The sequence below is a fragment of the Bos grunniens genome, chromosome 7 (genome assembly GCF_055505025.1).
Source record: "Bos grunniens cultivar Pamir isolate PY7600 chromosome 7, Bosgru_T2T1.0, whole genome shotgun sequence".
Taxonomy (NCBI): domain Eukaryota; kingdom Metazoa; phylum Chordata; class Mammalia; order Artiodactyla; family Bovidae; genus Bos; species Bos grunniens.
The window spans coordinates 23,983,594-24,411,599 of record NC_141171.1 but is presented as its reverse complement, the minus strand read 5'-3'; the positions used below and the strand labels follow the sequence as shown (position 1 = coordinate 24,411,599).

The window sequence follows — 428,006 nt, the reverse complement described above, 5'->3', positions numbered from 1 at the left end:
CTCACAACAGGAGATGGCAAGAGATAACCTAGGGGAAGAGGTAGAAATGAGCATGAATATTTGATTCTTCCTTCCCACTTCATCTTGCCACATATGCTTGTGCCCACAGAGGGTGAATCATCAGATTAAGTTCCTTTATTTCAACACAGTTCCTCTCAGGACCTGTCCACAAGGAAGTGGTTAATATTACCACCTTCACCCAGACAGTAAGTAAGAGGGTTCTGGAATTCCCCTGGAGTGCTCGAAACCTCGTGGGAAACACTGAGTAAAATGTATTTGAAGAAAGGCAAAAGCATAGCCATGGAGCAAAGATCAGCTGTAGCCAAGAGTTGGGGTGGTTTGAATGCATGACTAACAAGGGGCAGCCTGAAGGTGCTTTTCAAGTGCAATAGTAATTCTGGTAACAGACACACAGCTCTATAAATGTGTTAAAACTTAGCAAACCATGCACCCGAAATTTACCTCCTATAAACCCTGACCGCTCTCTTTCTTGCCCTGGCAAAGCCTCTCTTTCTACTAGATGATTCCTCCCAACAGATAAAAATGTTAAAATATCCCACATCTTTTAAAACCAGTTAAAAACAACAGCAGCAAAAAGTAACATCATCACCCTATATTCCTCTCCAGCTATTGCCTCAGTTTTCTCTACAATAAATTTGAAAATAATTTCAAATGAATTACAATACATTTGAAAGAATTCTCAGTCATGTTTTCAGCTTTCTCTCCTGTTATTCTCTCTTGAACCCATTCTATTCATACTTTTATTTCCATGAATCTACTAAAATTGTCTTGCCAAGACGTTGCCAAGCCCAAACGTCAGTTGCAATCCTCAACTACTCAGTTTGTTGAGAGCATTTGCCTGGCGGATCCTCCTAAAAACATTTCCAAAATTTGGTGTCCAGTTTATTTACTATCTCATGATGCTTGAATGACTCCTTTTTATTTGCCTTTGCTGGATTGTCTTCAATTTCTCATCCTCTACATGTAGAGAGAGCATCCCAGTGCTCTGTCCTCACATCTTCTCATCGACCCTCATTTCTGTGGTGACCTCACTCAACACCATGATTTAGATCCCATCACTGGTAATTCCAGATACTCCATTGCCCGAGCTAGTCTCACAAGTCCAAATTTATATGTACAAGTAACTACTCAGTCTCACTGGTCAGAGGTCTAATTGCCGATTCGGTTTTGCCATAAGCTCTTTTGGATTATTACAATAACCTCTTAACTGCTCTCTCTGCATTCCTGCCTCACACAGTCTCATCTTAACATAACAGCTAGTTTTGTTGTTGATATTTAGTGAGACCAACTCATGTCTCACTCTTTTTGCAACCCCATAGACTGTAGCTCCTCTATCCATGGGATTTCCCAGGCAAGAATACTGGAGTGGGTTGCCATTTCCTTCTCCAGGGGGTCTTCCTGACCCAGGGATCAAACGTGTATCTCCTGCATTGGCAGGAGGTATTTTTTTTTTTTTTTTGAATTGAGCCACCAGAGAAGCTCAATGTAACAGTTAGAGAGGCCTTTGAAAAATATAACTTAATCGTGTCACTCTTCTGATTAAAATCTTTCAGTGTTTTTTGTTGTTGTTGTAAACTGAAAGTCTGTATCCCCTCAAAACCCGTATGTTGAATCCTAACCCCCAAAGGAATGATTAGGAGATGAGACCTCCAGAATGTGATTAGGTCCTGAGGGTGGAGCCCTCGTGAATGAGATTGTTGATCTTAAAAAAGAGATCCCAGAAATCTCTCTTACACTCTTTGTCATGTGAGGATAATGGCCTTCTGCCACCTTACAGAGAGCTGTCAGCAGAACTCAACAATGCTGGCACCCTGATCTCAAAGCTGCAGCCTCCAGAACTCTAAAAACTAAATCTTTGTTGTTTGTAAGCCATACAGTCTATGATATTCTGTTATAGCAGCTTAAGCCACCTGTCTTATTCAGAATAAAAGCTGAAGTCCATGCTGTGACCTAAAAGTTTAACGTGCTTTGGCTCCCACACTCTCTCTGACCTCGTCTCCGTTTTTCTCATTAGGCTCTGGTCACACTGTACTCTTAGGTACTCCTCGAAAACACCAACTGTTTTCCCAGCGCAGGGCTGCTGCATTTGCTCTCTTTCACTGGAAGAGCTCTTAGATGACCTCGTGGCTCGTCCACTCATTTATTTCACTTCTCTGCTCCAGTTCCTTGCTTTTTCAGAGTCATCCTCTAACCATTTACCTAAGATAATCTACTTTTCCCCATCCTACTCCAGGTAACCCTCTCCCTTTCCCAAATGAATTTTCTCCATAGAACTTATCACTCCCGAACATATTTTGTTTTTGTTTATTGACTGTCATTCTACCTGTTTCTCCCTCACTCCTGCATGCCACCACCGCCACCAGAATAAATGAGCCACAGGAGCAAAGAATTTAATTCACTGCAGAAGCCCCAGTACTTAATTAACTGATTGAATAATTATGTAACATTGACACTAAAATAGAAGTCTCACAAAGATTGAAAACTTGTGGCCCTGTCTGTTTTTAATATTTTTAAAATGCACAGCTATAGTTAGAATTTTGATGAAGTTATCAGTTATGAACATTAGGATTTCACATCAGTATGTGGTTTTATAACTTCTATTGAAAAATTAGAAATTGCCAATTTCAGTTGACACTTGGTACATTCTGGGCTTCCCTGATAGCTCAGTTGGTAAAGAATCCACCTGCAGTGCAGGAGACCCTGGTTCAATTCCTGGGTCGAGAAGATCTGCTGGAGAAGGGATAGGCTACCCACTCCAGTATTCATGGACTTTCCTTGTGGCTCAGCTGGTAAAGAATCTGCCTGCAGTGTGGGAGACCTGGGTTCAATCCCTGGGTTGGAAAGATACCCTGGAGAAGGGAAAGGCTACCCACTCCAGTATTCTGGCCTACAGAATTCCATGGACTGTACAGTCCATGGGGTCGCAAAAAGTTGGACACGACTGGGAGACTTACACTGGTACATTCTAGGCATTGTTATTGCATTACAGCTGTTCCAAAAAATGATGGCACTTAATCATGAAACTTCTCAGTGATGAATTACTGTAGCTGAAACACAGAAAGGTAGGACCTTTTCTAGAGTCTTCTATCTAGTTATCTGGGAGCTGGAATGCAAAGCATTACAATTCAGATAAGTGCACCTTCACAGATCCTGCCTTTACCCTCTCTGAAGGCAGCATTCCTAAAAGGCTACAAACATTTGGAGCTCAGTGCCAGCCTCCCTGTTGAGCTGAAACAAGCCTTTTATAACTTTGCCGCCTCCAGCCAGTTCTCTCCTTTACATCACCTGCTTTAGCCCTGTATCCATTCACCACAGTTTACAGTCCTTATCAGATTGAGATAGTCAGATTTGAATCAACAGTCATTTGAATGTCCATTTATATGGACACTTAAATCAGGACACTTAAATCAGTCACTTAAATCAGGTTCTAAATGTGATAAAAGGTAAGTAAAATACAATTCTTGTTTTTACAGGGCTTAATTTTTTTTTTTTTTAGTGAGCACACATACATGTTATGTAACTTATCAACGGTAAAAGGCACTCATGAAAGAGCAATACCAATGATAAACCAGTAAAGTTCAGAGTTCAATGCAATGAATATTTTATTAACCCCAGCCTTGTCATGGGGCAGGAATTTCATTTTTACTGATATATTCAAAGAATCTATAATACCTTGTACATTATAAGTGCTCGATACACACTTCTGAAATATGTGACTCATTCAAGAAATTTTATCTTCTTCTTGATTTCGCTTAACTTCAGATTTCTCTTTTCCCCTTTTCATATGTTTAATGAGAAAACACTTTTAAAAGATAAACGGAGGAAATTTTTAAATTTAAGAGTACATTTGAGCAAAAATCTTTTATTAATTTAATTTTTGTAGTATAGTTGATTTACAATGTTGTGTTAATTTTTGCTATACTGCAAAGTGATCCAGTTATATGTATATATGTATTATTTTTCATTATAGTATACTATACAGTATAGTATATAGTATAGTATAGGGAACTTATTGTTTATCCATTGTATTTATAATACTATATATGCAAAAGTGTATTTGAATCAGATAGCACCCAACAAGAAATGATTAGCAGCTCTCTACCACTGGGAGCCACAGGAAGGACTTTCAGAAAAAGTGCAGAAGCAAAGAAAGGAAATGATTACATTAATTATAGTTTAAAGCCTAGCTGGCTATCTGTGATTGGTTGTCCTTAGCATTTTGATTTCATAACCTTGAGGCATTTCCAGGCTGCCATGACACAGAGATCCCTCCATCTAATGGCCTCCTTGTTTAATTAATTGAGCAGCTCAGAGAAAGTAAGTTTGAGAAATAATACATCCCAGGTGGCTCAAGCTAAAGAATCCACCTGCCAAGCAGGAGACATGAGTCCCATCCCTGGGTTGGGAAGATTCCCCGGGGAAGGAAATGGCAACCCACTCCAGTATTCTTGTCTGGGAAATCCCACGGACAGAGGAGCCTGGTGTGCTACAGTCCATGGAGTCACAAAAAAGTCAGACCTGACATGACTTAGCGACTAAACAACAACATGAGCGCAAGTACAGTACAGTGGCAGTTCAAAGAAAAAGTTCACATCTGTTTGCAGAAGATCTGAGGTTTCATGGAAGAAATGCCCTTGGAAATAGGTCTGAAAGAACTGGTAAAATGTGAGTGAGCAGAGATAAATACAAGGCTCTTCCAGGCCCATAAAAGTGAGTCAGACCAAATTGTTTGTATTATATGCCATGGAGTTTGGCAGCAGCTCAGGGAGTTGAGCGGGTGAATGTTGATTATCTTTTGACATTTACTTGGCTTAAGAAAACAACTGAAAATGGATCTATGCTATAAAAAATTAGTAACTAAAGCAAAAGTAAAATTCTGGCTTTGATTTATTTACACGGTGATCTTTGGCAGTTTTCCAAGCTCTTAGTCTCATGTGAGCAGATAGTTCTGTCAGCTTTGTCTTTTTCCACCCAAAATCAAGCCACAAAGATACTAGTTAAGGAGCAAGAGCCTGGTATTTGGCCTCGGTTGCCACTGGTGTGACCCTGGGCAAGTCACTCACTCAGCGTGACCTTCACCCGCTAAAAACTCAGTACTCATTCCTTGCCTTCCTCACAACAGTGGCATGATCAAATGAGTGAACACACAGCAAGAATTCCTTGTAATTGGTGAGGTGCTCCGCCAAAGAAAGACGGCCTTATTGTCGTTCTCTGCTGTCCCCAGCAGCCTCAGCAGTATAATGCTGGCATATGTGAAAGCATGTAAAGACCCCATGGTGTAAAATGCATCTTCCCTTATTAACATAGTCGATGATTCCCCTCAGGGCATATGTTTCTAGTCTATCTGGAATCTAAGTGACATCGTGCCTCTGTATTGCTTTGCTGTTATATGCAGGTATTATTTTCTATTTGCTGAGAAAGCCTTTAATTAGGGTAAAACCATTCAAAGTCAAATAGGATTTTGACATTTATGGAGTCACTCTGTGCCCAAGAGTAAATGTAGCTTAATTGTTATGACATGGAAACTGGAAAATTCTTAAAGAGATGGGAATAACAGACCACCTTACCTGCCTCCTAAGAAACCAGTATACTGGTCAAGAAGCAACAGTTTAGAACCAGACATGGGACAATGGACTGATTCCAAATTGGGAAAGGAGTACATCAAGGCTGTATACTGTCATCCTATTTATTTAACTTATATACAGAGTACATCACGCAAAATGCCAGGTTGGATGAAGCACAAGCTAGAATCAAGATTGCCGGGAGAAATATCCATAACCTTATATATGCAGATGACACCACCCTTATGGCAGAAAGCAAAGAGGAACTGAAGAACCTCTTGATGAAAGTGAGAGAAGGAGAGTGAAAAAGCTGTCTTAAAACTCAGCATTTAAAATACTAAGATCATGGCACCTAGCCCCATCACTTCATGGCAAATAGATGGGGAAACAATGGAAACAGTGACAGACTTTATTTTCATGGGCTCCAAAATCACTGCAGATGGTGACTGCAGCCATGAAATTAAAAGACTCTTGCTCCTGGAAGGAAAAGCTATGACCAACCGAGACAGCATATTAAAAAGCAGAGACATTACTTTGCTAACAAAAGTCCATCTGGTCAAAGCTATGTTTCTTCCAGTGGTCGTGTAGGGATGTGAGAGTTGGACCATGAAGAAAACTGAGTGCCAAAGAGTTGATGCTTTTGAACTGTGGTGTTGGAGAAGACTCTTGAGAGTCCCCTGGACTGCAAGGAGATCAAACTAGTCCTAAAGGAAATCAGTCCTGAATATTCATTGGAAGAACTGATGCTGAAGTTGAAGCTCCAATACTTTGGCCACCTGATGCAAAGAACTGACTCATTGGAAAAGACTCCAATGCTGGAAAAGATTGGAGGCAGGAAGAAAAGGGGATGACAGAGGATGAGATGGTTGGATGGCATCACCAACTCAATGGATGTGAGTTTAGTAAATTCCAGGAGTTGTTGATGCACAGGGAAGCCTGGCGTGCTGCAGTCCATGGGGTCACAAAGAGTCAGGCATGACTGAGTGACTGAACTGAACTGAACTGTTGTGACATAAGCAAGGCTTTGATTAGTGAACTATGATGGAAAAAGACATTATGTGCCCCCAGGCAAAAAAGAATGATTGTGAAAGGAATATGACAACAACAACAAAAACAGAGCAGGTTCCATGCACAGGACTACAAATACAGTGTAACCCCATAGTGGGGCTATACAGTGAGGTAACACTCTTGATAGAAATCTGAAGATGATCTGCAAATGTAACAGGTTGAAATTCCACGTTACAAAACTGTCTGGGCACTGAGTTAACTCATGGCCTCATCAACCTCGGTTCTCTTTCTGACAACCTCTGTGAGTTTCCACACCCTAATTAGACCAGATGAAATGGGATTAACTGAGGGTACTGTCTAGTCCTGGCACTTAGAAAAACCCATAAGTAAGATAAAGGGTTTTCTTTTTTGATAATTAGTTCTTTCGCTCTAAACCTACCTTGAAGTTGGTTTTGCTTTCATTGCTCTTGCTGCTTTTTATACAGTTACTTCTTTCTCTTTTCTTCTCCCTCTCTCCACTTCTCTATCCATCTTGTATCATGTGTGGTCACTTACACAAAGGGTAACCCTTCTACCATACCACGTATCCCACTGCTGTCTCAAATCCACTCTAGGTGTCAAAGTTTATCTACCATGGACTCTGATTTCTGTGGATTCTTCCTTCTACTCATGAGATAAGTGGTCATAAATTTATTGATGTGCCTTTCATCCCAGGAAATATATTTAAATTTTAGTTGGGACTTCTGAAAACATAAATTTAATACAGTGGCACTCCGTATAGTGAGAATTTAATTATAGAAGACAAACAAAAAGCAAATTTTTGTAATAAGTCTTGCAAAAATATTCTTTATAGACACAGCTACATAAGACTAAACTGGGTATTTGATGAAACCCACTTTAAGTATAGCGATATGGATAGCTTAAAAGTAAAAGAATTAAAAAAACTATACCATGCAAACAGTTACCACAAAATAGCTGGACTAGGCATATAATACCAAGCAAAATAGACTTCAGAAAAGGAACAGGGCTATAAAGAGGGACATTATGTAATGATAATGGGGTCAATTAAAAAAAGATCTAAAATTGTATGCACATAATAACAAGTCTTCAAAGTACGTGAACCAAAAATAATAAAGGAGAAACCAACTTGTCCACATTGTAGTGAGGATTTCCACACTCCTCTCTCATGAACATGTGGTAGTGCTTTGAAGTATGTCAGTTCAGCTAGACTGAAATACATTTCCCACAATTTACTTTTCTCTGTATTTTCTACAGGGTGACTCAAACCTTGTTGTGCAGAATTAGAAGGGCAGAAGTAAAAAACCATCCATTTTGCAACTCACACATGCTGGCTTCTCTGCTGGCTCATCTTATTGGAAAAGACAGCAGCCACCTTCTCCTGATTCCCCTTCAGGCTCTCCAGTTCCTGAGCCAGGTGCATGGCACGTTCCATGATGAAGGCAAATAGCAATAGCTTCTCTTGTGAGACATCTATAGCATCTTGGTCAGAGATGGCAAGAACTGATAGGTGTTCAGTTCATCCTCTTATGTCCTGATCTTGTCTGTGGGTCATAGCTTGTCTGTGCTTTTCCCTCTGTTACATCCATCTTTCCTTCCTGGCTGTCTGGCCTTCGGACTTCAGCTCCAGTATCAGAGGCAAAGACTTACAGACACTAGTGAAAGTCACTCAGTTGTGTCTGATTTTTTGCGACACCATGGACTATATAGTCCGTGGAATTCTCCAGGCCAGAATACTGGAGTGGGTAGCCTATCCTTTCTCCAGGAGATCTCCCCAACCCAGGAATTGAACTGGGGTCTCCTGCACTGCAGGTGGATTCTCTACGAGCTGAGCTACCAGGGAAGCCCTGATACTAACAAACTCCCGTACAGACACTAACAAACTCCCACAGTTGTGTAAGGTCAAATCTTTGTGGAATATCCTTTAATCTGTCTATTGGCTGACTAGTATAAGTTGGTATCAAGAATGGTTTCAGAGGAACAGAATCTTTCACATTAGCTTTCTAAAATGATTTTGACTTTCCTGGACTGGATCCTCTGATCTGATTAGACTTTTGGCATTAACGACCTCATTCTAGGGATAAAAAGGATATGTCATCCATGAAATGCAGTTGTGCAAGTGCTGTTCAAATTATCACCTATAGATAACTGTAATCAAGTGCCTATAGAAGCTGAGTCTTCTCTTTGGGTGGCCTAGTAATTGCTTCTATAGAACATTTTAGTAAAAACAGAGTATAATGAAGTTGTTTGGCCATTGTGCTGCAGGAATGGGGGAAGAAAATAGTGAGCTCAGGGCTATAAATTCCAAGCTTAAAGTCTTTATAAAGGAAATAAAAGCTTGAATAACAGTTCTGGAGGAAATTTTTATCTCTTATAGCCACAGGGAAGATATTTCTAAAAATCAAACCCAATTTCTGATTTGTGGGTAGTGGAATTACACATGCAAATTAAATTCCCAGTTCTATAGAATCTCTGTTTTTTTGTTGTTGTTGTTTTGTCTCTGCTGGGTCTTTGTTGCTGGCTGTAGGCTTTCTCTAGTTGCAGTGAGCAGGGGCTACTGTCTAGTATGGTGTGTGGAATTCTCTTCAAACCCATATTCCCCACATTGACAGGTGGGTTCTTAACCACTGAACCATTAGGGAAGTCCTAGAATCTCGTTAAAGTTAGAGCATTGAATAGAATAGAGCTAGAACAGAACCTGAAAAATTGGAAAGGGATCATATGGGCAAAAGGAGAAGAGGATAGCAGAGGGTGAGGTGGTTGGATGGCATCACTGACTCAATGGACATGAACCTGAGAAAACTGGGAGATAGTGAAGGATAGGGGAGCCTGGTCTTCTGCAGTCTATGGGATCACAAAGAGGTGGATACAACTTAGCAACTGAACAACAACTTAGGCAGATTCTAATCAAGCTCAAGACTTCAAATCGCCACCACCACCCCATTCTGCCAAGCCTCCTTTGCTTGTAGAAGCAGCCTTTTAACCTCTGTCTAAGTGGGTTAGACTTCCCTTGTCTGAAGAACCTGCATGGACTTCCCCCTGAGGTGGCTATCTTGCAAAGTACTGCTGAAGCTGCCCAGAGCATGTGCCCACCACTGCTTTTTCTTCTAAAACTGTTACAAAACTCATGATCCAGCAGAGCCCAGAGGGTAATATACCAGCTATGACCTGTGAGAACATCTGATAAACACAAATACAATAATTTTCCAGAAAGCTGGGAAATATGTACAGGAATAGATTTTATGAGTGGAGCGTCAAAGTGGAAGCAATATAAATTGGATCAGGATGATCTGTTGAAAAGGGTCACTAATCAGATTTTATACTGTCAAAATTGAAGGACTAAAGATGGCCTTAACAGTTTTCTTGGTTAGTTGTCCAAAATGTGAACCTACAATGGCCTACACTAAATTCAGTTAAAGTACCAGATTTTTGTAACACTATAGGATAAGTTGGAGAAAGCAATGGCACCCCACTCCAGTACTCTTGCCTGGAAAATCCAATGGATGGAGGAGCCTGGAAGGCTGCAGTCCATGGGGTCACTGAGTGTCTTCACTTTCACTTTTCACTTGCATGCATTGGAGAAGGAAATGGCAACCTACTCCAGTGTTCTTGCCTGGAGAATCCCAGGGATGGGGGAGACTGGTCGGCTGCTGTCTGTGGGGTCACACAGAGTCGGACACGACTGAAGTGACTTAGCAGCAGTAGCAGCAGGATAAGTTGCTTGTTATATGCCAAGTTTTATTTGTAGCTATTAGTTTGGTCTTATTAAATGTATCACTCAACTTTGATACTGGGGATAATGATATGTTTCATTCACTTGTTTCAGAGAAGCATTTGCTAGAATTCTCTGACCACAATGGTTAGTCTTTTTCCTGATACTGTCAGTTTGCTTTTTTATGAAAGTAGTTCTCTAATGATAAAAACTTATACACTTATTTAAGTTTGTAACTCATCATTCTCCTTTAAGCTCTCCCCAAATAAAACTTGGGCTTCCCTCATAGCTCGGTCAGTAAAGAATCCCCCTGTGGTGCAGGAGCCTGCCTGCAATGCAGGAGACCCAGGTTCAATTCCTGGGTCCAGAAGATTCCCTGAAGAAGGAAATGACAACCAACTCCAGTATTCTTGCCTGGAAAATCCCATGGACAGAGGCCTGGTGGGCTACATACAGTCCACGGGGTCGCAAGACTCGGACACGACTTAGCGACTAAACCACCAAATAAAATTCTCTTCACAAAGGGGCATTAATAAGTAATGGTGAGTTTATTAAAGTTAACACAGGTCACATGGAAAGGGATTCTATTTCACAGTGTACAGCGTTCATTTAGAAAGTTTCCATGATATTTGCACCGTTCCAAGTTTCCCTTCTTGGCCTCCCATCCATCAGGTGTTTTCCTTCCCCTTTCCTCCCTCTGGCTCTATAATTCTTGTCTCAGTCCTGTGGTACCCCAGCCAGCTCCACTCACCACCACTAAAACCACCACCAATCTCTCTCTTGGTTTACTATGAACGGCAATTTAACCTTATCCCATATTCCTGCTGCAGACCATATAATTTAACCCACTACTTCATATAAATCCTGTATATCCAAGGTCATTTTGATCAGGAGAGACATGTTGATTATATTAAGAAAATGAAAGGTTTTCCAGCACCCATCTTCCTTACGAGGCAATTGAGCTTACACATTAAATGGTATAATATAGTTCAATTCAAAGTAGAGAAAGAGGAAAGAAACCAAACTGAATGTTTTTCTGGTTATCCAAAGAGTCATGAATAACAACCTGAATTAATAGACTTGACCTATGCTTTTATTCCAAGTTTTAATCAGTTTCAGTGATGTTTGAGCATCTCTTTTAGGTAGCCACTCTGACAGCTACCAGACTGATCCATCATTTAGCCCAATTCTGTTCCAAAATCATGATAAGAGAAAATGCCAAACTTTCTTGGAAAATCAGTGATTTTTAACGTTTCTTTTCTCACATTGAATGACTTGTCTGTTGACAATGCTTTGTGTCCACACATATCTACACACAGGAAACTATCCCATTTTAAGGCAAATTACATAATTTTTTAGATGATAAAACATTTGTCTGAGATCAGGATTAGTGGTTACAATTGTTTAAGGCCATAAAGTAAAGTAATGCTCAAAATTCTCCAAGCAAGGCTTCAACAGTATATGAACTGAGAACTTCTAGTTGTTCAAGCTGAATTTAGAAAAGGCAGAGAAACCAGAGATCAAATTGCCAACATCTGTTGGATCATAGAAAAAGCAAGAGAATGCCAAAAAACATCTGCTTTATCGACTACACCAAAGCCTTTGACTGTGTGGATCACAACAAACTGTGAAAATTCTTAAAGAGATGGGAATGCCAGACCACCTTACCCGCCTTCTGAGAGACCAGTATGCAGGTCAAAAAACAACAGTTAGAACCAGACATGGAACAATGGACGGACTGGCTCCAAATTGGAAAAGGAATACGTCAAGGCTGTATATTGTCACCCTGCTTATTTAACTTATATGCAAAGTACATCCTGCAAAATGCTGGGCTGGATAAAGCACATGCTGGAATCAAGATTGCTGGGAAAAATATCAATAACCTCAGATATGCAGATAACACTACTCTTATGGCGGAAAGTGAAGAGGAACTAAAGAGCCTCTTGATGAAGGTGAAAGAGGAGAGTGGAAAAGCTGGCTTAATACTCAACATTCAAAAAAATAAGATCATGGCATTCAGTCCCATCACTTCATGGCAAATAGATGGGGAAACAATGGAAACAGTGACAGACTTTATTTTCTTGGGCTCCAAAATCACTGCAGATGGTGACTGCAGCCATGAAATTAAAAGATTCTTGCTCCTGGAAGGAAAAGCTATGACCAACCTAGACAGCATATTAAAAAGCAGAGACATTACTTTGCCGACAAAGGTCCATCTAGTCAATGCTATGGTTTTTCCAGTAGTCATGTATGGATGAGAGAGTTGGACCGTAAAGAAAGCTGAGTGCCAAAGAATTGATGCTTTTGAACTGTGGTGTTGGAGAAGACTCTTGGGAATCCCTTGGACTGTAAGGAGATCAAATCAGTCCATCTTAAAGGAAATCAGTCCTGAGTATTCATTGGAAGAACTGATGCTAAAACTCCAATACTTTGGCCACCTGATGCGAAGAACTGACTCTTCAGAAAAGACCCTGATGCCAGGAAAGATTGAGGGTAGGAGGAGAAGGGGACAACAGAGGATGAGATGGTTGGACGGCATCACCAACTCAATGGACATGAGTTTAAGGAAGCTCCAGGAGTTGGTGATGGACAGGGAAGCCTGCGTGCTGCAGTCCATGGGGTCACAAAGAGTCAGACATGTCTGAACAACTGAACTGAATTGAACTAAAGGCCATAAAACTCATGAGGGCACAAATATGTAACTTTAATATATCATTCATCTTTACTTATATTTCAAGTTTATATATCTCTTCTGATATCAGAAAGGATAAACTTAGTTGATCATAAGTCATTTTAGACATAAAGTCAGTTCTGGAATTTCCTCTGATCATTTTTCTGCCTCTGGCAATCATCTAATTTCTGAAGAGCTCACAGGGGTTGAATTACCTTGTCTGTGATCAGTGCCTCTGTTCACTGCGCTATCTGTTGGGATACTCTCACCAAGGCTTGTCTTCATGCCGGGTATCTTCTTTCTGTTGATTTCCTTACATAAGACACCAGTCCAGTCATTGGCACTTTTACCTCCATCCTCCACATCACAGCTGAGGGATGTATTCAGGTCTGCCATCTCTCTCTCGCATAAGCCTGTACCTTATTATGACAAAACAAAGTTTGAATTATTCCAAGCCATTCTAGATCTTGAAAAGCTTCTGTGTAGCCATCTGAGGCCTATTCTGACTCTAAAAATTCAGGCAGCCAATTCCATTCTCTTCCTCCTGTATCTGGGAGGCAAGGGAACTACCCCATGGATGCCATTGTTTTTCAAGTATGAAGCAGACCACTGTGCCCACTACCCTTGAATCTGTAAACTTAGCTGTTTACATAAGCACACACAGCCCTACCCCTTGAAGAATGAGTCCTGAGCAAGTCAGGTGCAAGCCCATGACAGCATCTAAATCTCTAGAAAGCCCTTTCTCTTATCATTTATTAGAGTACTTTAAAAGCCAAGTAGGTAGCAATTATTGATCATAGTCTCTTGTTCTGTTGTGCTTCTCACCACAACACCCCCCACAGCTTAGCTCCTATCTAAAATTAAAAGACAGGGACCAAAAATGTATGTTCAAAACAAACAAACAAACAAAAAAACACATCAATTTATATCACTGCAAATAAAAACTGGGTTTGTAGTCATAGCTGTTCTACTAATCCATCATATTGTACTGTGTGAATTATTTAACCTGAGTATTAGTTTCTTCCTCTGTAGATTAAAAAAAAAATTTATTTATTGCTGCCTGGGTCTTCATTGCTTCATGTGGGTGTTCTCTGGCTGCAGCGAGTGGAGGCTATTCTCTAGGTGCAGGCTTCTATCATGGAGGTTTCTCTTGTTGCGGAGCATAAGCCCTAGCACGCCTGGGCTTCAGTAGATGTGGCACTTGCGCCTGGTTGTCCCATGGCATATGGGATCTTCCTGGACCAGGGATTGAACACACATCCCCTGCATTGGTAGGCAGATTCTTAACCACTTGCCCACCAGGGAAGTCGTCCTCCTTTGTAGATTAAATGGGTTAAACTGGGTGATTTTTTAGAGACCTTGCCAGCACTAACATTGAATAAGCACAGGTTAGCAGACTACGAACACATTCAAAGTCCAGAGCTGACAAGTTGCATCTGCAGTCAGTCCCCTACAACTTGAAAAGGATGACATGATATAATTCATATAAAAGTGCTTTGAAAAGTTCAATGTACCATATAAGTAGACCTTGGTGTATAACAATTTAATGTCCAGCAATTTTCTTAGCCTTCAGTCAGTTAAATCTTTGTAATCAATTTACTAGATTCATTGCCAGCAGAGAGCACAAAATAAATATTAATCTGCCATTCTCCTTCTTAATGAACTCCAGATACTAGACCCAGCACCATCCAACCTCTCACTGCCCTATATCCCTCCACCATGCCTTGATACTTCAGGTAATAGCATCAGTGCCTCCCAAACATCTGCTTTGAAGACTTCACAACTAAGAGACAGTTTGGGTTTTGGAGCTGAACACACGAGAACTAAATCCATCCTTGAATCATTGCTTTTGTAGCCTTGGACATATTGCTTAGTGTCTTTGAGCTGAAATTGTTTCTTCTTTTAAAATGTTAATAATTTATTAAAATTACTCAATAGAGAGGTTGTGAAGATTAGTGTTAACAAATGTACCAAGAGTAGTGAGCTTGGCACATTTCTATCCTTGGTGCTTGGTCAGCAAAACCTTGTTGCTGGGGCTCCGTCTGACTATATAAACAATTTGATTTAAAACAGTTATTACATAATGTATTAAAATGTATAGACATCTATGTATATATGTCTATTGTCCAGTCAGTGTCCATGAAGATTCTTCATGGTGCCCAAAGACCAGAGCTTCCTGTTCAGGTCTAAGCACCACTTCTTGTTATCTTCGTAGGTACGTGCAGCATCCTGTCTAATTTCATATCTCTCGCTGAGAGAAGAGAGGTAGCAACATTAATGAGAAACTAGCAATCTGAAAATTTCTAGCTTCTCATTAGCTCTCTGAAATCATCTTTTCATCAATTGTTCCTGAGTGCTTTTAAATGATCTTACTACACTATTTCTTCTCTCTCTCTCTCTCCCTCTCTCTCTCTCTCTCTCTCTTTTGCTTATTATGTATTGGTAGACATTGTTGGTTTTTCAAAACAATTGTCTAAGCATTTCCAAAATACGTAGTGTCTAAAAAGGGTGTTTTAAAAAAAACACAATGTTTCCTAATGAAAACGTTTGAAATAATTTAACATTGAGCTCTGTGATCCTTCAGTGTGGTTTCAGAAATATCTTAAGAGGTCAGTCTCCCGAAATGGAAAATTAACACTGTTGATGATAAACCATTGACCATTTTTATTCCCAGCCTCCAGAGTCAGTCATCTCCTAGGATAAAGATAAGAATATGAGGAAAATCTGCTAGGAATAGAAAAAAGAAACTTCTTTATAAGATTAAATTGACTAAATTAAAATGTAGAATCTATTTTGAAATGCTGTATATTCTTCATACACACTCAGGTGTTTGAAACAGAATTAATATATCAGTTTACCTGGTTGAAATTTCTATCATCAATACCCTGTTAACAATAAGAAAGCAGCCCATGTTAAGGAAAAAAAGAAATGTATTAAGCATTTTATCTTAAGTCTTTGGCATGGACTTACTGCCTGGCTGACACCATCTCTGTGTTTGGCTGAATAGGAAATTACCTTCCAGTAACCGCCTGTCCTCATGTTACCATTGAAAAGCCAGGCACAGTGTCAAGTCTCTCACTGCTTGCAACTTTAGCACTGAATATAATTGGCCCAGAATTTACCTTATGTGGAATTTCATAGAGGGTTTTACTTTCTTAATTAAAGAATACAGGATGAACATGACAGGGTAGATAACTAAAAGATTTTTTTTTTTTTCCATTAGGCTCAAGTCTGCCTGGAAGTTTTCTTGGTGCTCTGGTGAGCCCAGAATAGAATACTAACCTTAAAGTAAAAAATGAGAGGAAAACACACACACACACACACACACACACACACACAATAACAAATCATGACTCCTGTAGTGTGCTAAGTTATGATGGGAGTTCAGAGAGATGAAGGCAAGACAGAACTAGCTCATTTTATATTCAGAAAAAGACAACAGCAAAAGAAGACTAATCAGTTTTCTTTTTCATTTTTTAGAGTATTAGCTGAAGAGTAAACATACTGCTTTTTTCATCACTTCAGTAAATTTCATGCAATTTCCCACTCTTTTCTGAAAAATGAAGATTCACAGAATATCCAGAAATCTGCACTTTCAGTATGTTTAATAAATTAAATATTCTGATGAGGATAGAATATAAAACAGTGAAATATATTTTCCGTTAATCTTCTTTTGTCATTGATAAGTAAAACTTTTGAATTATTGAGATAAATACTCCTTTTAGGCAGAAACACATTCATTTCTGATGTATTCCTTTTTATTAGTTAATATATCTTATGTAAAGGTTTCATGAACCAAATAATGCTTTATTAGCACAATACACAAGACTGTAATAAAGAAAACATTTTGCTCTAATTGTGTTTATCAACTCTGCCAGGAGGACAATATTTTTGAGCTCTTCATATTGCCAAATTTTCTTTTTAATGTGATACTATTGGTACTTAGAAAAAGATAGAACTTAAAGAAAAAAAAATCCCACATAGGTGACAGAAATTAATGAATTAGAGAATAGAAATGTCAGAATGCCTGATTAATAAATCAAAAGATTTTGTTTATGAAAATATTAACAAAATAGACAATCAAAATAACAAACTATGTAATTTGATCAAGGAAAAGCATAAATACACAAAATAAAAAGTGACAGAGGAAATAACCTTTGAAATAATATTTTTTTAAGTCTTAAGGTGCTGTTTTGCACATGTTTAGGCAAATATATATGAAAATTTAGACCAAATGGATAATTTCCCAAAGACATACAGATTGTAAAAGTTAATCTTATTAGAGTTAGAAAAGCTTATTGAGACCATTTTCCATAGAAAATTTGAGAAAGTTATTAAGGAACTACCCATATAAAGCCCTAGGCCCAGATGGTTTCACAGGTGAATTCTGCCAAATCTTCACCATCACATACAGGAAGGCTCATTGTGCAGGTCCCTCTGTCCTTTGTTACTGCTATTAATGTAAACTGGCATGTGTTTGGGACATGTGTGTCTTAGAGGAACTCAGGAAATATCACACATTCCATTTGCTACAACATGGGAAATTAATTTTTCTGAAATACTACATTTTACTTTTTAAAATTACTATTTGCTAATGTTATTCTTTCTTTTTCCTAAAAGAAAGACAGAAAAGTTATCAGTTTTATAAGTGTGAAGTGATTTGGGATCTATATAGGAGAATTTCACCCTCAGAAATAACACTGAAATATTCAGGGCATGATGTTATCAATGTGTAAGCGTCACACTGTGAAGGACTGTGATATACTGTCATGATGAATTTCAGTCCAAACCAGATTGCAATATTTGTCAGAAGAGGAAATGAATCAGTGTCTAGATGGTGAGGGTATACTGCAATACTGTTGGTTAAAGCAAAATACTTGTGCTATTTGTAAGTATTAAATAAATATTCATTTGACATTCAGTTCAGTTCAGTCACTCAGTCTTGTCTGACTCTTTGCGGACCCTATGAACCACAGCACACCAGGCCTCCCTGTCTATTACCAACTCCCGGAGTTTACCCAAACCCATGTCCATTGAATCGGTGATGCCATCCAACCATCTCATCCTCTGTCATCCCCTTCTCCTCCTGCCTTCAATCTTTCCCAGCATCAGGTTCTTTTCTAATGAGTCAGCTCTTCATATCAGGTGGCCTAAGTACTGGAGCTTCAGCTTTAGCATCAGTCCTTCCAATGAACACGCAGGACTGATCTCCCTTAGGATGGACTGGTTGGATCTCCTTGCAGTCCGAGGGACTCTTCAAGAGTCTTCTCCAACACCACAGTTCAAGAGCATCAATTCTTCAGTGCTCAGCTTTCATTATGGTCCAACTCTCACATCCATACATGACTACTGGAAAAACCATAGCCTTGACTAGACGGACCTTTGTTGACAAAGTAATGTCTCTGCTTTTTAATATGCTCTCTAGATTGGTCATAACTTTCCTTCCAAGGAGTAAGCGTCTTTTAATTTCATGGCTACAGTCACCATCTGCAGTGATTTTGGAGCCCAAAAACTAAAGTCAGCCACTGTTTCCACTGTTTCCCCATCTATTTGCCATGAAGTGATGGGACCAGATGCCATGATCTTAGTTTTCTGAATGTTGAGCTTTAAGCCAACTTTTTCACTCTCCTCTTTCACTTTCATCAAGTGGCTCTTTAGTTCTTCTTCACCTTATGCCATAAGGGTGGTATCATCTGCATATCTGAGGTTATTGATATTTCTCCCTTCCTTACCATTTACCTGGAGTTGCATTAATCTGCCTCAGAAGAAAACCATATCTGAAACATAAACATCAAGTCATCACCTGATTTGGTTGATAATAATCCTTTGTCATTCTCCAAAATTTTTCAGTGCTTTTAACTCCCCAAATATGGAATTTAATGAGATTGTGATCATCATGTATATACTACTCTTGCAGTTCCTACAGTGAAATGACTTTACTTTGAATTGGCTAGTTTGGAAGGAAAGAAGAGACTGCAGGACTTATTTCCTGGGTAAGGGATCCTTTGAAGATCACTTTGAGTCCCCAGGAAACAAACCTAGCACTGACATTACTTTTACACCAGTTAGTGCCCACTATGGGCTTCCCTTGTGGCTCAGCCGGTAAAGAATCTGCCTGCAATGCGGGAGACTTAGGTTCGATCCCTGGGTTGGAAAGATACCCTGGAGAAGGGAAAAGCTACCTCTCCAGTAATTTGGCACAGAGTCAGACATGACTGAGTGACTTTGACTTTCACTTTCAGTGCCCATTATAATTATTGGGCTGAACTAGAATCCTGGACTTCCAGAAATTAATGTCAGTTCTCAGCCAATATCTTATAGCCCTTCCTTACTCAAGGGTTTCTTTAGGGAAAAAGTTAAATGAAGGTAGACATATGTGTATCATCACAATGTCTCTCTGTCAAGAGTTTAGCTGATTCTCCATGGTATTGCTGTTTCAGCATCCATTTTGTTTAGCCAAATGGCCTGCAGTGACCTTACACTGGTACTAATCCCTTCAAGCCAGCACAAGCCCTAGATAGCAGCCCACAGAGTCATAAACCAGTGTAAGTTCTTGGCATGATTTATTCAACAGCCCTCATGATCAATAGTCTCCCTTGCCTCACAGTGCCTTCCTCTTGAGTGCGCCTTAGGTAAGACCCCACAGTGGAGCTTACCAAAAGCCTCGTCTCACAGGTTGAGTTGACTGAGCCAGAGAAACCAGAGCCAAACCACTTCACACAGAGACCCTAGTAAAGGCGTGTGTCCCAGGTCCCACCTCTCTCTCTGGCCTCTGCCTTGACCTCCCCATTTGGCCCCTCAGGTCCTTCAAGACCTGGGCTATAAACTTCTCTACTTCAGTGTCTCTTGTGGTCCATTGTTGAAGTGCAGCAGGGCACCATTTGTCACTCTGTATAAACCCGACAAATTCATTACACTCTCCCTAATGGCACCTGACCTCTCCTTTATCCAAAGTGCTCTGAGTCTTGATAGGACTCAGGCATGAGTTGGGACTTTCTACTGTTGTCAGTCCTCTGTTGATCAGATTTGAAATTTAGAGTTTCTACAATTTAAGTAGACCTAGTTGACTTTCTAACTATTTGATTTTGGTAGACCTCTGTGATTAACCATCCTAGAGAATTCTGAGTGAACAATCACTCCCTGAGGTGTTGACTCTTCTGCTCCATTTGCCACTATGCAGGCTCTGCCCATGAGGGTCCTCCCATTTTTACTAAAGTTGTAGAATCCAGTTTTGTCCCATTCATTTGCCATTTCAACTAGAATTCCTTGCCTAGAATGAACAGCCAATAAAGTTGTTTTTTAAAGATTCTAATGCTCTCCCTTCAATCTATTCTTTATCACAAGCATGAAGGAAAACTTTGGGAACCCTAGAATGAGACAGGGGTTTTTGAAAGCATAGGATATATAATCGAGCATTTTTGTCTCCCAAACTCTTCCAAGTCTGTCTTCAAATTATGCCAGGATTTTTCTGGTCTTTTTATGCCATTCAAGCTCTCTGTGCAGTCTAAGTTGTGCTAAAGAACCTAGAAAGTTTTTATATCTAAATTGTTCAGTTGCTAAGTCGCGTCTGACTTTGTGACCCCATGGACTGCAGCACACTAGGCTCCCCTGGCCTCCAGTGTCTCCCAGAGTTTGCCCAAATTCATGTCCATTGTGTCAGTGATGCTATCTAACCTTCTCATCCTCTTTAGATCCTCCTACATCTAAATAGCTACCACATTAAGTACAGAAACTCTAGTAAGTTCATCCTTGAAAAAATTTAGCCCAATCCAAAGTTGTGTCTAACCATCCATGGTTAAGCACTCAAAATATCCATTTCCCCAGAGACTTTAAATTCATTAATTCCTGCAATCATTTTTACTCTGATTTTTTTCACTGTATCACCTAACCGATGTTGATATTTTTAAAATCCTACTTACTTAGAGGCAGTAAGGCACTAGTGGATGTTTCGACTTTCTTTTACAAAAGACGCCTATACTCAGCCAAGAAAGGAACAGTGAAAATTACTGCAGATGGATTCATTAGTTCAGAGTTCTCAGACCTTTCAAAATCCTCTTGGATTTTATTGTTTCAGTTATAAAAATCTCACTCTTAATTGATCAAGGCTCTAACTTTCACTTAAAAGACTTGGCAAGGTTATTAATCCAAAGGCTGCTATAACTCAGCAACTCAAAAAAAAAAAAAAAAAAAAACAATCTCCCAGTTTGATTTTCAGTGATCTCCGAGCAACTGCTACAATCAATAAGGTATTTTTTTAGCACTATCACAGGAAGGCTAATAGTTTCATTTTATATCTTGAGAGAGCATTTCACAACATGAGCTTGTTTTTCTAGCTTTAACTTAGCCAATACCATCAGGATCAAATATTCCACCCCACTGTCTGGCACCCCTTATCTCCTTTAAATTAGCCTTTTGGATTCACTTCCAGTGCCAGAGAGTTTCATCCTCAGTGGGTGCATGACTCCTGGTGAGTAGACTTGATTAGTCCTCTTGCTGTGATAGAACATGAGCAGTTATGTTCTTATCCAGGAATCTTACTATATTACTCTATCTCAAAAAATCAAATCAAGGTAACTCACATTTTCTTGAGGTCTATTGCCTAGAATCCAATTTTTGTATCTAATTTTGTCATATTTCTTTGGTTGCCATCAACAGAAACCAATTATGCTTAAGGAGGGGGAGAATACATTTTTTAAAAATGTGTAGTTCACAAAATCAAAAACTAAAAACTAAATCTTAGGCCAGATCAAAATCAGAATAGTTTCAAGTATTTTAATGGCACTATCTTCAAATTTATTATAGAGCATTATAATCAGACAACCCTCTTCCAATTTCCTTCCACATCTGAGTGTTTCTATGTAGTAAGTGATTTCCAAGGATAGAGTCTGGTAGCTAGCATGGAATGGACCCACCTCTGTATTGGTGGGGAATGGACTGGGTCCCATAATTTCTTCAAAATTAAACAGATGAGGAAAAGAATGATCTCCAGTCCACTTTCCAAAAAAGGGTTGGACTATAAACAAATACATATATAAAGACATAAAAGACTGTACTACACGTGAAAAAGATCAAGAATTCTTACTGATTTCCATGAGAATCCTGGGAAAGAAATTAGAATACTCAAATGATAGTAAACAGTCCTTGTTCAACTTCTTACCTCAGCTGCTACAGTCACAGCTTTGTTTAAATTATTTTCAGTGCATGTACTGAAAATGCATACATGGTGCACACACTCTTCTTTCTGAAACTGGGGCCCTCACTTGTCCTAACTGAGCTCAGGGGATTTGCAAATAGAGACATTAGGCACATGGTGGAGGACGGTGGTCATCAAGATTTCCTAGATGTCTTACCACTTAACACGTCACTTTAGAATCCATCAAAGTTTCCAGTCCTGCTGAATTTCTAATTAGATGATCTCTAAACTTTGTGTATCAGATGTAAATGACAGATTATGAGACAACAGTTATAGATTCTGGCTCATACTTTGCTTCTACCACTAACTCCTCATGCTTGTTTTTTTAACACAAGAATTATATTTTTCTGCCATGGTAACTTTGGGGGCTTTTTTCCTGCAGGTTAAAATGCAGATGGCATAGGCTACTGGAACTCCATCGTGATGCTCAATTTTACAAACATTACTCTTCTGCAGAAACACATAGCTGTCCATGTGATGGATGGTTGCAAATTAGAGAAACGCCCCCCTTTGGGGATGGAATTGGAAAAGCCACTCTCTGAGCAAAAACAAGCACTCAGGAATACAAGTTGGCAAGCAAAGCAAGAACAGACCTTCAGTTGCTCCTCCCTCATGGCCCGGATCTTTGTACAGTGCATAATTCGACTTGCCATTTGTGATGGCTCTGCTCTCGAGGTAATTTAGACAAACTGGAACAAATGGAAACCTTTCTGTTGGAGTCATCTGTTTGAAAGTGTTGAGAAAAATGACTACAGAAAATCGTGCATTGGAGTTATTGAGTATTTCCACATTCATGAGATGACTGAAGAAAACGGTACCATCTTACTGGTTGAACTTTGGAGATGCTTCTATTTCCTTAGTATTTAACGTGATACATCATATTTAAGATGCTGAGTCCTTGTTGAATGCAGTCGAAATTGAGTATTGGAATGCTTATCCCTTTTTCAGAAAGGTGGCTCCCTGGACTGCCTCCGCCTTCCTGTACTTTCCCTCATTCCTTGCTCTTGACTCCTTCCTACTGTCCACAGTGTGTTTTGACCTCTTACCTCAAATTGGTGCAGGCTCTTGTGTCTTGATAGCTACCCTGGCTGGGGCATTGGTCCTCTATCTCAGCAATGCCTTCGTGGACATTGTAATGATCCTTCCATCTCAGCTTGGTCATTAAGACCCCCTCATATGTACATGTTACCCCCAGTCTGACTTGGCCAAACTGACAGTTTTCCCTTTGGCTTATTTTCCTTCTTACCCAGTTTGGGTCCATGCTCACTCATCTCAACCACACTTTTATCAGTGATAGGTATTCATTTTGACCCTCTGTCACAGCTACCTAACTGAAATCCTTAACGTGGGTCAACCCAGCCATTTAGATCTTTTTACCAGTGGTTCTGAAATGTGATCTGAAGACCATTGGAGGTCTCCCTGAAACCATTTCAGCAGTTCAACAGGGTAAAAGACAAATTTATAGTAACATTATAGTTTATTTGCCTTTTTAATTCTCATTTATTCTTAGTAGTACAAAGCAGTTTCCAGGTCAAACACAGAAGCAGATGTGAAAATCCATATGTTTATTGATTGGTCGTACATTAAAGAGAGTTGCAAAAACTCTAAGACAATTCTACTCTTCTAAGTCTTTTTGCTTTCCAGATACGGCTATTTTTCATAAAAATGTTATATAGATTAATGGCTAATGAGTTTATTAAGTGTTGATAAGTGAATAATTTTTAAAGTTCTCAAAGGCTATGTGACAAAAATTTATAGCGATAAGGCACAATAATAAAATCTCTGTGGGGGCTTAATTGTTGTTAATATTGTTAATGTTCCAAACCAAAAAAGTTTGGAAACCACTGTTCTAAAACATGAGATCACTTATAAACGCTGCAGGAGGTTGATGTGCCAGGGTGTTCATAAGCCCAAGTATCATGCTCCACAGAAGGTGGATGCTGAGTATGGTGCTCAGGACATAGGTATGAAGTTATATTGGAACTTGGAGAAAAAACTGCATTCCAGCTTAGCTATTTAAAATACTAAAACATGATGCTGTTAAAGTGCTGCACTCAATATGCCAGCAAATTTAGAAAACTCAACAGTGGTCACAGGACTGGAAAAGGTCAGTTTTCATTCCAATCCCAAAGAAGGGAACTGCCAAAGAATGTTCAAACTACTGTACATTGTGTTCATTTCACATGGTAGTAAAGTTCATGTTAAGAAAAAAAAAAAAAGAATCTCTGATGTATAAGTGATCATTTAAACAGTAGGTTTGGTTGAAATGTCCCAGGGAATATACACAGTGAGAGCAGAATGAGGATAAACTCCCAAGAAATGGCAACCGGGAAAGACAGACATAATGAGTTTGCAAGGAGCATGAAATGAAATGTCTAAAGACAGAGAAAGGAAGTGAGGAGAGTGAAGTGTCACAGAAATCAAGCAGTCAGCCTTTCAGTAAGAGCAAGGTGGTCAGTGATGTTAAATTCTGCTCAGGGATTGAGTAAGAAAAGGCTCTGGTGACCCTGCTGAGAGATGGTTCAGTGACCTTGAGGGTAAGAGGTGGTCAGAATTCACATATAAACAGTTTTGGATAAAGCAGAAGGTGAAAAATTAGAGACAGCAGATCTCAGAGAATTCCATTAAAAGGGAAAAAGGTGATGTAACTGGAATTGGGCAGGGAGGGACAAAGGATGGTTGAGGATTCTGTAACAGGGAATATTAATAACTAGCTCACAAAGTGACTTTGTAATCGGGGCAGGGCAGGTACACTGTTAACACAAGATCCTTAACACAGTGGTTGGAGGTTCCCCTCTGCCAACAGTCAGCAGGGCATGGTCCTTGGGGCGGAGAGTGTGGTGAGAGGCAGATAGAGCCTTCTCCCAGGGACTCCCCTATCTCCGCCAGTGGGTGAACTAGGGGGCTGAGGGCAGACTGATGGCTGTGTCCTGCAGGGCTCCAAAACCCTCACCACGACGGCCCACTGGCCAGGCTTAGGCCTTGTAGGGTCAACAAACGTCTCCGCCATCCCCACCTCCACCACCTAATGGTGCAGTCTCCATGGGTCGCAGCCCTTGGGACCCAACAACGGTCTCCATGAGGAGCCTGAGCACCAGGTCCTGGGCACCTGGCTGGCTCGGTGATGTGGGCTGGGCAGATCTCTGGGAACTTGGCCCTAAGAGTGCCCCAGGCCCGGGCACTGGCAGGAGGAACCAGACTGGAACTGAACGAAAGCTCCCAGGCAGGGTAAGTGGACTGCACAGGGACCCACTTCTCCTAGCCAGGGCCTGACCTCTGAGGGGGGAAGTTGAGCCTTGGAATCTCACTGTTTCTTGTCAGAACAGAAAATAACATTTGTTTAGTGGAGGTTTACAGGGAGATCATTACCTGTAGACCCCAAGAACAAACGATGTGACACCAAGAAGTTTGCAACAACTAACCACACCCTGCCTCGCCTTTCCTAGAAAAGGGCTTCTCCGAAAGCTTTGAGGGATCTCAGGTTTTTAAGGCAAGAGCCAGCTTACATGGTCCTGTAATAAACCTTTGTCAACACGTCAGAAACCTCTCTCTACTCCAGACTCTGCAATTTCGGTATTGTTTGGCCTCGCTGCCTCAGGCACACAGAGTTACTGTAGGTAGCAGCTTCATAGTCTATTCACTAATTATCTTCATAATCTTTGTCTAATTAAAAGTATCTCCAGTTAACACCCCTCTCTGTATTCTCAGCATCCACTAATTACCTGACAAAGATCTTCACAGGAAGATCTGTATGTATTTGTTTAAATTACCCATCTTTCTTATTCTTAACATAAAGCAGGCTTTCCTAATAAACAACAGAAATAAAGAACTAATGGTCATCCCATCTGAAGGAAGTCTTAAAGTGCTTACTGCATAGCTAATTGATATCATCTAGGCAAGAGAATAACATATGAAAATTCTAAAAAGGACAAGTCATTTTAAACCTCATTCCTTGTTCCTCCCTGAAGAGAGGATGTGCATGAACAGTATCTATTTCAAGGCAGTGGCAGCAGGAAAAGCAGAAGAGAGTCACCACCTGTGGAAGCGCTGAGAAAGGAATTGAGGTTTGACTGATGGAAAGAGAAACTCAATTCATCCATGTACATCAAGTAAGTGGAGCTTTGAAATCCTAAATATACACTGAGGTTATTAACAATGATCTTTTAAAGGTCTATGAAGTACTAGGGAAGTGAAATCATTACAGAAAATCGCATGTTCAGAAGAAAAAGAAAATGAGGCTAATTAAAAGGGATGGTGATTAAAATTATGGTCCAATTCATAATTCTTCAATTATTTTTGTGAGATTAACATCTGTATATTAAAAATTGTGTTACAAACACAAAACATACGAGCACCTCTAAGCTCAAAAATAAAAATTATGCACAGTGGAGAAATCAACAGCATGCTAATGACCATTTGTTTTGCTCATTAGTGAGATGGATAACTGGTGAAGTGAATATTCTCTACCATAATTTTTCATTAAAGAAACATTTTTCTTCTGAACTAGCAGCTTGTTTTAAACAGAGCAGAGCCAATAACAGGCTCTCAAAATGTGTTAGGAGATGATTGTTCTTCAGTCGCTCAGTCATGTCCAACTCTGTGACCCCATGGACTGCAGCATACCAGGCTTCCCTGTGCTTCACCATCTCCCAGAGTTTGCTCAAATTCATGTCCATTGAGTCAGTAATGCCATCCAACCATCTCATCCTCTGTCATCCCCTTCCCCTCCTGCCTTCTATCTTTCCCAGCATCAGGGTCTTTTCCAGTGAATCAGTTCTTTGCATCAGGTGGCCAAAGTATTGGAGCTTCAGCTTCAGCATCAGTCTTTCCAACGAATATTCAGGATTAATTTCCTTCTGTATTGGTTAATTATGCACAACACTCAGGACTAGTAAATCCTTGCCTCTTTCAAGATGTTGGTAGAAAAGAGAGTAGGGGCTAAAGGTCAACCCTCTTTGTAATGGACATCTATTACATCCCAAAGCATGCCCTTTGTATGCCCTTCCTTCTGTTCACAGTATGATTATCACCTCTCCAGTGTGGAAATCAGAAGTAAATTCTCAGCCCCTGTAGCGCGTAGGAGGAAGGCACATGACCAGAGCGCGGCAGGCAGACACCCCTGCTGGGCCTTACACTCAGACAGGAGGGCCAGGAGCAGCTACATGCAGGAGGCGGGAGCAGGGACAGCATCACGTTCCCAGCCATTGCAAGGCTGGTTTCCTGGCACAGAAGTGCAGTCAGCACCAGGCACAGTGCCCCTCACATTGAACTTCCGGTGCTTGGCATCCAACGGAGGCAGTGAGTAGTTTCCTCCATAGTCTTGTTCTGTTTCATGATTCGGAGAATTATTGCTAGAAGCTTAATTCTGAGTCCATTCTTTTTTCTCTCCCAAAGTATCCCAATGAATCTGTTAACCACCTGATATCTTTAAATATATCACTTTTCTGATTAAACTAATCAGAACGGATTCTATTGTATACAGCTAAGTATCCTGACTGATACACCATTTGTAGCTCATACATCAGAGAGGTGGGAGCAAATCAAGCTCTACGTGTTTCTTTGAGCTCTTTGAATCTTTACTGGAAGAATTTATGTGCAGCCAGTGTATCAGATGTTTCTACTCAAAGATAATGAAGCTGAACAACCAAGTGCAAGGAGGAGCATACAGCTGTCAGGGCTTTGGGTTCTCATCTTGGTGCCACCAGTACCAGCTTAAGCTTAAGCTAATCACATTGATTCTCAATTGTATCACTTACGATAAATGACAGTCATACCTAACGATTGTTAGGATTAAATGGGATAATATTTACAAAGTCTTAGGGTAGTGCTTCATACTGACTGACAAAGCGCTTTTATTTAGCTCTTGCTAATGCCTTACAATATTGGTGAATTTTCAGTTACAGAGAATCTAATCCACTCCAGCTCCTTTAAGCAGAAAGGGATTTATTTTAGAGGATTAAATCACTTCCGGAATGTTTGGTAGGGCTGAAGAAATGGAGACTAGGGTAAGCTTCTAGAAAAGCCCCCCAAAACTGGCTGCAGAATAGGCTAACAGGGAGCTGCTGTCCTTGTCCTAAGCTGTCAAGTGTCGGAGCAGGAAGCCTTTGAATCACTAGGAAGCTTTTACTAACTCTGCAGGCTCTACTACCTGAGCTCTGCTTGAGACGCTACCTGGTGATCACACCAGGAAATCACGGTTCAATTCCCATCAAACTAAAAATAGGATTAGTTTGGTCTATTATACCAACCTTACATAAACAAAACCAGAAATTATATACTCTGGTGTCTGCTCTTGACTATCAGTATGTGAGACCCTGGAATGCTGTTCTGTGGAGCAGCAGTGCAGACTTCCATTGCCAGGTAGCAGGACAAGGTGGGCAGAATAATTCCCCCCCCCAACCCCCCCGCCACGAACTGTTAACATCCTAACACCTAGAACCTGTGAAGGCTACACTGCTTGGCAAAGCAGAATTGATTAGCATGTGGAATTGTGGCTGCTAGGCAGCTGATCTTAATCTAGGAAGAGGATTCTAGATCATCCAGGTGAACTCAATGTTGTCATGAGAAGAATCTGTGAGAAGGACCCAGTTGAGGCTGGCTTTTCTCCGTTTAAGATGAAGGAAGTGGTCCAGGAGCCAAGAGATAAAGTATGAAATATGGATATCCTCAAGAGACGAGTAAAGAGATTCTTAGAGCTTCCTGCAAGGAATCCAGCCCTTCCAACACCTGGTTTCAGCTCGTTCATCTTGTGTCAGACTTCTGCAAAACTGTAAGAGAATAACCCTGTGGTGGTTTGTAACAGTTCATAGTAATTTATGGTTTTATGGAAAACTACTAGGTAGGGTTCCTCAGCCTCAGCACTACTGACATTTTGGACCAGACAGTTCTTTGTGGCGGGGGCTATCCTGTGTGAAGTCAGAGGTTTAGCAGCGGTCTGGATTCTACCCACTAAATGCCATTAGCACTCCTATCAGATGTGACAATTAAAAGTCTTTCTGATATTGCCAACTGTTCCTGGGGACCAAAATCACTGCCAGTTGAGAAGTAATACTGTGTAGTACTTTATTTTATAAATATGCTACAGTTTATTTAGACCTCTATTATTTGAAGATATTTAGATTGTTTCCAAAATTATTATTACTGTTATGCTTCCATGACTATCTGTGTATGTGCTTTGGTTAATATATGTGCAGCTGTTAGATATGTACTAAAAAATAGAATCTCTTGGTCACAGAGTATGCCTTTTGTAACCAATTTACAATTCTATAGGCAAAGGAAAACTTGGATGAAAGTTTTTGTAGCATCCTTTTCTTGCTAATATTTCGTATGGTCTGTCCTTTTCATTTTCGCCCTTCTAGTGAGTTTGTACAGCATCTTCTTGTGATTTAAATTTGCATTTCTGTAATATCTAATAAATGACACATTTTTATAATGTGTATTCCCACTATGTTTGTCTTGTATGTGAAGTATCTGATCAAGTCTCCAACCCATTTGTTGTTGCATTCTCTTTTTTTTTTTTTTTTAACTCTGCAGGAGTTATTTTTATATTCAGATACATCTTCCCTTTTGGTTATGTATGTATGTTGACTGGGTGATGATCCTAATTATCTCAATGCAGTACAGCTCTTATTTCGTGGCATTGAGATTAAGCCTGGAATCCAGGTGAAACTGACATGCCTCTTAAGTGGGCACTTACCCTAACTTTGGTAAGACTCCTTAGAAGTCTGTTCTCCTTTGCAGTGACTTCCAATGTGTTTTCTTAGTCTCCATCTCTGTGCAAATGCTTTGAGGAGAAACCCTTTCAAGGCCAGGGCTCTCATCTCCCTGCCTCTCTTTTCTTCAGGATCTTCACTGTTCCACATCCAGTTTTTGCCTTGCTGAACTATGCAGTTGCTGAAAGCTCTGCTGGTGTCTCTGCTTCTTATCTGTAGGTCTTCATCTAGTTTCCCTGTCAATACTCCACAGAAAAGAATTGTCAGATACCTTGAGGGAAAAGCAGAGTTCAGCCCACCCATCCACGGTCCCTTCACTTTATGATCTTATTTCCCATGGTCTGGTTGCCTAGGAACATTCTCATACCTTTATATGATTTTGTATTTTAGAGCAATCTAGTAATTGGCTTTCTGAGTATTCTCCACAGGATAAACGGTCTGCTAAATTCCATCATAGCTGGAAACAGAAGTGCTCCAGTGGAGTTGTAAGGCTTGAGAGCTCACAGTCATTCCTATCCATCCAAAATTCCTTCCCTCTCATTCAGTATCATTGTTCTACACTGTAATTTAACATCCCACAATATTAAACTCTGTTGCTGATTTTCAGCTACACTAGCCTTTGTAGCAAACAATAAGAGATCCTTTCAGGCTTCCCTGGTGGCTCAGGTGGTAAAGAATCGACCTGCAACACAGGAGACCCAAGTTCAATCCTCTGGAGGAGGAAATGGCAACCCACTCCAGTATCCTTGCCTGGAAAATTTCATGAGAGGAACCTGGCAGGCTACAGTCCATGGGGTCACAAAGAGTTGGATACCACTGAGCGACTTTCACTTCTCTCCCTGTGCTGTGTACTGAGAACTTTGAACTATGAGGATGTTATTTTCATTCTTCTCTAGTACAGTTAGAAGCAGAGAGCCTCGCCCTACATCCAGTGTCTGTATTCTTCCCTCTCACTCAAACGGTTCATTGCAATAGCTACTAGGTCTAACAAAGATTCAGCTTTGTTTCTCATCAGGTAACCACAGATGAAAATGGTTTTGCCATGGTCAACCCTGGGCCACTGTCTTCTCATTTTATGTTCATACAAATTCTTTCCAGGTAAGGTAACCCAAATTTCCATTTCCTGTAGAATTCTGTGACCTAGAGACATCCCTATTACTGAGAAGTGCATTGTTTCTGAAACACATTATCTGACTTAATCTAAAAGGGAAACTTTTACCACTCTTCTAAAATGGTTAGACAAACTGAAGAAATAGACTGTAAGCTAAACTTCTAGGGAAAAGATAGCAAAACAGTCTATGGTCATTAAAATCCTGCCACAACAGTTATAATCCACAAGCTGTAGAATCAAGAGTTGCTTCCGGTCTCCAGAACCATGGCGCGTCTGCCAGGTCCTGGATCATCAAAACCAGATCAAGCCTGGGCTTTCCCTCCTGGTTTTGAATCTGACTTTCATATGAGTTTACCTGAGCAGCAAAATCAAGTTCATTTCTGATACCCTCTGATTTCCTGCAAGAGGTGAGGAAAATGCAGAATGGGTTTCCAGCCTTTGCAGTGCAAGAGAGCATTTCAGAAGGAAGCTGGAACTCATGACGAGCCGGTCTACGGTGCCCACCATTCACCTTGTGACCTGCTTCCCAATATATTCGTATTTTTAATGTTATCTGACAAGAATGTCTTGCTTGTAGTCTCCTTATACTATGTGATCAAAACTGAAGTATTTTATCCTGCAAACCTGCTTCTCTCCTTGTTCTCCCTCTCAGTGCAGAACAACAGAGGTCCACACCAGAGGCCAGTGACGTGCCCGAGAAGCGTTCCATTTTCTTTCCGTAACGTCATTCAGTCCTAGCTACACAAGCACCCAGCACTGGGGATTGTGTCCCTTTTGGACTGTGACTTTATCTTCTCCGTCCTCTCCGTACTTAGTTCTTGCATTACTGTAATAGCCTTTCAATTGTTCTTCCATGCGCTCTTTCTTTCCAGGTACTGATCTCCAAACAGGTTATCTCCTTCCTACTTCTGAGGAAGGTCTTTCTCCCTTTGCCCTGTCCATCCTGCATGTGTATTCTTACCTGAGCTATATCCAACTACCAGCAGTTAACCAAGCTCACTTTGTATTTTTACTTTATTTCACACCCATTTATATACTTCATTCACTCTCATTTATGCGCTTCATTCACTCTCATTTACTTTACCGGAAAGTTCCTTTGCCTCTCTGAATACCTTTCTTAAGTGTGGGTCCCTTGGACTGCAAGGAGATCCAACCAGTCCATTCTGAAGGAGATCAGCCCTGGGATTTCTTTGGAAGGAATGATGCTAAAGCTGAAACTCCAGTACTTTGGCCACCTCATGTGAAGAGTTGACTTATTGGAAAAGACTCTGATGCTGGGGGGGATTGGGGGCAGGAGGAGAAGGGGACGACAGAGGATGAGATGGTTGGATGGCATCACTGACTCGATGGACGTGAGTCTCAGTGAACTCCGGGAGTTGGTGATGGACAGGGAGGCCTGGCGTGCTGCGATTCATGGGGTCGCAAAGAGTCGGACACGACTGAGCGACTGAACTGAACTGAACTGACCCATCCTTTAAAACTCTTGTTCAAGTGTCACTTATTCCAGGAAGTTTCCCAAACTTCCTCCTGCTTTAGATGAACATAACGCTAGTATAGCATCAGACATATTCTTCCATCATCAAGGCTTCACCTGTCTGGTTTTCCCCTAGGCTATCAGATCCTGAGGGCAGGTGTCACATGTTATTAAACTTGGACTGCCTAAAGTATAAAGTTAGAGCTGAAGTTGAATAGTCAGGCATATTTGTGGGGGAAAAAAAATAGTAATTAGAGTAAAAATATTAACAGTATTTTGCACAGCTTATAAATTATAATTTTTAAGTCATTGCAAGCTGGAGCTTGATAATTTATTTTCCACACTTGCTGTGTTTTCAATAAATGATGACAGTGACAAACAAACTTTACTAACTTTGGCCAGAAAGATTTGTCCGAAAAAATTCTCTGTTCAAGTTAGGGTCCCTGAATGTAGCAAGCTATACAGGCATCTCATTTTATTGTGCTTAGATTTTTTGAGCTCTGCAGATGTTGTGGGTTTTACTAAGTGAAGGTTTGTGACAACCATGGGTCACACAAGGCTATTGGCATCATTTTTCCAATATTTACTCACTTTGGGTGTCTGTGTCACATTTTGTTAATTTCTGTGATATTTCAAGCTTTTTCATTATTACTATGTTTGTTATGGTGATCTGTGATCAGAGATCTTTGTTAGGACTTGCTGAAGTTTCAGATGATGCTTAGCATTTTTTAGCAATAAAGTTTTTTTAAGTAAGGTATTTACATAACCTTTAAGATATAATTCTATTTTATACTTAATAGATTATAATATAGTAAAAAAACATAGCTCTTATATGTATCGGGGAAGCAAAAAATTTATATCACTTGCTTAATTGTGATGCTTACTTTACTGCAGTGGTCTGAAACCTCACCTGAAATATCTCTGATATTTAATACCTGTATTAAAGTCTCACATAGTTTTTTTAATGATAACTATTATGACCAGTGTGAAGTGATACCTCATGATGGTTTTGTTTTGCGTTTCTTTAATAATTAGTGATTTTGAGCATATTTTCATGTACCTCTTCAGTATCTGTATGTCTTCCTTGGATAAATGTATGTTTAAGTCTTCTGCCCATTTTTTGATTGGGTTTTTTTTTTTTTAATATTGAGCTGCATGAGATATTTGTATATTTTGGAGGTTAATCTCTTGTCAGTTGCTTCATTTGCAAATACTTTCTCCCATTCTCAGTGTTGTCTTTTCATTTTGTTTATGGTCTCTTGTGCTGTGCAAAACTTTTAAGTTCAATTAGGTCCTTTTTTTTTTTTTAACTATTTTTCATTTACTCTAGGAGGTGGGTCAAAAAAGATCTTGCTGTGATTTATGTCAAAGAGTGTTCTGCCTATGTTCCCCTCTAAGAGTTTTATAGTGTTCAGTCTTACATCTAGGTATTTAATCCATTTGAATTTATTTTTGTATATGGTGTTAGAGAGTGTTCTAATTGCATTCTTTTACATGTAGCTCTTCAGTTTTCCTAGCACCACTTATAGATGGGTGGGATGAGGGAAGTGGGAGGGAGGGCCAAAGGGAGGGGATATATGTGTACATATAGCTGTACATATGGCTTCCCTGGTAGCTTGGACAGTAAAGTGTCTGCCTACAATGCGGGAGACCCGGGTTCGACCCCTGGGTCGGGAAGATCCCCTGGAGAAGGAAATGGCACCCCACTCCAGTATTCAAGCCTGGAAAATCCCATGGACCGAGGAGCCTGGTGGGCTACAGTCCATGGGGTCACAAAGAGTCGGACACGACTGAGTGACTTTTCTTCTTTTCTTCATAGCTGATTCACCTCACTGTACAGTAGAAACTAATGCAGCATTGTAAAGCAACTATATCCCAATTTTTTAAAAGTCTCATGTACACCACTTTTTCTAAAGTAAGAGTTTTTTGAATAGTTCTTTTTTTATTGACGTATAATTGATTTACAATATTAGTTTCAGATGTACAACAAAATGATTCCATATTTGTATAGATTATACTTCACTCAAAGTTATTCTAAAATATTGGCTATATTCCCTGTGCTGTACAATATATCCTTGCCTATTCTTTATCTTATACATAGTGGTTTGTGCCTCTTAACCCTCTACCCCTATCTGGCCCCCTCTCCCATTCCTCTTCCCACTGGTAACCACTACTTTGTTCTCTGTATCTGTGAGTCTATTTCTGTTTATTTATAGTTTTATATTTTATTCTTTAGATTTTACATATAAGTAATAACATATACCATTTGTCTTTCTCTGACTTATTCCACTTAGCATCGTATTCTCCAGGTCCATCCATATTTTTGCAAATGATAAAATTCCATTCTTTTTTGTGACTGAGTAGTATTCCATTGTGTAAATATACCACATCTTTATCCATTCGTCTGTTGATGGACATGTAGTTTGCTTTCATAACTTGAGTATCATAAATAATGCTTCTATGAACATTGGGTATACATATCTTTTTAATTTCGTGTTTTCATTTTCTTCAGACATATACTCAGAAGTGGCATTGGTGGATCATATGGTAGTTCTACTTTTAGTTTTTTGAAAAAAATTCCATACCGTTTTCCATAATGGCATTGCCAGTGTATGTTCTCCACATCCTGCCAGCATTTATTTTTTGTGGTCTTTTTGAGAATAGCCATTCCGACAGATTTGAGATGATATCTCATTGTGGTTTTGATTTCCATTTCCCTGGTTATTAGTGATTTTGAGCATTTTTCCTATGCATGTGAGGTATTAAGGTTTTTTTTGTAATCAATTCTAACATTGTAGGGTGAATTCTAAAAGTTGACTTTGACTGAATGTATTCTTAAATGCAGCCACATTCCTTTAAAATGTTTCCAGAAATAACACACCTCTCTGATATGGTACACATGCTTTGAAAGTAATACTGTCCTTTGTATATAAAGACCACACTATTGATAAGGGGTCAGAGACCATGTGTTTGAACTAATAAATACCAATTGTGAACCCAAGTTGCACCAAACGTAGTCCTAAAGTTTGAAAAACAGCAGGATACATTTTGTTTGTCCAAAATGTCTCACCAAAACTAGAGGTTTATCTCTGAGTTAGAAGCAGAGCAAAGCGAGGCTCTAACCAATTTCTTCATCAAACTATATTCGAAGAACAGCAATAAGATTTTAATCAAATTCCTTGAAAACTGGTGAGTTAAATCTGAAGAGGTTTGTTTTCATCTTGTGTTATGTTTAATTCTTACATGACTTTCTGGAGTCTTAATATGATAAGTTTGTTGATTCTCTAAGAAAATGTTAGACTAGGCAATGTCTCCTAATTTACTTGACCACAGAATTGCCCCCAATTCAACAGAGGCATACTTTTTTGCTTCTTTTCACGTTACTTGTTTACATTTTCAGAGAAAACAATTCAGAGAGCTTGATTTCAAAATGCTATCCTAATGAAAGAACTGAGTTGCTAGGAAATCATGACAACAGATTTATTAAAAATATTCAAAACACTAAATTAAATCTTGTAAATCCGAAAAAAGTTTACATACAGAACTTTACATATTATTTGAAAATCAAAATAAGAATGATCTCCTATTGATTCTCTACTTTGCCAACAAAGGTCCATCTAGTCAAGGCTATGGTTTTTCCAGTGGTCATATATGGATGTGAGAGTTGGACTATAAGGGAAGCTGAGCACCGAAGAATTGATGCTTTTGAACAGTGGTGTTGGAGAAGACTCTTGAGAGTCCCTTGGACTGCAAGGAGATACAACCAGTCCATTCTGAAGGAGATCAGCCCTGAATATTCATTGGAAGGACTGATGCTGAAGCTGAAACTCCAATACTTTGGCTACCTGATGCAAAGAGTTGACTCATTGGAAAAGACTCTGATGCTAAGAGGGATTGGGGGCAGGAGGAGAAGGGGACGACAGAGGATGAGATGGCTGGAGGGCATCACTGACTTGATGGACATGAGTTTGGGTAAACTCCAGGAGTTGGTGATGGACAGGAAGGCCTGGCGTGCTGCAATTCATGGGGTTGCAAAGAGTCGGACACAACTGAGCGACTGAACTGAACTGAACTGATTCTCTTCTCAGCAAGTGAAACAGTGGCTGCTTTGCAGGAGTGTTTTTTAAATTTTTTTTCTTTTCCTTTGGCAGTATTATACCTGAATTCCTGATTAGTATTGTCAGCAATGAAGTCCTTTCCTTAGAACTCATGTCTACATTCAGTAACTGGCTATAACAGGAATATCTCTGCAGAATCTAAACTAGTTAGGAGCTGTGCTTCTGGTGTTTCAGTCTCTCAGAGATGTGCTAAGTTTACTTTCAAGTCTCAAATTGTATTGTTAAATCTGTAAATGGATCAATTAGAGGCCAGTTATGCTTTTATGACTGTAGTTCATTTCTTATTGAAATATAATTCATGGAACATAAAAGACACTATTTTAAAATGTATAATTCAGTGGGTTTGATATAACATTGTACAATCATTACTGCCAGCTAATTTCTGAACATTTTCATCACCACCCCCCAAAATATCTTGTACCTGTTAGCAGTCACTCCTAATTTCCTCCATTTTCTCACCACCAATAATCTACTTTCTTTGTGTATTTGGCTATTCTGGCTATTTCATATGAATGAAGTGAATTGAAAGTCATTCAGTCATGTCCAACTCTTTGCAACCTCATGGACTACATAGTCCATGGATTTCTCCAGGCCCGAATACTGGGAGTAGGTAGCTGTTCTTTCTCCAGGGGACCTTCGCAACCCAGGGATCAAACCCAAGTCTGCATTGAAGGCAGATTCTTTACCAGCTGAGCCACCGGGGAAGTTCAACAGGCAAATACACAGTCTACTTTCTTCGTGTATTTGCCTATTCTGGTATTTCATATGAATGGAAGTATATAATACGTGACCTGTTTTGTCTGGCTTCTTTCACTTAGCATAATGCTTTCAAAGTTCATACATTTTGTAACATGAATCAGTACTTTATTCTTTTTATTGCTGAATAATATTCCATTGAATGAACATAACAATTACTTTATCCATTAATCCACTATGCGGCATTGAGTGAGTTATTGTGAATAACGCTGCTATGAATGTTCGTTTTCTGTGTTAATTTGTTTTTGATCCTCTTGGATATGTAGCTAAGAGTAGAATTGCTAGTTTATATAACCTTATGCTTAACTTTTTTGAGAAACTGTTAAAATATTTTCCACAGAGGCAGCACCATTTTTCATTCCCAACACAATGTATGAAGATGCCAACTTCTCCACATCCTCCTGCACATCTGTTTTTCCCCCAAAATATGAAGAAATATTTAACTCAACCAAAAAAAAGCAACCCAATGAAAATGGACGAATGATTCAAATAAACAGTAAAATGTGCAAATAGCTAATGGGCACATGAAAAGATGCTCAGTATCATTAGTCATTCAGTTCAGTTCAGTTCAGTTGCTCACTCCTGTCCAACTCTTTGCGACCCCACGGACTGCAGCACGCCAGGCCTCCCTGGCCATCACCAACTCCTGGAGTTCATTCAAACTCATGTCCATCGAGTTGGTAACGCCCTCCAGCCATCTCATCCTCTGTCGTCCCCTTCTCCTCCTGCCCCCAATCCCTCCCAGCATCAGAGTCTTTTCCAATGAGTCAGCTCTTTGCATCAGGTGGCCAAAGTATTGGAGTTTCAGCTTTAGCATCATTCCTTCCAAAGAACGCCCAGGACTGATCTCCTTCAGAATGGACTGGTTGGATCTCCTTGCAGTCCAAGGGACTCTCAAGAGTCTTCTCCAACACCACAGTTCAAAAGCATCAATTCTTCAGCACTCAGCCTTCTTCACAGTCCAACTCTCACATCCATACATGACCACTGGGAAAATCTATAGCCTTGACTAGACGGACCTTTGTTGGCAAAGTAATGTCTCTGCTTTTCAATATGCTATCTAGGTTGGTCATAACTTCCCTTCCAAGGAGTAAGCATCTTTTAATTTCATGGCTGCAATCACCATCTGCAGTGATTTTGGAACCCAAGAAAATAAATTCTGACACTGTTTCCCCATCTATTTGCCATGAAGTGATGGGACCAGATGCCATGATCTTAGTTTTCTGAATGTTGACCTTTAAGCCAACTTTTTCACTCTCCTCTTTCACTTTCATCAAGAGGCTCTTTAGTTCATCATTTCTGCCATAAGGGTGGTGTCATCTGCATATCTGAGGTTATTGATATTTCTCCCGGCAATCTTGATTCCAGCTTGTGCTTCATCCAGCCCAGCGTTTCTCATGATGTACTCTGCATAGAAGTTAAATAAGCAGGGTGACAATATACAGCCTTGACGTACTCCTTTTCCTATTTGGAACCAGTCTGTTGTTCCATGTCCAGTTCTAACTGTTGCTTCCTGACCTGCATACAGGTTTCTCAAGAGGCAGGTCAGGTAGTCTGGCATTCCCATCTCTTGCAGAATTTTCCAGTTTATTCTGATCCAGACAGTCAAAGGCTTTGGCATAGTCAGTAAGCAGAAATAGATGTTTTTATGGAACTCTCTTCCTCTGTTTTCGATGATCCAGTGGATGTTGGCAATTTGATCTCTGGTTTCTCTGCCTTTTCTAAAACCAGCTTGAACATCTGGAAGTTCATGGTTCACATATTGCTGAAGCCTGGCTTGGAGAATTTTGAGCATTACTTTACTAGCATGTGAGATGCGTGCAATTGTGTAGTAGTTTGGGCATTCTTTGGCATTGCCTTTCTTTGGGATTAGAATGAAAACTGACCTTTTCCAGTCCTGTGGCCACTGCTGAGTTTTCCAAATCTGTTGGCATATTGAGTGCAGCACTTTCACAGCATCATCTTTCAGGATTTGAAATAGCTCAACTGGAATTCCATCACCTTCACTAGCTTTGTTCATAGTGATGCTTTCTAAGGCCCACTTGACTTCACATTCCAGGATGTCTGGCTCTAGGTGAGTGATCACACCATCGTGATTATCTTGGTCATGAAGATCTTTTTTGTAGAGTTCTCTTGTGTATTCTTGCCATGACTTCTTAGTCATTAGTGAAATGCAAGTCAAAACAAGATACCACATCTAGTTCTTTTTAAATTGAGTAGGACAACACTTGTCATTTCTTCTTCATTTTTCTTGAGGACATCCATAGTTAGCTCCAGAGCAGGGCAACTGAATTCATCAGTATTAAAACCCTGGTGGTCTTTGTCCTTCTGTAAGCCTTTGACAAAGGGTTATTTTTAATCATAGGCATTGAAACTTAGCTTGCCCATTTCACTATTAACCCTGCTCCTTTCTCTCTTTAAGTTTCTGCTTCATGCACATTATCAGAGATAGACTCTATATTTTTCCCTATGTGTTCCCTAAATCTCTGATAACCTTTGGCCATCCAGAAGGGATTAATTTCCAATTTTCAAGAGAAAACATTACCTCTCAAACAATATTTGAAGATGTGATCTTTGTGGATTATTGACAGCACCTCCTTACTATTATTTTGTAGTCTTCTATCTTTGTATAGTTTAATCTTTGATCCAAAAAGCCTTCATTCGTAAATGGATTAGACTTCTTTTTAAAGACTATTCAAGAACCTCAATTTTAAAACATAGTTAATATAACTTAATACAGCATTGAATAGAAGTATCAAGGTGAAATTTCAGAGTGTATCAGATATTACCATTTTACAGCTAAAATTTATGAAAATACAAGATCATCGTCTCTGCAATTATGTATGTTTTTGAGAAATGCTTCTAATATATGTACCACACTCAGACATCCATGTGTTTCTAATAAAATGCTGGAAGAAAAACCTTTAGAATAACAGGTAGTGACCTACTTAGATTTTATGTATGTTCTCTCTTGGAGACTACAAAGTTTCACAGGTAAGCTTTTAGTTTAAAGATAATGGGAGGTACTTATAAGAATCATTCCATGTGCATATTAAACCCTTTTCTTCATGACAAGACATAATAAGATCATTTTTAAATATAAACCTTGCTCACTTTGCATGCCAGTAAGAAAAATACGGTATCATGTAATTGCTTTAAAAGAGGTCATTAAAAGTGAAAAATATACCTTGGCATGACATTTTCAGTTTTATAAAACTGCTTCATTTGCCAGTTTAAAAGAATATGCCAAAGCATACACACTGATGCTTGAGAGTAAATTACGAGAGACCATATTGGCAATACTTATTTTAGAAGCACTTGTGTCTCAGTGGAATTTTGATGACTGTTTTCAATGTATATTTATGCATATTAACAACATTTGAATTCCTACTTGATGATAATGCCGCCTTTCAAATACTGAGCTTTAACGCAGGCTTAAAACGTTTCATTAAAGCACTATTTTTCATTTTATCTCCCAGCATACACTTGCTTATTCCTCGTCCAAGATGCAGTCATCTGCATTACAAAACCTGTTTCAGAATCAGGAACCTTTTCATTTTTCCCAGAGAACCATTGCAAGTTCTAACCAAAGGAACAGTTAAGTGCAAACCAAAGTATCCCATGTGCCTGTGTGTAACCCATTCTCACCCGACCAAACAGATGGTCAATACTAGTGAGAAACAGTCAAAAGCAAGTTCTATGACTTGAACATTCAAAGGGCTTTTAAAGCAAAATTGACCTAGTAAGAGGCTACAGTTTCCTTTTAAATATTCTCTTTCCACGTGTGGTCCTGTTAGGTATGCTGCCTTTTGATAATTTACATTTAAAAGGGCATGGTAAGTAGTTTTATGGATATTTTTCATCTCCCATCACTGCTAACAGATTTGAAAAATGGAATGTGTTTCCTCTGTTACTGATTTTTATCACTTTCCCTGTGGCCAATATGGGTTCTTATTTCTTGACTCTTAAAGAAACAGGAACATGCTCTGCCTTTCAGCTGAGAGCTGATGGTATAAAATGTGCAGCAGGATCTCAGGACTGTTCATAAAGCACCAATTCCTTCTGAAGATGATCCACAAATACTACATCACTTCTCCTTGTTAACGTCAAGCCTGACCGTTTCCTGAATCTCTAGGGCTACAGCATAACTCCCATTCTTTGATCTTTCTGAAGGGCCTCTGCAATTCAGCAAAAGAAAATACTCATAGAATAGCTATGGGCCATTATGGGGGCTGTGTTAAAAACTCTTTTCCAGTCTCCTCCACCATTTTATTCAGTCCTTTTAGTTGGATTCTCCCAACTTTCTAAAGTAGGAGCTGCATCACGGACTCTATAACACTCTGTCAATTGACACATCTGCTGGATCCATATATGTGACTTCTTGGGGCTAGTGCTTTTTCCATACGTTTTCAACTCAGATTTTAAAAGCAGGCATTTTTCAAGGGAATTTTAAAGCAATTTAGGTTAAACTTTTTTTTTGAAAACAGCATCAGAAGAAGTCAAAAGCAACAAAGTGAATAGGTAAGAAAACAGAGGTTTTATGTCCTGAGTCAAATATAATTGACATTCACTGAACTTTTATGTGTAAAGCAGTGTCTTAAGGACTCAACCTGGATAACCTCATTTAGTTTTTATAACAAGCAGATGAAGTGAATAGTATTATCATCCCTATTTCAAATGATCAGAAAAAAGCTATTAATGAGCAACATGTCCAGAATCATACTAAAAAAGTGATTAAGATGAAAACCTCTCTAAACTGGCACAGCTTTAAGACAGAAGAAACTGTCCTCCTTAGCTTAGCCCTAGGAAACTAGACTCTGGGCCACTATTTGCATTTGTTGAATTACTCGTCTCTGGAGACAATAAAATATGAACTTTAGATGGTACATCATTACTCAATTTTTGGATAATACTATCTACCCGCTTTAACACAAAACTTTTGCCATAACCACTGAAGAAAATTATGTAAAAGTACATAAAATTGTAAGTATTCTTAAACTGGTATCAGTTCAGTTCAGTTCAGTCTCTCAGTCATGTCTGACACTTTGCAACCCCATGAATCGCAGCACGCCAGGCCTCCCTGTACATCACCAACTCCCGGAGCTTACCTAAACTCATGTCCATTGAGTCAGTGATGCCATCCAACCATCTCATCCTCTGTCGTCCCCTTCTCCTCCTGCCCTCAATGTTTCCCAGCATCAGGGTCTTTTCAAATGAGTTCAGATCTTCACATCAGGTGGCCAAAGTATTGGAGTTTCAGCTTCACCATCAGTCCTTCCAATAAACACCCAGGACTGATCTTTAGAATAGACTGGTTGGATCTCCTTGCAGTCCAAGGGACCACAATTCAACACCACAATTCAACACCACAATTCAAAAGCATCAATTCTTTGGCACTCAGCTTTCTTCACAGTCCAACTCGCATATCCATACATGACTACTGGTAAAACCATAGCCTTGACTAGACGGACCTTTGTTGACAAAGTAATGTCTCTGCTTTTTAATATGCTCTCTAGGTTGGTCATAACTTTCCTTCCAAGGAGTAAGCGTCTTTTAATTTCATGGCTGCAATCACCATCTGCAGTCACTTTGGAGCCTAAGAAAATAAAGTCAGCCATTTTTTCTACTGTTTCCCCATCTAGTTGCCATGAAGTGATGGGACCAGATGCCATGATCTTAGCTTTCTGAATGTTGACCTTTAAGCCAACTTTTTCACTCTCCTCTTTCACTTTCATCAAGAGGCTTTTGAGTTCATCATTTCTGCCATAAGGGTGGTGTCATCTGCATATCTGAGGTTATTAATATTTCTCCCGGCAATCTAGATTCCAGCTTGTGCTTCATCCAGCCCAGCATTTCTCATGATGTTCTCTGCATATAAATTAAATAAGCAGGGTGACAATATACAGCCTTGACGTACTCCTTTTCCTATTTGGAACCAGTCTGTTGTTCCATGTCCAGTTCTAACTGTTGCTTCCTGACCTGCATACAGGTTTCTCAAGAGCCAGGTCAGGTGGTCTGGCATTCCCAATTCTTTCAGAATTTTCCACAGTTTATTCTGATCCACACAAAGGCTTTGGCATAGTCAATAAAGCAGAAATAGATGTTTTTCTGGAACTCCCTTGCTTTTTCGATGATCCAGCGGATGTTGGCAATTTGATCTCTGGTTCCTCTGCCTTTTCTAAAACCAGCTTGAACATCTGGAAGTTCATGGTTCATTTTTGCTGAAGCCTGGCTTGGAGAATTTTGAGCATTACTTTACTAGCATGTGAGATGAGTGCAATTGTGCAGTAGTCTGAGCATTCTTTGGGATTGGAATGAAAACTGCCCTTTTCCAGTCCTGTGGCCACTGCTGAGTTTTCCAAATTTGCTGGCATATTGAGTACAGCACTTTCACAGCATCATCTTTCAGGATTTGAAATAGCTCAACTGGGATCCCATCACCTCCACTAGCTTTGTTCGTAATGATGCTTCCTAAGGCCCACTTGACTTCACATTCCAGGATGTCTGGCTCTAGGTGAGTGATGACACCATCGGATTAACTGGGTCGTGAAAATCTTTTTTGTACAGTTCTCCTGTGTAGTCTTGCCACCTCTTCTTAATATCTTCTGCTTCTGTCAGTTCCATACCATTTCTGTTCTTTACTGAGCCCATCTTTGCATGAAGTGTTCCCTTGGTATTTCTAATTTCCTTGAAGAGATCTCTAGTCTTTCCTGTTCTATTGTCTTCCTCTATTTTTTTGCATTGATCGCTGAGGGAGGCTTCCTTATCTCTCCTTGCTATTCTTTGGAACTCTGCATTCAATTGGGTACATCTTTCCTTTTCTCCTTTGCTTTTCACTTCCCTTCTTTTCACAGCTATTTGTAAGGCCTCCTCAGACAGCCATTTTGCTTTTTTGCATTTCTTTTCCATGGGGATGGTCTTGATCCCTCTCTCCTGTACAATATCACGAACCTCCGCCCATAGTTCATCAGGCACTCTGTCTATCAGATCTGGTCCCTTAAATCTATTTCTCACTTCCACTGTATAGTCATAAGGGATTTGATTTAGGTCATACCTGAATGGTTTAGTGCTTTTCCCCACTTTCTTCAACTTAAGTCTGAATTTGGCAATAAGGAGTTCACGATCTGAGCTAAGACAGTCTGCTCCTGGTCTTGCTTTTGCTGACTGTACAGAGCTTCTCCATTTTTGGCTGCAAAGAATATAGTCAATCTGGTTTCAGTCTTGCCATCTGGTGATGTCCTTGTGTAGAGTCTTCTCTTTTGTTGTTCGAAGAGGGTGTTTGCTATGACCAGTGCGTTCTCTTGGCAAAACTCTATTGGCCTTTGCCCTGCTTCATTCTGTACTCCAAGGCCAAATTTGCCTGTTACTCCAGGTGTTTCTTGACTTCCTACTTTTGCATTCCAGTCCCTTATAATGAAAAGGACATCTTTTTTGGGTGTTAGTTCTAAAAGGTCTTGTAGGTCTTCACAGAACTGTTCAACTTCAGCTTCTTCAGTGTTACTGGTTGGGGCATAGACATGGATTACCATGATATTGAATGGTTTGCCTTGGAAACGAACAGAGATCATTCTGTCATTTTCGAGATTGCATCCAAGTACTGCATTTCAGACTCTTTTGTTGACCATGATGGCTACTCCATTTCTTCTAAGGAATTTCTGCCCACAGTAGTAGATATAATGATCATCTGAGTTAAATTCACCCATTCCAGTCCATTTTGGTTTGCTGATTCCTAGAATATCAATGTTCACTCTTGCCATCTCCTGTTTGACCACTTCCAATTTGCCTTGATTCAAGGACCTAACATCCAGGTTCCTATGCAATATTGCTCTTTACAGCATCAGACCTTGCTTCTATCACCAGTCACATGCACATCTGGATGTTGTTTTTGCTTTGGCTGCATCCCTTCATTCTTTCTAAAGTTATTTCTCCACTGATCTTCAGCAGCATATTGGGCACCTACCGACCTGGGGAGTTCATCTCTCAGTATCCTATCTTTTTGCCTTTTCATACTGTTCGTGGGGTTCTCAAAGCAGGAATACTGAAGTGGTTTGCCATTCCCTTCTCCAGTGAACCACATTCTTTCAGACCTTTCCACCATGACGCATCTGTCTTGGGTGGCCCCAATGGCATGGCCTAATTTCATTGAGAGAGACAAGGCTGCTGTCCATGTGATCAGATTGGCTAGTTTTCTGTGATTGTAGTTTCAGTCTATCTGCCCTCTGATGCCGTCTTTCAGCGCCTACTGTCTTACTTGGGTTTCTCTTAGCTTGGATGTGGGGTATCTCTTCACGGCTGCTCTGGCAAAGCATAGCCACTGTTCCTTACCATGTATATATATACATATATATATGAAGATGGTATATATATGTATGAGGATGAAATATATATGTATATGTATTTTTTATTTCATCTTACTGAGAACCCTTTTCAGTAGATAAAAATTTTGGTGGATATAAAATCTAAGCACTTTGGATTGGCAAAAGCATAGCCTTGTGGATGGTTAGTAAATAAAGGAGAAAAACATTTCTTCCCACTAGAAGTGGTAAATATTTGTGGAGAAAATCAATCTCTATAAAAACACAAGCAATAAAAATCTTGTATATATAATCCTGGATAAATTTCAGCTGTAGAAGTTGAGGATTATCTGAAACCATATCCCAAGCCATAGCCATGCTTGAATAGAACATCATGAGACAGTGACAGGTGGTAGAAACTTGAGGCTCAGGCCAAGCAGAATGATTAAAGAGGAACCCCTCCCAGAAGTGAACAAAGAGCATTCTTGAGACACTAGCTAAGTGTTTTGACTAAATTCTGAGAAGAAAAATAAAAAGTTTATACTCAGACTCTGGTGTATAGTATTAGTATGATTTTTGCTTTTGTTCCAAGCAAACTGTATTAAAAAATGTGTAGTTATCCTCCATAAAGTCATCAGTGTAAGGAACAATCCAGGTATTCTGTACTAGATAATATTTGAATTTTAACCCAATGACAATGAAAATAAGTGGGATAAAGTCCCTCAGGATTAGTTCTAGACTTTCTGAGGCTGTATTGCTTGAAAATGGCACACCGAGGTGGTTTGTGCCAAGAATATTCTCTTTGTGATGGTTAGAAATGGGCAGGGAAGACTGTTTCTGCAGGAGGCATTTCTGTGTCCAGCAGGAGGGTGCCTTCATGATTCTAGGGCTTGAAATGGGCTGGAGAGAGCTTTCCCCCCTACCCAACCCACAGTAGCTACTGCTGAACTGGAACATTCCATTTTTTTTTTTAGCAGAAATCACTCTGAGAGCAGCTTGTTCTGAAATCTGTCCTTTGTGTCAGGTTAGCACAGAAGAAACAGGCAAACAGGTTGGGTTTGATGTCATTTGTGACACAGAAGACAAAATAATTAGAGGAGGACAAAGACAATATGGTTTGCTGGATGGAAGTGAGGATCAGGAAGTCTGAGTCCCAGTGACAGATGGATCACTAATTATATAACCTTGTCACCACACTGCTTTGAGGCCCTTCCAATTATGGATGCACTTATGTGCCAGGCCTGTCACCCCAAGGAGAAACTTCATCTGCACTACTGCCATCACCAGGGGGAAGAATTGCAATGGATTATTCAAAATCAAGGATGCTGGCAGAAAGTTTGATAGGAAAAGAGAATGAGAAAGCCATCTATGGCTCCTAATCATGTTTACCCAAGGAAGACAAAAAAATATCAAGACATTTCAGGTTTGGTAAAAATCACAGAGCAATTGAAAGATACTGAACATGCCAAAATTTCCCAAAATCTCTGTGCCAGATCAAATTGGAAGTGACAAATACCAGAACCCATAGATGAAATCTAGCAATTGACAGTGACTGATGGACAAAAATCCATCAGCTCCCTTTCTAATGCTTTCCTCCAAGATGGAGGACTAGTCCCCAAAATACCCTATAGGTTCAGTGTTGCCTTGAGTCCAAGGAGCAAGAAATTATCTGCAACGTTAAAATGTTAAGAGAAAATAAATGTAAAGAGGGTGTAATAGAGATTGATAGACTGATTGCTTTCTTCCATTTTTATAGTTTTTAACACAATATCAGAAGCTTTTTATTTTTGAATGATGAATGTGTGCAACCAAAAGCAAACACTGATATTAAAAATACGAAATAACTGAATCAAGTCAACTGTCTCTTATACAATACTGCCATAAGATTTATTCTTATCTGGTTGTGCTAAACCAGGGAATGGTGCAAAATTCTTTCTTGGCTAAATAAGTAAAGCAGACTATAGTCAGGGCCACTGCTAGCCCATAAGCATCTTTTGCTCTGACAAGAAAAAAATGCCCCCTCTGGGCAGATACAGCCTTGTGAATACTTGGCTTGGAGAGCAGACGATGTCTTTGAGCAAAGTGGAAAACTATAGTCCTTCCTCCTGTGGCTGCAGTCCCATGATGGGCCCTAAATGACTGGGGGCTGTACACCAGATTTTAGCCCCAATTTACCTGCTTGGCAAGGAACAACTGTGCCTTACACTTTCTGCACAACTGTATGTGATCAGTGCCTAAAGCTTAATCTCATTTTTATAAACAAAAAGTCAATGTATGGAGTTTAGAAAGATATACTAACCTGTCAACAGCATATTGGTATTGATGAATTATAAAACTGTAGTATTTTTATGTCTTATGATCTGTAATTTACATATAAAATTATCCTCAAATCAGTATCATTACTGAATTAAAAAGAATAAATAGTAAAAACTATTAATTTTTAAATCCCTTTTCATGGAGATTTTCTCTCATACCATCATTTTTTTGCCACTTATTTTCACTTTGCATTACTATCTATTGTTTTGGTTATATATTAAATGAATTATAATTATTAGCATTTTCTAGCATTGTCTGATCATTGATATTAGATATGCCTTCTAAATTGGAGTGTGGAAGAAAGCTAACTTTGAATCTTGCCTCTAACCCTTTCTATTTTGGAAATCTTGGTCATTTTTTCCAAAAGTGTTTCCTCATCTGTAAAATGTAATATTTAGATTGTAAGATAGCTAAAAAGCATAAAATTATTGTATCAATTTTGGCTATGCCTCAGAGGTTTTAGTTAATGATAATTACTATTTTATTTTTTCTAATTTCCTTAAAACTTATTTTATTATACACCACACAAAAATAGTCTCCTATGACTCCCTGTGACATTAACTGGTTACTCATTTCAGCAAAACTGCACTTCAGTAACTCCAAAAATACATGTGCTCGAAGAAATTTGTTTCATGTCTCCTGAGTTTATAATACATCTGAATTTGTTAAGGATTGGAATGAGAATTAGTTGAACTATTCAGAGCAGGAAAGTGTTTACCTAAAATGTTCATAGGCACAAATTGATGTTAAGAGTAGGAGTCATTTTCTTTATGGGTCATGTTACATAGAGGTGGCAGAGGCAAGAAGTAGGGAAAAGGGACAGATGGGAGGTAGAGGCCACCTGCGCTGCGAGTCCAAAGTGTCCCTGAGAATAAGGAGTCAACCTGAAAATAGCTTGGAAATAATCCTGTAGGAAAAGTCAAAGGTTTGATTTCTAGGACCAATTCCACAATTTCTGACTTTGCAATCTTTAGCAAACTCAGACTTTCAGATTGCTAGTGTTGTGTTGTCTCTAAAATTTGAAAAGAATGACTCTAATTTTCTGAGAATCAAAAGGGATAAGTATAGAAAATTATTTTTTATTGAGTTATATTCTCTTACAATGTTGTGTTAATGTGTGTGCGTGCTAAATCACTTCACTCATGTCCAACTCTGTGTGACCCTATGGACTGCAGCCTGCCAGGCTCCTCTGTCAGGCAAGAATACTGGAGTGGATTGCCATCTCCTTCTCCAAGGGATTTCCCGACCCAGCGACCAAACCCGGGTCCCTTACATCTACCTGCACTGACGGTCAGGTTCTCTACCACTAGCACCATCTGGGAAGCCGTAGATCAGGTGTACGGCAAAGCAATTCTGTTATATGTACATCTGTATTTGTCTTTTTTCAGATTCATTTCCCTTACAGCTTATTACAAAATATTGAATATAGTTTCCTGTGCTATAGAGTAGGCCTTGTTGGTTATCTATTTTATATATCGTAGTGGGTATATGTGCATCTCAAACTCCGAATTTACCCCTCCCCCACTTTTCCCCTTTGGTAACCATGCGTTCCCCACTGCCCCCCGCAGCCCGCCATGGCTCTGGTTCTACTTCTGTTTTGTATGTAAGTTCATTGGTACCTCTTTCTTGAGATCTTACAAATAAGCAGTAACAGATATCTCCCTTTCTCTTTCTGGCTTACGTCACTTAGTATGCTAATCTCTGGATCCATCCATGTTGCTACAGATGGCGTTATTTCATTCTTTTTTATGGCCAAGTAATATCCTGTTATATATGTGTGTACCCCATCTTCTTTACCCATTCATCTATCAGTGGGCGTTTAGGTTGCTTCTATGTCTTAGCTATTGCACATAGTGTTGCTATGAATACTGGAGTGCATGTATCTTTTCAAACTAGAGTTTTCTCCAGATGTCTGTCCAGGAGTGGGAGTGCTGGATCATTGGGTAGCTCTGGTTTTAGTTTTTTAAGGACGTTTAATACTGTTCTCCATAGCAGCTGCATCAATTTACATTCCATCCTATAGTGTAGATTTCCTTTACTCCACACCCTTTCCAGCATTTGTCGTTTGTAGACTTTTGTTAGTTATTATCGCATAGGCTAGTTTGACAGTCTTCTTCTCCTCTTGACTGAGGCTTCCCAGGTGCTGAAATAGAAGAGCTTCAAGAAGAGTACAACCAAGACCAACATTGCAGTGAAGTTGCCAGTGATGTTTACATATTTATTTGTTTAACAAATACTTATCCAGTACCTTTTGTATGCCAGAAATTATCCTAAGCACCTGAGATTCAGTGGTGAATAAAGCAAAGATAATACTGCACTCATGGATCCAAACTATACTATGGTAAGCTCTGAAAAGGAAATCATAGGCTGCAAGATAGGACTCAAGATCTGGTTAGGTAATTCTTAAGGAAGGCACATTTAACAGGAGAGCTAAATAGCAAAGAGGGGCTAACCAGGCAGAGACAGAGACAGAGAGAATGTGCAAAAGCCCCTAAAATCAAAGAGAACTTTTATATTGGAGGAAGTTAAAGAAATTCAGTGAGTCTAAAACAAGGAAATGAACAGAATGAGCCAAAACTGAGATGCAGTCAAGGTCCCATCCACGCGGCCACTGCAGCCCCACTAAGGATTTTGTTCTTGTGGCAGAAAACAATAACCGTATATACAGTTTGACAAGAGTGGTAGATGTGAGTACGAGAGAAGCAAACATACAGAAATGATATTCACGAGGTCAAGTCAATAGGATTTACTAAGCGTTAGGTGTAGACGGGTGACAGCAGGGATATAATAGATGCTTTCTAAGTTCCGGGCTTGTGAATTTTCATGAGTAGTGGTCCCTTTCGCCGGGTGCCAGATTTAGGGGAATGATCATGAGTTCATAAAGAGTTCAAAAGGACTTGAGATATCTAAGGGGATGTGCCGAAGAAGCTAATGAAAATTTAGTTCTGGCATTCAGAAGTAGTCTGAGCTGAAATATAATGTTGTCCTCATCAATTTGAAGCCAAGGGTGTGTAGATGGTATTATATTGGATAAAGCATACAATTAGAATGGAATAGCGTTTCACAAAACTTAAGACAAACCTGACTGCTATGGTGAGATATATGAACCTTCCTTATACATCATTAAAATTATCTCTAAAGAATAAAAGTCCATAGATAGCGTAGTTGCATGCCCAACCAGTCCCCAACTCAATTTTTCAGAAGCAAACAGTGTCAATTATACTTCTTTTATATCTTGGAGAGTCTCATGCTATAATCATGGCAAAGTTTTTGTTCCTTCAATTTTGTTGTTATTTGCTACCACTTTAGATTATAAAAAGAAATACAGCCTATTTTAGAGAGCAAACCACTTACAAAAGTCATTCCTTAGTGCCAAAAATGTCATTTAAAAAAATAAATGAGAAAGAATGCAAGATTCTTTTACATAAAAAGTTATAAAATAGTATACCAATTAGGAAACCCTCTAAAATGCTTTTCCAAGATTAAAAATGGAATCTCAGAACAAATGACAAACTTTCTAATCATTTAACATTGGAAACCGTTCCAATAAGTTGGTTCTAAAGATGAATAACTAAATAAAACTATTCAAGTTTTTCCTCTATTTATCTCACTGCTGTCCTTTCAACTGCTGTAAAACAAAAATCATTAATGGAGTGACCATGAAGCCTGATAGAGAAATGATCATCTCTACCTGTTTTGATCCATGAACACCCTTCATTGGCCCAGCCAGGGCTGATAAGGTGGCAAGTAAATGTCTATTTAATGGATTCATTTTGAGTTTGGACTAACTTGTTACTGAAACCTAACTGTACTTTAATTAATCTTCAATGAACATTCATTTGCTTCCTTTTTAGTGTAAATTATATAATCATGATGAGCCATCAAGAGAGTGATCTGTCAAGACTAATTCAGCTTTGTTCCAAAGGAAAGATTATTAAACCAAAGAGCTGAGCAGGCATTTACATCAACCAGTGAGAGTTGCAGTGAATTAGTAGGCTAGAGAAAGGTGTATTTGTTTTGAATTGAATATGTAGCTTGGGAACATTTTGCCAAGAAGGATTTTGTGGAGATTCTATTAACACAAATTGTAGTTGTTGTTCAGTTGCTAAGTGGTGTCTAGTTTTTTGTGACCCCATGGACTGCAGCATGCCAGGCTTCCCTGTCCTTTCACCATCTCCTGAAGTTTGCTCAGACTCATGGGCATTGAGTTGATGTCATAAAACCATCTCATCCTCTGTCACCCCCTGCTCCTCCTGCCCTCAGTCTTTCCCGGCATCAGGGTCTTTTCCAGTGAGTCAGCTCTTCCCATCAGGTGGTCAAAGTATTGGAGCTTCAGCTTCAGCGTCAGTCCTTCCAATGAATATTCAGGGTTGATTTATTTTAGGATTGACTGGTTGGATCTCCTTGCTGTCCGAGGGACTCTCAAGAGTCTTCTCTAGCACCACAGTTCAAAATCATCAGTTCTTTAGCACTCAGCTTTCTTTATGGTCCAATTCTCACAGCTATACTTGAGTACTGGAAAAACCATGGCTTTGACTATATTAAATTTTGTTGGCAAAGTAATGTCTTTGCTTTTTAATATGCTGTCTAGGTTTGTTATAGCTTTCCTTCCAAAGACCAACTGTCTTTTAATTTCATGGCTGCAGCCACTGTCCACAGTGATTTTGGAGCCCAAGGAAATTAACTCAAATAATAGAACATTATTCATGATACAGTCATCTATCTGTTTATCTGTCTATATCTGTCTCCATATCTACCTACCTTTCCGCTTCCGTATTGATTTGTCCATTGATGATACACGCAAAAAATTAGGCTCTTTTCCTCCAGCTTCAGTTGGGTAGGGCTTTTGTAAGATCCTAATGACAAAAGCACAAATATCAAGTGATCAAGTAAAACCAATCTCTTAATCTATAAATCCTAACACTGATAGGTAATAAGTAGTAGATATTTATCAGAAAATGTATTTGCAAGTTTTATCAATATTAAAATTTGAAAAAAATTAAGTGCCAAAAATGCAAAAATATGCATAGGAACTGAAATCAGCCAGAGGAAAAACTTTATATGAACTGAAAATACAGCCATCATAAAAGAGAATATTAAAGAGAGATAACAGTGGAAGTATAAAGAGTAAAACAGTATCAGATGTGAGTAACTAACAAGCATTAATTAAGTTGAAGGAGCAGAACATGGTAAAGTTTAAACAATATAAAGTTTAAAATAAACCTAGACATTTCAATGCAAAAATAGAAAAGAGTTAAATCTATTTAAAAATGAAATTTTATTGAGTAACTATTTATAAGTAAATATATGTTTGTATATATGTGTGTGTATATATATATATAAACACAAAGTATGTTTGTATATATATAGCAAAAAAAGTGTGGAAGTGTTAGTTGCCCAGTTGTGTCTGACTCCTTGCCCTGTGTTCCTTGTGGGACTGTAGCCCACCAGGGCTCTTCTGTCCATGGAATTCTCCAGGCAAAAATACTGGAGTGGGTTGCCGTTCCCTTCTCCAGGGGGTATTCCCAATGCAGGGATCAAACCCAGGTCTCCTGCATTGCAGGCAGACTCTTTACTATCTGAGCCACAAATATAGGTCTTCCTAGGTGGTGCTAGTGGTAAAGAATCCACCTGCCAATGCAGGAGGTATAAGAGACCAGGGGTTAGATCCCTGGGTCAGGAAGATCATCCCCTGGAGAAGGGAATGGCAACCCACTCCAGTATTCTTGCCTGGAGAATCCCATGGACAGAGGAGCCTGGTGGGCTACAGTCCATAGTGTCACAAAGAGTCAGACGTGACTGAAGCGACTTAGCACACATGCTCGTATAACGATTTGGTAGGCAGATTATGAACCACGTTACTTGGAGACAATCATTAAAAGATTAAGAGAATACTTTAGCAGTGGAGCAATAGCTATTTGTGAATGGTACCAGTCTAAAAGGAAAAAGAAGGGCAATCAGATTTATTAAAACATTTCCTTTAGACAACAATATAGTAAGTAATTTTAAAACTAAATTAATAGTGAAAACGGGGAAACGTATGATACTAGACATTTAGAATCACAGTTGTGGGAAAAAGAGAAAAAAGAAACTCATTTATTTAGATTAGCCAATAAAATTTTCTAACATTCATCGTTTAAAATTCCACTTTTAGGAAAGGATGACTTTAAATGGATATTGATTTTCTATTTTATAAACAAGCCAGATAAGCAAACATAGAATCAAAAAAAATCTTTAGTCATCAATATATATTCTTTCATTAGATATTTGTTTAAAAGTATCTTTGGATTTTGAAAAGTAGATATAGTTTACAAAATTAATTTAGACTTTGCCTTCATGGGAAATACAAAATTGAATGTTCCAAAATTAGGAATTATTATATCTTTAATAGTAGCTACCATTTATTAAAGATTTGTTTCAGGTACTGTGCTAAGGAATTCACTACATGCTTTAGCAGATGTTGCAATTAACCCAGTTTTTACAGGTGAAAAATCTGAACTTGGACATTGAAACCCAGTAACCCAAATTTGCTCAGAAATGGGGACTGCTTTCAAACCGAGCAGTGCACTGCCGGAGGCACATGCTTCCCCTCTGGCTAAATTTTGTGATCCTGAGAAGAAAGACCAAAGACAGACTAGGGCCCTCAGGTTACAGCGCTGAAGCGCTCAGACCAGAAAGGTGTGGTTCCCGTTTTATTATATTTTATTTTCTGAGTATGACATTCTTACAGTAAGAAATTATAATGCTAATACAGCAGTGTTCATGTACTGGACAGATAGTTTTTACCAAATACGTATGTTAGCTGCAGTTTGCCTCCAAAAAAATAGGGAACTGCCATAAAAATAAGGGAGAAAGGCTCATACCTGAGCCTCTCTTGGACAGGCCTGCTTCACCTGGCACCCAGCTGGAATCCAGTCACACATATCATTATATCTCATGTTAATAAAAATCATAGCAACAGGGCAAAAATAGCAAACCTGAGATAGAATTTTATTGAAATGTGTCTAGGGAGACAGAGGAGGGAGCTAGCATCTCATCTCAGAGTTAAGTTCCTGAAAACCACTTAACAATCTTTACTATTTCTCTTTCTCTCTAAGCCCACTGCCAGTGTTTTTACCGGCTTTCAATGTCTCTTCTTTGTTTTCTCTTCAGGCTCCGCCACCTCTATTTCCTCTTCTCTGAACTCTGGATTATCTGCTCAGTTTCTCTTTCCCCTTCTTATCTGGTTTCTGTGATTTTGCATGTTCCTCTATCTTGCTCAACAAAAGGTATCTCAGGAGTTACTCATTTAAGAAGGAAGGTTCAGAGTGGTGGGGAGAAAATGTCACTACTAAGGATTAAGCAAGTTTTCCCTAGTCATCCTTGTAATGGCATTAAGATAAGCAGAGAAGAAACTGAAGCCCAGAGCCTCAATCTCTAATCTGCCCCGGAGTCTTTACTAATCAGTTCAGCATGGAGGACCTCCACTTTTCCCCACATATTTGGAAGTATTGCAATACAAAGGCACCACCTTTTATACCTGGAGAAACAGAATGCTTTCAGGTTTGGATGTGAACATTCTCTCCCCTTGTGGAGAATACACTTCTTATCAATCCAGGCTGAGAAGGAGCAGGAGTCCTTATAAACAGAGAATGGAAAGTAAAGAGTATGTTGGCCATGTTCATCTGGGTTTCTGGGGCAGATTTCCATCCTTATTTTCTGTGTCCTGGGAGAGGCACCAAAATTGAGGATTATGCCCCAAGAGGGTAGAGGATACCGTCACTTTTAATGTTGTAGTTTAATTTTTTGAAATACCTCCAAAGAAGTCTACTGTTCTATCACACAAACTCACACATGGCCTTTGTGAGGGCATTTGTATCAATAAATGAGTCCCATCAACAGGAAGTAAGGGGAGCCTTGAGTGTCGGTTACTATCACCCCTCAAAGAGGTCAGAAGAAGACTATGCCTCTGTGGGACTTTACATCTCCAACATGCAGAGTCTACTGAGGTCTCTAAACCCGCATGTGTCTACCGAGAACCACGAACCTCGCTCCCACACTGACGGTCCCTTTCTGTATTCTGCCTGAAGACCGTTGGGCCTTATCTCACCACGTTCTCATTTTTGTGGACATAAACCCCCACATTCTAAGTCCTCCTCCATCTCACACACTCTAATCTCTCTCTGGATGGCTCTGATTTTACCTTTTCTAACTCCATGTTTTATGCCCCCACAATTTGGGGAAGCCCTTTCGTATGCTTTCTGTGACTCAAAAATCTCATGTATCCTCATCCATTTCTCTGAAAATTTCCTTCGTTTTTTGCTCCAAAAACATCTAGACGTGGGTTGAAGACACCACTGCGCTCTGTGTAATGGCTGTTTGCCTTCCCACTCCTCGTCCACTGGCCTGTGGGAGGGAACGCATGTCCTTCTTAGTCCCCACTGCTGGTTCAGATCTCTCTTCCTCTATCCTTTAAAACGTCCAGTTCCGTATCTTCTATTACAGGGATATGGCATTCCCTGACCCTTTTTATTGCCATCATCTATCACTGCTAGGATACTGCCCCTTATTCACAAATGATTTTATTTCCTTGCCAGTATAAATCTCTTCTATTTCTTGGTAATGTCCAAATCCATGTAAATGATCCAGTTCTCTGGCCTCTTAATCCTTGATAAATTCCTCAGTATCTTATCTCAACAACTTATACCCTGAATCATATCATTGACTTTGTCACTGCAAATAACTGCAATCCCTCAATAATTTCGGTTTCAAAGATGCTACTTTCTGACCTCATATCTCTCCTGCTCACTCCTAGTAACCCCACTTCATCAACCCGCAGTATCACCAGGACTTTCAGATAATTGATCCCATCACCAACTCATTTTCTCTCTTCTTAGCTTAAATTCCATGGTCAGTCATACCCTCTTCGCAGCAAATATCCTCGACTTCCTCCTCTGTCTTCCTTCAACTCTCTCATTTGGTTTTATCACTAGTCAGAGTAATTTCAACTCTCTACAACCAAAAGTGGCTAAAGAAAAAATACACAGCTGTGCTCACTTGCATCACGTTTAAAAATATGATCACTAACTTCAAATGGGTTCTTGTATTTACCTTGCAATCATGCTATATTTCTTATCTTCATTTTGTAACATCTCTAACAAATGATTAATTCATACTCTCTCCTCAACCAGAAGAAAACTTCAACAAGTTCCCACTGTCTCTGCCTACTAACCTGCAACTTTACCCAAATACTCCACTTATTCTTTAACTACTATAAATGGAAAATCCTTTTTTTGTTTCTTCTCTTTGGCATCATTCACAACTGTTCTGCCAGCTCAATAACAAAGTGTTTCTTTTTGTTATTATATCATCTGGCTTAATAACAAAATCAATTAGTATTACCCTTTTCTTTTTCTTTACAGAAAAACTTCTTTGAAGCGCTGTTTTACATACTGTTTCCGATTTTATCCCTCTTATTCAAACCTATTTTAAACAGACTTTGACTTGCACCGTTCCATTAGAAATATTCCTAGAAAAGTCATTTAAAAACTTCACATTGCTAAATTCAGTCTGTCATCTTATTTGATCTGTCCATAAGTGTTGATTAGAGTTACAAGTATTTGTATGAATTTATAGTTTTTCAACTATATACAGAGATGGATTCATGAATAGCTATCTGTGTGCATATGTGCACGCATTTGTGTGTGTGTGTGTGTGTGTGCATATATATATCCTAGCTCTGTCTGCTGAAAGGTCCCAGAAGCTATAACACTTGGAGTAATTAGTATACTAAGAATCCAGATTTTGGTTTCTAAATACCATCCATCATTGAAAGAAACTAAGACTCCTTAGAGAAATGGCCGAGTCCAGGGCTAGGACAGAGAAACAGTAAGATGAGACCGGAACATCTTTTTGTGCCAGAAAGAAAACAAAAACTTAAAGTATGGTGACATATCAAAAGGCAGAAGAGCCAACTTGAAGAGGCTTTCCATGGCCAAATTAGTGACAATCAAAGCACTGAAATAAATAAAAATTCCAGTTTACAAAATATTGAATAAAATAACTCATTTTGCAGAGAAACATGTAAATATACCTATGGTGTATATGTGATAATTTTACTGGTATAAATAAATGAATAAGTAAATGAAGGTGATAGCAAACCTTTATCTTACTATAAAATATCAGTTTATAGACATAGAATTATTGGCGATGAAAACAGCCAGTTTTTGGCAACCAACTATCATGCTGCTGCTGCTGCTAAGTCACTTCAGTCATGCCTGACTCTGGGTGACCCCAGAGACGGCAGCCCCCCAGACTCCCCCGTCCCTGGGATTCTCCAGGCAAGAACACTGGAGTGGGTTGCCATTTCCTCCTTCAATGCATGAAAGTGAAAAGTGAAAGTGAAGTCGCTCAGTCATGTCCGACTCTTAGCGACCCCATGGACTGCAGCCTACCAGGCTCCTCGGTCCATGGGATTTTCCAGGCAAGAGTACTGGAGTGGGGTGCCATTGCCTTCTCCGACCAACTATCATAAATGGCTGTTAATTTCAGAAGGAATCGACCATGGATACTAAGGCTAATAGGCAGAGGTTCAATGAAGAATAGAATGCTTGCAAAAAAAAAAAGAATAGGATGCTTACATAATATGTGAAAATCTCCCAGTGAATTTAAATAAAAAGAGAATAAGAAGTACAAGCTATTAGGTAAAGTAAGCTACAAGGGTATATCAATACAACATAGGGAATATAGCCAGTATATTGTAATAACTATAATTGGAGTATAACCTTTAAAAATTGTGAATCACTGTATTGTACACCTGTAGATTATATACTATTGTGCAGCAACTAGATGTCAATTAAAAATTTAAATACTAATAACCAAATAAAAATGGGAAAATGTTGACTCTGTTTTGGGTGAAGATGGTAAGGAAATCTGACAAAAACCGACTTGACAAGTGAGGAAGTTTAACATCCCCAGTAGAAGGAACAGGGTGTCCTGTGGGTCTCCTGAGATGAGGTTCTGCGGAGCGCCCAGCATTACTGCCAGAAATGCACGGCTTGAGATGCATATAAGGAAACATCCAGGTTGAGGGTACCCTACAAAAGAAAAGATCTGTGCTCTTTTAAATTGTCAAGGAATGAAAGGCAAGGAAATGCGAAAGAACTGTTGCAGGTGTAAGGAGACTGATGGGACGTGGCAGCTCTGGGTTCCTGGCTGGGATCCTTATTGGTGTCGTTGGCAAAACTCGAATAGGGTCTGGGAATTAGACAGTAACGCTTTATCACTATTCACTTCTAAATTAAAGGGGATCTGTGCCAGTTCTTTGGGACAGCATTCTTGCTTTTGAGACATATAGGCTGGATTACTGGATTATCTGGCAGTGATAGGACTGCCAGTCAAGAGATGTTTGTATATTTATATTTATCATTGTGTGTGTGTGTGTATGTATATATATATAGAGAGAGAGAGAGGGAGGGAGGGAGAGAGAGAAAAGGTGATGGAACAAATGTGGAAAATGTTCAGATGGAAGGAATTGTTCTTGCAACTTTTCCATAGGACATAGCCCACCAGGCTCTTCTGTCCATGGAATTCTCCAGGCAAGAACACTGGAGTGGGTTGCCATTCCCTTCTCTAGGGGATCTTCCCAACCCACAGATCAAACCCAGGCCTCCTGCATTGTAGGCAGATTCTTTACCATCTGAGCCACTAGGAAAGCCCTGTGCATAAGATGGACATCATTAAAAAACAGTCCTTGCTTCCTTACTTTGCTTTAGAGGCTCTTATGATCTAGTTCCTCAGCACCTCTCTGACTTCATGTGCTATATACTCTCTACTCTTTTAAATCACTCTTGTCCCCTGATCTGGGCCCTTGGATGCTGACCTTGACCACATCAACAGGTCCCCTTCCTTGGCTTCTAGTTTGCTTTAGAGGATGGGGACCACTGTCAAAGCAGAAGAGTAAGATAAAAGAGGTGGGTGTCTATTCTGCTAGCTCTCTCTCTGCCAGGCCCCACACTGGCAGGAGCTGTATTTCTGTGCCCAGGTCCTCAACCCCCACTGGTGACCGTCTCCACTATCCTCTCCTCCATCTCCAGTGATAACTCCCTCTGTGTTTAGTGATCCCTCCTTCCCGTCCCATTTTAAGTCTAGACTGTCCTGGGGTTTTCATCAGCTCTTGTTTGCCAGTCTTAACACAGCTCAGCTTTATAAATACTGCCTCATCAAATTCTCAGTTATCTTGTGGAAGTGTCCACATGTCCTTCCAGGATCATAATGATACACCTCACCTCTTGTTACTCTGTCCCCAGGCATCCACACCCGCCTCTCTGCTGGTACTTGGATCTTCCAGGCTCAGCTTCTGTTTCTTCTCCTTGAAGCATTCTTTCCTCTGATATACATGTGTTTTGCTTCCTGTCTTTGATCAACAGCGATCTTCCCACTGAGACTTAAGTTTCAACTCCTGACATTTCCTCCTGGCTTTCTTCACAGCTCTTATTACTCTCAAACATACTGCGTGTTTACTTACTTGCCAATTTTATGTCCATTTCCTCTGTAGAATATAAAACTAAAAAAGGTCTTTTTTCATACTAATATTTCCTCATAGCTCAAAACAGGGCCTGGCACACAGTTGCTGCTGCTGCTAAGTCGCTTCAGTCGTGTCCGACTCTTTGTGACCCCATAGACGGCAGCCCACCAGGCTCCCCTGTCCCTGGAGACAAGAACACTGGAGTGGGTTGCCATTTCCTTCTCCAATGCATGAAAGTGAAAAGTGAAAGTGAAGTCACTCAGTCGTGTCCAACTCTTAGCGACCCCATGGACTGCAGCCTACCAGGCTCCTCCGTCCATGGGATTTTCCAGGCAAAAGTACTGGAGTGGGGTGCCATTGCCTTCTTCGGCACACAGTTAGAGCTCATTAAATATTCTTGCTGAATACATTGTATCTATGCAGCCAACACATTGGTAATGAATTATTTTTTTCCACTAACAACTGATTGACTTACTGACTGAACATATGAATAAACTTTAACAGGTAGAATCAGAGAATTCAGCAGCTGAGTGGGACTTGAGAGTGATTGGCTTCAACCTTCTAATTTTGCTGAGAACCAGAGTGAGGCTTTCTGACTCATGTGTGATTAGTCACTCAGTCGTGTGTGACTCTTTGTGACCCCATGGAGTGCAGCCTGCCAGGCTCCTCTGTCCATGTGGATTCTCCAAGCCAGAATACTGGAGTGGGTAGCATTTACCTCCTCCAGGGGAATCTTCCAACCCTGGGATAGAACCCAGGTCTCCCGAATTGCAGGCAGATTCTTTACCAGCTGAGCCACCAGGGAAGCTCATGAATACTGGAGTGGGTAGCCTGTTCCTTCTCGAGGGGATCTTCCTGACCCAAGAACTGAACTGGAGTCTCCTGCATTGCAGGTGGATTCTTTACAAGCTGAGCTACCAGGGAAACCATAGTGAAACCCAGAAACTGTCACACCACAAGTAAGAAGCAAGGACAAGATGATTATTCAGCTTTCTGACCTCTGAGTCCAGTGCCTTGCCACACTTAGATTCATTTTAGAAAAAGACATAATGAGATGTATTTCATATCATTCTAATTTTTATTTTATATAGGGATGTTGATTGTAATATTCAAATAAACCACCCTGAATCTTAGAGTAGTGTCACAGTCATTTTCAGAGCTTAAGCTTAGGTAACTTCTGACTTTAGGCTGCTTTATTGTCAAAGCCCCTGTAACTTGTTTCTTGGCTGCTTTATATTACTTCTCGACATACAAGCCATGGGTTATTGTTTTAATTCCACTAAGCTGCTGAAGTTAATAAAAGTAAAGCTCTTTTTGCCTCTCCAGCATTCCTGTTGCTGCAGAAAGGTTTTCCTATGTTCTCTTACACTAGATCTTCTTGTTTCCTAATTATCCAGAGGATGGAAAACCAAAAGAAAAAGAACATTTGTGCCCAGCCCCTACTGGAAGAGGGGAAAATAGTTTCCAAGCTATTTCTATTTTAAAAATAGGTTTAGTAAGTAGAAAATCTCCCTAACGTCAATCTTCCAACATTATTTGCCATTTAAAAATGACTCAGAAACAATCTTTGCTTTTGGAATAGGCAAAAGAGGAATTTGGGGCTTTTGTTGTTGAGACTGGTGGTGGCGGTAGACCATGTGTTGGTTTAAAATCATTGTATACCTTACAGAAGAAAGAACTATCTTCTTTTTGGGGAGAGTATCTTTTTAAAACCAAACATTACTGGTGGTTTTGGCCTAAGAGAAGCATAAGGATAATTCAGTAATTTGGTCTTATTATCCACTTAGAAATAAACTTTAAAAAAAATCTCATTTAGGATCACATAGCTAGAAAGTGGCAGAATTTGGGTTTTAATTCAAGTCAGCCTGATTCTAATATTTAAGCACTTTTGACCATATTATGCCCATAAAGAAGAATTCTCATTCCTCTGAAGAGTAATGCCAATTGTTTCTTAACTGGTATTCTTAAAGAACTTTTATATTTTTTAAACGTTTAAATTGGATTCCAGAAGCACAGATTCTCAAGACTGAAAGTCTCTGAGGTCATCTAATTGAAACTTTTTCTGGACACTTCAATCTCTTACACAGTATCAGGGCAACTGAGCATCTGGTCTCTTATTGAGCAACTCAAGTGATGGGGAACTTAATCATTACATCTAAAGTAGATTTCAGTGTAATTCTAATATTAAAACAGTTGATTATTTTGCTATGAATTCTGTATCTTTAAGACTTTTGAGTCATGGTCTTTAGACCCAAGACAAGCTCATAAAATATATGTTCTAATTCTCTGATTATCAACCTTGTAGACAGTAGAATCAGAACAGAACACAATTCCATAAAAGCTTACTCTCATATATTTGGGGAGTGGGGTGGTCTAAAAATTCAAATGCAGGTTGATGCTATTACCAGTTAAATGAAATAACTGTGTTGAGCCAGGTATCCCTCTTGTGATCCATATCCACCTGGGTCCCCACTGTGCTTTGGTGCCACCTAGTGGTGGATGCTGGAGAAGGCTATGGCAACCCACTCCAGTGTTCTTGCCTGGAGAATCCCAGGGACAGGGGAGGCTGGTGGACTGTCGTCTCTGGGGTCGCAGAGTTGGACTGAAGCGACTTAGCAGCAGCAGCAGTGGTGGTCGGTGCTATGTGACAGCTATTGTGACGTGTGCCCTGAGTGCGAATTCAGTTGGATAGTCTAGTAAAAAGATAAACAATGACACAAATAAGTATGTTTTACCAAGCTTGTTAAAATTTCAAAGAAAAATAGTAACAGTGATAAAGAGCATAGAACAAAAACATTTAATTGGGAATAGAAGTTAGGGAAAGCCTCTGAGGAAGTAACATATAAAACACAATTATAGGAGTCAGTCTTGGATGTTGTTAAAGGAAAGGGAAATAACAGGTGCAAAGGTTTTCAGGAATATAGAAACAGGATATTTTTTAAAACTGCAAGAAGTTCAGTGAGGCAAACAACTTGTTAATAGGAGGAAAACTGAGACTGAAGAGACAGCCTGGATGGAAAGGATTTTGAAGAGATTTGGGGTTCTCACACTGCAGTGGGAAGCTGCTGCTGCTGCTGCTGCTGCTAAGTCACTTCAGTCGTGTCCAACTCTGTGCGACCCCATAGATGGCAGCCCACCAGGCTCCCCTGACCCTGGGATTCTCCAGGCAAGAACACTGGAGTGGGTTGCCATTTCCTTCTCCAGTGCATGAAAGTGAAAGGTGAAAGTGAAGTTGCTCAGTCATGTCCGACCCTCAGCGACCCCATGGACTGCAGCCTTCCAGGCTCCTCCGTCCATGGGGTTTTCCAGGCAAGAGTACTGGAGCGGGGTGCCGTTGCCTTCTCCGAGTGGGAAGCTAGGAGAGTTGAAACTGATATTGGATGGAGAACAGGGATAAAAAGCAAGAGTGCCAGTTAGGAGATTGGGACCATGGTTAGTGGTGCTCATGACTTGAACTACAGTTGGAGAGAAATAGACATGATGACTGATTCAGGGAGAATTTGCTTTATCTTGATTTATTCAAAAATTTTCCCTTTCTACACTTATGTGGTTTACGAACATGCCCGACATCTTTTAATGAATAAAATGGGGCATCTAGAGGTATTATGGATTGAATGAAACCAAAGCTTTTTGTTGTTATGTTTTGTTGGTTCCATGCCTTAGTTTGTCAGAGACAGCTCTCTTAAGTTGCAGTAATCGCCATTAAAATTCTAGCATTATTTGCGTCACTTTAAAAAATAAAAGGAAGCAGTGCAAGGCTTCTGAGATCAAACTTGTTACCATCAGACTGTCAAGCAGATGCTATAGAACTGAATGGAAACCGAGGTGAGAAAAGACAGGCTTCTTCCTTTGCTATTTTGTGGCAGTTTATCTAGCTTTCTCTCGGATGTGGATAATAAAAGCACACACAGAAGCAGTATAAATTAATGAGTGAGAACACAGACTCTGATGCAAGACTGCCTGATCTCCATCCCAGCTCCACGCCTCACTTGGGCAAGTTACGTAACCTCTTTGTGCCCGAGTCCTACATCTGTAAAATAAAGGTAAAACGGAACTTGCTGCATAGAGGTGTTTGAGAATGAGTAATATAAGGAAGGTGTTTAGAAGAGCCACATATAGTTAGGACTAAAAATACTGTTTTTAAGTTTGTGAAAGATCAATGTGTAGTTTTTTAAACACTTTGAAAATAAAATTGCCATCAATAAGAGGGATATATATTTGGAGCGAGAATAAAAGTATAGTGTTTCAACTTTTTCTCCCTTCTACCTGGAGTTGAATCACAGACTGGAAATACTTTCTTGCCAACTTGAACATCCAGAAAATTCAAGATCAGCAAAAGGATAAAATGAAGAAGAGGGAAAATGAAAGAAACATCCAGGGTTTCCACATACATCCTTTTTCCTATTAAGAATTTAAAGGAAGAGGCTCTTGGTGGGTGTTTTCTGTTTCTCCAATGATGAAAAACTGTCAGAAAAACCTCTACATTTAAGAGTATTTTGATACCCCGTGTAAATAAGAAAGTAAATAAGACAACACTCTCAATAAGTCATGGACTTGCAGTGACTCAACTTAAAGAGAAACAAAGACATAAATTCTTCACTGCATTTTCTCTTAAAGACTTTTAAGAGATGCTGAAAAAATAGTTTTTGCCTTCTTAACTGAGTTGGATTGTAAACAAGAGTCTGCAAGAATAATTTTTCCCAAGATGGCACTCTGATTTTTTTTAAACCAGCAGACCGCTTTGGCAATAGCCAAAACATTCAGGAATAACTGTTAACGACATAGCCAGATGTGTCTTAGAGAATCAACTGTCTGGCCAAACCACCAAACCCTACAGAAAGGGAGAATGAGCTCAGCAGGTAGAAAAAATTCCATCATGCATGATGTATGCTAGGAATATTATTGTGACTCAATAGTGTAGTCTTTATTTCCTATTGGGTTTAAAACTGTTTCTGAAAGGAGCCTGTTTTTCCCAGTACTTCTACAAGATAACAAATGTACCTTCCTAGGTTCCATCCTCATATCCTGAAAGTATTCAAGTGTGTTCATAGGGTTTGAGTCATTCCCATGGTACATGGTATTCATTGGGTGATTCTAGCTTATTATTATAGAAAAGCAACCTAAATTCGTCATCCAAATGTATTGTTATCAGTGAGCCATTCTACAACAGGTTGCTTATTAATAATTGATTTTTAAAACAAATTGGTCTTTGAAGATATTTCTTAAGAGAAAAAACTAGTCTATCCTTATATACTTCTCCCCACCTCCTCATGTTTATATTTGGGGTTCTGAACCAGAGGAGTCTTCTTTCTGCCCCCTCTCACTCCTCAGAGCAGGAAGATTTATCTGACTGGAAAGTTTGGAAACTCACTCAGGTCAGTTTCTCTGTTTCTTTCCCTCTCATCCCACCACCTCCCTTTTCCTCTCTGTCAGCTAGATGCTGGCAGAACAATTCATTCTAAGTCATACCTTGTTCTGCAAGAGCTTTTCTCGCCTGCAGGTATTTTGCAATCTCATCAGAAAATTTCTGCCATGCAGTAACATTATCATATTAGGTTCTCTCAGGGGGTTTGAGAAAAGGAATGAGAGGGATCTGGCAGTTTATTTTGAAGAAGAGAGTAATTTCAGTTCAGAAGCACAGGAGAGCCTACTTGAGCTGTTAACTCTGATAAGTACCTAATTACTAGTGGGGGCAATGCACTAGCTTAGAAATGCTTATCTATCTCAAGCTTTTGGGCAAGATGGGGCAATGGTAATGATAAGGGCTGTGAAGCCAATCGGTGGCTGCTCCACGCCATACATGTACCAAGGGGAGAAAATGATGGTGTCAGATGAGTTAACTCTCAACTCAGGTTCACATATGAAAGCCTAAAGGCCTCCACAGGAGTATCTAAAGACCTCTTTATCTCCTTAAGTCAGAGGGAAAGTGAAGTCGCTCAGTCATGTCCGACTTTTTGCTACTCCGTGGACTGTAACCCACCAGGCTCCTCTGTCCATGGGATTCTCCAGGCAAGAATACTGGAGTGATTTGCCATTTCCTTCTCCAGGGGATCTTCCCAACCCAGGGATTGAACCCAGGTCTCCCGCATTGCAGGCAGATGCTTTAACCTCTGAGCCACCAGGGAAGACTATCTCAAAGTCAGAGGGAGACTATTTCAAAGCTCAGTGCTGGGACCCGGTTTTCAGACTAGCAGATTTACAAAGATCATTGACTCAACAGCCCTCAAAAATCTCCTATGTTAATGTCAGAATCCTGATAAACAAGGAGTAAGATCTTGATATATTGGATGACAGTATGTAGAGTATGAGATCAAGCCAATCAATCCTAAAGGAAATGAATTGTGAATATTTATCAGAAGCTGAAGCTCCAATACTTTGACCACCTGATGCGAAGAGCCAATTCATTGAAAAAGACCCTGATGCTGGGAAAAATTGAAAGCAGGAGGAGAAGGGGACGGCAGAGGATGAGATGGTTGGATGACATCACCAACTCAATGGACATGAGTTTAAGCAAGCTCCAGGAGATAGGAAAGACAGGGAAACCTGGTGTGCTGCAGTTCATGCGGTTGCAGAGTCGGATGCTACTGAGTGAACAATAACAATAATGTAGGTGGCTGTCCTAGGGACCTACACTCCTAGCTTTACCCTGCACCATCTAAGCCCTCAGGAGTGTTTTCCTCCTATCACTGTAGTACCCTCTTCTTGCTTGGAGACCATTTAAAGGGCTCCTGTGAGGTATATGCCTTGCAAGATGATTCTGGCCTCCGCAAAATCTGCCCTGACTTCCTTCAGTGACTTCCTTCCTTCTACTAACTAGATTCAGTCTTACCATGGCATGACCAGGACCTATTAGCCCTACTTGGGGAGAAAATGGATTATTCATCAAAGACACTTCCAAATCTAGCTAACATATATTAGCAGGACCCCAAAGAGCATGCTGGATACTAAATGAGGATATCCTGTGGTTTAGAGTTTAATGTCCTAGCAGTTACATCTACAGTTATTGCTGCTGCTAAGTCACTTCAGTTGTGTCCGACTCTGTACGACCCCATAGATAGCAGGCCACCAGGCTCCCCTGTCCCTGGGATTCTCCAGGCAAGAACACTGGAGTGGGTTGCCATTTCCTTCTCCAATGCATGAAAGTGAAAAGTGAAAGTGAAGTCACTCAGTCGTGTCCAACTCTCAGCGACCCCATGGACTGCAGCCCACCAGACTCCTCCATCCATGGGATTTTCCAGGCAAGAGTACTGGAGTGGGGTGCCATTGCCTTCTCTGACAGTTATTGCTAAGAGGCTGCTAATATAGCTCCTTGAAGTTGGAAAAATGATAGCTAGAAAAGCTAGAACTGCATGGATGAATACTGAGGAAAGGCTCAAAAAATTAGTCATGTCCAAATGGATTTATTTTGTATAGTGCCAGAGGATCTCTATGTTCCTCTGAAGGTCCCAGAGGAAACTTCCATTCACTCTACTCATAGGCATCGGCTAGTAATACAGAGCCAGCATTGCAGAGAAGCTCAGTGGGGTCTGTCCTCTCTGAGCTGGGCCAAGAGTATGGATGCCAACAGTATGCTATACTCTTATGGATCTGGGTTCCCTGGAAACGATGTGGGTCTAGACTAGCAAAGTCCAGATGGCAGCACTTAATTATCAGAGTCAAGACTGATGTAATTACTATTATGGGCAGCAATGTCAGAGGCAACCAGAGAGCCCTGACCCTTAGGGCTGAATCAATGATAATGGTTCATAGAACATGGTGACCCTCTCTTTCTCTAGTTGTTCAGTCGTGTCCGACTCTCTGTGACCCCATGGACTGTAGTAGCCCAACATCCTAGGATCAAGATAGTTGACGAATCAATAAGAGTATTGCTTAATATCTATAATAAAAAAATGGTCACAGGTACAGAGACAGAAGGCTTTATCGGCCCCCATAAAGTCGTGATCTTTTGCCAGTTTCCAGACCTGAGCCTATTCTCAGACCTGGAATCCATAGATTTAAGAAAAGACTGGGTCCCCTTGAGCAACGATTCTGAAATGCCTGTGCAGCGTTTACAGGGCGATTCTTCCAGTCCTCCTCCTTAGGGATATAATCATTTCCCTGGGAAATATGCATCCACTAGGGGAAGGATAATATTCAAAACTTTCAGGGATAGTTTGACACTGTGTCTAATGACTCTAACACAGGAAACAAAAACACCATCATGGCTTCTCTGTGAAAGTGCAGATGCTGGTGATAATTAGTATCTTGGCTCAAAGTTTGTCTCTCAGTGGGACGAATACGTCATTTTTCCTGGTCTCTGAGTGGATAATTGGTATGGATATACTTGGTAGCTGGCAGTACACCCAAGTTGGTTCCCTGGCCTATGGAGTAGGAGCCAGAAGGAGAGAAAAAGCCAAGTGGCAGTGCTTGAACTTGCTGACTCTGGCCAAAATAATAAATCAGAAGCAATATATTATCCTATGTGGAGTTGCAGGGATTAGTGCTGCCCTCAAAAACATAAAAGAATACTGCAAGTCCTCATTATATCCCCATTTAACCTACCAACAAAAGGGAGATAAATTATGGCCAGTGATGTGAACCCATTTATTGGGTAATGTGGGAATCTGTCGATTTTGAATGGGGCTCTTCTGTAGGATCAGGCTGCATTATAAACACTGCTGCTTCTTGGGCCATATATCACAGTGACTCCTGTGGTATCAGAGATTTCTAGATAAGGGTACCATGTACATTTTCCATGAGCCCCAAGAGAAGAGTCACAGTAAAGACCCTTCACTTATGCAGCAAGATGATGCCATCTACAACAGAGAACTATGCATCACTTGAAAGGTGGCTCCTAGCATGTTACTGGACTCGAATAGAAGCTTGGCATCTGACTTTGCAGCATCAAGTGATGATATGATAGCGATGCCTGTCTATATCTGGATTTTATCAGAGCCTCTCAGTAATAAGATTGAAGGGTAAAGCAGAGGATGGAAGTAATACATTCCAAGTTTGTGCCAAAGGGGGCCTGGGGAATATAAGAAAGCTACTGATGATCCAAAATTTCCCTTCAAGACACCTTTCTCTATTGCATTAATGCCAATCCCACACTTACTTACAGCTTTGTGGGGGATTCCCTGTGACAGCGTATAGAATATGATGGGTTCAGGTTGTCATGTTGGTACAATTAAGTATATTGGTGCTATACTACAATTCCACTCAAGACAGCAGTGAGATGAAACACTCCTGTGGGCAGAGCTTTGAAGAGTATGTGATGTGAAAGTTGCTCAGTTGTTTCTGACTCTTTGCAACCCCATAGACTATACGGTCCCTGGAATTCTCCAGCCCAGAATACTGAAATGGGTAGCCTCTCTCTTTTCCAGGGGATCTTCCCAACCCAGGGATCAAACCCAGGTCTTCCTCTTTGCAAGTGGATTCTTTACCAGCTGAGCAATATCTTCTGCTCTTGAACAGTATACCTGGTCATCAAGTAGCCATAGAATGGAGGCAGTCTAAGGACATGCATATAGTCTGTATTCCTGACATGGCTACATCCACAGATATATCAATGGCAACACAGTACTTAAAAATTCAGCCTCTAAATGGAGTAATCGCAATGTCAGGGGAAAAGGTTTGCACATAAATGCTTGTGCTGCCAAGACAGTACATGGTTACTACTAGTGCTGAATTTCAACCAATCAAAAAAAGAATTGACTTATTAAACTCTCCATATGGCACCATTCCCCAAGAAACAATACAGCCACTCGGTGGCAAGTTGAGTAAATCTCTCAGCTTGGAGGGGTCAACAATTTGATTTATAGGGACTGATGTATGATTATGTTTCTTCCCATCCATTCCCACAGTACCTTGACCACTACCACTATTTGATGACTTAGAGTGACTTACAATCATAGAATCTCACAGGACATCACCTCATTGGAAGAGACCCATTTTGTGCAAAGCAGGTGTGATACTGGGCATATCCCCATGGATCCGATATATATGTCATTAGTCATAAGCTGCCAACCCAATAGGACATCACAATGGCTTCTTCAATGCATAACTAAAGTTTCAGCTTAAGAACGACACTATCATTCTGACTTACTTCATTCTGGATGATGGGCTCTAGGTTCATTCACATCACTTCATCTGACTCAGTTTCATTCCTTTTAATGGCTGAGTAATATCCCATTCTATATACACATCATATCTTTATTCATTCATCTGTTGATGGACATAAATATTATATATTAACACATATAAATGGAATCTAGAAAAATGGTGCTGATGAACTTATTTTCAAGGCAGGAATAGAAGCACAGATGTGAAGAACAGACTTGTTGATACAGAGGGGGAAGGAGAGGGGGGGATGAATCGAGAGTGGCTTTGACATATATATACTATGATGCATAAAATCGATAGCTAGTGGGAAGCTGCTGAATAGCACAGGGAGCTCAGCTCATTGCTCTATGATGACCTAGATGGGTGGAATGAGAGAGTGTGGGGGGGAGGCTCAAAAGGGAGGGAATATATGTATACATACGGCTGATTCACGATGTTGTATGGCAGAAACTAACACAAAATTGGAAAGTAATTATATTCCAATTTAAAAAATAGTGAAAAAAAAAAGGAAAAGAAAAAAAAAAAAGAAGGAAAGAAAGATACCATCAAGGGCATTGTTTTTCAAGATGCAGCATATGTTTTGAACCAATAGCCTTTCTATGGTTCAACATTCCCAGGACATAAGATGCATGCATCCAGAAATCAAGGTGAGGAAGCAAGAGTAGCCCTCCTCACCATCAGTCCAAACAGCCCACTGGGGAGTGTTGTGATTCCTGTTCCTGAAACTTTAAGGTTTTCTGGACTAGAGGCCCTGGTTCCAGGGATAAATGGGATTGCTTCCATCATATGACAGAACTATGAGCTCCATTAAAGATAAAACTTCAGCTCCGTTTTATCCAGTCCTTTGGACTGAAAGGAGATCAATCCTAAATATTCATTAGAAGGACTGATCCTGAAGCTGAAGCTCTAATACTTTGGCCACCTGATGCAAAGAGCTGATTCATTGGAAAAGACGCTGATGCTGGGAAGGATTGAAGGCAGGAGGAGAAGGGGACGACAGAGGACGAGATGGTTGGATGGCATCACCGACTCAATGGACTTGAGTTTGAGCAAGCTCCGGCAGATGGTGAAGGACAGGAAAGCCTGGTGTACTGCAGGCCATGGGGTGTCAAAGAGTTGGACACAACTGAGCGACTGAACAACCATACCAATAGATGAGCAGGCAGAAGCTAGCGTGTTACACTAGCAAAGATAATTGATGATGCTTATCATGAAGAGATAAGAGTTCCTGATATATTATTGGGATAAGGCAGAATATTTTTAGAATTCAAGGGTTCGCTGGGGAATCACTTCTTCCATGTCTGGTGATGATCATGTGGAACAGTGAGAGTAACCTGACAAATGTGTACAAAGCCAGTTGAGACTCCTTAAAGATGAAGGTACAGGTTACCCAAGAAACATGCAGCCTGGACTCGCAGAATGTTAGCTTGGGTGATAGGCATGAACAATGGGTAGTCAAAGAAGGAAGTGGTTTTATTTGTGACCTCTTAACTAACTGCTACAGGAAAATAGCATGGCTGGCCTTTCTAATCCACATCTTGTAAATATTTTCTTTAAATCTGAAGACTGGCTAGCCCCTTGGAGAATGAAATTCAGAATGGAATGTACTTAATGAGAATCATGAGTAGGTCTAAGTGATGCATGAGGTGAACTGTAGCAGATGATGTCTAAGATTTGCATTAATATCTTCCTTCTGTTCATGGGGAAACTGAGACAAGATGGCAGAAACTCATCTAAGATAACCTACTTTGTGATTTCCAAAAACAAGGTTTTATCCTAGATCTTCCCCATATTGATAATGAATTGAACAAATAATAATATAAAGATAGTACATAATAATCTGTGTGTGTGTGTATATATATAAAATCTGTATATATAACAGTCTCTGAGTAGGCTGAGAGGACTTTTTCCATAGCATTTCGAAAGTTAAGCATACTTTTATAGTTCTCTGATGATTTCATATTTTTGAGACTTTTTAATAAATGTCATTGGTAATTAATATATCCTGTCTATGGAGAAGACTTAAAGCATTTCACCAGATGTATCTCTACTACTCTCTCATGTTTTCTTCTAATAGCTCAAATTTCATCTGTGTATAGTTATTAATATTTTTCTGCCTTCTAAATTTTTTTAATATTTGTGTTCAATGATAGTGGACCTGCTTCACACATATTTAATGCAAATTTCACTTCATATGTATATCATATATAAATGTATGTGTATCATTTATATACTTTTTTTATACTTCATGAATGTAATTAGAGATAATTATATATTTACAGAAAATAATAAATACTTTGCTTCTTGAGCAATTGAAGAGTAAATAGATAATACACAGTGTTTCCTTTATGGGTTGACCAAAGACTTTATAAAGCCTATATGTTCTAGTTCCACTGTATACATCTAATTAATTTTTCTGCTCAACCTGGTTAATTATGTTCTACCTCTTTCTAGGATTCCATTTAATGTACAGCTTGAGTATATCTCTAAAACACCTTTCAGGAATACATTTTGAATAATATATTTTCTGACTTATTTGATATAAAAATGTAAATTACTTTGATATTAAACAGTAGTTTGTTAAACATTGAGAGGGAAAAGTGAAACAAGAGGAAAGAGTTAAAAATTATTTACATCCTCGTAATAATCTGGACTGTGAAGAAAGCTGAGAGCCGAAGAATTGATGCTTTTGAACTGTGGTATTGGAGAAGACTCTTGAGAGTCCCTTGGACTGCAAGGAGATCCAACCAGTCCATCCTAAAGGAGATCAGTCTTGGGTGTTCTTTGGAAGGAATGATGCTAAAGCTTAAACTCCAGTACTTTGGCCACCTCACGCGAAGAGTTGACTCATTGGAAAAGACTCTGATGCTGGGAGGGATTGGGGGCAGGAGGAGAAGGGGACGACAGAGGATGAGATGGCTGGATGGCATCACTGACTCGATGGACGTGAGTCTCAGTGAACTCCAGGAGTTGGTGATGGACAGGGAGGCCTGGCATGCTGAGATTCATGGGGTGGCAAAGAGTCGGACACGACTGAGCGACTGAACTGATCTGGATAATCTGATAGGAGTGTCAATGATACCACAGAGAGCTAATAATTAGAGCTAAAATATTTGGCTAAAAATTTTGACCATATATAAAATCAGTTGATTTTTGACAGTTCAGTGGAAAAAGGAGAGGAGGAGAGAGAGGGTGGGACAAACTGAGACGGGAGCGCTGACACTACCATGTGTGAAACAGATCGCTAGTGAGAAACTGCAATATAACACAGGGAGCTCAGCTGGGTCCTCTGTGATTACCTAGAGGAATGGAGTGAGAGGGAAGGAAGGAGGCTCAACAACGAGGAGATATATGTATACTTACAGCTGATACATGTTATACAGCAGAAACCAAGACTTCATTGTAAAGCAATCATCTTCCAACGAAAATTTTCAGAAAGAAAAAGACAACAAACAGGGCAAAAACAATTGTATAACCGTATGCAAAAAATAAAGAGAAAAACAGGAAAATGAAAAACAAAAATGATAAAAAAAAGAATCTACCCTTACCTTATGCCATATACAAAAATTAACACGGACCCAAGACCTAAATGTAAATTAAAACCATAAACCTTTCTGGGAGAAAACATAGGAGAAAAATCTTAAAAACCTTGGACTTGGCAAATATGTCTAAACTAGGATAAAAAATATGAATTATAAAAGAAATCAATAATTGGGCTTCATCAATCCAAATTATGTTCTTCAAAAGGCATGGCTCACTGGAAAAGACCCTGATGCTGGGAAAGATTGAAGGCAGGAGGAGAAGAGGGTGAGAGAGGATAAGATGGTTGGATGGCATCACCAACTCAATGGACATGAGTTTGAGTGAACTCCGGGAGTTGGTGATGGACAGGGAGGCCTGGCGTGCTGCAGTCCATGGGGTTGCAAAGAGTCGGACACGACTGAGCGACTGAACTGAACTGAAAAGGTGTGGCATAAAAATAATAAGCCAAAAATGGGAAGAAAATTGCATATCTAAATATGTACATATATATATATATATATATTAGATTATACAAAGACTCTTACCACTCTGTAACAAGAAAACAACTGGTAGAATATGGACAAAAGATCTGAATGTACACCTCACTAAAAAAGATACATAAAATGGTAAAGATGCACACAAAAAGATGCTGTATGTCATTAGTGACTTGAGAAATGCTATTAAAATTACATTTGTACACCATTTCATAGCAAAAATTTAAAAGAATATCTACTTTAAACAGGATATAACAAAAGAGAAACTGTCATATGCTACTGTTAGGATTGTAAAATGGCACATTTTTGGGAAACAGGTTGATAACTTCTTGAAAGTTAAATACATACCTACAATATGACCCAGCCATTCCATTCCCAAACACTTACTCAAGAGAAATGAAAGTATGCTCCCATACAAAGACTTGTACACAAATGTTCAGTTTTACTTATAATAGCCAATACCAAATGACATAAATGTCTATCCACAGATGAATGAAAAAAAAGGAAATAGTGGTAAATTGATACAACAGAATACTACTCAGCAATCAAAGGAATAAACTGTTGGTACATGCGACAATATAGCTGAGTCTCAAAATATTAATAATTATGGTGAGTGTAAGAAACCAGACAAAAAAGAATATATACTAAATGATTATGTTTATAGGAAATAATAGAAAGATGCACACAATCTAGTGTAACAGAAAGTAGATCAGTGATCGATTGAGAATGAGATATGGGAAGAAAGGATATATTACAACAGAGCACAAGAAAACTATTGGGGCTGATGGGCATGTTCATTATCATGATTGAGATGATGGTTTCATGAGTACATATTTATGCCAAAAGTGCATCGGATTTTCTATTAGTATATGCAATTTATTTTATGATAGTTGTACTTCATTAATCCTTTAAAATAAAAAAAAATCAAATTATACCTCAATAAAGCTGTTCACAATGTCCTAAATGACAGGAACTCCACCTTATATTAAGGCTATTATAACAAGAAAACAAACATATGCAAGTCAAGTACTTAGTAACTTGAAGTTGGATCAAGAGGTTGTTTACCTACCTGTCCATCTATTTTGCATTTGTAGATTCTAGGAAGGAATTTGGATTTATGATACTGACTATGAATCAGGACAGAGGAAAAGAATGTAAAGAAAGCATTCTTCACATTTTTTGGTAAAGAAAACCTGTCACTTGGTCAACTAAACCTGTATGTCTGCACATCTAGAAAGCTAATCACTCCTACTCATTTTGACCTATTGCTTCCCCCACTGATTCTAGTCAAATTGGAGTAATTAGAAATTTCATGGTTAATGTATCCATTTTGTTTTCCTGTCCTGCTCAATGATAAAAGAGTGAGAAAGAAACTATGGCACATCAGAAGAGAACCTTCTTGCTCCCCTATGCCCTGTGTCAATTAGCTAAGGTTTGAAGACCAAAGGCCATCTAGAGTATTCATGTAGATTCACAGGTTTGGATCCACCATGAGTGCGGAGCAAAGCCCTGGTCACTTCTGTTCAGTGCTCATCTCTGTAGAACTTTTCTACTCCTTCTCTAGTAAGATGCACACATAAGAAAGATCTAATGTGAGACTTACCATGCCTTTACAGATTCATAATGTCCAAGATTGACTTCAACTCAACTGCCCTTTCCTGCTAGAGTTCTTGTTGTTCAGTCACTAAGTCGTGTCCAAATCTTTGCAACCCTATGGACTGCAGCACACCAGGCTTCCCTGTCCTTCACTGTCTCCCAGAATTTGCTCACAATTATGTCCACTGAGTCAGTGATACCATCCAACCATCTCATCCTCTCTCACCCTCTTCTCCTCCTGCCCTGAATCTTTCCCAGCATCAGGGTCTTTTCCAATGAACCAGCTCTTCACATCAGGTGGCCAAAGTTTTGGTGTTTCAGCTTCAGCATCAATGAATATTGATGAATATTCAGGGTTGATTTCCTTTACAACCCATTGGTTTGATCTCCTTGCTCACCAAGGGATTCTCAAGAGTCTTCTCCAGCACCACAATTCAAAAGCATGAATTCTTCAGCACTCAGCCTTCCTTATGGTCAAACTCTCAGATCTGCACATGACATCTGGAAAAACCATAGCTATGACTATACAGAACTTTGTCGGCAAAGTGATGTCTCTGCTTTTTCATATGCTAGGTTAAAAAAAAAAACAAAAAACTAGATTTGGCATAGCTTTTCTTCCAAGGAGCAAGCGTCTTTTAATTTTGTGGCTGCAGTCACTGTCTGCAGTGATTTTGAAGTACAAGAAAACTTAACCTGCCACTGTTCCCACTTTTTCCCCATCTGTTTGCCATGAAGTAATGGGACTGGATGCCATGATCTTAGTTTTCTAAATGTTGAGTTTTAAGTCAGCTTTGTCACTCTCCTCTTTCACTTTCCTCTTTGTCACAGCCTCCTTATCAAGAGGCTCTTTAGTTCCTCTTCACTTTCTGCCATTAGTGTGGTATCATTTGCATGTCTGAGGTTGTTGATATTTCTCCTGGCAATCTTGATTCCAGTTTGTGATTCATTCAGCCTGGCCTGACTATGCCAAAGCCTGTGACTGTGTGGATCACAATAAACTGTGGAAAATTCTGAAAGAGATGGAAATACCAGACCACCTGATCTGCCTCTTGAGAAATTTGTATGCAGGTCAGGAAGGAACAGTTAGAACTGGACATGGAACAACAGACTGGTTCCAAATAGGAAAAGGAGTTCGTCAAGGCTGTATATTGTCACCCTGTTTATTTAAATTATAAGCAGAGTACATCATGAGAAATGCTGGACTGGAAGAGACACAAGCTGGAATCAAGATTCCTGGGAGAAATATCAATAACCTCAGATATGCAGATGACACCACCCTTATGGCAGAAAGTGAACAGGAACTCAAAAGCCTCTTGATGAAAGTGAAAGTGGAGAGTGAAAAAGTTGGCTTAAAGCTCAACATTCAGAAAATGAAGATCATGGCATCCTGTCCCACCACTTCATGGGAAATAGATGGGGAAACAGTGTCAGACTTTATTTTTCTGGGCTCCAAAATCACTGCAGATGGTGACTGCAGCCATGAAATTAAAAAACGCTTACTCCTTGGAAGGAAGGTTATGACCAACCTAGATAGCATATTCAAAAGCAGAGACATTACTTTGCCAACTAAGGTCCATCTAGTCAAGGCTATGGTTTTTCCTGTGGTCATGTATGGATGTGAGAGTTGGACTGTGAAGAAGGCTGAGCGCCGAAGAATTAATGCTTTTGAACTGTGGTGTTGTAGAAGACTCTTGAGAGTCCCTTGGACTGCAAGGAGATCCAACCAGTCCATTCTAAAGAAGATCAGCCATGGGATTTCTTTGGAAGGAATGATGCTGAAGCTGAAACTCCAGTACTTTGGCCACTGCATGCGAAGAGTTGACTCGTTGGAAAAGATTCTGATGCTGGGAGGGATTGGGGGCAGGAGGAGAAGGGGATGACAGAGGATGAGATGGCTGGATGGCATCACTGACTGGATGAACGTGAGTCTCAGTGAACTCTGGGAGTTGGTGATGGACAGGGAGGCCTGGCGTGCTGCGATTCATGGGGTCGCAAAAAGTCGGACACGACTGAGCGACTGATCTGATCTGATCTGACTGCATAAAAGTTAAATAAGCAGGGTGACAATATATAGCTCTGATGTACTCCTTTCCCAATTTGGAACTAGTCTGCTGTTCCATGTCCAGTTCTAACTATTGCTTCTTGACCTGCATACGGGTTTCTCAGGAGGCAGGTAAGGTGGTAGGATATTTCTATCTCTTAAGAATTTTTCACAGGTTTTTGTGATCCACACAGTCCAAAGCTTTAGGGTAGTCCATGAAGCAAAAGTAGATATTTTTCTGGAATTTCCCTGCTTTTTCTGTGATCCACCTGCTAGGGTAAATAAGGTAAAACTTAATGATGATGATAACTTGGTGAAATTTTGCTCCAGCATCCCCAAACTTGAGAGAGGAGACAGTTTTGAAGTCTGTAATAAGTCTGATAATAAGCACAGCAGAATATGAAAGTGAAGCCAGTCAGCCTGAGGATTTCTGTAATAAAAAGTAAGGGCACAAAAGAGGAGATAAATCACCCTTGGGTGCCATAGGGAAGAAATAAGGCAAGTTAGACTTGGGAGTTTGTGTCTGATGATCTTCTAATTATAACTGCCCACTTTGGTGCACAGCAGATATAATTTTTATTACCAAATTCGGCTTTCTTTTCTTGCTGTGATACACACTACCCTAAGAACTAGCTTGTGGGAGTTGAGTGGATTGAGTTTGGGACTTGGTGTCCTGAGACATCTTAAGAACTTCATCCCTACATATTGGGAATACGTGGATGGATAAAGTGCAGATAGCAGTGTAGTGGCAGATTTGGGAGGAATCACACTTTGCTTGGGCTTCCCTGGTGGCTCAGATGGTAAAGAATCCGCCTGCAATGCTGGACACCTGTGTTCAATCTCTGGGTTAGAAAGATCCCTCGGAGGAGGGCATGGCTACCCACTTCAATATTCTTGCCTGGGGAATCCCCATGGACAGAGGAACCTGGCAGGCTACAGTCCATGGGTCACAAAGAGTCAGACCTGACTGAGCAACTAAGCACAGCACACTTGATTAATTCTATTTGTGACAAAAATCATGTTTATCGTGTTTCCTTTTTTCTTTTCTTCACTTTGGCTGGATCAATACATTATTTGTTTCTTTTCATTGTCTTCTCCTGGTAACTTGAAAGTTCTATTAAACAGTTCCAATTTTCTGGTGATTAGCTTCCTATATTTAAACACTAATATTTCATTCTATATTTCTCAATTAATGTAATAAATAATATCACCCCCCCAAAACTTAGTTCACCAAGCATCAAAGAAAGTTCTGATTTTGAACTCAACCTCCATTGATGATCCCAGGTAGGAAAGTAGGCAATGTAGACAGGAGGTAGGTGACTGCGTCTGAGTGAAAAACATCCATTCACAGGTGGCTGTGGTGGGAGTTAGAGAAAGGCCCAAGGGTAAGACCGGGACTCAGTGTCTCAGGCTGCCTTCTTTATTCTGCTCCCTTTGTGTTTTCATTCCAACCCTGCTATGCTCTAATCTTGTGAAGATATTTAGGTCCTGCTTTAAAAAAAAGAAAAATTGATCTTTTGAATTTGGGGGATTTTTTTGTTGTTTGGTTTTGAGGTCATCATTATCACTATTTTTGAATTTCAGGGTTTTCAGATATTTTGGATTTTGAGATCAATCTGTTCCTGTCTACTTTACATTTTTTCAGGGATTCTCCATTTTCCTGATCTTACTGTGTCAACCCTTCCTGTTTTCTCCAAGTCACCTATGAATTAGACTTGATATTTAATCAGTCATTTCAACTAAATTTTATGAGGAAGGCAGGGTCATCACACATGACTATTGGGATCTCTACAATAAAATCCAGAGGAAATAACTGATTAAAGAAGAAAGAAATAGATAATTGGGGTTTATTTCTCTTTTCTTTGAGAAGTGCAATAGGTACATGCTGCTGCTAAGTCACTTCAGTCGTGTCCGACTCTGTGCGATCCCATAGACAGCAGCCCGCCAGGCTCCCCTGTCCCTGGGATTCTCCAGGCAAGAACATTGGAGTGGGCTGCCATTTCCTTCTCCAATGCATGAAAGTGAAAAGTGAAAGTGAAGTCGCTTAGCCGTGCCTGACTCTTAGCAACCCCATAGACTGCAGCCTCCCAGGCTCCTCCATCCATGGGATTTTCCAGGCAAGGGTACTGGAGTGGGTTGCCATTGCCTACTCCTCAAATAGGTACATCAGTTCAGTTCAGTTGCTCAGTCGTGTCCGATTCTGCAACCCCGTGAATCGCAGCACGCCAGGCCTCCCTGTCCATCAGCAATTCCCAGAGTTCACTCAAACTTACATCCATCAAGTCGATGATGCCATCCACCTATCTCATCCTCTGTCGCCCCCTTTTCCTCCTGCCCCCAATCCCTCCCAGCATCAGAGTCTTTTCCAATAAGTCAACTCTTCTCATGAGGTGGCCAAAGTACTGGAGTTTCAGCTTTAGCATCATTCCTTCCAAAGAAATCCCAGGGCTGATCTTCTTTAGAATGGACTGGTTGGATCCCCTTGCAGTCCAAGGGACTCTCAAGAGTCTTCTCCAACACCACAGTTCAAAAGCATCAATTCTTCGGTGCTCAGCTTTCTTCACAGTCCAACTCTCACATCCATACATGACTACTGGATAAACCATAGCCTTGACTTACTCAAAATTTCTGGAGGTAGTGTCATATATCAAATGTGAAAATCATACAACTTATAGTCACGACTCTTTAATGCAAATACAACACAGACATTTAGGAGATATTTTAAAAATAACTGTTGCTGTAAGAGCCATTTAAGGAAGAGATGTTAGTCCTTCTAACTTCTTCCACTTATTATTTTTAGTCTCTCAGGCACTTGCTCCTCTACTTTAGTGCACAAACCCATACCTTCTGTCACCCATGAATCTGCTTTCATTCAGTACCTGTTTTATTTTCTACTTTGACCTAACTCACTTAGTTCTCAGTTTCCACTTTGCACTGCTGTGTTAGAGCAGTGTGATGCATACCCCATGAGTGTTTTCCCAGCATTTCACCACCCACTGCTCCCTGTCATTAATTGAAAGAAAGAAAAAAAAAAAAAAGCTAACAGGAGTCAGAGTTGAAGTGGTATACCAAGTTAATGAAGTGGAGGAAATATGAAGATTCAGGAGATGCAGGAAGATGCACCCCATGGATTACAAAAATAACTACCCTGAATTGGATAATTTCCCAATACTCTTTTGATGCAAATTCTTAAAACATCTAGGGTTGCATTTAAAACCACAAAGTAATTAGAAATCCAGAGAAATTAATGGAAATAGATTCATTTTACTACAGAAGGAAGAGAATCAGAGGTTTGGAAAGGCAGGGAGAGATTGTTATAAATATTAAGGAGAATTAAGAAACAACAAAGGTAGAGAAATATTAATATCTCAAAAGGCAATTATAGTGTGATGTGGAAGGTGAATATTTCAGTGCTGTAAAGTTTTATAACCAGGAGACATCAACTAGTATATAGCTGTAACCACCTATGCATATAAACCTAGACAAAGCCACCTCTGCTGATGTAATAGTTTTAACGGATTTTTTTCCTGGTAACTGAGGAAGCCATCCAAATGTAGGGAAAACAGCTTCACTGCATAAGATATTTTGATATGCTTTTTAAGGGGAACAGTAGCATCTCAGGTTAGTTTCCAGGTTCGAAGGTAAAAGAGGAAGCAACTCTTCAAAGTAAAATGCGGTGGGAGGCAGCAAGGGTCATGAAAATGGTTAGTGTGGCTAAAGAAAGACTCTCCCAAGACCAGACAGATCTAATAAGAATTTACCATATTATTCGTTAGTGATCTTGATTTAAATCCTTTCCTGTATATACAACTGTCAGCAAATTCTCAATTGCTCACTATTGCTTTTTCAAATGGGTTTTTTTTTCTGTTTTTAAACTTATTTTTAAAAATATTTAAAGCTTCATGTAAAACAATGTAATCTATAAAGAAAACCAAAATGCCATGTGAAGTTAAAAAAAAAAACAAACAAACACTTGCGTGTGAGTGCTAACTCGCTTTAGTCATGTCCAACTCTACGACCCTATGGACTGTAGCCTACCAGACTCCTCTATCCATGGGATTCTCCAAGCAAGAAAATTGGGGTGGGTTGCCACGCCCTCCTCTAGGGGATCTTCCCGACCCAGGGATCAAACCCTGGTCTCTTACACATCCTGCATTGCTAGGTGGGTTCTTTACCACTAATGCCACCCGGGAAACCCTAAAAGCTTATGACTTCAGTCACTCTGACTTCTGAAATTTAGAAAAACCCTAAAAACATTTCCTTCTTTAGGAAATAACAGAAACTACTTACCTCTCTTTATTATGCTACATTATTCATTCAACCATGAGTTATTGACTTCCTAACCTTCATGAAGCATTGGTAGGCACAATTGGATAATTAAGTCCACTTAAAATGGGATAGGCTTCCCTGGTGGTTCAGACAGTAAAGTGTCTGTCTGCAATGCGGGAGACCTGGGTTCGATCCCTGGGTTGGGAAGATCCCCTGGAGAAGGAAATGGCAACACACTCCAGTACTCTTGCCTGGAAAATTCCATGGATGGAGGAGCCTGGTAGGCTACAGTCCATGGGGTCGCAAAGAGTTGGACATGACTAAGACCTTCAATTCAAAATGGGATAATGAGTAGCAATAAGTTCTTATGTGATAAAATACTACAGTAATTTAATGGACATTTAGCATAATGTGTACTCAGAAGTACAGATTGCTCTAAAGAGAAAAATGAAGAAAATTCAAAAAGCAAAAACCTTGGATCTGAAAAGATGAGTGAAATTTTGTTAAGCTGAGAAGTGTGGGGGTTGATTGAGAAGCAGTGACCCCCTGAGAATTGGAATATTGGCGTGAGGCTGGAGTGGAATGAACTGGTAAACTCTGAACCCACAAATATTACAGAGCTCCTTTTGCTGGTGGAGGCTGCCTCTCCTCCCCCTTCTGATGAGCTGGCTCTGCCTTGCTTAAAGACCTAGTACTGCCCTCTCCAAAGCCAGTGTGTGGGGATGGATTTTAAGATGCTAGATCAGAGAAGAAGGAATGTGGCATTAGTTTGTCCATTCCACTCACATTCCCTAGATGTTGCTATGTAAGTTAGCAGAATCTTGCAGCTCCTTTAGAGTAGATGCTGTCTCCTCTTGGGTCAGATTTTGAGTTTGTTCCCCAGTGTAGTAGTTTTCTAGGGCTCTTGTTAAAAAAATGACCACAGATTTAATGATTTAAATCACAGAGATTTATTCTATTATACTACTGGTATTAGAAGTCCTAAAATGGTCAGTCAACAAGGCTGAGTTCCTTGGAGAGGGCCTAGGGGAGAACTTGTTCCCTTGGCTTTTCTCATTTTTAGAGACCTCCTGCATTCCTTGGCTCATAGCCTCATCTTCCACCTTGAAAGCCAGCGGTATAGTATTTTTCAGTCTTTCTGAATCTGACCTTCCTGCTGCCCTCTTTTGAGGCTCTGTGAGCTTGCAAAGCTAACCCAGGATAATTTCTCCGACTGTAAATAGATCCTTAGTTTATATCACATCAGAAAGTATGTTTGCTATGTAAGGCAACATATTCACACATTCCAGGGATAGAATTATTACAATAATTCAACAGGGAGGCTGTAGGGAAGGAAGAATAACTTTCCTTCTATCTTTCTAGATTCTTGGCTAAGACCCCCCTGTATAGAAGGTAGATTAATAGGAGAAAAACAAACAGAAGTTCAATAACATGTATAGTTCCCATATGCACTGGAGAGACCCAGGAAAACTAAGTGACACCCCAAAATGTCTCAAGCCAGCACCTGAAACACCATCTCCATTTAAAGACTAAAGATGCTGTGTAGCAGACGCCAGTGAAGGGAGATTAGCAGGTGGTGCTAGCGGTAAAAAACCTACTGCCTATGCGAGAGACAGGAGACGCCGGTTTGATCCCTGGGATGGGAAGATGCCCTGGAGAAGAGCATGGCAACCCACTCCACTATTCTTGCCTGAAGAATCCCATGGACAGGGGAACCTGGAGGGCCTACAGCCCATAGGGTCACAAAGAATCAGACACGACTGAAGCACCTTAACACACACACACCAGGAAAAGCACAGTGAACAATGGTAAAGTTACGCAGATGCAGATTCATGAGTTATCCTGTGCTGTGCTGTGCTGAGTCACTCAGTTCTGTCCAACTCTTTGTGACTCCATGGACTGTAGCCCGCCAGGCTCCTCCGTCCACAGGGATTCTCCAGGCAAGAATACTGGAGTGGGTTGCCATGTCCTCCTCAAGGGGATCTTCCCAACCCAAGGATCAAACCCAGGTCTCCAGCATTGCAGGCAGAGTCTTTACCCTCTGAGCCACCAGGGAAGCCCAGTGTTAAGTTATCCTAGCCTTTTTCATTAATAAGAGTTTCTAGAGATTCTCTTTTCCTGGAGAGGGAGACACCTTACAAATGGAGATTTCCCTTATAAATGTAATTGTCTCTTACAAAAGGGTAAGTTCTACTCAGTTTTCAGAACTTTTTCTATGTCTATTATTTCTTAAAAATAATCAACCTAAAACAATGCTAGAGACACTTATTTTGGGGTGGCAAATTCTGCTTGCCTTTAAGGCCATTAGACTGAGGTGCCTCTATCGTCTTGGTAGCCTAAATAAACATATGAAAACCTAACCCAGAGTCAGTTCCTAGAAACGTCTCATATTCCAGAAAACAAAAGAATGTCCAATCACAAACGGCCAACTATGCTTTCCCAAAGAAAGCCACCACTTAAAATGTAGCCCCATCAAGTAATTTCTTTCTTTGCCTCTGAGGCCGCTCTATAAAACCCTTCTCCAGCTCGTCTTCAGAGCTTTTCTGACCACATTCAGTTCAGCACTGAAGAATTCAAACTGATGCTCAAATAAACTCTTGAAATTTTAATGTGCTTCAGTTTATCTATGGATAGGATGGTGGGCATCTTTGGGGCCATTATTAAGACTACTATACTTGGAGCAGGTGGGAATTTGATGTTCGTGGTGACTCTAAAAGCAGTACAGATTGCAAAGGGTAGGGCATGGAAAGAATCGGTGTCTCACTGTAAAGTGCCTGTTTCAGAGCAGCTGTGTCAATAACAGTGACAGCGCTATATAAAATAGATAACTGATAAGGACCTACTGTGTACACAGGGAATTCTGCTTAATACTCTGTAATGACCCACATGGGAAAAGAGTCTAAGAAAGAGTGGATATATGTATATGTGGGCTTCCCTGGAAACTCAGTTGGTAAAGAAACCACCTGCAGTGTAGGAGACCAGGTTCGATCCCTAGGTCAAGAAGATCCCCTGGAAGAGGAAATGGCAACCCACTCCAGTATTCTTGCCCAGAAAATCCCACGGTCAGAGGAGCCTGGAGGGTTACAGTCCACAGAGTCACAAGAATCGGACGTGGCTTAATGACCAAACCACCGCCATGTAAATATGTCTCACTGATTTACTTTGCTTTATACCTGACACTAACAGAACATTGTTAATCAACTATACTCCAATAAAATTTTTTTAAAAATAATGGAATGAAAGCAGCCATCTCCAGAATTATGAATGGCAGCAATAAGTGTCCTGGGATCTGGATTTATTGTATGAGAGCACGACTTTCAATTAAAAAGACCAGAAACAGCCTCTGACCTCCTGGTTCATCCAGTGGGTTTGCAAAAACCTAATCCCCCATAGTAAAGCCTTTGCTGCTTCAAATATCTAGACAGCTTTCTATTTCCTGCATTCAATTCTAATTGATACAACCTGAGATATAACACCTGTGATAGCTAAGAGCAATATTCTGATACATCTCAAGTTTGAAATCGCAGCTCCAGCATTTGATGGCTACGTGATCTTGAGTGAGTCAATTTTTTTTTTTATTATCTCAGTTTTCTGACTTGGGAATTATATCACTACCTCCTACCTACCCAGGGTTTTCTTTCTTACTTTTTTTTTTCCTTTTGGTGAAATGAATTAACATATATCATGTTTTTAGGAAATAACTGGAATATATTATTATACAGAACAATCACACCCTAAAAATAGAGCAAATATTTTTTAATACACATAGAACAGTCACAAAAATTTATCCCTGTATCAGTCTGGCATTTTAAAAGAGAGGACATAAGGCTTCCCAGGCGGTGCTGTTGGTAAAGATCCCGTCAATGCAGGAGACATGGGTTCAATCCCTGGGTCAGGAGATCCCCTGGAATAGGAAATGGCACCCTACTCCAGTATTCTTGCTTGGGAAATTCCACAGGCAAAGGAGCCTGGTGGGTTACAGTCCATGGGGCCACAAAGAGTTGGACATAACAAGGTGACTGAGCACATACAGATTTTAAAAGGACAGTTTATTTTTTATCTAGTTAATTTAAAAGGAAAAAATAACCCACTATATTAACAAGATTAGAAACTGCAGGAGACAGTTATCACCTCCCAAAAGCAAAGTGAAGAGATGGAAATTAAAAAATAAGAATTGCTTAAAAGAGTGGCCCCATGGAGCTGAAACCCAGATCTCAGGGGGGTTGGGGAAGAACTGTTTGTTTGTTTGTTTTATTTAATTTTTTTATCATTTGGCAAGTCTAAGGGTCTCTGAAGGCAATATAATGAGGCTGATTCTGAAAGTGTTAGAAATAAATACATAAAATGGATTAATCTGCTGCAGAAGGTAGCACAGCTTCCTTTATTGGAAATATTTTTTAAAACTGTTGATATGAAGGTACACAGAGAGGAAGGAAGCAATCAGGAAGTAAACATGAAGCAAATAGAATGGAATGAGTTTCTTTTCTTTCTTATAGCCTCGAGTCTCTCTCTAGTGCCAGATATTAGCTGTGAAAACAGGGAGCCAGCCCAAAGCAGCAGTATGATTAGTAGAATTTCAGTCCTAACATCTCAAAATGAACATGGAAGGGTATGTTTGGAGCTGAGACAGAATAGCTTGTGGTTGGTGTTCAGTCATTAAGTCAAGTCCAGCTGTTTGCCACCTTATGGACTGCAGCACAGCAGGCTTCTCTGTCCTTCACTATCTCCTGGAGTTTGCTCAAATTCATGTCCTTTATCAGTGATGCTATCCAAGGATCTCATCCTCTGTTGACCCCTTCTCTTCCTGCCTTCTATCTCTCCCAGCATCAGGGTCTTTTCCAGTGAATCAGTTCTTCGCATCAGGTAGCCAAAGTATTGGAGCTTCAGCTTCAGCATCAGTCCTTCCAATGAATATTCAGGGTTGATTTCCTTTAGTTGACTGGTTTGATCTTGCAGTCCAAGGGATTCTCGAGTCTTCTTCAGTACCACAATGTGAAAGCATCAATTCTTTGGGGCTCAGCCTTCTTTATGGGCCAACTTTCACAATACTACATGGCCACTGGAATAACCATAGCTTTGACTAGATGGACCTTTGTTGGCAAAGGGATGTCTCTGCTTTTTAATATGCTGTCTAAGTTTGTTATAGCTTTTCTTCCAAGGAGCAAGTGTCTTTTAATTTCACAGGTGCAGTCCCCATCCACAGTGATTTTAGAGCCCCCCAAAATAAAATCTGTCACTGCTTTTACTTTTTCCCCTTCTATTTGCCATGAAGTGATAGGACCAGATACCATGATCTTAGTTTTTTAATGTTGAGTTTTAAGCCAGTTTTGTCACTCTAATCTTTCCCCCTCATCAAGAGGCTCTTTGGTTCCTCTTCACTTTCTGCTATTAGAGTGGTATCATCTGCATATCTGAGATTGTCGATTTCACATGCTAGCTAGGTTATGCTCAAAATCCTTTGAGCTAGGCTCCAATAGTACGTGAACTGAGAACTTCCAGATGTACAAGCTGGGTTTCAAGGAGGCAGAGGAATCAGAGATCAAATTGCCAACATTTATTGGATCATAGAGAAAGCAAGGGAGTGCCAGAAAATCATCTACTTCTGCTTCATAGACAATGCTAAAGTCATTGACTGTGTGGATCACAACAAACTGTGGAAAATTCTTAAAGAGATGGGAACACCAGACCACCTTACCTGTCTTCTGAGAAACCTGTATATGGTCAAGAACGCCCAACTGACTGGTTCAAAACTGGGAATGGAATACAACAAGGCTGCATATTGTCACCCTGCTTGCTTAACTTACATGCAGAGTACATCAGGTGAAACTGTCCAGCTGGGCTGGACAGAATAGCTTAATAATTAGCAAATCTACCTTTGGCTACCCAACATTCATATAAAGTAGATGCAAACTGAAATTCCATGTTTCCACCCAATACAATGCAACCACTCTTCATACAAATGGAGGTGTTCTTTTTCTCCCCAAAAAGAAGTGCCGATAGCCATTGTTTCCAACTCCAGAAAACAGTCAGGCTCTGTTTCTCAGTTCAGTCATGGTTCCCATCGCTTATTGTATTACTTAAAATAAAAACAACTCTGACACAAAATTTTATAAAATGCTAAAGAGAAGGAGGAGCTAGTACATGGGGAGACTACCCTCAAAGGGAAAAGCAAGTTGCTCCATCTTATACCACTTATTTCAAAAGAGTCATAATGTTTGGTATACTTTTTCAATTTTGCCAGTGACATATACCACATTTGAGTGTCTTCCTTGGATTTGCTTACCAAGCAAAATACCATTTTTGGATCTTTTAGTATGTCTCCTTTAATGTTTTTAAGTGTCCAGTATATTTTGTCTATTACTTTCTATGGTATAAAGAGATAGGTACACTTCTGAGATCTTCAGATTGTTACGGTATCTCTCAAACATTCTCCAAATTTATTTGCTCTCCTACCTTTCTGTTTTCACACAGTTAAATCTGTATCACAATCGACATTATCTTCTATACCCTTCTGTGAACTTTTCCTATATCTAAACATACTCAGCTTGCTGTTGCCACTGATCATTACAATGCAGGTAGGACATTTTACTTCTGAGTAAAGCAAGTTTTGGCTTGTTCTCATTGAAATGGAAAGAATAGATTCTGAAATACATTAGTGTATTCTTTATCTTTTTAAAAATTTCCTTTTATGTGACTCCTTCCTGACAATCCTCCACAGGCATTATTTTTCTTTAGGACAGATTTTGGTTATTACAGGAAGGATGCCACAAGGAAGATGGAGTCAACATTTAGCACTTGAAGTCCAGAATTGAATTTTCACGTCAAGAAAAATATGCTTGAAAGCAGGTTGTTGAGAAGAGGATTTCGATAACATATCTGGGGCTAAGCTTTGTTGATCGTATCATAGAGTTTTATCATAAGCCAAGAACAGAACAGAATCAGAATAAGATAAGGGTTATCCTTGCCACAGAGAGAGAGGGAGAGAGCCTGCCCTGAGTGACCTTGGCTCGGGGGAAGAAAAACCACAGGCCTCAGGGAATAAGAGATCAATGTCCTGGGTCCAAGCTTCCCCTTTTCTAGTCTTGTTCCCCAGTAATTATTGGGGGGGGGGCGGTGGTGGAATGAACATTAAACAAGTTCTGAAGAAAGTAGAAACCATAATAGCTTTCACCTTGTACTCTCTCTGGAGCCCTGGTAGACCACACACAGGCTGACCCCTCTCCACCAAGAAAGGAATGAGCAAGATTGGTGGAGAGTTGAGGAAAAAGATCTAAGGCACCTTTAGGCTCCCTATGGCAAAGGTTGATACAAGGACCACACAAGATTTGGAAACCCTTCGCCCCATGCCTTAAGGACTGCAAAGTATTCTCTATACTCTAATTTCAGTGTTATGAGGAAAATGAAATGGAGAAAATTCCTATAGGAAGTTTAACTTTGGATTAAGAGAATAATAATGCAGCAGACTTTTTTTAAGTTGAGACACTGCTTTAAACAAAAGATACCCATTCATCTGTCAATGGTCATTTAAGTTGCTTCCATGTCTTGGCTATTATAAATAGTGCTGATATAAACATGGGGGTGCATGTACCTTTTTGAATTACAGGTTTGTTTTTTTCTCCCCAAATATATACCCAGGGATGGGATTGTAGGATCATAAGGTAACTCTATTTTTACTTTTTCAAGGTAACTCCATACTGTTCTCCATAGTGGCTTTACCAATTTACATTCCCAGTGTAAGAAGATTCCTTTTCCTCTGCACCCTCTCCAGCATTTGTTATTTGTAGACTTTTTAACAATGGTCATTCTGATTGGTATGATATGGTACCTCATTGTAGCTTTGGTTTGCATTCCTCTAATAATTGGAGATGTTGAGCATCTTTTCATGTGTCTCTTGGACATCTGCCTGTCTTCTTTAGAGAAATGCCTGTTTAGGTCTTCTGCTCATTTTTGGATTGGGTTCATTTTTTGGATTCTTTGTTGAGTTGTATGAGCTTTTTGTATATTTTGCAAACTGTCCTTTTTAGTTGCATAATTTGCAAATATTTTCTCTCATTCTGTAGGTCATCTTTTTGTTTATTGTTTGTAGGTTGTCATTGTTTATAGTTTCCTTTGCTGTGCAAAAGCTTGTATGTTTGATTAGGTCCCATTTATTTACTTTTGCTTTTATTTCTATTGCCTTGGGAGACTGATCTAAGAAAACATTGATACAATTTATGTCAGAGAATGTTTTGCCTATATTCTCTTCTACGAAATTGGCAGTCTTTTATAATGCTTTGCTATCCTTCCATTATAGAGCATTTTTACTGGATTCATTTTAAAGAAAAATAATAAAAATTATCTTAAGATTTATAAAAGTTCAATATTTATGGACTAGATGGACACATTTATAAGTTAGCAATTAAAAACATCTGTGTTATAGTCAGAAATTTAAATGATTTGCTCTATGTTTTATGCCATATTATTTTAAATACAGTTTGCATTCTTAAATTTTGATTTAGGCCTAGGAATTGATTGCTGCTAAGTCGCTTCAGTCGTGTCCGACTCTGTGCAACCCCATAGACGGCAGCCCACCAGGCTCCCCCGTCCCTGGGATTCTCCAGGCAAGAACACTGGAGTGGGTTGCCATTTCCTTTTCTGATGCGTGAAAGTGAAAAGTGAAAGTGAAGTCGCTCAGTCATGTCCGACTCTTAGCGACCCCATGGACTGCAGCCTACCAGGCTCCTCCGTCCATGGGATTTTCTAGGCAAGAGTACTGGAGTGGGGTGCCATTGCCTTCTCCAACCCTATACAATAGTGACATTTAAAAATATTAAAAGGTTAGTTTCTTTCCCCAGTGACATTTCTGTTTCACAAAGAATGTTAGTGAAGTGCTAGTTGTTGCTTCATTTTCTTATAACTTCTGAACTTTGTTAAAACGTGGTTCTTAGTGATCACGCTTATTCAACTAAAGAATGTGAATAAGACTGACAGAAATACAGTCTCAATTAATACTCTCATTTAAGGAGGCTGGTGGTGTTACTATTACGCTTAGCCACAGAGGAGGAAGCTGAGGCACGAAGGATTAAAGGCACTCGTCCAAGGTCACAAAGCTCACAAGCGAAAGAGCTGGAGTTTGATAACAAATGCTCTGACCTCAAAGCATACTTAACAATATTTTAGTGAAAATTCTGTCAGTCACAAGTGACAGAAACTTATCATCAACTCTCTTGTGAATCATGGTATAAAGTGCCTCACAGAACTGCAAAGTCTGGGAGTGGGTTTCCAAACATTGCTCAGATACTTCAGTAAGAGCAAGGTCCATCTCTTGCCCTCTTTGTGGCTCTCCTCTCAGACTTGCCTCCACCTGACTAGAAGACAGCCACCAGCCGCTGTAGGCTCACAAGCCCCTTGAAGCCGGAAATCATGGAGAGTGAGGCATTTGTCCTGCCATCTCTGGCAGGACTCCCAGGGACGCTTATGATTAGCCTTGCTTGCGTCACATGCCTAAAGACAGATTATGGTCAGGGTTTTAAGGCAGCTACAGACAATAGTCAGCCCTGTCCAAACCTTAAAGACTGAACAAGGTTACTGCAGGAGAGGTTAGATGATCCCTCAAAAGAAGGATATTAAACAGGCAAAAAGAATAAAAGTCCATTAATGCACACTGACATTAGATCTTGTGAAATACTAAACTTACTCAAAAACCCCACATAAAACTTTACAAAAATACTGTGAGTTAGATTTTATCTTTATTTTTTTCAGGTAACAAAGACCAATACAACTTGCCCAAGTTCATACAATGTCATCAGATCTTTTAAAGATAAATTATGTACCCAACTGCACTGCTACTAGAGGAATAATGTTCAGAATTCAACATACCTAGACCTAAATGGGATGGCATCAAACCTAAGTATCAATTTTTAAAAGATTAAATGTACATAAGTAGATTAAATTAGACACTAGTCTGATTTAGCCCTTCAGGATTTTAAAAATATTCTAATGTTCTAGGCATCCTAACTTTTACTTGCAGTTCCCTGAGGATATAAAATCAAAGACTGGAAAATTTCTATTGGATGAATGTCACCTTTATTCACATTCTTTAGCTGAATAAATGTGATTGCTAAGAACCATGTTTAATAAAGTAAGTTCTGAAGTTACAAGACCTTGAAGCAACAGCAAATACTACATTAACATTCTTTGTAGAAGAGAAGTATCATTGGAGAAAGAAATTTATTTTTTTTAATATTTTAATGGTCATTATTGCCTAGGGAAGGATGGACTATGTACAGCATGATTATTAATCTTTATTTTCGATAAACATACCATGTCATATTATTTTTCTAAGTCATCTTAAGTCCATATCCAGGCCTCCAAATGGAGATTTGGAGTGAAAAATAAGAAATAAATCTAAGACATTGTCTTAGACAACTCACAGTTGTCTAAAATCCTAGGGTTGTGTGCAGCATCGAGTATGTGGGATGCCCCTGAAATTATGGATCTGCAGTGGTTCCTGGTGATGTATCCATAACTCCTGGAAGGATGGTTCCTTCCAGTCTAGTGCTCTCTGCTTCTCCTCCACTGGGTGCCCTTGGTCCTTGTAGAGTCTGAAACCACTGTGTCTAGGGTCCAGGCTCCCTGGAGGCCACCCGTAGGAACCCATAAATTTTGGTCTATTTCACAGTTTCTCGAAATGTGTCTCTCACTATCTGGCTTCAAAGTCCTTACTCTTTTCTCCTTTCTCTCCTCATCTGCTAGGACAGCCAAAATGAGCTCATACTTTTAGAAAAGATAGGAATGACTGTCGTGCTCAAGATGATTTTCCTTCCAGCTCTGCAAGAAGTCCAGGAGCAAGAAAATACAAATGACCAGGCTACCAGCTTGTGAAATAGAATGAAGAGGGAGAGACACGGATGATAAACAGCAGCTATTATCTTAAACATGTGGTTCTGCAGATGACTATATAAGAATAAATATCATTTGAGAGATTATCCATTTTCCAAATACCTGAAGGTCCACAATATTTTGCAACTTTACTCAGCACAAATTCAAATTCTATTAGTCCTTCATTGCTTATATAAGGGAGTAAGTCACTTAGCTAGCGAGTGGTCTCAGTTATACATACACACAGATATTGGAATGACACACTATTTTCATCTTGCTCCTTGCTCTTCATAAATCATCTTGTCATGGTGTTCTTGAATTTTAACATTGTCAAGCATGTCAATAATAGTAATGAGTGGTCATGTATGGATGTGAGAGTTGGACTGTGAAGAAAGCTGAGTGCCGAAGAATTGATGCTTTTGAACTGTGGTGTTGGAGAAGACTCTTGAGAGTCCCTTGGACTGCAAGGAGATCCAACCAGTCCATCCTAAAGGAGATCAGCCCTGGGATTTCTTTGGAAGGAATGATGCTAAAGCTGAAACTCCAGTACTTTGGCCACCTCATGTGAAGAGTTGACTCATTGGAAAAGACTCTGATGCTGGGAGGGATTGGGGGCAGGAGGAGAAGGGGACGACAGAGGATGAGATGGCTGGATGGCATCACTGACTCGATGGACGTGAGTCTGAGTGAACTCCGGGAGTTGGTGATGGACAGGGAGGCCTGGCGTGCTGCGATTCATGGGGTCGCAAAGAGTCGGACACGACTGAGCGACTGAACTGAACTGAACTGAAACGTAGCACATGCATAAGAAAGTGTAAGTGAGGGAGACTCTATTAAGGACTTATTAAACTTTTCAGCAAATCCATGCAATTTCCCAGAGAAAACCAAAACAGGATCAGAATCATTTCCACCTAAGTCACTTGGCTTACATCTAAGATCCAAGTCACTTGGCTTACATCTTACATCTAAGATGCCTGGTTAGTTTTCACAGATTTTTTCACCATCTTACATATTATACAATTGAATGTTGTGTTTCATTTTATTGTCTCTCATCCCTAACTAGACTTCCCTAGTGACTCAGCTGGTAAAGAATCTGCCTGCAGTGCAGGAGACCCGGGTTGGATGCTTGGGTTGGGAAGATCCCCTGAAGAAGGAAATGGCAACCCACTACAATATTCTTACCTGGAAAATTCCATGGACAGAAGAGCCTGGGGGGCTACAATCCAAGGGGTCACATACAGTCAGACACAACTGAGCGACTAACACACACACCCACTAACTAGTGTGTAAGCTCCCTATGACAAGGGCAAGGAAACTTGATCTGCTGTATTTAATGATGAAACCTTAGCACTTAGAACTGGTGTACTTAATGATGAAAAATAGAAGTTACTTAGTAAATTATTGTTGAATAAATGAATCAGTTCAATTCAGTTCAGCCACTCAGTCGTGTCCAACTGTTTGCAACCCCATGAATCACAGGACGCTAGGCCTCCCTGTCCATCACCAACTCCCGGAGTTCACTCAGACTCACTTCCATCAAGTCAGTGATGCCATCCAGCCATCTCATATTCTGTCATCCCCTTCTCCTCCTGCCCTCAATCCCTCCCTGCATCAGAGTCTTTTCCAATGAGTCAACTCTTCGCATGAGGTGGCCAAAGTACTGGAGTTTCAGCTTTAGCATCATTCCTTCCAAAGAAATCCCAGGGTTGATCTCCTTCAGAATGGACTGGTTGGATCTCCTTGCAGTCCAAGGGACTCTCAAGAGTCTTCTCCAACACCACAGTTCAAAAGCATCAATTCTTCGGCGCTCAGCTTTCTTCACAGTCCAACTCTCACATCCATACATGGCCAGTGGAAAAACCATAGCCTTGACTAGATGGACATTTGTTGGCAAAGTAATGTCTCTGCTTTTTAATATCCTGTCTAGGTTGGTCATAACTTTTCTTCCAAGGAGTAAGCGTCTTTTAATTTCATGGTCGCAGTCACCATCTTTAATGAATAAGGGCTGGATAATCAGTGGAAAAAAGATTTGTGTGTGTTTGTGTATGTTTTAACCCCAGAAGTATTATAGACAGCTTTATTTATTATTCCAAATTGTTATTGTACACACACATATATACACACACAGATCTATGAAGAAATATTTTATCATTTGCTTAAAATATGTATTTAAAGAATATATGCTGCTGTTTCTAAGTCACTTCAGTCGTGTCCGACTCTGTGTGACCCCAATAGACGGCAGCCCACCAGGCTCCCCCGTCCCTGGGATTCTCCAGGCAAGAACACTGGAGTGGGTTGCCATTTCCTTCTCCAGTGCATGAAAGTGAAAAGTGAAAGTGAAGTCGCTCAGTCGTGTCAGACTCTTAGCGACCCCATGAACTGCAGCCTTCCAGGCTCCTCCATCCATGGGGTTTTCCAGGCAAGAGTACTGGAGTGGGGTGCCATTGCCTTCTCCATAAAGAATATATAAAGAATAATAAAATAAAATCTTTTTTTTAAGTTTATTTTTTATTGAAGGATAATTGCTTTACAGATTTTTGCTGATTTCTGTCAAACCTCAACATGAATCAGCCATAGGTATACATATATCCCCTCCTTTTTGAACCTCCCACTCATCTCCCTTCCCACCCCACCCCTCTAGGTTGATACAGAGCCCTTGTTTGAGTTTCCTGAGCCATACAGAAAATTTCCATTGGATATCTATTTTACATATGGTAATATGAGTTTCCATATGACTCTTTCCATACATCTCACCCTCTCCTCCCCTCTCCCCATGTCCATAAGTAAATTCTCTATGTCTGTTTCTCCATTGTTGCCCTGTAAATAAATTCTTCAGTACCATTTTTCTAGATTCTGTATATATGTGTTAGAATACGGTATTTATCTTTCTCTTTCTGATTCACTTTACTCTGTATAATAGGTTCTAGGTTCATCTACCTCATTAGAACTGACTCAAACACGTTCCTTTCATGGCTGAGTAATATTCTATTGTGTATATATACCACAACTTCCTTATCCATTCATCTGTCAATGGACATCTAGGTTACTTCCATTTTCTAGCTGTTGTAAATAGTGCTGCAATGAACAATAGGATACATGTGTCTTTTTCAATTTTGGTTTCCTCAGGGTATATGCCTAGGAGTGGGATTACTGGGTCATATGGTGGTTTTATTCCTAGTTTTTTAAGGAATCTCCATTCCATCTTCCGTAGTGGCTATATCAATTTACTTTCCCACCAACAGTACAAGAGTGTTCCCTTTTCTCCACACCCTGTCCAGCATTTATTGTTTGTAGACTTTTTTTTAAATAACATTTTTTTAAAATTTATTTTTAATTGTTTGTAGACTTTTTGATGAGGGCCATTCTGACTGGTGTGAAGTAATATCTTATTGTGGTTTTGATTTGCATTTCTCTAATCATGAGCTATTTCGAACATCTTTTCATATGTTTGTTTGCCATCTGTATGTCTTTGGAGAAATGTCTGTTTAGGTCTTTTCCCCACTTTTTGATTGGGTTTCTTTTTCTGCTATTGAATTGTATGAGCTGCTTGTATATTTTGGAAATTAATCCTTTGTTGTTTCACTTGCTATTACTTCCTCCCATTCTGAGGGTTGTCTTTTCACCTTGCTTATAGTTGCCTTTGCTTTGCTAATGCTTTTAAGTTTAATCAGGTCCCACTTGTTTACTTTTGTTTTTATTTCCATTACTCTAGGACGTGGGTCATAGAGGATCTTGCTTTGATTTATGTCATTGAGTGTTCTGCCTATGTTTTCCTCTAAGAGTTTTATAGTTTCTGGCCTTACATTTAGGTCTTTAATCCATTTTGAGTTTATCTTTGTGTATGGTGTTAGGCAGTGTTCTAATTTCATTCTTTAACATGTAGATGTCCAGTTTTCCCAGCACCATTTATTGAAGAGGCTTTCTTTGCCCCATTGTATATTCTTGCCTCCTTTGTCAAAAATAAGGTACCCATAGGTGCATGGGTTTATTTCCGGGCTCATAATAAAATAAAATCTTTATTAAGCACTTCCTATGTTCCAGACCATATTCTTGGAGTGTTCATCTTGTTTAACTCACTTGGTCCACACAACAACCTGCCGTGCTCTTAAGGTACATCAATAGCAGTTAAACCCTGAAGGCAAGGGGCATCATAGCATTCTCCACCCACCTTTTAATAACTGCAAATGTTTGATCATTTTCCTTAAAGGCAGAATACCCACACGTTTAAAAGTATTCTTTTTCCTAGTCTAGTTCAGCAGTGCTCAAACTTGAGTGGTGAAAAATATACCACATGGGGCTCTATATGCAAGACAGGGTATAATCTACTTTATGGGCAAATAACAGATTTTTGAAAGTAATTTCTTCTCAACCCAATTTTCAGCTTAGTTCCTAATCTCATCTCTTGAAATGTAGCTTCTATTTAAATTCAGTTTAACTTCCTTGAGATTTCAAGTCACCTTGTTTCTGCTTGAGCTTTTGAATGTAACTTCAACTGTCATATTTGTGCACATGTTTGACCACTGTGTTGAGGAACACTGGAACAAGAAGCCTGCAGTCTTCACCACATTCTTTAAAATCCCAGCTTGCTTCTGTCCATTTACATCAGACTATAGAATACACTCTGCTCTGTGCCTGCTCCTCAGCACAGCTGTCAGTGGTGCAATGACACAAAAACACTGAAAAGAGTTAAAATATACAGACAATTTTATATCTTTTTCCAAATTGTTGGTGCTTCATGTCTGATTGCTATATTTTGATTATGAGGGTTTTTATTTTTTATGTCATAGGTAAAATCAAAATTTTCTACTTCTCTTTTAAAATGTGGATTAATTTCAGAGTGCCCTTAGATTGCCAAGGTGAGCTGTTTAAAAAATTGCTACTATTTATAACCACTTATCTTCTTGAAACAGGATTTTATTTTTGAAATCATCCAACAAAAAATATGCAGGAATAAATTGTAGGTTGAATCTGCACTGACTGTAATTGTCATCTGTAGTCCTCAATGTCAAAATTGTTGTTCCTTCTTTAGTCTAACATCTTCATCAAAGCAACCTCATTGTTCCTGTTTGAATTTTTTAGTAAGCATTTAAAATTTTTATGCAATTTAAATACATGTTTATTTATTTTAATCAAAGGAGTTAGAATTAGATTTTTTCCCCCTTTTTAAAAATTTCTGCTGCTGAAAATGGTTTGAAAATCATTGCTATAGCCCAGGAGTTAAACTTGTAAACCAAAAGGCAGAATTCAGGATACTATATAGATACTTGCATAATGTTTAAAAATAACAATTTTTAAGTGAAAACCATTTTAATACATAAAAAATTCTCAGATACTACCAAAAAAAAAGTAGTGGATTGGATTTGGCACGTAGGCCACAGTTTACCAACTTGTGCTCTAGCCCAATACCCCTCATTTTGTTTAATTTACTTTTTTAGTTTTCTTCCCCCCAGTTTTGGATATAATGCAGCAGTGACTATGTTTAGGGTGTATAGTGTAATGATTAAGTTACATATTGTGAAATAATTATTACAATAAGTTTAGTAAACCTTTATCATCTTATATAGATACTTTTTTTTTCTTGTGATAAGAACTCTTAGGATCTACTCTTAATTTTCACACAGATCATACAGCAGGGTTACTGTATAGTCATCATATTGTACTCTATATCCTTAGTACTTATTTGTCTTACAATTGGAAATCTGTATCTTTTGACCACTTTCATCCAATTCCCCCTCCCCTCACCGTCTTCAATGTTTAATTTCTGTCACTTATGGATAAATATTAGGTCATTGTAAATTCATGACATTTTTCATAGGACAATATCAAAAGCCTCCAAGGGGTAGCTCACTTCACTGGTAAAGACAGGCTTTCTGAAATAAATTGGCAACACGTACTTTGCATGAATATACCTTCATTTTATAGGAGAAGAAATGCTTAGCAGAATTGGACTTCCTTTGGAAGGTTCAGTCATGTCGTGGTAGCACTGAGAGAGGAGCATGAATTTAAATCTCTTGATATCTAACATTGCTTGGTTGTTAATGAAAATGTAAGAATAAAAGAAACTGAAATACAAATAGTAAAAGACCCTGAGCTACATATGAAGCCAAAACCACATAGAAAATAACTGCATAAACACTTACTGTATAAAAGAACCATGTTTAGAAGATTTTTGTATTTATGATATTCACCCCCAACTAAACTGTTTTTATTTATTTTTTTAATATTGGAGTATAGTTGATTGACAATGTTGTGTTAGTTTCAGGTGTACAGCAAAGTGATTCAGTTATATATTTATTCTCTTTCAAATTCCTTTCCCATTTAGTTATTACAGAATATTGAGCAGAGTTCCCTGTGCTATACAGTAGGTTCTTGTTGGTTATATATTTTAAATATAGCAATGTGTACATATCAATCCCAAACTCTCAATCTATCCCTCTCCACTCTTCTGTCCAAGTAACTATTAAGTTCCTTCTCTAAGTTTGTGATTCTGTTTATGTTTTGTAAATAAGTTCATTTGTATCATTTCTTAAAGCTTCTGCATATAAGTGCATATATGCATATGCATATAATTTGATATTTGTCTTTGTCTGTCTGACTTCACTTAGTGTAATAATATCTAGATCCATCCACATTGCTAAATGGCATTATTTCTTGCTAATGGCTGAGTAGTAGTCCACTGTATATATGTGCCACATTTTCTTTATCCATTCATCTGTTGATGGACAGTTAGGTTGCTTCCATGTCTTGGCTATTGTAAATAGTACTACAATGAACACTGGGGTGCATATATCCTTTTGAGTCATGTTTTCTTCTGGATATAAGCCCAGGAGCGGGATTGCTGAATCATATAATAGTTCTGTTTTCAGTCTTAGGGAACCTCCATGCTTTTCTCCATAGTGTCTGTACCAATTAACATTCCCACCAACAGTGCAAGAGGGTTCCCTTTTTTCCACACCTTCTCCAGCATTTATTACTCGTAGACTTCTTGATGATACCCACTCTGATTGGTGTGAGGTGACACCTCATTGTAGTTTTTATTTGCATTTTTCTACTAATTAGCTATGTTGAACATCTTTTCATGTGCTTCTTAGCCATCTGCATGTCTCCTTTGGTTAAATGTCTATTTAGATCTTCTGCCCATTTTATGCTTTTTTTTTTTTTTTTTAATACTGAGACACATGAGTTGTTTGTAAATTTTGGAGATTAATCCCTTGTCAGTTGCATCATTTGCAAATATTTTATCATGCTCTTGGGGTTGTCTTATAGTTTTGTTTATGGTTTTCTTTGCTGTGCCAAAGCTTTTAAGTTGAATTAATTCTCATTTATTGATTTTTGTTTTATTTACATTGCTCTAGGAGATGGATTGCAAAAGATATTGCTGCAATTTAAGGCAAAAAGTGTTTTGCCTATGTTTTCTTCTAAGAGTTTTATAGTATCTGGTGTAAAATTTAGGTCTTTAACCCATTTTGAGGTAATTTTTGTGTATAGTATTAAAGAATGTTCTAATTTAATTTTTTTACATGTAGCTGTCAAGTTTTCCCAGCACCATTTGTTATAGAGGCTATCTTTCCAATATTGTGTAGTCTTGCCTCGTTTGTCATAAATTATATGATTATAGTTGGGTGAGTTTATTTCTGGGCTCTCTATCTTGTTCCATTAATCTATATTTCTGCTTGGTGCCAGTACCATACTGTTTTGATGACTGTAGCTTTGTATTAGTCTGAAGTCAGGGGTGCTGATTCTCCCAGCTCCATCTTTCTTTTCCAAGATTGCTTTGTTTATGTGGGGTCTTTTTTGTCTCCATACATATTTTAAGATTTGTTTCTTCTAGTTCTGTGAAAAATGCCATTGTTAATTTGACAGGGATAACATTTAATCTGTAGATTGTCTTGGGTAATATAGTCATTTTGACAATATTGATTCTTCCAATCCAAGAAAGAACATGGTAAATCTTGCCATCTATTTGTGTCATCTTTGATTACTTTCATCAGCATCTTATAGTTTTCAGAATACAGGTCACCTTCCTTCTTTAGGGAGGTTTATTCCTAGATATTTTATTATTTTATTATTTTTGATGCAATGGTAAATGGGATTCTTTCCTTAATTTCTCTTTCTGACCTTTCATTGTTTGCCCATAAAATGAACTTTACTGAACTCATTGATGAGCTCTAGTAGTTTTCTGGTGATATCTTTCAGATTTTCTATGTATAATATTATATCATCTGCAAACAGGGACAGCTTTACGTCTTCTTTTCCAATATGGATTTCTTTTGTTTCATATTCTTTTCTGATTACCACTGCTAGAACTTCTAAAACTATGTTTAAAAATAAAAGTGGCAAGAGTGAACATGCTTGTCTTGTTCTTGATCTCATAGGATATGCTTTCAGCTTTTCACTGGTATGTATGTTCTTTCTGTGCCTACATTCTGGAGAGTTTTGATCATAAATGGGTGTTGAACTTTGTCCAAATCTTTTTCTGTATCTATTGAGATGGTCATACAGTTTTTACTCTTCAATTTGTTGATGTGGTGTATCACACAGATTGATTTGAGGATGTTGAAAAATCCTTGCATCCATGGATAAATCCCACCTGTTTATGGTGTATGGTTCTTTAAAGTATTGCTGGATTTAGTTTGCTAGTATTTTGTTAAGTATTTTTGCATCTATGTTCATTATGGATATTGGCCTGTAATTTTCTTTTTTTGTGGTGTCATTATCTGGTTTTGATATCAGGGTGATGGTGCCCTCATAGAATCAGTTTGGGGGTATTCCTTCCTCTGCAATTTTTTGGAATAGTTTCAGGAGAATAGGTATTAACTCTTCTCTAAATGTTTGATAGAATTCACTTGTGAAGCCATGAAAAGAAAAATTTCCTATAATTCATATATAATTTTATAAACAATAAACCAGAAATTCCAGATGGCTAGGAAATAAATAAACAAATACTTCCCACCTTACATTCACAGCCAGCTTCCAAATTTTAGAAGCTCTATAAATGCAACTTGATGCATAAAAAAGTAAAAATAGGAAAATATAGCATTTTATTCTTCTCACAGTCACAGCTTTAAGTCTTGATTTGTAGATTAGAATATTAGTGATAATGATTGGGGATTAAATAGCAGAAAATGAGATTACTTCTGATAGCAACAAAACTTCTGATTTTGGATTAATTAATTTCACCTAGCCAGGTCTTCTGAGGAATTGAATATAAACATCTTTACTGAAAAAAAAAATCTCTGGATCATCAAAATGAAAAGATAAAAGAAGCATTGATGCTGACTTTACCCATGCAGATTTTAAGTTTTCATAAGGATATTCCAGTTAATAAAGAGTTAGGCAATGGTAGGATTAGAACTATTACCCATTGCAACTTCTAATGAATTAATGAACCTAGGAATTTATTAGTTTCCTGGTGGCTTAGAGGGTAAAGCCTCCATCTGTAATCGGGACACCTGGGTTCAATCCCTGAGTTGGGAAGATCCCCTGGAGAAGGAAACGGCACCCCACTCCAGTACTCTTGCCTGGAAAATCCCATGGATGGAGGAGCCTGGGAGGCTACAGTCCACGGGGTTGCAAAGAGTCAGACACGATGGAGCAACTTCATTATCCCAGTGAATTCATTATCAATGGCATATCAGAAACAGAGACAGATATTGTGTGCTTCCTACTGAAAGAACACAGTGTGGTGTTGTTGATTAGTTTTGTTTGAGCTTCCCTGATGGCTCCGTGGTGAAGAATCCACCTGCCAATGGGAGATGTAGATTCGATCTCTGGGTTGGGAGGATTCCCTGGAGAAGGGAATGGCAACCCATTCCAGCATTCTTGCCCGGGAAATCCCAAGGATAGAGGAGCCTGGTGGGCTACAGTCCACGGGGTCACAAAAGAATCGGATACAACGTAGTGACCGAAACAACTACTGAAAGTTCTTTACAACTGAACGAACACAGTATCATCTATTAAGGACTTTTCTCAAAAAGAAAAATTGAACTTGCACCTGGCAGTTCTCTAGATCCTAATACCAATTTACCAATTCACAGAAGATACAGAAGACAGAGAGACGTATAAAATGAACTAGTGTCACCCAGGTACCGCCCATAATCAATGACTGGCGGAAGTGAAAGTGTGCATGCAGTCAGCTACTTCATTATTCTGAGGGATAAGCCTGATGCCATGGTCTGTATTGACTATAAGTTTCCCAAGGGGGATTAAACACCAGCTAGCTTCAATAGTAACGGACCTCAGAATTCACCCTTTACTGGATTCCTTCCCTTACTATTTTTTTTTTAAATCCACGTCTCCACTCTCCTTCCATTATTCCCTGGAATCACTTTCAAATAAACTACATGCTCCCAAATTCTTCTGAATCTTCTTCTGGAGGAACCCAAACCAAGGCAGAGACAAATGTTTATAGACACAATTTGCAAACAGCAGGTGAATGAGGGTTCTTCTATTAATATCATTTGAGCTTGGGGAACATAAAATTTTAGCTATCTGTCCACTCTTTTTTGAAGCTGGTAAATGTCAGTAGAAGTATATAGCGGTTTTGTTTTTTATGTTAATTTATTTAATGGGTGTTCTTAGGACTTTGAATTATCCCAATTATCAAGGAAGAGTAGAACAGTAGATAACAAATTTCAGCATGTTTAAGAATTGCTCTGATGTCTTTTTATAAATGTGGATTCTTCCACGCTCAGTGATTCCAAATCAGAAGAAATCCAGACTTACTAGTTATGCACAATAAAATATTAGAAATACAGGAGTTCTGAGTGTCTCACTTTAAGAAACAGCAACCTAAGTGCCAAGGTTTTCATTACTCATAGTGTCAGGCCAGTTGGGTTCTAACCATCTATAAGAAGTTTTGATCTGATGGCTCTGTCACATCCTGGAGTTTCAATTCTGTGCTAATACTAAAACCTAAATTTAATTTTAATCTAGTTCAGATGAATCTGTTGCTATTTCTGTTCTGCTTTCTGTAAAGGTAGACATGGGAAGTGCAGTCTGGAAAAAAAAAATGTGTGGTGTGGTATGGAGGGTGTGGTGAGCATAACTCTACCAAAGGTCTTAAAAATGTACTGCTCCACCCCTCACTCATTTCTTGGGTGTGCCTCAGCCATGTCTCCTTTTGAATCTTTTTGTGCCCAGTTGGGAGATGAAAGCAGAAAGCACTGCTGAGAAATCACTTAGCTATGAGGCTAGTATTTGCTCTTATTCCTCTCTTACTAAGGCTTTTCTTCTAGTCCTCTTTCTGCCCAATAAGATTCAGAACTAAGGTCGCAGGGGCCCAGGGAATGAAATTATCATCATCCACTCCCCGCCCCCAACACACACACACTCATATTTTGCATCTTGAACAATAGTCGTATAGCAGTCTCCAAATTGTGATCACTTATTTTATTTATGAGAGCCAGTTTACCTTTTTCAATTAGTTCACACAATTTTATTTAGATTTTACATTCCGTCTATTCCTAGAGCTCCAAGTGGCTTCAAAAGACAAATAGTTGCCCCTTCAGTTTTATTGGTATGGCAATGCTATCCTCTCCCTTCTTCACTAAATATTATGATTCTTCAGCTCTAGAATTAATTTCCTGAGACATTCTTCTTTTGGCCCAGTATTACAAAATGGCTGGAGCCTTAGAATAATGTATTTCCCTGTGGTTTGTTTTTATAGAGAGGAAGACTATACTCCTAAATTTCTTGAAGATACTAATTTGTTACTAGATACAAACCAACATCAAAAATGTCTGAATGATTTAAACTGTGTCTCAGAAGATTCATTCCTGCTATTCCCTTCTAATAGCAGCAAAGCACACGCGCGCGCGCACACACACACACACACACACGCGCGTTAAACTCACGTTAAACTACCGGATTCCTAGAATGCAGTAGGTGTGACTTGAAAACCACGGAAACAGTAACATACTTGTAAACATGTCTAAGTTTCAGAATTGCAGAATCCTAGTCACTCTCATGTCACTGCAAACTATTAAAGTCAATGTCCCATCAGGACAGGAACAAGACATTCTAACTCAATTATTCCTCTCTCAAAAAAATTGTGCTATTTTCAGGAGAAAAAGATAAATGAAGGAATTTCCTTAGACCAAACCCAATGTTCTCAAGTATTTTGTTCTTGGGATCCCTTTACCATCTTAAAATTTAATCAGGATCCCAAATATTTGTCATATGATAAGCTAAAAATTAGAAATTATTACAATTTTAACTGGTATATAAATAACAAACCTATTATATGTTAAGATGAATAAATATTTTATGAACATAAATATATTTTCCAAACCAAGTAAAAGTCACAGAGAGTGCCAGAAAATAAAAGCTCTGCCCTCCCCATGCTGATACTTTATTGAAATCTATCAAACCAGACTTTCAAGACTATTGAAAGATTTGTGTCATTTATTTACTCACTATGGACTTCTAAAATCCACTACTGGATACAATAGCCTTAAATTAAATTATAAACTGTTTATAAACTCACTCATTCAAGATGCTATACAATGGGTTGGAAAAGGTGATATCTAACTTTTCTTGTTTCTTATAAAATATCCTGAAATGTAATAAAAATATTAATGAGAAAAAAGACAAGATCCCCTAATCTCTCCTCTTACATTTATTCCATAATGATAGTGTGGCTATAAAGAAAAATATTATATATATATTCACTGTATATACCTGTATTTACATACATACATATGTATCATATTTGTATTGATCAGTATGAATATTTATATGTCAATACTTAAGAAAGTAGCACAATAAATCCTGTAAATGTTTTGAAATCCATTTGTCTTTTTACTATTCAAAAAATGAGCTTTAAAACTTAATAGAACTGGATATAGTGGGTAAAATAAAGTGCATTCTTTAGATTAACTTCACCTGTTTTTACTCTTTAAAATGTGGGTTCTAGAGAAGTTTTAATTGTATATGTGGATCATATTATATTTCTTTTCAACAGCAGTGATCTGTAGGACAGGAAAAGAAACCAAGTAATTAACTGAGTTTGAAAATTAAACCAGAGGAAAGATGGCATGTACATTTTAACTTTTTAAGACAGTAAATTTTAAGTTGAAGTTTATTAGTATTTTAGGAGAGTAGCTAAAAGAGAAAATTAAAATAAAAAATCTTTTTAGAATAAATTCAGATTGGTGATTAGAAGCTCTCTGAAGATCTTGAAGCTCACTGCCTAATCATAGACAACTACAGGAAAAAAAAAAAACAAATCCTCACATCACAAACAGTGCTTCCTAATTTGTAAAAGCTTGATTGGATGTTTTGCTTATGTCTAAGAGACTGTCATTCGGGCCCAGGAGGGATTGAAGATAGGCAAGTGTTAATTCGGAAATGGTCACCTCTTAACCCTTTCATAAGTGACAGCCATAGTTTCATTGCCTTCTTCTCAGAGTATACTGATAATTCGAACAGGTGCATCATGTCTTAGATAAAACTTTAGGAAATAAAAACTGAATGTATGCTGATCTTAAAATGTTTTCTTTAAACTTTTTATTATGGAGAATATTAAATCTCCCCAGAGATAATCACCCAGTCCCAGTAATCATCAATACTTGGTCATTCAGTCGCTTCTTGCCCCATCACCCTCCACACGGCCATCCGCTTAGGACCACCCTCAATCTGATATTATTTGAATTCCAGACATCATACTAGTACATCTATAAATACCTCAGTATATATTTCTGAAAACTAAGAACTTCTCTTAAAAAACATAGTCACAATACCATTTATCATACACAAAAAAGAAATTAATAATTCCTTAGTAGCATTAAGTATTGTCAGTATAAAAAAATTAACTATAATATTTTCATGTTGGTTAGCTAAATGCACATCAATAGTAGCTTTAAAACTTACAGTTTTATAATGTTCTCTAAAAAATTACCTTTTCATGTTTCAGTATATGAGCTTCTATCATCCCCTTACGTGCTGATTTCTGAGGAAATAAAAATATAAATGGTTATCTTACGGCTCTATGTTTATAATCTTCATTGGTGATGTTAATACTATTTTACAACACAATCTGTCCCTTAGAAATAAACTGAATTACATTATGATTATTAACCACTAGATGCCAGAATTGCTTCATGCAAATGAAATCAGCTTAGTCTTGATCTGTCAGGAAAAAAAATGATAACATTCTAAATATCACAGTAAAGTACTAAATCAAAGTGTCTTTGCTTGCACCTTGTAACAGAAGCGTGTATTGAACCATATATTTAAATATTTAACTTTCGTAACTGATCAGACTATGTTGCTGATCAGTTGCTCAGTTGTGTCCAACTCTTTGTGACCCCATAGACTGTCCCTCACCATCTCTGGAAGTTTGCCCAAGTTCATGTCGATTGCCTCAGTGATGCCATCCAGCCATCTCAGCCTCTGAAAGTGAAAGTTGCTGGTCGTGTCCAACTCTTTGCGACACCATGGACTATACTGTCCATGGTCTGACGCCTACTTCAAAAAGATTGAGACAGAAGGAGAAGAGGGTGTCAGAGGATGAGATGGCTGGATGGCATCCTCCTTTTAATTCACTTGGACCTTTGTCTGTGATTTTAAAGTTCTCACTAATTCTTTCCAATCAACTAAAACCTTCAGAACAGTCTGCTGAAGGGCTCTAAGTGTACCAGACTTGGTTTCAGGGTGGTTGACATAGTGTCATTCCAAAGCCAGGGACACACTCCTGTGAGAATTCTGCTTCAGTGTGAATCCAGATGGTCCCTTAGGTCCTAACAGCTTCAGCTTGGAGAAGGAGGCAAATAATTCATGTGTTACAATAGGCAAATATGGACATGCTTGAAACTGTTAAAGGATCTGGAGAAGACAGAGAATCTGTTTTGTACCTTTCGCCTGTAAACTATTATAATTTATGAAATTTCTGTTATTATTTTTTCAAAATCTACTATTGGGGTGCTTCATAGGGATTTCTAATCAGGTGATTCACAGGTGTATATATTGAAACATTATTCTTTAAATCAGAATAGTAATCCTATCAGACATTTTTAGCCAGAAATATTGTACATTGACCTACATTTCTGTATTCTTTCTTCTGATCTGGCTATATTTTAATATGCATTTATTATGTTTATCTTCAGTGATAAGTTTCTATACAAAGCTGTCACTTTTCACCCTGCTTATCCAAATAAATTTTTTCCTTATATTATTCCTAGAACATATTACTTTATTTTTTAATAAAAAACTTAGTCCTTGGTAGATATTTCCCAGAAAATTATCTACCCTAAAAATCATGTATCTTCAAAATTAAAGTGAGTATGAGAAAATTACTTCACTGACTTTGGGAAATAACAAATAAATAGCTAGAGGAATCTCAATAAATATGAAATTAAACTCATATAACAAACTTACCCAGTCCTTTTATTTATTACAAGTGAGGAAGAGGTGCAGACACGATGGAAAGAAGGAAAGAACACTCTTTTTCTTCTGTTTCAAAGTCATGGAGTGATTTCAACAATGTTTTAAATGCTTTCCCTGAGTCTACTTTTGTTTCCCCTCTGTTTTTTTCCCCATGAGAGCTACAGTGGTCTTGAAAGACATAAATAAAAACCACTTAACATCTTCACTGTCACTCAGAATAAAAGAAATTCTTTTCAAATGTCTTCCAGGCTCAGAATATACACTGTCCAATATAGTAGAACTAGTTACCTGTATCTACTGAACATTGGAAATGTAGTTAGCTTGAACTGATATGTGCTCTAAGTGTAAGAAATACAATAGATTTGGAAAACAGAACTGGTTAAAAAATAATGTAAATTTTCACAGTAAAAATTTAATACTGATTACTTGTTGCCATGACAATATATTGTATATATTAAGTTGAATGAAATGTGTTATTAGAATTTCACTTTTAAAAATTGTAGCTACACGAAAAATTTAATTGTGTTTATAGCTCACATTATAATTCTACTGAACCACACTAGCTTAAATAATTAGCAAGTCACCAACTCCCTTCCATTTTCAACTTATATTGATCTCTTTGCTGTTCTAAAATTTACCATGTCTATCTCAGGCCTTTGTGTTGACTATTCTGTCTTCCTGGACAGTCTTCTCTGGGATATACTTATAGTTGGTTTCCTCACTTTCTTTTGTTCTCTGCTAAACTTATCAGAAAGAACTTCTCTGATCAATATATTTTAAAAGGCCTCATCTGACACAAGTGCACATCCACTATATTTTTTCAAAATAATCATCACCTGGCATATTATATGTACAAGGGTGTGTGTGTGTGCAATCTCTCCTTCAGTTCAGTTTAGTTCAGCTGCTCAGTCGTGTCCAACTCTTTGTGACCCCATGATTCGCAGCTCGCCAGGCCTCCCTGTCCATCACCATCTCCCGAAGCTCACTCACACTCACGTCCATCGAGTCGGTGATGCCATCCAGCCATCTCATCCTCTGTCATCCCCTTCTCCTCCTGCCCCCAATCCCTCCCAGCATCAGAGTCTTTTCCAATGAGTCAACTCTTCACATGAGGTGGCCAAGTAGAATATAATCTCCATGAATTCAAGGGCTTTGACTGTTTTGTTTGCTGTTTCTTTAGAATAGTGTCTAGCTTATTATAGACACTAAATAAATATTTGTTAAATAAAAGTGGAATATCATTAAAAATAAGCAAGGTGATATCAAAGAGATTTTATTATGAAGGGTTAGAAAATGAGAACAAACATTTCCTGAGCGCCTAAATGAACTAGACACTGTGCTAAGTATTTACATATAATATCTTAATAAATCCCCACAGAAATGTACTTACATTCAGATGAGAAATCTGAAGCTCAGATAATTTAAATAATTTTCCCAAGGTCACTTAGCCAGTATGGAACATCATTTCCATTTTTTTCATTTTATTTCAGTATCTAAAAATGAATTTTCTGGCTCCCAGACTGAATTAGATGATCTTGTCAATACCCTTTGAGTACTCTACACTTTCCCTTCATATCAATTGTCATCGCGGGAATTCATTTTGTATTGTGGTATTTAATGTCTGTCTTCTTCATGGTACTATAAATTTCAGATAGGTGGCAGTGAGTACCTTGTGAAATTTCCATATCTAGAGCCTCCCACCTTGTCTAATGTTTAGTTTTGTACACATAGATATTGAATAAATGAAGTTCACTTTATCCCAAAATAGTGTAAAAGTTGAGTAATTTATCTGTGCCTGATGAGAATTAATGATTTTTTAGATCAACTACATGAACCGCATCCTGTGGAAGGATGACCAGTTGGATATCCTGGTGTGTTGGTGGACTCTTTGTTCTTCACAATGGACCACAGGTAGGGGGACACTAAATATTATGAATTTCCTCTTGAAATGTGCTGTCCAACATGGCAACCCCCTAGTCACATGGAGCTACTTAAATCAATATTATTAGTAAATAAAATTGAAAATTCCTTTGCCCAACCATTTTAGCCAACTGCTCATTGGCATTTGGCTGCCTTATTGGACAGCACAGATAAAGAAAATTCCATTGTAGGAGAGGTCTATTGAACAGCACTGCTTTAGAAAGCTTAAAATGTCCTTGGGAAGATGTAGTTTTAAATCAGAAGGGGCCTGTTTGTTTGATTAGTTTCGTATTCTAACATTAAACTTCTTGAAAGAGTTCGGTAATCTGTATTCCCAAGTGTTTCTGGGCAAGACCTAGACATGGAAAAGGAGCTTCATTGTCCAGCAGATGAAACATTTAGTCAGACGTGCTCCTGCACAGCCAGTGACTGGTGTGGAAAGAACCACCCCTCAAAGGGCTCCAGGCAGGCCTACTGTTCCAAGGACGCTGCCAGCACCTTGCTGGATCCAGCCCTATGTCTAATGCCATTCAATACCATCCCTTTGCATTTGATGTACTAAACAGAAGACTGAAATTTGGAGAAGAGGAAAGGGCTTGGGATGCCAAATATACCTCAGGCTGTAGTTAGATTCACAATTTCTAGAGAGAAAGCTTTTAAATGTTCCCTTCTTCCAAATGTCAGTTATCTTCAGGTGATTTCTTCATAATATAACTTTTAAGCCATTTTGGCCAATACAAGTAAACCTTTTCTGAGATTCTGTTGCTGGAGATTTAACCTCCCTAATTGGAGAGGTAAAACATTTTCTGTCATTGTCTTAGTAAAGAAAATGCTTTATAGACACGAATAAACATTCTATTTTCTGTGGCTCAGAGGGTAAAGCGTCTGACTATAATGCGGGAGACCTGGGTTCAGTCCCTAGGTCGGGAAGATCTCCTGAAGAAGGAAATGGCAACCCACTCCAGTATTCTTGCCTAGAGAATCCCAAGGAGGAAGGGACCTGGTAGGCTACAGTCCATGGGGTCGCAAAGAGTCGGACACGACTGAGCGATTTCACTTTCACTTTAAGTTCTGGGGTGGGGGGATAAGAATTTTCTTAGTTTCAATCTTCTGGGTGATGGCTCTGTTATTTGTTCACATTTCTCCATCATTTACCAGTCCCTCTCAGCTAGTCTCTACCAAGACTGCAAATAAGTTCTAGCCATGACACCAAAGCAGAGCTGAGGAGTGGACCACTAGGCAGCCTCACATGCCCCAACTACACAGGTGGGGAAGATGGAATGTTTATCGTCTTTGGGGATTAAGCTCCCACTCACTGTGACCTCCCCTAGCCTTTCAGGATAGGTATTTCTAGTCCCTCCAAGATGGCAACCCACTCCAGTGTTCTTGCCTGGAGAATCCCAGGGACTGGGGAGCCTGGTGGGCTGCCGTCTATGGGGTCGCACAGAGTCGGACACGACTGAAGTGACTTAGCAGCCAAGATTTTCTTAGGAGTGACAATGGTGCTTCTGTGCATGGCTGGGGAGTAGCTTTGAAAGTGGTGAAGGATGCAGGTAGGGAATGGCGAGTTGGTAAGGCTGGGTGGAAAGGTGCTAGGGTGGGACAGATGGTTTCCTGAGCAGTGAGCGGGATAAGGAGAGAGTAGACACGAAGTGGCAGCCGCGAGACTAAAGCGAAAAGGACCGAAAAATGCGAAGACAGGAGCCTGGGCGGACCTGGGCGGGGCAGAATGGGGAAGGGTCACGCCGGGACTTACCCGGCTGCGGGCCGGGGGAGACGAGTGGGGAGGGAGATGCGGGCGCTCGCCCGGGGATCTGGGACCCGAGCTCAGCCGATGAGGTCAGTGGAGCCGACGCGCTGGGAGGGGGGCGACGGAGCCCCCGGACGCGGGTGTGTTGCGAGGCCGGCGGAGGGGCGGGACGGGACGGGAAATGGGACGGCGAACTAGGACCCGGGGAGGAGGCACGAGGGGGCGTTGGCGCTGAAAGCTGGAGGCGGCCCGACCGAGATCTTTTCCTTCCGGAGAGGAGGCCGGCTCTGGACCGAGGCGCGAGCGGGGGGCGTCCACGGGCGGGTAAAGGGAAAATACCGCGGCCCGCGCTTCCCCACGGCTGGCAGTGGTGGTGCTCGTGGCTCCTCCTCCGGGCCAGTCCGGAGCTTGGCGGCGGGCGGGTGGGGAGCGAGGGCGGGGGTTCGGGAAGGAGAGAGGAGGGAGGGACCAGGCGCGCCAGTGACAGGGTGGCAGCCTAGGAGCGGACGCGTTGCCGCCGCCGCCGCCGCCGCTCCACCTCCTCGTCCTCCTGCAGCTCCTCTCGCTGCCGCTGCCGCCGCCGCCGCCTCCGCCGGGAGAAGTTTCACTCCCGACCCTCGCTCGGAACCCGGACCCAGAGCAGAGCGGGGAGCTCAGCGGGCAGCTGCAACGCGCCGCCGGCTAGGCGCCGGGAGCGCTCCGACCTCGATCAGGAGTCGGAGCCTGGGCAGCCGGCAGCGGCCGGGGCTGGGGGCGTGGAGGCGGAGGAGGGGTGGGTGTGAACCGAGACCCGCGCGCAGCGCCGCGGCCAGTCAGCCAGCGTCCGCGCCCCGGGCAGCCGCGATGGCCGTGCGCTCCCGTCGCCCGTGGATGAGCGTGGCACTGGGGCTGGTGCTGGGCTTCACCGCTGCGTCCTGGCTCATCGCCCCCAGAGTGGCCGAGCTGAGCGAGAGGAAGAGACGCGGTTCCAGCCTTTGCTCCTACTACGGCCGCTCGGCCGCTGGCCCCGGCGCACAGCAGCCGCTCCCCGAGCCTCATGCTCGGCAGTGGCCAGGGCAGTCGCCGCCCCCAGCGCGCCAGGAGCTCCGGGGGCCGCAGCTGCCTGAAGCAGCGCCCGGGGTAACCAGTTTTCGGAGCAGCCCTTGGCAGCAGCCACCTCCGCTGCAGCAGCGGCGGCGAGGACGCGAGCCCGAAGGCGCGACGGGGCTCCCCGGAGCCCCGGTGGCTGAAGGGGAACCAGAGGAAGAGGATGGGGGCGCGGCTGGGCACCGGAGAAGCGGCCAGCCGGGGAGTAGCCACAACGGCAGCGGGGACGGGGGCGCCGCTGCCTCTAGTTCGCGACCCCGCGATTTCCTGTACGTGGGGGTGATGACCGCGCAGAAGTACCTGGGCAGCCGCGCGCTGGCAGCGCAGCGGACTTGGGCGCGCTTCATTCCCGGCCGCGTGGAGTTCTTTTCCAGCCAGCAGCCCCCCAACGCTGGAGTTGGCCAGCCCCCGCCACCCCTGCCTGTCATCGCGCTGCCTGGGGTGGACGACTCCTACCCTCCCCAGAAAAAGTCCTTCATGATGATCAAGTACATGCACGACCACTACCTGGACAAGTATGAGTGGTTCATGCGCGCCGACGACGATGTCTACATTAAAGGTGACCTCCCAGCGCCGGCTGTCCCGCCTCCCCGCCTCCTTTCTCTGCAGCCAGCCCCAATCCCTGCCCAGCCCAGATCCCTGCCCAGCCCCTGTCTTGCTTCTCTGCCTGCACGTGCTCCGGCTCCCGCAGCCCCCAGCCGGTCGCCCCCACCTCTCGCCTCCGCCCACCATTCCAACTCCGCTCCTCCTCCTCTGCTGCGGGTCTGGACCCTCCTCAGACCTGCCTGGCTTTTTTTTTTTTCCGCCTTCCTCACTCTTGCTGCTCTGGTTTCCGCCCATCGCTTGCTGCTACTCCTTACCGCGTAGGAAGGTGAGGAAAGGGACCTCAGGGTTAAACCTGAGGCTATTCCCATTCTACCTGCCAGGTGGTGGTAGTTTCCCACGTTGGCCCAGAGGGGCGTGTCCTCCGTGGAGAAAAGGAGGATGGAGGATTCCGCGAGAACCAGACGTGCGATCGGTGATCTTCGCTATTCCCCTGCCCTTTTGTTTTAACTAAATCTAGCTTAGTTTCGGGACTGGTGAGAACGAGGAACCATCCTTGTTGTCCCAAACCCTTTCCTGTGCGTTTCCTTCCCTTTAGCACCACCCGCCGCGCAGTGGGAGTCCTTGGGCACCCCAACCACTCCAGCGGGCAGCTCCTTCAGCCACCACAGTGGAGCAGCAAGCCTTTCCCTACCCCTTGGCAACAGCTCAGTAAACCCCAGAGGGGATGACTGTATTGACAGGAATTAGTGGTGGGGGGAAAGGGACGCTGCATGAGAATTATCCAGACCCTAGGAGCTCCAGCCCGTACCAGCACTCACTAGTGTGGATCCCTTCCAGTCTGTCTGGGTGGTTGCGGTGTTAAACAGAGGCTGGATGTCCTTCCCCAAACCACGCGCAGCCCCGGCACGAAAAAACTTTGTCAGTTTTAAAAGAGGCGCCGTCCTTCACCCTGAGTGTGAGTGGCTCTGGCCAGAGATTGCTAAACTCAGCGAAAGGATGTTCCTTAGAGCAAGAGGAAAGCTTTCCAGCCCTGTTCTTCGCAGAGAGGTACACAAGGGAAGTAGCAGGCTTGTATTGAAGGAGGTGTTTAAAGAGGGGCAGCCCTTATACTCAGTTTACCCGCCTCTACTTGCAGCCTCATTGCTTTCTCCTGATTCAGGTAGCACCATTTACATAACTCTTTTAGCAAACAAATAACAAACAGACACATTTTGGCACAAGGACTGAATGTAGAGTTAATATCTAGAGATTTTCTGGGTTTCGGTTGAGAGGAATGAAATCTTTAGGGCTGGTTGGCAGATAAAATATTGATAATTAGATATGAAAATAAAGAACTGAAAATTTTGATACAAAAATTTAAAAGAAATTGCATTCCTGGTGAACCTACTGTCTCATATATCTACGATGTATGTAGATATCTTTATCTATAATTGATAGATCCACTATCTTACAGTCCCCATGTCTTTTGTGCCTCATTAAAATCACAAAGGTTTCCTGGCAGAAGTTTGCCACACTCTGCAATTTCCAAAATGCATTAACACCATCCATATCGTATCTTTTAATGAAAGACTGTCCTTCAGAACACTGAAGTGCCATATTCTTTCCATTTCTATTAAGAATGAAATGCATTTTGTATCAAGAACCCAATAATAGCTAAAACTCATTGAGCTCCAAGGGGACATGGCATAGGATCAAGATAATGACTGCAGATTCTGTGCTCATCAAAAATCATAGTAGAAATGCTGATTGGGAAAATAAAGATGGCAACTACTTATTCCAGTGTATCACTTTGTAGAGTTCCTAATGCTTTGGAACTGTTTTTGCTACAGAACCTTATTTTAAGATTGTTTTTCTTGATGAGCTTATAAACTTATAAACCAATTGTATATATAAATTTTAACAAATGTTAATTTTTTTCCAAAAGAGTGCTTTCCAAAGTTCCAAAGTGTTATATTTCAAGACAAGTTTGATATTCTCAGTCTCCCCCAGACTCCCTTTCTCTCTCTCTCTCTATATATATATATGTATGTATGTACATACGTACACACAAACATCTACATCTTTTGGGTTGTTTATGGCTTGAGTTTAATTAAGGATGAAGCAGTAAACTAAATCAATTATCAGGAAAAAATAATTACTGGGTGTCAATGATCTTCCTATCAGTGCTAAATATTGATATTTAATATTATGTTTCTGGGAATTTTATCATTACTTCATACATGTTAAAAAGCCTGTCTTTATTCTCAGCATTATTTAAGCTTTAAAAAAATCCAATGACTGTTACACTTACTAAGGTTTTTCATTGACTAGAAGGTTGATAAAATCTAATTTTAATTTAATACTTATGAATTAGTATTTTTTAAATAATGAAATATTCAAAGAGGTTTTTCTTCTTTTCAATTGTATGAGACTTGTCAAGAGTTTATGCACAATATTGGGAGCTCTTTCCCTTACTTGGTGTGTTATAAATGATTATGAAATTAGGAAAAGGAGTGATTGTTGTTTTTTTTTTTTCTTTGTAGGTGATAAGTTGGAAGAGTTTCTTAGATCACTGAATAGCAGCAAGCCCCTCTACCTGGGCCAGACTGGTCTGGGGAATATTGAAGAACTCGGAAAGCTGGGGCTGGAGCCTGGGGAGAACTTCTGCATGGGAGGACCTGGCATGATCTTCAGCCGCGAGGTTCTCAGGAGGATGGTGCCACATATCGGTGAATGCCTCAGAGAAATGTACACGACTCATGAGGACGTGGAAGTAGGCAGATGTGTTCGACGTTTCGGCGGGACTCAGTGTGTCTGGTCTTATGAGGTAAGACTTGAGCTGTGATGAAAATGTTCCCGTTTTACAGGTAGGTGACAGTTTACAGTCTGGGTCAGTGATTCTATTTATTTATTTTCTCCATGTCTTTGTGTCTGCTTGAAATTGATAGCAACAGTCAGTGATGGACACAAGGGCTATTGTGGGAGAGGCTGTCTTAGAGCTAAAGTGTGTCTGAGGTTTTCTTATTTGTGTGACCCATAACTTTAAGCAGCATCTTACATGTATAGTCATATCTCTTGAAGAGGCTATTTCCTGTTTATTTGGTTTATTGGTGTTTAAATACATTTCCTGTCTCTAACAAGAGGACTGATTTTATGCTCTTGGGCCATAGCTTTAGCATTTTGTCCTTTGTTGTCATTTTGGTTAGGTATGTGATTGCATCTCTTTGCAAATAATTTAACTCTGAAGTTTCTTGGAAGATGCTTACATGGAAATTTAACATGCAGTGTTTTTAAAGCATAGAAAAAGTTAACTTATAATGTTATATCACTTATAATAGATTTACTCACAGCATTTTAAAAGGCATGACTATCTGGTAAAACCGTTCTGAAGGTGATAACTGCTTAATATTATGCCTGGTTCTTTAAAATTTTTTGTCTTCCTTTATTGCATTTTTCTCAGTAGCAGCCATTATTTAAATGATCTGAGTTTATGAACTGTTGTTTCATTGTAGTAATTAGTTTTACAAAATAATCTGAGTTTTTTTTTTGCCCCTTCAGAAATTGGTTTTGACATGAAAAGCAGTTGTATTTAAAACAGTTTTCCTGAAAGTTAATCTGAGTAAAAATTACTTAACACTTAAATAACATATTGCAATTTTCAGTGTACTTTGGTTTTCAAGTGGTTGGAGTTAAATATGTTTTAGCTACCCAGTGCACACATCTGTGAATTATAACTTAATTCATGTAGGTATCTTTTCAAAATTTTCACGCTTTCTTAGTATAGAAGAAACATTTTATGAAAACATGTTCCCTGTGAAGTCATTATACCTCAAGATTACACAGTTCCATTCTTCTTTTAGAAGTGTAATCCTACTTTCCTTAATTTAGCTTTTTTTTTTTTTTAATGATTCAGGATATCTACACTATAGAAAGTATTTCTTATATTTATTACAGAGAGTAAATATTAGTAACAACTAGTTACTTGGAATATGCACTATGCAAATTGAAAATTAGTATATACCTCATTACTTTTATTGATAGAAATAGGAATTTTCTTTTATAAAACTGACTAATAACTACTTTTATAATAAAGATATAAGTAAGTACATTATAGTTGAAAAATAGGTAATTTGGAATAAATTTAATGAAAAAGATTTGTCTCCGTTTAATATAAAACTAGCTGGAAGGTAAGAATGAATATTTAACATGAAAATCTCAGGTGATTTTTGTTTACATAAAAATATCATTTTGTAGATGTTGGCTCTGTATGGATGAGTAAAAAATCATCCATATTTTAAATAAAAGATGGAAAATTATTGTGTTTTATCTGATACTGTATTGCCTTAATATCACTTAGACAGTTTTAAAAAACCTTTCGTTTCATGTCCTTCCATTTAAGTTTTCATTGATTCTGCTATGAAGGTGCAGTCCTCATAAAGCAGTCTACTCATTCATGATACAAGACAGTAAAATATGCTCAGGTGACATACATGCTTAAGAATTGACTTAGTATTTTATTTATAATATAGGTATTTGTTCGCTTAAAAGGGAATTATCATAGATCTGTAACTTCTCTATTGGAATAAGTGGGATCTTAGGTATTTTCATTAAATAAGAGAAGAGACAGAGGGGATGCCAAGCCTTGTAGGGTGTAACTTCATGACCACCATATTTACATTAACATTTGGTAATACATTTGGATTGTAGACTGACAATTGTCCATCACTAAGTTCAGAATCTATTAAAAAAAAATAATTTCTACATTTTTTCCTAGCTTTACAAAGCATTATTTTCTAAAGAAATACTGTTTCAGAATGTTGACTTGATGTTTTGCTAAGCAATTGTATAGAATTTACTTTATTTTCGGATTTCAGTCTTTAAAGGAGCAGTTTAGACAACATATATTTTACAGCTGGCATTGATTTAATCCTAACTCTGATCCTAACCCAAACCACAACTCTGTCTTATTTAAAGGAATGATGGAAACTTTCATTACCAAGGAATATATTAAACAGTATCTGTTAATAAATTTAATAATGATAAGTATACAATTAAGTTATGTAAGTGTTTTAACATTAGGGTGTATTCTACATTTCATAGATACCTGAGTAGGTGGACTGGGACACAGCCAAATTAGGGCTTTCCAGTTTGGATTTTAGATTACTTGAAATGTCCAACTATGCTACTGTTCACATTATACTAAAAAAATTAATTTGTTTCATTCTGGGTTGGCACTCACATAAAGGTGAGATTTCACATCCAGTCACAGAATAAACTATGACGTTGCTCTGTAATTTTGTTTCCATATTTATTTTAAAAGAACCATCTGCAAAAAAAATTTTCTTAAAATTTTGAATTTTCTTTGCTGAACTTTTGATGGATTTCAGAATTTTGTTTGACCTTTCCTCCTCATGAAAGTCCTTGTGAAGTTTAGAGGACTGTTACAGAAACATGCTCACACTTTCTGAGTCTGAATAAATTAAACATGATGGAATGTTATCTTTTTTATGATGTTTATTTATTTTTGGCTATGCTGGGCCTTTTTGCTGTGTGGGCTTTTCTCTAGTTTTGGGGAGTGGGGGCTACTCTCCAGTTGCAGTGCACAGGCTTCTCGTTGTGGTAGCTTTTATCGTTGCGAAGCACGGGCTGTTGGGTGCTTAGACTTCAGTAGTTGAGGATCTTGGGCCCCAGAGCACAGGTTCAGTAGTTGTGATGCTCAGGCTTAGTTGCTCTGTGGCTTGTGGGATCATCCCTGATCAGGGATCACACCTGTGTCTCCTGCATTGGCAGGTGGACTCCTCACCACTGAGCCACTAGGGAAGCCTGAATATTTTAAAAATGATAAATAGGCTTGCAGATCTTGTAGGAAGAGAATTGAAACAAAATATTAAAATTATAGATTGTATAGCATGTGGAGAAGGCAATGGCACCCCACTCCAGTACTCTTGCCTGGAAAACCCATGGACGGAGGAGCCTGGTGGGCTGCAGTCCATGGGGTCGTGAAGAGTTGGACACGACTGAGTGACTTCACTTTCCATTCTCACTTTCATGCATTGGAGAAGGAAATAGCAACCCACTCCAGTGTTCTTGCCTGGAGAATCCCAGTGATGGGGGAGCCTGGTGGGCTGCCGTCTATGGGGTCGCGCAGAGTCGGACACGACTGAAGTGACTTAGCAGCAGCAGCAGCAGTATAGCATGTAGCTATTCTTGACTATAAATTACATTTTTTGAAACTCTAGGAATCTTCTAGTATTCTTTATTGCTAGATTGAAGTCTACTTTCTCTGTATTATATATACAATTAAGCATGATATTGGCAAGGGAGAGGAGAGAAAAGAAGTCGGGGTGGGGGTGGGGAGAGACGGAGGTATAAACTTGAATTTGGATTTGAGTCACTAGTGTACTACTCCTTAGTTTCATTGTCTTTTTAAATTACTTCTCTTGAGTCTTGTTTAATTCAGTTGAAAGTAGATATTGTAATGGTGTCTGCCTCATAGATTTTCTAGAAGATTAAGTGAATTGATGACATGATCCATGTATAGTTCTATATAGTTTTGACAGTATATATCTGGCACATAGTAAATTGTCAATAGATGTTATTATTGTCATGCTGAATAGATCATATAGTATATTACATATAACACAATTCATCAATTTTATTCATTTAATAATTATTAGTCATAAGTGATTCAATTATATCAGAAAAGTCAGACTGGAAATAAATTTTTTTCATTGAAGAATTCAAGTTTGAGGTTTCTTTTTGTCAAAGAACAAGAATTCAGTATGTTTCTATAGTATTTTAGAATTATAAACAATCCAATATTAGTAAAACATAAAACATGGAAGACTTTAAGACACACACTACAAATATTTGCTTCAGTCTTTGAACGTCATATTAAATAATCTTAAGGAGATGGTGGAAAATATTATTTAACAAGTGATATTTAATATATGTATTTAAGGAATCCCATACAGACTGGACTGTATCTACATTATAAAAAAATGACTGTGTGGCTTTATAGGTTAACCTCCTTTTCTGAGTTTCATTGGAATTTTCAACAGGAAAGGAAGTCAGTATCTCATCCTACAGTCAGTTCACAGGACCCACCCAGGAACTATGTCTCAAGGCAACTAGAATCCCATCCTGGGGTTTCCCAGGCATTTCAGGAACTGATATATAGCTTCAGTTCTTCCTTACCATCTGGTCCTGGTGGTCTGGGAAAATGTCTTATTTTTTGGTCCTTTGATCTGTTTCTTCCTCTGTCATCTCTACCTACTTTTTCTTTCTTCTGTCATTAATGATAAATAAATTACAATTGCATTTTGATATGCACTGCTCCTCATCAGGTTTTCAGTAAATTAAAGTGTTCATGACAGGCCAACCCTGATATTCCAAGACATCACTCGTAGGGCCCAGGAACGGCTACCCTTCTGAATAGAGAGGCCTTTGGTTGCTGACGGATCTTAGACTGGTTCTCCCTATACTTGAGATCATTGGAGAGTCAGAATTGAGATTCTTACTTTCCCACCAGGAGTTAGAAACATCTAGTTTTCAAGAACATGTGGCAGATGTTCATAATCAACAGATTTCATGAGTTGCTGTTATACTTATTTATACCTCAAATTGTGTAAGTATAGATGACTAACTGAAGCGTGATCGTGAAAAATTATTCTATGCTTTACACTCTGTGAGTGTTAGAATTTATTGGCATCTACTCTTGGCTAAGTTCACGTTTTTGGTTGAGCTCTATCTTGGCTACTGTTTTTCTAGTTATCTGGGCTGCAATCTGGCAGTTTAGGAGGCTGCATATGGCTCTTGAAAGTTGTTTGGCATGTAAGTTGTTTTAAGGTTTTTTTAAATTTTGTTTTTTGATGCCATTAGCAGAGGCAGGCAGTCTTGTGTCCCTTCAGGTCTTGTTGTGCACCAACCTCCCCTTGCACGTTTATTTAACTGCCTGGCCAGATAGGTATAAGAGTGTTATACTTTGAATCAATAATCCACATGTTGAAAATTTCATTAAAGCATTCTCCAGGATATGAATAAATTTTCTAGTGAAAATGAGATGTTTATTTTAAATAGTGTACATTATTTTTTTTAATTAATTATTTTTGAATTAATTTTTTCAAGCTTGGCCATTTAGAGTTGTACAACATATAATATAGTTATACTTTCTTTGTTATAGGAATTTTTTGGTAAATAACTAGAAAGTTCTCACTGTTGAAAATTTCTTTATACAATTCATATTCATTCTGTGTCTTATTAGAATTGAAAGTTCCTTTCCTTTGGTTCTGGTTTTAGTAAGATCACTTATATTCAAGCATTAAAACAACTTAATTTCCATAATTCTTTTCCCTGTGAGGGAGTTCTGCATTTTATCTATCTAAGAGTCATTTTCAGAATAGTGTGTATTTATCTTTTTAGTGTTTGCAGTTAAATGGAGCCAAAGAATATATATCTTTATTGTCTAATTAAATGTTGTTTCAAACAAGGCAGAGCTCAATGTTGATAGCAATATTTCTCTGTGGTTTAAAAAACCATTTCTTATGACTAAACAGATCTTTATTAGATTTCTTAAAGAGTTAATTTCATACCAAAGTGTCTTATGTCTTAGCTTGGCCCCCTAAAGGCCATAAACACCCTAGAAAATTCCATTATTTCACAAAAGAATATATTTTGGCAGAGTTTCCCTGGGCTTCTAATACCAGAGAGCTAAACTATAAAAAATTTAAGTATATATAAGTTCTTTGTAACATAACCATTAAGGTTAAAATATGTGCCCCATTCTTATGGGGCTGTTACATATCCTGCTTAGCTTCTTTCTCTAACTTATGAGCTTCCTTTTTCTATAATGCTAATTTTACTGCATCATGAACACAGTTTATGCCCCCAAAGTATATTAATATCTATGGAAAAGTATAAGTCTGGGATTTTTATCTTAAATTCAGTCTTTCAGAAATCATTTCTTGGTTCTGATTCAGCCATATTTAGTTTTTAACTTCACTAAAAGCAGTAAGCTTCTCACACCTACTCTTCCCACCCCCATTCCACTTGTCAGATGAAATCATCACACACTGATTTTATGAAATCTCTTTCTACCCCACTGTTTTCTTCATTGTACAAAATAAAATTACATTCTGAGTTGAAGGAGAAACTTGGTACAGATTTTCCATGTTTTGTAGCCTTAGGTAGTTCGTTTTCATTGTTAACTGGTGGTAACCTGAATTATGAAAAATGTGTGCTTTTTAACAGTTATGGAAAATGCTAAGCTGGGAAGATGCTTCCATGCAATTTGAAATTAGCTCCATGATAACATAAATTCTCATATTAGTTTAAAACCTTTGAATACTCTTCCTTCTTAATAAATCAAAAGTATTCTAATTTCCTGAAAAAAAATCCAAGTCAGTTTTCTACTTGCACTTCCTTTGTGTTGGCTTCCAAAAAGCTATATAAGAAACATTTATTTCAATCTCTTTTCTATCTAGTTAATTGATGAATTAGGCTTCAACATACAAAGAAATGTAATTTGTCATATAACCGTACTGCACTTTACTTTGATGATAGCATGTGACTTCTTTTGCTCCAAATATTTTCAGATTAACTTTTAATAAGGTGTTTAAGCTAAACATAAACGTTATTAAAATTTTAAAACTCAGTGTCTTGAATCATAAAGCCATTGTTTAATATTATTTAACAATAGGAAAACATGTAAATTGAAAAGTTGAAGGGTTGCAGTTTCTCAGAATTCTAATGAGTTCTTCATTTACTGTCCTAATAAACAGTACTCTAGTTTAGGCTTAACCACAAATAAATCAGTTTGAATCATGACAGACATTTAATGTTACCCTGTCTTTGAAAGGTGTTAGACAATTTATAGTACAGTACTGAATCAAAGAAATATGTTTATTTTTAAAATTCAGCAGGCATAGTTTTAGAACTTATGAATGAAATAGATATCTTAATTTTTTGAGATTTTAAAATCTTCACTCACCATTTATTATTTTGAAAGCCATTAACTTTTAATAAGGTGTTTAAGCTAAATATAACTGTATTAAAATTTAAAAAATCAGTGTCTTGAATCATAAAGTCATTATTTAATATTATTGAACAATAGGAAAACGTGTAAACTGAAAAGTTGAAGGGTTGCGGTTTGTCAGAATTCTAATTCTTAAGTCCTTCATTCTTCACAGTCGGTTTCTTTTCATATTCTTTTCATTTTTATTGTTCAGTTCAGTTCAGTTCAGTCACACAGTCACGTCCGACTCTTTGCAACCCCATGAATCGCAGCACGCCAGGCCTCCCTGTCCATCACCAACTCCCGGAGTTCACTCAGACTCACGTCCATCGAGTCAGTGATACCACCCAGCCATCTCATCCTCTGTCGTCCCCTTCTCCTCCTGCCCCCAATCCCACACAGTATCAGAGTCTTTTCCAATGAGTCAACTCTTCCCATGAGGTGGCCAAAATATTGGAGTTGTAGACCTATTTATTTATAGAGTACCAGTGCCTTCAAAAATTGATGGTTTAAAGAAATATACAGATTAATAAACATAACATATAATAAAATCAGGGGGAAAAGGAAGATGTACAGAAAATTTTTTTTTTCAAAAAGGAAAAATGTATGTTGAACTCCTTTTTTTGTGGCATTAAAGAGAACACTAGCTTAACACTATATTGATACTTAAGAGAAGTCTTCTTCGTGGAGCAGACAGGGGCTATGAAGGATCATATACTTAGCGCCACTTCTTTGATAAGTAGAATAGTATGATTGGCTTGGATGTTTCTTAGAAATTCCCTCAATATAAACCTGGACGGTAGCACAGAAGGGCAATTCTTCAGGAGGAATTCTACTTGGAGACAATGCAAGTACACCATTCTTTGATAATTTGCTTAATGGAGGGAGGTGAGAGGGGGTTCAGGATGGGGAACACATGTACACCTGTGGCGGATGCATGTTGATGTATGGCAAAACCAATACAATATTGTAAAGTAAAAAAAAATAATAATAAAGAAAGAAAATAGCCTTCAGAGAGCCCTCCATGGGTATTTCTTCTTAGTTGAATGGTCTATATTAGGCTGACCAGCAGCAAGTTTGATTTATGCACTTTGTTCAGTGGGAACCCAGAGTACAGCCACTGTGTCCTTGATTAAGGGAAGGTCCATGTTTGTGCTTTGCTCATTAAGAGGAAGGTAGAGATACCAGCTGCAAATGGAGGAATAAAACCAAATCATGGACAGATAGTGGACCTCACCTGAGGAGCCCAGGCTCAGGCCCAAGAGAATTCCTAACGGCTCAGCCTAGAGTTACCCAGCTTTTGAGCTGATTATTAGAAATGTATTTTTTTTCATGAATTTAATAAGTATTATATAAGTTATATAATTATATGTATTTAAAATTGATTATATAAATTTTAATTTTAACATAAATTTTACATGCATCGATTAAGATTTAAAGATCCACATTTTAATGATGAAATGGTATATTATAATGTCTAATACTCTATTATACAAGAATGAATCTTTAATGAAATAATGATATTTAATATTCATGATGAGTATCTTAAAATGTGAAAAATATATAAGGTTATAATAAATTGAAGTGTTCTGCCTTAGAATTCAGTTATCTTACATCTTAAAAGCTAGCTCATTTATTTCATTTGCTCAAATAGATCTATTGAGCACATTTTATCAGCAGTGGGCACACACACCTTCCTTGTCTTTACGGAGCTCCCAGGGAGGGAGAGTCAGTCCTCAAACCAGTCTCTGCTTTCGTATCTGATATCAAATTGGGTTTCCATCTCTGTCATCCTTCTCAGTCTTTTTCCTTCTAAATCATGAGTGCTCAGTTGTGTCTAACAGTGGTACTTGTCTTGGAACTAGAATCAAATGATTCTTATTTTAATTTTCTTAGGTGAGCATCATCCTCTCTTGTTTGTATTACAGTCTCCTGAAGAGGAGAAAGCTAAAGACATATTTAGCAATTTTATTGCATATTAATATATCTTAGGTCTGTTATATGGGTTTCCCTCATAGCTCAGTTGGTAAAGAATCTGCCTGCAATGCAGGAGACCCCAGTTCCATTCTTGGGTTGGGAAGATCCCCTGGAGAAGGGATAGGCTACCAACTCCAGTATTCTTGGGCTTCCCTTGTGGCTCAGCTGGTAAAGAATCCAACTGCAATGTGGGAGATCTGGGTTGGGAAGATCCCCTGGAGAAGGGAAAGGCTATCCTCTCATATTCTGGCCTGGAGAATTCCATCAACTGCATAAACCATGGGGTTGAAAAGAGTTGGACACGACTGAGTGAAGCACAGATCACTAGAAAATTGTTTTTTAATTAAGTCTGGAGCTTAAGTACCTGGCTTCACACCCCAGCTCTGCCATTCACTAGCTGTGTGACCTTAGTCAGGTTATTTCACTTCTCAGTGCCTTAGTTTCCTCATCTGTCAAGTCAATATAACAGTACTTACCTCACGACACTGAGGTGAAGATTAAATGAGTTAATGTATATGACAGCACTCAGAATGATACCTGACAGTGGTAAGCATTCTGTAACTATTAGCTATTTTTGCAGAAATAGATCAGCATGCAATAGTGCCAGCTTTACAGAGCCATTGCAAAGAATGCAAAGATCAATGTATTGGAAGCTATTAGAATAATGCTTGACATATACTAATTCCTGCATAACAACTGTCATTAATATTTTCCAATTTACAATGTTAATATGCCTTTTTCCCCTCATGGGAAGGGAATCATATTGATTGGAAAGTTTTATTGCAATTGCCTTTTGAAAGATGGACCTTGCTGTAGTAGGGAGGGTGCTGGTTCGGTGGTTCTTTAACCTGACTGCATGATGGGAGCTCTGTGGGGTCTTTGAAAAAATTCTGATGCTGGAACACATCCCTGACTCATTACATCAGAATCTTTGACAAGTGAGTCCAATAGCATGGATAGTGTTAAAAACTTGTGATTCTCGTGTGGCTTATTAATTTTCTGTTTTCAAATATACAGTCCATCTTTATTCCTTGAAAGTTATATTTTTTTTCTTTTGTTATATTTCCCTTTTGGGAAAAATCACAGGAGAATAATCGGCACTTCTGCACTTATTTCTATGTCTGTTTCTTGTCTGTTCCAAGTGAATATATTAATATATAAAATGAAAACAATTGTATGTTTTCTCATGGTCTGATTTTTATGGTTCATATATTATTTTTTTTTGTTTTAGAAAAACACAAGATTTAAAACATTTAAAAAAACACATTGTTTATCCATGCAAGGCTTAAGGTTTTTCTGTTTTTATTTATTGCATTTGAATACTATATAGTAATAGAGTTCTTAAAATATAGGTGAAAGGTTTCCATTGAATTATTTGCTTTAACAGTGACTTTTTGAATTAGAGCTTGGCAGGGAAAAAGCTATTAGTGATCTATTTCAATGAGTACAGAAACCATAACTTAAAGGGATGACTTTAATTTCAGCCTGTCATTCTCATATATTTCCTGTCCACTGCTATAGCTGACTGCTATCATGGAGGAAAGTATAGAGTACACAGGGGGCTTCTCAGGGGTGCAGTGGTAAAGAATCCGCCTGCCAATGTAAGAGACACTTGCATTGGAGACTCCAGTTTGATTCCTGGGTCGGGATGATCCCCTGGAGTAGAAAATGGCAACATGCTCCACTGTTCTTGCTTGGAAAATTCCGTGGACAGAGGAGCCTGGTAGGCTAGAGCCCATGCGGTCACAAAGAGTCAGACTCGACTGAGCATAGCCCAATAGCAGCAGCCTAGGGAACACAGGAATGTAAGGGAAGACCCCAAAGAGAATAGAAAGATGCAGTGCTTCCTCCAAATGAGGTCATGTACAGGGACATTGCCAAGTAAGTGTGGATATACGAGAAGTCAAGGGCAAAAGAATAGCATGGTAGTGAATAGTGTGTTTGATTCAATCGTATCTAGTGGCAGGAGACATGAGGCTCCAAAGCTGTTGGTAGAACTTGATTGTGAAAGGCCCTGTATGGCATCCTCAAAAGTTTAGAGTATACCTTGTAGATGAGTGTTTCTTAGAGTTAGTGGGGTTGATATAATTGATTTAGACTCAGTTGGTGGGGAGACCATGAATAGTATGTTAAAAATCTTTCTGGGTGATTCTGATGACAGAGTGAAAAATCGGTTCCATAATGGAGAGCTTTGAAGAATTCCTCATATGCAGCCATGATCAGTGTATCCCTTAGTGGCCGGAGCACAGAAGGATGGATTGGAGGCTCTTGTATCGAAGGACAATGAAACAATGAAACAGTTAGGAGGCTATTGCCCCATACCCAAGTTAGAGATGAGTCTTAAAGAGTCAAAGTGGAAGTGAAGGTGAAGAGATGGAACTGAGAGGTAGTGAGGGCAGAGAATTGACAGAGTAGGTGAGTGGTTAGATGTAGGGGGGAATGGGGTTTAAGGTGGCTCCTAGGTTTTTGTCTGAGCTGCAAGTAGTATCTCTAGAGGGAGGAAGTAATGGAAGAAAGTAGTTTTCCGTGATTGCTTTCTCTGAGGCACGGGCAAAGGAGAAATGAGTTCTATTTGGGTATATTGAGTCTCATCATTCATTTATTTAGCAAATACTTAAAAAGTAAGGCCCACATAACTTGAACAACTTTCCCAGATTATACAGACAGGAGTATTGCTCTGCTGTATTATCAGACTACATAAATGCCTTTTTTTAAAGCAAGCTTCACTCATAGATTAAGCAGTTATTGTTTAAAAATAAAAAAAGAAGAATCAAATCATAGTCATAGGATGAAATAATTTAGTTTGTTTAAAATTTGATTTGTTAAAGTTAGTGACTTATCTTAAAATTCTTTACAATGTAAATTGTAGTTAGTGCTCTGAACAAATAATATTATAAAATGGCTCAAAAAAAAAACCCTAAAAGCATAAAAATACATACAGTGAAAAATCTTTCAAATTCTGTCTTCTATCTGCCTGGAGAAACCCTCCACCTATTAAGTATCCACTCTTTTCTTCCAGGGTTTGTCTTGGGTGTCAGACAACTGTTTATATACTGTATTCCCCTCAGTCACTAATTTTTGTGTGTCACAAGAGGTAGCCTATAGAAATATTGTTCTGAATGCTGCTTTTACAATAAAGAATATTTTTTAGAGTTATTCTTATAAAGTCATTTTATAAGGTTTCTGTTTGAAATGGCTTTAGTTCAATGTTCCATATCTCTTAGATACATGTCTTCCTTTGTCAAACTGGAGTTTCAGATTTATGAACAGATAATTCTGTTTGTGTCTTAATTAATTGCACTGTAGGTGCTTCTGTTATGGGTAGATTTAGAGCAGGATAATTTTAGATTATTACATAGCATATAAATCCATCATACCCATATAATTGCTTACATTAAGATTCATGTCTTTACCCCAAGGCTTTTTAAAATTCTGCACTTCTCCTATTTAATGTATAGCTTTCTTGCTTTCCTTGTTTTCCATTAAATATTTTTAAAGATTTACAAAGTTGTAGTCAATCACCTTATAGAAAGAATATCTCCTAACTTTGGGAAGTCTGTAGAGAGACCCACCACAGTCAAATAACCTTTGTTAATCAATAATTGTTCTTCTGACAATATATTCTATAATAGTGTTTGTGAATATTTATTTTCATTGGTTATAAGTGTGTAACTAATGATTACTTTTGCTAGTGTATACATTTGTTACACATACATTACTGTAATATATATTCAATTGAGTAAATTCTGCATATGGACTGTTTTACACTCAGTCAATTGTAAAAATAATTTCAAGTCCATTTTAACTGATGTTTTTTCATTTAAAGAACATTTAACACTATACCATAAATTAGTGTTTTGCACCTAAGCAATATAATAAATGGCATTGTATTAATTGAAATATATATTTATTATAATTATGAGTTATGCAATTAAAAAAAGTCATGAAGCAAACTCTATAAATGTAGACATTTATCATGAGGTCCTATAAGTCCCCTATTTAAATAAAGTTTACTTTTCTATCCTTTTTCTTACCTAACTTCTAATTTTCTTAATCTTAACTAAAATGTAACTTTCTGTCCTTTATTTACCTAATATTTCTGTTTTCTAGAGTTCATAGTGTTCAGAGTGTGTTATCAGATTTTATTTTCCCTCAGCTCATTTTTAGAATGATTTCTGAGCTTACAAAGTAAGCTTGACCTAATAATCTGGACACATTATGAAATTTGATTATAGTTTTCTTGTAAAACTTAATTGCCAGATTCAGAGAGAAAATATGACATTTCTGTTTGACATTTTTAATAAAGGGTCACATGGAGTGGGTTTTGTGTTCATAGATGCGAATAGAATCCTAACAGGCACTTTCAAAATACTCAAAGCTCTTAAAACTTAAATCTCAGTTGAATTAGACCAAAGTTCCATTTTGTCAAATACATCATTTTGAAGAATCACTTGAAACAATTGATAATAGGTGTAGTTGATTTTTACCAAATTTGACAGACAGTTGTAAAATGTGTATGAAAATAGCAGAAGATAGGTTCCACTGCTTTCCAGGTGTTACTGTTTAGCAATTATCAGTTTTATGTAAAGTATGTAAGTAGTAATCCTGACAGTTCCTGCTTATGTAAAACATTTGTGCTTTTATTTTTTTAAAGAGCTCCCACTTGCATCTTATTCTTTGTCCAAAGGTAAATTTGTGATTGAGAACTCTATGTGAAAAAACATTTGGGAGGATTTGACTGATGAATTTCTTTTTCGGTTTTTTGTTTCACTATCCTAGTTGTAAATTTCAGTTTAAGTGTATGTATTGATGTGATATAAACACAGACAGCCTCCGCAATTCCTGTGTAAGCTGAATCAAGAATGATGGTCATGGCATATTATTCTTATTGCCATTTTATATACATTTGTTAGTCACAGATTTTGGAATATTAGAAAATTGTGAAAACTTTTTTGGGTTGGTATATTTGCCATATTTTTTTTCTGTAGAATAGAACCAATGTGGCTTGGCCAAATTAATCTCGATCTGGGTAAAATAGATTTTCTTTTATTTAAAAAATTGATTAGTAGTGCTGGCGTCATGTTATAGTGCTGTTTGATCAGATTTTTTTTTATGCTATCCTTACTCTTGAAGTAAATTTGGATGCATCTCTGGATCTTTTAATAGTTAAGCTTTATTGCTTGTAGAGAAAATGGAAGTCAAAACAAGGACTTATTGTAGTGTAAAAAGCCGTGTAGACAGTGTGATCAAATGCTGGCCTGAAGCTTGGTGTGGTTTTATTAATTTCTACTCCATCTCATGAATATATGCTAGGAAATGTCTGAAATGTTTAGTATTTTATGATTATGATAAGTAATAATCTGAGCTTTTTAACTTTTCTAGGTCTATAATGTAATCAAATTAACCACCAAATTGATTTATAGTTATATGAGCCATGAAAATAAATTATTGATCACTAGTTATGTAGCAAGTGGCACCCCACTCCAGTACTCTTGCCTGGAAAATCCCATGGACGGAGGGCCTGGTGGGCTGCAGTCCATGGGGTCGCACAGAGTCAGACATGACTGAGCGACTTCACTTTCACTTTTCACTTTCATGCATTGGAGAAGGAAATGGCAACCCACTCCAGTGTTCTTGCCTGGAGAATCCCAGGGACGGGGGAGCCTGGTGGGCTGCCGTCTATGGGGTCACACAGAGTCAGACGTGACTGAAGCGACTTAACAGCAGCAGCAGCAGCAGCAGCAGCAAGGGGGATTAAGTGAGGTGAAGTGTACCTTGTCTTATGCTAGAAGTGGACAATAGGCTCAGAGCAATTCAGTAACTTGCCCAAGGTCACACAACTAGAGAGCTGTCAGAGTTTAGCTTCAAACTCTGTTTTATTTGATTCCCAAGACCATATTTTTCTTGAAATGTTATGTTCACCTTCTGCCTAAGGATTCAAAGAATGGCATTTCATTTTTATTTTGAATCTCTGATGTCAGATAGGAATTGACAAGTTCAAGTATATTCAGTATGAGGAAATTGGAAAGAAAAGAGATACGCTACAAAGGTCAGACAGTAAAGACCCTGAATGGAGAGGTACTGCCCTCTCCACTAGACATGCTTACCTGTTAGAGATAAAGACTCTCTTAATCTTTCTGGAAGAGGTCTGTGAAGAATGAATGAAAGGGACCAAAATTGTTCGAGTTCTTCCAGTCCTTAGCATTTATGTTTACAAGAAAAATATCTAACAGTAAAGTTTTCATTCTCAATGGAAACAGAAAATTGTATATTTCACTCTACCTCAGGGCAAGAGTAAAAATGTAGGCTGTCAGTTTTATCTAAATTGTTTTCCCAGCTGTACTGTTTATAAATGAAGTGCACATGGGCATATATATCACACTAGAATTTCAATTATTGGGATGTATTCCGAGAGCTCATTTTATCTTAAGAATATTTCTTGTTCTGATAATTAGTTTATATTAGAATGAATATTTCTCCTTTACTTCTCAAAAAAGCACACACATAGAGGTAGTATCTCAGAAATGGTGAAATATGTTTTTTTCAAAAAGAGTGAAGACTTTGTAAAAGCCCTTATTGTTTCTGAGATTTTTAATATGAATGTTTCATAATTATTAGTTTCTAAGAGTGACTTTTACATGAACTTACATTGAATAAATTCTCATGAAAAACCCTATGTGTAAATGGAGTTATTAACATACTTATTAGAATTATCAGAGTGAGCTGATTTGTGCTGAGTGCCAGTCGTACACTTAGCTGTAGACATAATATGAAAATAAAGATGGTTCTTCAGATAATGGTTTTAGAAAGATACAGCTACTTCTTGAGTTTAAACAAAATGAATAGTTATACAGTAGAAATATCATGATGTTAGACTGTATCCTAGACAGCATATTAAAAAGCAAAGACATTACTTTGCCAACAAAGGTCCATCTAGTCAAGGCTATGGTTTTCCCAGTGGTCATGTGTGGATGTGAGAGTTGGACTGTGAAGAAGGCTGAGTGCTGAAGAATTGATGTTTTTGAACTTTGGTGTTGGAGAAGACTCTTGAGAGTCCCTTGGACTGCAAGGAGATCCAACCAGTTCATCCTAAAGGAGATCAGTCCTGAATATTCATTGGAAGGACTGATGCTGAAGCTGAAACTCCAACACTTTGGCCACCTGATGCAAAGAGCTGACTCATTGGAAAAGACCCTCATGCTGGGAAAGATTGAATGCAGGAGGAGAAGGGGATGACAGAGAATGAGATGGTTGGATGGCATCACCGACTCAATGGACATGAGTTTGAGTAAACTTTGGGGGTTGGTGATGGACAGGGAGGCCTGGCGTGCTGCAGTCCGTGGGATCACAAAGAATCTGATATGACTGAGCAACTGAACTGAACTGAGACCATATCTGAATAAGTGCGTTTAAAGCACTTAACCGTATATAAGAGTCCATGAATTGTTCTTCCCTTGAAGAATTTAGAGTGTAGCTGGGAAAAAGGATAGTGAAATTGAGAATATTAATAGTGTGGAAATGAGCATGGATCGATGAGTTGTATATAGATGAGCACTGTAAATGTTTAAAAGGCACATCAATGGGGGCTATGCCATTTTGGCAGGAAGGCTTCATGGAAAAGTTTATCTTAACTTTAAAGAGTAGGTAGGTCAATTTTCCTCAGCATAGGTGAGCTAAGGTGGACTGTGCCTGATGCTCTCTGGGTACTGTGTGGGCAGTCTGGACCCCCTGAGGTCAAAGCTGTAGAAGAGGAGGTCACAGCATGAAAGAAGAAAATAGAGATATCTACCCACATAAGGCTGATTGTGTCAGTGTGTAACTAAGAGCTGAACTGTTGCCAAAAAGGAGTACATAAGACTCCAGACAAGAGCTGACAGATGGACCCTGAAAAGTATGAATGACAATCCTCTTTTCCCACTGGGAATTGAGGATCTCTTCTGGTTTCTCAGTTAGTCTTAGAATTCTGGGAAACCTTAAGCCACTAGGTTAATTTAATGTACTCTGAAAACTGCTTTATTCAAATTCCTGTACAATGTGTCTCAGTCTTTCCAATCCAGTTCATTTTGAAATGCCTTTATTTCAGCCTCCATAATCATATTAAAACCTGCCTATAACCCTATTTTTTAGGGTCATGCTGCTGCTGCTAAGTCACTTCAGTCGTGTCCGACTCTGTGAGACCCCATAGACGGCAGCCCACTAGGCTCCCCCGTCCCTGGAATTCTCCAGGCAAGAACACTGGAGTGGGTTGCCATTTAGGGTCATATATCATGCTAAATAATTTTTTTTTTCATTTTTATTATTTCACTGAAAACAGCTTCTGATTTGTGCAGCTTTGTGAATAAAATGTATTATTTGTGAAAAGTATATCTAGCCTAAAAATGTGGCTACATTCTTATTTCTTAATGCTGTTCTAGAGCTATTTGTACCTATGGGTGAACTGAATTCTTAGTCTTGCTTTGTGGGTATCAACTGATTAGCATGGCTGATTTCTTCCAGCGTAGCTGTAAATGAGGTCTTTTAAAAAAGATACTCATTAATTGTTATCTCAGATTTTCATTAAGGAAATCATACGTGCTTAATTATACTTGGGCTTCTAATTTTTTACTTTTTAAAATTATTTTTTTTACTAACCTGTTCATAAGGAAACAAATACTTACCAGTTTAATGCTGTAAATATTGGGGTAGATCTGCAAAAGCCATTTTACAAGTTATTGTATCAGATAAGAATATGTTTAACTAAAAAAAAAAAAACTTGGCCACAGTGGCTTTTGTTTGTCAGTTTTCCAGATATGTAGGTGGGTAGGCCGTGACTAAGTAGATACTAAATGATCCATCATGGTCCCATGCTTTTACTGTCTTTCTGGTCTGCTTTTGCTAAGAGTGTTGACTCTGTTCCCATGCGTATGGATTTCATGCATCTAAAAGAAACTAACCCTAGTACCAGGTAGGAAGGGGGAATACTTTCTACTGGCTTGAGCTTAGTCCTTTTTCTCAGGCATTGAAGTCTCCATAGACCTCTGCCTCCATATATCTGGTTAGAATTATTTGTGACTGCAGGAGAGGTGAGTAAATTGAGTACTTCTAGCTTCCATAGCCCAGAGAATAAAAAGCAGAAGGAGCTTAGGAATAGGCATTAATAAATCTAACATAGTGCATTAGGGTTCTCCAGGGAAACAGAACCAATAGTATGTATATCTGTCTAACTACCTATCTATCCATCTCTCTGTAGAGAGACAGAGAGATTTTAGGAATTGGTTCACACGATGTGGGAGCTGGTAAGTCCAAAATCTATAGGAAAGTCTGATAGGCTGGAAATTCTGGCAGGGGTTGATGTTGCAGCTCATATCTGAAAACAGTCTGGAGGCAGGATGCTTTGCTCTTTGGGGGACTCTCATTCTTGTCTCTGAAACCTTCAACTGATTGGATGAGGCCCACCCACTCTGTGAAGGGTATTTGCTTTACTCAGAGTTCTGATTTAAATGTTAATCACATCTAAAAATACCTTCATAACAATATCATAGACTGTTGTTTGACCAAACAGCTGGGCATCATAGCCTTGCCAAGCTGACGTGTAAAATTAGCCATCATACCTACATTACTTACTAAGGTTTGATAATATCCAGTGGTTTAGAACTTTTGCATCCTCAAATCTTGCCTTACCCTCAGTGGATTGACATTTTTCATGTTGTCGTTCATATATATCAAATACAATAATTTTTTATGTATTGTAGAAAATTGTCTATGCTAATCCTGAAATGGATTTCAAAGACTACTATTTATTTAAATAAGAGAAATCGTAATAAAAAAAGATCTGCTGAGATTTCTTAGACTTTTGTGTATTTTAAGGTGGTAAATGACAGATCATTTTAAGCAATAAGATTATTTTTGCCTAAATGACCAGAGAATGTTAGAAGAGATAGTGGAATGTTGACTGTCTTGGACATGAAGAGACCTAGGTATTTATAATATCTCTAACATCGGTTACTTTATCACCTTGTCTTCCTGAATCACCTATAAAAGAGGACTAATAATAGATTTCATACCTTTTCTATTGGATTGTGACAGTTACACGAGATAATGGATCTAAAAATGCTTTATGAACCACAGAGTGATAAAAATATATTGAGACACTAAAATATAAAGATAAATGTCTCATAACAACCTCCTCTGTGATTGGAGGGTGGCATGGCTGATGAGCTGTCAAATGAAGGTTAGAGCTGAATGCAGACTCAGAAATGGTCTGGTTCAAACTGATGAGATAAACTTTAGCCTAGAGGGCCTCAAAGGAAGGTTCATTCCATAAGATTATGATTCTTCGGAAAGCAATAGGAGGCCTTCCCTGGCAGAATGAGGAATGTTTCAAAATTAACATCAGGCTGTTAGATTTGGTAGCATGACAGCTGTTTCAACCCATGCTTCTCCTGCTCTCTCCTTTGGAAATACACAATTATTCAACTAATGCTGGATAAATATAATTTAAGAAATATTTCATTTTAAGAACAAAATTCTTAGCTAAATATTAATTTAAAAAACTAGAGGAGGGAATAACAGAAGAGTTTATCTAATGTTGTATTAATAAAGAGAAGCCTTTAAATAGTCTTTAATGTTGTTACTTAATTTTTCTTACATGTAGAATAGTTCAGTTCAGTTCAGTTGCTCAGTTATGTCCTACTCTTTGCAACTTGACTTGGAGTAGAATAGTTAGGCACAAGTAAAAGTCATTGACAATTTCTTAATTCAGTGGGCCATCACTTCAAGCATATCAAAATCAAGTAAACTTCAAAAATAGGTGATAATAAATCTATCTATGGAGTGGGATTTATGTGACCCTAACTAAATTTGTCATTAATCTCTGACTTCTGTCATATAATTTTAAATGTCTTTGGGAAAATGATTTTTGAATGTGTTTTATATGTGATATGAACTTATTTATAAGATTTTTAAGGTGCACCTAACAAATTGATTCCTTTAAAAGTATTGATTTTGAACTTCTTAAACACTAGCTTTTAACACTTTTTCTTGAGGTTCATCTGAAATGAACACTTAAAGTATCAAAGTTGATTTCAAGTTTTCAATGTTGGTTATTTTTAATGTAGCCTTTGTCCTGGTGATTTCACTTTCATCCTTTTATTCCTAAAGAAAGCAGAGATGACTTTACATTTGTGAGTGATACTTAATAAGTGAGAAAACATATAGATGTAATGATGAAACTACTGTGCACCCTATGACAGAATTACAGTCATTAAAAATGATTTCCTACATTCACTATATGAAACTGAAAAATACTTAGGACATGATGTGAAAAAATATGTGAAAAAATAGGCTAACAATGGAGTATAAGTCATTACCTCAGTTCAACATATAAATTATATGTTGCAGTATAATTAGGACTTCAGGGACAGTACATTGCATGCTTTTATTCTTCACAAGAATATATTAATATGTAAAATACTGTGAGTGATCTGCTTAATGAAATGTAGAGTGATTTTTCATGTGGGGAAATGAATAAACCAATGTGATACATTTATTGCTAGGTAATGGGCATATAGTCAATATAGAAGAATTCAATGCAATATACACTATCATATATTCTTCAGTGATTAAGTTCTGTGATTACAATAGTCTTTGAGGAAGATAGCCAAAGCACAGTATGTGGAAAATTCTAGAGGAGTAACTGGATTTGAAAAGGTAGATAGGAAGCTTTTGTTATTCATCTAGAATGGGTTGTTCATTGGTACTTGACTGTGAAAAAAGGCTCAGTTTTAGTTCTTGGAAAACATAAAATTAGACTTAGGTATATTACTTTGTTTTCGAAAAGTAATACATCTTTTTATTTCCAATAAAGGTCTGATCTAAATGAGAAGAGACGTGATGGGAAAACAGGTTGCTTTAAGAGGTTTAGCTTTGACAACTGGAAAGAGTGTCACTGTTAACAACCTACTTGGGAACATCATGGTACAAATTTGGGAGCACATAGTTTAAAGGTGGTGCTTAGAAATACAGAAAGAAATTCTTACTCATAATAAGAATTAGACCCTCACATTACATGAATCATACTGGGTTGGGCTATAAAAAGAAGACAAACTCCTAAAAAGAGCTATTTTAATTACTGTGCCAAGAGGTACATTTCTAGTAAAGATAGAATTTTCCTTGGTTGCAATATGTTTTTTTCTTGTGCAGTTCCCTCTTTTTGTATTGTAAGAAAATTTTAATATGAATATTCAAATTCCTTTTTCTGTAGTAGACTTTCTAAAATACTTTTAACAGTCCCTTTAGTGTTTAAATAATCTCTTTCTGATCATAGCCATGAAAGAGGTTGTCTTATTATGTATCACTTTTCCTCCTAGGAGTCACATATAGTCCTGTGAGATATGTGAAATAAGAATATATCCATTCTCTGTCCCTAAATTAGATTCACTGCACAGCCTTACCTCAGCACACTCATATTGTATGCCGAATAAATAAGGACAGACATTACTCTTGAGGCCACTTTGTCGTTCATCCAATTAAAAGGTGGGTCTTAACAATCTATCACTTGGACAAATATTAATTTGGCAGAGTGTGCATTTTCATAGTTCATTCATGCACAACAAGGATAACAAAGGGAAATTCTCTATAAGCAGAATTGCCTGAATGAAAAGGTAGAAGGCATGAAAAAGAAAACCTAAAGTTGTTGGGCTTAGAAATGAGATGGGAATGTTCTTTTGATTGATTGATTGATTTTTTACTGAATTCTGAGTTGATCACATGGAAATACTGCATTTTTAAAGTGTAAAAACACAGCATTTTCAGTTCTCAAATTCTAATCTGGTGTGGCCACATTCAGGTGCTAACTTATATAGCTTATACATTACTGACCACTGTTTAGACAGTATTCATCTGCAAAGTTGGTACAGAAAAATATCCTCTTGAATGCTTTTTAAAAGCAGATTGCTACAGAGAAGTTTCTGACTGCACAGATCTGGGAGTAGGAAACAACTTCTTATTTGTTGATTCCAAGGACAATTTTGGAAAAAAAGATAAAGGTTAAAAAAAATCAAGATTTCAAAGCTTCAGTAAAATACTAACAATTAAAAGAGAATCTGTAATTTAAAAAGATGATATATATCCATATTCTTTTTAACTATCAATTGAATAATACATATGTTCTTATGTAAAATTTTGAGAAAATTTGATCAACTTTATAAAATTCTTTAAAGCGTAAGAGATAGAACACTTCTAAATTAAATCCACATTTGGAGAAAATTAACTTGCCTCTGATAGACTTTTGGTTGTATGAAAAAAAATGAAAATGTTAGTCGCTTAGTTGTGTCCAACTGTTTGTGACCCCATGGAGTATAGCCTGTCAGGCTCTTCTGTCCAGGCAAGAATACTGGGGTGGGTAACCATTTCCTTCTCCAGGGGATCTTCCCAACCCAGAGATCAAACCCTGGTGTCCTCCATTGCAGGTAGCTTCTTTACCACTGAGCCACCAGGGAAGCCCCTTTTGGTTCTATACTCTCCACAAAAAGGTCAAGAATGCTTGGGGCTGGTGCACTGGGATGACCCAGAGGGATGTACGGAGAGGGAGGTGGGAGGGGGGTTTAGAATGGGGAACACGTGTACACCCGTGGTGGATTCATGTTGATGTATGGCAAAACCAATACAATATTGTAAAGTAATTAGCCTCCAATTAAAATAAATAAATTTATATTAAAAAAAAGAAATGACAAAAAAAGAAATAGAAATAGAGGACACCAGTTATATTAGAATTTCAGATAAACAATAAAGTCATCTTAAGTGCGAAAAAAAAAAAAAAAAAAGAACTTCTGAATGGCGTATCAGTCAGGATTCTTCATTGAAAGAGGAAGTACCTCCTCTGAATAGACAGAAGGGGCCTTATTAAAGTATCTTGGGCATTTTACAAAATTCTGGCAGACTCTGAGAAGCAGGTTGAGGCTAGGGTGCCAGGGACAGGCCCAGAGTCATGCTCCAGTCGCTGTCTGGTGTGATGTTGTTCGCTTCTGTGGCTAAGCACACACCAGACCTCACTTACCAGACCCTGCCCTTGGATCCACAACAGTCTTTCCCTGCAGGGAAATGGCCTGCACCGCTTATGCCTCTTCATGTCACTAGCTTACTGAATCATGTAGGGCGATGGGAAAATCCCTGGCAGATTTCTGGACCCTAGGTCTAAGGAAGGTTGTGAATGTGGCTATGTTTCATTCCTTGCTTCTTGGATAGGCTAAGATGGAGGATTCCTCAAACACAAGAAAGGAATATAGGTGATCAGAGTCCATATATAAAATATATATGGCCTGCAAGGTCTTCAACTTTCAGCTCCATAGCTTACTCTCTTCTACCCTTACAGTGACCCATACATTGTGCATTCTGGCCATCAACTCTTCAGCACCCCCTTAGAATTTTCTGACACTGTGGTTTTGCTACACTGTTCCCTGAGCCTGAAATTTTCCTTTTTATGTAGATTGTCCTTCAAGGGCTGCCTCAGTAACCACGTCATACCCAAAATCTTCCTTTTTTCCCTAGAAAGAAATACTATCAGTCACTTTGAGTTCCCTCTCTTGCTTTCACTTTTATAAGAGAATATGCTTTTTTCTCTTTTTGGTTTCTGTCTTATTCCCTTGAGTGGAAGCTCCTCCAGATGGTGGAGCTTCAAGTCATACTGATCAATAGGCGGTATTCACTGCTACATTCTTTTGACTCTAGTCAAAAGAGTTTTTAACGGGACTTTTTAAGACTCTAATTTTGTAATAGTTGAATAAGAATTTACAATTTTACTTATTTCCTTCAAGCACTGTTTTGCATACAGCTTCAGGTATTTTCTCTACATGTAATTTGAAAAATAAAAACACACCTAGAAATTAACATGTTTTGGATTTTTCCCCCCAAATACTAGTGTGTAATGTTATAAATTGCTTTGGATTAAAACCAAGTCTACCTGCCTGCTTGTTTAAATGTAGGTTCAGTGATATTGGTAGGCTATCATGTAAGGAACTTTTCAGATTAAAAATAAAAGACAAACACAAACTGGGAATATTGCTAGATGAAGGCTTGCAATATGAATAGTCTTAATTTATCAAATGATGCTTTGAATTTATGCCAGGTAGTGGACTTTGTTACAATGATTGTGGATTTCCATTTGAGACATGAATAATCTTCAGCGGTATTGAAAATGATACACTGAAAACAAGGTGCTCATACTGTTTTAATGCTGAGCCCATAATATCAATTAACATGGGAAATCTTTTTATAAGTACTGCCTCACAGTGAGAAGATAAAGCCTGAGGATACAAAGATGTAAAGATCAAGCATATCTGAAGTTCTGATTATTCTGTTTCCTATCATAGTGGCTGATATTATTTCCATTCACTGGGGACCTTTTTCTGTTATCTGATTTATAGAAGTATTAAAGAAAGATCTTGCTACATTATCTTAGATTCTAAGTAGTTTATGCTAATCAAATTATGATACCATTGAAAGGATTCTTTAAAGGCTCAACATCAAATAGAAGTGTTCTAAATTCCTTTTGCCAGTTTGGGTTACTTTCGTCTTTGGGGACATAGAGAATATATTCTCACTGCCTGCAGCATCACACATAGTCTCTGGACAAGGTATGTGTTAGTTGCTCAGTTGTGTCTGACTCTTTGTGACCCCATGGACTGTAGCCCACCAGGCTCTTCTGTCTTCAGGCAAGAATACTGGAGTAGGTTGCCATTTCCTTCTCCAGGGGATCTTCCCAACCCAGGGATTGAACCTGGGTCTCCTTCATTGCAGGCAGATTCTTCATTTTCTAGATCTAAAAGAATGTGGGAGTGGCATGTTGCTTGCTTTTTAAAAAAGAAAATGATATCTTTATTTACTGCCAGTATAAGATGAGCTTCTGATCATTGAATTATTTAAGATGTGAGGGATCTTTTGATTCTTCTCACTCATTCTTTTCACTTTTGGTGATAACTTACATGTGAATCAGAATGTAAAATTTTTCAGAGAAAGTAGTTGTCAAAAATACATCATTAGACTTTTGCAAAAAAATTTTTATGCATATATTCTTTAGCCATTATGTTAACTTTTATCAAAATACATTGAGAACAAATCTACACATAAGTAATTCCATGTAGATGCTTAAAAATGGAAAAATATGCTTGGGAGACTGGAATTATCTGAAGCTGACCTTGTTCATCATTTTATAAATTATGCTTAAAAAATTTCACTTTTATAGATTTAATAATATGAAATATCTATCAATCATTAAGTATTCATTAAACCCTGCATTAGGTGTTTTAACAAAAAGAATGAAGTAAGAGACATAGCTTCGTGTCTTTTTATTCTCTACCAAAACAGACTGTGGATAGTAATTGTGTTAAAAATTTTCTTCCAATTTATAATTACCAGAAAGGATTATATTAAATCATAATGCAAAACTATAAAAAATTTTTCACTTTTATTTTAAAAAAAATGAGGTAGGATATATCTGTACATGTATACTATATATGTATTTATTATACACATTATACAGATTAATGTGAAAGTATATGTGTATGGATGAATATGTATATATATTATATGTTATGTATATTGCATATACATTTATTTACCTAAATAGTAATTACAGATAAATATGTCTATATACAGCTTTCCCTGATGGCTCAGCGGTGAAGAATCTGCCTGCATTGCAGGAGATGCGGATTTGATCCCTGGGAAGATGTGGGAAGATCCCCTGGAGGAGGGCATGGCAACCCACTCCAGTATTCTTGCATGGAAAATCCCATGGACAGAGGAACCTGGCAGGCTACGGTCCATGGGATCACAAAGAGTCGGACACAACTGAAGTGACAGAGCACAAACATATCCATCTATCTATCTATATACATATATTTATGTCTGTAATTGTATATATGTTCACAGACACATACACACACACACACAGAGCTTTAGTAGTAGACTGATTTATACCAGTGTCTTGATTGTGATTTTTATATCATGTTTCTTAGTGAAACTTTACTATACACTTTTGAAAACATCACTTTTGATGTTTTCATCAAAGCAACCAAGGCCCACTTAAATTCTAATAAGGTGAATTCTAGCTCATATAACCCATCTAATATGTGAATATTACCAGAGATTAACACTTATTGAAACCATAAGAGCAGTTAGTTTATTTAAATAAGTATATTATTCTCTTTAAAATGTCAAAATTTCTATTGTTATTTGTAAATTACATTTGTAGTTTTCTATCACTTTTCTAAAATAAGTTTACTCCATATTCTTGAGTACAAATTTTATTCTGGTACAAAAATAAAATCAAATAATAATTACTTAAAATTTTCCCCAACAGAGATTATCTTAATTCACTAGAATAATGGAAAAACTTCACATTTATTTAGCTAGGCACAGTGCCTAGCATGTTCCCTATTATTTTGTTTGGTTTCTTTGTAACCCTTAGTGTATGTGTTTTTATCTCCATTTTACAAATAATTAAAATTGATACTTAGGTTGGTTAAATAATCTTACTAAAATTTGACTTCAAGACCTGTACTCTTAGCATTCCACCTTCCCAGATTGGGGCCAAAATACACATTTTGTTTTGAATTTTTAAAAGTATCTTTTATGTAATGATGGATTTAGGAGGAAGAAATTATGTGTAAGACTTCCTTCACTTATGGCATGTTGAAAATAGTGTTGATAACAGTTTATGAGATTAGCTTCCTTTATCTTTATCTTGCTTCCAATGGAAAGGTTCCATAAGAGGATTTTTTTTTTTTTTTGACCTTATGGAATTAAGAGTTGCTTTTTTTTTGAGTCTGAAAGTTCTTCATGGAAGTTATTCTGTATTTTTATTTTGATTAAAATTATATAGTAGAACATGAACGGATTCTGGAAGGTTTGGATGATGTGTTATAATAGAATCTTGGTGCTGGTTGTTTACTCTCTAGTCATGTCCGACTCTTGCAACCGCGTGGACTGGAGCCCACCAGGCTCCTCTGTCCATGAGATTTTCCAGGCAAGAATACTGGAGTGGGTTGCCATTTCCTTCTCCAAATAGAATCTTAAAGGATGTTATTATGCAGGATGAGTCTGTGGATTTTATACATAGTGATATGTTTGTACATATTTAGGTACAATAGAAATAAACAGTTCAAGTCAACAATCATGATCCTTAAGAACTTTTTTCCTTTCACAGTGTTTTATACATAAACTTTGATGAAGAGTTGATTTGGTACTCCAAATGGCTTGAAGACAGGGACCAGGTCTTATTCAGACCTCTAGAGAATAGATGCTTTCAATAAATTTGTGAAGAACTGTGAGGAGAAAGGAGCAGTGACCCTGCAAGAGACTGACCCAGACTTGCCCATGACTGTCCAGGAGTCTCCGGCAGAGGCGTGGGTCATCCACCATGACCTGTTGACTGTCCACCAGGTGTGGCCTGGTGTAGGGTTGGGCCACTGACTGTGGCAGTGCATGCAAGGGACCTTTTGAAGGAGGTCACCATTTTCTTCATTACCTCCACCTTAGTTTGGCCTCAGGTCAAACAACAGGGAGGGAACACAGCCCTGCCTATCAACAGAAAATTGGATTAAAGATTTACTGAGCATGAGACCCAGTTTCCCCTTCAGTCAGTGTCTCCCATCAGGAAGCTTCCATAAGCCTCTTATCCTTATCCATCAGAGGGCAGACAGAATGAAAACCACAATCACAGAAAACTAATCAAACTGATCACCTGCACCACAGCCTTGTCTAATTCAATGAAACCATGAGCCATGCCATGTAGGGCCACCCAAGATGGACAGGTAGTGATGGAGAGTTCTGACAAAACATTGTCCACTGGACAAGGGAATGTCAAACTACTTCAGTATTCTTGCCTTGAGAACCCCATGAAAGTATGAACAGGCAAAAATATAGGACACTGAAAGATGACCTCCCCAAGTCGGTAGGTGCCCAATACATTACTGGAGATCAGTGGAGAAATAACTCCAGAAAGAATGAAGAGATGGAGCCAAAGCAAAACAATACCCTGTTGTAGATGTGACGGGTGATGGAAGTAAAGTCCGATGCTGTAAAGAACAATATTGCAAAGGAACCTGGAATGTTAGGTCAATGAATCAAGGTAAATTGGAAGTGAACAAACAGGATATGGCGAGAGTGAACATCGACATTTAAGGAATCAGTGAATTAAAATGGACTGGAATGGGTGAATTTAACTTAGATAACTATTATATCTACTACTGTGGGCAAGAATCCCTTAGAAGAAATGGAGTAGCCCTCACAGTCAACAGAAGAGTCTGAAATGCAGTACTTGGGTGCAGTCTCAACAATGACAGAATGATCTCTGCTCGTTTCCAAGGGAAACCATTCAATATCATGGTAATCCAAGTCTGTGCCCCAATCAGTAATGCTGAGAAGCTGAAGTTGAATGGTTCTATGAAGACCTACAAGACATTCTAGAATTAACACCCCAGAAAGATGTCCTTTTCTTTATGGGGGACTGGAATGCAAAGGTAGGAAGTCAAGAGCTACCTGGAGTAACAGGCAAGTTTGGCCTTGGAGTACAGAATGAAGCAGGGCAAAGGCTAACAGAGTTTTGTCAAGAGAATGCACTGGTCATAGCAAACACCCTCTTCCAACAACACAAGAGAAGACTCTACACATGGACATCACCAGATGGTCAATACCGAAATGAGATTGATTATATTCTTTGCAGCCAAAGATGGAGAAGCTCTATACAGTCAGCAAAAACAAGACCAGGACCTGACTGTGGCTCAGATCATGAACTCCTTATTGCCAAATTCAGACTTAAATTGAAGAAAGTGGGGAAAACCACTAGACCATTCAGGTACAACCTAAATCAAATCCCTAATGATTATACAGTGGAAGTGACAAATAGATTCAAGGGATTAGATCTGTTAGAGTGCCTGAAGAACTATAGATGGAGGTTCGTGACATTGTACAGGAGACAGTGATCAAGACCATCCCCAAGAGAAAGAAATGCAAAAAGCAAAATGGTTGTCTGAGGAGGCCTTACAAATAGCTAAGAAAAGAAGAGAAGCTAAAGGCAAAGGAGAAAAGGAAGAATATACCTATTTGAATGCAGATTTCCAAAGTATAGTAAGGAGAAATAAGAAAGCCTTCCTCAGTGGTCAGTGCAGAAAAATAGAGGAAAACAATAGAATGGGAAAGACTAGAGATCTCTTCAAGAAAATTAGAGATACCAAAGGAACATTTAATGCAAAGATGGGCTTGATAAAGGTCAGAAGTGGTATGGACCTAACAGAAGCAGAAGATATTAAGAAGAGGTGGCAAAATATACAGAAGAACTATACAAAAAAGATCTTCATCACCCAGATAATCACGATGGTGTGATCACTCACCTAGAGCCAGACATCCTGAAAGGTGAAGTCAAGTGGGCCTTAGGAAGCTTCAATATGAATGAAGCTAGTGGAGGTGATGGTATTCCAGTTAAGCCATTTCAAATCCAAAAGATGATGCTGTGAAAGTGCTCCACTGAATATGCCAGCAAATTTGGAAAACTCAGCAGGGGCCGCAGGACAGGAAAAGTTCAGTTTTCATTCTAATCCCAAAGAAAGGCGATGCCAAAAAATGTTCAAACTACTGCACAATTGCACTCTTCTCACACGCTAGCAAAGTACTGCTCAAAATCCTTCAAGCCAGTCTTCAATAGTACGTGAACCGTGAACCTCCAGATGTTCAAACTGGATTTAGAAAAGGCAGAGGACCCAGAGATCAAATTGCCAACTTCCGTTGGATCATAGACAAAGCAAGAGAGTTCCAGTAAAACATGTACTTCTGCTTTATTGACTATGCCAAGGCCTTTGACTGTGTGGATCACAGCAAACTGTGGAAAATTCTTCAAGAGATGGGAAATACCAGACTCCCTGACCTGCCTTCTGAGAAATCTGTATTCAGGTCAAGAAGCAACAGTTATAACTGTACATGGAATAACTGGTTCCAAATCGGGAAAGGAGTACATCAAGGCTGTATATTGTTACCCTGCTTACTTAACTTATATATCAGAGTATATCATGCGAAATGCTGGGCTGGATGAAGCACAAGCTGGAATCAAGATTGCCAGGAGAAATATCAATAACTTCAGGTATGCAGATGACTGGAGAAGGCAATGGCACCCCACTCCAGTACTCTTGCCTGGAAAATCCAATGGATGGAGGAGCCTGGTAGGCTGCAGTCCATGGGGTCGCTAGGAGTCGGACACGACTGAGCGACTCCACTTTCGCTTTTCACTTTCATGCATTGGAGAAGGAAATGGCAACCCACTCCAGTGTTCTTGCCTAGAGAATCCAGGGATGGGGGAACCTGGTGGGCTGCCATCTCTGGGGTCGCACAGAGTCGGACATGACTGAAGCGACTTAGCAGCAGCAGCATGCAGATGACACCACCATTATGGCAGAAAGCGAAGAAGAACTAAAGAGCCTCTTGATGAAAGTGAAAGAAGAGAGTGAAAAAGTTGGCTTAAAACTCAACATTTACAAAACTAAGATCATGGCATCTGGTCCCATCACTTCATGGCAAATAGATGGGGAAAAAAATGAAAAAGTGATACAGTTTATTTTTTTGGACTCCAAATTTACTGCAGATGGTGACTTCAGCCTCCTTTGAAGAAAAGCTGCGACCAACCTAAACAGCTTATTAAAAAGTAGAGACATTACTTTGCCAACAAAGATCTGTCTAGTCAAAGCTATGATTTTTCCCATAGTCATGTATGGATGTGAGGGTTGGACTGTGAAGAAAGCTGAGCGCTGAAGAATTGATGCTTATTCTGTGGTGTTGGAGAAGACTCTTGAGAGTCCCTTGGAGTACAAGGAGATCCAACCAGTCTATCTTAAAGGAAATCAGTCCTGAATATGCTGAAGCTGAAGCTCCAATATTTTGGCCACCAGATGGGAAGAACTGATTCATTGGAGAAGACCCTGATGCTGGGAAAGATTGAATGCAGGAGGAGAAGGGGACAACGGAGGATGAGATGGTTGGATGGCATCACCAACTCAATGGACATGAGTTTGAGTAAGCTCCAGGAGTTCGTGATGGACAGAGAAGCTTGGTGTGCTGCAGTCCATAGGGTCACAAAGAGTTGGATAAGACTGAGTGACTGAACTGATATATAGTATAAATACAAATAGTATGAAATGTACTATTAAAGAGACACTGGTCATCATACACATAGAACATAGAACTCTATGATAATGACATCAACTAGAAATCTCATGAATTAGATGAATGCTAACATGAATTGCACAGAGCTGGGAAGCACACAAGTATGAGTTATATTAAAGTTGCTTTCTATGAATATCTTTCTTCTATTTAATGCTACCTCTCTTTTATAGTGATAGCTCTTCAGGAACTCTTATTAAATTTACAATTTCCAGTTAGAAAGCAATAGTCAGGAAATTACCCCTTTTACCCTGTGCTTCAACACTAAGTCTACAGCGTCTCTTCCTATGATGCTTGGAAAGGTGTTAGTTGAAATTAATCTGAGGAAGAGTCAGCATCTTTAACCTAGAAGTCTCCTTTCTTGGACTATGTAGCCCAACTAGATACCCATGGTGTTATAATTAGCTGGTGGTGGTGAGGAGGAGAGAGAAGACTAATTGTTCTAGGCTGGTGATGTAAGATAACAAGGAAGAGATCCATTTTAATTTCCTTAAATAGAGTTATAGACTGTGTGCAGGTGGCCTAATAAATCACCTGTGTTAGAGGGTCTTCAGGTCACTCATTTGGGACAATGAAATTGGTTTAGTATTTTGAATTATTGACCAGAACATGTATTTGTAACTGTGATCTAATTTTAAAGATCAATACACTTGCAAAAGTGTTACATTAAAAAAAAAAATTATCCTGCTTGTAGATGAAAATTCCAAGTTCTATAGTTTTTCTCCTTTTTTACATTACAAAAGTAATGCATGCTTCTTATTAAGTAAAATTACTAACAGGTAAGTGGAACAAAATCAGTCCTCTTTCTCTGTATCTTTCATAATATGTGTTCATATTTTAAACAATGGATTTTTAATTGAAAAATGAATGGCACAGCAAGGATGATTTTGTCATTTTTATAAAATGATAATGCCAAATGATAATTTTTGTACACTAATATTTCCTGGTAAGATGTCTATTAGATTTTTAAAATTTCTTTAAATTTGTCTTCCCAAATTAACTGGATTGGAAACTACCATGAAAGGAGCCCACAGGTTGGACCCGCTGTGCTTCAGTAAGAACAGATGCCTGTTTAATACCTCATTACTCTACTTTTCAAAGTCCCTGAATCTTTCTGAAGCCTTCTTTGAGCTACTGCCTTGGGTTTAGTAGGTAAAGATGGGCATTCAGACACTGTGGGGCAGGAGGAATGTGGAACATGGTGCATTCACCTACTGGGAGAAAACAAAACCAAAATCACTGGCCTGTTCTTTTCAGATGGGCTTGAGCACCCTAAGAAAAGCCACAGGGAAAATACGGCACAGTTTCCTGAAGTATCAACTCTGCTTCAAGTTTTGAGGGTAGAAAGTTATAATAAAATAAATGAGGTGTGAAGGAATAAAATTAAATGCCTAATTTGTAGGAATTTAAAAATTTTAGCAATAAGACAGGAGAAATTCTTTTTAAGCATTGAGCTTACATCTCTCTGAGGTTACGTGTCCTGTCTGGGAAAATTTGAATAACTCTGCTATATGATGAGCATGTAGAGAAAGAGAGGAGATTCATGGATTTTTCATTTCGGGTAATATGGGAGAAGAGATGGGTAGATAAAAATTGAGGATTTCTCACAGTATGTAAAAAAGTACCTTGCACATGGTAGGGCATATAAAAATACTTGTGGGTTTTTAAATTTAGTTTCTCTTCTTATTAAGGAGCAACGATGCTGGTATTGAGCACTAGCTCCCAAACTTTGCCAGTTATTTTTTGTTTAAAACTCTTCAACTGGCTGGTACTTTTTCTTCTTCTTTTTTTTAATCCTGTGGATTTGAGAGGCTCTGACTTTCTCTGAGAAAAAAAGAACAAGACTTTGAGAGAAGTGAAACTATAAAAATATTATTGGAGCCACAAAACTTATTTTTAACAGTCTTCCCACACTTAGCAGTGACTTGAATAGCAACAGAGAAGCCCAACTTGACTTGGTGAGGTATAACACAATGAGAGTGCTTCACCTTGATGAATATTCCTACATTATTCACCAGCTATTTCTTTTGCTTTTAACCATGTCTGTGTTATGTTGGCTGATTTTAAGTAAAATGATTGAAAGAAATACTTTCTTTGAGAAAAAACAATCAATGTTTCTAGACATTTTTATTTCTCATTTCATATCTGCATCCTAGAGAATGGTTTTGGGGACAGGTTAGGGGATTTTGGTAAGCATATTTCTAGAAGAGATTTCTCTAGATTGAGGCAATTATTATCCAAGATTAGGTCAAGATAAAATATTAGGTTATAGGGTTAAAACTGAAATTTCTAACCTAATAATCTAAACACAATTATAAATTTATGTGAACTTTTTGTTTATGTTAGAATCTGCATTAATGTGTACCTTCTCCACTTTTAATTTAAAAAGATGTGTTTAAGTTAAATACATGCAGTTTTTGATTTGATAAAATTGTGAGTTACATTAAATATACTGTCTTGGTTTAAGTTGCTTTTTATTATTTAATCATGGTATTAATATGAGTATATTTAAGTGATACATGTCTATATAAATGAATGTGATTGGGTAGAAAAGTTATTATGATAATTAATATAATATTTTTTTGTAATTTCATTTCAGCACTTTGAGAGTTAATATTATTTCAGGTTTTTTTCTAATCTGTAAATTCAAATGTGTTATGTTAGTGCAAAAACTGACATATAAGGTTTTCAATGTGACTAGCATTTTTGAAAACAATTGGAAAGGAATAAATGAAAGTGAAATCTATATTGCTTTAATTAATAGATATTTTAGAATAACATGGATACTTTGAGAATAATGTTTAGAACATGGCTTCATTCAAGAATAGTTAAATTAATAAACATACACAGGTGTTCTGAATGAAGATATTTTTAATCCTATCAATTTTCTTTTACCAAATCTAGTAATTTTGTGTAATCTTCGGCAGCTAATAGTTCAAGAGTGTCATTCTTCTTTCTGAACTGCTACAAAACTTTCTCCTAGTGTTCATTGATGCTGTTTTAATCTTCATCTTGGTGCTATTGTATTATGTCCCTATTGAATCTGACTCTTTTCTGCTATCTTTAGCTCATGATAATCAGGAGAACCTTATTTGGCTCCAGTGAAGGAGTAAGTTCAGTTCAGTCGCTCAGTCATGTCCGACTCTTTGCGACCCCATGAATTGCAGCATGCCAGGCCTCCCTGTCCACCACCAACTCCCGGAGTTCACCCAAACTCATGTCCATTGAGTCAGTGATGCCATCCAGCCCTCTCATCCTCTGTCGTCCCCTTCTCCTGCCCCCAATCCCTCCCAGCATCAGGGTCTTTTCCAATGAGTCAACTCTTCACATGAGGTGGCCAAAGTACTGGAGTTTCAGCTTTAGCATCAGTCCTTCCAAAGAAATCCCAGGGCTGATCTCCTTCAGAATAGACTGGTCGGGTCTTCTTGCAGTCCAAGGGACTCTCAAGAGTCTTCTCCAACACCACAGTTCAAAAGCATCAATTCTTCGGCGCTCAGCTTTCTTCACAGTCCAACTCTCACATCCATACATGGCCACTGGAAAAACCATAGCCTTGACTAGATGGACCTTTGTTGGCAAAGTGATGTCTCTACTTTTGAATATGCTGTCTAGGTTAACATGGTTGTAAATAGGCTCATATTGCCTGGTAGGACACAGTTATAATATGCCGAGGTGTCTAGGTTCCTATTCATCTTAACATAGATACTTGTGCCCTTTCAATTTGGGATGTTTTTCCACTATTGTGTCTGATGCATTTCTCCACTACATTTTTTCCCATTTTCCCCTGAAATTAATGCTCGTTATTCAGATCTTTTACCTGCTGAATCGATTCTCTGTTTTATCTTTCTTTCATATTTTCCTCTTTCTTAGGTTTACATCTTGGGCAATATATTCGAATTTATCTTCCAGACCTACTATTGATCTTAAATTGGCAGTCATGTAACTTTCTGAGTTTTTAATGTTCTCAAGTGGTTTCTTTGCAGAGCATCCAGTTATTTTTATGGGTATCATGTCCTTCTTGAGCATTTGGGTGTTATTAGTTTATGAGTTTTTCTTTTATAGCTAGAAATAGCCCTTTTATTCCTATTCTTTCTTGCTCATGTTGTTGATTTTCCTTGGAAATCAGGCGAATTTTTTGGTTGTCTGCCATATTTGAGTGAAAACTTTGGTTGATTATTCTAATTAGGCTGTGTGGATTTCTTTCTAATGTCTCTCTGGCCTCTCTCCTACTGGACCTTTCTCTGGAGTAGACCACCTCCCTGGGACCCACATGTGTGTATGAGAGAGATGAGCTGACTGATGAGTCTTACTCAGAGTGAGTGGGCAGGCAAGTGGATGACCTCCAAGCCTACAGGAGAAAGCTGTCCTCTGGATTACTTGATTTTTGGAACTTAAATGCTTTTGTTGAATCATTTTTGTTATCTATTAAGTTTCACTTTATTGCAGGTTCTACATTCATGGACATCCTACTTATTAACAAGTTCAGTCAATTATTTTTAACCTGCAAAGCAGGGTTGAAAATAAACCAAGAAAGGTACTGTGGTTTCAAAATTTCTGTCACAGAAACCTTAGAGAAAAATCAAGAACTTTATTTCTTATCCTTCATAAAGGACTTCATTGATTTATGTGTTTCCGTATTTTTCTAACCAGATTGCTTTCTTGTTTCTTTACGCATAGATTTAAAAAAAGGATAAAATAATGAAAGGAGGTATGGTTAGAAGTAGGTGCTCTCCTGGAGACTGGAAGTAAATAGAGGCTGAAACTATAGAATTTGAATAAGTTATATAATCTCCAAGTTAAACTGTTTTCAATGCCTTCTTTCTAAAGAAAATAGAAAAGTAATTTCTTCTAGAGAGAGATTATTTTTGAATGGACAAAGAAACATACAAAGATTAATCCCTGAAAGAATGAAGGACAGAATTTGATATTTCCCTACTAGCCTAAACAAGTGAATTGTTATCCTAGTTTGTTAGCCAAACATAGCAAAGTCCAGTTTATCATTCAGAGATCAGCTCGAATCTTGCCCCTTTTAATGAAGTCTTCCTGGACAAACCCCAGCTAAATATGTTCTTTAATCAGTTTATATAATCACATCTTTGTTTCCCTCTCTCATGAGACTTAACAATATTTTCCTTCATATGCAGATTTGTGTGCTAATATTATAGTTAGTGTTAGCTATCAATCTTGCCTGTGAAAAATATTTTATTTTTTATTGTCTTTGTATATTTCCAAGATATTTTTGCCTCATAGACATGTAAATAATATTAAGTGATTGGAACTATTCCAATCTTACCATTTTCCAATAATAATTTCTTACTTTTTCTAAGCAAAAGCATTGTTCATATATGCAGAATATTTCTGCCTTTTGATGTGCTCTCTTCATATTTCCTAAGTTTATCTATGGAGTTATAATTTGTATTTTGATTATGATTTACATTTTAAAATATGGATGTTACGAATAAAGATTTGAACAAAATTACTCTTTTCTCTATGTGTTCACATTCATATTTATTATAACTCTGTAAAGCAAAGAAACTACTAGTTTGTATGTAAAAGGATGTGAGCTGTGTCATTTTCAATATGGATAAATAGAGAAAAATAACAATAAACATATATTTATGATCTGTAATAGTTGAGCTCATTGTTATTCAGCTTGAATGTACAGCTTAAAGAGGCAAGAGTTTAAACATAAGTGGTTTCCATAGATAGCATTTTTAGGTTTATTTGCATTAAGATTTCCATGTCACCAGCATGGGAGAGATGCTGAGAGCTATACTAAATTTGAAAACTGTCTTCAGTCACGGTTGTACTTTCATGTACTTTTTGTTACAATTTAAGGTATTGTTTTTCCTTTGATTATACTTGATGTAAAACTTTCTTTTTTTAACTTCTTGACAGCATCTTAAAATTTCTGTGTGTGTGTGTTTTTTTTTTTTTTAACATTGCTACAGAATTGAGTCTTGTTGAATATTTAAGCATTTCTTGTGCTGGTAATATTGTTTAAACAAACCTTAGAAAATTCCTAATCCTGAGAACTCTGAATAGAATTGGTTTTATGACAGTAGGCCACCAACTGATGAAATTAAAATGGCTTTTCTGGGACCCCATTAATGCCTAACTTTTTTCTGTTCCCAAAGCTCTGAGCACATCTTTCCAACAAGGTCATTCATTATACAGCCTTGGTTGGTTTTATAGGCCTCTTTATCTACTTGGCTTTGTCCACAGGAGGATAGTTAGGGCTTGGCATATAGCAGAGAGATAGTGAATAAATGAATGAAACTTGATTTCGTGAACACTGGAGGACCTTTGAAGGTTATTAACCAAAAGTAACATGGTAAAAATGTGTCTCCAAAATATTTATTTTCAAAAATTTATTTGCCTTTTAAAATGCCATTGATCTTGTTATTTTATTACTGAATACATTTTTTAATAAATAAAAATTCAAAGGTTTATTTTTTCATGGAGTGGCTCAAGTAAATTTATTTTTAATTTTAAAAGATGGCTGTAGTGAGACGAGCAAGAATTTGGACACTTTACTTGAATACATGAGAAAATGGAAATTATAAAAAGGGTAATTTTAACTCCAGCTCTGGTTTTAGATTTATTTGCTTTAATGTTTTAAAACTCTTGATGTAAAATCTGTGATAATTTAGATAAATGTGTAATTGCATCAGCGTTGTTTTAGTAATTCCATTGTTTTATATAGTCATTTTTTTAAACAACAAGCTTGTTTCATTGTTTAAAAAATAAACTAATTTTTACTTTTCCTGAAATCTATTTGGTAGATTTTATGGAACATTTTATATGTACTCTACTTCCAATGTTAGCATGATTAAGGAAGAGTGTAAGAAAGGACTGCCCTTCTGGTAATTTTACTTTGGGTCTAGTGTTCTGAGTTATCAATTTGTAGTTTATCTTCTAAGATATTCTAAATATTGTGTCTACCAATGGATATGCTCAAACCAGTAGAAAATTTCTGCAGCATGTTGTGAGTTGAAATTCTTCCCAGAGTGACTTGAATTGGAATGTTGGTTGATTGCGGCAAGTCTGACTGGCTTTTCACCATAAATGGTACAGACGTGAGTTTTCAGAAAATGGGCAATGGAAATTACAGCTAATGCATGGAATACACCAAGAGGGGTAATTGCTTGCTTCCTTCCCTCTTTAAATTTAGTACTTCTGACATTACTACAGTTGCTCAAAATGCTTCCTTTCCTAATTGTAACATATAAAGTCAGTAAAAGCAGGAGAGGTATGTAATCATGATAAATGGGTTTGAACTGAGAGAGAATAACAAATGTGTTCACATTGGCCCTTTATCTCCTACAGTACGTTCATGTGAAACCATGGCAATGTAGGGAAAATTTCTCCTCAGAATTGTCTGCAGCTCCCAAGTTGAACCCTTTCATTCGAGAATAAAATTTTAGATTACTTACCCCTTTTAAGGAACAGTAGTCAGTTGTCATCACCTCGTCATCTAATATCTAAGCAAACTCTACACAATATGCACTGAGCCCTGGGATGTTACTCTGATGCCAGGGAAGCCCTTCTCTGACACACCAAAGCCCTAAACTGCTCCAGGCTTTCTCATCTCTCTGTGTTCCTGATTTTAAACACCACCTCAGAGAGCCCTTTTTCTGATAACAACATTTTCTTTCAGAACAATCATTCAACTCTTCCCTACTTTTCCTTCCACTAGCCATTTTATTGCCTTCCATCCTTTCACATCACCTGTGATTTTATAATATATATATATATATATATATATATATATATATATATATGTCAGAATCTGCCTGCAATGCAGGAGACCTGGATTCAGTCCCTGGGTCGGGAAGATCCCCTGCAGAAGGGAGTGACTACCCACTCCAGTATTCTTGCCTGGAAAACCCCATGGACAGAGGAGGCTGGTGGGCTATGAGTCCATGGGGTCACAAAGACTCGGACGTGTGAGAGTGACTAATACTTCCTTAAGTATGCTGCTGCTGCTGCTGCTGCTGCTGCTAAGTCGCTTCAGTCGTGTCCAACTCTGTGCGACCCCATAGACGGCAGCCCACCAGGCTCCCCCGTCCCTGGGATTCTCCAGGCAAGAACACTGGAGTGGGTTGCCATTTCCTTCTTCAATGCATGAAAGTGAAAAGTGAAAGTGAAGTTGCTCAGTCGTGTCTGACTCTGTGCGACCCCATGGACTGCAGCCCACCAGGCTCCTCCATCCATGGGATTTTCCAGGCAAGAGTACTGGAGTGGGGTGTATGAAAGGTGTTATATATATACATGTACACACAGACAGAGAGAGAGAGTGTGTGTGTTATCCCCACAGCATATTCTACAGTTTCACTAACTCTTTGCTTTATCGTAACTCCCTTTAAGCCCAAACTTTCTTGCAGAAATACAACCTGATGTCAGTTTATACAATGACTGTACTTTCTATAATCAACATAGTTTAACAAAGAAACTTTCAATAGCCATTCAAACCTCCTCTTATTTCTCATGTCATTTTCTACAGAAGACCCTGTTTCTTCTATGGAAAAGAAAATGAAAGGCATCATAGGATAACACAGCTTCCCTCAACCCGAATCAGGAAGCTACCTGCATCTGCGGCCATCCTTTCAATTTTCCCCTCAGTTACAGAAGAGAGGTTCTGGCCATGTCATGCCAGTCCCTTCATCTGGGATTTGTTTCCCGTATCACCAGCTCTCTCAGGAAATTTCCCTTGTCAGTTAAACTCTCTTCTCTTTCCCAAGCTAGCTGTTTCATCTCACTAGGGATCACAAAAAGAATCACTGTAATCAAGCCTCAGACTCACACCTCCAGGATTGAAAGCCTGACTCTCAACAGCATCCTCTGCCTTTGCTCCCTTGGTCTCAGTGAATAGTGCAGCTCCAAGCTAATTGCACATAGAAACATGGGTCATTCGTGAGCTTTCGTCTTGCACTTCCTGAATTCAGTCTGTCACCAAGTCTTATTGCTATTGCTTCCTAAAGGTCCCCAGAATATCTACTTCTTCCCATGTTACCTCCCTAAACACCCTCATCTATGCTAGCATCACCTGCTACCAGAGACATTCCAAAACTTTCCTAATTCTTCAAGACTGTTCTCCAATAGGAAGCTGTGTTTATCTTTTCTGATTATAACTGACCCATTACTCTTCTGCTTAACACTCTTTAGTTACTTTGAATAACAAGCAAAATAAAAGCAAAGTCCTTACTATAGCTGTAAGATCTCACCTGGACTGGCCCCTGCCTGCATTTGCAGCCCTGCCTTTTTCTGCCTGCTTCCCAGTTTCCCATCACACTGGCTTTCTCTCTCTGGCCCAGCAAAGGGATCCTGTTTCTTCATCTTCGATGGCGACATCAGGTGTCTGGACTCAGGCTTTTTGTAGATGCTAACTCAGTGGTAGAATCCTGACCTCAAGAACTGCATTCAAAATAAGACTCCAGAGTAAGAGAGGAATTCTCTAGAATTGTCTAAATGATCTAGAAGGATAAATTGCCTCTGAGAGGTTAGAGCCCATGGACTGTGAACTAGATGATAGCCACATCAGGAGATAGTAGCCATCCTGGAGCAGCTGGTTCAGGTGAGATTTATGGTACATGTTGTGCTGCTGGAGTTCTGCCAGCCTCAAGGTGGCTTCTAGGAAACTCAGGTGGTTGCCGCGGAGTTCCAGCTTCAATGGTGAGGCCAGGATGACCAGAGTTGTCCATTGCTTATAATCCTCCCAGTGAAACTATGGTGTGGTAGAAACAGATGATCTCTGTGCTAAGCAGTTAGAACATTGTTGATTATTAAAGGAAAATATGATTTTATTTCTCGAAGTAGAGAAGTGGATTATAGCTACTCCAAATAATTTACATTTCTATACCATTTAGTGTTTATAAAGCTATGTTTAGCTGCTAACTTGGTTTATATCTCAGCGCTTAAAGTGGGCACAAGCACCATTTTCCAGATTCTTTTGGTATAGAGAAGGAAGCTAAAAGAAAGGTTGTAGATTCAACATGACTCATAAGTTTCAAAGCCAGAACAAGCAACCACATTTCACTTCTGTGCTGCACATAGTGGGGTTTATAAAAAATTCAACACTATTCCAATCACAGTGCGTACTATTAACATATTAGTGAAGTGTAATGCAGTGGGAAAATAACCAGCAGATGACATTGAGGAGTCAATTTTCAGCTGCTTTTCACAATGCAGCCCTCTATTCAGCAGTTAAGTTGACCTATTTTTAGTTGGGTTTGGGACGGAGCCCAGAGCAGCACTGAGCAGTGTCTACAACCTTCTGCTTGGTGTTACTTGCCCTTAGTCATCAATTGAAAGTCTCTTATGTTTTCTGACTCAGAAAATACACATTTTCATTTTCTTCTACAGCATTGGCTCAGCTGATCTTGAGTCCTATATACAATGTCAGGATTTTCTAAATTTTCTTTGAGAATTAAAAAAAAAAAAACTAATAAGAAATTCTGCGTGTGTGTGTGTGTGTGTGTGTGTCCTGTAATTCACTTGTGATGAACTACTTCTGAGTCATGGTGGAGCTTCATTTTTCTATCCTTACCTCTCAGAATGTGGGTGTCAGTCAGCAGTAGATAAAATGGGTTCTCTCCCCTTCAGGCCCACCTTATGGACAACAGAGAAGTCTAGGCTGGGTAGGAATGAGAAAATCATTCAGTTTCTCCCTCAGGAGCCAGACTTTCTATGTGGGCTGGAAGCTGCTTCAAGAGAAGAGAATCTGATGTGCCCTTTGGCATGTGATTGTAGAGTGACTGTCTGCAGGTCTGATTTGACTCTGTGTGTATTTGTGTAGAAGGAGAGGTGGGTCCTTTTCTAAGGTGAAATTCCCAGTAAGTACTGCCACCGTGGACTTCCCTTGTGGCTCAGCTGGTAAAGAATCTGCCTGCAATGCAGGAGACCTGGGTTCAACCCCTGAGTTGGGAAGATCCCCTGGAGAAGGGAAAGGTTAACCACTCCAGTATTCTGGCCTGGAGAATTCCATGGACTGTATACTGTATATACAATATACTGTGTAGTCCATGGTGTCGCAAAGAGTTGGACACAACTGAGCAACTTTCACTTCATTTCACTCCCACCATAACCTCCCTGGTCCCAACAATCAGGCTCTTGCCTATCTTGGGGAGGAGGTTGGTGAAGGTGCTAGTGATCTAGGAAAGAGAATAAATATAACCTTCCTAGAAGCTCGGGGCTAGTGTAGCCCCAGTGTGCATCCATACATGGCTTGGGAAATTCCCATAGCTCCTAATCCATCCCTAACAATATTAGGGGTCTCTTTTCTGTTTCAGATTCTACCTGGAAACAGTGCATGATCTCCAATACTCCTTATTTTAACAGCCACTATTTAACAGTCTATGAATGAGTTATTTGGTATGATTTTTTTCCCCCAGTGTATAGCAAATAGTAGGTACACAATCTTAATCACTTTAGAAATAATCTTAATGACTAACATAAGATAGGTTATTATAATTCTGATATATTTAAAATTCAAATGAATATGAACAGTCTTTATTCCTCCCTGTACAAACTAACGCTTGAGCTATAAAGCTGCTCACACTATAAACATTTCTTTACTTTTCTTTCTTATTTTTTTTAACTTTTAGAGATGTGATTGAAAACACAAAATATTCTTACCTTAACCTTTCTTTCCACACACCCCCCCCCCAAATATTTTTTCTGTCATTCAAACATGGATATGTTTTTGAAGTATGTTTAGTCTTCTATCAAAAATATAGGTTGAACCATTTAGAGGGTTTCATTTCTACCAATTTAAACTTTTGATTTTTGTAACTACAAAAATGTAGTTATATGTCTCGTGAGAATGCTGTGTTGGTATCTACCTTATTACCAGTCTAAACACAGTGAGCTGTGATTGTCCATCTCATCAGCATCAGGGGCTGTACATAGGCTTTTGTTTTGCCATCAGGACTCTAATCTTTGAGAGTTTTCTTGACTGTAATTTGAAAGATAGATGTCAGTGCTGGTGGCTGTGCAGCGCCAGGAGGGGCGTGTGTGTGGGTGGGTGGTGAGGGATGAAGAGTACTAGGTACTAGAAATTGTCGGGCTGTTTGGCCACACACACATTAGGAGCCATCTCTGCTAGTATCTTGGAGAAGGCGATGGCACCCCACTCCAGTACTCTTGCCTGGAAAATCCCATGGATGGAGGAGCCTGGTGGGCTGCAGTCCATGGGGTCGCTAAGAGTCGGACACGACCGAGTGACTTCACTTTCACTTTTCACTTTCATGCATTGGAGAAGGAAATGGCAACCCACTCCAGTGTTCTTGCCTGGAGAATCCCAGGGACGGGGGAGCCTGGTGGGCTACCGTCTATGGGGTCACACAGAGTCAGACATGACTGAAGCGACTTAGCAGCAGCAGCAGCTGCTAGTATCTACTTCTGTTGCAACTATGTCATTTTAGTTAATATTAATAGTTCTCTCTTATTGAAGATTTAGGTGACTGGGATTGTGATTATTCTTTTGGCAATTCGTAATGTTAAGTTCATAACAGGAGATTTTTTTAAATGTGCTTTGTTCACTGGCTCTTATCTCCAGCACCTATATCCATATCTGTGTGGGTTCGTAGTAAACACTCAGTAAATAACTTTTCAATGAGTGAATGAATGAATGAGCTGGTCTTCAAGGGAAAAGTTAAATACTCTGGAACTAATCTCTTTGCATTCAGTGTGCTAATTGATTTAGGTCATTGTCTTCTAAAATTTAATTTTGATGTGATGTTTTTATAAATATATTATAGGCATTAGCATGCTTATTTTTATTAATGTAATCAGTTCCGTTCATTCGCTCAGTATGTCCAGCTCTTTATAACCCCATGTACTACAGCACTCCAGGCTTCATTTCCATCACCAACTCCCAGAGCTTGCTCAGACTCATGTCCATTGAGTTGGTGATGCCATCCAACCATTAATGTAATAATTTTTATAAATATAAGCATTGAAGGAAGTCTGATGTGCTGCAATCCATGGGGTCACAAAGAGTCATACAGGTTAATGACTGAAGAATGACAAAACAAGCATTAACGTAAGCTTTGCACTTTAAACTTACTTGTTCAAAATTTCAGTGCCTATTATATGCCAAGAAGAGTTTTAGGTGCTAAAGATTTCAAGATGAAGAAAACCAAATCCCAGCCCTCTTGGAATTTGCATTTTAGTTCAGACAGACAGACAACGAACCAACGAATAAATTATTCTGTGTTAAGTGCTGCCGAGTGCTACAAAGAAAAATCAGAAAAAGCTCTCTCCGACGTAACATGTAAGCAGAGGCTAAAGCAAGTGTGGAGTGATCCCTGTGAATATCTAAAGGAAGAAAGCTCTAGGCAGAGAAAGTACAGAGGCTTTGTGGTGGCCATGGGCTTGGTGCACTCAGAGGCTTAACAAGCAGGCCATTAAGACAAGAGAGATGTGAGCAAGGCTAAGAATAGTAGTAGGGAATCAGTAAAATCTTGGGATGTAAGCAGACCATTGCAGGCTTGGAATCCTTTGTAAGGATGTTGCTTTTCCCTTGAGTGAACAGGGAAGCCAGTGAAGGCTGCTGAATGACTTAGTGACTGGAATCATCAAGAAGAGACAGTAGGATCTTCTCTGTCACCTCTGTGGGTGATTGGCTAATGAGGCCATCCCATTCTTGTATCCTTTTAGTGTCTGCAGTATTGCTGTATTTGCCCAGGACAATATACTTATAATCAGAGATAGGCCACGTGATATCTATAGGTAAGGCAGGTGACACTCCTGATACCTTCAAGCTCTCAGCACATGTTTATTTAAAATGTTTTTCCTTTAAATTTTTTTAATTCCAAGCTTCAACGTTGCCTTGAATTCTCTGGGTATGAGTATTAGCAAAAACTTAGGTTTAAGAGGAGTTTCCATTTTAGGAGTAAGAGGCAAGAGATTGGGCAGTGGTGAGGATGCATGTTATATCTGTTACCCATGAAATGAGTATCGGAAGTCTGGTTTTCAGGCCAATTTCTGATAAACGCTGACATTTAACTTTGGGCAAATGGTATTACTGCTTTAACACTTAAATTCACCATCTTAGGGACTTCCCTGGTGGCCCAGTGGTTAAGACTTGGTCTAATCCAGGGGCTACAGGTTTGATCTCTGGTGAGAGAGCTAAGGTCTCACATACTTTGCGGCCAAAAATTATCAAAACATAAAACAGAAGCAATATAGTAACAAATTCAGTAAGGACTTTAAAATTGTTCCACATCAGAAAACAAATCTTTAAAAAATATTGATCATCTTAAAATAATCAGAATTGGCTAGATCTATTCCAGGGATTTTTATAGGCCAGAGATTTAGCTTGGGTTTCTTAAACAAAATAAGCTTAGGCTGGGTAACTTAAACATTTGTTGTTGTTCAGTCATTAAGTTGTGTCCTAGTCTTTACAGCCCCATGGACTGCAGCCCACTGGGCTCCTCTGTCTATAGGGTTTTCCAGGGAAGAATACTGGAGTGGGTTGCCATTTCCTTCTCCAGGGGATCTTCCAGACCAGGGATTGAACCTGTGTCTCCTGCACTGGCAGGTGGATTCGTTACCCCTGAGCCACCAGGGAAGTCCAGATTAAACAGTTGACGTTTATTTTTCATGGTTCTGGAGGCTTGGAGTCCAAAATCAAGGTCCAGGCCACTTTGGTCCCAACTGAGAATTCCTGTCCATGTCTGTTCCTGTAAGGGCACTAATTCCGTCATGTGGGCTCCACCCTCATGACCTAATTGCCTTCCCAATACCAATAAATTGAGGCTTCAGCATATGATTTGAGGGACACAATAGTCAGTCCTTTAAAACAGCTAGTTTTAAAATCTGTGACACCATCACATGTTCTTTCGTTGTAGTCAAGAATTTCCATGTTACCTGCAGCTCATCTGAAGTTTGTTTTAACTGTCATTACTGACAGTTATATAATTATTGTGTGCACTTGCTTTGCGGAAGTCTTAATTTAAGTTATCATATGCCATTTTGGTGCTAAAGTGGGCCTTGCTGTTGTTCCATTTAAATACATCATAAATCAATACATTGCTTCTGAGAGTAGCTGAAGAAAAGTTTTCTACTTTTTTTCATTGAAGCGAGATAATCGACAGTTTTCGAAAAGAAACCTGAAATTGTAGGGAGATTACTAATTCCAACATATAATTGATAAAGGGTAATTTTCCACATTTGCCAGACATTTTCTTCTACAGTAATTATTTGTTCCAGCAGTAAGAAAGGAAGTGTAGGGATGTCCCTTCTGGGGTCACCAGAGGCTTTGTCTTATATTATAAAACACTTGTTCATCACCCATTGTCACTTGTAAAACCTGTTGGTAGAAATATGTATCATTTAGTGAGATCAGAGTCTTAAATTCCTGTTTAAAAGCTATTCAGTGAACAGTAGTTGACTGAGGAAGTCTTGTTATGTTCCATGCATTATGGATTCTATTAATCATAAACATGTTTTGATAGGGGGAGATCTCTCTACACACATGTGAAAATTAATGGTACAAGCTGTTGTGGAATATTTTTCTTCTACTTAATCTGTTCTTCCAAGTAAATTTATCTTTGGAAATTATCCAGTGCCTTTTATCTAAAGGATATATATGGTGAATAAGAGTAATCAAGGCCTCATTTCTTAGTGCACAGTTCAACAGATAGACAGGCCATCTGTTCAATTTGCTGCCCTGGAGTGGCTTGCCTCCTGACTCTCCAACCTGCTTGTCCAATAGCCCTTATCTTTTTTGAACTTCTGTGTGTTCATCAGAAAATGGGGCAATCGTAAAACCCATGCCTTGGGGCTGTTAGAAGCCTTAAATTGGATAATAAGATATAAACAAAGTAATATAATTTTAATAATGGATATTTTTATTTGGGACTTAGCACATTTTAAAGAAATCAAAACAGAAGAACTCCCAGGATATACCCATCAAATCAGTTTGGAGTTTATGAAGCCTGCAAATTCAGCAGAAATTCTTTACCAAATGGGAGCTTTTCAGTTCCATAAAAATGTCCAGTTTTATTCACTGTCTTCTTGAAGGAGAGCCTGTAACTTGCTATTGAGGATCAGTTTTCTTGAAATGTGTTTAGCTCTGGCCTTAAAAAGGGAAAGAAAAAAGGCAATAAGAAGTAACAATAAGAAGGGAGCTGTGTCTGACTTTATTTTCTCTCTTGGTGCCCAGTTGCCTGTCTCACACTGGGCATGCTGTGAGTAATTTTATACTTAAAGTCAAAGGACTCCTTGTGTAGGATCTCAACGTGTCTAGTGTTACTTGAGTCGAAAGCAATTTAAGAAGGCAGTAAATGAATGATTCTGACCATCTTCTATTTATATGACCAATTTGGAGTGACAAGGTTGTAATGGAAAAAACACTCATAATCAAAGGAGCTATGTTTAAAATCAGACTTCATTCCTCTACTGCCCTCTGTGTTTTAATCTGTAGAATAAAAATGTTATATTTCTCTTACTGATTCTCTAATGTACTTCACATATAATAAGTACCCCTTATATGGCAATATGAAACTTAATCCAGTTATTTGAGGTTGGCTTGATTCAAACGTTGGTTTGCAGAAATATCAAAAATCCAACTTGAACTTCTTTGAAGTTGTGGTCATCGGGGTGTTGCTCTGCCCCACGATGTGTCACCATGTGTGTAACAAAATGGTCCTTCTATATATAGGAAGAGGAAATGGCTTAAATCTAGCTTAATATAGCGGGACTTACTTATTTCAATTTTATTTTTCAGAACTGAAAATTAATGATCTTTTGTTTAAATTGTTCAAAATGTAAATATTTAGCATCATAGAGTCTTTCACATTACAATACTTTAAAATGCAACTTATAAAAATTCTCAAAATTGGGGATTGGATTTTAGGTGCTGAAAAATTAATAAAAGATAAATGAATAAGCCATAAAGAGCAGAATGTTTTCTATAGCTATAGGCATCTGAATGCGGAGTTCCAAAGAATAGCAAGGAAAGATAAGAAAGCCTTCCTCAGCAATCAATGCAAAGAAATAGAGGAAAACAATAGAATGGGAAAGACTAGAGATCTCTTCAAGAAAATTAGAGATACCAAGGGAACATTTCATGCAAAGATGGGCTCAATAAAGGACAGAAATGGTATGGACCTAAGAGAAGCAGAAGATACTAAGAAGAGGTGGCAAGAATACACAGATGAACTGTACAAAAAAGATCTTCACGACCCATATAATCACGATGGTGTGATCACTCACCTAGAGCCAGACATCCTGGAATGTGAAGTCAAGTGGGCCTTAGAAAGCATCACTATGAACAAAGCTAGTAGAGGTGATGGAATTCCAGTTGAGCTATTTCAAATCCTGAAAGATGATGCTGTGAAAGTGCTGCATTCAATATGCCAGCAAATTTGGAAAACTCAGCAGTGGCCACAGGACTGGAAAAGGTCAGTTTTCATCCAATCCCAGCAATGCCAAAGAATGCTCAAACTACTGCACAATTACACTCATCTCATATGCTAGTAAAGTAATGCTCAAAATTCTCCAAGCCAGGCTTCAGCAGTACGTGAACTGTGAACTTCCAGATGTTCAAGCTGGTTTTAGAAAAAGCAGAGGAACCAGAGATCAAATTGCCAACATCCGCTGGATCATCGAAAAAGCAAGAGAGTTCCAGAAAAACATCTATTTCTGCTTTACTGACTATGCCAAAGCCTTTGACTTTTTGGCCATAATAAACTGTGGAAAGTTCTGAAAGAGATGGGAATACCAGACCACCTGACATGCCTCTTGAGAAACCTATATGCAGGTCAGGAAGCAACAGTTAGATCTGGACATGGAACAACAGACTGGTTCCAAATAGGAAAAGGAGTCTGTCAAGGTTGTATATTGTCACCCAGCTTATTTGACTTCTATGCAGAGTACGTCATGAGAAACGCTGGGCTGGAAGAAGCACAAGCTGGAATCAAGATTGCCAGGAGAAATATCAATAACCTCAGATATGCAGATGACACCACCCGGATGGTAGAAAGTGAAGAGGAACTAAAAAGCCTCTTGATGAAAGTGAAAGAGGAGAGTGAAAAAGTTGGCTTAAAGCTCAACATTCAGAAAACAAAGATCATGGCATATGGTCCCATCACTTCATGGCAGATAGATGGGGAAACAGTGGAAACAGTGTCAGACTTTATTTTTCTGGGCTCCAAAATCACTGAAGATGGTGATTGCAGCCATGAAATTAAAAGACGCTTACTCCTTGGAAGGAAAGTTATGACCAACCTAGATAGCATATTCAAAAGCAGAGATATTACTTGGCCAACAAAGGTCCATCTAGTCAAGGCTATGGTTTTTCCACTGGCCATGTATGGATGTGAGAGTTGGACTGTGAAGAAGGCTGAGTGCTGAAGAATGGATGCTTTTGAACTGTGGTGTTGGAGAAGACTCTTGAGAGTCCCTTGGACTGCAAGGAGATCCAACCAGTCCATCCTAAATGAGATCAGTCCTGAGTGTTCATTGAAGGACTGACTGATGCTGAAACTGAAACTCCAATACTTTGGCCACCTCATGTGAAGAGTTGACTCATTGGAAAAGACCCTGATGCTGGGAGAGATTGGGTGCAGGAGAAGGGGATGACAGAGAATGAGATGGCTGGATGACATCAGCAACTCGATGGACATAAGTCTGAGTGAACTCCAGGAGTTGGTGATGGACAGGGAGGCCTTGCGTGGTGCAATTCATGGGGTCGCAAAGAGTCGGACACGACTGAGCCACTGAACTGAACTGAATCTTCCTTAGAATTCCCTTCATTTCATTTTTTCATTAAAAAAGGAAGGGAAATGGAAAATTACCTCTTTCTTCAGATAATTGTATTTATCTGAATGAGATTGGCTGAATAAAATTAAGTTGATTGCAAAGAAGCTACCTGACTCAGGTACCAGTGATCTGGGGAGGACAGAGAAATGTCTCGAGCTCCTGTAAGTCTTTAACATAATCAGTAGGATGTTTGATTTTTTAGTAGAACTAGAAAGTGGTTCCTGAGCACACTGAATTCAAGTGTGGAGATATCTGGCTCAGATATCTCTTAATGCATATGGGTGGATGGGAAGAGAAGAACACTTTAGGGCATGAGGTACAGTTCAGAAAGTATGAGTTTAGGAAGGATGAGAATGAGTCTTATTATACAGGATAATGTATAACTTCCCAGGCCACGTGTATGTAGGGTGAGAAAAAGAGTCTAAAGGGAGATGAAACCAGTAAATGGCATTTTTTCCCAATCTGAAGAGTTAGCATTTGAATCAAGAGAAATCAAGTAATATGAATGAAAACTATTTTCAAATGATCCTGCTTGATAAAATATATTTATATGACATTATAGATGTGCACATATATGTGTACCTTGTTTTCCTTTAAATATCTTTTGAAGATGATAAAACAAATTTATTTCTGTAGAAGTTAAAAATAACTTTGTTCTTTTTCTGACTAAATATGGCCTTTATTTAAAAGGTCTAATATTTACCACTGTCTGCTACTATTTGATTCCATAAAACCCTCCTAATTATCTGAGAAAGCCAAATGTGATCTGGGCTTTCTTGGCAAAAGGATATTGACTTTCATTAAGACTGAATTGCAGTACAGACCTTTAGGCCTTTATCTGCATCTCATTAACTGGCATGTGATTTGGGAGAGTGGCTATTAATTATACAGAAGGCGATGAGTGAATAGAAAGGATCATTCAAAGGCAAACCATGCTTAAACCTGAGTGTGTCTGCAAGCGTTATTCACTTCATCTGACAGGCATTAATTTGCCTAAGTATTTGGAATCAGCCAGAGTAAGGGTTTTTAAAGGACACATCTAGAAGCAGCATTAATGTCAAGTTTTGTTCATTTAATTAAATTTACTGCTAAGTCATTTTTCTTGAGTTTGCATGAATGCTTAAAGTGGCAAGAAAAGAGCATATATGATATAATAGAAGTCAATCCTGAGAAGCTTCCCATTAGTTTTTATGAACTAAATTCTTCTTCCCTCATCATAAAGTAGAATGGTGTACTCTTCTAAAGTCTATCACAGGTTAAAATAAAATGTTTCCTTAGTATAAAGATAAAAGAAGAGGGAATCTTCACACCTATTGTTAAGATGTCAGCCAGTTGATTGTGTCATATTAAATATAAACTGTACTGGAAATCGGCATTCTGCTTTCCTTTCTCTTAGAGTAGCATCTTCTCATAATATATTTTTATAAACCCATCATGTATACATGCTAAGGTGCTTCAGTCGTGTCTGGCTCTTTGCCACACTACGGACTGTAGCCCGCCAGGCTCCTCTGTCCGTGGGGATTCTCCAGGCAAGAATACTGGAGTGGGTTGCCATGCTCTCCTCCAGGGGATCTTATCAACCCCAGGGATCGAACCCGTGTCTCTTTTGTCTCCTGTATTGTCAGACAGGTTCTTTACCACTAGCACCACCTGAGAAACCCTATAAACCCATCATAAGTATCGATTAAAATGATTGTGCAATAAACTCTGTGGATTCTCTCTTTTCAGTTTTGATTGTGCAGCTGATGTCTTTAGAATGTGGCGATGTGCTCTCAAGTTTGGCCTCTTTTTGAAGTTAAACACTTGTATTTGATTTTTGTATGCAAAATCCTTGTCATTTCCAATATTAAAATGATATGCCTTAATGTCATGTGGCAAACTTATATTGAATATTGTGTGCAAAATGCTTTGTGCTATATTAAGTCATTCATATATGTGTGTGTGTATGTATGTATGTATGCATATTAAATCATTCTGATGGGTGATTGAAATTTGGGACAGTTAGCATTTACCCTGGAAAGGCAATGTAGGAAAGAGAGGATTTTCCCACACCACTCATGTTGTGGATGGAATGTTTAGTAATCTTATCTGACCACTTGGTTTCTCATTGGTTCCTTATGAGTTGAGATATAACTATGTCTGTGAATGGCAGATATTTCTCACACTTTGAGCAAAAGCAAAAGGGAGCCAGTAATTTTGATTGTAGATTTTTATTAAATGATAAGCATTCTGACAATAAGATCTTGGAGCAAATAGGCCAGAATGTATTTAAACATTCTTCTTGTGCTTTTCCAGGCTATATAATTCAGGCTGCTGATAGTCTATCTGCATCTGAAATATATGTTAATGCAGATTTCTTGACCCCACTCCAGACTTAACTGAGTCAGAATCTCTAAGAAGTGGAGCTGGGAAATCTGCAAACCACTTCTTGGGTAATATTTAACCACTGATTTAAGTTATCTCTTTAGCATTTGCTGTGGTGAAAATTTATTTCTCTGAAAAAATGTTTATACTTAGTGGATATCAAATTACAGTTTAATCAGCATTGTTATGTATTGGTATACATAATTTTACAGAATTACTGTATCTTTCAAAAGATGGGAGAAGAGTGGGTCAGTGAAAGTAAATTGATGTTGTTGTGACAGATGTTTTCCTGTTTCTTATAAAATGATACCTCAAAAAAATTTACTTTGTGTACACGTATCACACATGTGATGTTAACAGGTGGCATAGCCAGGGTTAAATAAGTTGGTACAAATTTAGGACCAGATTTCTGGAGTCGGTATAAATACCACTATATTTAAAGTAATTGATACTACTTCTGTTATCAAGGTAATGATTTACTCATTAATGTTTAATGCTTAAACATTACTTAATGTAATTAAATGGATCATGTTTTATGATGCATATTTTCTTCAATTAAGCATTAGATAATTGTAGTTAAATCATTAAGTATGCTGATTGCATGCTAACCACATTTTCTTGCTCTTTATAGACATTTAATTTGAAATACTCTAAGAACAACTATCAGTTTTTGTTTTTGTTTTTTTTTTTGACTTTGAACTCAGGCCTAACAGAAACTTTATCCTAAAGCATTTAATTCATTTCTCTTTACACAGAGGATGTGCAGTTTCAAAGCATGATGTAAGTGGATTTGCAAGATTCTTTGGAGTAGAAAATGTATCCTCCTCCCCAATTTTAAATTATTTTATTCAGCAGTGGAATCCTGTTGGTAAGGTATTCTTAGTGCTTTGTCTACAATAGCTAATGGTCAGCCAGCATTATAAGCTTGAACAAAATGTTCTATTTTAATTAATTCATTAAGACATTTTCTGTTGACTCAAGGGGAAAAAAAGAACTTACAACAAACCAAACATTAGTGAAGCATTATGCATATATTTCAGAGAAGGCAATGGCACCCCACTCCAGTACTCTTGCCTGGAAAATCCCATGGACGGAGGAGCCTGGTAGGCTGCAGTCCATGGGGTCACTGAGGGTTGGACATGACTGAGCGACTTCACTTTCACTTTTCACTTTCATGCATTGAAGAAGGAAATGGCAACCCACTCCAGTGTTCTTGCCTGGAGAATCCCAGGGACGGGGCATCCTGGTGGGCTGCCGTCTATGGGGTTGCACAGAGTCGGACACGACTGAAGCGACTTAGCAGCATGCATGTATTTATTTGTTGAATAAATAAAATGAATACTGCGTTTCTTTCAGTTTCTCCAATACTCAGAGCTGTTTTCCGTCCTCACTTCTTGTGCCTCTGCCTATGGAAAGGCCCCCATGTTTGCAAAGCTCCCTCTTCTCATCCTTTAGATTCCCACTTAAAGGTCATTGTCTCAGTCTGACCTCATTTGACTACTGTATTTAAAGTAGATCTTCAGTTACAACCCTTTGTTTGCTTCTTTCTTAAGACTTGTTACATTTGTAATTGTTTTATTTGTCTGTAGACTCAATTGATTGTCTTTTCCACTGGGCTGTAAGCAACTTGAGATTAGAGAAAAAGATTTCTCTTTTAAACATTTGTATCGCCTGAGCCTAGCAGGATTGGCACATAAGATGTACTCAGTATATATGTTTGACTTCAGGGTTGGATGGATACATGGATGAGTGAGTGAATGATAAGTGCTCTTAGGTTGAAAATGTTTATAGAGAGAGATCTTAAATGGCATGCTAAGATGAAATACTACTTACATTTGATCAGTATTGAGGAATGAAGAAAGCTTTAGAGTAATTTTATATTTATCTAAGCTATTTAAGTGGAACTGAGCTAATCGAGCTGTAGCATTTTGTGGCTTGTGTCATTTTTCCTGAGATCCTGTGCTTTATTACTGTGACTTGGTTGATACTGCAGATGAAATTTTCTTTGTATGATGGTGGACATACTTTTTCTCTGTTTTGTAAAAGAGACATGACTTATGGGTATAATATGATTAATAATGCCATCAGCTACCCTAGGCTGTAAAGCCATGCTGTAAAAAGTCATGCTGTGATTTGAATTTGATAAATATCTAAACTTGATGATACACAGGATGGCACTAGAGAAAAAAGAAAATTGATGTACGCAACTCTAAATTATTATTGGCATTTATCAGTGTAAATGCCTCTACTATGACAAATAGATCAGTCCTGGGTGTTCATTGGAAGGACTGATGTTGAGGCTGAAACTCCAGTACCTTGGCCACCTGATGCGAAGAGCTGACTCATTTGAAAAGACCCTGATGCTGGGAAGATTGAGGGCAGGAGAAGAAGGGGATGACAGAGGATGAGATGGTTGGATGGCATCACTGACTCAATGGACATGGGTTTGGGTGGACTCTGGGAGTTGGTGATGGACAGGAAGGCCTGGTGAGCTGCGGTTCATGGAGTCTCAAAGAGTCAGACACGACTGAGCAACTGAACTTCAGTTTATCTGAATGACGACAGATAAATATATGAATTTGGCAGTTCTTTTCCGTGAAGGAAGAAAAAGAAACTTTATTGCAGTATGTACCTATAAAATGTGTACTTAGCACTTTCCTTAGTGTTCTTTTTAAAAATACATGAAAAAATTTAGAGGAAAATAGACTTTTTTTTAAAAACTTATTTTAATTGGAGGTTAATTACTTTACAATATTGTATTGGTTTTGCCATACATCAACATGAATCCGCCACAGGTAAACACGTGTTCCCCATCCTGAACCCCTCCTCCTGCCTCCCTCCCCGTACCATCCCTCTGGGTCATCCCAGTGCACCAGCCCCAAGCATCCTGTATCATGCATCGAACCTGAACTGGCGATTCATTTCATATATGATATTATACATGTTTCAATGCCATTCTCCCAAATCATCCCACCCTTGCCCTCTCCCACAGAGTCCAAAAGACTGTTCTATACATCTGTGTCTCTTTTGCTGTCTTGCATACAGGCTTATCGTTAACCACCTTTCTAAATTCCATATATATGTGTTAGTATACTGTATTGGTGTTTTTCTTTCTGGCTTACTTCACTCTGTATAATAGGCTCCAGTTTCATCCACCTCATTAGAACTGATTCAAATGTATTCTTTTTAATGGCTGAATAATACTCCATTGTGTATATGTACCACAGCTTTCTTATCCATTTATCTGCTTTTTAAATTGAAAGATAATGTAATGAACAGATCCCAGAGATTGTAAAAGAGAAGTTTTCAAAATTACTCTTTCCTCTAATGTATTCTAAGATGAAAGGAGCTCTGCGTGTATTTTAGTTTTAATAATAAGGTAAGAAACCGTGCATTTTAGGTTTGGCATCATTTTGCTTAGAAAGATAGTAGATAATATGTTATTTAATTAGACAATATATAAGTTGTATTAAGGCATGCTGTTTTAAAGATATCCAAAGATAATAATAATTTGTGAGGTTGGTTCTAATTTTATTTTCACATGCTATTCTTTCAGCTTTAACATCTTCAACCATTGATTAATAAAGACTAGCATGAGAATACTATACACTGTAAATGTAATTGTTTATTCCATTATCAGTCTCTGAGCTAGATAAGCTTTTTAATGTATCTAACCTCCCAGCAACTCTGCACGTTAGTATTATTACTTCTGTTTTACAGATGAGAAAACTGTGGCTTAGAGGTTATTGGGTCTAAAGCCAGATCACTAAAAAATTGCTGAGTCAAGTTTATCTGCTTTCAAACCCCCAATTCTTTATGATGTATCACATTGCTTCTAGAAAATAGCTTCAGCAACTTAAAATGATATTCAGAGATATTATTAATGTAGTTTATATTTTCCATTAGTCAGTCATTTATAAGAAGTGACCAGGTACTGAATGAGAATTAGGAACAGTTTAAAATTGTGCATGAAATCTGTCCCCCAGGACTTTATTTTGGTAAGGAGAGATTGTCACTAGTGGCTATAAATTTCTGAACATGCCTGGGTTCTACTGGGAATTTAGCCGCACTCTTTCTTCATCTCTAGCTAATTCAAACTGCGAAAGGACTGCCTCGCCTAGAGCAACTCTCAATGTGCCTCGTTAACCAACAATGACTAAATCATTCTGGCAAGAGATAGATTTTCCCTTATGAATCAGATTGGAATTTTGACTGTATTAAAGTAGGTAATTTACAAAAATAAATTCAATATTGCCTGCTACCTATGGAGTAAATCTCAATTAGATTGACTTCAAAATACATCATCAGTTTCTAAATGTAAAAACATTCCAAATTGTCTCTAGATTACCACTCTGAGCCCTCAAATCCGAAAGGTCAATTGTCTTCCTCCTTATTCCCTAAATTTGCCCTGGTGGTTATTGACACTAATCCTTTCCTGTAGGGTTCTCTGTGCTTGGAGTGTTTTTGCTGCTTTGGCAGATCTTACTGTATTTCATGTCTGGCTCAAGTCAACTTCCTTGGCAAAGGCGTTCTCAACTATTCCCATCCCTATTAATCATGCTTTCCCAGAACTCTTTTAGCCCATATTGTTTCACAGCTCTTTGTTCCCTAACCTTTTGCGTCCTCATTCATCTCTATACTCAGTGTGTGACTATATTTTCAAATAGATTGTAAACATCTGATGATCAGGGATCATATCATACCTTTTGTTTGTTTCTGTAACACCAAGCTGGGACTTTGGACACAACTGACTTTTATTTAATGCATGTGGGTTCAATTAATAAATGCAGTTACTAGGCGAGGGCTTGTAATTTCTAGTGATGACCAGCTGTAATTGTTTAACTCCTTTCAAGGTGAAACTTTATTAGACTAGGACTAATTCATCAACACTGAGCATTTCAGTTGGGAAAGATTTTACTTTTGAGAATAAGGGAGAAATTCTAAGCAGAAGTACTTACTTGCTACCATTGTCAATTGCCTATGAGAAAGGGACCAGGGCACAAACTTTTTTAGCTGCAAGGAATCTGCAAGGAAAAAATTTGTTATGTATACTTGGTTTGATTCTTTAATTTTGAAGATTCACCAAAGCAAAATTGTTTCCATTTAAAAATGAGAAATCTCATGTTGAAAAACATTAAAGGCTTAATTGAACATAGGATGTGTTTATAACATCATCATTGCTAGCGTGAGGAGTGTCATATTGTTCCATTCAGTCAAATTGTCTCTCCAACAGTGTCATCATGGCCTATATGCGTTTGTGTTTGTTTTGCTTTTAACTAGATAATAAAACTTAAATGTGTCTAATTTCTGGTAATAACCGACTGTCAGGGTACCATCTGTAAACTAGTACATTTTCATATTTTTCCAATCCGCTTATGATCTGAGTAACAAAATCCATACACAGTATATATACACCACAGAGTAATACTTCCAATATTTCGTTTTAGGAATTACCATTAAAGCTGTGTGTCACATAGGAGATGGGGAGAAGAGTTCCTCATTGTCTAGGGTGGACAGTATCCTAACTACGTGTGCCTGTGATGGCTCTTTCAATTAGAGTGACCTCTAACCACACATTCATTGCCTCTTCCTAAAAGTGAGAAATAATCCTATGCATATTTGTTGTTTTGTGTTTAGTATTTTAGTGCATGTTCACCTTTAAAATAACAACATAAAAGTATTTTTTCATTTAAATTCAGAATTTGTTAAGAGCTCTAGCGGTACCTAAGAAAAGCATCCTAAGAAAATCCCAGCGTCTAAAGAGACATCAGAGTTCTAGGAACATAAAAGGATGAAAAATCATGCACAAGAGAGGAGATGACTTGAGGACACTTAACCCCTGTCCCTGGAATGCTTCCCTTCCCACTTTCTATTTCTAGTATTCCAGGATGTGGTGAAACAAACCCAGTTTAGTCCGCTCAGCCTGTATATATATAGAAGGAGGTATCTTGATTTTTTTTCATAACCTAAAGTTCATGACCTTATTAGCTCATTAAAACTCTTCGTGTCTGTTTCAAGAGCTCTGTTCTAGGAAATCTGCACCATGAAAGCACCCTCTAGCCTATTTCTGCAGTTGTGGTGTGTGTGTGTATATCTGTTTATCTTAGATGAATATGGGAAAGTGCCGCTCGATTGAACTCTTAAAGGATATTTCTCCCTGACTCAAAACCTGACCTGCGACAGACAAGAGATAAGTAGGGCATCTCTCCTCTTTATTCTCCTCCCAGTGCAGTTCTTAGGTTTGGCCATCATACATACCCTTGGATACCTGTGTACTCTAGTTACCTATCTTAGTCACGTGCAGTGTGTCTTCTCAGGCCCATCATCTCTGTCCTGTAGTCCTGTCTTGCCTACTCTGCCCTTTTCTCCCAGGTACCACCCTGTTCCTTCTTATGTAACTTTCAGCTCATTGACTGGATCTTGTGAGGGGTCACCCATCCCTTCTCATCTCACGATGAGTCTCATGCCTTCTGTTGCTCTCACACTGGAGTTCTAACTCTTTCACATGATGCTTCCTGCCTGTCCGTCCCCTTTGAGGGCTCTTTCACTACATGCCTCTCTTGTGAGTTCTTTTTCCATTCTAGTGTTTGTGATCCCGCCTGTACCAACCTTTGGAGAAGGAAATGGCAACCCACTCCAGTATTCTTGCCTGGAGGATTCCGTGGACAGAGGAGCCTAGCAGACTACAGTCCACTGGGGTCACAAAGAGTTGGATACAACTGATCGACTATCACTATACCAAGCATGTCTTATCAGGACTTTAGTCCTGTTAAGTCATAATTCTTGATTCATACGTTACTCAGTGCAAGATTGCCAGCTTTCTGAAAAGAGCTCATTCCTATTTTATGTCTTCAAATTTTATGACACCTTTTATGAAGAATTTTAAAGAGAATCCAGAATCCTATCATACCCCTAGCTTAACGACCTCTAACTGCACATTCAAGTGAACTGAGTGAATTTTGCCAATTTTTATATACCTCTGAATTATATTCCTGTATGACTAGCTGTTTTCTGAAAGATAAAAACTCTTGTTCCTATTTGAATGAATATAAAGTGTTTCTTTTTCAACGTTTGCTAAATTTTTGAGGTTAAAGTGTAGCTTAGTTTCTTCAGGATTTCAAAAATTGTATTACTCTTTTTCCTCTCTGTCTCTCGAATGCCCATGGCTGTTTGGTATGATTTCTGTTAGAATTTTCAGCAGACAATACAGATTGTTGTTTTGTAAAATCTCTCTTCCATTTTTAGAGGCAGTGCTTTGATTAAAGGCTTCATTACCTCTCCCAGAGGATTGATGAGCTGCATCCTCACAGTCCTTCCCCTTTTCCACACAATTGCTTGTACAGTAATCTTTCTAAAATGTGTCACTCTGGGTAAGGTGTTTTTATGCTGAGGGCTCTTCAATGTCTCCCTATTGACAAAAATCCAGCTCTCCAGCAAGATCTACCCCCACTTGCCTTCTTAATAAAATTTACCCTACTTGCTGTAAAACCCAAACCACTTGTGTTTCTCTTAGAATGACATGCTATTACACAACACTATGACTTTCTCCATGCTGGTTCTTCAGTCTGGAATGCTTTTATTTTGTCTATTTGGCAAATTCCAATCTCCCCCGCATTCTTCATAGATTGACCACCCCTGGAATTTTCTGTCGTTGTAAAAATAACTCATTAGCACAAGTACCTAGATATGACATGTTAGAAATATATTTCATCAAATGTATTTGGAAGGAAATGGGATTTCTTGGGCAGGTAACTTCTTTCTAGTAGTCTTTCATGGGAAGGGGCACCTTTTGAATTCTTGGTGCCTTTTATACCGATCTGGTTTCACTCCTGCCTGGACCTCCTTCTGATTCACATACAAGGGATGGAATGTGCCAGTCTGGGTGTGCAGATGATTACCACAGGATGGAGAAACTAACTAGCCCTTATGTGGACTGACTCTGGCTTGGAAATACTGTTACTCTTAATAAGGATTGAATGGTCAGAGGAACAATAATTCCAATTGAAATGTTTAAAATGTATTTATGCTCTCTCTTACCCTTCAGTGCTCTTGATATCATTATTTTGCTCATCTTTGAACTGGGATTCTGAAGCACCAGAATCTTCTAAATTGTCTCTGGTGAGATAAATGTACCATGGTTGAGAATAAAAAGCAAAAGCCCCTGTGTACTTGTGGTGCTTCAGGGCTGTTGAGCCGGGTTAGTTGGTGCACCTCATGATTTCAGAGAAACTGCCAGGTGCTTCTGGGAACAGAAAGCTGAGCAGGTTTCCTTCACTGGGAGTCCAGGTGAACAGCACAGCAGATGGTGAAGGAGTCACAGCTGCTCTTACAGATTTCGTGCCACTGTGGAGTGGCCTGTGTTCTTCTTGTAGAAAAGATCTAAATTTATAATTTATACTGAAAAATAGGTTTCTGGCATAAAATAAGAGCGTACAGAAGTAATGTCAGGCATGATGATATTTAAAATCTAGTAAGACTGTTGCTTTCATTGTTTCTGATGTTTTAGCATCTACTCAGAACTTTTGGGGCTTCCCAGGTGGCGCTACTGGTAAAGAACCTGCCTGCCAGTGCGAGAGGCAGAAGAGTGTGATCCCTGGGTCAGGAAGACCCCCTGGAGGAGGGTATGACAACCCACTCCAGTGTTCTTGCCTGGAGAATCCCCATGGACAGAGGAGCCTGGTGGGCTACAGTCCATAGGGTCATAAAGAGTCCCACACGACTGAACAACTTGGCCCACACAGAACTTTAGCTTTCAATCTATATATAATTATTACTTAAAAATGGTTACTTTATAATTTATATGACAAAATGACTTCTCCTTGACCCTAGATTTCTAAAGGAAGCAGAAAGCTGAACAGTGTAAGCAAAGCATTGATTATAAGTTGATTGTCAAGCTCTTTACTGTGAAGACAGTATTTTAATACAATAATGAATTATTAATTACTTCATATGTAACAAAGTTATTTCTTTTCAAATGTGTCTCTGATGGTCAAAATTAAATTTTAAATAGAAAGCACTTTCTCTAATCTGATGATTTGATGATTGTGCTTCATTTTATAAAACAGTTTTGGCATAGACTATATGCCATTCTATGCATATTTAAATAGAATTTTCCTTTGAAACTTTCCATATGTTCTGCATAGTGAGGCATCAGTGTAATGAAGAAATTACTTTTGAACCACCTTCCTTGTGATATTTCTCTTTGGTGACAGTGTTGATAATAGTGATGATGATGACAAGGTGATAGTTATTGTGTGAAATTTGAGCTCATATTTTCTGCATATCAGTGTTCCCCATATTTTGTGAAGGGCTATTACAGTAATTGAATGAGGTAGTTTCTGAGGTGGTTGCCATCATTTTCTTCTTTGGGCAGGTAAGGAGACTGGAGCATGGGGGATTGAAGTGACTTACCCAGGTTATGGCTGTAGTTAAGAGCTGTATTCCAACTGGTCTGACCCAATTTACTGTTCTGTGTATTAAAAAAAAAAAAAGATAAAATGAGAGCTTCTCTGATTGAAATTAGGGGCACAACCTGGATCCAGTTGCATAGCATCTGCCCTGCATCTGTAGGTTCAATTCAGTAGTTTGAATCAATAGATTTGTCTAAGCTCTTTGTTTTGGAAGTTAAGACACTACCTAGTTATCTCTTCAGATAGACCTAGTGACTGTCATATGCTTTTACTGGGTCACATACCGGTAGTCAGTCAGGAGTAGGATCTCATGACTGCAAATTAAGCATTGTTTCTGCTATATAATTTGCTCTAAGATTTCATTTTACTCTATTGCAACTTGTTATGTGGTGCATAAGGCATTTATTAATTCAACATCTAGCAAATATTTGTCCATTTACCTAAAGTGCACCAGAGTCATCTCTTCCTGAAAGTTGACTTAGACACTTAATAAGGCTGATCAGTAGTCAAAGGCAGAGACTGAATTTGCTGGCTCAGATGCCTGAAGCCATTACGGTAGCTCTCCTCTCCTCGGTTTGTGCAAGAAGGTCCCCAAGAGACGTGTGTCAGGACTGAAACAGTTGGCTGCAGTTTCATCTTGTTCAAGAATGTCTGCTGTTTTATTTGCTCTCTTTTTGATACAATCGTTGGTTTGAAAATGCCTCTGTGTTAGAACCCTCACAGTTGTCATAAATGAGCCCTGAATTTGTGAGAAATAAGTCTCACAAAGAAGGAAGATGTGACCAGTCAGTTTGGAACTAGCATCCGTCTTTTATAAACTGGAAATTGTAAAGATAGGCAGAAAATTCCCAAGGAGAAAGTCAAAACTTGGCCCCCCAAGCACCCCCCAGAGCACTACCTGCAGCAGTGTGAAGAGCCAAATGAACCCTTTTCCTCCACTATCAACAGATGTGGTGTCTTTTAAACTTATCCCCTCCCCCTGGACTCAGAACGTGTTCTCACAGTCAACTTCATTCAGTAACCATCTCATCTTTAATGAACATTTCAGATTCTTACACACTGTATTTGGATGCCAGCATACTGGTTGATCGGAGAAGGCAATGGCACCCCACTCCAGTACTCTTGCCTGGAGAAATCCCATGGATGGAGGAGCCTGGAGGGCTGCAGTCCATGGGGTCACTGAAGGTTGGACACGACTGAGCGACTTCACTTTCACTTTTCACTTTCATGCATTGGAGAAGGAAATGGCAACCCACTCCAGTGTTCTTGCCTGGAGAATCCCAGGGACGGGGGAGCCTGGTGGGCTGCCGTCTATGGGGTCACACAGAGTCGGACACAACTGAAGTAACTTAGCATAGCATAGCATAGCATACTGGTTGATCTTACCAGTGTTCTGTTACCAATTCAGGTATTTCTGCTATTAAAGCTGTGTACCTGAAACTAACACAACATTGCAAATCAACTGTGCTCCAATGAAATTAAAAACAAAACAAAACAAGCTGACGTGACCATCCGGTGAGCAAATACCTGTGAAGCTTTCAGAGCCTAAGCAGGCCAAATTCTAACTGATTGCCTCACATCCTTGGAAACCAGGGATTCCTAAAGTTGAATCTACATAAAAACCTATTTCACACACAAAAAAGCCACCCTGCTTACCTGCCAACTGAGGCAAAAGGGAAGCCCAAGAATACTGGAGTGGGTAGCCTATCCCTTCTCCAGCAGATCTTCCTAACTCAGAAATCAAACCGGGCTCTCCTGCAATGCAGGTGGATTCTTTACCAACTGAGCTATAAGTGAAGTATTCTTGGGCTTCGGATGTGGCTCAGCTGGTAAAGAATCTGCCTGCAATGCGGGAAACCAGGGCTCAATCCCTGGGTTGGGAAGATCCCCTGGAGAAGGGAAAGGCTACCCAGTCGAGTATTCTGGCCTGGAGAATTCCATGGACTGTATAGTCCATGGGATCGCAAAGAGTCGGACACAACTGAGCAACTTCCCACTTTCACTTACCTGCCAGGAAGGGCGAGATTCAAGAATTTACACTTACTTTACACTTAACTTGTCAGAACTTTCCATGGGATGACTCATATATTTCCATATGTATTTATATGAGTATATTGCTGAGATATTAGGAAACTAGGGTTACAGATATTGAAAAGTCTTTATGGATTGTCTTACTCATTCTAAAACATAATCATCTTTTAGAAATAAGAGTATAATGCAAAAATAAACAGATTCTAAATGTTTAGAGTGACATGCTCCAGTTTCTGTAATATGGAGCATAGTGTTTCCCTCTGAATCATTTGAGGAACATTAAGGACAGCATTAAAAAAAAAAAAAAAAAGGATAATCTGTAATCAACCCTGAATATTCATTGGAAGGACTGATGCTAAAGTTGAAGCTCCAGTAGTGTGGCCACCTGATGCGAAGAGCTGACTCACTGGAAAAGACCCTGATGCTGGGAAGTATTGAGGGCAGGAGGAGAAGGGGGTGACAGAGGATGAGATGTTTGGATGACATCACCAATTCAATGGACATGAGTTTGAACAAACTCAGCAAGATAGTGAAGGACAGGGAAGCCTGGTGTGCTGCAGTCCATGGGGTCACAAAAAGTTTGACACAACTAAGCAACTGCACAACAAAAGCCTGTAAATTATAAAAAGTAAAATAAGGAAATATATAGTGATTTGACGTCTGTAATAATTCCTGTTGTTTTCATATGTAACACCCCTGTGATTGTACTCAAATATTTGCTGTGACACATGTCTGCTTAAAATCACAGAGAATTTCCTTGGAACATTAGAATCAAATGTTATGAAAGAGGGGTTGAATGAAGAGTATCTGAGGACCTTACCTTTTTTTTTTGGAAATTATATTCCTTTAGCAAAATTTAACATAGATTTTTTCAGAGAAGGCGATGGCACCCCACTCCAGTACTCTTGCCTGGAAAATCCCATGGATGGAGGAGCCTGGTGGGCTGCAGTCCATGGGGTAGCAAAGAGTTGGACACGACTGAGCGACTTCACTTTTCTGATTTAAAGATTTACATGTACATAAAAATCTTCACACATAGGTCTTTGATTTTAATGGTGGGATTTCAGACTATGTATGTAATACTTTGTAGATGGAAGACTATAGCAGATTTTTAGGAACTGGCTACTTTAGGGGTTTTTAACCTCATGATGAAGAAATCTCTATCATAACATGAAAAGGATTTGTTAAAAATAAGAGCAAAAGTAAATCACTTTTTCTTATGATAGTCCCCAGGGATAGTTCCTTTGAGCAGTCCATAAAAAATATATATATAAAAATTTCTTCTTTGATTTGTTGAGAAAGCAATTTTCTTGTGTATTAGACATAAGTAAGTTAGGTATAAGATATTTTAGGTAAGTCTATAAGTAAGATTTTCTTGTTTATTTTAGTTTTGCTTTTTGTTTCTCATTAATCTAATATTTTAATCTATATCATTTAATTGAGTAGCTACTACGAAAGTCACTGGTGATTTTATATATATATTTGTATATGTATATCACCTTTATAATCTACAAAGGGACTACTTAGGGTAGAATTTATTAACCCTGATTTACTTACAAAAAAGCCAAAGTTCAGATAATTTTGAGTGAAGTAATATGTTCCAGAGGTCATGCAGGAAATGACACTATTGCAATCCAAACCCCAAGTCCCTTCACCCCAGAGGTTGCACCATTTTCCTGGTATCACACCAGCCTCCAAGGACAAAATGAATAAGTTAAAAAAAAAAAAGCATTTTCAGGGGTAGATTGTATTTTGACCTACTGATTAACAAACAAATGATAAAGTCTAAGCAAGCTTTTAAGGACAGTGCTTTTATTTGGACACAGATTTCTTGGGACTAACTGCCCCTGTGAGCCCTTCCCGCTCACTCCTGTGGCAGCTCCAGGTAAAGGGGTCCTTTGTGTACATACATGGTGGTGGTGGTTTAGTCGCTAAGTCACGTCCGACTCTTGTGACCCCATGGACTGCAGCCTGCCAGGCGCCTCTGTCCATGGGATTCTCCAAGCAAGAATACTGGAGTGGGCTCTCGTTTCCTGCTTCACGTGTGCATACATGCTGCTGCTACTGCTGCTAAGTCACTTCAGTCGTGTCCGACTCTGTGTGACCCCAGAGACGGCAGCCCACCAGGCTCCCCCTGTCCCTGGGACTCTCCAGGCAAGAGTACTAGAGTCGGATGCCATTTCCTTCTGCAGTGTACATACATAATGTGTCTTTATTAAGTAAATTAAGTGCACATTTGTCTAATGTCACCCAAAGCTGGTTTAATTTATCTATAAGAGAGTTTTAACAATGTAGGCTGAGAATAAATACATTATGCTGATGGTGCATCAAAATCTAGACAAAGAATGCAGTGAACATACCTTTAAAGCTGGTATCTGCATTTCTATGGTAATAATCCCCATTAAGTAAATATTCTTTTACTTTGTGGGGGAATAAAAGATTGAAAAGTACCTGTTTTTTATGACCATAAAACTGTCAAAGATTAATAATGATGAGATAATCTGTATTAAAGTTTTAATTTAAAAGAAACATTTTAACAACATATGTGGAAATATCACACCATTTCCTTGATTTTGGTGGGCTTAGTATTACCAACGGAGAAGGCAATGGCACCCCACTCCAGTACTCTTGCCTGGCAAATTCCATGGATGGAGGAGCCTGGTGGGCTGCAGTCCATGGGGTCGCTAGGAGTCAGACACGACTGAGCGACTTCACTTTCACTTTTCACTTTCATGCATTGGAGAAGGAAATGGCAACCCACTCCAGTGTTCTTGCCTGGAGAATCCCAGGGACTCGGGAGCCTGGTGGGCTACCGTCTATGGGGTCGCACAGAGTCGGACACGACTGAAGCGACTTAGTAGCAGCAGCAGCAGTGTTACCATTGTATGCATGAGTAAAAACAAAACAGTTAACTTCAGGAGAACAAAAATAGAGGAGAGGTGGATTTCTAACTGGGGATTATAGAAAGGCAGTCCTGAAAGAAATCCATCAAAACTTTCTTTCACCAGATTTCCCTAGTCCCTTTTCTTTTTCAGTTTTTGTTGTATTTGTTTCTAGTTTAAACACCATTTTCTGTCTTTCCAGAAAGTAAATGTGTTAAGTACTTACAGGAGTATACTGTGCTGTAAATTGAAAATTAACATCATTTATTTTTGGATATTCCTAAAGTTCCAAGCTTGCGGTTCTGATTATATTGTTGGCTTTCATTGTTGTTTTTTGCTTTTGAAAAGAAGATTATCAAAATTATGCTTCCGATGAAATAGTTTAATATTTATCCTGTGTCTTTTATCCCCAAACATATTAATATCTTATAAAATATTTATTTTTGTCATATCTAAGTTATTTAAAATAAATCTTACCAATGGAGATTGTACTAATGTGAGTTTTTAATACCTTTATTCATATTCTTCTCTTAAGATAGATATATTGAAAGCTCCTTGAGTTTTAAGAGTTAATTCATCTTTATATCTCCCCAGAAATTAGTACAGTTTCTAAAATGCAGCAGGTTTTCAAGTGTCTGTTTTATTGAACATTAATTGTAAGAGTTTTCAAAGCAGTTGTGTATTTATATCTTTAAAAATATACATATGAATATGTGAAAATTCTTTGTGAATTCTCTTATGAATTCTAATGTGCCTGCTTTCAGTACTGTAGGCCTTATCTTTTACAACTTTCAAAACCAGGGGGAATTAAGCTTCATGTCCTCCTCATCTGAGTGCATTCTCCACTGGACCAAATTTAGAGGTGTGTGTTTTTTAAGTAGAAGTTTTGAGATATGTGAAAAGACGGGATTACATTTTTTAGTTTCTTTGCTGTTTTGATGTGGCTTCTTTGAGTTTAATATGATAGGTTTGAATGAGAGACTACATGTACACAGAAAGAAATCATATGGAATTGCATCTATGTTAAATGTAACCATTGTGCGTATGTGTGTGCTCAGTCACTCAGTCATGTCTGATTCTTTGTGACCCCATGGACTGTAGCCCACCAGGCTCCTCTATCCATGGAATTATCTTGGCAAGAATACTGGAGCAGGTTGCCATTTCCTACTCCAGAGGATCTTCCCAACTCAGGGATCAATCCCATGTCTCCTGCATTTCCTGTGTCTCCTGCATTGGCAGGCGGATTCTTTACCATACCTTGGAAGCCCCAGTTGTGACCACTGGTTGCTTTCATGCTAAGTCAGTTCAGTTGGCTCTGTGAGACGCTAAGGACTGTGGCCCCCCAGACTCCTCTGTCCTTGAGATTCTCCAGGCAAGAATGCTGGAGTGGATTGCCATGCCCTCTTCCAGGGGTACTTCCTGACCCAGGGATCGAACCCACATCTATTACGTCTTCTGCGTTGGCAGACAGGTTCTTTACCATTAGTGCTACTCTACGATTTGACCACATTATTTTGAATTAAACTGAGAAAAAGAGGCTTGTTCATATACAGAAGAAATGAGCATACGGAAAGTTGAAGGGAAGTTACAAATTATTACAAATTATGATAGGTACTGTCTCTGGGTGCTAAGTAGTAGTTTAGAAGTAGTAAGAGATTCTTGGGTGCAATGTCAATATATTTAAGGACAGTCTTTAATCCAGAAATTTGACTCCTTGATATTTATTTTCAGGAGAAAACACATTGGCAGGTAATATGAATGAAAGTGTTTCTTGAAGCACTGTCTGTAATAATGAAAAAACTGGAAACAGCCTATATGTCAATTACTGGGGTGTAAGTGAAAAAAAAAAATCATGATATGTTGAGAAAATGTAGCATGGTACAGACAGTGAAAAGTATACTGTCTGTTATTTATATTCATTATCCTAGAAAGATCTTTCTGATAATGCAATAGAAAAAAAGCACGTGGTAAAACATGTTTGGAATTGTTCTATTTAGAGAACATATGTATGTATATAGACAGGTCATCCTGAAGATAAGCTCATAATATTGATGGGAGTTTCCTATGAGCACTGAGTATTTTGTCTTTTTGAATGCTTTTATGAATTTTCTCCAGTAATTATATCTTAGTTTATCTAAGTATATGGAAGTCGATCTGGCAGAAGAAAAAACACTACATTTGATAATTTATTTTTTAAGCTTGAAATTATGGTTAACTTCCCAACTACAACTGTATTTATTTATTTATATATTTACTGACCTAAGAGGTCAGAGAATTGTCCATTTGTATCCCACTGTCACTAGCAAAATTATTGCTAGTTTAGTAGTAAGCAGTGTAAACCAGAAAGTAATATGGAAAATATTACATTCAGTTCACTTCAGTTCAGTTCAGTCACTCATTCGTGTCCGACTCTTTGTGACCCCATGAATTGCAGCACGCCAGGCAATCACCAACTCCTGGAGTTTACTCAAACTCACATCCATCGAGTCAGTGATGCCATCCAGCCATCTCATCCTCTGTCGTCCCCTTCTCCTCCTGCCCCCAATCCCTCCCAGCATCAGAGTCTTTTCCAATGAGTCAACTCTTCGCATGAGGTGGCATTAGAAAGTTAATTACTTCCATGGCAGTCCAGTGGTTAAGATTTATCTTCCAGTGCAGAAGTTGCAGTTCAGTCCCTGGTCAGGGAGCTAAGATCCCACATGTGTTGTGGCCAAAAAACCAAAACATAAAACAGAAGCAATATTGTAACAAATTCAATAAAGACTTTAAAAATGGTTCCACATCAAAAAAGTCTTTAAAAAAAAATTAAAATCATAAATGAGAATTAAAATTGACTTAAGGTTTGGATCTGTGTTTCTTATATACTCTTCACTGGATGATATTATGTAGTATTTCAATGGTTCAGTTCATAAAAAATAGTTCAATTAGAGTGAGAGTCTTGCTTGACTTTTAATAGAATTTGAGTGCCATGTATATTTTAAATTTTACTGATGTAACTACTATCTTTTAGTAATCATCTATAATTTAATTTGCTTTGTAAGTCTTCTTTTAGATTCTTTATACTACACTATGTACTTAATTCATTTATATGATAGGAAGTCAGTTTTCAATGATTCTTCTTTTTATGTATTTCTATATTTAACTATAAGGGGCTTCCCTGGTGGCTCAGAGGATAAAGTGTCTGCCTGCAATGCTGGAGACCTGGGTTCGATACCTGGGTTGGGAAAATCCCCTGGAGAAGGAAATGACAACCCACTCCAGTATTCTTGCCTGGAGAATCCCATGGACAGAGGAGCCTGGCAGGCTACAGTGTATATTTATCTATATTCTTCTGATATAAAAGCACTGCCCCTGTACCACCACCACCACCCCCCGCCCCGCTGCCTGCCATGATGACCTCTACACTAGGGTGGTTGGCTTGGTTTTCTTTAGAAACACAAATATTTTAAAACATAGGACAAAGACATAGTTTGTCTCTTTCATCTATTTATTACATGTAGATGTGAGCATATTTGTGTAATCATCTTTTCTCCTTTGGAGAATAGAATAATGTCTTAAAAGCAGTTATATAAAACTTGAACAACAACACAAAAATAAATAAATAAATAAATAAATAAATGAAAAAAAAAAGCAGTTATATATTTTGATCAAAATTAGTATCTGGGATTATTAGCCTAGTGTGTAATTTTCTTTTGAACAATTCAGATCTATGGTTTAAAAACAAAAAATGTGAGAGAGACAGTTACTGTATAAAATAGACTGCCTTTCATCCACTCTTTCCAGTTTATTTTAGTAGTTTCATCAAATTCAAATGTAAATTAAACATTCCATATCTAGGCTTTAGAAAATGTATATTAATCTGGCTAAAGCAAAGTGTCAGAGGCAGCACTCAGCAAGTTGTATAAACATTGATAAAGTTAAATTTGATTTGAAGTGTATATACTTTTTGCTTTTGATTTAAATGTGGAGTTTAATTCACTTTTTAATGCTTCCTTATCTGATAGAAGCTAAAATGGTACCTGCTTCACAAAGCACTTTTAAGAATTAAATTAACCAATGCAGATAAAGGGATTGGCACAGTACTTGGCATACAGTAAATGCTTGATAAATGGTAGCATTTATCAATAGCTAATGTTCATTATAATTTTCTGGTTGGGATTTGAATTTTATTTTTTGTCATTAACCAGTTTGTAACTTTCCATACTATATGGAAGCATAGTTTTTTAAAATAAAAATTTAACTTTTAAGGTATACTTTGAAAAAAGACTATTATACATCCACTGAGTTAAAAAGTAAAATTTAGTGGGTATCCTTTTTGTATTTTAAGTTGTGTTTTTGCCTTACTTCTCTTCTCTGTTTCCTGAATGGAAAGATGAAATCTCTATGTTTTCAGGGTCTCATTCAGTCCTAAAGAGACCTTTAGTGCTGTGCTATATTGTAATTATTTTAAACTTATACTCACTGAGACTATAATTAAATCTATATTTTGCCTAGCATTCCTTGTCTTCCTAGAGAACCATATTTGTCAGTATTATAAATGTAAGCAATGCAATATATTAATTATTATGAAAGAAATCAGTTTATTATTTGCTCCATTTTTAGAAGCATATCAACATTCTACTGTATACACTTAGATTAAGCTTAACTATTCTTTTGATCTCTGAGGAAGATGAAGTCTTTTCAGTTTCCTCTGATGTGGACTATAAATTATTCAACACATATTTATTGAGCACCAACTGTATACTCAAACTGTGAAAATTGCCTTAGGATTCTTAGGTACATACAGACTCATTTCAGTGCATTTTATGAAATGTTAAGACCAATTCATGCATAAAATGCTTGGAAAATAAAAGTGTCGGAAAAATACCTACTCTAGCTTCCAGGAAGTGAATCCAGCCCAAACAACTCTTCAGAAAGTAGAATGATGATTATATTCATAATTATCCTTCTGAATGATCACTAAACCCTCAGTCATCAGTAAAGATTCACTTATGATCATGATAATTTCCTGAATATTAAGCAAAACATCCTAATGCACTCTAGTTAAAAAAATTTAATTATGGTAAGTAAGAAGGATTGTCTGCCTGACGATTAACAAGAAAGTGCATTGGAAACCTCATTTTTAAAGCATTCTTCGTAATAAAGCATTCACACTTCATTTGACTGAGACTGTCTTTTAGTTTTTAATATATTACTGAGTTTTTAAATACCAGCTTGATTGGTTTATTGCCACTTTATGAATTATAAAAATATTCTTATTAATGAATTTTCTTTGATTAAAGGAAATTAGAAAATAGATATAAAAACAGAAGCAAAATTTTTCACTTATTTTATAATTATTTAAATTTCTAAAAATTTGTTTTTATTAAAGGAATATGTTTTTCAAAGTTTGCTGGTTGTATTAGAACTTGATGTTTAACAAAATAAAAATATTAAAGAAGGCAGAAAACATAAAGATTTACCCACTGCTCTAGAATTCAGTTTGTGGTGGAAGGGATTAGGTTCATCTATCTGTTCATAAAGTTCTCTGGGTCAAATTCAGGGGACTCAACTTTATGTTACCTGTAGAACTATTTGAAAAATAGAGGGATCTCTTTAATACAAGACTAATATCAACAGCATCCCAATCAATGATGTTGAGAATGTAAAATTCTGTCCCTATTATGTGAAGTGGGTATAAAATACTTTTATTGTAATAAGCTTTTTTTAAAAAAATTAATTGAACCTTAATATAGATTCTGTGTAATTAGTGATAGGAAATGTTTCTTGATATCAGTTCCTTTATAGTATTGGTGGAGGGTAATGTCTTAATTGAAATATACTGCTGCTGCTGCTGCTGCTGCTGCTAAGTCACTTCAGTCATGTCCAACTCTGTGTGACCCCATAGACAGCAGCCCACCAGGCTCCCCCATCCCTGGGACTCTCCAGGCAAGAACCCTGGAGTGGGTTGCCATTTCCTTCTCCAATGCATGAAAGTGACAAGTGAAAGTGAAATCGCTCAGTCCTGTCCGACTCTTAGCGAATCCATGGACAGCAGCCTACCAAGCTTCTCTGTCCATGGGATTTTCCAGGCAAGAGTACTGGAGTGGGTGCCAGTGCCTTCTCCATGAAATATACTGAGTTTCTAGCAAAGATATATATCACTCATGTTTAAAGGAATGACTTCTCAAGGAAAGTAATAATCTCATTCATAGATATTAGAGATTCAATGCTATTCCCTGGCTTGGTTTCAATCCTCTCCAAAGAAGATTACCATGTTAACTCCATTTTCTCCCCCTGTCTTGGTCATATGTGTAAGCTAGCATATTTGTGTTATATATGAGTTGACCATAAATTATACCTAAATGATAGCTGGCCATAAAGAAAGTAAATATTTTGGGAAGCATGATTTTATTTGGGGGCCATTTCTTTCAGTTGTTGTTAAAGATGTGGAAAGAGTTGTTAATGCTAGTAGCTGCATCTGTGGCTCTGAAGTCATTTAATGTCAATTAAAGATTACAATCCATGAAATTAAAAGACGCTTACCACTTGGAAGAAAAGTTATGACCAACCTAGATAGCATATTGAAAAGCAGAGACATTACTTTGCCAACAAAGGTCCGTCTAGTTAAGGCTATGGTTTTTCCAGTGGCCATGTATGGATGTGAGAGTTGGACTGTGAAGAAAGCTGAGCACTGAAGAATTGATGCTTTTGAACTGTGGTGTTGGAGAAGACTCTTAAGAGTCCCTTGGACTGCAAGGACATCCAACCAGTCCATCCTAAAGTAGATCAGTCCTGGGTGTTCATTGGAAGGACTGATGTTGAAGTTGAAACTCCAATACTTTAGCCACCTGATGCAAAGTGCTGACTCATTTGAAAAGACTCTGATGCTGGGAAAGATTGAGGGCAGGAGGAGAAAGGGACGACAGAGGATGAGATGGCTGGATGGCATCACCGACTCGATGGACATGAGTTTGGGTAAACTCTGGGAGTTGGTGATGGACAGGGAGGCCTGGCATGCTGTGGTTCATGGGGTTGCATGAACTCAGCGACTGAACTGAACTGAACTGAAAGATGTCATAACTTCCTGTTTCAGATAATTCTCAAATATCTTCCCTTTATACTTGTGCTATAGTTTATAATTAGCAGTTCGATTAAAAAAAAATAATCTCTGTGTGTGTTTTAGTGAACCAAGAAGTGCAATAAAATTTTATAAAACATTTAGAGACACAGGATGACATTTGCTTCAAAGTGACATTTGGATTCAGGGCTAAAAACAGGTTAGTGTTCTTGTCCAGGGACATGCACTCTCCTGATAATGGCATATTGTTCCCTGAATTTGGATGAGTAATAACACCACAGCCATTTTACGTGTATTTGGTTCTTTTAATCCTTTTCCCTCATTCAGGAGAGGAGTACAGGGGATGCAAACATTACTGATGGAAGGCTTACTTTAATATTCATCTAAAAGATTATCGTTATTTTCCATTACCTTCCTTACAAGATGGCTTTCAGAAGCAGACCTATTTTTAAATACTGTTTGAGAATCAGGCAGTGGTAAGGGTAGCCATGAGGCCCCATTCCCTTTCATGGACTGTAGCCCTCCAGGCTCCTCTGTCCATGGAATTCTCCAGGCAGGAATACTGGATTGCCATCCCTTTCTCCAGGGTATGTTCTTGACCCATGGATCCAACCCTGGTCTTCTGCATTGCAGGCAGATTCTTTACCATTTGAGCCACCAGGGAAATTCATTCACTTTCATAGCATTGTCTAGAAATATTCTTCTTCTGTGCTGGTGTTAGTCATTGTTGGCCTCTGCTTTTTCCGAGTACGTGAATTCATATACCCTTATCCCTCAGTGTCCTTTCAGGGCATTGGTTCCAGGACCCTCGCAGATACCAAAATAAGTGGATGTTCAAGTCCCTGTGTAAACTGGCATGTGTAGTATTTGTGTGTAACCTATGTAGAGCCTCTCTAAACTGCCTCTAGATTACTTATGATACCTAATACAATGTAAATGTTATGTGACTAGTTGCCAGCAAATTCAAGTTTTGCTTTTTGGAGCTTTCTGTATTTATTTTTTCCCCAATACTTTCGATCCATGTTTGGTTGAATCAGTGGATGTGGAACCTGCAGATATAGAGGACTGGAGGGTTGACTATATTTTAGAAAGAGGACGGACAGCAATGGGCTCTGCATTTCCTGTATCGCCAGGTGTCATGCTTTGTCTACTCGATCCTCAGAGTGTGTCTATAATCTCAGCATATACGTAATCGTCTGGTTGCTGACTCTCCTTTCATGGTGTTGGGCAGAAATGATCATCTTTCCATTTACTCTGCAAAGCTATAACTTTGACTTGAAAGAGTCCTTTTCTGACAAGAGGAAAAAAGTTAAATATTAGCATTTTAAGAACATATATAAAAGTTTCAAAGGAAGAATCTAGCAAATAAGGCATATAAAGCCAGAATGAAAAGCAGTATCTGTTAGCAGTTACTGTCTCCCACCAACTGTACAAATAATAACACTATTTTACGCCTCTTCGTATTTTGATTTTGAAGGAGAAAAATGCATATTTGCTATATTTGTTTCATTTTCCTTTGAAACCAGAGCAGCGTTTTTATTTACAGCTAGAGTATAATTATGATAAACTTTAAGGATGACTCAGCAGAAATGTTTACTAGTTTTGTTCACTGCTGTATCTCCAGCATCTAGAACAGAACCTATCATATTGTAAACACTCAATGTTACTAAATGAATGAATACATTATGTATTTTCTACTAGACATGTCTCTTGTGTATGAGTTAGCTTTTATGAGATCATTTGGCTAAAGTAGAAGATTTAGTCATTTGGAGCTACTTACTTCTCAAGAGAGAATTCTGATCTTTGCAATAATTACATTATTTTATTTACTCATTAAGATTTTAGAAAATGTGGAAGTATGTAAATGCTGCTATAGAATTTAAAGGTGGGAGAACTTTACAAACTGTTCTTCTGTATCAGTGTCATCCATGGGGCATACCTCCTGGAAGGGCAATTTGGAACATTTCTGCCTGAAATGTTTCATTACTGGCTGTACCACTTCACGGAGCTGCATTCCAGTGAGGGAAGCCTCTAAATGAAAGGAAGTGCATTAAGAGATTTTGAAATCCAGTAAAATCTGCTTGAAATCATTGGTAATCCTGATACTTTCTAACAATTTGGCCCCAAAGCTTCACACTTTAGAAGCCACTCCCAAAAAAGTACATCATTGAAAGAAGAAAGCATCAAGGTTCCCAATTACTTCCTCAGAGATTTTACTGGATTTCATAGCATACAGCATGACTCTGAAGAAAGCTGCTATATGTTTTATATAAATAATTACTGTTTATGAGATATGTACTGAGCTATTCATTATTTAGAAAGCAGTTATTAATTTTAAAACTAGCAAACCATTAAAGTGCATCAAGTTAATTTGGATTCAAACACTGTGACAACTAGGTTTCCCAGTTTGCAGATACAAACTCTTTTCTCTCTTACATCAGGTTTTGTAAAATTGATGTGTTGTAGTGGAGCATTGGAAAAGGAAATGGCAACCCACTCCAGTGTTCTTGCCTAGAGAATCCCAGGGACAGGGGAGCCTGGTGGGCTGCCATCTCTGAGGTCGCACAGAGTCGGCCATGACTGAAGCAACTTAGCAGCAGCAGCAGTGGAAAATAACATACAGAGTAAGCAACAGTCAAGAAAAGTGATTTCGAGTAGTGTTCTTTGCTTAGATTCTTTATATTGTATTAACTTGACAGGCAGTGGTTTAAAAAGTGCCATTGTTTCAGCCACTTGCTAGCTTTGTGACTTTGGACAGATTACTTAATTTTTTGGTGCCTCAGTTTATCATCCATAAAATGGGAATAACCATGGTGCCAGCTTCATAGTATTGTTTTTATGATTCAGTGACTCAATACATGTAAAGTACCTCGAGCAAGATTCAGCAAACTTTCCTGCAAAAGAAGATGGTAAACATTTCAGGTTTGCGCCCCTCCTCAGCTCCACTGTTCTGATGTGCAAGCGTCATAGATTATCCATAAAGAAATGAATGTTAGTGCGTTGCAGTGAAAATGTATTTACCAAAACAGGCAGTCCAGAAGTCATAGTCTACTGACTCTTTGTCTAAAATTTTGCTTAGTATATAATCAACTTTCAAATTTATTATTATTTTTTTTAATTTTATTTTATTTTTAAACTTTACATTATTGTATTGGTTTTGCCAAATATCGAAATGAATCCGCCACAGGTATACATGTGTTCCCCATCCTGAACCCTCCTCTCTCCTCCCTCCCCATACCATCCCTCTGGGTCATCCCAGTGCACCAGCCCCAAGCATCCAGTATCGTGCATCGAACCTAGACTGGTGACTCGTTTCATACATTATAGTATACATGTTTCAATGCCCTTTTCCCAAATCTTCCCACCCTCTCCCTCTCCCACAGAGTCCATAAGACTGTTCTATACATCAGTGTCTCTTTTACTGTCTCGTATACAGGGTTATTGTTACCATCTTTCTAAATTATTATCTTCCACCTTTTTGAGACTTTTCATCAGTTAACCTATCATGGACGCAAAGAGTTGCCCAATGTATAAAGAAAAGAGAGTGTACTTGAAGATCTAATTTTTTTAAACAAGCATGCACAATTATCATTGTGTGAAAGAATGTCTGAAGATTTCTGGCAGGAAACCTCAAATTAGTTGAAGGATATGGTTAGAAAATATATTTTTTTAATGTAAATGAAATTGTCTTAGGGATACATAGTGATTTTCTGCAAGTCAAGAAGCTGGAAAACAGCAGGAATAGGGACTGAGTTGGTGTGTATACACTTGTATGTATGTATGTACATGTGTGTGTGTGTGTGAACACACCTGCACTCACTCGCTGCTTTCTCATTCTGTGGCCTTTCTATCAGCTAGTCTAAAATATGATTGGATTCAGAATATTTACCTCTTGGCCAAATATAAATTTAATATGAAGCAATGTGTATGTTTGAAGATGGGTAGGTAATATGTTTTCAACTCAGACTCTTGATTTTAGAGACCTTAATCTTCACTATCTGAGTAAAGATTGGTGTTGGAGAAGACTCTTGAGAGTCCCTTGGACTGCAAGGAGATCCAACCAGTCCATTCTAAAGGAGACCAGCCCTGGGTGTTCTTTGGAAGGAATGATGCTAAAGCTGAAACTCCAGTACTTTGGCCACCTCACGCGAAGAGTTGACTCATTGGAAAAGACTCTGATGCTGGGAGGGATTGGGGGCAGGATGAGAAGGGGATGACAGAGAATGAGATGGCTTGATGGCATTACCGACTCGATGGACGTGAGTTTGAGTGAATTCTGGGAGTTGGTGATGGACAAGGAGGCCTGGCGTGCTGTGATTCATGGGGTCGCAGAGTCGGACACGACTGAGCGACTGAACTGAACTGAACTGTAACTGACTTAGCATTAGAAATATTATCCTAGTCTCTTTTCCATTGAAGTTGTATTACTCTAATCAATCTCCATTGCTTATGCTATAGTGGTTTTCACTTATATTCATTTATATCTGGACTCAATTTTTCCTTCATAAATTCATTTAGTAATAACTTACTGAGCACCTTTTCTTGGTTAGGATATGAGAACAACAGAATGAATAACAAAAAGCCCATAGTCCCAGTGATTAAGATGTTAACAGTAGAATAAGAACAGTAGAGAAACAATAACAATAACGTGACTATATTTTGATTGACAAAGGCACCATAGCAAGACATCAGAGGGCTGTGATTATGCAGAGAAATGGCACATGATGTATAATATGGCCTTCCCAAGGAGACCACACCTAAATAAGACCTAATGGAGAAGTTATTGTTATCAGGTTTAAGGATGCCAGGAAAGGCACTTCAGACAGGTGGAACACCAAGCTTAAAGATCACAGAGGGACACCAGGTAAATTCATTAAGGGTGAGTCACATGAGAAAAGATTGTGAGGTTGCACATCTCTATAATTACAGTGATGGTGACTAAGTTGAGGAATAGCATCATTGTAATTGTCCTTAGGAAAACATCTACTGGCAGGTAAGGCGTTAATTGGAAGAAAGAACTGCCTGGAGCTTGAGACAAATTAAGGGTTTTGTAGTGGTAATCCAGGTGAGAGATGATGTCAGCTTGGACATCTGAAGACAATTTATAAGGTAGAGATAAAAGATTTGAAGACAGATTCAAAGTGGAAAGGAAGAGTGTAGATGGAATCAGGATGACCTTGAGATTTCTGGCTTTTATACCAGTGTATGCTTGGCACCTCAAGTATGAAATTTCAACATACCTTAATTACTCTTTGTGTTCTAATTACAAAATAATGATAGTGCTGATGTGTTTGATATTTTGATCCTGGATAATGTAACAGTAATAAAGGTAACAATAGTTGAGGCATTGAGAGCCAATCAACAATCTTCCAAGTTTTTTAAAAAGTCAAGTCTTAACCAGTTTCTGCCCTAATGAAATTGATTGTGTTGCCATTGTTAACAGCCATGAAGTTCAGATTCTATAAGTAATATAACTTTGAAGCAGCCATGGGTAATGCAAAAACATTACCCATGGGTAAAGGGTAGTCTGTCACTGGAAGAAGGAGTAGAAAGAAGAGAAGGAAGGGGAGAGGGGAAGAGGAGGAGTCTTGTTCTGGACTGGAAATCAGGAAGGTAGGTAACCCTTAGCCCTTAGATTAAAAAGGAATCCAAGGAGCAGTGTTATCCCTGGGATTTTTAGCAGAGATAAAGTTGCTTCTTGCAGTTTGCTAGGTAACTGCATTGTGGTAAGCACCCTCTTTAGAGTGTATGGGTAGACCCATCTTATAGTACAAGCTACTCTTTGTTCTCCATTTAATTCTGTCTGAGAAGCACTGGATGCAGACAATCGTGGATGGAGAGAGTCTTTTATGTAATTAATTGTTTTGTAGTTTTCCTCTGAAGTCTTCTTTTCTGGGTGCTCCTTTAGCAGTTCAAACCAGCCACGTGATGGTGTAAGTCAGCTTGCTGAAATTGAAGACCTGTGAGCATTGTCTTCCAGGATGTTATATGCTTTTGCTACGACACACACTTTTATTTTTTTTTAATCTTTCAGGCACAACAACAATAAAAGCAGGTTGAAATCTGACTAGAGTTCAATAGTACATTACCTTGGCCTCACAACTAGATGATCTCCTTGATTAAGCCCATGTGGTTTTCAGAAGGAATAAGAATATCTCTCCTGCTCATATTTCTTTTTTAATAACATACGATTTTATGTAAACTTCAGAAACAGGAAATCACTGAGTTACTGCTATTTTTAATTATGAAAAGAAGATGAAGTAAATGACAAGTACAAGATAAGAAACAGAATGGAAATAATTGGCACCTTTGGAATGTGAAGACTATATTGAGTTGTTGAATACATTTCATAGTCTTTAGATTTTCAAAGGAAGTGCATTTTTATATCATCCAGCCAAAAATGCAGGAAAGCAATCTTGATGTTTGTTATTGGCAGTATTGAAAGCGAAGTAGATAGATGGCGATCAGGAGTCCTGTCCCATCGGTCACTCCTGTGTTTCATAGCTGGAGTGACTGTTTGTAATCACTTTTACCGTTTGTGGCTGGCTTTTCAATCTCTGATCTGCCTAAAGGTTTTGTTCAAAAGAACCAAGCCATTTCTAATTGCAGCGTGCTGGGCTATTTGTAGCAATTTCTAGCAAATCCCCAGTTGTGCCGTTATGTCAAATTGTGCCCTAAATCTATAGTTCTATATTTAGTTCTCACACACAGTCTTTATTACCACTATTAGAGATAAGTTAACAACAAAGGTTTGTTCAGTATTTTTGAATGTTCGGAGTTCAGTGTTTTGGAGAGCAAACTTTTCTTCAGTGTTCTGACACTCAGAACACTGTCCTAAATGCCTTATACCTATTACCACTTAATTTTCACCCCAAATATAAGAAGTGGGTACTCGTATATGGTGCTTCAGATGAGAAAATTGAGCTCAGAAAGTTGAACTGACTTGCTGAAGTTTATGTTGCAACTGATACGTAATGGAATCAGGATTCTAGTTTTAGTCATTCATTATGACTGTAGCACCTGATATCCACTATACTCTGTCTTGTAAGAATGATCTGGTTCCATAGCATTTGTGTACATTAAAAAACGTAGTACATGTTCATAGAGGTTTCCTTTATTCCTTTTAGAAATTGAATATACACGAAGAGATTTCCACTGCATTCAATAACCCCCTCTCAATTCACATGTTGGAAAACCCTGGAGTTATGTGTTTGGGCATTTTGTTTCTTTTTTTTTGCTTCTTTCTCTCTGCTTGCTTCCTTTCACCTCCCATCCCTCTCTCAGCTTATAGATAAAGAGCATGGGGCTTGGAACCAAACAGACCTCATTTAAAGACCTGGTCTGTCTTTTGTTCACCACCTTGTTTTGAGAAAGATACTGAATTTCCTCAAGACTCAGTTTTCCCGTCTTAAAAGAGAAAATAATAATCCTTGTCAGAGTAAATGATTTTGTGTCTGGGAAGTTCTTAACCATGGTAACTGTTGTTGTTATGATTAAAGTTGTTATTATCCGTATTCTTATTTTAGGTCACATTGGAGGGTGACTCTCAAAGCTGATGTCATTGATACATTCAGTGTAGCCCAGTTTCTTTGTCACCCCTCTAGAGCTGATGGGATAGTTTGCTTAGATCTTTTGAGAAGCTGTGTTATTTCAGACACCATCTGTGAATGTCTTAACAAACTGTAGAAGAAGCCAGTGGGACCGGATGGTGGTTTTGCCTCTTAGAACCCTGGAGTTGTTTGGATATGTGGGATGTGTTTACTGTTACATCGTCCTACATTTTAAAATGTTGTAGAACTAAATGCCAGCAACAGTTTCTGCCTCCCAACCAGTATACTGGATTTTTAAATTTGATTTCCTAGTTCACTGTCCGAACTTGTCTTAAAAGTACACAGCCAGGTTCTGTCTTGATGAACATTATAGATAAATTTCATGTGGTCAAGTTTCTGAAGAAGACTTCTGAAGCAGATTGGATGTTTCAGAGAATTTCTTATCTTAATGACAAACGCATATCAGTCCTAAGGTCTGCCATCCCCGACACACACACACACGCTCACACATACACAGACATGTTCTTATATCATTGGCCTTACTTTTCTTTTCTTTATAGCATTTATCCTATCTGTCACAGTCTTATTTTCTTGTTTACGATGTTTCCCCCACCATACTCAAAGACTAATAAAAGTAGAGCTCTTATATGACTTGTGTTCAATATTCCTAGTGCAAAGCACAGCTGCTGAATTTGTGAGTTTTTTGAACTAATGAATGAAGCTCTGTGAAGTGCCAATGTTTGGCTCATAACTGTGCACCATAAATGTTTGTTAGTTTCTCTTTCTTGAATCGTCTTTGCATGAACTTCTGATGTTTGAAGTCCACCAGTTGGATGCATTTCTCAGATGACTCAAAGTATATTTAAGAATTTATAGCTCTTTTGTTTCATTCTTGAAGATGACTTAAAAAAAAAAAAAAAGAACAAGTTAAAGAAAACCAGACCACTGTTTGCACTTACTTTGTAAAATCCGTTATTTGAAAACATATGCCATACATATGACCAATATATAACACCCATCTCATCTTCTCTCAGACAATAAAGTTCGAGGGGCAGCACTCCTCCTTGTTTAAATTGATTTTTCTTAAGCTAGCTTTTTTTCCATAAAAAATTCTTATCCATGCATGGATTTAAAAAGTCAAACAGTAACTGTACAATGACATGAAAGTCTCTTTGCCACCGCAGACCCTTTGGCTTCATGCCCAGAAATGATCAAGTATTTGATTTGCAGTAACTGAACAGTAAAATATTTGGAAACATTTTTAACTCTTCTGCCAGCGTAAACGTGTGTGAATGAATGAATACTACATTCACTGTTATAACCGTTGGTTATTTTTCCCCACTTAAAAGTTTGCATCTTTAAGGTGTTACTATACTACTACATGAGGATTTGCTTCTTTTTAAAAACCAACTGTGAGGTGTTTCATTGTGTGGACATAATTTCATTTATTGATTCAGTCTATAAACGAACATTAAGATAGTTTTAGCCTTTGTTTTAAAAACAATGCTGCAGTTGTATACACATTTAAATATATCTCTTGGGTGAATTTTTGAAGCAAAATGTTGGGTCAAAGGATTTGTGCTTTCTCAGTGATAATAGACCTTGCCAAATTTTATTGCAAGCCGGTTGCCACAATTTATGTTCCTACGATGAGTTTCTGAAAGCACCTTTCATGTCAGCTACTCACCAATATTGTTTATGATCAGTCTTTTTGAATTTTGTCAGTCTGATTAGTGAGAAGTGGCAGGTCCCTCTTCAGCTGTTTTAACTTGCATTTTTAAATTATGTAAGAGGCTTTTCTTACTCATTTGTAGGAACCCTTCATTCAGTAAGAAAATTGGTCCTTTGCCATATGTGGCAAATTATTTTTTCAATTCATTGTTGGCCTTTTAAAAAAAGTTTCTATAATATTCTTCATGAACGGTTTTTAAAAATGCATAGGTATTAATTTTTTCTAAGGCATCTGCTCTGATATCCCCTTCTCAGTGGTCTCTCAAGGCACCCATTAATAACAGCACTTAGCACAGTATAGTCCATCTTTGTGTGGTTATTCATTTAATTTCTGTCTTGCTTGTTGGACTATAAACCCTACAAGGTCAGACACTGTCTTTTTGCAACTCCCTGTGATGCCTATCACATAAAATAGCGCCTGCCTACTATTAAGAGTCTCTATGGAAATGTTTGTTGAGGGAATAAAGGAGGGAAGTAATAAGTAATGACATAATTCATTAACCTCAAGTATGTGAGTATGTTCAGAGTGTGTATTTATCACAGGCTCAAGTCCCATGGGCATATAAATGCATCTTTAAAAAGAAAAAAAAAAATCCTCAATCCAGTTTGTGTCCTTAGAAATCTTTGAAGACTATATTTGAAATCATTTCATATTTGCTGTAAGAGCTACTGATTTTTGTAAGGCTGTGGCTTATTTGGTTGTCATTTCCCTCTTACACAGCATCACTTTGTTCATTCAGAAACCTAAAATCTTTCGCCTGCCAAGAAACTTGTGATGAATTTCAGCATTATGTCTCACTAGCAGCTAACTTTGAACAGTGGTGAAAAATATTTTTCATAAAGATGATCACTGTATTCAAAGAACTCATGACTTTTTAAAAGAAGAGACACTTAGTTTTCCAAAATAATGATGAAGAATAATAAATATTTTACCTTCTGTTGCCTTTTAGGAGAGAGAAGGGCATGCTTCCTGGAAAAAGTCTTTTTTCCATCTTAAGAGATGGAAAATAAGGTTTAAAAGCATCTTAGGATTTTGGTGTAAAATTGTGAAAGGTTGCACTATAAAATAACACTTTTACTAACAGGTCCAAATAACTAGGTAAATAGAATGAGGGTGCATAATCTTTATTTGCCTGTCTATAATTTAAGAGTTAATGACTAGAATTATCTCTGATTTTAAATTACAAGTCAACCAAAATTTATACTTCATTTTAAAAATTCACATTATTTCTGTCAGTTTAAAAGATCTTTCTAACATGGATTTATATTCAGATGTATTATGCCTGCTACCTTTTAATTATATACTCACTGTATTCATTATGTTTTCATATTCTTTATCACCCTCCCTCCCTCCCGCTCTTCCTCCTCAAACTAAGTGACCTGAAGCCTAACCGTTATTTTAGAGACTGTAGTAAAAGCCAGGTACACATCTGGGGTTCTTTTTGACGTATGTGCTTAACATTTAGGCAAAGGGCTCCACCTCTCAAACCCTCAGTTTCCTTGGAGGTTGGATTCATTTTTATAGGAAAGAAATGGTTATCTGAGAAATAGTCTTGATTCAAAAAATTTTAGAATTAGAGTTTCATTGGGATTCATTTTTTTAAACTCTCCTTTTCTTTTCCTTTGAAGACATTCAGTAAGTGGGCCACTGAAGCAATTGCCAGATGATGGAGATGTTGACAATAACACATTACGCAATGTACTTCTGTGCCTGTGGCAGAGATTGGTACAAGGGTCCAGTGAAGGGCCTGGGATGGGAACCAAGATAAACAGGACCTCACTCATGCCTTTCCCTCCTTCCTTTATTCCACAAGAAGAGTACTAAGAGCATTCTGTGAGAATTGATGTGTTGTTGCTCCTAGTAAGAGGGGAGGGTAATAGGTATAGAGTAATTTAAAAGCTTGTGTATTAGCTGTTTTCCATAGTGATTTCATGAAAATTAATAGCATGTTATTTTAAAAAGATCCTTATGCTCATAAAAAATGTCATCTCTTACTCCGAATATGCACTGACCAATAGCTTTCTGTGTTTTTAGGTTAAGTAAGTAAGTAAGTAAGTGAAGTCGCTCAGTTGTGTTCGACTCTTTGCGACCCCCTGGACTGTAGCCTACCAGGCTTCTCCATCCATGGGATTCTCCAGGCAAGAATACTGGAGTGGGTTACCATTTCCTTCTCCAGAGGATCTTCCCAACTCAGGGATCGATCCCAGGTCTCCTGCATTGGAGGAAGACGCTTTAACCTCTGAGCCACCAGGGAAGATTTTTAAGTTAGGGGAATACAAATGTCCGTATGCCTGCAACTGACATTCAGAGATTTAACCCGCACAACCATAATCCTGTGTAAAACAAAAAGGTGCACCCCCGCCCCCCGCCAAAAACAACAAAGCAAGGTAGCTCAAACAATTAGTTAAAATTCTGCCGTGTTGCCTTTAGGTTATTAATGTGTAAGCCAGTCCTCATATTTACATTTGAATTACTCTCTATACTCTTGTTCTATTCTTTTTAACCCATGACTTAATAACAATGAAAGATGACATTCTATTGCCTATATATGAAGGTAGGGCAAGGTGGTTTCCTTCTATGTCTCTTAACTGTTGTCTCTTACGAGAACCATTATGGGTCTCTGCCTTTCATAGCCCAGGGTTCAGGAAAAATTCTACAAAGCCTTCATAGTTAAGGAATAGACTTTGTCGGGACATTATACCTACCCTGGGATCAACAAGAGAAGAGGAAGCGTGGGGCCATCTCTTCCTCCTGTTTGTTGTTCAGTCAACTCAGTTGTGTCTGACTCTTTAAGACCTCATGGACTGCAACACTCCCAGCTTCCCTGTCCTTCACTATGTCCTGAAGTTTGCTCAAACTCATGTCCATTGAGTTGATGATGCCATCCAACCGTCTCATCCTCCATCACCCTCTTCTCCTCCTGCCATCAGTCTTTCCCAGCATCAGGGTCTTTTCCAATGAGTTGGCTCTTTGCATCAGTGGCCAAAGTATTGGAGCTTCAGCATCAGGCCTTCCAATGCATATTCAGGGTTAATTTCCTTTCAGATTGATGGGTTTGATCTCCTTACAGTCCATAAGACTCTCAAGAGTCTTCTCCAGCACCACAGTTCTAAAGCATCAATTCTTCGGTGCTCAGCCTTCTTTATGGTCCACCTCTCACATTTGTACTTGATTACTGCAAAGACAATAGCTTTGACTAGGTGGACCTTTGTTGGCAAAGTGATATCTCTGCTTTTTCTTTCCATAGAGAAATGTGTCAAGGCTGGCTGCTTCTGGGGACATTGTTTAGAGGGGGATACACAGGCTGATGGGTGCCAGAGAGCCTGAATTCAGGAGGCCAGCCATTTAAAAATCTGGAAATGCCAGCTGCCATGTGTTGCAGATGTTTCATCCTCTAAGATATTCTAGTTCTCTCTGTAGGTAGAGATAAGTCATGGGAAGTTGAGCCCCCTGGTCCCTCCTGTCAGGAGACAGGGGAACTCCCATAATAGCCAACTCAGTGTCTAAGCAGCCAGGGTATTCTCAGAGTCATTTTCAGACAATCCTGAGCCTCACACTGTGATGAAGGGGCCACTGAGAGCAGATTAGAGTCTAAAGAGCCAAATTTTAGTGGTTGGAACCTTGACATATATTGTGTTTTCTTTCTTTCTTTCTCTAGCTCTTTCTTTCCCTCTTCCCTCCCTTTCTCCCTCCCTTCCTTCTTTCTTTCTTTCTTAGTAAGTTTTTGTTTTATTAATACATACCTACCTTTCCAATGTAACTGATGTGCTCCCAAATTGTTTTATAAATGCTTTCATTTCTTTGTTTTTGAATTACTGCTTCTGATTTCTCTTTGTCTAAATTTCCTGTGTTCCTTCTCAGTTTCCTCTTGTCCCTTTGCACAGGAATGTTATCTGGATGTCTCAGATAACTTCCTACTCACACTGATTTGTTCTAAGCTCTCCTGTAACAACTGAACTCAGCTGTGTGTATTGTGAGACGCCGTGCCCTGCTTTCTCGTGTTGTGATGGGATCGTTGCCCATTGAATTATTAGGACTCCAGATGGGAGGTCTGTGACAGTCCAGGTTCTTGTTTTCAAAACTGTAACGTGATTAGCAGCATGACTACTCAGCTCATGAGTTTTTCATAAGGAGCATGCCATGTGATAATCAACTTTGCTGGTATGTAAAGGGGATGTGTGATGTCTTTGGATGGGCCTGCATGCATGCTAAGTCATTTCAGTCATGTCCGACTCTTTGCAACCCTATGAACTGTAGCTCACCAGGCTCCTCTGTCCATGGGATTCTTTCCAGGTAAGAATACTGGAGTGGGCTGCCAGGCCCTCCTCCAGGGGATCTTCTGAACCCAGGGATCAAACCCGAGTCTCTTGTGTCTTCTGCATTGGCAGCTGAGTTCTTTACCACTAGTACCACCTGGGAAGCCCCTTGGATAGGCACATGGCTTTAAAAGCCATACACTATGGTTCCTTGTGGGGGTTAGTGTGGTTAGAGTGACCTTTCACCCTTGCATCTGGTAGATGATTACTCTAAATGGTGAAGTGATGATAAAAGAAAAATTCTCAGGAAGCCTTATCTCAGGGACCTTGCTGTAGTGGGGAGGCTCAGGTTAGATTTGGCCAAGGGCAGGGTGACACTGGGCCTTGTGGGTGGCCGTCTTGCTCCTAGGCAAAGTGGAGGGAAAAGATCCCATTCCCTTCCGTCCTTGGCTCATGTGCTCAGGAGGAAAAACAGAGAAAGGTGAGCCAGACAGGATTAAACAATATTTTATTAAAAAATAATCCCAACGAATAAAAGGAGAAGAATTTTAAAGTTCTTCTGTGGGCAACTTGAGATGTTGTGGTCCAGTTGTCCTGAACTTTGTATAAGGAGGAAAGTTAAATGTCCCGTGGTGGGGCTGGTTTATGAGCCTGGCATGCATGCAGGCTAAGTTACTTCAGTCATGTCCAGCTCTTTGTGTCCCTCTGGACTTTGACCCACCAGGCTTCTCTGTCCATGGGATTCTCCAGGCAAGCATACTGGAGTGGGTTGCCATGCCCTCCTCCAGGGGATCTTCCTGACCCAGGCATCGAAACCGCAACTCCTGCATTGCAGGCAGATTCTTTACTGCTAAATCACCAGGGAAATCCATATGGACCTTAAAGCACCCAAAGTTACTTCTGACCTATAGAGATTTTTTTTGAAATACCCTCCTTTAAGATGTCATGAATCAATGTTTATATCTTTTATTTTTTTTTAGGATGATTTATTCCTTTACTTGTTGGAAAATAGATATTAAAGAATCCGCATTTTTGGTAACTTGGTAGAAAATTTCATATTTACCTCATGTTTAAATCAGAAAAGCATTGATGGAAGAGTTTTACCAGTAGTCAGTAGAGCCGTGATGCTCACTGTTGAAAAGTAGCTACTTCAGAGTTACGACGACAGTCTGACTACTACAGTCATTGTACTGCTGAGATTTGAGATTCCAAAACCTTATTTCCTTTATTCAAATTGATATACAGGAGATTCAGTAAATTTTTAATAAGCTAGAGTACATTCTATAAACATCTTATTCTTGGTCCACACTGCATAGGAAAGTTACTGTGTAACTGAGAGATGCTCACTTTTTTTTTCCTTCAGTCTTTATTGAGGTGTAAATGATGAATGAAATTTTAAGACTTTTAAAGTATACATATATATATATATACACACATTGTAAAAGGATCTCCTCCTCTATCACCTCACATATTTATCTCTGTGTGTGTGTGTGTATATAGGAGAACATTTAAGTTTTACTCTCTCAGCAAATTTCAATTATAAAGTTCATATCATTAACTATAGTCACCATACAATACATTAAATCCTCAGAGCTTGTTAATCATATAGCTAGAAGTTTGTACCCTTTTACCAACCTTTCCTTATTTCCCGTCCCCCATCTCCAGCAATCCTTTTTCTACGCTGTTTCCAAGAATTTAGCATTAAAAAAAAAAAAAAGATTCCATGTATAAGTGATACTATGCAGTATTTTTCTTCCTCTGTCTGACTTATCTCACTCTGCATAATGTCCTCAAGTCCCATCCATGTTGTCACAGATAGCAGGATGTTCTTTCTGAATAATATTCAGAAATATTCACGGCTGAATGGTATTCCATTTTATACAATACCATATTTTTTTGGTCCACTTATATTGTTTCCAAGTCTTGGCTTTGGTGAATAATGCTTTTTAATGAACATGCGAGTACAGATATCTCTGTAAGATACTGTTTTCATTTCTGTTAGATACCTTGCCAGAAGTGAGACTGCTGTATCATGTAACAGTTTTATTTTTAATTTTTGAGGAACCTCCATACTGCTTTCTGTAGAGGCTGCAGCAATTTACATTCTCATCAACAGTGCCCAAAAGTTCCTTTTTCTCCGCATCCTCACCAACACTTGTTACCTCTTGTGTTTTAAAGAATAGTCATTCTTAGGGCTGTAAGGTCATACCTCAAGTAGTTTTGATGTACACATTTCTGATTAGTGATGTGGAGCACAATTTTATGTACCTGTTGACTATGTTTATGTTTTCTTTGGGAAAATGTCTATTTAATAATCTGCCCATTTTAAAATTAGATTGTTTAGTTCTTTGCTCTTGTGTTGTGTGAATTCTTCATATATTTGATTAGTAATGCCTGTAATGCAGGAGTTACAGGTTCGATCCCTAGGTCAGGAAGATCCCCTGGAGGAGGGCAAGTAAGTTAACGTGATTTGCAGTTCCTCCCATTCCACAGGTTGCCTTGTCATTGTGTTCGTGGTTTCCATCGCTGTGCAGCTTTTTAGTTTGATGTAGTGCCACTTACTTATTTTTTTCTTTTGTTGTCTTTACTTTTGACATCAAATCCAAAAAATTCATTGCCAAGACTGATGATGTCAAGGATCTTACGTTTTCTTCTAGGAGTTTTACAGTGATAGGATTTAAATTTAAGTTTCTAGTCCGTTTGGAGTTGATTTTTGTGGGTAACGTAAGAGAGAGGTGTAGTTTCACTGTTTTGCATGTGGCTGTCCAGTTTTCAGAACACTTTTTATTGAAATTTTAGAATTGGCTCAAATCTCTCATGTGGATATTTATTCATTTAAAGACTAGTTTGATGGGATAGCCGTTTTGTTTTCTTTTTTGTTTTTTCCTTTGAGAATGTTTGTATTTGAGATCTGTACCTGGAATGTTTTAAAACATGTGAAGCTATTGAGAAGTTAAACGTTTTCTGAATATAGGAGATCTTTAAACTTGCTTTATGCTGTAAACTTTGAAGTGCTAAAATGTAGGAAGGAATTTGCCTCTTGTTTGTTTTTGGGTTCTCCATATAGTGACCATTCAACCACTTTTCTTAAATTAAACTATCCTTTTTTCTTATCTGATACATAGTATGAGATTGATTGTGGCAAACAGTGAATAATGCAACATCTTTTATTAAATAAACATATTTTGCAGTATTTAAAATTTTTATATCTTTGAATGTCAGTAATATAGTTCTATTTACTTTGAAAATTTTAAATCCTCTAGAGTAGATAAGTAAATGGGAACTTGATATTTATTAATGACTAAATGATAAAGTAAAAAAATGACTAAAACATAGAAGCTACAGTTACCCAGCTATTTCTGTTTTTCCTATTGTTTCATTTGTTAACAACATCTGCTTGAACAGGGAAGAGATAGGATGAGGAAAACATATGAGATTTGATTAGAGTAAGAATGTGAAGACCTAAATGTATTTCAGGTTTTTTTTAATTGGTTTTTGTGGATTAAGGCAGCTCTGAGTTATTTGCATATCTCTAAAAATGAATAATTTTCAATATGAATATTTTATTTAAAGTGATTTTAATACTGTTTAGGAGATGGGGAAATAAAATTTATGAAACTAAAAGATAATAACATAGGACTTGAGTGTACTTGTCACTTTAAAGTTATATTTACGCATGTTTTAATTTATTTTCTTTGTTACCTAATCTCCTTACAATCTCAATCTTATTTTGTATGTAGCATTTATTTTTATGATATACAAGTAACTTTATGCCATTTGCCATTATATCAAGTATGGGATTAGGTGAATATTATTTGAATATTATCTAAAGATGATGGCTTGTGTGTACATGTAACATTAGTAATTTGAGAATTCTATTCCAACAGCACATGTTAAAACTCTATATAAAACTTTTAAAAGATAATTATAGAGTCCAGTTGGAGAAGGCAATGGCACCCCACTCCAGTACTCTTGCCTAGAAAATCCCATGGACCGAGGAGCCTGGTAGGCTGCAGTCCTTGGGGTCGCTAAGGGTTGGACATGACTGAGCTATTTCACTTTCACTTTTCACTTTCATGCATTGGAGAAGGAAATGGCAACCCACTCCAGTGTTCTTGCCTGGAGAATCCCAGGGACGGAGGAGCCTGGTGGGCTGCCGTCTATGGGGTCGCACAGAGTTAGACACGACTGAAGCGACTTAGCAGCAGCCGCAGCATAAAGTCCAGTTTTGCAAAAATCACTATCACTTAGATTAATAAATTAGCCAATATTTTTAAAAGTTATAGTTTAAAACAAGCTATTATTATTATTGATAAAAGTTAATTTTTAAAAGGTCACTTCTGTAGTAAATATTTCTGTATATGACTCAACACTACTGAATTTCGATTTATATTAACATTCTGGAGATATGGAACTTTAAAAACCTATGATTTTAAAATTAATTATTTCTTTATAATTGCATTTTTTATCTGTAGATATTTCTGGTAAGATTTCAAATTAAAGTGCTAGAAAAGAGCCTAACAATTGTTATTTTATCTGTTCAGATTTACAGTCAGATAATAATGAATAACTTCTGCGCTAAGCACTTTAGCACTCTCAACTGCAAATTGGAAATGTGGTCAGCTCTAAAGCTTTCTGTTGAAGGAGGGAGGTATTGCACATATAATCCCCAAATAATTTTTGGCTATAGAATATATTAAGTCATGCCTTTTTTCCTTTTCACTTATCTTCATTGTACTATCAACAGCACATACTCATCTCCTCCCTTGCCTCTTTAGAGTATTCCTAGAGGTAACAGAAATCCTAGAGGATCAGGCATAGAACTTGGTCGCTGGGCAAATTGTACTTAAAAAGATAAAATAAAAAACACATGATAGGAAATGGCAACCCACTCCAGTAATCTGGCCTGGAGAATTCCACGAACAGAGGAGCCTGGCAGGCTACAGTCCATGGGGTTGCAGAGTCAGGCATGACTGAGCAACTATCACTCACACTCATTCTTAATAGTGCCCTTCCTAAATACCATGGGGAATACAACAGTTTCTAGAGAAGCACTTTGAGCACTCAAAGCTTTGTTTTCTAACTGGTATTCCTCAGCCACTTGCCCACCAATTACTCCTATGGTTCTAGCATGTATCTTCTGAGAATTAATAGTGAGCAATGTTCCGAAGCAAGGTTTCACACTTAACCGTGATTAATACAGTTTTTGCCTGCATATACTCTAGATTTGGAGGATGGTGATACATTTGATAGGAGATAGTATTTAGATTCGGAGAAGGCAATGGCACCCCACTCCAGTACTCTTGCCTGGCAAATCCCATGGACGGAGGAGCCTGGTAGGCTGCAGTCCATGGGGTCGCTAAGAGTCGGACACGACTGAGCGACTTCACTTTCACTTTTCACTTTCATGCATTGGAGAAGGAAATGGCAACCCACTCCAGTGTTCTTGCCTGGAGAACCCCAGGGACAGGGAAGCCTCATGGGCTGCCGTCTGTGGGATCGCACAGAGTGGGACACAACTGAAGCGACTTAGCAGTAGCAGCACACACAGTAGTATGTGTGGAAAATGTGTGCCAAAAATAATCTAAGTATTGCAGGAAATAGGTGGGTATTGGGATACTGGGGTTTTTAGAGTGGCCAGCAAACTCATGCTCTTGGATTTTATACTTGGTTATCACCTTCAGGACTGAGCTCAAAAAGGCAGAAAACAAGGAGGAACATTTTCCAAACAGTGGAAATTTGGGTTATGGTGTCGAGTTAGGACTGTGCATAAAACGTTTGTCTGGAAGAGGACGAGGTCATGCAGTGTGACACATGTGATAGAGATGGAGCAGTGTTAGGCTGCAGAGCTTGTTCTCTGGCTTCTGAAAGTCTCTGGGTTGAGGGCAACAAGTGCTAAAGAACCAGCTGTGTCCTGGATAAGACGGTGGTAAGCTTCATGAGGCTCTGGGTTAGGGTCATGTGTTTGAAAGTGTTTTATGAGGTCAACAGTTTATGCTACAGAGTTTGACAATATTTAAACTGTTAATAAAGTTTTGTATTTTTTAAAATACTGTGTTGAATTACCCAAAAGATAGATGAAGCACAGGTGTGGCACATCAGCAAAATATCCTCAAAAAATCTTATGAACAACTTTGATATCTTTAAGAAAAGCATTGCAGTATTCATTAGTGGGGAAACAAAATCAGAGCTTTATACTTTAAAATTTTAATTGTTGTCATTTAAATTGCATATAGGAAGGGTTTATATTTTTATTGTTTGAGGCATCTAAGAATTTATCTAATCCTGTGTAGATATAATCAGTAAGGAGGGGGTCCCTAAGCTATAGTGTTGGATGACCCGTGTGGCTCACTGGTAAAGAATCCACCTGCAATGCAGGAGACCCCGGTTCGATTCCTGAGTGGGGAAGATCCCCTGGAGAAGGGAAAGGCTACCCACTCTAGTATTCTGGCCTGGAGAATTCCATGGACTGTATAGTCCATAGGGTTGTAAAGAGTCAGACACGACTGAGTGAGTTTCACTTTCACTTAAATGTTAATGTCATACTAATCAACCAGGAATCTTGTTAAAAATACAAATCCTGAGGACTTCTTTGGTGCTCCAGTGGCCAAGACTCCGTGCTCCCAATGTAGGGGGCTTGGGTTTGATCCCTGATCAGGAAAATTGATCCCGTATGCTACAACTAAAACCTGGTATAGCCAAATAAATAATAAAAAATAAATATTTTAAAAATGATCCCCTTTTAAGAATAAGGATCTGACTCAGTAGGTCTGAAGTGGAGCCAGTCTGCCTTTCTAACAAGCTCACAGGTAATACCAATGATGTATGTCCTTGGATTACACTTTGAGTAATAAAATGGAATTTTCAATAAGTTAGTTTCTTAATGTAGTCATGTAAGGATGTGAGAGTTGGACCAAAAAGAAGGCTGAGCACTGAAGAATTTATGGTTTTGAACTGTGGTGTTGGAGAAGACTCGAGAATCCCTTAGACTACAGAGATCAAGCCAGTCAATCCTAAAGGAAATCAACCCTCAGTACTCATTGGAAGGACTGATGCTGAAGCTGAAACTCCAGTACTTTGACCATCTGATGCAAAGAACTGACTCATTGGAAGGAACCCTGATTCTGTGAAAGATTGAGGGCAGGAGGAGAAGGGGGCAATAGAGGATAAGATGGTTGGATAATATCATCGACTCAGTGGACATTAGTTTGAGCAAACTTTGAGAGATGGGAAAGAATTGGGAAGCCTGGTGTGCTGCAGTCCATGGGGTTGCAAAGAGTTGGACACAACTAAAAGACTGAACAAGTTTCTTAATGTGCAGTGCATGGACAGCAATGTACACCTTGTTGCTGGTGTTAATTTGTATTGAAAATACTGTCCTAAGATTCTATCCAGGCATCTTTAGATACTGTGAAAAATTCAGCACTCTCTTATGTTTTTCCTTTGTGTTGTTTCTTTATTTAGTTACTAATCTGTTGTGAAGGGCAAAAAGTTGTAAAAGATGTTATCATCACCCTTAAGAAATTTCCATTTAAAAGGGGGAGATAAAGACACACAATCCGGAAATTAGGCTGTGCATAGATTGTATGATAGATCCTGTGTGTGGAGTGAGTAGATAAAGCTGAGTGGCATAGCTGATGCTTTTGTGTATCCACCATTTCATAAATGTGAATAAATGTTAATAAATGTTAAATAACATTTAACATTTGAATAAATGTTAATAACATTCAAGAGAGGAAAAGCCCTAGAATGCCTGAAGCATAGAGATCACACTGAGGATTGCTTAGACGAGAGGCCAAAATGGTGTGTTTGACCTAGGATTTCTGCTTGCATTTTATTTAGTAGGCAGTGGACACAAGTAAAGGCTCTTGAGGTTGTACAGGAGATTGGGAAGGAGGGCTGGTATGGGAAATATGATCAAGAGATACATCAGAATGGGGTGTGGTGCAGGTGATGTTGGCAAGGACCTGAAGAGAGTTGGGTCTTAGGAGACTACTGTAACCATCTAATCATGATAAGGAGGACCAGGATGAGGGCAGGAGCCCTGAAAATGGAAAGACACTGAGATAACCCAGATTTACCTAGGATTTACTTTTTTTAAAAAAACTAGTTACTTTATGGTGTTTGAAGTCCTTTGAGGGAAAGCATAGTGTTGGCAGTATCTCTGTTTGCGGTGATGCAGATACAGAGGTTTGACTGTGAAAGGTCTGTATTTACGATGCTGCCTGCCTCCAGATATTCTGGAGTTCAGTGGCTGCACCACATTTAGATTCCTGCTGCTTGTTTTTTCCCAGTCAGAAACTGAGACTCCCTAACAAGCCAGTCTCTGGGTTGCCGCAGGCTTTCTTGAGTCATTAACATCCCCCGCTGCCTCTCCAGCAGGTCTTCTAGCGTCTGCAGGCTCCGACGGGGGTGGTGGTGAGCGTAGGGGTTCATCATGATGGCAGGGGAAAGCAATGAAAGTGAAAATTTTGCTTGGCTGATCTGATCTCCTGAGAAGTCCTTATTATCTTTATTTTCTCCAATAAGAAAGTTTGACAGGCTCTCACAAAGTCTCTTTTCAAAGAAATCTCACCCCCTATTCCTTTCTGTTGATCAGTGTTTACACTTACTTCTTGTTTCCTTCAGACATCTTGAATGCTAAGGTTCTGGAACAAATTTTTTAAATGTCTCTAAACAATCTTTTGTTGCAAAATATAGAGCTTGCTAAAACATGGCTTTGGAACCCATTTAAATACAAAATTAAACAGGGACATTAAGTGGATTTAACACAGGAAATTCAGAAAGTAACAAAAGTAACAAAAACAGCTTTGTTTCCACTTCCAGTATTGCCAGAAGAAGAGAAAATCAACCCTAACTCTCTTCAAGCCTCTTGAACAAGGAAACTTCCTCTTGGGAGAATGGGGCTGAAGGACATGCAACTCCTTTGTAGCAACTGCTGTGTTTCCTGGGAAGTGGCCTGGGGGTTATAGCTGGGTGCCCGCTGCCTGGTCATCTCATGTGGGAATTGCCACTGAAGACTGCAGAGATGCTCTTTTTAGGTTCTCTTATTTTTAATTTTTTAATAGCAAACTTCTCCCACCTCAACTGTTTTGTTTTCCTCCTTAAAGAGAGACTATGATTTGATATTTGTTTAAATAAGTCATATTAACTCAGTAGAAAGATGGCAGGTCCTTATTTGCTGGATGAATCGCTGTTTCTTGCCTAGATAGACATCTCCTGGTGTTTTAACGAGCATCCAGAAATGTTACTGTTTACATTGAAAGCATCCATTTCCAACTATTTAACATACTTAATAAATAACGAAATGCAATTGAGATAATAAACACTTCTGTAGTACTCTGCTTCTGGTTCAGCCTGTACTCTTCATAGGATGCTGTAACTTTGTCTCTTGAAGTGTTATGAAAGACTTTGCAGTGATTCTATTAGGTCAAACAGATTTCTTGTAGTTTGTTTATTTATGAAAATGATTTGACATCCTAACTACCAGCAAGCCTTGTATTTTCATGGCTCTAGCCTAATATTTCGTCTAGAACATATTTTTTTTTCTAAAATGTGTCATGTTGTCATTTAAATAACAGTCTCTACATCTGCTTATTAAAAAGCAGACATTACTTTGCCAAGAAAAGTCTGTCTAGTCAAAGCTTTGGTTTTTCCAGTAGTCATGTATGGATGTGAGAGTTGAACTATAAAGAAAGCTGAGTGCTGAAGAATTGATGGTTTTGGACTGTGGTATTGGAGAAGACTCTTAAGAGTCCCTTGGACTGCAAGGAGATCCAACCAGTCCATCCTAAAGGAAATCAGTCCGGAATATTCATTGGAAGGACTGATGTTGAAGCTGAAACTCCAATACTTTGGCCACCTGATGCTAAGAACTGACTCATTTGAAAAAACCCTGATGCTCAGAAAGATTGAAAGCAGGAGTAGAAGGGGGAGACAGAGGATGAGATGGCTTGACGGCATCACTGACTCAATGGACATGAGTTTGAGTAAGCTCCAGGCGTTGGTGATGGATAGGGAAGCCTGGCATGCTACAGTCCATGGGGGTCTCAAAAAGTTGGACACGACTGAACTACTGAACTGAACAGAGCTTAACATCTGCTTATTTGAGGAGTTCTTACAGCTACCATCAACATGGCAATATTATTAGACTGTAACACACATTCTAGAACAACTCATTTCACCCTTGTCTGTCTTTTCCCTTTTCTCATGTGATCTTTATTTCCATGAACGGCAACATCAGCTACTCCATCACTAAGCCAAGAAAACTGGGCATCCTTTGCCTTCCAGAACGCATTTATCTCCCTCAGTTATTACCTAATTGATCTTAACTCTCAAGTATCTTTTATTTCCATCACTTCTCCACTCAATTCTTTATTCCCACTTGGATCCCCTTTTACTTAGTTCAAATTCCTATCTCTTCTCACTTAGATTATTGCAATTTCTATCTAATTAATCTATTTCCAGACTGGCGAGTCTTTCTACAGATTTATTCCATAGATGACAACCTGGTTTGTGTTTTCCTGGTAGAACTCTTTTTGGTTTTTGAAACTAAAGCATCATAGAATATTTTCACTTGATCTTTTAATTGGAAAAGTTTATACAATTTTAATTCAGTAAAAATGCCTTAGGTTGAGTACCAGCTAAAAATTTGTACATCTTTGATATCACTGAAATGAGAAGCTATGGTACTCTTCACAAAGCTTTGTGGTTTCACAATCGTATTGTTCTATCTGGAAATATAATAATAGTCTGTAGTTATTTAAAATATGCTTTAGAAAGTCTGTAGTTATTTAAAATATGCTTTAGAAAAATGTTAAGGATTTGGGTTGATTTATTTATTATGCGTTATAATTCTTTCCACTTGAAATAATGGAAAATAAGCTCCAATGAACGCTCTCCTGAAGAATATCAGAACATCTTATTTTCATGGGTTGTTGATGTTAAGAATGAGACGCATATACTTTCTCCACACTGTTGTCTTAGAGATCTTACTAAAACACAAATTTGATCCCCCCTATTAAATTTTTTCCAGTTCCCTCACATCTTACTTATTAAAGTTCATAGTCTGCTCCCTTGAAGAAAGCCTTCTGTACCTCCTTGAGACTTTTCACATCGCCTTTCTGGTGGTCTTTTTCCACCCACAACCACATGTGTCTGAGTCACCTGAGATGCATATTAAAATTATTAATTCCCAGACTGTTTCCCAGATCTGCAGAACTAGAGACTCTGGGAGTGAGACGTAGGAATCTGGACTCCACCCCAAGTTCATAAACATGAAATCACTGACTTTCATCCAAGGAGTAAATAACTTTGGCTGCTCGAGTGCTTGTGTTGTCCCCCTGGGAATCCCCTTGCCTGATCCCCTTCCCCTGATCCCTGCCCGGATATGCTGCATGTCTGCACTCCGATCTGTCCTTGTACAGACTTTTATCGACTTTCCTCCACACCATAACATTTCCAGTTATTTACAGGTTTTTCCTTCTCAGCTTTCTTGTAGGCTCACAAGAAAAGGAGAAGGAGCTGTGTTTCATTCAGTGCCCCAGGAATTTGCTGTACAGCGAATATCCATATAGAAGTGACTGTCAAATATTAATACATAAATGAAATTGTATGATTGTATTTATAAGGTGATAATCCTTGGAGGCAGGATATTGGTTTATTTGTTGCTATATTTATATTTATGTATTGCACTTATGTTTTATTACTCTATACATTACTTGCTTAAGATGATGGGTTTAATCACAAGAATCTTGTCCCGATTCACACTCCAATAAGTATGTATTACCATCTACATAATCTTATTAATAGCTGAGAAATCATGGCTAAGTATGGGCTTCCCTAGTAGCCCCTTGGTAAAAAATCTGCCTGCAATGCAAAAGATGCAGAAGACTTGGGTTTGAGCCCTAGGTTGGAAAAATCCCCTGGGGAAGAAAATGGCAACCCATTCCAGTATACTTGCCTGGAAAATTCCATGGATAGAAGAGCCTGGTGGGCTCTACAGTCCATGAGGTTGCAAAGAGTCGGACACACTGAGCAACCGAACACACACAGATGACTAAGAGCTGTACTAAGAAACTCTTGGTTTCAATGCCTATAGATGTTGTAATGCTATCTTTTCTACCACCGCCAATAATGTGCCCCCAACAGTAATAGTGCTTAACGATCAATATTGGAGCTTTTCATTACTATTATTTTGAGTCATAACTGAAATCCTGTTCTAACTACAACAGTGCAACCTGCTTTTTTTCTTCATCTTGCTAAATATGAGAAGAGAATAAGTGAAAAAAAAAATTGCTTCCCTTGATGGTTTCCATGGTAATGGAGCCTTCTATGTGTTTAACCAGCAAAGAATGCTATCACAACCTGTTTTCTCTCTCTTTCTCACACACACACAATATATATGTATGTACACATGCACACACACACACACACATAATCACATATATAACATACACTGTAAAGATTTATTCTGTCAAAATTTGCCAAAACTAGAATCAATGTTAATACTTCTTTTTGCTTCAGTTAATTTGCCTTACCAATGCTGTTTCCCTTTCAGAAAAGGGTAAACAGTATCTAAATTCATGTTATGATAAATATTTAGACAGTAAGAAAGGAGCAAATGTGTCATATTTTCAAAATATACTACAACTTCATAAAAATTATGAAGACTTTTCCTTCTCTAATTATTGGGGTTTTTAATGAAATTTGAAAGTAGAAGTTTTTATTGCTATTGTTTACTTATTGTCTTGCCAGTATGCATTTTGTTTGTTCATTATCTTCCCAATATGCATTTTGTGTAATTGTGTTCCATCTCTCAGAAGAGACACATGGAGTATGATGGTAATTAACACATTATTCTTTATAGGTATGAATGAATTAGTTCATTTGATGGGGAAGTAGATTAAATTTCTTCTGTCCTCTAAAAGGCTGAATTTGCTTTTGGAAATACCTCCCCTCATTATGGGACCTGGATAGATTTGGTAATTTGATTTATAGTATTAATGCAGAAAACAATTTTAATTTTGTACCTGTGAAATTAGTGAATATCTATTTCTATCTATACCAGCTTATTATTGTCAATGATTTGAATTTATTATGGCTACTAAAGATCTGTGCTGCCTTCTTCTTCTTCTTCTTTTTTTGTTGGCTACTCAAAACGTCTTTAACTTGAAAGACCAGTAAGTTTGCTAGAATAGCTCTGTTTTGACCCTTCTGAGCCATTTCCTCTTGGAGGATGATGTGTTCTTTTGGTTTCTCCTAGTAATTTTTCTTAAATGGTAAATTCAGAATTATTCTGTTCTATTATTTTGGTTTTCTTTGGAAAGACAAAAAAAGTAACCACTAGTTTGTTATCTGTATCTATGAGTCTGTTTCTTTTTTTATTACATTCACTAGTTTGTTGTATTTTTTAGATTCCACATATAAGTGATATCATATTATATTTGTCATTCTCTGACTTACTTAGCATAATACCCTCCAAGTCCATTCATGGTATTACTAATTGCAAAATTTCATTTTTTATGGCTGAGTAGTATTCCACACTGTTTGTGTGTGCATCTATATGCATATACATATAGATATATATGTGTATATATATCAGTCTTATCTTGTTGATCCATTCATCTGGCGATAGGTTGCTTCCATATCTTGATAATTGTAAATAATGCTGCTATGAACATCGTGCTGTGTATGTCTTCTCAAATTTGTGTTTTCATTTTTTCTTTTTTTTCAGATATATACCCAGGAGTGGAATTGATAGGTCATATGGTAGCTCTATATTTAGTTTTTTGACAAACCTCCAATGTATATATAGTGGATATATGTGTTTACATTCCCAGTAACAGTGTTTTGAAGTCAAATAATGATGAACTTAAACTTGAGATACCGTAAACTTGACTTGAGGTAGACTCATAAACTTGAGATACTGGAAGCCATAAACAGTGACTAGAATATCCCTGAATATTCCTGGAGAATACTTATCAAAGTCCTTGAAAGACTTCATAATACCTCCTAGGATGTTCCAGGCTAGAATGATTTTCTCCAGGGCATACTCTTAGGTAATGGGAGCCTCAACTCCCCCTTCAGATATGGAAAGACCTCAACATATGAACTGCATAGTCTCTGAGTTTTTTTCTTTCTGTTTCAATTTTTAAATTTTCCCCACTCTGCAGGAAAAAAAAAAAAAAAGGTTGTAGTTGTTACCTATGCTGGTGAACCCAGTTATAGGGAATTTAGTAAATACCAAGAGGTTTTGGGTGCATACATTACTTCTGCGGAAATTGCACAGCGCACAAGGGACCCCAGCCAGGCCTTTGATTCTGACTGTGCTGCGACTTAATTTCTCTGTAAGTCTGTTTCCCACTGTGTCTCACAATAGCTATCATGAAGCTAATATAGTACAATAATAGTAATAAGTGCAAAATATAATGGAAAATAAATTTGGGAAATGAATAAAGAGTGTTTATGAGAATTTCATCAGCTGTTTTAAACTGTTGTGTTTAACATACAAAGGGGAAGGGCCCAACCAAAGTTAAATGAAAGCTGATCATTGTGCCTTATGCCTCCAATTTGCAAGTTTTCAATAAAACATATATAAGCAGTGAATACAGGATGTTGAAGTCTAAAACTATCTTCACAGGGTATTAAAGACCATCCTGAGAACAGTGTTGTGGAAATTAACACCCAGGTTGTAATGTAACACCCTCCACTCCCTGCAACTCCGTTTTTTATCTCCTGTGTTATTAAAATGTGCAGAGAGGGAAAATGAGTCAGGCAATTTAACTTAACATAGGCGGATACTCTTGTTCTCTAAATATGCAGCATTAAAGTACACACTATTTAAATCCAACGTAGCAAAACTAAAAAAAAAAAAAAAATTTTATACAAAATAGCTTTTTAAAAGGAAATGAAACTTTATTGCATGAATGACTATGATGCCTCATAGTATCACATTTTCCTAATATCAGGTATTATAAGCACCTTTCAAAATTTTTGAACAGTTTATTCCACATAAAATAAGTAAGCAGTATAGATGCTTTTCCTGGGTCCCACTTATACCTCCTCTGTACTAATCCAGTGCCACCCCCATCCTTCCCTGTAATAAGAGAGCCATAAGATACTGAAAACTGCCGTTGCTCCATGGAAGGCTCTCTCACTGCCTGTCTGGTAATTGTGTAATTGTATAACCCCAACCTCCAGGGAGATGTTAGTTCTTTCCACATTAGGCATAACATATCATCAAGGTTTTTTCCCCTCACTTTTCCAGCAGAGATAGAATCCAATTTAAATCAATTTGATAAAATTTCAAAATGACAGCAGTTCACCTAAATATTTTTAATATGAAAGCCCAGTGGGTCTCTAATTAAGCCTTTACTTGGTGAGTATAAGGGAAATGTCTTGAGTGCTTTGAACGTGCAAGCAGTTAGTCTGGGGAGGGTGTACTCTAAGAGAGAAGACTACGTATGGACCCTGAAGCAGATTCCCTGCCTGGTGCGCCGTGCGGCGGTCTCATAGCTGCATCGAATCTCCATTTTAACGTCTGTCATGAGACAGTATAAGACAGTCTTAATCACACTATATTTTACAAAATGTATTTCTGCTGATTTCTTATACACCATATAGAGAGTTAATTTTTTTTCTACATGCCTAGAAAAGTGGTGAGAAATTAGGTAGTCTTTCTTACCATGGATAGCATGAAAGAAAATTAGATATAACATTGAGGCAGTCAGTTTCCATTGAAGAATCTGCAGTTTGAGATTGGCACATTCTGACTGGTCCCTACCATTGCTCTGTCAACTACTATATATAAACTTGATTGACAGGGGAATTCAAAAGGTAACTGATATTATTTAGTACAGAAATAGCCTTCCAACCACAGCTCCTGTCCTCCCTGCAAAAGGAAATATGTGAGACCTCGGTAGGGATTCACTGGGCAAGTTAATGATGTTGACAAATAGTAAAAAGTATTTTACAGAGGTAAGATGGAGAAGGCAATGGCACCCTACTCCAGTACTCTTGCCTGGAAAATCCCATGGATGGAGGAGCCTGGTAGGCTGCAGACCATGGGGTCACTAAGAGTCGGACACGACTGAGCGACTTCACTTTCGCTTTTCACTTTCATGCACTGGAGAAGGAAATGGCAACCCACTCCAGTGTTCTTGCCTGGAGAATCCCAGGGACAGGGGAGCCTGGTGGGCTGCCATCTATGGGGTTGCACAGAGTTGGACACGACTGAAGCAACTTAGCAGCAAGATACCTTACATATTCACCACCCAATTTAATCTTTGGTAAACACCATGAAGTAGGCTGGACAGCTATTATTTTAATTCCAGTTTGAAAAATAAGTTATCAGAAGTTCAGATCAGCACAGGATCAAAGCTGAGCGTGGCAGCACTGTGATTGAATTCTGTTTTTTGATTAATTGGTTCAGCAGATGTCCCAGTCATTAATTTATGATCTGAAGCAAGTTTCACAGTGAAAAGGAAAACCAAGACTTTATCACTTGGGAAAAACTTTGATAAATACATATTTTCTTCAGTCTGTAATACTCATTCCTGTGTCGTCTTAGGGACCTTTATGGATTGGTCCCCTAAATATCCTTCCTGCCTGGCCGGCCCCTTGATTTGGCTTTGCATGAGAGAAAATAACAGAAGGATCCTAAGTTGGGTTTGGTGGAGTGATCAGTGAAGTCTCTCTAAAGAAGTAACCTTTAGGTTGAAACCTGGTGAAGTAAGCCATGTGAAAAGTGCACAGAAGTGTGCTCCAGGCCAAAGAAGCAACATGCCAAAGAGAACCTACCTGAGAAAGGTGACCACGCTAGCTGTAGTGAAGGAAGCAAGGGAAATGGGGCCTCAGACAAGCTGGAGAACCAAGAGGGGCCAGATTGCGTGGGCCCTTTTGGATCACCAAAAAGCTTTGTCTTTTAACAAAAGAAGCTGAGGAGTTATTAAGGCAGGAGAATGGTATGTTCTGATTTAACGTCACCTGGGCTGCCAGGTTGCGAGTGGACTGAAAAGGAAGCAAGGAGAGCCCAGTTTCACAGTCACTCAGAGCACCATGCGGCATCTAGGTGAGGGACGGTGGTGCCTCTCGGGACGAGGGTGGTGAGAAGGAAATGAACGGATGTGCAGGAAGTCTGCTCACGGGACCACGTTGTCTCAACCAAGGAAGGTTACTGTTCATCTTTTTTTTTTTTTTGGAAGGTTACTGTTCAAAATTTTTTCCCCCTTTTTTCCCTGTAACCCCTGCATTCCAGCCCTCCTTTCCTTGAACTTTCCATATTACTCTGAATTCCCTAGCAGTTTCCTATAGCATCTATAAATAGGAATTACTGTGTATCTGTAGTATTTCCTCTTAATTACTATTTTGAAAAACATCACATTTATTGGATAAGCATTAAAATATGAGTAATGAAGTGATTAAAATATCAACTGCTTTCACTATAATTAAATACTGTAGTAAAGGAGGATAATCATTTTTTAAATAAATTGCCTGCTGAAAACACTGCTGAGCAGGATTTCCTTCAATAGAATTCATTGCATTGTATCAGAAAAAAAAAATATTATGGATTTATCAGGTGGGATCTATAAATAGAAGTGATATATTTTACTGGTATTGTGTAAATGGATTTATGCCTTCTAATTTCTGGGCCTAATTTGCTAATTTGCATTCTTACAGTAAAATTATGTTTAATAACCATAGTCCAGAACTAATTCTTAGAAAATGGAATTTTGCTGCCCTTAAAATTGTATGTACCTTTTTGGGCGTTTTATACTAGATTGTGTTTTTATAATTATGTTATTATAAAGAAATTATAATTTAAAAATTACCTCCCTTCTGAAAGTTGGCCGAATAATTTATTTAAATTTGTAGTAAAGCGTGTGAATGAACCAAAATGCTTATAACATTTTATTCTGTTATCACACTTAAAAAAATACTACCTAGTTCACTTGTTTTCTTTTTAGTTTGTGAGAAGAAAATATTGTTCTTCCCAAGGGCTTCATGTATACCAATCTAACTTAAAGAATGGGCAGTGGGATGGTTAGTGTTCTCTTTTCCTGCGTTTATGGGCTTAATCACTGAGGAATCCCTGCCTCATAGGACTTACCCTTGCAGCCCTTTAAGGAAATATGTGCCCGATGTACCGTGGGGAATTCAGCCTTTAGGATTCTCTTGCACCTGGTACTTCTGGATAAGTGGGGAAGGAATTTTACACTGGCACTGACACTCTGCTCTGCATCAAACTGAATATTTTCTATAACATGAGTCTAATGAACATAGAGCAGATTAAGGACCTAGTCTTTCATTTGGGGTCTAGAAAAGTCTAAACCCTAGACCAGTTTGGAGAGGAGAATATAGTTAGAAGAACAGCCATGGCTCTGCTGGGTTTTAGCTGGTCCCAAAAATGAATGTGATACTAGCAGAGGCCCCAAACCTCTCTGAACATTTATTTTATCTGTAAAATAAATGTGATCGTAGGATTAATGTAAGGGCTAAATCAAATATGGCATGCAGCAGAATTCTAGATGTATAGCAGTTTTCAGTAATTAAAGATGATGATGGGGGTGGTGGTGGTGGTGGTGGTGATGATTTGCTATGTATTTGAGCGTCCAACATGTTGCCTGGTACATAGTAGCTGTTTAATAATTATTTTATTTGAAGTGAAACCCAATTTAATTTTCTGTAATAAAAATTATAATATATTGTCTCACATGACTGAAACATCCAGGGGTGGTACTAATTCCTGATTCATTCAGAAAAGGTGCTGACAAAAATCAGTTTTCTCTCTCTCTCATGTCACTTTCTGTGATTCTCTCTCTTGATGTTTCTGTCTGTTTCTGTCTCTGCTTTTCTCTCTGCCTCTTTGTTTCTGTCTCTGTTGCTCCTCTTTGCCTTTTCTCTCTCCTTAAAACTGTCTCCTTTATCATTTCTGCCACTGACTCTTCCTGCCTCTATCTCTGCCTCTACACGTCTCTCTTTCCTCTCTCTCTCCCCTCACCCTCTTTTCCCCACCTCTACTCTCCCTCGTGTCTCTTCTCTTTCCCCACTTCTCTCTGTCCCTCTAGGTGCGTCTCTTTGTCACCTCCTCTATTCTGTCTCCCTCCCACCTACTTTCCTGTTTGTTGGTTATACTTCTTGGCAGCCTCTGATGTCAGGATGGTCTCTGACAGTTTGTGTGAAAATCAGTGCTGGTGATCCCATGGAAACAAGAATACCACTTCTTCCATATCTCCAGCAAAAACCCATTTACCCCAGTCCCCCAGGAGGAAGTAAAATTCTGTTTTGCCCATATCTGTATCCAGGAGCTTTGTTTCACGCAGACGTGTTAGACTCAAAATGGATTCAGTGTGGCAATAATAAACACAATAATTTTAGGTATTTACTGCATAGCAGACCCTGTGCTGCATATTTATTATAATCTTGTATCCCCATAACATCTTTGAATGTTTAGAACCATACTATACCCCTTCAACAAATGAGGAGATTGTGGTTTAGAGAAAAATAAAGTATTGCAATCTCAAAAACGACAGAATGATCTCTGTTCATTTCCAAGGCAAGCCATTCAATATCATGGTAATCCAAGTCTATGCCCCAACCAGTAACACTGAAGAAGCTCAAGTTGAATGGTTCTATGAAGACCTACAAGACCTTGTAGAACTAACACCCCCAAAAAATGTCCTTTTCATTTTAGGGGACTGGAATGCAAAAGTAGGAAGTCAAGAAACACCTGGAGTAACAGGCAAGTTTGGCCTTGGAGTACAGAATGAAGCAGGGCAAAGGCTAATAGAGCTTTGCCAAGAGAACACACTGGTCATAGCAAGCACCCTCAACCACACAACACAAGAGAAGACTCTACACGTGGGCATCACCATATGGTCAACACCGAAATCAGATTGATTATATTCTTTGCAGCCAAAGATGGAGAAGCTCTATACAGTCAGCAAAAACAAGACTGGGAGCTGACTGTGGCTCGGATCATGAACTCCTTATTGCCAAATTCAGACTGAAATTGAAGAAAGTAGGGAAAACTGCTAGACCATTCAGGTATGACCTAAATCAAATCCCTTATGATTGTACAGTGGAAGTGACAAATAGATTCAAGGGATTAGATCTGATAGAGCGCCTGAAGAACTATGGACAGAGGTTCGTGACATTGTACAAGAGGCAGTGATCAAGAACATGCCCAAGAAAAAGAAATGCAAAATGGCAAAATGGTTGTCTGACGAGGCCTTACAAATAGCTGAAAAAGAAGAGAAGCTAAAGGCAAAGGAGAAAAGGAAAGATATACCCATTTGAATGCAGAGTTCCAAAGAATAGCAAGGAGAGATAAGAAAGCCTTCCTCAGTGATCAATGCAAAGAAATAGAGGAAAATAATAGAATGGGAAAGACTAGAGATCTCTTGAAGAAAATTAGAGATACCAAGGGAACATTTCATGCAAAGATGGGCTCAATAAAGGACAGAAATGGTATGGGCCTAACAGAAGCAGAGGATATTAAGAAGAGATGGCAAGAATACACCGAAGAACCATACAAAAAAGATCTTCATGGCCCAGATAATCACGATGGTGTGATCACTTATGTAGAGCCAGACATCGTGGAATGTGAAGTCAAGTAGACCTCAGGAAGCATCACTACAAACAAAATTAGTGGAGGTGATGGAATTCCACTTGAGCTATTTCAAATCCTGAAAGATGATGCTGTGAAAGTGCTGCACTCAATATGCCAGCAAATCTGGAAAACACAGCAGTGGCCACAGGACTGGAAAAGGTCAGTTTTCATTCCAATCCCAAAGAAAGCCAATGCCAAATAATGCTCAAACTACCACACAATTACACTCATCTCACATGCTAAAGTAATGCTCAAAATTCTCCAAGCCAGACTTCAACAATACATGAACCTTGAACTTCCAGATGTTCAAGTTGGATTTAGAAAAGACAGAGGAACCAGAGATCGAATTACCAACATCTGCTGGATCATAGAAAAAGCAAGAGAGTTCCAGAAAAACATTTATTTCTACTTTACGCCAAAGCCTTTGACTGTATGGATCACAATAAACAGTGGAAAGTTCTGAAAGAGATGGGAATACCAGACCACCTGATCTGCCTCTTAAGAAATCTGTATGCAGATCAGGAAGCAACAGTTAGAACTGGACATGGAACAACAGACTGGTTCCAAATAGGGAAAGGAGTACATCAAGGCTGTATATTGTCATCCTGCTTATTTAACTTCTATGCAGAGTACATCATGAGAAATGCTGGGCTGGAAGAAGCATAAGCTGGAATCAAGATTGCTGGGAGAAATATCAATAACCTCAGATATGCAGATGACACCACTCTTATGGCAGAAAGTGAAGAAGAACTTGAAGAGCCTCTTGATGAAAGTGAAATCAGAGAGTGAAAAAGTTGGCTTAAAACCCAACATTTAGAAAACTAAGATCATGGCATCTGGTCCCATCACTTCATGGTAAATAGATGGGGAAACAGTGGAAACAATGCCAGACTTTATTTTTCTGGGCTCCAAAATCACTGCAGATGGTGACTGCAGCTATGAAATTAAAAGACACTTACTCCTTGGAAGGAAAGTTATTAGACAGCATATTAAAAAGCAGAGACATTACTTTGCCAACAAAGGTCCATCTAGTAAATGCTATGTTTTTTCCAGTAGTCATGTATGAATGTGAGCGTTGGACTATAAAGAAAGCTGAGCATCGAAGAATTGATGCTTTTGAACTGTGGTGTTGGAGAAGACTCTTGAGAGTCCCTTGGACTGCAAGGAGATCCAACCTGTCCATCCTAAAGGAAATAAGTTCTGAGTATTCATTGGAAGGGCTGAATTCCTTGGAAGGACTGGAGTTTCAGAAGCTGAAACTCCAATACTTTGGCCACCTGATGCGAAGAACTGACTCACTTGAAAAGTCCCTCCTGCTGGGAAAGATTGAAGGCGGAAGAAGGGGACAACAGAGGATGAGATGGTTGGATGGCATATCTGACTCAATGGACATGAGTTTGAGTAAACTCCCAGAGTTGATGATGGACCAGGAGGCCTGACGTTCTGCAGTCCAATGAGTTGGACAGGACTGAGCGACTCTACTGAACTGAACTGAAGTATTTTAACCAGGATATATTAAACAAACAACTGAAAAATAAATAAATAAATAAACAAGCAACTGAGCTGGCTTTAGAAAATAGACAATCTGGCCTAAGCTCTTGTGGTCTGAATTCTACCCATGTCAAAGCCTCACAAGGCATTTAAATTCTCTGGGTTTTCCTTTCTTCATCTACAAGACAAGATGTTTGATTTAGATATTTATACCATTTAGTGCTTATAATGCTAATGTTGCAGTTGATCTGAAGTATATTGTAAATGTATTTAATCATGTTCTGCTTCTCCCCAGTAGCTCTTATTTCCCTTTGTTTTCTTTTTTTTAATAACAATGCCTGGGGTTTTATTTAACATGTTGTTTTAGATCATCCAGACTTCCCAGTAATATAATCTCTTCTTGCTGTCAGAGAGCACATTTTCATCCATTGCCATTTTGCACACAGAGAAATCATGCCCCATTTCTATCTTTCCTTCAGGAATGGAGGCTTGAAGCCCCACTTCCCCTTCTCAACAACATGCCAAATCATATCTTTGTTGGACAGCTGAAAAACATGAGAAGTAGTGTATTAGTCCTCTGTCCTCCAAATATTATAAATGAAAGCTATTATAGGCACAAACGTTTGCATCTGTCCTGTGCTTAATGTTTTTCCTGAATTACTTTTCAGATTTTTCTTTCTCATTTTTCTATTTACTTTGCAGAGATCCTCTAATTTACTCTCTAGTTTGATCTTTTTTATTATTTTGGATACTTTAACAATATTTGAATTTTCTCTCTTAAAATATCTTTATCATTGCTGATCTTTTGTTCTAGTCAACTGAAAAGGGAAACTTTAAATGTCATAGTTTTCCATTTCTGTGACATTTAGCTTTTTGTGCATTGCAGGTTTAGAAGAGCAATTTTTTTAAGGCTTTATTTTACTTTTTTTAGAACAGTTTATGGTGCTTAGCAAAATTAAGGGGAAGGTAGCAGAGATTTCCCATATTATCACTGCCTCTTCATGCCCTGTGCATCCCAGACTGAGTGGTATATTTGCTACAGTTAATGAACCTATATTGACAGATTGTAATCATATACTGCAATCACCCAAACGTCCGTAATTTCCATTAGGGTTTACTTTTGGTTTTGCACATTCTGTGGGTTTGGATAACTGTATAATGACATGTATCTACTGTTATAGGAGGAGAAGGGGGCAACCGAGGATGAGATGGTTGGGTGGCATCACCGACTCAATGGACTTGAGTTTGAGCAAGCTCCAGGAGATAGTGAAGGACAGGGAAGCCTGGTGTGCTGCAGTCCATGGGGTCCCACACGGTCAGCCATGACTAAGTGACTGAACAACAACTGTTACAGCCTTGTTTAAATTTCCTTTATCAGGAAGTCCAATAAAGTTGTTTTTATTATTAAAACTCCATTTCAGGGTTAATTCCCCCCAGAGGGAGCCTGTGTCACGACTCTGATTCAAATACTCCTGCTTTTGTCATAGTTTAAAAAGAAAAATTGCAATGTTACTCTTGATTATTATTTTGTTTTCTCAAAATGTTAATTCAATTGTGGTCTTTAAATAGTTTTTGAAAAGTGTTATATTAGTAATAATTAGACATTTTACATTCCAAAACCCACCTTTGAAATACTGTTAAGCTCATATCCTACAGTGCCCTATGGGTGGGCTCTTTACTCAGTCAGAGTAGTTCTGTGTGGCTCTTGGGGATTCTATCTTACTCCCTGGAGTTGCTATTGAAGAGTGCCTGTGAGCCCAGGCTCTCTGAATTTTCCTTTGAAGATTCAAAGACGGTCTGAGGATGGTAGTTAAGGCTCATTAGCATATTAGTTTCTTATAAAACATTTTGCTATGCAGAAAATGAAAAATTTTGCCTAATTGCTTGGAAATAGTTTTGATTTTCTGAATTTTAATAGCTAAATCAAATCTCTTACAAATGTACAGTGAAAGTGACAAGTAGATTCAAGGGACTACATCTGATAGAGTGCCTGAAGAACTATGGACAGAGGTTCATGACATTGTACAGGAGGCAGTGATCATGGTCATCTGATGAGGCCTTACAAATAGCTGTGAAAAGAACAGAAGCTAAAAGCAAAGGAGAAAAGGAAAGATATAAGCATCTGAATGCAGAGTTCCAAAGAATAGCAAGGAGAGAAGAAAGCCTTCCTCTGTGATCAGTGCAAAGAAATAAAGGAAAACAATAGAATGGGAAAGACTAGAGATCTCTTCAAGAAAATTAGAGATACTAAGGGAACATTTCATGCAAAGATGGGCTCAATAAAGGACAGAAATGGTATGGACCTAACAGAAGCAGAAGATATTAAGAAGAGGTGGCAAGAATACATAGAAGAACTATACAAAAAAGTTCTGCATGGCCCAGATAACCATGATGGTGTGATCACTCACCTAGAGCCAGACATCCTGGAATGTGAAGTCAAGTGGGCCTTAAAAAGCATCACTGTGAACAAAGCTAGTGGAAGTGATGGCATTCCAGTTGAGCTATTTCAAATCCTAAAAGATAATGCTGTGAAAGTGCTGTACTCAATATGCCAGCAAATCTGGAAAACACAGCAGTGGCCACAGGACTGGAAAAGGTCAGTTTTCATTCCAATCCCAAAGAAAGGCAATTCTAAAGAATGCTCAAACTACCGCACAATTGCACTCACTCACACGCTAGCAAAGTAATGCTCAAAATTCTCCAAACCAAGCTGCAGCAGTACATGAACTGTGAACTTCCAGATGTTCAAGCTGGTTTTAGAAAAGGCAGAGGAACCAGAGATCAAATTGCCAATACCTGCTGGATCATTGAAAAAGCAAGAAAGTTCCAGAAAAACATCAACTTTTGGTTTATTGACTATGCCAAAGCTTTTGACTGTGTGGATTACCACAAACTGGAAAATTCTGAAAGAGATGGGAATACCAGACCACCTGACCTGCCTCTTGAGAAATCTATATGCAGGTCAGGAAGCAACAGATAGAACTGGACATGGGACAACAGACTGGTTCCAAATAGGGAAAGGAGTACATCAAGGCTGTATATTGTCATCCTGCTTACTTAACTTATGTGCAGAGTACATCATGAGAAACGCTGGGCTGGATGAAGCACAGGCTGATATCAGGATTGCTGGGAGACATATTAATAACCTCAGATGCAGATGACACCACCGTTATGGCAGAAAGTGAAGAACTAAAGAGCCTCTTGATGAAAGTGAAAGAGCAGAGTAAAAAAGTTGGCTTAAAACTCAACTTTCAGAAAACCAAGATCACGGCATCTGGTCCCATCGCTTCATGGCAAATGGACGGGGAATGGTGGCAACAGTGGCAGACTTTATCTTTTTGAGCTCCAAAATCACTGCAGATGGTGACTGCAGCCATGAAATTAAAAGACTCTTGCTCCTTGGAAGAAAAACTCAGACCAATGTAGACAGCATATTAAAAAGCAGAGATGTTACTTTACCAACAAAGGTCCATCTAGTCAAAGCAATGGTTTTTCCAGTAGTCATGTATGGATGTGAGGTTTGGACGATAAAAAGCCTGAGTGCCGAAGAATTGATGCTTTTGTACTGTGGTGTTGGAGAAGACTCTTGAGAGTCCCTTGGACTGCAAGGAGATCCAACCTGTCCATCCTAAAGGAGATCAGTTCTGAATATTCATTGGAAGGACTGATGCTGATGCTGAAGCTGAAACTCCAATGCTTTGGCTACCTGATGCGCAGAACTGACTCATTGGAGAAGACCCTGATGCTGGGAAAGATTGAAGGTGGGAGGAGAAGGGATTGACAGAGGATGAGATGGTTGGATGGCATCACTGATGCAATGGACATCAATTTGAGTAGGCTTTGGTAGTTGGTGCTAGACAGGGGAGCCCGGCGTGTTGCAGTCCATGGGGTCGCAGAGAGTCGGACACAACTGAGCGACTGAACTGAGAGTAGCTTACGTATAGGCACGTTCTGAGAGTATGAAGTCTTAGTTCTTAATGTTTTCTTTGAAAAAAAAAGAATATTAATTATTAAAAATAAAAGAGGATATAATATATGAAGATTTGGATGCTGCTTCGCCCTGTGTGTGTTCAGATGGGTCCTTAACTTCTGCATCTTTATTGACACGAGGTAACTGAAGGTCTGTTCAAGGACTGATATTATTAGACTGTAATTGTTTTGGTTCATCCATGGGATGATATACTTTTTTGCTGCTCTCTCATCCTTTAATAGATTTTATGCAATTTTGCATAATAAACTTGGAATAGTATTATATACAATATTTCTGTCTCACTGTATGTACAAAACTTTTAATAGACAGCCCAAATTAACTCTCTACCTGTTAAAGAATTCCAAAATTCCAAAGATGGCTGATTAAGTAATACGTATACTTCATTTATGGTATTCCATGTGACATCATTGCTTAGGCTGGTAAACAAATAAAGCTGTCATTGGTCATCAGGATTCATGTGAATTATGAAAGTTTTGAATTGGTTGAGATTTCCAAGAGTACATAATCATGCATAAAATGTGAATACCATGTACATTGTTTTATAGAATATATTTAATACCATACATGGTTTGCAAACAGTGAACTTATTCATTCAGCAGTGTACCCAAACTATTTAAGATGCTGGTACACAAAAATGAACCAAATAGGTGCAATATTTTCCTTCATGAAGCATGCAAATTGATGTCACAAAGTGACATTTAAGTAACTATGTAACAATCTGTTGTTTTCAGCTTTAAAAATAAATTCTCTCTATTGAGAGAAATTTATTTGAACAGAAGTATGCCCAAGCAAACATTCTGATATGTCACAAAGACAGACTAGGAACTTTTAGGAGGAAGAAAATGATCTTTGACTCAGATGTACCTGAATAAATTTGCTATTTAAAAAATAAGAGAATTTAGGCATTCAGTGAAACACTTAGTAAATTCCAAGTGAAAGCAGACTTGTGTTTCACCCATGACTGACCCCTGTTCCTCTACTACTTATTGTCTATAAATTCAGTTAAGTAACTATGTATGCATGGGTTTGGAATGTGTCTGTTACATCTCTGTAGTATGTTCTTTTCTCTATAGTTATGGTCTCTTATGCAAATCGTTTTTTCCCATGTATCAGAGATGTGTGACAATTTTAAACGGAGAGTGTTTCCCTCCTAAAATAGTTATTGTATGAAAAATAGTATTCCTAGCATCTACACTCTATGTATTCCATTTCTAATGTAATAATATTTTGTTAGTGCTTATTTGTATGACAGAGGGTTAAAATGGAAGCCTTGACTGAAACTCTTTATCAAGGCAGATCTTGCCTCAGAGAGAAACTGGCTGTGAGTCAACATCTCCTAGATCCCAAATGAGAGGAGTGCAGGATTTTGGCTCCGACCTGAGCCGAGCGACAGAGTCTTCAAGGAGATTTACCGGACAGAGCTCTGCAGTGTCTTCTGGTCCCTCACCTTCTAAGGGGTGCTTCTCCCTTCACATTGGGCTAAGAAAGGGAAGATTTAAGGAGACTACTCCGAGGGCATGAAATGCGTCCCCTGAAACTTAGAGTAAACTACTGTCTAAAAGATGCCTGAAAAATCAAAGTTGAATACAGATGAGAGAGGTAGGTGCTATGGGGTACACCTGTACTCCTAAAGTTTGTTGGAGTTTCCCAAGGTGAATCTTAAATAATTCTTACTGAAGGCTGGATTCTCCAGGAAGCAGACAATAGGATGGAGTTAGTGCAAAAGGATTTTTTGCAAAGTTAGCACATGTGTAAAGAAAAGGAAAGGGGCAGGATTGATTGATTGAACCAGGAAAGTCATCCGTCAGCCATGCAGACCTGATGAAGTCTCAGCCAGCCCAGTAGGAGGAGCTCTGAGCTGAGTGTACTTGAGGAGCATCTCATGTTGGGTGGAAATGGCCAGGCCCTTGTATCAAAGCCTTGTTCAGTCATACACTGGGTACCACCCTGAGAAAATGCTGCCCTTGGCTTAAAAGCTGAGGCAGACCCAGGTGAAGCTGACAGCTGGACGCCAAACATGCTCCTCATACTTAGGCTTCCAGTGCTTTCTTGGAGAGGAATCTGAATGGGGCATCTCCATTTGTAAAAATCCCTAGTATTTCCGTTTATAGTCATAAAGTCCTCCATGTACTTTTAGTCATGAAACAGTCTCATTTAAGTAATTAAATTTTATCAGTCTAGTGTAATAATTCAGAATTCTGAATTTTCTTCCAAGTTTCTCTTTTTCTTCCATCTCCAGCATGTATTTGACCACACTGTTTACTTCTTTTGCTTTTTAACTCGTCTTCCTCCCACTTGCCAGAGGTAGTTTCTCACCCTTTCAGTTTAAACACAGAAGGAGAGATACTGGTGGGAAGACGGAATACTGTGAGGGTCTCTCTGACCAATAGATACACAATTACTGATTCTCTTCTCATGAAACTATTGTGTAATAAATGGAACTTTATTGAATGATGAAAGTATTAGATACTTCTGATGTGCTTTCACTAATCATAATACCTACCACTGATTTGGCACTCAAACACTACTAAGCACTTTATTTATAACCCTGTTGAATGTTAACCCTTATATTAATCCTTACATATGAGAACCAAAGCCAGCTGGTAAATGGAGGAGCTGGAATCTGAGGATCCCACAGTTCTTATTCATAGGCTGCCCAAATTAGGGTAGACTTGTTTACTTTATATTTCCTTTTTTATTTTTAATGCAGTAAAACCCTTGGGCTTGATAATACTTATCAATTACTGCTCTTACTCTTAGTAAAATCAAGTGAGTAAATACAATTAACTATATCAGAACAGAAAGACTTCCTTGCTGGCTCAGTAGTATAGAACCTGCCTGCCCACACAAGAAACATGGGTTCAGTCCCTGATACAGGGAGATCCCCTGGACAAGGAAATGTCAACCTATTCCCATATTCTTCCCTAGGAAGCCCCATGGACAGAGGAGCCTGGCAGGCAGGCTACAGTCCATGGGCTCACAAAGAGTCAGATATGACTTAGTGACAGAACAACAATAACAATATCAGAACAGATTCATGAAGTTCTACTTGCAATTCTCTGCATCTTTGGAAGATAGCTTTAAATGGAAAGATGTGGGTTTTGGCCTTAGGAAAATACATTTTAGCAAGTTTCAGAAAGAGTGAATTTTTAGGGAAGATGTTGTTGAGGAGAGTAACATATCAAATTCAACTAAATCTTGCCTTTGGCTGTTGCTTAATTGTGTCTAAAGTCTCCAGATTCTTGTTTGCAAATTGCTTTGGTGTTTACCACTTGAAATAAAATTTACATTAATTGTGGCTAGTTCTACTTTTTCTTATGTTAGAATAATGCGGAAGTCAAGATTTATGGGGGTTGCTATTATTGTTTACAAAGAACATAAATGAAATGGAAGCACATTTTACTTTCTTTTACAATGAGTATTCTGATGAGTTTTAGCTTTTAATCTTGAATGATTCTCCTATGGGAGACTCTAGCATTATTAATTTCAAGTTATTCAGAATTTATCTCTTCCATATTTATAAGAGGTACAGCTTTATATTTTTTTAAAAGAACGGTTCATTTCCCCAAATAGAAATCTGAGCACTGACAATTTTAGCAACATTTCATTATAAGCATTTGTCACTATTCTCATCTTTGACATTTAATTGGTTTTCTTTCAAAACCAAGAAAGGATCCATTCCACAGATATTTATGGCACAGGCACAGATCTAGGGGCTGTGACTGAACTTTGAACAAAACAGACACAGCTATTCACTGCACAGAACTCGTATTTATAAAAACGAGATAAACAATTTTTAAAAAAGAAAAATATTTAGCATACCTCATGGTAGTAAGTGCTATGGTGAAAAAATGAAGCAAGAAGTCAGAGCAGAGAGTGCTGATGGGTGGGAGTGGACCATGTGTTGTAAGATTAAATCAGAAAGTGGTCACTAAAAAATAACATTTGAATAAAGACTGAGTAGAGGTCAGAAAGCAAGTCAGACAAATACATAGAAGATGAACATCACAGGCAGGGAGAAGAGCAGGTGCAAAGGCCTTGAAACAGGAACTTCCTTGGTATATTAAAGGAGGAGAAGGGGGGTCAATATGGCTAGAATGGTGTGGACAGAGGAATGGACCAAAAAGATGGTAAGGAACAGGGACATGGTGGAGAAGGTCTTCTAAGTTGTCTTGGGAACTAGGACTTCTATGATGAGTGAGATGGGAATGCATAGAAGCATTTTGATCACAGGAGTGATAGTGTTGACTTCCATTTCAACATGTATTGAAAATATATCAAAACAAAGGAAGAAGCAGTGGGATTATGTAGGAGGGGGTGGAAGCAATCCAAATGAGAGATGATAGTGACCTGAACCAAACTTAGTAATGCAGGAGAGAGCGAGAAGAGGCACTTTTCTGGATATGTTTTGAAGATTGAGCCAGTGGGATTTCCTAATGGACTGACAGCAAAACAAACAGGAATCAGCCTGCCTTCAGGATCTTCCAAATGGGGACTTCGCTGGTGGTCCAGTGGTTAAGACTCCACGCTTCCAATGCAAGGGACATGGGTTCCATCCCTGGTCAGGAAACTAAGCTCCTATATGCCACTTGGTGTGGCCAAGAGATTTTTAAAAAGATAAAAGATTTTAAAAATAAAAAAAGATGAGTATCACAATATGTGAATATCTGCGATCCAGTCATAATCATGTTTACGTTTGGTCTTGGACACTCCACGGTATTAGGTATTGCTAGACAAGGAAGAGAAAAACAAATTAAATTGGCTATAGTACGTAAAACAGTGTGAGGCTTATAGATGATCTCAGGCTATACACAACACTGAGAAAATGCTCAGTGAAGAGAAATGAGTGATATGTCACATAGTCCACAAGATATAGGAAGCAGAAAATCAACTGAGGTCAGTAGCAATGAGTAAAGAACAGTGTGTGAAGGGGGTGGTCAGTTCTGTTCATGAAAAGTCTGATAGAGCCGATCTTCACTTTGAAAACAATGGCTTCTTGGTAAATTACTTTTTTTTAAAATTAAAATGGTGTCTTGAAATCTCTGCAGCTATTTGATAGCACAGCGAAATTAAGAACGAGGTATGTAGTTGATCAGAATAGTGGCCCGTGCAGCATAATTCTAGAGCACCTTGCCAAGTTTGATCATTCATTCAGTATTGCTTTACAAGCACTTCATTCACATCCTGGTGTCAGGCATGGTTGTCTTGAATTTAAAAGTCGTAGATGCTTAAAATGTTCTAAGTCACTTTGCTCGACCCTGAGTGAAGACCATTGGCTTGGTTCCAGATGCACTGCTGGTCTTAACAAAAAGGTGGAAGGTGGATTAGGCGTCTGAATATTATCCTGCACTCTGCTGTACCCTGACAGTAATTCATACTCACTTCTCTTACGCTGTTTCCAGGACACTGTGAAGAATTAATTAGGCAATGCTCATGAAGTGTGCACTCCTTAGGGACTGTACTCAGCAAAACTGTAGCAGTCACCTTCCCATCAGTTCAGTTCAGTTCTGTCGCTCAGTCGTGTCCGACTCTTTGCGACCCCATGAATTGCAGCACGCCAGGCCTCCCTGTCCATCACAAACTCCCGGAGTTCACCCAAACTCATGTCCATCAATCGGTGATGCCATCCAGCCATCTCATCCTCTATTGTCCCCTTCTCCTTCTGCCCCCAATCCCTCCCAGCATCAGAGTCTTTTCCAATGAGTCAACTCTTCGTATAAGGTGGCCAAAGTATTGGAGTTTCAGCTTTAGCATCACTCCTTCCAAAGAACACCCAGGACTGATCTCCTTTAGAATGGACTGGTTGGATCTCCTTGCAGTCCAAGGGACTCTCAAGAGTCTTTTCCAACAGCATAGTTCAAAAACATCAATTCTTCGGCGCTCAGCCTTCTTCACAGTTCCACTCTCACATCCAAACATGACCACAGGAAAAACCATAGCCTTGGCTAGACGGACCTTTGTTGGCAAAGTAATGTCTCTGCTTTTGAATATTCTATCTAGGTTGGTCATAACTTTCCTTCCAAGGAGCAAGCGTCTTTTAATTTCATGGCTGCAGTCACCATCTGCAGTGATTTTGGAGCCCAAAAAGATAAAGTCTGACACTGTTTCCACTGTTTCCCTATCTATTTCCCATGAAGTGATGGGACCATGATTATCCTGGGGTTATTCATTACCTCACATAGTTATACACTTTTTTCTTGTGATGAAAATTTTTTAAGATATACTCTCTTAGCTACTTTCATATATACAATAAACTATAGTCACAATGCTATATTTATATCCACAGAACTTACAGCTCTAAGTTTGTACCTTTTGACTCCCGTCACCCCCTTCTCCCACCACCTACCCTGTGCCCCTGGCAACCAATCTGTTCTCTCATTCTATGAGGTGTTTTTTGATTGTTGTTTTTTAGATTCCACATGTAAATGAGATCATAAGGCATTTGTCTTTGTCTAACTTATTTCACTTAGCATAATGCCCACTAGAATTAGATGTTCCTCAAAGTGGCCAGCACAGTGCTGGGTTCATTCATAGGGGGCAGAAGAGTGTGTCTCAGAGTCTGATCTCTTGGAAGAAATAACCATCTCCTTGGGATGTTAGCTATTCAGCTATTTGAATCCTCCCTTCACCTAAAAGTAGTCATCTGTTCAAGTATAGAGAAAAGAGTGTAGATTGGTTTTTAATCCCAGGGTCATTAGTATTGGTAATGAGATACTTATTTTTAGAATCACTTAGCCTCTTGACCCTTAATTTGTGGTGCTGTTTGACTCTTAAGGAATGACTGTGAGAGGGTGGTAAGCAAGATAAATATTATTAACCTGAACTTGATCTTTCATTAGCCCCTGTGATATGCAATGCTACTGAATTCAAAAGATACCTGTTTTGATAGGTTAACTTCTGCAGCAGAGGGAGTTCCTGAAATTTACATTTCCTTTTTTATTTAACTCTCTGTAAGAAATGACTTTAAATACTTCTGCCTAGCAAAATGGCAGACTATTCACATGCTGTAATTATCCTTTCCTTTCTGTCCCCAGATCATTTGTCCTTGAAAAGGATTCAGTTAGAGTGAAAAGGACCCCTCTTTATGTTTATCTCCTTGCTGCTGCTGCTGCTGCTGCTGCTGCTGCTGCTGCGTCTCTTAAGTCCTGTCACAGCCCACCAGGCTCCTCTGTCCCTGGGATTCTCCAGGAAGAACACTAGAGTGGGTTGCCACTTCTCCAATGCATGAAAGTGATAAGTGAAAGTGAAGTCGCTCACTTCTGTCCAACTCTTCGTGACCCCATGGACTGTAGCCTACCAGGCTCCTCCGTCCATGGGATTTTCCAGGCAAGAGTACTGGAGTGGGGTGCCATTTCCTTCTCCTTTATCTGCTTGAGAAGTTATAAATCAATATTGTTCTGTTACCTTCTCATATTACAGCTGATTGTTATTAAACTTGAAAATACACTTTTTAACTTACAAAGTGACTGTGCTATTTTTGGTCATAATTATAACTTTATAGAAAAGGTTTTATAAACTTTCTCTGAAATATGACGATAAATTTGTATAAAAAGTAAGTAATGTAGAGATTTTACATGCATAGATTCATACCCTGCATGCAGAGATTGGGAAAGAATGAAGTACATCAAAGCCTTAGTGATACTGTGAGGCAGCTAATTCAGTTGAGGGATTCTCTACCTTCCTCTGCACAGTGCATTGTTTGACTATTTTTGTCCTTTTGCCAAATGGTATTTCCCTCTACATCTGCAACAGAAGACAATGAATGTTCTGTGGCCTGGATAAAAAATGTTTATCTGCACCTCACTATACAATATGTGAACCATTATTGTGGTTAAGAATGAATGCCTGGTTTTAAGTAGAGTTATAACAGAAGTCATTAGGAAAGAAGAAGCAAACTTAGTTACAAGATTATCTTTACTTCCCAGGCTCTTTTCCTTTTCTACCTATGGTAATTAAATTTACTTGAAATTAAATTTTACTTGAAAAAACAAGAAACAGCATAACATTAATGCCAAAATTAGGAGGTTTCTATAGTGGAATGGTTCCTCAGAATCTATTACAGATGGAAGAAAAAAACTGAAATATTTTCCAGATTTTCAAAATGAGAAAAATGTCATGAAGATGTTATAACTATAATTTCTTATAATATCTTCATGACATTTTTCTGATTTTGATTTATCTCTAATTAAAGATACACCAAGAGCAAGGTGGCAATTGTGTGGTAGATTCCCTTTCTAAAGACAGCAGAGTGATTTAAAAGAAAAGTATCTACCAGGATAGAATTCCAGCAACAGAATAGTTTATAGAATGAAAATAGATGATGAGATAGAGAGAAAGTGTGTGTGTGTGTGTGTGTGTGTGTGTGTGTGCGCGCGCGCGCGCGTGCGCGTGCGTGCGCCTACGTTAGGCAGTAAGTGGTGGAGCAGGAAAGACAGCTTTGTGATTATTTCATTGTATTCCTAAAGTTACTTGACTGAATGCTAAAGCATTTTATAAGACTGTTTAATATTCCGGAATTTTGTTATAGTCATTGTCTAGGATTTAGAGTTCCTCTCCGTGGCATAAACAGTTTTCTTTCAGTTCAGTTCAGTTGTTCAGTCGTGTCCAACTCTTTGTGACCCCATGAATCGCAGCACGCCAGGCCTCCCTCCATCACCATCTCCCGGAGTTCACTCAAACTCACGTCCATCGAGTCAGTGATGCCATCCAGCCATCTCATCCTCTGTCGTCCCCTTCTCCTCCTGCCCCCAATCCCTCCCAGCATCAGAGTCTTTTCCAATGAGTCAACTCTTTGCATGAGGTGGCCAAAGTATTGGAGTTTCAGCTTTAGCATCATTCCTTCCAAAGAACACCCAGGACTGATCTCCTTTAGAATGGACTGGTTGGATCTCCTTGCAGTCCAACCTACATACAAATTGTGGCAAAGGGATTTGTCTTGTAAGAACTTTACTGCTGCCCTTTTCTCTGTGTGATATTTGATTTTCCAGCACTCCATTTTGAAATAGTCTGGATATTAGTCTAAGTAGTTCAAATTTTAACACTGACACTATGGATTTAGGGAGGTTGACTTAGGTGAAATTAATCTATTTCTTCCATGAGGAAAGTGAAGAGTGTGGCTGTAAACATTTTGAACCTGAATCCAGAGTTTTGTGATCTGTTGAATGCATCACTGATTGCTGAGAATCTAGATACTTGGAAGCTTGGGTGCACGAGCGCTAATTGAGGCCATTGGGTGTCTTTCCATTAAATTTGAGAAAAGTTGCTTTCAAAATAAATTGAATTTTCAACCACTAATCAGTGACCATTTTCATGGAAACGTGGAGTAATTGTCTTGCATTTAGAGTGCACTGTGAGCAATCAAGTCTCAGGGGAAGCTTTCTTTGTCCAGATGTCAGCCTTAGATTGTCATCAGACATCCAGGGTACCAATTTCCATATCTTGTGACAAGATAGTCATTCTAAAATTTGCTCCCTCAAATTATTCAGACGTGTAATGATATGTATTTGAGACAGTGAAAAGGTTCCAGCTATCCAAACTGGTTTTCTTTGCCCATATTTGATTTTGAGGCAGTGGGGAGGTCTCAGACTAGCAGGGAATTTACTAAGTAGTCTATGATGAATTCTCTATGGGTCTTACATTTTCAGTATTATATTATGAAATGCTGTAAATCATAACATGCAGCTATGATGTGAAAATTAGAAAGGCAAATAATTTGAGACTTCATGGGCACTCAAAATGAGGAAATGATTAGGTTTCAGAAAAATGGATTCTTCACATCAAACACCTAAATGAACAGTTTTCAACCTAAGTTGACACAGTATTTCTTGAAGAAAGAGAAAAAGTGGCTCTTTCAAGGCTCCTTTTAAACTTCCTCAGTGTATATACCATACAGATCATTTTGGGAGGCCAACTTATGATTAAATATACTAAGTCTGTTTGTTTTCAGAAGAAAAAATAATATTTAGTAAGATCAAGCAGAAAAAAAAAAGTTTGGGTATTTCTTTAACAGAAGCAAATTCATATTGATGAGTAGATGTGATGGCTAAGGAAGACCTGTTTGTCTCCACTCTTGGGCTACAGTGCACATCTTCATCTATCCGTCAGTGAACCCATCCGGAAGCTGCTGCAAGGGCTGGCTGCTAACAGCTCAAACCGTCTGCTTCTCTGGGAATTGCTGTTGGCACAACAGGAATTATCTCACCCTTGAAGGAGGCATCCGTTTTCAGCCAATGATGGACTGGTAAAAGGCTATAGAAGAAGGCCGCCATACTTCAAGGTGGAATACACTCTGCTGTGTGGGTGGCATCCATTTTTCTCCAAGCAGTCACAGTGCAGCTGGACTCTGCTTGAGACCACATCCAGCTTAACCTCTTCTGCTCTAACTGCTTCCCTCATTCCCATTCATCCAAGGGTGCTCCCTCAGTAGACCTGTGCCCCTGAGCCTGCCCCTGGGCAACCCAATCCAAGACAAAGGTGAATGTTGTGTTTCATCACTTCTACTCTTAATTGTTGGTATCAGATGTAAGAGACACCAGAAGTGATGCACAAGCTGTCGGTTGCCTAGCTCCAGTCATCATACTAAACTAACAATGATCAAAATAATGAGTGTTTTCTGATAAGTATGTTCTAATTCTGTAAAGATGAGGCTCAGAGAAAGAGAAAGGCACAGATATGACTTTAAGATACTGATGTATATAGGTCATTACATTTCCATTTTTGACATTTTAAAAGATTTGCTTATTTTGAAAGTCATAAAGCTGTATTTTAACATAGTTATGGGTAAGCAGTACAGAGACAGAGATTAAATGGATAACCATTGCATTCCAAAATTCAGAGAATGTAAAAGTATTTCTTACATCTTTTATCCATGCCTGTGTCTTTCTAAATTATAAATTAGAAAGACTGCAAAACGGGGACCCTGATAGAAGTGATAAAACCTTTCTAAGAAATTTTAAGGAAGGCTGGCATTAAGATTCATGAATATCCTGTTACCAGATATCATTACTACCTTCTACATTTTAATTTGCATATGAATTTATTGAAGCATAGCATTTAACTAATATGCATTTCCCCCCAGACAGTAATTATTCAGGCATCTTTAATTAGATCAAGGGAAAATAAATATTCATATACCCTAACTTTGAATTATTTGCACCTTCTATTACAATTTTTAAATGATAAATGCTCATCATGCTATCAATTCCTTTCTGTCTACTGACTTTAACAAGCCAAGCTCATTATTTTGTTCCATCAGCATCTTGTACATATAAGACAGGGTTTCAGTATTTATTTGTTTTTTATTGATATATTGTGTTTATGTTCTAAGTTTGATAAAAGTGCTCAATAAAACTGTGTTTTTAATTTTTCTAAATAACAGTGAAATCAGTCTTTTGAGGTGAAATCAGTCGCTTTCTTCTCATGTAGGGACATGTTTATAGTGGTTACAGTTAGCAGGACTGTTATTATGGGGTAAAGTGATACCCTGATGTTTTTAATCTTCCTCGCTCCTCATGTAGCAAATAAACATTAATTCCTTATTTTGTTTCTTGTGTGAAAAGCCCTCGAGCAGTTTGTGCTTGTTTTAATGGCACATATTATCTAACTCTCATTAGTAGAGATACAGGAATGTATTTAGAAAAGGAATTTAAATTTCTGGTTCCTCAGCAAGCTTATGAGAATAACTTACAAAATTCTACCCTCAAGAACTGCAGCACCAAATTGGAATATAGAGAGTTAGGTAACTGACCTCAGGTAGTTATCCTAAAACCTGAAACCCATCGAGAGCTATAACTGACCTAGTAAGCAAGCTGAAATGTTTCCCTTAATCTTGATATAAATTTTAGGTTAACAAGCAGTCCTCTTGTTTTCAAGAGTACCTCTCCTATCAGAAAGGCTAAAATCTTCCATGTTAGAAATTAGCTTTTATTTATTTTTTAGTTTGGTTTTTGTTTTGTTTGCTTTACTAAACTGTAACTTTATTTATTGTTAAATGTCTAGATAATGTTAATTGTTCAAATAGGGAGGAGTCATCTATTTTCTTGTCTTATAGTCTATAAAATGGCAACCCACTCCAGTATTCTTGCCTGGAGAATCCCATGGACGGAGGAGCCTGGTAGGCTACAGTCTATGGGGTCGCAAAGAGTCGGTCACGACTGAGCAACTTCACTTCACTTTCACTTTCTATAGTCTATAATACCAAGTGATTGATTCACCAGATCTTTTCCTGAGGATAGATTTTGATAAAGAGAGAAGGGATCAAAGGGCTTCAATGAGGGCCCAGCTGGTAAAGAATCTCCCTGCAATGCAGGAGACACAGGAGGCATGGGTGTTGTTCCTGGGTCAGGAAGATCCCCTGGAGGAGGGCATGGCAACCCACTCCAGTATTCTTGGCTGGAAAATCCCATAGACAAAGAAGCCTGACGGGCCACACTGCAGAGGGTTGCAAAGAGTGGGACACAACTGAGAGACTAACACTTTCACTTTTCAAAGAATCAAAAGGAGATTTTGCATGGATTTGGAAGTCTGGGATGGGGAAAACCCAGAAACTGGAGATAGGTAGCAAAGTTATTTGAGATATTTCCCATGTCACAGCCTTCCCTACATAGGTCTGTTTGCATTGTCTGTTTGGTGGACAGGAATAATGCGTATGCTTTCTCTGAGTTAAACTGTTAGAGCATTAGCCATCTATCATCCTAAATGAAGGGTGCTGACTACGGTTATCTTTTGCAGTACTACTGCAGAGTGTTTCGCCTTCTAATTTGAAAATAAGTCACATATAACACAGATTATCCATTTGTTGCATTTGATATAATGTAGCAGAATCAGTTTAAGAAATCATTGGAAAATAACTGAAGTGTGCACACGTTTTTACAATGTTTATGACTGTGCTAAAGATCATGGGAAAAGAGCAGCCTTTAAAACGTCTTTCAAGACAAATACTGGCTTCTGAATTTAATTACAATTTAGTTCTAGATTCAGGATCAGTGTATTTTTGCAGTGAAAACCATTTCCCCATGTAAGGCTTCTTTTATCAGCCTTGTGGTTGTGTAACAAATCTGTGTGCTATGAATGAGAATTTTCAACAGGAATTTGATGATCTCATACATTCCTTCATTCATTTTGTTCATTAAGCAAATATTTATTAAGTGCCTACCCAGCACTCTTCACGGTGCTCAATTCTGGGAATACTGAGGTGAAAAGGAGAGCAGATACCTGCCCTAATAAAACTCAAGGTCTTTTAGAGGAGACATAAACAGGAAAATAAACAAGATAAGTATAAATCTTGAGAATGCAGTGAAGGGAGCTAAGGAGGTGATTGAAAGAAAGGAATGGGGAGAGGTGACTTTATGGAAGTTGTTTAGTAATGAACCTGCCATGGATGACAGTTGGTGTATCTGAGGGCAGGTGCAAAGGCCAGGCTTCCTGCTGCACACTGAGAGGTACTGCAGGCCAAGCTGCAGCACAAGGATGGAAAGGGAGGCAAGGCCCTCATCTCTTAAGGTCTTACAGACAAATGGGAGGGTTTTATTGTAAGGAAAGTGGAAAACAATTCATAGTTTTCTAACAGAGAAGCAATGTGATCTAATTGGGCTTCCCTAGAAGCTCAGCTGGTAAAGAATCTGCCTGCAATGCAGGAGACCCCGGTTCAATCCCTGGGTTGGGAAGATCCCCTGGAGAAGGGAATGGCAATGCTTTTAAGAAATTTCTCTGGAGAAATAGAATAGAGGCACAAGGTTGAAAGCTGGGAAATCACTTAAGCTGCTAAGATGCATGCACATGAGCGTGAGAACATTGGAAATAAGTAATAAATGATAGCAATATTTGGAGATAAAACCACCAGAACCTGCTGATTTTAAAAGATAAGAAAAAATAATAATTACAGATATCTTTTATTTATTTTTTAATTTGAGCAACCTAGGTAAATGGTAGGGTCATTTATTGAGATGACGGATACCACCCTGGGGAGGCAGTATCAAGGTGGGGATCAAGACTTAGATTTGGCCATACTGAGGTTAAAATTCTTGTTAGACATCTGATATGGAGATGGCAGGTATACAACTGAATTGAGTTGATAGCATAGATTATAGGTCAGAGTTAAAAATGTTATACATATGCTAGAATGTATACATTTTCAGTGGCAGTTAAAGGCCCAGGATCAGCTAAGTTTGCTTCAAGCAGACAATATAGATCAAGAAAATCTGAACTAGACTGATGTCAAGAAATTCATTGTTTAAAAGTCAAGTAGAGAAGAAAGAACAAGGAAATAGGCCCAAGGAGTTACTGAGAAAGAAGGATAAAAATCAGCAGAATATGGTAACAGGGAGAACAACATAATTGATATTTTGAGAAGGAGACAGGAGGTCATCTGAAGCTAAAAAATGAATCTAGAGACATTGTCATTGAATTTAACAACACAGAGTTTGTAGGTGACCTTGATGAGGAATTTCAGAAGTGCGGTAGACAGACATCAGATTGAAGTGTACTGAAGCATGATTGGTAGGAGAAAAAGAGGACAGAAAGAAAGTTAAGCCAAATCTTTTAAGGGCTTTTGCTTTGAAATAGGGACAAGAAAAATGGTTGCTGGAGAGAAGATGAGGTCAAAGGAAATGTATATTTTTTAAAGATAAAAAACTGTTAACCATGTGTGTGCATACTGATGAGACTGACCTAATAGAAAGGAGAAATTCAAGTTACAAGACAAAGATAGTCTCTTGCAAAATCCCAGAGGAGACAAGGCAGGGTGCGATGCAGAGTTAGAAGTTGAAAAGAGTTGGAAGAGGAGAAGTTGGCCTTTAGTACGAAAAGAAACTCCTCCTCCATTGTGACAGGAGGGAAGGCAGAGAGGATGGGTACAGATGCAGGCAGGTTTTTAGATACAGTGATAGGAAGGTGGGGAATCCTCACCTAATAGCTTCTATTTTCTCAATAAAGTAAAAGGTATAATCATGAGCCAAAAATGAGTAAGGGAAGGAATGGGACAGTTTAAGGGAGAAGAAAATGTGTCAAATAATCTTTCTGAAGAGTAGGAAATTGACGTTATTAGAAAACAAAAGGACTTGCTAGTACTTTTGAAAGCCATCCGATATCGGCTGCTGTGAATCTGATTTGGAAGCAGTCAGCCCATTGTGTGATTTCTTCCAGCAATATTAGATGCTCAGATATAGATGTAGATAATGGCAGAAAATTGGGTCAAGGTTTTTCCAGGGTGGCCAAGAAATTGGAATTATTTATAAGACAGCAACTATAATGATGGATCATGGGATAGAAGTCAGATGAGGAAATAAGTGGGCTTCCCTGGTGACACAGTGGTAAAGAATCTGCCTGCTAATGTAAGAGATGCAAGAGACCTGGGTTGATCCCTGGGTTGGAAAGATCTCCTGGAGAAGGAAATGGCAACCTACTCCAGTATTCTTGCCTGGAGAATCCCATAAACAGAGGAGCCTGGAGGGCACAGTCCATAGGGTCACAAAGAGTCAGAACATGACTAAGCGAATGGACAACAACAGCAAAGGAAATAATTAGAAGTTGAGAGAATAGTGATGAGCAGTGAAAAAAGTAGATGGGTCAGTGACAGTGATTATGAGGTAGTAGAAGTTTTGAGTTGTGTGTGTGAGTAAATGAAAAGGGTAGGGGGATGTAGTCAGTACTGATACTTGTATACAAGATGAAAGCTGGTAGAGTATTCTCAGTTGAAAACCAGGACTGGGATACTGGGGGAGCCTAAGAAGGAGAATAGGGAAAGGTTGTTAGAAGTGATGAAGTCAAGGAATTAAGACATCAGAGTATTAGATGGGTCATTTACAGGATGTTGATCACCCAGAAGGATGACAGAGGAGATATCCATGTTGTCAATGAACCACCCGAGTTTGATGAATGACCCAAGTGAGAAAGTTTGATGTATGACATAGTTGGTTGGCATAAGGAATTAGAGTTTTTAATGGGATTAATTGTATTACAAATATGAAAACGGGTCAAGAACACATATCCCCACCTCCTGGCCCCAAGGCACACAGAGTATAAAAGAAAACGGAAAGGCATTTACTAGGAGAGGCTGGTTTAAAGGAAAGCAAAACAAAACAAAACAACAAAACTGTGCTCAAATTTGGGTATAGCAGATGAATGGATAAGAAAGCTGTGGTACATATACACAATGGAGTATTACTCAGCCATAAAAAAGAATACATTTAAATCAGTTCTAATGAGGTGGATGAAACTGGAGCCTATTATACAGAGTGAAGTAAGCCAGAAAGAAAAACACCAATACAGTATACTAACGCATATATATGGAATTTAGAAAGATGGTAACGATAACCCTGTATGCAAGACAGCAAAAGAGACACAGATGTATAGAACAGTCTTTTGGACTCTGTGGGAGAGGGAGAGAGAGGGATGATTTGGGAGAATGACATTGAAAGATGTATAATATCATATAAGAAACTAATCGCCAGTCCAGGTTTGATACAGGATACAGGATGCTTGGGGCTGGTGCACTGGGACGACCCAGAGGGATGGTATGGGGAGGGAGGTGGAGGGGGGTTTAGAATGGGGAACATGTGTACACCTGTGGTGGATTCATGTTGATGTATGGCAAAACCAATACAATATTGTAAAATAATTAACCCCCAATTAAATAAATTTATATTAAAAAAAATTTGGGTATAGCAAGGCAAAAGGAATAAAGAGAAATTCAGAGTTGAGGAAAGTTTGGTGATCATAGATATGGGATTTTAGAGGACACATGAAAATGTTTAGAGGCGAGGAAAATTAGAAAATTTGCAGAGTCAACTGGAGATGAAAGTCCAAGTCAGAATGAGTGATTTGATCCAGGAAGTGTGCTTTCTGCTGGTTGCCAGGAGTGTGCAGGATGAAATTAGTCCTGAGCGTATCCACATGAAAGGAGGCTCAATCAGTTCTATCCAGGTGCCTGATGATTTCCCTGGTGTAGAGAAGGTGGTACTCTCCATGGGAGGAGATGGTAATGAGGAGGCTCTGTGAGTACCATTACCAGCTAAGGCTATGGGAATGTTCTTTAGTTTGCCTCAGCCTGGGTCCTGCTCAGTCAGGCAAGTCTTCTGAGACAGAAAATGTCACTCTTATGCATGTGCATGCTCAAAGTGGGTCATAGTTCCCAACCCTGCCAAGTGAAGTGAAAGTGAAGCCGCTCAGTTGTGTCTGATTCTTTGTGACCCCATGGACCGTAGCCTATCAGGCTCCTCTGTCCATGGGATTTTCCAGGCAAGAGTACTGGAGTGGGGTGCCATTGCCTTCCCCAGGGGATCCTCCCGACCCAGGGATTGGGCCCGGGTCCCCCGTGTTGTAGGCAGATGCTTTACCGTCTGAGCCGAGTGTGCTTCAGACTTCTTGCTGTGGAAAATGCTCTGTGCTCAGTGGCAGGGTAAGGAGTGAAGCAAATTAACTTTCATCGAGCGTCTGTCTGTGCCGGTTCTTGACAACCTTGTCTCATTTATTTTGACTTTAGTCTACTTTTCTGCACATTTTGTAAGTAGCAGTCCCAATTCTACTATGATCGGTAAGGCTAGAGAATGGGAAACAACTATTATAACTCCTGTCATTATACTAACATCTTTAAAATTACCTCATTACAGGGGAAAAAGTACTGCCCAGGGAGGCCACTTTATTATTATCAAATTACATTTAAGTAGAAATGATCCTGCATTTAGAACTTGAATTTCTCTGTCCTAATCTTTTTGAAGGTTAGGAAGCAATGGGGCTTATCGTGAAGGTGAACTACATTATCCATGACAAAAATTAAATTGACTAATAATTAAATGCCATGTGTGCTGTGCCGTTCTTTTAGTATATGCTAAAATAAATGGTTGCAGTTTGAGGAGATGGGAGGGATGTCATCATGAAAAAACAAAATTAAAAATTGTTTAGTTATTAAGGTACTTCAAAACTTGATGTTTTCGTTTTGATCTTAAACTTGTAGACTACTAGATTTAGTCTTGGGATTGTCCCAAATAACTGTTGACCAACTAATTTTGAGGGAAGCTGTAACTGGACACACACTATTAAATATGATGTATTTCCTGACTTGAATAAACTTGCCTTCTAGTAAAAGATGAAATCAGATGGCACCTTACTATCCTCATTGGAAGAGCAGGGAAGCTAAACTTGTCAGGACAGACTTCTCAGATAAGTGGAGCTCTAAACATCAATAAATAATTTTCTCTGTGACCTCTGCATGAAATTAAAATCAATTTTTAAATTTACTATTAAAATGGTTATCTAGAAAAATCAGACTTTCGGTGACATCTTAATTGGTAGCAAGTTAGTTATAAATAAGTTGTGTATTCAGTTGTTATCTATATGGAAGAGATTAGACTTTAATTAATACATTAATTATAAAATTTGCTAAAATAAAAAAAATTTTAAATAGTACTGTTTCTCCTATCTTGTTTCAGTGGGTACATGTTTTCTCATATCTTCTGTAAATATAAGAAGCATAAATAAGTCAAACTTTTATATTTGAGAAGCTATGAGATCTGATTCTGCAAAAACCTCAGGATAATAAAAATAAAAGAGAAAGTATTTTTAATTTTGTCATTGATCATTGTAAAATGTTTACATGTTCAAGAATGTATTCATATAACTTTAACTCAACTCACCTTTTATTTGATATTTCTTCTTAAAGATTTAACTACTTTTAGAAATAGTAATGACTCATTCATCCAATAAATATTTATTTTTCCCCTACTGTATGTAAAGTACCATGTGAGTTCTTACTATGATATGAAGATAAACTAGACAGGAACTTCTAGCCATAGCATCTTAGAAATACAATCTAATTACAAGTTAAATACAGTCATCTCTCAGTACCCTTGAAGGGTATTGGTCCCAGGACACCCCTTCCCACTCCAGGATAGCAAAGTCCATGGATACTCAAGTCCCTTAAAATGATGTCATGTTTGCCTATAACCTATCATTGTATTATGTATGTACATATTTTAACTACTTTTGTAAATTCAGTTTTTAATATAATGTTTCCCTTTTGTAATTATTTAATAGATTATATTTTCAGGGTTTTGTTTAACTTGCAACTCTAGGAGTGTCCATCCTTTTTCTTTCTTTTTTAAGTAAAAATAAAGTATAACCTCATCTGCTTTGCATGCATCTGGCTTTAAAAAAGGACGAAGCAAAGAAGAAAAAAAAAAAAAAACAAAGGAGGAGGAGGAAAAAGTGAAAAAGTCAAGTATCTTTTAAAATATGAAGTGAAATACATAGCACAGTGTTCTTGCCTGGAGAATCTGATGGACAGAGGAGCCTGGTGGGCTATAGTCCATGGGGTTGCAAAGAGTCGGACACGACTGAGCTACTAAACACACACACGTGTACTTCCTGTATTCCTACTCCTTGGAGACTATTTCTGTGTACTTTGTAATTCCTCGTCCCTATTTTATTTTTCAGTTTATGATTTTCAGTATGTGCCTCTGGAAATTGAGCACCCTCTATATAATTATTTCATAATTATATAATTATATAATTATTTCATAATTATATAATTATTTCATAATTATATAATTATATATATATATAATTATATATAATTGCAGAAGCAATTCTTATATCCCTTCAAAAGCATGGAGCACAGATTGACGTAGAGGCACGATTGGGTGGACAGATTCATGTCTCTACTTGTCTCCAGGTGAACTCTCACCTTCAGTCAGAAAACAAACACCCCCACATCCAGACTGGATCCTACCCTTTCTTCTCCTCTATTTTTCTTCTTCTTTGATCTTGTTATGTAAACTTTGTCCAGATTCTTCTCTAAGTCCCCTTCTAATATGTGAGATGATGAGCACAGATACCAGGATTTGGATTGTGAGCAAAACCCAGTTTTCAGCCCTCTTATTTTCTCCTTTACCAAAGTTGCAGGAGGAAAGATGGGATAGTGGTCACATAACTGATATGTATAATTTGTCTGTAAGTCATGAGATATATTAATACATTTCTAAACTGTCACTCTAGAACTTGATGTGAAGTTTCTAAATAAAAGATAAGGTATGACATTTACTTGGCCAGAGTTGAGAGTTTTGGTTTTCATGATTGGCAAGAAATTTTCACTTCAAGAAGATATTTTTTTTTAATTATTTTATTGACGGAGACTGGAGCTTCAGCTGGGAACATGCTTGCGTAGTACAAACCTGCTCTTATGAAATAAAATAATTCATTAAAGCTGTGTCCCTTTACACTTTGCCGACAGATAGCTGGCACATGCCATGAAAAGGAACAAGAAATCATTCTCAGATGTTCCCTTACATGGTGTCCAAATGTAGCAGCTCCTCTAAATTAGGAAGCCTAAGTAGACTTCTGGGAAAAACCTTTCAAGGTGTTCTGGCACTGAATATATATATATATATATATATATATATATATATATATATATATGTACATACATACATCGGAGAAGGCAATGGCACCCCACTCCAGTACTGTTGCCCAGAAAATCTCATGAATGGAGGAGCCTTGTGGGCTGCAGTCCATGGGGTCACTAAGAGTTGGACACGACTGAGCGACTTCACTTTCACTTTTCACTTTCATGCATTGGAGAAGGAAATGGCAACCCACTCCAGTGTTCTTACCTGGAGAATCTCAGGGACGGGGAAGCCTGGTAGGCTGCCATCTATTGGGTCGCACAGAGTTGGACACGACTGAAGTGACTTAGCATATACATACATATACACTGAATATATATATGTAAAAATATACATATATATGTACATACATATGTATTTTAATTAAAAGAGGTGCTATCAAAGGAATAACAGAAGTTTGCTTAATAAAGTAGGAAGATAAACTCCACTAGAATTTGCTTTGTAAATGTCCTGATAAAATGCTGTGTGATGCACTCATTAATTAATGCCTACTTGGGTGATTCTCTTCGATGACCAACAATCAGTGAATGAGAGAACATTTCCTGCACATCTTCCCATGTCCTTAATTGAGAATGTCAGTAACTGTGTCTTCCCATGTCAATTCGCAAATAGGAGGAAATAAAGTTCTTCTGCACCATAAAGTTGGTGCAATGAAGGAATAAACTTGTCATCCCTTTGCCCTCTTGGTTGGGTAGTAAAATTCCTCTATGGTTTGTATTTTTGTGAATGCCTTGCCAGGGGAGTTTAAAGTAGAGCCTTGTATTAGTATCTTAAGAGTTTTTTTCCAACCCTTCAAAGGCACATAAGAGAATCTTTTGTGAGTATGATGTGTGAGCTATATCTCCTTAATGTTTGAGCTCTAAGAACCCAAATATTACTACTGGTGTAATCCTGTGTAATTACAGGATTTCACACCTGGTGTCTAGTCCTTGTGTAGATATTCCAAGGAGAGAGATGAAAGTGCAGCTGTAGTTGGATTGTTTTTGGGTGTGGCTCTTTTGGCCTGTGTATCCCTTTCCAGTGTTGTTCAAGGGCTGCCAGTTGCATGTCAGTTATCTTCTATTATTTCTTTTTAAAAGCTTTCGTAAGAATAATTCAAATTAGCTTCCATTTGTTATGTTTTCTTGTTTAAAAATAATTTACATTTCATTTGTGTTCTTTCCAAACAATATATTATTGTTAAAAGGGGAATTTGTAAATGATACCATCTGCCAGCTAATAGAAAGCCTAGTGCTCTGTCTACACAAAGAATACCAATTTTTTGTTATGTTGCATAATCTTGATTTAACTGGCTGCTTTTTTTAACTACCAGAAATTTCTAAAGAAATAATAATTTAAATGACTAGTATCCCATGGCTAGTTATAGATACTACTTTACCCATTACAGAGAATTTTATAAGCGCTGACATTTAGGAACAAAAACAAATAAAAAATATGTATAAAAACTGGAAACCTGATAACAATGAAAGAAATATGGACACATGAATCCAAATGAATCCAAATATCACACATATTTGGATTCAAATTCTAGATAAGGACCTGTCTTCACTGACAAGGGAGTAAGTATTGTAACTTAGCTTATGTAAATAGACTCATTTCCAATATTGACATTCGTCTGTAGATACAAATAGGCAAGTGAGACATATCAAGGTTTGAGGAAAACCAACTGGTAAGATGGTCACCAAACCCAGCTGGCAAATGAAATCACAATTTATCCTTTTTCACTGTAGGATTATTGCAATAGCAACATGGCTGTGTTAATTGTTACACATCTGTCTTTGGACTATTAATATAGCAAAAAATATGCTATATTTACATGTATTATTTATTATAGAAAGATAAATATAAAATATTCTTAAACAGAAGATAATCAATTTTAGAGTTCTATAAAGCATGATCATTTTTTGTTAACAAAGTATTGATATAAAAATTATTCATATTTACAAGTAAATCTTCAATTAAAAATCTGGAACAATGTACATGAAACTCTTACATCTACCTCCTCTGTGGAAGAAGGTGGAAGGGGAAAAGGGAAGTGGTGGTTTACTGCATGAAGGGAAGCCCCATATTATATTCTGTACAAGTCTGTATTATTTGAATTTTTTTTTTTTACTTTATGCAAGCTTTATTTTAGTTGCAATACAAGAAGCAAAATAGAAATCAAAGTTGATATCTAACAGGGATTCTTAATATACACCTAGGTAAGAGGGCGTGGGAGTACTGGTGTTCATTCTCCTGTAATTATTTTTTTATTGGCATATACTTGGTTTGCAGTGTTGCATTCATTTCTACTGTACAGCAAAGTGAGTCAGTTATACATATATACGCTCTTTTAGATTCTTTTCCCATATAGGTTATTACAGAGTACTGAATAGAGTTCCCTGTTCTATCTATACTGTGGGTTCTTAGTGGTTATCTATTTTACATATAGTAGTATGTATGTGTTGAATTTGTTTTTAAGATAAAGATATATTCATATGTTGTTTCTGTAAGTGAAATACAAGGAATATAATTTAAAATCACTAAAACCAATAAGGTTAGTTATTAAATCACTGTAGAATTTTTTTTTAAAGAAACTAAACTTCTTGAGATGTTGTATACCTGTCTTTGCTGCTGCTGCTAAGTCGCTTCAGTCTTGTCCGACTCTGTGCGACCCCATAGACGGCAGCCCACCAGGCTCCCCCGTCCTTGGGACTCTCCAGGCAAAAACACCGGAGTGGGTTGCCATTTCCTTCTCCAATGCAAGAAAGTGAGAACTGAAAGGGAAGTCGCTCAGTTGTGTTTGACTCTTTGCGACCCCATGGACTGCAGCCTACCAGGCTCCTCCATCCATGGGATTTTCCAGGCAAGAGTACTGGAGTGGGGTGCCATTGCCTTCTCCGACATCTGTCTTTAAGATCCTACAAAATTGTTATTCTTTCTAGACTATTTTACTTTCCTAATCTCAGAAAGACATATTTTTGAGAAGAAAGGGAACATTTCTTTTTATTTTATTTATTTTTTATGATAAATTTATTTATTTTAATTGGAAGCTAATTACTTTACAATATTGTGTTGGTTTTGCCATACATCAATATGAATCTGCCACGGGTATACACGTGTTCTTACTCAATACACTGATTGGGAGACCGTGGTGAGCCTGAAGTATTCACAGTGCAATCATTAAATACCAGAAACTCATACCACGTGGATGTATATTTTAGGACCCCAAAGAATGATTTAGAAAATTATCATATGGAGTCATAAATACCTGGGCGGGAGTGGGGAGGGACATTTTCTGAGGTGAAGGAAATCTTAACTACTAAGAGTGAGAAGTCACAATCAGGCATTTGAAGAAAGAGACATTCTTATGGGAAAAGAGAGAGGTAGCATTTAAGGCATATTCATGGAGAAGGAAATCCAACCCACAGTATTCTTGCCTGGAAAATTCCTTACTCCTGATGGACTTTAATGCACGGAGTTGCAAAGAATCTGACGCAACTGAGTGCACACACAAGGAGCAGAGATCAAGACAGATGAAATGCAAACCTGGTGAAGCATTTTGAAGAATCTAACGGGGAAAAACAAGTTGAAGTGAATTGTGAATGGGCTTGTACATCAATTGTAGAATTAGAGCTGCCAGAGGAGGTTACAAGTGGCACAAAAATAGATGCCATGCATTGAAATGACAGAGCAAGTTTGGAGCAGAATTGAGAATGACAACTGTGTGCATCAGGTTTTAGAAACAAAAGTGTAATATACTGAACGGATTGGAGCTGAGCCAACCAAGAACTATAATCTGCCTCCTCTTGGCTTTTCTAGGTGTATCTGTGTTATCCCTTTTTTCTTTCTCCGCAGATGAGTTTACAGGGACTCTCAGTTCACACTGCCACAGACGGTCACTTCCCCAGCTTCCTCTCTGCATGGTGTACTCCCATACGCAGAAGTACTGGGACCCCTCTCACCCAAATCTCTCGTCACAAAGAGAGAGGAGTCTGATTAGCCAAGCTTGCTTCTAGAACCCATGCAGTCACCCTCCAGTGATAAATTGTGAGCTGCTGCTTGTGCAATCATGACTCCTGTGCATTAACCCCGATGTGGGAATGCAATTCTCAGAGAAAGTGGGAAGTCGAGTTGTCAACCAGACACTTTCTCCCTCTATTAACTGTATAGCTATTCACCATATAATAGCCATTGTAGATATTTCCCTTTGGGAATGATGATTAATAAAAATAGTTCTAAGAAATATTTCGAGATGAAGCATTGCTCCCGTGCCTCTGCTCACACCAGTTCACCACCAATAATAACTATTTTTATTTTAGAACTTTTCTGATCTGAGAGAAAATAGGGATTTTAGTCAAAAGGAAAACAGACTTCTGTCCAATCAAGAAAAATTGAAACCAATCATGGAATTTTTTTTTCCAGTTTTCAAATGGAACCTATGTCTTTAGCTATTTGCTTTCTACATCTTAATCTACTTGAATGTAATCAGCTAATATCTACAGGCTCTGATTATTCTTTGCTGCCCCTATTTCACAAGTGGAAAACAGAAGCACTTAAATTGTCTCAAAGCTACATGAGACTGAGAAAAATGGACTCGAATCAACAAACTCATCACTTTAAGTAATGGAAAAGGCTCTGATGCTAGAAAGAATGCCTGGGAGAGACAAAAAGGTATCAACCATGACAAGTAAACGATATAAAAAGTTTATAATTGTGAAAGACAGCTAGTGAATGGGTGAACTCCCCAGCATTGCACAATTAACTAGTGAGTCACTTGTATGGTGATAAATGTTATAAGTTCAGAGGAAAGTGATATTTAGCATGATTGGAGATGTTCAGCAATTTATGTATTCCCGGGTAGAGACATTCTCCTTACATTGAGCAGTTAAAACAGAATTTGTTGTAAAAAGGAAACCAGCTGCTATTTATAAGACACAGTCACATAGAGGGGACTGGAATTACAGAAAGTGGAAGTGTTAGTTACTCAGTTGTGTCCAACTCTTTGCTACCTTATGGACTGTAGCCTGCCAGGCTCCTCTCTCCTTGGGATTCTCCAGGCAAGAATACTGGTGTGTGCTGCCATTCTCTTCTCCAGGGGATCTTCCTGACCCAGGGATCAAACCTGGGTCTCCTCTATTGCAGGCAGATTGTTTACCATCTGAGAAGTAAATAAAATAAAAACTAGGAGATGTAATTGATTTGCAGTAACACATGAATGGTATAGACAATGAGGGCAAAGACAAAGTAAGGACCAAAATCACAAGAAATTCAAGGAAAGCAAGAACTGTAATTAAGCAGAAGCTGTTGCAGGAATGGGAACCCCTTCCAGGACCCGAAACTGGGCTCTTGTCTAACACTCAGAAATGAATTATCTGAGGAGACACATGTGCTGACAAAGCAAGAGATTTTATTGGAGAAGAGTGCCCGGGTGGAGCGCAGTACGGTAAGGGAACCCAGGAGAACTGCTCTGCCATGCAGCTTACAATCTCGGGTTTTATGGTGATGGGATTAGTTTCTGGGTTGTCTTTAACCAGTCATTCTGACTCAGAGTCCTTCCTGGTGGTTCATGCCTTGTTCAGCCAAGATGGATGCCAGTGAGGATTTTGGGAGGTGGTCGGACACGTGGTGTCTCCTTTCGATCTTTCCCGAACTCTCCGGTCGGTGGTGGCTTATTAGTTCCGTGTTCCTTACCAGGACCTCCTGTCGTAAAACACAACTCATGCAAATAGTTACTATGGTGCCTGGCCAGGGTGGGTGGTTTCAGTCAATCAGTGTGCTTCCGCTAACAAAGCTGCACAGAATGAAAGGTAAAAATTAGTGAATCTGTGGTAGGAAGCTCAAGTAGGCAGCTTTATAGAAGAAATTCATAATGTGGAACTGAATATGTTAAAAATGAAGATCATTCCTTGTTTTTATGATTATCAGAGCCATAGTTACTCACTTGGTCCAGAACTGTCTTCCAGTTCCTAATGATGAGACCAGGCTGCTGATACCTCATGATTGTGAACTTCCATATCATCCCCTCACTTTTATAATGTCACATGTGTCTTTATAATGAGTCCTGGCCTGAGTGAGTCTCTGTTCTTTATAACTGAAAGACCCAAGTAGAATGAAAAATAAGTATGGTCAATTTCTTAGCTTGGGCTGCCACAGCAAAATACCCATAGACTTGATGTAAACAACAGAAATTTATCTTTTCACAGTGCTGGAGGCTGGAGTCTGAGACTAGGGTACCAGCATGGTCAGGTTCTGGTGAGAACTCTTTTCCTGGATTATACCTTCTCACTGTGTCCTTATGTGGTGGAGAGAGAGCAAACTCGTGGTATTTCTTCTGATAAGGGCATTAACTCATCATGAAGACCTAACCCTCAGGACTTGGTCTAGCCCTAATTACCACCCAAATGCCCTGTTTCCACATATCATCACACTTTGGAGTGAGAGCTTCAACATATAAATTTGCAGAGGACATGTGTCAGTGTATAGCAGTCAGAAGAGAGAAAAAGTAAGGAAGGCATTCATTGAAAGCCTGGGTGATTGGAAGAATATTCATACTGATGATAGATATGGTGAAATTAAGATGAGATGAATCTATTTAGATTCAGTTCAGTTCAATCACTCAGTCGTGTCCGACTCTTTGTGACCCCATGAATCACAGCACGCCAGGCCTCCCTGTCCATCACCAACTCCCGGAGTTCACTCAAACTCACATCCATTGAGTCAGTGATGCCATCCAGCCATCTCGTCCTCTGTCGTCCCCTTCTCCTCTTGCCCCCAATCCCTCCCAGCATCAGAGTCTTTTCAAATGAGTCAGCTCTTCACATGAGGTGGCCAAAGTACTGGAGTTTCAACTTTAGCATCATTCCTTCCAAAGAAATCCCAGCGCTGATCTCCTTCAGAATGGACTGGTTGGATCTCCTTGCAGTCCAAGGGACTCTCAAGAGTCTTCTCCAACACCACAGTTCAAAAGCATCAATTCTTCAGCGCTCAGCCTTCTTCACAGTCCAACTCTCACATCCATACATGACCACAGGAAAAACCATAGCCTTGACTAGACAAACCTTTGTCGGCAAAGTAATGTCTCTGCTTTTGAATATGCTATCTAGGTGGGACATAACTTTCCTTCCGAGTAAGCATCTTTTAATTTCATGGCTGCAGTCACCATCTGCAGTGATTTTGGAGCCCAAAAAAATAAAGTCTGACACTGTTTCCACTGTTTCCCCATCTATTTCCCATGAAGTGATGGGACCGGATGCCATGATCTTCGTTTTCTGAATGTTGAACTTTAAGCCAACTTTTTCACTCTCCACTTTCACTTTCATCGAGAGGCTCTTTAGTTCCTCTTCACTTTCTGCCATAAGGGTGGTGTCATCTGCATATCTGAGGTTATTGATATTTCTCCCAGCAGTCTTGATTCCAGCTTGTGCTTCTTCAAGTCCAGCATTTCTCATGATGTGCTCTGCATATAAGTTAAATAAGCAGGGTGACAATATACAGCCTTGACGTACTCCTTTTCCTATTTGGAACCAGTCTGTTGTTCCATGTCCAGTTCTAACTGTTGCTTCCTGACCTGTATACAAATTTCTCAAGAGGCAGATCAGGTGATCTGGTATTCCCATCTCTTTCATAATTTTCCACAGTTGATTGTGATCCACACAGTCAAAGGCTTTGGCATAGTCAATAAAGCAGAAATAGATGTTTTTCTGGAACTCTCTTGCTTTTTCCATGATCCAGGTGAGCCCAATTTTAGATATGTTTTAGTTATGATAAGTTCAAGGTGATCAAAAGCAGTGAAATACTAATGTTTAAAACTCTGGAAAGCTTATGCATGATGTGTTAAGATATGTTTCTTTAATTTATTTGACTAAGCATTTATTGGGACTTCTACATCTGAAAACTTAAACCTGAAACTTTCCTCAGTTTTAGGACATTTCATCCTGCTATTGCTTTGCATTGCTTTATTTGCTTATTCTCTGTTTCTGGAAAGCATATTGCCAAATATTAGAATCAGTCTTCCATATCATTTGGCTTTGCTTTCATTCTTTCTATGTCTCTGTATTTTTAACTGAGAATTCCTTAGCTGTTGTAGTTTGTTCTTCAGCTGTAAGTTACTCTGATTCAGCTTATCTATTGCTGTTTTTTGTTTGTTTGTTGCTCTGTGTGGTTTGCAGGATCTTAGTTCCCCAACCCGGAGAAGGCAATGGCACCCCACTCCAGTGCTCTTGCCTGGAAAATCCCATGGACGGAGGAGCCTGGTAGGCTGCAGTCCATGGGGTCACTAGGAGTCAGACACAACTGAGTGACTTCACTTTCACTTTTCACTTTCATTCATTGGAGAAGGAAATGGCAACCCACTCCAGTGTTCTTGCCTGAAGAATTCCAGGGACGGGGGAGCCTGGTGAGCTGCCGTCTATGGGGTCGCACAGAGTCAGATAGGACTGAAGAGACTTAGCAGCAGCAGCAGCAGTTCCCCAACCAGGAATCAAACCATTCCTCCTGCAGTGGAAGCACCAAATCCTAACCACTGGACCTCAAGGGAGTTCCCTTATCCATTGCAATTTAAATGTCAATGATCATTTTTGTCATTTCTTACATAATTAATTGACTCTTTGTGGATGTTATAAGCTTTTATATTCCTGATGACATTAATTATATTTAATCTAAATTTTTAAGCAGTTTCTTCTGTTAACTTTGTTTCCAGATATATTAATATGCATTACCTGTTTTTCATGGCATTGGCTTTCCTCATTTAGATTCCTTGTTAGCTCATGAGAAAGTCTAATGAAGTGATTAAGGGTACAAAGTCCAGAGCCCCAGAGCTGGGGATGTGACTAGTGACTTCACATTTCTGCACCTCCGTTTCCTCATCTTTAAAAAGAAGGCCATTATAGCCTTAGCTATAAGGTTTTGTGAGTGGCTCTAAGTGGCTAAAAAAGTGGCTTTTTATTTTTAAAAAAAAGTGACTTTAATTGAGCCACAATTAAGCGGCTTGTGGGAATTATGTGTTTAAAAGTTTTGGAAGACAGCCTACCACATACCCTGTCCTTGGCACTCAACCAGTCAATCTTAAAGGAAATCAACCCTGAATATTCATTGGCAGGACGGATGCTGAAGCTGAAGCTCCAGTATTTTTTTGTCATCTGATATGAACAGACAACTCATTGGAAAAGTCCGTTATGCTGGGAAAGATTGATGACAGAAGAAGAAAGAGGCATTAGAGGATGAGATGGCTGGTTTGGCATCACGGATGCAATGGACATGAAGTTGGGCAAACTTTAGGAAATGGTGAGAGGCAGGGAGGCCTGGCATGCTGCAGTCCATGCGGTTGCAAAGAGTAAGACATGAGTAGATGACTGAACAACAACAGCAGCACTCAATAAGTATTAGCTTTTAATGTTATGAGAATAATGAAGTGTTTATTATTAATAAATATTAGCTGTTGGTATTATGTGACTGCCGAAGTGTTTTACTGCAGCCAGACCCCAGTGATTGTGTGAGAAGCTAGGATGTGCTGCTGGGGGGAGTATACCAGTAGTTTGTCTTCTGAGTCTGGGGACTTTCTGTTCCTAGGGAATGTAGTTGTTCACCTGGGGCATTTACAGCTCCAAAGGGATGACTGGAGTCTGAAGATGCGAGTGGGCAAGCATGCTGGCTCTTTCTCACTCCAAGTGTGTGTTGAGGTGGAGGGCTACCAGCCACTCCAGTTTGACATGACTGCTCTTCACCGTACTGGAAGTTATCAGCCTGTGGGTCTCTCTCTTCTGTCATTTGTAAAGATTTATGATGAGAGAGTGAAGTGAAGCCTGTGCTCTGACCTGTTTCTTGAGCAGATCCTCAGTGGCTGCTTCTAATATGAGTTGCATAATCCTATTTGACAAACAACTGTGTAATTCTGACATAACCTTTTCTCTTCCACTCAGTATTTGCCCCCTGTCAAAATGGTCATTTTTAGCTATGGACATGTGGGAGTCTACAAAAGTGTTATAAAGATAAGGTCATTATTTCCATTCTATAGGGTATGTGGCTGTGATGTCTAAACAGATCTGTTAATACAACAGAGTATGGATTTTTCCTTGTGAGCTGAGGTTTTCATTAATTGATTTAGAAAGAAGGCTTGGGAAAAACTGGAAAGCATCTTAAGTCCTTGGCTTTTTTGATGAACTACTAGAAGAGATGTAAGAGTTCCTTCACCTGTTCCTTAGATGAGCTTTCTTAATTATTTTCATGGAATCAAATAGCATCATCAAGGGCAGAGAATGAGAAGATGTGAAGACAGAAGTACCCTGAGAGCATCAGTGTGTTCCCTCCACATCCCAAAGAATATTCTGAATAGGGGATTAGTTGCACAGCAGCAGCAACCGCCACCAGAAGCCCTGGGTTGGGAGTGGACTCAATTTTCCAAGCAGGGTGCCAGTGAGGCTCTCAGGCATTTTGAAGAGATGATGTAGTCGATGTCTGAGCTCATGCAGGGTGATGGCGGTGGTGCTTTCATCGCTTCCGTGCAGAGCTGTCATTTTAGCAACGGATCAAAATGAAGCTGGTGGAAAGACTTGGAAGGAAGATGAGAATTGATGTTGATTCTCTTTCCCTTTTGAGCTTGTAAGTGTTCTTATTGCCTGGAATTTGCTGCTCATTAAACCTCTCCTTGGTAGAGAGGGGAATGCCTGTAATGCCCCATCTAAGGAGTGAGGTTTGTGTGACATGCTTTGAAACCTCATACTGTAATTTCTTTTCTCTGGCACATCTAACTTCTCTGAATTGGATCTAAGTCATTGACCCAAAAAATATCTGATGGCATCAATTTGGCACTGAAACTCTCTGACTCAGCTGGTTAAAGGAACTTCTGGTTCATCAGAAATAAAAGTTTAGAATTAAACAAAAAAATTAAAAACAGAGCAATACATTTGACAACTCAGTATTCAGTTTGGTTTAAAGTGTGCTGCCTTTTTGTTAAAATGATAGTTTCATTTATGATAGTTCCCATCTTCAGTTTTTGGTGGTTTTTTTTTTTTTTTTTTTTTTTTTGGTTAAAGAAAGAAGAGGAATTTCAAAAGGAATCAAGAGATGACTTTTTCCTGATTACAGGTGCAAATGATAAAGGGAAACGACTTTCATAATTAATCTTTTTGTTTTACAACTTGTTTCCACATCAGTTAAAAAGGAAACTAAGTCATTCCACACCTATCACATTCTCCTAAGTGAAATAGAATGCATAAACTAGTAGAGTTTAGTGATTTGGATCATGAATAAAGTCCTGGCTCGTTCCCAACCTATCTCTAGGTGGCATGAGTAAGACGCTTACCCTTTCTGAGATTCACTGTCCTCATGCAACATATACTAGGAATAGTTGTATCTGCTTTACATACAGTATTGTTCAGAGGACCACATAAGCCAGTATACACCAAGCACATAGAACAATGCCTGTTGCATGGAAGCACCATGTATGTGTTTGATATTGGTATTTCTTTTAAAGGAAACCACCTGAAATTATGGGGAACCTTAAGTTCTTAGACTATCTAAAATGAAATTATTTCTGAAGCTGTTTATGAAAATATTTTATGTGTAGTAAATTATTACCAAGTAGCTTCCAAACTACAAATAGGACGCATGCTAATTACATAGTAATTGTTCTTATTGGTATCATTGTTTTCTGAAATTAAAATGTTTTTCTTTCCTTTGGATGACTCAGTATAAAAGTACAGAACACATAATGTGTTACCTTTGAAAGGAAAGTATTTATCAGTAAGCCAATAATACTAATATTTGTCATTAATATTATAGGTCATTATTGACTGGGGGATTTTTGCAGCAACTAATGTCTGTGGCTGGCAATTTCTTATGTACGTGAATATTGAAACACTCTGGTCAATAACATTTGGTTAACAAAAGGTGTATTAATACATCTCTGGTCAATATGTTGTTGACTCATTTTCAGAGCTGATAACAAAAGAAATAACATTAAGCTTTTGCGTTTGTTAAATGATGTTGACTTTTAAGGTAAATATAAAAAAAACTAGTGGCAGAACCACCTATGATTCTTAGGCAGTTTTCTCTTTGTATCTATCTTATTAACTGTCAATTAAAACCAAGGTGTCTATCTAACCCCTCAAATTCAACATATTTGAAACGTCAGTCTTAATCATTTATGTCTGTTTCCCTCTTTATCTACTCCTCCAGCTTTGCCCCTCTGCTGCCTCCATCTGAACATGTATACAGATGCATCTCTGCTCAACACTATATTCAGCAACCTGTTTTTGTTGATCAAATTATGGTTTATTAGTGAATCCAGATGTCAAGATGCTCATTGTCTTAAAAATGCTGCATTGGTTAATTATATTTTGTGTATGGGTAGATGAAAAATGGACATGGGGTGATAAAAAATCATATCATTATATCACAAAATAATATTCAGAGAAATTTAGATTGTGCTCAGCTGTGCTCAGTTGCTTTAGTCATGTCTGACTCTTTGCCGTCCATGGACTGTAGCCCATCAGGCTCCTCTGTCCACAGGATTCTCCAGGTAAGAATACTGGAGTGGGTTGCCATGCCCTCCTCCAGGGGATCTTCCCAACCTAGGAATCGAACCCATATCTCTGGTGTCTCCTGCATTGCAGGCAGGTTCTTTACCCACTGCCACCTGGGAAGCCCCCTATATCATAAAATAATATTAGAAGAAGTTTAGTTTAATTGGCTGATTGAGGTAGATATTAATTTTCTTTTTATAGCTAATAGATTCGTTTCCTGTGCTAGTGCCTTAAAATAGAAACTTTTCTCTTCAGTTCTGGAGGCCAAACTCCCAAAATCAAGGTGTCAATATGGCTGTTCTCCCCGTGGGGCTCTAGGAGAGAATCTGTTGTCTCTTCTAGTTTCTGGTTGTTGCCAGCTTCCCTGGCCTGAGGCCACATTTCTCTGTTTTATGTTCATCTGGCCTTTTCCTCTGTATCTGTTCTTTTCTGTGTCTCTTACAAGGATACTTGTCTTTGGACTGAGGGCCTGCGAGGTTTCATTTTAAGTGTCAGCCTGGCTAGGCTCTGATGCTCAGTGTTTGGACAAATGCTAGTTTAGGTATTTCTGCACAAATATTTTGTAGATGTAATTAACATTTATTTATAATCCATTAACTTAAGAACATTATCCTTAATAATGTGGGTGGACCTCAGGCCATTAGTTGAAAGCCTCAGAGCTAAACTGGAGGTTTCTAGGAAAAGAAGAGATTCTACTATAAGACTAACATAAAAAATTGCCAGCATTTCCAGTCTACTGGCCTGCACTACAAGTATGAGACTCAAGACTGCAGGACCTCTTAGTTAAATTTCTAGACCTACGTATAGATTGTAGACTTATCAGTGAAGCGCCAGTATTTTGGTCATCTGATGCGAACAAGAGACTCATTGGAAAAGTCCCTGATGCTGGGAAACATTGATGGCAGAAGAGAAGAGGGTGTCAGAGGATGGGATGTCTGGACAACATCCCTGATGCAATGGGCATGAACTTGGGCATGCTTCAGGAGGTGATGAGGGATGGAGAGGCCTGGTGTGCTACAGTCCATGGGGTTGCAAAGTGTCAGACATGACTGGGCGACTGAACAACAACAACAATTGCATGAGACTAATTCTTTAAAATTCATCAGTCAGTGTCTGTTTCTGTCTCTCTCTGTCTCTGTTTCCTATTGGTTCTCTTTTACTAGAGAATTCTGACTAATACAGGACTCAGCCAGATAATCCAGGTTGACCTCATCTCCAAATTCTTAGTTCCTTTGCAAAGGCCTTTTCTCCAAATAAGGTAACATTCACAAGTTTCAGGACCTTAATGTGGATATCTTTGGAAGGGCATTTTCCTTCCTACCACAACTACTCTGTAAATTAGGAATTCCTGATTCTACCTAAGGAATACCACAGAATGTGAAGTTTTTAGGAAGTGAAACAATTATTAAAACAAGTATCAACACAAAACAATTTTATTTGCATCAGTGAATGAGTGTGTATGCCAGGTGGAATTTGCAAGAGAGAAGAATGTCTTAAGATGGATTAATAGTTTAGTGAGTTGTAACTTTAAAGTTCATGCATATAGCTATATTTGTTAATTAAATCTAGAATCTGAGCCACATTAAAAAAAAGAAAGTAATTTACAAGGAAATCCATATTTCTACAAATCAGACACTCATTTCTAAATATTAGGCCTAGAGGTTAGCACATGTTATTTTTGTTTTATTAATCTGCATATTTGCCAGAGGTTATGAAGAATTTTTTCCAGTGAATAAGTTACTCTGTCTCTTATGTATCAGACTGAAATATGACCATGCTTTTAAGGTATGTATTAATTCCCCTCTGCCTGTCCAATTTTTTTTTTTTTAAGCATGTTGAGAAAATACAGATTTTTTTTCAGATAGGAGTCAGTGACCAAATAAAAAACAGATTTTCATTTAAAAATAATTTTGCATTCAGTTGGATAATAAACAGCTTTTGGATTTTGTTGAATGTGGCTTCTTTTGGTATTCTCTTCTTTCTTATTCAAAATCTCTTCTTTTGAGATTCAAAATAGAACTTAGTCTTCTGTATGAAATAGCTGCATCTGGTTTTTAATTTTCTCACCTTTTGGAAACAACATAAATTTTAGAGATTCTTCTTGTTATGTTGAAATAATTAGGGCAGTAGTTTTGTGAATATATGTCCACTGGCCTGAATTTCATCAGGTATTTGATTTCGGGGTGGTATGGAGAGCAGCTGAAAATGAAGAAAAAAAATGATTCTAAGCATAAAGGAATAAGCCGTATGACTTTTAAAATAGCCTTTGGAGCTCAACTTTCATCCACAAACTTGGATGCGTTTCAGTAGCACAATTTCCACTGTACTAAAATATTCTTCTTCTGATTTATTATTGTTGGGACATCTCAGGCATACATTTGTATAGTACTTTTATATCTCCTTTCTTCTTTTCCTAAATTTCCATCTTTATTCCTCTTGAGAACCTGTCATTTTTCTTACTGTCATTAAATATCTGATGAGAGTGTCCAATTGTTGCAGGAAGGGGGACCCCTTCTAGGGCCCAAAACTGAGCTCTTGTCTGCTGCTGCTGCTGCTGCTGCTGCTGCTAAGTTGCTTCAGTCGTGTCCAACTCTGTGTGATCCCATAGACAGCAGCCCACCAGGCTTCCCCGTCCCTGGGATTCTCCAGGCAAGAACACTGGAGTGGGTTGCCATTTCCTTCTCCAATGCATGAAAGTGAAAAGTGAAGTCGCTCAGTCGTGTCCGACTCTTAGTGACCCCATGGACTGCAGCCTACCAGGCTCCTCCATCCATGGGATTTTCCAGGCAAGAGTACTGGAGTGGGGTGCCATTGCCTTCTCCGGAGCTCTTGTCTAACACTCAGATAATACTCAGAATTGAATTGTCTGAGGAGACATATGTGCTGACAAAGCAAGAGATTTTATTGGGAAAGGGTACCCAGTGGAGAGCAGTAGGGTAATGGAACTCAGGAGAACTACTCTGTGGCTCACAGCCTTGGATTTTATGGTGATGGGATTAGTTTTGGGGTTGTCTTTAGCCAATCATTCTACTCAGAGTCCTTCCTGGTGGTGCATGCCTTGTTCAGCCAAGATGTTGCCAGGGAGAAGGATTCTGGGAGGTGGTTGGACACGTGGTGTCTCCCTTTGATCTTTCCGGAACTCTTCTGGTTGGTGGTGGCTTGTTAGTTCCGTGTTCTTTACCAGGACCTCCTGTCATGAAACACAACTCATGCAAACAGTTACTATGGTGCCTGGCCAGGGTAGGCGGTTTCAGTCCTGTGCTTCCCCTAACACCATCTCTTTATATAATTAGCATTTTCATTTTCCTGGTTAGTTAGGGAAGTGAGTACTGACCGGGAGGGTTTCTAACAGTACAGGATGACTCTAGGAGCAATCTTTCTGCCTCTTTTCAGACTCTAGAGAAAGAGAACTTCTAAGAGGCTTGCCAAATTAACAGTGATGTGTTAAGGAAGATTTAGAAAACAACTGAGTTGGCACTTGAGTTGGAGACATCTTTACATTTAAAAATATTTCCATCATTAGCCAATAAGCTGCTGGATAGTCTTATCTAATAGTATTACTAACAATTATCTTTAGGTACACAGGCTCTATCAGAAATGTGCCAGGAATTTTGCATATATTCTTTCCTGTCCTCAAGTAGGGATAAGATTCATTTTACATAGAGAGATTAATGTCCACAGAGGGTATGAAATTTGCACCCAATTATGCAGTGGCTGAGCCAGGCCTGGAGGTGAAGTTTGTTTATTGCTCCAGTTCTTCATTGGCCATCTATTTTGTGTTTGGGAATAAAGGTGGTGGTTTTGAAATGATCTTTGCTTGCTCTAGGCATGTTTTAGGAGCAAACCTACTTCTGTGACACATGTTAAGAATTTAGAAAACAGTTCAAAGATTTTACTTAATTTGGAAAACAGATGAAAGTCTTGTTTGCTATTATTGACTTCATATTTAACATCAGTTCAGTTCAGTCACTCAGTCATGTCTGACTCCTTGCGACCCCATGAATTGCAGCACGCCAGGCTTTCCTGTCCATCACCAACCCCTGGAGTCCACTCAAACTCACATCTATCAAGTCGGTGATGCCATCCAGCCATCTCATCCTCTGTCGTCCCCTTCTCCCCCTGTCCCCAATCCCTCCCAGCATCAGAGTCTTTTCCAATGAGTCAACTCTTCACATGAGGTGGCCAAAGTATTGGAGTTTCAGCCTGAGTCTTCATCTAGAATGAACTCTGAGAAAGTTTCCATGGAAAGGCCTTTTTCCAGAATTCTCCCAAATAATTTGCGGGGTCTAGAAAGTTAAGTCCAAAGTCATTTACCATGAGAAGAGAGGGAAAAACTGGGTAGATTACCAAATAAGCATGCTTCATTTTTTAAAATATAAATTTATTTATTTTAATTTGAGGCTAATTACTTTACAATATTGTATTGGTTTTGCCATACATTGACATGAATCCACCACGAGTGTACATGTGTTCCCCATCCTGAACCCTGCCTCTTACCTCCCTCCCCATCCCATCCCTCTGGGTCATCCCAGTGCACCAGCCCCAAGCACCCTGTCTCATGCATCGAATCTGGACTGGTGATACATTTCACACACGATAATATACATGTTTCACTGCCATTCTCCCAAATCATCCCACCCTTGCCCTCCCCCATGGAGTCCAAAAGACTGTTCTATACATCTGTGTCTCTTTTGCTGTCTCACATACAGGGTCGTCATTACCATCTTTCTAAATTCCCTATATATGCATTATAATACTGTATTGGTGTTTTTCTTTCTGACTTACTTCACTCTGTATAATAGGCTCCAGTTTCATCCACCTCATTAGAACTGATTCAAATGTATTCTTTTTAATGGCTGAGTAATACTCCATTGTATATATGTACTATAGCTTTCTTACCCATTCGTCTGCTGATGGACATCTAGGTTGCTTCCATGTCCTGGCTATTATAAACAGTGCTGTGATGAACATTGGGGTACACATGTCTCTTTCAATTCTGGTTTCCTCGGTGTGTACGAAAACACAATTTCCTCTTTCCTTCTTTTGATGCTGCCTTTGTGTTAAGTTTAAGGAAGTATGCTTCTCTGTATAGCTGCCTAGGATGAATATCTGTATTTTGGAACATCAGGGATCCACGTATAGTTTCTCCTTTGCATACATTAGTTTGCAAGAACAGTTTCTTTTTTCTTCTTTTCTTTACTCTGTGCACAGTGATTTCCTGCATATGCTGTGAACAGAACTTGTTTTCTGTAGCTCATTCATCTGGAAGAAGTCCATTATTTTGCTACTACTGAGTCAACAGATGCAAATGCCTCATAACAATTGAATTTATTTAAAAATCTGTTGTTTTTTTGTGATGGTTGTTTGGGTTTGCCTTTAAATATGAACTTTGTGTTCATGGCTTTGAAAGAATAAATTCACTTTGCAGGAAGAACACTGTTGCTGACTAATAACAACTTTGACATTTAGAGCCGGTTTGTAAAGTTCTGTCTTAATAATGTTTGTATATTTATAGAAGAATTGGTAGTAGCTCTTAGCCTGTATCTAATGCTGATAAAAAACAAACAGAAAAAAACAAGCCATGTAGGTCGATGGCCCTTCATCTCTTCCTTTCCATAGAAAATTCTGGTTATGGGGCAGTTTTAAGGTATTCGTGTAAGATGAGGTTGCTTTCTAGTGCTTGTGTGGAGTTCAATAAACTCCATCCATTATATGACTCTTTGCTCTTCCTTGGAGCAGCTTGTCCTTGGAGGCATCCGACAAATTGGTGGAGATCACAGGACTACCAAAGGCTCTCCCTGGGAACCTTACTCATTAACTTTATAGTAAGTCAAGAAAAGCTGGTTAAGTATAAGGTGTCTTGGCTTCCCAGGTGGCACAGTGGTAAAGAATCCGCCTGCAGTGTAGGAGACGCAGGAGACGTGGGTTTGATCCCTGAGTCAGGTAGATCACCTGGAGAAGGAAATGGCAACCCACTCCAGTGTTCTTGCCTAGGAAGTCCCATGGACGGAGAAGCCTGGCGGGCTACTGTCCATGGGGTCTCAGAGAGTCAGACATGACTGAACCTGCATGTATAAGCTGTCTAAGCTCTCACTACTGTTTCACTACAGTGTAAAGGGATCAGAGAAGGATGTACTTTTAACTCTTACACTGGACCCAATTTGTTAATATATTCCTAAATTTATTGTCTAACTTCATTGTTTAATCACAGCTATTCATCAACTTTTCCATTTTGGTGAGATTCCAGATTCCTAAACTGAAGGATCTGCTTCACACAGAGTACCCTCCCTTGTCACATTGGTTCAGGGCCCACAATTTTCCTAATTCTAAACAATTCCCTTATTCATTCTGCTTTATATTATATTAAATTCTCCCCAATGTGCTTTTAGTTGAATTGCATTAACTCATTGTTCCCAAACACATACTGGCTCCTTCCATGGAAAATAAACCCAAAATTGGACACACAGTGTCCTGAGGCTGCAGCAACACAGAATCATGGATCTTTGCCCTCATTTCTCCATATTTCCCCAAGTCAGCCTTTTCGGTCACTTCTGTGAGAGGTTTCTGCTAATCATTGCTTCTGTTTTAATATCTCTATACATATTTCTTTCTTCTATCATAATCTAGAAGATACATAGGTGTTATTGAGTTTCTACCAAAATCTTCTATCCCTTTTGATTTCACAGACAATGATATAGAGTGTTATTCTGAAACATTTGAGTATAATCTTTTGTACCCCCATAACCACCCCACCACCACCACCAAAATGATAGAGCATAATAAGCACATAGAAGCTACTTGGTCAACTTCCTTTCTTTTGAAAAATAAAAGACTAAGGAGAATCAAAGTAACAGCCTTGGCCAAATATCTACAACTAATTAGTAACAGAGATACAATTTAAGACTTAAGACTTTAAACTTAAGACTCCTTGCTCTAAGTCCAGTGTTATTTCTATACTGATCCACTCTTAAAACAAAATGGAACTTGGATGTTTGGTACAGTGAGGTTTGACTACCCCAAAAGCAATGTGAGGAAAACCCCAAACATAGCTTCCCTTGCATCTCCAAAGATTTCACCCAGTCCTCAGGCAGATAAAGCTTTATTTAGCTTACACTTTTTTTTTTTTTTTAATTTCTACTTAACTTGCAGAAGCACTTTGACTTTTTTTTCCAGGTGATTTTCTTGATAAAATCTAACATTTCTATGAAGAAAATGAAGACTCATCTGGGTGTTCTGGTAAAGACCTAAAATGCAGACAAGGCAGTGAGCCCAGGAACATCCTCACAGACACTTCTTAGCCTTATTCAGGGTCTAGGTCATCATAGAGACTCATGGTGGCCACTTCAGTGAGAGTGCTGTTTTATCCTGTGCTGGATAACTGTCAGCTAGGTTAGGGTGCCATATTCCTTTTTGATGTTATTTAGTCACTAAGTCAAGTTCAGCTCTTTTGCAACCCCCTGAACTATATAGCTCACCAGGCTCCTCTGTCCATGGGATTTCCTAGGCTAGAATACTGGTATGGGCTGCCCTTTCCTTCTCGAATCTGGGGTCTCCCATATTGCAGGCAGATTCTTTACCGTTTGAGCCACAAGGGAAGTTCTAAAGTCTTCTCTAATTCCATTGGTCAAATAGTTCTCTTCCTCTTCAGTATTATAATCATTGACTATGTAAGTTTCTGTATGACTTTGATACTTTCTACCTTTTTATTAAATATGTCTCTATAATTCTGTTTTGTAATATGCTTTGTGTGCAGAGGCATTTCTAATATTGGCATATCCTTTATAAACTTAGCAGAATGGTTTACATGCAGTGGGCACTCAAATATCTTCTAATTGGATGACTCTTTGAGATAATGAAATTTTGTTCCCTCTCCCAACTTCTCAATTAGCTGTGTAATAAAAACTTGAGAAGAGTATTTGTATTAAAACAGACGTTTTTAGTGGCAAAAAATATTCATTTAAAAGATTTAAAACTGTTTCTAGTGTATAACCAGGAGGGAAATCCTAAGGAAACTAGTCTTTGAGTAATTAGATAAAATAATGGCTATTGTTAGGTGGAAATTTGGAATTATCTGTGTTCCCCTTCCATCTTTATCTTACATGCAAAAACACTGTGCTAGTCTAAGCATGACCAAAGAGATTATTTCTAAGTGTCATTTTGCTGTATGATTATTTTCTGCTGGAACCAACTACAAATTCAACAGAGTATGTGCCAGCTTGATATCTCTTTCTTTAGATTTTCTTCACATTTGGAAATGGAAATAAGTCATTGTGTGGGGTGAGGCAGAAGACACTGATAGGTGCCAATACACAAAGAACCCTACAAAGGGGCTTTTACTTCGGGAGTTACCATAACTGAACCGCATTATATCCATTAATGTCAATGTTAAGTCAGTACATTGATGAAGAATCTTCTTGGATCAAAATAAATTCACTAACACTGATGCCGAAATGCAGCTTACCAATTACAAAGAATATGTACAATGTCAAGTCCAACATATTTACATCAGTGATCTCTATGTTATTTGCTTGTAAGCGAGTGTCTGGGATGCTCAATTGTAACAACAGTTGCTTGTTGAAGCAGTAAATTAAAAAACTTAATAAAGGGGCATTGACATTGAAGTTACTTGTTGTTGTCGTTCAGTCACTCAGTTGTGTCCGACTCTTTGTGACCCCATGGACCACAGCACGCCAGGCTTCCCTGTCCTTCACCATCTCCCAGAGCGTGCTCAAACTCATGTCCATTGAGTCAGTGATGCCATCCAACCATCTCCTCCTCTTGTCGCCCCCTTCTCCTCCTGCCCTCTGTCTTTCCCAGCAATGGGGTCTTTTATAATCAGTCAGCTGTTTGCTTTAAAATTACTAGTCAATTATGTACCAAGTAGAAAGTTACATGAATCTATAAACGACTAAATATTTTTAGATAGAGCATGAAATGTAAAGGTGGTAAGTTGTGTGATTCAAATATTTAAAACCATCAGAATCAGACTGTGAAACTCTCCTGGATCCACCTATACTTTTGTCCATACCTGCCAATTAGATCCTTGCAGAGGTATGATGGAATGTTCTGTTTTCTGGATTTTTTTTGTCAGAGCTTCTCATGCCAAGTTTTGCTCTTGTGGCTTTACTTTTCACTCCTCCTAGCTAAATTGACCATCCTCATGTTTTTGCCATCTTTTCTTTAAGCAGTTCATAAGGTCCCACTTTCTTTGTTATGATCATTTAAATGCCACATTGGGATTGAGATATACACATTACTATATATAAAAGAGATAACTGATAAAGACCTAGTGCACTTAAATCTCTGTAATGACCTACTCAATAATCTGTAATGACCTCTACATGAAAAGAATATATATACACATACATATGTATAACTGATTCACTTTGCTATTCACCTAAAACTCACACACACATTGTAAATCAAGTATACTTCAGTACAAATTATTTTAAAAATTTATACGTCATCCATCCTGAGGTCGTGAGCCATGTGGCTAGATAGGGAGAAGGCATTCCAGCACAGGAGCAATTTAGAACAAAGGTCCTGGCTTATACCTGGATTATTCTGAGAATAAGGAAAAGGTTAGTATGGCTTTGGGGCACTAAGTAAGAGGGAGAATATTAGGAGATAATATGTTAAAAAAATACCACAGGATGGCAATATAGGAAGCTGGGAATCTATTAATCCATAGATGATGGCTTGGATTGGAGCAGCACCAGTACAGGTGGTAAGAAGAAGTTAAATGGTGGTTTTGCTCTGAGAATCAACAGGATTTGCTGATGGACTGAATGTGGTATGTGGAAGAAAGGCAGGAGTCAAAAATGAATCCAGATATTTTGACCTGACCAACTAGCAAGATAGAGGTTGCCACTGCGATGAGGATGATGTGGAAATCAATTTTTTTTCTCCCATCTTGTTCAGTCATGCAAGTACAGAGTAAGTGCAGACTGGCTGTATTCACAGATGTGTTTTTAAAAAAGGAGTAAGTGAATCAATAGAGTGGCAATAGTTGAGAGTATTTTTATTATGAGGATTATATTAATGGATCATGGATCATTTAAGGAAGGAGGGAAGTAAGGACATAAGTAAAATACTAACAGGATCAATCATTGGTCCTATAGGTGTTAAATAATTGTGGTGTTACTAAAGGAGTATGTTGGAATGATAGAAGATGCTAGTCATAAGATGGGATAATGGAAAATGAAATTATGGATGGGTTACGTTTATTTGTAATAAGATGACTTGGAAGTGAAGGGCTAACATAAAGGGATGATAAGATTATTATACTATTTGAGGTGAAGAGGATAAAGATTTGAGAGGCCAGAGTATTATGAAGTTGGTTTTAATGGATGTTGATATTACAAAGAATTATGACAGGATTAAAGATATTTTCAGAAACTCAAGAGCTTAAATTTTCAAGGATTCGGGGACAGTGGTCCAGATTTGCTGTAGCTGACTGTGATAGAGGATAGCAGACGTAATTTGATGACAGGAAATGCAAAATTGGCTGTTTTTGTAGCGGAAAGACAGGAACTATGTATAGTGGCAGTTAAGGGATCTACCAAACTTTTATGCTTGATGGACTAAGCTTTAGAAGAGTAACTCCTTGTAAGGATTCCAGGGAAAGTGATGCCCTTGTGGGAGAGATTTTAGAACAAAAAGATGAAAGGAATATTCAGGGTAGAAGTTAAGAATATGAATTATGAATGTTGGCATATCAGCTTTTCTAACTCGATTGTGATTGCAGAGATGTAGACTGTATTTTATTTATCTGGGTTCCAAGAGTCTATCACAGTAAAGCATGGTTGAATGATTTAATGTTGTATAGGTTCCCCAAAATAATCTAGAACTCTTTAGAAAATAAATCTCAGTCATAGTTTAGGTTTGTGAAAGTTTAATGTTTGTCAGTTTGTAAATAACTGTCCCAGTGAATAACTGGACTCCCAGCTCATAAATATCCAGGCATTTATTGTGTGTAATTATTTAATATTTTAAGTTGCCAACACTTCTTTTCACTCCTTCTGCAAGGTAGCCTGTTTTCATATTGAACTTAATTTTATTTGTAATTCTTTATTGGTTTTCCAGCCAACAGCTAAGTGTCATTATCATACACAGAGCACCACCAATTCCTGTTAATTAGCCCTATAATTGCAAGTGAAAGAATTGAATACACTTGAGTTTCCCATGAAAATTAAAAAATAAGATGGAAATTCACTAATTGCCTATTTCACTTTCAGAAGATTTTATAATTACTGAAGAGGCTCTCTACTGCTTTGAATTGATGCCTCTGACTGTAAATCATGGTCCAGGTGCTCACAGGATGGGCTGTTTCAATTGTGCCAATTTCCTACTTGTTAGTCGTGACCAGGAAAACACTGGAAGGAAAATAGCATTCCTCTGAAGCAGGAAAGCACAAAAGTCTGGATAGAAAATAGGAAATAAGCTCCCACCATACTGTTTTTGTATGAAACACAGTCTTGGAGAGTGTAATTCTATAAAAATATTTTCTAAAAGATTTCATCAATTATGGTGGTATGTGATGTTTTGTTCTTGTTGTTCAGTCACCCAGGCATGTCCGACTGGTTGTGACTCCACAGACTGCAGCAGGCCAGGCCCAAGTTCATGTCCATTGAATCGATGACGCCATCCAACCGTCTCATCCTCTGTCGCTCTTTTCTCCTCTGCCTTGAATCTTTCCCAGCATCAGGGTTGTCCATTAATTTATAGTTTGCAACAGTCAAGGTCTAGTTCAAAAAGCTGATCTTTCATTTTAGGTGAGCTGATAGTGTATTAAAATTAATGAACACTATTGACTGGCCAGTCTCTAAATGCCAAATATTATACTAAGCACATTCTATGTATTATTTCACTGAATCTTCACAGTAACACTGTGAGGTGGGTATTGTTGTTAAATATAATTTCCAGTGAAAGAAATCAGAATCCAGTTTCCTAAGGTCTACATCAGCATAATGATTTGCTAAAGCACTTTCTAATAGTCTTACATATATTCTTTCCTTGCTTTGCTTTGTTGTTCAGGCTCTGTCATGTCCCACTCTTTGGGACTCCTTGAACTGCAGCATGCCAGGCCTCCCTGTCTTTCACCATTTCCCAGAGCCTGCTGAAATGCATATCCATCGAGTTGGCAATGCCATTGAACCATCTTGTCCTCTGTTGTCCCCTTCTCCTCTTGCCTTCAATCTTTCCCACTATCAGGGTCTTTTCCAATGAATCAGCTCTTTGATCAGTGACCAGAGTATTTGAGCTTCTGCCTCAGTAATCCTTCCAATGAATATTCAGGACTGATTTCCTTTAGGATTGACTGGTTTGATCTTGCAGCACATGGTTCTCTCAAGAGTCTTCTCCAATACCACAATTCAAAAGCAGCAGTTCTTTGGTGCTCAAAGTTCTTTATGGTCCAACTGTCACATCCATACATTACTGCTGGAAAAACCATAGATCTGACCATAGTCCTTCTATGGTCCATAGATGGGCCTTTGTCCTCAAAGGAATGTCTCTGCTTTTTAATGTGCTGTCTAGATTAGTCTTAGCTTTTCTTCCCAGGAGCAAGCGTCTTTTAATTTCATGGCTGCAGTCACCATCTGGAGTGATTTTGTAGCCCAAGAAAATTAAGTCTGTCACTGTTTCCATTGTTTCCTCATCTATTTGCCATGAAGTAATGGGACCAGATGCCATAATCTTAGTTTTTTGAATGTTGAGTTTTAAACCACCTTTTTCACTCTCCTCTTTCACTTTCATCAAGAGGCTCTTTAGTTCCTCTTGGCTTTCTGCCATAAGGGTGGTGTCAACTGGTATCTGAAGTTGTTGATACTTCTCCCAGCAATCTTGATTCCAACTTGTGCTTCATACAGTCCAACATTTTGCATGATGCATTCTGCATATAAGTTAAACAAGCAGTGTGACAATATACAGCCTTGGCATATTCCTTTCCCAATTTTGAACCAGTCTGTTTTTCCATGTCCAGTTCTAACTGCTTATTATGTCAGTATCAGAAATGGCCTTGGAAATCACCTGTGGCAGATTCATTTTGATATTTAGCAAAACTAATACAATTATGTAAAGTTTAAAAATAAAATTTAAAAAAAAAAAAAAGGGAAATCAATTAGCCCAATTCTCTTTACTCCCTCTTGCCCTGCAGCATTTCTCATACATACTTGGGGATGTTAAGTGAATCCTCCACTTCCAGTCTTGCATCAGAAAAGTGGGTATATATTTTTTTACATAGATTTATCAGTTCAGTTCAGTTCAGTCACTCAGTCGTGTCCAACTCTTTGTGACACCGTAGACTGCAGAACACCAGGAGTTTACTCAGATTCATCTCCACTGAGTCAGTGATGCCATCCAACCATCTCATCCTCTGTCGTCCACTTCTCCTCCTGCCTTCAATCTTTCTGAGCATCAGGGTCTTTTCAAATGAGTCAGTTCTTTGCATCAGGTGGCCAGAGTATTGGAGTTTCAGCTTCAACATCAGTCCTTCCAATGAATATTCAGGACTGGTTTCATTTAGGATGGACTGGTTGGATCTTCTTGCAGTCCAAAGGACTCTCAAGAGTCTTCTCCAACACCACAGTTCAAAAGCATCAATTCTTCAGTGCTCGGCTTTCTTTATAGTCCAACTCTCACAACCATACATGGCTATGGGAAAAACAATAGCTTTGACTAGATGGACCTTTGTTGGCAAAGTAATGTCTCTGCTTTTGAATATGCTGTCTAGGTTGGTTATAACTTTTCTTCCAAGGAGCAAGAGTCTTTTAATTTCATGGCTGCAGTCACCATCTGCAGTGATTTTACAGCCCAAATAAAGTCTGTCACTGTTTCCACTGTTTCCCCATCTATTTGTCATGAAGTGATGGGACCAGATGCCATGATCTTAGTTTTCTGAATATTGAGTTTTAAGCCAACTTTTTTATTCTCCTCTTTCAATTTCATCAAGAGGGTCTGGAAGTTCTTCTTCACTTTCTGCCACAAGGGTGGTGTCATCTGCATATCTGAGGTTATTGATATTTCCCCCGGCAATCCTGATTCCAGCTTGTGCTTCTTCCAGCCCAGCATTTCTCATGATGTACTCTGCATACAAGTTAAATAAGCATGGTGACAATATACAGCCTTGACGTACTCCTTTCCTGATTTGGAACCAGTCTGTTGTTCCATGTCCAGTTCTAACTGTTGCTTCCTGACCTGCATACAGATTTCTCAGGAGGCAGGTCAGGTGGTCTGGTATTCCCATCTCTTGAAGAATTTTCCAGAGTTTTTTGTGGTCCACACAGTCAAAGGCTTTGGCATAGTCAGTAAAGCAGAAGTAGATATTTTTCTGAAACTTGCTTGCTTTTTCAGTGATCCAATAGATGTTGGCAAGTTGATCTCTGGTTCCTCTGCCTTTTCTAAATCCATCTTAAACATGAGGAAGTTCACGGTTCACATACTGTTGAAGCCTGGCTTGGAGAATTTTGAGCATTACTTTACTAGTGTGTGAGATGAGTGCAATTGTGTGGTAGTTTGAGCATTTTTTGGCATTGCCTTTCTTTGGGATTGGAGTGAAAACTGACCTTTTCCAGTCCTGTGGCCACTGTTGAGTTTTCCAAATTTGCTGGCATATTGAGTGCAGCACTTTCACAGCATCATCCTTTAGGACTTGAAGTAGCTCAACTGGAATTCCATCACCTCCACTTGCTTTGTTCATAGTGAAGCTTCCTAAGGCCCACTTGACTTCACATTCCAGGATATCTGGCTCTAGGTGAGTGATCACACCATTGTGATTTTCTGGTCATGAAGCTCTTTTTTGTACAGTTCTTCTATGTATTCTTGCCACCTCTTCTTAATATCTTCAGCTTCTGTTAGGTCCATACCATTTCCATCCTTTATTCAGCCCATCTTTGAATGAAATGTTCCCTTGGTTTCTCTAATTTTCTTGAAGAGATCTCTAGTCTTTCCTATTCTATTTTTGTCCTCTATTTCTTTGCATTGATATCTGAGGATGGTTTTCTTATCTCTCCTTGCTATTCTTTGGAACTCTGCATTCAAATGGGTATATCTTTCCTTTTCTCCTTTGCCTTTATATTCTCTTCTATTCACAGCCATTTTTAAGGCCTCCTCAGACAACCATTTTGCCTCTCTGCATTTTTTTTCCCTTGGGGATGGTCTTGATCCCTGCCTCCTGTACAATGTCAGGAACCTCTATCCACAGTTCTTCAGTCATTCTGTCTATCACATCTAATCCCTTGACTCTATTTTTCACTTCCACAGTATAATCATATGGGGTTTGATTTAGGTCATACCTGAATTGTCTAGTGGTTTTCCCTACTTTTCAATTTAAGTCTGAATTTGGCAATAAGGAGTTCATGTTCTATGCCACAGTCAGCTCCCAGTCTTGTTTTTGCTGACTGTATAGAACTTCTCCATCTTTAGCTGCAGAGAATGTAATCAGTCTGATTTCAGTATTGACCATCTGGTGATATCCATGTGTAGAGTCTTCTCTTGTGTTGTTGGAAGAGGGTATTTGCTATGACCACTGTGTTCTCTTGGCAAAATTCTATTAGCCTTTGCCCTGCTTCATTCTGTACTCCAAGGCCAAACTTGCCTGTTACTCCAGGTATTTCTTGACTCCCTACTTTTGCATTCTAGTCCGCTATAATGAAAAGGACATCTTTTTTGGGTGTTAGTTCTAGAAGGTCTTGTAGGTCTTCATAGAACCATTCAGTTTCAGCTTCTTCAGCATTACTGGTCAGGGCATAGACTTGGATTACTGTGATATTGAATGGTTTGCCTTGGAAATGAACAGAGATCATTCTGTCTTTTTTGAGACTGCATCCAGGATTGGATTGAATTGCATCCTGCATTTTGGACTCTTTTGTTCACTATGATGGCTACTCCATTTCTTCTATACTCTATTTCTTTGATAGATTTATCCATATCCATCTAAAGAATACTCCACTTCTTTGATTGATTTATCAAAGGAATGCATATTGCAACTTAAAGGAGCCTTTGCTTCCAATAGAAATTCATTAAAAGTATATGATGAATGAGGGAAATTGCTATATTTAGGTTAATAAAAATGCACAAATGTATAAAAGTAGTTACTAGCAAAATTGAAACTGAAACCAGTACAGTATAACTCTCAGACAAGGCCTCTAAGAAATCTTTGGTACAAAATTAGAAAAATGAATAATCTGGTTTCTGGTGTTCTCTAACAAAGGTTAGAGTGGATACACTTTGAAGAAGTGGCTTCTTGAATTGTCTGTATACATGATAAAGAATGGTGTGTATAAATATGCACATATTCTTATGGAAAAAATATATATGTGTGTATATATAACTGAAGCATTTTGTTGTATTCCAAAAACTGACACACTGTAAATCAACCATACTTCAATGAAAAATGTGCATATTCCCCAAAGCACCTAAATTTCTATAAACACTGAGCAGAAGAGCAAATGCATACTTATTTTAGAGCATGCTTTTAAAAAGTAAGGAAGAGTTTGATACCTATCTGAACAATGTTGAGGTTCTTAATTTGAAGGGCTGGGTTCGATCCCTGGTTTGGGAAGATCCCCTGGAGAAGGGAAAGGCTACCCACTCCAATATTCTGGCCTGGAGAATTCCATGGACTGTCTAGTCCATGGGGTTTCAAAGCGTCAGACATGACTGAGTGACTTTCACTATAAATTTCACCATGGATCTAAATTTTCCTTTTGTGATTTGTTCTAAATTTACTCGTTATTCAGTATCAAAGATTCCAAGGCTCCTTATCTCTCTGCAGGTCTTTTAGACACCTATTTTTTCTCACGCATACATAGTCCCTGTTTCTGTTGTTCAGTTGCTCAGTTGTGTCCAACTCTTTCAGCCCCCTGGACTGCAGCACACCAGGCTTCCCTGTCCTTTACTATCTCCTGGAGTTTGCTTATACTCATGTCCATTGAATCAGTGATGCCATCCAACCATCTCAGCCTCTATCAACCCCTTCTCCTCCTGCCCTCAATGTTTCCCAGCATCAGGGTCTTTTCCAGTGAGTCAGCTCTTCCTGTCGGGTGGCCAAATGACTGGAGTTTCAGCTTCAGAATCAGTGCTTTCAATGAATATTCAGAGTTGGTTTCCTTTAGGATTGACTGGTTTGATCCCCTTGCATAGTCCCTATAGCATGACAGACTGTCCAAGTTAGCCTTTTCAACCAACCTGATTCTACTCTTTCCCCACAAATGTTGGCAGTGGGAAGAAGTTGTTTTACAGATTTGACAATGTAAAACCCTGGAAGTTATCCCCTCATTCATAAAGAGGTATCCTCCTTTTTTCTTCCCAAACCTCTCTCTTACCATCTTCACAGTATTGTTTTTCTACAGTTGTGTAAAGGCTCAAAGTATGGCTTAAATTTAAGAGAAAGATTCTTTTTAAATACTTAAAGAGTATTTAAGTCAAATTTGTACAAAGATTTTGTGTAGGAATGTTAGATGGTTATTGGTATCATAATGTTAATTTTGTCTATAAGGGAAAAACTCAAGTGATTTTTTTTAACCTTAAGATTATAAAATAGACTGAGAATTTCTTTATGTTGTGGTCTCTGCCAGGGTTGGAAAAGAATTTCCAAACAGAAAGAGAGGGAAATAAAGTTTATTAGAGTGGGAGCACTGTTAGAATAGCAGCCCAGCTCAAGGGAGAACCGACCTTGAACAGAGGTCCTTAGTCCATTTTTATAACCAGGGTACAAGGAGTGGGATACAGGTCTTGTGGGTCATTTGCTGATTGGATGAGGCATGTATACTGGGTGTGGGGAAGAGTAAGGCAAGTACCTTCTCCCTGTGGCATAGGAGGGGAGACAGGTTATACTGCTCAGGAGAACCAGAAATCAGTTAATCATTACAATGTGGGGGAGGGAAGGAAGATGAAGATCTGGTTTTTTTTTCCATTCCTGAATTCCAAGACCCTCCTTGGGTTTTTTTTTTTTTTTTTCTTTTTTTTCCTACACTTTTGTCCTTGGGACACCACACTTTATTTTTTGAAAATTTGGTGCTCTCATTCCTGTTAACATTTTTTTGTATTTTCTTTTTTTTTTTTAGTTTATTTTATTTTTAAACTTTACAATATTGTATTAGTTTTGCCAAACATCGAAATGAATCCGCCACAGGTATACATGTGCTCCCCATCCTGAACCCTCCTCCCTCCTCCCTCCCCATACCATCCCTCTGAACAGCCAGGTTCTTAAAAAGGTAATTGCCAAACCTTGATAATCATCTTCCCTTTCTATTTCTACCTGAGTATACTCCTTATGAAAGTGGAGAGTGAAAAAGTTGGCTTAAAGCTCAACATTCAGAAAACGAAGATCCTGGCATCCGGTCCCACCACTTCATGGGAAATAGATGGGGAAACAGTGGAAACAGTGTCAGACTTTATTTTTCTGGGCTCCAGAATCACTGAAGATGGTGACTGCAGCCATGAAATTAAAAGACGCTTACTCCTTGGAAAGAAAGTTATGACCAACCTAGATAGCATATTCAAAAGCAGAGACATTACTTTGCCAACAAAGGTTCGTCTAGTCAAGGCTATGGTTTTTCCTGTGGTCATGTATGGATGTGAGAAGGCTGAGCGCCAAAGAATTGATGCTTTTGAACTGTGGTGTTGGAGAAGACTCTTGAGAGTCCCTTGGACTGCAAAGAGATCCAACCAGTCCATTCTGAAGGAGATCAGCCCTGGGATTTCTTTGGAAGGAATGATGCTAAAGCTGAAACTCCAGTACTTTGGCCACCTCATGTGAAGAGTTGACTCATTGGAAAAGATTCTGATGCTGGGAGGGATTGGGGGCAGGAGAAGGGGATGACAGAGGATGAGATGGCTGGATGGTATCACTGACTCGATGGACGTGAGTCTGAGTGAACTCTGGGAGTTGGTAATGGATAGGGAGGCCTGGTGTGCTGTGATTCATGGGGTGGCAAAGAGTCGGATGTGACTGAGCGACTGATCTGATCTGATACTCTTTATGCAGATGTTTCTATTCATTAAAATCACACACACATATATATGAAGAGCATGTGTATATATATATATATATATGTATATAATTGCTTTTATTATTTCACTTGGATTATTCCTTGTCTTTTAATGTTAAAATAGGACAACTGTTAAACCAACTGTTAAACTAATCAAGCAGTTAGAGTTGCCCCTAGGATTGATATTGTTTGATTGGATCATCAAGATTCTTGCTAGTGAAGGCTGGAATGTCTGATTTTCAACCAAAAATAAGTCAAGATTAGGGCATAGTGATTGAAAAGCAAAGAGTTGGGTGAATGAATCCTCCAAGTTCAGATTTCCCTGGTTCTTCACGTTAAATTTTCCATTGATCTTGCTGTCTTAAAATCATCAAATTTTTAAAATCTTCCAAGTACAAATGTGCAGTTAATTATAGAAGTCATAGTGCAGTTTTTAAGTTTTTAAATGCAGTTGATTTTATTGAAAGTTGAAACTGGATAATAATTTTAAGGTCAGTACTCAATTATTTGGCTAAATACTGTATTCCTGGCTTATTTATTACATTTTTATAAAAATAAATTCAACTTTTAATACTTTGGTAAAATATAGATCTTCAATTTCTCAAAGTGTTAATAAAAGTAAGATAAATCTCAATGGTGTTAAAACTGTCTTCAGCAGCCAAAATAAAACTGGGTAGGAATAAAAATAGTAAAGATTCTGACTCCTTTCAAGCTCATATCTGTTTTATTGGTGCTTTGGTAAAGATTGGAAGTCACTTTTATATGATCTCTTTTTATTTGCAGTGGGAAGAGTTTGGAGGTTTCATAGACAGGTGTTAAATGTTAATGCATTTGTCTATCTTGTCCATGCCTTTTAACTATCCTATATATTTATTTTCGAGATGATACCAGTGTATCCAATCTTACGCCCAACACTGACAATAAATTAATTCAGTGTTCTCTCAGTAATAGCACTACTGAGATATAGAGAGCCCCATAAGCACATTATTGTTTTGTAACTAATTGGAAAATCAGTAAAGACCCACTTTTATTACTATACCATAAGTAGCAATTGAGAAGTAAATATTAACTAATTCTTTGTGGCATAGTCTTTTAAATTTAGATGTCTGCATGGAAATGAGTTAAGGTTTCCATTCAGAATTAATTTCCCAACCTGTTGTTTACATATTGTTAGAAGAGGAATTTGGGCCCATCCTTTGAGCAGTTCGAACGATATAAATAAATGAGTGAAAACATCCATCATGTCTGTGTGAGAAAATGAAGCAGTTTTATTTCACCTCATAGCATGGAACAAAGTATAGCAGAGTAGAAAAATATCACCATTGGCAAAATTGTATTGAAAAAAAATATAATAGTATTCCCCACAATTTTCATGTTAGAGAATATATTGTATATAGTTTCCAAAGCACATTCACATTTATTTCTCATCTCATAGCAGACTTCACAAATAGGAGAAATGAGATACAGAGATTGAAGTAACAAACTCAAGTTTTCAGAACTACTACCTAAAGACCTGTATTCTCCACATGGGGATTAGACTGATTTAGTTCATCTGACTTCTGGTTTCCTCGTCTTTGTTCCAAAAAAATGATATCACATTGGACAATCTAACAACTCATTTATGGCTACTATGCAGCTATCCATTGCATAAGTTTTCAGCTCTTTTCTTTAATAATGTTCTGCCTATTGGAAGTTATGGTACACATTTCTAAAAGACATGGCAATACAGTTGAATAAAGCTGTAAACAAGAGGGAAATAAGAGGATAGATTTGGGTGTAATCCATGTGGATATAAATTAACGCTCTTAAAATCTAGAAACTGCTGAAAATAAAATATTGATAGAATATTAAATTGCTGTATAATCCCAACCCATGGGTCACAAAGAGTTGGGCATGACTTAGCGACTGAAAAACAAACCCCAATAATATACATATATATAGAATTAAAGAAACAAATAATAATAATAAAGAAGTCAGAATGTGGGAATCCTTTATCAGACTTGTTGACTTAACCACATAACTTCAGTTTCATCATTTGTAAATGAGAAAAGAATTCCTTTATTATTGGAATGTTGTCAGTATGAAATAGAATACAGGGCTTTGAGACCATTAAGTCTCACTTTGAGATGCTATAACGTTTATTTTAAAACAACTCCCACTGTTTTCAACAACAGCAAAAGGATATTGTGGTAAGCATACTTTAAAAGGGCTTAAAATATTTCAGGCCCCGTGATACATACAGCTTATTATTCTCTCCTTTCTATCCAGCTTATTATTCCCACCTTTCTTTGCAGAAAAAAATTAAAATACTTTCCTTTTTTATGCAATTAAAATTACCAAAAAATTATAAAATTTTTTGTAAAACACATGAAAACGTAGAATTAAAATTATGCAGTAGTCTTCGCAGTTCCAGCCTTGTCTGTCTCTCTGTCAGTCTGATCCCTTGAATCTATTTGTCACTTCCACTGTATAATCATAAGGGATTTGATTTAGGTGATACCTGAATGGTCTAGTAGTTTTCCTTACTTTCTTTAATTTAAGTCTGAATTTCATCTGAGCCACGGTCTTGTTTTTGCTAACTGTATAGAGCTTCTCCACCTTCGGCTGCAAAGAATATAATCAATCCAATTTTGGTATTAACCGTCTGTTGATATCATTGTATAGAGTCATCTCTTGTGTTGGTGGAACAGTGTGTTTGCTAGGAGCATTGTCTTCTCTTGGCAAAACTCTTGTTAGCCTTTGGCCTGCTTCATTCTGTACTCCAAGGCCAAACTTGCCTGTTACTCCAGGAATCTCTTGACTTCCTACTTTTGCATTCCAGTCCCCTATAATGAAAAGGAAATCATTTTTTGTTGTTAGTTCTAGAAGATCTTGTAGGTCTTCACAGAACAATTCAGCTTCTTCAGCATTAGTGGTTGGGGCATAGACTTGGATTACTGTGATATTGACTGGCTTGGCTTGGAAACAAACAGATAAATTCTCAAAGTGAGGCTTCAACAGTACATGAACCAAGAACTTCCAGATGTTCAAGCTGGATTTAGAAAATGCAGAGGAACAAGAGATCAAATGGCCAATATTCGTTGGGTCATTGAAAAAGCAAGAAAGCTCCAGAAAAACATCTACTTCTGCAAAGCCTTTGACTGTGTGGATCACAACAAAATATGGAAAATTCTTAAAGAAGGAAATACCAGACCACCTTGCTTGCCTCCTGAGAAATCTGTATGCAGGTCAAGAAGCAACCATTAGAACCAGACAGGGAACAGCAGACTGGTTCCAAATTGGGAAAGGAGTACATCAAGGCTGTATATTGTCACCTTGCTTATTTAACTTACATGCAGAGTACATCATGAGAAATGCCATGCTGGAAGAAGCACAAGCTGGAATCAAGATTGCCAGGAGAAATATCAATAACCTCAGATATGCAGATGACACCACCCTTATGGCAGAAAGTGAGAGGAACTAAAGAGCTTCTTGATGAAAGTGAAAGAGGAGAGTGAAAAAGCTGGCTTGAAACTCTGCATTCAGAAAACTAAGATCATGGCATATGGTTCCATTACTTCATGGCTAATAGATGGGGAAACAATGGAAACCATGACAGACTATTTTTCTGGGCTCCAGAATCACTGCGGATGGTGACTGTGGCCATGAAATTAAAAGACGGTTGCTCCTGGGAAGAAAAACTATGACCAACCTAGACAGTAATATTAAAAAGCAGAGACATTATTTTGCCAACAAAGGTCCATCTAACCAATGCTGTGGTTTTTCCAGTAGTCATGTATGGATGTGAGAGTTGGACTATAAAGAAAGCTGAGAGCTGAAGAATGGATGCTTTTGAACTGTGGTGTTGGAGAAGATCATTGAGAGTCCCATGGACTGCAAGAAGATCAAACCAGTTAATCCTAAAGGAAATCAGTCCTGAATACTCATTGGAAGAACTGGTGCTGAAACTCCAATACTTTGGCCATCTGATTCAAAGAACTGACTCCTTAGAAAAGAACTTGATGCTGGGAAAGATTGAAGGCAGGAGGAAAAGGGGACAACAGAGGATGAGATGGTTGGATGGCATTACTGACTTGATGGACATGAGTTTGAACAGGCTATGCTAATTGGTGATGGACAGAGAAGCCTGGCATGCTGCAGTCCATGGGGTCGCAGAGTCGGACACGACTGTAACTGAACTGAACTTTCGTCTATGAAAAAACATTCCTTTTTGAATATACCAAAGTGCCTCTTTGTTCTTTCTCTCTTGGTTTTATTTAGATTCTCAGGACAGACTTGTTTCCTTCCTCATTCATTCAAGTTTTATTTGTCAAGTGGTTGATACAGAGAGAATACCTTTTGCTAAGCACCGTGAAGAATAATGTGACAAAACATATAAATCTTGACCTCCAGTTCTTAGCATCTAGTAGGGTAAAGGTAATCAATTGACTATGCATATGAAAGTACAAAATGTAAAGAAGACAATAATGCCTTGGCAAAAACGGAACAGTGCTTACTGTGCTATCTCTGGGAGCAGAGGGCACGTACCACCCTAGGTCCTTTTCATTTAGACCAGTATAACTTATTTATACTACTTGTGATCATTTCTGTTGCTCTCCTAGTACCTCAAATTCAATGGTATACAACCTGAATTTATCATGGTTTCCAAAAATACTATTTTTGTTTAACCTGATTTTCCCATTTCTTTCAAGGATGCCACCCTCATCTCAGCTATGGAGGCTTAAAGTCTTTGTAGCTTTTAACCCTTTCCCATTCTGTACATCCAGTCTCTGTAAGGCCAGGATCTGTATGCCTTGAAACTGAGCTTTGTGTCTCTGTTGCCTTCCTGGTTCCAGCCTCGCTTTGAACTAACTATCCCCACTTTGTGAACACACCCTATGCCACTGGTCTTCTGCAGCCTTTCATATCTATTTTCTTCCACCTGGGATGCCCTTTCTCTACACGTAATTACTAGAGGCTATAAACAGCTGACTCAGATGCAACCTTGTCCATGAACTTTGCCTGTCTTTTCTCACCATGTGTTTTGCATCTGGTTTTGGGACATCCTGCCCTCACAACTAAGAGCGAATCTCATGTCTCCAAAGCTGATGGACCCTTAGGTGGGAACTTATTTCCACCTCTTTTGTGGCTCCATCCCATGCTATGGCACATTATAATTATTTGAGAGTATTCTTTATCCCTTAACTAGTTTAAAAGGGCCTTAAGGAAAAGGACTGTTCCTTTTCATGTTGGTGTCCTGAGTCTTGAAGAATAGGCTAGTAATAAATATTTGTGCATGAAAAATGAATGAATATATGAATGCATAACTCAATAATTTCAGACTTAAATGATAGCATTTCTTGAGATTAATATTTTTGAAAATATTCCTACATACACACTTTCCAAGTTCTCTGAAAGAAAAATATATATTTAGATACACATACATAATAGAGTTTTACTTTTCTTGAAATTTACTCGTATGAAAATAAGCATATCTTCTTCCTAAGGAGGCTATGTTACTCCTGCTGCTGCTGCTGCTAAGTGGCGTCAGTCGTGTCTGACTCTGTGCGGCCCCATAGATGGCAGCCCACCAGGCTTCTCCATCCCTGGGATTCTCCAGGCAAGAACACTGGAGTGGGTTGCCATTTCCTTCTCCAATGCATGAAAGTGAAAAGTGAAAGCGAAGTCGCTTAGTCATGTCTGACTCTTAGCAACCCCATGGACTGCAGCCTTCCAGGCTCTTCCTTCCATGGGATTTCCCAGGCAAGAGTACTGGAGTGGGTCACTAGTGCCTTCTCTGATGTTACTCCTACTAGGATTTAAATGTAACATTTGAGGTTGAGGAGTCAGTGGTCGTTCCTTGGAGTTAAAGATTTTAGACTAAGAAAACAGTGACAAAAATAGTTGGAAGATGGGGGAGACATATGTATATACCTGTGGCCAATTTATGTTGATGTATGGCAAAAGCCATCACAACATTGTAAATAATTATCCTCTGATTAAAACAAATAAAATTTAAAAAAAATAGTTGGAAGAGATACGCAAATAGTGTCTACATGTGACTGGAAGAAATGAACAGCCTGCTTCGCAGAATATTCAAAATGCCACTGCTACATCCCTACTGATTTTGGAATTTAATTTCAGCCAAATATACAGTAGAAAAGTATCCTGGCAACTCCTGCTAGCCATAAAATGGCCAGTGTGATACAGCCAAGATGGGAATTTTTAAAAGATTAGCTCCATTCTCATTGTAGAGCTGTTGGTCCAGCAATACCTGGATATGCCATATTCAAAAGATATATGAAACATAATTAATAATCTCTAGTATTCAGGACAGTATGTTTAGCTCAGAGAGGCAGGCAAGAAGAGTTAAAAAAATCTTATTGTATATTATACCTTGCAAACCAGCAGAAATTCTGTACTGGTAAATGGAAATTTGAGATTATCAGGGAAATCTAAATATCAGGAGCGATAATTCAAAAGTACCTCTATTACCTGTTAGCAGATCCTTTAACCCTTAAAAACATGATGCCTAATTATTGTCTTACTTTTAAATTAACCTTTTAGTAGTTTTAACATACATAATACATATGTGTCTATGTATATATCTCTTTCACCTATAATTTATACTGAAGAAAAATTCTGTGTGTTTTATTACATATACCAAATAGAGACTGCCTAGTTAGACTGTTTCTAGGTAACGTTGAAAATGAATATGTAATCATACAGCTCACATCGCTTGAACACTCAGTATTTGCCAGTTACCTTGCTAAGTACTGTATGTGAATTTTCTCTGTTTAATTTTACCACACTGTGAAGTATTATTTCCACTGTAGAGATGAGGAGGCTGAGATTTAAAGAGTTTTGAACTCATCAAAGGTTCACCTTATAAGAGGTTGCAATAGGATTTTAAATCCGGCTAACTCCAGATCCCAAAGACACCACACTGGGGGACCATCCTCAGAATGTTACCACCCATATATATGTGTGTCACCTGAATCATAAATGCTTTCTTTCCAGCTTAAGAAACACCAGTTATTTCACAGGCTCCTCATGCTGGGATGCTCTTACTCCGTTGGCCTGCACATTGTTTTGGGAAGATGACAGTGAGCACTTGCCTGTAGAGCTGCCACATAGAGAAATACATGCCGTGGGCCCTGCAAAGCTGCCCCACCTAAATAATGTGATCCCTTTGGGATTATAAAAGCTATTAATTTCTGAGATCCTTGTTTGAGATTTTTTAGAATTTAGTTCACAAGTCAGTTTTGTCACCAGTGGGCGCTGACACTTCAACTTTTTATCTGATGTTCAAAAACCATAGATATTATTTGGACTTATTGGCCTAACCAATCATTGCTAAGACAGATTGCTCTCCCAGTCACTATTACAGGCATGATGTTAAAAATGACTTGGATATAGGATGCATAGATGGTTCTAAAAAGCACAAAATACAAAACTCCAAAGTAAATTCCTGTTCACTTCATCAAAGCAGCCTGATTGGTTTTGTTCAGTGCTTAAACCTTTGCTGGGGCCCTGCTGGGATCCAAAAGGGAGGGAGGAAAACAGGTTAGGTGCCCCTCTGGGTGGCCCTGGGAAGGCTGTGCAGAACTGTAGAGGGTAAGATAGATCTAGCGGTACCTGACCTCAGCCCTGTCTCTCATCCCCAGCCTCTTTCTAATCATCTGCCCCTCAGGGCTCACTTGTGCAATGTGCTATAGTCATCAAAGCAGGGTATTAAGTCCTAAGATTTCTTTTCCTCCAAAAGTTATTCTGAGGATTGATGAGATTACATTTGTGAAAAATTCCAGCAAACATCAAATGAAAAGCACTGCCTACATATCAGGAGCTGCTGAATTTGAAGCAAAACAACGTTCTTTTCCACTTTTTTTTAATCTTGTCTGCTTCTGAGACCCATGACAATATTCATCCATCCATTTTCCCAGCCTGGATATAGATCGTAAGGAGGACAAAGTGCCAAGCTGAGGCCAGAGCTACTTTCCGTAGACATTTGGTCGTCTGACTTGTACTGCTGTCGTGTCTTCTAAGAAGACCCTTTTCTTTCAAATATGTTTTATGCTGCTATAAATACATGGAAATTTCTTTTTTGAAAGACTTGAAACCATATCTCACAAGGAAGACTTTTTCCGCATGTGGTCATTTTGTTTTTGGACATTGGGATAGATTTCAGGCTGTATGTATATAGAAAACAGAATGTTGTCTTGTTAGGTTTAAACACAAATATTTTTGCTACTTATATATGGTTTCACTGATTGTTGTCATGAGTAGAATGAAGTACTCCTCTAGGCTTAAAGAAAATGGTTTTGAGAGAAGGAGAAAAGGATAACAAGGTTAAGAACACAGATACAAATGTTGCAGACTTAGTTCAAACAGTAGATGAATCCGACACTGAAGTCGACACTTGACACTGAAGTCAAGTGCCCTGACTTCAGGCAAACATTTCAACCTTTTTATATCTTTCTTTTTTCTATGAAAGTAAAATAATAACCATTTTTGTTGCATGGAGATGTTATGCAGAAACCTGATATTCACATGAAATACTTGATATAAGTGAGTGAACTGGAAGCCTAACATTTCTCTCTCTAGCTTCCTTCTAATGATCCAAGTGGTATTGTGAAGCCATTAAATTTTTCTGTTGTTTTCTGACAAGCTCATAGTTGGTCTTACTCAGGGAACTATTTTTGGCCCTAAAGAAATATGCTTGCCTATTTTTATACATATGCATGTACTTAACAACCTATTGACCAGAAACATATTAATACATCTTTTGTTACCTGAATATGATGACAGGAGACATTGCGATATTCACGTACAAACAAATGGCTACTCACACACATTCAGATCAGATCAGTCACTCAGTCGTGTCCAACTCTTTGCAACCCCATGAATCCCAGCCCGCGAGGCCTCCCTGTCCATCACAAACTCCCGGAGTTCACTGAGACTCACGTCCATCGAGTCAGTGATGCCATCCAGCCATCTCATCCTCTGTCGTCCCCTTCTCCTCCTGCCCGCAATCCCTCCCAGCATCAGAGTCTTTTCCAGCGAGTCAACTCTTCGCATGAGGTGGCCAAAGTACTGGAGTTTCAGCTTTAGCATCATTCCTTCCAAAGAAAACCCATGACTGATCTCCTTCAGAATGGACTGGTTGGATCTCTTTGCAGTCCAAGGGACTCTCAAGAGTCTTCTCCAACACCACAGTTCAAAAGCATCAATTCTTTGGCGCTCAGCCTTCATCACATTCCAACTCTCACATCCATACATGACCACAGGAAAAACCATAGCCTTGACTAGACGAACCTTTGTTGGCAAAGTAATGTCTCTGCTTTTGAATATGCTATCTAGGTTGGTCATAACTTTCCTTCCAAGGAGTAAGCGTCTTTTAATTTCATGGCTGCAGTCACCATCTGCAGTGATTTTGGAGCCCAGAAAAATAAAGTCTGACACTGTTTCCACTGTTTCCCCATCTATTTCCCATGAAGTGGTGGGACCGGATGCCATGATCTTCACTTTCTGAATGTTGAGCTTTAAGCCCACTTTTTCACTCTCCACTTTCACTTTCATCAAGAGGCTTTTTAGTTCCTCTTCACTTTCTGCCATAAGGGTGGTGTCATCTGCATATCTGAGGTTATTGATATTTCTCCCGGCAATCTTGATTCCAGCTTGTGTTTCTTCCAGTCCAGCGTTTCTCATGATGTACTCTGCATATAAGTTAAATAAACAGGGTGACAATATACAGCCTTGACGAACTCCTTTTCCTATTTGGAACCAGTCTGTTGTTCCATGTTCAGTTCTAACTCTTGCTTCCTGACCTGCATACAAGTTTCTCGAGAGGCAGATCAGGTGGTCTGGTATTCCCATCTCTTTCAGAACTTTCCACAGTTTATTGTGATCCACACAGTCAAAGGCTTTGGCATAGTCAATAAAGCAGAAATAGATGTTTTTCTGGAACTCTCTTGCTTTTTCCATGATCCAGCGGATGTTGGCAATTTGATCTCTGGTTCCTCTGCCTTTTCTAAAACCAGCTTGAACATCAGGAAGTTTACAGTTCACATATTGCCGAAGCCTGGCTTGGAGAATTTTGAGCATTTCTTTACTAGTGTGTGAGATGAGTGCAAATGTGTGGTAGTTTGAGCATTCTTTGGCATTGCCTTTCTCTGGGATTGGAATGAAAACTGACCTTTTCCAGTCCTGTGGCCACTGCTGAGTTTTCCAAATTTGCTGGCATATTGAGTGCAGCACTTTCACAGCATCATCTTTCAGGATTTGGAATAGCTCAACTGGAATTCCATCACCTCCACTAGCTTTGTTCGTAGTGATGCTTTCTAAGGCCCACTTGACTTCACATTCCAGGATGTCTGGCTCTAGGTGAGTGATCACACCATCATGATTATCTGGGTCGTGAAGATCTTTTTTGTATAGTTCTTCTGTGTATTCTTGCCATCTCTTCTTAATATCTTCTGCTTCTGTTAGGTCCATAGCATTTCTGTCCTTTATCGAGCTCATCTTTGCATGAAGTGTTCCTTTGGTGTCTCTGATTTTCTTGAAGAGATCCCTAATCTTTCCCATTCTGTTGTTTTCCTCTATTTCTTTGCATTGATTGCTGAGAAGGCTTTCTTATCTCTTCTTGCTATTCTTTGGAACTCTGCATTCAAATGTTTATGTCTTTCCTTTTCTCCTTTGCTTTTCGCTTCTCTTCTTTTCACAGCTATTTGTAAGGCCTCCCCAGACAGCCATTTTGCTTTTTTGCATTTCTTTTCTATGGGAATGGTCTTGATCCCTGTCTCCTGTACAATGTCACGAACCTCCGTCCGTAGTTCATCAGGCACTCTATCTATCAGATCTAGGCCCTTAAATCTATTTCTCACTTCTACTGTATAATCATAAGGGATTTAATTTAGGTCATACCTGAATGGTCTAGTGGTTTTCCCTACTTTCTTCAATTTAAGTCTGAATTTGGCAATGAGGAGTTCATGGTCTGAGCCACAGTCAGCTCCTGGTCTTGTTTTTGCTGACTGTATAGAGCTTCTCCATCTTTGGCTGCAAAGAATATAATCAATCTGATTTCAGTGTTGACCATCTGGTGATGTCCATGTATAGAGTCTTCTCTTGTGTTGTTGGAAGAGGGTGTTTGTTATGACCAGTGCATTTTCTTGGCAAAACTCCATTAGTCTTTGCCCTGCTTCATTCTGTATTCCAAGGCCAAATTTGCCTGTTACTCCAGGTGTTTCTTGACTTCCTACTTTTGCATTCCAGTCCCCTATAATGAAAAGGACATCTTTTTTGGGTGTTAGTTCTAAAAGGTCTTATAGGTCTTCATAGAACCGTTCAGCTGCTTCAGTGTTACTGGTTGGGGCATAGACTTGGATTGATTACTATGATATTGAATGGTTTGCCTTGGAAACGAACAGAGATCATTCTGTCATTTTTGAGATTGCATCCAAGTACTGCATTTCGGACTCTTTTGTTGACCATGATGGCCACTCCATTTCTTCTGAGGGATTCCTGCCTGCAGTAGTAGATATAATGGTCATCTGAGTTAAATTCACCCATTCCAGTCCATTTGAGTTCGCTGATTCCTAGAATGTCAACATTCACTCTTGCCATCTCTTGTTTGACTACTTCCAATTTGCCTTGATTCATGGACCTGACATTCCAGGTTCCTATGCAATATTGCTCTTTACAGCATCGGACCTTGCTTCTATCACCAGTCACATCCACAGCTGGGTAATAATGTGTTAAGTATATACATAAAATTTCTGTATATACATATATCTGTCTCTCAATCAGTCATGAATCTGGTTCTACAAGCCAAAAAGAATCCAATCTATTTTATGGTTCTATGGCCAAAATTAGTCAATTGGCCCCCAGTTTATTCATCTATAAATGGAAAGATTTAAGTGATTGAACTCCCTACTTTAAATCTCTAAAAGTTTTAAACTTATCCTTTTTTTCATATCCAAATCTAGTAAAATAATATAGTTTTATAAGTCACTTCACCAAGGAAGTATTTTTTTACCTTCTAACTCAGTCAAACCTCCATTATGCTTTCCATTGCTCTGTGTACCCATCCCTCTTTGTGTCCAAAGTCTATAATTTTTACTTTTTTTGGTCAGAGCATTGCATATTTATTACTACTTTTAAAATAGTTTCTCTTATTTAAAAAACATTTTATTGAAAAGTAGTTGATTTATGATATTAACCCTGTTCTGTACAATATATCCTTATTGATCATATTATTTATTTCCCTTCTTTCTCCGCACTGGTATCCACTAGTTTGTTTTCTATATCTGTGAGCCTATTTCTGTTTTGTTATACATTCATTTTTTTTTTTTTTTTTACATTCCACATATAAGGGATAGCATAGGGTATTTATTTTTCTCTGACTGACTCATTTACTAAGCATAATATACTCTAGATCTATCCATGTTGTTGCAAGTGACAAAATTTTGTTCTTTTTGTGGCTGGGTACTATTCCATTGTATTATATATACCACATCTTCTTTACCCATTCATCTATTGATGGACATTTGGGTTGCTTCTGTATCTTGGATATTGTAAATATTGCTGCTGTAAACATTGGGGTTCATGTATCTTTTCAAATTAGTGCTTATTTTCTCCAGATACATACTCGAGTAGAATTGCTGGAGCATGTGGTAGTTCTAATTGTAGTTTTTGAGGAATCTCCATACTGTTTTCCATAGTCTGTCTGTCTGTCAGTGCTGTGTGCTCACTTTTGTCTGACTCTTTGTAACCCCATGGACTGTAGCCCACCAGACTCTCTGTCCATGGGATTTTCCAGGCAAGAATACTGGAGTGGGTTGCCATTGCCTCCTTCAGGGGATCTTCCCCACCCAGGGATTGAACTCACATCTCCTATATCGCAGGCAGATTTCTTTACCACTGAGCCACCTGGGAAGCCCCATTTCCCATAGTGGCTGCACCAATTTTTGTTCCAACCAACACTATATAAAAGTTCTCTTTTCTCCACATCCTTGCCAACATTAGTTATTTGTGAACTTTTTGATGATAGCCATTCTGACAAGTGTCAGGTGATATTGTGGTTTGGGTTTGCATTTCTCTAATAATCAGCAATGTTGAACATCTTTTCATGTGCCTGTTCATCACTTGTATGTCTTCATTGGAAAAATGTCTATTCAGATCTTCTGCCTATGTTTCTAATCACTTTAATTTATCCAGTTTTCCTTATTTATTTTTAATTGTTTTGCTGTCCTATGTCCTCGTTGCTGCACATGGATTTTCTGTAGTTGCAGAGAGCAGGAGGTACTCTCTAGTTGCAGTGCATGGGCTTCTCTTTGCAGTGGCTTCCCTTGTTGCGGAACACAGACTCTAGGCACACGGGCTTCCAAAGTTGCAGAATGCGGGTTCAGACTTGTGACTTGCTAGCTAAGGCAATGGCACCCCACTCCAGTACTCTTGCCTGGAAAATCCCATGGACGGAGGAGCCTGGTAGGCTGCAGTCCACGGGGTCGCTAAGAGTCGGACACGACTGAGCGACTTCACTTTCATTTTTCACTTTCATGCATTGGAGAAGGAAATGGCAACCCACTTCAGTGTTCTTGCCTGGAGAATCCCAGGGACAGGGGAGCCTGGTGGGCTGCCGTTTATGGGATCACACAGAGTCGGACACGACTGAAGTGACTTAGCAGCAGCAGCTCTAGAGTGCACGGGCTTCAGTAATTGTGGCACAGGAGCTCATTAGTTCTGACTTGTGGGCCCTAAAGCACACAGGCTTCAGTAGTTGCAGAATGTGGGCTCAGTGGTTGTGGTTTACAGGCTCTAGAGCGTAGGGGCTCAGTAGTTGTGGCTTATGGGCTTAGTTGCTCCATGGCATGTAGAATCTTTCCAGACCAGGTATACAACCAGTGTCTCCTGCATTGGCAGGCAGATTCTTATCCACTGTGCCACCAGGGAAGTCCTGCCCATTTTTAAATAGGGTTCTTTGTTTGATATCGAGTTGTTGAGCTATATATTTACTTTTCATATTAACCCCTAGTAGGGATGACCCCTGTTGGTTGTATCATTTAAAAATATTTTCTCCCATTCTATACATTCTGTACATTCTCCCATTCTGTCCCATTCATTGACAAAATGAAAAGACAGTAGTTTCCTTTGCTGTGCAAAAGCTTTTGAATTTAATTAGGTCCTATTGTTTATTTTTGCTTTTATTTCTTTTGCCTTTGAAGATGATCCCAAAAAGTATTGCTTCAGTTTATGTCAAAGAGTTTTCTACCTCTATTCTCTTCTAGAAACATTATGGTTTATGGTCTTACATTTAGGTTTTTAATACATTTTGAGCTTATTTTTGTGTACAGTGTGAAGGGGTGTTCTTCACTGATTTGCATGTAGCTGTCCAGCTTTCTCAACAGCACTTATAGAAGGGACTGTCTTTTCTGTATTGAATATTCTTGCCTCCTTTGTCATATATTTAATTGATGGTAGATGTGTGGGTTTATTTCTGTTTTATTCATCTATGTGTCTTTTTGTGTGTGTCAGTATCTTGCTGTTTTCATCACTGTGGCTTTGAAGTAGAGACTAAAATCAAGGAGCACAATATCTCAAGCTTTGTTCTTTTTTTTTCAGGATTGCTTTTGGCAATTTAAGATTTTTTTATGGGAAGTCTTTGATTTTTTTCATATTTATTCTGCCCATCACCAGCAGGCCCTGAACATAGTAGGCACTCTGTCCATATTGATTATAGGACTGCTTTATAACTGGGCTGATTTCTATGAGTTGCCAATTGAAGCCCAGTAGAATTTGTTTCTTCTTACAATTTATTTCTGCAAGCAGGGCACTTTGTAATGAATTTATTATTTTGTTTACAATATATTGTCTTTGTTCTTAGGATATTAGGTAAAATATGGAAACATAAGCTCAACATGCAAAAAAATAAGGTCATGGCATCTGGTCCCATCACTTCATGGCAAATAGATGGGGAAACAGTGAAAACAGTGGCTGACTTTATTTTTTTGGGCTCCAAAATCACTGCAGATGGTGACTGCAGCCATGAAATTAAAAGACGCTTGCTCCATGGAAGAAAAGTTATGACCAACCTAGACAGCATATTAAAAAGCAGAGACATTACTAGGTCCATCTAGTCAGGCTATGGTTTTTCCAGTAGTCATGTATGGATGTAGAGTTGAACTGTAAAGAAAGCTGAGCACCAAAGAATTGATGCTTTTGAACTGTGGTATTGGAGAAGACTCTTGAGAGTCCCTTGGACTGCAAGGAGATCCACCCAGTCCATCCGAAAGGAGATCAGTCCTAAGTGTTCATTGGAAGGACTGATGCTGAAGCTGAAACTCCAACACTCACTACCTCATGCGAAGAACTGACTCATTTGAAAAGACCCTGATGCTGGGAAAAATTGAAGGCAGGAGGAGAAGGGGATGACAGAGGATGAGATGGTTGGATGGCATCGCTGACTCAATGAAGATGAGTTTGAATAGACTCCAGGAGTTGGTGATGGACAGGGAGGCCTGGTATGCTGTGGTCCATGAGGCCACAAAGAGTCGGACATGACTGAGAGACTGAACTGAACTGAACTGAATGGGAATGTAAACAAAATTTCAACAATTACTTAATGTAATCCTTGGAAAATAGTCAAAACCAGAAGTTAATGTGTTCTGAGCTAAACAGATTAGCTTCTCTTTAAAAAAGACCATCTATATTGTTTCATTCCATTTTTGCCTGAAAATTGTGGGCAGCACCCAAGCAGAAAGGAGCAGAATGGGTCTAAGATGCTTCCTTTTACCGTGGATCTTGGTCAGTCAGTCTCTAAGCCCCTTTTTCCAAATTGAAGATTATATATCCCATGGGCATGGTGTGAGGATTAAATTAGGTATGTTGTGTAATGTCTCAAAAGAGCACTTTACATCCAACATATATTCTTTTCCTCCCTTTTAAAATATTTGCCACAAAGATTTAATAGGAGAATTAAGGAAAACAATCCCAAGTTATTGCTTAAACTAGAGATTATCTATATTTATATGTCTTTAATCAGAAGTACATCTCCAAAGATATTCTGCACTGAACATAATCCTTCTCTAAGGAATACCCACAGACTGGTGTGCACATTATATGAATACAATGGAAAATTGTATTTCTTACCTCAGTCCAGGATAATGCAATCCTAACCGTTAGCATTAGTCATCTCCATTGGAGATTCATGGAATTTTTATGATAATGGCCCTATTTCAAAAATCTAACAGAAATGACATTTACAGTAAATTGCTGAATTTTTGCATATGTGTTACATGATGAAGAGCTTTGATTTGAAAAAGTAACAATTATTGACAATTATCAAGTGATTTATTACATTTAAAAAATATGAATTCTCTGGAAAAATTAATACATGAGATTCTGGATATGACAGATTTGAGAAACAGTTATTATTTTATTCAGAGATAAGAAATTAAATCAAAAAAAGTTTATTTTCAAATCATGTGTTTGATCTAATAAGACATTTCCCCACAATGATTTATCCTTGGTATTCAATGCTGTCAAGGGAATCTTTCCTTTTCTATTGTTAAGAGAGTTTATCTGACTAAATCTCGCTGATGCTGATCCCTAATTAAAGAATCTGATCAAATTCCCTGCCTGACTTGTTTTAAATGACTGTCACAACAAACTGTGGAAAATTCTTAAAGAGATGGGAATACCAAACCACCTTACCTGCCTCCTATGAAATCTGTATGCAGGTCAAGAAGCAACAGTTAAAACGACTTGGAACAATGGACTGGATCCAAATAAGGAAAGGGGTATGTCAATGCTGTATATTGTCACCCTGCTTATTTAACTTCTATTCAGAGTACATCATGTGAAATGTTGAGGTTGGATGAAGCACAAGCTGGAGTCAAGATTGCTGGGAGAAATATCAATAACCTCAGATATACAGATGACACCACCCTTGTGGCAGAAAGTCAGAGGAACTAAAGAGCCTCTTGATGAAGGTGAAAGAGGAAAGTGAAAATGTTGGCTTAAAACTCAGTATTCAAAAAACAAAGATCATGGCATCCGTCCCATCACTTCATGGCAAATAGTTGGGGGAACAATGGAAACAGTGAGAGACTTTATTTTCTTGAACTCCAAAGTCATGGCAGACAGTGACTGCAGCCATGAAATTAAAAGACGCTTGCTCCTTGGAAGAAAAGCAATGACAAATCTAGACAGTGTATTAAAAAGCAGAGACATTACTTTGCTGACAAAAGTCTGTCCAGAAAAAGCTATGGTTTTTCCAGTAGTCATGTACAGATGTGAGAGCTGGATAATAAGAAATGCTGAGCGCTGAAGAATTGATGCCCTCAAACTGTGGTGTTTGAGAAGACTCTTTAGAGTCCCTTGGAAAGCAAGGAGATCAAACCAGTCAATCCTAAAGGAAATCAGTCCTGAATATTCATTGGAGGACTGATGCTAAAGATGAAGCGCCAATACTTTGGCCACCTGATGCAAAAGCTGACTCAGTGGAGAAAGACTCTGATGCTGGGCAAGTTTTAGGGCAGGAGGAGTAGGGGATGACAGAGGATGAGATGGTTGGATGGCATCACCGATTCAATGGTCATGAGTTTTAGCAAATTCTGGGAAATGGTGAAGTACAGAGAAGCCTGGTGTGTTGCAGTCCATGGGGTGGCAAAGAGTCAGATACAACTGAGTGACTGAACAGCAACATTTCCCTATTGAGCATATTGTATCTTATCCCCAGGTATCACAAATGGTTGATTTGGGGTGGAACAGGGGTGAGAAGACATGTTTACATGTGTTTGGCCGTGCTTACAAAAAGTCCTCAACAAACACATGATAAACCCAAGTTTCCCAATTACAGAAATGAAGTATATTTAATTACTTGCACATGCTTGGCTGAAAGGAGCTCTCCCAAGAGGCTGGAGAACATTTTTTTAAGACTATATTTTTTAGAGACATTTTGGGGTCACTGCAAAATTAAGAGGGATCTACAGAGACTTTCTGTATGCATTCTGCTCCTCACATGTGTGGATTCTCCTATTATCAACATCCTCCATCAGAGTAATACATTTGTTACAATTGATGAACCTACATTGACACATCATAATACTCAGTCTATAGTTTACATTACAGGTCACTCTTGATCTTGTATATGCCATGAGTTTGGAGAAATGTCTAATGACATTTACCCATCATTATAATATCAGAGTATATTCACTGCCCTAAAGATTCTCTATGCTCTACCTATTCATACCCGCCCGCCCCCCGCAACCGCATTCCCCCATTACACCCTGGCAACCAACGATCTTGAGAACCTTTTTGTAAAAGTAGGAATTATGTTAGTCATAAAAACAGAGATGACAGAAATAGGAGCTTCAATTATTTTCAGTGTTGCAAGTTCTAATTGAATACAGTGTAGAGACAACTTGCCCAAGACCTGAATACTTGTCTCTCCCTATTATAAGTGATAACTGTGCTCAAAAGCACTGTTTGGTCTCATTTCAATTATTTTATTTTGTATTTGGGGGTTGTCCATTTGATCATCAGTAAAGCTAATTCATTTCTCAATTCTTCATCTTCCTACGTACGTACTTATGTTAGAACAGAGAAAGTATTGAGCTGGCAAGGCATCTTTTTTTCACTGGATCCTGTTCTATTATTTTAAAAATGTCTCTGCTAATGTTAGCATTTTATGGAAATGTGTGCATAGGAAAATACATCCTATCTTTCTCTTTTCTCAAAACTCATTTCCACTGCCCTAAGGCTAACAATTCTATGTTATCAGGAGGTATAAGTATTATTACTTAGCCATAAATTTGACGAGAAAAGTATTACAATCAATTAGAATCATCACATGTGGTAACCTCTGATTTATGTGGCATTATTAAGGAGCTAGATAATAAATATAGATGAATATTTTATACAATAAAGGATTATTTTATTCTGTGCTTTTCCATTTTAGCAGGTTTTCTCCAGTGTATCTTTCTAATATGAAGTTATATTAGTATGAGTTCTTAAAATACCTTTTTCTAATTGCCAGCAAACATTTTTATGATGATTCAAGATCATTATCATAAAATATTATTGTTCTTTTTGCTTGTTTCTATCTGTATTGAAATTCCTCAGAAGCTTTTAAGGAGCATACTTTTTTGGGGCATTTTTATAAAAAGATTTGTGCTGATCTTTCTGTTTTATTTTTATTTTACTCTTAAGTTGGAGATTATATTTCATTGTTTTCCTCTCTCTAAATATGAAATGTGAATTTTATTAAATAACCCTACTACCCAGCACTCATGTTTACCTTCTTCTCTTTAACCATTGATGTGATTTAGTCAGAACTGAAGTTTACTACAAACTGAGTATTTTTTTTTTATAGTTGCCTTAACATGATTTATGTTAATTCTATATGATAACCTTAAAGAGGCCCTTTCTCTACTTTCTTCTGTGTTGCAGATTATATTACAGATATCTGGAATTACTGAAAATTTATTCTCTTCAACAGTGGGAGCATTTTATATCAGATTTTTAAACAGGAAAGTGTAAAGTGAATAGGACGGAGAAGGCAATGGCAACCCACTCCAGTACTCTTGCCTGGAAAATCCCATGGACAGAGGAGCCTGGTAGGCTGCAGTCCATGGGGTCGCTAGGAGTCGGACATGACTGAGCAACTTCACTTTCACTTTTCACTTTCATGCATTGGAGAAGGAAATGGCAACCCACTCCAATGTTCTTGCCTGGAGAATCCCAGGGACCAGGGAGCTTGGTGGGTTGCCGTCTCTGGGGTCGCGCAGAGTCGGACACGACTGAAGCAACTTAGCAGTGAATAGGAAATGTTGATATGTAATGGAACCTCGAAAACATCACAGACAAGATAAATGAGTCACCTCAGTGTCAGAAATTCTGTCTATAATTATAATGCATTTTAAATTAGAGCATTTTCTATCTTGGATGATATAGAGTTATTTTATTCAACAATAGAAAGCTCATTTAGTTAATTAAGCATCATATAATGACCAAGAGAAGAAAAAAAATGCTGCCTTCAAATAGGTATTAAACTTTCGCTTATCAGTAGTTTCAATTTGCAGATGGTACGAAGTGTGTTTAGTTGTATAAACTTGATTTTCCAGTATCCAATTAGTTTGTAATAGTGAAGATACAAGTATTGGTTGAAAAATGTTTGCTGAACTGATTTTAGAGGAGTCACCATTGCCTGACTTGAGTATGATCATTTGATTTCTTCTCATCTGTTTAGAAAACTGGACTCCTGTTACTTATTTGTGTGTGCCTAATTATATATTTCTCCCTGTGTGGGTATATGTAGGCAGATGGGTAAAGGAAATGCAGAGCTCTGTAAATTGGCATCCATGTAGTTCTGATGACAAGGGAAATAGAAGCTTATTATTGTCAGCATGTGTCCAGATAACAACTGTGGGCTAATAAGGTTATTCATCCAATATTTACACTTCAATGTGAAAATGCAGTTGTAACTGGTCTATTGAACTAGTTGAACACAGTAGGGGACACACATCTTCATTCTTGCATGCCAGTGTCTTTCCTTCATGCCCCTGGCTAAAGTCCCTTACAATTGCCATGGCTTTTGCATTTACTCTAGGTATCAAGTGGTTTTGTTTTTCAGGCAATAAAATGTTCACTGCAGCCTAACATCAAATTTTTACTAGCTTGAAATTTACTGTCTTCCCCTGCTCAGGCCTGCCTTAGCTTCTTCACCCTTTGCCTCCTCTTAGACTCACCTGCTGCCTGTGCTTCGGAGAGCTGGATGAGGAGGAGAGAAGGTGAGATAAGGGGGCAGGAAAGGCTGGGATGGTGTCATCCAATTGCACATTCTTTTTCTTGTGAAGCGCTTTTGTGTGTTCCTCCAGGAGCCCTTCACTGGAGTCTCCTGATTCCCTGGAATGCTGAAGTCCCTCTGGCTAGCCCCCCTTGGCTGTCAATGCTTCCTTTCTGGTCACTTCTCTTAACATGTGTCCATCTGGGTGGAATCACTTCAGGAAAAATGCAGTGTTGGCTCCCTTCCTCAAGGGTCCACCTCTGTTCTCTCCTCTCCCCACTGTTACTCTCTCCTCTTTTGGGGCTCGAGGTCTACTGAGCATGTAAACTTTTCAGCTGTGAGCTTGTACTGATCCCTGCATCCTCCAAAGTCTGGGGAACATGTATCATGTTGCAGGGCCCACCCATTTCTCTCTGCAGTGATTACATTCAGCGCTCATGAACCTTAATGCACATAATATATTTACTCAGGATACATATAGAAAACATGGAGTTGTTCCCATTTAAGACTATTGTGCTTGTGATATTAAAAATATCACAAATAGTTCAGAAGGAAGCAAGCACTGCCTCTCAGACTGCTACTTCTCAACATGTGGACTTTATAAATCTTTGAAAATAAAGGGGACCTTACTTGGCTTTTGCCTATGAAACGAGTGAATGAATACTCTGTGTGGAGAATGTTGTTAGTACAGCCTGCTAGAAACTATCTGTCCACCATGTGGATGCTTTCTCCTTTTTCAGATCTTTTTTCTTTTCATTTGGGCTGTTCTGTTTATGAAGTAGTTATAATTCCTGTTTACCAGAAATGAACCTGGACCCTTGCCAGAAGCATCGGGTCTGCTGTTTCTGAACTTTAAAGAAAAAACTTCTTTGCTTTTGTTCTGTTTAATTATGTAGGCTTTTGCTCTCCTGTTATCAGGACCATGATTCAGTCCTTCTAGGGTGTAATTATCCCAAGTGTCCTCGATTTGCTAAAGTGAGAATCTCTATATTTTTGTCAGAAAGCCAAGGGTTGCTCAGCTTTGGAAATCTTTTACAGCATTTTGTTTTCAGTTGTTCCTTTGTGATCCGGAATGTAAACACATGAATTTGAATTCCTGCTTGGTAGAGAAAATTAATCTTGAAATAAATTAACCAAAAAAAAAGGAAAATTTGAAGCATCCTTTGCGGTATCTGCAAAACAGCTGTGAATAGCTTAAATGTTGGATGGCAGGACCAAGCCAAATAAATGCTCATTTGAAGATCTTTCTGAAGATGCTAAAAAGTTTTTTTTTTTTTTTTCACTTTTTCAGTTTTCATGCTCTTTATCTGGAGGATTAAGGTAATTATACTTCATAAAATTGATAGGAACATTGTATGATGTTAACAATGCCTAAAGCACAACATGAAATTAATACTGTTTTCTCTAATAACGTATAACATTTAGATTTTTTTTACATAGACTTTTAAAACTGTGCTTGAAGAAAGGTTTTTTTCTTTTTGGGAGGAAACTTCCTTTCTGAGGAAAATTTCACAAAATTCCAATTTTACTGGTTTTGTTGTCTATGGGCATTGTTTTGGTTTTTTGCAGTTAATTGATATTTCTAGGTCCTCCATGCTTTGTAAGGTTAACTAGCCTGAAGGATAAAAGTAATTCCATTCCCGGTGGAGATGCCTGTTTTGCTGACACTGCCCAGGTCAGGTCCCCAGCAGTTAGATTTGGGAATCCCCAGAGGGAATGTGCTTTCATTCGTCTGCAGCAACAAAGCCAGTCAGTGACTGGAGTCTGTCGTCTTCTTCCTCTCTGTGCCTGTGGCTCTGAGTGAGGTCTGTTGCTGAGCCCTGGGTGTGAAGGCCCCACAGTGTTTCTGATCCTTCCTCGGAACCCTTCACTCCTGGACTCCACTGTCGCACATCATCAGGAAGGTAGAGGGGCCCTATCATCTTTGAAAACCTAAAAACCCTGAGCCCACCTTGGCTTTTTGCATATAACATGAGAAAATGCTTTTTACCCCATCCTGCTACAATCTATCACACTGCAGAGAAGAGGTTAGTTTAGGGAGAAATTGGAGTCACAAATGCCATAATATAGGAAGTACTGGCAGACCTCCCCTACTAGGAAGCCAGATTTGCGTAAATTGGCCAAAACCCACTGTGAATTTGGCACAGTCTGGACCTGGGACCTCTACTATGATGCTGTTTAGGTTTGAGCTGCTTCCCTGGTGACTCAGACAGTAAAGAAACTGCCTGCAATGTAGGAGAGCCGGGTTCAGTCCCTGGGTGGGAAAGATCCACTGGAGGAGGGAAAGGCTAACCACTCCAGAATTCTTCTAAGACTGAGGTGACTGAGCACATGAGTACCGCCTGGAAAGTCCGTGCACAAATACTACTACTAGCTATTATTATTATTGTATACTTCTTTGTTCTAGGTGCTTCATATGCTTTAACTTAATTATCACAGCAACCTTAATAGTTGTATATTATGTGGGGTGTTTTGCATAGAAGGAAATGCAAGAGAGATGTATTAGGTTTCACAGATCACACAGCTGCTGGTCCAGGGCAGCTGTACCGTCTGTGCTCTGCTTGATTGGGCCGCAAGGAGACAGCATCCTCTCGAAGGGTGGGTTTCTTTTCCTCCCTGTATTTAGTTGTAACCACAGATAGTAACCACCAAGAAACATACTTTGAGAAATTTCTATTTAAGCATAGAAAAAGTCCACATCATAATTTAAAGTGTTTTTTGTGTTGTTGTTTGTTTTTTCTGCTAACTAAAAGATATGACTACATATCTCCTTTACTGCCTTCTCGTAACATCCTGCTAATCATGGTCTTCCATCCCATTTCACCATGATCCACAATTGCTTGCAATAATTACAAAGTAATGGGATACATTGAAAAAAACAAAAAACAAAAACAAAAACGCTGGTCCTCTCCACAGGGGCCATTTGGTGTTAGCACAGTCTCTGGAGGGGCTCGGTGGTGTCACAAATGGTGGTCCTTCTCGGGATCTTCAGTGAGTACCGGACTGCTTTCCTGAACTGCGGTCTTTCACCATGTGGAGGAGTAAAAGAGCAGGCGGGGTTTTTTTTTTAATTGCTTTTCTATAAATAGTGATTCTGGACTCTGGGTGCCTTGGGAGATTCCAAGTGTAAACAACCAAGGAAGGAAAAATTAACAACAACAAAAAATCCATGGTGTGATTTTTTGAGCTGTTTAGATCCAGTTCAAGGTAGAACCTAAGCACTGATGTAAGCAGCAGCTTTACAGATTAGGCTTTTTCACTATACTGACATTAGATGTATTATTATTATTACATGCCTAAACTGCTCTATTTAATTCTAATTAATTCCAAACCATATACCGGGATAATTGAGGCATAAGCTTGCTTTGATAAAGGTTTGGGGCGGAGTTTTCTATACAGAATTAGCACAGAGAAATCTTGGGGAGTTGATGAAACTGTTCTATATGGAACTGTGGAGGTAGATACACAGTTTCACGCTTTTGTTAAAATCCAAAGAACTGTACACCACAAAAAGCAAATATTGCTCAGTAATTAAAAAGGAAAAAGGAGATGCAGGAAAAATAGAATGCAGACAAATGAGCCTACCTGTATTACATGTGAACCACATACCTACCCTAAGGAGGATGGGGAAGAAAGGACCCGATCTGCGTGACTTTGGAAAGTAGTGCTTCGACTGGGATGCTGTTTGTAAACAACCGACCAAACTGTACACAAGCACTGTCATCTCATAAATGTGTTTCTCATAGGCATATTAGTAAGGAATTCTGTATACTAGAGTTGAATACAGATGACGAAGGCCAGGTTTCACCCTATCAGAATAAGGAGTTAGAAAAAGGACAAGAAAAAGGGAAAATGAACCCAGTGTACAGGGTTAGAGGCAGTATGGGTGCATAAAATACATATACACATCATGTGTACATACATATATTTGGTGTTCAGTTGCCCAGTCACGTTTGATTCTTTGCGACCCCATGGATTGCAGCACGCCAGGCCTCCCTGCCCCTCACCATCTCTGGAAGTTTGCCCAGGTTCATGTCCATTGCATTGGTGATGTCATCCAGCCATCTCATCCTCTGACGTCATCTTCTCCTTCTGCCCTCAATCTTTCCCAGCATCAGGGACTTGTGAAATGAGTCGGATGTTCGGTGACCAAAATATTGGATGTTTCAGCATCAGTCCTTCCAATGAGTATTCAGGGTTGATTTCCCCTGAGACTGACTGGTTTGATCTCCTTGCTGCCTAAGGGCCTCTCAGGGGTCTTCTCCAGCACCACAGTTCGAAGGCACCACAGTCCTTTGGCGCTCTGCCTTCTTTATGGTCCAGCTTTCACAGCCGTACATGGCCACTGGGAAGACCATATCCTTGACGATGCAGACCTTCGTCAGGAAGGCCATAACCTTGACTGTGCAGAGCTTTGTCCGAGTAATGTCTCTGCTTTTCAACACACTGCCTAGGTTTGTCATAGCTTTCTGGCTAAGAAGCAATCATCTTCTGATTTCATGGCTGCACTTACCATTCGCAGTGATTGTAGAGCCCAAGAAGAGGAGTTCTGTCCCTATTTCCACCTTTTCCCCTTCTATTTGCCATGAAGTAATGGGACTGGATGCCATGATCTTAGTTTTTTAAATATTTAGTTTTAAGCCATCCTCATTAAGAGGCTCTTTAGTTCTTTGCTTTCTGCCGTTAGAGTGGTATCATCTGCATATCTGAGGTTGTTGATGTTTTTCCTGCTTATCTTAATTTCACCTTGTCTTAATTTTCATATATCTGGCCCAGCGTTTCTCAGGATATGCTCAGTGTATAGGTTCAATAAACAGGATGACAGCAGACAGCCCTGTCATACTCCTTTTTCAATCCTAAACGAATCAGTTGTTCCATACAGGGTTCTAACTGTTGCTTCTTGACCCGCATATACAGGTTTCTCAGGAGACGGGTAAGATGGTTGTCTCTTTAAGAGCTTTCCACAGTTCATTATGATCCACACAGTTAAAGGCTTTAGCGATGAAACTGAGGTAGATGTTTTTATGGAATCCCCTTGCTTTCTCTATGATCCAGGGAATGTTGTCAAGTTGATCTCTTGTTCTTCTGTCTTTTATTACTTACACACAAAAGTAGATACAGAAATACAGAGGCTTGTGCATACATGAGTTAATGTGCATACACATATTCCTTAGTTCTCTTCAGTGAAGGGGCTAGAATTAGTCATTTCCTTAGTGGCAAGGACCGCACTGAGTGCTCATATAGTCCTCTCTAAATATTAATATGTTCTGCAATGAAAAAATGAGGGATCCTTGGAGACCTGATTGATTCTAGGATTGGAGCAGGGAAAATACAAGATGACTGTTGAGCATCCTGTGACTTCTGTGATGCAGATAGTGAAATGTGCTTCAAGTAAGAGGAGGTGAGGCATAGTGAAGTGGCATAGGCACCAACCAGAAAGAACTTGAGCAACAACGATGGTACTGGGTTATAATTTAAGGAAATGAATAAATATTCATGACCCTATACTGATATAAATAAATAATTGAATAAATAAGGGGGCTTAAACAGCAACTCTTTCCTGCAGTTATAAATATAGAAGGAAGGACTTTATTAGAAATACAAAAGCATAAATAGAAAATCACTAATAGGCTATCACAGTGATAACTGGTGCAAGCAAGATCCATAAATGGGTGCTAAAATTAGATTAAGCCAGGTGGCTTAGTGGGTAAAGAACCTACCTGCAGTGCAGGAGACCCCAGAGATATGGGTTCAATTCCTGGGTCAGGAAGATCCCCTGGAAGAAGAAATGGCAACCCACTCCAGTATTTTTGCCTGCAGAATCCTGTGGACAGAGGAGCCTGGCAGGCTACAACCCATGGGGTCACAAAGACTCAGACATGTCAGAGTCATGTCTGACAGCACAAAGGATCTCCCCCCAAATATTTGGCAATTACAAATAGAAAAATAGTATTTTTACCACGGACTATCCTGATAGCATATTCAAAAGCAGAGACATTACTTTGCCAACAAAGGTCCATCTAGTCAAGGCTATGGTTTTTCCAGTGGTCATGTATGGATGTTAGAGTTGGACTGTAAAGAAAGCTGAGCACGGAAGAATTGATGCTTTTGAACTGTGGTGTTGGAGAAGACTTTTGAGAGTCCCTTGGACTGCAAGGAGATTCAACCAGTCCATTCTAAAGATCAGTCCTGAATATTCATTGGAAGGACTGATGTTGAAGCTGAAACACCAATACTTTGGCCACCTGATGCAAAGAACTGACTCATTTGAAAAGACCCTGATGCTGGGAAAGATTGGGGGCAGGAGGAGAAGGGGATGACAGAGGATGAGATGGTTGGATGGCGTCACCGTCTCAATGGACATGAGTTTGGGTAAACTCCAGAAGTTGGCGATGGACAGGGAGGACTGGCGTGCTGCAGTCCATGGGATCGCAGAGTTGGAAATGACTGAGCAACTGAACTGCACTAATCCTGGTAGCGTGATCTTAGCCAAGGTTAACATCACCATCAATAATAAATGGTCATAATGAAACCTCTGATATGATGCACAGAGGACACGCCTTTGTGGTATCACTCCAGGTAATACATAGTCTCACTGTTATCACGAGAAAGCATCAACAAAGCGAAATGGAGGAACAATCTATAAAATAACCCAAACAATCCTCAAAAAGCATCAAGGTCATGAAAGGTGAACAAGGTTGAGGAACTACGCTAGCCTTGAAGTGACTTAAGGAGACATGACAATTAAATGCAATATAGGATCCTGAATTGGATCCAGAAACAGAAAAATTACTTTCCTGGAGAAACTAGAGAAATCTAAATCAGTTCTCTTCTGTTCTTTAGTTACTAGGATTGTATCAGAGCTCTTAGTTTTTATGTCTCTTCTATGGTTATGTAAAACATCAAGAGAGGAGAAGCTGGGCAAAGGGTATATGGGAATTCTCTGTACTATTTTTGCAACTCTTCTGTGAATCTAAAGTTATCTCAGAATAAAAAGAATTTTTTAATCCTTCTATCCATAATATAGTATAAAACCTTTGCCAAACAGTTTTTTAGTACCTTTTTTAAATGAGTGACCACCACCTGCAGTGAGAAGCAGTTGTGCCATCTCTCATTTGTTGTAAAGTTCAGCTACTTCATCCCAAGTATAGAGCCGGTAACTTCCAAATGCTTTTAATGGAAAGAAGTACCTGGAAGAATTACCATAATGGAGAGCTTGGGTTATCCGCAAGTCATCTTTTCTCCTTCAAGTTCTAACATTTTTACTGCTTTCTTTCTCTCTCTTTCTCCTATTATGATTTGTAGTCGATAATATTTTTATATTTAAATACAGTATTTCAGTATGGTGCTTTCAAAGGCCAGATCTGGGTTTTTGCTCCCCTTTGGTGTGCCTACATGTGTGCACACACAGACATAGAGAAGTTTTCTTTGATAACTCTGTGACTTAACTATAAATCTGCTAAGAAATATGGAATTACTGATTGCCCATGGAGCCCTAAGCTGCTAGATAGTATGTCAGATGTAGAGTTGTACATTCTCTTCTGCTTGCAGAGTGGCCTCTTCAGAGTCCCTAGGTCACCAACTCTTCTATCATTTTCTGAGTGGTTCCTTTTATAACCCTGACACCAGCTATTGGGTACATCTAATAGCAGGCTTCCCAGAGAAGCCAGTCAGCCCAGAGGGCCAGACAAGCCTTGGAGAAAGTCTCCCATCTCTCTGCTTGTCTCCCTGTGTGAGCAGACCTAGGAAGGAACCCTACAAAGACTGGCTTCCATCGCTCATTTTCTCCTCTTGGCCTGTCACAGAGGAGCCTCCAGCAGGGACTGGGCATCTCCTGCTCCCTGGGAAGATGACTGAATTGAGAAAGTGCTTCTGTGGGGTTTCACTCCCTACCCCTGGCTGCCGTATGGGCTTCGTTCCTGGGTTGGATTTTCAAACACGGACCTGGCTTTGTAGTTTTATTTAGTTTTGTATTTTACATTAGTTTTGTGTAACTATGTGGGAAAATGCCTGCACCGTGTTTAATTAAATGTTTTATTTTGAGATAATTGCTGATTCATATGTAGTTATAGAAAATAACAGAGAGAGATCCTGCGTGTCCATTACTCAGTTTTCACCCAGTGGAAATATCTTATAAAACTAGAAGGCAATATAACAATGAAAGTGTCTCAGTCCATTCAGACTGCTCTGACAAAAAGTACCATAGACTGGGAGGCTTAAATAACAAACTGCTCTGGGTGCCAGGGAGACCAAGATCAAGGCACTGGCAGATTTGGTGTTTGGCGAGGATCTATTTCCTGGTTCATGGCAGACTTTCTTGCTGTGTCCTTACCTGAAGGAATAGGCAAGGGAGCTCTCTGGGGTCTCTTATAAGGGCACTAATCCCATTTATGAGGGCTCCTCTGTCATGACCTAATCACCTTCCAAAAGACCCACCTCCAGATATTATGGGGATTAAGTTTCAGCATATGAATTTAGGGGGTTTGGGGGACAAACTTAATCTATTCCACAGGTATGGCACAGTCAAGATACAGAACATGTCTATCCCCCGAAGGATCCCTCTTATTGTCCTTTCACACCCACTTTGCCTCCCTTTCTGCCCTGCCTCCTTCTTAATCCCTGACAGCCATTCTTCAGTTCTGCAAGCACTTCAAAAAATAATTAATAAAGAATAATGGAACTGGAGGAATCAACCTACCTGACTTCAGGCTCTACTACAAAGCCACAGTTATCAAGGCAGTATGGTACTGGCACAAAGACAGAAATATTGATCAATGGAATAAAATAGAAAGCCCAGAGATAAATCCACGCACATATGGACACCTTATCTTTGACAAAGGAGGCAAGAATATACAATGGATTAAAGACAATCTCTTTAACAAGTGGTGCTGGGAAATCTGGTCAACCACTTGTAAAAGAATGAAACTGGACCACTTTCTAACACCATACACAAAAATAAACTCAAAATGGATTAAAGATCTAAACGTAAGACCAGAAACTATAAAACTCCTAGAGGAGAACATAGGCAAAACACTCTCCGACATACATCACAGCAGGATCCTCTATGACCCACCTCCCAGAATATTGGAAATAAAAGCAAAAATAAACAAATGGGACCTAATTAACCTTAAAAGCTTCTGCACATCATAGGAAACTATTAGCAAGGTGAAAAGACAGCCTTCAGAATGGGAGAAAATAATAGCAAATGAAGCAACTGACAACTAATCTCAAAAATATACAAGCAACTCCTACAGCTCAACTCCAGAAAAATAAACGACCCAATCAAAAAATGGGCCAAAGAACTAAATAGACATTTCTCCAAAGAAGACATACAGATGGCTAACAAACACATGAAAAGATGCTCAACATCACTCATTATCAGAGAAATGCAAATCAAAACCACTATGAGGTACCATTTCACACCAGTCAGAATGGCTGCGATCCAAAAGTCTACAAATAATAAATGCTGGAGAGGGTGTGGAGAAAAGGGAACCCTCTTACACTGTTGGTGGGAATGCAAACTAGTACAGCCACTATGGAGAACAGTGTGGAGATTCCTTAAAAAACTGGAAATAGAACTGCCTTATGATCCAGCAACCCCACTGCTGGGCATACACACTGAGGAAACCAGAAGGGAAAGAGACACGTGTACCCCAATGTTCATCGCAGCACTGTTTATAATAGCCAGGACATGGAAGCAACCTAGATGTCCATCAGCAGATGAATGGATAAGAAAGCTGTGGTACATATACACAATGGAGTATTACTCAGCCATTAAAAAGAATACATTTGAATCAGTTCTAATGAGGTGGATGAAACTGGAGCCTATTATACAGAGTGAAGTAAGCCAGAAGGAAAAACATAAATACAGTATACTAACGCATATATATGGAATTTAGAAAGATGGTAACAATAACCCGGTGTACGAGACAGCAAAAGAGACACTGATGTATAGAACAGTCTTATGGACTCTGTGGGAGAGGGAGAGGGTGGGAAGATTTGGGAGAATGGCAATGAAACATGTAAAATATCATGTAGGAAACGAGTTGCCAGTCCAGGTTCGATGCACGATGCTGGATGCTTGGGGCTGGTGCACTGGGACGGCCCAGAGGGATGGTATGGGGAGGGAGGAGGGAGGAGGGTTTGGGATGGGGAACACATGTATACCTGTGGCGGATTCATTTTGATATTTGGCAAAACTAATACAATTATGTAAAGCTTAAAAATAAAATAAAATTAGAAAAAAAAAAGAAATCCAAAAAAAAAAAAAAGAATAATTGATTTGCCTGCTTCCCAATGAAAGGCAATCTTTCATAACCTGACAGGGTCGATACGACCATGTTTGTAGACCTTAACCTGTAAGGTTGGGCACCTGTGAGAGCTGTGCGCTGATGAGTTGGTGGTAAATTCACAGGGATCAGCAACCAACTACCAAGGATAAAAGTATGTCTCTGCCTCTTACTGGCTCTATGACCATGGACAAACTGGAGACTTCTCTGAAGCAGGGAGGATCAGAGAAGAATAATGACACTTACCTTAAGGTATTGGGGACAGAACTATAGGGGGTGATTTAAGTAAATTATTCAACGTAGCAACTGGAACATATTAATCCTTCTGATCCATCTGGAACTCTTACCTGATGGAGGTGGCTCTGACAGAGTTCAGAAAGTGAGGGAAAGGCAAGTGACATCTGAAAACCCTAATTCCTAACTCTATTTTCTCAAGCCCAGGAGAAAAATTATCAAGTTTATAAGAGTTTATTTCATCAAAGGAGCCATCAGAGTATTTAAAAAATATGAAATTAGCATTAAAATTAGAAAGAACTCTTGATCAGTATTTTAACTTTGAATAACAGTGATATTTGCTTTTCATTATCTATAACCAGAGCCTATCCATTGGTGTCTCTGGAAACTTTTAAATGTTTTAGAATGTTCCCTTAAAACATGCCTTTATTTTATAGTATGGGCTTGACTTAACTCTGCAGCACAACCCTAAATGTGCATCTGGACAGATTTCAATTCATTCTCTACTAAGCATGCAGAGCTCAGGAGCAGTTAGGCAGAGCAGTGCCTGTAATTGATACAATATATTGGTAAATCAACACATTCATTTTCCCCCCAGTGAGTCATACAACTGTATACATCTAAAATAACCTTGACTCCTTTACTCTACCTCCCACAGACTGGTTTGGAGACTGTCTGAAAATGTTTATTTGGTAGTTGATAAAAATGGAATAATTGTATTGAATTTGTCTTTCTTACTGGCATTTCCAATGCTTCTTTCCAAACAAGTGTCTTTGAGAAAATATTTGAAAGGCAGTGCTTTCCATTTCTCCACACCTCCTTTGGCATGCTGGTTAATGATATGGAGGCAAGTAGTTATGTTCATTGTTATTAATATTTTAACTAAAATTGAATCATATTTTGCCACAGAGGTCAGGGATGTATGGCCATATAAAGTCTTACATAGTTCTCAAAAATTACATAATTTAACAATGATAATGAAGTAGGAATTTTCCCTGCCTTTATAAGTAAAAGGCAACATTTCATGTTGGCTCACGCATGAAATGTGTGAGAATAATTCTATTTTGAACATAATTTATTCACTTTATATGCAAGTAATTACCTATAAATGTGATGTTAAGCACTCCATCTTTTCATTTCTTATATACCGACATGAGGAGATGTCTGTTACTATCAACTGGATTTGTGATTCTAAAGTTAGGTCAGAGTCGAATGACAAAACATTCCCAGATGATCATCCTTGCACATATTCTCAGGTTAAAATCATGAGTTAATCCGTGGCACATAAGAGCTATGTCAATCTCTTGAAGCCAGAGCTGCCAAGCTTTCAGAGCTGACTGGCAATTGTAGCAGAAACTTTGGTACAGGCTAAATCAGACTCAGTCATAGACTGTGCTCAGATGGCTAAAGAGTGCTTGGACTCATTAGTCTGTGCCACTTATTGTTCATTTTATTTAAATATGATCACAAGAAATAGAGAAAGTATTTCAGGAGAAACTTGGAAAATACATACTATATTTGCGAAAACCCCAAGCATTGGTAGGAGAATGTTTTTATGAGCACAGGGAGAAGGGATGAAAGTATTTCACAGGACAGAGAGAAACAGAAGGCTTTTAGTGTACTCTTTCAACATAATTTGAAGATTTAGACATATAATTCATTTATATGTTTTATATTTTTATGTACCTATTTATCAAAGTATCTAGTAATTAATTTTTCTCTAGATTCCACCTAAAGCTTGAATAGAAGAGTTAAATTTAGGCCTCTTAGTGATAGTAACTAAACAAAGTAGATGTTGTTAAGTGCTTATTATTATTCTCCAAGCCCTGAGTTAGTGCTTTGCAAGAATTGTGTGATTTAATCCTTATGAAGGTGATATTCCTTATAAACACATGTTGTTGCAGTATAATTGACTTATGGTGTTGTGTTAATTTCTGTTGGACAGAAAAGTGATTCAGTTATACATGTATATATGCATTCATTTTCATATTCTTTTCCATTATGATTTATCACAGGATATTGAAATAGTTCCCTGTGCTGTACAGTAGGACCTTGTTGTTTATGCATTTTACATAGAATAGTTTACATCTGCTGATCCCAAACTCCCCATCCATCCATCCTTTCCCCCTTTCCCCCTTGTAAACTTGTAATTACCATCAACACTCTTAAGTAGACTTTACAAAAAAACCAATTGATTAACTTCTGATTTAATCAAACATCAACTGTACCAGTCGTGAAAAAGCCCATCTCAACTTGGCCCTGACATATAAAATTTTCACTTCTCTGGTATAAATTTCTCTAGTTGAGTTGCCCCAGAGGTGTGAACAATCTTTTTGCATCTAAATATAATAAATAATCCCTAAAGCGCTCTTTAATTGAAAACTAAGACTGCTAGCAATTATCTGCCAGCTGGAGAATCTCAGACGAGCTGGTATTCAGTGAACTATTTCTTTATACTCCCATTTTCTCACTAGTGATCACACTGCTGCACAGTCTTGAAATACACCTCATGATTTTGATTTGCTTTGTTAATTTAACATTGTCAAAGCATGATTTCAGCCAGATTAATGACCAAATAAATGTCATTTTTTACTTTATCACTTCCCCCATAGAATAATATACATATATTTCTCATCATTATTCAGGAATTATTATAAGCCTGTGAGAAACACTATACAGCCCAAATGTTTCTCCTGGGGGAAAAAAAATCACCAAAAACACATAGCCTTGTCACTCAAGCCAATATTTTTCATAGTATTTCATTCTTAAAGGAGAATACTGGGTAAATAGCTCAAATAATCCATATATTTAGAAACTCATAGGTACATAATTCTGTCATTGTACCATAATAGAATGTTGGGAAATCACCTAATTCCAATTACTTTAAGTATTTTGATTTAGGAAGCATTTAAAATCTGCTACTGGTTGAAAATTAAGCCATGTTAACTCCATATTCAAAAGCAGAGACATTACTTTGCCAACAAAGGTTTGTCTAGTCAAGGCTATGGTTTTTCCTGTGGTCATGTATGGATGTGAGAGTTGGACTGTGAAGAAGGCTGAGCACCGAAGAATTGATGCTTTTGAACTGTGGTGTTGGAGAAGACTCTTGAGAGTCCCTTGGACTGCAAGGAGATCCAACCAGTCCATTCTGAAGGAGATCAGCCCTGGGATTTCTTTGGAAGGAATGATGCTAAGGCTGAAACTCCAGCACTTTGGCCACCTCATGCGAAGAGTTGACTCATTGGAAAAGACTCTGATGCTGGGAGGGATTGGGGGCAGGAGGAGAAGGGGACGACAGAGGACGAGATGACTGGATGGCATCACTGACTCAATGGACGTGAGTCTGGGTGAACTCCGGGAGTTGGTGATAGACAGGGAGGCCTGGTGTGCTGCGATTCATGGGGTAGCAAAGAGTCGGACATGACTGAGCGACTGAACTGAACTGAACTGAACTGAATTTTTAATGAGGCTTCTCAAAATTCAGTTGCTCCCTTTGAGTTTATTTTAAAGGATCAGACTATTTCCAAGCACCATTTTACTTTTGCATTTCATAGCTCGTAATGAATGTTGAAAGCAAGACTGTACTAAGAAAAACATCATTGTTTATGGTATTATTATATTGAAGTTCTTCATTATTACATTTAAGTGTCATTTTTTTCCCACCAAGATGTTAGTCAAAAGGTACAAACTTCCAGTTATAATATGAATAAGTCCCACGGATCTATTGTAAAGCATAGTGACTATAGTTCACAGCACTATATCATATGCTTAGAATTTACTAAGATTGTAGATCTTAAATGTCCTCCCCCAACACAAAAGTAATTGTGTAAGGTGGTAGAAATATTAACTAACCCTATTTATAATAATCTTTTCAGAGTATGTAGAAACCATCGTGTTGTATACTTTAAACTTATACTGTGTTACTTGCCAATTTTATCTCAATAAAGCCAGAAACAAAAAACACAGTACACACACATGAACACAAAGAATTGAGCTCAAAATCTATCACACGTGTGAATTCTAATATATTTTTGTTATATCCTATCAATAGATCAATTTTAAAATATTTCAAAAATTATCTTTTGTTATCAATCTTGAATACTGTTATAATTAAACAATAGTAAAATGTTTACTGTTAATGGGCATGCATGCTAAGTCACTTCAGTCGTGTCCAACTTCTTGTGACCCTATGGTCTGTAGCCTGCCAGCCTTCTCAGTCCATGGGATTCTCCAGGCAAGAATACTGGAGTGGGTTACCATTTCCTCCTCTGGGGGATCTTCCTGACCCAAGGATGGAACCTGCATCACTTACATCTCCTGCATTGGCAGGCAGTTTTTTTGTTTGTTTGTTTTTACCACTAATGCCACCTGGGAAGCCCATTACTATTAATAAATCAGTGTAATTTAAAATCTTTTAATATAATTCAAAAAACTTACTGGGCGTTAACTATCAAGGAAGACACTCTTTGTGTTTTTTAATTGCTCTCCTCCTACAAACAGAAATTCAACCTAGCAAGCAGTAATATCGTTAGTCATTTGATCAGTGACTATGTTTGCTTGTTCTACGGCAGGAGCAAGGTGATTTCACGCTGAGTTGGAGCCACTTACCTTGCTGGTGTTTAAGCCCATGCCTGATATTTTATCTACTAGATTTAAGAACATGATTCATAGGATAAGATAATGTTGGTGACCACAAATAATTCTTGAATCTAAAGCCAGTGCATGAGCTATGAACATAGTTTAATTAGAATGTAAGCTTCTGTATATTGGCCCAATTACGGAGAAGGAAGATGGAAACGGGCCAGATATCTTCCGATCCATGGTATTTCAGAACTTGGTTCTCCCTTCTCTGTGGACTGTCTTGCCTTCATGTTTTCCTAGCAGCTTGTTCTCTGAGAAAAGTTATTAAAATGGCTCTAGCAGAGTGTTCCAGTTGAAGAGCAAAGTATTTACCAAGGAACTCAGAGGGCAACAGCACAGTTATTCATTTGCCTAACAAAAAATGAATCACATGTCCGCCTAGGAAAGTAAGACTGCTCAGACTCCTTATGCCTGGATGCAACTATGGATATAGCCAGATGAACATACGGCAGAGGCTAATTAAGAGACTCCTATTGGGAGCAAGCCATGCACTAGCAGAACCATTTCTAGAATGTAGAAAATTTCTAGCAACAGCATACTCTGTGGTCTTGTTTAGCCTTCTGGCCATATTTGAAAGTTGTGAGGCAAACCTACTTATGCAGGAGAAGGGTTGTACGCAATCTAAAAGTGAGGGGATCTGTGGAATTCTGAGATTAATGTATTAAGAAGATTATATTAAAGTGATTCCATTGAGTCTTGTGTGTCTATGATATTGTACCACAGTGAGAGGAGAAAGTAAGGTAAAATGTATGAAGGCCTAGTGTGTCTTATAAGGCATTCTTAAATGTTCCCTTTATATGCTGCAGTTTCATTGTAATTACCTTCCTTTTATATTTTGGTCCATTCACGTTCCATCTTTTTGCAGAGCATACTTGAGACTTAGAAAATGGTAGCATTGTGCTATCAGCTAAGAGAGGAAAATCTGACTGCTGGAAGAAAAATAGATATGTGTGTGTATATATGTACATGGATATATAAAAGTATTTACTGAAAATGAAATATTTTTCTCTGTGAACAATTTTATAGTGCATAAACATTTACTACTACAAATAGGGAATTCTTAATGTTATGCATAAGTTTACCTGAGGGCATTAGCTTCTAATATATAGGCAAATTTTGCTTTTTGTATTTGCACTTCACTCTGTTTATAAAATACCTTCCTAATTCTGACTGTCCTTTGTACCTGCCAAGAAGCACATTTCTTGAGCTGGTGAAGATACATTATTTACTCTGAGATAATTCATTACTGATAGTGTTGCCAGGAGTCTCCTATATCCTCAAAATGTCTTATATTTTAAAAGCAGCAGCTTGTTCTAGGCAGAGAGTAAATGGACTTTCAATTTAAGCATTCCTTTTTCATAAATGGCCAAATGCATCTGCTGTTTTGGTGGTTAAACTTGAAAGCACACTTTTATATTAACTTTAGGGGTTTTTTTAAAGTTGATTTTTACTTTAGGAGGTTACCTTTTACAGTTTATATCACCAGTCCATAAAACTCAGCAGAGGCATAGATAGCTTTCTTATTCACATTAATAAAAGAAATACTTCTGCGTATTTGCCAGCAGATTAAAATTGAAGCTGTTGATTAAACACATATTTCAGTGCATCTCAGCTGTGATGTTTTCTTATGGGAATCCTTTCTCACCAAAGAATACTCTCGCACATACTTATGTGGCTTCCGGAATGAATTAGCACTCTTGATCAAATTAACTAAAAGTGTTTTCAAATACCACCTTACATCATGATGATGTGCTTTGTTGGTGAAGCATAATGAGACTCAAAAAGAAGAACTGGGGACTTGGGAACTGGAGGAAGAGATTACCTTCATTTCAGGAGAGACTTCACACCAAAAACCCCAGCAGAGGTCCAGGGCTCCTGGTCTCATAGCTTGAGAAGTCAGGTAACCAGAGAGAAGGAAGAACAGTGAAATAGCAGTACCCTGAACAAAGGCATGGGGTGGGGTGGATTTTCTAGGAGCTCTTTTTTAAGATGCTGTTATAGATGCTGCTGCTGCTGCTAAGTCACATCAGTCGTGTCCAACTCTGTGTGACCCCATAGACGGCAGCCCACCAGGCTCCCCGGTCCCTGGGATTCTCCAGGCAAGAACACTGGAGTGGGTTGCCATTTCCTTCTCCAATGCACGGAAGTGAAAAGCGAAAGTGAAGTCGCTCAGTCGTGTCTGACTCCCAGCGACCCCATGGACTGCAGCGCACCAGGCCCCTCCGTCCATGGGATTTTCCAGGCAAGAGTACTGGAGTGGGGTGCCATTGCCTTCTCCAGTTATAGATGCTAATGGGAGACTAATATGATAAGTCCAGGCTATCAAAGGCCTCAGTTGATAGGGAAGTTTGAATTTGATGCATCAAGTCAAAGCAACCATACTTACTATTTGAGCAGGTGGCCTTAGTAGTTTTTAGGGATAATTGCTGTGACAACAATGTGACAATCAATTGAAGTGGAAAATACGAGTTTGAGATTAAGGAAAACAAAGTTCAGATCTTTATAGCAATACAGCCCTATGCATATCTCCCGCCCCCACCTTCTATCACATATGTCCCATTATAATTCTGTCAAAATGTCTTTTCCTAGCATTGCCTTGAGGACTAAAGTGTTGGTCTTTTCTTTCTATTGAACAAAGATTTAGGGTTTTATTTTTGGTTTCAGTTTTGTTGTTGTTGTTGTGAATACGTGAAAGTGTTTCACTCTGAGAGTCTTATTCAGTCTCTCAAAACAAACAAGCCCACGTGGATTTAGATTTGAGAGTAAGTGGCTCGGGTTTCTTTTAGAGAAATAGCTACCAGGCATGTTATTTTACTGCACCACACAATGCCTTTAATGAACCACAATAATTGAAAGGGAATTTTATGTTATTAATAGTATGAAAAAACATTGCTTAGCTTTTCAATCACCTAAGTGAGTATATCACTGTCATGCACTTATGCTTTTTCATTAATTCACACAGTTTTGAATGCTGTAAAAGAACATCCTTATCACAAAATACTTTGTGTCTAGGGCCTGTTGTCCCTAGCAGTACAGGAGGACAAACCACACCCTACAGGTCCATCAATTACTTAGAATCCTTGTATATGGAGAGCACTGAGGATACATTAGGGAATAAAGTAGATCAAGTCCCTGCCTCCAGGCAGCTTTTATTCTACTGTAGATGTACAGACTGGTGGCTCAGAGGGTAAAAGAATCTGCTTGCAACAGCAGGAGACCTGGGTTTGATCCCTGGGTGGGGAAGATCCTTTGGAGGGCATGGCAACCCACTCCAGTATTCCTGCCTGGAGAATCCCATGGACAGAGGAGCCTGGCGGGCTACAGGCGATGGGATTGCACAGTCGGGCATGACTGTGTTAGTCTGGAGCGACTAACACATTCAGGTTAATTCAGTTCAGGGATACAGACAGTAAACCTATTACCAAATAAATAAATGTGGTGATAAACTTCCATAAAGGAAAAGAAAGTGAAATCGGCCTAAGAAGGGATTGTTGGCAGGAAGGTACTGAACACAGTTTAACCTGTCCTTGGCATCATCTGCTATAAATATTCCTGATTGTATGACACATTGGTATGGTTATGTTTGTCTGTCTCAAAGACAGTTTTCTAATCTCAACTGTCACTGTTCTGGGGGTCGTGAAACCTTCCTCAAAATGCATCATTTACTATATTTATTAGCTGCATGAACAAGAAAGCCTGGAAATGAACCTGATTAGAAAAATTACAATAAGAATCAAGCCATCTTTGGATAAATACTCAGGAAGGTTGATGATTTTCGTCAAAGCAGCTTTTATGTGGCATATGCTCCAGAATCTCAGTGACCTCTTTTATCTGTGCTTTGATTATGCTTTGAAGAGCTGAGATTGAGTGACAGCTAATTGCTGCCATTTTGTCCCCATAACAGTCCATTTCTGGCGGTGCCATTGAAGGATCTTAGATCTTTTACTAAAATATGAGTAACTGAGGTTGCTAATATGCTTAATACAGCATAACATTGGTAATGGTTCTTCATTTAATGTTGTGTTTTTTCAAAGAAAAATGATTTCTACTTCTGTAGCTTGTATTATTTGGATAAGAGCCTTAATTCTTTATTCTTCATCTGTAAAAACAGAGGTAAAACTGATCTGAATTGCAGTTTTACCATCCTAGCATTAGGTAAATTTTCCTGGCTTCTTCATAATGTTACAATAGCTAATGTTAGTAATGAAGAGTTCCACTAGCTCAGCAAAATGAATAGTGTATATATATATATATATGTTTTTAATTAATATATTTATTTTAATTGGAGGCTAATTACTTTACAATATTGTAGTAGTTTTTGCCATACACTGGCATGAATCAGCCATGGGTGTACACGTGTCCTCCATCCTGAACCCTGCTCCCACCTCCCTCCCCGTCCCATCCCTCAGGGTTGCCCCAGTACACCAGCCCTGAGTGCCCTGTTTCATGCATCAAACTTGGACAGGTGATCTCTTTCACATATGGTAATATACATGTTTCAGTGCTTTTCTTTCATATCATCCCACCCTTGCCTTCTCCCACAGAGTCCAACAGTCTGTTCTTTATATCTGTGTCTCTTTTGCTGTCTCGCATATAGGGTCATTGTTACCAACTTTCTAAATTCCATATATATGTGTTAATATACTGTACTGGTGTTTTTCTTTCTGACTTACTTCACTGTGTATAATAGGCTCCAGTTTCATCCACCTCATTAGAACTGATTCAAATGTGTTCTTTTTATTAGCTGAGTAATATTCCATTGTGTATATGTATCACAGTTTTCTTATCCATTCATCTGCCAACGGACATCTAGGTTTCTTCCACGTCCTAGCTATTGTAAACAGTGCTGTGATGAACATTGGTGTACACGTGTCTCTTTCAATTCCAATTTCCTTGGTGTGTATGCCCAGCAGTGGGATTGCTGGGTCATATGTATTTTTAAATAAAGGTGACTTGCTCTGAGTCCCTTTAACTGGATATTAATAATTAAGCATTCCTAGAGGGCTATTATGTATCTACATAAAGAGAAAGGTACGGATATTAAAATAATTTGAAAATAAGTTGGTTTTCTTCTGCTTTATACATACATATATCACTTTTGCAAATGTGTTGTTAGGTAGCACTAACTCCACTCATAGAATTACATAATGTGCTGTGAAAATATGTTTTGGCAATTTATACAACAAACTCTGGTAGGACTCAGAAGTTAAAAATTAGGAATAGATACAATGTAAAACTTCGTGATATTTGACCAGTCCAGTCAGTTCAGTTTAGTAAGTAGGTCTAATCATTGATATCCTGCATTCGAAGCAGCCTCTAGCCTCTCCATCTGTATTCACAATTAATCAATTAACTAGTTTATTCCCAAATCTCTCTGACTTCCTTTCACAGGAAGCAGAAGAGCAAGAGGTTATGTTTGTTTCACTGTTTAACACACTCTTTCCTGAAGCTGGTAGATTCCTTTAGCACTTACAGAATGAGAAATGTTTTTTATTAAGAAAACAAGAAATATTTTTTTATTATCAGAAAGTTTCATTATCAGAAAACAGAAAACAATTTTATTTTCAGAAAACAATCTGATACAAATGTAACAATTCCTGAAAATTTTATAATTCTTTTTAAAAAACTTTGATACATTATTATTATTTTTTTTAATTTAGGTACTCCCAAAAGTCTTGAAAGCTAGATCAGGCAAGAATTAATATCCCTTCCTTATTTCTAGCTTATGCACTGTAGTTATTACACATTTAATTTTAAAATGCTTGCAAACACTTTTTATGTAATGAAAATTCACAAAGATGCATGTATATTTAAATGTGTTAGTGATATATTTGAAGTTATCTGTAAGCATCATGCCCCTGTTGGAATTTCTATGATTAATTCCAGAGAAAAGTTTTAAGAAATTATCCTCCTGCATTAATGTTTTATATTATAGTTTTATATTTGTGTGTACATTTTACATTTTATAGGGCAATCCAGAGTCTATGTAAAGTATCTTAATACAAATAATTTTCCCTTTGGCCAATTTACTGTAAGTGGTAATTTCCAGTTATATGAGATTGGATTTTTATTCTTTCAGGAGTAATACTTGTCCTCAATATTCCATAGAATGATGAAAAAATAGAAAATTAACACTTAATCTAAGTTGTAATGCATTGTCATTATATTATCCTAAAAACACAGTTGTACGTACATGAGGTTGTGAGGTTAATGTGAGGTTTAGCCAATTTGTTGGGACTTGCTTTATAAATGTGGTAAGGTTTTATGACATTTAAAAGAATAACTGCATTGGTACTTAGACTTTTCATTATAACATTCACATGCTATATTATGAACTCAGAAGTGGATTCACACATAGAGACAATAATTTTGCATTTTTATCTAAAAGTATTTTTTAAAGTTTATTAATGAAATAGCATCTGTCCAGCACCCAGAGTAGTCCGATATATAGCATCCATTCAGTATAAAGGTAAATGTTTATTTCATATATTGTGAACACTTTCTTCTACAAACGGGTCCAAATAATCTGAAGATTGAATATTACTCATTTGCTTATGTCTTCACCTCAAGTTTCTTGGGCAGAAAGATGATAACAATCCACTACAGTTATAGTCTATAAGTAACCATTCTTTGAAAATGAAAAAAAGTTCTAATGAAAATGGATGTTAACTTGTGAATTAGGATGCACACTGGTGGTGCAGATGGTAAAGAATCTGCCTGCAATGCAGGAGACCCAGGTTCAACCCCTGGGTTGGAAAGATCCTTTGGAGAAGAGAATGGCAACCCACTCCAGTATTCTTCCCTGGAGAATCCCATGGACAGAGGAGCCTGGCAGGCTACAGTCCATGGGGTCTCAAAGAGTTGGACACAACTGAATGACTAACACACTAAGAAATTTTAAAACTATTTGTCTATTGTTATGCAAATGCAGACTTACTATAATTTTGAAATCTATGTTGATTACATAGTCCCCCTTCAGTCTTTGCTTAGGAGTATAAACATCATTTTAAGTGACATGGATTTTCTTTAAATTTACAGAAATACATACTACATTTCCACTAGGGGGTGATCTGCTATTGAAAGTAATAAGAAGAGAAAATTTGAAAGCACACTGAGGACCTACCATTGCAAAATGGAAATTCTTGGTAGAAAACTCGCCAGTAAAATGTTTTTAGTAAAAGTAAGAGGCAGATTAATATGTTTGAAGTTGGGTCCAGCAAGAAGAAGGCTAAAATCTTTATTAAGCATAAACAAAGCACACAGTTTTGAGACTTAAATGTAAATATGTTGGTCAAGCAGTTTTTTCTCAATTTCCAAATTTCAAGTTTTTTGTTTTTTTTTTTCACTCATCAGTATTGAGTATAAAGAGCACGTCCATCAAACACTTTATCTTTGCTTCTTTAAAGAACAAAGTTTCCTGCTGTGGAGGAAGTAATTTTCAAAAACAAAACTTTGCATACATAATACTTTATAAAGCAATGTGGAAATGAAAATACTGGGTGGGAACTTGATAAGAGATTGAACTTTGCTATTTATCTAGAATCTAATCGGAGCTGTACACTGTGGTAGGCAGGTTTCATACATCATCTCATTTAGTCTTCACAGTCGTCTTCTTTGACTTGTAAGTGGTTTGGAAGCTGCAGAGCCTCAAACAAGGAGATGGCCTAGAGATTGGATATAGAGGTAGCACAGAGAATGGGAAGTTTAAAATTTCTTGGGAACCCATTGCTTATAATTTCCCACAGAAAAAGGCTTTTCACTATTGGGGTTGGAAATACCATACAGTCTACAACTTCTTTGATAAAGGGAAACATTGAGAGATTGAGATTATCAATAGCAAACCTAGTTGCTTCTGAATTTTTTTGTTGGGATTTGTCTACAAGAAATGCTCCAGAATCTTATTTTTGTAGTGATTTTGAAAATTTGCCTTGGCTTTGAGTGAACATGAGTTTGATTGAGTCACTAGTGTTTCTCATTAATTTCTTGAGAAAAGGTTGAATACATTTTTGCCATTAGTTAAACTTCCACCACAAAGAGTTGTGTTTTCAGTAAAATAGATACCTCAGTTTAGGATTAAGAAATATATATCTTCATCTGATTTTCTTTATCCTGCCAGCATGCCCACATTAACACAGAGAGGGAGCAGCTATGTAAAACTGTTGCTTCTTTAGCTTTGGTAATTCATTAGAAATATGGTCTAACATTTCTCAAGGGAAAACTCAGGTAAACCACAATCTAATCTGTGGCTTTTCTTCTGCCCAGGGGAGTTTATGCTGGCAGTTGTGAAGCTCAGATTTCATAAGAGCTGTCTTGAGGCTTAGGGAGATACAATCTTCATAGTTGATGGACACTTACATGCAATTTTTTCCTAACTTACATAAATGCATTTAACTCCTGTTTTATGTAAGAAGTGTGGTTTCTTTCCATTTCATTAACTTGGAGGGTTTATTGAATCTAAGTGAAATATGTGGTATTATAAGAGACCCTTAAACCCTGTGTACATTGTATCCTTGATGTCTTCAAAAGGAATACTTATAAGATTTTTAGAAATCTCTAGAATTGGGAACATAAAAATGTTTGGACAGGCATCCACTCTTGTGAAATACTGATTTTTGCTGTGAGTAGCTTTTTATAGCTATCGTTTCTACTTTCATTGAAACTTGACTTTTTTTTTTAAGCCAATAATTTTATTTTTCACTTAAAAAAATAAATTTTATTTATTTATTCTCTGTGCTTGGCCTTGGTTGCTCCATGGGCTTTTCTGTAGTTGTGGCAAGAGGGGGTGACTCTCAGGTTGCAATGCGGGGGATTCTCATTGCAGTTTCTTCTCTTGTTGCTAAACACAGGCTCTGGAGCACGCAGGATCAGTAGTTGCGGCTCCCAGGCTCTAAAGCATAGGCTCAGTAGTTGTGGCACACGGGCTTAGCTGTTCTGAGCATGTGGAGTCTCCCCAGACCAGGGATCGAACTGTTATCTTATACATTGGCATGCGAATTCCTTACCACTGAGCCACCAGGGAAGCCAGACTTTTTTTCTTTTTTTTCGTATGTTCCTCATTGTTGTTGTTAAGTTGCACAGTTGCGTCTGACTCTGTGACACCATGGACTACAGCACACCAGGCTTCACTGTCTTTCACCATCTCCTGGAGTTTGCTCAGACTCATGTCCATTGAGTACTTGATGCCATCCAGCCATTTCATCCTCTGTCCTCCCCTTCTCTTTCCTTCAGTCTGTTCCAGTATCAGTCTTTTCCAGTGAGTCAGCTTTTCGCATCAGGTGGCCAAAGTATTGGAGCTTCAGCTTCAGCATCAGCCCTTCCAATGAGTATTCAGGATTTATTTCCTTTAGGATTGACTGGTTTGATCTCCTTGCAGTCCAAGGGACTGTCAAGAGTCTTCATCAGCACCACAGCTCGAAAACATCAGTTCTTTGGCACTCAACCTTATTTAAGGTCCAACTCTCACATCCATACATGACTACTGGAAAAACCATAGCATTGACTATATGGACCTTTGTCAGCAAAATGATGTCTTTGCTTTTTAATATGATGTCTAGGTTTTTCATAGCTTTTCTTCCAAGGAGCAAGCATCTTTTAATTTTATGGCTGCAGTCAGCATCTGCAGTGATTTTGGAGACCAAGAAAATAAAGTCTGTCACTGTTTCATTTTTTTCCCATCTATTTGCCATGAAATGATGGGACCAGATGCCATGATCTTAGTTTTTTGAATGTTGAGTTTTAGGCCAACTTTTTCACTCTCCTGTTTTCACTTTCATCAAGAGGCTTTTTAGTTCCTCTTCACTTTCTGTCATAAGGGTGGTGTCAGCTGCATATCTGAGGATATTGATATTGATTCCAGCTTGTGCATCATCCATCCTGGCATTTCGCATGGTGTACTATGCATATAAGTTAAATAAACAGGGTGACAATATATAGCCTTGACGTATTCCTTTCCCAGTTTGGAACCAGTATATTGTTGCACGCCCAGTTCTAACTGTTGCTTCTTGATCTGCATACAGATTTCTCAACAGGCAGGTAAGATGGTCTGGTATTTTCCATCTCTTGAAGAATTTTCCGTAGTTTGTTGTGATCCACACAAGTCAAAGGTTTAGCTTAGTCAAGGAAGAAGAGGTAAATGTTTTTCTGGAATTCTCTTGCTTTTTCTTTGATCCAGCAGATGTTGGCAATTTAATCTCTGGTTCCTCTATCTTTTCTAAATCTAGCTTGTACATCTGGAAGTTCTTGGTTCATGAAGTGTTGAAGCCTAGCCTGAACATTTGAGCACCTTGCTGACATGTGAAATGAGTGCAGTTGTGTGGTAGTTTGAACATTCTTTGGTGCTACCCTTCTTTGGGATTGAAATGAAAACTGACATTTCCAGTCCTGTGGCCACTTCTGAGTTTTCCAAATTAGCTGCCACGTTGAGTACAAAACTTTAACGGCATCATCTTTTAGGATTTGAAGTAGCTTAGCTGGAATTCCATCCCCTCCACTAGCTTTGTTAGGAGTAATGCTTCCTAAGGCCTACTTGACTTAGCACTCCAAGACGTCTGGCTCTAGGTGAGTGACCACACCATTGTGGTTATCCAGGTCATTAAGATTGTTTTTATACAGTTCTGTGTATTCTTGCCACCTCTTCTTAATCTCTTCTGCTTCTGTTAGGTCCATACCATTTCTGTCCTTTATTGTACCCATCTTTGCATGAAATGTTCCCTTATATCTCTAATTTTCTTGAAGAGATCTCTAGTTTTTCCCATTCTATTGTTTTCTTCTATTTCTTTGCATTATTCACTTAACGCTTTATCTCTCCTTGCTACTGTTTGGAAGTCTCCATTCAGTTGGGTATATCTTTCCCTTTCTCCTTTGCCCTTTGCTTTGCTTTGCCCTTATCTATACACAAACCTCCATATTTTCATCATTGAAAACGTGATGTGGGATGCTGGCAAAGGATGCTACCCCATCGGCTATGCTTACTCGCTAAAGCAGTTCGAATCCATTTTTCCAGCTCCATGGCATGACTCCTTTGAATCTGTGTTTCTGTAAAGTGCAAACCCCTCTAGCTATGGACTTTCAGGATGAAAAACTGATAACTTTAAACCCTTAAATGCCAAGAATTTGCTATATTTGTGTTTTCACTAGTATTGCCAGGATTGAAGAATCACTCCTTCAATCAATAATCAGGTGTTTAAAATTCTGTACACATCAAAGTGAATTGCCTTAAAGTATACATTTTATCACCCTGAATATACATGGTTTATTTTATTCTAAGGCCTGAGATATGTCAAGATCCAGGTGTTTTGGGGTTTGCAGCCATATTACACAATCAACCTAAGTTTTCAAACAGCTCTCTATGTGGCACTAGAGCTTTGCTCTGTTCGGTATAAAAGTCTTTATGTTGATTCACAAAGGATCCTAAATATTACCAATGTATTCTAGAAATGTACCACTTATTTATAAGTTAAGGTAATAGTTTCTAATCCTGGTTGAATATTGGAATTTCCTGCAGAGCATTTAAAATATTCTAACACCTGAGCTTCAGTTTAGATCAAATAAATCAAAATCATGAAATCAGTAAATTTCAAAAAGATCCCCAGGTGATTCTAGTAGTTGATAGTTACTGGAAACTACTGGATTCAGCTGACTTCCTTCTGCCATATGGAAATAAATGCTGGCAGAATCTGAGCAGGTAAACTGAGCTGAGTGTGTGAGTGAAATATAACAGATGCATTGGGTTTCACACACTTTATTTTTTGAAAAACCACATATATAGGACTTAATAAATGTCAGGCAGGGTTTTTAAGTGGTTGATTCATTTAACCCTTGATGCAATTCTGTGACATACTCACTACCTCAGTCCCGTTTACAGATGAGAAAACTAAATTCAAATTCTTCAGGCTTACTCACATCTGGTGAAGGACTAGGCCTAGCTTCAGAGTCTGTGTTCTAATCCATCAGCTCCTAAGTGTGATTCCTGAATCAGGTACATCAGTCTCGGCTAGAAGCTTGTTAGAAATCCATCCTCAGACCTCCTCCTTGGAATTTCTTACTCAATAAATGTGGGGTAGAGCCTGAGAATTTACATTTCTAAGTTTCAAGGTGATGCTGCTGCCCATCTGGTAATCACCTGGAGAACCACCGAGAATCACTATACTCTCCTACACTACCTCTCCAAATTGCCCCGTGATGCTCCACTCTAGAATAGTATTTTTAATTAAGAATAATATAAACATAAAAGTTCGAGTCTCGTTATAAACATATTTTTCTACTCAGAGTCACCTTTGTTTAGTTTGTAGAGGCATGGGCCAGCATTGTTTGGAGGTGATAAATCGGTGTGCTGATTGCACAAGCTGCCATTGGGTTCTTGATGAGATATTGAACAAACAAAAAGACAATGAAAGAGAAAGACTGTAAATAGAGAGTATCCTCATTCCACTCTTTTTTTTTTTTTTTCCACCACAATTCAACTATTTCCCCTTTTAGGCACTGTGGTTGGTCCATAGCATCCTTACTCCGTTTTCCTTTGGCTCAATAATTCAGTGGTTAGTAATTCAATGCAGAAAATTTCTGTTACAGACTCATTTGTAGCTGATATTGAGAGACAACTACAAGTCACTTTTAAGCTAGTTGTATTAATCTTTTCTTGGGGTGAGAGATATATTAGAATTCTGTGATTATGAGTCATCCTGTAAATGACACAATAAAATATATGTATATACATATATGGGGAGAGAGAATTTCTGTTAAGAATATGAGATAGAATATCAGCTAACATTCATAGCAGGGAAAATGACAAATGATGAACTTATAGATTATCTTTCTGGTAATATTTCAGCCCCAAAACATTAGTGTTTGTGTAAATCAAGCATAATGTCCCAATAAATTTTTTTGTGAAGGCTTAGATCTTTGGTATGCCCTTGTCCAACACAAGTGTGAGATTTGACTTCTGTAAGAATGTATTTTCTGGATGATTTTATGCACTTCATTATCTCTCAGGCAATAAATGTCACAATATATATTTAATCTCAGAAGCAAGATAGAACTATTAAAAGAACATTTTTATCCATTCAAAAGACTCGTGTTTTCTATAAAACTAGCAATCCAGAATTAAAAGAAAAATAACCAGAACTAGCAGTTCAGAAACATGGACACACATTTATTCAATGACTTGGCAGAGAGTGGACACCGGTGTCTGATGAGTTCTGCTCCTACTGCATGATTCCTTTGTGTGGCATACAGCTCAGTATCTCCTTCTGCTCAGTCTCTCCTCTTCAGTCTGATGCAGCCCAGGAGTTGCAGGAGACGTAGATCTACAGGAGAGCACACGCGAGTGCGTGCACACACACACACACACACACACAAGACACTGCACCATCCAGAGCTGTTTCACCCACCATATCTGTCACCACCCAGAGTCATTTTTATAGTGCTCTTTTTTCACAGTTACATAAAAATCAACTATTTTTTATTAAAACATATTCCACCTGAAAATACCACTGCTGCTGCTGCTGCTAAGTCGCCTCAGTCGTGTCCGACTCTGTGCGACCCCATAGACGGCAGCCCACCAGGCTCCCCCGTCCCTGGGATTCTCCAGGCAAGAACACTGGAGTGGGTTGCCACGTCCTTCTCCGATGCATGAAAGTGAAAAGCGAAAGTGAAGTCGCTCAGTCGTGTCTGACTCTTAGCGACCCCATGGACTGCAGCCTACCAGGCTCCTCCATCCATGGGATTTTCCAGGCAAGAGTACTGGAGTTGGGTGCCATTGCCTTCTCCTAGGAGCATAAAAGTGCTAAAAGTTGTCTCTCTTAATGGAGTCAATAGGAATTAAATATACAGTTCCTATAATTATACTCTCCTTTTTTCATCGCCAACATGAGAGCTTCATCACTACCTCTACTGTTTTTCGTCATTTGTATCATTTTATGAGACTCAATTTTTGTTAATAATCTCTTTCTTTCTTGTTACCATAAATCACTTGTATGAAATAGCCTAAGAAAATGTCACTGTAGGTTTGAAAATCCCAGATGATGGTTTATCCCAAATATGATTGTTGTTTTAATTGTGGTTCTTAATATTGGCTTATAAGGACAGCAAAACAGCTAGAAGACTGGAGAGTTTTCCAACTAGAGAATTGTGATTAAAGTTTTTAATGTGATGGTGGTTGATATAGAAGACAAGGCTTGGGAAAGTACGTATAGTAAAGTAAATATAGTAAAGAAAGTAAGTATAGTAAAGTCCTGCTGGACATTGCTGTTCTTCTGGCTTCCTAAGATCCCAAAGCCCCTATGTGAAATTAGAATGTGAAAACATGTAGCACTTTGTAATTTCCATACTGAGAATAATAATAGCATCCACTTCATGGAGGGATCATGAATGCCTAGTAGTGCCATGGAAGTGTTTGGTAAATACAATAATAAATTAACCAGAAGCAGACTCCTGGAGAGCTTCTTCATGTGATGTTCCTGAAGCAAAAAGCTTTATCCTTTTATTGCCCTTGCCATTTTCAAAATAGTTGCAAGGACTCTTCAGATGATGTCCCTTTCTAGCTGTCCTTTAGGATGTCATCTAGCCATCCCAGGCTGAGTGAGACAAGTGACCCTGCTCCCTTTCCTAGTACCTGTTTCTCTTCCTGCCTATTGCCTCCAGGAGCATCTGTCTTTAGCTGACTCCTGAAGATGCCACACTTGTATGGAACAGTTCTCCAATAAGTCCTGGATCTTTCAACTAACAATGGCATGTGTAGCTATCACTTTGCAGTGTACAATTGACATGTCAAACTCCAAATAAAGCCAAAATATTGTGTGTAAAATATGATCACAACTATAAAACATTCTGTGTCCCTGGTGGCCTAGTGGTAGAACCCACTTGCCAATGCAGGAGATGAGACTTTGATCCCTAAATTGGGAAGATCCCCTGGAGAAGAAAATGGCAACCCACTCCAGTATTCTTGCCTGGGAAATCCCATGGACAGAAGGAGCCTGGAGGGCTAAAGTCCTTGTGGTTGCAAAAGAGTCGGACATGACGTAGCAACTAAATAACAACAAATATATATATATATATATATATATGCAGAGAAAAATTAAGCAAATATTAAATAAAGTTTATTAAAATTTAGATCATTTTATTTCTTTTCTCAACTTTTTATATATCTTCTACAGTGAAATTGAAAGATTATAGTATGAATGACTGTAGAGAGGATTTTCTTTTTGTTTTCAAATCTCATCTCACACCCTCCCAAAAGAAAAGTTTAAAATTTTTTGCCTTCCATGTCTTTACTTCCATAAATACAGAGAACAGAATCATTTTGTAAGCAAATAATCAACTTTAATGTTTTGCTGTTAATGTTTATATTCCTAAATTGCAATATGAGATCTGAAAAAAAATCACTTCAGAGCAATGCATGAATTTCACAATTTCCCAGTTTTCATGAAGTGTTTTTCCATGTTGACATTTTCTAATATTTTTGCTTATGTTTTATATCTTCATGTTCCCACAGCTTAGCACATCAAATTCTTTTCTGCTTCTGATGTTCCTTGAAAGTGAAAGCCCTGATTATTCTTCCTAAGCCAGAATTTGTCACTTTTCTGTCCTTTTCCCCTCATATTTCTTAGTGATTCAAGGTTTTCTGTATTCCTACAGTATCTTTCACTTCTGCATGATTGTCTGTCTTGATCTCTATTACATCACTCTCAATACCTTATATAGAGTCCAGTTGTCAATTTTTCATGTGGGATGATTATAGCATGGTCTTTGCTGATTTCCTGTCTGTGCCCAGATTGTGTTAGTGAATTTCCAGCAACTAAGAACACAGTGCCTGCAGCCTTTAGTCCTAAATAACATTTGATCTGAGCTCAGTCAGGTTACATCCTGATACGAGGACAGTTTTTAAGGCAGCACTACTCTTTGGAATGGCCGCATCCTGAATTTGTCTTCCAGATTTGCAGCCTAGGGAGGCCCAGGGTAGCCCACCATGCGGTCTCTCCATGTCCCATGTCAAGCACCTAGTACCACATCAAAGGCTCCTCTCCTCTTCTTCCCAATGTCTTCTCACTAATCACACCAGAGGTTCTCATTTCTTGCCTAGGGGAACTTCAAACCCTCAGTTCATTATCTATCCCAAAGTGACTCAGCCAGCGTGCCTTGGTACCCCTTCCTTCTCAAGAATCTCCCTGGTGATTCCTTCATTTGCCTCCTGGAGTTATTTTTGAAAAATCTTTCTGGGAAGTTTTAAGAAATTTGACCCAAATAGCAACAACAACATTTCCAGCACTTAAAAAAAAAATGTTTAAAAGGAGGGTTATGCTCCCACAGCCTTAAGCAATCATACTAATTATCTTAGAGGAGCTCTCCAAATGTGACAAGGACAGAATGGTAATTGTAATGTTCATTCTCTGATACAATCCAGCTATAAATACTGTCTTCTAAATCAGAGTAAGCACCGTGCTTTTAAATATGTTCTTGAAATAAGTTTGTCACTTTTTATATTCAGTGTTTAATTCTTCTGGAATGTTTGTTCCTATGGACTAAACAGGAGTTCATATGAATTAAAGAGAAGGAAGATTCCCGGGCAGTATTAATCCTGTTAGAAAGTTCATTGGCACATGCTTTTCTTTATCCTGATGGAACAATCGCTGTAATTGGCTGTGATGAATTATTCCACCTCTGTGGGCGGTTGGCTGGTGCCGAGTGGTGCATCCTGATTTCACTCCATCACTCTTCCTGAAATGGAGCATTTGCTACCTCCATGGATTGCCTAGGGTTGCACAAAGCCCATCTGTGTGCCACTTGGAGGAATGTCAGCCTGCAGGCAGCAGTAGCAGGTAAAGGTCAGGTGATCCACTGTGACTGTTGAAGCCAAACTTATTTAAAATTGGTTCTCCTGAAAACTCACTCAGGAGTATCATGAGGGAATTGACTAACCTACCCTAAGTGGGAAATCATCTTTCAGCTCTAGTTTGAATGGTTTGACTGAAGAATTCACTGTGCTAAAAACAGAAGTATTGACTGACTGGTGTTATATTTTTGCAGTTTATATGGATCATTTGTCCTGGGGAGATGGACTACCTTTTGGAGGATGGAGGAGAGGGTTGAGATGAGAAAAGAGAGCATTCTAATTCTTACAGTGTGTCCCTCCCCTTCCTAGCAGCTCCTTGTCTCTCAAGTGAAACTAGAGGGGAGCAGGTCAAGGAGAACGCAGAAACCCTCCAGAGGGGTGTGATAAAGAAGCAAAGAGATGCCAGTATAGGAAGCTTCTTGGTGGAACATAAGGACTTGGTGGGAATGGAAGAGTGATGGTGTTCATGTGCCTCCAGAATGCAGAGGAGCCTGGAAGATGTGTCGTATGTTGGTAATCTCTACACTAGGGAAGCATGCAGTCATGGAACTCGGGTGCTGGAAAGAATGTTGGAAACAGAAGCTTCCAAACTATTTAGTCTATAGCCAATGAAACTGAAGCCCAAAGAAATCCCCTTGAGATCTCATGGCCAGAGAGTGACAGAGCTGGGAGTAAACAACTCATCTAGTGTCACATATTCCGTACATCTGTGGAATACTGATGTTTCCAGATCCTTTTCCTTGGAAACACTGTTGTGTTTCCTTGAAATTCTCAGGCATTAATAACTGATACTTCAGCTCTGTTTTCAACATATATGACTTAGGGCATTTACAGTGTATTTAAATGCAAATATACTTACCGGAAACAATCAGAATTTGCCAAGATGTCTTATCATTAAACCAGGTTGCTCTAAGTAGACAATTGCTAGCTCACCCAGGATTACTACCTGTGTTAATAGCAATGATCCACATTGACTTTCAGCTCTTGCTCTGTATATGGGAGGGTGGATTGGAGCAGGTGAGCATATGCTGCAAAGTATGATACTTTCCAGCAGTATTTTTGCAAATTACCATCAATTTCCTTTCTCCGCATGTAACCTTAAAATGGAGAATTGTGCCTTTTCTTTTCATGGAAGTGAAATTTTATTCCCTAGATTACCATGGGCAAAGCACTTTGCTAAAGTGATTCTTTAGCTAAGTGTCCATGAAGTAGGAGTGCTGTGATGCTTCTGTGTTCAGGTGAGTCATTAGGTGGGGCTTCATTAATGAAGAGCTGGCCAATTTCCTTTCTTTCATGCACAGAGAAGAGGGGGGAAAGTGATGGCTAGAAGTCTGGGTCTAGCTTTCCACGCATCTTTTCATTTAATGTCCCCATGATTAGGAGATAGCATACCGTTTTCTTTCAAACTCACACATTTGAGAAGGAAAGGGAACACTTAATAATTAATCAGGAGCAACAGCTGTTAAAAAAAAAAAAAAAAAAAGACTGTCCTGGAAACACGGGGAAATGTGGTCATCCTATCTTTGACAACCAGACAGGAACATCAGACCGCTACCTCCATTGCACAGGCAGGAAGACAGTTTTAGAGAGAAGCACTTTGCCCAAGGTCATATTTAGAAAGTGAAACATCCAGAATTCCAAACCCGGACTGACTCTGGCCATTTGCTGTGTGCTCTCTGCTCTCTTTTTCTGCCATTCAGCAGTTCCCAGATTATTTACATAAACAGGCCATTTTGTGGCCGTGATTGCAGGAGGAAGGGTTGAATGCATGAGGAAAATGGAACTCTAGCTATTGCTTTGTGCCGTTGATTCATTGCGTGGTTGTTCAGTGTGTTGGAATGCCTCTGCAGGACCTCCGACCTCAGGGAGGGGCTCCACTTGGACACTCATATGCCCTCTCCCACGCAGAGCAGCACAGGCTCCTGGATTTCCATCTTTATTGCAGGCTTCTGCTTGACACATTCAACCTGATACTCCCAGCAGAAGGGATTATCTGCCCTGGTGGGAGATCATGGCTTGTACTCTTGACTCATTGTCCATGTGGTTTCCTGGATTAGAAATATCCACTCTTCCACTTCCCACCCCCACTCATTCGTCCGGAGAGCCTTCCGGTCTTGCTCCTTGGTGACCTTCACAGTCTTCCAGGGCTTCATTACCTCTTGCTTAGACACTCTGAGGGGTTTCCCTTAAATATCTCTGCTCTGTTTTTTTTAACTTCTTACATTTCTTCCATTGCTTCTTGTATCATCTTCCTGTAAACAAACCTGAAAACCTGATCATTGTGTAAGTTGGGCAGTTCCTATAGTATCTTCTTTTGTCTATAGTTAATGTTCATTCTTCCCAGAATAATATACAATCTATTCCTTTGGGTGTGCTGGGAATGGGGGCTGTCAGTCTCTCTTGAAAGACAGAAAGAGAACAAGACAGGGAGAGAAAGAGAAGAGAAGGAGGGAGGAAGAAAGACAAAAAAATGACTATCTCAGGGACACACTGTATAATACTTCTAGTTGCACAAGTCACTCAGTTACTTGAATCTGGCCTGCATGCTGCTTCTTACAGCCCTGAGTCCAGGCATGTGGATGAGACTGCCTGGAGGAAGAGGCTTCTTTTTCTAATTTGCATGAAAATGCCTCTATTTGCCATGTCACGTGCCCACCACCCTTCAGCCATATGGGGATCAGTACCTTTTAAAAAGTGTCTAGGGCCTTGCCTGGCAGTCTAGTGGTCAGGACTTCACCTTCAAGTTAAGGGCATGCAGGTTCAATCCATGGTCCCATATGCTTCAGCACCAAAAAACCAAATGATAAAACAGAAGCAATAGGGTAACTAATTCAATAAATACTTTTTTTTTTTAAAAACAGTGTATTGAGCTATCAGCTTCATATAAAAAAAAAAAAAATTGTGTCCAGCTGCTCTGTTCAGGCAGGCTCTGGCCCTGTCTGTTTCCTGATAGGTTTTGTAAATCTCAAGGATGGGGACCATGTCTTCATGGTACTTCCTCAACTTTAATTTGAGCATGGTTCACTGGGGGTCTTGTTAAAAGGCAGGTTCTGTTTGGTTCTGATGCTGCTGCTGCTAATCCACACTTTGAATGCTATGCTAAGTTGCTTCAGTCATGTCCTACTCTGTGCAACCTTATGGACTGTAGCCAGCCAGGTTCCTGTGTCCATGGATTTTCCATAACAAGGTCCTAAAATCTGATAGTGTTCATGACAAGGAGTAGGAGCTCCACAACTAAACACTGAGTAGATAGGTAAATGGAAGGAATGAGGAGAGAAGGAGGGATGGAGGGGTGGAACCATATTTCACATGGAGCAGAAGCTGAAAGATCCATTTTTCTAATGTATTTAGAGAGAAGATGTCAAGTCAAGGTAAATTGATAGAGGAGACTGGTGAATTTCTTTTCCTTCGGTAGTTTTTCACAATTGAAGGCCAGACTATAAATTCATTAGAGGGATTCTCTGTAATTTCTCTGCGAGCTTCACTGTAGCTCCAGTCATAAAGCTTGGACATAGACATATATAGATAAAGGGGGCACAGCCCACGTTAGATAATTACAGTAGAATATTTGTGTGCTGTGATGTATATGTGATTTATGAGGAATTTAGGGTAGTCATCTTGTTAAATAGGCTTGAAGTCATTCGTTCCAATATTTATTTGTTTTCTTGTAAGAAATAACAAGTACGTTCTTCGTCATTGGTGAGAGGCAAGCAATAAGAGTAAACCCACTGTGTTCTGTTGGGTCATATAAATCGTCAAATTGCTTATCACATTTTAGACCTGGGGAAAGTAAGGCTGCCGAGAAAGATGAATCTTGGCTTACATGATGGAGCCAGCAATGGACTGAATGTTAGAGACTGACTGATGCTTCGTGGCTACGTGACCCTGGATAAGTCTGGGCCTCAGTGCTCTTGGCTGCACGTTCCATAGATCCACTGTGGATTTATTGTGTGCTTACTGTGTACTAAGACTCTCTACACAAGAGGACGTGTGTTGAATTAGGCGACCCCAAGCTCCTTCAGTTTGTCTCTATTTTTATTGTTCCCCCCTTTCTCTATAATTAGTAGACCATATTTTTTCTTGAAGTTGAAACAGACCTTTTTTTCAGATTTTAAGATACGATTTGTACAAAACAAAACATGGAGGATCTTTGTTTAATCTGAGGGCAATTCTTACTTTGTATTGCTCTTTGGGTCTTAATGGTGAATGTTGTTCCATACTTGGACTTTTTCTTGAAGCCTTTCTGAAAAGGGAAAAGCAAACGAAATAGGAGTGTACGTTTTTGTTCTCTTAGCAGCCAGTGGGAAGGAGCACAAAGGCAGCTCTCAGCTTTCTGACAGCATTGTCTTGAAAGATGTGTTTGTGGCAGTTTTCAAAGGGAGGCGGGCAGACAGTTGTGTGATCGTGGGTACGTGACAGCCGGTGTTTGCTGGTAGGTTGAAGGTGGTGCTGTTTATGCTGCTTCCGAAGTTTTGAGTATTTTCTGGGGAAACTCAGTATTTTGGCTTACCTACATATTTAAAAATACAAGGGAAAGAGATTATCAGCCAGCCAGCTGTAAGTTTTTGAACTGTTGTGTGCTTTTCCTTCATGTCCTTTACAAATGTGCTTTCATACCAACACATATTAGAAGCAGGAGAGAACACGAGCAAATTACCACATAGGGAGTCATTTCTGATCTCTGTTTGCTGTCAGTTCAGTGGTCAAGAAAAGTGATGCTGACTCACCCCATGGCAGGATTTGTGTGGTATTCAATGCTATCCTACCTTTAGATTTCAGATACTTGGAGCAAATAAATATTCTGGATCCAGCCTACTGACCTTCTCTTGAATTGATAGGTGTGACCCCCCTTCACCCCCATAACATGAAGAATGAAAAGACTTGTTAAAGGCTCAGTAGCAAAGAGAGCCAATAACTAAAAACATTTCCATCAGATATTTATAAAAATAAAAGATTAATTTTATAGAGTGGCTACTGTGTTAAAAATAAAATTACAATGATTTAAAAGTAGGATGGGGAACACATGTATGCCTGTGGCGGATTCATTTCGATATTTGGCAAAACTAATACAATATTGTAAAGTTTAAAAATAAAATTAAAATAAATAAATAAATAAAAGTATTTTTGTTGAGCCCAAATAGGGAGAGCATTTCAGAAAAAGTGTAGGTTTTAAATTCACCATTTTCAATCTGATGAATGTGCTGATTTGTTTTTCAAATAAATGTTTTAGGGCATGTAACTTACTGCTCTTTATTGCTTTTTATCAAGTTCTCAAGTGCCAATACACACATATCCATACACACAAATTTGTACACAGACATGATCAGTGCTCAAAAACAGTTTGTCACAGTGTTAACAAAAGTTAATATAAAGGAATAAACAGTTCTAAGAGCGCTGGAAGAAAAGCATAGAACGAATTAAGCAATAAAGATTCAGTAATTTGCCGGGCTTCCCAGGTGGCTCAGTGGTAAAAAAAATATGTCTGCAATCAAGGAGACCCCGGTTCAATCTCTGGGTAAGGAAGGTCCCCTGCAGAAGGGAATGGAAACCCATTCCAGTATTCTTGCCTGGAAGAAAATCCATAGACAAAGGAGCCTGACAGGCTAAAGTCTATGGGGTTACAGAAGACTCAGGCAGAACTTAACGAATCAACAACAACGTCAGTCAGTCACATGACAAAATATGAGACAGAATTTCTCAATAGCTTATAAGTGATGTCAACAGGATGTGTGCCCTGGTGGCAAAAGAGTGTGTCAAAGGGCTGAAATAGCTGCTCCAAGCCAAACTCATCCTGCATCAATGGCATTTCATATCTTTCTTCCATATTCCTTGCCCCTGAAACCTCTACCTGGGAATATCCTACTAAGATTGAGTAAGCAGTAGTCATCCTCATAATCATGTCTATAAAATAGGAAAACAATGGGTCTTGCAAGCATGTTAAAGCTTCAATTAGCTAGTAAGTTATTTCTGTGAAAATATTTTTTTAAAAAATGCATGTTGAACTTCAGTTCAGTTGCTCAGTTGTGTCTGACTCTGCGACCCCCTGAACTTTAGCATACCATGCTTCCCTGTCCATCACCAACTTCCAGAGCCTACCCAAACTCATGTCCATTGAGTCGGTGATGCATCCAACCATCTCATCCTCTGTCGTCCCCTTCTCCTTCTGCCCTCAATCTTTCCCAGCATAAGGGTCTTTTCAAATGAGTCAGCATTTCGCATCAGGGGCCAAAGTATTGGAGTTTCAGCTTCAACATGAGTCCTTCCAGTGAACACCCAGGACTGATCTCCTTTAGGATGGACTGGTTGGATCTCCTTGAAGTCCAAGGACCACTCAAGAGTCTTATCCAACATTACAGTTCAAAACCATCAATTCTTCAGTGCTCAGCTTTCTTTATAGTCCAGCTCACATCCATACATGACCACTGGAAAAACCATAGCCTTGACTAGATGGACCTTTGTTGGCAAAGTAATGTCTCTGTTTTTGAATATTCTGTCCAGGTTGGTCATAACTTTCCTTCCAAGGAGTAAGTGTCTTTTAATTTCATGGCTGCAGTCACCATCTGCAGTGATTTTGGAGCCCCAAAAAATAAAGTCTGACACTATTTCCACTGTTTCCCCATCTATTTCTCATGAAGTGATGGGACCGGATGCCATGATCTTTGTTTTCTGAATGTTGAGCTTTAAGCCAACTTTTTCACTCTCCTCTTTCACATTCATCAAGAGGCTCTTTAGTTCTTCTTCACTTTCTGCCATAAGGGTGGTATCATCTGCATATCTGAGGTTATTGATATTTCTCCCAGCAATCTTGATTCCAGCTTGTGCTTCCTCCAGCCCAGCATTTCTCATGATATACTCTGCATAGAAGTTAAATAAGCAGGGTGACAAAATACAGCCTTGACGTACTCCTTTTCCTATTTGGAACCAGTCTGTTGTTCCATGTCCAGTTCTTTTTTTTTGTTTTTTAAACTTTACATAATTGTATTAGTTTTGCCAAATATAAAAATGAATCCATCACAGGTATACATGTGCTCCCCATCCTGAACCCTCCTCCCTCCTCCCTCCCCATACCATCCCTCTGGGTCGTCCCAGTGCACCAGCCCCAAGCATCCAGTATCGTGCATCAAACTGGACTGGCAGTTCTAACTGTTGCTTCCTGACCTGCATACGGTTTCTCAAGAGGCAGGTCAGGTGGTCTGGTATTCCCATCTCTTTCAGAATTTTCCACAGTTCATGGTGACCCACACAGTCAAAGGCTTTTGCAGTCAATAAAACATAAATAGATGTTTTTCTGGAACTCTCTTGCTTTTTCCATGATCCAGCAGATGTTGGCAATTTGATCTCTGGTTCCTCTGCCTTTTCTAAAACCAGCTTGAACATCTGGAAGTTCACAGTTCATGTATTGCTGAAGCCTGGCTTGGAGAATTTTGAGCATTACTTTACTAGTGTTTGAGATGAGTACAATTGTGCGATAATTTGAGCATTCTTTGGCATTGCCTTTCTTAGGGATTGGAATGAAAACTGACCTTTGCAGTCTTGTGGCTACTGCTGAGTTTCCCAATTTGCTGACATATTGAGTGCAACACTTTCACAGCATCATCTTTCAGGATTTGAAATAGCTCAACTGGAATTCCATCACCTCCACTAGCTTTGTTCGTAGTGATGCTTTCTAAGGCCCACTTGACTTCACATTCCAGGATGTCTGGCTCTAGGTGAGTGATCACACCATCATGATTAACTGGGTCATGAAGATCTTTTTTGTATAGTTCGTCTGTGTATTCTTGCCACCTCTTCTTAATATCTTCTGCTTCTATCAGGTCCATACCATTTCTGTCTTTTATTGAACCCATCTTTGCATGAAATGTTCCCTTGGTATCTCTGATTTTCTTGAAGAGATCGCTAGTCTTTCCCATTCTATTGTTTTCCTCTATTTCTTTGTACTGTTCACTGAGGAAGGCTTTCTTATCTCTCCTTGCTATTCTTTGGAACTCTGCATTCAAATCTTTCCTTTTCTCCTTTTCTTTTTGCTTCTCTTCTTTTTCTCAGTTATTTGTAAGGCCTCCTCAGACAGCCATTTTACTTTTTTGCATTTCTTTTCCATGGGGATGGTCTTGATCCCTGTCTCCTATACAGTGTCATGAACCTCTGTCCATAGTTCATCAGGCACTCTGTCTATCAGATCTGGTCCCTTAAATCTATTTCTCACTTCCACTTATAATCATAAGGGATTTTATTTAGGTCATACCTGAATGGTTAAGTGGTTTTCCCCACTTTCTTCAACTTCAGTCTGAATTTGGCAATAAGGAGTTCATGATCTGAGCCACAGTCCACTTCTGGGTTTGTTTTTGCTGACTGTATAGAGCTTCTCCATCTTTGGCTGCAAAGAACATAATCAGTCTGATTTCGGTGTTGACCATCTGGTGATGTCCATGTGTAGAGTCTTCTCTTGTGTTGTTGGAAGAGGGTGTTTGTTATGACCAGTGCATTCTCTTGGCAAAATTCTATTAGCCTTTGCCCTGCTTCATTCTGTCCTCCAAGGACAAATTTGCCTGTTACTCCAGGTGTTTCTTGACTTCCTAATTTTGCATTCCAATCCCCTATAATGAAAGGACATCTTTTTTGGGTGTTAGTTCTAAAAGATCTTGTAGGTCTTCATAGAACTGTTCAGCTTCAGCTTCGTCAGCGTTACTGGTCGGGGCATAGACTTGGTTTACTGTGATGTTGAATGGTTTGCCTTGGAAATGAACAGAGAACATTCTGTCGTTTTTGAGATCACATCCAAGTACTGCATTTTGGACTCTTGTTGACTATGATGGCTACTCCATTTCTTCTGCGATTCATTACCCCTTGGAGCTTAAAACTGATAAAAAGATGAATGAATGTACATTTATAAAGACATGACTTACAGAACACATCCTACAGGAAAATGGCTTACTGAGAAGATGTATGAATTATGGTCAGTAGGAGATAATACTCAAAGCTGTTCCCATCCTTGTAAGGCAGAGGGCATGGCATGTACCAATGTCGTGCAGTGCAAAGAACTGCAGTCCATTAGAAACACTGGAAAAACTCTATTGTGGCTGCATGGTGAGAATGAGAGGGAGCATAGTGTGAGGTATGGCTGAAGACACAAAGTTGGGGATAGATAATAAAGAGGCAATCCAGAAATAAGCTGAAGTACCCTTCAGCATCTCTGGCATAGCATAGTTCTTAAGTCACCTCTCACATTTTTTCTCAACATCAGTAAAAATCCTAGCAGAGAAAATGATTGTTAAAATAAAATAAATGGACTATTAGCCATGCTTCATTTTTCTTCTTTTTTACTTCATCCCTAGAGCACAAAGGGGAATAAAGGTTGGAAATGAAATGCTGAGCTCTAAATAATAAAATTTCAATATAGAGACAGTGATGAACTCCAATAAATATCTAATATAAGAAAAGAATAATGGAATCGAAATTTAGCCTCTGACTCCCATTTTGATCACAAATCTGTGCACTGCTGTGAAGGTCACTTGAGAACAGGTTTGTTTGCCTTTGAATCTGTCGAATCGATGGTGGCAAAACAAAAACTAGAAGAGAGAAGTGATCCTGAGAACTGCTCTTGTAAGGATGGTGCTGTCTTAGGTTTTCTTGGGTAACAAGCATGAATTTTACATTTTATGACCCTCTTTCTCCTGATTGTGTAAACTGGCCCCAGAAATGCCATCCCTCTTACTCTATAGCCAATAAAATGAGTAAGATTAATTGGAACATTTAAGCTGACTATATCCTCCCAGCTCTCAAGGTGTCTTCCTTACAGACTTTTCTGATTTACTTTATACTGATTATCATGATAATACCTTGGATTTATCTTTTGCAAATGCCTGTTTATATTCTTGTTTTCTCGTTGTTCTTTGGCAAATGCTTTTTAATTAATACTCACATTTTGAGGAGGCATGAGAACTGATTTCATGTCTTCTCCCCATATAGTTTTCTTCACAATACAGAGTCCCTAATACATTATAGTTAGTTGATAAATATGCTAGTATTGATTTCCTGCTGAGTGGTCTCTGCTGGGCTCATTAACCTTACCTGAGGAAGAAAGACCAATGGCTACTGGTTATATAGGTTTAGTAACAAATGCCAAGTCTTAGGCTGTAACATTAGAGAGTCCACTGCTCTGCTTCCAAATGCTGTTGTGACATGTTGGGCTTGTGTTTATAGTCCTTAAGTTACCAACTCTGAATCAGTGAAGACATAACTGTGCTTATGGTATTAAGTAGAATTTCCTAGTAAGAATGGCGCCCACCTTTTTAATTTTTTCATGTAGTAATAAGATTGGCCTGTAATTTTCTCATGAAGGAGAGAGTCAGAAAATGAGGGAGCCGGGAAGAGAGAGAGAGACTCTGTCTGTAAACTGAGTGCATGTTGATCTTATGAATTTATGATCTTATGTCTTTGCCCTTTGTTTTGGTTAGCCAGAACTTGAATGATCAGATTGTTCACATTTCATTTATTGGCTTTTTTTTTTTTGTCATATGATTTAATAGTAGCATGACCTTATGATAGAGCAAATGAACCGAGATGTTTTGAGAATAAAAGGGGCACTTCTGTAATTATCTAGAAATGAAAAGTACCATTGGGAACTGTAGGGTCACCTTGTCTTTTTTCCTTTAACTTCTTACTTCGCTTGTGAGCCACCCTGTCTGACTTCCAACAGAGGCAATAAGGGCTTTGCCGTGGTTCTGTTGCTTGTGGCCTGTGTGGCTCTGCTAAATGTTTTCTGGCTTTGTATTAGTACAACATTGCTCCAAGAGACAAGAAAGATGTTGTCATCTCCAAGCAAAGGCTCTATCTGTTTTTCTGTGATATGTATGCAGACACTCTCATGGAAACTAATCTGAATCAAGCAGCAACTTTGTTCTCCAAGTGTAAGTTGTCACCATACTGTGACGGTACAAATGCTGTAGCATTAGTCGGTATGACTGCATGCCACGTGCTTCTCTCGAGCCAGTCCTCATAGACTTAAGACTTTTTAAAAAATCTCAACTTGTGCGTAACTATACTAATATTTCCAAAGTCAGCCTCTATTTTATGCCATACATTCTGCTGCTTTCTTACATTATATTTAATGATTTTTCTAAAATCTGTAAGCTGAGTGTCATCTCCCCATGTGAAATCTGAAGTAAAAGAAGAGCAGAGAGATTAAGAAAATTACCTCATCAATAAAATGTAGGTTCTGCTTTCCATATTATTATAGAGTTGTCTGCCTCTAAATCCATGTTCTTTCTGCTAAACCCTGATATCTCTTTAATTAACAAGTACCATCAGTTTGTAATAATAATACAGTAATGTCTCACTTTTAGTTGTTACCTCAGCGAAGTCGTATTCTGTAAATCAATGAATAAACCATGGCGGATCAAACGGTAAAAATTTACCTGCAATGCAGGAGATCTGGGTTCAGTCCCTGGGTTGGGAAGATCCTCTGGAGAAGAGAATGGCAACTCATTCCAGTATTCTTGCCTGGAGAATCCCATGGACAGAGTAGCCTGTTGGGCTATAGTCCGTGGGAGCACACAGTTAAACACGACTAACACTTTCACTTTCATGAATAAACTTTTTTGTTTATTTTCACATAACTTATGACCATTACCAAGTCATAAATTAGGAAAACTCGACAGTCACAAAATTAGTAAGTTCTCAAGTTTGGGTAAATAATTGAAAAATCATTGATCCTGAAATTGTCAACACAGCAGCAGCTGTGTAAGGGTTAACCCGTTTCCCATGCTTTTTCTCCATGAAGATGAACTAACAAGGTTTTGTTCTCTTCTAAAAAAGATTATTTTAGAGCGTAGGATGCTTTATTATGATTATACACTATTAGTGTTCTCAATTCTATAAATATATGCTTTGAAATATAGCAGTGAGGTAGACTTTCAGCACCTTATCAACCAAGAAAGGAAGTATGTACCTAAATTACCATCACCACACTGACAATTTGCAACTTTAAATTATTCACAAAGTTTAAAAGACGTCGATCCCAACTTTATGGAAAATTTAATATGAAAAGTAATGTTTTTATCTTATTGCAAGGAAATGTTTCCAGTTCTAATACTGAACACATACTGAAGAATGAAAATAGCAAAATCCCAGAGTGAAAAAAAAAAAAAAAATACAAGTCTCTTTTAACATTTCTGCTCTCAGAAGTGAGCAGGATTAAAATGTATTTCCCCAACAACCGTTATTTCTCATTAAAGGAGGGGCACACGCATGTGTATATTAAAGAAACTATGAGATCCCCCCCCACATACACACACCCTTTTTCAACCCCTCTGACTGGAGAATGCTCAAGCAAAGTTATGACTATTCCAGTTGTCAGTTCTCTAGGGAAATGCATGCAGGCAAACACTCATGCACACAGTACTAGTGATGTATGTCTCAACTGCAGTGGACACTGGGAAGTCCTCTGTATCAAGTTTCCTTAAGATCATCAAGGCCAGGACTTGCCTGGTGGTCCGGTGGTTAAGATTTGCCTACCAAGCAGGTGGTCTGGATTCAATCCCTGATTAGGGAGATAAGATCCCACATGCCTCAGGGCCAAAAAACTAAAATGTAAAACAGAAGCAATGTTGTAATAAATTCAGTAAAGACTTTAAAAATGGTCCACATTAAAAAAAAAGAAAAAAAACTTAAAGATAATCAGGGCCAGTTATGTGGATGGTCCTCAATTCTTTGTTGTATTGCTCTCCACTCAGCTCAGTTCAGTTGCTCAATCGTGTCTGACTCTTTGCAACCCCATGGACTGAGCCTGCCAGGCTTCCCTGTCCGTCACCAACTCCCGGAGCTTGCTCAACTCATGTGCATAGAGTTGGTGATGCCATCCAACCATCTCATCCTCTGTTGTTCCCTTCTCTTCCTGCTTTCATTCTTTCCCAGCATCAGGGTCTTTTCTAACGAGTCAGCTTACCGCATGAGGTGACCAAAATATTGAAGCTTCAGCATCAGTCCTTCTAATGAATATTCAGGACCGATTTACTTTAGGATTGACTGGTTTGATCTCCTTGCAGTCCAAAAGACTGTCAAGAGTCTTCTCCAACACCACAGTTCAAAAGCATCAGTTCTTCAGTGCTCAGCTTTCTTTATGGTCCAACTCTCACATCCGTACATGACTACTGAAAAAATCACAGCTCTGACTAGACGGACCTTTGTTGACAAAGTAATGTGTCTGCTTTTTAATATGCTGCCTAAGCTTGTCATACCTCTTTTCCCAAGGAGCAAGCTTCTTTTAATTTTATGGCTGCAATCACCATCTGCAGTGATTTTGGAGCCCAAGAAAAAAAGTCTGTCAATGTCTCCATTGTTTCCCCACCTATGTGCCATTAAGTGGTGGGACCAGATGCTGTGATCTTAGTTTTTTGAATGTTCAGTTTTAAGCCAACTTTTTCAGTCTCCTCTTTCACTTTCATCAAGAGGCTCTTTAGTTCTTTGCTTTCTGCCATAAAGGTGGTGTCATCTGCATATCTGAGGTGATTGATATTTCTCCCAGCAATCTTGACTCAAACTTGTGCTTCATCCAGCCCAGCATCTCAGGTGATGCACTTTGCATAGAAGTTAAATAAGCAGGGTGACAATATACAGCCTTGACGTACTCCTTTCCCAATTTGGAACCAGTCCATTGTTCAATGTCCATTTCTAACTGTTGCTTCTTGATCTGCATAAAGATTTCTCAGGAGGCAGGTAAAGTAGACTGGTATTCCCATCCCTTAAGAATTTTCCAGTTTGTTGTGATTCACACAGTCGAAGACTTTAGCCTAGTCAATGAAGCAGAAGTAGATGTCTTTCTAGAACGCTCTTGCTTTTCCTATGATCCAACGGATGTTGGCCATTTGATCTCTTGTTCCTCTGCCTTTTCTAAATCCAGCTTGAACATTTGGAAGTTCTCAGTTCATATACTGTTGAAGCCTAGCTTGGAGAATTTTGAGCATTACTTTACTAGTGTGTGAGATGAGTGTAATTCTGTGGTAGTTTGAACATTCTTTGGCATTGCCTTTCTTTGGGATTGTAATGAAAACTGACCTTTTCCAGTCCTGTGGCCACTGCTGGGTTTTCCAAATTTGCTGGCATATTGAGTGCAGCACTTTCATAGCATTGTCTTTTAGGATTTGAAATAGCTGTAGCTTTGTTCGTAGTGATGCTTCCTAAAGGGCCCACTTGACTTCACATTCCCGGATGTCTGGCTCTTGGTAAGTGATCACACCATTGTGGTTCATCCATGTCATTAAGATTGTTTTTTTACAGTCCTTCTGTGTATTCTTGCCACCTCTTCTTAATATCTTCTGCTTCTGTTAGGTCCATACCATTTCTGTCCTTTATTGTGTCCATCTTTGCATGAAATGTTCCCTTGGTATCTCTGATTTTCTTGAAGAGATGTCTAGTCTTTCCCATTCTAATGTTTTCCTCTATTTCTTTGCACTGATCACTGAGAAAGCTTTCTTATCCCTCCTTGCTATTCTTTGGAACTCCACATTCAAATGGATATATCTTTCCCTTTCTCCTTTGCCTTTAGCTTCTCTTCTTTTCTCAGCTATTTGTAAGGCCTCCTCAGACAGCCATTTTGCCATTTTGCATTTATTTTTCTTGGGGATGGTTTTGATCACTACCTCCTGAACAAAGTTATGAACCTCCATCCTTAGATCTGAAGGCACTCTGACTATCTGATCTAATCCCTTGAATCTATTTGTCACTTCCACTGTGTAATCATAAGGGATTTGATTTAGGTCATACCTGAATAGTCTAGTGGTTTTCCCTACTTTCTTCAATTTAAGTCTGAATGTAGTGGTTCGGACAATAAAGAGTCTGCATGCGATGCAGGAGACCCAGGTTCAATCCGTGGGTCAGGAAGATTCCCTGGAGAAGAAAATGCCAACCCATTCCAGTATTCTTGCTTGGGAATTCCCATGGACAGAGGAACCTGTGGACTATAGTCCATGGAGTTGCAAAGAGTTGGACATGACTGAGTGACTTTCCTTTCCTTTCCTCGGCAATAGAGAGTTCATTATCTGAGCCACAGTCAGATCATGGTCTTTTTTTTTTTTTTTGATGACTCTACAGAGCTTCTCCATCTTTGGCTTAAAAGAATATAATCAGTCTGATTTTGGTATTGACCATCTGGTGATATCCATGTGTAGAGTCTTCACTTGTGTTGTTGGAAGAGAATGTTTGCCTTGACCAGTGTGTTCTCTTCGCAAAATCTGCTCTCCACTAATGAATACCTAAAATATAACACTAATAAAAGATGCCACCATTTTGAATCTTCCCTTGGCTAAATGGCCATGTAAGGTGGTTAGATCAAGGTTTGACCCCCCTGAAATGTGGACTTGCTCTGAAGAGTTGGTTAAACAGGGCTTCCAAGCTCTGCATACACCATGTGCGGCTAGCTGCACGAAGTTAAGGATCCAGAGCTTTTAGGTAAGCAATCGAATTGCTGTCTTTGTTAAGAATACTCCCTTGTTTACGTGGCCCAAATTAATTTGCAACATACAAGAATTTCATTGCTCTGTTTATCTTTCTAAGTTTCAAAGAGAATGATAACCTTCCCTTACATGGTTATACATGTACTGTTTACAACACTAATAAAATGTTTAGTCCTTTACCTTCTTTAGAGATGCAATGAAGTAAATATACATAGAAGTTTAGGAAAGTGAGTATTTAAGTTAATTTTAAATTTTGTCCTGAAAGTATATTGTAATAGAAAGAGCATGTACGGTCTGTTAGAAGCTCTAACTCTGGAGCTCTCCCTGTGTCTTACTGGTTGTCAGAGCCTGTGTATTACGTATATGTGTGTGTGTGTGTGTCAGTCAGTCGTGTCTAACTCTGTGATGTCATGGACTGTCGCCCAGCAGGCTCCTCTGTCCATGGGATTTCCCAGGCAAGAATATTGGGGTGAGTTGCCATTTCCCGCTCCAATGTATTATGTATAATAATACATAATTATAATGTAATATGACATGATATTATTGTAGAATAACCCACTATTCATAGGATTTCAGCTACAGTACCAAAATTCAAGTTGATATAAGTAGCTAGGCTGTTTTCCAGTGGGATATATGGGTATATAAGGCACATGTTCTGTTAACTGACTTTGTTGGGGTTAAATTGTAGTCTTCCCTATGTCTTTCAGTAGGAAGATGTCCTTTGGCTTGATTTTGACCTTCCTTATAGAATAAGTAGCAACTTGCTTGGCTCACTGTATTGTTTAGTGATTCTTCCTGTTGGGAGCTTTTTCTCAAATGCTGGCTTCTGCCTCAGGAAAAACAACCTCACAGTTGAACTTTTCAAGAAGGCACCCTTTCTAACATTTATGCTGTTCTCCAGCCTTGTTCACAATGTTTCTTATAACTCTTGTGCCATGATTTCTTGTATCTCTGTGTTTAATTTTATTTTGTTCATATAGCATTGGCCCCTAGTTCTACAGAGGTCTGGTTTCACCCTCTGCAGGATATCATACTTCCACTATAATTAACTTTTCTTATCTTTATTGTCTTTGGTTGATCAATAATTGATCTTAAAAATTAAGCACCAAATATCTGTTGAGGGATCACAGCAGGTGTCAGTCATACAAGATCCTTCACAGGAACTGATGCCATGTCCAATCTCCCTCCACTCTGCACCACAGGCTTTCATACATGTGTGTGTATGTATGGAGGGGGTATGTAAACCACAGGTGTATCTCCCTATGAAAATATCAAAATAGCCAATACAGTAGATAAGATTTGGAGTGGACTGAAGTCGACAGTGAGAAAATAAACAAGAAACAGAACAATTATTACAGTGGTGACGAATACATTGTCCTAGTTATTTATGCCAATCAAGAAATTAAAGCAAAAGAAAATCAAATAAGCAAACAAAAGCTTTATTATTCAAAGTTTTCATCCTCCTAGCATAACAGGTGACAGCATGGGTTCATGAATAAAGTACTTCCAAAATATATTTCTGGCTGCTGATCATTTCTTTAGAAAAAGAATGAATAAATTGATGAAGTGAAAGTGAAAATCACTCAGTTGTGTCCAACTCTTTGTGACCCCATAGACTATACAGTCCATGGAATTCTCCAGGCCAGAATACTGGAGTGGGTAGCCTTTCCCTTCTCCAGGGGATCTTCCCAACCCAGGGATCGAACCCAGGTCTCCTGCATTGCAGGCAGATTCTTTACCAACTGAGCTATCAGGGAAGGAGTAGAGATGTTAGTTATCAAACAGTTTTAAAAGATCAGACCTTCCCTCACTCCCTTGAAGGAATTAGATATGTAATATGTGCACTCCTTTAGAAAGTGAATAGGCTTACAGAAGCAAGAATTGATTTGATCAATACAGGAAGTGCAGCATTTCTTATCTACGGTATTTTTACCTTCCACTCCAGGAGGCATTCAGCAACATCTGAAAACATGATTGTCATACCTAGCAATTACATCTAATCGGTAAAAGCCAACATGTAACCAAACATCCTACGTGTGTAAGTTGACCCCCTTCACACATCTACACAAACGCACACACGGACACACACACACACCAAATAATTTTCCAGCCCCAAATGTCAATAACACCAAGGTTGGGAAACCCTGAGAGAGCCCAATACAGTCCTCAGAATCTGACTCTGTAGTCTTTCCCTAAAGGCATCACAAAAGTTACAGTTAATATTTTCTAAGCCCCCTAACAGGGTATAATTCATTCATAAAACCTTTATTAGAAATTCCTATGGGTGTGTAAAATATGTCCCTTCTCGACTTCTTCTGCAATATAATTGGGCATGTTGGACAGATGTTGTTAGTGCTGAGTCCTGGGATTTTTTGGTAAAAGATTATATAACCATTTACCCATTTACCAAAAGTTCCTCTTGGTAGACACAAGAAGGACTTAGTCTCAACACTGTGACAAGGGCCAGAGTCAGAATGTTTTAATAATTTTGCTTCCAGTAAATTCTCAGTCATCGGTGAGATAACTGTGCAGATTACTTGTAATATATTTTTTCTCCTCCAGTCATTCTTGAAATTGCCCCCTTGCTGTGTATAGACATGCATGATTATTGGGTAGCTTTGGGTGCCATCTGGGACACATAATTTATACTTTTAGCTGTCAGGAACTTGGAATTAATGGAATGTTCTAACTTCTACCATATCTCAGAAAGTAAGTTTCAGCAGAAGTTAAGCATAGAGATAAGACTGTAAGGTATGGAAACAGTGAAAGGGTCTCCTAATGAGCTGCCACCCTGATGGAGAGCAGCGGTAGAGATAACTTGTTTAAATTGCTCCCAGACCATACTGGCTTTACTTAGATTACTTACTCTCCTCCAGTGCTTGATTCTAGTTCTTGATTTCCAGTTGTTTCATGTGAACAGTGCTGTGTGTGTGTGGGGGGGGTGTGTACGCAGTTGCTTAGTTGTGTCTGACTCTTTGCAACCCCATAGACTGTAGCTCACCAGCCTCCTCTGTCCATGGAATTTTCTAAGCAAGAATACTGGAGTGAGTTGCCTTTTCCTATTCCAGGGGATCTTACCAATACATGGATCTCCTGCATTGGCAGGCAGATTCTTTACCACTGTACCACCTGGGAAGACCACGTGAACAATACTATTGATATATTGTTAGGATTAATAACTACTATAAGTATTACTGTTACCATATGAATAACATTTGGGCATCTACTGAAGGCCATTTACTTAATGTTTTATTTATATTTTCCCAAACAGAAATGTTTTAAACAACCCAAAGAGACATGTTCCCTTTGTTATTGAAGGAGACAATGCTAATGTGTGCATGCTCAGTCACATTCGACTCTTTATGACCCCATGGATTATAACTGGCCAGCCTCCTCTGCCCACGAGATTCCCCTGGCAAGAATACTGGAGTGGGTTGCCATTTCCTTCTCCAGGGGATCTTCGTGACCCCGGGATTGAATCTGGGTCTCCTGCATTGCAGGCAGACTGTTTACCCTCTGAGCCACCAGGGAAGCCCCTGAAGGGGACAGTGAAGCTTTTGTAAGCTGTTTTGCTTTTACAGGGTTACAGAGCTTGAAAGTGGCACATTTTCATTCAAGCTTAGGTTTGTCTGATTCTGTACGTAGGCAGTGGTCCTTATCTCTAAGTTATTACTATACTAGAGTTCATGGTGATTTATTTGAACATTCCAACAGTTTTTTGTTTTATTTTTTTGTTTCTATCAGGCAAGTCATAAGTTTTGTGTGAACTTTAGAAGGGGAGGCTTAGAAATCAAAATACTATATTCCAGTTACCTATTTTGGTAAAGGCACAATAAGGATTAGGATCATTAATTTAACATTGGCAGATAGCCATCAAGAACATGTAACATTTTTCTGAATCCTGTTGACAGTCACTGATTATAATCTTTAATTATGTGTTCATGTGACATCCCAGTTACATACATATGTTGAAGACATTTATTGTCTTGAAAAGGACCTTTACCTCCTTGGAGGACAAACTTAGCTAACTTTACTGTTCCTAAAAAATATCAAATCCTCTTGAAATTACTAATTACTATTAATACTCCTATACTTATTTATTTAAGATCTTATGATCGAAGGTTTTAACTTTAAAAATATATATAATTTTACATATTGCTTGCAACATTAGTGTACACACAGTTGAAATGTCATAGTTCAGTGTTTTAATGGTAAAGATAATTGTGGTATAGTTTCTTTAAAACAAAGTGAACAATTAAATTGCACAGTCATCTCTGGTTTATTTACTTAGATGTTCTTCCACATTTTGTGTTTTCTCCCCCTGATGATTTTGTGACATGTGGCTAAACATTCATAAGCTACTGCAAAAGGGTAAACTGAAAAGTGTGTTTCTCTCCATCACCAGACCCTAAAGAACATTCCCTGGAGTTACCCATTTGTGAATTTAATCTTTCCAGAAATATTTTTTGTGTATAGATATAGATGGGCATAGATATAGTCATAGATATACACACCTTTACAAATATATACACACATATACATATATTTGTGTATGTATGTTCTCTTCCTTTTGGCTATGAATGTTAGTATATTATATAAATACTCTCCTGTACTTTAGTTTTCTTTCACTTAGTAACATCTCTTGCAGAGGGTGGGGAGATTTGGGAGAATGGCATTGAAACATGTATAATATCATGTATGAAACGAGTCGCCAGTCCAGGTTCGATGCACGATACTGGATGCTTGGGGCTGGTGCACTGGGACGACCCAGAGGGAGGGTATGGGGAGGGAGGAGGGAGGAGGGTTCAGGATGGGGAACACAGGTATACCTGTGGCGGATTCATTTCGATATTTGGCAAAACTAATGCAATATTGTAAAGTTTAAAAATAAAATAAAATTAAAAAAAAAACAAAAACAAAAAACACTGCATACTGACAGATACAGAGTTATTTCATTCCTTTTGAGGGTTGCAGGATGAATTGCTGAATAGATATTGAGATTTTTCTTTGGAAAACCAGACCGAGAAGCATTGTAGCTGTTTCGAATCAACTTTTAATTCCTTTTACATATATTTTCATTTGTTTCAGTTTGTAGCTCATGCCAGTCATGTTCTTTCATGACTCTCCACACTCCAAAATTTAATTTTATTTGTTGTTTGTTACCATGATTTGTTTGGTACCCTGAATCTCCATCTCCTCATATCACAATGAATTGGTTTCCCTAAATGTCAAAACTGTCACTTAAATGCTGTTTAGAAGGCTCTCAGGCTTTGCAAGCAGTGTTAAACTCATTACTCATTTCTCTGGAAATAGTGTTTCATGCAAGTGACTATGTCTTGATTATGTATTTCCTAGCAAAAGTAAAAAGAAGATTATGTTGCTGCCCTCATTAATCTTCAGACTCAAAAAAAAAAAAATCAGAAACAGCCATTGTTATTTTGCTTATATAATTGTTTAGAGGCCATATGTTATCAATATATTAAAATTAAGAACATTAATTTTTCTCCTGTTCTTAGACATGTTTATGGAAGGCCCACCATTTCCTAGGCATTATGCCGTGTGTCAAGGATTCATTTTAAGAAAAATTCCAGACTCCCGCCTTCCATGAAGCCAATGAAGGAGACAAGCAAGTTAGTAAAAAATAATAGCACATGGTTTTGTATAATCCAGGTATGCACTGAATACTGTGGGAATCTGAAGAGGTGTGTAGCCAGGTAAGGGTCAGAGGAAGGCTTACTAATTAGGTAATACTTGATTTGAATCTTAATGGCTGAGTCCTTTAAGCCAGACAGAGAAAGGATTGGGGAGGGAGTGATGTAAGAGGTAGAGAAGAAACGAAAGATTGAGGCAGAAGAATTAGTTCAGCAAGAAATCAATTAGGGAGACTCCAAGTTTGTACAACTGAAGCGTACTGCGTGTGTGATGGCTACAAAGAAATTCAGGGAGAGTTATGGATCTTCATGCCAAGGAGCTTTGAGCAGCTTACGTTTTAAGGCAGGGAGCAATGTGAGCGGATTTTAACTCTGGCAGCTGTATGGCAGATGGACTTGAGAACTGTGAGAGTGGGCCATTTCAGAAGCTATTGAAATAGTCCAGGCCAGATCTGATGAGACACACATCTGAGCTTTGGCAGGGATGATGGGGGAAAAGAAAGCTTGAGATTTATCTAGAAATTAAACAGACAGATCTTAATGCACTTCTGAGTCATTCAGTAAGAAGGTAGCCACGACCCACGGGCTAGTAGGTTCTGTCCTGAATATGGAGGATCGATGGAAGGTGTGAAGAAAGGCAAATTATCAAATAAGAGCAACAATATTTTCCATGCTGCCTTGGAAGTTTATACTAGTGCAATGAGGACAGAGAGAGTAATGATTCTCTCTGGGGAACTGCCAGTCTCAGTTCGGCTGGAGCCTTGCATGTGAACGGCATGGAAAGGAGTCAGGGAACAGAGCCCAGAGGCTTTACATGCCTCATTAAGAGTTTGGACTTTATCCTCTAGGCAAGGCAAGCAATTGATGAGTTTTAAGGCAGACATGCCCTTTAAAAAGTTTCCTGTAAGAATCGTGTGCAAGACAAATTAGAGGTGGGCAAGACCTGAGGCAGGAAGAACAGCAAAATAGACCAGCGTAATAATTATAGGTGGGGTGACAGTTACTAAGGAAATGGCAGGAATGGAGGTCAGGGCACAGATAAGACATGTTATGAGTTCGCATCAGTAATACTCAGTCATGAACTCGAGGAGTGAGTGGAACAACACAATTGAGGCTGACTCCCACATTCTGCAGTGATTAACTGGGTGAGCAGGGGCAGGGCCCCCACAGAAGGGGCTGTGCTGCTGGGGAATGTGTGAGGTTTTGGTTCTGTTGAATTTTAGGAACCTGTGCGAACACCAACTGGAGAAGCTGGCAGGCTGAATTTATGTGACTGTCAGCAGTGTGTCTGGTGAAAGATACAAAAAGATATGAGAATTATGGTGTGTAGTTGGCAGTTGTATCTATGGAGGTGTTATCACAGTGTGCAGGGAAAGTGTGTAGCCTGTAGAGTGAGGCCAAAAGAAGTTGATCAACAAACTTCTGAGAAACTTCCCCATGGTGGGCAAGGCCACGTGACCTCCGCCTAAACAGGCCTTCAACTTCATGGCTTCAGCCAGATAGATCTGGTTCTGTTTTTCAGATACGGCAACCTTGGTCCCATTCAGGGCCATTGAGCTAACAGATTTTTTTGCCTCCAGAAAATGTTATGCTTAATGGCTACTTCCTCAGAGACGACATCTCTGACCTCCATGTATCACTTGCCCCTTTCACGTCCCTGTCACCTTTCCCCTAGTTTATTGTCTTCTGTCACCTTCCCCTAGTGTATTATCTTCATGATTTTGATTTATCACTTACTTAGTATCCTCTTGCCTCCCCTAATTCTCTTCATCTTGAATCACCCTGAAATAGGATCCTGCCTATTGATTTTGCCATGTACTTCCAGCCACAGATTTGTTCCTGAGATATGACAGCTTGAGACATATTTGAACTATGTTAGAATGCCAAATTCCTTACACCAGATGTGGCTTTATTTATATATATGTAAGATATGTAACTGTTGACTTTATTCCTATTTTGACTGTATGGCCATTTACAGAGAGACCATGACAATTTTTTTAAGTTCTTATATCTTATATATGATTTTTGTCTTAACGACATATTTTACTACAATACCTGACTTCAAATGTTTTTATAGTTAGATTTTATAATCTAATGGAGATGTTGATTATCTTTAGACTTGAGTCAGAATCTCATTATTTGCAACACATGAACCACAAAACTTTTGACAGTTCTTTTCTGAAATTGATTAAATTTTGCTTGGAGTATGCTTTCTATTTTTGAATTATTTTGTGCATCAAAAATTAAAAAAAAACATATTTAAAATATAAGGTATAATAATAAAAAACATTTTTGGACTTATCATCCAACTTAAACCAGATCATCATCAATAAATGATTCTATTTCTCCCCTAACCTACAACCATTGCCTCAGCATAGTATCTATTATATTATATTGGGGTTAGAGCACATCATTTTCCTGCTTTAAACACAAAATTCTTTCATGTTAGTATGTATGCCTTAAAACTATTTTAATTCATTCATTCATTAACTTGTTAATGAATGAGTCAATTGTATGTATTGAGCTTTATAAAAATGGTGCCACACTGTATAGAACTCTCTGCAGCTTGCTTTTATTGCTCAACGTTACTTTTCTAAGATTTGCTCATATTATTTTGTATTATTATAGTCCGTTAATTTTTACTATTGTTTAATATTCCATTGTGTTAATATACCATAAGTTACTTATCTGGACTTCGGCTAATGGTCTTTTTTGTGAGTTTGTTGGTTTCAGTTTTAAGGTTTTTACTGTTACTGTTTTGCTATCACAGCAATATTGACATGGTTGTTCTTGATAGCCTCCCTAGAGCAAAAGCTGTCTAGGGTCAAAGTATCTTTGTTGAATGATCAGTTTCATTTTTCTTTTGTTGTTTTATTTTTAGTACTTCAAAGATTAAAAATATTCTTTTGTAAAAGAGATAAAATTAATTTTTAAGAAAATGAAAAAGATATTAAATCCACCCTGTTTTTTAAAAGTCTTTATTGAACTTGTTACAATATTGCTTCTGTTTTATGTTTTTGCTTTCTTGATCATAAGGCATACGGGATCTTAACTCCCTGACCAGGGGTTAAATCCACTCCTCTTTCCCTGGAAGGCAAAATCCTAACCAGTGGACCACCAGGAAAATCCCTAAGCCTGATTTTTAATTAGGTTTATCACAAGTAAATTTACTCTGTCAACTTGTTATTAAAACATGTCAATACCAAGCTCCCTATCTGTCCTTCCCCTGCCCCACCTTGGTACCCATAAGTTCATTCTCTGAATCTGTTTCTGTTTTATAAGTTCGTATATTTTAAGATTCTGCATATAAACAATATTAACTCATTATGGCAATCTCTAGGTCCATCCATGTTGCTGCAAATGGCATCATTTCATTCTTTTTAATTTTATTCCATTGTGTGTATGTACATCTTCTTTATTCATTCTTCTGTTGATGGACATTTGGGTTGCTTCCATGTCTTGGCTATTGTAAACAGTCTTGTTTATTATTCTCTTTGGGTTATACTTTTTGTGTGTACTGTATGATAAACGTGTCATTATATGTGTTGCAGATATCTTCGCCCAGTTTGTGACTTGCCTTTTCACTTTAAAAGGCAAATTTTAAAAAAATCATTTATTTATTTATTTTTGGCTGTGCTGGTCTTCATCACTGCATAGGGTTTTCTCTAGTTGTGGTGAGTGGCTGCTACTCTGCATTGTGGTGTGAGAGCTTCTCATTGTGGTGGCTTCTCTTGTTGCAGAGTATGAGCTCTAGGGCATGCAAGCTTTAGTAGTTGCAGCGCATGTGCTCAGCAGTTGCAGCTCCTGGGGTCTGGAGAAAAGGCTCAGTTGTTATGATGCATGGGCTTAGTTGATCTGCTGCAAGGGGTATCTTCCTGGACCAAGGATTGAACCCATATCTCCCGCATTCGTAAATGGATTCTTTACCACTGAGCCACCAGGGAAGCCCAGAAGGCAAGTTTTATTGCATTACAAGATCTTCATTCTCATACTTCCAATAAATTCTCCCTTTCTGTGAGAAAGCATAAGATATCGATGATATTATAGCTATGTGTATGGTGTCCAACAGATGGAAATTTTACACATATTTTAAAAAATATTCAGATGAGCAAAATAGTATTTTTTTTCTTTTTAACAAATGAGAAAGTGTGGGCTCAGAGACAGAAAGAAGATAGAGCTCAACTGGTTCTTGAGATCAATAGATAGATAGGTAAATGGATAATCCCACGGCCTCAGGCAATAGTGTACAGATACACTGCAAAAAAGGACTAGCTAATACATTGTATGGAGAAGGCAATGGCACCCCACTCCAGTACTCTTGCCTGGAAAATCCCACGGATGGAGGAGCCTGGTAGGCTGCAGTCCACGGGGTCGCTAGGAGTCGGATACGACTGAGCAACTTCACTTTCACTTTTCACTTTCATGCATTGGAGAAGGAAGTGGCAACCCACTCCAGTGTTCTTGCCTGGAGAATCCCAGGGATGGGGGAGCCTGGTAGACTGCCGTCTATGGGGTCGCACAGAGTCAGAAACGACTGAAGCGACTTAGCAGCAATACATTGTGTAACTAGAAAGCAAAGTCTTGGAATTCCCATAGAGACATCATTCTTCAAGACTTAGATATGAGAGTGAAGGCTGTAGGACTGGTAATAAAATCAGTTTTTCCCTTTTATCTTGGACAATACATTTTTTTTCTATTTCTATATTTTCCTGACATTTCCTCCTTCAAAGACAAGAAGTTAGAACAGAAAAACAAACAATAAAACTGTGTAGAATGTGAATGGTATCTGAAAGATAGCAAAAATAGAATGTTATTAAAATTGTCTATTAGAAACTCTGTTACTATGTATATCCTTTTGAAGAGTCTCACTCATCACCCTGGGCACAGGCTGGTCTTCTCCTGGGAGAGTGGCTTCATGTTATAGGCTGTGACAAAGCACCAACCATGATCAGATGCATTCCAGGCTCAGTAAAGTTTTCTCATACCATGTTAGAATTCGATTTGTATCAGTTCAGTTTAGTTCAGTCGCTCAGTCATGTCTGGCTCTTTGCGACCCCATGAACTGTAGCACGCCAGGCCTCCCTGTCCATCACTAACTCCCGGAGTCCACCCAAACCCATGTCCATTGTGTCGGTGATGCCATCCAACCATCTCATCCTCTGTTGTCCCCTTCTCCTCCTGTCCTCAGTCTTTCCCAGCATCAGGGTCTTTTCAAATGAGTCAGCTCTCCACATCAGGTGGCCAAAGTTTTGGAATTTTAGCTTAAACATCAGTCCCTCCAATGAACACCCAGGACTAATCTCCTTTAGTATGGACTGGTTGGATCTCCTTGCAGTCCCAGGGACTCTCAAGAGTCTTCTCCAACACCACAGTTCAAAAGCATCAATTCTTCTGTGCTCAGCTTTATAGTCCAACTCTCACATCCATACATGACCACTGGAAAAACCATAGCCTTGTCTAGACGGACCTTTGTTGGCAAAATAATGTCTGTGCTTTTTAATATGCTATCTAGGTTGGTCATAACTCTCCTTCCAAGGAGCAAGCTTCTTTTAATTTCGTGGCTGCAATCACCATCCGCAGTGATTTTGGAGCCCAGAAAAATAAAGTCAGCCACTATTTCCACTGTTTCCCCATCTATTTTCCATCAAGTGATGGGACCAGATGCCATGATCTTAGTTTTCTGAATGTTGAGCTTTAAGCCAACTTTTTCCCTCTCCTCTTTCACTTTCATCAAGAGGCTCTTCAGTTCTTCTTCACTTTCTGCCATAAGGGTGGTGTTATCTGCATATCTGAGGTTATTGATATTTCCCCTGGCAATCTCAATTTGTATAGCTATATATTTTATGAGGGTAAATTTGTTTTTATTACAATTCTTCTTCTGATATAGAAAATATATTAAATGCTTACAATCAAGTTTCATCCTAATAACTGATGGTCTATGTAATACATAGTATTCTGTGTGAGGGAAATAAGCTTTGAGATGTTAAAGTAAGCCATAAGTATATGGGGATTTTGAGGCAAAACAAAGCCGAACAACTAAAATTACCTGGATCCGCATGTAAAAATGTTATCAGGGTAGTTATAAAAATTTCTTTAATAAATCTCGATCTCTCAGCAATGCTTATTAAACTACCCTTTCTACATGACTTTGGGGTGTCTGCTACAGACCCAGAGATGTACACCTTAGCCTATAAAACTTAACTTATATATAAAGAGGAAAAATAAAATGGAAATTATTACATTTTGAATTTTCCATTTCTTTCACTGAACAAAAAGTATTCCAAAATAAAAAATTTAATATGTGCAGAGTATTTCATAGGGATTATTTTCAAAGACAAGAATATGTTTTTAAAAATGACTATAATTAAATAACTAGATATATTATTTTTGATGATCCTAGCATATGCCTAAAGGAAGTGTGAAATAGCCTTGCTTTGACACTTAACAAGTACATAAGTGGCAGATATCATTATGATGAATCACCTTAGAGTTTGTTCCAGGAATTTTTTTCTCCTGCGGAACTTGTACCTTATAATAGAAAGGTAAAAGTGTATTGTCTCTGAGTTAAAGAGTTTTATTTCAGTGCCCAAAGCCTTATAAGCCTCAGGAGGCCTAGTATGCCTTCACAGTTCTTGGGATTTTTAATCTTTCACTGGCTCCCAACAATACTCTGTATTTAAAACTGTTACCTCTCATTCTCTCTTCAGTTTTCTTTATATACATCCTTTATCCGGCCTCCTGTCTTCAGAGAAAACTGAGGGAAGCACCATTGTTCTTACTACATTGTCTCCTGCCATTTAAAAATCATAGCCATTTGGGGCTGAAAGAAAACGAGTCTAGATGCTCCTACAGACCCTGGTGGCACACATCCAGGAATGTAGAATCTTGTTGTATCCTGATGTTTTTCATACCATTTAAAACATCCCCAAATACATCTCCCTACAAACCCTTCCTCATTATTGGCCCCCTGGAACCACAAAGACAAAGTTAGTGCTTCTTCTAATAGCTATTCAGACATGAAAAGATTCTAAGTTTCTAAATGTTCTCTTTTCCAGCTAAATATCCCACCAGGTATTCTCAGTATTTCTGCTTGATTTTGAATCCTTTCACCCTCTGAGCCTTTTCCTTAAAGCACTCTATTAAATGGGTCAAAAACTTGAATGGGAACAGGAATCAGGAATCAGGCAGTTAAGGTGAATGTGTGAATTTGGCTGGAGGTATATCAGAAAGGTTGCACATTAAACATTCAGGAATGGAAGGGTCTTCTCTTCCCTTAATAGGTATGTATCCTCTCTCTCTGTCTCTCTCTCTCCCTTTCGAAACTCCCACCTTTGTGCTGTGTGCTAAGTGACTTCAGTCGTGTCCAACTCTTTGTGATCCCATGGACTGTAGCCTGCCAGGCTTTTCTTTCCATGGGATTCTCTAGGCAAGAATAGGAGTGGGTTACCATTTCCTTCTCCAAGGGGTCTTCCCAACCCAGGGATGGAACTGAAGTCTCTTACATCTCCTGCAGTGGCAGGCTGGTTCTTTACCTCTAGTGCCACCTGGGAAGCCCTTTTTAAATCAATCATTTGTTTTCCCACTTGTAGAAGAGACAGAGGTAGAAGAATATATGAACTTTCCACTCAAATCTTCCATATGAAAAAAAGCAGCAGTACAGACATGACCATAGACATTGACATTTGACTGTGGTTGATAGAGACCACGGACTACACACCAGTGGTAACATCTGGAGAGAGAAATAACACAACCTGAAGAATCAAAGACTGCTCATTTCCGGTAGAAGATTGTTTGGACCCAGCATATGTTATAGCTTCCACCTTCTACCTTCTAACCAGCCTGGAAGCCCAGTTTTTGATTTTTGTATGTTTGGGGGTTTTATGTGAAAATTTCTAATTCTTAAATGTTAGTAGTGAGTTTTTTTTAAAAAAAAAGAGAGAGAGAAAAAATCTGTGTATCAACACTGTGCTGGCCGAACAAAATACATAAATACGTCCGTATGCCAGACATGGCAGGTTTGTTACTCCTGCTTACCACTGCTGCAGGTGTTGTTTTTCAGAATTGAGGCTCATTTGGCCGAATTGTGGAGCCAAAGAGGCACAGCTGGGCTGAGGAGGTTGTGTGAGGGCTGAGCCAGCCCCAGGTGCCAGGGCATATGTACATGAGCCAAGGGCAGCAACTCCTTAGGAGTCTAGAGGCAGGCTGCGGCCAGAGGTAGACACAGGCTATCAGCAACAGCCAGGAAAACTCACACCCACCTAAGGGTAGGCACACTTTCCCTCTAAAGTTGGTAGAACAAGTAAGGGAGGACCCTGTGCATACAGGGCACTGGTAGTGTGCATAGCTTAGAGGTAGGGAATTCAGTAGTCAGCCAGGCAGAGAATCTGAAATGGGAACGCACTTACATGGCAGAAAGTGAATATAGGTAACTGAAAGAGGTAACTGATTTTATAATTTCAACATTGATAATCCCACTAAGATTCTGAATCCAATTATATGAAAAGGGAAATAGCCTAGGGAAAAGTCTGAAGGGCAGTATCATGTCACTTGAGTTTGCTTCTGTGTACCTAGTCTGGTATGGTTCATGGTATATATTGGTGCTTAATTAATATTTGTCAAATGAATGAATTTTCACAAGGTGGCAAGTGGTTTATGGTCTTCTAAGAGAAAGATAAAGGAAAGCTTCCTCTTAATTTGTGCTTGTGAAAGATGTATTTTTATTGTTGAGAATGATGATAAATAATAGGTTGAGATGATTTTGTTTTCTGGCAAAAGACTTTCCAAGGTTAGCATTTATGTTATTTTTCCTTGCAGATCCAAAGTGGTTAGGCTAATCCATATTAAAATGTAAACTATTAAATCATAGTCCTAAATCAACACCCTTTTGAAAAACTATCTTTTGGGGAGTAATCATATGTAACAGATATGTTCCAATTTGACTCCATTTCATAATCATTGGCAAAGATAATGTAATAGAGATAATAGAGGCCACATAAAGAATAAACCCTCAATCTGCTTTAACAATCAGCAAGATATTGCTAAAATAGTCATGAATTATGAGATAAGGATATATTAACTTAAGAGCTCATACAGTTCCTGTTGGAACTAAATCACTTTGTTAAAATAGAGCAGTGATGAGATTTTCAAAGAAATCTATTCAAACAGTAAGTCAGCCAAGGCGAGTCATCAGTTGGCTCAAGGAGATCCCTTGGGCAAGACACCAACCTTGAAGAGAGAAGTAGCGATAACAGCAGGTGATGATTTTTCCTACTTTGTAAGTTCAGAAGCTGAGAGCAAGCCGTGTGGGCTCTGTCGTTCTTTGGCAGGACACTGAAGTCTTAGTGTGAGCTACAGGTCCGAATGAATGTGATAAAGTTACATCTTGACACTAGTCAGGCAAAAAGCTGTCAACCATAATAGTTGAAGCAACACTTTGTTAGAAAATCTGCACAAAAACAATTTTTTAGAATGGGATCCTCTTCATTTTGAGTTTGAGGTTTTCTTCTCTCCTGGCTTTGGGACATGTGGCTGCCTTCTGAGTTTTTACAATAGAATATCAAAACCATGCAGTTCTACTTGAGTATTATATATTTGAAATGTGGCAAAGAATACAGCTATCATAAGATGTGTCATTAGAATAGATACGGACTATTGTGAAGCAACTGGAAGCAGAATGCAGTATTTTGAAGGTACTATATTAGTGGAATGCTTAATAATATGACCATTTTTTAATTTATTGGGATAGGGTTGATGTACGATGTTGTGTTAGTTTCAGATGTATAGCAAAGTGATTCAGTTATACATAGCATATATTCATTCTTTTTCAGATTCTTTACTCATATAGGTTATTACAGAATATTGGATAGATTTCCCTGTGTTATGTAGTAGGTTCTGGTGGTTATCTAATTTATATATAGTAGTGTGTGTTTGTTAACCCCAAATTCCCTAATTTATTGCTCCCCTCTCCCACGTTTCCCCTTTGGTAACAATAGGTTTGTTTTCAAAGCCTGTGAGTCTATTTTGTAAATAAATTCATCTGTGTTAATATCATTTTAAAAGTTAGATTCCACATATGAGTGATATATAATATTTTTCTCTGACTTACTTTACTTAGTATGATAATCTCTAAGTCTATTCATGTTGCTGCAAATGGCATTATTTTGTTCTTTTTTATGGCTGAGTAATATTGCATCTTATATATGTACCACGCCTTCTTTATCAGTTACTCTAATGATGGACACTTAGGTTGCTTCCATACCGTGGCTATTGTAAATAGTGCTGCAGTGAGCGGTGGGGTACCTGTGTCTTTTCAAATTATGGTTTTATCCAGATACATGCCTAGGAGTGGGATTGCTAGATCATATGGTAGTTGTATTTTTAGTTTTTTAAGGAAATCTGTACTGTTTTCTATAGTGGTTATAGCAATTTACATTCCCACCAACAGTGTAGAAGGGTTCCCTTTTCTCCACACCATCTTCAGCATTTATTGTTTGTAGACTTTTTGATAATGCCCATTCTGACCGGTGTGAGGTGATACCTCATTGTAGTTTTGATTTACATTTCTCTGATAATTAATGATGTTGAGCATCTTTTCATGTGCTTTTTGGCCACCTGTATGTATCCTTTTGGAGAAGGCAATGGCACCCTACTCCAGTACCCTTGCCTGGAAAATCCCATGGATGGAGGAGCCTGGTAGGCTGCAGTCCATGGGGTCGCTAAGAGTCGGACACGAGTGAGCGACTTCACTTTCACTTTTCACTTTCATGCATTGGAGAAGGAAATGGCAACCCACTCCAGTGTTCTTGCCTGGAGAATCCCAAGGACGGGGGAGCCTAGTGGGCTTCCATCTATGGGGTCGCACAGAGTCGGACACGACTGAAGCGACTTAGCAGCAGCAGCATGTATCCTTTGGAGAAATGTCTATTTAGATCTTTTGCCCATTTTATGACTGGGTTGTTTGTTTTTTTTGACATAGAGTTGCATGAGATATTTTTGTATTTTGGAGATTAATCCTTTGTCAGTCACTTCACTTGCAAATATTTTCTCCCATTCCGTGGGTTGTCTTTTCATTTTGTTTATGGTTTCCTTTGCTATGCAAAGTCTTTTAAGTTTAATTAGATCCCATTCATTTATTTTTGTTTATATTTTCATTATTCTAGGAGGTGGATCAAAAAAGATCTTGCTATGATTTATGTCAAAGAGTGTTCTGCCTATATTTTCCTCTAAGAATTTTGTAGTGTCCAGCCTTACATTTAGGCCTTGGGTCCATTTCGAGTATGATTTTAAAACAATTTTTAGCCTATGATTATGTTTATAATAGACCTCACCTCAAAAATGTAAATGCTTCTCACAAAATTTAGTTGTGAAGTCAGGTGCAGTGACAGGATTTGAAGGCTTTTTTAAAAACATTCCAAAGTAATATGGTTTTCATATCACTAGACTACCAATCAGTATTTCCTGAATCTTATTTAGACATTGGCTTATATGGTCAAGCCACAAACTGAGGAAATACGAATCTTAGTGTATTTTGCAACACACACACACACACACACACACATATGTAATGATTTCATTTATTTAAAGCAAATCACGACTTCATTTGGCAACAATAATTTTATTTGCTGGCTCTCAAACATGTATTCTCTGATGTGAGAATCTTGGCTTTTTGCTTATATTTTTTATTTTCCAATTGGAAAGTTGAAACCTTTCTTTTCTGAAATGTTACTCTTAGCTAAATAAGAAATAAAATATTTCAATGTGATTAAATCTGAAGAAAATATTTTGCAGTAAGGTTTCAAAATCCATCTTGTTTTAAAGGCTTTTGTTGTTTTTGTGGGAATCAATTACATAATGTCAAGAGACAATGAAAGCATAAACTCAAGATCATCAAACTCTTACTTTTAAAGCTGTTTCTGAGCAGAAATTATCCTGGCAGTTGCTGCTGCTATTAAATGTGTGGGGATCTTTTAGACCATCTGGTTCAAAGTCTCAAATCTCTACTTTCCAAGGGTGGAAAAGCAGCTTAATAGCTGCTTTGGTGAGTTTTCAGAGTGGCCATGCCCCAGGAAACAGGGCAGAATCAAGTGATCCTGTGTGGGTGGAGCTTAAGATTTCTCATCAGCCAGAACACAGGAGATAGCAGGGAGCGGGATAGACAGAAAGAGGAAAGGGAGCAATTGTGAAAGAAACAGAAATAGTGTACATGAAACTGACCCTGCATTCTGTCTTCTGTAAATGTTTGGAAATGTGTGATACCTCAACACACAATCTATCACTTGCTAATACTGTTTTCTTGAAGTAAGGTATCAGAATCCATCTTGTTTTAAAGGCTTTTGTTGTTTTTGTGGGAATCAATTACATAATGTCAAGAGACAATGAGCATAAACTCAAGATCATCAAACTCTTACTTTTAAAGCTGTTTCTGAGTGGAAATTATCCCATACTAATATGCATTGCTATGAATTCCATGTGTACAAAAAAAAAAATCTATAATGACAACAGAGAATGTTTTTGTAGATAAAAGTACAGTGATAGCTAGGCATAAAAACTAGCTAGGTCTTCTTCAGACTGTTTCTTTCCTTTGATCATTGTCACAACTGGTCTGATGACACTGGCTTGAATTCATCAGCTAAAACAGAAAGGGACTACTCCTCCAGAGTTAGTTAAGTGTGAGAATGGTTGTAGTAGCAAGACATAATACTGAATTTACTAATGAAAATAAGCCAAACAGGAAAAAAAAAAAACAAAACACCTTAAAAGACCCTCTAAGGTACCAGAGTTCTAAGCAGGCCAAATTAATCTCAGCTGTTGGAACTTTAAATCTATGAATTCATGTAGTTAGGCTTTTTTGTGTGTGTCTTCTGTCATTCAGCGTTGCATTTGTGACAGTCACCTATATTGTTGCATAGAGGTCTGGTTTATTCATTTGCATGATTCATTCATTCATTCATTCTAATGGTCAATAGATACTTGGACTATTTTCAATTTGGGGCTATTGCTACTCTTGGCAGCTATTACATACTATTGCTCTAATGAAAAAGTTTATACACGGCTTTTGGTGAAAAGATGTACATTTTTTTATATAGATTAAGGAGTTGGATCAGCGGTCATGGGATATACATATACTTAGCAGTACTACCAAACAGTTATCCAAAGAGGTTGAGCCAGTTTTGCAGTCCTACCAGTAGTATAGGAAATTAAGTATGACCTTTATATTCAGGGAAAAATAATATCAGAAAATAAACATCAGAATGGCACTTTTACATTGCTCTATCTTCTTTTTTTGAAGTCAATTTAAGCGTAACTAGATACTGGTGAAAATGACTTGTAGGTGACCATAGGTCACTATTACTTAAAAGATTCTAAAAGTTTTTCTTCTATAAAGATATTTTTTCCAAGCTGAAAAATATTCAGAAGCACTTTCATATTTGCTAATGGCAGTTTTAATGACTTTTTATATAAGTAATAGTACTTCAGAACACAGAAAAATCTTCCCAAAACCTCCAAAGTTTTTCACATATTGTTACCTAATGATAATACTGTTTGCCCCATTTTCACATGATGCAGCTGAGATCCAGAGAAGTTAAAAGGTGAAAATCTTTGTTTTCAGAGTATCCCTCCACATCAAATCTGGGCCGATGATTGAGATTTTTGTAGTATAGCTTGAGATCCTGTTTTTCTCAGATACAGACATAGTTCTGTGAGCCAGTCTTAGACGTATATGTGAATTGTGATTGTTTTAGCTGAACTTTATTTCAGGTAGTCAGTACCACTGCTGATTTGCATGCCAGCTTTATCTTCATGTATACATCATTTCCCCTTTTTAAAAGAAATTAGAAATCAAGTCATATGGAGAAGGAAATGGCAAGCCGCACCAGTATTCTTGCCTAGAAAATCACGTGGGCAGAGGAGCCTGGTGGGCTACAGTCCATGGCACTACAGAGAGTCAGACATGACTGAGTGCACACAAACATTCATTCCTTCCAGTTACTGATCTATCATTTACTGAGAAATCTACATTAAACTCTCCTACTATAAGTGTGGATTGCTAAATGGGTCTTGTAATTCTTTCCATTTTAAATTTCATATGTTTCAAAGCAATAGAATTAAATGAAAATATTTTTGACATTTTATTTAAAGAGAATAAATCAAGTCATAGAAAGATGAAGTGCTTTGCTTAATGTTACTACTAGGTGATATTCTATTTTTGAAGTTTCAGTTAAAATGTCTTTAACTTCTAAAACGTCCAACATTTTAGCTGCATGTGTAATGGCTTCTCATTATGATAGATTATCATGTTAAATAGAACTGATTTATTTGAAGAGTGAGAACTGCATTATGGACAAACAGCCTGGTATATAAGGGTCAGATCTATTTCCCAGGATTGGAGTTACACAGAGTTGCTGCTTTGCATTTATTGCTAAATACATCAGTATCTGTGCCCAAATTTCTTTAAGGAAGTGGGAAGTTACAGTAATTTTAAATATAAATTATGATTGAAATTTTAATGCAACCGTTAAGATATTTATGAACTATTTGAACTAGCTATCTTTAAAAGTAGATTGTGAAATGGCATATGCCTTGTATACAAATAAATAGAAAAAGATTGAAAGTATGTATATAAAAATATTAATGGTGATGCTTATGTGATTTTGGAAACATGGATATTTTGACTACTTTTTATTTCCCAAATTTTGTAAAACAAATATTTATTATTTCAAAATGAAAACTGGAAGTAATGTGCTAGAGAAACCATTGAAAATACCATCAATAAACAGAGAAGTATGCAGTCAATCAGTATTGATAAATAACAATGCTTGAATATATACTATCAATGGAATTCTAATGGTTACACAATATTTAGGGCTAAAGCAATCTCAGGAGTTTTTTAGCCTGGTGTTAAGAGCACTGTGAACTTTCATGCCAAGTGTGCTAATTTGCAGGATAGATTAGGACCTCCAAAGTCTAAACTGTATTAGTGCTTATGTCTTTACAAATGAAAAGCACATTTGAAGTAGCACTGGATCAGTTGCAGTGGTTAATGGCATGGGTTTTCCATCTCTTCTGAATCTCTAAGGAGGAATAAGACTTGCAACTGTATTGGTTTCTTCCTCTGTGTTTTATGTAACTTGAAGGTTTCATAAAAATATTTCCATGTGCCCTAGAGAAATAATAAAAGATTTTGTAAAAGAAATCATGTGTTTATGTGGGCCTACCCAACCCCACTCCCTTCACCTCTAGCTGCAGTTGCAACATCACACCAAATTGGTTTCAGAGCATGACTGAACTAATGCAGAAACATTTCACAAGCTCACAAGATCTGGGGAAAAAGAACCTCTGTGGTTCAATATCGCTCAGATGTACACAGCATTGAACTAGGACTGTGGGTGCCGTATCCTGTATGATGTGTTAGAGAAAGCGTTTGGAAAACGGATGCTGGTGCATCGTAATCCACCCAGGCGTTGCAAGTCTGTCAGATATATTCTCATTTTGTGAGTGGTCCAAGAAGAAAACTAATCAGCATAAATGTCAAGACTGCTGATGACTTTGCAGAATGTCACCATTCTGAGCCTGCCAGTGTGTCTTTTGATAAGCAGGTAGTGACATGACTCCGTTACCTGACTGATGTTTAATTTGAGACAGAGGACCAAGTAAAGGGCGTGGAATCTAGAAGCACCTGCTGACACGGTCAGCTCATTCTTTCATGAATTCACTCAACGAATGGCTATGGAGTCTCCACTCTGTGCCAGGTGCTGACCTCAGCACTGGGTATGTGACTGTGAACTGGTCAGACAAGTCCGTTTCCTCATGGAACTCGCATTCACTGGCATGATCACTGTGGATATATCTCAGAAGTTTTTAATTTCCTTGAAGATTCCAGACATTCTGCGCATCATCAGCCCAGCATCATTAAATATGTAATTCTGGGGCCATTTGCATCAAAATCACTTAGGGCTCTTTTGAAAAATCAGAATTCTACTGTATTTAGATAAGACCTGGAAATCTGCATTTTTTTAAACAAGTGCCTCTCCCCCCAGCAGCATCTTCACACTGAAGTTTAAAACTACGGATCCAAGGGGGCAGTTCTTTTTTTTTTTTTTCTTAATTTTTAATCGAAGGATGATTGTGTTACAATGTTGTATTGGTTTCTGCCATACATCAACATGAATCAGCCATAAGTACACATATATTCCTTCTTCAACCTCCCTCCCACATCCCATTCCATCCTACCCCTCTAGATTGTCACAGAGCAGCAGGTTGAACTCCTTGTGTTAAACAGCAACTTCCAAGAGGGTAGTTCTTAAGTTCCCTTAATGAGCATCACACACTGTGCACACACAGACTATAATAAGAATATAACAGCAACAACAGGGATGAGGGGAACCTTTAGCAGATGATGACTCTGTCTGTGGCCTTGATGGTGGCATTGGTTCCATGGATGCATCAGTCAGTTCAGTCACTCAGTCATGTCCGACTCTGTGACCCCATGGACTGCAGCATGCCAGGCTTTCCTGTCCTGGACTTGCCTGGTAGCTCAACTGGTAAAGAATCCATGGATACATACCAGTCCAGAAACTCACAAATAATATACATCAAATACGTAAAGCTTCTTACATGTTAATCACACCTCAGTTGAGTGATTCAAATGTTTAAAACCTTTTAAATTTGAAAACTCAAATAAAAAGCCTTTGTTCTAGGCATTTATTTCTAATATTTACTATGAAGAAATAATAGCGAAATATTTGAAGGCCAGAGAAATTTCCAAACCTTGTGACCGTAACCAAAATCGTTGACTTGCCATGAAAGCTGTGGTCTTCCCATTCTTACCCTCTGTATTCAAAAAGAAGCAGCTGCAGACTGACTACATTAATGATTTCCAGAGCACACTTTGAAAAATTAAATAAAATATGCTTAACAATATGTTTTAATACTCTGATAAACTTCATCATTTCTCTTCTTTCTGAAATTTTTGTAGATATTTTTATGTTGAGCTATTTTCTTCACCAAAGAGCATTTAATTTTTTTTTCTATGATAGTAAGTAAGAGGGAGAGAGCTATTTAAGTTCCTAATCAATGCTTTCTCGCTAATATTGGAGGTTAAATAAATAATTTAAAATCACAGATGGAATACTTACAATTAAAATTACAGATATAGCAAGACATAAAAGTTTCTCTTAAAAAGCAGCAAATAAAAGAATCACAGCTGTTTTTAAAAGCTGTTTAAGAAGAAATATGAAATCAACTTGATTGATAATATTTAATGTCCCTCGAATATCTGTTAAAAGCCTTTCTTTCATTTTTTGGTAATGTAGGGGAGGCAAAATAATTTCCCTCAACTCTGTTATGTTCTTGGCTGAGACCTGCTGCCATACTCACCCTCACCCCTCATGACAAAAGGCAGATGAACAGGAGAAAAGTAAGTAGAAGTTTAATAACATGCCTACCTCCTGTATACATAGAAGAGACCCAAGAAAACTCATTGACCCAAGTGAGTGAGCTCAGTTCAGTCTGACTCTTTGCGACCCTATGGACTGTGTAGCCCACCAGGCTTCTCTGTCCATGGGATTCTCCAGGGAAAAATACTGGAGTAGGTTGCTATGCCCTCCAGGTGATCTTCCCGACCCAGGGGTCAAACCCACATCTCCTGAGTCTCCTGCATTGCAGGCAGATTCTTTACCACTGAGCTACCAAGGAAGACACAATTAGCCCAAAGCCACCACCTTAAACACCATCTCCAGGGGCAGTGGTGGGGGCAGTGGTCAATTATAGGAGGATACCAGGAAAAGTGCAGAAAACAAGGGCAGATTGGCATACAAAAAAAGTTATGCTTTCTCCATTGATACAGGTTTCCAGAGATTTAGTCAGCCTCCTCTTCAGAGGTCAAGAGAGGGAGACACTCTAGCAAATGGAGCTTTCCCTTATAAATGTAAATGTCTCTTACAAAACAGTAACTTCTTACTTGATTTTCAAAGCTTTTCCTGCTGCTGCTACTGCTAAGTCGCTTCAGTCGTGTCCAACTCTGTGCGACCCCAGAGACGGCAGCCCACCAGGCTCCCCTGTCTCTGGGATTCTCCAGGCAAGAACACTGGAGTGGGTTGCCATTTCCTTCTCCAATGCATGAAAGTGAAAAGTGAAAGTGAAGCCACTCAGTCGTGTCTGACTCTTTTCCTACATCTGCTATTTCTTAATGTGAGTTCTTTGGGTTGAGAGCATGTCTGTTTCATTTTTGAATGAAATGCACATAGTAAGATGTTCAATAAATAGCAACTGGTTCATTAACTTTGACATGAGGTGTCAGTGTGGTATGGCTTTGTAACTCTCAGCTTAAATTCTTATTTAATATTATATTGTAACCATTCCCTTCTCCAGGGTATCTTACAAACCAGGGACTGAACCCAGGTCTCCCACATTGCAGGCGGATTCTTTACCAGCTGAGCCACCAGGGAAGCCCTATATTGTAGCAGAAGGATTTAAAGTTACTGTTAGGACTGCAACATAATACAGTTGAACTACTAAGGGAATTAGAGGTCTTACTAGGGAGACAGAGAGTTGGACTGAAAGTGACTAACTCTGTGCACCTAAAACTTGAACTTGCATCCAGGCCACTTGGGAATCTTGAGAAACTGTGGCTTCTGATTCTGTAGGTCCAGCATGGGACCCAAAAGTCTGTATTTCTAGCAATCTCCTAGGCAAAACCTTGAGTGCAAGTCCGACATATTTGATCCTTTAATAGAGAATTTAAATGTTGAATAAGTGGGAGACTGCCTTTCCAGGACACATTGCTATCTGAATTATGAGCTGTAGGAGGCGTTTCCCTGAGTTTATTTTGCTTGTAATTATTCAGTGTGCTGAGAAAACCTAGTACTGAACTCTGGAGAGGAAGTTCGTGATGGGGCAATGGATTCCCTTTGTGTACTAAACACGGAACCTTTACATATTTAGGAAGCCATCACTGTGAAAAAATGCTCACATGAAAGAAGGCCCTTTGATTTCAGTTCAAGGGCAAGCCATCTGGCCCTGTTCTTACATAGTAATCAGGCTAATAGTGCCAGTGGCTTCATTGGAGAAAGCATAGAATGGCACTTTAAAATCTGTTCAAGGGCCTATTTTTAGATTCTGGCAGCTCAGGAAGGCATATTTACTTCATGTTTAATGCAACCTTCCACTTCAAACTAAAAACATTGCTTTTCCTCTACTGAGTTCGTATCAAGTCTCCTAAGAAACACTGCCAGCTTTGCACATCCCTATTCTCTAAGATGATTAACTGTTTAAAATTGAAAAGCTTGGAAAATACAAATCCTGCCATAGGCCCCTGGTGGGGTAAAAAGACAACTCAAAACGTTTCCAGATGGTTTGGGTATTATGTTCTATATGTCCTGGGAGCAAGGGGTGGGGGGATCCTACACTGGATGAGTTGGTGAAAAGTCACTGGGAGGAATATTTAGCAGCTTCCTTTTCAGAAGCCTCTGCAACCCTCCGCCTAGTTCCTAGGGTACCAGTTCATCCATCAGTGAGATTCTGCTAAACAGCTGTTCAGCTCTGGTAAGGTCTGCCTTAGCAGAAGGCTGAGATAACTCGAGTTGTCTCTTGTTTTTAAACCATTTTACACTCCTAATCTATTTGTCAATCCCAAAAATGTTTTCTTACTCTGACAGTTTAGAATTTGAGAGCAAGTTGTATCTGTTGATCCAAATCAATGGATCTTATTGCATGAGTAGAGTAGTGTTAAACCTGTATTGGTAATATTGAGTTTTTACAGAAAAGAGTCTTGAACTGTCAGATTTCTTAGCATATCATATTCTACCTGGAGTCATTTTATTCCCGCCTGTGCAATTTAGAAACTTCTCTTTCTGACAATCCTTGAAAATACATCCTGCATCTTTTAGAAAGAGAGACATTCAAGTTACTGCTTATTTCTAGCTTTCAGTCACAAAATCCGTAAAAATTGTGTTGCTTCAAAATAGAGTGAGGGTATGGATTTTGAGCAGGTGTCAGATTGTTTATAAGGTTTTCTGGTTTGAGCAAGACAAGGCCGTTTCAGCATCTAGGACATGTTACTCCCAAGTTACACTTGTCCTCTGTTGAATACACATATTTAGCCTTTAAATAACAATTTCTGTTAGGGTTTCATGAACATTAACTAGCATTTCTTCATAGCCTGCCTGTGAGATGGGTCAATATCATTATCACTATTTTATAAATCAGAAAAGTGGGATGGCAGAAGCTGAGTGATTTGAATGAGGAAATATAACATGTCAAAGTCAACCAGGAATGCATTCCTAGCACCAGCCTAGGGTATCACACCACATATCACACTCTGAGCATCAGTGCCCCTGCACCCAGTGCTCAGAGAACACATGATGTTATTACATGCAAGGATAGTTTTGTTTAAGTAGTGAAGAGACAAATTATTAGAGGGTTTAGTTGATTACTGCATGAGCTAGGTATGCCACATGCAAGCATGCTGCATTGCAGGGAGAACTCCTGACTGAAACTGGAACCATGGACTTTTTGACAGTCATCTCTTGTGACAATATCCTGGAAAGCTTTTTTTTTTTTTTTTTAAACAGCAAGTACTTTTTCTTAAGCATCTACTCTGTGTGTAGATGATCTTAGAATCTACAAATGTCATTGCTAAGATGTCTATGAGAGGGTACTATCATTCCCAACTTGAGAATTTAAAAAACTAAGCTTAATGGGTTAAATTTCCTTGTCCAGATCACTTGTCTGCTTGAAAGTGAGGCTTAGATTCAAACCTGAATTTGTGAAAGGTTGTTTACCTATGGTACCCAGACATGCCGATGATGACATTGTTGATGGAGAGAGAGAGCTTTGTAGGCATGCTACCCAGGGTTGACTTCTCTCTCTCTTGTTCTTATGAGAGGCTCAGGTGGAGGTATAGACAGGAAGCACATCATGTTTAGGAACCCTGTGAAGATTAAGAGCGTAAATGTTAGTTAAGAGAATTAAGTATACAATACCTTTTCAAAAGGCCAAGATAAGGAGCCAAATGGAATGCTGTTCTGATCAGGCCATGCTTGGAGTGCGGTTGGTTATTATACTTGAAGAGGACTAAAATCCAGCAGCACTATGTTTAGAGGTGAAGAACTGGTGTGCCAATAGGATCTATTTAGGCTGCACTGCAGCAAAATTAGTCATAGTCATCATTCATGTGAAAGGATGTTGTGTGGAATAAGGAATCTCATCTGCATTTGGCACTAGAACACAAGATATTAGAACGAAACATCAGCAGTTAAGAGTTAAAGGGCCAAAGACTAGCAGAGAAAATTTTTCTGACTCAGATATGTTCAAGAAATAAATCAGTTAGCCAGGAAGCTACCTAATCCTAATCATTAAAGTTTCATTAGACTGGTTGAGTGGGAGGAGCATGCCTTTGGATTCTGACTTGCCCGAGTTTGAATCTCAACTCTACCATCTTCTCTGATGCTCTCTTGTTCCTAAAGAATCAAATAACAGTAGGGTCTATTCTATGTTAAATTCACTGGAGTTCTTCATGGCCAACAAGAGCACCTAGTAAACATTTAATGTCAGTTTCTCAGTTTAGATGGATTGAGGCTTGGACGAGGTATGTTCTAAAGAGCTGGACAACCTTTGATTTCTAAATCAGGGGCAGCCATTAATCAGGGGAATGAATTTTGTAAATAGTGATATTTCATCAAGGAAAGTACAAATGAGTTGAAAGTTTGTTCCGAAGCTTTTGCAACATAACCTGGAAAGTATTACTTAAGTGTAAAGGAAGAAAGAGAAAAGTGTAGTCAGAGATTTTCAGTGTATTAAAAAGCATTTATTCTTTAATCCTGTATTAAGATGTTCTAAAGAAGATTTCACACAAAAGTTGTTATTAAGATGACTATACGTATTTATATATCACAATGACCTATACACATGGAGAATATTATTCAGCCATAAAAAGAAACACATTTGAGTCAGTTTTAATGAGGTGGATATACCTGGAGCCTATTATACAGAGTGAAGACAGACAGAAAGAGAAAGACAAGTACTGTATATTAGCACATATATATGGGATTTAGAAAGATGGTACTGACAATCCTACACGCAGGGCAGCAAAGAAGACAGGTGTAAATAATAGACTTTGGACTCAGTGGGAGAAGGCGAGGGTGGGATGATTTGAAGGAATAGCATTGAAACATGTACATTACCATATGTAAAACAGATGGCCATTACAAGTTCAATGCATAAAGCAGGGCACCCAAAGCCGGTGCTCTGGGACAACCCAGAGAGATAGGGTGGGGAGGGCGGTGGGAGGCAGGTTCAGAATGCGGGGGACACATGTATACCTGTGGCCGATTCATGTTGACGTATGGCAAAAACCATCACAATATTGTCAAGTAATTATCCTCCAATTAAAATAAATCAGTTAATTGAAAAAAAAGAATCCTAAAAAAAGATGACTAAGTTACAAGCTCTTTGGTTTTACATGTATTTCCCCCCCTTTATCAACCCTTTCAGTTGAGGCATAATAAGTAAATGAAATAAATGCTTGAATGCAGTATCTTAATTATAAATATGAATTTACTCTGTGAGATGGCAAATTAAATCTAATAACTTTACACAACTGAATTAGCATATGTCAGTTATACTTATTATAGCAATTTTGCACACATGACTGGATGTGTGAGTGGTGAGACTTAGGATATTGGTAGTGATTGAAAGGGCAAGAAGAACAGGGATGGGCACCATTAACTGCTGTAAGGCAGCCAAGAAATGCGTCCAACATAATCTTTTCCTGGGGACATTACCATGGGACAGCTTCTGGTAGAAGTGCCCATCTAATGTGACACGGGACATTTCCAACTAAAACACCATATTAGTAGGCTTGGGTTTTTTCCTTCTAAATCATAGGCAACACAGTGGTTTGAAAAGAGTTTGAAGGTGTCACCCTGCTTTCAGAAAAAAAAAAAAAGAAGCATATGTTTTGGAGATATACTCTATTTTGAGATTCATTAGCACCATTTAAAGACAACTTCATCTTAGGAGATAATTTCTGTCAAATCTTTCATACCATTTTGGATCTAAATCTGGAACAGATTGAATTTTTGCATCCTACTTTTGTTCAAGGGAAGATTATGAAAGTTAGAACTACAGCTTTACTCATTTCAACCAAGAAGAGTTAAATTGTGAACAAGCAAGTTCTCCGACCACCTTACTCCCAATATTCTATGCTACTTAGAAGTAGTTACTTACAAAACATGCCATGGGCAGTCCCTTTTCTACCACCTGACGCTCAGTCCTGCCTGATTCTGCACCCTTTTCTCCTCATTCCGCACCCTTTTCTCCTCATTCCCTTAGTGTAACACAGGAAATGTCTTTTCTTCTAGTAAAGGCCCATCCATCGGTGGAGTTTGGGCCTCATTTCTTCTCAGATGCCTGTCTCCTTCCCCTTCTAATTTCCTCCCTTTGCCTCTTGCTTCCTTCTCTCAAAATCCATTAAGCAGTTTGGGGAGCACCTACTATGTGCTGTCCTGGTGTCTTCTGCATTTGGAGATGCTTCTTTGAGCTAGAGAGTTTTAATTCTTTTATTCTTACAGAGCGGAGGAGTCATGGAAATCTCCTTTCTGTTTCTGGCATTAAATGCACCCCTTCGTAGCAGAAAGAAACCTACACTGGTTTCGGCTCTGTGCTTCCAAAAAGGAATCTTCAGTTCCTAAGGGAAGGTTGTCATCTGGATGGTGTTGCTCAGTTGGCAGATGAAGGTAGGAGTAGAGGATGAGAGGCATCGCCAGCAGAACTCACAACAGCTACAGTTAAACCTTTGGAGGGAATACCAGGAGCACCTCCAGAAAGTGGAATGAAGTGCAGGTTGTTTTTATTATTACTTTCCAGGGAGCATAGTCTATGGGCTGTCTGTGATATTCAATCATTGCTACTATTCTGGTGAAATATTTATTGAGTGATGACTGTGTGCCAGACATTCTCCCAGATGTGTTGTGTATACTAATTAATTTCCATGATCACTACAATATTGTCTACCTTTTACTGGCAGGAAAATTGGGTTAAAGGAATACTGAATGATTTATGCTAGATCACAATCCCAGGGACGGGGAAGCCTGGTGGGCTGCCGTCTATGGGGTCACACAGAGTCGGACACGACTGAAGTGACAGCAGCAGCAGCAGCAGATCACAATAGGTAGAGCAGGATTCAAACCCAGTGAAGGACAGAGGAACTTGGTGTACTGCAGTTCATGAGGTCACAAAGAGTCCAACACAGCTTAACAACTAAGCAACAGTCACCAGATCCCATAGCCAGCCCTCTCACCCCTGTGGCAAGATTCTCCATAATCCATTTAGGAAGACAATACCAAAAAGTCTGAACAAATAGTTTCCTGCCTTCCCTCAGGCAAATATATTCAATGACTTTGATACAACTTACTTAAGAGAACAAAGAGTGAAATTTATTCATCTGAGTCTTACGAAAATAAAGTCCCAAAGTGGCAGAAACAAAGAATTCTTGGGTTCCTTTTGGGGCTTTTTCCTGTATATACCCTTAGCATATGTAGTCTTTTCCTCTTTGAAAATCTTTTTTCTCTTTATTCAAAGTAGGCTCTGAAGTTTAATATATTTTTTTTAAAGATAGGGAGGGAAAAAGTAATTTATTCTAATACGTCTATAGTTTTGTGTTTCTGCATATAGATTATTAATCATCTAAAACTTGTATTTCTGGGTGTGGTCTATATTAGGAATCAAATTTATTTTTCCTAAATGATGGACAGTTGTCCTAATAATAGTTGTTGAATGGTTTATCCTTTACCTACCTATTAAAATTACTAAATTACTACCTTTAGTTTACCCAAATTCTGAATATATGTAGGACTCTTTGTGGATTGTTTATTCTACTCTGTTAATCTATTTGTCTATTTTTATACTTTTACCACACAATATAAGTTACTCAAGGAAATTTGATGTCTTCCTTTTCAAGCTTTTGTTAGCTAGTTTTATTCAACCACCATAGATATTTTAGGGTAAGCCTATCAAGCTCCATTTTTTTTAAGCTGATATGTTTTCTGGAATTGCATTGTATTTTAAAATAAATTATAATAAATTAATTAATCAGTTTTTAACTAAGAAATTATTTTTTAAAGAATTGCTTATTCAGGATTATGATAGGTTGGGCAATTTATTCAGATATTGCTCTTATGTTCTTAAATTCTCTTTAATAGTTGTATACTTTTTTGTTAGGATTTTAAAGGTACATCATAATATTTATCACAAAATTGGCATGGTTATTTTGGAAAGGATATCAGTCAATTATACAGTTATTACAAACTCGTTGCAGTAAAAGAAGGCTTATTGCATTTTCTCACCACTTTGGACTTAGCATAATGTTTTGATGTAGAACTGAGTGATTTTATTTCCCTAAAATGTAGTTTGATTATTTTGCCTTACACAAAAAGGCAAACAAATTATTTCAGGGATTCAGAAAGAAGAAAACATCTAATTTAAAACCACTCTTACTTTTCCTGTTGGAGTTTTAAGAAACCCAATGTTCTAAAGCAAATTACTGAAATCCGAGTTTCCTGTGTTTTTTTTTTAAACTAATTTACTAATCTGATGTCCTTCTTTGCTGTTATTTAAAACTTTAGATGGAAAAAGTGTGGTAAAAATAATGAAAGCAGTGATAATTTTAGATTATGTTTTATTCAAACCATAGTATCTGTATGCTGCTGCTGCTGCTAAGTCGCTTCAGTCGTGTCCAACTCTGTGCGATCCCATAGATGGCAGCCCATCAGGCTCCCCCGTCCCTGGGATTCTCCAGGCAAGAACACTGGAGTGGGTTGCCATTGCCTTCTCCAATGCATGAAAGTGAAAAGTGAAAGTGAAGTCGCTCAGTTGTGTCTGACTCTTCTCGACCCCATGGACTGCAGCCTACCAGGCTCCTCCGTCATGGGACTTTCCAGGCAAGAGTACTGGAGTGGGGTGCCATCGCCTTCTCCGTAGTATCTGTATACTTTACCCCAAATTCTAGTATACTGTTATTCCATTGAGGATTACTAATTTCAATTGAACATTCAATTTTATTTTACTTGAAAAATACTAGCTGAAAACATAAAAGTATCCTTGAATAATATTTAAGATTTATACCAAAAAGGACTTGATTTTACTCCCCGATAGATCTTTTATCTACAGATCAGTTCAGTTCAGTTGCTCAGTTGTGTCCAGCTCTTTGCGACCCCATGGACTACAGCATGTCAGGCTTCCCTGTCCATCAACAACTCCCGGAGCTTGCTCAAACTCTTGTCCATTGAGTCAGTGATGCCATCCAACTAACTCGTCCTCTGTTGTCCCTTTCTCCTCCTGCCGTCAATCTTTCACAGCTTCAGGGTCTTTTCCAATGAATCAGTTCTTCACATCAGGTGGCCAAAGTATTGGAGTTTCAGCTTCAGCATCAGTCCTTCCAATGAATATTCAGGACTGATTTCCTTTGGGACTGACTAGTTTGATCTGCTTGCAGTCCAAGGGACTCTCAAAAGTCTTCTCCAACACCGCAGTTCAAAAGCATCAATTCTTCAGTGCTCAGCTTTCTTTATGATCCAGTTCTCACATCTATTTACATGGCTACTGGAAAGACCATAGCTTTGACAAGATGGACCTTTTTCGGCAAAGTAATCTCTGCTTTTTAATATGCTGTCTAGGTTGGTTATATCTTTTCTTCCAAGGAGCAAGCATCTTTTAATTGCATGGCTGAAGTCATCATCCACAGTGATTTTGGAGCCCAAGAAAATAAAGTCTGTCACTGTTTCCATTGTTTCCCTGTCTGTTTTCCATGAAGTGATAGGACTGTATGCCATAATCTTCATTTTTTGAATGTTGAGTTTTAAGCCAACTCTTTTACTCTCCTCTTTCACTTTCATCAAGACACTCTTTAGTTCCTCCTCTCTTATCTATAGATAGTTCTGTGTTTATATCATTCCTTGCCTTGTTGGGACATTTATTAAACATTAATATTTAATCAGAGATAAATTTTTGTATATCTTTTCTTTTAAGCTGCTTATTTAAATAATATATCATGTATAAGAATATATTTAATATTTTCACATAATTGTTCTTCTTTGACCTTCACACCAATATTGTATATTTGAAAGGCAATGGTTTATTCTCACCATTTAATGGGTAACAAGATTGATACAAATAAAATTGCTTGCTCACTATCACATAGCTTACTAAAAGATTACCAATCCAATGGTCTTTCTTGTAAAATCAACTCCTTCCCAATATTCCTTTTTAAAAAAGCCATGAAACTGCCTCTCAAGATTCCTGTCTTTGTTTGTTTTTAGTTTGTATGTTATTTCTCGTTACATTTTCTACAAGTGCCAGTTTTGGAGCAGAGCTGTGAGGACACCTTAAGAAGGGAATCTTGAAGGGTGATAGAAAAGCCACATAGCAATTATAGTGTGGATCTCACAATAATACAGAAGGAATAAATTACAAAGCTGCAATCAAGTTAGATCTAAACTCAGGTGATGTGAATATAGCAATATTGTACCTTCTCTATGTAATTGCAATTACTTTCAAGTTTATTTTATCATCAAACAAGCAATTTTTCAATCAGTGCAGCTTCTGCAGATCAGCACTCTGGTATATTAATTATTGAATTCATTTATCAGGCACTACTTAATGCTTAGCCCCATCCTTCCAAAAAAAAACAAAAGGATCAAGAAGTTTGAGGAAGGATTACATGGAAAGCAAACATTTGGAGGACAAACATAATATCACATAATATCACAGTGGTTCTCATTCTCAAAAAAAAAGTTTAAATTTGAGAAGAGTAGAATAAATCTTTTAGTGTCATACATGATATTATTATATAGAGAAAGTATTTGTCAAAATGCACATAAAGTATATTTTCAGTTCAGTTCAGTCGCTCAGTCATGTCTGACTCTTTGCGACCCCATGAATTGCAGCACACCAGGCCTCCCTGTCCATCACCATCTCCCGGAGTTCACTCAAACTCACATCCATCGAGTCAGTGATGCTATCCAGCTATCTCATCCTCTGTCATCCCCTTCTCCTCCTGCCCCCAATCCCTCCCAGCATCAGAGTCTTTTCCAATGAGTCAACTCTTCGCATGAGGTGGCCAAAGTACTGGAGTTTCAGCTTTAGCATCATTCCTTCCAAAGAAATCCCAGGGCTGATCTCCTTCAGAATGGACTGGTTGGATCTCCTTGCAGTCCAAGGGACTCTCAAGAGTCTTCTCCAACACCACAGTTCAAAGGCATCAATTCTTCGGCGCTTAGCTTTCTTCACAGTCCAACTCTCATATCCATACATGACCACAGGAAAAACCATAGCCTTGACTAGATGGACCTTAGTTGGCAAAGTAATGTCTCTGCTTTTGAATTGCTATCTAGGTTGGTCATAACTTTTCTTCCAAGGAGTAAGCGTCTTTTAATTTCATGGCTGCAGTCACCATCTGCAGTGGTTTTCAAGCCCCCAAAAATAAAGTCTGACACTGTTTCCACTGTTTCCCCATCTATTTCCCATGAAGTGATGGGACCAGATGCCATAATCTTAGTTTTCTGAATATATTTTCAAGTATATTTTATGCTTGGTTAATTTTTTTTTTCTTGCAGATAACTCACATAAACATACATAGGAACTATTTGTTTTGACAAAGAAGACATTTAAGCAGAAACAGTGTGCCTCACATTTCATGTTCTTACACAAATGACAAAGTCAGTCCCCTGGACTCACTCCGAACTTGTCAAAGCACTTTTCTCTTCAACTTATGAAACTTTCTCAACTTACGGTCCCAAAGAGCTACTCCCATTTATTCTAAATTCTGTAGTAGGAAAAATCTATTTATTTTTTCTAAGATAACATATTTTTTCCTTCATTAAAAACATTATCATTTGATCAGATTTTGTCATCCTTAATTACCTAACACTAGTCATAGTGGGTTAAATTCAAAATCTGCTACGTAGTTTCTTTGCCAAAATAAATTTACAATCTAACTTTGGATAGGAAAGGAGTGAAAATAAGTAAATAGCTAATTAGCTAAATGAATGACTCTCTAATTGACAAAAGAATAAATTAGAAAACCAAGTATTATAGTAAATACCAAACTGTGTGATACAGTGAGCTCTGTCATGCCTTGCAAAAAAAAAGAGTCAGGCTGTCCTGGAAATAACAGAAGATACATTCGTGTGGTAAACATTTAGCTAGATTTAAAAGGATGTATAGTGTTTGAATTGGCCAGAGTATGCAGAAAGGGCAACTTCACGTGATAGAGAATAGTGATTTTTCAAATTGTTTTTTTCCTGTTTGCAGAAATTTTTTTCAAATAAGCTGTTACTTTAAAACTTAATATATAATAATACAAAGCAGACCTGCTCTGATTGAAGTGAGGAGAGAAATGGGCTCCAGAGTCCTGTGAAATTTGTCCTCTTGGTTTCTCCTGGAGTTCTGATTTAGGCATGTTCAAATTTATACACTTATATTTCATCTTTTCTGTATATTTTATGGCACCTTTGAGTATTACTGCCTATGTCCATAATGGAAATGTTTACAGTAATCCAAACTTGAACCAGGGTCCAAGCAGTAAAAGGGAGGAAACAAAAGGATAATTAGGAAGTGGTTGTAAAAGAAATAAATACAACATGTTGAAAGGGGTTGCTGGGAAGAGGAAGAAAGGAATCTGCAACATTGCTGAAGTAATGAGTGTATATATCAGGAAGAAAATCAGTAGTGCTAGGCAGAGAACTAGAACATCAGGAGAAGAAGCTATATTTGTTTCTTTTAGTATGTATATGTTTTATTCATTTTTTCCCTTTCACTTTATCACTGTGCTGAGATAGGCTTTAAAGCAGAGACTTAAAGACCAGATTTATTCTAGTAGGATCTTTAAGTCTTTGTCTTTTCTGAAAATCTGGAATCTGAATTCTGAATTCAGAAATTCTGAAAATCAGAGGCATGTGATTACAGACAGCCCTAGTCCTGCATTACTTACAGCATAGTGTGAAAGCGTTAGTCGCTCAGTCGTGTCTGACTCTTTGCACCCCATGAACCCCGCCAGACTCCTCTATCCATGGAATTCTCCAGGCAACAGTACTGGAGTGGGGACCTTCTCCAGGGGATCTTCCAGACTTAGGGATCGAACCTGGGTCCCCTGCATAGCTGGCAGATTCTTTACCATCTGTGCCACCAGGGAAGCCATTTACACCGTACCAGGGACTGAAGATAGAGTGAAACTGTGACATACTCTTAGACTTCAGAAAACTCCCAAATTTGTGATAGAGACATATATTTAGATGAATAAACTAATGTAAAATTAAAACTGAGTCAAATCGTGGGGAAGAATGGTGCCTGGTACCAGGGGAATATATACCAGGCCTAATCTTTTCAGAGAAGGTATCCATGAGGCAGTGATATTTAAACTGATAGCGGGAAAGCATGTGCAAAGGCAGTAAAGAGAGAAAGGAAGCCAGTAGGACTAGAGCATAGAGGGCAGGAGGTAAGAGAGAGAGCTGGAGAGGAATGCGTGATCATTCCAAGAGCACTGGCTGTCATCGATGGGGAAAAGGAGGGTCACGTGATCATATATGCGTCTTGGAAAGTTGACTCAGGTTGCATCATAGGGAACCATTTGGAGAGTGGTCAGATGAGACATAGTCAGAAAGGTGATTAGTACGGAAATACAGAGAGAGTTCTTGGTATCTTGGACCAGAGTGGCCATCCTGAAGATAGAAAGAAGAGAATAAAGATTCAGGTGATAGTTGGGAGATGAAAGAGATTGAAATTGGTGATGAGGGTTAAAGGAGAGCAATGATAGATTAATGATATATTAAGGATAATAACTCTTGACATGGCATCATTATTTCAAGAATCACTTTTCCAATTTAATATTTGGTTTTAAGTTTTATTTATGGAGTTTTGATATGGTGATGTTTTACAGTTAATATAATACTACCTATAATTTTTATTTATGTTTTTGCTTATGGTTTTGTTTTTGCTTAAGGATTTATCCATGTGCTTAGAAAATGTAAATGCTTACCTACATTTTTCTGATTCTTTTACAGTATTTTTTCTTGTTTTAAGGGATGACACTAGTAGGATTTAGATCTTTAATACATCTGAAATACAGACATATGTACACACATATATGTATATAATGTATTCAGTATAAGATGTGAGGTAGGTGAGTATCTAAATTTATTTTTCCTTGTAAATAGCTAATTGTTCTATAACTCATATATTAAATTGTGATTGCAAGTCATTTACCTTTTTATGAAGTATTTTTACAATGAATGTGCCATTGAGATTAGCCATACAAAATACTAAAAAATTAGACATAATATTCATTAAATAAGTGATCTATTTTCTTAAATAACCCTATAAAAATTATGTAGAAAATATTTTAAATGCCCTTCAGTATTGGGAGGAATATCATTGAATAGTCATGAAAACAAACCTCAAAGCTAGTGGGATTTGGAGTGTATAATTTTGCTTATTTATAAAATATATCTTTTTAAGTCATTGCTTGTACTAAGCATAGTTGTATTGCTCAGCTTTCATCTGTTCTCTTCTTGGAATTCTACCTTTGCTTCTTAGGACTAAAAAGTCATTTATCTGCTCAGATAAGATGACTTTTAAAAATAACTCCTTTTAACCTAGCTTGAAAGATAACTCTGCAACTTGAAACCCAAATTATCCTTTCTCTTTTACTAAAGCTAATGAATGTACTCTGACACTAACTGGATCTCATGAAATAATTTTATCAATCCCTAAAGCAAATTACGTTTTTCTGTTGTGTCAACTTGACATATGTGATACAAAAATGCTGTATACCCAATCTCCAGTAAGGAAATATCAGTGTAATTAAAAAGGTCAAAATGACTCAAATCATTGTCTTTTCATTTCCAGAAAATTTGACTTTTAAAAGATGATGCTTTACTTATTTTTAGTTTAGCACCATCTTGGAAACACCTACCTGTTAATTAGAGCTGTGATTCCTTTCCATTCCCACAGCAGTGCTGAGCCCATGCAGAAGTCTACAGCACTATAATTAGGAATTTTCTTCTAAGAAAAACATTATAATAGACATCCTGCCATGCTTATTTTATTTTAATTGGATGTTTAGCTCTAGGGATCTTCATAATTTTTCATAAAACTTTAATGTTAGTAAAATCAGCTGGAAGGAAGCACTACTTATCTCCTTGATTACACCATAAGGAGTAGGATCTTAATTTGAGCCTTTCTTTTCTTTCTTTTTTTTTTTTAAGCTAATGAGAGCAAAGAGTTTTAAATGAATCAAGACAATGCATCACCAAGTACTGCTTGTGACCTGTGTGAAAGAAAACTTACACATGACAGAGTTAAGCAGGGCCGGAAGACCTTATTCAAACTGTTGCAATAGAGGAGAGAGACTGAATTCAACTACCTCTGAAACACAAGGCAGGAGAGTTTGTAAGCACTGGGATGAGGCCATGAAAAATTCTGGAGGACTTTAGCATGGACATTGGTCAGTGGTATCAGACCATCTGTGTTTGCTAATTGGTGCTTATGGAAGTAAGCCTCCTACCCTCCCCTTAAGACAGGGACATAGGATTTGTCTTTCTGGATGATTACATTTCAAAGGGCTGCTGCTAAGTCACTTCAGTCATGTCTGACTCTGTGTGACCCCATAGACGGCAGCCCACCAGGCTGCCCCGTCCCTGGGATTCTTCAGGCAAGAACACTGCAGTGGGTTGCCATTTCCTTCTCCAATGCATGAAAGTGAAAAGTGAAAGTGAAGTCGCTCAGTCGTGTCCAACTCTTCGCGACCCCATGGACTGTAGCCCACCAGGCTCCTCCATCCATGGGAATTTCCAGGCAAGAGTACTAAAGTGGGGTGCCATCGCCTTCAAAGGACTACTTGATTTCAAAGGGATACCAGCTACTTGATAAAGAGTCCTGGCTTATAAAACTGGCAAGAGGCTGAAGGATTGATGACTCAAAGGAGCAGAGGCAGCATTTACAATCACGAGTTTTCTAAAGTGAATGTTCCAAGAGAAGAGAGGAAAGGGACCTTTAAATCAGGTAGAAACCTGTCCAGAGTTTAGTCCAGCTAAAGGGAGTATCAAGACCATTTTGATCACCCATTGATGATCTACTAGATTGATGATCTGGATGATCATGGAAATGATGATTATGATCTGGAAACTGATCTAAAAGTACAAATCTTTTCTTATAGGCAAAGTAAATACAATTTTAAAATCTTTACACTTTATGTATACTAAAGGCTACTCATGAGTAACCTATCAAATTAGATGTTAGCATATAGCAGGAAAATCTTTGAGTCTGCTTTAAAGTGTCATAAATTTCACTGTCTAGAGTTTATGTAATAATAATAATAAAGATACCCATTGATGCCAGACACTATTTTAAGCATGTTTTATATAATGTACACAACAGTCCAGGAGTTCTTCTTCTCCCAGAAGTTGTACTTTGTCCAGGGTCAGATGGGGAATGGAGGAGCAGATCTCAAAGCCAGGGCCATGACTCCAGAGCCAGGATCTTGGCTCAAAATAGACATGCATGAGCACAAGCTGAAAGAATGAAAGAGGAATGAGCAGGAGAGGTTCGTTTTTCTTTCCTTTAAGTAACTGAAATGTACCCCCAATCCAGTTCTCACTCCATCCACTTTAACCTTGCTGCTGCTGCTGCTAAGTCGCTTCAGTGGTGTCCGACTCTGTGCGACCCCATAGATGGCAGCCCACCAGGCTCCCCCGTCCCTGGGATTCTCCAGGCAAGAATTCTGGAGTGGGTTGCCATTTCCTCCTCCAATGCATGAAAGTGAAAAGTGAAAGTGAAGTCGCTCAGTCGTGTCTGACTCCTAGCAACCCCATGGACTGCAGCCCACCAGGCTCCTCCGTCCATGGGATTTTCTAGGCAAGAGTACTGGAGTGGGGTGCCATTGCCTTCTCCGACTTTAACCTTAGTTGTGTCCTATTTCTTGAAAGGAAGACGGCTGTGTCTCCATGCAGGTGTCAAAGACCTTCTTCCAGCTTTGCTTTCATTCCCATTTTTCGTGGTCTCTCAGCAGCACTTCATTTACTTGTGCAGAAATGATTAATGTGACAGAGGCCAGCCTGACTTAGACTCAGTTTGGACTCTTACGATCATTTCATATTCCAGTGGCACAGAGCAGGAAAGATGATGGGTGTCCTCCACCTTTCATCCTGGTTGGGTGACTACATCAATTATGAAAATAGTCAAAAGATGTATGACCACCATCAGTTATGGTCTAACAGTATTGGAGTGCAAGTGACTACTTAAGTGAGATATAAAAGCTTTAAGGTATTTGCCAAATCTTGTACAACACAGATGTGTGAAGACTTCTGTTACATTGCATTTTTATACTTAAAGAAACATTCAAAAGCCTGAGAAATAATGCAGAATGCTGAAAATTTTCCGTTAGAGAATCAGAGTTCTGAGAGTAAATGTTTTGATTCCTGTTTTGGTTACCAGCTAGTTTGGGAGTGAATATGTAAATTTATTAAAAATTAATTAAAAATATTTTATTAAGTACTCTACCCAGGAGACCCATAGGAGCAGGTTATCTAGAAAGGCATATAAAGTCAAGTAAGGTGGCTCAGATGGTAAAGCGTCTGCCTACAATGCCGGAGACCTGGGTTCAATCCCTGGGTTGGGAAGATCCTCTGGAGAAGGAAATGGCAACCCACTCCAATACTCTTGCCTGGAAAATCCCATGGGCAGAGGAGCCTGGTAGGCTACAGTCTATAGGGTCGCAAAGAGTCAGATACGACTGAGCGACTTTACTTTCAGTTTTCAAAATAACAGGTACCAAATGGCATAATTAATAACTTGTCAAAATTAGATAGCTGTTTATGAGTTTATATGTTTAGTGCTTGTCTCCCCCAGTAGGCAGTCAACTCCATGAGGGCAGGGACTAGGCTTCTTTGTTGCTCTACCATAGCAACTAACATGTTGTAGAAACACAATGGATATTTTTAAATGAATGAATGTGTCATTCATTCTGCAATTATAAGAGGCAGATAAAATTATGGAAGGGATTACATCAGGAATGGTTTGGTCAGGAAAGTTACTGAAATTGTCATACTTTCATAGATCTGTTATCTTTCTCGTGTTTTCAAAAGTTTTATTAATTGGATTCCACTAGACAGAAGAGCCTGGTAGCCTGCAGTCCATGGGGTCGCTAAGAGTCATACACAACTGAGCGACTTTACTTTCACTTTCCACTTTCATGCATTGGAGAAGGAAATGGCAACCCACTCCAGTGTTCTTGCCTGGAGAATCCCATGGACGGAGAAGCCTGGTAGGCTGAAGTCCATGGGGTCGCACAGAGTTGGACACGACTGAAGCGATTTAGCAGCAGCAGCAGCAAGTTTCTCGAACATCTGCTATGCACATTGTACTATATTCTTCTACCCAATTTATCCAATAAGATTGTACTCTATAATGTACTGACAGCCTAAGTCAACTTTCTACATAATGAATATTAAATTTTCATCTTTAATCTTGAGAAATAATATCTTATTTTCATTTCAGAGTATATTTAAACATAGACCTACTGACATTAAACATAGACCTACTAACATAAACCAGTTAACATTAAACTGTGTAATGCCTTCCTTTTATTTCTTGGAAGATCATCAACTTATAGCTTCTTACAAATGGTGCTCCAAATTACCCTGAAGTTATTTCCCTGCTGCTCAGATGGTAAAGCATCTTCCTACAATGCAGGAGACCCAAGTTCAATCCCTGAGTTGGGAAGATCCTCTAGAGAAGGAAATGGCAACCCACTCCAGTACTCTTGCCTGGAAAATCCCATGGACAGAGGAGCATGGTAGGCTACAGTCCATGGGGTCGCCAAGAGTTGGACATGACTGAGTGACTTCACTTTCACTTTCTTTATTTGAGGAATATTAATGATCACTAAAAATGGTCTTGTAGCCTAAGTTCATAATTATAGAAGTACATGTCAGTCTCTAAGTAAAAAATCATAAGTCTGCTCCATTCTTGTACCTTCTACCTTAGTGGATAATATGCTGTTCATTCAAATTAGCAAGCTTATAATCAGTCTTTTGGGCTTCCCTCGTGGTTCAGATGGTAAAAAATCTGCCTGCAATGCAAGAGACCTGGGTTTGATCCCTGGGTTGGGAAGATCTGCTAGAGAAGGAAATAGCAACCCACTCCAGTATTCTTGCCTGAAAAATCCCATGGACAGAGGAAATGCCTCCTACCCGGAGGGCCACAGTCCACAGTGTCACAGTCAGATACGACTGAGCAACTAACACTTTCATATTCAGTCTTTCATGAGGATAAATGATTGGTAGCTTGAATTTCGGGAGAATGGAAATAACAAATCAACAGCAACAGCAGAAGTCTTTAACTGTAGCTTTAGCATCTTCATAGTTAAAGAGGAAACAACTTGGGTTTTCAAAGCTTTCATAACTGGAATAAAATTCATGAGCTAGAAAATAGACTACTTTCTTTTTTTTATTTGGAAAGCAAGGTATAATTTTATGCATGATCAGTTCCAGCATATAGTTAATATGTTTCCTTCAGAGGATAAGATTCATTAATTGTGTTCATGTCTTTCAAAATTGCATGCAACGACTATCTTTCCATTTGTTTTTCAGAGGTCTTGAAAGTTTAGTTGGAAAGTGATAACTTCCTTCTTTCCCATTGTCTCATATAAGTTATTGTGTGGTAATTAAATCACCAGTGAAGGGCATAGTTAAGTTATATTGGTGTGAGATCAAGAAAGAATGTGTGTAGGTTTGCAAAGAGGCAGCTTAAAAATTTCTTCAAAATTCCTCTTTGCTCTTCACTATAATAAATTGTGAATAGATTAAAAGCTTTAAGGTAATATTGAATGCAAAAAATTTACTTGACTATTTACCAGATTTAAAAATATCTACAGGGGAAGTGAATTGTATCAGTTTCAACAATCATCTGCTATTATCTTAACTACAATATCAGGAAGCATTTGTATGATAACTGCCTGAATGTGTGTATGTCAGGCTAAATCTAGCAAATTGATATGCAATCAAGTTCAATTATCATTAGTTTTATTTCCTTCTCCAGGGGATCTTCCTGACCGAGGAATCGAACCTGGGTCTCCCACATTGTAGGCAGACGCTTTACTCTCTGAGTCACCAGGGAAGCCCATATTTAATCATAGTATTACTTTATTTCTAACAGGTTAATTTTAATTAAGGTATATGGATTTATTTAAACCAACAATTGATTATGTGCCATAATATTATAAACTGAAATCTTATGAACTTGGTGATTGTTTTTTTATTTTAAATGCCTTTGAAGTTTGCCTGTAATGGCATGTGTCCAGAATATACCCTGCTGGGAAATCTGTATCACTTGATGATTTTCTATGTTGTCTGAAAGTATTTTTAAACTGTTGCAAATATATACTGCTGAGAAAACTTCATCACAACTAGGAGTATCTGGAAGCTATTTTCTGTGTTGTCTGACAGGTTGTTTTTTCTTAAACTAAAATAGCTAACAAAATTAAATGTAACAGAAAAAAAAAGTACCAGTTTTAATGGTACAGATTGCACATATGAGATTGTTTAGGATTTCAACCAAAATTAAACTAGCTAATGAAACAGAGGCAAATCATACAGAGCATTAATACAGAGCTAAAATTAAAACACATCCATTTACCAGATTGTTTTTGACAGGATTCCTTTGGTTGCAAGTGACAGAACCACCACTAAACTACCTGAATGAGAGATGAAACTCCTGTCCTAGGACACTCGGAAGTCTGGGGGTAATCTTAGGCACAGCTCAGTATGTGTTCAGCACTCTCTGCAATGCTGTCTTTCTTGTATTGCTTCTCTGCCCTTGTCTGGGTGCAAGGTCTGCTTTTCTTTCTGAGGAATTATAATATGCAAAATCTGAGCCTGTAGCCAAAGGGAAAGATTTTTTTGCTCATACCCAGGAATGAAATTAATCTGCCTGCTATGTAAAGAGTCTGCCTGAAATACAGGAGACCCGGGTTTGATCCCTGGGTCAGGAAGATCCCCTGGAGAAGGGAATGAATGCCAACACACTCCAGTATTCTTGCCTGGAGAAGTCCATGGACAGAGGAGCCTGGCAGGCTACAGTCCCCATGGTGTCGCAAAGAGTCAGACATGACTGAGCCGTTCACACTTTTCACTTACTACATAGTAATTGGCCAGATTGTGGTTTGTAATTGACCAGATTTCCTGTTTAGGAAAGGTGAGGCTCATGTGGAATAAAAGGAAAAGATTTTCTTACCGTCTTTATCATTTTCAAGGGTATAGTTTAGTGATGTCAGCTAATTCACATTGTTGTGCAACAACAGAACTTCTTCATCTTTCAAAACTGAAACTCGGTACCCACAGAACAATTCATTTCCCCCTCTCCCAGCCTCTGGAAACTACCATTCTAGTTTCTGTCTCTATGAGTTTGACTACTTTGTAGATCTCATAAAAGTAGAATCATAGTATTTGTCTTTTTGTAACTAGCTGATTTCACTTAGTGTAATGTCTTCAGGGTTCATCTGTGTTGTGGCCTGTGACAGAATTTCAAAAGGAGAAGACATTTTATGATTTTTTTTTTGTTACTAAAAAGGATAGTCAAGAACACAAATGCCCTCAGACAACTTTAAATTCATAAAACAAACATAAAGAAACTTTATGGGACTGAAAATTACTGGAAATTGCGCTGCTCACTTAACATTTTTCAAGTGTATTCAAAACACTGGGTTTACCAGGTGAACAAAAGCAAAGTCACAGTTTTGGACCCACAACCTTTGAACTACAAGTTTTAACACCTTCTTCTAAGTAGACTTTGGGATGACTTTTTTTAATGATATGATTTTTACTTTTAGATAATTATGATAGCAACTAAAAAATAATGCAAGGAAATCCCATGGATTTGTTAAAGCACTTTCTCCCAGTGGCAAAATCTTGCAAAACTATAGTGACATATCCCAGCCAGGATATTGGCATTAATATATTTCACTGATCTTATGTAGATTTCCCCAATTTTACTTATGTTTATGCATGCAGTTTCATGCAATTTTATTACTTGCGTGCATTGAATTTTTTAACTAGAATTTGTGGATTAGATGTGGCTATTGCCAAGGTGCTATTATTTTTAAAAATCTTTAGTGGCAAAATATGTAATGCTCTCAATTTTCTGTGACAAGCATAACAAGGGTATATCTTATCATATTTAGTTCTTTGCAGTCAAATTCCAAAACTTATTCAAACTGTATACCTTTAACATTTTTTCATTCTATTTATAATTATAGAATGACATATGGATGTTTATTTTCACAAACTTATTTCTTCTTCTTAATATTTAGAATTAGGTACTATTTTCATTGTGTCATTATTACCAGAAAGGCAGAACATAGTTTAAGAACTTTACTGTTAATATGTGAAGATAATAATTGAAGAAAAGTAATAGTGTTAATTCAAAAATTCACTATTTTGCTCTGAACCTTTATATCTACTAGTCTTAAAAAATAAGAGAAAAATCACTAGATATTTACATCAAAGGCACTAAGACTCTCCCTTTAGTAATGTACAACTGCATAACTAAATCATAGTAAAATGAATTAAAATATTTGCAAGGCAAATTTCCCAGCCCTTAGGTACCTAGTCACCATTATATTTTACACATCTTTAATGATTTATTATTTCCTTGTTCACCTTCATGAATTATTCTAATTTGAGTCTGTACTTCCTTGAACAAGAATACTTTCTTTCCCAAGTCCTCTTTAGTCTGATATGTAGGAAGAGATTTAAAGAAATTTTCTAAATTAGAGAATCCTTTTTATGAGAAATAAAGTGGACTAATGGGGACAAAAGAACTTATAATAAATTGAAATAGGTTCTTTATATAAATAAAGACATTTTCTCTTTCATAGAGAAAAAGTAATTAAATTATTTTCTTAATAAAGAACACAAAGCTTTCTGGTAATGGCATGGCCTTTTATTTCCACTTCACTTCAACAAAGACCTCTTAAAGACAATTCAGTCTTTTAGTTTTTAGATGATGATCTGAAATTAAATGATGGCTGTCCTGAAGATATTTGAGTTCTTTTCTAAGGAAAATGAGGCCATTCTTCTTTACTCACTTATTCAATACTTACACTAATGATAATAATATAAAAAAAAAGTAACAACTATAGTAATAATAATAGCTTACTCTTATTATAACTCTTATTAATAGCAGTTACTCTAAACAACGTACTTTTCTAAGTCCTGAATAATTTCTCTCTAAACCATCATAACTTTATTTATATTTCATTTTTTAGCTTTCTTAATTTCTATTTTTTCCCCTTTACTGAGCTTTCCACAGTATTTATTCTTTATTTTTCTTATGACTTAATTTTCACATCTGAGTTTATTTTGTATAATATACAAAGATATAATATATATATAACAAAGACATATAATAAAGACAGCTTATCTTTATTTCTTAGTTCTGTGAACTGACATTTCATCTCTACCATCACATCCCTGAGATCTTATATTTCTAATTTGTTGTTTTCCAAGAGAGAGGAAAATTCTTCTTATGACTTTTAGAACTGTCCCTTAATATTTTCCTCAGTTTCATGAATTCTTTTCTTGGTGGCGTGAGGCTATTTTTTCATCTAGTCTTTTCCTCTTGCAGAGACTTTGAAACACAGAAACTTGCAGAAACACTGAAATCAGTCAGGACCCATTGATGTCAGTTGCTTTTGCTTTTATTGATGTCAGTGATTTTGTTAGTGTGAAATGATTTTTACTTTCAGTGTAAGGTTGTGGAGGTACCATGAAATCAACTGAAAATTCTATAAGGGAAAGGAAATTCTGAATTATTTCAAACAAGCTAATATAATTTTAAATGTGTATTTTATACTTTTTCTTAAAACAGTTTTGCTGTATTCAAAATTTTGTGTGATAAGTAGCAAAAGTGACTGCTTATTCTAGTTCTGGTCATAATCTCATTACTCTCAGTAGACCCTTGGTTAAATCACTTAACCTTCCTGAACCTTGGTTTCCCAAAAATCCCCACAATACTTTATCTCTCTTGTAGTAAAATGTTGAGGATTTTTATTAGCAGAAGGTTCCTCAATGGTATGCTTGATACATTGAAGCACTGAGTGTATATGGCCAAATTATAACTGTTCCCAAGCATTTCCAGAAATGAACAAAGACGAGGCAAGCCTAAAGAGTGCTGCTCTCATTCTCTGAAAACTCCTAGTTAAAAAGAGGAATCTCAGGAGGAGGCTGGCAAATCCTTGTCTTGATTGTCTTGATTGATACCAGACATAGTACTAAGCAACGTATATATATATATTTTTTTTTCTTATTGAGCAACATTTTAATATACATTGAGGTGGTTGGCATTTTCTCTGTTATAGATTAGGAGACTGAGACTTAAATAGATCGGATACGAAATGGCTTAGAAATGGTGGAGCCAGTTCTCAAGTCTAGATCTGGCTAATTTCACAGTCAGGCTCTTAAGCATTCTCCTGTCTATGCTGCAGCGCTTGATCCTCCCTACATATAAACAGAAAATTTGGATATACTCTATGTTTCTTAATGGAAAATATAACATGAATTCAAGATGATCTTATCATTACCACACTACCTAGAGTATGTATGAGTGTGCTCTTTTTAAATATTGCCCCCCTCACTGACTTTGCTTATAATATTTCTGCAAAGGAATACACTAGAAAAATAAGCACTATATAGGGAACTTGTGTTGTAATGATATGAGTGATGCAAGTTCCTTAACCATTTTAATACTGATAATCTTTGTTCTATAACAAATATCACCTTCATCAAGTTGTGCAGTATTAATCACTTCAGTATCACTAAAGGAGCTAGATAAGTCTGCAATTGAACAGTTCACCTCTGAGCAATGTCTCCTATTTAATTTAGCATGTTCCTGTTTTGTTAGTAATGTAAAGCAGGCCTTAAGAAAGAATAGTTTCAGAGAGCCAATACTTTGTAGAGGTGGTAAAATTAATATTCTATATGCCATTAGAATTTTTTATCTTGTTGCATACCAAAAAAAACCCCATGAAAACCTACCTAAAGTAATATGTTGAGGCAATTTCAGATGAAGGATCATAATACAAATTAGAGCTATAATAGCCCATTCATATGGATTTGATTTGATTTAACATCAAAGTTTCAAATAAAAATTGGTATATGTTTTTAGGAAAAAATATTGGATGTAACTAAACTCTCTTGAATCAAGTCCAAAATCCATCTCAGAATATCTGCTGTTACATTCTTCAAGGTCAGATCATGTTGATTTGAAAATCTAAGAGTATAGAATAAGAACCAAGTGAAATACTGGAGATAAAGAGTCTGTCATGGTATTGGTCTTACATTTTTTAGGTCACCTTCGCTAGGAAAATTCTGATATTCATATTCTGTCTCTCCCCTCTCACATATCCACACACATTTAGGTACATACATATCAAAAAACCTACCTGGTTTTACATGCATGTATATGCATATTTTTAAAAGAAAGTTATTTATTAATCGGGGGATAGCAAATACATCGTAAGTAATACTTGAGTGAATGTTCACAAATTAAATGCATATGTGTCACCATGACTTAGATAGCAAATTCAATACTGTTAACACTGCAGAGCTTCCTGCCCCCTTTCTGGATTTTTGATCACCTATTCTTATAGCTAACTGCATCAGTTAGCTGTACCTGTTTCTTAATTTCATATGAATAGAATCATATAAAATGTATTCATTTGTACATGGCTTCTTTTACTTGTTTGTGAGTTTGTCTGTGTTGTTGAGCAGTAGTATTTCCTTTATTTTAATTGATGTATTATTTTCTATTAGGTTTATTTATCAATTCTTGATGTACATTCAGGTTGCTTTCAGTTTGGGTGTATTATGAATAATACTGCTTTGAAAAAATATATATATATATTTAGGTAAATGTATGCGTGTATTTGTTTTAGGCATATTTCTAAGAGTAGAATTACTGAGTAACAGGGAATGCATATGATCATTTTAGTCAATACAGTTTTCCACAGTGGTTGAACCAAGTTACATTCTCACCAGCTGTGTATGAGAGTTCCAAATCTGCTATTAATACTTTGACAGCACATTATGTATCATTAGCCATTTTTGTAGGTTAAATATCACATTGTGACTTTAAATTGCATTACACTGGTGATGAATGAGCTAGAGAAATGTTTTGTATGTTTATCAGGCATTTACACATTCTCTTTTGTGAAGTGCCCATTAAAGATTTTTTCCCATTTTTCATATTTTATATCATTTTTGTTATGAAATACGGTATAAGTAATTCTTATTAAATATTTTAGTTTAAATGTTTTATTGCTTAGTTTCTTTTTAAATTTATTTTAACATCTTGATTTCCTTCTACTTTTCAGATGCAGCAACTGTTCCATGAAAATTATGAACACAATCGCAAGGGTTATATCCAAGACCTTCACAACAGCAAAATCCATGCAGCCATAACACTTCATCCAAACAAAAGGCCCGCCTACCAATACAGGCTTCATAATTACATGCTCAGCCGCAAAATTTCTGAACTGCGCTACCGCACCATCCAGCTCCACCGGGAGAGTGCGCTGATGAGCAAGCTTAGTAATAGCGAAGTGAGCAAAGAGGACCAGCAGCTGGGAGTAATGCCTTCTTTCAACCACTTCCAGCCTCGGGAGAGAGATGAAGTGATAGAATGGGAGTTCCTGACAGGGAAACTCCTTTACTCAGCATCTGAGAACCAGCCTCCTCGACAGAGCATCAGTAGCATCCTGAGAACAGCGCTGGATGATACTGTCCTACAGGTGATGGAGATGATCAATGAGAATGCCAAGACGAGAGGACGGCTCATTGACTTCAAAGAAATTCAATATGGCTACCGCAGGGTTGATCCCATGCATGGGGTGGAGTACATTTTGGATTTACTTCTCTTATACAAAAGACACAAGGGGAGGAAACTGACTGTGCCAGTAAGACGCCATGCCTATCTTCAGCAGTTGTTCAGCAAGCCTTTCTTCAGAGAAACTGAAGAGCTAGATGTCAACAGTCTTGTAGAGAGTATTAACAGTGACACTCAATCATTCTCCTTTATATCGAATTCTTTAAAGATACTGTCTTCTTTTCAAGGTGCCAAAGAAGTGAGAGGGCACAGTGAAAAGAAAATACACATTCTTGTCCCTCTCATTGGAAGGTATGACACTTTCTTGAGATTCATGGAGAACTTTGAAAACACTTGTCTTATCCCAAAGCAGAATGTAAAACTGGTCATCATCCTTTTCAGTAAGAATTCTGGCCAAGATTCCAACAAGCATACTGAGCTTATACAAGAATATCAGAACAAGTACCCCAAAGCAGAAATCACCCTGATCCCCATGAAGGGGGAGTTTTCCAGAGGTCTTGGTCTTGAAATGGGATCTTCCCAGTTTGACAATGATACTTTGCTGCTATTTTGTGATGTTGACTTGATCTTCAGAGGAGATTTTCTCCAACGATGTAGAGACAATACAATTCAGGGACAACAGGTATACTACCCCATCATCTTTAGCCAGTATGACCCAAAGGTAACCAATGGGGGGAGCCCTCCAACCGATGACGACTTCGTCTTCTCAAAGAAGACTGGATTCTGGAGAGATTATGGATATGGAATTACCTGTATTTATAAAAGTGATCTTCTGGGAGCAGGTGGATTTGATACCTCAATACAAGGCTGGGGACTGGAAGATGTAGATCTCTACAATAAAGTCATTCTATCTGGCTTGAGGCCCTTCAGAAGTCAAGAAGTAGGAGTGGTCCACATTTTCCATCCAGTTCATTGTGACCCTAACTTGGACCCTAAGCAGTATAAGATGTGCTTAGGATCCAAGGCAAGTACTTTTGCCTCAACTGTGCAACTGGCTGAACTATGGCTGGAAAAACATTTGGGTGTCAGGTACAATCGAACTCTCTCCTGACAATCCAGGCAACACATATTGCCTTTTTTAAAGGGGAGTTTACCTCATTGTTGGTTGTTGTTGTTTAATTTTATTGTTATTTTTATTATTATAATTATTATTGTTATAATTTTATTTTGTTGTCCAGGTCTTAAACTACTCTTGGTTGTCTTCCAAAGAGTGTTTGTTGACCTCAAACAAGAAGAGTCTGCAGTTCACTGATATTTCAGATTTCTACTGAAGTCAATAGGCATATTACTTTTATATATCTTTATTTGAGATTGAGTTAAATCGTGGCAATCAAATGACTTTTGAAGCTCATTCAACATGAGAGACAGCTTAGAAGAATGTTCTCTTGGGGCTTTAAGATGCAATATCGACTTTTCTTTCGTTTGTCAAATTCAATGTGATACAAATATTTACTGGTGAAAGGTACCACAAAAGTGCTTTATGCTTCCTATGGGGAAGGGACTCTGTAACATAAACTTGAGTTTTGTAATTTATACAAGGACTTAAATATATAGACAATAATTTTCTTCATCTTTAGGATTTTTAAAGTAAATGAACACTTATGATTGTAAGTTTATTTTTTAAAAAAAGTTTTAAAAATTTGAGGAGTTTTGTTCCACAAGCAACCGGTACTGGCTACCCTGGTCTTATGACAATTATCTTACTCCTCACAACAGTCTGCTATAAATGCGAATGAACTTTATTTTCTCAAGGAAATATGATTTAATTAAATATTCATGTACATTTTAGAAGCTTTATGAAACAATGTCCTTCATTTGCTGGCAAGAAGATAAAATATGACAGAACCTGGTTATTTATAATAAAACAGGTATGACAGTATTCTTTTTCAAATACACTGAAAAATTTGTGTTGTTTCCTTTTGGTCAAATTTGATGTATTTCTTAATGGTCATAGTCACCAAAGCATGCTTGCTACAAAGGCTGGAAACATTAATAAGGGATTATGGGCATGATATTTATATCAATATGCTTTGAGTTCTGGCTTTCATAAGTGATTAAAATGAGCAATTGTTTAGTCAATAATTTACAATCTGGAGGAAGTATTCCTCTTCGATCTCATTAGCTTTGTGATCAAACTGAACCAAGAATAGGTCAAAATCAGATTTTAATCCAGGTTGGCAGATGGCACAAAGATACGAAAATAAATGCAGACATTATGAATATAAAATTAATTTTACAATTATATTGCTATTTATAAAACACATAGGAAAATGTTTCATTTCTCTACCATTCTTTCTCAAATCTGAATCAGTAGTGCCCAGTTTGTAGAAAAATATAATCTTATTCAATAAATGTAAGAGAAAATGAAAATCTGTATAAGAAGCTCTTGTGAAAGCATATTTTTTAAATTTCATCTTGTAAATAAGTAATATGTTTGCATAGTTCCAAAATCAAACAAGATGTCAAATGTCTACCACTGTCAGTCTCAGGCTCTATTCACCCAAATCTGTCCTTAACTGCACATAACCACCATTTTAGGTGTATGTATGTTTGTGTGCATGTTTTTCTACAGTTTCACAAGCAGAAAAGACATATATTTATTTTCTTCTCCCTTGATACATAAAATGTAGCCTATTATACATGCTGTTTTATACTTTGATTTTCTTTTTTCAAACTAGAACACTAAAATTTGCATCAAAATTGATTTGAAAGCAATTGTAAGTTATTACCATTATTTGGAACTGACTGTCCTGAGGTCATATAGCATTTGCCTTAGTAATGACTTTCTTATGTGGCAACCATCTCTTTTAGCAAAGACCTTTTGGGGGTTTCAAAAAAATAACATTGCTTAATATTGTGACAAATATGGCACTTTCCTTGACTAAAACATATAATCTTAATAACGTAAGATTCATTAGAGAGGAATTAATGGCACTTTTAGATGTTAAAAATCGTGACAAGGCTGACATTTCAGAGCTTATCTCTGCTCTCATATTGTCTCTGTCCTTCACAACCCTCTTCTAATAGCTCTTTTCCTGCATTGTGCTATTAGCTCTTTTGCAGATTTTATTTTCCTTGTGATAAGTATACTTATATTCAGTAAAGATAGTCACTTGGGAAGATTTATTACTAAATAATAATTATTAATGATGTTATTAAAGGAGAAAAGAAATCAGGATCTCCTCTTTAATTAGGGCAACTGAAATAGCAGAGTTTTACTGAGGAATAAATGCAAAGAGCTCATTTAAAACCCCTCCAAGTGTTAGAAAGTCATGAGGCACCTGCCCGGGGATGAGGTGGCATTCTCCACTTTCATCATTTCTCTGATGAAATTCTTCTGATGAAACAAGGGAATGCAAAGATCTCATTTGGACTTAACTACACACATGCATGCTGTACTGAAACTAATATAAATGTACTTAAATTCTATTTTATAATTTTGTATTAGCTTTCCTATGATTTTTTTTCAGGTACCGCAATATTTCTTGACCGCAAATTTATTGAAATGATACTAGCAAAACTAAGAGTGTTTTTCTGTGCACAGAGTATCTGTTAGTTTAAACCCCATGGTTGAAGGGTAACCAGCGTGAGTGCAGCCTGAGGCACAGCGTGTGTGTTATTGGCATTGCTTTATTTGGACAGCTATGGATGTTCTATGTAAATATCAGCACAACAGCCATTTCATTAACCTTCAGCATCATCTTATTGATCACCTTCTGTTCACTCAATATAACACTGTACATTTTACTTATATTATCCTTTTATATGTAATCCTCTCGATAGCTCTCAGAATATTGATTCTCCTTCTTCATTCAACAGATATGGAAACTGAGGCCATGAGTCATGAAGTAATTTATCCTGAATTCACACAGTTGGCTTGTTTTAGAATTAAGAAATTTATGCTCATTACTGTCTGAATCGAAAGCACCCGTCTTTCTACTGTAACCCATGGCTTTTCAGTTGTTGGGGAGAATGTAGGGGACAACGGGGGAGCAAAGATCCAGCCGACTCCGTAGCCACATTTGATCTGTTATTCAGCTTGATTTGCTCTTTGCTTGTTCTCGACAGAGAGAAGTTTGCTGATCTTTTGCTCGGTTAGAGCCTCTTTAGGCTTTGCCTGGAGAATCCCAGGGATTGGGGAGCCTGGTGGGCTGCCATCTATGGGGTCTCACAGAGCTGGACACGACTGAAGCGACTTAGCAGCAGCAGCAGGCTTTGATCCCAGTCTTTGCCCACTTTGCTGGCTCTCTCTGAGTAGCACTGTGTTGGAGCAGGATTTCTTCTCTCTACTTGCTTGCAAGTCATTGGACCTCAGCTAGCAGGAAAACATTTTCAGAATTCCCGATGCCAGCAGCAGCCCTTCTACGTGGGTTCAGCCAGCTGAGAGCAGAAGCTGTCCACGATGAATGTCACTGCATAATTGCTTGACTGTATGTCACTGTCCCCTTACAGACATAGCGTGATGCAGCTGATATATTTCTGAATCTAAGAGTTGGGCCCTTTGTGCCTAGTTAATAGATGGGAACTACTGGAATGAAATAAGTGTGTGAACTGATAGTCCAACCAAGACACTAAGCGCTCACTGGAAAGGTAAGTTAACAATGTTCCCTTGTTTTTCATGTGGAAAGCTGAAGCCCATCTCTGGTCAGCAGCCCCATAGCTGGGCCACTCTGACTTTTCATGGTTGCATTTTCAGATTCTCCCTGGGCAATTCCTTCTTCGGGGAGGAGGACTCAGAAGATGAGGCCCTTTTTCTTTTCTTTTTTCCTGGTTTTTAATTTATTTTTAATTGGAGTATATTTACTATACAATGTTGTGTTAGTTCCTGCTGTACAACACATGAATCAGCTATTAGTGTACATGTATCCCCTTCCTTGTGAGCCTCCCTCCCACCCCTCTAGGTCATCACCGAGCCCTGAGCTGAGCTCCCTGTGTTATACAGCAGCTTCCTACTAGCTGTCTATTTTATGCTGCTGCTGCTAAGTTGCTTCAGTCATGTCTGACTCTGTGCGACCCCATAGACGGCAGCCCACCAGGCTCCCCCGTCCCTGGGAGTCTCTAGGCAAGAATACCAGAGTGGGTTGCCATTTCCTTCTCCAATGCATGAAAGTGAAAAGTGAAAGTGAAGTTGCTCAGTCGTGTCCGACTCCTAGGGACCCCATGGACTGCAGCCTACCAGGCTCCTCCGTCCATGGGATTTTCCAGGCAAGAGTACTGGAGTGGGGTGCCATCGCCTTCTCCGGTCTATTTTATACATGGTAGTATATATATGTCAGTGCTACTCTCTCAATTTGTCCCATCTTCTCCTTCCCCCACTGCATGCACAAGTCTGTTCTCTGCATCTGTGCCTCTATTCCTCCCTGCAAATAGGCTCATCAGCACCATTTTTCTAGATTGCATACGTAAGTGTTAATATTGCTCAGAGAGAGGTGGTAGTGCTGCCAGGCCTATTGAGCCCTCACCTAGGACTGCCTTGTCCTGGAGGGAGTAGCCTAAGGTAGACCTGGACCTAGAAAGAGAGGTAGTATCTTCCTTCATCTGCTCTTTTTACCCTAAAGAACACATTTTTAATCAGGTAAAAAAAATGTTTCAGTTCAGTCGCTCAGTCATGTCCGACTCTTTGCGACCCCATGAATTGCAGCACACCAGGCCTCCCTGTCCATCACCAACCCCCAGAGTTCACCCGAACCCATGTCCATCGAGTCAGTGATGCCATCCAGCCATCTCATCCTCTGTCGTCCCCTTCTCCTCCTGCCCCCAATCCCTCCCAGCATCAGAGTCTTTTCCAATGAGTCAACTCTTCGCATGAGGTGGCCAAAGTACTGGAGTTTCAGCTTTAGCATTATTCCTTCCAAAGAACACCCAGGACTGATCTCCTTCAGAATGGACTGGTTTAATCTCCTTGCAGTCCAAGGGACTCTCAAGAGTCTTCTCCAACACCACAGTCCAAAAGCATCAATTCTTCGGCGCTCAACTTTCTTCACAGTCCAACTCTCACATCCATACATGACTACTGGAAAAACCATAGCCTTGACTAGACGGACCTTTGTTGTCAAAGTAATGTCTCTGCTTTTGAATATGCTATCTAGGTTGGTCATAACTTTCCTTCCAAGGAGTAAGTGTCTTTTAATTTCATGGTTTAGTCAGGTAAAATACATCAAGATGAGTCTCAAATAGCCAATAAAGTATTTGTAGCTTCATCTGGGCCACAATGATGAATGTGCATGGGAGAATGAAGGTCTCACCATACTTTTCATTATGTGGCCATCTGCCTTTCCTTCCCTAACTCCTCATGCTTTCTGAGTTATCTGCATCCATGGTTCTGCACCCCATAGGAACTTAGTGTGAATATCTAAGAGGGGATTATAGGTAATCCGGGGAATTGGCCACTTAAACTCTCATTTGTCCTTAAATACTGATGGCATATCTCTTCAGAAGTAGTCTGTAATTATGGATATTATGGGGCAAAGTAGTGTCCTGAAGGATAATAAATGGATCTGTTCTCAGTTTTTAGTGCTGTGACTTGCCTACCTTCCCCATCTGTACTTTTATTAGCATCCTAATCATTGTCAGGCATGTAGTACAGATAGTTTGTGCTGAGGCCAGAAGCCTCCTAGGCCTTCTATTTAGAGCAGCAACAACAGTAGAAGCAGGATGGAGTCCCAGAATATACCGGTGGGCTCTGCCTCTGTAGCCCACAGCCTCACTCAGGCACCAGTCACGCTGCCGGGCTTGACCCAACAGATGGCGGGATAATGAGTCCTCAGCAGTAATTCATGCCCCCAAGTGATGACACAGCCACATCTGCAGCAGGCAGCAAACCGCCTGGTGCTGGCACAGTGAAGCCAGGATATTCTAGTATTGCCTGCAGTTTGACAGCTAGTTGTTAGTCTCCCTTTTCCTTTCTCTCGCCAGAAGCTGCCAACCTCTGTGCCATATTTGGAATTCTCCCCCATGCAGGATTTTATTTCAGTCAAATTCAACCATGGTTTATTTGTCCATAGGTTGGTATCAAAGCTGAGAGTGCTGAGTTTTGATTATCCATCATGCATTGGTAAGTGTTCTTGCTGTTCTATCAGCACCCAACCTCAGTCTTTATTTATAGAATCACTTCTGAAGGAATCGGTATGTCTAAGATTAGGAGGATAATTTTTTATTTAAATTGGATCTACTATATATAAAGACTTCAACAGGAAAGGGTTTTTTTATAACTCCTAGAATATTTGCTCTTATCTGTATGTTAATTGATTAGCAAACATTTATTGAAACCTTGCTTGGGAATAATGTTCTCCTGTAAAAAATTTATGACTGTGAAAATATACATTACCTGAAAGCAAACCTCTCCCTAGTATTAGGGTTGCTTCTGTGGGACTGGTCTCCATCTCATTCTCAGTTCTTCCTCAAATTCTATTTCCTAAATTCCCACAAGCATCACATTTTCTCATTCTCTCTTAATGGGTAGAAGTAGGTGTATACCTAGGTGAATTTCAAATACAGACATACAGGTCTGCCTTGATTCTTGTTACTGGATCTTGGCGTCAAGTGTTCAACTTGATGAGAGTCAAAACTAACTCAGTCTAAAAGTTCATATGAAAATGAAAACAAATACCACAACTTAAGGATTAATCAGTTGATCACTTCAGTTGCTCTGTTGTGTCCAACTCTTTGTGACCCCATGGACTGCAGCACACCAGGCTTCCCTGTCCATCACCAACCCCTGGAGTTGCTCAAACTCATGTCCATCAAGTCAGTAATGCAATCCAATTATCTCACCCTCTGTTGTCCCCTACTCCTCCTGCCTTCAATCTTTCCCAGCATTAGGGTCTTTTCCAATGAGTCAGTACCGCCCATCAAGTGGCCAACGTATTTGAGCTTCAGCATCAGTCCTTCCAGTGAATATTCAGGACTGATTTTCTTTAGATTGACTGGTTGAATCTCCTTGCAGTCCAAAGACTCTCATGAGTCTTCTCCAACACCACAGTTCAAAAGCATCAATTCTTTGGTGCTCAGCCTTCTTTATAGTCCAACTCTCATATCCATACATGACCACTGGAAAAACCATAGCTTTGTCTATGGTTTGCAGACCTTTGTCAGCAAAGTAATGTCTCTGCTATTTAAAATGCTGTGTAGGTTGGTCATAGCTTTTCTTCCAAGGAGCAAGCGTTTTAATATCATGGTGGCAGTCACTGTCTGCAGTGATTTTGGAGCCCCAAAATATAAAATCCTTCACTGTTTCTTTTGTTTCCCCACCTATTTGTCTTGAAGTGATGGAACTGGATGCCATGATCTTTATTTTTTGAATGTTGAGTTTTAAGCCAACTTTTTCACTCTCCTCTTTCACTTCATCAAGAGGCTCTTTAGTTCTTCTTCGCTTTCAGCCATAAGGGTGGTGTCATCTGCATATCTGAGGTTATTGATATTTATCCCAGAAATCTTGATTCCAGCTTGTGCTTCATTCAGCCCAGCATTCTGCATGATATTCTCTGCATATAAGTTAAATAAGCAAGGTGATTAATATGCAGTCCTGATGTATTCCTTTCCCAATTTGGAACTAGTCCATTTTTCCAGGACTGGTTCTAACTGTTTCTTCTTGACCTGCATACAGAATTTTCAGGAGGGAGGTAAGGTAGTCTGGTATTCCCACCTCTTGAAGAATTGTCCACAGTTTGTTGTGATCCCACAGTCAAAGGCTTTGGCACAGTCAATTAAGCAGAAGTAGATGTTTTTCTGGAACTCTCTTGCTTTTTTGATGATCCAGCAGATGTTGGCAATTTGATCTCTGGTTCCTCTGCCTTTTCTAAATCCAGCTTGAATCTGGAAGTTCTTGGTTCATATACTGCTGAAGCCTGGCTTGGAGAATTTTGAGCATTACTTTACTAGCGTGTGAGATGAGTGCAATTGTGTGGTAGTTTGAGCATTCTTTGGCATTGCCTTTCTCTGGGATTGGAATGAAAACTGACCTTTTCCAGTCCTGTGGCCACTGCTGAGTTTTCCAAATTTGCTGGCATATTGAGTGCAGCACTTTCACAGGATCATCTTTCAGGATTTGGAATAGCTCAACTGGAATTCCATCACCTCCACTAGCTTTGTTCGTAGTGATGCTTCCTAAGGCCCACTTGACTTCGCATTCCAGGATGTCTGGCTCTAGGTGAGTGATCACACCATTGTGGTTATCTGGGCCGTGAAGATCATTTTTGTATAGTTCTTCTTTGTATTCTTGCCATCTCTTCTTAATATCTTCTGTTTCTGTTAGGTCCATACCATTTCTGGCCTTTATTGTGTACATATTTACATGAAATGTTCCCTTGGTATCTCTAATTTCCTTGAATAGATCTCTAGTCCTTCCCATTCTATTGTTTTCCTCTATTTCTTTGCACTGATCACTGAGGAAGGCTTTCTTATCTCTCCTTGCTATTCTTTGGAAGTCTGCATTCAAATGGGTATATCTTTCCTTTTCTCCTTTGCCTTTAGCTTCTCTTCTTTTCTCAGCTATTTGTAAGGCCTCCTCAGACAACCATTTTGCCTTTTTGCATTTCTTTTTCTTGGGGATGTTCTTGATCACTGCCTCCTGTACCATGTCATGAATTTCCATCCACAGTTCTTCAGGCACTCTCTCTATCAGATCTAATCCCTTGAATCTATTTGTCACTTCCTTTGTTTAATCATAAGGGATTTGATTTAGGTCATACCTGAATGGTCTTGTGGTATTCCCTACTTTCTTCAATTTGAGTCTGAAATTGGCAATAAGGAGTTCATGATATGAGACACAGTCAGCTCCTGGTCTTGTTTTTGCTGACTGTATAGAGCTTGTTCAGCTTTGGCTGCAAAGAAGATAATCAATCTGATATCAGTATTTCCATCGGGTGATGTCCATGCATAGAGTATTATCTGTGTTGTTGGAACAGGGTGTTGCTATGAGCGGTGCATACTCTTGGTAAAACTCTGTTAGCCTTTGACCTGCTTTGTTTTGTACTCTATGGCCAAATTTGCTTATTACTCTAGATAGCTCTTGACTTCCTACTTTTGCATTCCAGTCTCCTGTAATGAAAAGTACATCTCTTGGGTGTTCATTCTAGAAGGTGTTGTATGTCTTCATAGAACCGTTCAACTTCACCTTCTTCAGCATTACTGGTTGGGGCATAGACTTGGATTACTGGGATATTGAATGTTTTGCCTTGGAAACGAATAGAGATCTTTCTGTCATTTTTGAGATTGCATCCAAGTACTGCATTTTGGACTCTTCTGATGACTGTGAGGGCTACTCCATTTCTTCTAAGGGATTCTTGCCCACAGTAGTAGATATAATGGTCATCTGAGTTAAATTCACCCATTCCAGTCCATTTAGTTGACTGATTCCTAAAATGTTGGTGCTCACTCTTGCCATCTCCTGTTTGACCACTTCCAATTTACCTTGATTCAGGACCTAACAGTCCAGGCTCCTATGCAATATTGTTCTCTATGCTATGCTATGCTAAGTCACTTCAGTCGTGTCCGACTCTGTGTGACCCCATAGACGGCAGCCCACCAGGCTCCCCCGTGCCTAGGATTCTCCAGGCAAGAACACTGGAGTAGGTTGCCATTTCCTTCTCCGATGCATGAAAGTGAAAAGTGAAAGTGAAGTCTCTCAGTCGTGTCTGACTCTTAGCGACCCCATGGACTGCAGCCTACCAGTCTCCTCCATCCATGGGATTTTCCAGGCAAGAGTACTGGAGTGGGGTGCCATTGCCTTCTCCGAATATTGTTCTCTACAGCATCGTATTTTACTTCCATCACCAGTCACATCCACAACTAGGTGTTGTTTTTGCTTTGGCTCTGTTTCTTCGTTCTTTCTGGAGTTATTTCTCCACTCTTCTCCAGTAGCAATATTGGGCACCTACCGACCTAGGGAGTTCATCTTTCAGTGTCATATCATTTTGCCTTTTCATACTGTTCACGGGCTTCTCAAGCAAGAATGATGAAGTGGTTTGCCATTTCCTTGCTTTATACTTATAAAAGGAAAATCTTTTATAGGTGATAAATAAAATTTTAATTAAAATCATAATACTTGGACTTCCCTGTTGGTCAAGTGGTTAAGAATTCACCCTCCAGGGGAGGAGACATAGGTTTGATTCTTGATCCAGGAATATTCCACACACCACAGAGCAACTAAACCCATGTGCCACAGCTGTTGAGCCCAAACTCTACACTCCGTACTCTGTGAGACAAACCACTTCAATGAGAAACCAGTGCACTGCATCTACAGAGTAGACCCTGCTTGCTGCAATTAGAGAAAGCCCACATGCAGTGATGAAAACCCAGCACAGCCAATTAAAAAATCCATAATACTGAGAAAATGGGGAGGGGGGTGAGGGGAGATAGTGCATTGTATACGTTTGCATCATTCTTTGTCACTTGCCTTCTGGTTTTCATGCCATTTCAACATACTGATGACCCACTTTCCTTTTAATAGTCTCCTTCCTTTTTACTGCTAGTAGATTCTTCCTTGTCTCCCACAGTTAAGAACTACTCGATACAAGCGATGTAATGTTTAGACTACAAGTTTCTAGTGTTGGTTTTGAGAAATTACTACCATATAAATCACGAGTTTGAAGGCTTACGTGAACATGTTTTTCAACTCTTTTTTATTAGCAACCCTGGTCTATTTAAAGTATGCTGGAATTACTTATCCTCCTTGTTAGCCAACCAGAATCCCAAGGGTATGGATCTTACGCTGCCTCTTGAGTATTTAGACTGGAGGCAGAGAAGTTTAAAATTCTACTATCCCCTAGGAGTGCTTCCAAGTGCTCAATTAATCTGTTTAACATTAAATTCAGGTTTGTACTTTAATAGGAAAAGCATTGCATCAAAATATTTATTGAATTAATTTTCAGTCATTTACAGGAAAGGAGACTTTATGAATAAACCTTACTGTGTATTTTTAGAAATCATTTTGCTTTTACATATATTTTATATTATTTTTCTGGTAAGATTATTATATGGAGATTAAGAATACCAAATAATTGTATGATTTATACAGTTACCACTATGCTTTCCTAATATCAGTAATGTTTATGTTTTCATGTTCTACATAAGACAAACAGAATTCTTTTTAAAAGGCTCAGAGTTCAGAAAGGGCTCAGAAGGAAAAGGACGCATTATTGTTCTCATTCATCTTTTCTGTTACACTTGCCCCTTAGACAACATGCAGTTTATTTAGGGAAAGTTCCCTCTGTCCCCAAACACTTCATACAGGAAGCCATTTTAATAAGGAAGAGGAAAAGGCAACATGATTTGTTTATGTTATTTGACTTACCATTATAACAGCAAAACAGCTACCAATCATTAAATGCTTACTTACTCTGCAGTGTTATTTGGGGAAACATCATCTCCTTTGAGCTTCATCAATTCTAAAGTAGGTACCATATCCTCATCTTACAGGTGAGCAAAGTGAATGTCCCTTCCTCCTCCTTTCGATAGTTCCTCACTTAACAAACATACACTAATGACTTATTGGAGACAGTATATCAAGATAACATCTCATTATCTTCAAACCACTGCCTTGACAGCATCAGTCTCCACCAAATGACTGGGTTGTCCATAATACTAAAATTCATGTTTTCAAAACATCTTAAAGGAGAGAGTTAATATGAAAACGAGACTCACAAATAGTGGGACAAATATCTAAAAGAAAGACCTTAAAGCTGCACAGAATGAATAGTTTTTTGGAATGAAATGACATACTTTTATATATGCTTTTAAATTGTATAATTAACTGTTCTTACTCATTAAATAAATGAATATATCAAACATACTAGTTTTTGCTTCTAAGACATGCTTCATTGTTTCCCTCTAATAGCTCCTGGATATTCTTTTAATTTTATTAGTATTATTTCATGAAATAAATTTTAGTCTCTGAATCATATGGGAAAATGTCAAAGTGACTTATGAAACAATAGATATTCTGGGAGAATTCATAACATTTTTGGTTAAAAAAATCCTGTTATGAGTCAGTTGCAGGTATAATTTCGCTGGGCATTCTCAGAAAAGAAATATGAGTTTAAGAAATTCTTTACAAAAATTAGCTGCAAGGAAATGGAAGGCCATTTAGAGAAATTTGCATGGTAATGAGTCTCTTTCTCCCATGCATTTGTGTGTACTTTTGTATTTCCTTTATTCTTTGACCTTTTTGTTTCTAGCGCTTTTCTCTTTAGATGGGAACTTGTTCCTGAACCAGAACTCTAACCTGCAGCTCATTATTTCTTCTGTTCTTCATAGCAGTCTCTCTGTCACATGGGCAGAACTGCTGAATTCATTTCTCATTCTAATTGATTTCTTTGGTATATTCAGAAGCTTGAATATTATATTACACATTTTAAAATTCTTTCAATGGATATTTAATAAAATGTTTTATTAAACACTAGGGTACTTTTTGAAAAAATATATTTTAATCTCAAAATTGATCAAAGATGCATAGTACTAACCTCTTTTTCCTTTCCATTGAAGCCAAATGTAGTTTTTTAAAAAGTAGTTTGAACACCTGAATTACTTTGGAAATTACAAGATTCATCTTTGGTGTTTTTGTTTGTTTGTTTTTGTTTTTATTGAAGTACAGTTGATTTACAATGTTGGTATGAGTTTCTAGTATACAGCATAGTGATTCAGTTATATTTGTGTGAATAGAGAAAGAATATATATATATATATTTCAGATTCTTTTTCACTATAGATTGTTACAAAATATTGAATATATAGTTTCCTGTGCTATATAGTAGGAACTTATTTTTTATCTATTCTATATAAAGTAGTGTGTACCTGTTAATCCCAAACTCCTGATTTATCCCTCCCCCACCACTTTCCCTTTTGTTTTCGAAATCTGTTCATCTGTTTTTGTTTGTAAATAAGTTCATCTGTATCATTTGTTTTTAGATTTCACATATAAGTGATATTCTAGATTCATTTTTTGTTTTAAAATAATACCTAAGGACAGTCTGTATTTCCATAAGAATCTTCACTGACTTTAGAAGACCCAAGTTGTTGCTTGAATTAGCATGTTATACAACTCCAAAAATAAGCAGAATTTTGATTATGTATAGTTTCATTGTTGCTTCTCTTTTCAAAGGTCTCTAAAGTTTTCCAAGTATACTTAGAATAAAACCTAAACTCCTTATGCTGTCACCGGGCACCTGCCTGGTATTATCCGCCCCTGCCCCACCCCCTTGTCCCCTCCCTTATACCTAGCTTCATTCTGTTCCCATTACTGGGGCCTGTACTTGAACTTTGAAGCATGCCAAGCTCGCTCCCGCCTTTAGGCCTCTGCTGCTGTTGTTCCCTGAATTGGAAAGCGGGTCCTAGAGATCTTCTCCTAGCTGACTCCTTTTTGTAACTCAGGTCTCACTACAAAGGTCGCTTGGTGAGTGAGGCTTTCCTAACCACATAGTCTTAATCCCAAACTCCTAATTTATCCCTCACCCACTCCCTTCTTTTGGTACCATAAATTTGTCTTCTATGTCTATGAGTCTATTTCTATTTTGTAAATAAGTTTATTTATATCATTTTTTAGATTCCACATTTAAGTGATATAATACGATATTTGATATAGTTATTTTAAGTTAACTGAACTTTACAGTTATATATATACTTTGCAAGTAGTACATGAAGGTTGTATCTTTTGGGTAGTCAATTGAAAAAGGGTCTAGCCATAGCTTATGACTAACAGTTAATTGATATGTTATATCCATCACACAAGTATGAATAAATGAAAGAAAACTGAATTATGAAAAAAAAACTAATTGTTTGATATATATCTTTCAACTTAGCATTTCCTAACTCCAGCTCTATTTTCTTCATTGTGAGCATTTTAATTACCAAGCAGTCCAGAAAATTCTAGTCTGCCAGTCTCCCAAAAGTGATGGAGATACTGGAAGAAATTCTTCTTCTTACTCTTTTAATGCAGACCATTCTTATTCTTTCATGACATCATATTTTCATAATGGACATATTAAATATGGATAGATTGCATGCATGCATATATGTGTGCACAGTCACTTCAGTCATGTCTGACTCTTTGTGACCCCATGGACTATAATCCACCAGGCTCCTCTGTCCATGGGGATTCTCCAGGCAAGAATACTGGACTGGGTTGCCATGCCCTCCTCCAGAGGATCTTCCCGACCCAGGGATGAAACTCGTGACTCTTACATCCTGCACTGGCAGGCTAGCACCACCTGGGAAACCCATGGCTTGATTCAATTCATTTCAGTCCAGTCACTCAGTCGTGTCCGACTCCATGCAATCCCATGGGCTGCAGGATGCCAGGCCTCCCTGTCTATCACCAACTCCTGGAGTTTACTCAAACCCATGTCCGTTGATTCAATGATACCATCCAACCATCTCATCCTCTGTCATCCCCTTTTCCTCCCACCCTCAATCTTTCTCAGCAGCAGGGTCCTAACCAGTGAGTCAGTTCTTCACATTAGGTGGCCAAAGTATTGGAGTTTCAGCTTCAGCATCAGTCCTTCCAATGAATATTCAGGACGGATTTCCTTTAGGATGGACTGGTTGGATATCCTTGCAGTCCAAGGGACTCTCAAGAGTTTTCAACACCACAGTTCAAAAGCATCAGTTCTTCAGCACTCAGCTTTCTTTATAGTCCAACTCTCACATCCATACATGACTACTTGAAAAACCATTGCTTTGACTATACAGACATTTGTTATGTCTCTGCTTTTTAATATGCTGTCTAGGTTGGTCATAACTTTTCTTCCAAGGAGCAAGCGTCTTTTAACTTCATTGCTGCAGTCATTATCTGCAGTGATTGTGGAGCCCCCCCAAAAATAAAGTCTGTCACTGTTTCCACTGTTTCCCCATCTATCTGCCATGAAGTGATGGGACCAGTAGTTTTCTGAATGTTGAGTTTTAAGCCAACTTTTTCACTCTCCTCTTTCACTTTCATCAAGAGGCTCTATAGTTCTTTGCTTTCTATCATTAAGTGTGGTGTCATCTGCATATCTGAGGTTATTGATATTCTCCTGGAAATCTTGATTCCAGCTTATGCTTCTTCCAGCCCAGCATTTCTCATGATGTACTCTGCATATAAGTTAAATAAGCAGGGTGACAATATACAGCCTTGACTACTCCTTTCCCAATTTGGAACCAGTCTGTAGTTTCATGTCTGGTTCTAACTGTTGCTTCTTGACCTGCATACAGATTTCTCAAGAGGCAAGTCAGGTGGTCTGGTATTCCCATCTCTTTAAGAATGTTCCACAATTTCTCCAAGCCAGGGTTCAACAGTACATGAACCGTGAACTTCTAGATGTTGAAGCTGGATTTAGAAAAGGCAGGGGAACCAGAGATCAAATTGCCAACATACGTTGGATCATCGAAAAAGCAAGAGAGTTCTAGAAAAACATCTACTTCTGCTTCATTGGCTAGATTACAGGTTATTTTATTTTATAATATTTTCATCATTACATTGAATCTTTGTGATTTGGGATGGGTCTCTAGTCACATATAAACTATCACAGGACAAATTACCTATTTGATTTACCTCCATTAACGTGTACTGATTACCAGCTAATACAAGGCACTGTGCCAAGACTGTAAACTTGGCAAAACCTGCACCCCACTGCCAATAATCCCACCCATTTTCAGTAAGAGAAATAATTTTCCACTTAACTAGTGACCACATTTCTGCATTTGTACTCAAATTCTAGTGATGCAAAGAATTTGGGGTCTAGCTAAATTTTTTATGCAGTTCTATTAAAATAAATGCTTAATTTCACTTTAGTAATATCTCTAATACATAATTAGCTTTTATTAAAATATTTTATTTTCCAAGGATTATAGAGGAAAAAATGGACTTCCCAGGTGGCTCAGTGGGTAAAGAATCGGCCTGCAATGCAGGAGATATGGGTTTGATCCCCGGATCAGGAAGATCCTCTGAAGGAGGGCATGGCAACCTACTCCAGTATTCTTGCCTGGAGAATTCCGTGGACAGGGGAGTCTGGCAGACTACAGTCCATAGGGTTGCAAAGAGACAGACACAATTGAAGCAACTGAGCACACACACACACACACACACACAGAGAGAAAAAATAGGATAGAAATTTGATTAAGAGAACTCAGGGATTTCCAAACCCTAAACATAGTTCTCACCACAAATACGGGAGATTTTATCCTATAGACCCCAGTCCTGTTATGTTTTTATAGCTATATTTGCTTTGTCCTGACAAAAGACATGAGTTTTCTCACTTAAATGACAGATTATTTCTTTACACAACATCTTGCACTGATTTCCCATACCCCAACCTCCTACAAGTTGAGGCAGTACAAGCAGGTAAATCTGACAGATGCAGAGTGGGGCTCAGTATCCCGGGACAAGAATTCCAAAATTATGACTCTCAGAGCTTTCATAGGATGCCTGGTGGAGCTGCCCATCCTGCCCATCCTCAGAGGGGACAAGGAGAAACCTTATCTTTCTCTGAAAAAGTCATCTCTGAGGAAACAAGGACAGAGGGACTCTAGAACCATTATCCTTGTAATCGATTAAGTAAACGAGGCCAGGGGAGGTAAAATGTAAAGCATTCTCTGAGGTATCTGACTTGAATTTCCAAAGTGTGCTTACCATTCATGTGCTTTTAACCCAGGTTACTAGCACTGTTGGCTCAGTAAGCTCTGACCATGAAGAGATATAAAAAAATATTCATGGAACATTGACTCCTGAACTCCAGTGTACTCTCTCTTAAAAATCACTGAGTGATTTGATCATATATGACATGCTTGGTAGTGTCTGGAGCATGAAACTGGTTTTCTATCAAGGTTGGGAATTAACCATACTTTCTCTTTGTCCCTGTTTCAAAATGTTTATTTTAATTTCTGGTTATCAGTGTATCTGGGCTTCTCTTTTTCTCTTAATTATCTTACCTGCCAATGACTCAAGAAATTGGGTTTTTGAAGTCCCACTTTTATATTGATTGAGAAAACTAAAAGAAAGCAACATAATGCCTTTTTTTCAAAGGGGGTTAAAAATCAAGGCTGACTCAATACTTTTGCCTCCAAAATTCCTAGGAACTTCCTCCTAAAAGAAATAGTGCTCACTTGTATCCAGTGCGTATTCTTTCTTGTTTCACTTTACAGTCCTCTACCATTCATTGGAATTTATTGATCAGACAGAAATGTGACATGTTTTTGTGTGTGTGTGTGTTAAATGTCCTTGCTTTTAAGTTAAAAACAAAAAACAAAAAACTTCATCCCAAATGAAAGTTTAGCATTAAAGGCTTATTTTCAATGGGAATGGAATTTCAGCATGAGAATTTTATTTAACTTATTCCTCAAATGAAAGATTTTCTCCTGACAGAGATTAATGCATCTGTTAATGACAGACGCGTTTGTCATTTTTATGAACTTGACATCCTCTTCACTCATCAATTTCCAACCATGTCAAAAAAGCACAAACTGCTCTGCAGAAATTTTCAGGTAGTTAGAACTGCTAACACTTCATCATTCCTTGGGGAAAAATTAAGGAAGGGTCTGAAGAATATCAATTTTTGTTATTGCTATTATTTCCATAATTAAAAGTCATATTTTAGTTGAACACTCTCTGAGTGACCTATTACATGCAAATTAGATAACTTTTAATTTAATAATTGTTTTGTTATTTATCCAGATGGTCTACTGAAGCAGAAGTAGAAAGCAAGATTGATTTTACAAAAACATCTCAAGAAGCTTTTGGTAGATTCCCGATTGTTCCGGTTAACTATTGCTACATAACCAACTATTCCCCAAATTTTGTGGCTTAAAGCAGACATTTTTTATTCTTCATGATTGTGTGGGCCAGAAATACAGGAAAGGCTCAGCTGATTTCCATGGCATCACTGGGATGGCTGGGGATGGAGGATACATTTCCAAGATGGTGCCTTCACTCACATGTCTGGAGCTGTGGTGCTTTTGGTTCTATGTCCCCCTCTCCCTTCTTTCCCTCTCTTCAGTACATGGTGTATCATCCTCCAGAGCCCTCTTCATGTGGCTGCTGCTGCTGCTGCTAAGTCGCTTCAGTCGTGTCCAACTCTGTGAGACCCCATAGATGGCAGCCCACCAGGCTCCCCCGTCCCTGGGATTCTCCAGGCAAGAACACTGGAGTGGGTTGCCATTTCCTTCTCCAGTGCATGAAAGTGAAAAGTGAAAGTGAAGGTGCTCAGTCGTGTCCAAGTCTCAGCGACCCCATGGACTGCAGCCCACCAGGCTCCTCTGTCCTTGGGACTCTCCAGGCAAGAGTACTGGAGTGGGGTGCCATTGCCTTCTCTGCTTTGTGTTGCTAGGGATTCTCAAAGCACGATTGCTCCAGAGTAGTTGAGCTTCTTACAAGACATCTGAGAGCTCCAGCAAAATTTTAAGTTCCCAAGGCAGAGTATGGAAGTCTTATTAAAAGCTAGCTTTGGAAGTGTGCCACGTTCTATTCATTAATCAAGTCATGAAGGAGAGGGAATTCCACTTTACCTCCCAATGGGAATAATTACAAAAAATTTGTGACCCTTTTAAATCTATCACATATTCAAGACACTTAGAAAATTGCTGAACTCTTTCTCTCCTGAAAACTAGGAATTAAAACTAGGGAAAGAAATACTGACTCTGTTCGAAGCTTGAAAGTTCTAATCTCAATACAAGAGAAACTGAAACAACCAAAGTGATGCACTTACGAAAGGGTCAAGAGTTAACTGCTATTATTTTTCTCAAGCAGAAGACAGGTGTATGCATGGAAAGCGGGTTTAAAAGGCGCTTCACAGAACACTGTCAATCTCTCAGAGACAAAGAATTTCTAGTGAGTTGGAAATGTCACAATAGGAAGACGTGTCAATCAAGAGTTTTGATTAGACCAAAGTGTTAAATTGACACAGGAAACTGAAATCTCAAAAGAGTATGTTTAATTGGTTCCTTTACCTCGCCAGTGATTTTCAAATGCTGTGAAGAACTTAGCACGTTCACAGAGGCAAACCCAGCATTTTTGTTGACCTAGACTAGTTCATTAAATAACCTAAAAAATGAAAATCTTTTTATGTAAGAGAATGATAGATATAATATGTATTTTAAATTTTCCTGCAATCAAACAAGATCATTGGTACTCCAAGAGAAAATATACACTTAAAAAAAAATCCAGCAGTTTTTCTCCTTGTCATTGTTTCCCTGCTTGTGTCACCCTCTTCTCTTCCCTGTTTTTGGGTTGTTTTTTTTTTTTTAATAATTTAAAACAGTTCTGATTTATATGCATTTCAATATTCCTGGTTTCCAACAGTTTTAATATTCAAGGATGGAATTTTAAAATTATTTTTCTTCTTTCCGTTGTAGTACATAACAATAATAATAGCAACAATCTTTTTTAAACCTTAAGCTCATCACACTTCATTATCATCATCTTTCTTTTTCTTAAGTAGTCTTTGATGAGTGGCTCTAAATAGCTGCTTGTTGCTCTGAAAATGATAAACGGAAAGCTGTTGCTGTATCTTTATTTCTCAGTATCCTTTCCTTAAGCAGATGCTCACTCTCCTGCTCTTATTATACATTAATTTATAGAGTGACTGTTTCTGATCATTTTAGACAGCTGTGTATGTTCTCTGACTTTCCCCTGCCCCTGCTTCTGTTAATTTTAGGCTTCCAAGTAGTTATTCATTCAGTAAATGGTTTTAAGTACCTATTGTATTCCTCTCATCATGGTACTAATTTCTGATCAAAGCTGATTAAAATAAGGCTGGTGCCCTTAAGGAACACATAGTCTAGGAAAAAAGGAAGAAGAGCAAAGAACTACTGAAAAACGCGTGAAATGCTATGGGCCAGAAATGTATTAGAAGTTCAGTGGAGTCAATGTAAATTTTTTGTGGACCAGAGAGCAGGTAGGTTTCATCTTCTTAAAAAAAAAAAAAAAAAGCCCTAATAAAGACCTTTCCTGTCATACTAAGAACTTTGGACTTTATTCTGTAAATGAAGGCTAAATGGTGAATGACAAAGAAAAATATGCATTTAAGATTCTTTCATAATCAAATGTTAAAGTCCATGACCTTTATCTTCAATTTTGTGATAAATTTCAGCATATTGTTTATAAAATTGTCTCCACGCATGTATATATGTGTATAAAGTGCTCTCCCTTCCTCACATCTTTCCAGATGACAAATTTAAATGAGTTTTATCCCTAAATATCTTTTATTAATTTTTAGAATAAACCTTCAGAAATATTTTACTAAGAAATCACTATTTGTTATTTATGGCCTTCCTTACAACAGACACATGGGCTATTTTTAACAAATATTTATATCTGAAAAAGATACAGGTTTGGATAATACTACAAGTAATAATGATAACAAACATTTGTTGATATCTACTCATTTTCCAGGCACTCTAATAATTATAGATATTTTCTCATTTGTCCTACAATAATACTATCAGGTAAATACTATTGCTATCTCTCTTTTACACACGAGAACACAGAAACACAAAGATTAAGTTACTGTGCCCAGATCCCACAGCTAGGAGGTGGGCATCAATGACTGTAACATACTGTAACATACATGATTCTAGAATGTATAAACCATTTCAAGAGCCACTTAATAGATGTTATCCTATATTCTGGTAACTGCTAAACAAATCATATTTACTATTTTCTTATTTTTATTTTGTATTTAGCTGTATTATCCTGAAAATTCTAAAACATCTTGCTGTAGTAGCCTATGTTAAATATATCATTTTATTTATTGCAATATAATTTGAATTCAGTAAAGTACACAAATTTTAGTGTACTGCCTGATGAATTTTTGTGTGTGTACACACATATGAACTGCACCCAGATCAAGACATATTCCTTTTCCCCAGTGGTTTCCCTATGAAGCCTTCTAGTAAACATACAGCTATGTACCCAGAGGTAACCATCATCCTAAACTCTATTAACCATAAATTAGTTTCATCCTATTCCTGAATTTCATATGAACAGAATCATGCAGTAAGTACATTTTTAGTTCTATTTCAGCATAATGTTTTTTATGATTTTCATGTAGTTATATGTACCAGCATTTTTTTTCTTTTTCTCTGCTATGACATATCCTATTCTCTGCTATATAGTATCCTATTAAAATTTTAAAGTGAATTATACTATGGGTAGATGTTTGAAATGTTTTCAGTTTGGAACCATGGTGAATAAATCTTCACATTGTGTGTGTGTGTGCTCACATGTTCTTGTCCTTTGCTAAGGAGCAGAATTGCTAGGTTGTAGAAGAGATGTATGTTTAATGTTGTGCAAAGGGTTGTTCAGAGGGATTTATTATTTTATTTACACTCCTACCAGCAATGTATGAAAGTTATTTTTCTTTACAATGTCTCCAGTACATAGCTTTCTGATTTTAGCTTTTCTGATATTTCATTTTGGTTTTAACTTTTCATTTCACTGAGCCATCACTGAATCATGATAAAAGAGCAGATTGGGTATTACAAGAAAAACCCAATCCACTGGAATTTTTATTTCAGTTATTGCATTTTTAAGATCTAAAATTTCTTCTTAGTTCTTTTTTAGAGTTTCTATATTTTTCTTGAAGTGTCCCATCTCTTCACAGATTATATCCATATTTTCCCTTAAACTGTTTAACAGATTATTAATAATTATCTTAAGGCTCTTCTTGCCTGCTAATTTCAGTAACTTGCCTATCTGCAAGTCTGCTTCTATCAACTGTTTCTCTTGGTTCTGAATCACATTTTCCTCTTTCATGTTTGTAATGCATTTTATTATATTCTGAGAATTGTGTATAAAGGAATATTGGAGAGTGAATGTTTATTTTTTTATTTCTCAAATAGTGCAAGCCTTTGTGTCTCCCAGCTTGTTTGAGGGCTGATCATTCATATTCCTCCCAGGAGGATATGTCCAATAGGTTGAATATGTAAATTGATTTTCACTTGTGATTAACTCAAGCCCAAGTTTCCTGAGGTGCCACCTCTTTGATATATTCAATATTTGTGTAGGGACAGGATTGGCAGAAATTTTGGATATTTTTAGCTCACCTTTAGATTCAATTCTAGATGTGTTACAGAATCCAATAACCTTGTTCTTCTCATCAGCCCCTCCCCTAACATTGTATTCTGAGCAAAACTAAAGGATGATGGAGGAGAATTAATGACCGCTTGTTTGTCCTTATGTTTGACTCTCTTCCAGGTGCAATCTATCTTCCCAGCCCATGTTGTCGAAAGCCTAGATGATTTCACTTTCTGCATGCAGATTTCTCCAAAGTCCTTTGCATTCCCACCTGTATCCATAGCAGGCACCTTTCTCAAAGTATGAATGCTGATATGGCTCTGCTTATCTATAAAAAGCTTGCTTTAGTCTGGAATTTAGTGCAATACTATGTCTGCTAATGATAGAAAACTTAAATATGTCAATTCAAGTGACTTAGTCATGCCTGCTTTAGAATTCAGTCACATTGGGTAAATACCCAAGTCAATTCAGGTCCCACCCCCTCTTTCTCATTTTCAACTCATTGGTTATGAACCCAGTATCTAAGGTGCAGGTTATCATTCTGGCACTGAGAGATAAGTGTATCACCACATCACTCTGGTCTTGGTTCTGGCTTCTGTTATGGAGAAGCATCTTATCTGATCCCTGTCATTCTAAGCTACAAGATAATGCTAATGACTTGCAGGTGTCAGATCCTTGTAATCTGTATCTTCTCTACCTTCTTATTCTCTCTGTCATCTCGCATTCCCTCTTGGAGCTCTAAGCTATTACTTTCTTCACTGCTATAGGAATCTGTTCTCTGGACCGTCTGTCTACATTATTCAGTCAGTCACTCCTGAGTACTGTTCAGATGCACATTCCTCTAAGGCACAAGGACCTTCTTAGACTACATAAAGTGAAGAACAAGTTTGTCTGTTCACCCAAGCCTATATGGAATTTCTTTCAACTTGATCCTGGGGATCTCTACCCAAAGGAGTGGAAGACACCATTTCTATTTGCATCTATGCTCTTTTCTACTTATATATCTTTCTCTCCAAATACCACCTCATCCTCCCCCTTCCAGAAAATCTATTTCAAGTTCTCTCAATTTAATGTGCCTGAGAATGTGCCTTCCTCAAGTCCTCACCTCCAGGTGAATGCAGTCTTTAAGATATTACAAACTATGTTGGAATGTTCTAAGTTCTAACGTATGGTGTACTGAGGCAGAGGGAATCCCTCCACATGGACGGCACTGTCTGGGGGGTTCGGACCCACCCAAGACTTATTGAAAGGATGTATACTGTGCGTGTGAGTCCTTGAGGTTCAGAGAAAGCATAGATCTTAAAGAACTCAAGGGTCGTGAGGGGCCAGATAACTGGAGCTGGTTCATTGGGGACCCAATCAGATCAGTCGCTCAGTCGTGTCCGACTCTCTGCAACCCCATGAATCTCAGCACGCCAGGCCTCCCTGTCCATCACCAACTCCCGGAGTTCATTCAGACTCAGGTCCATCGAGTCAGTGATGCCATCCAGCCATCTCATCCTCTGTCGTCCGCTTCTCCTCCTGCCCCCAATCCTTCCCAGCATCAGAGTCTTTTCCAATGAGTCAACTCTTCGCATGAGGTGGCCAAAGTACTGGAGTTTCAGCTTTAGCATCATTCCTTCCAAAGAAATCCCAGGGCTGATCTCCTTCAGAATGAACTGATCTCCTTCAGGGGGACCCAATACGGCTACCTAATTCCAATCCCACCGAACATCGCCTATTCCCCATGAAGGGGAGTGGGGGGAGGTGCTGGGCGAACTTAAAAGTCTTGCTGGGGCGGGGGATGAGGGTGAGGGGAGCGGCTGGCTGAGGGATCTTTGAATAAGAGACACCACCTGGGAAATAAGAGACACGTTGCTGAGGTGGTCATGCCTCAGGGAGGCCCAGGAGAGAGAGCGAATGCGCCTGCGTGGCTTGGGCAATTCCCCGGAGCGAAGGGAAACACAGAGGAGTCAGTCCTGGCCCGAAGCAGTTCGGAGGAAGTCGGGTTACTCTCCGGGACTCTTGTGGGAAAGAAACCAAGCATCTGCCAGTGTCTGAGCTCACACTTGTACAGAGCCTCTCATTCACTCTGAAGCTGCACGTTTTCGGGAACACCGAGGCCTTGTTGATAGGTGAGACGGACCAGTCGTAGAATGAGAATCACCTGGGAGTCTTGGTTCATGGTGAGGCCCAAGGACCCCATCAGCAGCACGATCTAATGGGGACTAATTGGCGTCACGTTTTCAACCCCAGTATTGCAAATGGGGACCCTTCTCCCCCATGACAGTATCCAGGTGGTTTTGGAAAGGCCATGGCCACACTGACCTTGAGGGCCTGACAGTCCAGGGCCAGCTGAACTGTAGCTCACTGCTCATGTGCCTGCTGTTAGGTGGTTAATGCGTCTGGTCTTCAATTATTTACTCGAAGATGCTGGCAATACCACCCCTTCCTCAACATTGGTCTATGGCCGCATGTCAAGATTACCAAGACACAGTTGACTGAGGAAGAACATAGCTGAGCCTGGTTTGCAGGTAAGTGCGCACAGTTTGATGGTAGTAACTGGAAAAGAATTGTTGCAGCCTCCTATCCTTGAACTACAGTGAAGAAGCAATAGTGTCCTGTTAGCTGTGTCTTCAGGTGATATATCTGGAGGGTGTGGAAAAGGGTTGGCAAGAGTATGACTGTATACTGATTGATAAATAGTGGCTCAATTTTGGATGGAATGGTCGGATTACTGGAAGGACCAGTAACAATATTTAAGCCAATTTGATATATGGTTTCCTCAAAATGTGCCTGGAGTATAGAATATATGTGTCTTGTATAAATATTCATGAAAGACATATTGCAGACCAGGCTTTCAGTAATCAGATAAACTATAAGATGCATTCTAGGGATGTCTTTGTGACTCTTTAATCTTACCTCAATGCTTGTTTGCTCAATGGGTTGAGCAAAGTGGCAAAGATAACAGATTATATGCATTATAAACAACCTTGGCTTTCCCTAACAGAAGTTCATCTGGCTAACCCCACTAAGTGCCTCATATACTAACAGCACAGACCAAAACAGACCCTTTTCCCTCCAGTTAGGGATAGGAGGGTTGAATAGTCAGCCATATCAGCATGGATGGGGCAGAATTCCACCACCCCTGCCGGAATAAATTTTTTTTTTTTCCTGAATATAGATTGTCTTTGTTAGACATCCTGAATCCCATATTTCCCATAATTGTATCCCTTATACATTGTTTTTAACAAAGAAATTCTTTTGTGGTGAAAATGACAAGACAGCTTGATACTTAAGGGATTTATTATAAAATGGTTCAGTGGTCAGTAAATTATTCAGTATGATACCAGCTGGTGACAACGACTTGTAAATTTGAGGTGCTGTCCTATGGGATGCTCTCTAAACCAGTAATCAGTATCTAAATTTTTTCGCTTTCCATAGCCAGAATATAGCCAGCAAGGGCATGGTACGTCTCATTATTTCTCTTAATGAACCTTTTGTCAAGATTGGCTTTTATTCTCTCTAGCTGTATTTTTGGCAGTTTTAGATTTTTGGTTTCCAAGACAGGAAATCATTCACGAGGGCATAAAATAAGGATTCACTTGACCTTGATGCTGAGGTTGCCAGCTGACTGTTGGGGCTCTTTCTGCCCTTGAAGCAATGAGGAAAGAATGGAGTGGATAGATTCTCTGTAGTGACCGAGGAGAGAGTGAATATGATTGATATTACACAGTAGAAGGGGGAAGTACATCTGAAGCCCACAGTTTTCTCTAGGATGCTTGTTAGCACTTCTGCTTCACTTGAAAAGATTCATGGAGTTTAAAAATAAGCAATAATAATAAAAACTACTAAGTCTCATCCCCCACAGGAAGAAAGGTTTGTATCACTGTATCACTCGACCCTACCGGCTGAAGAACACAGACGTTATAAATACCAACTATCACTTCAAGACTAGTTGAAGGAAGTTATTACAACCCTATGGTATTTTTGTTTGCTTGTTTGTTTTTGATGTTGCTAATTCTCTATTTATGTATTTAATCGATTGCCCGTTTTTTCTTCCTTTCTCTATTTCATCCAAAGTATGTTGGTAATGGTTAAAATTAGAACTTAATCTGAGTTTTCAGTATAATAGAGTAGTACTATAATACAGTATGGAAGAAGAATAAAAAATACCCAGACATGGAAATGGTTAATAATGGAATGAAGGATATATTTGGATATTTAACAAAGTTGTGGACTTGGTGGATAAGTTTTATTCAAGGCATAATGATAAATAAGAAAAAGAGTACCCTTTTAAGTGACGAAGTGCATACAGTCTAGAATAAGGATGTAACTTTAAAACATCTTTATATACCAACTGTCACACCATAAATATACATAAAGCAAAAGTGCTTGTAGAAATTCACAGTAGTTGTAGGTGAATTTAAATAAACTGTCAGATCATAATTGATGAAGCAGACCAAAATATGTAAGAGTTCTTGTAATATAATCAATCATATGGTTGACCTAATCAGTGTGTCTCAAACACAATACCCTAACAATACACAATACTGTTTCTTTGTGTATTCCCATGGAACTCTTAAAACAACTCACTACATATTAGACCACCAAGGAAACTTCAGTAAATTCAGAAAGATAGAAATCATGTAGATCATATTGATAACAAATAATCTAAATATTCTCTTTTGTTTCATATTCATCTAATTCCCCTGTTCCTTTAGGCAAACATTTTGCTGTTAAAATACTTAATAGAGGACTTGGAGAAAAATAATGGAAATGCTTATGAGGAAACTGCTTCTGGTTTCTGCAGTGGAAAGAGCAGAATCAACTAGTTGCATATTTTCCCCCTCGGGAATAAAAATAATGCATTCCTCCTCTTAAAACAAACAGAACCTTTTACAAATCTTTCATTTTCTCTTAATAAGCCTTCAAATCAATTCAGGCTAGTATTAAAAAGCAGAACTTTCCCTGGGGGAAAATATTTGGAAAAATTATTAACTTAATCCTATTTTGCTCTTAATTAT

The 428,006-nt window shown here is 38.5% G+C and overlaps 1 protein-coding gene across 11 annotated transcripts; it reads left to right on the top strand.

Moving 5' to 3' along the window:
- Positions 1-26,140: 26,140 nt before the first annotated feature.
- Positions 26,141-401,923, top strand: CHSY3 (chondroitin sulfate synthase 3). 11 transcript variants are annotated; one of them, XM_086410475.1, is made up of 5 exons: positions 26,141-26,293; positions 28,799-28,953; positions 110,561-110,651; positions 116,565-116,848; positions 399,509-401,923. In XM_086410475.1, exons 2-5 carry the CDS (start codon positions 28,834-28,836, stop codon positions 401,069-401,071), a joined length of 2,058 nt encoding a protein of 685 aa, XP_086266601.1. In that variant the 5' UTR covers positions 26,141-26,293; positions 28,799-28,833; the 3' UTR covers positions 401,072-401,923. The 11 variants fall into 11 exon arrangements, with proteins under 11 accessions (XP_086266601.1, XP_086266602.1, XP_086266603.1 ...); XM_086410476.1 differs by lacking the exon at positions 26,141-26,293 and adding an exon at positions 27,349-27,482; XM_086410477.1 differs by lacking the exons at positions 26,141-26,293; positions 28,799-28,953 and adding an exon at positions 27,352-27,482.
- Positions 401,924-428,006: the final 26,083 nt, after the last annotated feature.

Excerpts from the sequence above, each read along its gene's own strand:
- CHSY3 (XM_086410473.1), top strand. The coding sequence starts at position 113,254 with ATGGCCGTGCGCTCCCGTCGCCCGTGGATGAGCGTGGCACTGGGGCTG. Across the intron at positions 114,056-116,564 it reads CGACGATGTCTACATTAAAG|GTGATAAGTTGGAAGAGTTT; the intron begins GTGACCTCCCAG and ends TTTTCTTTGTAG. Across the intron at positions 116,849-399,508 it reads AGTGTGTCTGGTCTTATGAG|ATGCAGCAACTGTTCCATGA; the intron begins GTAAGACTTGAG and ends TCTACTTTTCAG.